The 576,716-nt window shown below is 40.4% G+C and overlaps 2 protein-coding genes and 1 long non-coding RNA gene across 7 annotated transcripts; 2 read left to right on the top strand and 1 right to left on the bottom strand.

The window, feature by feature from the left end:
- The first annotated feature begins 186,818 nt into the window (after window positions 1-186,818).
- SGCG (sarcoglycan gamma) lies at window positions 186,819-337,344 on the top strand. 3 transcript variants are annotated; one of them, XM_030813246.1, is made up of 9 exons: window positions 186,861-186,971; window positions 203,603-203,631; window positions 207,287-207,481; window positions 245,164-245,265; window positions 260,242-260,329; window positions 290,584-290,703; window positions 307,712-307,784; window positions 332,846-332,969; window positions 336,559-337,344. In XM_030813246.1, exons 3-9 carry the CDS (start codon window positions 207,287-207,289, stop codon window positions 336,730-336,732), a joined length of 876 nt encoding a protein of 291 aa, XP_030669106.1. In that variant the 5' UTR covers window positions 186,861-186,971; window positions 203,603-203,631; the 3' UTR covers window positions 336,733-337,344. The 3 variants fall into 3 exon arrangements, with proteins under 3 accessions (XP_030669105.1, XP_030669106.1, XP_030669107.1); XM_030813247.1 differs by lacking the exon at window positions 203,603-203,631 and adding an exon at window positions 197,676-197,826 and having other exon boundaries at window positions 186,902-186,971; XM_030813245.1 differs by lacking the exon at window positions 203,603-203,631 and having other exon boundaries at window positions 186,819-186,971.
- Window positions 337,345-341,039: 3,695 nt separating this feature from the next.
- SACS (sacsin molecular chaperone) lies at window positions 341,040-454,711 on the bottom strand. 3 transcript variants are annotated; one of them, XM_030813241.1, is made up of 11 exons: window positions 454,598-454,711; window positions 431,899-432,423; window positions 394,151-394,301; window positions 390,119-390,206; window positions 386,832-386,917; window positions 383,601-383,712; window positions 376,737-376,883; window positions 366,698-368,186; window positions 365,970-366,061; window positions 359,053-359,079; window positions 341,040-353,915 (listed from the first exon to the last, which is right to left on the bottom strand). In XM_030813241.1, exons 2-11 carry the CDS (start codon window positions 431,916-431,918, stop codon window positions 342,361-342,363), a joined length of 13,767 nt encoding a protein of 4,588 aa, XP_030669101.1. In that variant the 5' UTR covers window positions 431,919-432,423; window positions 454,598-454,711; the 3' UTR covers window positions 341,040-342,360. The 3 variants fall into 3 exon arrangements, with proteins under 3 accessions (XP_030669101.1, XP_030669102.1, XP_030669104.1); XM_030813242.1 differs by lacking the exons at window positions 431,899-432,423; window positions 454,598-454,711 and adding an exon at window positions 394,384-394,512; XM_030813244.1 differs by lacking the exon at window positions 359,053-359,079 and having other exon boundaries at window positions 341,044-353,915; window positions 454,598-454,685.
- A 35,600-nt stretch (window positions 454,712-490,311) lies between these two features.
- Window positions 490,312-507,296, top strand: LOC101176955. The gene is made up of 3 exons (XR_178302.3): window positions 490,312-490,990; window positions 491,312-491,488; window positions 506,050-507,296. It is a non-coding gene; the product is annotated as an uncharacterized LOC101176955 (long non-coding RNA).
- Window positions 507,297-576,716: the final 69,420 nt, after the last annotated feature.

Here is a 576,716-nt window from a genome sequence, read left to right as displayed (position 1 = left end):
TAGAATTGCCATTGTTAAAAGATTTTTTCACAGTCACTGTTTCAGATGCATTGGACACTCTTAAAAGTGACTGATACTGAGCAGATCTTGACTGGATAAATCCCTCAATCTTTTCTGTGGACCCCATCACCTTGCCTATGTTTTTCTCTTGCCTGAATCTTAACAGATAACACTTGCTGCCTTCTGGAATGGCTCTGCTGATCAGATTCTTGAGGATGCCATTTAGAAATACTTGTGTTTAAAGAGTAGGTGAGATGATGAATATATTAATTTACTTGATTATAATAACCATTTCACTATGTATAAATATGTCAGTATATCATGTTGTACTCCTTAAACATATATATAATTAATAAACTAAAACTTTTTTAAAAGCCAGAAATAATTGTGTGTAGATAACCAATTTAGAGATTTTAAAAATTAGCCCTCAAAGACATTTTTTAGTATTTTCTTTCAGCACCCTTGTACAAATCACTCATTACCTGGGAAAAATTAAGCATTTGACATTGAGGAATAATTCAGAGCAACAATTCCAGGGAAAAATGAGAGAGCTGAGCTGGTAATAAAAAAGAACTAAAGCCAACTTCAAAGACAGTTAGCTCCTAGCATTGTAACTACAGCACCAGAGGCAGGGCCTGCCCTCTGTCTTGCACACATCCCCCTCAGGCTGAGCAAGGTGTTATTTTTAACTACTTTGTGAATTACAATTCCCCTCATGCCTATGTTAATCATTCCCAATTTCACAAGGATGCCTTTTTGTAATGACAAAACTGTACAGGATAATTTGTCTCAAGGCACCCTCTATTGATAATACCAGAGATCACAATCAAAGAAAGTTAATTTACCCAGTGCCAGAATGTGCCAAGAGTAATAATAGTACTTGACTTTTTAAAAAATAAAACTGTCTTTATTCACAAATTACATTATTGAATAACTAGAAAATCCAGTCAACAACAAGAACAATACAAACTCCTGAAACTACTAAGTGAGTTTAGCAAGGTCTCAAAATACAAGGTTAATATACAAAAGTCGATTTCTTTCATGTATGTCAGTAAAGAGCAATTAGACTTTGAAATGTTAAAAAATACAATAAATATAATTATACATGTAACAAAATACGTACAGGATATATATGTGAAAAACTACAAAACACTGATGAAAGGAATCAAAGAATATTTAAATACATGGAGAGAGAGTAGATGTTCGTATATTGGAAGATAATTTTTTTTTTTTTTTTGAGACGGAGTCTCGCTCTGTCGCTCAGGCTGGAGTGCAGTGGCGCGATCTCAGCTCACTGCAAGCTCCGCCTCCCAGGTTCTCGCCATTCTCCTGCCTCACCCTCCCATGTAGCTGGGACTACAGGCGCCCGCCACCTCACCTGGCTAATTTTTTGTATTTTTAGTAGAGACGGGGTTTCACTGTGTTAGCCAGGATGGTCTCGATCTCCTGACCCTTGTGATCCGCCCGCCTCGGCCTCCCAAAGTGCTGGGATTACAGGCGTGAGCCACCGCACCCAGCCGAAAGATAATATTTTTTAATAATTTCAGCTTATGTTTTAGATTCAGGGAGTCCAAGTGCAGGGTTTTTTTGTTTTTTTTTTGTTTTGTTTTTTTTTTTTTGAGACAGAGTCTCGCTCCGTCCCCAGCTGGAGTGCAAAGGCGCCATCTCGGCTCGCTGCAGGCTCCGCCCCCCAGGGTTCACGCCATTCTCCTGCCTCAGCCTCCCTACTCGGGGAGTAGGTAGTAGGGAGCTGGGACTACAGGCGCCCGCCACCTCGCCGGCTGATTTTTTTTTTTTTTGTAGTTTTAGTAGAGACGGGGTTTCACTGTGTTGGCCAGGATGGTCTCGATCTCCTGATCTTGTGATCCGCACGTCTCGGCCTCCCAAAGTGCTGGGATTACAGGCGTGAGCCACCGCGCCCGGCCGTCCACATGCAGGTTTGTTACATGGCTGTATTGCATGATGCTGAGGTTTGCATTGTGATTGATTCCATCACGCAGGTACTAAGCATAGCATCCAAGAGTTAGTTTTCCACACATTGCCCCCTTCTTTCCCCCTGCCATTTAGTAGTCCCCAGTGTTCATTGGTGACTACTATACTGTGAGCTACTTAGGGAGCAGTGGAACAAGACCCGGGAACTGTGTGCCTGGCATCTGCCCACTGCCACTCGGAGCCATTTCCTGTCCTGCCCCGCTCCATACTCCAGGCTCCCTTCCCCTCTGTCTTCCAGCAGATTTGGTCAATGGGTGGTGCTGACCAAGGTTGAAGAGTGGGATGACAGGACACACGAGGCCCTCCTCTTCGTCACTCTGTTCCAGTGGCACCTCCAGCTGCAGCTGGGTCTCCTCGGTGGCCGTGGGCTCCCACCTGAAAGCCCCTTTCTCTGTGGTCCCAGATGGGGCTGAGAGTCTCAATATGATTAGAGCACGCTCCACACTGACTCTCCAGGCCCAGCCCTGGGGTAGAAGTATCCTCACCACCATACAAAGTAACCCCTACAACCAGTTCCTTGCATTAAATTCCCTCTGCTTGAAAGATCTAGAGAGATTTCCAGTTTCCAGGTCAGAGCCTGACTGATACAATCCCTATGGAAAAAAATGATAAAGTCTTATTTAAAGACACAAAACACATTTTTCTGGATAAGAACTTTCAATTTAAAAATGTCAGTTTTCCTGAAATTTATCTTTAAAGTTGAATGCCAATTCATTAGATTCTCAACAGAGTTTTAGGGGTTTTGGTGTGGTCTTGGTGGGTAGAATTAATGTTGACATTTTTATGGGAGGATAAATAGTCATGCAAGGTGAGACAACCTGACACTGTACACACATCGACAACACACCACACACACCACGGGATGGGACAGAAAACCAGAAAATGGCCTCAGGATAAGCAAGAAGGTACGACTAAGCTTCATTTGTTTCAGGGTAAAAGGAAGCACCATTTAATTAATGGGACTAGCACACACAGCGGCAAGCTAGAAGAAAACAAAAGTGGATCCACTCCTTCATCTTGATCAAAAATAAATTCTAAGTGGATTAAAGACTTAAATGTAAAAGAAAGTAAAATAAAATAAAAACACTGCAAGACAATCTAGAAGACCATGCCATCTAGGGTAGGATTCCTCATTAAGCAAGACTGAAAGCTCAGAAATTCTTAGAAGAAAGTATAAATACGCTGGACTATAAAACAATTTAAAACTCATCTATGAATTGATACCTAAAACCAAGTCAACAGACAAAAAGTGTAAGTTTGGAAAAACAGAAAGTGGGCCAGGTGTGGTGGCTCACACCTGTAATCCCAGCACTTCGGGAGGCCAAGGCGGGAGGATCATCTCAGGTCAGGAGTTTGAAACCAGCCTGGCCAGCATGGTGAAACCCCGTCTCTACTAAAAATACAAAATTAGCTGAGCATGGTGGTGCATGCCTGTAATTTCAGCTACTTGAGAGGGTGAGACAGGAGAATTGCTTGAACCCAGGAGGCAGAGGTTTCAGTGAGCCGAGATCTCGCCATTGCACTCCAGCCTGGGCAACAAAAGCAAAACTCCATCCCCCCCAGCGCCAAAAAAGAGGTGATATATTATTAAAACAACAGTCAAAAAGCTATTATCTGTAAGATATGAAAAGTGCTTATGAATTGATTTTCAGTGTTAGAGGTGGGGCCTAATGGAAGGTGTTCGGGTGATGGAGGTGGATCCCTCATGCCGCAATCATGCCCTTCCTCATGGAGGAGCAAGTTCTTGCTCTGTTAGTTCTCATGAGAGAGGCTTGTTGAAAAGGGCCTGGCACCTCTCCCGCCTTGCTTCCTCTCCTGCTCTCCTGCCATGTGATCTCTGCAAACGCCAGTTTCCCTTCACCTTTCCCTGTGAGTGGATGCAGCCTGAGGTCTTCACCAGAAGCTGAGCAGGTGCTGGTTCCATGCTTCTGTACAACCTGCAGAACCACGAGCCAATAAACCTCTTTTTCTTATAAATTATCCAGCCTCAGGTATTCCTTTATAGCAACAAAAATGGACTAAGACAGCACTGCCTACTCTCTAATGTCTGAGAACAGTTGTTTCATATTTTTTTGCCCAGTTTGCTAGTTGCTTAACTCAGAAGAGTGAGTCTGGAAGCTGTAGCAGAGGACTCTGTCCATGGATTTTTAATAATATAAAAGTACTCATTTGTATCTCACCATCTTTGCCACTTTAATAGAATTCTGGTGAGTTCAGCAGCATCACAGAGTTTAGGTTGGATGGAGCTTAGAAACCATCTGGTGCCAGTCTTTCACATTTCAGACAGAGAACAGGAAGCCCAGGGAGTGGTGGGGAATGGCTGCTTAGCAGCTGGTGGCCAGCAGGCTAACACAAGCCGTGTCTATCCCTGCACCACCCTCAGCTACTGCCCACCCATGTCCGCCCCCAGCCTGGGCACCCAGGTACCAGCTCTGAACTCTGTGTTTACAACCCCCACGCCAACACACAAGCACACTCCTGCATAAACATCAATTTCCTACCAAGTCCATCCATGGGCCAGCGGCTGCATCTAGAGGAGCTCTGTCCACACCAGCCCTCCTGAAAACAACCGGGCCACAGTGCTGGACCCAGACCCCAGTACAGCCCCCTTTCCTCTCAGGCCATTCCAGCCTACCAGAGGAGTCAGGTAATGCCAGCCCTCCAAAGCAAGGCTCCTCAGCAAACCACACCCCGCCCACACCACAGAGCCCTCAGGTCACAACATAACACACATAACGCAGCTTCTCATTCATTTAGGGGCTGAATGTCAGCAACTGCAGGCACAGGACTCTGCTGGGGCTGAGGTATTAGACCTGCTGGCGATGGGGAGGAGCAGTTCTCAGCCTGCCCTGAGCTGGCAGTGGGTGTGCCTCAGACCTTGTGCCAGCCTGGGTCCTGAGCATGGCTGGGGACTCACGCAGCCTAAGCTGGGGCAGAGGAATGACCTCCTATCACGAGGCCAGCCTGGGTCCCGCCACCCTCTGGGTGTCACCGGTCCCCTGAACTCCCACACACAGTGAGACTCATTTAGCAGGAAAAGCTGAGAAAGCTGGGAGAGGTGGCTGGCAGCTGGCACTGCACTGGCTCCTCCATGCATGCATCACCTCCCAGGGTTTTCTGACTGTCTGCCAAGAGTCAGGCTTGGTCCTGGTGCTGCAGGTGCCCTGGAGACATGAGCTGCTAAGGTGAGGCTGCCACAGGGGAGGGTGGCTCCCCATCCCTTTGCCCAGGACTGAGGGGTTTCCCAGGGCATGGGACTTTGAGTGCCAATGCTGGGAAGGCCCCAGGCAGACGGATGAATTGGTCACCCCACCCCAGTGTGGTAGCCGATTGGCTGACATCTCAAAGATTCACATCTTGGTGGCTGGGGCCTGTGAATATGTTGCCCAGGCTGGTCTGGAACTCCTGAGCTCAGGCAAAATACAAGAAAATTATTTCACTAATAATAAAATGGCAAAAATTAAGAACAATCTAAATTTCCAATATGAAGTAGTCTAAATAAATAATTATAGTACACAGTATATAGTATATATGGACTATTAAATTATTAAAATTATGCTTTAAATAATATCAAACAAGACTGGATAGGTAGATAGTATGAGGTCAAACTAGACAAACAGATAATTAGTAACTACATAATGATTCCAATTTTTAACTTAGACACATAGTTTCTGTAAATGTTATATGCAGGGGCATACACATGTATTCACAGAGATGAATGCCTGGAAAGTCACACGCTCAAGAAGTAACAGTGGTAACAGCAGTTATGTCTGTATGACTCATAATTGGATAGCTTTAAGGAGATTTTTTTCTCTTTATGTCTTTTAATATTTTTAAATTTTCTAAAATCAAAATAAATTCCTTTCATAACCACAGTAAATAACGTTTCTTAAAAGAGTAGACATTTGTTAGGCAAAACATAGCATCAACATTCAAAATAGTAGCCAAAACACAGTGGGGAGTACAGAGAAAACAAAGGGCGTTATCTGCTCTTCAAGGGTTCCCACAAGGGCGAATTTTAAGCTTTCTATTCCCTTCCAAAATTTAAAGGCTTTTGCTCAGTCTATGATCTATAATCACCCAAGTCCTCTGGTTAACAGAGAGGGTACAAAGCAGTAATGATTGTTTTATAGGATTTAAAGAGAATTTCTCTCGTGACTGAGGAAAATGGCCCCTAAGCAATCAATACCTTTCAGAGTCTTCTCCTATCTCAGTTTCTAGTTTCCAATGAGAAGTATTCAAAAGCATTTCCTTCTCATCACTGTAGCACAAGGGAAAATGTAGAAGCTTCTCAAGGTTTGCAAAGGGCACTGTCACTCATCAAGGCCAAAGCAAGAGTGCCTTCCATTTACTTTAGATAGGAAAAGAATAAAAAGTATTGTAATTGCTGCTTGTAGGCAGGCATTCCTGGCACCAGTACATGATGAACTCAATGAAACCAACTGGGGACCGTTGGAAATCTATGCATTGTGTGATGGTCATGAATGCTTTGATTCTGAGGATTTTGTTTCTTTCAGTGTCTTTTTGTATTAATGCAGAAGTTAAAGTACTGAAAATAGCAGTGATTTTCACCGGTTGATTTGACATCACAGCAATTATGAAAATGTAACCCTTTGATTGACCCAAGATGCCGCTAGTCACTGCTCATTAGAAAAGGAAGCTCTAGGTGGCAGGGTGCGGTGGCTCATGCCTATAATCCCAGCACTTTGGGAGGCCGAGGTGGGCGGATCACGAGGTCAGGAGATCGAGACCATCCTGGCTAACACATAAAACCCCGTCTCTACTAAAAATACAAAAAAAATTAGCCGGGCGTGGTGGCAGGCACCTGTAGTCCCAGCTACTCGGAAGGCTGAGGCAGGAGAATGGCGTGAACCCGGGAGGCGGAGCTTGTGGTGAGCCGAGATCGCGCCACTGCACTCCAGCCTGGGCCACAGAGCGAGACTCCGTCTCAAAAAAAAAAAAAGAAAAAGAAAAGGAAGCTCTAGGTAAGAAAAAGAAAGAAAGGAAAGGGAAGGGAAGAAAAGGAGGGAGGGAGGGAGAAAGAAATGAAAGGGAAGGGGAAGGGAGGGGAAGGGAGGGAAGGAGAAAGAGCTTTAGGTTACAGGAAGTGGGTTTTTTGGTGTGACTATTAGGAAGAAAAAGTATTAAAAATAATCACACCACCATCTGTAATTTTGTAATTTAGAATAGTCCAAATAAGAAAAAAAAAAGCTACACAATAAAGGTAACACAGTTAAAACAGAAAGCTGCCCTATAGCTACATATAAAGTGCTTAGAACAGTAGCTGGCACAAAGTAGCTGAAGTAGCTGTTTGCTGTTCAGAGAACAAATCTATTTGTGTGCCCTGCAGCAACTCACATTTCTAGTTTTCCATCTTTCTGCAGGACCAAGGTGAGATTTTGATTAAATCATCAAATTTGCTAATCATGTCACAAAAGTAGCTACCCAAAAGTGCTGCAATAGGGAACTATTTATTTATGCACTCTTTAATATGCTAAGTATCATTTAGCTAATTTTAGGTAAAAGCAAATAAATGTATAATGCTAATTTTTAATATACTTATAGTAAGTTGTTTTCTACATTGTTTTAATAAAATATAAGTTAATTATTGCACTCGTGTAGTTTGTTTGTTTGTTTTGGAGAGAGAGTCTCACACTGTGTCCTGGGCTGGAGTGCAGTGGTGTGATCTCGGCTCACTGCAACCTCCGCCTCCTGGTGTCAAGTGATTCTCCTGCCTCAGCCTGCCAAGTAGCTGGGATTACAAGTGCCCGCCACCACGCCCAGCTAATTTTTTGTATTTTTAGTAGAGACGGTGTTTCACTATGTTGACCAGGCTGGTCTCAAACTCTTGGCTTCGTGATTCGCCCGCCTTGGCCTCCCAAAGTGCTGGGATTACAGGTGAGAGCCACCGTGCCCAGCATCACTCATGTAGTTTTTAGAAGTCATCTTATCTTGGGATTGGGTGAAGAGTGAGAAAAAAAATCAGTGGGAATATTCCCACAGGAAGTCTTGAATTCATTCAGGAATGAATTATTAGACCTTTGGATTAAAGTTGACTCTAGGTAAGAGTGATCAAGTCAACTTAAATATCTTCTACCCTTAGTCTTGAGCTAGGCTCCACTATTCTCTGTTCCACATTTCCAGGTAACTTCAGTTGACATAAGGGTTGACTGCCTTCAGGTGCATTGTGCCAGCTGAGATTTGTCAACCCAATAATGAGAATTTTTTTTCAGATAACACTAAACGTTTCAGACTGTATCACACAATTCTACAGATATTTAAAAATTCAATACATCTTTTTATTAAAATAATTTCAAAAGAATTTAAACTATGAACAAATGCAAAGAAATAAAATACTAAGATAAAACATTACTTCCCGTTAATTTTCAAGTCTTCTAAACTCTTATTGAATTTATTCTTATTAATAATTTTTTCTGTCTGACATGAGGAGAAAAAAATTGCTGTAATCCTCTTTTATGAGTCAAAATCTTTCTGAAAAGTACTTATTTTTCTGGTTTAGTTCTTCAGAACAGATAAATGTTAAAATTTCTTACATGTGGTTTTGACCCTTTGTTTGTGCTGCTATAACAAAATTCTACAGGTTGGGTAAGCTACAAGCAATAGAAATATATTAATATTCTCATAGTTCTGGAGGCTGGGAAGCCCAAGGTCAAGGTGCCAGCAGGTTCTATGTCGGGTAAGGGTTGCTTTGTCTCCAAGATGGTGCCTTGTTGCTGAATCCCTTAAAGGGGGAGAATGCTGTGTCCCCACAAAGTGGGAGGAATGAAAGAGCAAGAGAGTGCTCTTTTGAAACTTGTCCCCTTTTATTAGGGTGCTAATCCCATTCATGAAGGCAGAGTCCTCATGACTTAATCACCTCCCAAAGGCCCCAGTTCTTAATACATTAGGGATTAAGTTTCAACATGTATTTTGGAGAGGACACCGTCATTTGAACCACAGCAACCTTTTAACTGAAATACCATGAAAGGTCACATTTAATCACCTGTTCCTTACAGCCTTCCTACAAAGTCAGAAAAAGAGAGAGAAAAACCAAAAGGAAAAGAAAATAAACATGTACTGACCTACTTCTATATTACAGGCACTCTCTTAGGTAATTTACATGTGAAAGTGTATTGAAAGCAGTAGATTTGTTGAAGCACAAATCAAAAATTATTTTATTGTTTTTTTCCTATCTCTTCCTTTAAACTTTATTACCTCTCTCTCGCTCACCATCAGCCCTTTGGACAAGATCCTATCACTTTTCAGTAGTTTTCCATCTACCAGAACAGTGTCATTTTTGGCAATTATAATAGTCCAGCCGAGTGCAGTGGCTCACACTTGTAATCCCAGCACTTTGTGAGGCCGAGACAGGTGGATCACCTAAAGTCGGGAGTTCGTGACCAGCCTGACCAATGTGGTGAAACCCTGTTTCTATTAAAGACACAAAAATTAGCCAGGCATAGTGGTGGGCACCTGTAATCCCAACTACTTGGGAGGCTGAGGCAGGAGAATCACTTGAACCTGGGAGGCAGAGGTTGCAGTGAGCTGAGATCACGCCATTGCACCACAGCCCGGGGGACAAGATCAAGACTCTGTCTAAAAAAAATTAAAAAAAAAAAAACTGTAATAGTCCAATTTAGTCTAAAACCTGACTCTGTTGTCATATCATACTCAAATATCTATGCCCTTCCCCCAGTTCAGGGACCAGCCGTAATTAAAGAAAGATACCTACACTTTCACCTTGCTCAGCCTTTTCTCACTCTCTCCTCCACCTTCTGACTCTTCCAGGATCAGAGCAAAGAAAACGGGGGTTGAGGGGAAAGGATGTTGGAAGGATAGAGTCTTACCCCTGAGCTGGTGCTCCCTGTGGTCCTCACTTAGCTGAGAATGACTGGCTGCTATGTCCTCTCTGGCAGCCTCCATATGCTGACTCTCCTGTGTGGCATGTTTGTGCATTCTTCAAGGCCCAACTGCTCACTCCTCTTCCTGGAATCAATTTTGGGCTACAGATTTGCAGACTTTAACATTCTCCACATGGAAAGGAACACATCAGAGTCTATATTAACCTATCTTCCCTCATCCTGGGGACAGATGACAGATCCTCACAAGAATTATTTTGCCTTGCTCTACCTAAATGGCTGTGTCCAAACGGACCTACAATAAAACTAGCAGGTGATTACATATCTTACCTTCCTTTATGGACTTTTTGTTTCTAGAAGAGTTTTCTTGGAGTATGCCCTCTTGGCCTATTGGGAGGGAAAAACATACTTTTATCTCTAAAAAGAAAGTAGGAAAAAAACTTAACACTCTCTGCAACTTAATCCACTCCTGAAAATTCCATTAAACATTGTCCTTGCAATTTCTAATCTCCTCTTGTAGGCTATAGAAGCTTGATGGATGCTGGATCATTTCTGTTGCATTTTGGGAATTTCTGCTTGGACATATCTAATGATTCTCATTAGAATGTGGAGGTACTTGTTGGTCATTTAGCAAGGTAACAGGAAAGGTTACATTTAATATTTTATTACCTATTCGATATCTCATTTAACTCAGACAACCATCCTACAATGTATTTATTACTGTTTCCATTTATAGAGGAGAATGCCAATATCTTTTGAAGTTAAGTACCTCTTCAAGGTCACATAGTCAGTAAGTGCACCCAGGTTTTGGAGGATGTATCTGACTTAGAAGATACATCTAACTATGTATTTCTTCATGTACCCTCTGCATCAGTAGTTCTGGAATTTTAGAATAACCTGAATAGCTTCTCATCAGAATAACCTGAATAGCTTCTCATAATACACATTGCTAGGCCTCTGAACAGGTGTGAGTGAAGACCTAGAAATTTGCATTTCTGTCAGGTTGTCACAGAATGCCAATGCTGCTGGTCTGGGGATTACACTTAAAGAAGCTCTCGTTGCCTCGTTTATGAAAAGGTGAAAGGAAAATAACATAAGAATATACCTCCTCCACAAAGCTGTCCTTCCACACTGTCACACTACTGACATCATTCTTTGGAAATCCACATACAATGTATTTCCTTAATACCATTTCTAAATTCTGCAGTTTTTGTTTTTGTTTTTGTTTTGAGACAGAGTCTCTCTCTGTTGCCCAGGCTGGAGTTCAGTGGCGTGATCTCAGCTCACTGCAACCTCCACTTCCCGGGTTTAACCAATTCTCCTCCCTCAGTCTCCTGTAACTGGGGTTAGCCACCAGGCCCAGCTAATTTTTGTATTTTTAGTAGAGATAGGGTTTCCCCATGTTGGCCAGACTGGTCTCGAACTCTTGACCTCAGATGATCCATCTGCCTCAGTCTCCCAAAGTACTGGGATTACAAGTGTGAGCCACCGTGCCAGGCCAATTCTGCAATTTTTATATCCTCCATTATTGACTAATGCAAACTGCTTTTCTCTTAACTGTCCAGGCTTCTTTATTTCCTTTCCCCAGGAAACACTTGAAAACAAAGCAAAACAAATATTACTACACAAAAACAGGCAGTAACTTTACCTTGCCCTTCTGATCTTGGTTTGGTGGGTCTTGGTTTCAAGACCTTTTTTGAATCAAGTTTAAGCCCTCAAGGACACTAGGAAAGAAAAAGTAGAACGGCATCAAACAAGAGGGACAGTAGAGAACCCTGATAACGGGACTGGAGCACCTCTGGATTTGTTTTAGGCTCTGACTCACTGCCTCCATGGCTAGACTTCTCTTTCGTGAAAATGAAAGGAAGGGCTGTACTAACCACTCTTCCAGTGTTACAGTGAAGATCTGGATTTTATCAGCAGTGGTGATGTTAGTATCAGACTCTAGGAGGTAGGATAAATCTCTAATTCATCGTTGCTTTTAATTTTCATTTTTTCTATCACATTGCTACAACACCAAATGATGTTTGATTACTTTTCTTCTCTTGGAAGGAAAAAACAAAAACAAATAAAAACCAATTAGTGTATCTAAAGACGTTCAAAATGAGGACTGAAACTTGTTATCTTTTCACTAAGGGAAAAAGACAGAAAATTGCCTCCCATTTCATGGTATTCTTCTCAAATGCTGAATATGGCACAATCTACTTACCTAATTATATATGATTTATGACCATTTCCACTGACGCTACAGAGAGAAAGCTTGTTTGCGAAGACAATATTCAGTTTTATGAAACTCAGCAGGTACCTCATAAGGCTGCCTTTTACTGCAAAAGACATAATTACTTGTTTAGAAATGAGAGTGTGAGAGAACTGATGGGAAAAAAATACTAAAGTGAAATACTTTCGAAACGTAGTGATTTACAGATGCTGTTAAGCACATTTATAAATGTGGCCAAGGTGAACAGACTGTGTGTAAACTTCAAACACAGACACTTAAAGAAGAAAGATGAGAACTCCAAATGCCTTCGCCAGTGACTCGTCTTTGAGATATTGCCACCTGGGGAAGGTCAGCATCTCTGGGCTTCCCTTCTTGCCTGGGTGGCAAATCAAAGCCTCCGTTATTGAGCCGGCATTAATTGTGTAGAAATAGCTCTGTAGACGCTCTTTGGCTTCGCACTCTCTCAGCTGTTTTCTTCATGAAGTAAACACTTTCGTTTTAGGACTCACATCTATGTCCCATTACAATGTTCCAGAGAAACCCTTACATTGAAGAAAGGTTGGTTTGTGCAATGTAATGATCATGGCCTCTATATTTCACATTTATTTCACTCAGGCACAAACAATTCACTTGGTCTCACGTTTTTGTACTCCCTTCTGTTACAAATCCTGTGCTCAGAAGGCTTGCTCAACACAATATAAAATTGGCGCTTTAGCTACTGCTGAATGTAAGTTTCATTGGACTCTTAGCACTTCCTGAAGCATAAAATCAGGGGTAAAGTCACAGCATGGTATAAACAACCAAGTAAGAGCAATAAAGAGAAAAACATCATTATGTGATTTTGGTAGAAATGGTAGAAAAAGAAACTGTGTTACATGTATCTGATTATAAATATGAGAAATCCTTCATTGACTCCCAGCTTTAACTATAAAATGTCCTTGAAAATGAACTTGTACTCTTTTTATACTGTTCACTATCTTCCAAAGTATTTTTATTGTATATATTTAAAGTGTACAACATGATGTTTTGATATACATATACATAGTGAAATGTCAAGCAAATTAATATATCTATCCTCCCCAATACTTACCTTTTTGTGTGTGTCATAAAAGTACCCAAAAATCTACTGTCTTAGCAGATTTCCAGTATACAATACAATATTATTAATGATAGCCCTCATGTTATACCTTACATTCCTAGACCTATTCATCCTTTACAGCTGCAACTTTGTACTTTTTTCCAATAAATAACAAAACTTTGGCTGAAAACTAATAATACTACATTTTGAGAAATTAGCAGCAAAATTCGAGTGAAGACAAAGGCTTTTTTAAAAAATAGAATAAGTAGTAGTTAAATGTATTTTGGTAAATTTTAGAGCTCTCAAATTTCCAAGATATTCAGTAAGCCAGCTTGGAAAATTATTTTATATATTAGATAACTTGAATCTAGAGAGGTCGGGGCTTTCACAGGAGAAGGCAGTGGAGTGAAAATTAAAACTTAAAAATGTAAACCTCTAGAAACATTTCTTCTCCACAGAAAGACATTTATCATCAATTGGTTATATGTTGTTTAATTTCTTCAGAAAAACTCCTATACTGTCCTTGCATCAGTCTGTTCCAATGTTGCTATACAGAAATATCTGAGGCTAGGTAATTTATAAAGAAAAGAGTTTTAATTGGCTCATGGCTCTGCAGGCCGTATAGGAAGCATGGCGCCAGCATCTACTTGGCTTCTGAGGAGGCCTCAGGGAGCTTCGACTCATAGCCGAAGGCTGAGCTTACACATCACATGGCAACAGCTGAAGCAATAAAGGGGATGGGAGGTGCACACACATTGTTTTTTTTTTTTTTGAGATGAAGTCTTGCTCTGTTGCCCAGGCTGGAGTGCAGTGGCTTGATCTTGGCTCACTGCAACCTCCACCTCCCGGGTTCAAGCGATTCTTCTGCCTCAGCCTCCCGAGTAGCTTGGACTACAGGTGTGCATCACCACGCCCAGCTCATTTTTTGTATTTTTAGTAGAGACAGGGTTTCACCATATTGGTCAGACTGGTCTTGAACTCCTGACCTTGTGATCCTCCCACCTCAGCCTCCCAAAGTGCTGGGATTACAGGCATGAGCCAATGCGCCCAGCCCACAAACTTTTAAATAATCAGATCTTGCATGAACTCACTCATCACCAAGGGGATGGCACTAAACCATTCATTAGGGGTACACCCCCATGATCTCAACACCTCCTACCAGACCCCATCTCTATAACACTGGGGCCTGGTAGGAGGTGTTTCTCCCACCATTTCAACATGCGATTTGAAGGAGACACTCAAACTATATCAGTCCGTAAAATATATCCCCAGCTTCTGAATTCTTTTTATAGCTTTCTGTAGAATAATTTTTTCTGTCTGTTCCATAACATTTATCCATTTCTCCTTAATTGTAACCCTCAAAATTATTCATAATAAGGAATTATTATATTTTATATACTCTTTTAAGGTAGAATTATTACTTAAAGGAAAGGTACAATTATTACTTAAAGGAAAGGTACAAATAAAGCATAGCAAAAAACAAATATGTTTAAATGGTAGCATCTCTTTTTTTGCATCTAAATTTTAAATTTGCATTTACTAATTAATTGGAGCATTTTGTAGCTAACGATGAGCCTAACTGGAAAAAACATCACACTACAGTTGTTCAGTTTGACCATTTCCTACGTGATCCAAGGTCGTCTTGTCCAACCAGCCAGCTCTTCCATTCATTTAGCCAATATTTATTGAGCATTTTCAATTTGTGTCAAGGATACCAACCTATTTATCTGCACCTATCTATCTATCTATCACTCCCACACACTTTTCCTTCTAGAAGAGTTATGAAATGGAGGATGATAAAACTGTGGAATCAGAAATAGCAGCGGTGCTAGCTGGCAGTGACTATGATAGCAGTGGCCTTCAAGAATCACCACAGGAAGCATTGATGTGGTGTGGTCTAATAGACAAGTACCAAGCCTATTGGGGCTGCAGTAGAGAAAGAAAAGAAAGATTTCAGCCATGACAAGACACCTGACAAAATTTGTTTACAAATATATATGGACTACCCTCTGGAGAGACCTGAATAAAGAAAAGTGTTAGGCAATTGTCTGCTCTAATGGTAGATGAGGAAAAAACATACAGGAGGGAGAAGTGGGAGGATGTTTATTCAGGAAATAAGATGTGAAATAGGGAGGGTTCTACGTGGAAAATCAGAACTAGACCAGTGATAGTAGCAGAATACAGGTAGATTCCTAGGGTTGCTGAGATTCTCTTGAAGAAAGGAGTTTCTGGGTTTTATCTTTGAGATACTTAAAAAAAAATTGGGAGGAGTATGGCCCAAGCATCTGAAAACAATACCAATTTCCTTAGGTGACCTTGAGAGTTTGCATAAGCCTGAATTCTGGAATTTTATTATTACATGCTTACATTTTTTACCCTAACATTATCAGCTCTTTCAGGGAAAAAGTAGGTCTCAAAATATGAATGCCAAGATTCTCAAGAGCATCAGCTACCATGTGTTGTGTACTTACTGTGTTCAAGGCACATGGTGGATACTCCTCGTTTATTTTATCTACTCTTCATTAAAACCCTCGAAGTTGAGGTACTGATAGCCCTCATTTGGAGATGAAGAAAGGGGATGGAAAGGAGTTAAGCACTTGGCCAGAATCACACAGCTAGTATCAGTTCTTCCTAAAACCACAGTCATGCTTTTTTATCTTCATTTTGCTTTCTGAGCGAATTAACCAGATTACATAGTTGATAAAATAATTTAAATGTCATATCTTTGTAAAAGGAAGACAGAATTTTGTAAAATTAGCAGTGCAATTTCAATAATTAACCTTAAATGCTAAACAGTTAAGTGAAGGTTTCACACAATTTATCTAATTCAACATCATTGTCTTCCCTGGATATTTAGTTTTTCTATTTATAATGTTTGCTGTGTGCTTTTGGTTTATTACTCTATTTTACAACCCCTTATTTCAACATTTACTTATTTTCTTTCATATAGTATTGTATTGGAATTTCTCGGTTCTTAAGAAATGATTATTTGTATTCCTATGATAGGATAAAAGAGGTTTGCTAAACAGAGTTGGTGAATCTAAAAGAGACCAGTAACGAGTCAATTGTGACTGCCATTTTTTTTACAGAGTTTTGAATTAAACTACTCTAAAATTTTGTATTATACCTTGAAAAGATATTTTAGAAATGGAAGGCTTCAACTTTTATTTTTCCTCAGAAATGTTTGGGAATCCTGACTTCATTCCAAATCCCCCTCTTTCCACCACAGAATCTGGAATAATGAATTCCTCTAGAGATGACAAACATCTGTTGCTTTCGGAGGGCAATTTGCAGACCTTATTTCTTATTTTGCCTCACTAAAGAAGTAGAGATATTCTTCTTATCTACTTTTAGCAAATGAGGTAATTGAAGCTTAGGGAGTTGAAGAACTTGCCCAAGATCAATAGCTATCAGGTGATGGAGATCTCATTCTAATAAAGCTGACCACAAAACCTATATTCATAGCTCCTACAATTGCAAGGCAAGGGACGTTGAATATCACAAATGTGTGTGGTGGTTTTAATACAAATTATAGAGCACAGATCAGTGATTGAGGAGTAGAAGATATACATCAACCAAAGATAAAAGCTGGTATTTGCAAGATTGAAAAGATATACAAATACACAGAAAACATTTCCAAAACCAATTGGAAATTAATTAAATGCAGTATTGAGCAACTGTTTGGACATAATTTAAATTTTCATTAATTGAGGAAATGCTGAAAAAATATACAGTGATATACTTTACAGAGATCAAAGGAATGATAGGATTTACATAGGCTGATTTTGAAAGGTCTTTGATTCATGAGTTAAAAAATAGGCACATTACAAAGCAATGTGTAGTGTATGGGTGAACACCATCAATGACAAGACTTGTGTGGGCGAATATGTATGTGCACTTGCTTATGTATATACTGTAAGATAAATTCTTACAGGAGGCATTCCTGAGGTATAGGTTTTCACATTTAAAATATTGATGGATACTGATCAACATAATTCTCTCTACCCAGAGGTGGATATAAGTATGTATTTTTACATCCTCTTGCCAATCATAATTTTTTCTAATATTCTATTCACAGAATAGTTTTAATTTGCATTTTTTCATTAATGTAGTATAGTGCATTCCATTTGTCAATTAACTATACAAATCTTTTCTCATTTTGGGTTACTTGGTTAATTTTTTATTTTTAGGGTCTTCTGCTATATAATATATGTAACCTGTTTTAATGTCTTGTGTTGGAAACAGGCCCCCCAAAATCTGGCCATAAACTGGTCACAAAACTGGCCATAAACAAAATCTCTGCAGCACTGTGACATGTTCATGATGACCATAATGCCCACACTGGAAGGTTGTGGGTTTACCGGAATGAGGACAAGGAACAACTGGCCCACCCAGGGCAGAAAACTGCTTAAAGGCATTCTTAAACCACAAACAATAGCATGAGCGATCTGTGCCTTAAGGACATGCTCCTGCTGCAGATAACTAGCCCAACACATCCCTTTATTTCAGCCCATCCCTTCATTTCCCTTAAGGGATACTTTTAGTTAATCTAATATCTATAGAAACAATGCTAATGACTGGCTTGCTGTTAATAAATACGTGGGTAAATCTCTGTTTGGGGCTCTCAGCTCTGAAGGCTGTGAGACCCCTGATTTCCCACTTCACACCTCTATATTTCTGTGTGTGTGTCTTTAATTCCTCTAATGCCACTGGGTTAGGGTCTCCCCAGCCGAGCTGGTCTCGGCAAGCAGCACCCATATGTGGGGCCTTGAATCCAGGTCGAAGGTTCGCCGGAGCGACAGTTGGAGAACGTGAAACTAGCTGGAGGACACCCGAGTACTCTTAAAGCAATCCCTGTGGTGAGTAAGAAGAGGAGCTCAGAAGCATCAGGGTAACAATGGGATAAGTGTGGGCTGTGGTTCGTTCCACCTTGGAACTTTTTCACACTGGTGACGAGGAGGAAGGAGAGTATAACAAAGTAACAGAAGAGGTTACAGAGCATGTTTATTTGCAAGCTAAAGTGGCAAAGGAGGGAGAGGTTCATCCCTACACTTCTGCACCCCCCTCATTATTATTTTGAAGAAAAAGAGTGGCCTGACCCTGCAGATCTCTCTTTTCCAGAGGACACTGGGTGAAAAGTAGTTGCCCCAGTGACTGTTTGAGCAGCGCCTTGAGCGACCACTCTCAGTTCTATTCAGGCAGGAATTCAGCAAGCTAGACAACAGGGTGATATAGAGGCTTGGCAGTTCCCTGTTAGAATACACCTGCCAGATCAACAGGGAAATATTATAGCTACATTTGAGCCTTTTCCTTTTAAATTTGGGAAAGCACATTTAGTTGATTATATCAAGGCCTGTGATGGTATTGGAGGTAATCTGCATAAGGCTACTCTGCTAGCAGAGGCAATGGCAGGACGGAGAGTAGATAAAGGAAATACTTCATTTCCTGGAGCTTGTTTTAACTGTAGGAAGCATGGTCATACAAAAAAAGAATGTAGAAAATATCAGCAAGTCAGGCCGCCAGATAGGGGAAAAAAGAAAACTGCCGAGCCTGAAATATGTCCAAAATGTAAAAAAGGAGAACATTGGGGTAATCACTGTCACTCTAAGTTTGATAAAGATGGGAACCCAATTTCCGGAAATGCCATGAGGGGCCCATCCTGGGCCCCATTCCAAACCGAGGGATTTATGGCTTAGGCCATTCCCTCACCCCTGTACAATGTCTGTCCCCCGCCACAGCTGGTAGCACTGCAGTAGATTTATACTGCACAAAAGCTGTGAGCCTTCTGCCTGGGGAACCCCTTCAAAAGGTCCCAAGAGGAATCTGTGGACCCTTGCCAGCAGGGATGATAGGATTACTTTTAGGAAGGTCTAGTTTAAGTTTAAAAGGGGTACAAATACATACGGGAGTCATTGATTCAGATTACAATGGGGAAATTCAAATCGTTATATCTACTTCTGTTCCCTGGAGAGCAGAGCCAGGAGAGCATATAGCACAGCTCCTGATTGTGCTGTATGTGGAAATGGGGAAAAGTGAAATTAAATGAACAGGAGGATTTGGAAGCACAAATAAACAAGGCAAAGCAGCTTATTGGGTAAATCAAATTACTGATAAACGTCCTACCTATGAAATAACTATTCAGGGAAAGAAATTTAAAGGTTTGGTAGATATCAGAGCGGACATTTCAATCATTTCTCTACAACACTGGCTGTCTGCGTGGCCAATTCAACCCACTCAATTTAACATAGTTGGAGTTGGTAAAGGCCCTGAAGTATATCAAAGTAGTTATATTTTGCATTGTGAAGGGCCCAGGGGACAACCTGGGACTATTCAACCAATTATAACTTCTGTATCTATAAATTTATGGGGGAGAGATTTATTACAACAATGGGGAGCACAAGTTCTAATTCCAGAACAATTATATAGCCCTCAGAATCAACATATGATGCATGAAATGGGGTATGTCCTTAGTATGGGACTAGGAAAAAATTTGCAAGGTTTGAAAGAACCGCTTCAAGTGGAAAGACAAAGTTTCCGCCAAAGATTAGGATATCATTTTTGATGGTGGCCATTGTTAAGCCTCCAGAACCTATACCTATACCTATAACCAAGAAGCTGTTACAGATGGTGGAAGGAAACCTGAGGAAAGTGGAACAACCGGTCACAATGAGTAATTTAATGGTAGCTATGATAGCAGTGATCACCATTGCCATGAGTATTCCTTCAACAAGGGCTGACACAGAGAACAATTATATTTATTGGGCATATTTATCAATCTTGGCTGGCAATAACGCCTGGATGTAATCGCTCTATGACACAGTTACACATTCTTTCTAATCTCAGTATTTACCCTAATAAATCTGTTCCTATAATTGAGGCATACCACCCTCAAAAACCTATTTGTAAACAAAATAGAACCTGGCCAGAAATGAATGTACTTGTTTAGGAAGATTGCATTGCAAAACAGGCAGAGGTGCTGCGCAATGATCCTATGGAATCATTATTGATTGGTCCCCTGAGGGGATGTTTAGCTTAAATTGCACCTCTCAGTCTGCGTGCCATGGCCACACTATGCTCAGCTGATCTGAACAAAATGGTCAGATGGTAGAAATGATAAGAAGTATGGCAAAAGCTCCTATTATCTGGAACCATGGAGGTGTAGTGACACCTCAACCTCAAATGATAATGGCCCATTATAGGAGCTAAACATAAGGATTTGTGGAAACTATTAATAGTTCTTAATAAGATCAAAATTTGGGAAAGAATAAAAAAGCATCTAGAAGGACACTCTACAAACTTGTTCTTGGATATTGCAAGATTAAAAGAACAAATATTTAAAGCATCCCAGGCACACCTGACCTTAATGCCAGGAACTGGAGTGCTTGAAGGAGCTGCAGACAGATTAGCAGCTAGTAACCCATTAAAATGGATAAAAACACTTGGAAGCTCTGTGATTTCAATGATGATTGTGCTTTTAATCTTTGTTGTTTGTCTTTGTATAGTCTGCAGATGTGGATCCTGCCTCCTGTGAGAAGTAGCTCACCGTGACAAAGCTGCCTTTGCTTTTATCGCTTTGCAAATCAAATAAGGGGGACATGTTGGGAAAAGTCCTCTCCAGATGTGGCCATAAACTGGCCACAAAACTGGCCATAAACAAAATCTCTGCAGCACTGTGACATGTTCATAATGGCCATAATGCCCACGCTGGAAGGTTTTGGGTTTACCGGAATGAGGGCAAGGAACACCAGCCCACCCAGGGTGGAAAACCACTTAAAGGTGTTCTTAAACCACAAACAATATCATGAGCAATCTATGCCTTAAGGACATGCTCCTGCTGTAGATAACTAGCCCAACTTATTCCTTTATTTCAGCCCATCCCTTCATTTCCCATAAGGGATACTTTTAGTTAATCTAATATCTATAGAAGCAATGCTAATGACTGGCTTGCTATTAATAAATATGTGGGTAAATCTCTGTTCGGCGCTGCCAGCTCTGAAGGCTGTGAGACCCCTGATTTCCCACTTCACACCTCTATATTTCTGTGTGTCTGTGTCTCTAATTCCTCTAACACTGCTGGGTTATGTTCTCCCTGACCGAGCTGGTCTTGGCAGTCTTGTATATATTTTTTCAATCTGTCTTTCATCTTTTTTAACATAAAGCATCTTTTGCTTGTTAGAAAACTTTATATTAGTTTGTGATTCTATTTCCTAATTTTTCTCTTGGGCATTGATTTGATGCCTAGAAAAGACTACTATCCTAAGATTATATGAAATTATTTATTTATATTTTGTTTTTAAAATATGGTATTCAGTTAGTTTTTAATCTCTTTGAAATACTTCTGTATGGTGAAAAATGGGGATATAATTTTATTTTCTTCTAAATAGATATTCGGCATTACCAACATGTGTTATCAAAAAATTTTTACAGTTTTAGTTCAGATTTCTCAGAAGCAGATTCTGAAATAAAAATGTCTATGCAAGTAATTTATTAACAAGTTACACCTAGTAGTAGGAAGTAGAAGAAGCAGGAAAAGGAGGGGAAATAAGCCAAACAAGGTAAAGTTCAAGGCTCAGCCTGATCCCACGAGAAGCCTCAGAACATACATTTCACTGTGGAGTTTGTTGCATGTGGAGGCAAAGAAGCTGGGCTTTCATCCTCTTTCAGCAGTCAGTCATTGGAAGTGGGCTACCTGGAGGGAAATAGAACTGGCAGACACTTCTGACTCTTGGTGCAACAGAGGAAGCAGCTCCAATAACCTAAAAGTAGCCCTTTAAAGAAGTTTGCAAGTGGGTAGCCCTTTAAATAACTTTCAAGTTTGGGGCAGGGCGTGGTGGCTCATGCCTATAATCCCAGCGCTTTGGGAGGCTGAGGTGGGTGGATCATGAGGTCAGGAGATCGAGACCATCCTGGTTAACACCGTGAAACCCTGTCTCTAATAAAAATACAAAAAAAAAATTAGCCGGCCATGGTGGCGGACGTCTGTAGTCCCAGCTGCTCAGGAGGCTGAGGCAGGAGAATGGCATGAACCTGGGAGGCGGAGCTTGCAGTGAGCTGAAATCGCTCCACTGCACTCCAGACTGGGCAACAGTGGGAGACTCTGTCAAAAAAAAAAAAAAAAAGAACTTTGCAAGTGGGGACTGGCAGGAGTCAAACACACAGAAACTGGAGATTAGGAACACAGAATCCATAGGAGAGACACATAGGATCCACCCACAGATACTGACAGTGTCTAACAACATCCATCCATTTCACTGCCCAGTCCCAGTTATTGCTGACACTAAGTTTATGCCATCATGTCACAGTTTCTTCAAAATTATAATGGTTGATAATTTCTAGGGTAAAAACTTACATAAGATGATAGTTAATGGAACAACCTATAACCCGTGATTGAAGTTATTTCCAGGGTCATAATGATCAGTACTTGTTTTATCTCTCCTCCACCACCCATACCCAATACTCTCATCTAGCATTTCTTCTGGCCCAGATGTCTTGTGTGGTGGTTGACTGACTTTCATCCATAAAGGATCTGAGCCCATGTTAATGCTCTTGTTAGATGGTAATTACCCATTCCCAGTTAAAACTGAACATGACAACACCAAGAGACATCCCAATGGGTCACCTGATGATCTACTCTAGGTAGGAGTGATTCGTCCTTACTGATTTTAAGTGGCTTTGACCCTGTCTCATCATGACGACAAAGGTCAATTACCCCTGTGTGACAGTAATTCAATTCTTTACCTGTTTGTACAATGGTATGAGGAGGCCAGTATGAACTGGTGGCAGACAGTTTTAAGTTTTTTGTTTTTTTTTTTGAGACCGAATCTCACTCTGTCGCCCAGGCTGGAGTGCAGTGGCGCAATCTCGGCTCACTGCAAGCTCCGCCTCTGGGGTTCACGCCATTCTCCTGCCTCAGCCTCTCCGAGTAGCTGGGACTACAGGCGCCCGCCACTACACCCGGCTAATTTTTTGTATTTTTAGTAGAGATGGGGTTTCATCGTGGTCTCGATCTCCTGACCTCGTGATCTGCCCGCCTCGGCCTCCCAAAGTCCTGGGATTACAAGCGTGAGCCACCACGCCTGGCCGACAGTTTTAAGTTTAACTTAAGCCTGCCTGGGTTTCCTGGTGGAGTTATCCTTCTGAGAATGAGGACCTCTTGATAACAGAGAGTTGAAATGATACAAAACACAAACAGCCCCAAATGATCAATGAGAGTGATGAGTTCACAGAGTCATTCCTACTTCCATTTCTTGAATTTTGGACCCACGTTTTCTACCTCCTGAAGACACAGACCGTATAATGTAAGTTATACGGTCTGTTACATATCACACTTGAAGGATACATATCACACTAAGTTACATATCACACTTGAAGGCTAACATCTCAAGCCTACAGAGGCTCTTCTCCAAGCCATCACCTTAGTTGCATCTTGAAGCATCTATTTCCATGCCCTGCCAGACTGGAAGCTTCTGAATGGTGTGATCTGTGGTAGTACCAGGGGATCCAATGCTATGTGCTCAGTGTCACATACCCTATTCAGCGGGTGAATTCTTTGGTCCCAAACAGTGTTATGAAGGAGTTCATGTCTGTAAATCAGACTCTCTCTGAACCACTGAGTAATGGTACTGGCAAAGGCATTTGGGATGGAAAGGAAAGGTAAACCTGTATTCAGAATATATTATGTCCGATCAGCATGAATCACCTCTCTTCCCAGGGTCAAATCCATTCAAGTAAAATTGCCATGAAATGGAAGGTTCATTTCTTTAAGTCACAATACCTTATTGGGGACTCAGTTTGGGTCCCTATCTCTGACACATTAGAACTTTGGCAGCAATAGTAGCTAGGTCAGCCTAGATGACAGAAAGCCCATGCTGTTAGCCCAAAACTTCCATCTCTGCAATTTGGCCACTCTGTCTGTGAGCCCATTGCATAAGCGCTGGGGCAAGTGAGCACAGAGGCTAGCTGACAACTCTAGACAATTTCTGTCTTACTGGTTCTTCCATGTCTGCCCTGAAATATGTAATTTGTAGTGCGCATCCATGTCAAATACAATGATTGACATGCTTTCTACCTACTCCCATAGCTCTACCTGCATGTCTTTTCCACAAAGGCCCCTGGTCCTGATTTTCCAAGCATCTTCCTTTCAGGACTCTTGCCTGAATTGCCTGAATTTTAATTTTTCATACTGTCTTCTCTTACTTACCAATTTACATGTAAGGTATCTCTATGTTTTTTTTTCATGTCTCAATAGTTCATTTCTTTTTATCACTGAATAATATTCCATTGTATGTATATACCAGTTTGTTTTTCCACTCACCAATAGGACATCTTGGTTACTTCTATATTTGATGATTATTAATAATGCCTCTGTAAACATTCTCATGTAAGTTTTAGTGCGGACATAGTTTTCAGATCAGTCGAGTAAACGCCTAGGAGTGTGACTGCTGGATTATGAGACTATGTGTAGCTTTGTAAGAACTGCCAGAACGTCTTCCAAAGTGGCTGTACCATTTTTCATTCCCACCAGCCTGAACAAGAATTCCTTTTGTTCCATATCCTCAACAGGATTTGATGTCATCAGTATTCTAGATTTTGGCCATTTTTTTCCAACTTTTATTTTATATTCAGGGGGTACATGTGCAGGCTTGTTACACAGGTAAATTGTGTATTGGTATGCAGATTATTTCATCACCCAGGTAATAAGCATAGTACTTGGTAGGTAGTTTTTTGATCCTCATTCTCCCCCCACTCTCTACCCTCAAGTAAGCCCCAGTGTCTATTGTTCCCCTCTTCATGCCCAAGTGTACTCAACATTTAGCTCCCACTTATAAGTGATAAAATGTGGCATTTGTTTTCTGTTCCTGCATTGATTCACTTAATTAGCTCCATCCAGGTTGCTGCAAAGGACATGATCGCTTTCTTTTAGCTGTGAAATATTCTATGGTGAATATGTACCACATTTTTTCCAGTCCACCACTGATGGGCTTTTAGGTTAATTCCATATGTTTGCTATTGTGAATAGTGCTGCAGTGAACATACATGTGCATGTGTCTTTATGGTAGAACAATTTATATTCCTTTGGGCATATACTGAGTAATGGCATTTCTGGGTTGAATGACAGTTTGTCTTAAATTTCTTTAGGAATCTCCATACTGTTTTCCACAGTGGTTGAACTAATTTACATACCCACCAGTGGTATATAAGCATTCCCTTTTCTCTGTAACCTCACCAACATCTGTTGTTTTTTGGCTTTTTAATAATAGCCATTCTGACAGGTGTGAGAAAGTATCTTATTGTGGTTTTGATTTTTATTGCTTTACTGATTAATAATGTTGAGCATTTCTTCATATGCTTGTTGGCTGTGTGTATGTCTTCTTTTGAGAAATGTCTGTTCATGTCCTTTGCCTATTTTTTAAAGGGGTTGGTTTTTGTTTGTTAATTTGCTTAAGTTCCTTCTAGATTCTGGATACTAGGCCTTCATTGGATGCCTATTTTGCATATACTCCCATTCTGTAGGTTGTCTGTTTGCTCTGTTGATAGTTTCTTTTGCTGTTGAAAAGGTTTTTCATTTAATTAAGTCCCGTTTGTCAATTTTTGTTTTTTTTGTAATTGCCTCTGGTGTCTTCATCATTGTATTAGTCCATTTTCACATTGCTATAAAGAACTACCTGAGACTGGGTAATTTATAAAGAAAAGAGGTTAATTGGCTCACAGTTCCAAAGGCTATACAGGAAGCATGGCTGGGGAGGCATCAGGAAACTTACAATCATGGCAGAAGCAAAGAGGAAGCAAGCACATTTTCACATGGGGGCAGGAGAGACAGAAAAGGAGGAGGTGCTACCCACTTTTAAACAGCCATGTCTTATGAGAACTTGCTCATTATCACAAGAACAGCAAGGGGGAAATCTGCCCCCAAGATCCAATCACCTCTCACTAGGACCCTCCCCCAACACTGAGGATTACAATTCAACATGAGATTTGGGTGGGGACACAGAGCCAAACCATATCAATCATGAAATTATTGCCAGGGCCTATGTCCAGAATGGTATTTCCTAGGTTTTCTTCTAGGGTTTTTATAGTTTTAGGTTTTATATTTAAGTCTTTAATCCATTTTAAGTTGATTTTTTGCATCTGGTGAAAGGAAGGGGTCCAGGTTTAATCTGCATATGGTTAGCCAGTTATCCCAACACCATTTACTGAAGAGGAAGTCCTTTCCCCATTGCTTCTTTTTATCAACTTTGTTGATGCTCAGATGGCTATAAGTGTTCTTTAGCATGTTCCATTGGTCTATGTGTCAGTTTTTGTGCCAGTAGCATGCTGTTTGGATTACTGTAGACTTGTAGTATAGTTTAAATTTTGGTAGTGTGATGTCTCTGGCTTTGTTCTTTTTGCTTAACACTGCTTTGGCTATTCAGGGTCCTTTTTGGTTCCATATAAATTTTAAAATACCTTTTTTCTAATTCTGTAAAAAATGTCATTGGTAATTTGATAGTAGTAACATTGAATCTGTAAACTGCTTTGTGCATTATAGAAATTTTCAGAACATTAATTCTTCCTATCCACAAACATAGAATGTTTTTCCATTTGTTTGTGTCATTTCTGATTGCTTTCAGCAGTGTTTTGTAATTCTCATTGTACAGATCTTTTACCTCCCTGATTAGCTGTATTCCTAGATATTTTGATGCTATTGTGCCTATTGTGAATGGGATTGTGCTGTTGATTTGGTTCTCAAGTTGGACATTGTTGTTTATAAATGCTACTGATTTTCATACATTGATTTTGTATCCTGAAACTTTGCTGAAGTTGTGTATAAGATCTGGGAGCTTTTGGGCAGAGACTATGAGGTTTTCTAGGTATAAAATCATATTGTCTGTGAAAAGAGGTGGTTTGACTTCCTCTCTTCCTATTTGTGTGCCTTTCATTTTTTCTCTTTCTTGATTGCTCTGGCTGGTGCCTCCATTTCTATGATGAATAGGAATGGTGAGAGTGGTCCTCTTGTCTTGTTCCAGTTCTTAAGGAGAATGCTTCTAGCTTTTGCCCACTCAGTATTATGTTGGCTGTGGGTTTGTCAGAGATGGCTCTTATTATTTTGAGGTATGTTTTTTCAATGCCTAGTTTGTTGAGGTTTTTTACATGAAGTGATATTGAATTTTTTCAAAAGTCTTTTCTGCATCTATTGAGAAAATCATGTGATTTTTGTTTTTTGTTCTGTTTATGTGATTAATAACATTTATTGATTTGCATATGTGGAACCAACTTTGCATCCCAGGAATAAAGCCTACTTGATCATGGTGTGTTGGCTTTTTGATGAGCTGCTGGATCCAGTTTGCTAGTTTTTTGTTGAGGATTTTTGCATCTATGTTGATCAGGGATATTGGTCTGTAGTTTTCTTTTTTTGTTGTGTCTCTGCCGGGTTTTGGGATACTGGCCTCATAGAATGAGTTAGGGAGGAGTCCTTCCTCGTCTGTGTTTTTGAATAGATTCAGTAGCATTGGTACCAGCTCTTTATGAGTCTGGTAGAATTCACCTGTGAATACGTTTGACTCAAGGTTTTTTTTCTGAGTGATAGGGTTTTTTGTTTGTTTGTTTGTCTGTTTGTTTGTACTGATTCAATTTTAGAACTCATTATTCGTCTGTTAAGGATTTAATCTCTACCTGATTCCATTTTGGAGCATGTTGTGATTCCAGGAATTTATCAATTTATTCCAGGTTTTCTAGCTTTTGTGCATAGAGGGGTTCATAATAGTCTCTAAGGATTTTTTGTATTTTTGTCGGGCCAGTGGTAATGTCCCTTTTGTCACTTCTTATTTGTTTATTTAGGCCTTCACTCTTTTTTCTTTAGTAGTCTAGCTAGTGGTTTATCAATCTTATTTATTCTTTCAAAAAACAAACTTTCGATTTCGTTGATCTTTTGTATTGTTTTTAGCATTTCAATTACATTCAGTTCAGCTGCTATTTTGGTTATTTCCTTTCTTCTACTAGTTGTGGGGTTGGTTTATCTCTTGTTTTTCTAGTTCCTCTAGGTGTGATGTTAGGTTGGTTGTTGCGGGAAGTCAGGGACCCCGAACGGAGGGACCAGCTGAAGCCATGGCAGAAGAACATAAATTGTGAAGATTTTATGGACATTTATTAGTTCCCCAAATTAATACTTTTATAATTTCTTATGCCTGTCTTTACTGCAATCTCTGAACATAAATTGTGAAGATTTCATGGACACTTATCACTTCCCCAGTCAATACCCTTGTGATTTCCTATGCCTGCCTTTACTTTAATCTCTTAATCCTGTCATCTTCGTAAGCTGAGGAGGATGTATGTCGCCACAGGACCCTGTGATGATTGCGTTAACTGCACAAATTATTTGTAGAGCATGTGTGTTTGAACAATATGAAATCGGGGCACCTTGAAAAAAGAACAGGATAACAGCAATGTTCAGGGAACAAGAGAGATAACCTTAAACTCTGACTGTTACACTATTACACACAGTATAACTACACACATTGTATCACACACTGTGTAATTCCACACACACTGTGAATTGCACACACTATCACACACGGTGTAATTGCACACTCTGCATTCCAAACTGTGATTACATACAATCACACAGTATAATTGCACACACCATATCACACTGTGTAATTGCACATGCTGTATCACACACGGTGTGATTACACACTGTATCACACACTCTAATTGCACACACACTGTATCACACACTGCGTAATTACACACTGTATCACACACGCTGTAATTGCACACACTGTGTTACACAGTGTGATTGCACACACACTGTATCACAATTGCACACACTGTATAACACACATGGTGTAATTGCACACGCTGTATCACACACGGTGGAGCTGTGGGGATTGTTTGGCTGCTCCTTTCTGATGGCTCTTTCCAGACTCTCAGTACTCTCCACCCACCCATGCTCATTCAGTGCTAAACCAAAGACCAGAGGAGATCCCTCTACAAATCTCCAGACCCCTTTCCCTCTGCAGCATTTTGTCCTGCAAATTCTGGCCACTGTGGCTCCCCTAGTTCTGAACTCAGTTTCCCCAAGTCAGTGAGCTCACTGGGCTCTCTTTGGATCCCTCCTGTGCTGCAGACCAGAAACTCTCCAGGAAGCACACGGCACTTCTAAGCCTTGCCCCGTTTATTTGCCATCTCTTAGCAATGTTGGCCAACATCTGAAATCTACTGTTTTATGCATTTTGCCCAGTTTTCCACTTGTTCAAGGTAGAAGTTGAAATCTTGTCTCTGTTATTTCATTGTAGCTGGTGAGTTTTTTTTCCCAAATTGGCGAGATGTAAGTGTACACAAGTACAGCCCATATGTATTTAGATAATGGGCACAATTAAGCTATTAGAGTGACAAGTGCTTTTATACACTATTTAGGGTATGCGTATTGGTATGGTTCCTGAAACAGCATATATCCTGGAGAGACATATAAAGAGTTACATTTCTATCCAGCCAGTAAGGATGATTCCCGTTGTTTATAATACAGTGGGGAAGGACGACTTCATGTCCAAAAAGAACTTGTGTTTAATATTTTTTGATATTTGTTTATAAATTTTGATATTAAAATTAAATAATCCATTGAAAATAATGTGTTAAAACTATATAATGAGAAGGACTTATGTTTATAATAAATTATTAAATGAAAGCATAAACTTCCAAGACACCCTCTCTTTTCCTCTATCTTTCTGCATTTGGGAAATACAGTCTTAGTGACTTAGGTGAACTGCAGCATTAATTTACAAATTTGAAAAAAAGATTTAATAATTAATGAAGGTTATCTGAAAGGGTAAGATATAATAAACAACAGATACGCTTCTGAAACAACATGTGATGCCACTGGACACACCCCTAAAGAATACATTTTATTGCATTAATCACATTTATGGTGCCTTTGTTATTTCATTGTATAAATATATAATCTTATCAAGGTTTGTTATATTTAAGAACAATCCAATTTTTATTAATAAATTGAATACCAATGGGAAAGTAATAGCATGGGAAAGTCTAATGAATGGGTAATTGAGGCCTAAAGCAAAATTAGATTATTTTGCAAGACTTAATCCCAAAGGAAATTAGATTCTGTATCTTGTTTTTATAATTCTCATTTTAAGAAATTAAAAATTTCGTATTTAAAATATTAGAAGATAAATCCTATGATCATTTTTGGTATCCTATTATACCTATTAAAAATTCTACTTAAAAATGTATAATAACTCCTCATATGCTAATTTGTAATGTTTACGCTTGTAAGTATTGGAGTCTATTAACAAATTTTATATGGCTCTATTAATCATTACAAAAGATGTACTCACCAAGCCCTAAAAGTAAGTCCCAAAGATAAAAAAAATCTAGAGAACTGTAAAAGATATTAATTTTTGGTTCCAAAGAAAGTCAAGCAATAGAATTACAATTCATTAAAAAAATTATTTTGACTTTTACTCTGTAGTTCCAAGGCTTTGTGACAATTCCAAGAGGTATCAGACACTATCTTATTTCAAGTATTCAGTAGATAATGGAGTTGGTTTAGAATCAAACAGACTTTGTTTTGAACTTAAATTCATTTTTTGCCTTACTGACTTTTGACTTTTCAGTTTATTTTCCTGGATTTCCATTTTCTCATCTATAAAATGGTGATGCTGGCATATCTCATTGCCTAGTACATAATAAGGGCTCAGTAAAGCTACTAACACTGAAGGAAAATATATTCTAATGTCAGTGCCACGGTGACAACAGCATCATGGTAAATAAAAAGGACTAAAATCTCAGGTGGTTGTAGAGCTTGTGTAAATCTGCGGTCCATGTTCATCATCACTGCCATCTAGTGGCAATGTGACAAACCGCACTGTATACTCTTTTCCTCTTCGTATAAAGCCACCAGTCCCACTCCTGTGACAACCCACTAATCCATTAACCCATTAACCCATAAATCCATGAATGGATTAATTCCCTTCTGAGGGCTCTGCCCTCAGGACCCAATCACCTTTCAAACGCCCCACCTTTCACTTCTGCCACGTGGGGGAATAAATTTCAAGATGAGTTTTGGAGACAACAGATAAACCACAGCAGTTTGGTGATAGAGAATTTTAATATCATATAATTTTATGATAAAATAAGACAATTAATGATAGGCTGCTTAACAAAGGTAAAAATTACTCTCCAAATGTGATCATCATAGCAAGCCGAGGTTTTGCTGAAAAAGTAAGTTTCATCTCCTGAGTAATTTCATAAATCAATGGAAATTATCTTTTTTTTTTTTTTGTATCTAGTAGACATACTATTCCTTTGAAGCCAAATAGTGCCAGGACTTTTTCCTGTGAAGTGGTATGAGAAGTAAATCCTTTCTGTGTAACACTGGCTATGAAAATTATACTATAGTTTTTAGTTTATCCAATGAAAGAAATTCTCTTTAAGAGATCATTTTTACAAATTGTAATAGCATATTGGTAGTACATTCCTTTAAACAGGTCAAAATTTAGTTCTTTATTAAGCTGATAATAATAGTTGTACAGCAATCTTTTCCATATTTTATTAATTTATGATCTCGCTGAACATATTTGTTTTAAACACATTATGTTTTCGGGATGTGTTCAGACATACAAAAGAGATTCTTTTTATTTTGTTGATTTTCCCTATTCTAATTTTTTCACAGTCTTCCATTAAGGGCTCCTCTTTGAATGATTATTTTAAAATTTACCTTCCTCCTACATTGTTTTCCAAATCAATCCTTTTCCCTTTCTAAAATAGTACTTTTGGGGCCGGGCGTGGTGGCTCACGCCTGTAATCCCAGCACTTTAGAAGGCCGAGGCGGGAGGATCACGAGGTCAGGAGATCGAGACCATCCTGGCTAACACAGTGAAACCCTGTCTCTACTAAAAATGCAAAAAAATTAGTCCGGTGTGGTGGCGGGCACCTGTGGTCCCACCTACTCGGGAGGCTGAGGCAGGAGAATGGCGTGAACCCGGGAGGCGGAGCTTGCAGTGGGCAGAGATAGCGCCACTGTACTCCAACCTGGGCAACAGAGCGAGACTCCGTCTCAAATAAAATTAAAATAAAATATAAAATAAAATAAAATAAAATAGTACTTTTATTTAGTTAAAACAAATGTCATAATAGGAAGATTATCAACACAGAATAGTAGTATACAACAGGTTTTGATTTTGTTTGCATGAATGCTGGTCAATATTGCCTCTAAAATTTCAAAAACTAACCAGTTAATAAACATTAGCCACCTTTACCTTAGCAATTTCACATGAATCCGTGGAAAACATACGCTCCTGACATATTCATATATCCTAAAACACTTTTGTGCTGTATGTCTATTGACAATTCGTATGGTATTGCATTTCGATTATGCAAAATGACATACAGAGTAATTTATTCCTAGGTTAGAAATAGAAAAGTTACCTAATCCACAAGCCCCAGGGTACTGTTAGCAGTGTCTGTTCGCAATAATCACAATGAATTTCATGCCTGTGGCCTATTTTCACATTGCAGTATTCTGGGCCTGGCGCTCAGACAAGCTGTTCTGCTCTGAGCCGTGCATAACAACTAGCAACAAACATTTGGGGCTTCCTATTGAACATCTGTTGCAAGAGCAGAGAGATATAATCACAACGCAGTGCCCCATTTCTTTCCTCCTAATCCACCAACAATCATTTTTAATAGTTTTTTTCTACTATTTATATGGTTTAAGTAAATTATTCAAGGAGATGTTGATTGTAAAATGGTTCTTTTGTTCCCAACCTGTTTTCCTTGGGTTCGTTGTCAGGCGACCTGAGGTCCAACGCCTTCATTCCATCTCATCAGTGTCCGCCTTTCCTCTCTCTCTTTTATATTATTTCGTTACTCTTCCACAGATCTTATTTTCCTACCTATAAGAATGACCTCATATATTATTACTATTCTCAGTATCTTCTAAAACATGAGATTTTTTTTCATACTTAGCACATTTACGCAGGGCTTCCTTTGTATAGAGTGTGCAAAGCCATTGATTGGTTTTCTCTTTCCACTTCCTTCTTTTTTAAAAAAATTAATCTGGGGGAAGGAATATAAGCTTCCTCCCAAGGACAGTGTATGAAGGAGATGCTGCTACTCGCTATCTTCACTTTAACAGCCTTACCAATATTCACACCAATATGCATGCACACACACATACATGCATAAACAGGCATACACACATCTACACACACACCACACACATGCACACACCACACACGCACACACTCACCACACATGCACACACACACACCACACATACGCACATACCACAAACATGCACACACACACGCACACACGCCCAATCTGTCTTTAGTCCTCACTCATCATCTAAAATTGTTTTTAAAAATGTCACTCAGGGTGTCTTTATGTAAAGTGAAAAAAATATATTTTGTACTTACTTATGTAATCTATCTTTTTTCTGAAATGCTCTCCTCTCTGCTTCTAAAACATCACCTCCTTTTAAGTTTTCTCATAGCCCTTCTGGACACCTTTTCTCTCTTAATGGTGATATTCCTCAGGATCTCCTTTTCTCATTCTATGCGTTGAAATTCAACCAGAGATGAACTTGAGAATCACAGGTGCCAGATGTCACTACATTCGAACTGAATGTGAACACAAAGGGACATGTTCTTGACACAGACATTTAAAGAAAGCCACTCATGCACATTTGTTTCTTTTTTGTTTGAGATGGAGTCTCACTCTGTCACCCAGGCTGGAGTGCAGTGGTGTGATCTGGGCTCCCTGCAACCTCCGCCTCCTGGGTTCAGGTGATTCTCATGCCTCAGCCTCTGGAATAGCTGGGACTACAGGTGTGCACCACCACATCTGGCTAATTTTTGTATTTTTAGTAGAGATGAGGTTAAACTATGTTGGCCAGGCTGGTCTCGAACTCCTGACCTCAGGTCATCTGCTCACCTCAGCCTCCCAAAGTGCTGGGATTACAGGAGTGAGCCACTGCACCCAGCCCCCATGCACATCTAACTTCTCATCTGGGAATATTTTCCTTCTTTGAAAAGAATATGCTTAATATTTCTCTTAGTGCAGATTATCAATTTTAAAAATCTTTTTCTCTTTTGAATGAATTTTTAAGCACATTGTTGTTGAAGTAAACATGGAATTCTACATTGACATTATTTTATTTAATATATTATTCTATTGACTTCCGACTTCCATTTATCATGTTAAGAAGAGACATTTCACAACTTATTTCACACCCACTAGAATGACTATATTAAAAAAAAATAGGTAAGAGCAAGTGTTGCCAGAACCCTCATACACTGATGATGAGAACGTAAAATTGAACCACGACTTTGGAAAACGTTTGAGCAGTTTCTCCAAAAGCTAAACATACAGTTACCATGGACCCAGTGATTTTACTTCTTCATTATTTACCCAAGATATGTGAAAACATATGTTCACCCCAAAATTATAAACAAATATTCACAGCAGCATTATTCATAATAGTCAAAACGTAGAAACAATCCAAATGCCCATCAAATGATGAATGGATAAACAAGATAGAATGTTATTCAGCCATACAAAGGAATGAAGTTCTGATACAATATAGATGAAACTTAAAACATTTTGCTAAGTGAAAGAAGCCAGTCAGAGAACACCACAGATTACATAATTTCACTTATATGAAATTTCCAAAACAGGAAATTATATAGACAGAAAGTAGATGAGTGGTTGCATAGGACTTGGGGACAGAAGGATTAGGGGTGACAGCTGAAGGGTATGGGGTATAAAATGTTCAGAAGTTGTGTTGATGATTGCAAAACTGTGTAAATATACTAAAAAATCATTAAATTACACACTTTAAATAGGTAAACTGTATGGTATATAAACATATTTCAGTCAAGATGTTACTAAAAAAAGAAGCCAGGTGTATGACTAAAACCTTGTTACAGTGAAAATGTGTATTTTCTTGAGTTTAACGTTTTATTTTTGTCTTTGTTTTTCTGCTTTTATTATGGTATGCCTAGATGTGATTTATATCATATTTATCGTATTTACTGTCTGTAGACCTTTTTAAGTCCATGATTGGTTGACTTTCTCCAGTTTTATAAAATTTTCAGCCATAATAACTTCAAATATTGATACTATCCAATTTTATCTTTCACCTCTTTTGGATACCTTTTAGACTTTCTCACTGTATTCTAGATGTAATTACTGTCTTTGGTACGTCTCTCTCTGTGTCTCTCTCTCCATTTCCCCCCCCTCTATATTTATATATAGAAAGATACATACATATATATATACACAGTGTGTATATATTATATAATATACACATATACATATATATGTATATTTATACACAAATACAGTCCATTCTTATCTGTGTATTAATAAATGGCTATTAAAACTGTAGACCGAGTTCTTAATTTCAGTTATTTTATGTTTCAGACTTAAAACTTGACCTTGATTGTACTTTTTGGAGTTGACGTTTCTCTGCGGAGACTCTCAGTCTTGTATTTCACGTCTTTGACTGCAATAATCACAGTTACATTGAAGTCTGTATTGGTTTATACGAAAACTTGAAGTTTTATGGCTCCTTTATCATTTGAGTGGGCTCTAATGTACACTGTCTTGTCACCTATACTGTTTGATGCAGTCCTATGTCTGGTTAGTGCTATTTTCCTCCAGAGAGGATTCCTGACTGGGGTCCTAGAGGTGCAGGGCCCCACCAGACACTGGGTCATGTAAAGTGTGGATGCAGTCGTTGTGAGGACTATGTTACCCCCGTTACTCTTATTTGTAAGCTTCAGTTCTCAGCATCTCAACTCAAAAGCCTGGAGGTTTTACCAGGATCCTCTATCATTATATAAATGACCTCCGGCTTCCAATTTCAGTCCCTCACCCAGCCTTGGGAGTTTGTCAGAGACGCTACCCAGCCTTCCATCTGTACATTTCTATAATCCGCAATCAGCAAACAACCCCATAGAAACAGGGATTCCTTTTCTGTATTTCTGTGTCTCAAACTTTGGTAGGTAATTTTTCAATATATTTTTAGCCATTCTGTGCTTTCAAAGAGGTTTTTCCCACCTAGCCTTTCTACTTTTCTCGGTACGGTGAGAGATGGGATTCTAAATTACCTAGTGAACCATCATTGAAAGCTACAGTAGTCTGTACTCCCAACTTTATCTCAGCTAAAGGGTAAGTTGTACCCTTTAAACAAATCTTTGACATTTTCAGGTGTTTATATAGTATAGTTCTACGAGATAAGATTTTCTCCTTCCTTCTATTGCCTAAGTGAATGGTAAAAAGGAATTTTTTTTCAAGTAATTTGAAAGCACTTGAAGTAGATTTTTAGCTATAAGTAATAAATGAAAGTACATACCTTAACATGCCCTGAAGCCCCATCCTTCCTGTGGCTGTCCACGCCTGTTTTTCACTGCACAGCTCAGAGTGCACTATGCCACTCTTGCTTCATTTCACACGTGGGCATGCTGCATTACTGGACGCTGTTATGTTCTGATTCAAAGGAAAAAAGAACTCACAAGGCAGAAGAGGGAAAATTATCTTCCTCCAACGTACTATCCACATAAAAAGTGAACTGCAGGACTTTTTGTTGATTGAAATCCCAAGTCTCTAATTGGGGGGGTGATACGATTTGGATTTTGTTCCCGCCCAAATCTCATGTCGAATTGTAATCCCCAGTGTTGGAGGAGGGGCCTGGTGGTAGGTGATTAGCTCACTGGGGTGGTTGCCCTCTTGCTGTTCTCGTGATAGTGACTGAATTCTCACGAGATCTGATTGCTCAAGAGTGTGTAGTACCTCCCCCTTGTCCCTGGCCCCTCTCCCTCCTGCTCCTGCCATCCAGGACATACCTGCTTCCCCTTCACCCTCAGCCATGATTTTAAGTTTCCTGAGGCCTCCCAAGCTGTGCTTCCTGTACAGCCTGTGGAACCATGAGCCAATTAAACCTTTTTTCTTTGTAAGTTACCCAGTCTCAGGCAGTTCTGGGAGAATGGACTGATAAGGGGGGCATACAGAGTGAGTAGATAGAAGCCTCTCCTTACTTCCTGCCTTGCTATTTGTGTTGCTGTCTTTCTGGTCTAAGACAAGCCAGCCAACTATCAGTCATTTCTGTTTGGTGTAAATGGGTCTAAATGAGGCACGATTCTTTAAAGAGATTAGAAAGATAATCAATTTATATTCCAAATGTTGCTGCAAATCTACATCTCTTGCCTGGTTTCTTGGTGTTTCTGTGGAAAAAGTAAATCTATCCAAGCCAACAAGCTGAAAGCATGACCTGAAAATCTGATCTTTATTAATTATAATTTTTTTTCTTTACTCTAACAAAAACCAATGTAGAATACCAAAGGTTGTTGCAACACAATTAGAATATGTAATTGCACACTGGGTCAGCTAAAAGCAATTGGGTATTTAATTGTGATTGTGCAAGCATATCTCACATCTACTATCATTAAATAGTCAAATACAGGCATCTGTGGCTATCTAAACCCTCTCAATCCAAACTCAGTAACTAAACAAATTTGGATAATGGGAAATACACGTGTACCTAATCCATGTAGCCATTGTCTTTCTTTTCAGTTGTCCTGCATGTATCAAATAACAATAGTTCAAAGAATGCCTGCTAAATGAATAAGAGAACAGTTACATTATTTAATTAAACAGCTAACCAATCAAATCAATCTATTAATAGCATTTCCTGAATATTGATGGCTTTGCAGAAGTTCATTCTAATTAGGTCATTTGGTTACCACTTACAGAGACTACCTAAAAGAAATGAGAAATGGTGAACAGATACGAGGCACAGCTGAAGGCAGATACAGGTAAATATGTCCATATTTTTGGGAATTCTGGACACACATGGAAGAATTTACCTCATTTCAAAGATCAAAACACTTGTGTTAAAATTATGCTGTAGATCTCAAAGAAATCAATAAACTACACAACTTATTAATTTTTGTAAGGTTTTCTAATACTAGACAAAACAGTGATATGCTACATCCAAATTCTTCATTTTCTTCATCTCTCTCTCTTTTTTTTTTTTTCTTTTTGAGACGGAGTCTCACTCTGACACCTGGGCTGGAGTGTAGTGGTGCGATCTTGGCTCACTGCAACTTCTGCCTCCCAGGTTCAAGCAATTCTCCTGCTTCAGCTTCCCAAGTAACTGGGATTGCAGGCGCCCACCACCATGCCTGGCTTATTTTTTTGTATTTTTTGTGGAGACAGGGTTTCACCATGTTGGCCAGGCTGGTCTCGAACTTCTGACCTCAAGTGATCCACTCACCTCGGTCTCCCAAAGTGCTGGGATTACAGGCCTGAGCCACCGTGCTCAGGCTTCTTCATCTCTTGATATGAGCAAGAGCTGAAAATACTGGACAGGAATACTGGACAGTAAAATAGACGTTGATAAAAGTCCATGAACTGTATATTTGCAAAACTGCAACCAGCTTTCATTCAAATATTAGATATTATAAGTTGATCAAAACACTAAACTCAATGTCTTTTTAGCTTTTTCTCTAACAAAATATTCTATTATCTAAACATATTATTTCTGACCAAAAATTCAGTGTGGATAGGATTGAATGTGTGAAGGTTTAGTGCTCCAAATACAAGCTCCAGGATAATTATAATAGCAAAGAATCATTTGTTTTTAACTTATTATCCTTTCGGGGATAATTGGTCTATTTCAAGAATAAAGTCATTTAATATCGCCAGGAGAAAAAGAAGTGGGTTGGGTGCTGGAATGTGCCTTCAGGCAAAGATTGCTATCATGGGGTTAACTATAGGACTCTGTTTAATTAAACTTTATTACTTTATTTGCTATCACATGAAGGGAAATAATTTGCATTAAATTGTTAGTCATTTAAAGATTATCTGTCTTGACCAAACACATGTTGTGTATGTAACTGACACCTTCCTTGGTTCAGCCCTGCCTGGAGTTGTGCAAAGACCTAAAATTAGGTTCAAATTCGAGAAGTTCTGAAAGTCTTTGGCTACTAAGGTAAGCTCTGGAAAAATTAAGGATCAGTGAGGAGCGAGACCGAAGTCAGAATTTGAAAACCAGATTAGAACCAGAGAAATATATCTCAGTCAAAACATGGGCACAGAGAATGCAATACTCAGTCCAATTTAACCAGGTTCCAGATCACCAGGCTTTCATTCTCATTTAGTCAACCATGCCAAAGCTCCGGCCCTAGGCCTCAAAGGCACTGCAATAGTTTGAATGTTTGTCCCCTCCAAATCTCATGTTGAAATTTAATCCCCGTTGGAGGTGGGACCTAATGTGGGGGAGGGGTGCGTTTGGGTCATGGAGTGAGTCCCAATGAATAGATTATTACAGGGGAGGGTGAGTGAGTTCTTGCTCTATTAGTACCAACAACAGCTGGTTATTAAAAAGAGCCTGGCACCTCCATGCTCTGTCTTGCTTCCTCCGACCAAGTGATCTCTACAGGCTGGCTCCCCTTCACCCCATGCCATGAGTGGAAGCAGGCTGCAGCCCTCCCTGGCAGCAGATGCTGGTGCCATGCTTCTTGTGCAGCCTGCAGCCCTCCCTGGAAGCAGATGCTGGTGCCATGCTTCTTGTGCAGCCTGCAGAACTGTGAGCCAAATAACCCTCTTTTCTTTATAAATTACCCAACCTCAGTTATTCCTTTATGGCAACACGAATGGACTAAGACAGGCACTTAGTGGCTTCTGACAAAGATAGAATTCTAGTGCACAAGGAGAAACCAAGAGAAAATCAGTACTGAAAGGAGAAATCCAAATACATAAGAAAACACTTGCCCTACGAGATGGCTTATTAATTATGGTGAAGACCAGAAAAGACGAGCCACAGATTGGAGAAAGATATCTGCAAGGCAAAACCAATACAGGAATATTATACAGAATACATATATGTTTTATTAACCTCATACAAATGGGGGCAAGGAAAAGACAAACTAGCCAATTTTGTATCAGCCAATATACTTTCAAAGGATACAGTGGGCATCCACAGAACTTGAAAACTATACTGCCAACAAACAGATTTTAAAAATGTTCAAACTCTCTGATAATCAAATCCAAAAGATACTATTTTATACTCATCTGATTGAAAAAAACAAGTTTGATGTACCAAATGCAGATAAGAATGTGTGGGAACAGCAATTGTATTATTCTGGTGAGAATGTAAATTCGTGCCTCTACTTTGGAAAACAATTTAGTAACAGCCATGAAATTAAAGATGAAAATATCCAACAATCCAACAATTGCAGGTCTAGAGATGACCACACATTCACATGGAGAACATACTGGGGTGTTCATTACAGAACTTGCTGTGAGGCAGGAAGAAAAGGGAGACTCTAATAATTGTCCCTCAGTTGGGAACTGGGCAAGGGCACTATGGCATTCACACAATGGAGATCAATGAAGTTGCTGAAACAGAGTCCAGAGAACATGCTTTTTTTTTTTTTTTTTTTGAGATGGAGTCTGTCTGTGTCGCCCAGGCTGGAGTGCAGGGGCGCAATCTCGGCTCACTGCAACCTATGCCTCCTGGGTTCAAGAGATTCTCTACCTCAGCCCTCCCAAGTAACTGAGGTTACAGGCATGCGCCACCACACCCAGCTAATTTTTGTATTTTTAGTAAAGATGGGGTTTCACCATGTTGGCCAGGATGGTATTGATCTCTTGACCTTGTAATCTACCTGCCTTGGCCTCCCAAAGTGCTGGGATTACACGCGTGAGCCGCTGCACCCAGCCAGAACATGCATTTTTAAAAATGTGAAGAAAGTATACTAAGACTAGTCACATATATTTAAAAAGCAATTTCTCTTTTGAGTACATACATAGACGACATTTTTTTTTATACATAGTAGTTTACTTCATGTCTAGAGTTGTGTGAGCTGGTGACAAGCAACTCTGTGAGTAACTGCCTACTAAGGAATGGAAAGAGAGGGATCTAATGGGGCTGGTTGGGGTGGTTCATGCCTGTAATCCCAGCACTTTGGGAGGCTGAGGCAGGTGGATCACTTGAGGTCAAGAGTTTGAGACCAGCCTGGCCAATGTGGCAAAACCCCGTCTCTACTAAAAATACAAAAGTTAGCTGGGTGTGGTGGTGTGTGCCTGTAAGATCAGCTACTTGGGAGACTGAGGTAGAGAATCCCTTGAACTTGGGAGCTCGTGCCACTGCACTCCAGCCTGGGCAACACAGTAAGACTCCATCTCAAAAAAAAAAAAAAAGAAAAAAGAAAAGAAAGGGATCTGATGGGAATGTGGAGTTAAACTGCATATGTAAATCTTTTATTAAATTGAAGCAAAATAATTAAAACATTTGTAAAAATATGATAAATGTTAAACCAGATTTGTCAAATCTGGTTGATGTGACATTTGTCTGATACATAATGTTATTTTCATTTGAAATATTACATATTATACAGTTACAAATTTAAATTATTTAATAAAGAAAAATTACTATAGTGCTTTATTTCCTCAATAAAAGCCTGTGAGGTGGAACAGTTAATAATGGTTCAAATAACTTAAGGAGGCATTTTATTTAAGGAAGAACTTCTTAAAAGTGAGATTCCCAAAACAGTCATTATTTAGATAGGACCAATGCTGTTTTACTAGGTTTATCAAAGATGAGGCTGTCTACAAACTTATGTATCATTCTAATAAATATTTTAATATAGAATGTTCTAAATTTTAATAGGAAAATAATATTTAACTTCCTTCCATGTGCCACACATAATCTTATATCAAGCATAATTTCATTTTTATAACATTTCTGTGCCTTACCTCTTGCTTCTCCCCAATTCACAAATGAAGAAAGCAGTTACACCGCCCTTCATTCATGTACAAGGAGAGGGTTTGAATCCAGGTCTCTAGGAACCCAAAAGTCATGCACTTTCCAAGGCAAATGAGATTATCATGTTACAGCATAGATAAAAACATAAAATAATTAGGAATTGGATAAGTATACAGGGTTCAGTAGTGTTCCCCCAAAATTCCTCTCAACACTGAAGCTCAGAATGTGACCTTATTTGGAGATAGGATCTCCAAAGGTAATGCAGATGTAATCAGTTAAGATGAGGTCATACCGGATTAATTTGGGTCCTAAATCTAATGACTGGTATCCTTTTAAGAAGAAGAGAAAACACAGGACACAGACACAAGGAAGCAGCAAACGTGAAGGCAGAGGCCGGGGGTGTAGTGATGCAGCTACAAGCCATGGGGCCACCAGAGGCTGGGAAGGGATGAGGAGGGACCCTTCCCCAGAGCCTTCAGAGGGAGCAGCTGACACCTTGAATTTAGACTTCTAGCCTCGAGAACAGTGGGAATATATTTCTGTGGTTTGAAGCCATGCATTCTGTAGTACTCTGTTGTAGCAGCCCTAGGAAACTAATACAGGGATACAGCTGAGACCCCAAATGTATTGAGACCATATTTAATTTTCACAACATTTTGCTCAGTTCCATCTTGCTTTCCTTCAGCTTAGAGATGAAAGAAAACATAGTCCCTGCCTTCATGCATGTACAAGGGGGAGGATTTGAATCCAGGTCTCTAGGAATTCCAAATTCCTGCAGGTTCCAAGGCAAGATAGTTCACCGTGTTATGATATGCGTGGAAATGCAAGATAACAAAGAACTAGATAAGCAATTTAAAATAGTCATCCTAATAATTCCTAATGAATAATAATGATGATAGCTGTTAGTGAAATCCATAAAAGAAATGTTTTATTTAGATGGCTTAGATCCATTCTACAACAATCTTTATTTTCAAAAAATAAATTAAGCAACAAAAATTTACTAATTTCATATTTTCTGCCATCACCATAAAACAGAATCAATCTCATGTGGTAAAATTTTGGGCATGTAACATATAAATCATGTCCTCTATTAATAAGATGCTCCTATTTGACTTGTAGAAGTTTGTGGATCACTTAAAATTGAATAAATGGTTTGCTTGCTTTCAGAACTATAAAGAGTATAAACTGGTATTTGGCAAATTGTTTTTTTCAAAACACAGAAATCTGCTGTTTTATCAGATTTCAAAATTAACTTCTTATTGGAGAGAACCAGTTTAATTATGTTCTGATTTTCTCTCTTCTCCTTTCAAGAGCCATAGTTTATTATGAATTCGGAAAGCTCAAGTTTCTATTACCCCTTTAAATGAATTGGAACTAATTGGTCAATAGTTCTTGGCAATAATGAGTTGCAACTAGCATTACTTTCCTAGTGAATTATACAGATGCACTATCTTGACTGTGAAACTCCATTAGAGTTGGGATCAGACTGCAGTGGCTTTCACCAATAATGTCTCAATGGCACTTAATTGAGGGGTAGAGAAAAGCCAAGGGCTGCCCTTGTTAGAAAACCCTGATTGGCATCAAAAAGGCACAATAGTATATTTGTTAAATACTTTGTAATTAGCTATACCTGGTACAAATACCATACTTTCCCTTATTTTCCGCACTGGTCAGGTCTGTGCAAACCTACTCCCAGAAGTCCAAGGAAGCTGAGAGTTCAAAGGAGGAGGCTGACAAATCTAGTCTCTTAGAAATAAACATTTAATAAGCACTTACAAACAGAGGTCATGTCTGTGTCTTGGACAGTCACAGGACAAGATGGTGGATCCCCGCACCATTACCCTTCAGACCCAGGGCTTATATACCACAGGGAAAGGGTGTACATGCTTCACAAGGGAGGCTTAGGACAATTGAAGTATGGTAACATCAAGGGGTTACACCTTGGGAATTATGGTAAATAAATTTAGGATTTATAGTAAGTCCCTGCTCTTACACAAGGAACAACAGATAAACTGGAAATCCTAGAGACCCTCTCTGAATGGGTTAATCAGAAGCCAACATGGCAGATTAGCATCCAAGATGGAGTTGCTATGGCGTCTACACCTTACAAGCTGTAAGACCTAGGAAAGGGAGGCAACACCCTCTCTAAGCCTAATACCCCCTCTGTGTACGTACGTACATAAAAGTACGTACCAACGACTTACCAATGACAAGGAAGGTGGAGTGGTCAGCCCAGAAAGGAAGGCTGGTTTATTTTTATCACTGACATTGTTTAGAAATGCTGGTGTATGCAATAATAACCAGCAGAATGACTGTTGTTGTTTTTCATTTCTCCATGGCCATGCACTCACTTCTTTACTGTTCCCACTACTCCACTCTAGGCTGGCAACTAGGACTCACTTCCCAGTGTTACTACAGGGATGAAATGGGCAGTCCTGGTGACACTGTCCTGGAGTCACTGCCAAGGGCAGAGGTAGAACATTGTATTTAACAAGATTCCTGGGAAAGGTGAGATCAGACAGGCAGGACTGTTTCTCAGGAGCAGGAAACTGGTACCTAGGCAGCACTTCCCAGGGCCTGCTCGTGGCCACGGGACATGATGACACGATGTGACAGAAACACTGACTTTGGAGCAAGTGAGGTGCAGTCAGCACATGGGTGGAAGCCCGTTTGTATGACATCTCAGAGCATCCAGAAGTTTACATCACATGCGCCACAAAATATTCAGGTCTTGTGGAATATTTTCATAGAAATCAATAAATGGATATAGTCTTGTGACGATGGACAAAGGGCAGGACCAAGAGGGCCGGCAGGGAAAGAGAATAAAGGAAGTATAAGGAATTAGGCTAGACAATTGGTTTAAATGTTGCTAATACCAAGATACTCTCTGACAAGGAAGATTAAATAATGTGAACAATAATAACACGAAGGCAGACTTAAAATCTAGATAATACCAACAAAGATAACAAGAGTGGGGAGAACAGTGGATGCTGTCACATTCATATTCCTTTTTTCCCACAGGGAATTTCTAGCCCAGCGCTAAGAGAGACAGACAGAGGGAGAAATACATGCGTGTGCACATAAATATCTGAAAATAACAAAGAAACTCCGGGAATAAAAAACGAGAATGGTCAGCTTTGAAATCACCAAGGAAAAGAAATGAGAAAAGTAATGTAGTATGTGAATAAATAGACATAAAAAACAAAGTACAGAACAAGGTGAGAGAAGATTCACGAGGAACAGCCAGTTGCCACGCTAAAGTAATTTCTAAGATAAGAAACAATTTAAGAATCACATCCCTGAGGGGAAAAGGAGTATCAACCTTGTCTATCACTCCATTTCTAGCTTGGGGAACAGAGTGCCCGAAGCCAGTGCCCGGTGATTCCTGAATTGGATGTAAATAAAAAGTCAAACCCTAACGAATTTCCTATAATTTTTATACGTGGACGTTGAGGCTGGATTTGCTAGTATTTTGTGAAGTTTAGCGCATCTATGAGAGGCAAGATTGAACTAGAATTTTTCTTTCTTGTTTTACCATTTTCAGCTTTTGGCACCAAGGTTAGAATAGCCTTATAAAATGTGAGAAAGCACTGCCTCCTTTTCCATTCTCTCAAAAAGTCTGTATAAGAATGTAACTATTGCCGGGCGCGGTGGCTCACGCTTGTAATCCCAGCACTTTGGGAGGCCGAGGCGGGCGGATCACGAGGTCAGGAGATCAAGGCCATCCTGGCTAACACGGTGAAACCCTGTCTCTACTAAAAAATACAAAAAAAATTAGCCGGGCGTGGTGGCGGGCGCCTGTAGTCTCAGCTACTCGGGCGGCTGAGGCAGGAGAATGGTGTGAACCCGGGAAGCGGAGCTTGCAGTGAGCTGAGATTGCGCCACTGCACTCCAGCCTGGGTGACACAGCGAGACTCTGTCTCAAAAAAAAAAAAAATTTAACTATTAGGCCGGGCGCAGTGGCTCACGCCTGTAATCCTAGCACTTTGGGAGGCCAAGGCAGGTGGATCACCTGAGGTCAGGAGATCGAGACAAGCCTGACCAATATGGTGAAACCCCGTCTCTACTACAAAAATTAACCAGGTGTGGTGGTGGGAGCCTGTAATCCCATCTACTTGGGAGACTGAGGCAGGAGAATCACTTGAACCTGCGAGATGGAGATTGCAGTAAGCCAAGATAGTGCCACTGCACTCCAGCCTGGGGGACAGAGGGAGACTCCGTCTCAAAAGAAAAAAAAAAAAAAAGTACTTGTTCTTTGAATGATTCGTAGAATTCTCTAGCAAAATAATGGGGGATTGTGTTGTTGGTGTGAATAGATTTTTAAGTAAACACTCGGTTTATTTAATTACAGGTCTTTCTATGCAGGTTTTCGATTGCCTTTTAAATCAATTTTTTCTGTTATATTTTTCTAGGAAATTGTCTATTTTATCTAACTTGTAAACATATTAGTCATTAACTTATTCATAAGTAGTCTCTCAGAGTTTTATCTCTGCTGTACCTGAAGTTATGTTTCCTTTTTCATATTCAATATTATTTATTTGTGCTTTTTCTATTTTCTTCCTATGCAATCTTGCCAAGAGGTCATACTTCTTATCTGGCAAAGAACCAAGTTCTGGTTTTGCTAATTCTCTGTAATTAATTCTTTGAGTTCATTTCATTAATTTCTGCTTGTACTTGTATTACTTCATTTCTTCAACTTTATTCTTCCCTAATTTCTTAACCTGCACACTTAGCCTCTTCATTGGCAGTTATTTCCTCTTTTATAAGCATTTAAAACTATAAATTTCCCTTGAAATACTCTTCTCCAACATTTGTTTAATAAGATGGGTAAGATGTGTGAAAAGATATTTTAGTGCAGATTTTCTAATTTCTATTTTTTTAAAGATTACAAATAGGATTTCACTGTCTTATTTTCTCATTTCTAACTTAATAGCACTATTGTAAGAGAACATGATTAGATTGACACTACTTTTTAGAAATGCTTAGAAGCTTTCTTTTCTTGTGGCTAGTCATGGTGGCTGACATCTGTAACTGCAGCACTTTGGGAGGCCAAAGGCGTGCAGATCACTTGAGGCCAGGAGTTCTAGACCAGCCTGGCCAACATGGAGAAACTGTGTGTCTCTATCAAAAACAGAAAAATTAGCTGAGTGTGCTGGTGAGCACCTGTGGTCCCAGCTACTCCGGAGGCTGAGGCATGAGGATCGCTTGAACTCCAGGAGGCAGAGGTTGCAGTGAGCCGACATCACACCACTGCACTCCAGCCTGAGTGATAGAGTGAGACCTTGTCTCAAAACAAAAAAAACAAGGAAGTGGCTAATTTTCCTAAGCGTTAATGCACATTTGAAAAAGTGCATATTTTCTAATTATTAGTTGAAAGGTTTTATATACTTTCATTAGGTCAATCAAAGCACATTCGTTTTGCTGTTCAAATTTTTTTGGTCTCTTCATAAATTAATTACTTAAAGAGATACATTAATTAATTCAATAGATGTGTTAATATCGCCCACTATGTGTATTTACAGCTCTTTTTAAATCTCTCAATTTTCACTTTCTGTATTTAAAGCTATGTTATTGCGTTACAAGTTGATAATTATTATAACTTTTTCTGAATTATACTTTTACAAATTATTAATGACCTTCATATCTAATATTACTTTTTAGTGTCTATTTCATATATTTCTTTTTTAAAATATCTGTCATATTTTATTTTATAACATAAAATTAATTGACTTTTACTATTTAAAAAGTATTTTAGTAAAAAATTATTTTTAACCTAGAAATGCCTTTGAGAAAAATAAAAATTATATTCCAACACTCAGAAATTAGACTTTAATGTATATTATTCCATATCTTTTTCTATTCATACATATAATGAATGTATATACATTTATAAAAGGTACATATACTGTGTATAATTTATACATATGTTATATATGTACTGTGTATAATTTTTTAAACAAAATGAGATTATACCATATGTAGCATTTTACACCTGCCTTTTTTCATTTGACGACCTTACCAGGAAGAAACTTGAATATAATCAAAAAAAGATAAGACATTTCAGGAGATTAGTAGCCCAGTGAGACAGCATATGATAATGCCACATTAGTGGTAATAGAAAGTAAGCTTCATTTCTTTGCCCTATAGACCTGATTGAAAGTTTCAGTTTGAGCAAACTACCTGTGGCATAGGTTAAAATGGGAAGGCTTCAGGGTAAAGGAAGGAAGTGTAAACTGAGGAAGGGTCTGCACCTGTAAGGAAGGAAGACATGTAGGAAGACATGCTATATGAAGGGAGCAGAGTGTAGAAAATGACGACCAAAAAAATCTGGGCTGAGGTTGTAAAACCAGAAACACACAAGTTTTGTTAGATTGGAAGGCTTGTGTAAAGGAAAAATGATAAAATGACACATTATATTGGGACTACATTTGACAGCTCCAAATTAATAGCAAAGGAGCTCCCACCTGATCCTTCAGGCACATGGTTTGGAAAAAGAAACAAAATAATAAAAGTGTAAGTTTTATTGTTTACATCTTAAAATGTTGGAGATGTTTAGCTAAAAGCAGAATAGTTTTAGTTTCCCTATGTATCCTTCCTCCCCCGTCCCACACCCCTCTAGATTTAACAATTTTGCACTTGTAACAAGAGTAATCCTCCTTCTGTTGAATTCCATTAGCATTTCAGGGGATACTTTCTTTATTTCAAATTCATCATCAGTTGGTGATCTTCACACTTAGGCTCCATTCTTTGCCCTGTAGACTTGATGCCTGGAAATTAACTGTCTGGAAAGCACAGAGGTGCTAATGGCAGTTTATTATGGGAAAACTCTAAATTCTGTGAAGTGAAAACTGCTTTAAAGGAGTGAATATTCTTTCTCTTATATTCCTTTTTGTGAGTCCAATTGTTGCACATCAGACTCTTTAAAGTAAGTAATGCCAGAAGGAAGGTTAAAAGCAGTCAACGCTTCATTCAAACACAGATTGTGATTTGCACAAGATTTACAGATGAATTAACTTGTCTTAAATGACTCACTATTCCACTCCCACCAGTGCTCAATTATTTTTTGGTATAATAAATACAGCCCGCAATAGAGGATTCAGAAGCAGAAATCCACCCTGAGCAGTTGCTGACTCAAAAAAAAAAAAAAAAAGTAAAACGGTGACATCTGCAGAATGAAGAAAAATTATTTTTAGATGATTCCATTGTTGCAGAAGAAAGCATTACAGGATGACAGACAACTATTTAGAAACCTATTTAATGCCTTTCTAAGATATCCTGAGATGGCGGCGTAAGCTTAAATTATTTTGTAAAGATTCACAAAGATTTATGGAAGTGGCTGATAACACCAGCAGTAGGCAAGGTGATAACCACAGACTTGGGGGCCTCTGTTCCCACTGACGCCATGGCAGTTCACACCCCAGAAGTGGAAGCATACCCTGGAAAAGGGCTCATCAGAGCTCATGTGTACTGGATGCTTATCCTATGCCAGGCTCCATAGTACAGAGTTCGTGAACCTATCTTTTTTTAATCCTTACCAGAACCCTATAAGCCAGACCTTGTGATCACTTTAAGAGGAAGCTGAAGTAGAGAAGAAGAGGCCTCAAGATAACCCAGAAAGTGACAGTGCTAGAAGTTGGACCAGTTATTTTAGTTACCAAAGTACATGACCTTAACCTCTCTCCCACTGTAAAGCAAAACTCTGTTATTATTGCAGTCTTGCCAATGCACCACAATGTTTCAGTCTTGTTGTCTGAGGTGGTACCTGGAGTTCTTTGTCTCACCACCAAGAAAATTAAGGAGCATGGACACAAGGTTGAGGTTGGAGCAAAAGTTTAATAAGCAAAAGAAAGCTCTTCACAGCAGAGAGGGTTGCCAACTACGAGGCTGAGTCTGGGGTTTTATGGGCCTAGAAGGGGAGGAATGTGCTGACTGGTTTGTAGGCCATCTTGGAGAAAGCATCACTTAGAGAGAGGTATGATAGTGTAAAGAACCAATTGGAGGTAGAGATGAAGGCTTGGTTTGGGACCTTGGCCCAAGCAATCAGGGGCTGAAGTGATGATTCATCCTATGTAAATGAAGACTTAGCGCATGGCTAATTACAGAAAGGTAGGCATATGTAAAATAGGTGAAAAGTAAGAGACCAATAGGTGAAAAGTAAGAGACTAAGGCAAGCCAAGGAGAGAAAAATGTGTCCAAAAAAGGAGTGGAATTTGTTCATATGGGTTCACAGAGAAGTATTTCCATCCAAGGACATGGGCTCTTTCTTATCTGAGGCCTGCAGTTTGATTTTCAGGGTGTTCTTTGTATAAAGGAGTTTTACCAAAGACCCACCCTAACTGCCTGCATGGCCAGTTTCTTACTTTGTCCTCTCTCACTATTTCCTGATATATTATACGCATTCACTTACTTAGATTATCTCTGTTTTACCTCAAAAACTAAATGTATCATACCAAGATAGCAGTTTTGTTTCAAACAACTTGCTCATAGTATTAACTGAAAAAAATCATTCTACAATAAATCTTTCCAGGCAGTGAGGCTGTCAAAGAATTCTATTTTCACTCAAGCCAAACGTGAGTCTAAGTTTTGGTAAGCATCCAAACTGCTGACACTTCAATCTAGAAACATCTGATCCAGCTGCTAACGAAGCTATTTAATAGTGATACATGAATTAAAAGTGAAATAGATTTTTTAAAAGTGCTGTGACATACTTTCAGTAAGGTATTCAATTAATTTCTTATTTAATTGAAAAACTATGATACATTTACCAATCAAAATACAGCAAATTAATTCAACTTTATTTTCTTGTCAAATGATCTCTGCATTTATTTCACATTTTTCTGTTTTTATACATCTGTTAGTCCTGCGTTACACATATGTCTAAAATCTAGGAGCATATCTTAAACTTTTTTCAAAACTCATCCATGACTTCCTAGTTAATCTTTTATTTCCCCTAAACTCAAAAACCACTATGCTTATTTCTTTGTCTTGTAAGTGTTGAGAAGCTGTCACTTGCCTAGGGGTAAATATCTTCTTATAGTTACTATTTAATGACCCTAAAATAAGATTTGTTAAAAGTTATCACGATTAACATTTTTCAATTGGACATAAATAAAATTATTCTTTAAAGTGACGAAGCTTCTCTAAAAACAGAGGACCCACCACAATATTTCCCATAGCAGCTGTGTCACTTTTCATTTCCACCAAGCGTGCACAAAGTTTCTATTCCCTCCACATCCCCACCAACCCTGTTTTTTTATAACAGCTATCCTAAAATGGGTGTGAGGTAATATCTCATTGTGGTTGTAGTTTTTATTTGCATATCCATAATGATTAGTGACATTGAGCATCTTCCCATATTGGGAATTTGTATTGGCTATTTGTATATTTTCTTTGGAGTAATGTCTATTCAAGTCTTTTGCACATTTTTAAATAGGGTTATTTGGTTTTGCTATTCATTGTAGGGGGGTTTTACATATATACATACATTCTGGATATTAATCCCTTGTTAGATATATGCCTCCAAATATTTTCTCCCATTCCGTAGGTTGCCTTTTCACTCTGTTGACTGTGATCTTTGATGATCACAAGTTTTTTAAGTTTGAAGTCATATAATTTGTCTACTTTTACTTTTGTTGGTAATGCTTTTAGTGTCATATCCACGACATCCTTGCAAAATTCAACATCTTATAAGACTTTTGCTATGTTTTCTTCTAAGAGTTTTGTAGTTTCAGGTCTTATGCTTAGGCTTTTGATTGATTTTGAATTAATTTTTACATACAATCTAAGTAAGGGTCTAACTTCATTCTTTTACATGTTGTCAACCAGTTTTCCCAATATCATTTGTTGAAAAAAAAATTGCCATTATATGGTCTTGACACCTTTGTCAAAAAACATTTGACCAGATATGCAAGGGTATATTATGGAGATTTTATAGTATGCCATTGGTCTATATGTCTGTCTTTATGCCAGTTCCACATTGTTTTGACTATTGTAGCATTGTAATAAGCTCTGAAATCAAGGAGTGTGAGATTTACAACACGGTACTTTTTTTTAAGAATCCTTTGGCTGGCCAGGTGCACTGGCTCACACTTGTAATCCTAGCACTTTGGGAGGCCGAGGCAGGTGGAACACAAGGTCAGGAGATGGAGACCAGAATGGCCAACATGGTGAAACCCCGTCTCTACTAAAAATACAAAAATTAGCCAGTTGTAGTGGCATGTGCCTGTGATCCCAGTTACTCGGGAGGCTGAGGCAGGAGAATTGCTTGAATCCAAGAGGCAGAGGTTGCAGTGAGCCGAGATTGTGCCACTGCACTCCAGCCTGAGCAACAGAGTGACACTCCATCTCAAAAAAAAAAAAGAATGCTTTGGCTACTTGGGGTTGCTTGAGATTCCATACAAATTTTAAGATGCAGTATTCTATACCAGTGGGATTTTGATAGGTATTGCATTAACTCTATAGGTCACTGAGATAGTATTGATATTTTAACAATATTAACTCTTCCAATCCATGAATACAGAATGTCTTTCCATTTATTTGTGTGTTCCTTAATTTTTTTAGCAATGTTTCTTAGTTTTCAGCGTAAGTTTTTCTGCCTCCTTGGTTAAGTTTATTCCTAATAAACTTAATTTTACATTTTATATTTTGTATTTTTATGCTATTTGTAGATTCAATGGTTTCCTTAATTTGTTTTTTCAATGGTTCTTGTTAAGGTATATAAATGCATCTATTTTTTGAGTGTTGATTTTGTATCCTACAAATGTGCTGAATTCATTTATTAGTTCTAACAATTTGGGATTCTTTTAGTGAAATCCCTATGGTTTTCTACATATAAGATCTTGTCATCTATGAATTATCTTAGAGATAATTTTAATTCCTCCTTTCAGATGTAGATGCTTTTTTTTTCTTTGCCTAATTACTCTGGCTAGGACTTCAAGTACCAAGTTTAATAGAAATGGTAAAAGCATTCTTCTTGTGTTCGTGATCTTACAAGAAAAACTTTTAGACTTTCATCACTGAATATAATGTTAGCTGTGTGCTTTCATATATGATTTTCATTATATTGAGGAGGTTTCATCCTACTCCTAGTTTATTAAGTGTTTTATTATGAAATGTTGTGGAATTGTGTCAAATGCCTTTTCTGCATCAATTAAGATGATCAACTGTTTTTCTTATGTTGAATCATTCTTGAATTCCCAGAATAAATCCCACCTAATCACAGCATATGATCTTTTTAATGTGCTGTTGAATTCAACTAGTTTGCCAATACTTTGTTGAAGTATTTTGCATCAAAAATACTTTCCTTATAGTTTATTTGTCTGGTTTTGATATCAGTGTAATGCTGGCCTCACTGAATGAGTTCGGAAGTTTTCCCTCCTCTTAAATTATTTAGGAAGAATTTAAAATTGGTGTTCTTTTCTAAATGTTTGGTAAAATTCACCACTAAAGCCATCTGGTCCTGAACTTTTCTTTGTTGGAAGTTTTGATTACGGATTCAATCCACTTACCAAGTATAGGTCTGTTCAGATTTTTTATTTCTTTATGATTCAGTCTTGATGGGGTGTGTTTTTAGGTACTTGTCTGTTTTGTTGGCATACAATTGTTCATAGCATTCTCTTATAATCCTTTTTATTTCTGTAAAATTTATTGTGTTCTCTCTTCTATTTTTGATTTTATTTATTTGAATCTTCTCTTCTTTCTTTTTTTTTTTTTTTTTTTTTGAGACAGAGTCTCATCCTGTCGCCCAAGCTGGAGTGCAATGGCACAATCTTGGCTCACTGCAAGCTCCACCTCCCGGGTTCACGCCATTCTCCTGCCTCAGCTTCCTGAGTAGCTGGGACTACAGGCGCCCACCACCATGCCCGGCTAATTTTTTGTATTTTTAGTAGAGACAGAGTTTCACCGTGTTAGCCAGGATGGTCTCGATCTCCTGACCTCGTGATCTGCCAGCCTTGGCCTCCCAAAGTGCTGGGATTACAGGCATGAGCCACCGCGCCTGGCCAAATCTTCTCTTATTTCTTAATCTAACAAAAAGTTTGTCAATTTTGTTGATTCTTTTTAAGAACTGACTTGGTTGTATTAATTTTCTCTACTGTTTTTCTATTCTCAATTTCATTTATGTCTAATTTTTATTATTTCCTTCCTATTCTAGCTTTGGGTTTCATTTTTTTCTTCTTTTTAAATTCTTTAATATATAAAGTTAGGGTGTTGTTTTGAGATCGTCCTTCTCTTTTTATGTAAGCATTTAAAGCTATAAATCTCCTCTTAGCATTGCTTTGGCTGCATTCCATGAGTTTTGGTATGTTGTTTTCTTGTTTTTGCCTCAAGATATTCTCTAATTTCCTTTGTGATTTCTTGTTTGACCCATTGTTGTTTAGGACTGTGTTGTTTAATATCCACATATTTATGAACTTTCCAGCACTTGGATGAAATATTCATTGCCAAAAAACGTGGCTAACTGAAAGTACTATACACAAGACTGTCCATTAAAAATAAAGAAAAATTAAGACTTTCCCTGACAAGTCAAAGCTAAGGGAGTTTCTTAACATTAGACCTGCCCAAGAAAAAATGCTGAAGGGATCCCAGCTACTGGTGAGGCTGAGGCGGGGTTATTACTTGAGCCAAAGGGCTTGAGGCTATAGTATGCTACAGCCACACCTGCGAATAGCTACTACTGGAGTCTAGCCTGGGCAAGATAGTGAGACCCTGTCTCTAAAAAACATTTTTAAAAATCAAAAATAAATGTTTATAGATATATGATACAAAAAAAATTAACAAAATGGCAGTAATAAGTCCTTCCCTAGCAGTAATTACTTTATAGATGGATTAAACTCCTTAATCAAAAGACATAATTTGGCTAAATGGATTTTTAAAAATTCAATGATATGCTGTCTACAGGAGATGCACTTTAGAAACAATAACATGCATAAGCTGAAAGTAAGACTTTAAAAAATCCTAAACTTCTAGTTTTCTAAAAAAAAAAAAAAAAATTTAAAGATGGGGTCTCAATTTGTTGCCTAGGCTGGAGTGCAATAGCATGATCGTAGCTCACTGGTGCCTTAAACTCCTGGGCTCATGGGATCCTCCTGCCTCAACCTCCTGAGTAGCAGGGACTATAGACATGCACTGCCATGCCCAGTTAGTTTTTAAATTTTTTTATAGAAATGGTATCTCATCATCTTGCCCAGGCTGGTCTGAAACTCTGGGGCTCAAGTGATCCTCCCTCTTTGGCCTCCCGTAGTGTTAGGATTACAGGCATGAGCCACCTCTCCTGGCCTCCTCTAGTTTTAAGAGATGCTAATGCCTCTAAAGATTATTTGACAACATCATTGTGAAGAAACTAGTAACGTAATTCAAATTAAAATACAAGATGTAATATTCCAAATGAACACTCTAAAGACAGACAATGAGATAAATGAGATAAGATGCTGAACCAAAAAAAATATAGACTGCAATAAGTAAATGAAGATTCTTCAGATTTATTTCAAATGGCATTTCCTATAGCAGATACTTATCACGTATTTATGGCATAAATACTTATATTTATGTATGACTCTGTATTTTCCCCATATATATATTATTTTTATTTTTCAAGCATTTTAATTGTGTTTTTACATCTTTTCTCTCATTTTATCTTCCTCTCAGCCCTATGAAGAATCAGGATATTTATTATCATCACCATTTAGCCCAGGAAAAATTTATGTACGAGTTGATTATGTTCAGCTACTCACATGTCTAGAAATTCATCTGACAAATATTTAATCTGGCATCCATTATTTCTCTCTTATTATTGGATGGAACTCAATCTTATTTATAGTAGCTTTATGGTGATATTCAAATTTATTTGTCATATGTAGTCCTTATACTCACCTGTATAGTTATCACTAATTAGCAATAATAAGTCTATATGATTAAACCATCCAAGAGATAGAGTTGACCCTTGAATATTGAACAACACAGGGGTTAGTGGCATTAACTCCCCACACAATAAAAAATATCCGTGTAAAACTTTTGATTCCCCCAAAACTTAACATTACTGATAACGTAAACAGTCAATGAACACATATTTTTATGTTATATGTATTATATACTATATTGCTACAATAAAGTAAGCTGGAGAAAAGAAAATGTAATTAAGAAAATCCTAAGGAGGAGAAAATATATTCACTATTCATTAAGTCAAAGTGAATCATCATAAAGGCCATCATGCTTGTTGTCTGCACTGAGTACGCTGAGGAGGACTTGATGTTGCTGTCTCAGTTGTGGAAGAACTGGAAGAAAATTTGCATATACGTGGACCCGGGCACTTCAAATCCATGCTATGCATCAGTCAACTGTACTTCTATAGCCTGGTACCGCAATAGGCATGCAGAAAGCAGTGGTAACAAGATAAACATTGGCCTCACCTAATATGAACTTTCAGTATAGCGAAGAACACAATTATCAAACAAGCCTAATAACTGTGATGCATACATATACAAATGTATGTACACACACATATATATAGTGAAAAGGCATTACAAGTGTGTGAACCTGTAACACATCAATTCTAGATTTTATAAAGGAACTGACAGCAAATAATTTTTAGCTGAAACAGGTTAGGTGAATAGAAGCTAGCCAAGGGAAGAGTAAAAAGAAGGATGGCAGGTTGGGGAGCATTCTAGGAAAAGGGAGGTGTATATTAGGCAGTTCTTTCATTGCTATGAAGAAATACCTGTGAGTGGGTAATTTTTAAAGAAAAAGGGTTTAATTGGCTCATAGTTGTTCAGGCTGTACCAGAAGGATAGCACTAGCATCTGCTGGCGAGGCCTCAGGAAGCTTACAATCATGCAGGAAGATAAAGGGTGAACAGGTGGGAGCCGGAGCAAGAGAGAGTGGGAGGTGCCACACACTTTTAAACAACTAGACCTAGCTCTCACATGAGCTCACTCATCACCAAGAGGATGGTGTAAGGCCATTCATGAGAGATGCGCTCCAATGATCCAAACAGCTCCCACCAAGCCCCACCTGCAACAGTGAGTATTACATTTCAATATGAGGCTTGGCAGGGACACAGATCCAAATCATACCAGGAGGGAAAAGTTTGGAATAACTAAACATACAGCGCAGCCAGAAGAATAGGATGAGGAGAAGAGTGCATTCAGAAAGGCTGGAGAGGAGGCAGAGGCAGCTCCCAAGAAGGGTTTGTGAGGCATGTTAAGAAACATGGATTTCAAGGGAAATGGAAAGGCTTTGAAAGGCAACAGTGAAATCACAGAATCGGGTTTTCATTTTCATGAACATTTCAGCTCACTGTGGCTATCAATGGAAAAGAAAGTCAAGAAGACCAGTGCTTAAGCATGTGTGTTTTTAAAGTGGTATGACCTTAGGTTCCAGTTGCTCGACTGCTTCATTTGTTATTCTCATGAAGTTTACCAGGTCACTTGAACCTTGTTAAGTCCCAGTTTTCTCAGCTACAAATTATGGATGACTGTAATGTCTACCTCATAAGACATTTCCAAGATCACATGAATTAATACATATGAAGAACTTACCGGCCGGCCACAGTGGCTCACGCCTGTAATCCCAGGACTTTGGGAGGCCGAGGCGGGCAGATCATGGGGTCAGGAGATCGAGACCATACTGGCTAACACGGTGAAACCCCGTCTCTACTAAAAATACAAAAAAATTAGCCAGGCGTGGTGGTGGGCGCCTGTAGTCCCAGCTACTCGGGAGGCTGAGGCAGAAGAATGGCGTGAACCCAGGAGGCGGAGCTTGCAGTGAGCTGAGATTGTGCCACTGCACTCCAGCCCGGGTGACAGAGCGAGACTCCATCTCAAAAAGCAAAACAAACAAAAAAAAGAACTTACCACCCCAGAACCTGGCAATAAGTAAGAATTCAATAAGTGTTACCTCTTACCATCACATTTTTTTTCTAAATAATTGGCGTGTTAGTCTATTTTGCATTGATATAAAGGAATACCTGAGGTTGCATAATTTATAAAGAAAAGAAGTTTATTTGTTTCACAGTTCTGCAGCCTGTAAAGCATGGCACCAGCAACTACTTGGCTTCTGGTGAGGCTTCAGAAAGCTTCCAGTCATGGTGGAAGGCAAAGGGGGGAGCCAGCACGTCATATGCTCAAAAGGAGCAAGAGAAAGTGAGCAAAGGAGAGAGGAGGAGGTCCCAGGGTCTTTTAAATAATCAGCTGTCATGTGAACTCATTACTGCGCAGAGGAACACCAAGCCATTCATGGGAGATCCACTCCCGGGACTCAAGTGCCCCTCACTAGGCCCCACCTCCAACAGTGGGAATCACATTTCAGCATGAGATTTGGAGAGGACAAATATACAAATGATATCAACTGGGCATCAAAAATAAATGCTTATTACCCAAAATCCTTACATCATCCAATGCATTTATAGGTTACCTTAGAAATATATTCATAGAATAAACACAAACCAAGAGGAATCTTCAAGCCAAACAAACACATAACAACTAAATAATTTGCTCCTGTATGACTTTTGGGTAAACATGAAATTAAGGTAGGAATCAGCAGGGCGCGATGGCTCACGCCTGTAATCCCAGCACTTTGGGAGGCTGAGGCCAGCAGATCACGAGGTCAGGAGATCAAGACCATCCTGGCTAACACGGAGAAACCCCCGTCTCTACTAAAAATACAAAAAAAAAAAATAGTTGGGCGTGGTGGCAGGTGCCTATAGTCCCAGCTACTCGGGAGGCTGAGGCAGGAGAATGGAGTGAACCCAGGAGGCAGAGCTTGCAGTGAGCCAAGATCGCAACACTGCACTCCAGCCTGGGCGACAGTGGGAGACTCTGTCTCAGAAAAAAAAAAAAGAAAGAAATGAAGGCAGTAATCAAAAAATTCTTTGAAACAAATGAAAATAGAGAGAAAATGATATGGTTTTGAATGTGTGTCCCCTTCAGATCTCACGTTGAAATGTAATCCCCAGTGTTGGAGATGGGGCTTAGTGGGAGGTGTTGATCATAGGGGTGGGTTCCTCACGATTGGCTTAGCACCATCCTTTTGGTGATGAGTGAGTTCTCATTCAGTTAGTTCATGCACGAGCTGGTTGTGTAAAGGAGCCGGTAACTATGTGAGACCCTGGGTCCCTTCCACCTTCCATCAGGACTGAAAGCTTCCTGAGGCCCTCACCAGAAGCAGATGCCAGCACTATTCCTTGTGTACAGCCTGTGCAACCATAAGCCTAATAAACTTTTTTCGTTATAAATTACTCAATCTCAGGTATTCCTTTATAGAAATACCAAATGGACTAAAAAATACAGCATACCAAAACCTCTGAGATGTAGCAAAAGCAGTGTTAAGAGGAAAATTTACAAACTAAATGCCCACATGAATAAGATAGATAGATCTCAAATTAACAACCTAAACTTGCACCTAAAGGAACTGAAAAGAAAAGAAATAACTAAAATCAGCAGAATTAAGTGAAATTGTGACCTACAAAAACATACAAACGATCAACAACATGAAAAGTTGGTTATTTGAAAGGATAAACAAGGTTGATAGATCACTAGCTAGATTAACAAAGAAAAAAGAGAGAAGGAACAAATAAGGACAATCGGAAATTTAAAAGATGACATCACAACTGATCCCACAGAAATACAAAAATCCCCAGAGATTGCTATAAGTATATACCTACATACAAACTGGAAATTCTAGAGAAAAGGGTTAAATTCCTGGAAACACATAACCTACTAAGACTGAAACAGGAAAAAACAGAAATCCTGAACAGACTGATAGTGAGTAATGAAACTGAATCAGTACTAAAAAGTCTACCATCCACAAAAAGCCCTAGACTAGATACAGCGGAATTCTACCAGATGTACAAAGAAGGGCTACTACCAATCCTGCTGAAACTATTCAAAAAATTGAGGCATGACTCCTCCCTAACTCTGTTTTTTTGTTTTGTTTTGAGACAGAGTTTTGCTCTTGTCACCCAGGCTGGAGTGCAATGGTGTTATCTCAGCTCACTGCAACCTCCGCCTCCTGGGTTCAAGCGATTCTCCTGCCTCAGCCTCCCAAGTAGCTGGGATTACAGGTGCCTGCCAACGCACCTGGCTAATTTTTGTATTTTTTAGTAGAGACGAGGTTTCATCACGTTGGCCAGGCTAGTCTTGAACCCCTGACCTCAGGTGATCCACCCTCCTCGGCCTCCCAAAGTACTGTGATCACAGGCATGAGCCACTGCGCCTGGCCTACTCCTCCCTAACTCTGAATGAAACCAGTATCATCCTGATACCAAAATATGACAAGGACATAACAAAAAAGAAAACTACAAGTCTACATTCCTGATGACCATAGATGCAAAAATCCTCAAAAAATTACCAGAGAACAAAATCCAGAAGCACATCAACTTTTTTTTTTTTTTTTGAGATGGAGTCTCACTCTGTCACCCAGGCTGGAGTGCAGTGGCGCAATCTCGGCTCACTGCAAGCTCTGCCTCCCGGGTTCACGCCATTCTCTTCCCTCAGCCTCCTGAGTAGCTGGGACTAAAGGTGCCCACCGCCACGCCCAGCCCCCGCCTTTTTTTTTTTTATTTTTAGTAGTGACGGGGTTTCACCATGTTAGCCAGGATGGTCTCGATCTCCTGACCTCGTGATCCGCCCGCCTCGGCCTCCCAAAGTGCTGGGATTACAGGAATGAGCCACCGCATCTGGCCATGAGCCACCACACCTGGCCAAAAATTTAATTCATCATGATCAAGTGTTCTTTATTCACAGAATAAAAGGATGGTTCAACATACAGAAATCAATAAATGTGATTCACCACAGAAACACAATTAAAAACAAAAACCGTATGATGATCTCAATAGATGTAGGAAAAGTATTTGATAAAATCTAATATCCCTTTATGGTAAAAGACCCTCAAGAAACTAGGCATTGAAGAAACACCTCAGAATAGTAAGAGCCATCTATGACAAACCCACAGCCAACATCATATTGAACAGGCAAAAGTAAGAAGCATTTCCCCCAAGAACTGCAATATGAAAAAGATGTCTACTCTTAACATTACCATTCAAGTTAGTAATGGAAGTCCTAGCGAGAGTAATCAACAAGAGAAAAAAAGGCATCCAATTAGAAAAATGGGAAGCCAAATTATCTCTCTTTGCTGATGATATGATTCTATACATAGGAAACCCTAAAGATTTTGCCAAAAGACTCCTATTACCTGATAAACGACTTCAGCAAAATCTCAGGATACAAAAATCAGTAACATTTCTATACACCAATAATGTCCAAGCTGAGCACCAAATGAAGAATGCAATCCCCTTTAAAATGCCCACCAAAAAAATAATAAAATACCTAAGCATACATCTAACCAAGGAAGTAAAAGATCTCTATAAGAAGATCCATAAAACGCTGTTGAAAGAAATCCTAGATGACACCATCAAATGGAAAAGCATTCCATGCTCATGGATTGGAAGAATCAATATTGTTAAGATGACTTTACTTTCCATAACAATCTACACATTCAACATTGTTTCTATCAAATTACCAACATCATTTTTCACAGAATTAGAAACATGTTTTCTAAAATTAATATGGAACCAAAAAAGAGCCCAAATAGCCAAGGCACTCCTAAGCAAAAAGAATAAAGCAGGAGGCATCATATTATCTAAGTTCAAACTATTCTACAAGGCTACGGTAGCCAAAATAGCATAGCACTAGTACAAAAATAGACACATAGATCAATGGAACAGAATAGAGATCCATGAAATAAAGCCACACACCTACAACCGATTATACTCGACAAAGTCAACAAAAATAAGCAATGGAAGAAAAAATACTCTGTCCAAAAAATGGTGCTTGTAAAACTGGCTAAGTATAAGCAGAAGAATGAAACTGGACCCTTACCTCTCACACTATACAAAAAATAAGATGGATTAAAGACTTAAATTTGAGACTTCAAACTATAAAAATCCTAAAAGAACACCTAGGAAATACTTTTAGACGTTGGCCTAGACAAATAATTTGCAACTAAGTCCTCAAAAGCAAATGCAACACCAACAAAAATTGACAAGTGGGATCTAACTAAAGAGATTCTACACAACAAAAGAAACTATCAACAGAGTAAACAATATACAGAAAGGGGTTGAAATATTTGCAAACTATGCATCCAACAAATGACTAATATCCAGAATCTATACAGAACTTAGGTTAAAAAAAAAACCCAAATAACAAAGAAATTGTTCTACCAAAAAGACACCCATACCTTTATGTTCATTGCAGCACCATTTATAAGAGCAAAGACATGGAATCAATGCAGGTGCCCATCAGTGGTGGACTGGATCAAGAAAATTTAGTACATATCCAACATTGACTACTACACATTAAAAAGAAAGAATGAAAAAGTGGGCAAGAGACATGGACAGACTTTTAAAAGAAGACATACAAGCAGCCAACAAATGTATGAGAAAATGCTCAACATCACTAATTTATCACAGAGATGTGAATCAAAACCACAATAAGATACCATCTCACACCAGTCAGAATGATCATTATTAAACAGTAAAAAACCAACAGATGTTGGTGAGGCTGCAGAAAAAAGGAAATGTTTATACACTGTTAGTGGGAAGGCAAATTAGTTCAACCACTGTGCAAAGCCGTGTGGAGATTTCTCAAAGAATTAAAAATGAAACTACCACTCAACTCAGCAATCCTATTACTGGGTATCTGCCCAAAGGAAAATAAATTGTTTCACCAAAAAGACACCTGTACTTATATGTTCATAGCAGCACTATTTACAATGGCAAAGACATGGAATCAACCTCGGTGCCCCTCAATGGTGGAATGGGTAAAGAAAATGTAGTAGTACATTGACAACATGGCCTACAACACAGCCATAAAAAAGAATGAAATCATGTCCTTTGCAGCAAGATGGATGCATCTAGAGGCCATTATTCTAAGCAAATCAACACAAACAGAAAACCAAATACTACATGTTCTCACTTATAAGTGGGAGCTAATCATTGGATATACACAGACACAAAGATGAAAACAATAGACAGTGGGAATTTCAAAAGGGGAAAAGGAGGGAGGAAGGGAAGGGTTGAAAAACTACCTATTGGGTACTACATTCTCTGCTTGGGTGACAGTATCATTAGAAGCCCAAATCTCAGCATCACACAATATACCATATAACAAATCTGCACATGTACTCCCTGAATCTAAAGTTTAATACAAGGCTGAGTGCAGTGGCTCACACCTGTAATCCCAGAACTTCGGGAGGCCAAGGTGGGCGGAACACTTGAGGCCAGGAGTTCAAGACCAGCCTGGCCAACATGGTGAAAACCTGATTCTACTAAAAATGCAAAAATTAGCTGGGCACGGTGGCACGTGCCTGTAATCCCAGCTACTTGGGAGGCTGAGGCACAAGAATCACTTGAACCAGGGAGGCAGAGGTGGCAGCGAGCCCAGATCGCACCACTCCAGCCTAGGTGACAGAGCGAGACTCCATCTCAAAAATAAAATAAAATTTAAAACAATAATACAAATTTAAAAATAAATTCATACCTCAGAATTCTTACAAATAATTTAATCAACTCTAAAATTTATTGGCTAATTAACACACTGATTTTAAGTTACATTTTTTAATATAAAAAAATACAGCTTTTGCCTGAACTCACAAATTTTGATGTTTAAAAAAATATGTCTAAGTAGTCTTGATCTAGTTTCAAAGTTATGGCTGAAAACGGAACAGGCAGACATGATCAACTAACCTCTCAGTCATTCCATAGTAAATAAAAGCAGCAGATTTTCCTAAACTCCTTCCAAAAGATATATTTCATTAGACAAATCCATGAACTATAGACGACTTCAAGTATTTAAAAATAGGCTGGATGCACTGGCTCACGCCTGTAATCCCAGCACATTGGGAGGTGGGCAGATCACGAGGTCAAGATCAAGACCATCCTGGCTAACATGGTGAAACCCATCTCTACTAAAACTACAAAAAAAAATTAGCCAGGCGTGGTGGCAGGCCCCTGTAGTCCCAGCTACTCAGGAGGCTGAAGCAGGAGAATGGCGTGAACCCAGGAGGCAGAGCTTACAGTGAGCCAAGATCACACCACTGCACTCCAGCCTGGATGGCAGAGCGAGACTCCGTCTCAAAAAAAAAAAAAAAAAAAAAAACTCACTCTTGATATTGAGATGGAAAATAACATATTTTGTTTGTTTCTTGAAGAAACTTCAAGATTCTCAACAATGTAACTTAGGCGCTACTCAAAAACTGGTTATATATCTATATTTTGATCATGTTTTCTTTTTTATTCTGATAGAATCAACTTGATTTCTAATAACTATGTTAAAATAAGTGGTTAAATATTAATAAGACTAAATATATAAATGAATAAAACTATAGTCATTTACAAATAGATTCAATAAATGTCAGTATTAGTCAAACATTACACATGAATGAGACATCTCTAAAAATGACACCAACTCATGAGCTTATACAACCCATCCTGGAGCCTCCTTCCTTCCCCTTGGCTATATAATTTCTAATCATGCTCACAGAACTTACACACCTGAAGGAGTTATTAAACCTTTTAAGTCAATATGTGGCAGGCCACGACTCACTAACAACTGTTTCAGTACCGACTGAGTGATTAAGTTAAATATTAAAAGCCAGTGCCCTTATACAAAGGCTGGGATGTAACAAAAGCCCATCAAGAGTTTTGCCTAGGCCTTTCCTGGGCCTCAAAGCATGACAAAATAACAAGGAATTCTTAACAGGACCCATTTAGGATCAAATAAATTTTATTGTGGGTCTGAAGAAACTCCCCAGGCCTCCACAAACAAGTTTATTGGGTGTCCAAAGGAACTCCTCAAACCTCTGTGATTTAGCAGGAGACAAGATAAGGGTAATCACTCAAGTACATGGAGCTATTTAGATTAAGTAAATTTACTGAAGCTCTAGAGGAAGGTCTTCAGAACTCAGACCTTAGTTATAGATTAAAAGAAGTTAATCACATGTCTTTAGATGAATGCACACTTACACATAGACATTTAGCTTAGAAGGTAGATAAACTCTGGAAAACTTTGTAATTTTGAGTTGGTCTGGCGATAATTTCCAGGCCTTCTCCCTGTAACTGGTTACAGAAATAAAAACTCTCTTCCTCCCCAGTTCATCTGCATCTCATTATTGGGCAGAGAAATAGCAGCCCAACCCTCAGTTTGGCCCGGGAACAATTATAGTGGCAATTCCAAAAAGCAGGAAAATATAGTGCTTAATACTCCAAGTTTCTTTTAGATTAAAATACCTTGAAGAAGTTTCAATCTTGGCTATAACTGGATATAATTGGAGGAGTTTTCTTAGTGACATATAATACAATAGTACCAGGTCATTAAACTCACACAAACACAAAAATAAATGGTGTTTCTAACTGGTAGTATATGCTCTTAAGCATTTAGGAGAACTTCTTTAAGATATACAAATATAGTAATATTAACCACAACTCCGTCGTTCTGATTCTCATGCAAAAAATGTAATTTTGATATTTATTATATGTATAATTAACTGATTCATTGATATAGATTTTGAAACTTGCCTACATTAAAAGAAATATAGATAATTTGAGGAATAAAATGGAGCTTTTCAAGTTAACAAAGAGTAAACTAGAGATGATAGGTGATTTTCTGATTCTCCTGCTAAACTCTTAGCATCTCTACATGCAGTGTCATTAAGGGCTGGAAAAATGTGTGCTGAGTTTGTTAAAGGCCATCAGCGTTGCTTATGAAACACATTGTCACTCCAGTATCATGCATACACCAGACATCAGAATTCAACCAAATACTATGGCATAGAGGCCAAATTTAAGATTCAAGAAGGACACATTTACTTCCAATAACAAATTTTAGTTTTGATTTTGGTGTTCAATGTGATTAACATGATCAATCTCAACTCTTCATCCTTAGAGCAGAGCCTTTGCCCCAACATCATCTCTTCATCTTAGAAATAAATGTAATGATTGTCATATTCCTGCTTCTTCCGTACAAATTAGTGGCAAGTACAAAGATATTTACTGGTCATCAATTATTCACAACATTGCATTGCTGACTCACATTAAGTTGTCCCAGAAGAGGCCTTTAACAATTTTTCCCAGGAACACTTCCTTTACCTGAAAACTGTGAAAAAAACAGTGGGAATTTCAAACACTGTGGCAAGGTAAAAAGGGATGCACTTGTATGCACATAATTTGACTTGTTCCTGCAAAACCAACAGACCGCACAACTCACTGTAATTACCCCAGTATGAAGGTAATTTTAAGTTTTTTAACATGTATTTTCAAGTAATAGCAAATCTCATTGTCCTTCGAAGGAAAGTATTTCAGAACTTATACAGAGAGCAGATCCTGGGCCCTACATCAATGAGGTTCATTTTTCAGCTTTAACTGTCAAATTAGATTTTTGCTTGAGTTGGCAGCAGGGCAATTGAGTTGCAAACCAGGTTTTATGAAAGAAGGAGTTTTAAAATTATTTTACACATAAAGAATTCATGCTTAGAGGAATTAGGTCATAGAGTTTCTTCAAAAAATTTAAAGAAGTTATTTCTTTCTCCTATGACTATATACTATAAAGTTGTTTCCCAAGGCTAAGTAAAAGACAGCATTTGGGGAAAGAAAAGCTCATAACCTGATGATTTTCTGTCCTAAGGGAGGTGGGAGGAGGAGGAGGAAAAGAGACAGAGAAGTCAGGCATAGGCATATCAGCCCCACCACCCTCGACATCAAATTCTGTGGTGAGAGGGACGCTATGCAGGAAAAGCCTAAACTATCAGAGTTGGTGGCCTGTTTCCCTTGGCAAACTCAGGGGAGACGCTTAATGCCACTGGAAGTAGCCCTACATGGTTATTTCCTACCTTACAGGAAGAGATGGCTCAGAGGTAGAACCCAGAGGAAAGAGGTAAGCAGCAATGATGAGGTAGTGTTGCTGTCCTCAGGGCCTGTGTGCCAAGTTCAGAAGACTCAGAATTCTGCAGTAACTTCAACGGTGATGCTATCAGGATTGCAGGGACACCACCAGAGTTATGGGTTCAAAGCCAAGAAAGCCAGTTTTCAATTTGCCTTATAGAACAAAACCCAACTCTATGCTATATATAAGAGACAACCTAAAACAAAGTGAATCAGAAGTGTTAAAAATAAAGGAATAGGTAGAGGCAAGCCAGGAACATGGAAATAATAAAAAAATAAAGGAAGTAATCCAGAGATCAAATAAAGTAGAATTCAAGACAAAAACACTACATGTGATGACAAAGTCACATTTTTTTTTTGAAATGACGTCTCACTTTGTTGCCCAGGCTGGAGTGCAGTGGTATGATCTCGGCTCACTGCAACCTCCGCCTCCTGGGTTCAAGCGATTCTCATGCCTCAGCCTCCTGAGTAGCCAGGATTACAGGTGCCCGCCACCAGGCCTGGCTAATTTTTGTATTTTTAGTAGAGACAGGGTTTCACCATATTGGCCAATCTGGTCTCAAACTCCTGACCTCAAGTGATCCACCCACCTCGGCCTCCCAAATTGCTGGGATTACAGACCTGAGCCACTGCACCCAGCAAAAGGCGTATTTTAATGCTAAAAGCCATAATTCACACTTGGAAGGTAACTTTTGGGAAAATTAATGAACCAAATGACATCAGCAATCACCTTTATAATGCAAAAAATATGGGAGATTCAAGGAGACAAAGAAACAGAACACACTCGTAACAGGAGACATTCCGTACACCACTCTCAGCACAAGACAGGTCAAATGAACAAACAATAAATAAGGAAAAAGGATTCTTATACAACATAGAACAATGACAATGAGGTAGCTCCATGGCTATACATTCACAGCTTATTCACAAAAATTGATTACATATTAAGCAATAAGGAGGACATCAGTGAGTTTCATGATGTAGAAATACTACAAGAAATAATTCTGTCCACAATGCAATGAAGTTAGAAATTATTAAGAAGAACAAAAATCAAAAAGCTCTTTTATCCTGGATACTAAAAAGCCTATTAAATAACTCATAGGTGACAGGAAAAATACAAACTGAAATTACAAAATTTCTTTTAAAAATCATAATATAGTGTGAACCCCGAAAATTTGAGACAGGTCTCAGTTAATTTAGAAAGTTTACTTTGCCAAGGCTGAGGACGTGTCTGTGACACAGCCTCGGGAAGTCCTGATCACATGTGCCCAAGGTGGTCTGGGCGCAGCTTGGTTTTATACATTTAGGGAGACATGAGACATCAATCAATATATGTAAGAAGTACATTGGTTCCGTCTGGAAAGGCAGGACAATGTGAAGCAAAGGCAGGAAGACTGGAAGCCAGGGAGGGAGCTTCCAGGTCACAGATAGGAGATACATTCTTTTGAGTTTCTGATTAGCCTTTCCAAAGGAGGCAAATCAGATACGCATCTATCTCAGTGAGGAGAGGAGTGACTTTGAATAGAATGGGAGGCAGGTTGGCCCTAAGTAGTTCCTGGCTTGAGTTTTCCTCAGTGATTTTGGGGGCCCAAGATATTTTCCTTTCACAATGGCATTAAATAAAACAATCTATGAGATCCATTTAAAAATGTAATTAGAAAAAAATTCATAACACCAAACACTTACCAGCAAAAATAAAAGAATCAAAGTAAATAAATACTCATCTTAAAATGCTGAAAAACAAACCCCAACAAATTAAACCTAAAGAAATACAAAAGAAATAATGAAGATAAAAGCAGAAATTAATGTGGTAGAGTGTATAAAAATAGAAGACAATAAGTAAATGTAAATCTTACATTCTTGAAAAAACTAACAAAAAGACAAAATATGTGTTAAATCAATCATAAAGAGGGAAAAATGGGCACAAATTATACTTATGTTTTTTAAATGACATAGAAGAATACCATTAAACCAAGAAATTTTTTAAATAACAAAAAATGTTGTGCAGACTTCTACATAAATAAAATGGAAAACATGAAATGAGTAATTTTCTTGGAGAAAGCAGATTACCAAGATTAATCCCATGATAAATAGAAAATATAAACGAACCAACTTCCCTAGAAGAAATCACGATATTATGAAACTACTTCACAAAAAAAACCATGAGGCCCAGATGCTTTCACAGGAAAATTCTACCAAATCTTTAAGGCCCAAAGAGTTTCAATACTCTATAGGCTGTTCAAGAACATTTTAAATGAAGAAAAGTTTTCTAATACTTTTTGTGAAACAAGTGTAACATTAATACCTAAACTAAGTAAGAAGAATGACAAAATTACAAAGCAGTGCAACTGATACTGATGTAAATAAGAAAAATTTAGAGAATAGTACACCATGGCACAGTGGGAATTACAAGAATGCAAGATTGGCTCACTATGAACAAAACTGTTCATGGCTTATTAACAGTTCTAGGAAGAAACACGAGTTATCTTCAACATGTTGGCAAAGCCTTTGAAAAAGCTCAACATACCTTCTTGATGAAAACTCTCAAGAAAATAGGAATTAATAGATGCTTTCTTACTATAAACAAACATATAGGTCTTTTTTTTTTTTTTTTTTTTGAGACAGTCTCGGTCTGTCGCCCAGTGGCGCGATCTCAGTTCACTGCAAGCTCCGCCTCCTGGGTTCATGCCATTCTCCTGCCTCAGCCTCACGAGTAGCTGGGACTACAGGCGCCCGCCAACACGCCGGCTAGTTTTTTGTATTTTTAGTAGTGACGGGATCTCACCGTGTTAGCCAGGATGGTCTCGATCTCCTGACCTTGTGATCCGCCCACCTCGGCCACCCTAAGTGCTGGGATTACAGGCGTGAGCCACGGCGCCCGGCCAACATACAGGTCTTAGTCGTCGTAAAGGCAGCATTTTACTTGATAGAGAAACACTGGAGGCGTTAACACTAAGATCAAAACAAGGCAAGCAGTTCAGGCTGGACCCCTGCGTGTGGTGAAGAGGCTGCAGCCGGCCTTACTCCAGGTCTGTGCTCTTCAGATCTCAGCCGTCTGCCCCTACCCAGCAGGCCTCCGCCTCAACTCCTGATCAGGCTGCAAAGTCCTCGCCTTGGACGATATCCTCATTGTCCCAGTGGTGCAGGTCACTTTGCCCTCACTGTGGGGACCCCCTGTCTTCCTCCCTATCAAGTCCAACAGCCTCAGGCTCTCTCAGCTATCTGGACCATATTTGGCTAGGAGCTCTGGAAGTAAACAAGAGAATTTCAGCCTTTACTAGACACCACAGGAGGGCGGTGGTTAGTGGAGCAGAGGTCATTTCTGGTCTATCTATCTATCTATCTATCTATCTAATTTTTAGACAGGGTCTCACTCTGTCACCCAGGCTGCAGTGCAGTGGTGCGACCTCGGCTCACTGCAACCTCCCCCTTCTCCTGGATTCAAGTGATCCTCCTACCTCAGCCGCCTCCCCTGAGTACCTGGGACCACAGGCACTCACCACCACTCCCGGCTCATTTTTGTGTTTTTGTATAGACGGGGTTTCTCCATGTTGGTCAGGCTGGTCTCAAACTCCTAACCTCGAGTGATCCGCCTGCCTCAGCCTCCCAAAGTTCTGGGATTACAGGCCTGAGCTACGGTGCCCAGGTTGCCTATCCTTTTTAACCACTATCTGGCACTATACAGACTGGCAGCATGCTGACTGAGGAGGATTCACTAGGGGATGGCACTTTCCCCAGGCCACGCCCCCAATAGGCAGCAAGCAAAACTCCTCTCCACCAAAGTGTTTTCATAAAACCCTTCTTTGTTGTTTCACCTTTACTCCATTCTCCCTCACGGCAGAGATTTTAGCCTTGAGAAGGTAGATACCAACGTATTTTTCTCCTTTCTTCTGTTCTCTGGATCCTCGCCCCAGCAGTTGAAGGGAGCTTTGCTGTGTCTACGCCTTTCTTGCCTATCCTACTTTTTTTTTTATACTCTCCACCCGTTGCTGAATAAGAAGCCACATGTCCTAGACTAAAGGGCAACAGACCTGTAGGGAAAGGCTGGGAGGGGGAGCTGGGTTACCAAAATTAAGAAACACCATCGAGGCTGGGCGCGGTGGCACACGCCTGTAATCCCAACACTTTGGGAGGCCGAGGTGAGCGGATCACCTGAGGTCAGGAGTTCCAGACCAGCCTGGCCAACATGGTGAAACCCCGTCTCTACTAAAAATACAAAAATTAGTCGGGCGTGGTGGCGCGCACCTGTAATCCCAGCTAGTCTACTCAGGAGGTTGAGGCGGGAGAATCGCTGGAACTTGGGAGGCAGAGGCTGCAGTGAGCCGAGATCGCGCCACTGCGCTCTAGCCTGGGTGACAGAGCAAGACTCCGTCAAAAAAAAAAAAAAGAAATACCATTGAAAACACTTAAGAAATATCTCCATTGTTAAAAAAAAAAAAAAAGTCTCGGCTTCACACTGTGACATAACTGTGAGGACCTAAAATCTGGAAAAGACTGAGATATAAGACAGGGCCCTGCTGCCTCCAACTCCAGAGGGGTACAGGTGCTCTTCAAGTAATGACCATGCATAAAAACAGGGATTGCCACTGATTTTTGTCTAGAGTGACTAAATTTGGTGCATGAGAGGGTCATAGGAGAGGCAGTTTCACAGTACAGAATATACATGGCAGAGCTGCCAGAAGGAAACCCAGCCAACACAACTGTGGGAATTGTGGTTGCAGCCCAGAATGTCCATGGTCTGAAGATAAAGTGTGTTATTAACTTTACACACTTTACTTTGGTTAAAGTAATAAAAATTAAAATTTTGGAAAAAGATAAGTAGGGGAATATATAAAAGGGTTGATTATCTTCATGGGATGGAGCTAATCAATAAAGTTGAAACCTATAATTAAAAAATAATAAGTTTAATCCTTAAATGTTTTTCAAAACCTTTTTCATTCTTTGAAAGGTATCTCATAAGAACCAAAATTTCGGGGCCAGGTACGGTGGCTCATGTCTGTAATCTCAGCACTTTGGGAGGCCGTGGTGGGCGGATCAGGAGGTCAGGAGATCTCGACCATCCTGGCTAACATGGTGAAACCCCGTCTCTACTAAAAATACAAAAAAAAAAAAAAAAAATTAGCCAGGCCTGGTGGCGGGCACCTGTAGTCCCAGCTACTCGGGAGGCTGAGGCAGGAGAATGGCGTGAACCCGGGAGGCAGGGCTTGCAGTGAGTCAAGACTGCACCCAGGCACTCCAGCCCCTGGGTGGGAGAGCAAGACTCCGTCTCAAAAAAATAAAAAAAAGAACCAAAATTTCCTGATGCAAACAAATATTACCTGAAACTCAATATATGTCATATTTTGACTTAGGTTTTCTTTCTTTTGTATTTGAATAAAAATGAATTTAATACTTTTTAAAATTTAAGGAGTAATATCTTTGTAAATTACTTATTTCTTTTCTATAAGAGAGAGATTGAGCATTTCAAAAATACTGACGATGGCCGGGCCTGGTGGCTCACACCTGTAATCCCAGCACTTCGGGAGGCCGAGGAGGATGGATCACCTGAGGTCGGGAGTTCAAGACCAGCCTGACCAACATGGAGAAACCCCGTCTCTACTGAAAATACAAAATTAACCAGGCGTGGTGGCACATGCCTGTAATCCCAGCTACTCGGGAGGCTGAGGCAGGAGAATCGCTTGAACCCGGGAGGCAGAGATTGCAGTGAGCTGAGATCATGCCATTGCACTCCAGTCTGGGCGACAAAAGTGAGACTTCGTCTCAAAAAAAAAAGAGAAGAAAAGAAAAGAAAAGAATTAGTTTGACAAAATTTAAAGGATATATTGTAATCAAGTGAAATTTTCTAAAGTTAATAATATTAGTTGCAGTTAAGATATAATTTAACTGCCCATCATCAAAGTTAAAAACCTTTGCTCTGCAAAAGACTCTGCAAAGAGGGTAAAAGGACACGCTACAAGGCTGGGAGAAACAAAAAATTCCATATTACCATGTATATACTGACAAAATACTTATATCTGGAATATATAAAGAACTCTCAAAACTCAACACTAAAAAAAATCCAATTAAAAAATAAGCAAAATAAAGAAACATTTCACCAAAGAAAATGGCAAATAAGCACATGAAAAGGTGTTTAACATCATTTCCAATTAAGGAAATGCACAAACCAAAATAAGATCACACTACATACCTATCAGAGTGGTTAAGATAAAAAATACCAAACACTGATGAGAATGCAGAGAAACTAGATTCATCTAGGGCCGGTGGGAATGTAAAACGGCGTAGCCACTCAGGAAAACAGTGGGCAGTTTCTTATAAAACTAAACATGCAACCATCATACGACCCAGCAATTACACTCTGGGCATTTATCCCAGATAAAGGAAGACTTATGTTCATGCAAAAGTCTGTACATGAGTGTCTATAGCCACTTTACGCATAATAGCCAAAACTAGAAACAATCCAAATGCCCTTTAATGAACGGTTAAACAAGCCCTGGTACGTCACTACTATGGGATACTACTCGGCAATAAAAATGAGAGGAGATTGGTATCTACAACTTGGATGGATCTCAAGGAAATTATACTGAGTGAAAAAAGACACTCTCAAAAGTTTACATAACTTACACTTCCATTTATATAACATCCTTGAAATAAGAAAATCACAAAATCTAGACTAGTGGTTGCCAGAAGGTAAGGAAGGAGTGGGGAGAGGTGGTTCTATGGGGAAGAACGGGGAACCCTGTGATACGGGAACTGTTCTGTGCCTTGATTGTGATTTTCTTACACAAATCTACATATGTGATAAAATTGCACAAAATTGTACATGCACACAAATAAGTGCACTTAAGTAAAATCGGAATAAGCTCTGTGGGTTGTGCCAATGTCAATTTCTTCATTTTGATATTGTACAATAGTCATGGAAGAGGTTACCCTGGAAGAAATTAGGTGAAAGGTACGGGAGACATCCCTGTACATTTTTTGTTTTCAACTTCCTATGAATTTGTAATTATTTAAAAATAAATTGTTTAGAACCATACAAATCAGACAAAAATAATCAAGTGAAGCTATATATATATTATATATTATATATATTATATTATATTATATATATTATATATAAAGATATATATCTTTATGTATATATGTATCTATATAACGTATATAATATATAATATATAATATATATAATATATATAATATATTATATATAATATATAATATATAAAATATATATAATATATTATATATAAATATACTATATATAATATAGTATATATCATATTATATATTATATATATATATAATATAGTATATATCATATTACATATTATATATATATATTATATATATATATTATATTATATATTGTTATATATAATATATATTATATTATATATTGTTATATATAATATATATTATATTATATATTGTTATATATAATATATATTATATTATATATTGTATTATATATAATATATATTATATTATATATTGTATTATATATTATATTATATTTTTTATATATATATTTATTATATTTTTATTATATATTTTTTATTTTTATTTATATTTATATTTATTATATATTATATTATATATTATATTATATATATTGTATTATATATATTATATTATATATTATATATATATATTTTTTTATGAGATGGAGTCTCACTCTGACGCCCAGGCTGGAGTGCAATGGCACAATCTCGGCTCACTGCAACCTCTGCCTCCCAGGTTCAAGCGATTCTCCTGCCTCAGCCTCCCGAGTAGCTGGGACTACAGGTGCATGCCACCAGCCCAGCTAACTTTTTGTATTTTTAGTAGGGACATGTTAGCCAGGATGGTCTCGATCTCCTGACCTTGTGATCTGCCTGCCTCAGCCTCCCAAAGTGCTAGCATTACAGGCAGGCGTGAGCCACCACTCCCAGTCAGCAATATATTTTAAATATAGAGAAGATAAAATCAATGACGAAGCTAAAACAATCATTTCTGAAGCATCTATAATCATCTCAAAATATGTAACGCAAACTTGTTAGAAACCCCGAAGGCACAGATAAAGCCACAATCGTTAAGGAAGACTTGAATGTGTCTAGTGGACAACGACAAATCAAGTATTTTTAAAAAGTCAGAATTTAAAGCAGTTGCATAATGTAATTCATAAACTTTAATAGATGGGCATTTTCCATATTGGTATTCTTTTGAATACAGTTCTGAGAAATGTAAATAGTTTCATGGTCAGAGTGACTTATGGAAAATTCTATATGTTATCTTCCTCCTGTAGATTCAGAATACACTGTTTAAAAATAACAAGCATCTTCTAAACAGACACATATATGTCTAGTCTTAACCTAACCTAAAGGTTACCAGAATGCTCACTTTTGTGTGGGATTTGCTAAGACCATTTCTTTAATGTAAAACTGAAGAAGTTGGCTAGGATTTGGAATATTACCAATAGGTGTTTTAAAAAATGAAACGCAGAAAGGAAGAACACAAGACAGAGATACAAAGACCATAAACGAAAAGATAAGATAGAAAGATGGACAGAGAAATGGAAGTGAAGGAGGAAGAAAGAGATGGAGGGAGGGAGGGGCAAACTGTCTGCTACATAGCTCTTCATTATTAGACAGCAGCCCATTTGTTTTGTTATAACACGAAGTTCAAAGAAGGATGTGCTGACCAGCTGATCACCCTAATTGGTGAATGTACTTATATACTGATCTTACATTTGGAAAGCCAAACAATGTTACTCTATGCAAATATTCTAAAACATTCCACTGATTATTTTCTTTAATCAACCTATTGTAAACATTGCTAATCTCCATAGAAATAAAATATTATTTGTTTATTTTATTTTTATTTATTATTTTTTGAAACATATTCTCACCCTGTTGCCCAGTCTGGAGTGCAGTGGTGTGATCTTGGCTCACTTTTGCTAATTGAAAGGGACCAGAATTATGAAATCCTAGTCAATTTCTCTCACCAGCTCTTGCTCTGGTTCAAGCGATTCTCTCTGCCTCGCGGGTTCAAGCGATTCTCCTGCTTCAGCCTCCAGAGTTGCTAGGACCACAGGCACGCATACCATGCCTGGTATTTTTGTATTTTTAGTAGAAACAGGGTTTCACCATGTTGGCCAGGATGGTCTCAAACTCCCGACCTCAAGTGATCCGCCCACCTCAACCTCCCAAAGTGCTGCCATTACAGATGTGAGCCACCATGCCCAGCCAGAAATGAATTTTTTTAAAATAATTTTTTGTTTTAAAAATGTATAAAAAGTTCAAATAATTCAAAAGACTTGCATCATTTTCACAAAAAAAGTCTACACATTTATATGTTTGTGAGAGACACCAGTTACTTCACTTATAGAGTAAATTTAAAAATACTGAAAAGAACATCAAACTTTGACTCCTGATAATTGTTGAGATATCTCAGGCAACAAGGGCCTAGAAGAAGCTACAGCATACCCATTTTAGACCACAGAAAAATTACTTTCAGCTCTGCTTTCTGTTTGAAAGCACAAGGTTAAGAGGTTTAGGTTCATGTCCAACTTATCATAAATTCATTGCCCAACCTTGAGCAAGTCGCTTAACCTGTGCAAACAATTCACCTGCCTTGGTCTTGTTGTAAAGAATAAATGAGAATAGATGTGAATACCCTTTGAGAACTATAAGAGTACTCAGCATTATTGCTGAGGCCAACATTTATCAAGAACGACACAAGGAAACAAAGATACACACTTCCATATCTGCAATATAGAGTATGCATTGCGGTATTTCTTTCTGCACTTAGACTGAACTCAGCTACACAAATCAACAATACACTAAATTATCTTCTCTTCTACTAGCACTGAACACTGTGCAAATAATGGCTAAGTGATTTAATAAATACTACTAACAAACAAATAGTAACAAGTAGATAATAGATTATAAAGCTATTTTCTATAATTCTGTTATTTACTTAACAAATACCTCTTGATCACTATTCTTTTTAGCTTTGGTGCTAGTTTCAGGAAATAATTTTCAGCCTAGAAGGGCAGCCTAATACATTAGTAGACACAGTTATAATCACAAACACATTTCAATTGGTAAATCTGCAACTTTAAAAGATCAGAATAATTATCTCGGAGAAGCTTCAAAAGGTAAAATGGTAGCTAAACTGTAAATAGTAAGTAACAAATTAGGAAAGTCTACCCTTTTTTTCAACTGTAAGATTTTTTTAAGCTATGATTTTTGCTTTTTAACAATTAGAAAATTAAAAATAAAAAACTTTCTTTAAGTTTTCTCAGGCATTGTGTACAATACTTAAAAGTTCTTCTTCAATATATTGATAGTCTAGCTAAGTGAACAACTCAGCTCCAATATATCTTTTGATATGTTTGTTATTTTTTGCCAGATTCTCATAAAACTCTTTTCTGAAGGAGAAATTATAGATGCTATGTGCTAACATTTTTTCTATAACTCAATTTTAAGATTCTCTCATTCTGTATGATGATTTTAAAATAATTTGGAAAAGTTTATGTCAAATATCAATTACAGAATTTTTATAGAATACACTAAAGAAAACTAATTCATTTTATACAAATTCTATTATTTTTAGAAAAGAAGTAAAAATTTGACATTATCATGCTTTTGTTTATATGGTCTATTCTCTCAAATCATTACATTAATACTTAGAGACAAAAATAGCTTGTGGTCATTCTTTCAAAGAGAATCTGTGGATGGCCTGCTTTGCCCTTCATTTCTTTTATTTTTTTTCTTTTAGACAAAATCCTGCTCTGCCACCCAGGCTGGAGTGCAGTGGCATGATCTCAGCTCACTGCAACCTCCACCTCTCGGGTTCAAGCAATTCCCCTGCCTCAGCCTCCTGAGTAGCTGGGACTACAGGCGCACGCCACCATGCCCAGCTAATTTTTGTGTGAGTGTGTGAGTGTGTGTGTGTGTGTGTGTGTGTGTGTGTGTGTGTTTTCAGTAGAGGCAGGGGTTTCACCATGTTGGCCAGGCTGGTTTCAAACTCCTGACCTCAGGTGATCCACCCACCTCGGCCTCCCAAAGTACTCTGCGTACCTGCCTTTTGCTTCAGAACTTTAGAAAGCTCTCAGGGCTTAAATAAGTTGGTTCCTTTAAGTTTTTTCTGAAACTTGCTAAGCATGACAGAATTCCAGGTCTTCTCAAGGCATCTAACCTACTGATTGCAAAAGAGAAGCACCAAGTTAGGGCACAAATTCCACATTTAACTTACCTACATAATCCCGGCTTGTCCATTGACCAGCCTTATAACCTTAGAGAAACTATTCTCTGAGCGTCAGTTTCTTCAGGGTGAAATAGAGTTAATAATCCCACCTAATTCTCAGTTGCATTAGTTAATAAGAACACTAAATTCCCTTAACTAATACTTAATTACATCATAATTAACTAATACAGTTCATTAAAAAATACCCTTAATTAAGTGCATTCAAAGCCCTTGTTGTACTTGGCATGTTGTAAGTTCTCAGTAAATGCCAGGCAGAGTTGCCAGGGTAAAGCTGGCAGCTTTTCCTTAGGACGGAAGGCCATCATTATCACCTCACTTACTATTTTAATTCCAGTTTTCCTTACAGATTACCAATACATCAGAAAATTAACCCTCCGTGTCAAAATATCACTTTACAAATATTTTCTAAAATTCTGTAATTTCGTCTTCTACATCAGAAGACAAATGTTCAAGTTTTTAAGTGTAGAAGACAAAATTATAGAATTTTAGAACTGAAACAGACCATTTTTATTATCTTCCCACAATTCTGTGCTGCCTCTAAGCTGTCACTCAGCTCAATTAAACATCTATGAAGGATACATAATGTAGAGACCCTAAATCAATCCAAGAATTGATATTGTGAATAATCAACTTATGCTGGCACTGCCAACTGAGGGGGAAAAGAGAGTATGGGGGCTCAAGCATTAGGTCATAAAAGTCCCTGACCTATAAAAACAGTAAAACAGGCTGGGCACGGTGGCTCACACCTGTAATCCTAGCACTTTGAGAGGCTGAGGCGAGTGGATCACGAGGTCAGGAGATCGAGACCATCCTGGCTAACACAGTGAAACCCTGTCTCTACTAAAAATACAAAATATTAACTGGGCGTGGTGGCAGGTGCCTGTAGTCCCAGCTACTCGGGAGGTTGAGGCAGGAGATGGCGTGAACCCGGGAGGCAGAGCTTGCAGTGGGCCGAGATGGCGCCACTGCACTCCAGACTGGGCGACAGAGTGAAGCCTCCGTCTCAAAAAATAAAATAAATAAAAATAAAAATAAATAAATACATAAAAATAAAAGCAGTAAAACAGACTTAAATTTGAGCTAAACTCAAGTATAATTTTTCACATACTTCACTGTCCATGGCTGCATGAACACAGGAAGAAGACATTCTGCAGACACCAAATTAAAAATTGTCTTTGATTCTCCCAGCCTTGGTCTCACTCAATACACACATGCGTTGTTAGCTTGTTCCCACCACCCATCCCATATTCATTACCATTTTGCCATGTATATGAAATCTGAGGAGTGCCTGCTCTCTAGAGTCACTTCCCGGCTCCATGCCTCAAGCCTGTAGTTCTTGCTTGTCCATAGATGACCAAGAACATGACTGTTTCTGTGTGCTCCGATGGAGTCTGCTGGGGCACATAGCTGCCAGTCTGCCCTGCCATGGCCGCAAGCCCTAATACTTACCACGGGTGTCTAGGGGGAGTCACCAGTGTGCCTGCTCCTTCCTGACACGTGCATGGCTATGTTTTCAGTATACACAACTGAAGGAAATGTGGCAATAGCTGCCAAGACCAAGAAAATAATTTTATTCATTTATTTAACAAATGACACCCATAACTCACCAGGCACTTGGGATAGAAGAAGCCGTGGAAGACCAGACCTGTCTGTTGCCATGGAGCTTACGTTCCAGCAGTGAGTAAATAAATATTTAATATGTCACGTGGTGTCGGGGTGTGAGGAAATCAACACAGTGCAAGAGCCAGAGATGTAGGGAGACTGTGTTTGAATAAGATTGTCAGGGAAGAAGGCATTGGAGCAAAGACAAGGATAAAGAGAGACCAAGCCCTGATGATACAGAGCAGGGAATATGTGCCGGGAAAAGGGAGACCAAGAGTGATGTCTCTGGAGGCTGCAGCCGGCTTTAGTTGTTTAAAGATCAGAGAGGGCAAGATGACCCAGAGCAAGGGATGCAAGCAGCAGGCGGGAGATGATAGCTGCATCATGGTGGGTGCTATAGGCCTAGGTAAGAACTTTAGATTTTACTGGGAGTGAGATAGGAAGTCCCTAGGAAGCAAGGCTAGAGCAGAGAAGCAACATGATTGGTCTTGAGTTTTAGGTGAATCTTTCTGGCTGTTGGTCTGGAAAAGAGACTATTAGGGACTAAGGGTAGAAGCAAGGAGACCTGACTCATTATATTCACATCACCTGTGGCCTTTGATATTAGGTCTCTGTGAAATTATTACTCTGTTTACACGTGGCTCATTTATGTTTACTGAATGCTTTGTGGCAGGCATCTTGTCACACACCAGGGCCATGAAGCAGATCCAGGCACACTTCCTGCTGTCTAAGGACTTACAATGTAATGGAAGACATTGATAAAATAACAATGACAACACTCCGTATAGGTGCTATAATAGAGCATTGTACCAAATACTATCAGAGGAATAATAACTTTGTACTATTTTTTTCTATTCTAATAATTTCTATTACTACTACTTTGAGTAAAGGAGAAAAAGGAAACTAGAACTGTGAACTCTGACTTGCCAACCAGGTACAGAAAGAAAGTGAAGATTTCAGCAGGTTCCCAAGTGCACAAAGAATGCAGCCATGCAGACTTTTTCTGAATAAATCTGTCCATATTTGAAAGTTATTACCGATTAAAACACAACATAGGCATGATGGAAAAGTACTTGAAAATAAGAGAAAGAAAGCACCAGGCTGAAGGCCTGGAAGTAGAACAGATCTATGCCCCTCCTTCCCTGCAGGAGCCAGAGAAGGATTTCAGAAAGTGATTTGTGTACTAAAGGGTTCTGGAAGACCACTATGAAAGAGGAACCCCACTGAAAATACAAGCTGAGATGAACAGAACACAGGGACGTGTCTTAAATTACATTCTACCAGCTTGAAAGAGCACATGCTTCTTCTCAAAACTTCATTGACCTCCAATCACTGTGCATCAGTGAGGGGCCCCACAGAGATTGGAAAGGATGAAGTATAACTCAAGATGGGGAACACAGCGGTGCTCGTTAGCAGACGTGGTTATGGCACGAAGATTGGAAAATGAAGAGGTGGAAAGAGGCATGTCAGGCAACTGCTATAAAAATGAAAATTGGCTTGGAAAAATGTACATAGAACAAAATTGAATGCAAGGTTAAAGTATTTACTGTGATGAGGACCAATGCCATATATTGATGACGATGCACTTTGTCAGGAAGTTGACAAAATTAAAGACTAAACAACGTAGCACTGAAATATATAAAGCAAACATTTTCAAAAATACAAAGAGAAACTGGCAAAACCAGAGCCAAGGAGGAGGAAAACTAGCTCTCAGGAAATGGAAAATCAGATAGAAAAAAACAACATAAGGAATTTGAATATCGCAAATATCCAGCTTGATTTGATACACACAGACACACCCAGACACACACACACACACATATATATAGTTGTGTACACCATGGATCATTTACAACAGTTAGCCAAGTGTTAGGTTACCAAAAAATTCTAAACAAAGTTCCCAAAGCAGTAGCCCATGTTCTGATTACAATATCATCAAACCAGACAGTAAACAACCAAAGGCTAGCCCAAAAGAAACTTTCCACTTAGAAATGTCAAATTACTCTTCTAAATAACTGGTGGATAAAGAAAACCTCAAAACCAACATTACAAACTATTCAGAAATGAGTGAGAAGAGAAGTACTACATGTTGAAACAGAATTTGGACAAAGCAGTAATCAAGGAAAATTTGACTATAAAGGCATGGATTAGAAACTAAGAAAGATGGCACTTTGGGAGGCTGAGGAGGGTGGATCACGAGGTCAGGAGATCGAGACCACGGTGAAACCCCGTCTCTACTAAAAATACAAAAAATTAGCCGGGCGTGGTGGTGGGCGCCTGTAGTCCCAGCTACTCGGAGAGGCTGAGGCAGGAGAATGGCGTGAACCCGGGAGGCGGAGCTTGCAGTGAGCAGAGATGGCGCCACCGCACTCCAGCCTGGGCGACAGAGCGAGACGCTGTCTCAAAAAAAAAAAAAAAAAAAGCCACAGTAATTAAGCAGTATGCTATTGGGCACAGAGATTGGCAGACCAAAAGGCGGAAGTGAGAGCCCTCATATGAACCCACATACCCGGACACTTAATTTGCAACAAAGATGGCATTGTAAAGCACAGCATATGGTCTCTGAAATAAATAGGGCTGGTAAATTCTCTATATGAATATCAAAAAAACATGAAACAATCTCTAATTCATACCAGATTATTAGATCTAATGATGTATAAGTTGTTCATGACTTTATCACAATCAGTATCCTCAGACTCATAAGGGCTAAAATCTGATCAACATGGATTCGAGTGAGGATGAGGAGGAGGAAATTGTGACAGAAAATACAGACAACTCCTTCCAGAAGTTTTGCTGTAAATGAGTTTTAAAAACTAGGTTGACAAAAACGGGATCAAGAGATCCCATTTTTGCTTTTTTAATTTTGGTTTTTTGCTTTTTTGCATTTGCTTTTTTAATTTTGGTTTTTTGCGTTTTTCGTGGGAGAGATGACAGCATATTTGTAAGTGAATGGGCCTGATCCAAAAAAGAAAGAAAAGCAGCTGAAAGCTAAAGAGGGGAATTAGGAAATAGGCAGGATTAGAGAGAGTGAGTCAGGAGTTAAATCCTAGAGGAATGACCCATGAGTTAGTAACAATGAGTAACAATGGATGATACAATCTGATAATATGAGATTCAAACCAGTGTTTTAGGGAGAAATGAAAGAAACTGCTCTGTAATTAACAAAATTAATTCCTAATTAACAACAGGAACTACAAGGATTTTTATCCATCTTTGGGCCCAATGATTCAAGGGCTATGGAAGAAAAACAGTCACCCTTGACAGGTTGTTCTTATGGAAGAAGTGGCTTCTTGTTAGATCAAAAAATAACAGAAAGGCTTACAAAAAGGGTCGAGGTTACTAAGGGTATTGCTGATAATGAACCATGAATTCCAATGAGCAGAGTTGACAAGAAATCCCAGGATATTTATGACAACCAGAATGAAAGACAAAATAAAGTTGGTCCCAGTGAGTTAAAGGCAGATGATCTACCAAGGAAGAAAAAGTTCTATCTAGGTATTGCATCTAGCACAAAGTACAGAATTCCTGAATGATAAAGAGTCCTCTCCACCAAGTATGAATATGGCTCCTTGCAGTATAGGAACCTATGAACTAAAAAGGCCAATTATCTGCTCACTCCAACAGAGACATCCAATACACAACAAAAGAGCAAGGGCGTGAGTACTTCTATTTGGGGAAAGAGAAGAGTGGGAAACACTCAGCAGCCACTGGTCCATAATAATTACTAAATCCTGCAATAGGCACATGATCTGCCTTCAACTTCATGGCAAACAACAATTTTACAAATGTTTACCTCTGTAAAACTTGGGCTTCTATCTTCCTAGCCTTCCATAACATGGGCTTACTAACTTTGGCCCAACCGCTAAGACAGTGCCACGTAGTTTAGGTTTTGTTACAGCAGTAAGTACCTACTTCAGGATACCCACTTCTACACCTATTCAATAAATACTACCTTCCATAATAAACTCCAAAATCTCAGTGGGCTAACCTTATGATTTTTTTTTTTTTGCTCAGGTAACAGATGCATATTTCCCTGGTTGGGAGGATCTTCAAGCAAAATCATAGACACAGACCCACTTCCGGGAGTAGCTCTGTCACTCTTAACAGGGGCCCAGAAGATCATGCTTAGAGTTGTCTTCATTTTTCTTCACAAGGCAAGAAAAGGGGATGAATGAGCAAATATGGGTGATTTTATGGATGATGCCTGGAAGTGATGTACGTTACTTGTAATCAACCAATAGAATTCAGTCTTATGGCCACACCAAACCACAAGAGAGGCTACACAAAGGCAGTCTAGTTTATCAAGGGAGAAGAGGAGAAGGGTTTGGTCACCAAATACCAGTTGCTGTCACACTATCATATATATTTCTGGAAAATAAGAACTATGAGTGGAACTTGCTTGTCCACTTACAGATAATTAAACCCGGGAGACTTGGGTGATGAGATAAATCTATAGACAGGAAGGTCACTTAATTTTTGTGCAAATTGTAACATGTTCAAGAGTGAAAAGCTGTCTTAAAAATTCAAATTATTGGCCAGGTGCAGTGGCTCACGCCTGTAATCCCAGCACTTTGGGAGGCCAAGGTCAGGAGATCGAGACCATCTTGGCTAACACGGTGAAACCCTGTCTCTGCTAAAAATACAAAAAATTAGCTGGACATGGTGGCACGTGCCTGTAGTCCCAGCTACTCTGGAGGCTGAGGCAGGAGAATTGTTTGAACTCGGGAGGCGGAGGTTGCAGTGAGCTGAGATTGCGTCACTACACTCCAGCCTGGGTGACAGAGTGAGACTCGGTCTCAAAAAAAAAAAAATAAATAAAATAAATAAATAAATAAAATTCAAGTTATTTAATTTTTGAAATACTTATATTTTGAAAGTATTTCAAAAATCAAATAATTTGAAATACCAATAGATTGGCTTATTATATTGCTGACCCTATAGTTCTATTTTAAAATTTTTGTATAATGCTTTTCAAATACTTTAAAATTATATTGAAAAATAAATTATTTTCTCTTTTTAGCTTTTAAGTTCAGGAGTACATGTGAAGATTTTTTATACAGGTAAATTGTGTGTCATAGGGTTTTGTGGTAAGATCACCCAGATAATAAGCATAGTACCTGATAGGTAGTTTTTTGATCCTCACCCTCCTCCCACCCTGCATCCTCAAGCAGGCGCTGGTGACTTGTTCTCTTCTTTGTGTCTATATGTGCTTGATGTTTAGCTCCCACTTGTAGGTGAGAACATGCGGTATTTTGTGTTATTTTACTGTGTTAGCTTGCTTAGGATGATGGCCTCCAGCTCCATCCATGTTCCTGCAAAGTACATTATCTTCTTCTGTTTATGGCTGCATAGTATTCCATCCATGGTGTATATGTAACACATTTTCTTTATCCAGTCTACCATTGATGGGCATTTTGGTTGATTCCGTATCTTTGCCATTGTGAATCATGCTGCTCTGAACGTACATGTATGTGTGTCTTTATGGTAGAATGTTTTATATTCCTTTGGGCATATACTCAATAATGGGATGGCAAGGTCAAATAATTCCATTTTAAGTTCACTCAGAAATTGCCAAACAATAAATTTTTAAAAATAAAAATTTTTTATTTCTTTCTAAAAATAAAGAAAACATTTTCATTCCAAAGCAAGTGTTTTAAAAAAGTGCTTACATTATCTGAGCCTTAGAAAATAAGCAGAAAAATCACCTTGCTATTCACATACTTGTTTCTTCATATCACTAGTTTTTTTTATAATATCACTAGTTTTTCCTGAAGAATATGTTTTATAATATGAATTTCTTTTAAATGTTTTTAAAAATTTTTCTCTATTCTTCTTTAAAATTATGGTAAAAACATTTGAAATTATTACCCCAATCCACTGGCTCTTCTATGTGGGCCATAATATTTTTAACTTAAAAAATAAAATCTGCAAGTACTGAAGTACTTATCAGCTGAAAACAAATTCTACTAAATAGAGAACATTCTCACTTCTAGGTTTTGTACTGAAATATGTGAATATTTCAGCACACACTTCTATAGGTACTGTCTACTTGCTTCCATTCAGAATGCCCTTTTTCAATAACTTTTTTTATAAGAAAAAACTCAGGAAAGTTACCACTACTTATAATTTAGAAAAAGTTTCACAAATTTAGATGCTACAAAACCTGAATTTAACTGCATTCTAGTAAAGAATGCAATTTACCCAATTAGAACAAGAGTTCCAACAAAATATTTTTAACTCAAGTAGAAAAATCCTAAAGTGCCATTGTATAACTTTAAAATTATATCTTCTATAACTTCTGAGGATTCTTCATTTAGCTTCATTTTTTCTTTTTAGGTTGAAAATTCAATGTGCTCCTGTTTGTAAGCTTCATTTAGTATCCTAAATGACCTGACCATTCCAAAAGTTAGGTACTACTATTGAAATTTTTAAAAGAAAGAAAAGTTAAATAAGTTGCCCAAGGGTTACACATTTATTCATGGTAACCCTGCTCTTGGTGCCTCGTAAACATCTCTGTTTCTGATGTCCAGAAAAACTTTCTTAGCTTAGTGAAGCCTCAGCAGTGAGTGTTAACAGCTCTTAAAGGTGGTACGGACCCAAAGGGTGGGCAGCAGCAACATTTATTGTGAAGAGCAAAAGAACAAAACTTCCACAGCATACAAAGGAACCCCACCTTGGTGCTGCTGCTGCTGGCTGGGGTGTGCCCAGCTTTTATTCCCTTATTTGTCTTTGCCCATGTCCTGCTGATTGGTCCACTTTACAGAGTGTTGATTGGTCCATTTTACAGAGTGCTGATTGGTCCATTTTACAGAGCATTGATTGGTCCATTTTACAGAGCACTGACTTGTGCATTTTACAAACCTCTAGCTAGCTACAGAGTACTGATTGGTGCATTTTTACAGCATGCTGATTGGTGCATTTTACAAACCTCTAGCTAGCTGCAGAGTGCTGATTGGTGCATTTTACAATCCTCTTGTAAGACAGAAAAGTTCCCCAACTCCCTACTCGACCCAGAAGTCCAGCTGGCTTCACCTCTCATTATGACCTCAGTCACCAGAAAGACAATTCCCTAACACTCCTCTGGTACCTAGTGGGTGAACTACCAGGAAGTAGGCTCACCGACACAGTTTGGGTCAAATGACCCATGAATTGTGATCATGTGAAAAAGTGGAAGCACCTGTAAGAAAAAGATAAATGGAGTGTGGGGAGTGGTATTCAAATAACCTCGGTCTGAGCAGTTCAAATAATGGATAGCTCCTATTCCAGTGCATGTGAAAACTATCACAATGTTTATGAAATGTGAAGAGAAGAATCTCCTGGCAACAAAATAACTTAAAAATATTAGCTAAACTTCACAGCTAAAAATAAAATAATTAGACTATGTATGTCAAAGTTCCCTATCAACTTCCTGTGCTGGAAAAGTGAAAATACAATTACTATAACTCTTTGCATTTTTATATATTAGTGTTCTACTCTTTACCACGGTTTTTTTTAACCTTAATTAAAGAATATCAAACAAATTCAATTAGAAAATTAGCTCTATTTGTTTAACTAAGTTATATTCTAAAGAAAAGGAAATTGAGGGAGAGACGAATGACATAAATTTCCCGACAACGAGCAGCCAGTTACAGTCAGGGCAAAGTCTCAAACACAGTCCTCTTCGTTCTAAATCCTGAAAACTGGTAAACAAAGCACAGTGTAACAGCATGATCCAAATCTTCAGAGATAAACTTCTAATAAGAGTTGTTTGTTTTTGTTTTATTTTGTTATTACCGAACACATATTAATAATTCACTACAACAATGAAAGTTAATATCAAATTTTCTCTTCACTATTAACAAAATAATATCTTCCTTGTTTTAGTTTGCAGTTTCTCAGCCCAAATTCCTTTCCCTTCTCTATTATGTTGTAATATATTACTCCAAGCAGTCTTTGCATAAACACATCAAAAGCCAATTTGGCTGGTGTGGGGAATTGTTAGGCAGATAGGAGCAGAAACACCTGCTGCAGTCCTCTCTAATGGGCTGTAAATTAAGACTGTCAGAAACTTGCCTCAAGTAAAATCAGACAGGAGAAATGTTCCAAATCCAGCTGGGATGATTGTCAGCTGATCACAGGTGTGTCTTAGTGCATTTGGGCTGTTATAATACCCTTAACTGTGTGGCTTATAAACAACAGAAATTTATTTCTCACAGTTCTGGAGGCTGAGAAGTACGACAGCGGGGTGCCAGCAGATTCAGTGTCTGGTGAAGGCTCACTTTCTTTTTCATAGATGGTGCCTTCTCACTGTTTCATCACATGGTGAAAGGGGAGAGAGATCTCTCTTCATCTTTTATGAGGGCACTAATCCCGTTCATCAGGGCTCCACTCCCGTGACCTAATCACCTCCCAAAGGTCCTACCTCCTAATGCTATCACCTTGGGGGCTAAGATTTCAACATACTTATTTTGCAGGAAACACAAACATTCAGACCAGAGCAAATGAAAAACTGTACCTTGCAGCTGGAGGAGTTGGAAGTCTTGATGAAGTACCACTGGTACTTTTAGAAATGTGCTGTGACAGTATCATAGTGCCCCTTAAAAATGTCGTTGACATTCTATAGCTTCATGAACCTATGGAGAATGTAGTGAATAACGTAGAAGTTTTATCAAGGAATAATTCAACTTCATTTCAGATTTAAAGTATTTGAAAGTTTTCAAGCAAAATAAATCAGTACTTTGTACAAGCTTTATTCTAGTCTCAAGATTTTAAAAATAATACGAGAATTTCCAATTTAAAGGAAATAAGCAGAAGACAAATTATTTAGCACTGCCTAAGAATTTTGTTTCAAGAAGCTTTTTTTTTTTTTTTTTTTCTGAGATGGAGTTTCACTCAGTCACCCAGGCTGGAGTGCAGTGGCGCGATCTCAGCTCACTGCAACCTCCACCTCCCGAGTTCAAACAATTCTGTCTCAGCCTCCCGAGTAGCTGGATTACAGGTGCCCACCACCAAGCCCAGCTAATTTTTTTTGTATTTTTAATAGAGATGGGGTTACACCATGTTGGCCAGGCTGGTCCCAAGAAGCTTTAACACACAAATGAACTCCTTCAGTATGTTATGTCTATAGATTTTAATCCAAGAAACCACAAAAATTCTTCTTAAATCTATTCAACTAAGTAATTGCCCATCAACTTAATATTTAAGATGATTGTGAAAACATAAAGGAACATCTCTGGGCAAGGGCTGATTGAGACATTACATTCTTATTCTTCTTTAAAAAATGTATTGATATAATTTTAAAGGATTTCTGAAATTCGAGAAATATGGCTTTACAGTTGCTTAAAAGATCATAATTCTAGAACCTTTTCAGGAAAAGCACTTTGTACCTCAGCACAAAGATAGAAAGCAGACCAATAGCCAGGCCAGTAGCAGCAACCAAGTGGCTTAGCTCATCTGGAAAGGGACAGGAAGGCAAACGTACAGTGAGAAATCCATACTGAAAGAAGAACATGGAGTCAAAATTTAAATCCAAGCAGTATCTTTTTCCCACTGGCATAACAGTTCTGCATAATAACTTTATTTTTGTCTTCAGTGCATGCTGTTGACTCCACACATAATATGTAATGTGTTTGTAATGCAATGAATCAATTATTATCTTGCTAAGTATTAGGGACAATTAACCAAAACCTTTTATTTAAGTTTTAAGAAGATTTTTTTTTCACTTTTGTTGGAGCTATACGGGAAAAAGGGAAAGTAGTACTCATTTGTATTCCTCCCCTTCCTGAACAAACTGCCAAAATGCACAAAAAGCAGTCAAAAGTAGGGAAGAAAAGTTTATCTATACTGAAAATAGGGTCTGTCACAGCTTCACAGTGCAAAATCGGAGAACATTTGCCAAATTCTGCACACTTTGGGTGAGATGGAAAGAGGGAGCTTAAAACCAACATATGCTCCCTTTACGTGTAAGCACAAAAGTACAGAGAGAAGAAAGTTCTAGATAAAAGAAAGAATGAAGTTTCTTTTCTCTCTTCTAGCCATTTAGACTTTCTTTCATTTTGTTGAACAAACTTTACGACTATGACTTATATAACATGAATGGACCCATTGTAAGTGAATAGCTTGGTGTGATATGACAAATTCATGCACCTATGTGAATACCAAGACATCAAGTTATGGCCATTTTTATCACCCACAAAACTCCCGTGGATTCATGTGCATTATCCCTGGCCTGCTTTCTGTGACATGAACAAGTTTTATCTTTCTTTTTTTTTTTTTTTTTCAGATGGAGTTTCACTCTTGATCCCCAGGCTGGAGTGCAGTGGCGTGCTCTTGAATCACTGCAACCTCTGCCTCCTAGGTTCAAGCGATTCTCCTGCCTCAGCCTCCCAAGTAGCTGGGATTACAAGCACCCGCCACCACATCTAATTTTTGTATTTTTAGTAGTGATGGGGTTTCACCATGTTGTCCAGGCTGGTCTCAAACTCTTGACCTCAAGTGGTCTACCCACCTCGGCCTCCAAAAGTGCTAGGATTACAGGTGTGAGCCACCACACCATGCCAAGTTTTATCTTTTACAGAATCTCACATGAATGGCGTATACTCTATTATGCTTGGCTTCTTTCACTCACTTTAATGTTTTTGAGATTCATCTATGTTGTTGCATGTAATACCAGTTTGTTCCTTTTCATTGCTGAGTTGTATTTCATTGTATAGTTGTACAATGGTCTCTTTATCCATTTACTATTTAAATGATGCTTCATGTTATTTCCAGATTTTGACTATTATGAATAAAGCTTATATGAGTTTTTATAGAATATTCACACAAGGCTTTATGGGTCATATAGTTTTATTTTTCTTCAGTAAATATCTAGGAGTGAAATTGCTAGGTCATATGATAAGTATGCACGTTTAACCTTATAAGAAACTTCCAGAATATTTTCCAGAGAGGCTGTACCATTGCACATTCCCCAGTAATTTACATGTTCCAGTTGTCCCACTTCCAATTCAAAACTTGTTATTGTCTGAATTTTAAATTTTAGGCATTTTGATAGATGGATAGTAGCATTTTACACATTTCAGTGACAACTAATGACACTGAGCATCTTTCATATGTCGTCTTTATGTAGTATTTGTTCACATATTTTGTCAATTTTTAGATTAGCTCACTTGCCTTCTCATAAATGGGTTATGATGTTCTATATTTTTGATATGAGAATATCATATCAGAATATGATATTCTGATATAGAATGACGTTCTGTATTTTTGATATGAGTCCTTTGTGTAATTATATTTATTTCCCTATTACTGCTATAATAAATTACTACAAACTTAGTGACAATACAAATGTATTCTGTTACAGTTCGAGAAGTTAGAGGTCCCAAAGTGGGTCTCACTGGGCTAAAACAAAGGTTGGCAAAAAAGAGAAGTTTTTGTTTGTTTTTCGAGACCAAGCCTCGCTTTATCACCCAGGCTGGAGTGCAGTGGCACAATCTCGGTTCACTGCAACCTCCGCCTCCTGGGTTCAAGCAATTCTCATGTCTCAGCCTCCCGAGTAGCTGGAATTATAAGCGTGCGCCACTGCACCCAGATAATTTGTGTATTTTTAGTAGAGATGGGGTTTCATCACGTTGGCCAGGCTGGTCTCAAACTCCTGACATCAAGTGATCCACCCACCTCGGCCTTCCAAAGTGCTGGGATTATAGGCATGAGCCACTGCGCCCGGCTGAAAAAGATAAGTTTTTAATTTTGACAAAGACCAATGTATCATTTTTTTCTTTTATGGCTTGTGCTTTAGGGTTATATATTTAAATCTTTGCCTCTAAGATTAAAGCTACATACATTTCCCTCTCAATTGTGTTTCTTCATTATCATTCAGTTCAAAATATTTTATCATTTCCCATTTGATATCTTCTTTGAACCATGGATTATTTAGAATTGTGCTGCTTAATTTTCAAACATTTGGAGATGTTAAAAGATATTTTATTTTTAAATTTCTAATATAATTCTATTATGGGCAGAGAAAATACTCTAATTTTAATATTTTTAAATTATCAAGTCTTGTTTGATAGTACAGCATATATGGTCTATATTTGGTGAAAATTTAAGGTGCACTTGTAAAGAGGGTGTATTGTGCTTCTCTTGAATAGCATGATCCACAAAAGTCAATTTGATTAGGTTGATTGATAGTGTCATTCCATTAATTTATATCTTATTAATTACCTGTGTCCTTATTCTATTAATTTCTGAGAGAGAAGTGTTTATTTCTCTCTTTAGGCACGTATGTTTTTTCTTCATATATATTTAAGCGTTATTATGGATGTATGCACATTTAATATAGTTATGCATTCTTGCTGAATTGACCTCTGTGTCTTTTCCAAGTGTCCCTCTTTATGCATGACAATATTCCTTTCCAAATTCAACTTTTTTCATGTTAATATAGTCACCCTAGTTTTCATGTGATTTGCATTAGCATGATATAACTTAATATTGTTAGTTTAATCTATCCACTTATTTATAAAATAGATTTCTTTAAGAACCCTGTAGTTTTTAAACTCTTTACACAGAGATACATATGTATATATATTCAACTCAGTTTCCCCATGTATTAACTTTGCACAATATATAGACTGTGAAAGACCTTTTGCTTTTGTTTCTTGTACTTTATAAAACCTACAAAGAACTTGTTTCTCCTATTTCTTATTCTACTCTTTGAATCATTCTGAAAGGAGTTGTGATAACTGAGGTTTATTTATTTATTTTTATTTACTTATTTATTTGTTTGTTTGTTTGTTTGTTTTTTGAGATGGAGTCTCGCTCTGTCACCCAGGCTGGAGTGCAGTGGCGCGATCTCTGCCCACTGCAATCTCTGCCTCCGGGGTTCACACCATTCTCCTGCCTCAGCCTCCTGAGTAGCCGGGACTATAGGCGCCCGCCACCACGCCTGGCTAATTTTTTTGTATTTGCAGTAGAGACGGGGTTTCACCATGTTGGCCAGGATGGTCTGGATCGCCTGACCTCGTGATCCACCTGCCTCGGGCTCCCAAAGTGCTGGGATTACAGGCGTGAGCCATCGCGCCCGGCCCAACTGAGGTTTAGTTTTTAAGTAGATTTATGTTCTACATTTTCTTTACATAAGTTGAAAGAGCATCCCAATAATTAATTGATGAATGATTAGAGGGTATTATAAATAATCATAATGAATATTGTTAAACACCAGAACTACTGGGAAGACAAAACAAACTAGGAAGGATGTCATGTACAAATAGCAAAAAATAAACTGAACCTTTACCAAAAGTGACAATTCTGCTTTTATTATATATCTGATAATAATGGTCTATAAAACTCTGATGGATGAGCCCTCTATAGAAATGAATTGAAATGCATAGACAAGATCACATGAATGGATTTGAAGGGTTTGTGTCCTTCCTGGATTATGAGAAAACTCAATTAAGTCCCTAAAAGGGGGGTGGAAATGATATACAGCAAACCAGACTGCATGAATTTTTTGCAACTACAGATGTATTGCTTTCACATAAACTCATAATAGGCCAAAAAGTGAATAAAAATAAATTTACACAAAGAAAACTATCTTTTGGGCTGGGCACGGTGGCTCACACCTGTAATCCCAGCACTTTGGGAGGCCGAGGGGGGCGGATCAGGAGGTCAGGAGATAGAGACCATCCTGGCTAACACTGTGAAACCCCGCCTTTACTAAAAATACAAAAAAATTAGCTGGGCAGGGTCGCAGGCGCCTGGGGTCCCAGCTGCTCGGGAGGCTGAGGCAGGAGAATGGAGTGAACCCGGGAGGCGGAGCTTGCAGTGAGCTGAGATCCGGCCACTGCACTCCAGCCTGGACAAAAGTGCCAGACTCCATCTCGAAACAAAACAAAACAAAACTGTCTTTCACTTGGTATATAGGAAACATTTGTGCACAACACAGAAAGTGCCTCCACCCAACATGGAGATTTTGAATACACATCATGGATGTGTACACATTAGGGATGCTGTTGAAAACACATTAGGGATGCTTTTGAATACACATTATGGAGTGGTTCATGTATTTCTTCAAAACTTGAAAATGAATACAATTACACTGGACTGGAGAATGCTTACCTAGCAAGGCACACCCCATCTCCTTGGACAAGAAGATAATCATAAAATAGGCCCGGCATGGTGCCTCAGGCCTGTAATCCCAGCACTATGGGAGGCCGAGGCAGGTAGATCACCTGAGGTCAGGAGTTTGAGACCAGCCTAGCCAACACGGTGAAACCCCGTCTCTACCAAAAATACAAAAATTAGCTGGGCGTGGTGGTGGGCGCCTGTAATCCCAGCTACTTGGGAGGCTGAGACAGGAGAATCCCTTGAACCTGGGAGGCAGAGATTGCAGTGAGCCGAGATTGTGCCACTGCACTCCAGCCTGGATGACAAGAGCAAAACTCCATCTCAAAAAAAAAAAAAAAAAAAAAAAGATAATCATAAAATATTGTTGATAATTCGGTATGGCCAGCCATTTCCCTGACCCTCCTCATTCCAGGGCTAGAGACCTTGCATGAGCAATAGCTCCAGTGACAGGACCTTTGCATCTGTCTTTTTTATTTTACAGTGAGTCCACTCCACCTTTTATTCTGCATCATTCCTAACAGCATTGCCTCCTCCTGTGCAGGGAGTGAAGTGCAGGCGTTGTCTTCCGACAAAGCAGTGTAAGGACCAGCGGGGCATCTTCCTCACCCTGTAGCCAGGGCACCTGGAAGACAGCAGACACTTGTCACGTGCTGAATTATGGCCAACTCATGGTCTGAGGAATTGGGACTCGCTAATGTCAGCCTCAGACACATCATCTAAGGTCATGTAGCTCGGATGAATCATGTCGAGCGTGGTGCTCTTTCATAGTTTGGCATTGATTTTTCTAAGAAATATGGTTAAACACATATTCAGTACTCTTCTTGAGCAAATCAGAGATAGAGAAAAAAAATCTAACGTAAGGAGATGCTGAGGCTAATTAGCAGCCTGGGATTTTGTTATTCTCTCTCCTCTGAAGGTTCCCTGACTGTTTTGACTTCTGGCCCTAGAAGGCCCATATCTCTTGGCTCTAGTTTTTAAATCTCACCATTATTTTAACGCATATAATTTCCAGTCCCTTAGCCCTAAAGTCCTAAAACCCCAGCCATCTCAGATCTCCATCCCCTAAGCCCCCACGTGCTCTGCTCTGTGGGTGTGTTCTGGTCCCTGCTAATGATCCGTTTCCCCTCTCTGAAACAGGCGCATTGGGGTCTGTGGGCCCTCATCCCACACCAGCTGGAGCTGAGGTGAGAAACTACAGCCCTCTCCCAAAGTCTTGAAAAGCAGCTGTTTGTTGCAGGGTTTTCTGGAGGGACGACAGATCAAGAGTGTAACCGTGCCTCCAACAGCAATGCTGGCTTAAAATAATCCTCCCTAGGAGAGCCAGTTTCACACTCTCAGCAGCATCACCCACTCTTCCCCCAGGCAGGCTTCTCACCTCTCTGGTGCTCCCTTCCTCCTCCTCCTCAGGCAAATGTGCCCATGTTGTCGCCTCTAAAGCCGGCTCCTGAGCCCCCGCCATTCTCCTGGGGAAGCAGGAAAGCACTCCTCCGCTAACCGCCTTCCTCTTAGGGACAAACTCCCTGGAGGTCTGAGGGGCATCCTGCCTTACTGCACTCTCAGTGCTATTGTGTAAAGCTGCCTCTACGAAAGCCATACGTCTCCTCCAATCATGTGGGAATCCTCACAAAGCCAGGACCACTGTTTTTACTTTATTCTTTAAATTGTCACATGATATAAAAACCGGTATACAGATATGAAAAGGTTTTAATTTTTAAATGTATTTATACTTTAACTCACAAAGTTTTATGTCAACACATAATAGTCTTTTAAATTCCTTTTCTTGTTTCTTTAGACTTTCTTCCTTCACCTACATCGGGTTTTCCCAACACACAATAAACAAGGTAAGGCTCTCCTGAGTGTCTTCCCAGCTTTTCTCTGTGCTTGCAGAATCCCTACAGACGTGGACAAAAACAAATGCACTGAGACAGCTGCTCTTTGTTTTAGAAAATTGGCATCCTACTATGCATACTTTTCTGCATGTTGGTTTTCTAATTCAACAGTACCTTGTGAAAAACATTTTCAAGACAACGGATATAGTTTTAAGTTACACTTTTTTTTTTTTTGAGATGGAGTCTTGCTCTGTTGCCCAGGTTAGAGTGCAGTGATGCAAACTCAGCTCACTGCAAACCTCCACCTCCCAGGTTCAAGCAATTCTCTTGCCTCAGCCTCCCAAGTAGCATTACAGGTGACCACCACCACGCCTGGCTAATTTTTGTATTTTTAGTATAGATGGGTTTTCGCCATGTTGGCCGGGCTGGCCTTGAACTCCTGACCTCAGGGGATGCACCAACCTTGGCCTCCCAAAGTGCTGGGATTACAGGCATGAGCCACCATGCCAGACCTATATTTTTCAATGACTATTTTATTCATGCTGCAGATCAGGACTTTGTAACGTGAGCACTATGATTTTAGGCATGGAAACCATTGTGGTGGGGGCTGCCCTGTGCATTGGGAGGTGTTTAGCAGCATCCCTGACCTCTGTCCTCTAGATGCCAGGAGCACCGCTGCCGCCTTCCAACTGTGACAACCAAAAATGCCTCCAGACATTGCTAAATGTCCCCTGGAGGATAAAATCACCCAGGCTGAGAAACACCGGTGTAGACATACTATAATCTATAATGGATTCATCCATTTCTTTATGGAAAGGCAACCCACATTTTGGCCACCACAATGAAATGCAGCAATAAATATATTTACACATATCTTTGATAAAAATTATTTTATCAAATAGTTTTAAACATACCTTTTGTCAAAATCTTGGATCTGGAAATAAGCTTTCTAAACTAATAGAAAGCATTCACCGTGTTCGCCATGTAAGCTAGTTAGCAAAGCCAATCTTCATTGTCAAACCAATTAGACAAATGTCTTTTAAATAAAAAAAGTTTCAAAATTTAAGTAAGCATGTTTAACGTGAGAGGAATATCTCAAACAGAGAAAGTCGAATTCTTACTGCAAGATGGACTACTAAAAGCAGTCAGGAATAACACTATTTTACTTCAATCTAATTCATCTATGCATTTTATAAGTTATAAAATTAAAAGCATAAATCTATGTACTGTCTTAGGTACATAATTCTAAGCAATACAATGTAATGTGTACAAAAATAACAAACTACTTACAAAGCTAGAAATGTAATTCAAAGCATGATATGCAGCAAATATAAGTGTACATGGGCATGAACTCTAGTAACTGGCTTTGGGAATAAAAATAAGAAAAGAATCTATCAAACACTAGATTTGTGATGAATTTTAATAAAGAATTTTGTATATTTAATGAAGGAGAAAGGAATGCTATAAAAATCTGAGTCGAGCTGCTAGCACATTTCACACAGCACACTGCAGAAACCAAAAGAAGACACAAAAAGAGAGGAGGGAAAGAAGGTCTCAAACAAGGCTGGGGAGGGGGGCAGGGGCCAGATCATGAAGGAGCTTCTGGGCTGCATAAATGATTTGGGCCTCTATCATGGAAGCAATGTGAACGTATTGAAGAGCCTTAATTAAGTAGAGGAGTGGCATCTTATATGTGCATACTTTAAAAGTTGACTGTTACTGGCCGGGCGCAGTGGCTCACGTCTATTATCCCAGCACTTTGGGAGGCCGAGGTGGGTGGATCATGAGGTCAGGGGATCGAGACCATACTGGTTAACATGGTGAAACCCCATCTCTACTAAAAATACAAAAAAAAATTAGCTGGGTGTGGTGGCGGCTGCCTGTAGTCCCAGCTACTTGGGAGGCTGAGGCAGGAGAATGGCGTGAACCCGGGAGGTGCAGCTTGCAGTGAGCTGAGATTGCGCCACTGCACTCCAGCCTGGGGGACAGAGCGAGACTCCGTCTCAAAAAAAGAAAAAGTTGACTGTTATTAATCATAGAGAATCAATTAGAGGGTGACATGAGAAGATGCCAGAGAACAGTCCTGAGATTACTTTAAACAAGAAATGGCGAAAACTTGGGTCAAGGTGGCGAATGTGGAGCTGACAGAAATGAGCATTTGATTATTTAGTGCAGGGACTGTCCTCAGAACATAATGGTGAGTACAGTCACATAGCAAGGATGGTTAAAGCCCTAAGAAGAGATGGAACCACTTGGACTGCATGGCAGTTGGGGCCCAAGACCAAGCTGTGGGGAGCTCCAGCATTCAGCGGCCACAGAGGGGACCCAGCAAGTGGAACCACAGAGGAGGCATGGCAGAGACCCAGGCGGGAAGCCAGGCGAGCGCAGCGTCCTGCTGGCTAAGGGAAGGACACTTCAAGAGGGTCAGGAGTAAGTGTTAGGGCTCAGAGAACAATACCTTAAATGAAGGCTTCAGAAGCAGCTCTCTATGACCTTCTCCCACCCTCCTGTCCCTGGCTCCTCATTCTCCCCCGGGCCTAGCCCCAGAAACTGGAATCCCTCTTCACCAAGGCAGGGTCATAGAAACCAGAACCCATCTTCCCCAAACCCAACTGTAACACCTACAAATAGTGCTCTAACTTTCCTGTTGCCTTTCTGTGTAAAATCTGGTCATAAATAAATCCTCCAACCTACGTTGTTGGACAGTAGGTTATAAGACCCCCATTCCAGGCCGGTGCGGTGGCTCACGCCTGTAATCCCAGCACTTTGGGAGGCCGAGGCAGGTGGATCACGAGGTCAGGAGATCGAGATCGTCCTGGCTAACACAGTGAAACCCCGTCTCTACTAAAAATACAAAAACAACAACACCAAAAAAAATTAGCCGAGCATGGTGGCGGGCGCCTGTAGTCCCAGCTACTTGGGAGGCTAAGGCAGGAGAATGGTGTGAACCTTGGAGGCAGAGCTTGCAGTGAGCTGAGATCGCACCACTGCACTCCAACCTGGGCGACAGAGCGAGACTCCCTCTCAAAAAAAAAAAAAAAAAAGGCCCCCATTCCAGAGAGGGTTCTGCCCCATGCCCAGAAAGAAGGCACAGTGCTCAGAGAGGCCAGGAAGAATCTAGATGGACAAGCCTCGCTGGGTTTCCCCACTCAACCTGTTAGCATTAGGTCATGCCTTTTTTGTCCAATCAAATTTCTACATGGCTGTCCATATTTTGTTGAACCTCAATACAAGAATGGACAATTTCCCCTTTATCTTTGAGTCTTCATTCTGAAGGCTCTCATGTGAAATAAAATTAAGATACAATAAGCTTGTATGCCTTTTCACCTATTTATCTGCCTTTTGTCCAGGTGATTTTCAGGCACCCTTCAGAGGAAGAAGGGAACGTTTTCCCTTGGCCCTTACATAAGAATGCTACTAATACAGCGGTAAGAAAAAATGAAACCAAATTCTCCTTTGTTTCATTTTTCCTGTTAAAGAGTGAAAACAGTCAAAGACATACCTTTTCATTAGAGTCCTGTTTTTGCTATGTCTTTTAAGGTTTTTTTTGTTGTTGTTGCTGTTGTTGTTTTTGAGGCAGAGTCTCGCTTTGTTGCCCAGGCTGGAGTGCAGTGGTGCAATCTCTGCTCACTGAAAGCTCCGCCTCCCGAGTTCACGCCATTCTCCTGCCTCAGCCTCCAGAGTAGCTGGGACTACAGGCGCCCGCCACCACGCCCGGCTAATTTTTTTTGTATTTTTAGTAGAGACGGGGTTTGACTGTGTTAGCCAGGATGGTCTTGATCTCCTGACCTCGTGATCTGCCCGCCTCGGCCTCCCAAAGTGCTGGGATTACAGGTGTGAGACATCACGCCCAGCCATCTTTTAAGTTTTTATATGCAGTGTTCTCATTAATTTTTCTAAATTATCAGTAATTGCAGCTATTTCCTCTCTACCAAATAGTTATTTTAGAGAATGTTATTTTAATTTTCAAGTGATTGTATTTTTAATTTAATTAGTCATCAGTGTACAGAGAAAGTTTTTTTTAGGATTCTTTTGAAGTTCCTTGATTAAGAGAGGGTGTTTTTCCCTCCTATAAGGTTGGAATTAAGTTGACTTTTCTTCCACAGTAATTTCATTTAGACGCTCATTTAAAGAAATTCAACAGAATTCTAATGCCAACTCCCTTTCCCCAGTTTCTAACACTAGCTAATTAGAGCTTTTTCCTACTTTCGTATTTTGTTCATTATTTGGATGAAAATCTGGAAATAATTAGGTGTGCATTCAGATCACTGTCTTGTTCAGCAGCCAGTCGCAGGAATAGTTTAGCTGCCTGATGCTACAGCTCTGTTCTCTAATGTAAACCATTGTTTTTGTTTGTTTGTTTGTTTGTTGCCTCTTTGCTCTTTCCAGCACAGTGGTCTGTGATCATGGCAATACCAGAAGCATTTTAAATTCCTTTTGAAGAAAAAGACACTATCTGCTTAGAATTTAAGCTGGAAACCAACAGCAACCTCCTTGTTGCTGTGCCATGTTTTTTTCCTACATCGTGTGATTGTAGAGGCCTACCAGCAGCGATAACTCAGGAGTAACTTGAGGACACATCTGTTTAATTGCTTCACGCCCAGTGTCAGATAGATAATAATAGCAGCACAAAGGACCTGAGAGATCATCCAATTAGTACAAGCCCCCTGTTTTGTAGATGAGGAAAATGAGTCATTGCTAAGACTTTCACACAGTTATTTAGTGGAAAATTTGCATTCATATTTACACAAAGAGCAATGCCTTACATAATGGAAAACTAACGACTTAGTATGATTTATGGAAATGTAATTTTTGAAAGAGCTACCCATAACCTCAGATCCTTCAGAAACCAGGAAGAATAGAAATGGCCTTGTCAGCCTTTAAAAATAGCTATTAATTTGCTATTCCAAATGTCAGCAGGTAAGTTACTCCACAGAGAACGGCATGAAAAGCACCCAGAAGACATGGAGAAGATTTATTCTTGAGTTCTTGTATTTCAAACTCATTGTATTTTCTTGATGATGAAGATAAATGATTTTTGTAAAACATATGTTTGTAATTTAAAGACCGATAGCTGCTGACTCATTACATAAAGTACTCGCCACATAAATAGTTGTCATCTGCCGTAGCCTCACCTGTCTCTACTCCATTTTCAACTTCTTTTTTCTTTGTTTTCCTTTCAACATTTAGACGTGAGATTTCACTCTTGGGCTTAAAGTCAGCCCCCAGTAATAATGCTGATACTATTCTTATGCCCTTTACATTCTAACTCTGATTTTAATTCTAATACTAATACTAGCTAAAGTTTATTGAGTACTTACTTGATACTCAAAATGCTTTACATGAACTATCTAATTTAACAGAAATAGCAACCTACTACTATCTCTCTCCATTTTACAGATTAAGAAACTGAGGCACAGAGAGGTTGTATCTGTAGGAAGTGGCAGAATGAGCCATCCACCCAGGCAATCAGGGTCTAGATAGAACCTGCAGTCTGTTTGAACCACTGAGCTCTACAACCCCACCCAGTGGCTCATTTGGGTATCAGGTCATGTCCAAGTAAAAAGGTAAAAAGGGCAATTATAGGAGCCTCCCCAACCACACATGGGAAGGGGCCACGGAACCAGTTTTTCTTGTAAAAAGGACAGTTTACTTGACCAAACTTGACCACACATGCCACAGCAAGCTGATGACAGTGCCATATATGATTTTTCATGAGCAGAGAGAAATGTACTGCATACATCTTCACCTCCAGTTGTTCATTTTGAGAAGGAATAAAAGATCCAGAAGGAAAAGTAGATCCCGTTCAGAGTTTAAACACTTAACCAGTGCTCACAGCCCAGTGCAGAAGGACAGGAAACTCACCAAACCTACACAGGGTTTTGTCAGATGGTGGTTTTTCAGGGTGAAATTGTGGACCTTATTTGGAAATACTTTCTCCTTTATCTCATAACCTTTGGTCAACTTTAAGAGGGTATTCTTGAATGTTTATTTCCATTGGTGTCAGATGAAGACTGAAAACATCCATTGAATTTCACAGCTAGGAGGTTGTTAATGGAGATAATTTTAGTGGATTGGTGAAGGCCACAGCAGGTATCAGATTTAGAACTGAATGGGAATTATAAAGAGAAGAATAGTCTTTTAGGCTCTCTTGTATTTTGGACATGGAGAAAGAAGTTTGGGCTACCTTTGATAGCTAAAGAGAAAATAGAGGCAAAATGGCAGATGTTTTAAGATTCTTGAGCATTATTAAATACTAAAGTGACAAAGGCGATAAAGAGGAAGAGGACAAAATAATCAATGCCACAGGCTCTAAAGGAACTGAGGGCACAGGGACAGGACAGGGAGAGACAAACCTCCTGCGGATGCTGACGGAAAGTACCCTTAACAGATCAGGGCAGGGGTTGAGAAGGGCAAGAGGCTGAGATCATCTCCACCATAGCTGTTTATTTCCTGGTGAAGTCCACAGGGCTTGGGCAATATTCATTGATTTCAATGGCATTGATTGGTAGTAGGAATTCTTTTAAATTTCTAATGAGTATTCTGAAATAAATATTAGGGTGAATAGGACAAAATTGGTCAGGTTTTGTCTGGTACAGGGAAGGATAGAAAGGCAGAACCACGAGAGCAGTAAAATGATGCCATTTAAGGTCTTGGATATTTTATTTTATAATTTTTTTTTTGAGACAGAGTCTCACTCTGTTGCCCAGGCTTCAGTGCAGTGGCACGATCTTGGCTCACTGCAACCTCTACCTCCCAGATTCAAGCGATTCTCCCTGCCTCAGCCTCCTGAGTAGCTGGGATTACAGGTGCGTGCCACCACGCTGGGCTAATTTTTGTATTTTTAGTAGAGATGAGGTTTCACCATATTGGCCAGGCTGGTCTTGAACTCCTGACCTCAAGCAATCCACCCGTCTCAGACTCCTAAAGTGCTAGGGTTACAGGCATGAGCCACCACGCCTGGCCAGATATTTTATATTGAATGTTTGATTAACAAAAGCATAGTTTGGACATCCTAGTGCATAAATGGTAAACATCTTTGTATGCCCTGCAGATCTCATGTTGCCTGTCACATCACTGCCACCATCTGTAATTTATGTGAGATCTTTTATTCTTTGATTAACTTGAATGAAAAAAAACACTTCAGTTTCCTATGTCCTGCAGTCTGGTGATCTGTGTTCAAAGTCATGTCTCAAAACATGTCCCAAAATAGTGAAATAGAAAAGTAGTTCCTTGTCAGAGTAAACACAGAAGTGTATCCGTATTTTTTGAAATACCTCCTTGTAGTATTTAGGACTTTTGACATCTATTTGAAAAATGAAACGTAACTTTTTAAATGGCCAGGTATATTTTTCTTCAAACATCAAAAGCAGCTTAGTTTAATGGTGAAGTGTGTCCTGGCCGAGGCTATAAGATAGTGCCTATTCTCCGCTATTCACAATAGCAAAGACTTGGAACCAACCCAAATGTCCAACAACGATAGACTGGATTAAGAAAATGTGGCACATATACACCATGGAATACTATGCAGCCATAAAAAATGATGAGTTCATGTCCTTTGTAAGGACATGGATGAAACTGGAAAACATCATTCTCAGTAAACTATCACAAGGACAAAAAACCAAACACCGCATGTTCTCACTCATAGGTGGGAATTGAACTATGAGAACTCATGGACACAGGAAGGGGAACATCACACTCCGGGGACTGTTGTGGGATGGGGGGAGGGGGGAGGGACAGCATTAGGAGATATACCTAATGCTAAATGACGAGTTAATAGGTGCAGCAAAACAACATGGCACATGGATACCTATGTAACAAACCTGCACATTGTGCACATGTACCCTAAAACCTAAAGTATAATAATAAAAAAAAAAAAGATAGTGCCTATTCTCGACTTTCATGCTAAGCCTGTATAAAAAGCAGGAGTGGCTGCTTTCACTAGAACATTTTCAAGAAGCTTAGCTTTTCAGGATCTGGGGGGCAGATAAATCTTAATCATGTAGAAAAATTGTAACCACAATTCTGACATTTTCATTTCTTACTACTGGCAGTGAAGCCCTTTTTAGTGAAAAACACTGTATAAATCTTGACTCAAATGAATTCTGGTCTGTCACACACTCTCGTTTCACTGAGTAACTTTTCAAATTACAAGTTTGTTTTCTGATAAGCAAATTCAACAAAATCCAACACACACCCACAACAGTCTGAATTCTGAATCTTTTTTTTTTTTTTTTTGGGACAGAGTCTTGCTCTGTCGCCCAGGCTGGAGTGCAATGGTGCGATCTCCACTCACTGCATGCAATGTCTGCCACCTGGGTTCAAGCGATTCTCCTGCCTCAGCCTCCCGAGTAGCTGGAATTACAGGTACCCACCACCACGCCTGGCTAATTTTTTTTGTATTTTTAGTAGAGACATGGTTTCACCATGTTGGCCAGGCTGATCTCGAACTCCTGACCTCAGGTGATCTGCCCACCGCACCTTCCCTAAGTGCTGGGATTACAGGCATGAGCCACCCCACCTGGCCGAATATTTTACAACTCTAATTAATAGGTGTCAACTAACAATAAAGAAATGCTAAGTCTCTCTACATGGTTTATTGCGAGTTGTTTGCATTTTTATTCGCACACTATTCCAAGAGTTCCTGACATTTGTCTGCCCTGTCAACCCTAATTTGTTTGAACAAATACCAGATTTGTCTGAACAAATACAATTTCCACCAAACCTTCCCATTTGTTTTCCCTCTACCATAAACACCAACACTCATCCTGCTTCTTGGCCTCTCCTATACTGAAGTATGGAAATACAAAGTTGCTTTCTCATTAATGATGAGAGTGAGAGTGTCTATTCGTAAGATTAAAAAATCACCAGAATTTACAGTATGATTCTATGTGAGGAACTGAGCTAAATTTTTTTTTGCTTTTGTTTTTGTTTTTTGTTTTTTTGAAAAGGAGTCTTGCTGTGTCGCCCAGGCTGGAGTGCAGTGGCGTGATCTCGACTCACTCCAACCTCCATCTCCTGGGTTCAAGTGATTCTCCCTGCCTCAGCCTCCTGAATAGCTGGGATTACAGGCATGCACCACCACACCAGGCTAATTTTTGTATTTTTAGTAGAGACGGGTTTCACCATGTTGACCAGGCTGGTCTTGAACTCCTGACCTCAGGTGATCCATCTGCCTCAGCCTCCCACCATGCTGGGATTACAAGTGTGCGCCACCGCACCCGGCCTAAATTTTTTACACAGATGAAGTATCCTCGTTACAAACAGGATTAGTATTCCCACTTTACAGATTAGGTCATTGAGGCTCAGAGAAGTCATGTGCTTCCCAAGAGACACTCAGGCAGGTATGCCCCCTCCCATAGCTAGGGACCTCACTTTTCCCTCACTGAGAAAAGTGATATCAGCCAACTGGAAAACTATACCTCGTCCCACCCTTTATCTATACTTATATGTTCTGTCCCCTCTCCTGATACAGATAAAAACGTTTCCCTGATCCTATCAAAACTGAACCCTTTCATTTCAGCCCTGGGTCCCAGCCCCTCTCCTTTTCTCGAGAACTGTATCCAGCCTATAGTTAATGTTTCAGATTCCCCACCATTCATTCTCTCTTTACCACACTCCAGCCTGGCTTCTGCCCTTGCCACTCCTCAGAGTCGGCTCTCTTTGAGGTCTATAATTGCCATGCAGCCAAACGCAGCAGGTGTCTCCTGCGTCACTTTCCCTGAGCTCCGTACCTGAGAGAGGACTACACCAACAGCAGGGTTATGGAAGACCCTATGTCCCCAACAGAGGTTTTCTGATATGGTTTAGCTGTGTCCCCTAACAAATCTCACCTTGAATTGTAATCTCCGTAATCCCCACGTCAAGGTCAGGACCAGGTGGAGGTAATTGGATCATGGGGCTGGTTTCCTCCATGCTGTTCTCGCAATAGTGAGTGAGTCTTGCGAGAGCTGGGGGTTTTATAAGTGTCTGACATTTCCTCTGCTTGCACTCATTCCATCCTGCCACCCTGTGAAGAAGGTGCCTGCTTCTCCTTTGCTTTCTGCTATGATTGTAAGTTTCCTGAGGCCTCTCCAGCCATGCTGAACTGAGTCAATTAAGCCTCTTTCCTTTATAAATTACCCAGTCTTGGGTATTTCTTCACAGCAGCATGACAACGGACTAATACACCTTTTTATCATGTCTAGTGCCATGAACATAACAATGAAATCTTCCACATCAGTGTTACTGTACTGTGAAAGATAGTCCTGCAGGAAGTCTCATACAATATGAGAAATGAGATTCAGGTGTCTAAAGAAGTCCCACACTTTCAAAGTGGTATCAGCTTTGGGTGTATACGTGCAGTATGGCTGTAAGGGTTGTAATTTCAGAAGAAATTGATTTTTGTAATAGAGAACTTATGATAAAAAATAGAAAGTTGTAGGAAATAGAAAAATAAGTTACCCCTGAAGGTGAGGCTACACTCACGTGTCAGAACCTCAAATGCTAAATGCGCATGCCCATCAAGAGATCTTGGCGTATAGAACGTGAATATCACCACCAGAGAAACTGACTACTCCTTGAGTGGCCAACAACCTTAGGAAGTGAAAATTAGAGACTGTCACAGTGTTCATAACCTCAAAAGGACAAATAGGATCCAAACCAAATCATGCATACAGAGCAAATTCCAAGGTCAGATTCTACCCAAGAGGGAGTTTGAACGATGAGCTAATGATCTAGTGCTGGGGCCACTCTCAGACAAGCCCGAGCCCCATTTGTGGAAACAATAGGATGGTCTGGACTCAAATGAACTGCTAACAAAATAAGGGAGGAAATTCAGCTGCTGGTATGGAAAGATGGAAATGTCTTCCTTGGGCCTCCCAGCATTCCTGATGTTACTGAGGCAGCCTCTGAAGCAGTGGCTCTTTGGAATAAGTTAGCAACCCCAATCATCAATTAAAGTTGTATCCCAGTTAATTACTGCATGAATTTTGACAACAAAAATAGACCATAAATGCAAAACTCTTGGAACAAAACAAAGGAAGTTCAGGACCTTCAGGAAGAACATAGGGAAATTTCAGTCAGGACCAAGGGTTGTTAGTGAGGATTTTATTTTGATGAAGTGGTAGCGCCTTCAGTTCTCTGGAGAGCAAAGGCTCAAGAGAAAGGAGTGCCCTTATGAGTTTTTCATCATACACTTTTCCTTCCCAGACCCAAATCTTAACCTCATGCCTAAACTCTACAGCAATCCCCCTGTTAGGATAATCTGGGCGTCAGTAACTCCTCCCACTCTTACCTTTAAACTAGTCTGTACTTAAATTTTTTGCATATCTTTTTATTTGTAAGATCTTTTTATTTACTCTTAACAAAAAACGGATTCATTGAGCCCTCAAAGCTTAATTCTCTCCCTATCCTTTTTTTTTTTTTTTTTTTTTTTGAGACAGAGCCTCGTTCTGTCACCCAGGCTGGAATGCAGTGGCGCCATCTCAGCTCACTGCAAACTCCGCCTCCCGGGTTCACGCCATTCTCCTGCCTCAGCCTCTCGAATAGCTGGGAATACAGGTGCCCGCCACCATGCCTGGCTAATTTTTTGTATTTTTTGGTAGAGGCGGGGTTTCACCGTGCTAGCCAGGATGGTCTTGATCTCCTGACCTCGTGACCTGCCCGCCTCAGCCTCCCAAAGTGCTGGGATTACAGGCGTGAGCCACCGTGCCCGGCCAATTCTCTCCCTATCCTGATACAGTAAGTATCAATCATATCCAGTCTTTCACCCATGAAGATTGTCTTTGAGTATTATTCCATAATTTGTAATTTCTATTACATGTCTCTTTCCCAATTGAGTTATGACATTTTTTGAAAATCGTGTATTATCTACTTCAGGATAGGATATATTTAAAATCTCTTTCTAAGCATGAATTCCCTATTTTATCTGCCTTTTTAAAATCCTCAATCCAGAACCCACTGTTCCAAGAACCTATGCACTGAAAGAGGTTCTTGCTTCTGTCTGTCTCTAAGACAATTAACATGTTGGATGCAGTCAATCTGATCAGAAAACTACAATCATGTTAAACTCTGACAATCTCCTTCTCCTAAAGGCCGTGTTTTTATACCTGGAGACAGAGGAGGGTATACGTTATAAGGCCTCTTATCTCCTTTGGGAAAAGGAACTATACTCTTCTCCAGGAGATATGAACACCCATATTTCACCTATTTAAAAGCGCAAGGAAATAGCCGGGCGCTGTGGCTCACGCCTTTAATCCCAGCACTTTGGGAGGCCAAGCTAGGTGGATCACAAGGTCAGGAGATCGAGACCATCCTGGTTAACACGGTGAAACCCCATCTCTACTGAAAAATACAAGAAATTTGCCGGGCGTGGTGGCCGATGCCTGTAGTCCCAGCTACTCAGGAGGCTGAGGCAGGAGAATGGCGTGAGCCTGGGAGGCGGAGCTTGCAGTGAGCCGAGATCGTGCCACTGCACTCCAGCCTGGGTTACAGAGCAAGATTCTGTCTCTAAATAAATAAATAAATAAATAACAGCAAGGAGACTTTACGATTTGGGTCAAATCTCCAAGCCATGAATGCACTAGGATTGCCTTCTGTTCTGATTGCCCCAATATCAGCTTTTGCTTTTCTGTACATCCGACCCTGCCAGCCACTCCTATTTGCTTCTGTATTATGGTCTCCAGATTATTTGGCCCTGACACTCAGAGTCTTTTGTGATTATCTCCATAGAAGTTCTTAGAAGGGATATACTGTATGTCCAGTTACTCCATGTTTGCTCACTATGTCAATGTGATAACATAAGCTGTCTACAAACAAGGTTACTTTCACTCCAGTCAATGAGAAGTACGAACAAAACATAAAGCAAATATAGGTTTACCTTGAGATGGTCACATAGAACATGTTTCCGCTGTAACTTGACCACCTGTACTTCTTCTCAGAATTAGCATCTAATTCTGTACTTCTTCCCAGATTAGCATCTAATCCTGAAGATGCTAACTTAGGATGATGTTTGGAGGGAACAAACTTAGTTTTTAATGTTTGTCTCCTCAAAAACTCATGTTGAAATTTAATTGCCACTGTAACAGTATTAAGAAGTGGGACCTTTAAGAGGTGATTGGGCTATGAGGGCCTCACCCTCATGGATGGATTTAATGCCCTTAAGAAAGGGCTTTCAGGAGTAGGTCGTATCTCTCTGCTCTTCTTCTCTCCTGCCATAAGAGAAATGGTGTTCCCTTCATCAGAGGATGCAGCACTCAAGGTACCGTCTTGGGAGCAGAAACCAGGCTCTTACCAGACACCAAGCCTGCCAGCACATTAATCTTGGACTTCCCAGCCCCCAGAACTATAAGAAATAAATTTCTTCAAAATTATCCAGTCTGTGTTATTCTGTTATAGCAGCACAAAAGAGACTATGACAAAGTTGAATCCTGCCGCAAGATACGTTTCCTAACATATCATGAAAACACAGATAAAATCCCTGCCCTCTTGGAGCTTCTAGGGTAGTTTCTAGTGAACCACAAACTAAAAACAGGTAAATATAGAAGTCTTAGACAGTAATAAGTGATAAATAAGAAACAACAAGCAGGAAGCAGGGTAAGAAAAGTTGGCAGGGAGAGGTATTGAAATTTGGCAGTGTTGCTGGGCAAGCTGCACTGAGAAGGTGAACTGAAGGAAAGTCTTTGGTTAAGTGGGGGATGCGTTATACGGATATTGAGGATAGAGTTTTGCAGGCAGAAGGAAAGCAGCAAGTGCAAAGGCCCTGGAGAGGAAGCGAGCCTGGCATGGTCAAGAAACTGCATGTGGGCCAGTGTGGCTGCAGCTGAGCAAATACAGGGAAGCAAGGTGGGGCATGAAGTCATATGGCACAGGTTCATGTGGGGCCTCTCTGTCCTATTAAAAATGCAGGCAGGGCCTGGCACAGTGGCTGGTGCCTGTGAGCCCAGCACTTTGGGAGGCCAAGGCAGGGGGACCACTTGAGTCCAGGAGTTCAAGACCAGCCTGGGCAACAGGGCAAGACCCTGTCTCTACAAAATAATAATAATAATAATAATAATAATAATAATAAATTAAATTAGTTGGGCATTGTGGTGCACACCTGTAGTCCTAGCTATTCAGGAGGCTAGGTGGGAAGACCACTTGAGCCCAGGAGTTGGAGGCTGCTGTGAGCTGTGATCCCACCACTGCACTCCAGCCTGGATGACAGGGTAAGACTCTGTCTCTAAAAAATAAAAAAAAAAGTGTGAAATAAAAATTAAAATGTTAGCTTTAACTCTGAATGTGATGGAAAGCCATTGGCATGATCTGAGTTACAGGAATGACATGATTTGAATGAAGATTTTAGAGGATCACACAGCCTGCTACGTTGTGAGTAGACCAAAGAGAGACGAGGACAGAACAGACCCATTAGGAAGCAGTTTTAATAATCCCGGTGAAGGAGAGCAGGGAACCCAGTGATAGCAGGAAAGATGAAGACAGTTAGAGTGCTGGGGCACATGGTGAAGGGCGAAACAACAGGATTTGCTGATGGACTGGTTGTGGGGTATGAGAAAAAGTGAAGCCTCATAAATAACTCCAGGCTTCTGATGTGGGCAATGGCAGTGTCTTTGTTTGTCTGTTTGCTTATTTGTTTTGTTTGAGTGGCAAGAAGAAAAAGAGTTATCATGGATTGAGATGGGAAAGCATTCAGAAGGATAAATAAATCACTGAATGCGTTGGCACAGTCTTATTCCATCTTATTAATTCAATTGATAAACATTTTTTGGAGTGGAGATTTCATGTGATGATCTGTCTTAGATGTCAAAGATATAGGAAGGAATTTAATACTGTTCTTACTCTCAGGGAATTAGCAATCTAGTGGAAGAGATAGATGTGTAAGATGGTGTTTCAAACAATTTACTCCTCTATCAAAAGGAGGAAATTTGTTACCATGGAGGAGAAGTTAATTTATTATCCCACAGTGTATGACTAAACAAAATCACTCCGCATCCCCAATTTACTGTAATGTTAAGTGAAAAGTTGAACATGTCCTTATCCTGAGAAGGTCCTAACTGCTAAACCCTAAACTTAAGTCACTGTGACCACGCACCCACACCCTGCTCTAAGCAGGTAAACAGATGACTTGATGTGAAGAGAGACAGGTTGACAGAATAGCTCTATTTTCCTATTTTCAAAAATTCCCCTATCTTTAAACATCAACTGTGAGAACCCAGGAGAACAGAAGATGTAGGAATAAATCAATTTCAAATAAACTCATGATGTCCTTCTGAATACAGCAGTTTGGCAAATTGCAGGAAAAGTGCTGGTCGTAAAACTCAAATAGCTTATTATTCTGGATGCATTGCTGGTTCACGAATCTTTCCTCAAGGTGTTAAGATTTTGGACTCAGGGAGAAATGATTGCATGTTTTATTTTGAATCACTTATTTATGGTATAATTATTTAAAGTTATATATTTTAGACAGTCTAAGTTTTACCCCCCAGTTTTTAGAAGCATATAAACTTTTCTTTGCAGTATAGAGACTGAGCTTCAGCTACATAGGCAACTTACAATTCATCTGAGTTGAGTGATTAGTATGTCAGTTATGCAAACACTTTGCGTCTTCTATTTCCTCCTGTAGCTAAATTGGGTTGTTACAAAATGTGGTGATATCTCGACAGAAACATTAAAGAGGATAAAATCAAACTAAGCTTGTAAACTTTCTTCACAAAATGGTTTAGTAGGTGGAAAGCGACAGAATTGACCAACTGAAGGATTTTTAACTCATGCAATCTTTCCTCATTGGAACTAACTAGCATTTACCAAGTCCTTCTTTCCTACACTGGCAGAACAAAGTTTGAGACAAGAAAATGATTGAGGAGACTGGAATGGCTCCATTGAATGGAAGGTATAAATGGTAGGCAGGAGAAACAGGCACATCAGTTTGATATGAATTGTAATCTATTTGCATTATCCGTTAGCAAAGTAAATGGGAAAATTCCTTTACCTTTTTGAGTCTTGGATTATAGATTATTAAGTGGAATGCTGTAAGTATTAGAGTTAATGTTTATAAAGGACCTATAATTAGAGATATTACAAATGGTAGTTACTGTTAATACTTCTGTATAAATGTTGGAGCAATCACAGTAGTCTATGGCCAAGAAAGTTTTCAAGTACAGGATATGTTTCTTTGGGGCTAAACTATTCCCATTGTAGGTTGGTAATTCCAAAGGAATGAGAGACATTTCATTGTTAGTCAAGGCCTCTGCCTTCTCTTCTTTGCATTCCCCCAAATTCAAGTGTCCTTTAAATCCAGACACAGAAGAGGATGGTGATTCACTAATTACTCTCATCTACCAGATAATATTTATTGCACATACAAATATGGGTAGAATACTAAGCTTATGTCCTAAATAGTACAGGATAAACAAGGCAGATTAGTGGCTGTCTACATTATTCTATACTCAAGTCATCAGTAGGGTGTCCCCGTGTGAAGGCCACCGTATTCATACTCACTCCACTGCCTCACCAGAGAGTCTGCAATTCCATTTGCTATCCAAAAGGCTATGAGCTAAAATCCAAATTCACTTGATCTCTTCTCCCCATTTACTTTTCTTCCTGGCATCTCTTACTATCAAAAATTATTGCATCGCTTGTTTAGTTGTCTGTATCCACCCACCAGCATGTAACTCCAGGAGAGCAAAGACTTTACCATCTTGATCACCAAAGTGCTTCTAGAGTGGGAGTTAATGCAAGGTAGGTATCACACCATTTACACACTAGTGCCATCCTCCACAGTGTGAGATCGCCAGACAGCTCTTTCCTTGTAGAGACCAGAATACCGTAGTCAAGACAGAGACTATCTGACCTGCAGAAACTTGGGATATGTTATTGATTCATGAGGCACATCCACATCATGAGAGTTGGGTAAGGTGATATGAAGCTCTGCTCCCAAGATTAGCACAGGTCAAGCCTCTATCCTACTGAAATAACATTCACAATGCCCTCTCATGTTTCTCTATTGCATCACTAGAGGACCCCACACCCCATAACAATCCCAGGAGCTCTTTACTGGGAGGGAAGGAAAAATGGGCTTTCTTATTTGTCTCACTGAGGGGGTCTCCTCTCTTGATCTGGAAGATTCCTTCTGAGCGAGGTGTATAAGATCAGAAAGTTGGCTTCTGGCCAGGCACGGTGGCTCATGCCTGTAATCCCAGCACTTTGGGAGGCCGAGGCCAGTGGATCATGGGGTCAGGAGATTGAGACCATCCTGGCTAATACAGTGAAACCCTGTCTCTACTAAAAATACAAAAAAATTAGCCAGAGGTGGTGGCGGGCACCTGTAGTCCCAGCTACTCGGGAGGCTGAGGCAGGAGAATAGCGTGAACCTGGGAGGTGGAGCTTGCAGCAAGCCAAGATTGTGCCACTGCACTCCAGCCTGGGCGACAAAAAAAAAAAAAAAGAAAGAAAGTTGGCTTCTCAAATCCTCCACGTGGACCATGGTGCTTTAGATAAACGGACACCAGGGTTATTTCTCAGATTCTCAACACTAGCAATTCATAGGTCTTACATGAATCAGTGGAGACGGTAAAGAATCCTGGTCGTGCATGGTGGCTCATGCCTGTAATCCCAGCACTTTGGGAGGCCAAGGCAGGTGGATCACAAGGTCAGGAGTTCAAGACCAGCCTGGCCAATGTGGCGAAACCCCATCTCTACTAAAAATACAAAAATTAGCCGGGTGTGGTGGCAGAGGCATGTAGTCTCAGCTACTCAGAGGCTGAGGCAGGAGAATAGCTTGAACCCAGGAGGCAGAGGTTGCAGTGAGCCGAGATTACCCCACTGCACTCCAGCCTGGGTGAACGAGACTCCATCTCGAGACTCCATCTCAAAAAAAAAAAAAAAAAAAGAGAATCCCACTCTGTGTCTTTCCTGATTGCTCCCAACCTAAGCAGAGGCTGAATTCTACTGGCTCTAGCACATCTGCTCTCGCAGGGATTTCAGATGCTGCCAGATCCTGCCCCTTCCCTCACCCCCAACTGTGAGTATTTCTTGGAATCACTGGAAACTGTTCTCCCTTCTCTCAGAACTAAGCTCATTTCAAAACTATCTTCTGCCATTCTCAGGGCTGCATTGGCTGTTTCAGCTCCACAGGGCTGTGGAGAACAGTCCCCAGCATGGTGGGTGCTGTCACCACTGTGGCCGCAGCTGGAACCTGCCCTCCATAGCCATAGCCATTATCTGGTCCTGCGGACTCTGATGTTCCTTGCTACAGGGCTCCATAGCTGTGTGCCTGCCACGTGCCTATGCCACTAAAAGATGCACAGCAAAGGGCATGTGCGTCTCCCAGTGGCCTGACCCATAATTTGCCACAGGATCTTGTGGCTTTTTCTGAGCTGAGATGCTGCTGCTGCTGATGGGACTGAAATAAGTCAGGAGTAAGTCTCTAGTTGAGATTTACTCAAAGATTCTCTTTCCTCTGGGATTGCATTTCTGCCTTAATGCAAACATTGTAATTGTTACAGACCAAGGCGTTGAGTGGACTGTGTGTGCTTGTGAGAGGTCTGCCATAATTCTGCCAGTAACTCTTTTCCCCTCTGGAAAGCCAGGAGGCAGGACCCCTGTTTCTTTCCAGCAAGCAAAGAAGAAAGGCCCTGGGAAAATCTGTGTGCTCCTGCCAACATGGGGAGTCACCCCACTGTTCCCCAGCATGGCCAGCAAATACAGGAACGGGAGCGTGGCTGCTGCTTATACTGTCCCAACAAGCCCAGGCCGTCCCCAGAGCTGCCATGGCACCCAGGCTGTGGGATGGTGAGTGCAGGGTGGCAGGACCTTGGCTAGCTGCCCCACCCAGCCACAGCTCCCAAGTCTCAGGCTGGGCCTGCTGTGCCTCGGGGGCTGCAGAGGTCAGTGCCCTAGCTCTTCCCATTTTCCTAACATACTTCTGTGTCCCCGAATCCCAGATGTGCATTTAGGAGCTGGCCTGGTGACAAATCTGAGTAACTGCCACCATTCTTGGATTTCTTGTCCCTTTACCTGCAGTGCACTAAGTCACATCCCAAGCCTGCGTCATTCTCGGATGCATTCTGTCCTGGAAGACCCCACAACCTAACCCACTGGGAGCTCAACTCACCCATAGCAATAGTCATGGCTTCAGGTCTTTCCAACAGGCTTTTCTGAGCTTCCACAAACACTCTTCTCCCAGGAAAGACTCTCCTACCATTTTGAAAAAAATGCTCAGGAACTCCTGAAATCTAGTATAGAGTGGTAAGAAGCTGTTTTGCAATCTGAGAACCCAGGGAGGGAGGTGAGAGGAACTCACAGCTGGAAAGGAGCACGCGGGAGCAGCTTTCCACACGACGGTACCGCCGGCCTCCACACTTGGGGCAGTTCCCACACTACCCTGCCGCCAGCCTCCACACCTAGAGCAGCTTTCCACGCTTCTATACTGCCCACCTTCACAGCTGGGACAATTTCCACACTACCCTACCGCCAGCCTCCACACCTGGGGCAGTTTCCACACGACCCTACCACCGGCCTCCACACCTCTGACATATTTGACTATTTGTTTATGAAAGGCCACCAGCTAACTGCATCCTGATGGAAAACAATTTGTAAGTTACCAGGCACTGAGAGGATAATAACCTTCAGGAGAGGAATTCTGGGGTAGTATCCACCCAAAGGACAGCAGACGGAAGGGTAAGGGGACAGGGCAGGGTCCAGAGTAGGAAGGGTTTCCAGGGCAAAGACAAGAAGTTATATAGATGCCAAATGTTCCCGTAGGGTGAGAATGAAAGTGGCATGGCCTTAAATTTCAAATAACTTTGGTAAATCAGAGATTAGATACTGGAGGCCATAGTTATAATTTACCAACTATTGTAGATTATAAACTATGACATATAGTATTGATTTATTATTCTACTGTACTTTGAAAAATAGCCTCAGTTGTTTAAAGTATACAGTAGCTATCTTGAGCCAGCTTTCCCAAGGCCTCCCTGGGTTTAGCTGATCATGTTCCATTTCCAGGGTTACAAATTCTAGAACTGAACTTATGGTAAGAGCAAATTTACAAGTTAATAACCCATTTCCACAGCACTTCCTTTTATGCTAACATTTCTTTTGTGCTCTTGAAAAATGAGTGCAGCTGTATGTCTATGAAATGATTTTAAATGAGCACATAAAGACATACAGTGAACATTGAAGAATCTGTGAAACACTATAAATTCTCTAGTCTCTGGCAAACTTTGTATTTGAACCTGACTGTGCTGAAAGTAAAAACCATAGTTCTCATCCTGGGGCAAAACCTTCAAGCAAAGATGTTTTTCCTTCTCTTAAATCTATTCTAAACCTAAAAGTTATTCTCTCTTCTAAACTGAAAAGTTCAGGGGGATAAGAACCATAATTACTTATTTTTGTATTCTAGTATCTAATACACAGGCTGATAAATGTTTGCAAATGAATAAAGAAATTAACTGCATCATTATTTTCTTTTTCTTTTTCTTTTTTTTTTTTTATTTGATACGGAGTCTCGCTCTGTCACCAGGCTGGAGTGCAGTGGCGTTCTTGGCTCACTGCAACCTCCGCCTCCCGAGTTCAAGCGATTCTCCTGCCTTGGCCTCCTGAGTAGCTGTGATGACTACAGACGCGTGCTACCACGCCAAGCTAATTTTTGTATTTTTGGTGGAGACAGGGTTTCACCACGTTGGCCAGCATGGTCTCAATCTCCTGACCTCGTGATCTGCCAGCCTTGGCTTCCCAAAGTGCTGGGATTACAGGCATGAGCCATCCTGTCCAGCCGTTTTTTTTGTTTTTGTTTTTTTGTTTTTTGTTTTAGATGAAGTCTCACTCTTGTCTCCCAGGCTGGAGTGCAATGGTGCGATCTTGGCTCGCTGCAAACTCTGCTTCCCGGGTTCAAGTAATTCTCCTGCCTCAGCCTCCAGAGTAGCTGGGATTACAGGAGCCTGCCACCACACCCAGCTAATTTTTGTATTTTGGTAGAAATGGGGCTTTACCATGTTGGCCAGGCTGGTCTTGAACTCCTGACCTCAGGTGAGCTGCCCACCTTGGCCTCCCAAAGTGCTGGGATTACAGGTATGAGCCACCGCGCGTGGTTGCTCGGACTTTCTTTTTTTTTTTTTTTTTTTTGAGACAGAGTCTCTCTCTGTTGCCCAGGCTGGACTGCAGTAGTGTGATCTTAGTTCACTGCAACCTCCGCCTCCTGGGTTCAAGTGGTTCTCCTGTCTCAGCCTCCCAAGTAGCTGGGATTACAGGCGTGTGCCACCACACTCAGCAAATTTTTGTATTTTTAGTAGAGATGGGGTTTCAGCATGTTGTCCAGGCTGGTCTCAAATTCCTGGCCTCAAGTGATCCACCTGCCTCGACCTTCCAAAGTGCTGGGATTACAGATGTGAGCCACCATGCCCGGCCACCCAGCCTTTTTTTTTTTTTTTTTGAGACAGAGTCTCGCTCTGTTGCCCAGGCTGGACTGCAGTAGTATAATCTTAGCTCACTGCAACCTCCGCCTCCTGGGTTCAAGCGATTCTCGTGTCTCAGCCTCCCAAGTAGCTGGGATTACAGGCGTGTGCCACCACACTCAGCAAATTTTTGTATTTTTAGTAGAGACGGGGTTTCAGCATGTTGGCCAGGCTGGTCTCAAACTCCTGGCCTCAAGTGATCCACCTGCCTCAGCCTCCCATAGTGCTGGGATTACAGGCATGAGCCACCATGCCCGGCCTGCATCATTATTTTCAATTTGATAATTGAATGATCTATAGCTGAAAAGTATTTTCACTCAAGTTGAAAACTGACAACCAAATGTATAAATTAGGCAAAAGTGATCTAAGGTGTAATAATATTGGCTAGAAAAGACTTACTCTGGTTGATAATTGCTATGAATATTACACACATAGACACACATACACACACCCTTCAGAAACAATTTGGTGAAACTTAAAATTATTTGGTTATGAAGTGAAATATTTTTGAGATGCCATTTAAAAGATATTTGCAAAAGTACCTAGAATTATAAAACTGAAAGAATGGTATTGGAAAAAGCATTAGTACCTTATCAATGTAGTGTTTTGAGAATTAAGTGATATGACACGTGTAAAGCTTTAGTGCTCTGCGTATGTTGGATGGTGACGGTAACGGAAGTGTTGTTACCACTTAAATTTATAAAACCTTAAAAATATCAATTTGAAATTGTAATTAGTTAACAAAACATTTACCGATCACCTAGGATATGCCAATTCTGTATAAGGTATTGGAGATCAAGAGATTAATAAGACATTAATTAATTAATAAGACTGGGGGCTTCCTGCCCCCAGTGTGCCGTGGAGAGACCACCATAAATAACTAAAATGTAGTGCATGTGGTGCGATAATGAAATGTACTCAAAGCTCTATGGGGACACAGTAAGGTAAGCAACTCGCTCTGTTTAGAAGAGAACATGAAGGCTTCATAGCAAAGTGACCTTGGAATTGGATCACAGAGGATTCATACAACAGAAGAAGAAAAGTTTTCCAAGCAAAGAAAACAGAAATTCAAAAACCTGGAAGCAGGACACATGCAGGGCACCCATTTTCATTAAAGTATAGACAACAGAGAGCAGAGGTAGGTGAGATTGGGAAGACAGATGACTTCAGGCTCTCAATGGCCATATGGATATAGAATTTCTCTTGTAGACAATGTAAAATCACCTAAATTTTGCAAATGTAACTTATTTTAAAATGGCGTCTTATAAAACACTTTGGAGACCTTATGAAAGCTGAGCCACTGAAAAAGCAGAGATTGATGTAGATGTCTGATAATGTTTCAGAAGACATACTCTAGCTTTTCTGTCTTTCCCGGGGAGGCACTGAGAGCAGCTGCAATGTTATCAGCTGCAGTTGCACTCCAGTGAACTTAAAGAACTTAATTTAGTATCAGGGATTAATTAAGGCATCATAAAGAATCTGGCTCATTGCCCCGACCAAGGTTGTTAAACAATGCTGTTTCTGCATATATTATACACAAAACTAAGATGAATCCTGATTTCCTTGGATTTCAATGTTTCCTCTTATAATTGCACATGCAGAGGCATGAGAAAAATCAAGCTAACTCCAAGGCAATTAACTACAAATATGAAGGATTCTCCTGATGTATTTATTTAACCACTGTTTGGAAACTATATTGACAAGTGTGTGATGGTCTTTATATATGAATCCTTCTCTTTAGAAATGAAAGTACCTATTAAAAATTTAAAAGTACTGACTATTATGAATATAAATGGGATTTCAAATACTATGGGCTTCAAAATGTTCTATCCTATGTGATAAGAAATGAAAGCCTCTCAGTCTAAAAGTTAGGTTTTGAAGGTGAGCATTTTACATTTTCTATATCCATTGTGACATTTTATTATGGGAAGAAATCTTCTTGGAATAATGTGACTATTTCTTGGATTTACTAGAGAGCTGTTTGTAGGTAGGGATATGGAGTTGTTTTGATACACTTTTATTATTATACATTTTCATGACAGCTACTTAGAGTTCATTCCTGATTCTCTCTATTACATTTAAATTTGGTGACTTGGATGGTCACAGCACTAAATATGTCTTTCTTTTCCTTCAGGGAGATTTGTACATGTTTTGATGGACCCTTAGTGTCATGATGAAAAATAAATTGTCTCTATTTTTCCTTTCCAATGTCGATAATTCTGTATGATTGTATGCCTTCTGAAATTGCTGTTGTTCTATTGTGTTTTCAAGGTCCATTTAAGTACTCCAATCTACTCATAGTTTTATCCCTGGGTGGCAGTTTAAAAAATGTAAAATATTACATAGCAAAACGAAGTCTGTCTTTAAAGAAAGATGGCATTTTTATCTCCATTTAAAGGAAAGTTACAGAGCTTTTACCCATCTCAAAAGCCCAGAAAGGTTAAATAATTACCCAAGGTCACGTAACTTGTAAATGGCAGATCTGCCCGACTCCAAACTTCTCAGCCTCCCACTGACATCCCAGGGCCTAAGTTCATATCAGCGTGAAGCAACCGATGCTTCAATATGGGTACCCCTGGATGCCTGGCCTCAGGCAGTTGAGGAGCTGAAATGCCATCTTTTTCTACACTTACTCATTCAAAAAACATTTTTCAAGTACCAGATGCAGGGCCCTATGTTTGCAACAATAAATCCTGTTCTTGGCCCGAGAAATGCTTTGCCAAATGAGGGATGGAATCTCATGAATCAAAAAAAGAAGAAAGAAAAAGCACGATTACACATTAAGTGCTGTAAAAAGGAACGTGGAAGAATAGAGAAGGAACGGAGTCTTCTACTGCGATAGGGTGTGGGGTAGGATGGTGTGACTGGCATGGGGCCCACCTGTCCCTGGAAGCTGTGCAAAAGAGATGAGTGGACAGAGATAAGTGTTCACCACAATCAGGAATTAGATAAAATCCAAACTCCTTTTTTAAAAAACTTAAATCCTCAAGATTGCTGAAACCCGATTTTTATTTGCACTTTTATATCTGATACACTACCTACTCCTGCTTATATTTCTCAAATCAAGCTCTCCTTTCAATACCCATTTTCACCATCTTATCCAAAGATACCACTACCCTAATAACATGTTACAAGGATGGAATATTACCTTAAAAAGGTTTAACTTCCAGTCTTCAACCCTCCTAATCCGCCCTACTTACTGCCACCAGATCTATCTTCTTGGAATGCATACTTGACCGTGTTAGTTGTATTCTCAAAACTTTTTAATGGCTTCTTAGGACCAAAGTAATTGGTTGCAAGTTATGTTTGCAATCCACTCCACTTTTGTAAGTAAAATCTTAGACACAGAACTCCAATGACTAAAGTACATTAAAATGTAATTATTCGCAGAAGAATTCTTTCCAGCCCTGTGGGCCTTGGGGATTGGGAAAACATAGTTTTTAAACACAAAGGATCAAGGCCGAGGTGGGTGGATCACAAGGTCAAGAGATCAAGACCATCCTGGCCAACATTGTGAAACCCCGTCTCTACTAAAAATACAAAAATTAGCTGGGTGTGGTGGTACACGCTTGTAGTCCCAGCTACTTGAGAAGCTGAGGCAGGAGAATCACTTGAACCAGGGAGGCAGAGGTTGCAGTTAGCTGAGATCACGCCACTGCACTCCAGCCTGGGCGACAGTGCGAGACTCTGTCTCAAAAAAAAAAAAAAAAAAGAAATTACCACTCTCGTAAAAATCACAGGAAAGGCTGACTCAGACACCATTCCACCAGATACCACTCTATCTTGATGCCTCATGTTTGAATCTGTGTTCTATTTCTCAGAATAGAATAGTACACTAATTACTAGCAACGTTTTGTTGACATTTGTTCAGAAAAAAATTTCCCATTCTTATGTGTGATTTATTTTATAAAGCAACAAGAAAAATATTTCAGTAAAACAAATCTATAATGTCAACGTGATAATCATTTCTCTTTAAAAGAAGTGTTGAAATAAATTATTTCTTAAAGCAAAAATGTAGCTGCACAATTTATTTTAGAGATCATGTACAATGTATTTTCTGTTTCACATAAGCCAATTACCTAACCAAAGTTTTAACCATTTATTGTCTCAAGACAGTTAAGAATACAAAATAAAGTTAAGACATGATCACCGTTTCAGGGAATTCAAACCTAGCTAGATGAACACACCGAAAGAAGAAAGTAAGATACTAAAAGTGATTAAATAATTTATGAAATATATAATGGCATATGACAATGAAATCACATGGTGTAAATAATCAATAGCTTAGAGAAAATACCCTCAGTAAGAACTAGAGGAATCCAGAATGACCTCATAGAGGATGAGGAGCTGGGAAGAGCTTGAAGAAGAGAAAAGAGTTTTACTAGGAGCACGGACATGGAAAGGCCTTCTAGCCAGGAGAATCTTAAAAGTCAATGTAGTACAGTAGACGGAAACCCCCTAGGAAGCTGCCTATTTGTCAGCTCTAGCTCGATCTAATCAGCATTGAAGTTGAAAGACATATTCTACCAAAAATTGCAATTCTGGAGAGACCTATAATAAATACATATATGAATATATATTAATATATATGAATACATATCACAGGAATATATACAATACATAGCAGAAGATTATATATGTCTCATATCTGAGGCGTTTATATATGTAAGTACCATATCAATGGGACTCAAATTCTATCTGTGAGCACAGATGCTCCAAGACATAAATTCCTCACCCTTGAAGCTTGCTCTTCCCAAAAATCCCCTCAGAGAAAAGGGCATCTTTCTTCAGATCCATAAATTTCACTCTCAGTGGCTAAAATCATTCCACAGTCAGCCAATCAAGAAAGCTCGAGGAATCCGTTTCTCCCACTGTGGGTGAGTCTGGGCCCTTGGTCTGGGGTTCCTCTTCCTGTCTGTTGCTGGGCGGCCCTTTAGTTCTCCAGGTGGTGCCTTTCCATCAGGAGCGCCAAGGTGCTGCCTCCACCATCCTTCTTAGAAGCTCTCCCTAGCCAAAACCCACTTTTTCCTATCATTTCCTAGTATGGCTTTCCAGATGACTTCTGCTGGGTTCCTTCCGTGGCTCAGTTCTCTGCTGGCAAAGTGCTGTGGAGCCAGAAACCGCTTCATTCAAGCCCTCTCTCTTACTAGTGATTTTCAACTAATACTGATCTTACTTTCTGCTAGTGAATTACCAAAGCTTCCCCCTAAAACATGCTGTTTCTATTTTTATCTCATTTAGAAAGAGGCACTCATAAAAGCAAACAGCATTCATGGAGCACTTAATGTACGCCAGAGACTGGGTATCTACATGCATTCTCTAATTCAGTGCTCACAACAGCCATTTTACAAAGGTGGAAAATTTAGGTGTAAAGAGATTAACAAATTACTTGAAGCTAAAAGAGGCAGAGTCTCAACTTCAGCCTAGGCCTGCCTAATTCTGATGATCAATAACCAATTTCCAGCCTCTCACCATCAAGTGTTTGCAAATTCTCTGAATTTTGTGTCAGTCTTCCATCTTCTAAAGACACCTCTCACCAACTGATACGTGTAGCTTAGTCTTTTGTTGTTACTATCTTTGGCTGGATTTATAGCTAAAATAATCCATTATTTTTCTTATCTTAAAATTATTCTCGAGTCTTTTCCTTTTCTTCCTATCACCTCATTTATCCAGTGCCATTTACAGCAAATTTCTTTGAAAAAATTATTAATATGCATTATCTGTCATTCTTCTCATTTTATTTTCTCTTGAAATTATTCTAATTGGACATTTGCCTTCACCACTCCACTAATCTGCAATGACTTCCATGAAGCTAAATCCAGTGGCCAATTCCGGGCTATAATCCCACTGATTTTTTAGCCTAACCCACCCCGGTTGACGACTCCCTGATCCGAAAGACACCACGTTCACGTAGCTCTAGGATATGGCCCTGAGTACTCTCTCCTAATTTTCCTTCCATTTCACTAGCTATTTCTTTCACAGCACTTGCCTCTCTCTCCTCATGTCCCCAAATTCTAAATATTGGCGTTCGCCAGTGACATCTGGCTTAGGCTTTCAGCCTCTTCTCTCTCTAACTTCAGTCCATCACTTATTGATCCAATCCAGTGTCATGGCTTAAAACATCCATATTTATATCTCTGCCTCTCCTTTCAATTCCTGACTCCTCTATCTAACTACTTACTTGACACTTCTGCGTTGACTCAAATTTAGCATATCCAAAAACCAAACTCCTCATCTGTCCCCTTAAACTTGCTTTTGCAGACATCCATTTGTTTGGGGGCCAAAATTTGCAATTCTCCTTAACTCTGCTCTTTTTCTCTTACCCTATGTCCAACCCATCACCAGACTGCACCAACTGTAAAAAGTAGCCTTAACTGCTGTTTCCTCCACAATGACTACCACTTCTGCCCAAGCCATTGTCCCCTCCCACCTGGACCATTGCAATAAACTTCTGTCACCCTACTCCTACCATTGCACTCTTTTCCCTACAAGGCAGTCTGAGTGCCATTTTAAAAAATTAAGCTAGATTATACCAGCTTCTCAGTATCTGTATACCTACTGTATACGGTACTAGAGCTGCCGTAACAAAATACCACAGCCTAGGTGGCTTAAACAAGTAAAACGTTGCCTCACAGTTCTGAAGGCTGAAAGTCCAATGTCAAGGTGCCAGCAGGTTCAGTTTCTCTCGAGGCCTGTCTCCTTGGCTTGCAGGTGGCCACCTTCTCCCTGTGTCCTCACATGGTCTCCTCTGAGCACGTGAATCCCTGTGGTCTCTCACATGTCTCAATCTCTTCTAATAAGGGCTCCAGTCCCATTGGAATGGGCTCCAATCGTAGAACCTCATTTAACTTTAATTATCTCTCCAAAGGCTTGACCTCCAAATGCATTCACTCTGGGGGCTAGAGCTTCCACATACAAATTTGGAAGGAATGTAATACAGTCCATGAGGTATCATTCCATGGTTTTTCATCTCACTCAGAAACAAGCCAACGTCTTTTCAGTGGCTAGCAAAGCGTTGCGTGATTGAGACGTCCACCTCTCCACTCACTTCCTGGATACTGCAGTCAAGCAAACTGACCTCTTGCTGTTCCTGGAACTAACAGGAATTCTTCTGTATTTGCTATTCTCTCTCCTCAGAAATTGTCTTTCCCTCACTCTCAGCCACCCCTCAGGTCTTTACTCAAAAGCCACTTCTCCATGGAACCTTCCTACCTAATTTTCAGTTTTAACTCCTGGCACCATCCTCACACCATAACACTTTTTCCTGTTTTATTTTCCAGCAAGACACCTGTCACCCTCTCTCTCAATATTGACATGACATATATTTTACCTATGTATGTGTTTATTGTCTGTCCCTGAGCTTCATGGTGGCTGAAGTTTTTGTTTTGTTCAATGCCGTTCTCCATCATCTGAAACAGGAACAAATATTCTATCAAGGTGCTGATAGGAATTATTAACTATCTCTGAAATTTATTTGGTCTTGGCCATTAAGTGACCTCCACTTTCCCCTACTTATTAATAAACTTTTACTTGTTCTTAGACATCTCTCTGGCTGCTGACTTTGCACAGCTACTCAAAACCATTATTATTTCTTGTTTCTTTGCTTGTATACTTAGAACACGCTGAAATCGGCACATACAAATTCATAAATTCAGACCTCAAGGGCTTTTCTATGAAAGTCCACGGGTTATTGAGGTGTTAACATAAACAAAAGTACTGTAAACAGGAAATTTAAAGATGAGAATGTTTATCAAATGCCTACCGTGCACCAGGCAATTGATAAATAAACAATTTCATTGAAACTTTAAAACAAGCCAGTATATTATTAGGGTTGTTTATATTAAGTCTATTGTAGCTTCTTACACTCAAGAGTCTATGTTATTCCTTTAATAAAATTACATTTTTTCAGAGTGTGCAATGTTAATTTACAATGCTTAAGAATTTTATTTAACAAGCAGTTTATCGTCCCAAGTAAGCTACCACTCATTCTCTTGTCTGTACACATATCTTCCTTTTCTCACATATGTACCCTAGGAATCAATCTTAGTCTGGGAGACTGCGTATTAACAGGAGGCCAGGAAGGCAAGAACAGGGGTGTGCCCTCATCTAGTCACCTCTGGAGCAGAGCTTTGCAAAGTGCATTCCTCAGGAAGATTCCTCAGAGGTCTTCTACAATTCTCCAAAATCAGCATAATGTAGTTAGTAAGAATGTGGATTCCTGAAGTCATATCCCAGCTCTCTCACTCACTTCTCTGTAAAATGAGGACAATGATGATGATAATGATGATGATTAGTACTCCTAGAGGTATGATGAGGATAAAATAATACATGAAAACAACTTTGAATTGCGCCCAGCACCTGTAAAAGCATTCAATAAAAGGAAGTGATTATTCTACATGTTACTTTTTTATTTGTATAAAAGCACCATAAATGTGTTTTATCCAGATGATAAACATTTAGTTGATTTCCAATTTTTCACTTTAATAAACAATGTCAAGCTAAACATTCTCATGCATGTTTCCATTACTCCAGGGCATATGCAAAGAACAGGAATTGCTGAGTGTGAACAAATGTTCATCTTCATTTTGTCTGGATATTCCAAACTTGTTCTCTAATGTGTCTGGACCAAGTTATGTTTCCCCCAGCAGTGTATACATCCTCACCATCATTTCATATTGTCAGACTTTATAAATGTACCTGTCTGACATGTGTGAAATGACATCATTAGGTATTCCATCTACATTTTTTTGATTATTGTGAGGTTGAGCATATTTTCATTTTATTGGCCCTTTTTATTTCCTTTTCTGCCAATTTCTTATTTGCTATCATTTCTGATGGTGTATTTTATTGGTTAAGGCAATGGAAAAAGCCAGCCTAGGTTCAAGGGAAAAAAATAGGGCCCATATCTCAGTGAGTGGAGCAGCAGGCACATGAAGAAGGAAGGCAGGAATTGATGGTGGCCACCCTTGGAGACAACCTACCACAATCTATTGTGTCCATTTGTCAGTTGTACTGTTTGCCTTTTTGTAGTTATTTTGGCTAATTTTAGAGGCATCATCCACATCTTCCAGATAATAATTATTTGTAATTTATGTATTAATTACAATAATGCATAGCATTATTTACATTTTATGGTATCTCTTGACTCAAAGAAATGTTCATGGTAAATGTAGTCAAATTCATTGCCATTGTCTTCTATGAATTGTAATTTTATGTCTCATTTAAGAAAATCTTTGCTATCACAAAGTCATCAAGCTTATTCAGCTGTTTTCCTCAAAATACTTTAAATTTTTGTATCTACATTTGGATCACAGACCGTTTGGTATTATTTTAGTACAGAATTTGAGGTAAGAATAGAATCTATTTTAACTTGTTTTCATGTAGCAAGTCAACTGCCTCAGCACAATCTGTTGAAGAGTCTAGAGTTCTTCACTGCTGTGTTATGTTCTTCCATCATATATTTTCATATACTTTTAGATCTATTTATGGCCTCCCTACCTATAACACAATACTATTGTTAAAACAAGTGTTAATATTTGATTTGATGAACCTCATTTCTTCTTCAGTTTGTCTTGGTTTTCCATCGTTCTTTACATTTGAAGTACAATCAGTTTGTCAAGTTCCACTTATTGGTGCCTTTATTGCTATTGTAATGAATTTTAAATATTAATTATATTGTATGCAATCCAAATAAGAATCTTGCCTGACATTTTTCATTTTTGTAGAGAAATTCACAAACTGATTCTAAAATCAATATAAAACCATCTAGAATGCAGAAATCTAGTATATTCAAAGCAATCTTTAAAAAGAAAAATGAAGTGGGCAGACCTGTACTATTTGGTTCCAAGACTTATAATAAAGCTGTAGTAATCAAGATATTATATGATACTGGCAGAGGATTGACAAGTAGATCAATGGAACAGAAAAGAGAGCCCAGAAATAAACCATGTCTCTACTGACTTTTGATTTCTAAGAAAGTCACCCAAGCAATGCAATAGGGAGAAGAAAATCTTTACAATAAGCAGAGCTGGAAAAACTGAATGTCCATATGGAGAAAAAAATGAGCCATGACACCTACCTCAAACCAAACAGAAACAAACTCAAAATGGACAATAGACTAAAAAATAAAGCTAAAACAGTATAGCTTCTAAAACAAAACATAATAGGGTGTTTTCATGACATAGGGGCAGGCAAAGCATTCTTTAGTAGAAGACCAAAATTAAAAACCATAAAATACTTTCTCAAAATGAAAAAAAAAATCTGCTCAAAATAGAAACCTTAAAAACTTGAATAAGAAAGCTACAGATTGGGAGAAAATATTCGTTTATCTGACAAAGATGAGCTATATAAAGAGTTTCTTCAATTCAGTAATAAAAAGACAAATAGCCTAAAAAATGTGGAAAAGACTTGAATAGATACTTCATAAAGCATCATATATAAATGACCAATAAGCATATGAAAAATTGCTGAGCATCATTAGTCGTCAGAGAAATGCAAATGAAACTATAATGAGATATAGCTAACTGCCCATTAGACTGCCTAAAATTTAAAAAGACTGACAACACTAAATATTGGTGAAGATGAGAAGAATCAGAACTCTCATGCATTGTAAGCAGGAACGTAAAATAGTAAAACTCTCTGGAAAAAAATATACGGTAGTTTCTTATAAAATTAAACACACATCCCATGGCTTAGCAATTCTCCCAGAATCGTGTTATATTAATTCAATGAAATATTATTCAATAAAAAGGACAAGCTTCTAATATACAAACAGCATGAAGGAATCTCAAATGCCTTATGCTGAGTGACAGAAGGCTTAGTCAAAACAATGGACACTGTATGGATCCCATTTATATAAACTGCTAAAATAAGAAAACTAATCCTTAATAGAAAAACTCAGAACAGTGGTTGCCTATGAGGGGTAGGCACACAAGGGAGTTTTCTGGGGGTGGTGGTAATAGTCCACATCTGAACAGGGATTTGAATATTATCCAAATGTCAAAACTCATAGAACTGTACATTGAAGGCCAAGCTATCCCCCACTCACTCCCTATTTCAAAGCAATTGATGTATAACAAGCCTTCACTTTTACTGGAAAAATGATCTTCCTGAGATTAGTCTTTCTTTTGTTGGGGAAATTTCCCCTAGGGGGAAATGTGGACACAGAGAACTATATAATGCACAGGGAATCAATGCAGAAAAGGAAGATCACAAGCTTTGATATGAAACAAAGCTGGACCTAGCCACGCATTAACTGTGTGACTTAAGGCAAGGTCACTGACCTTGCTGAAACTAATCTTATTCAAAATGAAGGATAATAATGCTGAAATGAGCATTTCCTGGGAGAATTAGTATAAATTTATATTATGTTTTTGAGTCCCTTTTTTACAGCTGGTGTAACCCTCTGAGGCATCTAGTTTTTTGCAGGGGTCCAAGTCCAGCTCCCAATTTGGTGCAAGATGAACATGATGAGTTCCAAGCAATAAAATAAATACAGTCTCCACCGTTAAATATAATGTCACAAAACGCACAACACTAAAGACAAAAACAAAGTTCAAAATGCAGTAAGGAAACACAGGTTATTTATTTGTAGATTATCTACAAATAAATTATAACTTGTAATTATACTCCTCATTAATAGTAGATGTCAAAAAGGAGGAAAATAATTTTCAAAATGCGTAGGGAAGACAAGAGCCAACTCAGCATCATTAAACTCAGGTAATAATTATCCAGTTGTGAAACCAAGTGAAGACATTTTCAGATAAATCAAATACAAAGAGAATTTACCATTCATAGAACTTCCCAGAAAGAAATACCAAAGGCTGTTCTTCAACAAGAAGTGAATGGAACCCAAAAGAAAGGCTTGGAATGCAAAGCAACTGATTGATCTGTTTATGAGTTTAAATAATCACTGACTATCAATAACAACATCTACAGGGTATTTTTTAAAGTGAATATAGAATAATTGAGAAAACGGTACTGGCAGGAGTGATTGTGACCTAAAATACTTTAGAGTTCTTCTTTTTTGCGAAAGAAGGGTAGATATTTTGATTAGATTTAGACTGTATTCAATAAACATTTTGAAAATTGGAAAGTAAGTCCTAAAATAATGGAAACAGACATGTTATACACGAAGGAAACACAATTATTCCAACATAAATCAGTGTAAGTGGAAAACACAAAATAGTGAAAATAAATTTAAGTGTATTAATAATCAGTGTATAGAGATAGATTCAATTTTTCAGTAAAAGTCAGGTTTTTGGTTTTCTTTCTGAAGATCACCCAGGCTGGAGTGCAGTGTCAAGATCTCAGCTCACTGCAAGCTCTGCCTCCCGGGTTCACGCCATTCTCCTGCCTCATCCTCCCACGTAGCTGGGACTACAGGCGCCCGGCTAATTTTTTGTATTTTTAGTAGAGACGGGGTTTCACCGTTTTAGCCAGGATGGTCTTGATCTCCTGACCTCGTGATCCACCCGCCTCGGCCTCCCAAAGTGCTGGGATTACTGGTGTGAGCCACCGTGCCCGGCAGGGGTTTATTTATTTATTTATTTTTAATCTGTTGATGTTTACAAAGATGACCTGAAATATTGTGAAAGAGAAAGATAAGGCGGCAACAAAAGTTGAAAATATTCAACAAGCGAATACCATCACCAACAAAACCATTGTATCAATGTTAATTTCAAATAACATAAAATTTGAGACGAAAATATTGTTAGCTATAAGGAGATTTATAACAGAGGAAAATTTTACCAAAAAGAAACCTATCAATAAAAGATAAAGAAAAAAAAACTGAACATATGTAATTCTTCAGTGAAAATGGACTTAACAAGCAAAAATGAATATTACTAAGGATATAGATTTGAATGATGCAATTATATTTTTAACATGATAGTCTTATGTAGACAGCCCTGAAACCACAATTTCTAAGGAAACGTAAAAGTCACAAAGATTGACTAAGAACTAGCCACAAAATAATTCCCCACAAATATTGAGCACTTATGCAGACCTCAGTACCTAACCCAAAAGTAATAAAAGTTCCAATAACCAAAAAAATCATAAAAATATAGATTTAGGAAATTTTAATTCTTGTTCAAACAATTAATAATATACTTCCAAAAACCAATAAGTTCATGAAAATATTATGATTCGAATGAAAAAATATTAGGACCTGAATGCCCAAGATTAAAAAAAGTTAATAAACTCAATATATCAAATCCTAGGCAATGGTAGTAAAATATAATCAACTTAAATAAAAAAATTTAAGATGCAAAAATTGAAAACTCGTGAGCTAACTTTTCAAATCAAGTAGATAAAGAAAAAAAAAGGCAAAGAAAATAGAATCAGTAACAACATGGCTCCTAAATCCAAATGTTACTTTATTGTTTAGCCTGTGCAGAAGGCACCACCACATGAAAACAAACAAACAAAAACAAACTTTCTTACACTTCTGTTTCTTTTTCTTTTTCTTTTTCTTTTTGAGATGGAGTCTCGCTCTGTCGCCCAGGCTGGAGTGCAGTGGTGCGATCTCGGCTCACTGCAAGCTGCGCCTCCTGGATTCAGGCCATTCTCCTGCCTCAGCCTCCCAAGTAGCTGGGACTACAGGCGCCCGCTACCACGCCCGGCTTATTTTTTGTATTTTTAGTAGAGACGGAGTTTCACCGTGTTAGCCAGAATCCTGACCTCGTGATCCACCCACCTCGGCCTCCCAAAGTGTTGGGATTATAGGCGTGAGCCACCAGCGCCCGGCCTACACTTCTGTTTCTAATCTTGCATGCAAAATTATGACCACCACTGGGTCCATGGGATAGGGATTTGAATAGAAAGTGCTAAGGAATTTAACAGTTTACTAATTTCGGGTCGGCCTTCTAATCCAATTTTGACCTGATAATCATTTTTTTCTCCCCTTCCTGGTCATTTTCAATTCATTCTCCAAGATCTATTTCAAAAGGCAAATCTCTATTATAACATTATTTTTTTTTTTTATTTTTTTTTTTTTTTTATTTTTGAGATGGAGTCTCGCTCTGTCGCCCAGGCTGGAGTTCAGTGGTGCAATCTTGCCTCCTGGGTTCACGCCATTCTCCTGCCTCAGCCTCCCGAGTAGCTGGGACTACAGGCGCCCGCCACCACGCCTGGCTAATTTTTTGTATTTTTAGTAGAGACGGGGTTTCACTGTTTTAGCCAGGATGGTGTCAATCTCCTGATCTCGTGATCCGCACACCTTGGCCTCCCAAAGTGCTAGGATTACAGGCATGAGCCACTGTGCCCGGCCAATAACATTATTTCTTAGTCATTTCTTTCTGCAGTCTACCAAGATTCTTAAACTCACTAGTGTATTATATTTACTTGTTTATAACTGGGCCCACCTCCAGCCTGCTGAGCAAATGCAAATTGAGAGTAGTAGCCATGTTTCTGCTAACTTCTAAAGTAAGAAAACAAACTAAAATTTTTCTATTTTCAGCCTTCCTAACCTAACCTCATGAACCAATTACATTGAGAATTCCACAGGAGGCACTTTACAATGTAAAGCAAACCCAGTTTATTAAGTGTAATGGGCAAAGTGAAAAAGAAGGCAGTAGAGCCAGCCCTGATTCCCCCCAAAAGCAGAATAGCCCAGAGTTGGAGTGAGCTGCCTCCAGAAGGATGTTGTCAGCCCTGGATGTAATTGTGAGGACACCTGCCAGGATGGTGAGTTCACTGCTGCTAGCACCACGACTTTAATTATTTGTATTAAAGGAAAAGTTAAGTCTGAAGCATCACCTGTACAAATCGTTTTAGCTTACTTAACAAGACCAAGTTGAATAATACTATAAATGTTTCATACCCATGTCCCAGGGAACAGCACAAAATTACCTCTAATTCACCATACATTCCAAACCTAACATATTTGAAACCGACCCAATAGTACCATATATAGTCCTTTTGATAAGCATATAAATTGATCCTTCTGGTTTTAAAGCTTGAAACTTATATTTGTTTTCTCTGAGTTCCTTTCTCAGCAAATTAAATTTAGGCCTCTCACAAAAAGTATCAAAGAACTGAAACTCACCAGATCATCACATCCAGACAATAAGAGTCTAGGCCCCTCATTCACCATGATTGCTTTCTTGCCCCTCCCTAGTTCTGGTTTTCCTACACACTGCTACATTTTTTCGCTGCTATACAAACCCCTAATTTTAGTCAGAGAGATGGATTAGAGACTGAGCTCCCATCTCCTTGGCTGCAGCAACCGATGAAAGACTTCTTCCTTGGCAGTACTCGTCATCTCTGTCACTGGCTTTCTGTGCTTTGAGCAATAGGACCTAGACCCAACCCCTGGTGTTTCACTAACATATTCAGTAACTCAGTCTAATTAGATTCAACATGCTTCTCACTTTACTTTTTTTCTCTGTGTATGAAATCCTAACTATATTCTTTTAAAAACTCATTGGAAATTTGACACTACCTTTCATTTGCTTATTCTCTAAAGTGAGTGATTAAACTCAGCTTTGAGAAATTTCCCACATAGAATGTTTTTGTTTTTTCTCTTCTGGCCAGCACATTTTTACAACATGTAGCAGTAGGTACCACTTGACTATCTGCTTAATTGTATTTAATGGACAATAAATATAAAATCAAGGTTAAAATGCTTTCAAAGTATGTGAAGTAGACTTTTTGTTTTGTTTTGTTTTTGTTTCAATAGAGATAGGGGTCTCACTTTGTTGCCCAGGCTGGTCTGAAACTCCTGGCCTCAAGTGATCCTCCTGCCTCAGCCTCCTAAAGTGCCGGGATTACAGGTGTGAGCCACATGCCTGAGCAATTTGCTTTAAATCACTCAAATTGAAGCCAATAAAGTGAACAGTAAAACTGTATTACACCTATTTCTTCCCACCTAAAAAATATAATTATTGTTACGGATTATTTTAAAGCATTTTAAATTTTTTTTCCAAAAACAACAAAAGAGCACTGAGTAAAACTTTATAACATAAGAATTTGAAAAAGTTCAGAGTGTATTTCATCATTAAAGGTAACAAAACTTTATAGTTTCAATATGAAATTATGTTACTTTTGAAAACTATTCATGACAATTCATGGTGAAGAAATTTTAGGTTTGCTGAATTGGGCCAGGTGTGGTGGCTCACGCCTGTAATCCCAGCACTTTGGGAGGCCGAGGCAGGCAGATAACAAGGTCAGGAGTTCAAGACCAGCCTGACCAACATGGTGAAACTCCATCTCTACTAAAAATACAAAAATTAGCTGGGCATGGTAGCGGGCGCCTGTAGTCTCAGCCACTCGGGAGGCTGAGGCAGGAGAATGGCGTGAACCCAGGAGGCGGAGCTTGCAGTGAGCCAAGATCGTGCCACTGCACTCCAGCCTGGGTGACAGAGCAAGACTCTGTCTCCAAAAAAAAAAAAAAAGAAGTTTTAGGTTAACTGAGTATACATGTTATATACTGCAGAAAGTCGTAGCTTAAAACCCCATAACCAAGAAACTTTGTGACTTCTAATTCAAGTTATTTCATGTTATGAATTTATATGTATATAAAAGTGATTCTTATAAACAAAGACTGAAATAATAACTGACAGCTATTTGTCTCCTACCATATTTACTGCCAGATTCTCAGTATATTTAATAACATTTTGTATACATTCATAAAATATTTTTTAGTGTCTATATGTTCTAGTGTGCTGAGCCATATGACCTCCTAAATTTCCAGCAGAGTTTAGAGGCTTCAAAGCCTTTAATACACTTTTCAGAAGTGACTGTTATAATGCAAAGATATCTGAAAGAGAATCTGACACAGTGGATATGAAGTTACTTTAAAATAAAGGAATTTTTTAAAGAATCTTATGAAGGTTACAGACCCTGTCCAGATAATGCAGACTTTCACAAAATTTTCTTTATAAGTTTAAGAATCTCAAAGACTACTGAAGTCGAGTCTTTAGAACCTTATTCTAGGTTCAGTTCTCTTATTGGGAACCATAGTTCAGAGAGATTCAGGACTCAACATTTTAGTGGCAGAGCTAGGCTGAAAAAAAGTTAGGCTTTTTCGTCAGAGTTCAATACATTCTTTGCCCTGTACTTTGCTCAAACTCAAAAGAAGTGACCAGAAACATTAAATACTTACCACAATTCAAAGCTCTTATTAGATATGAAATAAACTCTAAATAGGATAGAAATTATAGGTATGATAACTATCTTATATTTAGTAAGAATAAATACCTCCTCCTGCTGAGGAAGAGGTGGCTTAGGGTCTTCCTTTTCTAGGTGAAGAGGGGAAGCAGTGTGGATCTTTAGTGTGTTCTGATAGCCATGTGTCACTACACACTTGTTCTTTGTGTCTTCACATCTCCTCCTGTTGCATTTCAAAGCCTTTTCATAGTATGTGGTTTTGCCTAATAAAGCATTGCCATAGAAAAAAAAAAAAAAAAAAGGAAGTATAGCCTATGCACAAGTGGCAAAAATAAAGCCCATACACTTACCTTGAGTTGTCAATACAAGATGATTGTTTAAAGGAAGGAGAAGGAGTAGGGTTATTTTCCAGCGTATAATAAGTATTAATCTACAAAGCCATACTTCTGTTAAGGTTTTCACTGCTTAATCTGTATAGTTAAGAGAAAACGTAAAGATGAGATAAAAGTCTATTATAATTATAAAAGGAACAAGTATTACCATAACTTTCTAAAATCATCAGTAAGACGGATCATGCTAAGATGAAGGCTTTTGCTCAGAGGAGTAGCTTAATGTGTTTGTAGAGGAAAGTTCTCGGGTAGAAGTTATGTTCCTTCCTGGCTCAGAGCCTGGATGCTGGCTGGAGCTAAAGTTTCTGGAGAAAGAGGAAGCCATTCTACGCAAGAGAGGAAGAAGTATTTGAAACTCTAAGTAGAGAGGAATTTGGGAGAGGGGAAGACCGAGAGGGAAAAAGGAGATAGAGCATATGGTGCCAGAGAGGTGGCAGAAGGGCAGTGCTTCCTGAAGTTCTCCCTTCCTCAGAGCCCCCAAATCTTGAAATGGTTCTAAAACTCACAGAATGTTTGATGTGAGTGGCTGCTTTTGGAAACCATTGAATGAGCTAAATATTTTCTTTAGGGTCCAGACTGCAGTTATCAAAATCTGGTAAATATCATCTTTAGTATCTTTTAAACTGTGTTTTTTTATGATTCTATGATTTGCTTCTAAAAGAAACTTCATGTTTTGAAATATTAAACACCATTAGAAATAGGGATTTCTGGTGTCAAATTTAAATATATCTGTGAAATTCACTCATGCGCATGGATTTCATTAAGTTCAGTGAAGCGAACAAAATCTGCTGTTATGGAAGGGACTTTTGATGGCTCATAATTACATAAAAATAAATGCATCAGTTGAGGAGTAGAACAAAATTAAGATGTCAGCATTGATGGATTTCATAACTAAAATTTTTAAGAAGCACTTTAAAACTCAATAACTTTTGCTGTTTTGTGTAGTTACATTAAAATGGTAATAATTCATTTTGCAGTGACTTGACAGTAATTATTTGATTCTTAACACATCATGAAAGTTAATTTTTAGAAACGATAGACTAAAATATATTATATTAAAATCTGCTTAGTTAATTAAGCTGTGAAAGACTAAGATGGCAATTGCAATAAGAATTCAATTTGATTCAAAACCTGGACTAATTTTATAGATTATAAGTAAATGATTAGCTCTAACACTTATAATTAAGGATTGCAATCTTAAAACAAAAAGTGCTTTTACATAAGTTAAAAGTTTGTCCAAAAGTTGGAAATTGAGATCTTCTAACTAGATTTTCAAATGGGGAAATTCAGTTTAAGGTGGAAAAATTTATAGAAAAATAACTTGAAGACTTGAATTCAAGTCCTACCACCAAAGAATAATATAGGCAAGTAGAAGGAGAGGGGATGCTTGAGGTTGATTTAAATGCTCTTCTAGTTTTAGACTCTGTTTGTTGACACTGAGTTCTGGTTATTAAACTAAAAGCCCTCAATTTGAAACTAAAATCCAAATTTAGAATCAGAAGTTCCTCAATCGGCTCCCTCAATCACTCGACCCAGGCCATCCTTTCTCCCCACACCTTTTCCACCTCTTCTACATGGGTAGCATCCCTGTTCAGAATATCCTCTTCCCTGCTTCTGTGGGTAATTTGTCTGCTCCTGTCAATCAGCTGTCAGGAGGACTGATTGGGCAGCACATTAATTTCTTATCTAGCAATAATTCTACCAAAACCCAGCACATAGCCCCACTCTTCCCTCCAGTTGTATCTCAGAATGTCACAGACACAGCCTGATGATGTTTGATCTTAACCTCTGGGGAAAGAGTGATCTGAAAAACAATACAATTTCATGAAATGAATTTTGCTGAGGACCAATAAAAATGTGACTGATGTAATATTTCTATATTTTTATCTTTAAAAAGCCAACTATTATAAGATGTTTCCTGGTAAGTAGAATTTTCAGGAATAAGATTTTATAAACATCAATTAATTATATGTTTTGCTAACATTTCCTTAAAGCTGACTAGGATTAGATTAGATTACCTTAGATTAGATGATCTGTGCCTAGGGATTTCAGATGCATATTTTACTATTAAAACATTCAATGATGGCCAGGTGGGGTGGCTCATGCCTGTAATCCCAAAACTTTGGGAGGCCAAGACTGGCAGATCACGAGGTCAGGAGATCCAGACCATCTTGGCTAAAACGGTGAAACTCTGTCTCCACTGAAAATACAAAAAACATATCTGGGTGTGGTGGCAGGTGCCTGTAGTCCCAGCTACTGGGGAGGCTGAGGCCGGAGAATGGTGTGAACCTGGGAGGTGGGGCTTGCAGTGAGCTGAGATCGCACCACTGTGCTCCAGCCTGGGCAACAGAGTGAGACTCCATATCAAAACAAAACAAAACAAAAAAATTCAATGACATTAACACCATACTTTTCATTAAAATAATTGATTAGCGTTCTTTTTGTCATTTTTATAAGTCTCCATTTACACTATATTTATTGAGTGGTTTGAATGATGTGTAGGAATTTCCCAGATAAAGGGGTTCATGAAGGCATTCCAGGCAGTGGTAGCAGCAAGATTTCTTTTTGGTAACTATTGGTAGCCGACAACAAGGCAAGTGAGTGTTACAGGCTTCACTTAAAAGCTAGTCTCGGCCTGGCGCAGTGGCTCACGCCTGTAATCCCAGCACTTTGGGAGGCCAAGGCAGGCGGATCACCTGAGGTCAGGAGTTCAAGACCACCTTGACCAACATAGTGAAACTCCATCACTACTAAATGCAAAAAATTAGCCAGGTGTGGTGGGCGCCTGTAATCCCAGCTACTCAGAAGGCTGAGGCAGGGGAATCGCTTCAACCCAGGAGATGGAGGCTGCAGTGAGCCAAGATCATGCCATTGCACTCCGGCCTGGGCGACAAGAGCAAGACTCCGTCTCAGAAAAAAAAAAAAAAAAGGCTAGTCTCAGATGAAAATCTGCCCATACACACATACAGACTCATTACAAAATGGGCACAAAATAGTCTTATATTCAGTTCTGCAAATTGTATGAGGTCCACAGTGCCTTCCCCAAAACATTCACCTAAGGCTAAATGTGACAATATCCTAATTGTGGAGCTCTGTTAACCAAACTTTCACATTCGGATGCCAGTAATGCTCCAAATCAGTGGCTGAACATTGGACCACTTACAGATCCAATTCACAGCTCCACTCCTAGGCTACTTGGCTCTCAGTATTTTTCTAGTGTATTCACACAATTATGCAAATATCTTTAAAATGTATCTAGCCAATCCATATACTTTGAACACCATGAATTTCAGCAGTAAACACCATTCCTAAAACCCATTTTAGAAATAGAAACCAATTTCTGACCTCCATCATGCTAATTTGTTGACTGAATACATAGAGTGGAAGCACTTGTGGGAGCTACCTTTAGAGTGTGATGCTTCAGAGGAAGGAAGGAACACAGTGAAAGTGACATGGGCAGAAGCTAGACTTTTCTGTTCATGCCTTGAGTTATAAATTTGACATGGGAATCATAAAATTGATTTACATAATTAGTAAACAAAATTTAATGAATAAACTGCCAAGGAATTTTAACATGTGCTATAGGCTGAATGTTTGTGTCCTTCCAAAATGGAGCCGTCATGAATGGGATTGGTGCCAGGACACGAGACAGCTGGCTTCCCTCTCGCTGCTCTCTGCCCTGAAAATCTTTTCAGGAAGAAGACAGCCATCGGCAAACCAGGAAGGGGACCCTCACCAGAGCCTTGTCATGCTGACACACCGATCTCTGACTTCCAGCCTCCAGAACTGTGAAAAATAAATTTCAGTTGCTTATCAGCCACCAGGTCTATGGTATTTTGTTATAGCAGCCCAAATGGACTAAGACAACCTGTTTTCAGTAACCGTATTGTTAGTAAAACAACTGGTACTGGAATCCTGAAACCAACATTATCCAGTCTGAGCCAACAATTACACTCCTGGGTATACACGCAACAGAAAGGCTGTGCAGGTATACCAAAACACATATAAAAGATTGTTTACTTAGCCAGAAACTGAAAACAAATCAAAGGCCCATCAACAGTAAAACAAAATGTGTTCCAACTATTCAATGTAATGCATAGCAGCAGTATAAATGAAGTTTATAAGCGGTATTGTGCAAAAGAAGTCAGACACGAATCTTCTATCTTGCATCTATTTATCTATCATGGGATTTTTATTTATTTAAAGTTCCAACACAGGTAAAACTGGAAGACACATAGCATTAGAAATCAAAATAGTGGTTCCTTTCGAGTAAGAAAGGGGGAGTCATGTCTGGGAGGGAGCACAGGTGGATTTCCCCAAATACTTGGAACATTTCTATTTTTTGGGATGGATGTTACATATGTGGACATTCACAATGTGATAACCCCTTGAATTGTATATTTATACTTGGTGCTCTTTTCTGTATTTTATTTTGTTTTAAAATAAAATGCGATTTAATTTCCAAATCTACCTTCCTACAGATTTTTCAATCAAGAGAAAATAATCTTACAACAAAATATTGCTATAATAGAGATGAAATAAGTTTATTTTGCCTATGTAAATGTATTATTTACATTTTTATATTTTAGCTATTTTATAAAGTTCTTAAAATAAGTAGTTAAAAGTGGAAGGTAAAATCTAAGTAAATTTAATCTTTATTTTCAGAAGTAAAAACTAGGAAAGAAACTCTGCATATGTGTTTATATGGATTTATATCAATTTATAAAAATGCCAATATGATGATGATCTATAATGTTATTTAATATAAGCATTTCTAACAAAGAGGTAAATAAATGTAATCATGAGTGAACTTCTAAATGCAAGAGAAAACCACTGGAAAAGCTTTCATATTCATTACTAACACTTCTAGTTGAAAACCAGAAAGGCATAAAATATACTCTTAAGAACCAGCTGAGTCCTCTAATTGGGACTCCCAGCCAGGGCTATTTCTGGTGCTGGCCCGGCGCCAAGAAGGTCATCCCAGCCATCACTCTTCCACCTGCTCCTTAGAGAAGGGAAGATGAGCGAGTTGAGCTCGAAGTCCAGCCAGCCCTTGGCCTCCAAGTGGGAAAAGACGGCACTGAGAAGCGGGGCTGGGGCAGGCCGCGCAAGCAGCCTCTGAAGGAGCCCAGAGAAGTGCCAACACCTAAGAGACCTCTGGGCGACCAAAGAGAAGCAAAAACAAGGGCGCTACCAAGACCCAGAAAACCACCACAGCTCCAGGAAGGAAACCAAGGGGCAGACCCACAAAACTGGAGAAGGAGGAAGAGGAGGGCATCTCGCAGGAGTCCTCAGGGGAGGAGTAGTGACCCATGTGTGGGACTGGACAGCTTTGCTCTGCTCCCACCGCTCCCGCCCCCACCCCTTCCCCAGGCCCACCGTCACCACCACCTGTGGCTGCCACCCCCATCTTCCACCTGTGCCCTCACCACCGCACTACACAGCACATCAGCCGCTGCATGGCACCCATGGGCTGAGTGGGGAGCAGTTTTCCCCTGGCCTCAGTTCCCAGCTCCCCCTGTCCACCCCCACATACACACACGCCCTCCTGGACAAGGCTAACATCCCACTTAGCCGCACCGTGGACCTGCTGCATCCCCACTCTCTTGGTGGTGGGGACATTGCTCTCTGGGCTTTTGGTTTGGGGGTGCCCTCTCTGCTCCTTCACTGTTCCCTCTGGCTTCCCATAGTGGGGGCTGGGAGGGTTCCCCTGGCCTGAAAAGGGGCCAGAGCCCCATATCAATCTGGCATACCCTACCCCACTGCCCTGGCAGCAGCAGGTGTGGCCAATGGAGGGGATGCTGGCCCCCAGGATTCCCCCAGCCAAACTGCCTTTGTCACCACGTGGGGCTCACGCCTTTCATCCTTCCCCATCTTCCCTAGTCCCTGCACTAGGTTGGACAGCCCACTTCGGCTACAGGAAGGCAGGAGGGGTGAGTCCCCTATTCCCTCTTCATTGTGGCCGCAGCCCCCTTGCCCTCTGCCTGGGATCTGAGGAATATTGTAGTGATGGAATGCAGTCACTTATTGTCCAGGTGAGGCCTATGAGCCCTGTGGCTGCCACCTGAGGTGGGCTGGGGCTGCTCCCCTAACGCTATTTTGCTTCCGCCACTAGCCTTTTCCCCCTCCTTAGATGGGGCGCCAATAACAAGGAGCTCACCCTGCCCGCTCCCAACCTCCCTCCTGCTCCTCCCTGACCCCCAAAGTTCTGGTTCCATTTTTCCTCTGTTCACAAACTACCTCTGGACAGTTGTGTTGTTTTTTGTTCAATGTTGCGTTCTTCGACATCCGTCATTGCTGCTGCTACTAGTGCCAGATGTTCATCCTCATTGCTTCCTGTTCTGCCCACGATCCCCTCCCCCAAGATACTCTTCCTGGGGAAGAGGGACTGGGGAATGGCAGGCTGGGTGACTGGCTACTCCAGTCCCAGGGAAGGTGGGGACCTGCCTGTAGGATGCTTCAGCAGAGTGAGCAAGGGGGCCCGAACTGACCATAAAGGGTGTAGGGGCCACCTCCTCCCTCTGTTCTGTTGGGGAGGGGTAGCTATGATTTGTCCCAGCCTGGAGCTCCCCCTCTGGTTTGCTATTTGCAGTTACTTGAATAAAAAAAAAATCCTTTTCTGGAAAAAAAAAAAAAAAAGAAAGAAAGAAAAGAAAAAGAACCAGCAGAATTGATTAACATACTGAAAATGTTCAAGTTTGGTTCAAATTTTCACTTCAGAGAGCTTTTTAGATTTACAAAATGTCACAAATTATTTCAGAATTTAAAATAGAACCAGAATCTGGGCAGTATTATCAGTACATAATCTCATCAGATGTAGCTCTGAGAGTTCTATGAAGAAACTTAAAAATATTTCATTACCTAAGAAAGGATGTAATATATAATCATTGTCCCAGCTTCACGGTGCAGTCTGTTACCCTTCTTGTCCTGGATGGTAATTTAATTTAATAATTTAATGATAAGTATAATATGCAAATTTTGCTATAGCTTATAGCTGATGTGGAATAGAAAAATGAAAGAGACACTTTAAAATAAAATAAGAATGAACTCTGGCCAAGTTTACTGACTCAAAAGTAACATGAAACTCTGGTTCATTTCAAAGCATATTTTACTCTGGGTCTGAAAGTCATAGACATATCTTGGCAATTTTACTTTTCATTCCTACAAAAATATGTGAATAAATTACTGAGAATCCTGAGCAAAAGCTGTGGTGAAAGGTACTTTCAAACTGCCATTAAATGGAGCAAAGATATTGCTCAGAAACACTGAAGCACTGGGTCTCTTCTTTTTTCTTGCTGAAATGTCATCTTGCTTACTCTAAATTTGGTTCAAGAAACAAGGTAGCTTGACGTTTGTTCCTATACCCAGAAAGGTAAACATCAAGTAGAGAGAGGTGCAAGATCGTCCTGTAGAGTGTGGAAAGCTCAAGTGAAGGCTCATGACACAGCTCAAAATGGAGCTTCTCCATTCCAGCAAACCCCACCATGCTCACAGATTCATTTCCAGGAATCTGTGTCCCCATCCCCATCCTAAACATCCTAAACACTCCAGCTGACACTGAGCATTGGAGGTCAAGAGTAAACATGCTGACATGCTGAATCTGCTTGCCTTCTGTGGCCACTTTGCTTTTGTTAAGTGTCAGTGTCATGAATCTTGCAGTGCATGTGCAGGTAGGTGTGACTTCTTCCCATCCAGCTCAGCAAACACCCATGACAAACTAGAACTTCAGCAGAACCCAGAGAGCGAGTGTGTGCCTTTACAAGCATTCACCTTGCTATTCCTTTAAATTGCTGATGGGACAACAAAACATAATTTTTACCCAGATGTCTGTGACCTGGTTGAATGTCAACTATTTTTTATATGGACTCTTGTAGCTCTTCTTCCATAATAAATATGCCATGGCTTCCACTCACAATGCAAATTACCCAGGGAGCCCAGGCTTAGGGAGTGTGGTCAAGAATTTGTCAGCTCCACTTCTAGACCATAAAACACACACCAGCCCATATTCAGAAAGCAGCGTATACATCAGCAGTTTTCTCTCTTCTTTGGCCGGTTAACAAATGCTATGGACGAGATCTTCTAAAATTGGGATCTTGGTAGTTATGGCACTTGCAATAAAAGGTGAAAAATGAGATAATTGCCTAAACCTTACGGATCCATTTTTCCCCTGGTTGTTTTCAAGGCTAGAGGGATTGCATTCTGGTGTGAATGGTGGCATAGTATAGTTAGCAAAGGAGCAGGTGAAGGCCCACTTTGCCATTACTATAATGTTATTCAGTGTGGAAAGAAGGGAAGGACAGTTTCCTCCTTTAAGTTATTCCCAACAGTTGGAAAAATGATATTCTTTTTTTTTTTTTTTGAGAAGGAGTCTTGCTCTGTTGCCCAGGCTGGAGTGCAGTGGTGCAATCTTGGCTCACTGCAACCTCCACCTCTCGGGTTCAAGTGATTCTCCTGCCTCAGCTTCCTGAGTAGCTGGGATTACAGGCGCCCACCACCGTGCCCAGCTAATTTTTGTGTTTTTAGTAGAGACCCAGTTTCACCATCTTGACCAGGCTGGTCTCAAACTCCTGACCTCGTGTTCCACCTGCCTTGGCCTCCCAAAGTGCTGGGATTACAGACATGAGCCACCATGCCCGGCCAGAAAAATTATATTCTTAATAGTTTTCATATCTCTATTTTCAATGTACTGTATAATAAGATCAAGTTATTTATATGATTTATAAGTGTGCTTATATATTACATATGAAAATTATGTTCTCAAAGTAATGAAATCAAAATTCCCTATTTATCCATATGTATATACCCATATATATACATATATATTTAGTTAGCTAGTTAGTATGTTAAGATTTTCTTACCAGAATAGTAGAAATGCATGCAACATTTTCTATATTAACAAACAGAATAAATAACCTAATTTTAATGCTATCATTGATATTGTCATTTTAACTTTTGTTTCAGTTATTTACGTGTAGGTAATTGCTTCAAAAATCCTTTTTTTTTTTTGAGATGGAGTCTCACTCTGTTGCCCAGGCTGGAATGCAGTGGTGAGATCTTTGCTCACTGAAACCTCTGCCTCCTGGGTTCAAGTGATTCTCCTGCCTCAGCCTCCCGAGTAGCTGGGATTACAGGTGTGCACCACCACGCCTGGCTAATTTTTGTATTTTTAGTAGAGACAAGGTTTCACCATGTTGGTCGGGCTGGTCTGGAACTCCTGACCTCAGGTGATCTGCCCACACTGGCCTCCCAAAGTGCTGGGATTACAGGCATGAGCCACCCCACCCAGCCCACAAATCCATTTTTAATGGTTATTTTCTAACTAACTATGTTGATGCTTTATGACATACCTAGGGAATTTAATTGAATTTAGTTGAACTTTTCTATTTTATACATATTTTAAATATGGGGCATATTTATATTTATTTCTCAGTAATGTATAGGTAGAATTCTGAAAATTCAAATTATATCTCATACAATGATCTCACAATTAGGAAGTTATTGGTCAGAAATTTTCATTTTTTTTTTTTTTTTTTTTAAGACGGAGCCTCACTCTGTCACCCAGACTGGAGTGCAGTCTCCGCTCACTGCCAGCGCCACCTCCCAGGTTCAGGCCATTTTCCTGCCTCAGCCTCCCGAGTAGCTGGGACTACAGGTGTCCACCACCACGCCTGGCTGATTTTTTTGTATATTTAGTAGAAATGGAGTTTCACCATGTTAGCCAGGATGGTCTCGATCTCCTGAGCTCGTGATCCGCCCGCCTCAGCCTCCCAAAGTGCTGGGATTACAGGTGTGAGTCACTCCACCTGGCCAGAAATTTTCATTTTTAAAAATATTGAAAATGGATTTTCCCCCTTATTTAACATTCAGAAAAAGTGAAAAAAAGAAATAAAAGAAAATGCCTGGCTTCACATACCTAAGATAACATTTAGTTATATATTCTTCAAACCTTCTGTACTCATGATGAAAAATGTATTTATTTTTAAAATAAGTTGTTCTATAAGGCTGTTCCGTATTTGTCCTTTTTTTTTTATTTTGAGACGGAGTCTCACTCTGTCACCCAGGCTGGAGTGCAGTGGCCTTTTTCCGCTCACTACAAGCTCTGCCTCCTGGGTTTATGCCATTCTGCAGCCTCAGCCTCCCTAGTAGCTGGGACTACAGGTGCCTGCCACCATGCCCAGCTAATTTTTGTATTTTTAGTAGAGACGGAGTTTCACCATGTTAGCCAGGATGGTCTCGATCTTATGACCTCGTGATCTGCCCACCTCAGCCTCCCAAAATGCTGGGATTACAGGCGTCCATATTTGTCTTTTTTATCAATACATCATAACGCATAAACTTACCTCATCATTTTACTGACATTCCACTGTACAGCTATACAATAATTCATTTAATCAATGCCTTATTGATTGGACATTTCAGTTGTTTACAAATTTACACTACAATTAATAATGCTATGACAATCTCAAAGTTTATCTTTGCAACACTGTCAAAATATTATATTAAGAAAAATCCCTGTTAGTATTAATGGAATCACTGTTCCAAAACGTATTTTAAAAAGCTTTTGATGGATTTGTCTTTCAATTAATTTGTCTTCCAGAAGCATTGTTTCAATTTTAAAAACTCATATTGGCCGGGTGCAGTGGCTCATTCCTGTAATCCCAGCACTTTGGGAGGCTGAGGCGGGCAGATCACGAGGTCAGGAGATCGAGACCGTCCTGGCTGACACGGTGAAACTCCGTCTCTACTAAAAATACAAAAAAAATAGCCGGGCGTGGTAGTGGGCGCCTGTCCCAGCTACTCGGGAGGCTGAGGCAGGAGAATGGTGTGAACCGGGAGGCGGAGCTTGCAGTGAGCCAAGTAGCGCCACTGCACTCCAGCCTGGGTGACAGAACCAGACTCTGTCTCAAAAAAAAAAAACAAAAAACAAAAAAAATCTCATATTAATAGCTTATGAAACTGTCATTTGTCCAATTTTTTTTTTTTTTTTTTAAGACGGAGTCTTGCTCTCTCGCCCAGGCTGGAGTGCAGTGGTGTGATCTCGGCTCACTCACTGCAACCTCCAACATCTGGGTTCACGCCATTCTCCTGCCTCAGCCTCCCGAGTAGCTGGGACTACAGGCGCCCACCACCACGCCCGGCTAATTTTTTTGTATTTTTAGTAGAGACGGGGTTTCACCATGTTAGCCAGGATGGTCTCGATCTCCTGACCTCCTGATCCGCCTTGGCCTCCCAAAGTGCTGGGATTACAGGCGTGAGCCACTGCACCCGGCCATGTCCAAAATCTTTATAACACTAAATATCATCATATTTTTCAATATTTGCTAAAAGAAAAAGTAAGTAATACCTCTTGTTTTTGTTAGCAATTCTTCAGTTAGTAAAATGATGGGATAGTTTTCCTTACATCCATTGGCCATTTATGCTTCTTTGTGTATGCACTGCCTGTTCATGTCATTTGCCATCGTATTAATAGTTGGTAATTGCACATCATTTAATCTCTCTCTCTCTCTTTTTTTTTTTTGAGACAGAGTCTCACTCTGTCGCCCAGGCTGGAGTGCAGTGGCACGATCTCGGCTCACTGCAATCTCCACCTCCCAGGTTCAAGCAATTTTCCTGCCTCAGCCTCCAGAGTAGCTGGGATCAAAGGCGCCCACCACCACACCTGGCTAATTTTTGTATTTTTAGTAGAGACGGGGTTTCACCATGTTGGCCAGGCTGATCTCAAACTCCTGACCTCAGGTGATCCACCCACCTTGGCCTCCAAAAGTGCTAGGATTACAGGTGTGAGCCACTGCGCCTGGCCTTCATCTACTTTTTTAATGCTTTATTCTTTAAAATTCCAGTGCTTAAGACAGTGTTTCCTTATCAGTCACTCTTTGCACTTGTAAAGAGCAACTTCCCTGTGAGAGAAGGATTCTCCCATCAATTTCAGGATATATATCCCCCTTGGGCCCTGCCTACCAATGCCAACTGTGGTGGGGGCTTCCCGACAGCCAAAATGCCCCCACTCACTTCCAAATACTCCCCAAGAAGGTCAGAACACTGCCCCTTTGGCCAAGAACCAATTAATTGGATATTTTTGCTATCTAATTTCTAGTTTTATTCCATGTTAATTGACAATTTTAAGTAAGATTCTTACTATATTTTAACTGTGAAAATTCTACTTTTGGTAAATTATTGAGTTTCACCTTATAGCTCAGTACATAATGCCCTTGTTTTTTCAGTGATCTATCGTCATTCAAAAGCATTCATATTTCCTAATGATGAGTTATCACCACTGTCAAATACATGATTCAGTTTCCATGTCATGATTCGTGTCAACAAACTGAGTGGCCTGCTTCCAACTTCTCTCTCAAACAGCTGAGCTGACTCAGTCCCAAACTGAAGGCTTTGCTCGGTATCTGAGAGCATATGTTGCCTGGAATCTCATCACATTGAGAAATCAGCTTCAGCAGAGACTGGAGAATCTAGTTTTGAGCTTTCCTGCCTCTTCCTGATAGAAGGGGATAGGAAAAATTTTAAATTAGAGAATCCAGAGTTCATCATATTGCCATTGTACTTATAATTTTTTGATGAGCTTTTGTTAAAATGAGACTTATTTTTTTAAACAATTATTTCCCCTTTTCCCCCCTTTCCCCTTCATTTTCTCCCTCAGATGGGCAGCCAATTATACTCGTCCTATTTTTCACAATTTAAGATTTTGGAAGTCATACAGCCAATTTTAATCTAATTATTTTATTATTATGAAAAATACATTTCCCTATCAACATAAACAACCAAATAGGGTCAGGCACGGTGGCTCAAGCCTGTAATCCCAGCACTTTGGGAGGCCGAGGCAGGTGGATCACGAGGTCAGGAGATCGAGACTATCCTAGCTAACATGGTGAAACCCCATCTCTACAAAAATTCAAAACATTAGCCAGGCATGGTGGCCAGCACCTGTATTCCCAGCTACTCGGGAGGCTGAGCCAAGAGAATGCCTAAGAGGCAGAGCTTGTGGTGAGCAGAGATCGTGCCACTGCATTCCAGCCTGGGTGACAGAGGGAGACTCCATCTCGAAAAACAAACAAACAAACAAACAAACAAAAAAACCCAAACAGGCCACGCATGGTGGCTCATGCCTGTAATCCCAGCACTTTGGAAGGCTGAGGCAGGCGGATCACCTGAGGTCAGAAGTTTGAGACCAGCCTGACCAACATGGTGAAACCCCTTCTCTACTAAAAATACAAAATTAGCTGGGTGTGATGGTAAATACCTGTAATCCCAGCTTGGGAGACTGAGGCAGGAGAATCGTTTGAGCCCAGGAGTCGGAGGTTGCAGTGAGCCGAGATAGCACCATTGCACTGCAGCCTGGGCAACAAGAGTGAAACGCTGTCTCAAGAAAAAAACAAAACAAAACAAAAAATAGTTTCTGTGGTTTCCTCCATAAGAAACATAGAACTTTATGTTATTTAATATTTTTATTATAATCTCTTCACTGCTCTCTCCCAATGTCTGTTTTCTTTTTTTTTTTTTTGAGACGGAGTCTCTCTTTGTCGCCCATGCTGGAGTGCAGTGGCCTGATCTCGGCTCTCTGCCAGCTCCGCCTCCTGGGTTCATGCCCTTCTCCTGCCTCAGCCTCCCAAGCAGCTGGGACTGAGAGGTGACAATGTGCTAGCAGCCCTCGCTTGCTCTCGGCAACTTCTCGGCCTCGGCGTCCACTCTGGCCGCACTTGATGAGCCCTTCAGCCTGCTGCTGCACTGTGGGAGCCCCTCTCTGGGCTGGCCGAGGCCAGAGCCAGCTCCCTCTGCTTGCAGGGAGGTGTGGAGGAAGAGGCATGGGCGGGAACCAGGGCTGTGCAGGGCACTCATGGGCCAGCGTGAGTTCTGGGTGGGTGAGAGCTCTGCAGGTCCTGCACTAGTAGCGGCCAACGGGAGGGCAGTAAGGGGCTTAGCACCCGGGCCAGCAGCTGCAGAGGGTGCGCTGTGTCCCCCAGCACTGCCGCCCACCCACACCGTGCTTGAATTCTCTCCGGCCTCAGCTGCCTCCCAGGGCAGGGCTCGGGACCTGCAGCCCACCATGCCTGAGCCACCCGCCATGGGCTACTGTGCGGCTGGAGCCTCCCCGATGGGCACCATCCCCTGCTCCGCGGCGCCCGGTCCCATCAACGGCCCAAGGGCTGAGGAGTGCAGGTGCACAGTGGGGGACTGGTGGGCAGCTCTGCCAGCAGACAGCTCCACCTGTGGCCCTGGCACGGGATCTACTAGGTGAAGCCAGCTGGACTCCTGAGTTATGGGGATTTGTAGAACTTTTATGTCTAGCTGGAGGATTGTAAATGCACCAATCAGCACTCTGTATCTAGCTCAGGGTTCGTGGATGCACCAATCAGCACTCTGTATCTAGCTAATCTGGTGGGGACTTGGAGAACTTTTAAGTCTAGCTGGAGGATTATAAATGCACCAATCAGCACTCTGTGTCTAGCTCAGAGATTGTAAACACACCAATCAGCACCCTGTCAAAACGGACTAATCAGCTCTCTGTAAAATGGACCAATCAGCAGGATGTGGGTGGAGCCAGATAAGGGATTAAAAGCAGGCTGCCGAGCCAGCAGTGGCAACCCAGGTCCCCTTCCACATTGTGGAAGCTTTGTTCTTTTGCTGTGGCTCACTCTTTGAGTCCGCACTGCCTTTATGAGCTCTAACACTCACTGTGAAGGTCTGCAGGTTCACTCTTGAGGCCAGCAAGACCACGAACCCACTGGGAGGAACGAACAACTCTAGATGTGACATCTTAAGAGCTATAACACTCACTGCGAAGGTCTGCAGCTTCACTCCTGAAGCCAGAAAGACCATGAACCCACCAGAAGGAAGAAACTCTGAACACGTCCGAACATCAGAAGGAACAAACTCCGGATACACCATCTTTAAGAACTGTAACACTCAGGGCGAGGGTCCGCGGCTTCATTCTTGAAGTCAATGAGACCAAGAATCCACCAATTCTGGACACAGGACTACAGGCGCCTGCCACCATGCCTAGCTAATTTTTTGTATTTTTGGTAGAGACAGGGTTTCACCATGTTAGCCAGGATGGTCTTGATCTCCTGACCTCATGATCCGCCCACCTCGGCCTCCCAAAGTGCTGGGGTTACAGGTGTGAGCCACTGTGTCTGGCCCCAAAGTCTGCTTTTTAAAAATATTGAAGCATATTTCTAGAGATAATATATGATGGTGTAGTTTTATAGTCCTCACACATTTGATATTTCTCTTATCAAGCATAAGTGGTATATTAGCAGAAGTCAAAATCATATTGTCATAAACCTGCGAATCTGTTTACCTTCTAATTATTTATTTTATTTTATTTTAGACAGAGTCTCACTGTGTCACCCAGGCTGGAATGCAATCTCCGCTTACTGCAAGCTCCGCCTCATGGCTTCCGGGTTCACGCCATTCTCAGCCTCCCGAGTAGCTGGGACTACAGGTGCCTGCCGCCACACCCAGCTAATTGTTGTTTTTTGTTTTTTGTTTTTTTTAGTAGAGATGGAGTTTCACTGTGTTAGCCAGGATGGTCTCGATCTCCTAACCTCATGATCCACCCACCTCCGCCTCCCCAATTTCTTTACTTACTAACCAGTTATTTTTCTTTCTGGATGCTGTCAAGAATTTACCTTTGTGATATCTAAACAATTTAAAATTATTTTCTTTAATTTTGCTAACAAATGATAAAACTTTACGTAAATATCTGCGTATTTATTTTAAGAGAAATTTGCTCTTTTTTTTCTGCTGCTCCATTTTCTCTGGCAGCTCTACTTTCTTTTTCTCTCTCTCTGAACTCCTGTTATTTACTTCTTCTGTCTTTGAAATCTATCCTCTAAGCAGTTTGTCTTTTCTCTACAATTGCCATGTGTTTCTTTTACCTTTGTTATAAAGAAAATTATCTCCTTCAGTCTTCCATGATTTTTTTTTCCTTTTTACCTAAAATGCTAATACCTGAACTTCCCACTTACTCAGTGACTTTAGGTTTCTCTTCTGGTCGGCCAGATTTGGTTTCCATCAGACAGGCATAATGAAGACTTGCTCCCTCTCAAAGCATCCCTCACATTAGAAGACAGCAGAGATTTTAGTGTGCTGTGATAGCAATCATAAATTGTTAAAGGACAAAGAAAAAGATCAAGTAATTTTCGAGTGAAAACATCAACTAGATAAAAATTCCAAGAATGATATTAGATAAATAAATGGGGATGAAAAATGAATGATGGACCAAAGTAAAGGAAAAAAAGCTGGAAGAAAGAGAAAGTGACAAAAAAAAACTGGGGTAAATGACACAAAACACAAGAGACTAGAAAAGAAATAAAGGAAGTTGAAATGAAATTGTCTGTTTACATAAAATGGAGAAGCAGGAAAGAGAAGAGAGTTGAGAATGAATGGCAGTGACAGAGTGTATGGCAGTAACATGTCTTTAGAAATTAACTTTGTTAAAACGATTTTTTAATTATATGAAAATTGATAGAGCTAAGATTTAGTAAAATTAAGTAGTTGGCATGAGATCATGGCAATCATTTTAACTATTCTAAATTAAGATTATGAAATTTGAGAAAAAGGGATTTCTCTTATGAAAAAACCCACAAAATTACTTGGTAAGAAGAAAGAAATGTAAAAAACTTACAGGAAAATAACTAAAGACATATTAATACTATTTTATTGGATAAATATTTGTCTAGAAATAATACAGTTTGTTAAGTTGCAATAATTACTTTTAGACACTGAGGTACACTTAATATACTGAAAAAGTAAAACACAAATGGTATTAGACCATAAAAAGTCCACTTTGTTTCAGAACATGTCTGACTTCTCCCAATATGTTTATGTACTTAAAGAACCTGGGTTATTAGCTTTTATTATCACGTAATCAGATTGAATTAAATAAAATGAAGAAAAATGGAATACGTCTATAGAAAGGTAAGAACATTATAATATTTCAATGAAACTTCAAAATCTGTTGCTCTACAGCAAATCATTTAGCAGATCACCTTGCATTGGTATTAAGAAACTAGAGTGAAAAATTGATGTGAAAACTTTGAAAATTAAAATGTTAAATAAAACCAAAAGTTACTATGGCCATGGAATAAATTTCAAAGACAAATGGGCAAAGTTCATTACACAAAATAACTGAGTTGAACAAAATAGAAAAGGAAGTGGCCACATAGTCATTGCATGAAAACATTATTATTATTATTATTATTATTATTATTATTATTTTTGAGACAGAGTTTGGCTCTTGTTGCCCAGGCTGGAGTGCAATGGCGTGATCTTGGCTCACTGTAACCTCCACCTCCTGGGTTCAAGCGATTCTCCCGAGTAGCTGGGATTATTACAGGTGCCTGCCACCACGTCCAGCTAATTTTTTGTACTTTCAGTAGAGACGGGGTTTCACTATGTTGGCCAGCCTGGTCGCGAACTCCTGATCTCAGGTGATCCAACTGCCTCAGCCTCCCAAAGTGCTGGGATTACAGGGGTGAGCCACTGTGCCCGGCGAAAAACATTGATTATTAATGGTGGACTATTGGAACTCTAAAATAAATTTTCACTGAAACTAATGAAACTCATTAGTTTCATTATTTATAGCAAAGAGAAATGCTTTGAAATAATTCAACTTGGTAGCTATAAAAATTAAGACGTGAAGACTATCTGAAACATCTATCATTTGATAGCTACAGGAATATTTTGAAGCATTCTTATTTATTATCTAATGTTTTTGTTGCACTATTAAAATACCACAGAAATAGTATTTAACTTGAAACATGGTCCTATGCCCATGAATTATGATTTATAATATCATAGGTAGAGTTAACAAGAAAATCATGCAGAATCTGTACATAAATGGCCATGAATCAATTAGAGAACTGTTATTTCTGAGTCAGTACCAAGTGACCCATAAACTTAAGGAGGCCTGTCCCAGCTTAAAAACCAGTGTCCCAGCAAAAACAAGAATGTGTAACTGTTGGAAACAGAAGCGTCATACTACATGAGTTGAGCTAATTCAATGACAAAACGAATAACGCTTTTTGTTTTGAAATAATGTAAAACTGGCTGATTTTTGAAGACAGAAAGTAAAAGCAAGGAAAATCAAAGAATACAAGCTGGCATACTGACCTGTGTGGTAGACTGCATTATTGTTCTGAACTGGCCATTCTCGCTTACTTTTAGTTTCTAAATAAGTTAGAGGATTATACAAGCCCACCTGCAGACAAGTGATTTACAGTGTCTTGTGAAGGATAAGCACATACATCCAGGCTCTGTTGATACCAGGTATGGGTAGGTGACTTGCCTTAGTGTAGGAGTATACTTGTGTTAACATAGGCCAGGTGGAACAGAAGCTTTAAGATCCATTGTGTATTTCCACCGGCTCCCTTGATTTTTCCCGAATAAATCCAAATTTGTGATGCTTGGCACATCTCAAATAAGAGGTTCTCCTTTAACCTGGGTCCTGGAATGAGAAAAACTATGAAACAGAGCAGAAGAGAAGCCAAACTGCAATGGTTGACATACAACATGAGAGAAAACTAAATATTTTTGAACTCACTGCCCTACAAAACATAATCATGCTATTAAAACTCACTGCTAATATTTTCAGGATGTGTCCTGTCACCCTCACCAGCCACTTTTTCAAACCATGTGTCTGACAATTATCCTGAGATGAAAGTCTGCTTTTTATGTAACTCAAACTTCTGCTTTTGAGATTTTAATGTACACGCATAGGTTTCAGTCAGAGATATGAGTCATGAACACTCAGATCCAAATATATATAGCTCAAAAATAAACTGGCTACAACTTGTAAGGAGAGTTAAATCCCCCTTTCCCATGCATTAACTATCAGCAGCTATTTCTTGGACAGCCTTCAGGGCTGCACACTCGTGCTTCCAAAGAAAACCGTCTGTTGCAGTCACTGTGATGCATCTACCCATCCGTCTCGGCCTGCTGTTAACCATGTCACAGACCTGCCTCTGACTCTCCCACAACTTCTGACCCCAGGTAGTGGGGAGCTACTCCCCGACTTTGTGTCACTTAGTTACCCAGGCCCAGAAACAGTTCTCCTTGAGTCTAAAGGCTCATAAAGTCTCTGTTGAATAGTTTCATCAGGTTTTGCCTTGAAGAACTTTTTGACACTGAAACAGAAAAGTTCCTTTGTCCTCCTCGAAGGGCGGGTGATAGGGGTGTGGCTCGCTTCTTTGCTTCTTCAGTGCCCCTCTGCTCAAACCGCTAGGGGAGCATACAGATGGGCAGGCTGTTGGGCTCCCACCCTAAGGCAGCGTCTAGGGGTGAATGTTTACAACTCCCGAAGCCCCAGTGGGCATGCTACAGGGTGCTCTCTTAGTTTAGCCATCTGTAGGCAGCTTGTGTTGCTCAGCTCAAGTAGACCCCTGCCTTATCACAAGGACAGAGGTATTTCTGTATCCCAGGTTCTTGCCTTGGTGTACCAGAATCAGATCACACGTGGGCTTGGGGAATGAGTGTAAGGTTGTATTGAGTAGAAGTAGCTCTCAGCATATAAGGGAGCCAGAAGGAAGATAGTTTTCCGCTGGAGTTGGGTCACTCTGCGTCCTGGGCTCTCCTCGGCTGCCCTAGCCAAACTCCGCATGGTTCTGCTTCTGTCCATCAGAGACCTGCAGGCGTCATTCTGTTTCTGCCGTCGGTGGTTGGTGGCCTGCTAGCATGCCAATACCTATCTCTCCACATCCCGTGTATTCCTCTGCTGATGTGCTCCTCCTGTTGTCCAGCTGCCTATGTGTCTGCCTGCCAGGGTCTCAGGAGATTTTTAGGCACAGGTTGGGGGCGTGGCAGGCCAGGATGGTCTCATCTGTCCTCACCTAGGTCCGTGGGGGTGGAGCCCTAGCCAGGGGTCACTCCCTCCTCTACCCAGCACTTCCTTTCTCCTTTCAGTATCATTTAAAGGGACTATGCTCTTCCCTTCCCGGCACTTCCATATGGGCACTACATGTTTAAATGAGAAAAAAAAAATCAAGGGCAAACATTAATTTTTCTAATAAAACATTAAAGGAATGTTTTTGAAATTAACTACCTACATAACTTGCTTTAATATTAACTTTCCTTTGGAGGAACCATTGAAAAGTGGCCCATACTAGCAAGTGTAATTTGAAAAAAAGAAAAGATGTTGGCATTTCTAAAAAAATAATAACTTACTAAATTCTGGGTATTGTGTTCTATATTTTGCATACCTTAATTCATTTACTTCTTAAAACATTCCTATCATTTACATCTTAATTTTTACCCTCATGTTTTAGACGGGGAAAAAGAAGCATAAAGAATTTACAGTCTGGGCGTGGTGGCTCACACCTGTAATCCCAGCACTTTGGAAGGCTGAGGCGGGTGGATCCCCTGAGGTCGGCAATTGGAGACCAGCCTGACCAACATGGAGAAACCCCGTCTATACTAAAATACAAAATTAGCCGGGTGTGGTGGCACATGCCTGTAATCCCAGCTACTCGGGAGGCTGAGGCAGAAGAATCGCTTGAACCAGGGAGGCAGAGGTTGTGGTGAGCTGAGCCATTGCACTCTAGCGTGGGCAACAAGAACAAAAACTGTCTCAAAAAAGAAAAAAAAAGAATTTACACAGCTTGCCATAGGTCGTAAGATCATTCAATGACCAAATAGAAAGAGATCAGAACCCACAGTTTCTACACCCAGAGGGCCCCCTAACCTCACACTACGTGGTCTTTACATAATCAGAAAGTTATTAATATTCAGAATCGTTGACATTTAGAACTATAGTAATTTCAGGTGCAGTGAGCCCACATGTTGTACAGTTAAGAAACTCAGGACCATTCAAACCTTTAGCCTTTCTTGTAACACATTTCTGAATACTAAAAAAGCTGAGAAGAAAAAACTAGAGAAAGGAAATTTTTAAACATCAATTAAAAAAAATTAGTGTTAGGGATTTTTTAACAAGTCACTGATGAAAAGTCTTAGGCCCACAGAGGTAGCTGTTACCATAGAAAAGATTGTTAGTTCTAAGAATAGAATTTGGATTAACCAGGACCTCTAGCATAAAGTTCAATGTTCTTTCATCACAGCATGGTGTTCAACTGAAATTTAAAGTCACAAATTTAAAGTTATAGTTTAACACATCACCTGTACCAACTTACATACAAATGTAGGCACAAGAAGAGCCCTTGGCTTGCAGACAGTCTTATAAAATATAGTGTTGAAGGGGGAAAAAAAAGGAACCTTGAACATCATCAAAGGAATAAACAAATAAGAAAGGGGATGGATTTTATGGAAATGACCTGAGAGCTGACTCTTACTTCGTTTTAACTAAATAAGAAAGAATAAAAAAAAAGCGTACAGGTAAAAAGCAGAATTGATGGCTTCCTGATCCTCTCTTTTCTGACTTCTGCATCTCACTGGAGCATGAGAGAAAAACAAAAGCTAATATGTTTATGTATATGCATTTTTCACAGCTTTATTAAAATATAATTCACATGCCACACAAAATTCACCCATTTAAGGTACAGAATGAAAAAGGCTTTACTATATTCACAGTTACGCAGCAGTCACCAAAATCTCAACTTAGAACATTTTTATTAGCCCCTAAATGTCTATTTTTCATATTATGTCTATTAATTTTACTATCTGATCTTTCGTCATTGACTCCTTTCACCTAGTATAATGTTTTCAAAGTTCATCCATATTGCATTATGTGTCAATAATTCATTCCTTTTATGGCCGAATAATATTCCATTGTATGGATATATCATGTTTTATTTATTCCTTCATCAGTTGATGTACATTTGGATTGTTTCCCCATTTTTGCTGTTATGAATACTGCTACTGTGCACATTTGTATGCAAGTTTTTGTGTGGATTTGTTTTTATTTTTCTTGAATAGATAAATAGAAGAAAATTTCTGGGTCATCTGACAAGGCTATGTTTAATGTTTTGAACCACTCCCAAATTGTTTTCCAAAATGGTTGCAACATTTTACATTCCCTCCAGCAATACATGAGTGTTCCAATTTCTTCACATCCTCACAAATTTGTGATTATTTGTCTTTTTTATTATAGCATTTCTAGAGGTTGGAAGTGGTATCTTATTGTGGTTTTGATTTGTGTTTTCTAAATGGCTAATGCTTTCGAGTATCCTTTCCTATGTATATCTTTTTTGGAGAAATGTTCATTTTCAGTTAGCTCATCCTTTTATTGAGCTCCTTATCAGATACAGAATTTGCAAATCTTTTGTACCACTGTCGTGTTTTCTTTGGCTTTCTTGATGGTATAATTTGCTGCAGAAACATTTTTAATTTTGATGAGGCCTAATTTGTTTTTTCATTTGTTACTAGTGATTTCGATGTGCATAACAAGTTTTTGCTGGGCCCAAGTTCATAAAAATTTATGTTCTCTTCTGAGAGTTTTTAGTTTTAGCTCTTACACTGAGGCATATGATACATTTTTAGTTAAATTTTGTGTGTGGTAGGAAGAAGGAGCCCAACCTTATTCTTTTGTGTGTAAATATTCGGTTGTTTTATAAACATTTGTTGATAAAACAATTCTTTTTCCATTGAATGCTCAATTAACTACAAATGTGAGAGTTTATTTATTAACTCAGTTCTGTTCCATTGATGTATATGTCTTATGCTAGTACCATATAGGTTTGTAGTAAGTTTCTAAATCAGAAATCATGAGGCCTCAACATTGTTCTTCTTTTTCCATATTACTTTCTCTGTTTTGGTACTCTTGCATTCCTATATGACTTTCGATGGTAGCTTGTCCATTTTTTTGAAGCTAATGAACTTTATTTTTTATTGACATATAATAATTGTACATATGCATGGGGTACAGTGTGATGTTTCCATACATGTATACACTGTATAATCAAATCATGTTCATTAGCATATTTATCACCTTAAATATTTATCATTGCTTTGTCATGAGAACATTCACGACAAAATCTTCTCTTTTAGATGTGTGAAATATACGATGCATTATTGTTAGCTATAGTCACTCTACTGTGCAAAAGAGCAGCAGTATTTATTCTCCTGTCTAACTGTAACATTTCACCTGTTGACCACCTTCTCTCCTTCTCCAAATTCTTATCATTCTCCTCAGTCTCTGGTAACCACTGTTCTACTCTCAACTTGTTATCAGTCAATTTTTTTAGATTCCACATATGGGTGATATCTTGTAGTATATATGTGTCTCTGTGCTTGGCTTATTTCACTTAACAAAATGTCCTCCAGGCTCATCCATACTGTCACAAATGACAGGATTTCATCCTTTTCTGTGGGTGAATACTATTTCATTGCATATAATATTCTCTTTATCCATTCATCTGTTGAGGAGCATTTGGCTTGATTCCATGATCTGGCTATTGTGAATACTAATGCAACAAACATGACAGTGCAGATATCTCTCTTCGACATATTGATTTCATTTCTTTTAGACATAAGCCCAGTAGTGGGATTGCTAGGTCATATGTGTATTCGTCCATTCTCATGCTGCTGATAGACATACCAGAGACTGGGTAATTTATGAAGGAAAGAGGTTTAATTGACTCACAGTTCGGCATGGCTGGGGAGGCCTCAGTAAACTTACAATCATGGTGGAAGAAGAAGCAAACACGTCCTTCTTCATGTGGCAGCAGCAAGGTGAAGTGCCAAGCAAAAGGGGGAAAAGCCCTTTATAAAACCATCAGATCCAGTGAGGACTCACTATCACAAGAACAGCAGCATGGGTGTAACCGCCTCCAAGATTCAATTACCTCTCATTGGGTCCCTCCCAAGACATGTGGAGATTATGGAAACTACAATTCAAAATGAGATTTGGGTGGGGACACAGCCAAACTATGTCAATATAATTTGCCTTTCTTGGATGTTTAGCGAGGTTGAGCATTTTTTCATATGCTTCTTGGCCGTACATTGATTTTTCTGTCTGTATGATCTGTCCTTTGCTGAAATTAGGGTGTTGAAGTGCCCTACTATAATTTTATTGCTCTCTATCACTCCCTTTAGACCTACTAATATTTGCTTCTTTGGGGAAAAAAAAGCAGTTTTTCACCATTAAGTATGATGTGATGTTAGCTGTAGGTTTTTTATAAATGTCCTTTATTGAGTTGAGGAAACTCCTTTCTATTTCTAGTTTGTTGGATATTTTTATTAGAAAAGGATGTTTCATTTTGACAAATGTTTTTTCTATGTCTATTAAGATGATAATTTGTTTTTTGTCTTTTATTCTAAATATGGTTAATTACAATGGATGGTTTTTAGATGCTTTACATTTGTGGGATAAATTCCATTGGGTCGTGGTGTAAAAAGCTTTTTAAACTTTTTTTAAAATTTTTTAAGGTTAGTCAAGTAAAGCAGTGGGAGTGGAGAAGGAACAAAGAAATCTGTAACTGGTTGTGATCAATTATTTGTGTCACCACTGCACTTGGACCAGCCGGTCATGGTGTATAATGCCTTTTATATGCTCCTAGTTTATGTTGGCTAGTAATTTTTATTTGTAATATTCATAGTATTTTTGTTTCTATATTTGCAAGAGACATTGGCCTGTAGTTTTATTTTATAGTGAGGATTTTGTGTAGTTTGATTTCAGGGTAATACTCACCTCACAGAATAAATTGCTAAGTGTTCCTCCTCGTTTATCTTTTGTAAGAGTTTGTAAAAAATTTATATTGATTCTCCGTTAAATGTTTGGTGTAATTCACCAGTGAATCTATACAGGCATGGGCCATTCCAGGAATTTTCTCCATTTAGTAATTCGATCTCTTTACTTCTATTTGTATTCAGACTTTCTATTTCTTCTTGAGTCAGTTTCAGCAGTTCCTATCTTTGTAGGAGTTTGTCCATTTTATCTAAGTTATGTTGTTTTTAGACATAGAGATGTTCATAGTATTACCTTATAATCCTTTTGCTTTTTAAGAGGTTGATAATGATGTTTCCTTTTTTATTACTGATTTTTATAATTTGAGTATTCCTTCTCTTTCTCTCTCTCTCTGTGTCTGTCTGTCTCTCTCATATCAGTCTATCTAAAAGTTTCTCAATTTAATCTTTTATAAATATTAATTCCTTTTTCTATCATTTTTCTATTTTTCCACTATTTTTATTTCATGTATTTCTAATATAATCTTAGTACTTCCTTCCCTCTACTTGCATTATATTTTTTGTTTTTATTTTTCAAGTTTCTTCAGGTAAAAGGTAAAGTTAGAGATTTGAGATTTTTCTTGTCTCTAGTATAGGCATTTATAACCAAACATTTTCCTCTAAGCACTGCTTTAGCTGCATCACATAGGTTTTCATATATTCTGTTTTATTTTCATTTATCTCAAAGTATTCTTTTCCTTTTTATCAAGTATATTACACATGCATATATTATAGGCCCAACAATAGAATTTTATATGTATATATATAGATTTGTGCAATTGATTTGCATTATCAATTAAGAGAAGAAGAAGCATATTATACTGTCTTTTACAATTACCTATGTAATACATTTACTAGTGCTGTGTGTGTGTGTGTGTGTGTGTGTGTGTGTGTGTGTGTGTGTATTTGAATTGTCTTTCTTTCAGCCTGAAAAGCTTCCAGTGTTTCTTGCAAGTCAGGCCTACCCGTCTTTGATTCTGTCTTTAATTCTTATCAATGGTTTTCAAAGTTCTTTGAACATATTTAAAATAGACACTTTGAAGTCTCTGCTGAGCTTAACATCTCAGAAACCATTCCTATTGCCTGCTTTGTCTGCTGGATATGGGTTACACTTTACTGGTTTGTGTGTATGTATGTGTGTTTGCAAATTTCATCATTTTTGGGAAACTGGATATTTTTCACAGTGTATCATAGAAACTCTGGATTCTAATTCCTTCCCCTCTATCCCCAGGGTTTGTTGTTTGCTTCCTTGTTTACTTGTTTAATGATTTGTTTAGACTATTTCAGAGAAGTCGATTTACCCCTCTGCATGTAGCTTGTTACAGGCACTCATATGGTGCGACCTTGGGCATGTATACAATATTCCTGACCAACCCTCCCCATATTCCTGTGATGTTAGCTAGGTTTTCATCAATTGTTTCTCTCCCTGATCTCCCTGTTAAGCATCTGGCTGATCTGCCTTTATTAGTATTATACCAGTTCTTAGCCTTTACTAATTGTTGGCTGATTCCTCTAATATTTTTTACAACATCTGGAGCATAAACTGTTCCATAATTTAATTTAATTACAGCCCAGTCCCCTTTTTATGGGTAGTCTTTGAGACCTCCTGCAACTCTAGGAGGACTCTTTTTTGTGACTTTTTCCTGATTGTCTCTTAATTTTCTAGCTGGTCTACCATTTAGCTTTTTGCTATCATAAAGCTAGCAGTCTTCTCTTAATTTCTTACTGCCAACATCTCCATTGTTTTTCATAGTGAACTTCTCCCCTATTCTGTTTCAAATAAAATCAGCTATGAAGTCCTCTATTCTTAAAGCCTCCCTCTCCCCCTAGGAAGAAACTTTGTTCCACTGCTCCAGAGCTGGGGGTGGGGACAACAGCCTGCTTCTCTCAGAGTGACATCCCTGCTTCATGAGCAGGACACTGAGTGGGGTTAGTAGCCCTTGGTCTTTTCAGATTGCCTCTCCCAATATGGAACCTCCACCCCATGTGGGGGCTAAGGCGGGGGTACTAGTTGTCCAGTATTCTTGATCTGACACAATTTGAATAGAACTTCTACCTTACAGTGGTGGGTGGGTAGCAGGTGGCTGGGTAAAGCCCCAGTCCTTTCATCCACACTTGACTAGAATGGAGTTTACATACATGCGTTGGTGGACTAGGCGTGAGAATGATGGAGGCCAACCACCTCTGGAAAAAAACAAAATCCTGGACTGGTAACTGGGGTAGAGGGAGTCCATCTTCTTGGCGGCAGCTACCAAGAGTACAGCTTCCATCACACTGAGTTGGGGGTGGGGACTGAGTGGGTAGTGGTTCAAATGCCACAAACTCACACTGTTTTTACCAATATTTGTTAGATTTTAGAAATAAATATTTCTCCATTTGCTGTATGCCCTTAGGATGATTCCAGAGTCTTTAGTTAGGTTTCAAAAACAACAACAACAATTTTCAGTAACCAAAACAGCATGGTACTGATATAAATGTAGATACATATACCAATGGAACAGAACAGATATCACAGAAATAGGCCGGGCTCAGTGGCTCATGCCTGTAATCCCAGCGCTTTGGGAGGCCAAGGCGGGCAGATCACGAGGTCAGATCGAGACCATCCTGGCTAACATGGTGAAACCCTGTCTCTATTAAAAAATACAAAAAATTAGCCGGGTGTCGTGGCGGGTGCCTGTAGTCCCAGCTACTTGGGAAGCTGAGGCAGGAGAGTGGTGTGAACCCGGGAGGCGGAGCTTGCAGTGAGCCGAGAATACACCACTGCACTCCAGCCTGGACGACAGAGTGAGGCTCTGTCAAAAAAAAAAAAAAAACCAGAAATCACAGAAATAATAAAACCAAATATTTATAACAAACTATTATTCAACAAAGCATACAAAAACATAAATTGGGGAAGGCATACCATGTTCAATAAATGGTGCTGGGAAAACCGGATAGCCACATGTAGAAGAATGAAACTGGATCTCTCTCTCTCTCTCTCACCAACTACAAAAATCAACTCAAGGTGGATCAAAGACTTAAATCTAAGACCTGAAACCATTACAATTCTAGAAGAAAACTTAGGAAAAACTCTTCTGGACATTGGTCTAGGGAAAGAATTTATAACTAAGACCCTAAAAGCAAATGCAGCAAAACCAAAAATAAATACATGGGACCTAATTAAAGTAAAAAGGTTCTGCACCACAAGAGAAATAATCATCAGAGTAAACACACAACCCACAAAGTGGGAGAAAATATTTGCAAATTATGCATCTGACAAAGGATATTAGTCCAGAATCTATGAGGAACCGAAACTAATCAGAAAGAAAAAAAAAACCCATGTAAAATTGGGAAAATGACATGAATAGACATTTCTCAAAAGAAAAATGTACAGATGGCCAAAAACATGAAAAAATGCTCAACATCACTAATCATCAGGGAATTGCAAATTATAACTACAATGAAATACCACCTTACCACAGCCAGTGTAGGTATTACTAAAGCGTCAAAAAGCAACAGATGTTGGTGTGGATGTGGTGAAAAGGGAACGCTTATACACTGCTGGTGGGAATGTAAATTATTATAACCTCTTTGGAAAACAGTATGGTGATTTCTCAAAGAACTAAAAGTAGATCTACCATTCAATCCAGCAATGCCATTACTAGGTATCTCCCCAAAGGAAAAGAAGTCACCATATCAAAGAGACACTTGCACGCATATGCTTACTGCAGCATAATTCACAATTGCAAAGATATGGAACTAACATAAGTACCCATCAACTGATGAGTGGATGAAGAAAATGTGGTATATATACGCCATAGAATACTACTTATCCATAAAAAAGAATTAAATAATGTCTTTTGCAGCAACTTGGATGGAGCTGGAGGCCATTATTTTAAGTGAAATCACTCAGGAATGAAAAAGCAAATACCGTATGTTCTCACTCATAAGTGGGAGCTAAGCTATGGGTGCACAAAGGCATACAGAGTGGTAGAATGGACCTTGGAGACTCAGAAGCCAGAAAATGGGAGAGGGATAAAAAACTACATATTGTGTACAATGTATATGGCTCGGTGATGGGTGCACTAAAACCTCAGACTTCACCACTCTACAATTCATCCACGTAACTATTGAAATTAAAAAATTACATCATCAGAGGCTGAGGCAGGAGAATGGCGTAAACCCGGGAGGCAGAGCTTGCAGTGAGCCGAGATCGTGCCACTGCACTCCAGCCTGGGTGACAGAGCAAGACTTCATCTCAAAAAAAAAAAGTTACATCATCAGAATTTTTAAAAATAAAGTTCATTACATCTAAAAATAAATTTCAAAATAAAATAAAAGTAGTTTGATCAGGAAGAGTTGTTTCATTGGGGAGAAGATCTGCAGAGATCTGCATATCACCATTCCAGTGCTTTTCTTTGATTTTTTTTTTTCCCCCTGAGATGGAGTCTCCCTTCATTGCCCAGGCTGGAGTGCAGTTGCACAATCTCGGCTCACTGCAACCTCCAACTGCCAGGTTCAAGCGATTCTCCTGCTTCAGCCTCCTTGCTTTTCTTATTTATAGGTACTTTTATATATCCTTTTAAAATTTATCTTTCTGTTTTACAATGTAAATAATATATTGGTATTCACAGAAAATATACAATAAATTCATAAATGCACATAACTTATAAATAAACATACATGTATTGAGTTGCTCAAAATTCTTATTACTGATAAGATGTTCAGTCCAGTCTGGAGATGGTGTCCCTTGTCCACACCCCTGGTTGTTTTCATACACCACTTCGGATATATTTAGCTTTCTATCACGGGACTCGTAAGTCCTCTAGATCCCCACTGCGATCGTCATCACCAGCACAAACTGTTGCCAATAATTTATTTCTAAGCCAACAAAGGAGAAGTTCTGGCTCTGAGATCATATTAGTTTTGGCAATTAAAACACATTAATAACTTTTGAATTCTTTGGCAGAAATATTAAACTGCAACCTTTACTGATTAGTACGGCCATTTTTAGAGTAACAATTCACAATATCTGTCATTTGCTGCCTGTGAAACATGTAGGAAATTATTAATATACCCTTAATAACATATCTCTATATCCATCTTGTTTATACTTTGCTCCTTGAGGGGGATATTTTTAGAAAATGATTATCACTGTCTATCAACTATAAGAGAGAGAAGTAATTAGAGAAATATTGCACTGGATGCTTCTGGAAAATTGGCTTTTCTCGTTTCAATTTCTACCTTTGCAAAAGTTTGCTTTTAAAAAGTGTAATCTAGAAGTTGTAAACATTTCTGCCTTGCAGTTATCCATTCTGTTGCATTAAAAACATTTTAAAACGGTCCAACATCTTTATGTTTCTACTTGGTCCCAAATATGGTACCAGATTTTTATTGTAAAAAATCATAAAATACACCAGCTTGATCCTTTCGGGAATATATTTGAAAGTTTACCTCCTTAGCACACTCACCAAACATCTTCAGATACCCATACCATTCACACAAAGCTGGTAAAACCAAGATGCTCCCCCATGATGCACGTGTACGAGAGAATGTCAATGAATAAATAAGTGATTGAAATACACAAGCACTAATTAGAAAACTATCGAGGCCAGCTGGACTTCCTGGGTGGAGTGGGGACTTGCGGAACTTTCTTCTCTTACAAGAGGATAGTAAAACACACCAATCAACACTCTGTAAAACACACCAATCAGCAGGATTCTAAAAGTAGCCAATCACGGGGAAGATTGAAAAAAAGGGCACGCTGATAGGACACAAAGGCAACATGGGGGCGGTGGGGGCGGGGGGACAATAAGGGAATAAAAGCTGCCCTCCACGCTCACTGGAGTCCTCTTTCACGGTGTGAAACGTTTGTTATTTTGGTTTTTGCAATAAACCCTTTGGTCCTTGCCATCTAAAAGCGCTGTGACACTCACCGTGAAGGTCCGCGGCTTTATTCCTGAGACCGGGAACCCACCGGCAGGTACCAACTCCGGACTACTATGTGCTACAGAGAACGTCTTCAGGCCTTGAAAATAGAATATAGTAAAAAGCGGCTTCTTTGTCATGGATCAGCAGCCACTATTTCCCAACTCGCCAACAAGAGCTAACTAAAGTTCAGCATAAACTGCATGCAGCATAGTTTTCACCACAGCAAACCCTTCGGGGTGCCTCCTAGCGGCGGATCGAGAACTAGAGTTGCGCAAGAGTGAGTAAACTGTGATAAACCCAAGGGGTTTGCTGGGGACAGACCGGGTGGCAAGACTTTTAAAGGCTCGCAAATGGAACCACTCCCTCCAGAGGGACTATCTAAATCTTCACAGGTGCTGACCCTTTCTGACAGTAAAGGACCAGGGCCAGAAGTGTAAAGATTGTGGTCCCGCGCTCCAAGCCCAAGACGCGTTCAGCAGGAGTAGTTGGGTTGGAAAGAAGGCGCGCAGCGTCTGCAGCGAAGGAGTCGGGTGGCAGCGAGAAATGTCCCTGCCCAGTGCCCCGCGCGCTGGATCGCGGGGGCGAGCCTGAGGGTGGAGAGGTCGCCGGGTGGAGGTGAAACGTGGAGGCGCGCAGGGGTGCGTGGGTGGGTGCGGGAGGAGTGCAGGGTATGGAGGGAGGGGAATCTTGGCGCGGCGCGAAGGAGGAGCGCTTGGAAAGGCGCGGCGTTTGGACACAGAGGGGCTCGGAGTGGGAGTGAGTGCAGGGGTGCCGAGAGGGAGTGCAGGGACGCGGGGAGGGAGTGGAGGGGTGGGGACGTGCTGGAGGTGCGCGCCTCGATAGAACTGGAGAAACAGGAAAAGTGGAGGGGCGGGGCAGTCGCAGGAGGAACCTCTGAAGCGACGCGGGGAACATGTGAAGGGGTACTATGTTGGAACTTGGAGGGGAGGGGGGATGCTGGAGAGGCACACGGTGATGGACATGGAGGGACCTGGGAGGTGTGGAGTGGTGGGCCCGGCCGGTCGCGGGAAGGACACAGAGGGACATACGCTGCCCTGGAGAGGCGCCTTCGGACATCTGGAGGGGCGCACAGTGCTGGGACTTGGCGGCGCCTGGGGCAGAGGGGCGCCACGGATCCAGCAGGGCGCGCTCCGGGGCCGGGCGCAGTGGGAGGTGACGGGCGTCCAGCCGGCGGCGCCCTGGGCTCGGCTGGCCGCAGGACGGCCCTGGCAGCGGTGCAGCAGCCCAGGCTAGTTCCTGGGTGATCCCTGGTCCCCGCCTCCTCGCGCGCCCGGGCCAGCACCGCCGGGAGTCCGGGCGGGGAAGTGGGCGCCCGCGGCTCAGGAAGCTGCTCCCCCGCCCTGGAGTAGAGTCGTCGCTGTGGTCGCTGAGGAAGGACGGAGCGGAGGCCCGCGCTGTCCAGAGAGAAGACTGTGGTGTCATCCCGTCTGGAATGAAGGGAAATGCAGTGGCTGTTTGCGCCCCGGGACTCCAAGAAGTACAGCAGGTAAAGAGAATAGCCACGGCCACTGACGCACTTTGCCTTCAGTTCCCCAGATTCCTGGGTCCCTTCCTTTTTCTCCAACCTCCTAAACTAACCGCTCTGTTGTTAGACGTCCCTATGCCGGTTCCAACCTTGCCCCTAGGACTCCATCACCACCCGTGCCCTCTTTCTCCTCTCCTTCTCTGCCCCAGACAGCAGTTTCCTTCCCCTGCCCTGTTGTGGGGGCTCAGGGACAAGAGTAAAATGTAATTTAGACAGTTGGCCTTTCTTTGCCGAAAGACCACTAACTGATCCTCATTCTGCAATGAGACTTAATAACCTCTTGTGTGCATGTGTGTGGTGTGAGAGAATGAGAGTGAATTGGTTCTCTGCAAATGATTTTGCCAAGAACATTGCCTTGGGTTGCTTGCTGGGGAGTCTGTAACACTCAGTAAGCGGAGTGTCTGCACCAAGTGCAAAGTTGCATGGGGTTTACTTGGGGGTTTTAGAGGGGAACTGAAGCGCAGCGAGGCTCTGTCGTCTTCAATGGGATTACATAATAACTTGATGATTCTCCCCACCCTTATACTCATTACCTCCATTAAGTACCACTAATTAATATTTACATATTTGCATGCTGTCACTTGGTTACATCTGAGTTAGCAAGTTGCATTTTCTTACATCATTACTGAGTATTCTGATGTTTCTGAATGTTAGCACAGTACCAGCCAGTTGATCTGTGAAATATCCACTCATCCAGTGATAATATTGTATAGGTGGATTTTATAATGCTGGCGCTCCATGTGTATCCATACTATTCATGTACTGATACTCCTGGCTGTTCCTTAACACAGGTAAATTGGTGCTATTAAAGCAATGGAATCATATTTACATTTTTCAATGCAATATGGGTCTTCCTGTGCTTTTTTCCTTTGATATGAACAGGCTATAAAGAAGCTGTAAAGAAAAGATTGCACAATTCTATTCCAAAAGTACACATAAGCTGAAATCTTCGTTTTTGTTGATGTAATCTTTTGCTAACAGGTTCAGTGTCTCTGGTATTAAAACTTCCCTTCATGACAATATGCTTCCAAATTGACTAGCAAGCAGGCATCCATCCACATGTGTTAAAATATCTTACAGTAAACTTTTAAAGTTATACAACAGTTACATCTTCAAATATTGTACTTAAGTCCTCTTTTCACCTTTAATGTTTTTGCTGAATCAGACAGACACAATATTTAGTGGATGTTACACGTAAATAATTAACGTGTATGGTCCACTTAACACCGTGGCCTCGCATGTGCCACGACTGTAATCTGTCAGACAACCTTTCTTAAATCTCAGAAAAAAGGTGGTGATAAATAGCTCATTTAATAAATATAAATGATCAGAGCTGCATAGCCTAGCTAGTCTACATAACAGACTATAAAATCAATAAACTTTCACATTGTACAAATAATTTATTTACATTTTAAAACTACTAAAACACCTCTCAGAGATAACCAGGATAATAATACTCCATTTTAAAAGTAGCATTTTATAAATTGTGCTTTGGTAATATTTAAAATCATTTTTATTTAAATATGTATACACATGTATACACACGCTATTACATTTTAATCAGCATCATTATGTTATCTTAGGAATGATTTTTTCTTATTTGTCAGACTGTCACTTGATGTTTACTACTTAAGACTGTGTCATGAGCGGGCGCGGTGGCTCACGCCTGTAATCCCAGACCTTTGGGAGGCCGAGGTGGGCGGATCACGAGGTCGGGAGATGGAGACCATCCTGGCTCCTGGCTAACACGGTGAAACCCCGTCTCTACTAAAAATATTTTTTAAAAAATTAGCCGGGCGTCGTGGCAGGCACCTGTCGTTCCAGCTACTCCGGAGGCTGAGGCAGGAGAATGGCGTGAACCCCGGAGGCGGAGCTTGCAGTGAGCCGAGATCAGGCCACTGCACTCCAGCCTGGGCAACAGAGCACGACTCTATCTCTTAAAAACGAGCCTGGGTATCATGGTGAAACCCGATCTCTACTAAAAATACAAAAATTATCTGGGTGTGGTGGCACACGGCTGTAGTCCCAGCTTCTCGGGAGGCTGAGGCAGGAGAATCACTTGAACCTGGGTGGCGAGGGTGCAGTGAGCTGAGGTCGTGCCAATGCACTCCAGCCTGGGCGATAGAGCAAGACTCCATCTCAAAAATAAATAAATAAATAAATAAATAATTAAAAAACATAAGACTGTGTCCTACAAGAGACCTTATTATACTGTGGGTAAAATACGTAAGTATCTAGGGATATGGTTATAGTTAACTAAAAAATATAAAGATAATTTTATTTCTTATTCTAAAATTGTAAGAAAATGATTTATATGGACATGATAATAGTGGTACAATAATTGATACTTAAGTGATGGTGCCTTGTATTTTTTGAAAGACAATTTTCTTAGGTTTTCTGTAGTTAAACTTGAAGTAAAAAAATTGGTTGTGTGTTGACAGTGGTAACAATACAATGTTTTCTATACAGGGATTCCCCCGTTAAAGTAAATTAGCATATACATTTCTGACCATGACATCTTCAAAATCAGGAAATAAAATTAACTACCTTAGCAACGTGCATTTTCACATTTCATTTTGTTACATATGAGGGAAATATTTGTGCTGGAATAGGAAACAGCAGGAAAAGTAAGAAGAGGGTAAAATGATGTTTTCCAAGGTAATTTAAGGTCCTGGGGCCCTTTGAGAATCTGGCAATAGTTACAGATCTGCTGTCTAGAAAAATGTCTGGACCTAATACCTAATTTGGACTCAATTTCAATTAGGTTAATACCTAATTCAGACTTGGTTTGAAGAGGGGACCCAGTTCTGGACCCCTAAGTGAGATCACCTAAATTAAATCCCAGCATGGATGTGGGCTTGGTTGCTTCAGGTAGAAAACCTTGAGTCATTCCATTATATCAAAGTATAGCTACATTAGTAATTAAATAACGAAAGCTGAACTGGAAAAGTAACACGAATCAGACATCAATTTGTAAAAATACATTTTTTTTGTCTAATAGACTTTATTCAATATTTGCTGCTAAACTCTTTTTCAAAACTAAGATATAGTAAGTTACCGGAATAAGAAAAGGGAAAATTTTTAAATATGAAAAATTTAACTAAAATCATATTGAATTGAAGACAAAGGCCTAACTAGCAACCAGATATAAAAAGGCCAAAACTAAATAATAAAGTTATACTTTTATAAGGAATGTTTATGAAAATCACTGAATTATTTGCATGAAATTCCATGGATTGTGTTACACTTGGGGTTGCCTTGCATTTTAAAGGCATGGTGATGTACAGAAATTGTAGTTGCAAATGCCCCCTGTATACTAAGTTCTGGTTGCATTCTTTTTCTCTTCTCTGCTAGTAGGCCCTGCTGTCCTGACCAGTCGCCTCAATTGGTAACCAGGTTTTTGTTTTCCTGTCTTTTTTCTTTAAGATCGTTGACTCAGTTTGTTTATAACTCCCTTTAATCCAAAATTACTTGCCAAAAATATGCAATAAATTATTCTCCAGATAATTTAATTATCACAGGTACATGTAATACCATTGTACCATTACCTCTGTCTTCGAGCACTTGCTCTGAAAAGAAAGATGCTCTGTTTATTGGGTTGATGGAACTCCTACTTTGTCACTTTAGGTGTTTCATTTCATGTCACTTTCATACAGACTCTGTGATTAGGACCCCATTTAACATGGAAGGAAACTGGGCCCAGAGAGGCTGTAATTCGCTAAGGTAGTTAAACTGCAGAGGAATAAAGGAATATCTGAGGCCAGGTCATTTATAAAGAAAAGAGGTTTCCTTTGGCTCATGGTTCTGCAGGCTGTACAGGAAGCACGGCACCAGCATCTGCTTCTGTTGAGGGCCCAGAAAGCTTCCGTTATAGCAGAAGGGAAATAGGAACTGGTCTGTGCAGAGATCATTTGGCAAGAAAGGATGCAAGAGACAGGAGAAGTGCCACTCTGCCATCCCATTACTTAAGCTTGACACAGTCCGTCTCCTACTCCCTTTAGAAGCCATTCCAGAACTCCACTGCTCTCCTCTGGCCTCCTGCCAGCCCTGCTCCCTACCACTCACAGCAGATAACCTCCCTGCTACTCTGGTGGCACTCAGGTGGGAGCTGATTTGCTCCTGCCCTCTTCAGTGACACCCTCTATCTGGGCCAGCATGTACCCTTCCCTCTTCCAGGCAGCCTGCTCCGCACCCTTCCCCTTCCAGTTTTCTCCTTCACCTACTCAGCCCTCTCCCTCTCCCTCTCCCATGGCCCTCCCCTCCCACTGCACCTTCTCCTGCACTTTCCCTTGAGCGTAAGCTCAAGATTAGATACTTATTTGAGGGTTATGTCAAAGAAGGACTTTCTGAGAGAGATGGCAGCTACACTTATGACTAGTTTATTAAAAACAGAAAATAGAAAAATTATTATCAGCCTAGCAATGAACTATTTAGATTAATCTTGTTTGGGGGCCTATTTTGATTTCATATGTGTAGAAAATGTTTATAAAATTATTTCATCATAATGCTCAAACGTGGGTAAAGAGTATTTTCAGGCTGTTTTTGAACAATGAAAGAGAATAAACAAAATGAATATTGCAGCATTATTCTCAAGTCCATAATTATGTTATATATGATATAAAGCAAATAATATATGCCTGAGATTTCCTGGACTAAGTTTTGAACTACAAATGTTGGGATGGATAAAAAAGAACAAAACCATGGGGAGGGGATGAACAGTGAATACTTTAATGCAAAAATTAAGAGACTCCCCATTCTAAAATATTCATTTCAGTAGGAGGCAAACTTTTTTTTTTTTTTGAGACAGAGTCTCACTCTGTTGCCCTGGCTGGAGTGCAGTGGCACTATGTCCATCCACTGCAACCCCCACCTCCCAGGTTCAAGCGATTCTGCTGCCTCAGCCTCCCGAGTAGGTAGGATTACAGGTGCTTGCCACCATACCCATCTAATTTTTGTATTTTTTTAGTAGAGACGGGGTTTCACCATACTGGTCAGGGTGGTCTCGAACTCCTGACCTCAGGTGATCCACCCGCCTTGGCTTCCCAAAGTGCTAGGATTACAGGAATGAGCCACCGTGCCCAGCCTGTTTCAAATTCTACTTGTTCGTCACTGGCATTTATTAAAGCAGTCAATTTTTATATATAAACTTTGTATCTTGCAACCCTGCTATAATTGCTCATTAGTTCTAGCAGTTTTGTTTTCTGTTGCTTCTGATTTTCCAAATAGGCAATCATGTCATTTGTGAACACGGTTGTAGTTCTTCCTTTCTAATCTATATGCCTTTTATTTCCTTTTCCTGTCCCATTGCATTACCTAGGACCTCCAGCACAATGTTGAGAAGGAACGGTGAGAAGGAACTTCCTTGCCTTGTTCCTGATCTTGGTGTAAAAGCTTTTCATTTCTCAACATTAAATATGATGTTAGTTGAAGGTTTTTGTAGAAATTCTTTATCAATTCTCCTCTATTTCTAGTTTGCTGAGAGTTTGTTGTTTTTTTTTTTTGAGGCAGAGTCTCGGCTCACTGCAACATCCGCCTCCCGAGTTCAAGCGATTCTCCTGCCTGTCTCCCAAGTAGCTGGGACTACAGGCGCACGCCACCAAGCCCAGCTAATTTTTGTATTTTTAGTAGAGATGAGGTTTCACCATGTTGGCCAGGATGGTCTCAATCTCTTGACCTCGTGATCTGCCCACCCCAGCCTCCCAAAATGCTGGGATTACAGGCCTGAGCCACCGCTCCCAGCCTCTGTTCCAGTAAATTGTGATTCCCTGTATTTGTCTGTCTGTCTCTCAAATTTGGCATAGCAGTCTGCCCTATGACCTTATTCCTCTTCTGGGTCTAAGAAAAGTTGTGGGCTTTTCTGTTTGTTCAGCTTTTTACTTGTGGTTAGGATGGAGTGGCAACTCCTGAGTTTCTTGTGTGCCAGAGGGGAAATGGGAGGTCTGCTCTGCACTTTTCATGATTGGTTCAATCTCATTATTCAGTGTTAGCGCATGTGTCATCACAGAAAAACCTTTTTTATTTTTAATGTTTGTAGGTACATAGTAGGTGTATATATTTATGAGGTACATGAGATATTTTGATACAGGCATGCCAATGTGAGATAATCACATCATAGAGAATGGAGTATCCATCCCTCAGGCATTTATCCCTTGTGTTACAAACAATCCAATTATACTCTTTTTATTTTAAAGTGTAAAATTAAATTATTATTGACTATAGTCATCCTGTTGTGCTATCAAACACTAGGTCTTATTCTTTCTATTTTTTAACCCATTATCCAAACCCCCGCCCCTACTTTCACTACCCTTCCCAGCCTTTGATAACCATCCTTCTACTCTCTGTCTCCATGAGTTCAATTGTTTTGATTTTTAGATGCCGCAAATAAGTGAGAACATACAATGTTTGTCTTTTTGTGCCTGGCTTATTTCACTTAACATAATGTTCTCCTGTTCCATCCATGTTGTTGCAGATGACAAGATCTCATTCTTTTTTATGGCTGAATAGTACTCCACTGTGTACATGTGCCACATTTTCTTTGTGGCACATTTCCATTAATCTGTTGATGAATATAGGTTGCTTCCAAATCGTGGCTATTGTTAACAGTGCTACAACAAACATGGGAGTGCAGATATCTCTTCAGTAGACTGATTTCCTTTCTTAGAGGTATATACCCAGCGGTGGGATTGCTGAATCATATAGTAGCTCTATTTTTAGTCTTTTTCTCCCAACTGTTCTCCAAAGTGGTTGTACTAATTTACATTCCCACCAACAGTGCACAAGCATTCTTTTTTCTCTACGTCCTGGCCAGCATTTGTTATTGCCTGTCTTTTGGATGTAAGCCATTTTAGCTGGGGTGAGACAGTATCTTGTAGTTTTTATTTGCATTCCTCTGATGATCAATGATGTTAAGCACCTTTTCATATGCTGTTTGCTATTTATATGTCTTCTTCTGAGAAATATATATTCCAATCTTTTGCCTTTTTTTTTCTCCTTTTTCGAGATGAAGTCTTGCTCTGGCACCCAGGCTGGAGTGCAATGGTGCCATCTCAGCTCACTGCAACCTCCGCCTCCCAGGTTCAAGTGATTCTCCTGCTTCAGCCTTCTGAGTAGCTGGGATTACAGGCGTGTGCCATCACACCAAACTAACTTTTTGTATTTTTAGTAGAGACAAGGTTTCACCATGTTGGCCAGGCTGATCTTGAACTCTTGACCTCAGATGATCCGCGTGCCTCGGCCTCCTAAAGTGCTGAGATTACAGGCATTCGTCACCACGCCTGGCTCCCTTGCCCATTTTTTAAATTGGATTATTATATTTTTTCCTATAGAGTTGTTTGAGCTCCCTAGATATTCTGGTTATTAATCCCTTGTCAGATGGGTAGTTGGCAAATATTTTCTCCCATTCCGTGACTGGTTTTTTCACTTCATTAATTGTTTCCTTTGCTGTGCAGAAGCTTTTTAACTTGATGTGCCAAAAAACCTTCTTTACCATTGTATTTAAAACATACTCCTAGCGATCCTATTTATTCTCTTAATTTGTCACTATAGAAAATTGTCTTATTTTTCATATTTAAATATGAGAAATTTTCATACATACGGGCCGTTTCCCCTAAACTATAATATAAGCTCTAAGAAGTCTCTAGAACAAGAGAACTCTTTTGTCCTGTTCATGGTGGTATCATCAGCCCTGGAACAGTGCTTGGCACCTAGTTGGTGCCTGTTGGACCAGAAACAGCAGTAGTAGCCCCAGCGGGGTGCTGGTGCCTTTGCCGTATAGCTAACTCATGTAACACAAAATAACGCAGCTTCTCAGTACAGTCTTGAGGACAGTTGGTAATTAATTGCATTACTGTAACCTCTGTATACAATAACGGACATTTCCATGCAGTTACTTAAGAATCTATTACTTTTCTGTCTTAAATAAAAACTACATTTGTCATCTATTCTAGCAGACAAACGTTTTTTAAAATCAGCAAAAGCCTGCTCACATACGTGACAGAGATAATCATTGATAACAATTATCTAAATAAGGCATGATTGACAGGCATCTGCTATTAATATGCACTCCATCGTGTGTTTATCGTATTTCACCAAATCTAAGATGCGCATTTTTCTCACATTTAATAGCTCTGAAATTGTGAGGCATATGACATTCAGAAATATGGTTTAATTTGCACTGGAATTTCCTTTCTTAATAGCACAAAAGTAATGGTGTTCTTATAATCATCATTCTTAGATTTGATGAGATACAGTATATCAGAAAGTCAAGAACTCATCCATAAGGTTTACTAATTTATATATATATATAAATATATTTTTTAAACTTAGAACTGTCATCTTAAGTTTTCCCACTAGTCCTCTCTTGCAAAACCTAGTAATCTTTGTCTACCCTCATCTTTGACCCCCTTCCCACCCAGAGCACAGGAGAACACTCAACAGTCCTCCTCATTCATGTGAGCCAACACTGATGATACGGATTTCTGTAACCTGTAAGTTCTGTTTGCATGACTAATGGCAGGGTGTCATTCAAATTGGTGTCCACCTTCTCTCCTCATTTTTAAATACTTCTTTCTACTTGTGGTTGCATTCTCCTTCATCCTTCCATTTTTCAGGAACTTAACACCACCATCACCCTGTGGAAAAAAAAAAAAAGGCAGCCGGCGCGGTGGCTCACACTTGTAATCCCAGCGCTTTGGGAGGCCGAGGCGGGTGGATCATGAGGTCAAGAAATCAAGACCATTCTGGCCAACATGGTGAAACCCCGTCTCTACTAAAATATAAAAATTAATTGGGCATGGTGGTGCATGCCTGTAGTCCCAGCTACTCAGTAGGCTGAGCCAGGAGAATTGCTTGAACTAGGGAGGCAGAGGTTGCAGTGAGCTGAGATATTGCCACTGCACTCCAGCCCAGCAACAGAGACAGACTCCATTTCTCTCTCTCTCTCTCTCTCTCTCACGCACACACACACACACACACACACACACGCAGCTTCTTAAGATTATTGCATTGGTTTGCCTCAAACTTGTACTGGATTCTTCGCGTTGCAAATGATCAAACACCAACTATACAGTTTTGAACAACAAAGGCAATTTATTGACTGGCATAACTGAGAAGCACAAGATTGGGCCTGGCTTGGACATGCCTTGATCTATGGCCTAAGCATGGCCATCAGTTTTTCTCTGTCCCTCAGTTCTGTTCTCTGCTGCGTTGGCTGGCTTGTGTGGCTGCTGACAAATCCAGGCTTCAAGCACTATCCGATTCAGGGCAAGCAAAGAAGAAAGTGTGTCTTTCTAGTGGCAGAAATAAACGTAGTGGAATTTGCTCTGATTAAGCCTAATTGGCTTGGATTGAATCCTTCTAAAATAATTTCTGTGAACAAGAGAATGTCTGATTGGCCTGGCCTGTCCTAAGTCACATGAAATCCCACAGAATCTAATGCTTTATATCAAACAGCTTTATTTCTTTCATGTTAAGGAACTGGGCTGGGTGATCTGTTTAATGTACTTAGGGCCAAACCCTTCATTTCTTCCTTTAATTGGAATCCTCCTTTCCTATGAAAACAAATGGACTTTGTGATCATTAGCTTATTGAGGGTAGTATACACACATTAATTGAAATGATTTAAATTAAATGATGTAAGATGTTTGCTGGAGCCAACTGGCACATATGGCAGAGAATCAATGCAAAGAAAGTTTGAGTAGCGGGAGGTATGATAAAGACATGTGAGCTTGTCTATGTGCCCAAGAAATGTCCCTGCCTATGAGTCTTCAAATACGAGGAGCTAAAGCCACCTGAACTGCCGCTTCTCCTCTTCCTGTTGTCGCCTTCTTCTTCTGGTGTCTTTTCCCCCAGCCTCAACGTTAATTGTCTTGCCACCACCTTTGTGATCTCATGACACAGCATGTCTGTTGTCATGGTGCCTCTGGTATCCAGGCACACATTTTCAGAGGACAAAGATTTCTTGAGGGAACAGGATGGCAAAGACTTCTCAGTAGCCGGCATGAGGATGAGAGGTGAGGAGCGCAGGGACCCTCAGAAGTAACCTGAGAGAGGTAGTGTCAGGAGCAAGACAAGTGCAGCTGCGTGTGGGAGTCCAGCTTCTCTGCCTTTCAGCCTATGACCGTGCACCTGTGTGTGGTCAAGCCTAATGACCTGCATGCATCATAGCCGAGGAAGTTGTTGACCCATGATGTCGTTTTGAAAGCTAAACTATAAAGAAAACAATATAATTTGGCTTGATTGTATAAAAGTGCTATGCTATGGTCTGCCTATGAGAGTTAATTACTAATTGAGCACATAAATGGTTAAGATATACCATTAAGTCAAAATATCTTTATCATGTCAGGCATATCATTAGGTAAACCAAGATACTTTTATCATAAAGGCTACATGTATCATAATCTGTTAGTCACGTATCTTATTTCTTTTTGATAAATTCATTCTCAGCATTAAGGAATAATTATAATAGCTAACCAGTTAACATGTATTTTAGTACATGTCAGACACCTTTTGTACATTGTCTTATTTAATTATTTAATTAACCTTAAATGGGAGATAGTATTATTCCCAACATTAATAGAACATTGACCATTGAAGAAGATAACTTACTTATCATTACACTGCTGTTAAGTGAAGAAAGTAAATTTAAAGCTCAGCTGACTTCAAAGCCTGAGATTTTTGTTATCTCTAAGGAAAGATAGAGAACAGAAGATTTTGAAACTAACGCCATGTAATGTTAATCAGAATCAGAGTACAGGATATCAGCCAAGCTGTCAAACCAAGGAGGCTATAAGAAATCTGCGTCTGACTTTTTGGGATCTAAGGCAGCAGTCCCCAATCTTTTTGGCACTGGAGACCAGTTTTGTGAAAGACAGTTTTTCCATAGATGGAGGGCATAGGGGATGGTTTCAGCATGTAACTGTTCCAGATAAGATCATCAGGCATTAGAGTCTCATAAGATGCGTGCCACCTAGATCCCTCTCATGAGTAGTTCACAATAGGGTTCACACTCCTATGAGAATCTCATGCCTCCACTGATCTGACAGGAAGCAGAGCTCAGGCATTAATGCTCACTCACCAGCCACTCATCTCCTGCTGTGCAGCTCAGTTCCTAACAGGCCATGGACCAGTATCGGTTCATGGCATGGGGGCTGAGAACCTCTGATCTAAGAGGCTGAGCCAAAGTCATCAACACTGAGGATGCGATTCAAAATCAGGGAGGCCAGGGTTGAGACCCATACCGTATAATTGAAAGGAATCAGGTTTCCTGTAGTGGGAAGATTGCCTTTGGACTTGAATGCCTGATCACAAGTCATCTCCACTACCTCTTACTCATGGATTAACCTCTCCTTACCCATACTTTTATTCCCTCAGGCATTTGCAATGTTGCAATTGCAATATTGCGTGATTTCATGTCTGTATTCCGGGGAACGTTTGAGGGAGATGCCCAGTAAGCTCTAAGAATAGGTGGTTTTCTCTTTTCTCTTTTTCTTCTTTTCAAAGAAGAAAGTTGGTTTGTTTTAAGGTTTAGGTTGGTGATCTCCAAGTTTGTTTATGAATTGATAAAAAACATAACCCTTGGGAAAGTGACTGACATATCTCAATATGTGTTGACTTTTATATATTTATAAATTATATTCAAATATTACTATATTATGCATATTTAAAATATATACAAATATTAGAAAATTTAAAATAATTACTAATAATGATTTGTGCTGTTGCAGAATCAACTACCACCAGGTCTCTTCCAAATACATTAAAGTTTTCCTTTATTTGCTTCCACAGCCCTTAGTTCATGTCTAAATTGTAATGCTAACCATATTATTGAGTAGTAGCTATCTGCCTCCTCAGTGGGAAAGAAAGCTACTTAAGCATAGAAAGTTTATGGCTTAAAGTTAATGGTTTACTGATCATTTCATTAATTTAGCAAATAATTAATGAGTATCTAGAGACTAAGGAAATGTAGGTATCAAGACTCAGTCTCTGCCATCAAACTTAATATCAAGTGATGGATGAACAGGTTATAGGCAAAGAACAGTCACAGATTAGCCTATGCTGAAGGCCAGGAGTAGGATGAAGGTCTTAGGGGGACACTAGTCCTGCAAGAAAGGAGGAAGTGGGAGAAAAGGGTTAAAGAAGGACACATGTTGATACAGAATAACCCCTACTATGTAGTAGATTCTCAACAAAGATATATGGTTGTTAAATGCTGATATTAATATTTTTTGAGTTTGAGAAGATTGAGAAAAATCATGTCTCTATTTACCACCCACTTTCTGAACCAACTGAAAAACAGACAAAAGAATGAGGCCGGTGAAGCTCTGTCAGTGTTTTTTTACAAATGGAGCTGTTAGAGAATATATCCTAGATGTGCAGCAGTGGTGGACTCCTAATGTTACATTCTGGGCGAGGATCTACCCACTCACCCACCAGGTAGCGCTGGGAAATCATGCGTCTCCAAAGGGAAGATTGCGTCTTAAACTCTCAACATGAAGGATCCATGCAAAAGGTGTCCTCTCTGCAGACATGAAGCCAGGTCCCTAAAGAAGGAGGAGGAGTCACACATGCAGGCCTGCTTTCTTACTCTAGCTCACAGATAAGGTGCATAAATCCACTTTTCTTGGGAAGAAATAAGTAAAAATTGAAGAGAAAGTCCAGAAATGTTACTATAATGGAAGAAATCATCTCAGAGGAGTGTTTCTTATATAAATGAAGATTTCCACAAATTTTCAATGGCCAACATACTTTGAAATTTCCTGGGCACAGATCACTCTATTCCTCCATATCCAGACTTCTGATGTCTTCTGTTCAATTCTGCTATTTTCCTCCAAATTTATTTTATGTCATGTATTATTATTTTCATAATTCCTAGCATCATCCACTTTCTAACACTTCATCAGAAATTTCTGATCAAGGTAAAGAAATTTAGGAACATTCATGGAATATAACTTTAGTATTCTTACTTGATAATAACTAGTTTGCAATAAGAACAAATACACTTAAGTTTTATAACTGCATGCTGTCTTCTCTTTGATCACATCGATATATAAAATGTCAGATGAATGTAAAAGGAAATAAATTGGGAAGAATATTAATTTTACCAAAAGGTAGGCACAGATACCTTTAAACAGTAATATATCTTAGTCAGTGTAAACTAGAAATGAAAATTAGGACAGAATTACGTCTCTGCAGGAATCTTAAAGATAGATGTCAGTGCAGCAAGGACTTCAAAGTTCAGTAGAAACTACTTCAATCCAGAATTCTATGCTAAATGAAATGAATTATTAACCAATTTGAGAGCAGAATAGATAAATTTTCAGACACCAAAAGTCTCAGACAATCTGCTTCCCAACCCTCCTTTCTGAATAATTATTGAGGGTGCACTCCATCAAAGCAAGAGAGTAAATGAAAGAACATGAGTGAAGGTCCAGAGAACAATTAGCCCAGCTCAAGAGAGCACTGACACCTACTCAAGGCCACAGCTATGGGAGCCTCAACTGGCAGATGGGGACAGGAAGAGGGAGAGCCTGCATCACACCAATACCGCAGAAAAAGGAGATGGTTTACAATGGTCATGATTACTACAAGTTTGGCGGAAGCTTGAGGATGTGATAGAGGTAAGCAATACAAGAAACGAAAAGGAAGATAGTTAAAAAACAAGGGAGGTGGAGGTTAGTCACACAAGAAAGGCATGATCCAACCATGACAGAAACTATTTTTAATGGAAAATGAAGGCAAGTACATTTCAAGAAAAAAAAATGGAATCGATTCCATATAGTAGATTAAAAATTAATAAAAGTCAGGAGACAACTAAGAATGTGAGAGATATATTTCACATAATTTCTTCTTGTAACAAAGAGAAAAAGGAATTCAGAAATTCCAATAATAAAAGCTGTGTGGGAAAAGCTGTAATTTCAATATGAAGCAATTAAAATATTAGGAGGGATAGTTTTAAAAGTAAATTCCATTTGGAACTGGTAATAGAAACGTGGAGTGGCACAGGGGTTATAAGATCAGTATTTGTCTATGAAAGGAAACATAGTTATAAAAATGTGAACACCGTTTGTTGCATTTTTATTTTTTTAATCAAGCTGGTGAAATCACAGGAGATGCCATTATGGTTTTCGAATGGAATGGAATGGAATCAGCTTTGATCATGTAAAAGTGCAGGTAAACTGAAAGAGGGCTGGAGACAGGAGCGGCGTGTACCGTGGTCACAGATGGGGGATGGAGCGGCCACAGCACCAGTGCATTCAGTTAAAGAACATGAGGGTCAAGATATACTCTCTATAATTTTGAAACAAGAAATAAATCTTTAAGTAGACTGTGCGAAATTGCCAAGTTGACCACAGAAGGAGCTGAAAGGGGTGATAGAGCTACATAGGAGAAAGGAGGAGAGTGCTGCAGGATGAAAACCTGCGTGAACAAGCTGGATAGATCATATCTAGAGTTAATACACTGAGACATAGCAATAGGAGGCTAATTAAAGGTAAGAGGTAAGTATGAAAAGGAAGATCTAGGTAGTGACCTCAGACACGTGGAGGTAGAGGTGTAGTGGGGAAAAGAAGAGATTTTATTCTAAGGAGGAGATTTTATTCTAAGCCTTTCTGATTGATTTCCTTTTTACCATGCATAGATTCTACTTTGATAACTATTCTTAATGTATTTCCTGTGATTCTGATATGCACACATCACACTTACATTCTCTGCCCAAATAATCATTGCCCAAGAAGTCTATACTTGATGGAGTTGCAATATCTGTTTCTTACAAATTATTCAAGGTCATGTGTTCATGGAAGCCAGTGTATAACATAATACTGAAATTTTAGGTAGTACTCTATTTTCTCCCCTGAAGTCTGAGTTTTCTTTTTCTTTTAGCCTTTCTTACACCTAATTTCTCCAGCATCTCAATGATTTCTTATTTATTACATGTAAATTTTTCCCTTCTATCTTCTCTTAGAACACTGAGTTCAATTTTTATAAATACTGATTTCCAATTCCCCAAAGGTACCATGAAAAAGATACATTTAGTGGCCTAATAATCAAATATTTAATTGATATAACAATTTTACAGGGAATATTAATTATATTTGTTAAAATGTGTACACTGGGTGATTCCTATTGATAAATAATCAAAGAATATGAGTGAGAATCATCCAAGTAATTACAATCCAGATGAAAACTCTCAGTTTTCAGTTGAATATAAAATCATTTGATTACTCATTTTGTTTATGTGAAAGATCTATGGCCATCTATTTTGAAGATTGTAACTTTAATTAAAGAGGCAAATAATTGACATAGTATTTCTGAAAGCTTTTAAAGTTTGTTACTTACAAAATAATTTAATTTGCATTCACATTTAATTTGCCCCCAAAACCATACTTTTATTACTGTTATACTGACCTCTTCTGGATACTGCCTATAGTGTCATCCAGATACTATGATAACTCAAGTTTTTTAAGGTTACTGTATGGAATTAATATCTTTTTAAAAAAAAAAACTAATAAGGCTGGTGTAACTTGGGTTTAGTTCATCGAAGGCTCACTATATGTAGGCATTGAACAAAGAGCTTATGGTCTAGTAGAAAGGACAGCATAAACAAGTAATGACAACAAAAATACAAGTAACTACAGTTAAGTTTAAAAGTACATATAGATCTAATGTTTGCTTTATATATTTGGGTGCTTTACTGTTGGGTGCATATATATTTATAAGTGCTGTATTTTCTTGCTGAAAATGTTCCTTTATCATAATATAATGACTGTCTTTGTCTTTCTTTATAGTTTTTGACTTAATGTTTATTTTTTCTGATACAAGTATAACTACCCCTGCTTACTTATGGTTTCCATTTGCAGGGAATATCTTTTTCCATCTCTTTGCTTGTAGTCTATGTGTGTCCTTACAGGTGCAATAAGTCTCTTGTGGGCAGCATACAGTTGGGTCTTTTTATCCATTCGGCCACACTATAACTTTTAGTCAGGGAATTTAACCTATTCACATGGAAGATTATTGTTGATAGGTAAGGACTTATTCCTGCTATTTTATTAGTTGTTTCCTAGCTGTTTTGTAGATTCTTTGTTTCTTCCTTCTTCTCTTGTTGTTTACCTTTGTGGTTTAGAGGTTTTCTGTGGTGCCACTACTGGGTATATATCCAAAGGAAATGAAATCTGTATGTCAAAGAAACATCTGCATCCACATGTTTATTTTAGAACTATTCACAATAGCCAAGATGTAGAATCAACCTATGTGTCTAACAGCAGATGAATGAATACAGAAAATGTGGTAGATATGCATGATGTAATACTGTTCAGCCTTTTAAAAGAAGGAAACCCTGTCATTTTGAGAACATAGATGAACCTGAAGGACATCATGTTAAGTAAAATAAGCCAAGCATGAAAAGACAAATACTGCATGTTCTCACTCATACACAAAACCTTAAAAGTTGACCTCCTAGAAGTTGAGAGTAGAACGATGATTACCAGAGAATGGGGAGGGGAAGGGGAAGAGAGGGATGAGCTTGGTCAGTGGGTAAAAAGTTAGAATTAGAAAGGTTTGGTGTTCTGTTGCATACTAGGGTGACCATAGTCAACAGAAAGGTACTGTGTATCTCAAAATAACTAGAAGAGGGGATTTTGTGTGTTCCCACCATAAAGAAATTATAAATGTTTGAGGTGATGGATATGCTAATCAGGATAAATCAGGATAATAAATTATCCTGATTTGATCATTACCTAATGTATACATGTATTGAAATATCACATTGTACCCAGTAAATATATACAATTAATATGTGTCCATTTTTATTTAAGTATAGAAAACCAATAGTGGCATGTGAGCAGACTTTTTTTTTTTTTTTTTGAGACAGAGTCTTGCTCTGTCACCCAGGCTGAAGTGCAGTGGTGCAATCTCGGCTCACTGCAACTACCACCTTCCAGGTTCAAGCGATTGTCCTGCCTCAGCCTCCCAAGTAGCTGGGCTTACAGGTGTCTGCCACCATGTCTGGCTATTTTTTTTTTCTGTATTTTTAGTAGAGATGGGGTTTCATCACGTTGGCCAGGCTGGTTTTGAACTCCTGACCTCAAGTGATCTGCTCACCTTGGCCTCCCAAAGTGCTAGGATTATAGGCGTGAGCCACCACACCTGGCCTGTGAGCAGACTTTTAAAAGTTAAATTATAGTTCACCAGTAGAAAAATATGGGAGGTAACCCTGGTCAAAGATAGCCAGGCACCCAAGGGCATCGTCACTTTTGTGATTCCGAACTCCCCAGGACAAGGCACAGAAGAGATGAACAGGGCCCATCCCTGAAGGCATGTGTGTCAGGTCAAGAACTTGGTCCTGCATCCTGGAGGCTTGCTGAAGGGCTTTAGGCTGAGGAGTGATATGGACAGAATTACCTGTTCTCATCGTTCCTCTGGCAGTCCCTAGGTGTGTAGGATGGGGGCTGGCAGTTCCTGGAAGCAGAGGAAGTAGGTACTTGGCTATAGCAATAGGCGATGCCAGAGAAGGTGAGTCCCCAAGTCAGGCAGGAGCAAGGAGGGAAGGCAAGCAGAGCAGGAGGTCCTGCAGAGGGAATAACTGAGGTTAGGACTGGTAGACTGGTGAGTGAGGGAGAGCCCTAAGTCTGTCTTCTGTGACCTTTTGGGGGATGGCATCATCAACTGAGGAAGGAAAGATGGACAAAAGAGCAATGGGTGTTGTATTGGAGGAATTGTGGGGAGACAGTGCGTGTTGTATTGGAGGAAAGGCTGAGCAGTTTTGAGGGATTTAGTCACAGTAATCCATGACTGCAGTTAGCTTATAAAGTCATGAGAACTATTAAAATGAGACTACTATCCATATATTTATCAACTTCATTTGGGCCTTGGACATGGCCTAATATGTTTCACTAGTCAATTGACAACCCAAATCGTTAAAATACTCTGTTATTTTCAAATGTTGAACTTTCTCATTCCCCTATTTCCACGTTCTCCCGGCTACAGATAACCTCACCTCCTACTTCATCTCAAAACAGAAATGATTTCTCCAAAACTGACCACATCACTACTGAAATTCCCTATTTTCACTGGTTCTGAAAGTGATCCCCCCCAACTCAACCACTTAAGCTAGCAACAGGGTCATCCATGCCCAAACTGAAGGAAGAGCTTGATGAGAGGATGTCAGGAAGAAAGGTCAGCGCTAACTGATGACTGCAGTAGTCAAGAATGGAAGCAGAGGGAGAATGAGGGGGAAGCCAGAAAGGTCCCCATAGGTTCGTAGGACCACGGTTGGAGGCACGTTTGTAGTGGAGCACCCAAGTACCAAATTGGGCCTAAGGACTTTCAAAGTCACTTATACCCATAGGCTTACTAGCTTTGTAATCTGGAACAAATTATTTTACACCTAAATGAGTGTTAGACTAGATTTCTTTAAGGTCTCTTGGAGCTTTAAAGTGTTATGATTCCTTTGAGAACATTTCAAAATGTGTATGTGTATGTGAGTTACAAACTTAGGCTGCCTACATTACAAACGGAAGGTCTTGCTTTAATGATTTCAACTAACTGATAAAATCAAGGCTTCTTTATGTCATTCTTCTGCCCTACTAAACATAGGTGTGGATAATATTAAATGAATCTGTAAATATGAGTGGGGATCAAACACATCACCTGACTAATATTTTTACAAAACAGTTCCCAAAACACTGAAAAGTTCATTGCAACAAAACCAATTTACGATTGATGAAAAGGTCTCTCAATTGTAACCTTTAAATGCATGACATTTCCGTCAGAATATTGAGTTAGCAGTTTCAGACTTTGACTTTTCAGACATACACTCATACAAAAATACATTTCATATCATTATCGTTTAATATATTATTTTTGTTTGAAATTGATAGTTGTCCTATAATTTTATGTCTAGATGAATTCCCAAAGTAGAAGTACTAATGTGCAGAGAATTCATGAAAGGTTTTAAGATGTCTTACAAATGTAAGATTATTTGAAGCTGTATCAGCTTGTAATTTAAGGCCTGCAGCTGTTGGTATGATAGAAGCATCAAATTTCAAAAGAAGTTATGATAGAGTATAAATAAGCAGAATGAAGAGAAAAGTCTCCTGAGAAGAAAATAAAATGAGAATGAAGCATATGCATTGTTATTGCATTGCTCCTTTTCTTCTTCGTTTTTTTATTTCAGGTTCGAGGGGTACATGTGCAGGTTTGTTACATAGATAAATTGCATATCACCAGGATGTGATGTACAGATAATTTCATCACCCAGGTAGTAAGCCTAGTACTCGATAGACAGTTTTCCAAACCCCACCTTTCTCCCTCCCTCCTTCCTCAAGTAGGCCCCAGTATCTGTTTTTCCTATCTTTGTGTGCATGTATACTAAGGCACTGCTTCTTATATCCAAGGTTTAGTACTAAAATGCAAATATGAAGTATATAATTTAGTATGTTTTAATTCATGCTGCAAACCAGGTCACATAAAAATAATGCAAAATAAAATATTAAAATTATTCAGAAGTTTGATATTTATTCTATTGTCTTTACACCTTATAAAATGGAATGACCTAATTACTCTTAAATAAAGACAATTTAAGATCACATTGTTACATTCACGTAATTTGTTAAACATAATAGAAATGTTAGTTTACTAGAAAAGAACTGTCAATTTTAACATGCAGAGTTTGTTTACCTTCTATTATGGTGATCTTTGTTTAAGATTTTCTCCTCAGATATTAAAGTTTTTCACTTAAAGAGGCTTAGGGAAAGTGATTTTTAAGGAGTCACTGTTACATGGTAATACGCCATTCATTTGGATGAGACTAGTATATATGTAATAGTCACAAGTTCTAACTTGCATGTTAATTTGAAGAGATTTTTCATAAAATTTTATCAACATTAGTTTCTAATGGAAACTAGTCTTAGAAGTTTTTTGCTATTTGTTTGAGGTAAAGTTTTTTTTAGAAAGTTATAATTATATTAAACTATCATGCTTTAGGGTTTAAATGTTGGAAAGTTGGTTTTGTAAGAAGAAGAGTTTGGTTTCTTGTTTGTTTGTTTGTTTTGGTTTGTTTTTGGCACGCGAAGAGCTGTGTCCTGGAATTGGTGCCCAGAAAATTTTAAGTGTGGTATGAACTGTTTGTCACTGAGTAAAATTAGACATGTCTCTTGCTAATGTGAGGGGATGAAACATGAGACAGGGCTACACTCGTGAGAGCCCTTTCTCCAGGGACAGTTGCTGAAGCTTCATCCTTCGCTCTCATTCTGTAAAGTCATAGAAAAGTTTGAAACATTCTGTCTCCGGTAGAGCTCGGGCCAGCTGTAGTTCATTCACCTGTGTGCTTTCCTTAATATCTAAGGTAAGTGCTCCGTTTTAACTTGGATTTTATATCAATGAAAAGTACTACCTAAAAACCAAACACTTAAGAGGTTTCTTAATATTCTTTCTTCTTTGGTGGCATAATAATAAATTCAAAATAATGTTGAATAAATTGGTGTATCACAACATAATGATATATCAAATATCAATAAAATTCTCATTTCAACTAAGTTATTCTGACTACAAATATGCTACTTATTTTTAGCATAATCCTATATTTCTAATATTTTTAATTTGTAGAATGCCAAAGATAGCATTTCTGTATTATTGGGCATTGAGTTGTATCCTGTAGTTAATTTAAACAATGTATCATCTTTAAGATCACCTACTTCTAATTCTGCTCTTAAACTTTAGTGGTAGAATTACATTTGCTTTAGATTTTCTTGATAGTTTTGTTATAGACACTAAGAAATAAACTAAAATGAATGACAACAAAAGTCCAGTGGTTTTATAAGTTGGAAATAAACAAAACAAGAGCAAAATAGCAGCCTGACTCCTTCACTATTTTTGGAGTGAAAAAGGGAAGAATGTTCTTTCCCCAAATCTGGAAAATATAAAATGCTGCTCAAAATATGTATGAAAAAATAAACATAAGTGGGGTAAAAGTACACATGGGCTAATGCTTCAGCTTACTGAAGTTATGAGTTCTTTCTTTGCGTTTTCTAAATTAATACATGACAACTAGCAAACAATTTTTTTAAAGGAAGGCTTAGAAAAAAAAATAGGGGAAAATATAACTCAGCTGGCTGAAAGGTTTGCCAGCAGAATGGAGTAACTACCAGTACAAAACGAACTACGGAATACACCGTTTATTTTTTGCTTATTTTCTGGCAAACATTTTGTAGGTACAAAAAGGCACCTTTGTGGAATTTAAAAGGTAATGGTACAAGTTGGGGTTAGTTTTATAGGTTCTAGGATTCATTTCAGATTGTCTTTCAAAGACAAATGAAAAGTAGCATTTCAAGGTAGTTAGATATAGCATTCCAGACTAACAAATTCAAGTGTCCAAAAGATATCAGCTAAGCTTGCAGTTAAAATGCAGAAAATGAAATTGTTCCATATCGTCCTTTAGAAAACGTACTTGCTAGTCATTAAACTAAGTTGTTATTAAATTGCATTAAAAATTAAATGATAATTGGCCGGGCGCTGTGGCTCACGCTTGTAATCCCAGCACTTTGGGAGGCGGGCGGATCACGAGGTCAGGAGATCGAGACCACGGTGAAACCCCGTCTCTACTAAAAATACAAAAAATTAGCCGGGCGTGGTGGCGGGCACCTGTAGTCCCAGCTACTCGGAGAGGCTGAGGCAGGAGAATGGCATGAACCCGGGAAGCGGAGCTTGCAGTGAGCCGAGATTGCGCCACTGCACTCCAGCCTGGGCGACGGAGTGAGACTCCGTCTCAAAAAAAAAAAAAAAAAAAAATTAAATGATAATTGTAAATTATAGTGGGTGCCCAATGTGTTCAGTTTTGCATAATTTATAGGGCCTGAGGATCTCCCTCCACTCCCTAATCTGTGGCTCATCACAGCCCTTGTGTCTTCTCAGCTGAGGCACCAGGGCTGTGGTTTCCTAGTGGGAAGGGAGAAACTACAGCATCCTGAGGATGACTCTGCTACTCTCCTGCTCTTTCAGAACCCGCCTTGACCCTCGTGACACCTTCCTTTCTCTCCCTCCCTCCCTCCGCTTCTCTCAGCCTCTATAGCATCTGTCTGGCTTTATTCTTCTCCAGACCTACTGCAGGGCCAGATAGCTCTGCAATGTTCTCATGAGGATTGCAGGATCCGTCACTTGCTACTGTGGCCATTTTGGATTCCAGTTTCATTTTTAATTTTATATGTTATGCTGTAGATAGTTTTATGGGAACATTGGTACAGGAGTATTTAGTAATTTGTGGATGGTAAAGGTCTCAAGACTTTTCTCAGAATCTGTGAAAATCTCAGTGCCTACTCGACTTCAGTATGACTGGTGGATAGGACCACTGAGGAATGGGGACAAAGGAGGGCTCGCTGTGCCCAAAGGCGTTTGTGCTTCATCCTACGCACCGGTGAGACCTTTGAACCTCTAGAAAAGGAGAGCAGTGCAGTCACATGGGTGCTTTGGAAGGATCACTGCAGTTGACATGGAGAATGGATTAGGGGCAGTAGAGGCAGCAGTGAAGGGTACCTTAAAACCTAGCTTCACCTTCGTGACTTGTTTAACTCTGTTTTTAAAGTACTCAATTAATTTTACTTGAGAAACATCTCTGGAAAGTCTAACATCAATGAAGAGGCTATGATTAAAAGTTTAGGCTATGGAGCCAGACTGCCATTTGACCTTGTATGAATTACTTAATTTCTATGTCTCAGTTTCTTCATTTGTAAGGTGAGAGGAGTTGCATTGTAGCAGCTACCATTTTAACAAGTATCAAATTTAGTCTATATAAGGCAATTAGAAAGTTTCTGACTTCTTAGTAAATAGTAGCTTCCATTGGCATCACTCTTCAATGTACCCTCTTATCCTGACCCCACAATGCGGGGAAGTCAGGAAAACCTCAGGAAAATGACGGTAACTGGTCAGGAACTTGAACCTGCTTCTCACAGTCCCCTAAGAAGGCGCACCAGAAAGGAGCCCTAAGCAGGCAGGAGACTCCAGGCTGAGGCTATTTCTGCTGTTTCTGTGGAGAACGTTCTCTGCACGCAGCCATGGCTGCTCAGAAGGGGCGTGTGCATTCCAGGATGCAAATAGCCCTCCTGGCATTCCCTGCGGCTGCCTGCCTATCCCCAATGGTAAGGTCTATGAAGGAAAGAAAGGCAAGTGGCTGTTTACCTTTCCCATGAAAATCTTCCTTTTGTTCAACATTTTAGATTGTAACAAAAACTTTATATAAAATATTCTCTCTTTATTTTTATTTTTTTTGAGACAGCGTCTCACTCTGTCGCCCAGGCTGGAGTGCAGTGGCACGATCTTGGCTCACTGCAACCTCACTTCCCGGGTTCAAGCAATTCTTCTGCCTCGGCCTCCCAAAGTGCTGGGATTACAGGCATGAGCCACCATGCCCAGCCTATATAAAATACTCTAAAATGTTAATCTTGGTGAAACGATACAAGTGTGTTGTCTCCATACTGGAATGCATTTGAATGTGTGTATTTTGGCAACATTTGAAAGTCACTTTAAATCATCCCATTCATATCCCAAAGCAAAGGTGATATAAGGAAGTGAATAATGGCCCTCAGGCCATCTGAAACTTTTTAAATGAACTGTCAGCCATAGGAAAAATACATACATACCATGTTTGATTAGAAACTTAAGTGTACCTCAAGAATTTCTTTATGCATTTAGAGTCTTGCAACTAAAAAGAAGCACAGCATAGTTGATACATTGAAATAACTTCCTTTTCTTAAAATTTTAACTTAATATTGTGTGAATGTTTTTCAGAGTTAGAATTTAGTTATATGCAATTTTTAGGGACTAGGCAAATTGAAGGTTTTTTTTTTTTCTAGGGGGGGCAGTGATAGTTGACTTGCTGAAAAATTTTAGGCTTAGTATAAAAATCAAAATACTTATAAAATAGATTACAGGCTACTTTATTTGCTGTTTGGTTAAACACAGCCTTCATGTGTAATTTTAATTTAAGAATATTCTAAACTCCGTTCTCCTTTGTAAATAACAGCAAATTTAAGACTCATGTCTACACAGGATAAATGGTACTGCAATGTAGGCTGGTCCCCCTCACAGGGCTAGTGCATAATGAACTGGTTTCTGGATGGCCAGTAAGGGGGTCTTTTTAATTCTCTCTCTCTCTGTCTCACTTCTCTAAGAAGTGTCCTTGGCTTCAGCCCACACCTTGCCCAACTTCCTCTCCTAACCTAGCCGGCTTCTGTCATTGCCTGATGCCTTCCTTTTTTTTTTTTTTTTTTTTTTTTTTGAGACAGAGTCTCGCTGTCGCCCAGGCTGGAGTGCAGTGGCACGATCTCGGCTCGCTGCAGGCTCTGCCCCCCGGGGTTCACGCCATTCTCCTGCCTCAGCCTCCCGAGTAGCTGGGACTACAGGCGCCCACCATCTTGCCCGGCTAATTTTTTGTATTTTTAGTAGAGACGGGGTTTCACTGTGTTAGCCAGGATGGTCTCGATCTCCTGACCTCGTGATCCACCCGCCTCGGCCTCCCAAAGTGCTGGGATTACAGGCGTGAGCCACCGCGCCTGGCCTGGTGCCTTCCTCTTGAGAGCATTCCCTTAATACAACACTTGAACAAGAATCCGCATCTCAGGCTGCTTCCAGGGAACCTGATGTGAGATAGTATCAACCTAAATAACAAGCAAGCTCCCAAAGAAAAGATGTTCATTTGTGAATAGAGCATTGCAGTGGGAATATGAGCATTACATAATTGTTCTGAAATTATTATTCTTGGCTACAAAGATCAATAATAAGAGTAACACCAGTATGAGATTGCAGGCAGATGTCCTCGCAGAAGTGTTTCAGGTTGTGGTTTTTGCAATCTTTTGTGATAATTTTTGTTGTCAGCATACACGCATAAAAAAATTCTCTTTATGGCCTTCCCTGGTTCTGTTTGTCAGAGTTTTCTTAACATTAGTGATCCCGACAACTTTCACATAGATAAAGTTGAATAGTATTCTGAGAATTCCATCAGTGTACCTGATCACAGGCTGGAGTGCAATGGCACAATCTTGGCTCACTACACCCTCCGCCTTCTGGGTTCAAGCAGTTCTCCTGCCTCAGTCTCCAGAGTAGCTGAGACTACAGGCACCCACCACCATGCCTGGCTTATTTTTGTATTTTTAGTAGAGACAGGGTTTCACCATGTTGGCCAGAATGGTCTCGATCTCCTGACCTCGTGATCTGCTTGCTTTGGCCTCCTAAAGTGCTGAGATTACAGGCATGAGCCACTGCGCCTGGCCCCTGATCACTTTTAAATTCCAATTTTTCCAATAGCAGTTGCTTAGTTTCCCTGGGAAACAGACTCCAAGCTGGAGATATGAGTGCTATGTATTGGAACCCATCTTGAAAAAAAAAATCCCTGTAGGACAGCAAAGGCAGCAAAGTGGGCAGAAGGAGATGTCTAATAGCACTGTAGCTGCCACAGAGCTGGAGGCCTGCAGGACTGTTCCCCAAATCCAGGGAGGGGGCCGGGCTTTCACCCAGTGCACTGATAAAACACTGGAGTATGCCTCTCATGGGGAAACACAGCCATGGGCCAGGCAGCTTAGTGCAGTCTGAAGTCATTCTCGTCATCAGCCGTCACTCCCACAACTGAAGGAAGGAGTGTCTTGGTTCTGAAGGGTGACAGGGGTGACATAGCACCAGAGTCCACCCCTCGCATCACTCAGATCCTCTTGCTTTATTTACCTAATTTGGGAACAGCTCCTCCGAGGGTTTGATTGATCTCTTTTCCTGGGGGAACACTGAGGGAATATTAATGACAGGAACTAGAGCCTCCCCTTATGCAGATGGTCTCATGACTACAGCTGATACTTACCCATCCTTTTTCCCTCCCACCGCCTTCACCTACCCATTCAGCATTCTCTTCATTCTCATCTAACACCCTGGCCGGTCTGAATAGCTTTGGGATGACCCTGACATTCAACTCTGAAGGGTCTTAGCCTTGGTCACCAACCCCTAACCAGTCCCAACGCACTTGTGGTTCACACATGGCTGAGCATTTGCTCTCAAAATGGCCAGAGGAATACCAGCAAATGCCTTGCTGGTCCGCCTGGGTGACAAACGTATTCTTCCCAGACAATTCTTGTCTGAATGGTGCATCGTGTCCTCACCAGTGGTATCCGGCATGAGGAGGTGAAGTGATTGCAGCAGCTTGAAGACGAATGGGACTCATGTTGTGTCCTCTGGTAGAAGCACTCCCTGCTGGGAGCAGACTTCCAGAGCCACATAGCCCATGGTAATGGGGATGGGAAGCACATACTTCTCAGCTGGCAAACATGACCACTTCTACGCTCACCATTGGTTTCCAGAGAGGTACATCCTATCCACTGGGGATGGAGCGCCATAATGGTCGTTGATTTTGGATGTACAGAACTGCATTCTGAAGTATCCCCCATCCTCACAGGGAATCAGGGGCCTCAACGGCAGCTTTAAAAGATTGTTCTATCACCCTGTCAGGCCAGCAGCTGCTGGGAAATACAGAAGGTGGCAAGAACAGGGGATCCCGGGCTCATGTACCTAGCGCCCCTCCTCCTTTGCCATAAGGTGGGTCATTTGGCTTGTTGGCATCTACTGTGGGATTCCACATCAGTGGATCCCACATCCTGTAAGTTCTTGGATAGTGATGCTGGCCAAGGCCCTGAAGGTAGGAAAGAAAAACCCACCCTGGCCTACCTGCCAGTTCCCGTCAAGATGATGTAACCCTCTGGCCACTGAGTGGCTGCTTGGTCTTATTGAGGGATGCTGCTGTATCCAGGTTCAGCATCAGTGTCTGCTGTGGACAGTTTAGACATTCAGCAGGGGCAGTGGCTGGATCAGCCTTGCCAAGAGGAGGCCTAGCTACTGGGCCTATGCATGGCCTCCCTCCCTGCCACCATTCTGGGCTGCTCTGCATATGACCCCATTGTGGGAGGGAGCCATGGAGTGGATGGCGATGGGCCAGCTGTGTCAACTGGGTGAGCCACTCTCACTATGGTGCCCCTTCTACAGTGGACGGCTTGGAAGCCGTTAATGTGGTAAAAGATCTTCCTCCTTGGTGCCCAATAGGTCCATCCACAAGCTCTTTCTCAGACTTCTCTGTCCTCCCTATTCCAAACTCTCCCCTTCCACCCAAGCCATTCACCACCATCCATGAGACCATATATAGTCTAACCTCAGCCTCAGGTGATTTCTGTTTCCACAAGAAGTGGATACACAGGTGCGCTGCCTGCAGCTTTGTCAGTGAGGAGGTTTTCTCTCACCACAATCTTTCAGGGCCACCCATTGCAGTGTGGCAGCCGGCCTTCTGTGGATTGCATCCACAGAGGCCTACCAAATGTGGCCCGTTTCCTCCCTGGAAGGCTGGCCATAAGGGTCACCCCGTGTGGCCAGGAGAGGTGCATTAGTGGTGGGTGACCGGGACTCTGGGTCCCTCGCACATGTCCCCTCTGCCTGCCTCGTCCCTGGTGCCCTACTTCTGATTTAACAGTGATTGCTGCTGGCTCCTGACCTGAGGCCTTGGTGCATCTCACAGAGCTCAGGTCATGATGTGAAATTCTGTGTATGGGATTATGCTATCCCATGACCAGGTGCTCTGTCTTCCACCAACACCCAGTAGCACTTGGAGAAGTGTTTTACAAATGGCATATGGTTCTCTGTTGCAGATGGCATGGCCTGATTCCAAACTCCTGGAGGCCTATGCTGTGATTCTTCCACTGCAGCTTGCCATAAATGCCACATCACCTCCTTTCCATCAAGGATGCATCTAACCCCACAGGGGCACCAGCAGGTCCAGTCTGCAGTATATGCAGCCCTGATGCAGAGCCCTGTTCTGGCCACACTAAAGCTGTCATTCTGTAAATGGGTTAATTTTTCCAAGGCCGGAACCTGAAGTGGTCTAAGAGGCATTATTTTTCCTTTACAGTGGTGGCAGGTGCAAGATACAATAATTAATTCTTTACTTTGCAGGGGATTTCCCTGCATGCCCTGGAACACTAGATCCTAAAAACCACTAAGTTGGCAGGTTCAGATCTTGATAGGATTTCTCTCTCACCCTCTGGACACGTCTCTTACTAAGGCTTTTTTTTTTTTTTTTTTTTTTTTTTTGAGACAGAGTCTTGCTCTGTCACCCAGGCTGGAGTGCAATGCAATGGAGCGATCTCGGCTCACTGCAACCTCCACCTCCCAGGTTCAAGCTATTCTCCTGCCTCAGTCTCTGGAGTAGTTGGGATTATAGGCGCCTGCCTGCTAATTTTTTTTTTTTTTTTTTTTTTTTTTTTAGAGACAGGTATTCACCATGTTGGTCAGGCTGGTCGTGAATTCCTGACCTCAAGCAATCTGCCTGCCTCTGCCCCCCAAAGTGCTGGGATTATAGGCGTGAGCCACCACGCCCGGCCTAAGAAGGCTTTTAACATATTTGTCGCATTCACTCATCTAGTCCAGTCCACACGGTATCATGAAGCTAGTGGACAAATTCTGTTCTGAGAATGTCCAAAATGGCCTAGATCCCTTCTGGGGATAGGAATGGGGCAAGTAAATACTGCAGCCTAGCTCGTGGGCCTGTGAAGCTCTTCAGTTCCTCTATGTGAGATAAATGGGAGGAAGATGCCTGTGCCAGTTCAATGGCACACGTGCCTGGTGCCATGCTAATCTACAGGAGCAAGGATGCCTCCCCTGGCACAGCAGCTGTGCAGCTGGCTTTGAGGCAGACCACTTTCATTCTTTATGATACCTCTGGTTTTCTAGAGGCCAGATTGGTGAATTAAATGGGAATATGGTGGAGACTACTAACCTTATGTTCTTTAAGAGAGGCACTAATTTCTGCCATTCTTCCTGGGATGTGGAGGGATGACGGGCCGTTTCAGGACTTTTGGCTTTCCCCACTATAATAGCTCTCACTGCACAGGGACAGAAACTCCCTATGTGGCAGTTCTGCCAACTATCAAATATTCCCTTTCCACTTACATATTTGTTGACCAGGGAAATGACCATTTGGTGGTTCCAAACCCTCTGTCGTCCAGGCTGGAGTGCAGTGGCGCGATCTCAGCTCACTGCAACCTCCGCCTCCTGGGTTCAAACAATTTTCCTGCCTCAGCCTCCTGAGTAGCTGGGACTATAGGTGCACGCCGCCACGCCCGGCTATTTTTTGTATTTTTAGTGGAGATGGGGCTTCACTGTGTTGCCCAGGCTGGTGTCGAACTCCTGAGCTCAGGCAGTCCACCTGCCTCGGCCTCCAAAGTGCCGGAATTACAGGCGTGAGCCACTGCGCCTGGCCTTTTTCCTGAAATTTTTTTGGAAAATAATTTTCTTTCCCTACTTGTGTCATTTCTGTAGATATGACCAACATGTAGTCCTGTAGAACAACAATTAAAAATAGTTGAAGTAGAGATTTCATTGTTACATTATATTCATGCTTTCAGTCAACAGATATTGGTAGGATTTCTGGACACTTGGACTGGCCTCAAAAAGGGCTTAACAGAAAACTATCACCTTGATTTCATGGAGGTGGGGCAAATAGTATGGGAAGATAGATGCAATTTGGGAGGATGTTGAATAAGATAAGAGACAGGAGAGAAAGACTTGAACTTAAGAGTAATTTTCTTGGTTTCAGAATTAGAGAAATAGGTTAAAGGTATCAGCAGAACTGAGCTCCCCTACCCTACCCCTTTACGCCCCTGCCCCCTCCTTCAGGCTCAGACCTGCACAAAGTCTACCTTAAATAGTGGTTATGCTCAAAGGGACGTGTCAAAGGACAACTAAATAATTACCCCTTTAGTCTCAACATAGACAACTTAGAGGTCATTGTTAGCATGATTAAATATTCTGCTATCGAACTATTTTAAAATAATAAAAATATAAAATAAACGTTTAAGTGTTTAATACAATGAGGGGAATCAATACTGAAAATAATTTTAGTATAATGGCTCTATTTAAAATATCTTTGTATGAATATATGTGGAAAGTACATGAACATTATATACATCAATTATATAATAATTTTAGTAAATTGGTATTTGAGAGTCTTGATTGATTGATAATATCAATAATATATGGCATTATAGAGTTCTTCTGACTTGATATGAGTAATGTCTGTAGTAATAATTTCCAGAACTTTGTCAAGATGGGTGTAGTATCATCATATTCTGTAAATATGTCATCTTTGAAATATTAAGATTGTCTGGATTCCAAAACCATAAGTTTTATACATGCTATGCAGTAATAGCAAGTATAATGACTTCTCTATGCTAAACATTATTCTGGGAGCATTGTATTTTCCATTTGGAGCTTTGGGGATAAATTTTAAGAAAACATAGGCCTGCAGACACATACGCCACCTGCATATATTGGGGGTGCATCGCAATTACAAAGTTAACTGGATTGGTTATGAAAGTTATATGTCCGGCCATAATAAAATGGCTTTGTTTGAAATAATTGTAGTAAGTGAGGCATGATAACCTCTATGAAACTTATAATTCTCATGACGTTAAATTCTTGTAATTGACCCACTATGTTTACAATCCAGCTGTTGTGAGGAAGACAGCCAGCAGGTACAGGAGTCAGATAAACCTTAAGAAGTCAGATTCACAATTGCAAGCCTCATTCACAGCATCACAGGACTTCGAAGAAAACTATTATATCACTCATGATCTTAGGAAAATGCTAATAAACGGCCCTGTAAAATCCTCTGTGTTAAAGAGTTTTTTGAATAATTGAAAACTATATTTGGTGAAACTTTTCTGTTGATAATAACCTTCAGAAAATACTGTGCAATCAAACATGCCACATGTTTGCAGGTACTTTCTGAGTAATTTGCAAATACTTTCTGGATAGCAGAACACAAAATCAACAACAGAAACTTTAAAAAATACATATATATATATATATAGTCTACTAAAAAGTTACATATTAAATCAAGACATAAATCATCTTCTTCATTTGACATCGAAACCAGTTTGTATATTTTAAAAGCAGAGATCAACCATAGCAATTCCAATTATATTTTATGAGCCAAAATAATAGCATGCCTTTAATCTGCGACTTTGTTTGGAAGTCTTATTTTCAGAAACTATGAATAAATCTTCTACACCATCTTCCCAAGAGCTTTAGTAAGACCTCAGACTGGAGTAGAGTTGAAGGAGGGAATGCCAGTCTGAAGAAGGAAAGGAAGAGGAGAGACAGGAAGGAGAACTTCAGTTGTCAAGGTATCAGGTGCAGGGGTCAGAAAGAAACATGACTCCGTGGACCACTGCTTGGCCCAAGACGAGATGTCAGAACCACAGAGCCCTGTTGTAGAGCATTACAAACGTATTCCACCAAATGTTAAGATGCATCCTAGACCTGTGCTGACCAGCAGTCCCAAGCTGTGAGGAGAAGCCCGCCATTTGAGTTGATCACTTGGCAGAGTTGATCATCATAAAATTATCCTTGTAGAGCTAAATAAGATTTGTCTTTGACATTCAGTCTGGTTTATATGATAGCAAAAGGGAAATGGCCTCAGCTAGTAGATTTGAAAAGCAAAAATAGGAATAATGCTTTTCAGATACTAATCTTCCCTCCCGATCCAACACATTCATCACATGAAGGTAGAATTTTATGTGACCTCAAGCCCTAAAATACACTATTCAAAGACAGTGCTTATGGATTAACATATATGCTAGAAAACAGTGTAGTGTACTCGGCCACTGAGATGTAAAATGAGGGAAGTTTCGGCTAGGCACGGTGGCTCATGCCTGTAATCCCAGCACTTTGGGAGGCTGAGGTGGGTGGATCACGAGGTCAGGAGATCGAGACCATCCTGGCTAACACAGTGAAACCCTGTCTCTACTAAAAATACAAAAAATAAGCCGGGTGGGGTGGCAGGCGCCTGTAGTCCCAGCTACTCAGGAGGCTGAGGCTGGAGAATGGCGTGAACCTGGGAGGTGGAGTTTGCAGTAAGCCAAGATCACGCCACTGCACTCCAGCCTGGGCAACAGAGCGAGACTGCGTCTCAAAAAAAAAAAAATGAAGGAAGTTTCAGCCTATGAATCATGGCATATGCATCAATCATACTATTACAGAAGTTAAAGGGCCTGGAAGTAATAATATGTAAATCTATCATTTTCCCCTTCATTTGATTCTTTTCCCAGCTGTTCATGGAGTTTCTACTGAAGTTGGTAGGGTCTTTATTTATTTTATTTTATTTATTTTGTTTTGTTTTATTTTATTTTATTTTTGAGAAGGAGTCTCGGAGTCTCACTCTTGTTGCTTAGGCTGGAGTGCAATGGTGCGATCTCGGCTTACTGCAACCTCCACCTCCAGAGTTTAAATGATTCCCCTGCCTCAGCCTCCTGAGTAGCTGGGATTACAGGTGCCTGCCACCACGCCCAGCTAATTTTTTCGTATTTTTAGTAGAGACGGGGTTTCACCATGTTGACCAGGCTGGTCTCGAACTCCTGACCTCAGGTGATCCACCTGCCTCGGCCTCCCAAAGTCCTGGGATTACAGGTGTGAGCCATGGTGCCCGGCTGGTAGGGTCTTTATTAAAGAACAGTTATGAGAGATGTATGAAGTATGAGTAAAGATGGAACAATTTAGGTTTTTAATAATGCTATATCCTAAACACAGAAATCTATTTGACTAATACATTGTAGATGAGAATATACTTTATTCTACCTGCCTTTAACAAATACGTATAATGGAGCTGTTACTGTGTGCCAGACCCTACTTTAGCTGCCAGTTATGTAATAAGCAAACAGACACCCTTCCTGTCTTCCTGGAGGTGAGTCTAATGAGGACCAGGCAATAAAAAGTAAACAAATAAATGCATCATTATGTCCTAAAAGGAACTTTGGAGGAAACGAACAGGACACAGTTGCAGATTGTACAGGATAAAATGGACAAGAGAGGTGTTTATGGAAGGCTCAGGTCAGGAGGACAGAGTGGTGGCCACGTGGTACGGACCAGTTTTCCCGGCAGTGGGAACAACATGTGCAAAGACTATAAGATAGGAGAAAGCTTATTCCATTTGAGGGATGGAAAGGCTGGTGCTGCTGAGAAGGGCACAGTGAGGTGAGATGGAGCTGGAGAGGCTGGCTGGACCAGATGGAGTGAAGCTTCATCTGATATGCAGTGGGAAGCCACGAGTGACTTTAAACAGAGCAGCAATGGTCCTCTTGTTGGGTGCCATGTGGAGATTGGATTAAGAGAGGCAGAGTGGGGTGGAGGAGACCCTGAAGAGGCTGCGCCACCAGTGTTGGAGTGGAGCAGGGGCAGTGCAGATGGGGAGGCCAGGATGAGCACAGCTGTCCTCCGGATGTGGCAGGCAGGGCTTGCTGATGAAGTAGACGTGAGGTGGCAGAGAGAGAGATTGTGATGGCACTCATGCTTCTGAGATGATCAACTGGGAATGGCCGATGCCATGGACTGAGATGGGAATAGAGAAGGGAAAGGGGGAAATTCAGCAGGTGAGGGGAAAGTTATTGAAAATTAAATTACTTTTTAACAAGTTCTGTTCGAAATACCAAGTGGAGATGTCAACGGACAATTATCAGATTAGAGTATAGAGTTCAGAGATATTTTAGGTAGAGATATAAATTTGGGAACCAGCAGCCTATAAATAGTATTTAAAGATATGATAATGAATAGGATCACCTTGAAAGATTGAAGGAAGAGAAGAGATGGTCCCAGAACAGTTCAGACAAAGTCCACCATTTAGAGGCCAGAGAAAAAGAGAAGATTATGAAAGGGACTGAGAATTAAAGTCTAGGAAGGTAGAGGGTAAAATTAGGAGAATACTGATTTTAAGAAAACAGGAAAAAAGTGTTTTCAAGGAGGAAATAGCCAACCATTTCAAATAAAATGAAGAGTGAAATACATTTTTAAAAGTGAGGGAAATAAAATAGGAAAGTGAATATTGGATTTGGAAGTAGGGAGGTTATGTGATCCCTCTGATTGATATTAGCCAAAGCTAAATAGGGCAAAATAACTTCTTCTGGAAATACATCCTTCTATCTAAAGATTTGCCTGTTCTTTAGAAGGACCTGTTTGGTGCAGAAGGAAAATAGGTCAAAAATAGTTGCAAGCATTACTTACCATGTTGGTAGAAGGTGTTCTTACTCCATGGTTTACCATCATAAGCCATCCTGCCTTTATGCCTCTTGCTATGTGTATTATCCAGGACTGTCTCGGGTGCAAGTGACAGAAACCCAAGTCAAAGAAGTTCAAGTGAAGATGAAACTTACTAATTTATAAAATAAATTAGACAGTGCTGAATTTAGGATCTCAAATGAGGTTGTTAGGTTTCACCCCTGCTCTCACACTCTCTCCCTCTTTTTTCATTCTTCCTGATTTCTTCTCTGGCAAGCTCTCTCCAAGTGGCAGAGGGATGAATGTTGGCAGTGCAGTGTTAGGTCCATTAACTTCTGATAGCAGAGGCCAGCTTTTCTCTTGGAGCATTCGCATTAACTCTGGGACAACTGACACTGCTTGCTTGTGTCCCATGACTTCCTAATGGTATTCACCATGTCTGGACTGATGATATACCCTGATTGGTCAGCATGTGCCACATACACACCTGTGTTGCTGGACATGTGCCCACATGACCGATAGCTGGACCACAACCACGTGGAGCTGAGGAGTGTTCTAGGGACAGACAAGAAAACAGTAGGTGCCCACTATAATGGTACAGAAGAAAAAAGTAGACATCGACTGTAATAGGACACAGAAGAAAACAGTAGGTGCTCACTGTAATAGGATACGGAAGAAAACAGTAGGTGCTCACTGTAATAGGATACTGAAGTAGACACAGAGTTGCAGCTGAGCTTCCAACAGTTCCTCCATATAGTTCTTTGTTAACATTAACTCAGCTCTCATTGCAGCCAACTACTAACTTAACCATTAGATATGTGGGCACTAAGTCAGATTGATGGTAGGTTATAAATCGTGCCAAGAGCTGGAGGAAATTTGGTACCAAATAACAACTGGTCTTGGTTAAGAGGCTAGGTATCCGTAAGTGCTGGTCTTGCTCAATTGCCATTCTGCATCTTGTTTCTGCTAACTTGTTAATGTTTCTGGATGTTGGTATTATTCCTTAGTCAAGTACTACCTAATGACACCATAAAAGCTTTAGATTTCTGAGAGCACCTAATAAAAACAAGGACAGAGCAGGGAGAAAAGTTTGTCTGAATTGCCTACCCGTGTAAATATAAAACTGTGTTTTAAAATGAGCCTATAACTGAAGTAAAAATCAAAACAAGACCAGTTCTATAAGCTAACATTTGTATGCCTGTGGGTTTGAGCTTGTTTTTTTTTTCCCTCTTTTAGTCACTTGCTCGTTTGAATAAAGGTGTTTGTTGCTGTTGTTGTTGTTTCTTTTTTCAGGTCTGTTAGATACTTAAAGGGCATTTATTCTGTTGGTTTGGTGTATTTTGCAGGGAACTTCTTTAAATGGCAGAGTTTGCCACTTGATTTTAAAAGTCAACCCTATTGTAAAGAAGAGAGAATGATTTGATGACCTTTTAATCTAGATGCGTGTGTGTGTGTGTGTATAATACGGGTATGTGTGAATTCGAGGATTATGCTGATTATAACTTTTGATGAAATTGATAATTATGATCCATCTGTTTTGCTATATTTAGTGTGCTGTGCTGAGCAATTTGACTACAAGATAAAGGAGAACTATTCTTGAAATTATTTGGTCATCCTAAATACAGTGGGGAAGTTGGGATGAGTATGGTAAATTTATTAAATTTACTATTATAAAAGAAATATATATATCAATTCTATAAATCAAAAAAATACAAAAGAAATTTGGGAAATACTATTTTAAATGAAAAAAGGTGGACTATAGGAGGAAATTATTAATAATTTTTTAGTTTCCTTACAATATTTTTCCTATGGGTATATATTTTAATATGTATATATTCTAACTTTTCATTTAACATTATATCACTAGAATTTCCCTAGGTTATTATATGTTTTTCAAACATATTTCACATACCCAAAATACTAATTTTGTAATACTGTAGTAATTTGATGAATTAATTACTCTAATTTTAATCCTTCTTCATTTAATGTCCAGTTTTGCCCCAGTACAGATAATGGTAAATTAAAGATCTTTAGGCACGAATTCTAGTTTTCGTTTCTAGTTGTTTCCTTTGGGTAAGTTACTAGAATTGGAATTACTATTGTTTGTTTGATGTTCTTGATACTTAGTGCCCAATATCTTTTGGAGGGTTTATGTTAACTTTCACTTTCTTCATCAGAGGAGCAGCATGTCTCTTTTTCAAACACCTGGCCAATATTATCTATTATCAGTTTTTAAATTTCCCTTAATCTTTGAAAACTGCTGCAACGATGGTGTTTATTGGCATTTCTTTAATTCAGGGTGAAACTGAACATTTTTGGTATGTTTATTCGTCATGTGTATTTCTTTGATGTATACGTGTATTCATTGCTTGAGTTTTATTGGATTTTTTTCTGTTTTTGCTTAGTTGAGATTATATTTTAAGGATATTAACCTTGTCTATCTTTAAGGCAAATATTTCTCCCAATTTATCTGCCATGGTGTTCTTTGTGCCACACATCTCCTAGGGCAGGCACCTCTCCACTCCTCCTGCTTTCTGAAATGTTGGAGCTCTTTCAGAATGATGTCAGTTATGATGCAAACAGTGAGGCAGAAAACACACTGAGAATTACTGCCATTAATTAACGTGAGATGAGATGTTTCTTGGAAGTTTAAAGGAAAATAGAAGTAAAACCCATGCAATCATTCTCAATACTAGCATAACATAGGCAGCCTGAATTTAACCAGCCCACTAGCTTGCTCCTTCCCTGCCAGCTTGCCTCCTGGAAGAGCAACTTGTATAGACTGGATGCCTCTTAGTTCTCACTTTTCGTTGCCTTATTACGATCTGTGTGTATGGGCTTGTTTCTAGACTCTCCATTTTCTTTTACTTGTGAATTATTTGTCACCGGCTCATTTTTTTTTTGTTACTGTAGCACAAAGCTGTATCATCACAACCTGTAGAGTAAGTCCCACTCCTTATGCGTTCATGTGTTCAACAAGCACTTACTGATTGCCTATTACATGCACATAACTGATACTGGTCACGGTTACCTAGTCACATTGTTGTAATGGACTTCTCACATGGGTTACCTTGTCATTTGGAGGGACGATGCACCATGATGGTGCTTGTTACCTAGCAAGAAATTACCTACCTGGATATTAGAGCTAGGTGGCATGGCTTATGAAAGACAGTTTTTGAAACTGTGGAAAGTAATTTTTCAGGAGTTTTCAGACTGACATCATAAGTGCTATAAGAGGTTTGCTAAGCCCGCAGTCAGCAAGCCCTGTGACCGGAAAGGACCTTACCCAAGGCAGGTAGAATGCCATCAGTAACACTCAGGTGAATCTCCCATGAAGATTATGTACCCTAAAACCTAAAGTATAATAATAAAAAAATAAAAGTAAAAAAAAGAGGAAGAAATAAAAGGCATCCAAATTAAAATTATAAAAAAAAAAAGAAAGATGGCTTACTCTCTATCTGACAGATTGCATACAGCTGCAAAGAGAATTAGTGTATTGGAAGGTAGATCTTAGAAAACACCACAGAGTGATAAAGCTGTGGAAATATAAAGCTAAGTTTAAAAAACATGACTGGTGAATGAGGAGGTCTAAATATATCTTATTGAAGCCCCAGTGGAAGTAACTAGAGAAAATATAGGAAAAGACAATGGTTAAAGAAGCAATTGCCAAGAGTTTTCTATAACTGAAGACAAGTTCAATTGAAAACAGACACTGACTCATGAACAGAATAAATTAATTCAAATTTATGAAATGAAATCATTCTGAATCTGGAAAACACTAAAAGTAAAGAAACTTTTAAAAATCCCAATGGAAAAAAAAAGACGTAACACTAAAAAAAGCTTTGTAGATGCTTGTTGAATGAACTGTTGAAAGCAAAGTGGTGGAAATTTGTACCAGAAAAACATTGAAACCAAAAGTGGCATACCAAAGTCAGTATCAGACAGATAACTTTAAACTATTATAACTCATTATTTGAGTTTTTAGAATTAAATTTCATTTCTAAAAGGTCTGTTTTGTTCTTTCTCAAAGTCAGCTTTTCAAAAATCATATAATATTAACTCATTTTGGGCATTGTCCTTGCATTTATCATCTTTGTGTCTCAGACTATTGATAATGGCCTACCCAAACTAGGCATGACAATAAATGTTGGTTGAAATGAAGAATGTCATTTAGTGACATTTACCTAGTAGACGCTATGTTCGATTCACTATATTATATGCTATGACAAGAATCACATAATGTAGAAGACAGATTATCTGTCTTTAAGGTCATTTTGTTTTAAATAACACACTGGGGGTCATGAATTCAGAAGCATATAAAAGCGGATATTTACACCAAAACAAGTATAGTGCTTCACGTCTGGAGCTCTATCCATTAAAGGATTGAAAACTATACCTGAGAGATGCATTGAAAAGCAATCAAAATTAAATATAGCATGGCCAGGCGCGGTGGCTCATACCTATAATCCCAGCACTTTGGGAGGCCAAGGCAGGCAGATCACGATGTCAGGATATCAAGACCATCCTGGCAAACATGGTGAAACCCCGTCTCTATTAAAAATACAAAAAATTAGGGACATGGATGAAGCTGGAAACCATCATTCTCAGCAAACTATTGTAAGGACAAAAAACCAAACACCGCACGTTCTCACTCATAGGTGGGAATTGAACAATGAGAACACATGGACACAGGAAGGGTAACATCACACACTGGGGACTGTTGTGGGGTGGGGGCCCCTCCCTGGCCACCTTTCTCCATCCAGTTGCACTCTCGTGGTCTGTCCTTTATAGAAATTCTGGAGCCATTATTCCAGATGATAAGCACTTCGAAATAAATATAGTAGAAGGAAGAGGTTGAGAGTGACTGCGTGTCCAGAGAGGGAGGCTTCTTTGAGGAGATGGCGTGTGTGCTGCTACTGAAATATGAGCAGGACCAGCAGGGGCAGACCAAGTCCAGGACCAAGGTCCTGGGGTGAGAATTAGCCTGGTCTGTTGAAGAGTGTCTACTCTTTGCTTCAGTCTTGTGAGCAAAGGACACAGTGGTAGTAGATGAAGCCAAAGACATCAGCGAAGTCCGGCTCATATAGGGTCTTGTAGGTGATAGAGGCGTTTGGACATTGTCACTGTGGCGAAAAGCCATCAGAAGCTTTGGAAAAATAGTGTGACAGGAGCTTACTGACATTTTACACATTGACTGCTGGGTGGGGAATGGTTTTCAAGAAGGGAAAGAATGAAAGTGGATTTTTCAGCAGTGTAGTTGTGAGCATTCAGAGTAACCTAAACTAGTGTGGTAGCAATGGAAATGTAGAGCTGTAGACAGATTTCAGATATATATGGAAGGTAGAATTGATAGGACTTGCTGATGTGGGGCTTGAGGGAAGAGAGAACCATCAGGAATACATCTGGTACTTTGGCTCGAGCCACTGGCTCTAATATAAGGAAGACTGGAGGAGTTCAAAGAAATGAGTCAATGAATAATGCCCTTATGAAATCATTAAACATTTAGGGGTTGAATAATGTTGGCTGTCAGTCCTGGATATTTGAAAATATGATGTGATGAATAGCCTCATTGTAGATAATCAGAATATGTGAAAATGCCTATTGTTAAATTGGAAGGAGATTTAAAGATTTGTTTCAGACCATAACTTATTTTTAATAAGGACAACTCCAAATCACCCCTAAAAATAAATGTGTGACTTCTGCACAAAAAATCCCAGAGAAGAGTATTTATATTCTGATTCATCTTTTTACTACATTTACAATCAGGAAAGTCATAATCTCCAATTTTAACTTAATAGCTAAAAAGTACTTCTGTTATTTGTATAAAGGGAAAAATGAATAATTTTTTAAATTTTCTTTTTTTCTTTTTCTTTTTTTGAGATGGAGTCTCACTCTGTCTTCTAGACTGGAGTGCAGTGGCATGATCTTGGCTCACTGCAACCTCCACCTCCTGGGTTCAAGTGATTCTCCTGCCTCAGTCTCCTGAATAGCTGGGACTACAGGCGCCCGCCACCATGCCTGGCTAATTTTTTGTATTTTTAGTAGACACGGGGTTTCACCGTGTTAGCCAGGATGGTCTTGATATCCTGACCTCGTGATCTGCCTGCCTCAGCTTCCCAAAGTGCTGGAATTACAGGCGTGAGCCACTGCGCCTGGCTGCGGATTCCTTTTCAAAGATACACATACCAGTTTGATTTTCCTCCCAATTAACCTTTGTAGAACTCAGTAACTTGATTATTTTAGGTTAATGTTTCAATTCCAAGTTTAACCCTGAAGAATTCTGATAGATAGATACAGAGAATTTATTAACATCTGAATTTATTAACATTTGAAAATATGGTCACTAGATTTCAAATGTTTATCATATATAAAATATTTTAAATGGCAGATTAAATACCTCCCTGTGATTGAAACACAGTGACATGTTTCAAAATAATATTTAACTATCTTTTTAAAAATCATTAATTTTGGAAATCTATGACTGGGATGAAAAATATGTTTTCAGGCTCATAGTAAGTCAGTATTAACAAACTAGTTGCCTCCCTCATTCCCTCTCTATCTCTTTCTCTCTCCTCTCATGAACACACCCCGTGGCAGATGGTTCGTGAGCAGTACACTACAGCCACAGAAGGCACCCGCATAGAGAGGCCAGAGAATCAGTATGTCTACAAAATTGGCATTTATGGCTGGAGAAAGCGCTGCCTCTACTTGTTTGTTCTTCTTTTACTCATCATCCTCGTTGTGAATTTAGCTCTTACAATTTGGATTCTTAAAGTGATGTGGTTTTCTCCAGTAAGTATCATTATTTTCTGGTAAGCATGTTCTTGTTTTGTTCACTGTATCACTTCGTCTATATTGTATTCATAGGAGTTTCCTTTAATGTAATTAACATTCATTTCTTTGCTGTCTGGCTCTGAATTTCAGGAGCAAAATATATATGTAGCATTTACGTTTTTCCCTTTTCCTTAAACCTCATTGTGAACTATAGTGTGTTGGTTTTGTGTGTTTTTGCTGTAATTTTTTTCATTAGTCATCTCGACATAGTGGGAATATTGTAATAGTCTTTAGTTTGTGGTTGATTGAGTCAGGATTATTTGCTGATTATTTAATTCAGTTTGTAAAATGGTATAAATCATTTTCTTAATTTCATTAATTCATAAATATTTAAATGACACTCATTTAAAAACTTTTTTATTTACAGTGGTAATCAAGTTACACTTTCATTTTTTTTTTTTTTTTTTTTTATTATACTTTAGGGTTTTAGGGTACATGTGCACAATGTGCAGGTTTGTTACATATGTATCCATGTGCCATGTTGATTTCCTGCACCCATTAACTCGTCATTTAGCATTAGGTGTATCTCCTAATGCTGTCCCTCCCCCCTCCCCCCACCCCACAACAGTCCCCGGAGTGTGATGTTCCCCTTCCTGTGTCCATGAGTTCTCATTGTTCAATTCCCACCTATGAGTGAGAACATGCGGTGTTTGGTTTTTTGTCCTTGCGATAGTTTACTGAGAATGATGTTTTCCAGTTTCATCCATGTCCCTACAAAGGACACGAACTCATCATTTTTTATGGCTGCATAGTATTCCATGGTGTATATGTGCCACATTTTCTTAATCCAGTCTATTGTTGTTGGACATTTGGGTTGGTTCCAACTCTTTGCTATTGTGAATAGTGCCGCAATAAACATATGTGTGCATGTGTCTTTATAGCAGCATGATTTATAGTCCTTTGGGTATATACCCAGTAATGGGATGGCTGGGTCAAATGGTATTTCTAGTTCTAGATCCCTGAGGAATCGCCACACTGACTTCCACAATGGTTGAACTAGTTTACAGTCGCACCAACAGTGTAAAAGTGTTCCTATTTCTCCACATCCTCTCCAGCACCTGTTGTTTCCTGATTTTTTAATGATGGCCATTCTAACTGGTGTGAGATGGTATCTCACTGTGGTTTTGATTTGCATTTCTCTGATGGCCAGTGATGATGAGCATTTCTTCATGTGTTTTTTGGCTGCATAAATGTCTTCTTTTGAGAAGTGTCTGTTCATGTCCTTTGCCCACTTTTTGATGGGGTTGTTTGTTTTTTTCTTGTAAATTTGTTTGAGTTCATTGTAGATTCTGGATATTAGCCCTTTGTCAGATGAGTAGTTTGCAAAAATTTTCTCCCATTCTGTAGGTTGCCTGTTCACTCTGATGGTAGTTTCTTTTGCTGTGCAGAAGCTCTTTAGTTTAATGAGATCCCATTGGTCAATTTTGCCTTTTGTTGCCATTGCTTTTGGTGTTTTAGACATGAAGTCTTTGCCCACGCCTATGTCCTGAATGGTATTGCCTAGGTTTTCTTGTAGGATTTTAATGGTTTTAGGTCTAACATTAAGTCTTTAATCATCTTGAATTAATTTTTGTATAAGGTGTAAGGAAGGGATCCAGTTGCAGCTTTCTACATATGGCTAGCCAGTTTTCCCAGCACCATTTATTAAATAGGGAATCCTTTCCCCATTTCTTGTTTTTGTCAGGTTTGTCAAAGATCAGATAGTTGTAGATATGTGGCATCATTTCTGAGGGCTCTGTTCTGTTCCATTGATCTATGTCTCTGTTGTGGTACCAGTACCATGCTGTTTTGGTTACTGTAGCCTTGTAGTATAGTTTAAAGTCAGGTAGCGTGATGCCTCCAGCTTTGTTCTTTTGGCTTAGGATTGACTTGGCATGTGGGCTCTTTTTTGGTTCCATATGAACTTTAAAGTAGTTTTTTCCAATTCTGTGAAGAAAGTCATTGGTAGCTTGATGGGGATGGCATTGAATCTATAAATTACCTTGGGCAGTATGGCCATTTTCACGATATTGATTCTTCCAACCCATGAGCATGGAATGTTCTTCCATTTGTTTGTATCCTCTTTTATTTCATTGAGCAGTGGTTTGTAGTTCTCCTTGAAGAGGTCCTTCACATCCCTTGTAAGTTGGATTCCTAGGTATTTTATTCTCTTTGAAGCAATTGTGAATGGGAGTTCACTCATGATTTGGCTCTCTGTTTGTCTGTTATTGGTGTACAAGAATGCTTGTGATTTTTGTACATTAATTTTGTATCCTGAGACTTGCTGAAGTTGCTAATCAGCTTAAGGAGGTTTTGGGCTGAGACAATGGGGTTTTCTAGATATACAATCATGTCATCTGCAAACAGGGACAATTTGACTTCCTCTTTTCCTAATTGAATACCCTTTATTTCCTTCTCCTGCCTGATTGCTCTGGCCAGAACTTCCAGCACTATGTTGAATAGGAGCGGTGAGAGAGGGCATCCCTGTCTTGTGCCAGTTTTCAGAGGGAATGCTTCCAGTTTTTGCCCATTCAGTATGATATTGGCTGTGGGTTTGTCGTAGATAGCTCTTATTATTTTGAGATACGTCCCATCAATACCTAATTTATTGAGAGTTTTTAGCATGAAGCGTTGTTGAATTTTGTCAAAGGCCTTTTCTGCATCTATTGAGATAATCATGTGGTTTTTGTCTTTGGTTCTGTTTATATGCTGGATTACATTTATTGATTTGCGTATGTTGAACCAGCCTTGCATCCCAGGGATGAAGCCCACTTGATTATGGTGGATAAGCTTTTTGATGTGCTGCTGGATTCAGTTTGCCAGTATTTTATTGAGGATTTTTGCATCAATGTTCATCAAGGATATTGGTCTGAAATTCTCTTTTTTGGTTATGTCTCTGCCAGGCTTTGGTATCAGGACGATGCTGGCTTCGTAAAATGTGTTAGGGAGGATTCCCTCTTTTTCTATCGATTGGAATAGTTTCAGAAGGAATGGTACCAGTTCCTCCTTGTACCTCTGGTAGAATTCAGCTGTGAATCCATCAGGTCCTGGACTCTTTTTGGTTGGTAAGCTATTGATTGTTGCCACAATTTCAGAACCTGTTATTGGTCTATCCAGAGATTCAACTTCTTCCTGGTTTAGTCTTGGGAGGGTGTATTTGTCGAGGAATTTATCCATTTCTTCTAGATTTTCTAGTTTATTTGCATAGAGGTGTTTGTAGTATTCTCTGATGGTAGATTGTATTTCTGTGGGATCGGTGGTGATATCCTCTTTTTCGTTTTTTATTGCATGTATTTGATTCTTCTCTCTTTTCTTCTTTATTAGTCTTGCTAGCGGTCCATCAATTTTGTTGATCTTTTCAAAAAACCAGCTCCTGGATTCATTAATTTTTTGAAGGGTTTTTTGTGTCTCTATTTCCTTCAGTTCTGCTCTGATTTTAGTTATTTCTAGCCTTCTGCTAGCTTTTGAATGTGTTTGCTCTTGCTTTTCTAGTTCTTTTAATTGTGATGTTAGGGTGTCAATTTTGGATCTTTCCTGCTTTCTCTTGTGGGCATTTAGTGCTATAAATTTCCCTCTACACACTGCTTTGAACGTGTCCCAGAGATTCTGGTATGTTGTGTCTTTGTTCTCGTTGGTTTCAAAGAACATCTTTATTTCTGCCTTCATTTCATTATGTACCCAATAGTCATTCAGGAGCAGGTTGTTCAGTTTCCATGTAGTTGAGTGGTTTTGAGTGAGTTTCTTAATCCTGAGTTCTAGTTTGATTGCACTGTGGTCTGAAAGACAGTTTGTTATAATTTCTGTTCTTTTACATTTGCTGAGGAGAGCTTTTACTTCCAACTATGTGGTCAATTTTGGAATAGGTGTGGTGTGGTGCTGAAAAAAATGTATATTCTGTTGACCTGGGGTGGAGAGTTCTGTAGATGTCTATTAGGTCCACTTTATGTAGAGCTGAGTTCAATTCCTGGATATCCTTGTTAACTTTCTGTCTCGTTGATCTGTCTAATGTTGACAGTGGGGTGTTAAAATCTCCCATTATTATTGTGTGGGAGTTTAAGTCCCTTTGTAGGTCACTGAGGACTTGCTTTATGAATCTGGGTGCTCCTGTGTTGGGTGCATATATATTTAGGATAGTTAGCTCTTCTTGTTGAATTGATCCCTTTACCATTATGTAATGGCCTTGTTTGTCTCTTTTGATCTTTGTTGGTTTAAAGCATATTTTATCAGAGACTAGGATTGCAACCCCTGCCTTTTTTTGTTTTCCAGTTGCTTGATAGATCTTCCTCCATCCCTTTATTTTGAGTCTATGTGTGTCTCTGCACGTGAGATGGGTTTCCTGAATACAGCACACTGATGGGTCCTGACTCCTTATCCAGTTTGCCAGTCTGTGTCTTTTGATTGGAGCATTTAGCCCATTTACATTAAACGTTAATATTGTTATGTGTGAATCTGATCCTGTCATTATGATGTTAGTTGGTTATTTTGCTCGTTAGTTGCTATAGTTTCTTCCTAGCCTTGATGGTCTTTACAATTTGGCATGTTTTTGCAGTGGCTGGTACCGGTTGTTCCTTTCCATGTTTAGTGCTTCCTTCAGGAGCTCTTTTAGGGCAGGCCTGGTGGTGACAAAATCACTCAGCATTTGCTTGTCTGTAAAGTATTTTATTTCTCCTTCACTTATGAAGCTTAGTTTGGCGGGATAGGAAATTCTAGGTTGAAAATTCTTTTCTTTAAGAATGTTGAATATCGGCCCCCACTCTCTTCTGGCTTGTAGAGTTTCTGCGAGAGATCAGCTGTTAGTTTGATGGGCTTCCCTTTGTGGGTAACCCGACCTTTCTCTCTGGCTGCCCTTAACATTTTTTCCTTCATTTCAACTTTGGTGAATCTGACAATTATGTGTCTTGGAGTTGCTCTTCTCGAGGAGTATCTTTGTGGCGTTCTCTGTATTTCCTGAATCTGAATGCTGGCCTGCTTTGCTAGATTGGGGAAGTTCTCCTGGATAATATCTTGCAGAGTGTTTTCCAACTTGGTTCCATTCTCCCCATCATTTTCAGGTACACCAATCAGACGTAGGTTTGGTCTTTTCACATAGTCCCAAATTTCTTGGAGGCTTTGTTCATTTATTTTTATTCTTTTTTCTCTAGACGTCCCTTCTCTCTTCATTTCATTCATTTCATCTTCCATCAGCGATACCCTTTCTTCCAGTTGATCGCATCTGCTACTGAGGCTTCTGCAATCTTCGCGTAGTTCTCGAAACTTGGCTTTCAGCTCCATCAGCTCCTTTAAGCCCTTCTCTCCATTGGTTATTCTAGTTATCCATTCTTCTAATTTTTTTTCAAAGTTTTTAACTTCTTTGCTATTGTTTTGAATTTCCTCCCGTAGCTCAGAGTAGTTTGATTGTCTGAAGCCTTCTTCTCTCAACTCGTCAAAGTCATCCTCCATCCAGCTTTGTTCCGTTGCTGGTGAGGAACTGCGTTCCTTTGGAGGAGGAGAGGTGCTCTGTTTTTTAGAGTTTCCAGTTTTTGTGTTCTGTTTTTTCCCCGTCTTTGTGGTTTTATCTACTTTTTGTCTTGATGATGGTGATGTACAGATGGGTTTTTGGTGTGGATGTCCTTTCTGTTTGTTAGTTTTCCTTCTACCAGACAGGACCCTCAGCTGCAGGTCTGTTGGAGTTTACTAGAGGTCCACTCCAGACCCTGTTTGGCTGGGTGTCAGCAGCGGTGGCTGCAGAACAGCGGATTTTCGTGAGACCACAAATTCAGCTGTCTGATAGTTCCTCTGGAAGTTTTGTCTCAGAGGAATACCCGGCTGAATGAGGTGTCAGTCTGTCCCTACTGGGGCAGTGCCTCCCAGTTAGGGTGCTCAGGGGTGAGGGACCCACTTTAGGAGGCAGTCTGTCCGTTCTCAGATCTCCAGCTGCATGCTGGGAGAACCACTACTCTCTTCAAAGCTGTCAGTCAGACAGGGACATTTAAGTCTGTGGAGTTCTTGCTGAGTTTTTGTTTGTCTGTGCCCTGCCCCCAGAGGTGGAGCCTACAGAGGCAGGCAGGCCTCCTTGAGCTGTGGTGGGCTCCACCCAGTTCGAGCTTCCTGGCTGCTTTGTTTACCTAAGCAAGCCTGGGCAATGGCGGGCGCCCCTCCCCCAGCCTCGCTGCCGCCTTGCAGCTTGATCTCAGACTGCTGTGCTAGCAATCAGCGAGACTCCGTGGGCATAGGACCCTCCGAGCCAGGTGCGGGACAGAATCTCCTAGTGTGCCGTTTTCCAGGCCCGTTGGAAAAGCGCAGTATTAGGATGGGACTGACCCGATATTCCAGGTGCCGTCTGTTTCCCCTTTCTTTGACTAGGAAAGGGAACTCCCTGACCCCTTGTGCTTCCCGAGTGAGGCAATGCCTCGCCCTGCTTCGGCTCGCGCACAGTGCGCTTCACCGACTGTCCTGTACCCACTGTTAGGCACTCCCTAGTGAGATGAAACCGGTACCTCAAGCAGAAATGCAGAAATCATCCGTCTTCTGTGTCGCTGGGGCTGGGAGCTGGAGACCGGAGCTGTTCCTATTCGGCCATCTTGGCTCCACCCCTACACTTTCATTTTTTAAAAACCCTATGCTGGCCGGGCGCAGTGGCTCACGCCTGTAATCCCAGCACTTTGGGAGGCCGAGGTGGGCGGATCACGAGGTCAGGAGATCGAGACCATCCTGGCTAACATGGTGAAACCCCATCTCTACTAAAAATACAAAAAATTAGCTGGGCATGGTGGCAGGCGCCTGTAGTCCCAGCTACTCGGGAGGCTGAGGCAGGAGAATGGTGTGAACCTGGGAGGCGGAACTTGGAGTGAGCCAAGATCGCGCCACTGCACTCCAGCCTGGGCAACAGCACAAGACTCCGTCTCAAAACAAAATAAAAAATAAAAATAAATAAATAAATTAAAACCCTATGCTGATATACAGTAAATTCATGTACACACTTCAGCATTCAGCAACAGATTTAGTAACTAAAACATCAATCCTAAGGAATTCATATTCTATTTTAAACATTCTTATGTTTTAAAGACAGCTACATAATTTTGTATTCTTTGATAATATTTTGTGTACTTTTGAAAAAATGCTAAATGTAGAATGTCTTAATTTTGCAAGATAGCTACAGTGAGATAAAAATATTGCAGAGAACATCACAGGCAGGTCAGTCTGTTGCTTACATGCATCTGAAGGTGTGATATATGCATAGGCTCTTTCTTTCTTTTCTTTCTTTCCTTTCTTTCTCTTCTTTCCCTTCTTTCTCCTCTTTCTCTCTTTCTTTCTTTTTTTTTTGAGACGGAGTCTCACTCTGTTGCCCAGGCTGGAGTGCAGTGGTGCGATCTTGGCTCACTGTAACCTCCACCTCTGCACAGGCTCTTTCTGAGAACAATGCTTGAAGTCGTTCATTCTGAAGCACCTTCTATTCTTCTTCTTCTTCACTTTCTATGCAACTGTTTCTATCCCACTATAGTTCTAGCCAGTAGATACATTATTTATTTTATTGTCATCATAAATAAATATTTATGTTTTTACATATGCAAAGAGGTTAAATACCAATCAAATCAAAATATAGTTTGAAATGGTATTAGCATATTTGATATATTAATATGAATGTAATCAATATAAATATATATTATAAGCTGTTATAAATTACATATATTATAAATAAATATATGAACAATTATATAAATATATTCAAATTAATCCAATTTAAGTTGTGATTTCTTAGTTAAAATTTAGAAAATCACTATTTCTACAGCATCACAATAGTGCTTAGTTCCATTGGACAATGTTACTTCATGAAAGTAGCACAACTAACAGGATGCATGTTTTTGCACATCATATACATTTTAATATCTAAATGTAAAATATTTTAACATTTTTTGGTGACTGAAGCAGTTTTAAAGTCTTCAAATTATAAACTATGGGATTTGCCAGAGACAACTGAATAGAGAGCCCTGCATCAGCCTGCTGTAGGACCATCAGTTATGCAGAAGGTTAAGAGAGGCAGTGTCCTGGGTAGGAGGCCCATGGAAGGGCCCGGGAGTGACGAGAAGCCACCCACAGCCCAGCACGTGCTGAGCAAGGACAGACTTTATCTGGAATGAATGATGTGCATTATTTATGAACTATGGGTGAATTAATTTTGTAAATGGTTTGACTGTAGAGTGACAATATGTCTACTTTATACTCTTGTCATGTAGCATGTAAAACAACTTTGAGGCATTATAAATTTGGATTAAATTAAGTTGTGCCAGCAGCTGAGTCCATTTCACTGATGGAGAAGGGCTCCCCACGGAGATCAGCATAGCCTTTCCTGCCATCACTGCAGCTGCCCATTCCCTGCCCTTTCTAGTGAGATATGGTCATTGAGCATGGCATTTGCTTCAGTTAGGAACCTGTTTCTAATTGGTAGTGTGTATTCAGGATTCTTTAGTGCTGTCTTTAACAAAATAAGAAAAACTACCACTAACACTTATGGAATCAAAAGGCAAGATATCCAAAGGCACTAACCTGCAGAAAATGCCAGGCCTTAATTGGAAGATGCTGGTTAGACTTTGGGTCATTATTCTCAACGCGGAATGACATAAATGATGTAATTACCATAGGTGCGTGAGTTTGATTTCTTACTTTTGTAATTATCCCATATGTTTTGAAACAGTAAACTGTAAATTAATGTATGCTTTAATTCTTACTGATTTGAAAGATTTTAAAATACAAGATTTCTTGTTCTATTTTAAATTTTATTTCAAGAACAATTAACACAAGATCTACCCTCTTAACAGATTTTAATTGTACAATATGATATCATTAACAATAGGTACAATGTTCTACAGCAGCTCTCTAGAACTTACTCATCCTGCTTGACTGAAATGTGAAGTCCATTGTTGAATAGCACCCATTCTCACTTCCTCAGCTTCTGGTAACCACCATTCTACTCTTTGTTCAACGAGTTTGCCTACTGTAGATACCTCATATAAGTGAAAGCATGCAATATTTGTCCTTTTGTGCTTATTTCGCTTTGCATAATGTCCTCAAGGTTCATCCACGTTGTCTCACATTGCAGAAATTTTTCTCGTTTGAGGTTGAATAATATTCTACTGTATGGATATACATTTTCTTTATTCATTTGTTGTCTGTAGACATTTAGGTTTTTTCCACATCTTGATTGACTATTATAAATAGTACTACAATGAACATGAAAGTGCAGATATCTCTTCCAGTTCCTGATTTCCATTCTTTTGGATAAACAACAAACTATCTGAAAAGGAAATTAGGAAAACAATCCCATTTTCAATAACATCAAAAAGAATGTAATATCTAGAAATAAACTTAACTAAGAAGATGTAAGACTTATGCAGTGACAAGTATAAAATAACTGATGAAAAAAAGACACAAACAAATGAGAAGACCTCCCATGTTCATCAGTTGGAAGACTTAGTATTAATAAAATGTACATTCTACCAAAAGTGATCTATAGATGCGGTGCAATTCCCATCAAAATTCCAATGTTATATTTTTTACAGAAATAGAAAACACAATCCAAAAATTCATGTGGAACCACAAAAGACCTGAAACAGCCAAATCAGTCTTGAGAAAGAAGAACAAAGTTAGAGGCGTCATGCTTTCTGATTTTGAAATACATTTCAAAGCTATCATAATTTAAACAGTATGGCACAGGCATAAAGAAAGGCATGTAGACCACTGGAATAGAATAGAGATCCCAGAAAAAAACCCATGCATGTGTGATCAACTGGTCTTTGACAAGGGTGCTAAGAATATCAAATTAGGAAAAGATAGTCTGTTCAACAGATGGTGCTGGGAAAACTGGATTTTCACATGCAAAAGAATGAATTTGGACCCTTATCTTAAACCATACATAAAAATGAATGCAAAATGGATTAAAGATTTAAACATAAGGCCTAAAACTGTAAAACTTCTGGAAGAAAACATTTGGGGAAAAGCTTCATGACACTGATCTTGGCAATGATTTCTTGAATATCAAAAGCACAGGCAACCAAAGCAAAAATAGACAAATGGGACTACATTATACTAAAAAGCCTCTCTGCAGCAAAGAAAATAATCAGCAGAGTGAAAAGGCAACCCATGAAATGGGAGAAGATATTTGCAAACTATATATCTGATAAGGGGTTAATTTCCAAAATATATAAGGAACTCCTATAACTCAAGAGCAAAAAGACAAATAATCTGATTAAAAATGGAGAAAACATCAGAACAGACATTTCCCCAAAGAAGACATACAATGGCCAAAGTGTTCAGCATCACTAATCATCAGGGAAACGCAAATAAAAACCATGATAAGCTACTACCTCACACCTGTCAAGATGGCTATTATCAAAAAACAAAAGACAACAAATATTAGCGAGGATGTGGTGAAATTGGAATCCTCATGTACTGTTGATAAGAATGCAAAATGGTGCAGCCACTATGGAAAACAGTACGGAAATTCCTTTACAAATTAAAAATCAAACTTCCTTATGATCCAACAATTCCACTTTTAGGTATTTATCCAAAAGAATGGAAACCAATTTCTTTTTATTATTTTCATATATAAATCAATGTATTTTCTTGAACATTAACATCCCAAAGAAGTAATATGTCTATAAAAGAACTTTTTTGAGCCCTTTGATGCTGAAATGGTAAAGTTAAATAGGGCTTTGAGCATTTGTAGAGATCTGCCTAGTTTTGAACTTGTAACAACTACCATATAATTATTTACCCAAACTCAGTGTAATTGCTTTTCTATCACCCATTCAGTTGTTAGTCAGAATATAGGGAAAACCATAATTTTTCAAATTAACAAAGTTTGGCATGGCTTTCTCTGCTCAGATCCTCAACAGTGTAGCAATGGCATCTTTAATATTTTACATGTACTGTCATTGCAACACCTCATCATGCTTTAATGTTTCACTGTAGAAAACAGTATGACTACAAATGATATATTCAACAATGCCCGGGTAGGAGAGAAAGCCTACATTAGGAGAGAAAGCCAGTACAACATCACAAGATGAACGCATAAGAACACCAAAGAATATTAAAAATTTAAAAGAGAGAGAGAAGGCAAGAGCAAAATGTTGACAAGAGAATTAATCTGAATTCAGATAAGGCTGAGCCTGGTTTTATCTGCCCAGCTGGGGTTAGAAAGAACCCAAATTACTAGTATCTCACAAATCCAGTTCTACTCTTAGAATTAAAACTTGATGTAAGAGAAATTTTCACAATTTCCAGGAAAGACATCTGTTGAATATAAAGTAATATTTAGGACATTGTAACAACTGATGCTGAGTATAAAGATTCTAAAATATTCCCTGTTAGCCATCATAATAGTTAAATCAGTCAGGAACACGGTTATTAAATCAGTGTAGTAGAGTACCTTATTATGCTTTTTCCATACTATATTTTCATTCTATAAAAATAATATGCAATATTAGTTTAGTTATAATGTTTGTGAGTATAGAATAATATAGATGGGTCATATCTGTATGTTAAAACAAGACATCTTTAATTTTTAATGATATTGATTTTTTAGAAGACCTTTAGAGTTATCAACCTTTGTTTGCATATAAAATATTTTAGTGCATTAGTGAATGTAACTTTAGGTTATCATGAAGGTAAGATGAATGATTCTAAGCTAACTATATTAACTGTAGTACTTAAATCTTGGGGGCACTTTTATTTGGGAAAAAAGATGTAAGTGATCAAGGAAGAATCATAATACTAAATGTTATCATTAAGCTTATAATTCTATAAGATACTTCGTTGATAAGTATTGTTTGTTTTCATTTATTACGGCAATAAGTAACATTGCCCTTTTTAGGAGGTCAGGAAACCCTGGTAGATTTATCCTTAACAGGGATTTAAAATTAATTCATTTTGGAAACTAGCAATCAGGAATTCTCCATTAAGGACTTTCCCATTAAGAATCTTTCATTTAGCAAGCAAGTAAACCCTTACTAGACAGCCTTTGTAGATATTTCCTTAGATAAATGTTTTGTCATTAAACCATTAGTGATTATTCATAGGAAGCTGGGAAAATCTTATTAGATGGCATCTTAATGACATTTATTTCAGCCTTATATTAATATAATCATTTGAAAAGGATTTTTAAAACTTAGGAAAGAATGCAGATATGCAAGTGACCACAGGCTGTCTGTGAATGCACATTGGTCATGGAGGGTTATTAAAATATCACCCTTGTAGTGGTGTTTTCTGAAATCCCATTTGCATTTTATAGACTCTCAACACTATAAAATAGGCTTTGTGTTAGATGATTTTGCCCAGCTGTAGGTTGATGTAAGGGTTCTGAGCATATTTAAGGTGGGCTAAACCAAGCTATGCATTAGATGAGTGAGGTGTATTAAATGCATTTTCAACTCTCTTCATAAATCAAAAAGCATCTATATTGTTTAAACTGCTGTGTTTTGTCATTAAGCAGTTAGTGATCATTCATTGGAAATTTGTTACACAGCAATAGAAAAGTAGTACAATGTTACTACACCGTGTGAAGTGTTTAACTTCTCTTTTGCTGGATATTGACAAAACAAAGAGAAAAACTCTAAAATTACCTAAATAAACTTACCTGATGACCCATACTCTTGACCATTTATTAACAGAGAAATGGTTAGCTTTTAATCTTTTATTACTGGATATTGATATATATTTTAAATAACTAGGGAAGCAGCAATAAGATAACATTTAGCCTAATCTAATCATGTATGTTTTAACCACTTCTTACTGGGAAATTATTTGTTTATGAAGTAAATTATTCTTTTTTGAAATATTTTGAAATGAAATTTTTTTCATTTTAATAGCAAAAATGTTCCTTGATGCATTAATATAAGTGATCATTTTAGCTCATCATAATTGAGGAAATCAGTGTATATATTGATGTAGTATTTATTATGAAAAAACTTTATGTTTAAAAGACTGTCTTTTTTATTTTCGTGACTTATCATTTAGTATATAATAGATTTCACGGCTGGGCGCGGTGGCTCATTCCTGTAATCCCAGCACTTTGGGAGGCTGAGGTGGGCAGATCACGAGGTCAGGAGATCAAGACCATCCTGGTTAACAAGGTGAAACCCTGTCTCTACTAAAAATACAAAACATTAGCCGGGGGTGGTGGCGGGCGCCTGTAGTCCCAGCTACTCGGGAGGCTGAAGCAGGAGAATGCTGTGAACCCGGGAGGTGGAGCTTGCAGTGAGCCGAGATCATGGCACTGCACTCCAGCCTGGGCGACAGAGAGAGACCCTGTCCCAGAAAGTAAAAAATAAAAAGATTTCACAATCCATTCATGCCTACTAACTCAGTTTATTCTCATAATGATCCCATGAGTTTGAGATTGACAGGCATCAGCTTTATGTATCATTATTTCAGTGATTTCAAAGCTAAGTGTATCTTAGCAGATATCAGGATCCATGAAGATCAGGAAAACCAACTCAGAAGGTGGTACGATGAAGGCAGTACACAGACCTGTTGTCCTTGAACCATGTCCGAAAAAAGTCCTTCTGGGGTTTTATGGGACCCAATAAATAGAAATTTTTCCCCATCCAAATTCAAACCCAACTGAAAGGAACAAAAAGAAATCTGGTAGGGATAGCTTAAAATACCATCTGTATTACTGACAAAAAGCTGATTGGAGGGTACTGGCTTGGATTTGGCCAAACGTCTTGCACCCCAGAATTAGAAAGATGACCCATCAAGTCACAGGCAACATGGAAAATTCCTGATGCCTGCTGCGAGGCAAGGACTTGATATTGTGACATTCTTCCTGGTGGGATTTCCTATACCCACAGCAGACCAGAAATCCATGGGTAAGTAGATCCCTGGGGAAGGAGGAGAGGAGCCAGAAGCCTGTGCTTCTCCTAAATCTCCAGCCACACACATGACTCTCCTGCAGTGCAGAGAAGGGCAGAGTGTTTCTCTCATGAAAGGTCCCTCCCACATCCACCACTTAAGTGATCTTATGTTGATTTTTCAGTCTGCCAGAGTGAGGATATAAGTCAGAAACCGGGGAGAGGGGGCAGAAAAGTGGAGAGGAAAGCTTGACCCCCCCTTTCACCATAGAGACCAAGTGATTAATCATTATTCCCACTTACCTGCACATCACTTCTGGCTGTTTCAAAGTTCTGCCTGTGGGAATTGGGAAGACTAAATGTCTTCACTGTATTTATCTGATTCTACTTATTATTGAAAATCCATGAGTGGATCCATTCCTATTTCACTGAAAAACAAAAGAAACACCAGCTTCTTGACCGCAGGCTGGGCACAGTTAACCTCTGCAGTCTTGCTCTAAACTGCCCTCCTGTTGCTCATTTGCTTTCAATCCTGCAGACAGTTCTCTCTTGCTTCAGTGTTTTGGTATATGCTCTTCTCTCTATCTAGAGCATCCACTCCAACCCAGGCACACACACATAGTCACATTATGGTTTGGATCTGTGTCCCCACCCAATCTCATGTTGAATTGTAATACCTAGTGCTGAGGTGCAGCCTGGTGGGAGGTGATTGGATCATGGGGGCAGGTCCTTCATGAATGGTTTAGCACCATCTCCTTGGTGCTGTTGTCCTGATAGTTATCATGAGATCTGGTTTGAGTGTGGAGCATCTCCCCTCTCTCTCTTGCTCCTGCTTCTGCCATGTAAGACGTGCTTGCTAAGGCTTTGCCTTCCACCATGATTATAAGTTTCCTGAGGCCTCCCCAGTAGCCAAGCAGAAACCACTATGCTTCCTGTACAGCCTGTTGAACCATGAGCCAGTTAAACCTCTTCTTTGTGATTTACCCAGTCTTTGGCATTTCATTGTAGCAATGTGAGAATGGACTAATACAGGGTCTCAGCTCAAAATGATACTTTCTTGCTGAGGTTATCTTGATCACCCCTGGTTTAAGACAGGATCCTCCTACATTCTCTTTTGTAGGACTCGGACTTATTTTTCCACAGCATAGCACACCACAATTTTTGTTCATATATCTTTTTTTTTCTGGTTGTTAAATATCTGCTAACCCCGTAGGATCATGTCAGTTGAGCCTGGTAACATAAAACTGATGCTCTGTAAGTATTTCTTGAGTTGATAAATAAGAGATTAAATGACCAAGGGATGTATTCTTTTTATTTCAATATAGTTGTTGTTATATGATTTTAGCAAATGAGTATAGAAAAGAGGCAAAGTAACCTAGAAAAAGCACAGATGCTTAAAAATTAGTAGAAGAATAACTGAATCCCTCAAAGGCAAATTAGATAGGATGTGAACGCATGGGCATTATATGAGGGAGTGAGAAGAGAGGCTCCAGTTACTTGGGAAGGCTCTTAGAAATGGATACTGCTAAGCTGCTTCCCAAGAGAGGCTGGTGGATTGGGTCTGAGGAGGGGCCCCAGCTAAGTCCGTGTTGCAGAGCAGGTTTGGTTTGCAGACACTGCAAACTTTAGGGTCATCTGAAGTTTAAATTACACTCAGGGAATACAGCATGAGTAGCAGGAGTCCTTGACTCGGATTTCACATTCTTTCCCATATTATCTCCTTCGTAATGTTTTTTGCTGACAGTGTTGATGTGGTATAGATAGAGGCATTCCATTTCTTAACTGGTGAAACGGAAGCAAAAGAAGGAGTATGCCTGAATGAAATCATACAAACAACACATGGAAACTTTCTGTAAGGAGCTGTCAGTTTTTTTTTTTTTTTTTTTTTTTTTTTTTTGAGACAGATTCTTGCTCTGTCGCCCAGGCTGGAGTGCAGTGGCGCAGTCTCAGCTCACTGCAAGCTCCGCCTCCCAGGTTCACGCCATTCTCCTGCCTCAGCCTCTCCGAGTAGCTGGGACTACAGGCGCCCGCCACCACGCCCGGCTAATTTTTTGTATTTTTAGTAGAGATGGGGTTTCACTGTGGTCTCGATCTCCTGACCTCGTGATCCGCCCGCCTCGGCCTCCCAAAGTGCTGGGATTACAAGCGTGAGCCACCGTGCCCGGCCGGAGCTGTCAGTTTTATTACCCATATCTCTGCAGTGGTCTCACTGGCAAAGTACCCATATCTCTGCAGTGGTTTCACTGGCAAATAGGATTGCAATTTATAGGATTAATTAATTTAAGAAGAGACAACAGGTGGGGCATGGTGACTCATGCCTGTAATACTAGCTCTTTGGGAGGACAAGGCAGGCAGATCACTTGAGGCCAGGAATTCAGACCAGCCTGGCCTACATGGCAAAACCCCATCTCTACTAAAAATATAAAAATTAGCTGGGCATGGTGGCACGTGCCTGTAATCTCAGCTACTTGGGTGGCTGAGGCAGGAGAATCACTTCAACCCAGAAAGTGGGGGTTGCAGTGAGCCCAGATGGCGCCACAGCACTCCAGCCTGGGTGACAGAGTGAGACTCCGTTTCAAAAATAAATAAGATGACAATGTAAACTACTAAAATTATATTGTATCTGTCATTGATCATTTACTGAACTTAAAGAGATCAAATTTATCCAAAACCAAAATAACTTCTACTAAAATGCTTTCTGGGAGTGTGTTATGAACACACTTTACAAATATATTTTATAAATAACATTTTATCAGATTGGACAGATTCTATTTTTTTAAATCTTACGGTGATAGTTATTTGAACAAAAGACTATCTGTCATATTTTTAGTGACTAGTGCTATAGTGTATCTTAAGATATCTTTGTTTACCATCCCACTTTGCTGGCCTTCATCATTGAGAGGCTGGCAGGTGCCCCTAAGGCAGCTGCATGCAGCCACCTGCAGGCTACCGAGGCTCAGCGTAGGGGTGGTTTTGCTCTGCTTCCTGGGGCTGGCTACTGTGTGCTTCCTAAGGAAGGGCAGTGTGGCCTCAGCTGCAGGAAGGCCTCTAACAAACTTGGCCATGAAAGGAACTCTCTGAAACTGACCCAGTTGTTCCATAGATAGTTTTCTGGATAAACAGAAATTGACCCTTCTGGTCTTAAAGCTTGAAACTTACATTTGTTTTATTTGAGTTCCTTTCTCAGGAAAGGGCATTCGGACCTCTCAAAGTATCAAAGAACTGAAACTTACCAAGTCACCACATCCAGACAATAAAATGCCTGACCCCACGTTCATCATGGTTGCTTCCTTGTCCCACCCTAGTTCCTGTTTTCCTACACATTGTTAAATTTCTTCCCTGCTATAAAAACCCCTAGTTTTAGTTGATCAGAGAGATTAACTTGAGACTGAGCTCCCATCTCCCGGGCTGCAGCACCCAATTAAAGCCTTCTTCCTTGTCACTTCAGTCATTGGCTTTCTGTGCAGCAAACAGCAGGACCTAGACCAAACCCCTGCTGTTTCAGTAACATCTCCCCAGGGAAAGCAACCTGTAGGAAGGAAGAACAGTGCAGTATTATCTGGCACATAAAGCAAGGAAGAGACATCAACTTCTTTGCTCTGCCTATTTGACATTCTTGGTGGCTCCGTTTAGAAACATTTTACCACGGGTCTTCCAACTGCCTTTCTCTGCACTGTGCTGGTGGCAGAGATGTGTCTGGTGCCCAGACCAACCCTATCCCCTGCTGTTCTCCTCCATCCCTGCCTTAATGATGCCCAGCTCACACTGCCATTTGATTTTCAGCAGTGTGATATTGATGCCTTAAACCACCTCCATCTCCATCCCATTTATTTTTCAAACGAATGGAACTATGATTAAAAGAAAAATATGACACTGTAGCATTTTTAACCAGTACCCTGGCATTTTCTCAAATTATTTATGTCTTTCTAAAAGGTATTATATCAGTGCTTTCTAGTCCAAAAATCAAATTGAAATTTTTGACTTATATGCTACTTGTAATAGAGTAGGATTGAAGCAGGTCACAGACAGTAAGAACATGTACTAACTTAATGGCATTTTCTTTCTTAGAAGACAAGATATTATTAAGACTGAGTTTGGAGGAGGAAGATAAACCTAGAGCTATTCCAAGTACAGAGGAATTTGATTATCGTGGATATCAGTGATACAAATCCCATTATTATCGGTGTCTAAAGATACAAATAGCACTATAGTTTTAATTTTTATCCCAGGGATATGCCTTCAATTTTCTCTTTTATTATAATTTTTATGAGTGATTTAACCATATCGCAGCAACTGGGAAATAAAGAAAGCAACAGCACACCTGGTCTCCTAAGCTACAGGCTCTTGCTGCAAGGAGGGACATTCATCAGCCTGAACTGGAACTATGGCTCACTTTCCTGTCACAGGGAATATTATTATAACAAAATTAATGGGCTCCAGATGCAGATCTATTCACTTTCTTCCCATTTCTATCAATAATATGAAACTGTTAATGTCTTCTGGTACCATAGTTTTTTTCTCACAAATGCTAATAAAGATAATATCTTGAAATTACAAACCAACTAATCTTATTTACTTGATTAGGTTTTATTTAGAAAAGCCTACTTTGAGACACTGTAAAAATAGTGAAAAGAATATTAGCTTAGGATTCAGACTGGCTAAGGGTCTCGGTTTTAATTAGGATTATGTTCAATCTGTGATTCTCCGATAGCACACACACACTCATAGAACAAGAACCATTAGTGATTACTTATGTTAATTAAATGCTCAGTTTAAGCCTGGCACAAAATTATGAAATCCTTTGGGGAAAGTTATTCTTTATTTCTATTTTTAGTATAACATGAAAAAGTACCTATCCTGTTAAACTTCTCATTATAAAAATTATGTGAAAAGTTAACACTCAGACAAAAACCACCACCCCATTGGTACAATATGGAAATAGGGATCCCAGCATGGATGATTTAGTAGGTGTTAATAGAGTAAGCTGAGAGTTAAAAAAAAAAAAAAAAAACTAAAACAAAGACATATTTTGTGGGTAGTCGCCATCATCATATAGCAATAAGATGTAGGCTATACATAACGGCCAAATGTGGAAGACAGACCAATTTCAGATGTTCAGTAGCTTGCAAGACTATGTGCACAAAATGTGAAATAACAGAATTTCAAAGATGACAGTACTCAGAAAACGAGATGTGTAAAAGAGGATAATTATCTACCTTTTCTTAGCAATGAAGCATATTAGAATCTTGAACATGTTTCTCCAGAGTAATCTCTCCATGACAGAATTATCATCGACATTCTACTAAATACCTAAAACTCTCTCAAGATGCACCCTTCCAGCCTGACCTAGTGCAAATCTCATGTCTTCTGAGGGGCATTCTCCAAATTCTCCAATTCTCTTTATTCAAGTCCCATTCAGAACCCCTGAATTTGTCTATATTACGGGTGTATCTATTTATGTCAGAGAAATTCAGGGCCCAATAGAATACTATACTTTTTTGAATCCTCAGCTATATCACAGTGCCATACATATAATTTGGTACCCAATAAATATTTTATGATTCAAAAAAATGTGTAAATATGAAAGATAACTTTCACAGGTGTATGCGTTTATGAAGTTAGCAATGACCAAGAATGAATGACACAAATTTATTACTAGATTGATAACAAAAAATTACTGAAGGGTTTGCAGACAGGTTGATGGATCCAGTATAACTGTAAAAAATTATTAGTCTATTATTTTGTTAACAGAATATGATATTTAATGGACCATGATATTCCCTCACAAGTTTTTCCATCTCTTTGCAAATGCACTTGAGTAAACTGTTGTATGAAATATGTATGGTCTTAAAGTTGTTGCTTTCCAAAATTTGCTGAGAGGTATATATACATTGTTGTCTAACATTGACTTTTCTTTGTATGTAAAATGTCCAGGTTAGTAGCAAAAGCATCAGTACAGTTGATGATACAACTGTAATATAGTTCTCAGTTGTTAATTGCATAAAATGATGTGGACTAATTGATTCATTGTACACTTATGCCGGTCATCCTGACACTCTTAATTTAATCTCAAAGTATATTCTGTTTGATCATATAGTCTGGGTTCCACCACACTGTTCATAATATATTGAGAAGCACATTCAGCTATGTGGAAATCTGTTTTTAATTCCTGGGTAGTCATAAATGACAATTATAATGATGAGCATGATGATAATGATGATGATAACCTTTGTGTGGTGTGTTAGAATGTGGGAAGTACCACCACTCTGGGTATATAAATGCTCTTTACAACGCCTCCTTTTCCAAATTAAGAGACTACTGTTCCAAATATTTCATATGAGGAGAGGTTCTAATTTGATTTTTATCCTCAAATAGTTTCCTGAACACAGTTTATTGAATAACTGTATGTTTCCTATTAGTTATTATGCATTTGTTATCATACTATAAGTTCTTACGAATAGAGACTATTTCAGAGCTACATGTTGTATCTACCTTTCTGTTGTCTCTTTTGCTAGTGTTTTAGAACCCAACATTTCCAATTATAATAAATTTATCATTGTTTTCATATATATATGCCAGTCCCCCTGATTATTTTTTGCCTTTACAGTCTACTATGAAAATTTTCAAATGCATATTTTAAAAATACAAATTCTTCATGAAGTTGTATGTCATCCTTATAAGGTGCCAGGTCAATCTTTTCTGATTTTCCAGTTGTATCATCTGTACTGCTAAATGAACATACCATCTGAGAATTCCTGAGTCTTTTCTGTCCCGTGATTCTCTTCTTGTGTCTGGAGTTGTTCTCCTATCGTAGCTCCTCTCCTGCATCTTTTAATCAGCTCTACTTTACAAGACATGAAAGTAGGCTTGTCTATTTTTATTATTTTTAGTAGCATCTAGTATACTGCTACCATGTAATAGTACTCAACAAATACAGGTACACTTCAACTGAAATGTCAGAAATTAAATACTTTTACTGAGATCACACAACCAGAAAATGAGAGTTAGGATTTATATCCATTCCATTTGATTCAAAAATCAACCCTACTCAATGGCACTATATCAGATGTCATAAATGGTGGTAGTGAGAATAAGTAGCTGATGAGTATACTTCCCTAACATGATAAGAAATATTTACAACAAACCAGCAGCCAAGAACATACTACCAAAGCCCACAGGCATTCCCACTGAAGCCAAGAACAAGAAAAGTTTGTCTGATATCACTACTGTAATTTGGCATTTTTCTGAAAGTTTGACAAATGCAACAACAGAGTTAGTTAAATAAGGAATAGAAGTAGATTAGTAGAAGATGATTTGAGAAAAAACTTGCAAGTAATTTTAGTGTTACCTTATGAGACTCGAAGAATTAAAGGAAAACTATTGAAACAAATAAAAAGTTTATAATACATGTATTTAGTAAGAAAACGTGTTAGTGTTCATTATACATCTATATTTTGGTCTCAACTAGCTAGAAAATGGGCTAGAAGAAAAATCACATCATGTTGGAAGATATATGTAAGTTCTTTATAAAACTACAATAATTCAAACCTTATGGCATATAAACAGCAAATATACCACTGGAACATAAAGAGATTTCAGAAAGAGTTGGTGGGGATATAAACTGGTACATTCAGTAGAGTTACAGTTTGTTCACTTTTCTGAAGATGTTATGCTTCACTAAAATAAATGTAAAATAAACAGTAACACTAAAATTATTTAACTTGTTTATTAAGGTAGTAATGATAAATATTAAATTCATAAACTTAAAAAATAAAATTTGTTGGGAAAGGGTAGTAAACTCAACATATTGTTAATTTGGGAGTGACCAATATTTCTGCACACACTCAAATTTAACTGCTGATTGAATAGAGATTGGACATGCTATACTTACTTGTGTTCATTTCCTCCCATGACAGGTATTGTGCTGCTTTTATTATATTAATACAAATAGACCAAGGCATTTGAATGATGGTTGATAGGGACAACCTTACTTTGTTGAAATAAGTATATCCATTTGAGTCTAGGAAAAACTCAGGAAAATTACTGTTTTTTGATATTGAGAATTCTATGGTGGGAAAATTATGAGCCAAAATAACAATATAAATATATATATTATTTAGTATAAATATGTATTATTTTGGCTCATAATTTTCCCACCATTAGAATTCTCAATACCAAAAAGCATAGGTTTTTTTTAACAAATACTACATATATAATATTTATATGCTATATATTTTTTATGGGTTTTTTTTTTTTTTCTTGAGATGGAGTCTCAATCTGTAGCCCAGGCTGGAGTGCAGTGGTGCGATCTCAGCTCACTGCAAGCTCAGCCACCTGGGTTCATGCCATTCTCCTGCCTCAGCCTCCCAAGTAGCTGGGACCACAGGCGCCTGCCACCATGCCTGGCTAACTTTTTGTATTTTTAGTAAAGATGGGGGTTTCATCGTGTTAGCCAGGATGGTCTTGATCTCCTGACCTTGTGATCTGCCCGCCTCGGCCTCCCAAAGTGCTGGGATTACAGGCGTGAGCCACCGCATCCGGCCATTGGTTTTTTATTAGCATTTTATCCTAAATGATTTGGGATCATTTCTAGAACTACTTTTAATATCTAAACAGAGGTATTCATATTTATCAGGAAACAAGTTTTCCAGCAAGTGGGATTTCAGGGGATTTTGTTTACTCATAGCTGCAGTAGTATTAAAGGAATTTTTCTTCCTCTAGAAGAGGAGAATATTTTGTAGGTTTATTTTATTTTGCATAGCAGGGTGACTATAGTAATAACATATTGTATATTTTTAAATAGCTGAGAGGATTTTAAATGTTCTCAGAACAAAGAAATGATAAATATTTTAGATAATGGATATGTTCATTCATCTGATTTGATCATTTTATAATGTATACATGATGTATCACCATATCCCTTTAAACCCCATAAACATACACAATTATTATTATTTTTTTTTGAGACGGAGTCTGGCTCTGTCTGATAACTAACTTTTACTGAAACTAGGTTTACATTTCTTTTCTTTTTTTTCTTTTTTTTGAGACGGAGTCTCACTCTGTCGCCCAGGCTGGAGTGCAGTAGCGCCATCTCAGCTCACTGCAAGCTCCACCTCCTCGGTTCACGCCATTCTCCTGCCTCAGCCTCCCAAGTAGTGGGACTACAAGGCTCCTGCCACCACGCCCGGTCAATTTTTTTTTTTTTTTTTGTATTTTTAGTAGAGACATGGTTTCACCATGTTAGCCAGGATGGTCTGGATCTCCTGACCTCGTGATCTGCCCACCTCGGCCTCCCAAAGTGCTGCGATTACAGGGGTGAGCTACCGCGCCAGGCCAATATTTATCAATTAAAAATAAAACAATATGGCTGGGCGCAGTGGCTCACGTCTGTAATCCCAGCACTTTGGGAGGCCGAGGCGGGCAGATCACCTGAGGCCGGGAGTTTGAGACCAGCCTGACCAACATGGAGAAACTCGTCTCTACTAAAAATACAGAATTAGCCGGGCGGGTGATGCATACCTGTAATCCCAGCTACTTGAGAGGTTAAGGCAGGAGAATTGCTTGAGCCAGGGAGGAGGAGGTTGCAATGAGCCGAAATCGCACCATTGTGCTCCAGCCTGGGCAACAAGCGAAACTCCATCCCAAAATAAATAAGTAAATAAACAAAAAAAAAAAATAAAAGAATATATTTTTGACTTTTTCTGAGAGTCAATTAAGAAGATATCATTCAGTTGAAATTAAATTATTCTCTACAGTGCCATTCTGAGAAATAGCAATTTCATTAAATGAAATATAAGCTCAATAAATAAATTGACAAATTTATTTCTGTGCATATTTCTAGAGTCACAAATTCCCACTCCTCACAATTTAGATGATCAACTCCACCAATCTTTATCCTTTCTTATGCTTAAACAACAAGAAAATTCATGTCCAGTCTTCTGCATGATTCAGAATAAACACAGGTCAAAATCTCACAAAATATTGAAATTGCTACGGGAAGGGGAGTGAGTGAGTCTCTTTGTGGGTATTAGAAGATAGATAAGACAAATCAATCACTGACTATTTTCAGAATCTATCTTTATAGAAAATATGCTTTAACCTTCCCACTAAATCCTAGGAATTCCCTGTCTGCAATATGAACAACCAGGATCACTGTAACATTGAGAGGAAATTTTATAAAAATCGTATCATTGAAGGAGAAAATTATGTTATTCATCTACAGCAATGTTTTAGGATGTAGTCAGATTTAAAATGTGTAAGCATTCATGCATGCAATCATTATTCCTTTTACAAGGAAAAGAATTTTATAAACTGCAACTTACATCTGATGCCTAAAATTGTTACTAACATCCTAGCAAGAAATGAAAGTTTAGAAAACTACCAGAAGTGACTAAAAACATGAAACCCTGAAGTAAGAAAAGAATAGTTATTAGGATAATTAAAGATAAAGAAAATGGGTTTGATATAATTATATGTTACCTAGGAATTGTTGATGTGAAGTTATGAAAGCGCAAGTTAAAAGTTTTTTTGAATTAGAACTATATAACACAAACTAAAATGCAAAGTCACTTACTATACACTATTTATCATCTTAGGCCTGTGAATTCTGAAGCAATGCCAATTATTAACCTATTAATTTAAAAAAATATATACTGAGCACCTAATATAAGCACTGTGCTGTCTATGGTGGATCTTAGAGCTGCCAGGGCCATTCAGTCACTGAACACAGTTTTCTTAGGTTCTACGATGTATAAGGCACAGTGCTAAGTGCTACAAATACAGATACTATTTACAAAACCCATTGTGGAATAGAAGTTTACGTACATGTAGCACAATGTGGTGAGGCTTATGTGAGAGATGAGATCAAACCTTTGTAGGGATCCTATGAGGGACTCAAAATGGTTTAAGGAGGTTAGGAAAGGCTGCACACAAGACTTAGATGATTTGAGGATGCTGTATACAGAGAACAAGAGGTTGCTGAGCGAGAAGTTTCCTGTGGCTAAGAGTTCAACAAAGGACAGGGGAACCTGTGGAAATAGGGACCAGATGTAAGAATTATGTATGCCCTAGTGTACCCACTCATATATCATCCTGTGCACTGACTGAAAGCCCTTGGAGACTTTTAAAGAGGGAAATAACTTCTTCGATTAGTTTTCAGGGAAATGATTTAGGGAGCACTAAGGAGGGATCGCTGGAGTGGAAGATGATAAGTTTGAGTATCTATCATGTATTAAGTGTTGTTAAATTAAGTTTAGCCTAAATCTGCCTCTTTGTAGTTTTGGCCTAGATGTTTCCCCATATATCAGATTTTTGGATACTCTTTCTTATGAAGGGCCGTCGATTGTCTATCTGTTGTCTTACGTTTTTGAAGGGGTATTCTATATATTCAGAATGCTAGTCTTAGGTACACGTATTGCAACATCTTCTTCCACTCTTTGGATTGTCTCATTACTCTATTAAATGTGTCCTTTGACAAAGTGATGGTCTTAAAGTGGTTTTCTGTGCCCTCTTTAAGAAATGTTTGCCTTCTTCACAGACATGCAGATGTTATTTGTCCTTTTCTAAAAGTTTGTTTTATTTTTACATTTCTATGTGCAATCCATATTGAATTAATTTTTATGTATGATGTGAGAGAGATTAAGATTCATTGATTTCCATATAGGTATCTAATTCAATCAGCACTTTTTTTTTTTACAAGAATGTTCTTTCCCCCTTCTGATTAAGAAAAGCATTTCTTGGCCAGGCGCAGTGGCTCATGCCTGTAATTCTAGCACTTAGGGAGGCTGAGGTGGGCAGATCACTTGAGGCCAGGAGTTTGAGACCACCCTGGCCAACATGGTGAAACCCTGTCTCTACTAAAAATACAAAAAATTAGCCAGGCGTAGATGGCATGTGCCTGTAGTCTCAGCTACTCAGGAAACTGAGGCACAAGACTCGCTCGAACGCAGAAGGCAGAGGCTGCAGTGGGCTGAGATCGTGCCACTGCACTCCAACAGAGTGCAGTGACACAGCAACAGTCTGTCTCTAAACAAATAAATAAATAGAAAGGAAAGCATTTCTTATACTTTGAACCTTCCATGGGCATTTTTTATATTATTATCTCTTTTTTAAAATATGTATGTTCTTCCTATTTTTTATGACTTAACTCCTTATTCAGAATGGGCTTCTCTTCTTAACATTTTGGGGGCCCAGAGTAAGAGTACAAATAGGCTGGGCGCAGTAGCTCACACCTGTAATCCCAGCACTTTGGGAGGCCACGGCGGGTGGATCACGAGGTCAGGAGATAGAGACCATGCTGGCTAACATGGTGAAACCCTGTCTCTATTAAAAATACAAAAAATTAGCTGGGCGTGGTGGTGGGTGCCTGTAGTCCCAGCTACTTGGGAGGCTGAGGCAGGAGAATGGCGTGAGCCCGGGAGGTGGAGCTTGCAGTGAGCCGAGATCACGCCATTGCACTCCAGCCTGGGCGACAGAGCCAGACTCCTTCTCAAAAAGAAAAAAAAAAGTACAAATAGATGCCCATATTTTATGCTGCTACAGTCTCCACCTATAAATGAAAAAGTTTAAATCTAAAGCATTCAGACTAATAATGGCTGATAAATGAGGCTAATATTTGAAAAATTAATTTTACATTATTACTTTTGTTCCCTGCCACTGACTTTAAATTATCACAAATGCATTAAGTTAAAAACAATAAAATTTTAAAGACTAGTTGAACAGTGAAAATGTATATATTAAGTTCTATTATTCCTAAGAAATTACTTGTTAATAGAAAAATAGTCAAGTTTCAGATAATAGGAAAAACATAGAAATTTCCATTTTTGGTCTTTAGAGCATTGACATAGCTTATGGTTTTGCCTCACATATTTTGGTGCCACTTAAAGATAGGAGGGGCTGGGCGTGGTGGCTCACACCTTTAATCCCAGCACTTTGGGAGGCCGAGGCGGGTGGGTCATGAGGTCAGGAGTTCAAGACCAGCCTGACCAACATGGTGAAACCCCATCTCTACTAAAAATACAAAAATTAGCCAGGCGTGGTGGTGGGTGCCTGTAATCCCAGCTACTCGGGAGGCTGAGGCAGGAGAATCACTTGAACCCAGGAGGTGGAGGTTGCAGTGAGCTGAGATCACGCCATTGCACTCCAGCCTGGGTGACAGAGCAAGACTACATCTCAAAAAAAAAAGATAAGAGGGAGATGCAATCAAAGGTGTTGTGGATCTAACTTTTGTTTAGGTCAGGCATGTATGCATCATGCTGGTATCTAATAGGACGTTTTAGTGGTTTCCATTTTCTATGTATGTGACTGGAACAGTAGGAAGCCTGCACGATAATAACAGATCTTGCTGTTTCTGAGTCAGTCTATACAGATTGAAGTAGCTTCAATCAGGTAATTTTCAATTGTATTTGATTTTGTTGTAATTACAAAACCCAAGAATTCTAATATTTTCTGAGGTTTTACTCCTACATATGTGTTAGTTGAAGAGCCACTCTAATAAGGTGCAACTACAGGCTCCTCCCATTCCACACTGTTTTCTACATTATAGTATACACATCTACTACAGTTCTTATTATTCTTTCTTTCTCCTGCCAAAGTATGAATGCCTCCAGATGGGGATTTAGTCTAATACAGTAGAATTCAACAAGCATTTATGATGTTCCAGGCACAGCACTAGACGCGCATAATACAGAGAGGAGGGGGCAAGTGCTGGTGGAATGGGCCCCCAGCACAGAGCACAATATGTGAAATGTTTGGAAAAATTAGATCTTATTTGTCTTTACTTCTAGCCCAGAATGAGCCTACACTACATGGGCAAATGCACCAGAATGGAAATCTCCTACCATCCCCAAATTCCAACCCCAAACAGGACACACACACACACACACACCACACACCAATGCAAGCACTGCTAACTACCGAGTGCATTTTTTCCTACTAAGCCAGACACAGGCCATAGAAAATTCTTACACAATACTCAAGGTTGTCAACCCTAGCTACACCATGGAATTACCTGGAAGCTTCATAAATTCCCAACGCCCAGATCATACAATAGAGTAATTTCATTTCAATCTCTGAGAGTAGGGCCCAGGTGTCTGATTCTTACAGCTCTCCAGGCGCTTCCAATGTGCAGTCAAGGTTCTGAACCATTGCTATGCTCTGGCCAGTGAGCACGGTCCCTGGAGCAGCAGCATCACCCACTGTGAGCTCATGAGAAATGTACAATCTCAGTTCCCACCCCAGATCCACTGAATCAGTGTCTGCACTTCAACTAGATCCCAGCTGGTGTAAACACTCATGGAAGTTTGACAAGAACCTCAGCAGCTTCCACCACCTCATCCTCAGTGAGTGAGTGTTGGTAGGTTGAATGGTGATTCCCCAAAGACGTCCACATCCTAACACCCAAATGTTACCTTCCATGGCCAAAAGGTGCAATGTGGTTACATTACATTACATTTGCATATGTGATTACATTAAGGGTCCTGAAATTGAAACATTATTTTGTATTATTCATCACTTTTACCAGTTGATTAAAGGGCCAGGCTTCACTGTAAAATTATGAGTTTCCCACTTACAATTATAATTATTTCATGAGGAGGTAGTTTGAAACTACTTAAGTATCTTGTTCTTCATGCACCTTTCAATTTATTCATTAATTTATGCACATCCCCATGGACTCATAATTTCTAATTTTATCCAGTGGGTTCTCATAGTCTTTTACTGACATTTATTTTGATGCTCTGACTTTCTCTGATTTGGCTTGTGGGAGCCCTTCTGAACAGGCTTTTCTGTCATTTCACTGTCCATAACACTCTTTGAGCCCTTCCTTTCTGACACAAGATCTTCCATGCTCACCTTGTCCTTTCCTTACTCCAGCCCTGGAATTAGCTGTTTCTCCAAGGAGCCCTTGCTCCTTTTAGTGGAGAATGAGTCCAGAGCCAGATATGCTCACTGCTCTTGTGATTCTGCTCCCAGGCCCTCTGAGAGGACATGTCATACACACACATACACATCCCTACATACATCAACATTTATTTCTGTGCCTATCTATATATATGTATAGAAAATGGTGAGTTCAGACAAATTTCAATTTCTGTTCAATGTCACAGGGTTTAACCTGGTTTTCTTCCTTTCTATGTTTGTACCTCCCTTCCCCTACAATGAGGAGCTTGGCTCCCACTGTTCATTCATTTACTTATTCAGTCAATCCCATTCATGTTTCCATTCTCCTACCTCTGCCACACCCTCTCCTTCAGGCAGATGCCCTTCCTGTTCCACTTGTGCTCCAACACCTCGCACTGGGGGATTTCAGTGCTGGGCAGTGGGGGTTCTACTCACCCAGTGATTACAGTGACTATAAACATCAAACTATTACTACAAGACATTATCAATTTGCATTTTTAAAAAGGTCATCTATTATGCTGCTTATAAGAGACAGTTAAAAGAACTGAAACAGTTTGCAAATAAAAGAAAAAGCATATACCAAATCAATACTGACTAAATGAAAGCTGATATGAAAAAAATTAAAATCACTTATAATGTCACCAAGAGACATAAAATAATTATGCAAAAACCAAGAAAAATATATCTGTATGTATTATAACTGTATAATATCTGTAGGCGGAGACCAAAAAAAAAAAAAAACACTGATGAAAGACATTTTAAATTAAATAAATGGAAAAATAGACAGTGTTCATGCACTGGAATACTTGATATTAAGATGTCAATTCTTCCCAAGCTGACACGTGTATTCAACACAATGCCAATTGAAATCCCAGCACAAATGTTTGTAGAATCAACAAGCTTATTTAAAAACTTATATTTAAAGGCAAAGGAACTAGAATAAGGTGAAATAAGTGGAAAAGGACAAATATTTCAGATTCCACTTATACGAGGTGCCTAGAGTAGTCAAATTCATAGAGACAGAAAGTAGAATGGTGGTTACCGGGGGCTGGGGGTAGGAGGAAATGCAAAGTGTTTAGTGGGTACAGAGTTGCAGTTTAGGAAGATGAAAAGAGTTCTGGAAGGGGTGATGGTTGTACAACAAAAAAGAAAACTGAGCTGTCAACAAAAAGGAAAACAAGGATGATTCAGCGAGTCAATTTGAGGATTTTTTTCCTTTTATATGTGGGAAGCTGTCCGGAATGAGGCAGCTGGCAAATTTTAGGACAATGAATCATTTCAGTTTTTCTTTTTATCTTCACAGTGCATTGTTTTTCTACCTGCTTGTCTTATTTTTAGAATAATTTAGAAAAAGGAAATGAATGCTCTTTTTCCTAATTTTGGCATGAATCCTCCTTGTTCCAAATGAAGATGGCATCATGAGGCAGCTCAAAGAGGAGAGCTTTGGTAATGCACAATGTGTTGGCTGCCTGTCCACATCTGTCCTGCATTGATGTGGTAGGTGAGCAATCTTTTTGTTAAAATATGTTTGTGACCATAATCATTTGGATGAATTCTTTTAAATAAATTAAAATCCCAGAAAGAAAAAAAAATTCATTATACACCTATTAAGAATGGAAAAAAAAAAAACCTGGCAGTACCAAGTGCTGACAAGAATGCGCAAATATAACTCTTCTATGCTGCTTATGGGAATGCAAAATGGTGTGGCCTCTTTGGAAAACAACATTTTGAGTTTCTTGTTCTTGTTCTTAAAAAGTTAACCTTAGTTAGACCTGCCATACAAACTGTATGTAAAAGTCTGTAGCAGCTTTTCTCATAATTGTCAACAAACAACTCAAATGTCCTTGAATGGACAAACTGTTTGGCACACAACCAATGGAATACAACTCACCCATAGAAAGAAACAAGCTACTGACATCCACGTGGATGGACATCAGATGTAGTATTTTAGTGAAAGAAGCCTATCTGGAAAGGCTACATAACTGCATGACCATCTATGTTATGTTCTGGAATAGGCAAAGCTTCAGGGACAGAAATGAGATCAGTGGCTACCAAGGAATGGGCGTGGTGAACAAGAAAGGAGCCTGCAGAGGGGCACGCACGGGACATTAGTATTGTTATGTATTATTTGAGACAAGCTCTCACTCCAATGCCAAGGCTAAAGTACAGTGGCTCAATCACAGCTCACTTCAGCCTCTACCTCCTGGGCTCAAGGGATCCTCCGGGCTCAAGGGATCCTCCCGGCTCAGCCTCCAGACTACCTGAGTCTACAGGCACCCACCAACACACCCAACTAATTTTTGTATTTTTTGTAGAGATGGGGTTTTGCCATGTTGCCCAGGCTGGTCTTCAACTCCTGGGCTCAAGCTGTCCGCCCACCTACACCTCCCAAAATGAGCCACAGCACCCAGCCACAGGGCATTATTTTATGGTGGTAGAGCTGTCCTGTATCTTGATGAGTTGTACAACTATATGAGCTTGTGAACACTCACAGAAACATTTACTTCTTAGGGACATTTTATTTAGTGAACTTTATTTCATGGAATTGTATTTAGGGTAAATCTTATTGTTTGTAAATTACACCTGAATTTGCCTGACTTGTAAAAAACTAAACAAAAAGCTAGGCATCTTCTTTCCATTTCAAGCATTTGTTAGGTGATTTGTTGTTTGCAGAAGTTTATAGATTTATTTTTTATTAAAATAACAGAATCTTGCAAGTGAAAGGAAACAGGTCATCTTATGTCAATTCCTACTTTTTTTCTTTTTAAAAAATATTTTAACTTTTATTTTAGGTTCAAGAATACATGTGTAGGTTTGTTATATAGGTAAACTCGTGACTTGGGCATTTGGTTTACAGATTATTTCATCACCCAGGTACTAAGCACAGTACCTGATAGTTTTTTGTTTGCTTGTTTGTTTTCTGAACCTCTCCCTCCTCCCACCCTCCACCCTCAGTTAGGTCCCAGGGTCTGTTGTTCCCCTCTATGCGTCCATGTGTTCTCATTATTTAGCTCCCACTTATAAGTGAGAACATGCAGTATTTGTTCTTCTGTTCCTATGTTAGTTGCTAAAGATAATGGCCTCCAGTTCCATCCATGTCCCTGCAAAGGACATGATCTCATTCCTTCTTATGGCTGCATAGTATTCCGTAGTGTATATGTACCACATTTTCTTTATCCAATCTGCTGTTTCTTTATTTGTTTGTTTGAGACAGGGTCCTGCCCTGTCACCCAGGCTGGAGTGCAGTGGCATGATCTTGGCTCACTGCAACCTCCACCTCCCGAGTTCAAGCAATTCTCCAGCCTCAGCCCCTGAGTAGCTGGGACTACAGGCATGTGCCACCACAGCCAACTAATTTTTGTATTTTTCGTAGAGATGGGTTTTCACCATGTTGGCCAGGCTGAACTCCTTGAACTCCTAACCTCAGATGATCCACCTGCGTTGGCTTCCCAAAGTGCTGGGATTACAGTTCCTGTAATCCCAGTGTGAGCCACCATGCCCAGCCTATCTAGTCTACGGTTGATGGACATTTAAGTTGATTCCATGTCTTTGCTATTGTGAATAGTGCTGCAATGAACACAACCCATGCATGTGTCTTTATAGTAGAATGATTTTTATTCTTTGGGTATATATCCAGTAATGGGAGGATTGCTGGGCTGAATGTTAGTTCTGTTTTTAGTTCCTTGTGGAGTTGCCACACTGCTTTCCACAATGCTTGAACTAATTTATACTCTCACTAGCAGCATATAAGTGTCTGCTATTTCTCTGCAACCTCACCAGCATCTATTATTTTTCACTTTTTAATAATACCCATTCTGAGTGGTGTGAGATTGTATCTCATTGTGGTTTTGATTTTCATTTAGTGACACTGAACATTTTTTCATGTGCTTTTTGGCCACATACGTGTTTTCTTTCTAAAAGTGTTCATGTCCTTTGCCCACTTTTTAATGAGGTTGTTCTTCCTTTGTATGTTTAAGTTCCTTGTAGATTCTGGATATTAGACTTTTGTCAGATGTAAAGTTTGCCAATATTTTCTCCCATTCTGTCGGCTGCATGTTTATTCTGTTGATAGTTCCTTCTGCTGCTCAAAAGCTCTTTAGTTTAATTAGGTCTCATTTGTCAATTTTGGCTTCTGTTGCAGTTGATTTTGCTGTTTTCATCATGAAATTTTTGCCAGTTCCTATATCCTAAATGGTATTTCCTAGCTTATCCTCCAAGGTTTCTATAGTTTTAGGTTTTACTTTTAGTTCTTTAATCCATCTTGAGTTGATTTTTTTATATGGTGTAAGGAAGGGGTCCAGTTTCAATCTTCTGCATATGGCTAGCCAGCTCTCAGCACCATTTATTGAATAGGCAGTTATTTCCCCTTTGCTTGTTCTTGTCAGCTTTGTCAAAGATCAGATGGCTGTAGGTGTGTGGCCTTATTTCTGGGCTCTCTATTCTGTTCTTTTGGTCTGTGTCTGTTTTTGTACCAGTACCATGCTCTTTTGGTTACTGTAACCTTATAGTACAGTTTGAAGTTGGGCAATGTGATAACTCCAGCCTTGCTCCTTTTGCTTAGGATTGTCTTGGTTAATTCGGGCTCTTTTCTTTTTGTTCCATATAAACCTCAGAATCGTTTTCCTAATTCTGTGAAGAATGTCATTGGTAGTTTGATAGGAATAACATCGAATCTGTAAATTGCTTTGGGCAGTATGGTCATTTTAATGATATTGATTCTTCCTATCCAGGAGCATGGAATATTTTCCATTTGTTTGTGTCATCTCTGATGTCTTTGAGCCATATTTCATAATTCTCATTGTAGGGATCTTTCACCCCTTGGTTAGCTGTATTCCTAGGTGTTTTATTCTTTTCGTGGCAATTGTGAATGGGACTGCACTTCTGATTTGGCTCTCAGCTTAGGAGTGCTGTTAATGTATAGGGATGCTACTGATTTTTGTACATTGATTTTGTATCCCAAAACTTAGTTGAAATTGCTTATCATCTCAAGGAGCTTTTGGGCAGAGACTATGGGTTTTTCTCAATATAGAATCATGTCATCTGCATACAGGAGTAGTTTGACTTCCTCTCCTCCTTATTTGGATACCTTTTATTTCTTTCTCTTGCCTGATTGCTCTGACCAGGACCTCTAACACTATGTTGAATAGGAGTGTTAAGAGAGGGCCTCCTTCCTTGTCTTGTGCCAGTTTTCAAGGGGACTGCTTCCAGCTTTTAACCATTCAGTATGGTATTGGCTGTGGGTTTGTCATAGATGTCTCGTTATTTTAAAGTATGTTCCTTCAGTACTTAGTTTATTGAGAGTTTTAACACGAAAGGGTGTTGAATTTTATTGAAAGCCTTTTCTACATCTATTGAGATAATCATGTCCTTTTTGTCTTTAGTTCTGTTTATGTAATGAATCCTATTTATTGATATGCATATGTTAAAGCAACCTTGAATTGCAGGGATAAAGCCTACTTCATCATGGTGGATTAGCTTTTTGATATTCTGCTGGAGTTGATTTGCTAGTATTTTGTTGAAGATTTTTGCATCTGTGTTCATCAAGGATATAGAACTGAAGTTTTCTTTTTTGTTGTGTCTCTGCCAGGTTGGGGTATCAGGATAATGCTGCCTGTTCAAATGAGCTGGGATGAGTCCCTCTTTCTCATTTCTTTTTCTTTTTTTTTTTGAGTAGCTTCAGGATTTTCCTGCATGTTTTTCAAATAAGGAAAGTAACAGCCAGAGAAAGAAATGACAATGAACAGTCAGCTTTGGCAATCTATGTAAATTAGCTACCACAGCGGCTAGGACTAACATTAGGGTTTTTTTGGTGATATAACAAATACAGTCCAGAAAACCGCCACCATATGTTTACTTGAACCCAGAAATTCGGCAGCAAATTTTTGGAACAGAATTTGTAGTCTTGAAATTCTGCTTTGTTTAACTCTAGGCCATAAAATCTTTAATGGAAATGTTTGCTTTAAAAAGTGGCTTATTATGCATACATGATTGATTTTTATAATTTGCTAATGTTGGTTTAAGTTTATAAACTATATTATAAATGCTTGGCTGGATCCCATGAGAAAATCCCAAACAGTAGTTGTCAACCTCTTTAGACTCTGAGCCCTTTCTTCAAACAAAATCTCCCAGTGCATCAAACGTATAAAAGAGCTCAGAAGGCCAGGCGTGGTGGCTCACACCTGTAATCCTAGCACTTTGAAGCTGAGGTGGGCAGATCACCTGAGGTCAGGAGTTCAGGACCAGCCTGGCCAACATGACGAAACCCCATCTCCACTCAAAATACAAAAATTAGCCGGGCATGGTGGCACACTCCTGTAATCCCAGCTACTTTGGAGGCTGAGGTGGGAGAATCACTTGAGCCCAGGAGGTGGAGGTTGCAGTGAGCCAAGATTTCACTACTGCACTCCAGCCTGGGAGACAGAGTGAGACTCCATAAAGAAAAAAAAAAAAAAAGAGCTCAGAAGAGCTCATCTACCCAGTATAGGAGGTAGCTGCACCCAGCAGTGTGTGGGGCTTCCACACGCACACTGCTAATGCCACCACTCCCAAACGTCAGTTCCAATCATAGTTTATGGATTGAACCACGAGGCGTAATCACATATTTAATTTGGTTCTTGTTAATGGAGCTTTCAACTGATGATGTCTTTGAAAGTAGAAGTCTATTGCCTAGCAGGTAATATTCAGTTCAGGGTAACATATCTCTATCCTAGAAATTCACCTGTCACAACATAAAATGTCCCTTATTGCTTTGTTTCATCCTTTGGATTGTCCTGCTTTCCTTTTTTAAATAATGCTTTCTATTTGGGGAAGAGCGGGAAGATCAAAGCTCAATTGGTTGAATTCAGATGCTTTTAAGACAGTCAGTGGGAGGCCAAAGCAGGCGGATCACCAGGTCAGGAGATCAAAACCATCCTTGCTAACACGGTGAAACCCTGTCTCTACTAAAAATACAAAAAATTAGCCGGGCATGGTGGCGGGCACCTGTAGTCCCAGCTACTCGGGAGGCTGAGGCAGGAGAATGGTGTGAACCCGGGAGGCAGAGCTTGCAGTGAGCCGAGATCACACCAGTGCACTACAGCCTGGGCGACAGTACAAGACTCCATCTCAAAAAAAAAAAAAAAGACAGTCAGAAGGGGAGGACAGGCAGGCAATCAGATATATGGGTATGAAGCTTGGAACAGACTATTTAAACTACAGATAAAAATGGATTCTTCCATGTGGATGGCTACTATCAAACAGAAAATACCAAGTGTTAGGGAGGATGTGGAGAAATTGGAATTCTTGTGCACTGTTAGAATATAAAATTGAATAGCTACCATGGGAAACAGGATGGCAGTTCTCAAAAAATTAACAATAGAATCCCCATATGATCGATCAATTCTGCTTTTGGCTATATAACGAAAGAACTGAAGATAGGGCATCAAAGAGATATTTGCACACCCATGTTCATAGCAGCATTATTTACAATGGCCAAAATATGGAAACAACCCAAGTATCCATCAATGGATGAGTGGATGAGCAAAATATGGTTTGTACACACAGTAGAATATTATTCAGCCTTAAAAAAACAGAAATGTCATGATATGCTATAATATGAATGATCCTAGAGGACATTATGCTAAGTGAAATAAGTCAGCCACAAAAAGATAAATATGATATGATTCTACTTATATAAGGTACTTAGAATAATCAAATTCATAGAGACAGAAATGCTATAAGATTTGACCTTATAGCCATATATATATATATTTCAAATTGTACCTCAAAATGTGTACAGTTACAATGTCTCAATTACATATTAAAACTTTGAAACAAGAAAGTAGAACGGTGGTTGCCGGGGGTTGGGTGGAGGGGAGAACGGGGAGTTAATTGTTTAATGGGTACAGTGTTTAATTGTGCAAGATGAAAGCAGTTCTAGAGATGGTTGGTGGTGATGGTCACATAACATCACAAATGTACTCAATAGCACTGATCTGTACTCTTAAAAGTGGTTAAGATGGTAAAATGTATGTAACATATTTTACTACAATTTTTAAAATTTGGAAAAAAATGGATAAACCTCCACACTGAAATAGTAATGGAAGCCAATTCATAGCTTGAACGCAGGAAAGGACCTAAGACTGAACTTGAGGGAGCTGGTAGTCAAGGGCTGGGTAGGGAGGACGAGCCTGTTAGGAAATGGAGAATGTGGTTCTGGAGGTGGGAGGAAACTAAACAAGCACAGCATCATGGAAACCAAAGGAGGACAGTGTGTCAAGGAGGAAGGGGTCCAGTGCCAAATGCCCCTGAGAATGCAAAGGGCGTGAAGTTGGAAATGCCCACAAGTTTTAACGGCATAGCAGTCATTGGTGACCTCCAGAATCATGTCTTCCATCCAATCTGGTAACCCTTCATGACTGTAAACTCCTTGAGAGCAGGCACCTTGAACAGACCTCTACATCCTCCTGTTTTGCTTTTCACTTAAGAAGTGTTCAATAAATATTTACTACATAGTGAACTCAGATGATGGTATTTATGGTATTTGGGGGCAGGTGATGGAACTATACTGTATTCTCATTGTGTTGATGATTACACAAATCTATATATGTGTTAAAACTCATAGACCTGTACACCTCAAAACAATTAATTTTATTGCACCTTAATTTAATTGTTTTAAAATAGATTCTTTTTCTTACATGGTGATGGGCTCTTGAGTATTATAAAATGACTCTTGAAATTTTATGTATGTTTTCTAAACAGCTCTTTGTATTTATGCAAGATTTAATGACATTGAATATTGAATTAAAGATGTAAAGTTTTAAATACACTATTTAGGAGAAATACAGAAAAGGTGGTAGGCAATATATGGAAATACATGTGTGATTTAAGTCAATATTAAGAGGAGTGAAAAAGCAAGCAATAAAAAAATACGCATTGTCTCATTTTTTTTTTTAACAGGCAGGAATGGGCCACTTGCGTGTAACAAAAGATGGACTGCGCTTGGAAGGGGAATCAGAATTTTTATTCCCATTGTATGCCAAAGAAATTCACTCCAGAGTGGTAAGAAAATATCGAGACAAATAATTTGTGCTTTATGAAAAACAAATCATGTTTAAGCACAAAAATTCAATATAGTTTAGAGAAGATTTTTAAAGCGCATACGTGTGTACATATTCATGATATGCTCTTTATAAAAAGTTGACTATTAAGTTGTAGAATTTATCTCTGATATTACCTTCTAAAAATATTTCATTTTAATGTGCTTCAGATCTGAATTCGGTGGCCTCAGTAGTTTAGACCATAATAAACTAAAAGTTTTAGAAATGAAAATTTTTACCAAGAACAATTTAAACTTCTTTATGTTAGATCAACTAACTTAAATATATTTATCTTAGGGTATTCAAAATTATCTAAGAAGCTTAGAAAGAAATTCGTTTCGGCTGGGTGTGGTGGCTCACGCCTGTAATCCCAGCACTTTGGGAGGCCGAGGTGGGCGGATCACCTGAGGTCAGGCCAGCTTGACCAACATGGAGAAACCCCGTGTCTACTAAAAATACAAAATTAGCCAGGCGTGGTGGCGCATGCCTGTAATCCCAGCTACTCAGGAGGCTGAGGTAGAATTGCTTGAACCCAGGAAGCGGAGGTTGTGGTGAGCCCAGATAGCGCCATTGCATTCCAGCCTGGGCAACAAGAGCAAAACTCCGTCTCAAAAAAAAAAAAAAAAGAAATTCGTTTCATTGTATTATGATCTGCACTTATTATACTAATTACAGATTATGATCCTGTAAGATTCTAAACAAGTAGATTCAGCATTGTCATTAAATAATTATGTGACTTTAAAAGTAAATCAAGGTTTTCTTCATTTACCTCCATGGAGCTTATAAGAAGGACAGCCAAGAATAAAGTGCAAATGCGTTCAAACAATGTTTGCAATATGTTCTATTTTTACTTAAGTGATGCTATGAGCATTATAGTAGGCATGAACATTTCGCTAGATTATTGATAAATGACATTACCTCCCTGACACACAAAAAGTTAAAACTTCACCCAGCTATAACTTTCTAGTTATTTGAAGAGCAGAGTCTTCATTTTCCTTTCATGTTTCTGAATATGAAAGGGTATTTCAGTATCTCCTAACTGCAGAGGCTGTACCGGCCACTATAGGAGAATTAGAAAGGAAACAAAAGACTTACTAAGAAACATGAGGTCTTGTTAAAGAGAGAAAACACACTCCTGAACCAGACATTTGCCAAGCTCTATTACCAATTGCAAAATGACATGGCATATGACTAACACATAAATATCACAAAGAGACATCCCAGGAAGTGAAAAGTACATAAGTAGTTTTAGGTGCTGTTATGTTACTTCTGGGGCTGTGTTATTGGCAGTGGGAGCCAGAAGATGACCTGCAGTATAATAGGCAGGTAAGAGCCTGATTCTGTGATGCTCACCCTTACCTTATATCATACACTTACATTAATTGTGATGGCATTTCAGTGTGAAACAATCCTGTCCTACAGGATTTCCCTTTTGCAAAAGGGGAAGTCAGACATGAATGAAGCATTTGAGTGTTAGAACTTGGCCTTCTTTTTTCCCCAGAGTTGTGTTGGCTGATCTTCTGCCATATTTTGGGAAGAATCAGACTGGTAGAATGGTCCAGTGACTGAAATCAGGTGACTAGATCATAGCAAATTTAATATTCTGGAATTAATAATAACTCTCAGTTGGCCGCGCGTGGTGGCTCACGCCTGTAATCCCAGCACTTTGGGAGGCCGAGGTGGGCGGATCACGAGGTCAGGAGATAGAGACCACGGTGAAACCCCGTCTCTACTAAAAATACAAAAAAATTAGCCAGCTGTGGGGGCGGGTGCCTGTAGTCCCAGCTACTCAGGAGGCTGAGGAGGCAGAATGGCATGAACCTGGAAGGTGGAGCTTGCAGTGAGCTGAGATCACGCCACTGCACTCCAGCCTGGGCCACAGAGTGAGACTCCATCTCCAAAAATAATAATAATAATAATAATAACAATAATAATAACTCCCAGTTACATTTTATCAGGCTTTTTCATCTCCAGTATGCTTTTAAAAAAAGCAAAATTATAGAGAATATCTCAGATAATCACATATTAAAGTCTTAGAATGTGGCATTAATGAATATGTCAATCAATACATAAAATTCAGTAATAATTTGAATAATATTATGTGATAACAGAGCTGTACAGTGGTTTATAACTAATATGGCTTTCCAATAAGAGCCATCCCAGAACAAAACTATGCTTCCTAACTTCTGTATGGATTGATATATTACTTATAAATTTCCTTTTCAAAGATGAGTCTAGGAAGAAATTTTCCATAAAATTACAGAAAAGAAATTACTTTATGAATTTGCAAAATTTGACACATAACTCATTTATGGGTACTGATGAGCTGAGAGAATTTCTTCATTATAAATATAATTCAACATGCTACTCTGGCCTCTAACATCTGATCACCCAGTAACCCCTCAAAAGTAATACATGAGGGCCTGTATTGAATTCATACTTTGAATTCATGGCTTAAACCCACCCACCATGCCCATTAGTTCAAACACATAACAATTATGTCCTTTAAACAAAAAGGGTTTTAAAAAACTACAGAGCCATGATCAAAAACTAAATGAAACAAATATGTGGTAATAAAGCCTTACTTGAAATGATCATCTGTGAAGTTCCCAGCCCTGAAAAGAAGCTTTAGCTTACAGCCAAAGCCCACAGTGTGACAGGGACCAAAAGGGCACCTCACTGGGACTTCAGGCAAGCCCATTGCATAAGACAGTGCTGAAGACAGAAAACAACTACAACTATTTGAATAAAGTTGCTACAACTATTTGAATAAAGCAGCATATAAAAAAAAATAGCTACAACTATCTGAATAAAGCTGCATATCTGAGGGGAGGAGGCTACAAAGATACCAGTCCAGAAGCTGAATGTCACTGAGGACAGAAGCCCTAAGCCACCATTGAAAGACTGGGAGGCCCTGAGGACCAAGTGAAAACAACAGGACAGACTTTAGACAGGCTGGTAAGGGCCGAAAGGTAGACACATCCACACAGTGGAACATAAAGACTGAAATTTCATATGATGAAATCTTCATCTAAAAAAAAAAGCCCAATAAACTTTACATAAAGGAAGATCAATATCCAACTAAATAAAAAGTCAGTCTGAAAATGACTAGAAAAACATACTTAACATTCTCAAAGCAATAAAGCTATTTTTAAAGGGGTTTTCCTTAAAATAACAAGAAACTATAAAATCAAAAGAGAAATTACAGGGCAGAAATAACAGAGAATAGGTTTACACTCCTGCATTAAATAACTAAAAAATGAAAAAAAAAATACTTAACTCACTGCATGAAGAGAGTTTCCAGGCTGCAATGAAGGAGGGGAGCCAATGCAGACACAGGTGGTCTCCCTGAGTTGAAGAGACAGGGCTGGGAAGCCAAGGAACCCAAGGCAGCTGCAGTTTGCAAGGCAGAGTACTGCAGAGGAGGGGCTTGCTGCACATGGACGGCGCTCCGGAGACCTCAGAGACTTCACTCCATCCCACCCCCACCAAGTCTATGGGTAAATATTTACCAGTGCATGTGTGTGAGGAAGCTACCTTGAGACTAGTGAAATACCCACTCTAAGCCAGGCGCGGTGGCTCACGCTTGTAATCCCAGCACTTTGGGAGGCCGAGGCGGGCGGATCACGAGGTCAGAAGATGGAGACCACAGTGGAACCCCGTCTCTACTAAAAATACAAAAAAAATTAGCCGGGCGTGGTGGCGGGCGCCTGTAGTCCCAGCTACTCGGAGAGGCTGAGGCAGGAGAATGGCGTGAACCCGGGAGGCGGAGCTTGCAGTGAGCCGAGATTGCGCCACTGCACTCCAGCCTGGGCGACAGAGCGAGACTCCGTCTCAAAAAAAAAGAAATACCCACTCTAAGGGAGCAGAAGGAACAATGCCTGGAGTTCACACAGAGTGGGGAACAACAGTTCATATTCCCACCAGTCAGAGTGGAAAACTTCATAAATTATGGGCATCAGGTAGAATACAGAAGGGTGTGGCTCAGAAGTGGTATAAGATCAATACTAGGAAAAAATCCTGCTCTGGTCCATTCTAACAAAGCTTAACAGGAATCCTTGAAAGTAGCACGCTTTTTCCAAGTGATTTGCTCCATCCCAGAACAGAGTTCTAAAAAACTACATTTCATCTGTGTACAAAAGTCGAGGAAAGCATAATCATGTTAAGGAGAGACATAAAATATGGAAAGACAGAAAAAACACAAACGAATCTTCTAGAGATGAAAAGTATAACATCTGAAATTTTTAAAAAGCCAATGGCGGGACTAACAGATTAATAACAGTTGAAAGTGTAGCTATAGATACTCTCCAAAATGGAGCACAGAGAAAAATGACTAGAAAAAGAAAGCAACAGAGTATCAGTAACTAGAGGGACAATGTCAAGGGGCCTTATGTATGTGTGACTGGCATCTCCAAAGAATAAGAAAGAAGAGAGGACAAATATTATTTAAAAAGAATAATGTGTAATTTTTTTTCCAAGCATGATAAAAACTTTAAGCCTACAGATTAAACATGTTCAATGAACCCCAAACAAAGAAAAACTACAAGGTACATTATAATTAAATTGCTTAAAAACAAGAGAGAAAATCTTAAAGAGAAAGCCTTAGAAGTAGCTAGAGAAAAAGGATATATAACATACAAAGGAGTGAAAAAAATATGACATCAGCCTTCTAGTCAGTAACATTTAAACCCAGAAGACACTGAGGCGCCAACTTTAAAGTACTAAAAGAAAAAAAGGCCATCCTAGAACTCTTTACCTAGCAAAAGTATCTTTAAAAGACAAAGTCAAAATAAAGACTTTTTTGGACTTACTAAAGCTGAAAGCAAGTTACTTCAGCAGACTAGCACCACAAGAAATATTAAAGGAAGCCTTTCTGGCAAAGAGAATATGATGCTAGAAGAAAAATCTAGATGTTCACCAGAAAAAATTTTAAATACCAGAACTCATAAGTATGTGGTTATACAAAAAAAATTTTTTTTAAATGTTAGAAGACACTTTGCTCAAAGCTAAAAGAACAATGTATTTGGTTTGTTATAACAGGATAGACATAAAATGTATGACACTAATGAAACAAAGACCATAACAGAAAAAGATAGAAGTACTGCCATAATGTTCTCACATCACTCACAAGCAGCAAAAAATTACTGAGGATGGACCTTAATAAGTTAAAGATGCTTAGTATATCTAAAGTAAACTCATAAAACAAAAAATATAGCTAATACATCAACTAAGGAGATAAAAATGAAATGATATATACTCAATTAATCCAAAAGGAGGCAAAGGAAACAAAGAGAAAATTAGTTGAATATGAAAACAAATAGCAATTTGGTATATTTGAGCCAATTCATAAACAGTCACATTAAAATAATCACATTAAATATAAATGGTCAAAACACCCCAACCGAAAGACAGATTTTGAAACAGAACACAGAAGCAAGATCCAACTATATGCCATCTCGAAGAAACCTACCTTAATTATAAAAACACAAATAGATTAAAAGTAAAAGGTTATATTATACTGTACTAACCTATACTATACTAAAACTAATTAAAAGAAAATTGGAGTGACTATATTAAAACAGACAAAGTAGATTTCACAGCAAAGAGATAAATATTTTAGAGATACAGAGGGTCATTTAAGATGACATAAGAGTAAATTCTTCAATATTTTTGTTGCTAAACACTCATGAATCCACTATCAGAGCATCAATATACATGAAGCAAAACTGATAGATTGTAAGAAAGAAATAGAAATATTCACATTTAGACTCAGGGATTTCAGCACCCCTCTCTCAATAACTGATAGGAGAAATGGATATAGAAACAGTAAGCATATAGACTTGAACAGTGCTATCAACTAACTTGATATAATTAAAATTTTCAGACCGTGCTGCTCAACAATAGCAGACAAAGAGTTCTTTTCAAGTGCACAGAGAACATTTATCAAGATAGATCATATTTTGAACCATAAAACAGTCTCAATAAATTTAAAAACATTCAAGTCTTCCAACATGTTATCTGACCACAGTGGGTTTAATAAGACAACTATAACACAAATATATCTGAAAATTTTTTGAATAAGTGGGAATTATATTAAAATTTATAAATAAACCATGGGTCAAAGAAGAAATCCAAAGGGAAATTAAACAGTATTTTGAACTGAATGACAATTAAGAAATCAATAACATTAAATTTGGGGGGATGTAGCTGAGGCAGTGCTTAGAGGGAAATTTATGGCATTAAATGCCTATATTAAAAAAGAAGAAAATTGGCTGGGTGCGGTGGCTCACGCCTGTAATCCCAGCATTTTGGGAGGCTGAGGCGGGCAGATCACGAGGTCAGGAGATTGAGGCCATCCTGACTAACACAGTGAAGCATCAATCTCATAGGGTATTGATAACTCCTATAGCAGTTTTGATCTATCTTTGGGCCATACCAATTACCCCTTATATTGTTAATGGTCTTTTTATACACCTCTTTCATTTCTCCTTCTATATGTCATGCACTGTTGAGAAAAGTAACAAAAAGTTCTATGTTCTATGATTCTTTCACCTACTCCCTAAGGTTTAGTGTTGACACAACATCTGTGTTCAAACAGGTATATTCAGAGTTCAATTAAGATGAATAGAAAAATAAAACGTTCTCCTTATGCCTTGCTGTCATTCTCTGAATGGTGTAAAATTTTTCTAAAGGCATCATTAGCTAATGATAAAAACTGAAAATCCCTTATGTAAAATTTTAGAAATGATAGTAGTGGTGGCTGTACAATACTGTGAATGTACCTAATGTCAATCTACTATACACTTAAAAATGGTTGAAATGGTAAATTTTATGCTATCTATAACTTATATACATAGCATATATATATTTTAACACAATAAAAATAGTTTTAAAAAGTCAAAAAACAAAAACCTGAAAATCACATTCACAATCTATAGACTTCAGTTTTCTTACCTAGAAAATGGAAATTAAAGTCTCTGGACTTCACAAAAAACATCAGTTTTTATTAAAAATGTACGCGTTGTTTTAAGGTACTTCTTAAAAATGTAGATTAAAGAGCAAGTACAATTCAATATAAGAGGTTTCATTATTATAGCAGTTATGAATACAATTTTGTTGGTAATATACAGAGCCACTTCTGCTCTGTCACTGCATCAGTTAAAAGAGCTTTACCCTGTGAACACAGAATCCCCAGCTAGCCGTGGCATAAACTAATAGGAGCTTTTAGTCTCATATAACGGGAAGCTGGAGGGGGCAGCTGCAGCTTCGGTTTCGCACTAAACCATGTTAAGGCCAGAGTATCTGCCAGCCACCCGCCTGCCCCTCATAATCACTACACAGTTATGAGGCCACATCCAAGACACACAGCTGGGAAATGTGCAGTGCTGGTGCATGTGCCTCTTTCACAAGGAATGCAAAAGCTTGCCTAGAAACCCTGAGCTCCACCCTCTGCAGATCTCAGCTTACCTCCCATTGACCAGAATTGTGTCCCTTGGGTACCCTTAGCCTCAAGACAGTCTGAGAAAGCAGACAACCCCTGTCGTGGAAAGCAGAAAAAGAAAAGGGTTTGAAAGTGACTGTTGGGTTAGATGACAGGAAGTGAATCCCAGAACAGCTTACTTTCTCTGGGCTTGGGAGTGGATCTCACTGCTCTCACCAGAATCCTGTCCTACCATTCCAGGAGAATGGTGGAAAAGAGCCTGGAAGTGGGCATCTAAAGATTGGCTCCACCATGGAACTGTCATCTGCAGCTGTGTGTGGCTTTGAGGCAGCTATAATTTATTCCCTGGGATCTCAATTTCCTCATCCTTATATTAGGAATACTGGTGCCTACTTTATAAAATACAGGATAAAATGAAAGGATCAATGCTAAAGTTAATTGATAAAGTGTTAACTCTTATTATCATGCTAATTATTTTCTAACATTGCAGAAACAAGTGTTAAGGTCACATCATTGGATACCATAAGAAGCTGATAGGCCCATCTGCTTCCACAAAGCTAGTTGGAGAATTTCTGACATCCTAGATAGAGCTCCCAAGGGCTCTTAAGACTATTTTCCTTTTGAAACATCACATAATTCCCTACCACTCTGGAAGATATTTGGTTTCCTCTGAGTGAACTGTAAACCTACCTTCATCCAACAGCAAAATTAGTGAATTCCTTTTGAAGAAAATTGTGTATATAAAAACAAGCAATCTTCTCTAAAACAAAACCACCATATCGGATTACATATCATATCAGGATTACGATAACAGAGAAAGTATAAACAAAACCACCGTATCAGGATTACTGTATCGTATCAGGATTATGATAACAGAGAAAGTATAACACTTTCGTACTCATAAAGCCACTTTATCTTCAACAAAAAGTGCAAAAAACAGAGCCATCCAAAAATTTTGCTTAATTCATTTGAAATTATGAGAAGCCTTTGTGTTTTTAAAGTAACATGGTATTTCTTATAGAAAAGTTAACCGTTTCTCGGATTCATCTTCTTAAAGTATATCATGTCCTGGACATAAATAACCCCTAAAAATAGAATTTTAATTCCTTGAAAAAGCAAAAGCACTGATTAAAACTTGGTTGTTTTCGATCTTTACCTTGTGAACTGACTGGACACATTATAACCAGTGCGCACAAGCACTGTAAACCCGTGGGATTCTCATATTTTATGAGAAAAGTTAATACATCTACTCCCTTAATACTATTCAGGAGATCATTTAGGGCAGCCTTAGGAGTATGTTGTGGGCCCGGACGCCATACAGGGCCTGGATCGTTATGACTTCTCCAACGCGGTTTGAAATCAGCATTGAAGGGATCTGGCATCTGTAGAACACCAAGAACTGTGATAAAGAGTTGAAAAAAGGAGGAAACATCCTAGAGGCGCCGGAGTGGCGTGAAGGCCCTCCAGCTCTGGCGCCCATCGGCACGCGGAAAAGTACCACTGCAGCGGCACTTAGGTAGGGTCCCCCAGCAAACACAGGTGCCCCGAGAGCTCAGTAACGTGGTTTGGAAGGGGACAGAGGCCCCAAAGGCCTGAAAGCCCAAAAGGAGTACTTTGTGGCCTGCACACGGAGGTTTTTCCTAAGGTTCATTCTGCCACAGAAATTCTTTCTCCTCCTTCTCCTCCCATTCCTCAGCCACTGGTGTGATTAGGACTGGCTACAAAGACTGCTTAATTCGGAGCATTTGGGGTTCCTTTCATCCTTGTGATCCCCTATGCACTCTGCCAGCCCCTTTCTAAAAGAAATGGCTTCTCTGGAGGAGGGCATCTACAGCCATAAAATTAATTCCAAACGTAGCTCCTATAATTTCATGAACCCTCAATTTGCAGCTGGAAGTGAGGGTCAAAATGAAACTGAGGAACCAAACAAGTTCCAGAACAGGTAGGGTAGACCTCAAGATAGTGACGCTTCATTGACTTATCTGAGGGTTCTCCAGGAGATCCTGGGAGATGACATGCCAAAAGGAAAGGAAGAGGCTGTCACTAGTTCACAGTCAAGCCTAGGAGAGCGTCTCTACTATGGAGAAGGACGAGCCAGGAATGCCACTATCTTTGCTCCTCAAAAAGAGAAAAGAGTCAGCCCGAGAGATGAGCAGCTCCTGTGACAAGAGGGTGATTATTAATCCTCCTAAGAAATTCAGTAAGGGGCCACCTAATAACCACAGTAGAGTCATTTGTGAAAAAAGCTCTCCACCTTTAAATTTTCTGGATGATTATAACCCCCATTCAATAATCCAAAAGCGACTTAGCAACCAAAGTAGTCATTTGTGAAAAAAGCTCTCCACCTTTAAATTTTCCCAAAAGACTAGAGTTCCCATTCAGTGATCCAAAAGCATAAAGACAAGATGGTGATTGAGCGTCCCTCTTTAGGGAGTGACTGATCTGATGTAGGTGGAACCACAGTCGTATTCTCTGAAGAGAAGTCATTCTCACTGTGTCTTCCTGGAGTGTCAGAGCCTCCATACTACGCCACTGACTATACCACTTTTCCACCTCATTATAGTCCTTGGCATGACTACACCAGCTCTTGGTTCAGCAATACCAAGTCTTCTTGCTGTCCCTCCTTGGGCAGCAGCAGTAACACATTCCAGGCTGGGAAGAGCAGCTTCAGCAGCAGCAGCAGCAGCAACAACAACATATTCCAGAATGAGAGGGGCAGCCACCAGAGCTTCCTGAGTGATTATTCCACCAATTTTCCAGTGAGTGCCCAAAACATGTCCAGAGACCTGAAGATGACAGAGGAAGGCAGATCCAAGAATTCCTCCTTATTTCACTACTCCAGAAATGTGGAAGCAGAGGCGAAGGAGGAGGGAGTGTATCAAGAGGAGACGTTACAACGCCCTTATGGAGGACATGCATCTAGCTTTCTGCCAAGTACCCTCTGGCAGCCAAAGCAACAGGGTTTCATTGTTGATACCCACTGTCACTTGGACTTGCTGTATTCCAGGCTGCCTTTCAAAGGCACCTTTACCAAATTCAGAAAAATGTATAGCAACACCTTCCCCAAGGAATTTCAGGGTTGCATTTCTTGCTTCTGGAATCCTCAAAACCTAAGGGACAGGCTGTGGGAGGATCCGCTGAAAGATGATCAGCCTTTGGCTGTCACCCTCATTTTGCCCATTATAACTATCAAGAAAGAAGTATTTTAAAAGCCTTATGCCCCAAGGCTGTGGCATTTAGAGAAATGGGCTTGGATTACTCCAACATGTGCATCACGCATGTCCCAGAGCAGCAGAAGGTATTTAAGAGACAGCTGCAGCTGGCCGTCTCTCTACAGAAGCCCATGATGATCCACTGCCGAGAAGCCGATGAAGACCTACCGGGCATCTTGAAAAAATATGTGCCCTCTGACCACAAGATGCACCGGCATTGCTTCACTGGCAGTTACCCAGTCATGGAGCCCCTGTTGAGCCACTTTCCCAACGTGTATGTGGGCTTCACGGCAATTCTGACTTACTCTTCTACTGAGCAAGCCCGAGAAACTGTGAAAAAGATCCCATTAGACAGAATTATTGTAGAAACCGATGCTCCCTTCTTCCTCCATCGCTGGGTTTCCAAAAGCCGTTGCCAGTATGCCTACCCAGGCCTGGCCTTGCATACGGTGCAAGAGATTGCCAGAATCAAAGATCTGTTGCTCTCCCACACCTTGGCCATCTTGCAGGAGAACACCTGTCACCTCTACCATCTTTAAACAGAAAAGGCACAGTCAGGAGTCTTCCTAAGAAAGGAGACCAATAGCCTGACAAAACACATGAACTAGATTTGAACTCTATGTCCCGGGTCAAGGATGTGTTTGAAGAATTCGTTGGAATGGAGTAAACCAGGACACGATATTTTCCTCAAAACCTTTTCGTAAGACTTCTGCTTCTGGCTGGTAGGGTGGGGTACAGTGGGATGGGAGGAAGGCTAAAGTAAACTGCCCTTTATGTTATTAAGGTTTTTCTTCCCAGCAAAAATGCCTTAAGGTAGCCAGTAAAGAAGAGAGTTTGATAGAATACAAAGAGTTTCCCAATCTAAATCCCTGTCCTCTGCAGCCTGCTTTTGATCACTTGGTGAATAAAGTCAACCTCCTACTTGTCTTTAAAAAAATGTAGAATTTTAAAAGTGAGGTAGATGATTTGTGTATTATATTTGTATATTATAGGAATTCTATTTAAAAATTTAAAAATCAATCGGGCATGGTGGCTCACACCTGTAATTCCAGCACTTTGGGAGGCTGAGGCAGGCGGATCACTTGAGCCCAGGAATTCAAGACCAGCCTGGGCAACATAGTTAAACCTCATCTCTACAAAAAAAAAAAAAAAAATCTGCTGGGTGTGGTGGCACACACCTGTAATTCCAGCTACTTGGGAGGCTGAGGTGGGAGGATCACTTGAATCCACGAGTCACGAGTCTCAGGCTACAGTGAGCTGTACAATCACACCACTGGACTCCAGCCTGGCAACAGAGTGAATCTCCCATCTCTTAAAAAAAAAAAAAAAAAGTTTTTTAACAAAAAATAGGCCAGGTGCAGTGGCTCACGCCTGTAATCCCAGCACTTTGGGAGGCCAAAGCGGGTGGATCACTTGAGCCCAGGAGTTTGAGACCAGCCTAGGCAACATAGTGAAACCCTGTCTCTAAATTAGACCAGCCTAGGCAACACAGTGAGACCTTGTCTCTAAAAATCATTTTTTTAAATAAAAAATGTAAGTATACACTCAAAAAGATAAGCAAGATCTACACACAGTTTTCCTTTCCAAAAAAAAAATTTCTATCAAAAAAAGAATTTTTAATTTTAGATGGAAAACCAACCTGCTCCTCTCTCCCTGCATTTTTGTGTGGCAAATTCAAGTGTTCTACTCTGCAGTGTTTCTAACATGCAGGAGAGAACCTTGCTGTAATTCATCTTTATTTCTTTAGGAAAGGGAGTGAGCAATGTAGTTCCGAGTGTAGTATTATCAAGAGTGGCTTAAATCAAAAAGCACAATCTGGCCAGGCGCGGTGGCTCACCCCTGTAATCCCAGACCTTTGGGAGGCGGAGGCAGGCGGATCACGAGGTCAGGAGATCGAGACCATCCTGGCTAAAGCAGTGAAACTCTTCTCTACAACAAAAAATTAGCCGGCGTGGCGGTGGGTGCCTGTAGTTCCAGCTATTCCAGAGGCTGAGGCAGGAGAATGGCGTGAACCCGGGAGGCGGAGCTTCCGGTGAGCCCAGATGGCGCCACTGCACTCCAGCCTGGGCGGCAGAACTAGACTCCGTCTCAGGAAGGCCAGGCGCGGTGGCTCACGCCTGTAATGCCAGCACTTTGGGAGGCCGAGGAGGGAGGATCACGAGGTCAGGAGATCGAGACCATCCTGGCTAACACGGTGAAACCCCGTCTCTACTAAAACTACCAAAAATTAGCTGGTATGATGGTGGGTGCCTGTAGTCCCAGCTACTCGGGAGGCTGAGGCAGGAGAATGGTGTGAACCCGGGAGGCGGAGCTTGCAGTGAGCCAAGATCGCGCCACTGCACTCCAGCCTGGGCCACAGAGCCAGACTCTGTCACACAAAAAAAAAAAGAAAAAAAAAACAACCTCAATCTTCGTTTATTTATTCCATGAGTGAGGTAAAGAACAGTTCACCAACTCATGTTACTAGTAAAATCTTGCAATGCAAATGTGCAAAATTTGGGACACTTTGTAAATAGTTTGCTATTTAAGTGATAGATATTCCATTGAACCTCAAAGAATTATTATTTAGCATTTATGTTTCTGGCATTTGGTGTGACTACTCTCCCATCCTGGAGACATTAGAGAGCTGTGAAGGTAGCCAGTAATCTAGAAATTCAGTTTACTCTTAGTGGTCCCTGGGCCGTTAGTCCGGAGTCACAGAGCCTCTCAAGGCCCATTAACAGGCTCCCCGAACCTTAGCAGTCCTTTCAGGGCATGTCAACATTTCACTTCGCTTAAATTTTAGAAAGGCAGCTATTTCTACCTTTAAAGCTCAAGAGAAGCAAACTGCCCATTTTGCCTTGGGAGACAGAGGAATTTGCTTTTCCAGTTGGTTTTTATTCATATCTAACTTCAAAATTCATACCTGCTTATTATAAAATTTTTCAGACAAGTAAAGCGAAAAAATGTGATTTTTTAAAAACCCAAACGAAATAAAAGCAACAGAAGGAAAAATGCACATGGTAAAATTGATTGTTTAAAATCAGTAGTAGAGTCAAATATTGGCAAAATCTGGATATACAAAATTTGACTCAGGAAAATTGATCTTGGTAGAAATGTGATCATCAAAGAAAACTCAGACTGTCAAAAGCCACGATGGACGGCATTCATATAGACAAAAATTAATGAACCAAAAGTTTTTAGTAAATTTGATTGTAGAAAAAAATCTATTGAAAATATTTCTTAATAGGAAAATACGGTAATAGTTTACCTGCATGGAAAAATTGTTCAAAGAATTAAAGTAGATTGCAGTGGGTAAAAAAGTAAAAAGTAAAAATTAAGCACACACACACACACACACACACACACACACACACACACACAAAGAGGGAGCGAAATAGCCCATAATGCTACCCACTTGGAGACAATCGCTAACATTTGGAGTACCTCTTTGGCAGTTTTCTCTAATATTTCCATAGTTATTGGCCAATTCCAGCATTGTACTTAAGTCAGTTTTGCTAATTAATACTATTCACTTCATAGTTAGCATAGCTATACATTTTACTTCCTCTGAATTTATGATTTAAATACATTGTTTTCTCTATTTTTTTGTTTAGGTTTAATTCTGTTTGTTTTAAATAATCAACTCAGACTGCATGTGCTTTTTCAAAACTATTGTTTACTGATACATAAAATTGTGCTTTGAAATTTATTTTTCTTTCTGTTCTCTGATGTCGATTTTATTGTGTATTTTCTAATGTCTTAAGCTAAATGCTTAGTTTATTTTTAATTTGGAGAGCAAGAACAAGGCAGTCAATACCACAAATGTATCTGTAATTATAACTCTGCTGTATACATAGATTTTTTTATTTTGATAAAGTTTACTTCACACATTATAAAAACACAAATGTATTATAAAAATATGGAAATAGAGAGTAGCAGGAAAAAGTATATGGCATTTCTATTACCTAGAACCCCACCATTGTAGGTGTCTTTCCTTGACATAGCTGTGACCATATAGCTCTGTTAAATTGCATATTTGTCTAAATAATTCATTTTTTTATCCCTATCTTGCGTTTGGGGCTCATTTTATGATTGTTATTCTTTTATCTTTCAATAAATACTCAAAATGTTAAAAAAAATACGATTCAGGAATTTTTAATTGTCAGCCACAAATTTATAGGATTTCCAGGATCTGTGACAATGGATAAATAATTTTATATAAATCCTAAATTTACATAGAATTATAAAGATATAATCATTTTAAACAGCACATATTTTGCAAATTTTATAAATCCCTTTCTAGGACTCATCTCTGCTTCTACAATCAACCCAGAATGTGACTGTAAATGCGCGCAACTCAGAAGGGGAGGTCACAGGCAGGTTAAAAGTCGGTGAGTCCAGCTTCATCATGGTGCTTTGCATGCATGTGGTCCATGAATAGTGCTAAATGAATGCATTGTTTTTTCTTCTAAAGAAATCAAAGCTACTTATGAACAAAGTATGAATTTTCTAAATATCATGCTGTGTTGACCACAGAATAGCACCACAGAGTAGGGTGGGGGCGAGGGGACAGCCTGAAGTGCTTTGATTGGAGTTATTTTTGTTCCAAGAAATAGAGGACAATTAAAGCTAGCACCAGAAACAAAATGTTTTTTGTGGGTTACCAAAGACTTGCAGCAACCAAAGGAAAGGAACCCAAGTAGCTGGCCTCAAAGAGCACAGAGACCAGTGGCTGAGAGCCAAGAATAGATTCAATTCCCTCCCAGTTCTTTCTTCTCTTTTCTCTCCTTCTCCCCATGTGCTCCATTCTCCTCCTTTCCAGTTTATCTTTGCCACCATTTTCACTTGGGCTGTATCACTTCTCACTGTACAGAACCTATAGGGCCTCCCTGATTCTTATCTGCTCGGCTGTAGTTATCAACATCAAACAGTTAATCTTCAATTACGCAAATTCTAAATCCATGAAGTACTCTAATTAGCCCAATTCATCTGTCCCACCACATTCCTGCGGGTCAGTCAGCTATGTACACCCATCCAATCAACTAAGGCCGGAGAATAAGGTCACATGGGAGCGAGGTCACATGGAATCCTGCAAAGGGAGAAAAATATCAGCAAGAAGAAATATAGATGAAAACAATACCAGAAGAGCAAACCAGCTGGTAAGAAGGAATGCAGGCCAGGCTTGGTGGCTCACGCCTGTAATCCCAGCACTTTGGGAGGCCAGGTTGGAAGGATTGCTTGAGCCTAGGTGATCAAGATCAGCCTGGGCAACATCTCTAAAAAAATAATTTTAAAAATTAGCCAGGTGTGGTGGTGAATGTCTGTAGTCGCAGCTACTGGGGAGTCTGAGGCAGGGAGGATCACTCGAGCCTAGGAATTCGATTGTGTGGTGGAAGAGACCCTTTGTTTGAAAAAAAGAGAATAAGAATAAGGAAGGTATATATATTCACTATACTATGAACATTGGATAGATTTGCTGAGTCTAGGAAGCTGGATGGCCCTTGTCATTATCAGAAAATAAATGAGAGGTGTACTGCCAACACAAACTTCCAATGTCTCTCTTTTTAATGGCTATTTTTACAAAACAGAATAATGTTACATGGGAAACTACAGCCTTATGTTAATCTGATGATTCCTTTTTATTATACTAATACAAGATGTTCTGTATTTTATTCTCTGCTTTATAACTTATTCTTGATCATAAATTGTATCTCTCTTTGGCCTGGAAGTTTTGTTTAATAACTAAGTCCAGTGAAATTCTCCGTGGATCAGGAGATGAACCCCAGTTTTTCCTGCATATATGTTCTTAAGATGTGCTTAAAGCAAATCATATTTTCTTGATAAATTATACAGTATTATTATTTATCTTTACCATCATTTCTTGAAAATCTTTAACTGCCTATAGCTTTCAAGTGTTTGAGGAATTTTTGCCCATTTTTTCTCATTCATTCCAACAAATATTTGTTGAATGACTATGGGCTACCTTATATGCTATCAAGTAACAATAATAAAGACTATGTAATTATTTCTTAGAAGCTACAAAATAGAAGAATCTTCTTATATTCCTGTAAAAATTAATTAGTGGCCGGGCGCGGTGGCTCACGCCTGTAATCCCAGCACTTTGGGAGGCCGAGGGGGGTGGATCACAAGGTCAGGAGATCAAGACCATCCTGGCTAACACAGTGAAACCCCGTTTCTACTAAAAATATGAAAAATTAGCCAGTCGTGGTGGTGGGCACCTGTGGTCCCAGCTACTCGGGAGGCTGAGGCAGGAGAATGGCATGAACCTGGGAGGTGGAGCTTGCAGTGAGCCAAGATCGCACCACTGCACTCCAGCCTGGGAAACAGAGGGAGACTCCGTCTCAAAAAAAAAAAAATTAATAGTACAAATACACATTCCTCTGTTTATCTTTTTGTTAGGTGTGGATTTCCATATATTATACAAGGGAATTTAGACATAATATAAACCTGCCTCTCATTTCATAGATGAAAAAACTGAAGGACTAAAAAGCAAATTTGCTCAAGAGCACATAGCTAGTTAGTAGAGAAGTCAAAACAGGAAAGACTGAGGGCTTACTTCTCTCAGCCAGCTGTTTCCACTGGCCCTCCTCTCTAATCAGATTTCTTGAAATTATGGCATGCCAGTAACTGTTCTAGTTGCTTCAAATATAGTTTCCATTTCATTTTTGTCACCAAGAAATTACCAAGGGTTTTGAAGGTTTTGTTTTGTTTTGTTTCTCCTTTTTTAAAAAGGCTGGGTGCAGTGGCTCACACCTGTAATCCCAGCACTTTGGGAGGCTGCAGCAGGAAGACTGCTTAAGCCTAGGAGTTCAAGGCTTCAGTGAGCTATGATCACGCCATTACACTCCAGCTTGGGTGAAAAAGTGAGACCATCTCTAAAAATAAAAATAAAATAAGTTACACATCAAAATCTCTTTGGTTTGAACTGTTCACCTCAATCTCTAGTTTGAACCTTGGTGTCTCATGCCTGAGAAAGTGATTAAATTAGTGATTTCTAGTAAATCTTTAGTTGGAAAATCTCTGTTATATTGAGAACCTCGAGCTAGGAAATAGCACCAAGCTCACCAAATCCAAGGTTTTCTCCAGTAGATGACTTCCCACAGTTGCAACCCTTCCAGTCTCATATTTCCTGGAAGAAGTTAAATTTTGCCAATTTGGGTATTAAAATGTAATTTATGTGAACTAGCCATATTAATCTCATTTAATTAAATGAATAAGTGTTTTCTACAAAACCACTGAAAACAATCTGCATTCAATACAGTCAAAACCAAAAATCCCAATTAAATTCTGACATGATTTGGATGTGTGTCCCCTCCAAATGTCATGGTGAAATGTGATTCCCAGTGTGGAAGGTGGGGCCTAATGGATGGTATTGTATCATGGGGGTGGATCCCTCTCAAATGGCTTAGCACCATACCCTTGGTGATGAGTGGGTTATCACTCCGTTAGTTCACATGACATCTGGTTGTTTAAAAGAGTCTGGGACCTCCCTCTTCTCTTTTGCTCCTACTCTTACCATGTGATGCACCTGCTCCTTCTTTGCCTTCTGGAATGATAGGAAGCTTCCTGAGGCCCTCAGCAGAAGCATATGCTGAAGCCATGTTTGACAAACCTGCAGAATTGTGAGCCAACTAAACCTCTTTTCTTTATAAATTACCCATCCTCAGTTATTTCTTTATAGCAGTGTAAGAATCGAGTAACACAGAAAATTGGTAATGAGGAGTGAGCCATTGCTATAAAGATACCTGAAGATGTGGAAGCAGCTTTGGAACTGGGTAACAGGCAGAAGTTAGAAGAGTTTGGAGGGCTCAGAAGAAGACAGGAAGATGACAGAAAGTTTGGGACTTCTTAGAGACTTATTAAGTGGCTGTGACCAAAATGCTGTTAGAAATGTGGGCAGTGAAGATCAGGCTGAGGAGGTCTCAGATGGAAATGAGGACGTTATTGGGACCTGGAATAAACATCACCTGTGTAATGCCCTAGCAAAGAGCTTGGCTGCATTGTGTCCACAACCTAGGAACCTATGGAAGTTTGAATTTAAGAGGGATGACAGTGTATACTGCAGAAGAGATTTCTAAGCAGCAAAGTATTCAAGAAGCAGTCTGGCTGCTTCTAATAACCTACAATCAGATATAAGAGCCAAAAAAAAAAAACCTTAAAATTTGAATTTATATTTAAAAGGGAAGCAGAGTGTAAAAGTTTGGAAAATTTGCTGATTGGCACTGTGGTAGAGAAAGAATTCAAGCAGGCTACAGAGCAATCAATCACTTACTAGAGAGCTCAGCGTGGCTAAAAGGGAGCCAAGTGCTAATATCCAAGACAATGGGTGAAACGCCCTGAAGACATTTCAGAGATCTTCTAGACAGCCCATTCCATGACAAGCACAGAGGCCTAAGAGGAAACCATGGTTTCAGGGACACTGCCTCCCACCTCACAGCTGCTCTAGCTCCAGCTGTGCCTTAAAGGGCCCCAGGTACTACTCAAGGCATGGCTGAGGAAGGTGCAAGCCATAAGCCTTGGTATCTTCCACGTGGTGTTAAGTCTCCAGGCCCGCTGAATGCAAGAGGAAGCTTGGCAGCTTGCACCTAGGTTTCTGAAGACGTGTAGAAGAGCCTGGATGCCCAGTCTGAAGCATGCTGCAGGGACACAGGCCCCACAAAGATACTCTACTAGAACAAGGCTGAGAGGAAATGTGGGGGTGAAAGCCCCAAAGTCCCTACTGGGACATTGCCTAGTGGAGCTATGGGAAGGGAGCCACTGCCCTCCAGACCCCAGAATGGTCGAGCTACCAGAAACTTGCATCTTGAGCCTGGAAAAGCCACAGGCACTCAACTCTAACCCATAAGAGAAGCCACTGGGACTGCACCCTGTAAAGCCACAAGAGTGGTGCTGGTCACCTTGAGGTGCCATCTTATTGCCCCTTTCCTTTGGCTGATTTCTCCCTTTTGGAATGGCAACATTTACCCAATGCTTCTACTACCATCATATCTTGGAAGTAGATAACTTGTTTGTATTTTATAAACTCAAAGTGGAAAGAGATGAATCTCAGATGAGACTTAGGACGTTAGACTTCATGCTGGAATGAGTTAAGACTTTGGGGGACTATTGGAAAGGGATGATTGTATTTTACAATGTGAGAAGAATGTGAGATTTGGGGGAGCAAGGGAAGAATGATATGGTTTGGATATTTGTTGCCTACAAATTGCATGTTGAAAGGTAACCTCCAATGTGGGAGTTGGGGCCTGATGGGAGGTGTTTGGGTCATACAGGTAGATCCCTTATGATTGGTTTAGTGCCATCCCCTTGGTCATGAGTAAGTTTTCACTCAGTTAGTTCACAAAAGACCTGGTTATTTAAGAGTCGGGGTTTTGAGGGTTTTTTTCCAAGATGGAAGATTAGAGGCATTATTAGCATGCCTTTCCCACTTGGAAAGACATAACAGTTTATAGAGAATTATGCTGTGAACTTGTTTCCAAGAAGCAACACAGGAACTTAATAAAAAAGCTGAAAGAAAGCACACTTTGAAAGAAGCAGTGGGCAGCAGCTTACACCACGAACCAGATGGGAAGCTCCCCACAGAAGACAGTGAACCTGCTCACACACCCAGCATGTCACTACTACAACCAACATCTTAGAAAGCCGTCACACAGATTCTCTATAACCAAGGAACTCACACAGACTCTTCACCACTGAAAGTACCCATAGCCAAAGCTAGTTGACAATAACCTATAAATATTAAAGTCATATCCTCAAGGTACAAAAAAGAATTTAAAAACACCCCAGCGGAATCAAAAAATAAATGCAAAATTAATTAGAAGAAATAGTTACCCAAATGAGAAGGAACCAGAGAAATAATTCTGGCCATATGAAAAAACAGGGTTTTATAAAACTTGCAAAAGCTCACATTGAGTCTCCAGCAGTGGATCCAAACCAATGAAATCTTTGAAATACCAGATAAATAATTCAAAGTGTTTATTATTAAGTTACTCAAGGAAATACAAGAAAAAAAGTGAAAACTAACATGAAAAACTTTTTTTTTAATATACTTTAAGTTCTAGGGTACATGTGCAAAACATGCAGGTTTGTTACATATGTATACATGTGCCATGTTGGTTTGCTGCACCCATTAACTAGACATTTACATTAGGTATCTCTCATAATGCTATCCCTCCCCCATTCCCCTACCCTAAGACAGGCCCCAGTGTGTGATGCTCCCCTTCCTGTGTCCAAGTGTTCTCATTGTTCAATTCCCACCTATGAGTGAGAACATACAGAGTTTGGTTTTCTGTCCTTGCGATAGTTTGCTCAGAATGATGGTTTCCAGCTTCATCCATGTCCCTACAAAGGACATGAACTCATCTTTTTTATGGCTGCATAGTATTCCATGGTGTATATGTGCCACATTTTCTTAATCCAGTCTATCATTGATGGACATTTGGGTTAGTTCCAAGTCTTTGCTATTGTAAATAGTGCTGCAGTAAACATAGGTGTGCATGTGTCTTTATAGTAGCATGACTTATAATCCTTTGGGTATATACCCAGTAATGGGATCACTGGGTCAAATGGAATTTCTAGTTCTAGATCCTTGAGGAATCGCCACACTGTCTTCCACAATGGTTGAACTAGTTTACACTTTTACAAACAGTGTAAAAGTGTTCCTATTTCTCCACATTCTCTCCAGCACCTGTTGTTTCCTGACTTTTTAATGATCACCATTCTAACTGGTGTGAAGTGGTATCTCTTTGTGGTTTTGATTTGCATTTCTCTGATGACTAGTGATTATGAGCATTTTTTCAGGTGTCTGTTGGCTGCATAAATGTCTTCTTTTGAGAAGTGTTTGTTCATATCCTTTGCCCACGTTTTGATGGGGTTGTTTGATTTTTTTCTTATAAATTTGTTTACGTTCTTTGTAGATTCTGGATATTAGCCCTTTGTCAGATGGGTAGATTGCAAAAATTTTCTCCCATTCTGTAGGTTGCCTGTTCACTCTGACAGTAGTTTCTTTTGCTGTGGAGAAGCTCTTTAGTTTAATTAGATCCCTTTTGTCATTTTTGGCTTTGGTTGCCACTGCTTTTGGTGTTTTAGTCATAAAGTCCTTGCCCATGTCTATGTCCTGAGTGGTATTGCCTAGGTTTTCTTCTAGGGTTTTTACAGTTTTAGGTCTAACATGTAAGTCTTTAACCCATCTTGAATTAATTTTTGTATAAGGTGTAAGGAAGGGATCCAGTTTCAGCTTTCTACATATGGCTAGCCAGTTTTCCCAGCACCATTTATTAAATAGGGAATCCTTTCCCCATTGCTTGTTTTTGTCAGGTTTGTCAAAGATCAGATGGTTGTAGATGTGTGGTGTTATTTCTGAGGCCTCTGTTCTGTTCCATTGGTCTATATCTCTGTTTTGGTACCAGTACCATGCTGTTTTGGTTACTGTAGCTTTGTGGTATAGTTTGAAGTCAGGTTAGGGTGATGCCTCCAGCTTTGTTCTTTTTGCTTGGGATTGTCTTGGCAATGCAGGCTCTTTTTTGGTTCAATATGAACTTTAAAGTAGTTTTTTCCAATTCTATGAAGAAAGTCATTGGTGGCTTGATGGGGATGGCATTGAGTCTATAAATTACCTTGAGCAGTATGGCCATTTTCATGATATTGATTCTTCCTATCCATGAGCATGTAATGTTCTTCCATTTGTTTGTGTCCTCTTTTATTTCGTTGGGCAGTGGTTTGTAGTTCTCCTTGAAGAGGTCCTTCACATCCCTTGTAAGTTGGATTCCTAGGTATTTTATTCTCTTTGTAGCAATTGTGAATGGGAGTTCACTCATGATTTGACTCTCTGTTTGTGTGTTATTGGTGTATAGGGATGCTTGTGATTTTTGCACATTGATTTTGTATCCTGAGACTTTGCCAAAGTTGCTTATCAGCTTAAGGAGATTTTGGACTGAGACTATACATCTAGATATACAATCATGTCATCTGCAAACAGGAACAATTTGACTTCTTCTTTTCTTAATTGAATACCCTTTATTTCTTTCTCTTGCCTGATTACCCTGGCCAGAACTTCCAACACTATGTTGAATAGGATTGGTGAAAGAGGGCATCCCTGTCTTGTGCCAGTTTTCAAAGGGAATGCTTCCAGTTTTTGCCCATTCAGTATGATATTGGCTGTGGGTTTGTCATAAATAGCTCTTATTATTTTGAGATACGTCCCATCAACACCTAGTTTATTGAGAGTTTTCATCATGAAGGCTGTTGAATTTTGTCAAAGGCCTTTTCTGCATCTCTGGAGATAATCATGTGGTTTTTGTCTTTGGTTCTGTTTATGTGATGGATTACATTTATTGATTTGAGTATGTTGAACCAACCTTGCATCCCAGGGATGAAGCCAACTAGATCTTGGTGGATAAGCTTTTTGATGTGTTGCTGGATTCGGTTTGCCAGTATTTTATTGAGGATTTTTGCATCGATGTTCATCAGGGATATTGGTCTAACATTCTCTTTTTTTGTTGTGTCTCCACCAGGATTTGGTATCAGGATGATGCTGGCCTCATAAAATGAGTTAGGGAGGATTCTCTCTTTGTCTATTGATTGGAATAGTTTCAGAAGGAATGGTACCAGCTCCTCTTTGTACCTCTGGTAGAATTTGGCTGTGAATCCGTCTGGTCTTGGACTTTTTTTGGTTGGTAAGCTATTAATTATTGCCTCAATTTCAGAGCCTGTTATTGGTCTATTCAGGGATTCAACTTCTTCCTGGTTTAGTCTTGGGAGGGTGTATGTGTCCAGGAAATATTCATTTCTTCTAGATTTTCTAGTTTATTTGTGTAGAGGTGTTTATAGTATTCTCTGATGGTAGTTTGTATTTCTGTGGGATTGGTGGTGATATCCCCTTTATCATTTTTTATTGCATCTCTTTGATTCTTCTCTCTTTTCTTCTGTATTAGTGTTGCTAGCAGTCTATCAATTTTGTGGATCTTTTCAAAAAACCAGCTCCTAGATTCATTAATTTTTTGAAGGGTTTTTTATGTCTCTGTCTCTTTCAGTTCTGCTCTGATCTTAGTTATTTCTTGTCTTCTGCTAGCTTTTGAATTTGTTTGCTCTTGCTTCTCTAGTTCTTTTAATTGTGATGTTAGGGTGTCAATTTTAGATCTTTTCTGCTTTCTCTTATGGGCATTTAGTGCTATAAATTTTCCTCTGCACACTGCTTTAACTGTATCCCGGAGATTCTGGTACGTTGTGTCTTTGTTCTCATTGGTTTCAAAGAACAACTTTATTTCTGCCTTCATTTCGTTATTTACTCAGTAGTCATTCAGGAGCAGGTTGTTCAGTTTCCATGTAGTTGAGCGGTTTTGAGTGAGTTTCTTAGTCCTGAGTTCTAATTTGATTGCACTGTGGTCTGAGAGACAGTTTGTTGTGATTTCTGTTCTTTTACATTTGCTGAGGAGAGCTTTACTTCCAACTATGTCGTCAATTTTGGAATAAGTGTGATGTGGTGCTGAAGCAAATGTATATTCTGTTGATTTGAGGTGGAGAGTTCTGTAGATGTCTATTAGGTCAGCTTGCTGCAGAGCTGAGTTCAAGTCCTGGATATCCTTGTTAACCTTCTGTCTCATTGATCTGTCTAATATTGACAGTGGGGTGTTAAAGTCTCCCATTATTATTGTGTGGGAGTCTAAGTCTCTTTGTGTGTCTCTAAGGACTTGCTTTATGAATCTGGGTGCTCCTGTATTGGGTGCATATATATTTAGGATAGTGAGCTCTTCTTGTTGAATTGATCCCTTTACCATTATGTAATGGCCTTCCTTGTCTCTTTTGATCTTTGCTGGTTTAAAGTCTGTTTTATCAGAGACTAGGATTGCAACCCCTGCTTTTTTTTTTTTTTTTTTTTTTTTTGCTTTCCATTTGCTTGGTAGATCTTCCTCCATCCCTTTATTTTGAGCCTATGTATGTCTCTGCACATGAGATATGTCTCCTGAATACAGCACACTGATGGGTCTTGACTCTTTATCCAATTGCCAGTCTGTGTTTTTTAATTGGGGCATTTAGCCCATTTACATTTAAGGTTAATATTTTTATGTGTGAATTTGATCCTGTCATTATGATGTTAGCTGGTTATTTTGCCCATTAGTTGATACAGTTTCTTCCTAGCATCAATGGTCTTTACAATTTGGCATGGTTTTGCAGTGGCTGGTACTGGTTGTTCCTTTCCATGTTTAGTGCTTCCTTCAGGAGCTCTTTTAGGGCAGGCCTGGTGGTGACAAAATCTCTCAGCATTTGCTTGTCTGTAAAGGATTGTATTTCTCCTTCAGTTATGAAGCTTAGTTTGGCTGGATATGAAATTCTGGGTTGAAAATTCTTTTCTTTAAGATTGTTGAATATTGGCCACCACACTCTTCTGGCTTGTAGAGTTTCTGCTAAGAGATCCGCTGTTAGTCTTATGGGATTCTCTTTGTGGGTAACCCGACCTTTCTCTCTGGCTGCCCTTAACATTTTTTCCTTCATTTCAACCTTGGTGAATCTGACAATTATGTGTCTTGGGGTTGCTCTTCTCGAGGAGTATCTTTGTATTTCCTGAATTTGAATGTTGGCCTGCCTTGCTAGGCTTGGGAAGTTCTCCTGGATAATATCCTGAAGAAAGTTTTCCAGCTTGGTTCCATTCTCCTCATCACTTTCAGGTACACCAATCAAATGTAGATTTGGTCTTTTCACATAGTCCCATATTTCTTGGAGGCTTTGTTCATTCTTTTTACTCTGAAAAGTTTTTTTTAAATTTCAGATATGAGTAAAAAAAAAAATCTCTAAACAGAAACCAGTCAGAACTTTTGCAAATGAAAGACACATTTAGGGAACTATAAAATGCAGTGGAAAGTTTTAACAATAGACTAGACCAAATAGAAAAAGAATTTCAGAGCTCGAAGACAAGTCTTTTGAATTAACTGAATCAGACACAAATAAAGAAAAACAAGTTTAAAGAAATGAACAAAATCTCTACAAAATATGGAATTATGTAAAACAGCCAAACCTAAGAATTTTAGGTGTCCTAAGAGAAAAGAAAAAACAAAATGTTTGGAAAACGTATTTAAGGGAATAATTGAGGAAAACTTTCCTGGCTTTGCTAGACATTTAGACATCCAAGTACAAGAAGTTCAAATAACTTTTGGGAGACTCATTGCAAAAAGGACATCACCAAGGCATATAGTTATCAAATTATCTAAAGTCAATGTGAAGGAAAACATTCTAAGAGCAGTGAGACAAAAGCATCAGGTAACCTATAAAGGAAAGGAAAACCTATTAGACTAACAACAAATTTCTTTTCTTTTTTTTTTTTTTCTTGAGATGGAGTCTCGCTCTGTTGCCCAGGCTGGAGTGCAATGGCGCAATCTCGGCTCACTGCAAGCTCCGCCTCCTGGGTTCATGCCATTCTCCTGCCTCAGCCTCTCCGAGTAGCTGGGACTACAGGTGCCCGCCACCACACCCGGCTAATTTTTTGTATTTTTAGTAGAGACGGGATTTCACCGTGGTCTCGATCTCCTGACCTCGTGATCCGCCCGCCTCGGCCTCCCAAAGTGCTGGGATTACAAGCGTGAGCCACCATGCCCGGCCACAACAAATTTCTTAAGAGAAACCTTACAAGTTGGAAAGGATTAGGGTACTATCTTTAGTATCATTAAAGAGAACAACCGTCAGCCAAGAATTTTGTATCCAGACAAAGTAAGTTTCATAAATGAAGGAGAAATAAAGTCTTTCTCAGACAAGCAAATGCTGGTGGAATTTGTCAGTACTAGACTAGCCCTAAAAGAAATGCTGAAAGGAATTCTAAATTTTGAACAAAAGGTCAATACACACCAGAATAGAAACTCCTGGAAGCATAAAATTCACAGGGGTTATAAAACAATAACACAATGAAGGAAAAACAGTCACTAGGTAACAATCAACATGATAACTTGAACAGTACCTCACATCTCAATATTCATATTGACTGTAAGTGGTCTAAATGCTCCACTTAAAAGATACAGATTAGCAGAATGGATTAAAAAATCACAAACCAAATATCTGCTGTTTTCAGCAGATAACATGTAAGGATTCTCATAGACTCAAGGTTAAGGGGTAGAAAACAATATTTCATGCAAATGGAAACCAAAAGTGAGCATGAGTAGCTATTCTTACATCAAATAAAACAGACTTGAAAGCAACAATGTAAAAACAAAACCAAAAAATGTAGTTATATAATGATGAGAGGATCAATACACCAAGAAGCTATAACAATCCTCAATATATATGTACTTAACTCCAGAGCTCCTAGATAGATAATAAAAAATTACTACTATACCTAAGAAAAGAGATAGACAGCAAAACAATAACAGTGGAGGACTGCAATACTCCACTGACAGCATTAGACGAATCATTGAGGCAGAAAGTCAACAAAGAAACACTGGACTTAAACTGTACTCTAGAGCAAATACACAAAATATATTTATAGAATATTATACCCAACAACTGTAGAATATCCATTCTTCCCATCAGCACATGAAACATTCTCCATGGTAGATCATATGATAGGCCACAAACCAAGTCTCAATAAATTTTTTAAGAACAAAATTATATCAAATATCTTCTCAGACCACAGCAAAATAAAACTGGAGATAAATTCCAAAAGAAACCCTCAAAATTATACAAATGCATGGAAATTAAACAATCTGCTCCTGAATGATTTTGGGGTTAACAATGACATTAAAGGTCGGGCACGGTGCTCACACTTGTAATCCCAGCACTTTGGGAGGCCGAGCGGCCAGATCATGAGGTCAGGAGATCGAGACCACAGTGAAACCCCGTCTCTACTAAAAATACAAAAAAATTAGCCGGGCGTGGTGGCGGGCGCCCGTAGTCCCAGCTACTCGGAGAGGCTGAGGCAGGAGAATGGCGTGAACCCGGGAGGCGGAGCTTGCAGTGAGCCGATATTGCGCCACTGCACTCCAGCCTGGGCGACAGAGCAAGACTCCAACTCAAAAAAAAAAAAAAAATGCCATTAAAATGGAAATTTAAAAATGTTTCAAAGTGAATGAAAACAGTGAGTCAACTTATCAGATCCTCTGGGATATAGCAAAAGCAGTACCAAGAGGAAAGTTTATAGCCCAAATGCCTACATCGAAGTTTGAAATATCACAAATTGCAAACCTGACATCACACCTCAAGGAACTAGAGAAACAAGAACAAACCAAACCCAAAGCTAGCAGAGGAAAAGAAATAACAAAGATCAGAGCAGAAACAAACAAAAAAAATACAAAAGATCAATGAAACAAAATCTGACTTTTTAAAAATATTTTTTAAAATCGTTAGCTATATTAATCAAGAAAAGAAAAGATTCAAATAAGCTTAGTTAGAAATGAAAATGGGGACAGTGCAACTGACATCACAGAAATACTAAAGATCATTTGAGTTTCCTATGAACACTTCTATACACACAAACTAGAAAATCTAGAGGAAGTGGATAAATTCCTGGAAACAACTCCTTTAGTTTGTATCAGAAAGAAATAGAATTCATGAACAGACCAATAACAAGCAATGAGATTGAATTAGTAATAGAAAAAACTGCTGAAAACAACAAAAAGGTCAGGGCTAGACAGATTCACATCTGAATTCAAAAGACTGAGGAGAAAGAAATCCTCCCTAACTCATTATAAGAACCCAGTATTACCCTGATATCAAAGTCAGGAAAGAAAATAAAGGAAAACTACAGACTAATATCCCCAATGAATATAGATGCAAAAATCCTCAACAAAATACTAGCTGACTGAATCCAACAGCACACCAAGGAAATAATTCACTGTGAGCAAGTTGGTTTCATTCTAGGGATGGTTCAACATATGCGAGTCAAGAACTTTGATTCATCACCTAAACAGAATTAAAAGCAAAAACCATATGATCATCTCAGTAGATGCAGAAAAAGCATTAAATAAAATCTAGCATTCTTTTCTGATAAAAACCCTCAACCAACTAGGCATAGAAGAAATATACCTCAAAATAATATAGGCCATTATATGACAAACTCATGGCCAACATTATACTGAAAGGAAAAAAGTTGAAAGCATTCCCCCTAAGAACTATTTTATAGAACAAGACGAGGATGCCCATTTTCACCACTTGTATTCAACATGGTCCTGAAAGTGCTAGCCAGAGTAATCAGGCAAGTTAAAGAAACAAAGGGCATCCAAATTGGAAAAGAAATCAAAGTATCTCTGTTTGCCAATGATGTGATCTTATAGCTAGAAAACCCTACAGACTCCTCCAAAAGACTCCTAGATTTGATAAAAGAATTCAGTAAAGTCTCAGGTTACAAAAATAAATGTACACAAATTAGTAGCACTGCTATACACCAACAGCAACCAAGCCAAGAATCCAATCAAGAAGTCAATTCATTTTACAATGGTTACCAAAAAAAAAATACCTAGAAATATACTTAACCAAGGAAATGAAAGATCTCTGCAAGGATAACTACAAAACACTGCTGAAAGAAATCATAGATGATGCAAGCAAATTTAAATACATCTCATATTCATGTATTAGAAGAATCAATATTGTGAAAATGAGCATACTGCCCAAAGCAGTCTACAAATTCAATGCAATTTCTATTAAAATACCAGCATCATTCTTACAGAATTAGAAAATATAATCCTAAAATTCATATGGAACCAAAAAACTGCCTGAATAGCCAAATAAATCCTAAGCAAAAAGAATAAATCTAAAAATATCACATTACCCAACTTCAAATTATACTACAAGGCTATAGTAACCCAAACAGCATGGTAGTGGTATAAAAGTTAGGTACATTGATCAATGGATCAGAATAGAGAACCCAGAAATAAAGGGAAATACTTACAACTAACTGATCTTTGACAAACCATACAGAAACATAAACTGGGGAAAAGACATCCTATTCAATAAATGGTGCTGGGAAAATTGGATTGCCTAGGTCGTGTAGAAGAATGAAACTGGATTTCTACTCTCACCATATGCAAAAATTAGCTCAAGATGGGTTTAAAACTTAAATCTAAGACTTGAAACCATAAAAATTCTAGAAGAAAATCTAGGGAAAACTCCTCTGGACAGTGACTTAGGCAACTAAAACCTCAATAGTAAATGCCACAAAAGCAAAAATAAATGGAACCTAATTAAACTGAAAAATTTCTGCACAGAGAAAGAAATACTCATCAGAGTAAACAGACAGCCTATAGAATGGGAGAAAATATTTACTAATTATGCATCTGACAAAGGACTAATATCTAACTTGGGAAAAGAGAGATTTTTTAAAAAATTAATATCTGGAATCTACAAGGAATTCAAACAGATCAGCAAGAAAAAAAAAACAAATAGTATCATTAAAAAGTAGGCAAAGTGGCTGGGCACAGTGGCTCATGCCTGTAATCCCAGCACTTTGGGAGGCCAAAGTAGGTGGATCACGAGGTCAAAACATCAAGACCATCCTGGCCAACATGGTGAAACCCTGTTTCTACTAAAAATACAAAAATTAGCTGGGTGCGGTTGCACGCACCTGTAGTCCTAGCTACTCAGGAGGCTGAAGCAGGAGAATTTGCTTGAACCTGGGAGGTGGAGGTTGCAGTGAGCCAAGATCGCACCACTGCACTCCAGCCTGGCGACAGAGTGAGACTCTGTCTCAAAAAAAAAAAAAGTAGGTAAAAGACATGAATAGACATTTCTCAAAAGAAGATACAAAAATAGCCAACAAATATGAAAATATGCTCCATATCACTAGTCATCAGGGAAATGCAAATTAAGACCACAATGAGATACCACTTTATGCCAGCCAGAATGGCCATTATGAAAAAGTCAAAAAACAATAGATGTTGGTGTGAATGTGGTGAAAAAGGAATGCTTAGACACTGCTGATGGGAATGTAAAATTAGTACAACCTCTATGGAAAACAGTATGGAGATTTCTCAAAGAACTAAAAGTAGATTTAACCTAGCAATCCCACTGCTGGGTATCTACCCAAAGGAAAAGAAGTCATCATATCAAAAAGACACCTGCACGCACAAAAAGACACAGCACAATTCAAAATCACAAAGATATGAAATCAACCTAAATGCCCATCAACCAATGTGTGGATAAAGAAAATGTGATATACCTGAGGTCAGGAGTTCGAGACCAGCCTGGCCAACATGCTGAAACCCCATCTCTACTAAAAATACAAAAATTAGCCAGATGTGGTGGCAGGCGCCTGTAATCCCAGCTACTCAAGAGGCTGAGGCAGGAGAATTGCTTGAACCTGGGAGGAGGAGGTTGCAGTGAGCCGAGATCACACCACTGCACTCCAGCCTGGGCAACAGAGCAAGACTCCGTCTCAAAAAAAAAGTGATGTATCATATGTATATATACATATATGTATATATACATATAGATGTATACATCTATATGTATATATACATATAGATGTATACATATATATATATGTAATTGTGGTGTGTGGATATATACACCATGGAAATATATTCAGCCATGAAAAAGAGTGAAATAATGTCTTTTGCAGTGACTTGGATGGAACTGGAGGCCATTATTTTATGTGAAGTAACACTCAGGAATCAAAAATCGAATGCCACATGTTCTCACCTATAAGTGGAAATTAAGCTATGGATATGCAAAGGCATACAGAGTGGAAAAATTAGCATTGGAGGCTCAGAAGAGGGGAAAGTGGAGGGTGAGAAGTGGGTGAGAGATGAAAAACTACCTACTGGATACTATGTACACTACTTGGGTGATGAGTGCACTAAAATCCTAGACATCACAACTATACACACATAACCAAAAATCATTTGTACACCTAAAGCTATTGAAATAAAAGAATAGTAAATAAATAAATCTAAATTCTCTCTTCTCTCTCTCTCTCTTCTGTTCTTGCCGTAAGATATACCTGCTCCCTCTTTGCCTTCCACCATGATTGGAAGCTTCCTGAGGCCCTCACCAGAAGTAGATGCTGGCGTCTTGCTTGTACACCCTGCAGAACCATGAGCCAATTAAATACCTTTTCTTTGTAAATTACCCAGCGTCAGGTATTTCTTTGTAGCAATGCAATAATGAACTAACACAAATTCCAAAGAAAATCAAACATCAAAAGCAAGCACTAGTAACTAGCATTTCAAATCTGTGAAATAAAAGATACCAAATTATAAACAACAATGGAATCTTACCACTGATAAATACAGCTCTTGTTACTATTGTTCACTTTCTTTCTATTTCCAATAAGAAAAATCAATTTTGTTAAACTTAAATATGAGACACACCCAGAAGGATGCAAGTTGTGCCCAGACAAGTTGATGAAGTTTGGCAGTTGGATTTTCTGAGACCCACTGAGCCAGGCTGCAGCTAATTTGTCCCGACTGCCTAGCAGCCTGATGCATGAACAGAATCTGAACCAGCAGAACCACTGGCCTCTACTCTGAGGAGTGTCTATAGGAGCATGGTCACTACAGACCTGATGTGGAGATTGGCAAATTACAACCAAATCAACCCCTGGGGGAGCTGGTGATGTCTGTAGCACACATTGGTCACTGCCACCCAGATATCCAAGTCACTTTTTTCCATTGCTGAAAGATCTGCTGTGCCGTCTTGGATCCAGAACTTCAATGACATTTTGCAAATCTTTGATCTTCCTTTGAAATAAGAATCACGGCATTCAAAGAGTTGCAGTTGTAAGCTTCTCAGAAGGCTTGTACACTCAGAGTGTGGCTGATATCAAGAATATAAATGTAAAATACAAGAACAATAAAGTGAATATAGTATTTCAGAATTCCACACACACCTAAGAGACGGCAATGCCATCACAGCTAAAATATCTTTGGGTGTAATGATTGAACTCAATGGAAGAAACATTTGGAATGCTGCCCAAACTGTCAGTGTTATCTTAAATGTGTGTTTCTCTAAAGTCACCAAGATACAGGCTGCTGCTTTGAAATTCTTCTAAGGAAACGGGGTGGCAACTCAAGATCTGAATATGAAGGACCTTCCAGCGTAGATGCAACAGGGAGGAGAAGCTTCAAACACAAGGCTGGAACAGGCTTTGAAAGTGCTGATATTAAAAAAAGAAGAAGAAGAAATAAAAGAACAGTAGCAGAGATATTTAAATTTCCAGCCATTACTTGATTAATGATCCTCAAAGTTCTGCAGAAAAATGACTAAAGCAGCTGGAGAGCTGTAAGGAGAGGTATGAAGTGAGGCTGATGCCCAGGAACCTAATCTCCAGATTGGTGGAAATTTATGGGCTTTTTCTCTTTTGTGTTGATCCTCTCATGCGGAGATTTCTGCAGCCTCATCGAAGAGAAGTAATCAGATCTTTCTGTCTGCTGCACAAGCAGGTGGCCAGCAATTCTGTAAAGGAGAGGAACCCTGGGGTGTCATGACAGTAGGAATCAATGTTATAAAAAAGGTAACAACTTGATACCCTCGCATTGTGATTAAAGAACCCGCCAGTATTGGCCCAAGAAGAATATACAAACATAAAAATGTGATCATTTCTGCTAGGATTTTGATTCTGTTCTTCTGAGTGCCAAATTCTCAGATATTACAGAAGAGATTCTGGGGCAAGCCTACAGAGGCCTCAACAGAAGCAAGAGTGCAAGAATATGGATAACTAAATGCTACAGATTACATTTCAGGAGGGGGAATTCTGAAGTCAAGAAAGAGAATGTTGTGAACCGTGATGAAGGGTGGGGAAGTACCAGTCCTGAGGAGGAGGGAGATGCCCATGGTGGGTTGGTTGACATGTGCCACTCTTCTGTGAAGAACAGCAGGGACTTTACAAGGAGGTGCCCAGCATGCCTGTGGAAGGAGGTGCCCAGCATGCCTGTGGAGGAGAGAGCCAAATCTGCTGCCCTCAGCACCAGTTGCCTTCTAAGCCAAGAAGACTTCCAGAAAATCTCCGTGGCCCAACTTTCCCAGGGCTGCCCTGGGAAAACCACAAACTGAAAGATACTGAAATCAACAGCACTGATGGGCCAAGAGACAAGTTACTGTCAGTTGAAGATATTGAATGCTTTAAAAAAAAAAAAAACAACACTCATCGGCAGGAAGACTAGCCGCTGCAGTGGCTGGAAAGACTGGCTGAAAAGAATATGTTAGAAAGAAAACCAATATGAGTGCATTTTCCAGTGCCCCAAATAAAGAGAAGAAAAATAACTTTATATGATGATGTATTATAGCCAGAATGTCCACTCAAAAAATAGATGTTCCTTCAGAAAAAAGCAACTGGCACCATGAGATGTACTTTTGGAAAAAAGGGAACTAGGATAAATTATCTTCCAAACCAGTTTTTCATTCCAAGGATAATACTGAATTTGTGTAATTGCTCCGAATATTAGTCAATAGTCAATCCAAAAATATTTGTTTATGTTTAAAAGTACAGAGATAATATATTTTGAAAACCACAGTTTATAAAAAGATAAAGGAAATTTTATTTGAAGGACAGGATAACACAGTGTCTATTTTAGGGGTGTGTGCCACAGTGGGGTGCATGCATCATTACTATTGGTTGCAGACTCAGATCTGAACAAAAAGATATAGTCAAGAAAGTGTGACTTCTTCTTCATCCCATCTGCCTCAGTCCCCAGCCCCTTCCTACCTCTTGCTCACCCACACCTTCTCAGTAGCCAGTCTTTTCCATTTTAGGTTTACCTTCCTCTATTTCATCTGCAAAAAATGAACAGATGTATGTTTTCTTAGGCTCCCTTCATACTTACATGAGGACAGCATACAGTAGATAGTCTTTTGAACTTTACTTTTTCACTGAATAGTATGGTCCTCAAAATTACTCCATATTAATTCATGGACATTGGCCGGGCGCGGTGGCTCACGCTTGTAATCCCAGCACTTTGGGAGGCTGAGGCGGGTGGATCACGAGGTCAGGAGATCGAGACCACGGTGAAACCCCATCTCTACTAAAAATACAAAAAAATTAGCCGAGCGTGGTGGCGGGCGCCTGTAGTCCCAGCTACTCGGAGAGGCTGAGGCAGGAGAATGGCGTGAACCCAGGAGGTGGAGCTTGCAGTGAGCCGAGATCGTGCCACTGCACTCCAGCCTGGGTGACAGAGCGAGACTCCGTCTCAAAAAAAAAAAAAAAATTCATAGACGTCTTTGTTATTATTTTTCACAGCTGCATAGTACCCTATTATGTGGAGTTGCCATGATTATTCAGCTATTCACCCATATATATGAACATTTAGGTTGTTCTCACTATTGTGCAGTTATGTCACAAAGAATAACAATTGCATATGTATTTTGGTTTTTTGTTGTTGCTGTTGTTGTTTTTGTTTTTGTTTTTGAGATGGAGTCTCGCTGTGTCACCCAGACTGGAGTGCAGTGGTGAGGTCTTGGCTCACTGCAAGCTCTGCCTCCCGGGTTCATGCCATTCTCCTGCCTCAGCCTCCCGAGTAGCTGGGACTACAGGCACCTGCCACCACGCCCGGCTAATTTTTTTATTTTTGGTAGAGACGGGGTTTCACCATGTTAGCCAGGATGGTCTCGATCTCCTGACCTCATGATCCACCCGCCTCGACCTCCCAAAGTGCTGGGATTACAGGCGTGAGCCACCGCGCCCGGACGTATTTTGTTTTTATGGAGGTATATCCTCAGGGTAGATTCCTAGAAGTGGGATTGTAGGTATGTACATACTTAGCTTTGTTCAATTATATCAAATTTTGCTCTTGAAGATGGTAACAATTTAGATTCCCAGCAGCAGTGTAGGAGAGTGTATGTTCTGACAGCCTGGCCAACACAATGTGTCTAAATTATTTCCAGTCTCACAGGCGAGAAATGGCATGTCAGTGTTGTTTTAATTTGCGTTTCTGTAATGATGAGTATGTTTGAACATTTTTTTCATAAGTTTGAGGGCCATTTTTGTACCTTTGTTGTGAATTATCTCCTCCTGACTTTTTTTCCATTTTTCTATCAGAATTGTCATTTTTTATTCCTCAGTTGTTAAGAATTCTTTACCAATTAGGCATTTTAACTTTCTGCCTAGGGTATATGTTGCTAAGATTTTTTTATCCAATTTTTAAGTTGTCGTCTAACTTAATCAGGTGTTTCTAGTCATGTAACACTTTTGTTTTTACTTGTTATTGTTATGTATTCAAACATAGAATCTTTTTTTTCATTGCCTCTAGATTTTGAGTCATTGCTTGAAAGACTTTCCTGTACCAGGGTTATAAAGGAATTCACCTATGTTTTCTTGTAGTGTTTGTATGATTTCACTTTTTAACACTTAGATCCCTAATTTATGTGAGGTTTATTCTTGTGTGGTATGAGATATGAATCTAAATTTGTCTTTTCTAAGTTGTTATGTGAACATCATTTACTTAAAAGTCCATCCTTAGGCCAGGTGCAGCGGCTCACACCTGTAATCCCAGCACTTTGGGAGGCTGAGGCAGGTGGATCACCTGAGGTCAGGAGTTCAAGACCACATGGAGAAACCCCATCTCTATTAAAAATACAAAAGTTAGCCGGGCGTGGTGGTATGCGCCTGTAATCCCAGCTACTTGGGAGGCTGAGGCAGGAGAATTGCTTGAACCTGGGAGGCAGAGGTTGCAGCGAGCTGAGATCACACCACTATACTCCAACCTGTGTGATAGAGTGAGACTCTGTCTCCAAAAAAGAAAAAAAAAAGTCCATCTTTAAACTTGAAATGCCATCATTATCATATACTAGATTTCCATGTCTATCAGAGTCTAATTATTACTTTATCCCACTAGTCCAGTGGTGTCCAGTCTTTTGCCTTCCCTGGGCCACATTGGAAGAAGAATAATTGTCTTAGGCCACATATAAAACACACTAATGATAGCTGATGAGCTAAAAAAAAAATTGAGAATTAATCTCATAATGCTTAAAGAAAGTTTACAAATTTGTGTTGAGCCGAATTCGAAGCTGTCCTGGGCTGCATGCAGCCGGCAGGCTACAAGTTGGACAAACTTGCACTACTCTATTCTTGTTTCTATGCCTGGATACCACATTCTTTTAATTATAGAGACTTCATGGTGTGTTTTAATGTCTAGTGGGGCTGGTCTTTCTTGTGTTTTCTTTTTCCAAGCTATTCTTGTATGTTTGTTGTTACATAGGAACTTTTGCATCAGTTTGCTCGTTCTATAACATAGTTTATTGGCATTATTACTCTGATTGCATTGAATTTATAAATTAACTCTGGAAGAAATGACATCCTATAATGTTGGGTCACCCTATCCAAGAATGCGGAATGTCTTTTCATTTATTCAAGTGTCTTCTAGAAGTATTTCAAATTTTTCCTCATATATTTTTCACACGTCTTATTAAATAAATTTCTAAATTTTTAATCATCTTTGTTGTTATTGTAAATGGCACTTTCTCCACTATTATTTATTTTAACTTTTGTTTGTATGTATTCAAGTTATTGGTTATTGTATGTTAATTTTATATCCTGCCAGTTTGCTGAATTTTTTTATTAGTTGAGTTACTTTTATCAGAGACTTTGGGGTTTGTAGATACACTATTACATCATCTGCAAATATACGATGTTACTTTACTCAATCACACACCTCTAACTGATTTTACTCTATAAATAAGTTTCATTGACTAAAACCTCTGCTCCACAATGTTAAGTAGCAGTGGACAAAGTGGATATCCTTGCCTTGTTTCCAATCTTAGTGGAAATACTTCTAGTCTTTCTGTATTAAGTAAAATACTTGCCTTAGGGTTAAAATACCTCTATTTTACCATGTTAAGACAGCATCCCTCAATGCCTATTTTCTAGAATATTCATTGATCATAAATGTGTGCTGAATTTTGCCAAATACTTTTGCAGCATCTATGAAGATAATATGATTTATTTTTATTAGATTAATTAATATGATGTTAATCATTCCTCACTTAAAGTCAATCTTGCATTCCTGGAATAAATCTCACTTTATCAAGGTATATTATTTTCTTAATGTGGTGTTGCGCTGTGCTTCTTTCTGGTGCTTCTATTTAGAATTTTTTGCATTCATGAGTAATACTAGCTTATAGTATTTTTTTCCTTATGCTTGCTTTTCTCATTTAGATATCAGTGCTAAAGTTACTTACTTTCAATACTCTGGAATAATTTGCAGAGCATTGAGACTATCCAGACTTTGAAAGTTTGTTAGAATTCGCTTGTGACACCATCTGTGCTTGGTTCTTTTTTGTGGGGTAGTTTTTTGGGTTTTTTTTTTTTTTGAGACGGAGTCTCGCTTTGTCACCCAGGCTGGAGTGCAGTGGCGCGATCTTGGCTCACTGTAAGCTCTGCCTCCCAGGTTCACACCATTCTCCTGCCTCAGCCTCCCAAGTAGCTGGACTACAGGCACCCGCCACCACGCCCAGCTAATTTTTTTTGTATTTTTAGTAGAGACAGGGTTTCACCGTGTTAGCCAGGATGGTCTCGATCTCCTGACCTCATGATCTGCCTGCCTCGGCCTCCCAAAGTGCTGGGATTACAGGCGTGAGCCACCGCACCCAGCCTTTGTGGAGTAGTTTTTTAACTTCCCCATTTCCTGTATAAGCACGGGTCTGATTAAACCTTCTCATTTAATGAGGTCAATTTTAGCAATCACTATTTCCCTATGGAACTGCCTGTTTCATCGTGGTTTTCAAACTTATTTGCAGAGTTCTGCATAGTTGTCTCTCCTTTTTTATTTCTTCTAATTCAATGGTTACTTTTCACTTGTCATTCCATGTGTTATTTGTGTTTTCTCATTTTTATCAACTTAGCTAGTGTTTTATTTATTTTGCTAATTTTCTCAAAAAACAGAATTTTGATTTATTAGATCTCTTTTATACTGTTTTCTTCCATGTTAATTTCTGCTTCTATCTTTATTATTTCCTTCCTTGTGCTTTCTTTTGACTCACTTTGTTGTTCTATTTCTAGGCTTTTGAATTAGGAACTTAGTTCTTCTTCTTCTTCTTTTTTTTTTTTTTCTAGAAGGAATTTTCGCTGTGTTGCCCAGGCTTCAGTACAATGGCACGGTCTTGGCTCACTGCAACCTCCACTTCCTGGGGTTCAAGCAATTCTCCTGCCTCAGCCTCCCAGATAGCTGGGATTACAGGCATGCACCATCATGCCCAGCTAATTTTTGTATTTTTAGTAGAGATGGGGTTTCACCATGTTGGCCAGGCTGGTCTCAAACTCCTGACCTCAGGTGATCTGCCCACCTCAGCCTCCCAAAGTGCTGGGATTACAGACGTGAGCTACCACACCCAGCCAGTTTATATTTTTATTGACAGAGATGTTTAGTACAATGAAATTTCCTCTTGTCACTGCTTTACATGCATGCCACCAAAAAAAAAAAAAAAGATTCTAAAATATAGTGTTTTCAATGTCATAATTTTCCTTAATTCTGTAGTTTCTGTTTGTATTTCACCCAAAAGTTATTTAAAGAGAGACTTTTAAATTTCTGGGTGAATGGGCCTTTTTGCTTTTTATTTGTGTCAGCAAATTCCAGATTTATTGCATTGTGTTTAGGGAGTATTATGTGTGGTCTTTCTACGTTATGAAAGTCATTGATGTTTATTTACCTTGGGCCCTGATGTGTGATCAGTTTCAGTGAATGTGCCATGGGCACTTGAGGAGAGTGTGTATCCTCCATTATCAGGGCTTCGCAGTCAGTATATGTCGTAAGACTTGCCTTGTTGAGTTCTTTTTAGGTCATCTCCTCACTTGTTAATCCACTTGACCTGTCTTGTACTGAAAGTCGTGTATTAAATCTAGCATTATTAGTGTGTTCTATGGGTCCTCACATCTTTTATTTTTGTTTCATAAAGGTGGTTTCTGTGATATTTGTGGGATAGATATTTGTAAATATTATGTCTGTGGTGTGGGTTGTAATTTTAGCATTAAAAATCTTTTTTGTCGTATTTAACACTTTTGACTTGAATTCCACTTTGTCTGATATCAGGATTTTTATCCCAGCTCATTTAGTATTCATTTCCTGCATTACTTTTGTCCATTCCTTAAGTGGCTTCTCACTAAGTCTCCTCATCTGTCCTCTCCATGGCCTTCGCTCACCATAACGCCTGTGATGGAGCAGGTGTGTGAGAAGTTGTAGTCCTGGCACTTGTTAATTTTTCTCCCTCAACTCACAGTTCTGCCTTTAAGTAATGCAAGGGTGTGTTTTTCTTTTTTTTTTTTTTTTTTTTTTTTTTTTGAGACGGAGTCTTGCTGTGTCTCCCAGGCTGGAGTGCAGTGGTGCAATCTCAGCTCACTGCAAGCTCCACCCTCCAGGTTCACGCCATTCTCCTGCCTCAGCCTCCCGAGTAGCTGAGACTACAGGCGCCCGCCACCACGCCTGGCTAATTTTTTGTATTTTTGGTAGAGACAGGGTTTCACCGTGTTAGCCAGGATGGTCTCGATCTCCTGACCTCATGATCCGCCCACCTCGGCCTTCCAAAGTGCTGGGATTATAGGCGTGAGCCACTGTGCCCGGTCTGTGTGGAATTTTTATAGCTGTGAAACTATTCCTTAGAGTTTGGGGATGACCTTTTGGGAAACTGATTACTATATAGCCAGCGTGGTCATCAGCTACCCAGAAGTCCATCCTTTTCCAATTTAATAATGCTATGAAATTTTAAAAAATCATAGCATTATTTTAATGGCTATGTAATATTTCAAGAAATACATGTATAATAACTTGATTCACTAATTGAAATTAGGTTTTTTCAGTTCATTTAATGCCACAATTCATAATTCAGGCTACCCTTTTATATTTAATAGGTTATACAATAAATTTTTGTTAAATAAATGAAGAGAGGAATGAATAAAAGATTGTGTAGGATGGGATGGGCTGAGAAACCAGTTGGCAGGTAGGATAGTGTTCTAATGGATGGAATATATATAGATATATCTATATATCTACATATATCTATATAGATCTATCTATCTAGATCTATACAGATCTATCTATCTATCTATCTATATAGTGAAATGAGGAAGTTGTTTAACCTTTACAATGATTGATTATTACAGTCAGGGTTTCCAGATGGCAGAAGATTGGTTAAAAGTGATCATCTGGCTGGGCACAGTGGCTCATCCCTGTAATCCCAGCACTTTGAGAGGCAGAGGTGGGTGGATCACTTGAGGCCAGGAGTTCAAGACTAGCCTGGGCAACATGGCAAAACCCCATCTCTACTAAAAATACAAAAGTCAGCCAGGTGCCTATAATCCCAGCTATTCGGGAGGCTGAGGCAGGAGAATCGCTTGAACCCAGGAGGCGGAAGTTGCAGTGAGCTGAGATCATGCCACTGCACTCCAGCCTGGGCGACAGAGTGAGACCCTGTCTTTAAAAAAAAAAAAAGTGATCATCTTACAGCATTTTTGGAAGGCCGTGTAAGTTTTGCATATGATAATCGGGGACATTTACTAGAAACAACCAAAGTTTCACTGGCATAGCATAACTAGCTTTGTCTGCTCAGGGAATTCTCAAGCCTGGTCTCTTATTTTATTTCATTTTATTTTATTTAACACAAGTAAAGGTCATTAGTGCCAGGCTTATGAAGTAGAACTGTATAATACAAGATTATGCCACAAAAGTAGTAGAGCTAACACGCACAGCTTTGTGCTTCCAGCCCAATCCTTTCTCTGTGATACCATATTTGCAGCAGCAGAATATACGTTTCCTTTTTTTAAAGGACTTTGTAATATTTGTTTCTAAATGATTTTATTTTAAATTAAAGATATCCTGAGGAACAAAAGAAGATTGCTAATAAGACACATTGTATGTAAGGAAGAATTTGATGGTATTTTCACCAGAAAAACCCTTAAGCTAATTTCCCAAACTTAATTAATCAGATCACAAAACCATTAACTTTTTCTCTTTGTACCAAAGCCTTTCATTAAAAATGGTGCTGTACAGATAGCTCTTTTCTTATCAACAAGGGAGAATTTAAATTTTATTTCTTAAAGACCTCTGCTGCAAAAGACGATTACATCCTCAGCTCTAATCAATGTCCAACTAGGTTAAAAAAAAACTGCTAGAATATTAAAAAAGTTAGAAGATTAATTACAAACTCCATAACTATTGAAGAAAGTACAGTTTCCTCTGAAGTGGAAAGCGTATTTAAATTTAAACATGCAGGGTTTATTTTTAATAAAATGGAGATGGGATTTTATTCACCGCTATGCCTTTGCTCAAGTAGTTTCCTTTACCTGGAGATCCCTCTTCTTCCTTCATCAGGGAAGCATGAACTCTTTCTTTTTTTTTTTTTTTTTTTTTTGAGACAGAATCTCGCTCTGTCGCCCAGGCTGGAGTGCAGTGGCCTGATCTCAGCTCATTGCAACCTCCACCTCCTGAGTTCAAGCAATTCTCCTGCCTCAGCCTCCTCAGTAGCTGGGACTACAGGTGCATGCCACCACACCCAGCTAATTTTCATATTTTCAGCAGAAACGGAGTTTCACTGTGTTGTCCAGGTTGGTCACGAACTCTTGAGCTCAGGCAATCTGCCCACCTCGGCTTCCCAAAGTGCTGGAATTACAGGCGTAAACCAGCGCGCCCAGCCAGAAGCATGAACTCTTTCTTCCAAATCAGTTCAGGCATCGAGTCTCTGGACGCTGCTCTTAGCCTCGATGGATGGAACATGGATTCCTAGTCAAGACTCTCTCATGCTTGCATCCCAATGCTTAGCAAATTGTCCTGAAACCAGGCTTACATGCTTTTCTTTTTAGTGAACCACAGAATCCTTTAAGCTGTGAGCTATATCTCACTCATTTGCACATTGTCAATGCTTAGCGCAGAACCTTGTACATAAAAAGCATGCAATAGATTTGTATTGAATGGAACCATTCAGTTTCCTGCATTTTCTTTGATTTGAGCAACAGTTTATGTGGATTTGCTGCTCAGACTTACTATGAAACTAAACTTATTTGTTGAATATTTTATTGATATAATAACTATAGGAAAAAAATTGTCACTTAGTTCAACCCCTTATACTTAATAAGGCCTCCTAGAATTGTAAGATGAACCTCTAGTGAGCAAAACAGTGAACTCTTACTGGATTAATTATTCCAATTATTTCTCAATTTTAAAGTCGGATAACTTGATAGTCACCATTAAACGCAAATCAGTGTTTATATAATAAATACATAGGCATATCAGTGACCCAGAAGAGATAAACAGGAACTCTTGAGTCTCAGATGGGGAAAATAACATACAAATACCAAAAAATAAAGTGAAGCTTTAAAAAAAAAAGGAGATACAACATAGAGAAAAAAGTCAACTTTATAACTGGCACTCTTGCCAAAAATATTTATTTATTTAAATGAAGACTCACTGGAGGGTTTTAAATACAAATTAATAAAATTAAGAACACTTGGATGACCATGTCCAAAACGGATCAATGCATTAATGGAAAGGCTTTACTTAATTTCTACCAGGTATCCAAAAGTTTTTATGAGAACTGTTAGGGTCAGAGGGGACACACACAAAAAAATTGTAAGATATGACTTATTTTCTCAATTTTTTTTTTTTTTTTTGAGAGGTAGTCTCACTCTGTCGCCCAGGCTGGAGTTCAGTGGCACGTGGCACGATCTCAGCTCACTTCAGCCTCCACCTCCTGGGTTCCAGCAATTCTTCTGCTTCAGCCTCCTGGGTAGCTGGGATTACAGGCACGCACCACCACGCCCGTCTAATTTCTTTTTTTTTTTTTTTTGAGACGGAGTCTCACTCTGTTGCCCAGGCTGGAGTGCAGTGGCACGATCTTGGCTCACTGGAAGCTCCACCTCCCAGGTTCACGCCGTTCTCCCGCCTCAGCCTCCCGAGTAGCTGGGACTACAGATCCCCGCCACCACGCCCAGCTAATTTTTTGTGTTTTTAGTAGAGACAGGATTTCACCATGTTAGCCAGGATGGTATCAATCTCCTGACCTCGCCTGCCTCGGCCTCCCAAAGTGCTAGGATAACAGCATGAGCCACCGCTCCCAGCCTAATTTTTGTATTTTTAGTAGAGATGGGGTTTCTCCATGTTGGCCAGGCTGGTGTCAAACTCCTGACCTCAGGTGATCCGCTAGCCTTGGCCTGGCAAACTGCTAGGACTCCTGGTGTGAGCCACTGTTCCCAGCCTCAACTTACTTTTACAGATAAGAATATAGGCCAGGCCGGGCACGGTGGCTCACTCCTGTAATCCCAGCACTTTGGGAGGCCGAGGTGGGTGGATCATGAGGTCAGGAGATCAAGACCATCCTGGCTAACATGGTGAAACCCCATCTCTACTCAAAATACAAAAAACAAAAATTAGCCAGGCGAGGTGGCGGGTGCCTGTAGTCCCAGCTACGCGGGAGGCTGAGGCAGGAGAATGGCGTGAACCCTGGTGGGTGGAGCCTGCAGTGAACCGAGATCGCGCCACTGCACTCCAGCCTGGGTGAAAGAGCGAGACTCCATCTCAAAAAAAAAAAAGAATATAGGCCGGGCGTGGGGGCTCACACCTGTAATCCTAACACTTTGGGAGGCCAAGGCGGGCCGATCACCTGAGGTGAGGAGTTTGAGACCAACGTGGCCAATATGGTAAAACCCCGTCTCTACTAAAAATACAAAATTAGCCAGGTGTGGTGACGCATGCCTGTAATCCCAGCTACTCTGGAGGCTGAGGCAGGGCAATCACTGGAACTTGGGAGGCGGACATTGCAGCGAGCGGAGATCGCACCATTGCACTCCAGCCTGGGCAACATGAGCGAAACTCTGTCTCAAAAAAAAAAAAAAAAAAAAGAATATAAAGCTAACATAAACAAATTGGGGAACTCATAATTTCTTAAGTAGATGATGAAGGCTGTGCGCTAGGGAGATTAATCCATGAGGCCTGGGTTAGAAAGTTTGGAAGCATCAAAGAGGAATTGGGGAACACATAATTATGAGTGCCTGGGGTTCGTGTGTAGCTGAGTGAGTGGGAGGTGTGACCTCACCCTCACATGTCTGGATGGCACAGGGTGAGTGAGCACCCACAAAACACCTGCTGAATAGATGAAAGAGCTGGAAGGCAATGGGTCTAGAGCTCGGGTGAAGGGTGTAAGCTTGAATACAAAAGTGAAACAGAAGGCATGGCAAAGACAAAAATGTCTTAGGGGAAGGGCAAAAGCAGGAAGGTGTTCTTCCACAGTGATGCCTGTTTTCCCCGTGGGGTAAGGGGTGAGCAGCTCTTCTGAGAATAATGGCAGAGAAAAGTTTCAGGATATGATTCATCTTCTAGGTTAACTTTGACCATTAAAGTGAGCCATTCGTAAGACGGTCTTTCACAAATCTCGCATTTCGGAATGCAAGATTCTTAGGTGGTTAATAACCAAGAGTACAAGTTTAACCATGAATAGGAGAACTATATTATTTTGGGTAAGTATTTAAAATGTTAAAGAAGAAACTCTTAAATAATGTATTTGTACATATATTGATATAGGTTAACATATGTTTGACATAATTAATTTTAATAATACAATAGATTTAGACTTAAAAGTTGCAAAGTTTAATCACAGAATCAATCGATACCACTAATGGTAACAAATACCAAATCTTTAGGTACTTAGTATTGTAGGGTTGACATGGCATGTGTAAAAATAGAGATTTTGACACTGCTTGTAGTGAACAGTTTATAATAAACTGTTTTAATTAATTCTTCAGGTCCTCAAATGGTAGAAGTCCAGAGTCAACAGTTTCAGATCAACTCCAACGACGGCAAGCCACTATTTACTGTGGATGAGAAGGAAGCTGTGGTCGGTACAGATAAACTTCGAGTAACTGGTATGTACTAACTCGAGAAAAACACAACATTCCATGGAGTACACATCTGCAAAAACACATTGTACTATTGACAAGCTTATGTGGAATCTTTGAAGCGGATAAGAGAGTTTGAATGTGTTGCTTTTTCTCCATTGCATTTCTGTTGAACTCCCTCGATGCTCTCCTAGAAGAACAAAATCCTCCCCACAGATCTTGGCCCACCTTTCTTCCACCACAGTTTTACCCTTTGTCCCTTCCTTCCTTCCTTCCTTCCTTCCCTCCTTCCTCCTTCTTTTTTTCTTTTTAGACACAGTCTTGCTCTGTTGCCCAGGCTGGAGTGCAGTAGCACCATCTTGGCTCACTACAACCTTCGCTTCCTGGGTTCAAGTGATTCTCCTGCCTCAGCCTCCCGAGTAGCTGAGACTACAGGCACCCGCCACCACACCTGGCTAATTTTTGTATTTTTAGTAGAGGCAGGGTTTCTCCATGTTGGCCAGGCTGGTCTCAAACTCCTGACCTCAAATGATTCACCCACCTCGGCCTCCCAAAGTGCTGGGATTACAGGTGTGAGCCACAACACCCTGCCACCTTTTGTCTTTTTCTAATTGGAGTAACCCACAGACTCATCAAATGTCACTATCATCTGTGCAGTTCAAATATCTGTTTCCCAAGTTTCTTTTATTCTCATCACATCATGTACTTGAATTCCTCGTATTTCTACAAAAAAAAGTTCTCTTTTTGACCTAAAAGTTGAATAGGGATCTCATAGCACTCATTTTTAAGACTGAGAAGAGAAAATTTTATGAAAAAAATGTTTCAGAACATATTCTAAATTCACTTGCTAAAGACTAGAAGACATAAGCAGACACTTGTTAAATCTATCCCAGTGCCTTTTTGTACTACTGTGAAAACCAACAGCAATGTTATTGTCTCACGCAATACTACCAATACTCCCAAATGAAAAAGAAATAATATTTCCTGGCCAAGGAAGTAGACTCCACCCTATTACAGGCCCTAACAAACTATAACAATCATAACCTAATGTTGCATACTCTAAGACGGTAATGTATCAGGTTTTGTTACTAAAATGAAGGACACTAGGGCATTTAATTAAAGGAAATTGGTCATTGTCCAACAAAGCACCTTGAGCGTCAGAAATGCACTGTTGTGTAGGATAAAGAATATGGGCTGGGTAGACTTGGATTCAGTTCCTACCTCTGCAATTACTAGCTGCGTAATTTCAAGCAAGTTAATTTTTGTTTTCTGTTTCCTAACTTCTAAAAGTGAGTTGATAATATCAACTGTACTATCATTGCTGGGTTAAGTGGATTAAATGTGCAAAGGACAGCAGAGTTCTTGGTAGAGTATCATTGCACTGCAGGGCAGTCAAATCTGCAGGGAAAACAGTCTAACAGCTTAGATCACTTCAAACCCAAGCCCTCCTACTCAGAGAATCAATAAAATGAACTTTTCCTTAGCCCAGGGCTCCTTCCGGGCCATGACATCAATTAGAGGAACAGGTGAGAAAAATTGATAAGCGACTGTATTATTTATTACCTGTATGCATGCATCAGAGCCATCCGGAGGGTCTGTTTAAAATATACTGCTGGGGGCCAAGCACAGTGGTTCACACTTGTAATCCCAGCACTTTGGGAGGCTGAGGCGGGTGGATCGCCTGAGCCCATGAGTTTAAGACCAGCCTGGACAACATGGCGAAACCCCATCTCTACAAAAGAAAAAATACAAAAATTATCCAGGTGTAGTGGTGCGTGCCTGTGGTCCCAGCTACTCGGGTGGCTGAGGTGGGAGGATCACCTGAGCCTGGGAGGCAGAGGTTGCAGTGAGCTGAGATTGAACCACTGCACCCCAGCCTGGGCAACAGAGTGAGACGGTGTCTCAGTAATAATAATAATAATAATAATAATAGTGCTGGGCCTCATCCCCAGAGCTTCTGATTCAGTAGGTCTGAAATGTGACTTGAGAATCTGTGTTTCTAGAAAGTCCCCAGGTGCTGCTGATGCCACAGCTCTGGGGACCACACTTTGAGAACCACTGCCATGGACTAACATGAATCAGCAGGAGAAACAACAGGTCAGCAACATGTTGACGCTCTCTGTAGAACAGCAGTCCCCAACCATTTTGGCACCAGGGACTGGTTTCATGGAAGAAAATGTTTTCACAGTGTGAGAGATGGTTTTGGGATGAAACTACTCCACCTCAGATCATCAGGTATTAGATTCTCATCAGGAGCATGCAACCTAGATCCCTCACACATACAGTTCACAGGAGGGTTTGTGCTCCTGTGAGAATCTAATGCCTCCACTGATCTGATAGGAGGCGGAGCTCAGGCAGTAATGCTCACTGGCCCGCTGCTCACCTCCTGCTGTGAGGCCCAGTTCCTAACAGGCCACTGACCAGTATCCGTCTATGGCCCAGGGATCTAGATTCCCTGCTCTAGAACATGCATTCAAGTTATCCTTTTAAAGGACAAGTTATAATCTTCTCTTTCATAATTTTTTTGCCTGAGGCACAATTTTCTCCCAAACTCCTCTGCAGTGCAGCTAACTAGAGCAAAATATACCCCATGTCTAATGACTATACGCTTTCCTTGTTATTTTGGTGTTGCAAACATTTCTAGTTTTTATTCACACCATGAACTGTGAGTGTACAGACAGTACAATTTTGAGCAGACCATAACTCTTCTCAATTTTCCAGTATGTTAATGGCTTCCTTACATTTTGTGATTAAAGAAACCAAGAGATTCCACGGTTTTGATGTTTCCCTTCTTGTTTTGTCTCTATCCAAGGTCTGACTCTCTAAACATTGTCTAGTGCAGGCTTTGTCGATCTTAACACTTTTTTTGTTTTAAATTTTTACTTTAAGTTCAGGGGTACAAGTGCAGGTTTGCTATATAGGTAATTTGTGTCATGGGGGTTTGTTGTACAGATTATTTCATCACCCAGGTATTAACCCAGGTTATTAGTTATTTTTGCTGATCCTCTCCCTCCTCCCATCCTCCACCCTTCAATAGGCCTCAGTGTGTGATGTTCTCCTCTATGTGTCCACATGTTCTCATCGTTCAGCTCCCACTTACAGGTGGGAGCATGCAGAATTTGGTTTTCTGTTCCTGTGTTAGTTTGCTAAGGATAATAGTCTCCACCTCCATCCGTGTCCCTAGAAGGGCATGCATGATCACATTCTTTTTAATGACTGCACAGTATTCCACATTTTCTTTATCCAATCTGTTACTGATGAGCATTTAGGGTGATTCTATGTCTTTGCTATTGAACCTTAGCATTGTTAACATTTTGGTGGAGGTTGGGGGAGACTGTCCTGTGCATTGCAGGACATTTAGTGGCATCCTTAGCCATTTAGTGGCATCCTTAGCCAGTAGTCATTCAGGAGCAGGTTGTTCAGTTTCCATGTAGTTGTGTACTTTTGAGTGAGTTTCTTAATCCTGAGTCCTAATTTGATTGCACTGTGGTCTGAGAGACAGTTTGTTATGATTTCCATTCTTTTGCATTTGCTGAGAAGTGTTTTACTTCCAATTATGTGGTCCATTTTAGAATAAGTGCAATGTGGTGCTGAGAAGAATGTATATTCTGTTGACTTGGGGTGGAGAGTTCTGTAGATGTCTATTAGGTCTGCTTGGTCCAGAGCTGAGTTCAAGTCCTCAATATCCTTGTTAATTTTCTGTCTCATTGATCTGTCTAATATTGACAGTGGAGTATTAAAGTCTCCCACTATCATTGTGCGGGAGTCTGAGTCTCTTTGTAGGTCTCTAAGAACTTGCTTTATGAGTCTGGGTGCTCCTGTATTGGGTGCATATATATTTAGGATAGTTAGCTCTTCTTGTTGAATTGATCCCTTTACCATTATGTAATGCCTTTCTTCATCTTTTTTGATCTTTGTTGGTTTAAAGTCTGTTTTATCAGAGACTAGGATTGTAATCCCTGCTTTTTCTTTTTTCCGTTTGCTTGGTAGATCTTCCTCCATCCCTTTATTTTTAGCCTGTGTGTGTTTCTACACATGAGATGGGTCTCCTGAATATAGCCTACCAATAGGTTTTGACTCTTTATCCAGTTTGCCAGTCTGTGTCTTTTAATTGGGGCATTTAGCCCATTTACATTTAAGGTTAATATTGTTATGTGTGAATTTGATCCTGTCATTATGATGCTAGCTGATTATTTTACCCGTTAGTTGATGCAGTTTCTTCATAGTGTCGATGGTCTTTACAATTTGGTATGTTTTTGCAGTGGCTGGTACCGGTTGTTCCTTTCCATGTTTAGTGCTTCCTTCAGGAGCTCTTGTAAGGCAGGCCTGGTGGTGATAAAATCTCTCAGCATTTGCTTATCTGTACAGGATTTTATTTCTCCTTCGCTTATGAAGCTTAGTTTGAAATTCTGGGTTGAAAATTCTTTTCTTTAAGAATGTTGAATATTGGCCCCCACTCTCTTCTGGCTTGTAGAGTTTCTGCAGAGAGATCAGCTGTTAGTCTGATGGGCTTCCCTTTATAGGTAAGCCGACCTTTCTCTCTGGCTGCCCTTAACATGTTTTCCTCTATTTCAACCTTGGTGAATCTGACAATTATGTGTCTTGGGGTTGCTCTTCTTGAGGAGTACCTTTGTGGTATTCTCTGTATTTCCTGAATGTGAACGTTGGCCTGCCTTGCTAGGTTGCAGAAGTTCTCCTGGATAATATCCAGAAGAGTGTTTTCCAACTTGGTTCCATTCTCCCCGTCACTTTCAGGAACACCAATCAAATGCAAGTTTGGTCTTTTCACATAGTCCCATATTTCTTGATGGCTTTGTTCATTCCTTTTCATTCTTTTTTCTCTAATCTTGTCTTCATGCTTTATTTGATTAAGTTGATCTTCAATCTCTGATATCCTTTCTTCCAATTGATCGATTCAGCTGTTGATACTTGTGTATGCTTCACAAAGTTCTCGTGCTGTGTTTTCAGCTCATCAGGTCATTTATGTTCTTCTCTAAACTGATTATTCTAGTAGCAACTCCTCTAACCTTTTTTCAAGGTTCTTAGCTTCCTTGCATTGGGTTAGAACAGGCTCCTTTAGCTCAGACAAGTTTGTTATTACTCACCTTCCGAAGCCTACTTCTGTCAATTCATCAGACTCATTCTCCATCCAGTTTTGTTCCCTTGCTGGCAAGGAGTTGTGATCCTTTGGAGGAGAAGAGGCATTCTGGTTTTTGGAATTTTCAGCCTTTTTGTGCTGGTTTTTCCTTATCTTCCTGGATTTATCTACCTTGGTCTTTGATGTTGATGACCTTCGGATGGGGTTTTCATGTAGACATCCTTTTTGTTGATGTTGATGCTATTCCTTTCTGTTTGTTAGTTTTCCTTCTAACAGTCAGGCCCCTCTGCTGCAGGTCTGCTGAAGTTGGCTGGAGGTCCACTCCAGCCCCTGTTTGCCTGGATATCACCAGCAGAGGCTGCAGAACAGCAAAGATTTCTACCTGTTCCTTCCTCTGGAAGTTTCGTCTCAGAGGGGAACCTGCCAGATGCCAGCCAGAGCTCTCCTGTATGAGGTGTCTGTTGACCCCTGCTGGGAGGTGTCTCCCAGTCAGGAGGCATAGGGGTCAGGGACCCACTTGAGGAGGCAGTCTGTACCTTAGAAGAGCTTGAGCACTGTGCTGGGAGATCCACTGCTCTCTTCAGAGCTGGCAGGCAGGAACGTTTAAGTCTGCGAAGCTGCACCCACAGCTGCCCCTTCCCCCAGGTGCTGTCCCAGGGAGATGGGAGTTTTATCTATAAGTCCCTGACTGGGGCTGCTGCCTTTCTTTCAGAGATGCCCTGCCCAAAGGGGAGGAATCTAGAGAGGCCGTCTGGCTACAGCAGCTTTGTCGAGCCACCATGGGGATCCACCCAGGTCGACCTTCTCAGCGGCTTTGTTTGCACTGTGAGGGGAGAACTGCTAACTCAAGCCTCAGTAATGGTGGATGCCCCTCCCCTCACGAAGCCTGAGTGTCCCAGGTCAACTTTAGACTGCTGTGTTGGCAGCAAGAATTTCAAGCCAATGGATCTTAGCTTGCTAGGCTCCATGGGGATGGGATCAGCTAAGCTAGACCAATTGGCTCCCTGGCTTCAGCCCCCTTTCCAGGAGAATGAATGATTCTGTCTTGCTGGCATTCCAGGTGCCACTGGGGTATGAAAAAAAACTCCTGCAGCTAGCTCAGTGTCTGCCCAAATGACCGCCCGGTTTTGTGCTTGAAACCCAGGGCCCTGGTGGTGTAGGCACCTGAGGGAATCTCCTGGTCTGTGAATTGTGAAGACCATGGGAAAACCATAGCGTCTGGGCTGAATAGCACCATCCCTCATGGCACAGTCCTTCATGGCTTCCCTTAGCTAGGGGAGGGAGTTCCCCAACCCTTTGGGCTTCCCAGGTGAGGCAACACCCCAACCTGCTTCGGCTTGCCCTCTGCGGGCTGCACCCACTGTCTAACGAGTCCCAATGAGATGAGCTGGGTACCTCAGTTAGAAATGCAGAAATTACCCACTTTCGGCATTGATCTCACTGGGAGCTGCAGACCACAGCTGTTCCTATTTGGCCATCTTGCCAGACACCACCGACCAACAATGGGTAACTTTTTGAGAATTAGACTGAGTTCCAATTCCAGGTGTTCCATTAAGTAAGCACACGACCTCAAATGAGTATTTCACCTCTCGGTGCTTTATACTACAAAGATCTGTAGCCACTGGTCTCTCACCATTACAGGACACTATACAGAATTCAACCAAGCAGACACAAATTGATCATGAAATTAAACTGCACGTCTTGCAAAAGATGTAGGGTTTCAGGAAGTCAGAAATGATGAGAAATACTGGAATTGCTGGCAAAGCCACTAACAAAAGACCAGGAAAGTTAGACTTGCCAGCAACTAAAGAAGTGAAAACCAGCCATGATGATGACGTGATAGTCATTTCAAAGGTCAGTAATCTTAACTTCACAAGATTAATATTCACCCTTGTGATGACTGGCAATGCCCTCAATTTAACTATTACAGTTGCCCTCATTATCTTCAGGGGATACGTTCAAAGAGCCCCAGGGGATACCTCAAGCTGCAGATAGTGCTAAACCCTATATATGCTGTACTGTGTTTTTTCCTATACATACATACTGTGATAAAGTTCAGTTTATAAACGAGACCCAGTAAGAGATTAACAACAATAGCTCATAATAAAATAAAGCAATTTTAAAAATATACTGTAATAAAAGTTGTGTGAATGTCATCTCTCTCTCTCTGTCTCAAAATATCTTGACTGTCCTCACCCTTGTATGATGATGTGAGATGAGAGAATGCCTACATGATAAGATGACCCGAGGTGAATGATACAGGATTGTATATAGTGCTTAACACTTATGAATTATTTATTTCTGGAATTTTCCATTTAGTATTTTAGGATGGTGGGTAACTGAAACCTCAGAAAGCAAAACTGTGATAAGGGGGGGACTATTGAATTATGGTTTTATCGCCAATGGTAAACATTTAGTGAACAATGTCGTATTGTGACACTAAGGTAGGCAGAATTCTAAGGATGCCCCCACTGAGCCCTGTGTACTTCCTTCTCCTTTCAGTGTGGATGGAATCTGTAAATATGAGATGTCTGTCCTGTGATTATGTCATTTATATGGCAAGAGGAAGGTAATCTGGGTAGCCCAATCTATCCCATGAGCCCTTTATAACCAGAGAGGTTAATCTGGCTGGTAGTAGAGGGGGAAGTCAGATAAATTGGAAAAGCAAGAAAAATTCACTGCTGTGTTGCTGAAGGAAGAGAGAGGGACCATGTGACAAGAAGTGGTGGCCTCTAGAGAGGGAAAGAGGCCCTTGGCTGGCAGCAGGAAACAGGAAATGAGCCTCAGTCTTGCAAGCATAAGGAACTGAATTCTGCCAACACCTGCCTGAGACAAAGATAAAGTCTGGCCCTCGGCTTCCAGACGAGAGCCCTGCCTGGCTGACACCTGTGAGACCCTGAGCACAGACCCTGGTCAGACACACTGGGTAGGACCTGAAACCGACAGAGCTGTGAGCTAACACGTGGGGATCATTTTAAGTAGCTAAGTTTGCCGTAATTCCTAACAGAAATAGAAAACTAAATAGAGCCGTCCTACAACTCCAACTATGTTTGAAAAAATTACACCAAAAAACTTGGCTTATTCTTTTTTATTTCATATAATTTCACAGTTGTTACCATTACGACCAGGGTTTTTTTGTTTGTTTGTTTGTTTTGTTTTGTTTTGTTTTGAGACGGCTTTTTGCTCTGTGGCTAGGCTGGGTGTCGTGGCGCGATCTCAGCTCACTGCAACCTTTGCCTCCTGGGTTCAAGCAATTCCCCTGCCTCATTCTCCCGAGTAGCTGAGACTACAGGCGCATGTCACCACGCCCAGCTAATTTTTGAATTTTCAGTAGAGACGGGGTTTCACCGTGTTAGCCAGGATGGCCTTGATCTCTTGACCTCGTGATCTGCCCGCCTCAGCCTCCTAAAGTGCTGGGATTACAGGTGTGAGCCACCACACCCAGCCAATAAGAATGTTTTTATAAGCTTTAATGCTTCAACACAAATTCCCATTAAAACTTTTCTCCACTACCTGTGATAAAAGTTGGGTCCCTATTTTAAGTGGGTTGACTCCAAGTAGCCTTTGGAGTTTCTCAGGTCAGCAAAAGCAACAGTAGTTGACAGCCAAGGAAAGTGAAGTGATAGGAAAAGAGACAGGCAGCCTCACTCTGAGGACTGGAAAGAAAATTCAATTCTTTGCTTCTTTTCTCCACCCTTGTCACTTGCACAGCAGCCCATAGCTCTGGTGAAAGGGGAAGATAAGGTGGCTCTCTCCTTAAGATGGTGCACTCGAAACTCCTAACTGCACCAAGTCCTAATCCTGACTCAAATTGCCATTCTTTGAGTAATTAAGACAATTGCTATTGCTATTGTCTTAATTACTCAAATAAGCTAAAACCTCTCTTTAATTCTTAAACAGCTTCCATTTAGATTTTAGTCAACTAGGATACTGAATAATAGTTTTTAAGCGAAATTTATGGAAGCGATTAAACAATTTCACCAGTTCAGTCTGAAACCAATTTAGGCCTTTAAGCAGGCTCATCTTCCTCCCCCACAAAATTAGACACCAAGTAGCCAAAGTTAACATTTCTTTTATTAACCCAAGTTACAGAATATACTATTGGAATAACATCAAAATGTTGTTTTCAAAAAACTGTTCTACACCATTGCCAGGACTGACGCCTGGCAGATGACAAATTGTTAGTTTGGCTGCCTTAAGTGTATTTTAACTCCCTGGCAACAATTTACTTGGCCTAGTCCATTTCCCAATATTATCTTTAAAAATAGAGTTCTATAATAGTATCCATTTCCCACCACTAGTAAGAAAAAATAAGATCTAGCAATAGTCCCAATTCCATTTCTTTATGCCTTCTATGCAGCTAAGCAAGATCACATAAAGTCAAAAGTGATAGTGTAGAAATGGTAGTCACCCGTAAAGCCAGTGACAAAAGTGGACGTGGAGAACAAAGTGTTCAGCAACTGAAGAAGTGAAAATAAACCAGGATGTTAAGTTAAAAAAGACGTGAAGACAGATATCTGGAAGGTGCTTTTAGGAGCACCACGTCCTTCAAACACATACCCAAGGGCAGAACACTGATGCAGCACTGCACACAGCGATCAATGCTGTGCTGCCGTCAATGGTATTTCAGCTGAAAGGAACAAGAGTCCCAAGTAAAACAGGCTTAAACTGGAAGGACATATATTATCTCACACAGGAAGGCTGGGGAAAGGGTAACCCCAGGTTGTTGATTAATTTAGTAGCCAAGTAATATTTTACGCTACCTTTTCTTCTCTGCAAGTATGTTGATATTTCCCTTTTGGGTTGCAAAATGATTCCATCAATTGCAAACATCACTTGCCTCTGCAAAGACTTCTCTAAACATCTGTCTATAAGAGGGCCTCAGTGGTTTGGCATCTCAAGTTACTCTCCCAGCTGAAAATTTTCTCATATTAAATTATTTGAATTTCTTTTGTATGTGGCATTTGGCTGGATTTATTGTTAATAACATAATTTATTTTGATTTTTAATGTGGAATTTAAAGCATTCACATTCATTGTGATAAGTGCTCTATTTGTCTTATCTGTGCCATATTATTTCATGATTTTTATTTTTTAATCTTACCAGGTTTGAGTCTGAGAAAAGCCTGGTATAAAGGGAGATAGAGTGGGACAAGATTATGCAGGGATTTGCTAGCCATTATACGAATTTAGGATTTGTTTTAATTCAATGGAGAGGCATTGAATTGTTTTGAACAGGGTACTCCTTGATTTATTATACATCTTAAGATCAATCTAACCATTACAAAGGAGGTTGGAGGAAAGAACGGAGGCAGTAAGACCAGTTAGGAGGATGTCAGTTGTAGTACAGGTAATCAGCGAAGGTGACCTGGATTGGGTGGTGGCAATGGTCAGAGAGGGAAGTGAATTACTCCAATTTAAGATCTGACAGCCACAGACTTGCCCATGAATCGGATGTATGGCAGGCATCCAGGAGGAGACTCAAAGTTGATATTTGTTTTGGTTGATGGCATTACTCTCTGGGTAATGGAGAGGCCTGAGGAGGAGGAGAATTCATTTGCAGGGCAGACAGCATCAACAGTTAATATTTTAGACACGTAAATTGAAGATAATCTGGGAAAACTGCCAAGTGCATATGTCATGTCAGCTACTGGGCATGTGAGTTAGCTACTGCTCAGAGCAGAAGTCTAGACTAGAGATAAATGTGGGTGTCATCAACCAACTGAGCTCCGAAAAATGCCAATGGTAGAGGCCAAGGCAGAGCAGCCACCAAAGGAGAATAAGGGACAGACAATGCGGTGGGAGGGATATTACAATAATCATTTTGCTGGTGTCAAGAGAGACTATTTTCTCAGAATTTGGACCCAGGAGAGATGACAGAAATTGTCATTGGATTTATTATTACGGAAGTTATTGCTATCTTAAGGAGAGCATTTTTCATTGGAGTAATAAAGGCAAAAGGCAGGTTGAAGTGGTTACAAAGTGAATAGGACAGGAGGCAGTAGAGGCATTATGTGGCGACATTAAGCGGAAGTTTGGCTGAACAAGAGAAATGGAATTTTTTTGGCATCACTTAAAAAGCCTGTATCAGTCCACAAATGCTGCTCGATGAATGTGTAGAATGAATCGTAACAAATGGTTATCAGTGTTGATACAAAAATGAATGCATGTCTGAGATATATAATATATTACTGTCTGAACAGAAGTATTAATTTTGAATTCAGTATATTTCTATAACCGAAGGAACCCGGAAACAGCAAGTATGTTGCAAAGAATGGAGCAACTTAGAGTTATTTGCCATTCAGTTGCTGAGCTCTGTCCAAGAGCACCATGATTGCTGGGCTCTGTACCATGATCTTTTCAACTGCCTTCGTGACCATCTCAATCCATCTTGCACCACAGTCTTACTGCAGATCTTCATGTGAGCATCATTCATCATATAATGCTCTAGGATCCAGAAGGGAAGAATGGTGTTATTTGAGTACTACTCCTTCACAGTAGAATTGGACAAACCATTTACCATGTCTAATCTCAATGACATATTCTAAAAATAGAAAAGTTAACATTACTAGACTAGGCTTTCTTTTATTTTCCTTTTTATTTATACTTTCCTGTATAAATAATGCACATTATATGGGGTCATTTTAATGCATGATTTATATAATGATATTTTATAGTAGAACTTTTTTCTGTCTAAAATTTTAAATTATATGACTTCAAATAATGTTATATTTTCCACAAAGAAGAGGTATTATACCAATTATATTTCTTATATCATCTTGATTGTGAATATTTAAATGAATGCAAACATAAAGAAAATGCAATTAAATTGAAGATCAACAACCATTTCCTGAGAATCATTTTATGAAACCATTTAGGAAAATTCATTTTATTATATGCAAATAGGTTCTGAGGAGTATTTAACTTTGAGGCTGAATAGTAATGATATAATCAAGAGCATATAATTTGGGCATTTATCATTTCAATGTAGAGAAACTGCTGCTCTTATTTAAAGATAGTACATATCAGCTTATAGATTTTATATCTCCCTATAAGTACATTACCGTAATCATATGTCAATATAATATCACTGATTATACTTACATTAGAAGGTAAGTAATTGGCATGCATTTAAAAACTAATTACTGAGTTTTAGTGCCACTGAAACTCTTTGAATAAATTCAGCTATTGGGGAAAAAGAATTGAAGCTGCTGTGAAAGTTGATTATATGAATCGGGTCATTTTGTCATACCCAAGTAAATCGAGGGGCTGAGGGAAAAAGCACTCAGGGCATGTAGCACCTTTTTCAAGAATTGAATTTTCCTCAAGCCCAGCTGCTGAAATGGTCTGCTGTCACCCTAAGACCAGTGTTACCTAGTAAATGCTGAAACAACCTGCCGTGACACCAAGAAGAGTTCTACCTGCTGCCCTCACTCACCAATCAGAGCTTGCCAGCTCCCAAAAGCTTCTCTAGTGCCAATGAGCTTTCTTTCAAAACAATACATAACATTTCTTTCTTTTTTTTTTTTTTTTTTTGAGATGGAGTCTTACTTTGTTGCCCAGGCTAGAGTGCAATGGTACGATCTTGGCTCACTGCAACCTCTGCCTCCCAGGTTCAAATGATTCTCATGCCTCAGCCTCCAGAATAGCTGGGATTACAGGTGTGCGCCACCACACCTGGCTAATTTTTGTATTTTTAGTAGAGACGGGGTTTGATCATGTTGGCCAGGCTGGTCTCGAACTCCAGGCCTCAAGTGATCTGCCTGCCTTGGCCTCCCAATGTGCTGGGATTACCGGCATGAGCCACTGCGCCCACCAACGTTTCTCTTTCTAATAAAACTCCCAACTTTCTCTTTGTTCTTTGGAGATATGCCCCAAATTGCAATTCTGTGATTGCCCTAAAAATCATTTAATTTACAGATTCATCTCTGTATTTATTTTGACCCAACACTGTGCTCAACAGTGGGCGAAGGACATGAACAGACACTTCTCAAAAGAAGACATTTATGCAGCCAAAAAACGCATGAAAAAATGCTCATCATCACTGGCCATCAGAGAAATGCAAATCAAAACCACAATGAGATACCATCTCACACCAGTTAGAATGGCCATCATTAAAAAGTCAGGAAACAACAGGTGCTGGAGAGGATGTGGAGAAATAGGGACACTTTTACACTGTTGGTGGGACTGTAAACTAGTTCAACCATTGTGGAAGTCAGTGTGGCGATTCCTCAGGGATCTAGAACTAGAAATAGCATTTGACCCAGCCATCCCATTACTGGGTATATACTCAAAGGACTATAAATCATGCTTCTATAAAGACACATGCCCACGTATGTTTATTGCGGCACTATTCACAATAGCAAAGACTTGGAACCAACCCAAATGTCCAACAACGATAGACTGAATTAAGAAAATGTGGCACATATACACCATGGAATACTATGCAGCCATAAAAAATGATGAGTTCGTGTCCTTTGTAGGGACATGGATGAAACTGGAAAACATCATTCTCAGTAAACTATCACAAGGACAAAAAACCAAACACCGCATGTTCTCACTCATAGGTGGGAATTGAATAATGAGAACTCATGGACACGGGAAGGGGAATATCACACTCCGGGGACTGTTATGGGGTGGCAGGAGGGGGGAGGGACAGCATTAGGAGATATGCCTAATGCTAAATGATGAGTTAATGGGTGCAGCAAAACAACATGGCACATGGATAGATATGTAACAAACCTGCACATTGTGCACATGTACCCTAAAACCTAAATAAAAAAAAATGAAATTGCCTATGGAAGTGGAATAGATTGCAGTCTCTAGTTTTGTTTTAAAGGGTATGTGTTATAGAAAGTAAAATGTGTTGACTTTTTTCTCAGTCATAATATCTTGTTTATATAAAATTAGAGAAAATAATTACAGAAAACTTTATGCCCACATTCCTTTTGTTTCTATATCTTAGTTATGGAAAGAAAGCATTATTTTTTGATGATTCATAAAGCTCACTCTAGGTTCGTGATAATAAAGCATTACTTGGGTTTCAAACAATGCTACATAAACCACAGTAAATATACTTACATAAAACTAAGCATGCTCTGCTTGTCTTCTTGGGAATTGACTTGAGGTGTATTAAAATTTACATTTTCTTTTACATTTTGCAAATCAAAAGAAGCAAGGAGGAAAGAAAAGGATAAAATGAATACATATTATTATACAAATTACTATGTTAAATTATTTTCCTCTGTATGCCAAGCAGGAAATGTCATCAACACATCAGCAAACCAGACATTGTACTCTAAAATTTGACTGGCAACATTTATTGTGGAGACTCCAGGGCTTGGTAGAGCCTAACTTTACATAATGATCTCCATTATCGTTTAGGTTTGCTTAAGTGGTATTTTAAGAAAATGTGACTTGTTACAGCATACATGAGGATCTGTTTCTCATCTGAGTATAATTTACATAAATTATAATTTTCATGAAACATTAACCTTCACTTGTGTGTGTTCCTTTATTTCAGTTGATTATAGTTTTTATGTAAATCATCTTACTAAATCTGTTTGTAATTTTAAAATTTCACTTTGTTCTGATTTAAGTCTGTTTTGCTTTTGTGCCACAAGCTATTATTTCTTGGATAAGGGCTTTTTTCCAGTGTGGGTTTTTATCATATCTTCATATTTAAATAAAATTGCTAAGGAAGTAGTAATTATAATAACAAAGCTAATATAGCCAGTAATACTGTGGAGAAAATGTGAAGGTACTGTGAACTGTAGGGCTGGCTGGGCGCAGTGCGTCACGCCTATAATCCCAGCACTTTAGGAAGGCTGAGGAGGACAGATCACCAGAGGTCAGGTGTTTGAGACCAGACTGGCCAACATGGTGAAACCCCGTCTCTACTAAAAACACAAAATATTAGCCGGGCGTGGTGGTGGGCACCTGTAGTCCCAGCTACTCAGGAGGCTGAGGCAGGAGAATTGCTTGAACCTGGGAAGCGGAGATTGCAGTGAGCGGAGATCATGCCACTGCACTTCAGCCTGGGTGACAGAGTGAGACTCCATCTTAAAGAAAAAAGAGTAATCTCAGCACTTTGGGAGGCCGAGGTGGGCGGATCACGAGGTCAGGAGATCGAGACCACAGTGAAACCCCGTCTCTACTAAAAATACAAAAAATTAGCTGGGCGTGGTGGCGGGCGCCTGTAGTCCCAGCTACTCGGAGAGGCTGAGGCAGGAGAATGGCATGAACCTGGGAGGTGGAGCTTGCAGTGAGCCGAGACTGCGCCACTGCACTCCAGCCTGGGCGACAGAGCGAGACTCCGTCTCAAAAAAAAAAAAAAAAAAAAAAAGAAAAAGAAAAAAGAAAAAAGAAAAATTAGTAAGGGCTGCTCAAAAGATATTTTGCCCAGGATGAGGATTTCTCAACATACAGGCTGGGAAACCTTTATCCAGGCAATTTTTCTTCAGTGTCCAATATTGAAACTAGTACAAGGGTTGATTTAAAAATAAACCTTTTAATTGTTTCATTATAGAAGCTCCTCAACTTGCAATGGCTTGCCTTCTACAAAGCCATAGCAAGTCAGGGACCCTCTGTATTTCCTAAAGAGGAAAGTGCACAGCGTGAGGATGAATCTTGAGATTCCTGTGGAACCACAAGGGAGAGAAAAACTCTTTGCAAGCGGCAGCCACAGCCTCTTAAGCCAAGGGTAGGGCCTGAGCTAGAGGTGGGACCCTAGGCAGGGCAGGGCCTAAGATAGGCATGAGCAAACTGGGGAAATCATGATGAGCATATATAAGCATGTGGTGCTGCTTATATCTGTGAATATGCCCATAAAATTCAAGAGGATATAGATTGAAATATAATGTGAAAGATACATTTGTATTCCATGTAGAATTCGTTGCTTCCAGTGAATTGGATTATTTGTTTATTCCTGGACACTCAGCACATTTTCCTGCCCCTGGACTGCTGCTCTTTTTGAAATTCTTGCTCGCAATCTCCATATGTTCATAAAAGTTTATTTATTTTAAGGTTCAGACCCACTTAATTTTCCTATGTGAAAATAGGAAATAGTCCCTGATGCCTTAAAGTAATTCTTCCCCATTGATGACCCTCCAAATAATTTTGTTGCACTTTGCTACTGGCACATTACTTTCTCTCATATATTGTTATTTATGTATGAAAACCCTATGGCATATAGATTAAATGTGTGGGCTCTGAATTCGAATTGCAGCCTTGCCACTTCTCAGCTGTGGAACTCTAGGCAAGTTAATTAACCTTTCTCTTCCTCAGCTTCCTCATGGGTAAATAGGAAAATACTACCTACGTTGCAGGGGTCTGAGTATTAAACAAGTTAAGATACATCAAAAAGCATGTCACTTTCACCTGTGTTTTTCTGCACCCCAGCTGACACAGGGCCTTGCATATAATTAGGTTCTCAGACTCATGAAACAACTGGGAACATGCTGATTTCTAGGAATTAGAAGTTTCGTTTTAAATATTTAAAGCTTTTAATTTTTCTGTAAATATCCTGACTACCTTAGAAACAAATAATACAAGATACAATTTTTACACATAAAATCTAGAGAAGTAGTTAAGATACTATTACTTAAAATATATGGATGTATGCAATTTTCAGAAGAACTTTTCTTTCTTTTTTGATTTGAAGACTAATATTGCTTTCTAGTTTTAAAATAAGCCTGCTAATTTGTAATTGCTTTGAAAAACATATTTTATTTATAGGAACATAATGAAATTGTGATAGCCTCAGAAAAGTAGGGAAGCAGTTGGGCCTATTTTTCCACCTGTAACTCAAACTTATCTGCAAAAATTCTGCAAGAAAGAACAAAATCCGTATGTTCTTTAGTATCTAGGCTAAATGTTTATTTTGTTTGGTGCCACTTATTTTACTTCTGCTCCTGATACATCTTTGTTTTTTGTTTAGGGCCTGAAGGGGCTCTTTTTGAACATTCAGTGGAGACACCCCTTGTCAGAGCCGACCCGTTTCAAGACCTTAGGTAAGAATTTTTGTTCAAATATTAACAACCTGTCCTGTAGAAGACAAGAGGGTATGTGCTGGAATAATATGTTAGCAGTGACTACTACCTGAGTGTTTCTTATTTCATCAGTTGCCTTTATTTTCAAGACTTTCTGCTTATAACTAGATAGTATTTATTAAAATCCAAAGGAGGTCAAAAAGTCCTACTGACTCCACACTTGGTGCCTGTTCACAGCCTCCTCCTTCCTCCTCCTTCTTCCTCTCCAATCTGCCTCTCACGCTGGTATCAAAATGACTTTGCTAAATGCAAGCTGGTTAAAATGCTTCATCGCTCCCGCATCACATCAGCCATAGGAAAATCCTAAGTGCTCCACTGGGCACCCACAGCCCTTCATAGTCTGGGCTGTGACCGGCGGGACCTCCTCCCCTACCCTGCCACCCAGACATGAGTCACTGCCATATCATCGCCCACCCATCCCATGCCAACCCCTCTGTGCTTTTGCACTGACTGTTGCATCTTCCTGGGGTGCCCCCCTCCCCGAGGAGACCTCATGAATGTCTGCTCATCCCTCAAGTATTAATTGAGATGCTACAGGTTTATGATTCATGTATTTTACAAACCTATTATTTTCTCCTGAAAAGTGTCAGCATAAGTTTCCTGAAGTTTTTTACAATTCTTAACACAAAGCATGTGCATATATATATTATATTATCCATCTCTACACTATCTGCAAACAAGGCAAAACCTTTGAACCTTTTAGTAGAAGACAAAGGTGCCCTATGTGGCTGTGAAATGTGCAAAAGGCACTCTTGAAAATGTCAGTTTACTTTAAATTTTTAAAAGATATATGCACTATTAGTAGCGAAAATAACATTATAAAAACCAAGTGCACAATAAATCCATATTTGCAAAATAGTTGGAAACATTTGGTGTATCTCTTTTATAATTTGTAGTAACATGCACATAACATAAAACTCACCATCTTAACCATTTTTAGTGTACAGTTTAGTAGTCTTAAGTACATTCATGTTACTTCATGGTCATCACCACCATCCATTTCCAGAACTCTTTTTATCTCGTAAAACTGAAACCCTGTATCCATTTAACAAGTCCCCATTCCCTGCTCCAGGTCACCCCTGGCACTCACCATTCTACTTTCTGTCTCTGTGGATTTGACTAATCTGGGTGCCTCATATGAGCGCAATTATACAGTTTTTTCCTTTTGTGCCTAGCTTATCAGACTTAACATACTTTCCTCACTCTTTGGTATATCTGTACATAATATCCTGAATATATAAAAATCACCCAGTTCCATACATAAATTTATTATTTTTTACAGAATCTTTGTGTCTATGTATATTTTACCTTACCACTAGGCTACTGAATGTCATTTACACCTATAACTATTCATTCCAATAATATATTTGTATTTTATAACAAAACCAAATAATATTTTAAACGATCTTAAAGTTCATGCTATCACTTAAAATCACATTTAGAATTTAAACTTGAAGTGAATGCAGAATAATTAATATATTTTAATAAATTATGTATAATAGGGAATACAAGGTACAGTAGGAATCCCAGCTTTACACAGACAAGCTTGCTGACCATGGCCAAACTAACCTTTCCAGACTATTTTTTCTCATATTAAACATTACGGATAGTAATCCTTACCTCAGAGTATTCTAGGAAAGATTTAATAAGATATTATGTTAAAAGCATTTTGTAAACTGAAAAGTCAAACACAGACAATCTTTTTTTTTTTTTTTTTTGAGACAGAGTTTTGCTCTTGTTTGCCAAGGCCAGCTCAGTCGGGGAGACCCTAACCCAGCGGTGCTAGAGGAATTAAAGACACACACACAGAAATGCAGAGGTGTGAAGTGGGAAATCAGGGGTCTCACAGCCTTCAGAGCTGACAGCCATGAACAGAGATTTACCCACGTATTTACTAACAGCAAGCCAGTCATTAGCATTGTTTCTATAGATATTAAATTAACAAAAAGTATCCCTTATAGGAAACAAAGGGATGGGCTGAAATAAAGGGATGGTTGGGCTAGTTATCTGCAGCAGGAGCATGTCCTTAAGGCATAGATCGCTCATGCTATTGTTTGTGGTTTAAGAATGCCTTTAAGCGGTTTTCTGCCCTGGGTGGGCCAGGTGTTCCTTGCCCTCATTCCGGTAAACCCACAACCTTCCAGTGTGGGCGTTATCGCCATCATGAACATGTCACAGTGTTGCAAAGATTTTGCTTATGGCCAGTTTAAGGCTAGATTTTGGGGGGCCTGTTCCCAACATTGTTGCCTTGGCTGGAGTGCAATGGCACAATCTCGGCTCACTGCAACCTCTGCCTCCCACGTTCAAGCGATTCTCCTGCCTCAGCCTCCCGAGTAGCTGGGATTACAGGTGCCCACCACCACACTGGGCTAATTTTTGTATTTTTAGTAGAGATGGGGTTTCATCATGTTGGCCAGGCTGGTCTTGAACTCCTGAGCTCAGATGATCTGCCCACCTTGGCCTCCCGAAGTGCTGGGATTACAGGCATGAGCCACCGTGCCCAGCTGACAATCACTTTTTAAATTGTTATTATACAGCCAGCCATGGTGGCTCACACCTGTAATCCCAGCACTTTGGGAGGCCGAGGCAGGTGGATCACCTGAGGTCAGGAGTTCGAGACCACCCTGACCAATGTGATGAAACCCCATCCCTACTAAAAATACAAAAATTAGCCAGGCATGGTAGCACATGCCTGTAATCCCAGCTACTCGGAAGGCTGAGGCACGAGAATCGCTTGAACCTGGGAGGCAGAGGTTGCAGTGAGCCAAGACCATGCCACTGCACTTCAGACTGGGCGACAGAGCCAGACTCCATCTTTTTTCAAGGGAAAAAAAATTGTTATTACACTACATAGATATTCACACTAAATAATATAGGATTAGGAAAGGCAGCATTTTTTATATATTTAATGTCCAATTAAATATTCATCAAAAGCAAATAGGAGTTCAATTTATCTTGCCCACAAAGCGAACATTTGTAACATAAAAATAGATTGTGACTATAATTAAATTATAACAAGGTTTAATTTCGAAAATGGATAAAAAGATTAACATTAAAGAATTTTTATAGAGAAGAAAAACATTTTATTTTCCTAGGTTAGAAAAACGATTCAGAGCTGTGGAAATAATCCTATTAAAGCCATTTTAAAATTATAAAATAATATAGATTGTAGAGATGCCAAAACACTTTTAAGGTAAATGTCAATTTAAAAAAATATATAGATCTCAATTAAATAATTCATCTCATGTTATCCCATTAAGACATAAATCTTCTCACTGTATATACAGCAGGCTTTTACTGAAAAAGAAACAGCACAAGAGTATTCTTTTGCTTTCTAAAAGGCGGTACTGAGGAAGGATTGAGCAACTCGAGTGTTAAAACCAAGGCAATTGAAAAAAATACCAGAACTGCAAGGAAATGCTCAAGGAGTGTGGTGAGGATGGGAGGTGGGAACTAACATTCACTGAATGCTTTTGACTGCCAGGAACTGTGCTCAGTGCTGTCACAGAATTTGTTTCATTTAATTATGAAGTGATTGGCAGTTTTATCCCCGTTTTATAAAGGCAGAAACTCAGATCTAGATAGTTCCACGTTGTAAGTCACAAAACTAAAAAGGTAGCCACTCATAATCAAATCCAGCTTTGACTCCAGAGCCCACGTACATCCAGTTTGCTGTCTCCACCACCCAGCGGATCCTTGAGAGATTGATTCTTTGATTTACGCTGAGATGCCTCTGACTGATTATATGATGGTCATATCTTCTTCTTCTGCAACTTCTTGCCATAAACTATGTTCCACTTTTTATTTCTGGTTCCAGCAGCATTACTATTCCTGGCCTGATTACAGTAAAAAGATTCTGGAATATCCTAGTTGGCTTATATACATACATATATATATATATTTTTTTTTTGAGACAGAGTCTCGCACTGTCGCCCAGGCTGGAGTGCGGTGGCGCCATCTCGGCTCACTGCAAGCTCCACCTCCAGGGTTCACGCCATTCTCCTGCCTCAGCCTCCCGAGTAGCTGGGACTACAGGTGCCCGCCACCACACCTGGCTAATTTTTTGTATTTTTAGTACAGACAGGGTTTCACCATGTTAGCCAGGATGGTCTCCATCTCCTGACCTTGTGATCTGCCCGCCTCGGCCTCCCAAAGTGCTGGGATTACAGGCGTGAGCCACCGCACCCCGCCTTAGGTTTACATTTCTTATGGCAAAATAATTTGCAAGGAAAGTATAAACTCTGACAAACTACCTTAAAGCAACCTTGCATTCACACATGATGTAATTCATTCTTTTTTTAAAATTCAGCAAAAGTGTATTAAAGTGTTTATGTGCCAGATACCAAAGGCATGGTCCTTGACCTTAATGGGTTTACTGTCTATTGAGAAAAGAAACATGCAAATGAGTTAGAACAGTATATTTAATTGCTATGATAAAAGTACAACTTCTATTGGAGGCATAAGCAAATAAATATAAAATCTTCCCAGAGTAATCTGGGATGATACCCCACAGAAGGGAGGATTTGAATTCTGTGTAACACCATAACGATGTGATGTCAGTTAAGTAAGTTATTATTTCCATGTCTGTTCATTTTACTTATCTAAGGAAGATACACATATACTACTGTGTGGATGGAAACATTTGCCTCTGTTGCAAGCACTTGTAAATACGAAAGTTTACTTAGTAAGTGTTTATAAATACTAAGCTCAATTAGAAACCAAGAAAGGGTAATTCCCGGGTCCCAACGATAAAGAGGCAGCTCATGGTCGAGTAGAGGAAGAGTTAAGCTAAGCTACTCACAGAGAAACCAGGATACATAGAGACTAGGTGCTGGGACATTAATGCTGATGTGGGACTGAGATTCCAAGTGATTTTTCGGTGTGCATGAAACACCCTGGCTGAGAAACCTCCGAAATCCTGAGCTCCCATGAATCAGATATGTCACACAATATGCCCATCAGCCCAAGGATGTCACAAGAAAGATTGTTATCTTATGCCACGGGTTGAAAAACTACCCACAAGAAATCATGACCTGCGAGGCTTTGCCTGGCTGAAGTAGGAGAAGCAATCGCATTCTACTTCATGGTATAGGAACTCCGAGGTGGAAAATTAACAGTAACAACTGCACCAAAGTCTGTGAAACCCAGAGAACCGTTTAAAAACAGAGAGAAACTACATTGAAAAAGTTATCCCATCACGCATGACATAAAGACACTTAAGGAAAACAATCCCTGCTAAAGACTAGTTTACTTAAAAAAAAAAAAAAAAAGGCGGTGGCTCACACCTGTAATCTCAGCACTTTGGGAGGCCCAGGAGGGCGGATCATGAGGTCAGGAGATCAAGACCATCCTGGCTAACACGGTGAAACCCCGTCTCTATGAAAAATACAAAAAAATTAGCCGGGCGCGGTGGCGGGCGCCTGTAGTCCCAGCTACTCGGGAGGCTGAGGCAGGAGAATGGCGTGAACCTGAGAGGCGGAGCTTGCAGTGAGCCGAGATGGCGCTCCTGCACTCCAGCCTGGGTGACAGAGCGAGACTCCGTCTCAAAAAAAAGGAATTGAACTACTATGGAGAAGAATTAGAATTAGCAGCTGCTACAAATAATCTCCTGGAACTGTTATGTCATAGAGCAAAAGCAAAGAGATTTTTAGAACAAGTATAAATAAAATGCTCAAATGAGGAAAAAAATGAATAGAAATGAGAAAAAAAATGAATAGAAATGTAAGACAAAGACAAGATAGTTTGAAAAATGGCAGATTTGGGAAATAACAAAATAGAAATTATAGAAATGAGACATGAAGTAATTAAAATAAAATCACTGGCTCCCAGAAATTTGTTTCTCATAGCATTCTCAATACCATTCTTCAAGGAACCAGGACTTCTTGGAGAAGTGGCTGATCCCAGGGCTGGGCCAGGGAATGGGGAAGATGGGGCTTGGAGCAACCTAAAGCTCAGGGAAGTGCTAACCAAAAGAAAGCAGGCATCGCAGTATTAATAGCAGACAGAATCAAAATTAGGAAACAAATAGCATTAAAAAGATCAATGGGGTCCTGCATGGTGGCTCAGGCCTGTAATCCCAGCACTTTGGGAGGCCGAGGCAGGTGGATTACCTGAGGTCAGGAGTTTGAGACCAGCCTGGCCAACATGGAGAAACCCTGCCTCTACTAAAAATACAAAAATTAGCCAGGCCTAGTGGTGCACACCTGTAATCCCAGCTACTTGGGAGGCTGAGGCAGAAGAATTCGCTTGAACCCGGGAGGCGGAGGTTGCAGTGAGCTGAAATCGCACCACTGCACTCCAGCCTGGGCAACAGAGCAAGACTCCATCTCAAAGAAAAAAAAAAAAAGGAAAAAAAAGAATCAGTGGAAACACAACTTGATGATAAAAGGAAATATTTACCAAGTCAGTTTAGCAATGATGATCTTTTATGGTTTCAATAACATAAATCATTTTGAAATAAAATTATTTTCATTACTTCTTAAAACATATCGATGGAATCTAAGAAGCGTGGAGATTTGATACCCACCATCAAAGAACTGAAAAACATACAAACAAGCTCTTCTTATGGAGTCAGAAAAGTTTTCTTTTTGTCCTTGACCTAATACTTCCAGTTCACTTACCCACAATTTTTTCCTAATATACACTACTTAAAGATTCACAGTATTTCATTGATCACTCTATCCTATTTCTCCACAAGAAATATATTTATATAATTATATATATATATATATAATTACTTCTAGTGACCATGGAATTTTTAAAATTTTCTTTTGGATAGAGTCATAATTTAAGGAGAGAACAATTGATCAAAACAGTATAGCTGTAGTCACCCTACAGTGCTATAGCACACTGGAACTTATTCTTCCTACGTAAGTTGTAATTTTGCATCTATTAGCCAGCCCCTCCCTATCCTCTCCTCCTCTCATTATTGTATATTTTCAAATAACTAAAAGAGAGAATTTCAGATGTTCCCAACATAAAGAAATGATAAATGCTTGAAGTGATGAATATGCCAATTACTCTGATTTGATTATTACATATCGTATATATGTATCAAAATATCACTCTGTACTCCATGAATATGTTTATTTATTACATATCAATTAAAAATAATTTTTAAAAGTGAAAAAATCAATATATTAAGATTTTTGATAGTAATAAAAAGTAAAATTGTATAAAAGTACATCTTTTAATGAATGGTTGGAACTTTTTAAAAACTATTTGATAGATCTGCTAATAAATATAGCTTATTAATAGAAGGCGGCAAGATTAGGCATCAGTTTTTTAAAAAGTCACTCAATGTTCTGAACTCTTCCCTAAATATACACCATTAAAAGTTATTTGTAATGACTATCAGTGACAATTCATTAGGTCTTTCTTCAATTTTTGTTGAAAGTAAAGAATTAGAAACTGTGTAACTTGCCAAATGATTACCTCTGTAATCACTGTAGTCATTCAATTTGTCAATTCTGTCACCAATTTTTTAATTTTCCCTTGCACATTACCCTGGAAGTATTTCTACCCCAGGGTAGTACATCATAATCGATTCAGAATGAATGAACATGTCTTTCTTTATAAAGTGGGAGAAGGAGATTGTTAAAAAGGACCTGGGAAGGGGAACCCCTGCAAGCTCGCAGCAACAGTCCTCTTCTGCCCCTGATGAAGTAACTGGGACTGGATGCACCATCTCTGGTAACCAGGAGAACACTTGACAAATACATGAAACAACCACTTTCAGACACTGGATAACATGAAGTGCAAAACAAGATAGAAACTCATGAGGTGAGCCCTACACTTGCCCGAGCTCTCTGCCCACAGGCATGTTCAGAATCAGGGCACAGGGAAGGGGAATCCAGTCAGTGCACGGGAACCTCTGGGAGTGGAGGAGAAAGAGATCGAGAGTGGGGAGTTGAGGCTAATGGAGTCTGTGGGGCACAGGATCAGAGAAGAGGGCATATGCCGGGAAAGAGCTCCAGAAATCACATGCAAGTTCCATGCACGTATCAGAGGTTTTTCAACTGCTCCCCTATATATGGGCACCTGATTTATTTACAATGTGCTTGTGCAGGTAAATTTTCATATTGTTGGAGATACAGCTTCATGACAAATTCCTGGAAGAGGAATCCATGGGTAAAAAAGATAAATGCATATATTGTTTACTCAGATAATGCCAAATTCCCCTTTCAGTGACTTTCCCCTCCATTGAGGTATACAAATTTGCACACTAGCATTGTTACAACAAAATCTATTTTCCTTTCCCCATAGCTCCCAACACAATGTGTTTTAAAATATCTTAAATTTTGCCAATCTGACAGATTAGAAATTATATCTCAATATAGTTTACATTTCTCTTAATATGAGTGAGGTGGAACAACTTTTCATATGTTTAAAGGCCGTTTTTATACTCCTTTCTGTGAATTATTTGCTGGTCTTTTTCTACTTTTTAAAAATATTTTTCCTCTCAATTTTTAAGACTTCTTTAAATATTGGGGATATTAGCCCTTCATCCCTGATATATGTTTTAAATAGTTTTTCCCAGCTTCAGTTGGTTTTTGACTTACTGTTCTTTATGCTGTGCAAACTTTTTAATGCTTACATACCCATGTTTATTAATCTTTTTTATTGTATCTGGATTTTAAGTTTGAATTTAACATGTTTCTTGCATGGCTTTATCTTTTACAATTAGACCTCTGATCCACTTAGAGTTTATTATTGTGTGAGGCATGAGGTATGAGGTATAAGGTGTGAGGTCTGATTCTAATTTTATCTTTTCCAATTGGCCAACCAGATGTGCCAGCAACTAGATTGTTTATTACAAACTCTACTTTTTCCCCTATGATTTGAAATACAACCTTTACCACTAAATGTCTCTATAAACTTGGGGCTGTTCCTGCAATTGTAATTCTATTGCACCAGTCTCTCCATTCATGAGCCAGTAAGGACTTTGTTAACTAAATAGGCTTTTTTTTTGGGGGGGGGGGGGGGGATGGAGTCTTGCTCTGTTGCCCAGGCTGGAGTGCAGTGACACGATCTCAGCTCACTGCAGCCTCTGCCTCCTGGGTTCAAGCGATTCTCCTGCCTCAGCCTCCTGAGTAGCTGGTATTACAGGAGCCTGCCACCATGCATGGCTAATTTTTGTATTTTGTTTGTTTGTTTGTTTGTTTTTGGTAGAGACCGGGTTTCGCTATGTTGGCCAGGCTGGTCTCGGTCTCTTGGCCTCAGATGATCCACCTGCCTTGGCCTCCCAAAGTGCTGGGATTACAGAGAAGATATTTTGATGTCTGGTAGGACTAGTTGTGCACACATGCGTGTATGTGCTCGCACACACAAAGACGTTGTACATCATTGAACATTAGTCTGCCTATTCTTGGTTATGTATTTTTGCACATGAACTTGAGTATTCACTTGGCTACTTCCAGAAAACTTATTTTGTATTAGGATTATATTAAGTTTATAAATTACCTTAGGGAAAACTGACAACTTACTGTGTTGAGTCATCTACCCGAGGACAGGGGGTGTCTTTCTGTTTGTTCAAAGCTACTTCTGTACCTCTCAGGAGCATTGAAAAGTTTTCTTCATATGTGTTTTCCACATTTATTTGTTGCTATTAAAAGGAGGTTTATTATATCATCATTATTCCATTATTGTTTTAGATATGAAGGCTATTGATTCCTGTGTGTTAATTTTATATCTCACTACCTTACTAAACCTTTTATGGTTTGGATCCATTTGATGATTGATTCACTGGGATTTTTCAGGTATACTATCAGATCATTTGCAAATAGATATAGTTTTACACCTTATTTTCCAAGTATAATATCTCTAATCAATTTCTCTTGGCTAATTGGATTTCCCAATGTCCTCAATGCAATGTGAGAAAGAAGTGGAGATAGTAAGCATCACTGCCTTTTTCCAGTCAAAGTGGAAATGCCTCTGGTATTTCTCCATTAACCAAAATGATGTGAATGTGGGTTTTATAAAGAAAGCACATATCAATTTCTATCTTGTGTTGAATGGGTATTGAATTTAGTAAGACAGTCTTTAGTAATTACAGAGATAGTCATGTATGTCTCTTAGATATATTAATATGGGGTATTACATTAATGGATTTTCTAATACTGAACCAATCTTGCATTCTGAGAATAAATCCTACTTTGGCCATGAAATATTATACATATAACTCATATTAGTCTGCATTTCTTTGTGGTCTTGCTCTGCTGCCTGCCCAGGCTAAAGTGCAAGAACACGATCTCAGCTTACTGCAGCCTCCAGCTGCAGGGTTCAAGCGATTCTCTCACCTCAGCCTCCAAGTAGCTAGGACTACAGGAATGCACTACAATTATTATTATTATTATTATTATTTTGAGACAGGGTCTTGCTGTGTTGCCCAATCTGGTCTTGAACTCCTGGCCTCCAGTGATCCTCCCACCTCAACTCCCAAAGTGCTGGGATTGGTGTCAGCCACTGTGCCTGGCTATGCTATGATTATAAAGTTTAAGTAACCCTGTTACTCTTGGTTCAATAATTAGGAAGTTTCTCCTCATTTTCAATGTTCTGGAATAATTTCTAGAGTATTGGGGTGTTCTGGTCTTTAAAGGTTTGATAGAATTTTCCCTGGAACCATATGGGCCTGATGAAATTTTTAAAGACAGTGTTTTAATATTAATAGTGTATTTCTTCTTTTATGGAAAATTGTGTTTAAGCTTGCAACCTTTAATAGGAGTTGATTTTGGCCAACCATATTTCCCTAGGAAATTATTCACTTAATCTAAGTTTTCAACTGTATTTGTATAGTGGTCTGAAAGTAGTCTCATAGGAATTTTTAAATTCCTGTTGTTTTCATGGTTTTATACAGCTCATTGATAAAGATCAATGAAGCACTGAAGTGATCTAACACTGTTCACATGATCACATCCTTAGTTCCAAGTATGTATATTTTATTTGTCACAAGTTAATATCTTAAGTCTTCTTAACTTGAACAATGAAAACAATTTATTCCTTCTGGTAACTGACAACTTACGGTGTGGCTTATTTTCCTTAATTCTAGCAATTCCAAGAAAAAGGAAAAAACTACAAAACGTCAAAAAAAAAAAAGTACATATTATCAATTGAACAACTGGAAACAGTTTCAGGATTGAAAGTTTCATCCAGGAACAGAAGAGCTCAGTCAGTGCTCACACAAGAATTCACTGATGACATCTTGGGCTCCTGAGCTATAAAGCACTGTTAAATCCAGAATGTGAAATACGTTATGTGAAAAGTAACACTCCAAATGTAAACGTATAAGTTGCCCTTTTCAAGAAGGACTTACAAATATATTAGATTTAATTTTCTTTTAGCTAAACAGAACTTTTTAAGATTTAATATTTGTTCTTAACAAACAAACTTCTAATTCCTTTTAAGATTAACAAGTAAGATGCAAAATACTAAACAAAGTTACTGAAACAGAGGTCTTAAGGACGAACTGAACTTTTATAGTTCACTGACTTCTGCAGTAATTAAAAGTCTGAGACTCCCCTGAAAGACTGAATTGGATATGTCATAGATGTTTAATCGTAGCCATCTTATCTGAGTGACATTAGTTACTCTATAATGCAACATAATCTTTCACAAATTTCTGTTCATTGCAGTGACATTCCATTCCCTTCTAGACCTCAGATATTGTTATTATTTTTTCTGTGAAGTACAGTCTTGATGAGCTTAGAAGTTTATTTTATATTTTTCGTGAGTTAAAAAAAGTTATCTTTTTTCAAGACAGAAGTACGCTTTACAGAAATAATGAAATCCCAGGAGTAATTTGGATTACTGTGGGATGGTGCCAGCATTGGCTGTGGGCAGTAATTAGAACTATGCCCTGTTATGCATCTTTTAGGAGATAGTTTCTAAAGAACTGCATGGTTTTTTTTCAAGGTTCTAATGAAAGGTGATTCAATTCAAAGGACAATATTAGAAGTCAGTACAGATGCATGGGAGAAGAAATATAGGGCAATAATGTTAATATCAGTGTATCAAACTATATCTGTATTTAAAAGCATGGATTCCATAAATTCAAGTGAAATACTTGAATTTCAAGGCTCATCATTGTCATAAATCATAAAGAATATCATAAATACATTAACTATTAAAATGTAGGCATTTATTGTGTAAATACAACTACATATAGACAGTATCTTTGCATAGTTCATTATTAAAACAAAACACAAGTTTTTATGTACAAAAACATTCCATATAGAAGTGAGAAAATAAAAATAAAAACCCACATACGGATCTCTATAAATGTCAACACTACACCTATATGGTGGTCAAGTCTAACAAGACGTGGATTGCTGAAGATCGTGAATGCTTCACTTGTTAATCATGAATTTATAGACACTGATCTTTCTCTGGAGGGTATTTGGCCAGTATGAAAGTTAACTTATCCTTGTACTATTCTATGAAAATTAACTTTCAGGAACTTGGGTGTTTTAGAAACCACTGCTTGGGCACTAAGGAGGGAATGAGTTCCTTCAAAAACATTTTTGTTTTTATATTCAGGTCTTTAATCAGACAAGAAGTTATTTTTCATGTGGATGTGAAGTAGGCAAATAATTTTCTTTTGTTTTCTGACTGGGAATACCCAGTCGTCTCAAAAGTCAATCTATTCCTTGTTTATCTGTAATGCTATTTTTGTCATATATAAAGCTATTTTTAATGGGTGCCCTATTCTTGTCTGTTGTTCTGGCTTTTTTCTTCTTAAACCAGTATCTCCCTAATAGCTGTACAATGCATCTGGTACCTGCTAGGGCAAGTGTCCCCACCATGTCTTCTTCAGAGTTGCCTTGGCTGTTTTTAGACATTTATTTTTCATGTAATTTTTTTTTTTTTTTTTGAGACAGAGTCTCACTCTGTCACCCAGGCTGGAGTGCAATGGCATGATCTCAGCTCACTGCAGCCTCCACCTCCTGGGTGTAAGTGATTCTCCCACCTTAGCGTCCTGAGTAGCTGGAATTGCAGGTGCATGCCACCATGTCTGGCTAATTTTTGTATCTTTGTAGAGACGCAGTTTCATCATGTTGGCCAGGCTGGTTTCAAACTCCTGACCTCAAGTGATTCACTCACCTTGGCCTCCCAGAGTGCTGGGATTGCAGGTGTGAACTACCATGCCTGGACTGTTTTTCATATAAATTTTAAAATCAGTTTTTCAGGTTTTTTGAAAAACTCTCTTGGTTTTTTCTTATTGGAATTACACTGAATTCATGTCTTTATAATAATGAAGTCTCTTGTCCATAAATATGGTATATCTCTCTATTCACACAGCCTTTTTTATGCCCTTTAATATTTTATGATATTCTCCATTTAGGTTTCTCCCATAATTATTAGAATTCATTACCAGGGTGTTTATAGTTTTTGTTTCTATTGAGAATGGGTTCTTTTTTCTGTTATATTTTCAAAGTGATTATTACTGATTTTTTCATGATAGTTTTTAAGCCAGCAACTTTACTGATCATTGTTATTAGTTTACATACATATATATGTATATAAATACATACATATGCCGAGAGAGAGAGAGAAAGAGAAAGAGGAAGATGGGGTCTTGTTATTGTCCAGGCTGGCCTCGAACTCCTGGGCTCAAATGATCCTTCTGCCTCAAATGATCCTTCTGCCTCAGCCTCCCAAGTAGCTGGAACTACAGGTGCACACCACCATACCCAGCTTAGTTTTAATATTTTGATTGTAGAACTTAACTGATTTTTCCGTTAAGATGGTGATAGTGCCAAAAAAAGAGTCATCCTTTTTATTATTGTACTTCTCAGAACCCTGTATCGTTACTTTGGCTGGGACAAATGTTGGCTAGAAAGAGTAATGATGGACATCTGTGTTTACTTCCTAACTTTGAGAAATGCTTCTAAATTTTTTAAATGAAATGATGTCTGCAATAGGTTTTTGGTAAATATTAATACCTATTATCAAATTAAGAAAGTTCCATTTTCTCTCCTTTCTCTTTGAAACAGTGTGTGTAAGAGCGATCAAAGGTTTGGTGTAAACTCATATATGAAATGAAAGAGCCAGTACATTTTGGGGAAGTTGGATTATTTACACTTCCACTTCAATGTATTTAATGAAGTTCCTCTTTTCAAGTTTTCTATGTCTTCAGGTCCATTTTGGTTCTTTCCTTGCTAGAAATTTTTCCTTGTTACTCATTATGGGCATATAATTATTCATAAATGTTTATGCTAAAAGTATGTTATCTTTTGCTTTAATGCAAGGTTTATATGTAAGCGGCTACCAGGTCAATCTTGCAAATTACATTGTTAACATCATCTATATACTTAGTATAGTATTTTTGCCTTGTTTTTCTCTTTTTTTTTTTTTTTTTTTAGATGAGGTCTCACTCTGTCGCCCAGGCTGGAGTGCAGTGACACGATCTCAGCTCACTGCAAGCTCTGCCTCCTGGGCTCATGCCATTCTCTTGCCTCAGCCTCCCAAGTAGCTGGGACTACAGGCGCCAGCCACCACACCCGGGTAATTTTTTTTGTTTTTTTTTTTTTTTGAGACGGAGTCTCACTCTGTCTCCCAGGCCGGAGTGCAGTGGCGCGATCTCGGCTCACTGCGAGCTCTGCCTCCCAGGTTAACGCCATTCTCCTGCCTCAGCCTCCTGAGTAGCTGGGACTACAAGGCACCCACCACCATGCCTGGCCAATTTTTTCTATTTTTTGGTAGAGACGGGGTTTCACCGTGTTAGCCAGGATGGTCTCGATCTCCTGATCTCATGATCTGCCCGCCTTGGCCTCCCAAAGTACTGGGATTACAGGCATGAGCCAGTGCGCCCAGCCTGAATTCTTCCTTTTAATCATAAGTAATGTTACCCTTTTGCCCTTATTTTGTCTGGTATTACAGTTGCTATACCTGGTCCTACTTTCTTTTGCACTGATTTACATTTTCCAAGTATTTTATTTTCAATATGTTTGCAGCATTATGTTTCAGTTGTTTCTCTATGTTTCAAATTTTTTGGTTTGGGATTTTCTTTTAATGGGTTAATTTAGCCCATTTATATTTATTATGGTAACTGGTTTATTTGCCACATTTCTATCATTTTGTTTTATTTACCATGCTTTTTCTTTTCATTTTTTCTCCTTTTTCTTTTTTTGTTGGATTAATAAACTTTTCCTCCTCTCCACCCATATTTCCCCCAATAGTTCTATTTTTATTCTTTCAATGATTGTCTTTTATTTGTTTATATGCACAGACACAAATTAATACTTGTCAACCAACTCTACATCAATACCAGCTTCTTCCCAAGTAATATTTTTAAAAACTTAGAAAGTCACTTCTATCCAAACTTCCCTTTCATTGTGGTTTTATTTCAGCATTGCTTTTATTCATCTCCCTGCTTTATTTTTTCAGGCCATATCTATTTAGTTTTACCAACACATTTTGAAATGTCCACCGCTTCTTCTTGTAAACATTCTTTTCTTCTTATTTTAATTTCTGTAAGTACATTTTTTGGTGAACATCTATAGATTGTACATTTGTTCCCTGTGTCTGAAATGTCCAGTTTCCTTTATAGTCAAGTGCTGGTTAGGCTGAGCCAGATTTCTATCTAGGCTGACAATAATTTTACACGAGTATTTTAAAATATATTACTCATTCGTGTACTTTTGATTCTTTAGGGATCATCTGATTTTCATTCTGAATTATTTTAAGATTTTCTTGTTAATGTTGATCATCTGCAGTTTCACCACAGTGTCTGGTATGTGTTAGTTTATACTTGAGTATCAGTGAACTTCTTCAGTTCTTCAGTTTCAGAAGCTCATGTTCTTTTTCAATTTTGGAAAATTACTAGCCATAGTTCTTCATATGTATGTCTTCCTCATTCTCTAGAGGATAGAGGTTTCTCACTTGCAGTCTATGGACCCCATCAAGAGACCTTTTCACTGGGGTGGTAGCGAGCTGCCTCCTTCCCCTTGATAAAGTCACTTTTCTTCAGCCATCACCTATAAGGTGTCTGACTACTCCTACAGGACAACCTGCTTGGTGCTCGGCACGTTGCCCTAGGGGTAGAGATGAGGGCAAAGTGAGGCTGACATATGCTACTTATAGTGAGGTGTTCAATGAGGAATCAGCGTCTGATCCCAAACACCTCATGTGTATATTCAGGATAAAATTACTAAAGATGAGTACAAAAACCCAGCAGTTCCTAAATGATGCAAGGTCACTTTCAACATATTTTTAGTTATCTTTCTATCTAATTTCTCAAATTAGAAAATAGATTTTTTTCATTGAAATTATTTTTCTTTCTCCTCTGACCTCCAAACCCACCACTGTGACCCTTTCTGGACAGATCACTTAGGTCAGCTGACAACTCCTTTCCACTTTTCTCCTGCCCAATTCTCAAATTTGCTCTAAATGTGCATGTTTTCGTTCCTTTTTTGCAACCTTATAGAAGAAGGTGAGCCTCATCGTTTCCAAGGTTGCATCTGCCACCTATGCCTTTGGTGCCATCCCCTCCCATAATCACCTTCTGTGTCTCTGCAGACTCTAGCTTCTTCTTTGGCTCCAAGTAATCCAGGTGCCTCCAAATGAAAGAATAACAATTTATTGCATCTGGATTCATTCAAATGTCATATTCATAGAATCCTTTCTAAGAACCTACCAAAGGCAAATTTCTATAAGCTAAAATTCCTCTTTTAAATACAAAGCTGTGGAAATTCAACATAGTCTCTCTGCCAATTTATAAAAACCCACAAGATGCTCAACGCCAGCTTCAAAAAGCCTTTCACATTCTTTTCCAGAGGAGTAAATCCGGTTGATTTTGGTGTTTTGAAAACTAGAAAGGGACTAAATTTTAAGAATAATTGTACTTGAAGCCATGAAGTAAGATTTTAAAAACATATTGTTAAATATGGAAGTGTTCACCAGTTTTCATTTTTAATGTCATTTCAATAACTGTACTTCTATAAGATAACTCAGAAAGGCAAGTACCACATGTTCTCACTTATAGATGGAAACTAAATGATGTGTACACATGGACGTAGTATGTGGAATGATAGCCACAGCAGGCTGGGAGGATCAGGGGGTGAGCGATGCGAAATCGCTTAATGGGTATAGTGCATGCCATTCGGGCAATGGTTACACTGAAAGACCAGAATTTGCCTCTATGTAATATATTCATGTAACAAAATGACACTTGTACCCCCTAAATCTATACATATTTTAAAACCGTACTGATAAATATGGAGATTTTCTTTTATATTAAATTGTTTTTCCAAATGTGACATTTGAAAAAAAAAATGGCTCCAAAAACATGTATTAGGTAATACTAGGAAATTTTTAAAGAAATATAAAAATCATGTTCAGTTTAGTCTTAGTGCTGAGTACATTTCTTAGATTTCAACTTTTTGAAAATTGGGAATTTTTGTATGGTGTGTAAGGTGAGTTGCCCATTCTTCAGCCACTTTCAGCCATTGATAATCCTCTGAACTGTTTCCTGAAAATAAAATAATAGGTTTTCTTATCATACTTATATTCATGCTTCCTGGTCTCTCATCTTATTTGTAAAATTTGGGCTTAATAAGAGCCTGAAAAAGCTTTAAATTGATGCATTGTTCATATTTTTCAGTAACTCTTTTTTTTTTTTGGATTTCACTGTTCATCCACGTTGGGTGCAGTGGCACGATCTTAGCTCACTGCAGCCTCTGCTCCTGGTTCAAGAAATTCTCCTGCTCAGCCTCCAGGTAGCTGGATTACAGCATCCACCATCATGCCCGGCTCATTTTGTATTTTTAGTAGAGGCAGGGTTTCACCATATTGGCCAGGCTGGTCTCAAACTCCTGACATTAGTTGATCCACCTGCCTCAGCTTCCCAAAGTGTTGGGATTACAGGCGTGAGCCACTGAGCCCGGCCTTCTCTTTTTTAAAAAATGACATTAATATTACATGAGCAATAACTATTAAGGTCATACATGTTTGACTGTTCATAGTCTATAAATTCAATTAAAAATGAATATGGGGTAAACTTTGGAAAATTACTGACTTCTATTTATTTTTATTTAAAAAGGAGCACAACTTAAAACTCACCTGCTTTGTAGCAGCTCAATACCATAGGAAAAATGATACTCCTGCCTTAGCAATCAAGTCACCTTAATTGTATGTTTTGTAACACCAATTGTGATGGTTAGTACCGAGTCTCAACTTGATTGGATTAAAGGATTCAAAGTATTGATCCTGGGTGTGTCTGTGAGGGTGTTGCCAAAGGAGATTAAGATTTGAATCAGTGGGCTGGGGAAGGCAGACCCACTCTTAACCCCAGTGGGCACAATCTAATCAGCTGCCAGCGAATATAAAGCAGGCAGAAGAACATGAAAAGGCGAGACTGGCTTAGCCTCCCAGCCTACGTCTTTCTCTGTGCTGGATGCTTCCTGCCCTGGAATATCAGACTCCAAGTTCTTCAGTTTTGAGACTTGGACTGGCTCTCCTTGCTCCTCAGCTTGCAGACGGCCTATTGTGGGACCTTGTGATTGTGTAAGTTAATACTTAAAAAACTCCCCTTTATATATATCTATATATATCTATATATCTATAGATATAGAGAGAGTTTTGAACAGTATATATATATATATATAGAGAGAGAGAGAGAGAGTTTTGAACTTTGAGAGATCTCACAGTTGACTGGTGTATTAGTCTGTGTTTACTTCCTGACTTTGAGAAATGCTTCTAAATTTTTTAAATGAAATGATGTCTGCTATAGGTTATATATATATCATATATATATCTTTTATATATAAAAGATATATATATAAGATATATATATAAAAGATATATATATAAGATATATATATAAAAGATATATATATAAGATATATATATAAAAGATATATATATATATATCTTATTAGTTCTATCCTTAATAAGATATATATACAAGATCTATATCTTATTAGTTCTGTCCCTCTAGGGAACCCTGACTAATACAGATTTTAGTACCAGGAGTGGTTCTAAAGGAACAGAATATTAAGAGTGGAGTTCTTGATCGCTTTTCGCCCCCACAAGATATCACACTGGTCCATTACGCTGATGACATTATGCTGATTGGATCCAGTGAGCAAGAAGTGGCAAACACACTGGACTTATTGGTGAGACATTTGTGTGCCAGAGGATGGGAAATAAATCCAACTAAAATTCAGGGACCTTCTACCTCAGTAAAATTTTTAGGGGTCCTGTGGTGTGGGGCCTGTCAAGATACTCTTTCTAAGGTGAAGGATAAGTTGCTGCATTTGGCCCGACCTGCAACCAAGAAAGGCACAATGCCTAGTGGGCCTATTTGGATTTCGGAGGCAACACATTCCTCATTCGGGTGTGTTACTTCAGCCCATTTATCGAGTGACCCAAAAGGCTGCCAGTTTTTAGCAGGGTCCAGAACATGAGAAGGCTATGCCACAGGTCCAGGCTGCTGTGAAAGCTGCTCTGCCACTTGGGCCATATGACTCAGCAGATCCAATGGTGCTTGAGGTGTCAGTGGCAGATAGGGATGCTGTTTGCAGCCTTTGGCAGGACCTTATAGGTGAATCATAGTGGAGGCCTCCAGGATTTTGGAGCAAGGCCCTGCCATCTTCTGGAGATAACTACTCTCCTTTTGAGAGACAACTCTTGGCCTGTTACTGGGCTTTGGTGGAAACTGAAAGTTTGACTGTGGGTCATCAAGTCACCATGTGACCTGAACTGCCTATCATGAACTGGGTGCTTTCTGACCCATCTAGCCATAAAGTGGGTCGTGCGCAGCAGCATTCCATCATGAAATGGATGTGGTATATACGTGATCAGGATCGAGCAGGTCCTGAAGGCACATGTAAGTTACATGAGGAAGTGGTTCAAATGCCCGTGGTCTCCCCTCCTGCCACCCTACCTTCTCTTCCCCAGCCTGCACCAGTGGTCTCATGGGGAGTTCCCTATGATCGGTTGACATAGGAAGGGAAGACTAGGGCCTGGTTCACAGATGGTTCTGTATGATGTGCCGGCACCACCCAAAAGTGGACAGCTGCAGCACTACAGCCCCTTTCCAGGACATCCCTGAAGGACAGCAGTGAAGGGAAATCTTCCCAGTGGGCAGAACTTTGAGTAGTGCATCTGGTTGTGCACTTCGCATGGAAGGAGAAATGGCCAGATGTGCAATTATACACTGATTCAATGGTTTGGCTGAATGGTCAGGGACTTGGAAGAAGCATGATTGGAAAATTGGTGACACATTTGGGGAACAGATATGTGGATGGACCTCTCTGAGTGGTCAAAAAATGTGAAGATATTTGTATCCCATGTGAGTGCTCACCAACCGGTGACCTCAGCAGAGAAGGAGTTTAATAATCAAGTGGATAGGATGACCCGTTCTGAGGACACTACTCAGTCTCTTTCCCCAGCCACCCCTGTCATTGTCCAATAGTCCCATGAAAAAAGTGGCCATGGTGGCAGGGATGGAGGTTACACATTGGCTCAGCAACATGGACTTCCACTCACCAAGGCTATTCTGGCCACAGCCACTGCTGAGAGCCCACTTTGCCAGCAGCAGAGACCAACACTGAGCCCTCGATATGGCACCATCCTTGCGGTGATCAGCCAGCTACCTGGTGGCAGTTGGATTATATTGGATCTCTTCCATCATGGAAAGGGCAGAGGTTTGTCCTCACTGGAATAGACACTTAGTCTGGATATGGGTTTGCCTATCCTGCATGCAATGTTTCTGCCAAGACCACCACCTGTAGACTCATGGAATGCCTTATCCACCATCATGGTATTCCACACAGCATTGCCTCTGACCAAGACACTCCCTTTATGGCTAAAGAAGTGTGGCAGTGAGTGGGCTCATGCTCATGGAATTCACTGGTCTTACCATGTTCCCCATCATCCTGAAGCAGCTGGATTGATAGAACGGTGGAATGTTCTTTTAAAGTCACAATTACAATGCCAACTAGGTGACAATACTTTGCAGGGCCGGGCAGAGTTCTCTAGAAGGCCATGTATGCTCTGAATCAGCGTCCAATTGGTACTGTTTCTCCATAGCCAGGATTCATGGGTCCAGGAATCAGGGGTGGAAGGGAAGTGGCACCACTCGCATCACCCAGTGATCCACTAGCAAATTTTTGCTTCCTGTTCTGCGAAATTACGTTCTGCTGGCCTAGAGTCTTAGTTCCAGAGGGAGAAACACTGCCACCAGGAGACACAACAACAATTCCATTAAATTGAAAGTTAAGGTTGCCACCTGGACACTTTGGGCTCCTCCTACATTTAAGTCAACAGAAGAGAGTTACAGTGTTGGCTGGGGTGATTGACCCAGACTATCAAGATGAAATCACTTGGCCAGGCACAGTGGCTCACACCTGTAATCCCAGCACTTTGGGAGGCCAAGGGGGGTGGATCATGAGGTCAGGAGAGTGAGACCATCCTGGCTAACACGATGAAACCTGTCTCTACTAAGATTAGCTGGGCATGGTGGTGGGCACCTGTAATCCCAGCTACTCGGGAGGCTGAGGCAGGAGAATGGCGTGAACCCAGGAGGCAGAGCTTGTAGTGAGCCGAGATCACGCCACTGCACTCCAGCCTGGGCAACAGAGTGAAACTCCGTCTCAAAAAAAAAAAAAAGATGAAATCAGTCTACTACACCACAGAGGTAAGGAAGAATATGCATGGAATACAGGAGATCCATTAGGGCATCTCTCAGTATTACCATGCCCTGTGATTAAGGTCAGTGGGAAACTACAACAGCCCAATCCAGGCAGGACTACAGACAGCCCAGACCTCTCAGGAATGAAGGTTTGGCTCACTCCACCAGGAAAAAAGCCATGACCCGCTGAGGTGCTTGCTGAAGGCAAAGGGAATACAAAATGGGTAGTTCAAGAAGGTAGTCATCAATACCAGCTATGACCACGTGACCAGCTTCAGAAACGGGGACTGTAATTGTCATGAGTATTTTCTCCTTTTTTTTTTTTCTAAAAACATACTTGTGCATGTATACACTTTATTTTATTTTATTTTCCTCTATCATTTTACATAAGATTTATTGACTTCATATCAGCATTTAAGTATTGTTAACTTTATGTAATAGTATTTGGGTTGGGGATTGGTGTGTTTCCAGTTGTACGAAGGATAGTTGTATTAGGCGTAATTATGACCTTATTATCTTTATTTGAAGATTATGTGTGATCTCAGGAGATGTGCATGGGTTCAAGGGGTGGACTTGTGATGGTTAATACTGAGTGTCAACTTGATTGGATTAAAGGATACAAAGTATTGGTCCTGGGTGTGTCTGTGAGGGTGTTGCCAAAGGAGATTATCCCTGGAGTTAGTGGGCTGGGGAAGGCAGACCCACCCTTAACTGGGTGGGCACCATCTAATCAGTGGCCAGCGAATATAATGCAGGCAGAAAAATGTGAAAAGGCTCCCAGCCTACATCCTTTTGTCATGCTGAGCGCTTCCTGCCCTCGAACACTGGACTCCAAGTTCTTCAGTTTTGGGACTTGGACTGGCTCTCTTTGCTCCTTAAGCTTGCAGACGGCCTACTGTGGGACCTTGTGATCATGTAAGTTAATACTTAATAAACTCCCCTTCATATATATATCCTACTAGTTATGTCCCTCTAGGAAACCCTGACTAATACACCAATCAACTGTGAGATCTCTCAAAGTCAACTTCCAAGTCTTTTGTATACATCTTTAATTGAACTAATGAGAGTGAATGAAATTCTGAAAGCAAAGTCAGTGTCTTATGTCCAGTGTCTTATGTCCTAAGAAGAAAACTGCTGTGATGGGACCTAAATATTTAATATAGAAAGATACATATTTATATATAATATATATTTAATATTACACACACACACATAAGCATTTGGATATATTTCTGTGACACTGTTCAAAACTCTTTTACTTTTCATTGAAGTCATAAGTAAATATTTATATATTTACATATTCAGAAAAGAGGGTAGTTAGATATCTAACTGGCAAACTAAAATATAACAAAGACAGAAAACAAGTTATTTGGTATCTGAGTACTGTTCAATGTGTTAATGGAAATGTATACTTCAGAGCAATCTTATCTCAGCCTTTTGGTAAAATGTGTCTCAATCTGGGTTGAACTGAAATTTCTCATCTCCAAGTCTAGAAATAATGCAAAGGGTAAGAAGTTTGCTCTTCTTAGCAGTGTCACATTATAACATGGTTAAAAACTAGTAAATGATCAAGTTGAGGTCATTTTATTGTCATTTAATGACTGATCTTGGAAACACTCACTTTCACAAGGATCTCCAAGGTCACAGATGGTTTGCCTGAAATGGATCAGGCTTAAAAGGTGCTTCTGTGTTCTTCCTTCCTTTCCTTCCTTCATGCAGGAAAAATGTAGACAATTATCCGAGGTCAAAATAGCAAACTGGGGCCAGGCATGGTGGCTCACGCCTGTAATCCCAGCACTTTGGGAGGCCGAGGCGGGTGGATCACGAGGTCAGGAGTTCGAGACCAGCCTGGCCAAGATAGTGAAATCCCGACTCTACCAAAAATACAAAAATTAGCCAGACACAATGGTGGGCACCTGTAATCCTACGTACTTGGGAGGCTGAGGCAGGAGAACTGCCTGAAGCCAGGGGGTGGTGGTTGCAGTGAGCCTAGACCGCACCATTGTGCTCTAGCCTGGGTGACAGAGCAAGAGTCCGTCTCAAAAAAAAAAGAAAAGAAAGAAAAGCAAACTGGGCAGGCAGCCAGACCACGCATATGGAGCTGTACCAAAGTGTTCCCCAGCCTAACTTGACTGACCAATAAATTCCATAAATATCTCTAAGCGTTTTCTCATACTCAAGGTCAGATTTCAAAATGTGTGGCAGGTCAAACCTCACATGCTCAGAAAATGAAACTTTGTCTTATATAACAAATAGTGGTAGATTAAAAAAAAAAAACTTGCCAATTCAAGGGAGCAATTCATCAGATGTAAAAAGTCTGTCAAATAAATGTTCAGTCAATTTAAGTGCAGATTCATTATCGGGGTACTTCTCTCTTAAGCCACTTCCCTTTCTCTCTGCTCCCTGCCCCTCTCCTCCCATGAAACCCTTGCCTACAGTGAGTAGGACTTCCGAATTCCGAATTACCTATCTTTTTCTGTTTGTTCTGCTTCCTACTGCCCTTTAAGCATTTCCTTGAAATCAGCATTTCAAACTTTGGGGCTGAGCAGCTGAAAAGTGTTTCAAATGATCACATTGTGCCATCTGGTGGAAATACAGCCTTTTCCAGGCAGAGGCAAGTAAGAGAATTCCTCTGGCTCTTACATTTTTCGTTCTCTTTCTATTTTTGGCTTAACCACAAGGAGAGTCGGATAAATTTTACAAAACCAAAAGCCAGCTGAGGCCAACCTCCCTCCTTTCAGTTCTATCAGTTCAGTATTTTTTCCAAAAGAAATCTTTCCATTTGCCCTGTGATCTTTCTAAATAATAATTTAAAAAGACCAAACTTATATTCTGTCTCATGAACATGTGGAAAATGCATGTGTTGTCCTTAAATCTTTCTTTTTTTCCTAAATAAATTGGTGTTTTAACTAAAAAACAAGCCTGCCACACAGCTGCTTGAGAGGCCAAGGCAGAAGGATCTCTTGAGCCCAGGAGTTTGATTTTGCAATGTGCCACAATCACAACTGTGAAGAGCCACTCCACTCTAGCCTGGGCGACACAACGAAAATAATTTTGTATAGTTACTCATAAACGGCATTTTCTTCTGAAATAGTATGCCAGAGTACTTAACTATGCCATCGGAAACTGCTGCATGGGATTAGGACTGCCTAATGTTTTTATCGGCTTTTAGAGGATACTAATCTCATAGGCTTTCATTGATACAAAGTTTATTTCTTACTTCACATTATTTCTGGATTTACCAATGAATAATGCACAATATGTTACCATTTGAGAATGACTTGAAGACTTATATATCTTACTAGTTATATTTCCCATGCTAAGTTGAGGGATTGCTGGAGTGGCTTTTTTTAATACTTTTTTTTTCTTCTTCTTCTTTTCCTCATCTCAGATTAGAATCCCCCACTCGGAGTCTAAGCATGGATGCCCCAAGGGGTGTGCATATTCAAGCTCACGCTGGGAAAATTGAGGCGCTTTCTCAAATGGATATTCTTTTTCATAGTAGTGATGGAATGGTGAGTTCACAGATCGGCCTCCTACTGTATGTCCTGATGATATTCCTGAGTATCATGTCTGTAAAGCTATCAGTATTAAATTTCTAGTAGTTTGTAGGAAAACATTATGAAGGTCATAGAGTAACAAATGTACAAGGAAAGCGAAAGACAATTTAGCATTGAAAGAAGGGCCAAGAAAGTCTAAAATTATTCTGTATTAGATCCAGACAGCTTTCTTTAACTGGCATTTATGCTATCAAGTGACTTACTGACTTGTTATTTTCAAGTTGGAAAAAACACTACAGACGTTCACAGTGTACAGAGAATGTCCATTTTGCCATTTCCTAGGGATCCAGCTTCTCTGGGATGGCTGTCACTAGGAGTCACCCACCAACAACTGCTGTCACCTTTCACTGCCCAGAGTGCTGCGCTTAAGCTGCATTTCCAGTTTAAATGAAAATGAAAGATGAAAAATAAGAGTGTTTTTTCAAAGTCAACTACAATAAAGATAAAACCTGGGACTTCAAGTCTAGAAATACAGTTGTCCCCCTTTGTTGACAGGGGATATGTTCCAAGACCCCTAGTGGAAGCCTAAAACCACAGAGAGTACAGAACCCTGTACACACTATTTGTTTTCCTGTGTATACATACCCACACTAAAGTTTAACTTATAAATAAGGCTCAGTGAGAGATTAAGAACAATAACTCACAATAAAATGAAGTGATTATAACAATACGCTAGCATCAATGCTCTTGTGCTTTGGAGCCATTATTAAGTAAAATTAACGGTGACTTGAACACAAGCACCACAATAACTTAACAGTGGATCTCACCGTGGAGACGGCTCCTCAGTGACTCACAGGCTGGGAGCGTAGACAGCTGGAGATGCTGGACACAGGGATGATTCATGTCCTGGCCTGGACAGCTCGAGATTCCATCACGCTAGTCAGAAAGGTGTGCCGTTTAAAATGTATAACTTATCTCTGGAATTTTCCATTTAATATTATCCAGACGAAGGTTGACAGCAGATAACTAAAATCAAAACTAAAACCAAGGAAAGTGAAACAGCAGACAGCAGGGGAGGAGCTACTAAAACCTCACTGACACAAGCCAAAGTCACAATGAGGCTTAGAGCACACACTGCTCAATACTGATATCAGAACGCTGTTCATTAGAAAAAAAAAAAGGAAAAATCTCGATTTCAGTCAACCAGAAAATCAGACATTTTAGGGATGTTCCTAAATGGTCTAGAAGAAAACCAAGGATTTGGTTTATAAGCTCAATTCCAATTGTATGATGCCATATTTATAGATTTGTACAAACAACTGATCTCATCTTCTTGGCCTAACCCCAGATATTTTCATATGTATGAATGTGCTCAAAATAAGCCCGTGCTGCAAGAATTGTCTTGTACATAGCTCTGTCTTACCAAGAGTGAGTGCCGTGAGTGACGTGGGTTGTGTTCACTCGTGCCACCATTGCCTGGCTGTCATGCCAGACCCTGTGGAATCCAATAGGGATGGCACCATGTCCAAAAGGCTGAAGAAGAGACCCAGAGCCATGGAACAGGACATAGGGTTTATTGAGGATTTAACAGACAGGGTGGTCCAGTAGCAGCAAGCTGGACTGGAAAACTGCTCCCATTTGTAAAAAGCATGCAGGTTATACAGCATTTTCCCTTAGCAACAACTTCCATTTAGCCCAAAACAAAGGGCCTCGATCCCCCATATGGCCTGTGTTCCAAGGGATGGGCCAGGCGCTCCGATGTCCTTCACAGATGTGGACTGAATCTCAGGGTTGGCCACTCCCAGACTCCTCAGCTCAGAAGTCTGAACACACATTCTTCTTGGATCATACAGTCATTCTCAGGGAGTGCCTGTGTTATTGTAGTCAGGTGCATCTTCATACACCAGGTGAGTGTGCTGGGATAAATGTCCACGGACGCTGTTAGTACAACGAAAGGGCACATGGGTTTCCAAGCTCCTCCCCAGCCCGGTGGCTGTGGCAATGCACAGACCCCCCCCCACCCCACCCGCCTCCACAGGTGAAACGTGGTGCCGCGGGCAGAAGATTCGGCTGGAAGTCAGGAAGCCTGAGTCCCAGTGCTAGAACAAATTCCCTCATTACCTGTTTGAATTCGGAAATCTTATCCGGCCCTCTCTGGGCCTGTCTCCGCAAATAGGGAATATAATATTTGCTTAATTATGTCACAGGGTTTTGAGACACTACTGTAGGAATATGGGTGCCAACATTTTGAAACTACATTACTGTGATATGAATAGGAACGTGTAGTAAAGGTGTAGGTGGATATGGTGCCATCATCAAGCCGGCGGTGAGAACAGCACCAGAGTGTGTGGGCAGGACCCATCAGATGACAGCCTGCTAGTGGAACACAGGTCTTCAGGGGAAGCCACTGCAAGTCATAACCTATGAAGTTGTGATGTCAGGAGCACATAAATGCAGAAATAAAAATCAAGAATGAGGCGTTAGATAATAACCTAAAGAAATTCTACCGGAAAAACATATTAACACCTATTTGACTTCTTTGACCCTGACTGCACCAGACCACGCAGGGCGCAGAGCTGCTTGCAACGCTGTGGGGTCGTGTGATCAAGCCTCATCTGGCAGGTGCACACCGGGGAATGCGCGCAGCAGACAGCAGGTTGTTAACAGATTGGAAGGCAAGGATAAGAGCCACATAACATAAAGGAAGGAGCTCTCCTTGTTGGCAAGGACAGAATTATGCCTACCCACATTCAGTTTAATTCCTTGTAACAAGTGAGTGCCCTGGAGTGGGCAACGTTTGGCTGCTGGATGTGACAATTTTTATTTATCAAAAAGATTTCCAAGCCTCAATCTACGGCTCTTTGTTTGCACTTCAGTTTAACTAAATTATCATACGACCAGAAAATCCAGTAGTTTTCATTTCATTTTAATTGGCTTAGTCTGTGTGTCTACTGCTTTTCAGCATCTAATAGGAGGCTGTGCAGTTTCAAATAATATTTAAAAATTACGGAAACGGTTGCCAGCTAGTAGGATGAATTTAATTGCCTCTCGTAGGAAAACAAAATCAGGAATAAAATCAGGATAAACTTCGTCATTCATGGGTAAAAATTATTAAGATAAATCTATTTCGATGGATTCTACTTTATCCTAATGCAGAGGAGAGGATTTATGTAAAGTCAGTGAGTCACAAGATAAATGTGAATCAGCAGAATTCTAATATGTTTGACAAATAATTTTGAAAGGCGTTTTTAGAAGTGTAGCATCACAAAACTGAAAAGCAACCCAGTTTATTAAAACAAAAACCAACTGTAAAGGTGAAACATGTTTTCACAATGGGGTCACATTTCTCAGCTGGACTCAAACAATGACAAAATGGGAAAGTGCCTGCCTCCAGTGTAGAAGGAATTGTGAAGTCCCAGCCTGCATGTAAAATAGAACTAGGCTTTAAAAGAATCGGATAATTACGAAATGACTTACATAAAGTCAGGTGCCTATTTTGTTTTCTATGAGAAGAAACTAATTGGAAATCTTGTGAGAATGGGGATTTGCTGTTGACCAGGGTGGCCCTTCCTTAACGCCTCGTCTCTCTTCTCCTCCCAACCAGCTTGTGCTTGATGCTGAAACTGTGTGCTTACCCAAGCTGGTGCAGGGGACATGGGGTCCCTCTGGAAGCTCACAGAGCCTCTACGAAATCTGTGTGTGTCCAGATGGGAAGCTGTACCTGTCTGTGGCCGGAGTGAGCACCACGTGCCAGGAGCACAGCCACATCTGCCTCTGAGCCGCCTGCATCCTCTCGGTGAGCTGTGCAGTGCCGGCCCCAGATCCTCACACCCAGGGAGCAGCTGCACATCGTGAAAGACTGAGGCAGCGTGGATGGGAAGTAAACGCTTCCAGAGGAACTCAGAAAAAAAAATGTGCCAAAGTGTGTGGACAAAACTACATGATCTCAAAATGCATGTGGACGTGAGACACAACAGTTGAAGAAATGGAAAAGCAATGTGTTTTTCCACTGGATTTTCACCAGAACAATTGCGAATTCTGCCTCGCCTCCCCCTATCTTGTCCGTGTGGGCACACACTCAGTGTTGAGTTGCTGTGTGGAGTTAACGTATGATGCTCCACTGTGGATATCTAATGCCCTGTTGAGAGTAGCCTTGCTCAATACTAAAATGCTCCAAAGTTCTATACAGCATTTCCTTTATAGCATTCAAACCTCACACCCTCCCTTCAGTTTAATGCAAGTCAGTCAGGTTTCACAAGAAAATTTTCAAGTTTTGAAGGGAATTTGAGGTTGATCTGGTTTTCAAGATGTAGTCAAAGGAATAAATCACACAAAATTAAACTTTCTGTATACAGTCAATAAGCAATAAAAATCACCCTCATTTTTCAGATTTCACAGTTTAAGAGTGTCTTACTTTTTTAATCCTCACAAATCTTTGAGGTAGGTATTATTTTTCCCCAAGTTACTGGTGACAAAGGCTCAGGTAGAACAAGTCACAAGGTCACATGGTAACTACTGAAATTAAACCAAAACCTAAATTTGCATAGCTCTTTTCACTTTGAAAAAGTTTCATGTGCTGTGTCCAAAACACCCATCTATGTGATAATTGTACAGATCTTATTTAACAAATAAGGAAACTGACGCCCAAAGAAGTTTTGTCTCTACCAAGATCAAAGGGCTAGTCTGTGGTACTTGCTTCCACATGATAGACAAAAGTCTGGATGTAACTTCATAGAAATAAGACACTCAGAGCTTGTGAAAATGTTTAGTGCCAATTGGCTGTGTAAGTTGCTATAGAAATCAAATAGGACACACTGAACCTCTGAAGACAGGTTCGTTTTGTGTAGGCCATCCACTTACTTTGTCAAATGCCCTCTATCACAAAAAGTGGTGGATTTGTTTTTGTTTTACTTATTATAAGAATCTCCAAACAGGTGTAGGGAGACCAACAGCACTGCAACTTTCTAATGATATGACATATTAATAACTATAAATACAAGCTCAAATTCATTTTCCATAGTCTCAGAATCAAGAGAAAGTACAAAAGTGAATCTCTATTCCTAATGCTTAGTTAAGATGTTCGTTTAACAGCATAGCCTGCTTATAACAACTCCCTGATGTTTAAATGGCCAGAATGCATGAACACTTGAAATTGCAAAATAAAAATACAGTGCTTTGCAAGCAGTTAAGAGGAAACTCAACTCAGTGTAATTCACATTTCGCAGGCGGTTGGGTGCTTTTACTTATAAATTGGTATTTGCCTTTTTCCATTTGGTTGAGTCCTGAGTAAACTGCTTTCTTACTGTGACATTCCTATTGTCATAGTAAATGGTTCCCGGTATTTTGTTCCCTGTTTGTGCGAAATATTTCTTCAAGCCCAGCTGATAAAACACGGGATCACTAAACATTTATAAACTAGCTTGGTTCTCATATTATCTGTCCAAAAATTTGTGCTTAGATGATAAAGTGAGGTAAATAAAAATAGTCAAGTAGAAAGTGTGGAGAACAGAACCTTTTGAATAAAACGTTTAAATTCTATTTTTTTTAATCCTTAGCTATATGGAATAATGTTGAAAGAAGTTGTTACAGATAAATGCATTCTCCACAATAAGGAATTTATCCTTCATTAGAATCAAAGCTTTTAGATGAGCGTATTCTAAAATGCATTACATAAATCTGTCTTATTAAACATATAATTTAAATTTTCATTGAAGGCATACAGTCATGATTATAAACATACATCACAGGGTATATAGACTGATACTCCTATTATACTACATGATTATAGACGATTGAGTGTTGCTACATTAGGGATCTAAAAATAGCACTCATTTCTTTCCCAATTTATGAACTGAGAAGTAGATACAGTCAAAAAGATGAAGATCAAAATCTACTACTATTATGCTTTAATAATAAAGATAGTGGTCCGGGTGCGGTGGCTCACGCCTGTAATCCCAGCACTTTGGGAAGCTGGAGCAGGCGGATCACGAGCTCAGCAGATCAAGACCATCCTGGCTGACACGGTGAAACCCCGCCTCTATTAAAAATACAAAAAATTAGCTGGGCGTGTTGGCGGGCGCCTGTAGTCCCAGCTACTCAGGAGGCTGAGGCAGGAGTTGGCTTGAACCCAGGAGGTGGAGGTTGCAATGAGCTGAGATTGTGCCACTGAACTCCAGCCTGGGCGACAGACTGAGACTCCATCTCAAAAAAGTAAATAAATAAAATAAAAAATAATAATAAAGATAGCTGGTTTGCAGCAAAATGGACTTCCTAATAACTTCACAGCTGAATAAAACACAAACCACTCTGGTCACAGGCAGAACTAAAGGCTCCCAACTTCTATAACCACTACGTGAGGAGGATGGACAGATGCCTTCTCTGAAAGCAGCCAAATTCACATTAAAAGAGTCAAGCCATGTGTGTTGGGTTCCCCCCGCCAACCCCCACTAGGTCATCCAAAAACTTAAGTCTGTGCTCCTATGGGAAACAGGGAATGAGGGTAGAAGCTCTTCTGCAAGGGCAGAATTTTGTGCACGATCATTTTCAGATTGTGTCTGCTTATGCAACTTTGTGTCCCCTTCTTTAATTTGAAACCTCGCCTCTTACTTGGCTTTAACAGTCTTCTTCACATAGTAAATTCCACTTCAAATATGCTTCTATATGCTATTTTCTACCAGCACCATAAATGTCATCCTTGAGATCTACAAAACATTTAAACTACCAAAAATGTCAACTGGCACTAATGAAACAAGTAAATCCTACTCATCCCAAAATCAGACCTGTGAACAACTCAGACCCGTGAACAACTCCTCTTCATTCTGTTAAATACTATTTTAAGATTTTTCCCAAATCATTTTTGGGCTCCCGGCACTCCCTGCTCCGTTAACGAATTGTATGGTGCAAGTTTTTCACTGGTTTCCTCAAGGAGACTATGAACAATTGAGCCATCCTGCTGGGAATGCCCCGTCCCTGTCCCTGGCGCCTCTGCAGCAAAGACCCTGTTGAGGAGTGCAGATGCTGCTCCATCCCTTTCCCAGACTGCACGCTACTCAGGAGCAGCTGATCCAACCACAGTCAACAGCTTCCTTTGTCTTTTTAAAAGAAGCAAACTATGGAAAAGGGTGGGGGAAGCGCAAAATAACAAGATAGTTCAGGTCCAAAATTCCTTATCCTCAATTTCAGTATCTAAAAAGCTTCAAAAAGTGAAAATTTTCAAATAAGTCTGCTGTAAACTATTGGTGGCAAAAGCTGACTCAAATTACGTAAGGCTATTTATCAGGCCTGTGTATTCAATTTAGTGTGAACCCTCATAGACTTCACTGCAGAAATACTAATGCGTTTGATTACAGGTACAGCATGACCCTGATGGGGGCACTTCATTAAAAAGTTATATATAATTGTATTAACTTTCTAAAATCAAATTATGAAGTTTTTTGGTTTTTGGTTTTTTTTTTTTTTTTTTTTTTTTTTTTTTGCCTGGAAAAACACAAAACTCCAACTAGATCAAGGCCAAATGAGGTTTTCTGTGTAAATTTTAATATTCAAAAGCAGTAAAATCTAAATGCTGAATTGAAGCTTCGAAGTAGCAAGTACTTTAAATAAAGCTGAAGACGCAGAATTCAGGTAGCTCCAGAACAGACAGCACTCTTAGCCCTCATCTGCCTAACTCTGAAGACTTGTGCCTCAACTATAAAGATGAAGAACTTGTATCTGTCAGTAATAAAGTGTGAATTAGTCCCAGACATGCAGCTGTCCCTGAGGCAATGGAAATATCAATTCAGCTCTACCTAGAGGAAAAAAATATTTAATGTATCTGTTTCCAAACACATATATACCATATATATCAGCTGATCTGATTCCCTAAAAAGGTGACATAAACTCAATCAATGAGCACCTAAACCTAGTATATAATAAGCACTTTATATTCTATTAATCCTAAAAATCTATAATTCCAGCATGAAAATATACAGAAAAATATTTTCCTAATATTTCCAATAAACACACACATTCACACACATCAAAACTTAATATTAAGATGTTAAGTTTGATTTCCAATGAACTCTTTCTCAGGAAACACCCATTATGATGATTTCATATGTACATTTTGCTTTATTAAAAGTATGGCACTTTATATAACAGCAGAAATAATTACATGATTTCACATCCAGAAGCAATAAAATGTAGAGGTGCAAACATTCCTTATTACCAATAAAACTAAAAAAAGTTTCAACATGTTCTGTAAGCCCTTAATTGCATAAAATATATTTAGCATCATTTACAGCCAGTACACTTACATAAACTAATTATCATTACCTTTCTTTTACATTCTGCAAAAGAAATATGTTAAAGTAAAGAAGTATGGCGAGACAAACATGAATTAAAGGTCAGTTCTGATCATTCATGGGGAAATATAAGCTGATAATTATAAACTACTAGATAACACAATGATTTTAACAATTTTTAATGTTTTTAAAGTTAAAAAAAACTCCACTACGTGCCATATTGAAAGAAAAAGAAAAGGTTGTTTTTTTTTTTTTTTTGAACTGCAGCACCTTTCGACAACAAAAGATTGCATCCTGTTCAACCACACTATATAAATTATAACATTTGTGGAAAATATGTACACACAAACATAAAGCAAGTGTTCTAACAGTTAATAAATGTTGTCTTGGCAAGCAGTTTCCAGAAACAATACTAACATCTGGTAATAAGAACTGCCACCATTTTGAGTTTTCCATTGCTATCTTCGTGAAACAGGAAGCCTGTAAACATAAGATGTTAAAAAAAATTTAAATAAAGATGTAAAGTGCACTCAGTGCACTCTAAAAAGTACTACCTTCACACTCTTAGTCAAGTAATAGGATTAAAATACTGTACCATTTCTTAAATGCACTGAGTACAACATAAAATTACAACCAATTCATAATCAGAGCCAGCTGATAAGAAAATAATGCATCCAAGAGGATCCACTTAAAAAAATGACTACAAAGACTGAATTCCCCTTATGTTTAAACCAATGATATGTCCAGTGTTTCATTAGCTCCTTCAAAAATACCATGTTAAAAACATAAAATTAACTTCATCCTAACCAGAGACATACACAGACTCTTATCTAACAAACTGCTAAGCTTTGGTTATATAAAGTGCAGTTCAATAATGTACCATCCCAATCATTCAAATCCATCCAGCTATTTTGCAGCTCACCATCTTCAAAACAGTTTTCTTTTAGATTCAGTTCAGGTTTTCCATTGGTATTCACGTTCACAACAACTCCAGAATTCTCCAAGAACAATCTGCAATGTGCTTAACAATTCCTAGCTAACTGGCAATGAAGCTTAATGAAGTACAGCAATTTATTCATGCTACAACACATTCAAGATCTACCTTTTTTTTTCGTTAAACACCTTCACACTTTTTGTTGTATAAAATTTTCAAGTTTTATTATGATACAGGCAGTACATTCCATCACCCTCATAGCAACCTCAGAAGTGAACCTGTCATTTGGGATCTGAGGAAAGGGAAGCAAATCAGGGTATCTTGTTTTTAAACTGTCTACACCGTAAGCTTCCAATGTGTGAACATCATTTGTCAGTCCTTCAAGTTGCTGACTATATTCCTCTATTTTCTGAGCAAGTGCAGTTGGTTTTACATCTTTGTCAGACTTTCCCCTCACAGCATAGTCAGCTGCAATCAAAGCTAACTTGGTAGAAAGGTAACATTTAAAACACACCCACTCATTGGCATTTTTATGAAGGTCATTCCTGGCAGCTGAGAAGTTTGCTCTGGCTTGTCTTAGCCATCTGCGTGCTTCCACTGGATTGCCAACCGACTTGAAAGTGGGAGGAACAAAGAACCTTTGAGAGTAAGTCTGTCCAGCTGAAGGGGGGCATTTTTCTTTGTTCTGTTGCTGTCTTTCAGATTTATGGCTCGTTGCTTCTTGATTCCATGAAGTATAGAATCTCTGAAATGAGTACTTGTCTGACTGAAATCGGGATGCTGAGGTTGAAAATGTTCGTCTGGAGGCCCTGTCTGCATTTTGATCTAGAAAAGCCTGTTTTTCTAATCTGTTGATTTCATTCTGCAAATGTTTAAAAACTTCATTGGCAATGTCATGGTTCTCTGGATTTTTGTCAGGATGCCATTTCAAATACAACCGCCTAATAATCTTTTTTCGTTCTGATTCTGGAAGCTTCCATGCTTGCTCCACCACAGATGTCACCTCTTTTAAGATTTCTGGTAAAGAATTAACCTTAAGCTTTTTGGGAGACTGATGTTTGGAAGAAGTCTTGTGGCTCTCTCTACCAGAGAAAAGAGGAGGAATGCTTCTCAGGCCAGGGGCGAGGAACTCGGTGGGGCTGGTTGGCGTAGAAGGAGCACTGTCCCTGCTTTGAGAGCTTTCCTCAGGTCTTGAAAACTTATACAGATCAAGAGAGCTAACTATTTTATATTCACTATAACCAATATCTATCTGATATATCTTTCCTAGAAAACTAGAATTGTCAGCATCTTCTCTTTCAACTTCTTGTACAATAATTGCGTATGTGTATGTTGGCTGGTATGATCCATAGATATCACCACCTTCAGCATCAACAAGGTACCCAACATATTCTCCCGGGTAAAAAACATTCATTGGGTCCATAAGCAGAGTGTAATGAATTTCAGCAGGAATTGGTGTGCCAGGCATTGGAAGTTCCAGTTTTGATGGCTCCGAAGAGTCATATTTCACTCCTAAACTGTCAAGTTTCTCACCAATCCTGTAAATATCATTGCATCCTAGCATAGCAATTAAATATGAAGTGTCAGAAATCAAATTGTCAGTTGCTGATTTAAGAGTCATTGCCAATGCTAACAGGAAATTAATGTCTTTACTGTCTGAATGTTGAATGTAGAGCAAGATGACTGCATTACCAAATCGCTTCAAAAAAGCAAAAGTTTCACTTCTGCTGTGGGGTATAGGATTAAAACCTTTAACTCTTAATGTTGTTTGAAGCTTTTCAAAACAGGATACTTTCAATCCTTCTCTTAGGGCTTTGCAAAGTCTTATGGCTTTTTCTTCATTGGCCAGAAAAGCATTATCATTTTCATGCTTCATAATTCTAATCAGTCCTGTAATGAACTGTTCAGAAGACAAGAGTAACTGCAATCTTCCTTGAAGAGAACACAATGCTCCAAATTGACAGACTTTGGGAGTCTCTTCATCTAATTGTTCTTCAAGTATACTGCTCAATAATCGAGGTCTAAGTTTTTGAGGAAAGAGCATTATCAACTTAGTGTGAAATCCATGGTCTTTCCCTAAGTAGCACTGGCTGAGATCAACCAACATTTGCACACCAATATTCCCCTGGATTCTACTTTTATAATGTGGCGCATCATCAAACACTAAGATGCTTGACTTTACCAATCTACCATCCTGGCTTGGGAGGTAAAGCGCAAGGTCTCGTACATTCTCGAGATCACTCCTCACCTTGACTGAATCATTCTGTAGACTCCTGAACAGACCAGAAACTACTCTCTTAACTGTACGCATTTCATTAGGATCTAACTGTTTGCCCTCAGAATTTTTAAATATGCGGCTCAACACTTCAACGTATTGCTTAGTTGAAATAATATCTTCAGTACCTAAGTGTTTGAACAACTGGTGAAATGTGCCAAGTTCTAAAGGTAGCTTGTACAAATAAGGTTTAAAATCAGATTCATATTCTAGGTTTATGACTACCTCCTCAGGCTTCAGAAGTTTCCAACCATCTTCTACCATCACAAAAGCAACCCCTCGCAACTGAAAACGAAATTCCCTTTTTTCTGCACTGAGGAATTCATATATGCTCCTTAAGACTTTTGCTCTAGTTTTTACCATTTCTTCATCCAAAGTCGTTATGTTGTATATGTTTCTGCAGTTATTGATTACCTTATCAAGAGGAGGATCCAGGTTAACATTAAGCATATTTAAAACTTGTTCAAGCTGTTCTTGTGGACCAAGGTCACTACCTTCTTGTTCTTTAATGCTTAAGGGTGTAGCTTTCTCTGGAAGAATAGGGCAGGATGTCCATAACAGCTGGAGTACATCACATTGCTTGAATTTTGGATTTACCTGTGCTCCATTGAACTTTATAAGAGGGAGTGTTCCATTTACCTCTTGATATTGAGGATGAAATCTAATGAATTCTGCAGGGGCCCGCTCAGGACATAAGAATGGTATTAAAGATAGTTCTTTCAGAAAATTTCCAGATAACAAATCCATTCGTTCTTGGAATATATGATGCAGAAGGATATCAACTGTATTTTGCAATGTTTCTTTGGACCAGTTTTCTGTATTAGCCCTCACACTGATTTCCTTAGCAAATTGTAACAACTGCTGCTGAGAAAGTATGTATTTTAGTCCAATATTTCTTAAGAAGTCCACCCAGGATGTCATAAATGTAACATGATTTTTGGGTTTTATAAGTTGTTCCAATTTCTTAAAGAAATCATTAGGAATAAACAATTTTTCAGGAAGCATAACTTCAAAAACTCTCACAGTTCTATCATAGAAATGCTTTGCTTGCTTTAGTCTACTGTTAGCATCATGGATTATCAATAAACCTTCCAGTTTTTCAAAAAGTTGTTCCTTAATCTCTGATAATTCCTCAGCACTTGATAATCTATTCTTAAGGTAGATCAAGTGCTCTAATTTTGCATCATAAGAGAGATTTTCAATTTTTGGTAAGAGGTGTTTCAAATATACCTCAAGATCATCTACAGGTACACAACCAATCACCTCATATAGTTCTTTTAAGTGTATTTTTTCTTCAAGAAATGCAGATGATGATGATTGTGTCCATTTTTCCACTTCAGCTGAAGGGATACTTTTTGTAAGTACATAGCATGTTCCAAATTTTGCAATGCTCACATAGCGGCCACTGATGGATTTATAGCACGGAAGTGACTTTAAAATTTTTATATCATCTTGGGACATCAAATGATTCAAATTGCAGTTGAAATACATCAAAAGTGCCTCAAAATCATTTTCTACTAATTTTTCTGTTCTAAATGTTGAAGTTTGGACCATATAATGTAGAGCCTTCAAGATGCTTGTGGGGCTCTCTATATTTGCTGTGTGACATGACAACAAAGGAACAAATGCACTGTCTTTGGAACAGATTTTGTTCAAAGCAAGCTGAATACAGCCAGCTTTCATTAGAGCATGAAAAACTTTATCACTCTGGGCATTTGGAAAAACTGCAATGTGCATAAGGCTGAGAGGAAGCAGAACATCTCCTTCAGGAACCACAAGCTGGTTGGCTGAAACAGTAAACTTTGTTCCTGGAAGCAATGCCCAGTCTTTTAGAGTATCAACAACAATGTCAAATGTTGGTTTTGTTTCTTCCTGATCTTCTTTCACACTTACAGATTCGCTGATAAAATGCCATGCATTCTTAAGCCAAGACTCACTTGCAAAATTGTCTTTCCACTTTGTGCAACTTTTGGTCTTATATTCTCGAGGCAACACAGAGGATAACAAATCAGCAAAGCTGGAAATGTCAAACACTTTTGCAACTTTACAGTTCAGTAAAATATTACTATATTTCAAATATAATGTATTCATAAACAAGTCTTTGCGGGATGGAATCAATTCATGATATGTTGTTAGAAACTTGGGTCGTTTTGCATCAAAAGTTTGCAAAACACTGTCCAGTGTAATGAGAAGGGGCAATCCCTCAACTTCAATCTCATTTTCTTCTGCATCTTTAAAACAATAATCAACTAAAAGTTTTAAACTATGAAAAAGTTTTAGATTAGTCTGCTGCAGACGACAAGGCAGCTTCCCAATATGGCAATTAGTGTCAGGAGAGGAAAATGTCATTAAAAAAGATCTGATATCAGCAGGGGTCACATAACTAACAGGAATATCTGCATCTATAAGACAGTGGTAAAGATTAGCAGTTTCATCACAGTTATAAACCAAGTTGAAACCAATTTCTAAAAGGAGATGTTTCAGCCTATAGACATTCTCTGCTACTGTTTTGCGTGTGGTGATATTATAATCTGCATTTTTAAGGTGTTGCAATTCATCCTGTAGTAAATTGTCAAAAAATGGTCTAGTTTTATTTGAAGTAGACATATTGATCCAAGTAATTATAACTGCAGAGTGCAAGTCAGAGCCATCAATATTTGGAGCCCGCACAACAGGTAAAAGACGTTTCATGTCTTCGTGAATGCAATTGTAAAGTGCTTTCACTAGACAATATAAATCTGGCTGTAGATCAAGACGGTTAACTGGGAAAAATGATAAAAACTTCTTTAAAGTGTCCTTTACAACATGAATAGGGGTGTTCTGTAACACTGATAATGTTGGATCAGAACCAGGGAAATACCGTTTTTTTAACTGTATTAGCAGTTCAACATATGCAGGCGCTATTAATGCTGTCATTAAACTGTTATTCCAGTCACTTCGAACACCAACTCCATTATCATCACGCCACAGGTTCCTTCTGGCTGAATCCAGTGCAAAGTGGCCATTCACATGAAATGGCAGCCCAGTCTCCAAAGAGAGAGGCAAAAAACAGAAGGCCCTGTGGGGTTTTTTATAGTTGTGAGTAATGCAGGCAGCTACTCCACCACGTGGGAAAAGAGTAATATCTTGGTTCTTGTGAGCTGATATGACACTCTTAGATACTTTCTCCATACTTGAAAAGCCTGATCTATTACAAATTAGCCACGTAGTAAGATTTCCTTCAGAGTCCTCAGTATCCATAGTATAGGTTATTTGTTGAACTGGTATGTCTTTGAGCTGCCTCTTTTTAGTAACACTATCAATTACAGATGCATGAAATTGTTTCCTTTTCAATCTGTCTCCATCTGTGATTTTGCCCTTTACTGAATACAGCACATTTAGAGCTCCAGTACTTTTATCTATTTCACAAATAGAAATTTTTTCCATGTGATTAAGAAACATTAGAAGTTCTGCCCCATCTGAGCGCAGTTTGTCCAAAAGATTCTGGACCATCCTGTCTGATGCTGGAACGGACGAAATTTCCGAAACTTTTGCCATTTCTGCATTACGAAGAGGAAATCTGAACATTGTGCAATTATCCAGTTTAAAATGGGTTCCCAGATAAAGATCCAGAACATCTGAGAACTGTGTCCTAAAATCTGCATCCAAATCTCTAAACATGCGTCCAGGACTAATGGATGTGGCCCCTGGTGCATATCTGGCATGAGGATCAAAAATACACAGGATGTCATTGCCAGAAATAAAAGATGGGCAGTCTGTGATATGATACACAGAATTGAATCCTATTCCATATTGTCCAGTTTTATAAGGATTTCCTTCTTTCGTGCCTTTTCCAAGATTCTGAATTCCTCTAACATCATCTTCTGTAAATGGCTGGTTGTTGTACACACAAAGTGCTGGCCCTTGCAATGGGGCCCACTTATCATCAAATATTCTATCAACTGGATGCTGTCTAGGATCAAACACAAAACAGATTTCTGTCGCCTTTGCATCATCAGCATTTTGAAGAAGCTCTTTCAACATTTCCTTTTCAGAAGGATATGCATTAAGGATGCTCTTAATTCTGCTGGTCAATTTTTCTTTCTGCCCAAATTCTGTGCCAAGTGTTGTAAAACAGACATTGGATGCATATCTTTCTAAGGCTTTGTGTCGCTTTGGGACTGCTCCTAGTTTTACTGCTACTTCCCTGGGTATGTCAGCATGACAGTATTTTACAGTGGTATCCTTTACTTTTATCCAAGGGCAATCATTGTAGCATAACGATTTAGCAGGGAGAAGCATAAGATTAGTATCTGGCAATAATATCTTGCCATAATTTTTCTCACAAAATTCTTGTTTCTTTTCTCTAATGAGACTCCATATTCCTTCACTGATTATTCGTCGGCAAAGCTGAAAATTCTCTTCTGTTATTTGCTTTGTTCCTCTTTCTTGATCAATAGATTCCAAAACAAGAGCAAAATCTTCAACAGTGAATGACTGCCTCACACCCACACTTTCAAAAAGTTCGCGGAAATTATTTTTATATTTATTAGGCAACTGATAAAGGTATGGTGCCGCCTCAAAATTTAAATGAAAAGAAACCTTTTCTGAGTCAACATATGTATTCTCAACTAGAATGAAACTAAAAGGTTTTAACTTATCAATAATTGATATCTTAGTGATTTCATTTTGCATCAAGGCTTCATGAAGGTATTTGTAGCAAGCATTGGTGATATTCTCCTGGTACAGTGTAATTCCATCATCAACTGATTTTGCTACTTCTTTCAACTGGTTTATAACCAGATCAACTGTTGGCTTCTTGAGTAATCCCAAAAACTCTTTAACAGCCAATGACACTGAACCACAACCTCTAAAGGAATGGGAGTTTTCATTTAGAATTGGTTGCAAAAGACAAACTATATCTTGATGTTCAGCTGTATAAAGGTCAGTTGCTGCAAACATGGTTTCAGGCTTAAAACTGTTACCTTTCCAGTCCAAAGAAAAACCTGCTGGTTTTGTCAGAAATGGAAGGAAGGGGATTGTCTGATATTTTGCAGCAAAATCCTTTGCTCTAGGATCCCTTATTTTTAGTTTCTCATCAATAAGACTCAATAAGATACTACTTCTTAGGCATGCAGCAACATGATCACTTTTATTAATTTCAGCTACTGACACTGCACGTTCTAGCATGTCATCCCATAAAATATCATCTTTTGCCATACCTAACTGAACTAGTTTAATCAAAATAATAGGATTGAGATAATCCTGAGTAGAACCATAAGGGAATCTTCCATCTTTAATATCAAATAACTTTGCAACTCGTCCTTCAGGGTGGATCAATCTTGATGGCAAAACCAAAGGATGCCCCTCCAAGGAACAAGGAATACATGGAGTAACACGAAGAATTCCTGAAAACTCATCAACTTTTTCATTTAGAACAAAAATCATTAACGGATCTCTAAGTTCTGCTTCAATTTCTTGAATATTTGGAAAAAACACTTCAGAAAAAAACTGTTTCTCTGAAAATGTGTTTTCAAGTAGTATCTGTTTGCAGCCAGCTTCTTCAAATCCTAATTTTACTGAAGAAGGAAGTTCAACAGCACAGAGGTTTTTGGACCCAGTCTTCTTGAGGTATTTCAAAAATATCTTGAAGGCTGCTGAACCAACATCTCTTCTTTTAAGTATAGAGTCATCTAGAAATCTTACATTCTTCATGGAAACCCAAGTAGATCCATCAGAGAAGACTTTGGTCAATTCTTTCCCTTTTCCATGAGCTATATCTTCATAAAATCCTTGGCAAATAACAGAAAAATCATCATGAACTAAATCAGGATCGGGCCACACTGCATAGTAAGTATAATCCATTAGCTCCCCACTAGTGGCCAGGTCCCGTAAGACACTCAGTGCCTGTAAGTAAGCTTTCACAATAACATGTCTCATGAACGTGGTATTCCATCGTCCTTTTGTATCTGTTTTCCAGATTTCTTTCCTATTTGATGTAACAGCAAAGCACCCATTGATATGAACTGGCAAGCCTGTTTTTATTCGTAAAGGTAAATAGCAAAACACCTCTCCAATGTGTGGTTTCACAGTCCACTTCTGCTCCTGGATTTCTGACAGCTGAACTCCTACTGCCCCACATGGAACCAGTCCTAGTCTTCTTCCACTCTCACTCAGGGAAAACTTCAGAGCCTCTCCTGTGTCCATGCAAGTACACAGAAGCCACGTGGTACACTCTACTGTTTTTTGTGACAACTCATCTGATGGCTTTTTTGATTGGCCAGACTTAGCCATTTCAAAGAGAGCAGCTGGGTCATCATCTGGACCTCTAAAAAGTGGCGACTGTAAATCAGCAATCCTTCTGAACACATGGTGAAATTCTTCCACTGTGATCTGAAGAATGCAAGATGATTTTGGTTCATCACTGGGAAGCTTTTTATTACTGCTGCTACAAGTCTTCATGAGCTTAGCAGCCTCTTTTAAAACACTTAAGACAGGTGTGTTCAATGCTTTGGAAGAGCAGGACTTTTTTTTAATTATTACTGTATCTTGTGCTAAGCTGGGGTTGGTTTCCTCAATTTTCAAGTACTTCAAATACATTGACTTTACACTCTGAGTGAAAATGATAAGCCTGTGTCCACAGAGACTAAATTCATCCACAAGAGAATAAATATCTGCTGTATTGTAGCAGGTACTACTAACTTCACTCACTTTTGCTTCCTGTTGAGTTCTAAAGGACAGTCGGAAAAGAGTTCCATTATAGCTGTAAGGTGCTTCTACTGTCAAAGGTAACTGACAGCCAAATACATCTATAAATGGTTTGAACTGATTAGGAAATTTTCTAAGTCTTTTCTGTTGTTTACTCCAATTAATTTTGATCCCAGGATTGGATTTGTCTTTAATGTGTTTACTGATATGATTTATGTTTGGATCGAACATTATCATGAATTCCCGACTCATAATGATAGGAATATCAGTGATATGGTACACAGAATTAAATCCAAGACCAAATTTTCCAACTTTGTCAACTTCTCCCCTTTTTAAAGATTCTCCTAACCTAGTTATGTTCACAAAATCTGAATCTGAGAATTGAGAATTGTTGAATGACCATAAAGCAGGTCCATGACAAGCTGCCATCCCTGGGTCTAGGAGATTCTCTCTTATGTCCATATTTCTTCTCATATCAATCAAGAAACTGCATTCTGTTGCATTTGCATCATCAGCATTTTGAAGCAGTTCTTTAAAAATATCTGACACTGAAGGGTATTCTTCCAGAATATTTTTAATTCTTACAGTAAGTGGCTCTCTTTGTCCTGACTGCTCAAATCCCATGTTTTCAGGATTTATCAGTCTTGTACTAAGGCATGGAACTTTTAGCCATTCTGCAGTTTTCATGGGTATGTCCTCATGCACCAAAATGATTGGTTCCACAGAATCCTCAAGTAAGTCATTAAGGTCATCAACTTTAATGTCACAATAACAGCATTCGTGAATTGGCTTCATGATAAGTTTAGAAGGATTTTTGCTATGATGTATAGGAACTGGTGTGTTGGGGCTTGCTGGAATCTGATTGCTATACAGCCATCTGATAATATTCAACATAAGATGAAGATTTTGTTTGCTGTCCTGTTCACTGAGATCTTGGTCACTTTTGAGATATATCTTCTGAATAACCATGGAAATATGATCTGATGTCAACTCCTCTATTGAACCACAGACCTTAAATAGTTGGTGGAATTTTGCCATGGTTTTAGGTACATTATGCAAATAAGGCTGAAGGTCAAGATCATGGGTTGGTTTAATCACAGCCTGGGCAAGTGGACAAAACTTTTTGCCAGTCCAAACCCATGGAAATTTTAAGGCTTTAAAAGAATCTTTCCCTTCATTTAGATGATCATGCATGAATCCGTAAATTTCAAGCAAAATATGCTGGAATTGATAGTAGTCTTCATCACTAAAGGTTTTTGAAGTATACCAATCAACAACAATCTTAAAGTGTTTTAAGACAGCACTAATGCTAGGTTTTGTGAAGATCCCTAATGCTTTTTCCAGGTTTACATGGATACTTTCAACAAGAGGAAGTGAGGAGCCAGTGAGAATTGCATGGCCTACGTCACACATATCTGGTGGTGCACAGAGATTACAGAGATCTCCTTTCCAGACCAAAGAGCCTGGATAATTTGGAGGCCTTTCCTTGCAGGCTGGAACCCATTTTATTTTCTTCAATGTCATCTTTCCTTCAGATGATTGCAACAGTGTGTGATTCTTATTTAAAACCAGTAACAGGGTTTTGGCTTTCTTCAGAAGAACATCTTGATCTGGACAAGCACTGACCTGTAAGGCTTCAATTTTTTTTGCCACTTGCACAACATCCTTTTCTTTGAGACTGGCTTCGTTTTTTAAACCAATCTGTCTCAAGGAGTGAAGAATATCTGGTGAGGTAAAAACTGAGGGTGGGAAATAGGTTCCTTCTTCATTACAAAAGAGATCCTTTAGTACTTCTATATCAGGGTCAAAGAGTTCGCCAGCTGATACCATCTGTTCCTGTGATATCTGGATGAATTTTAATGGTGTTAACCACTCAAGCACATTTGGATTCTCATTTTTAAGAGAAGATAGATTCTCAAGGACCCATAACATAAACTGTGTTACCTCTTCATGTGAATAAAATGCATTTTCAATATCTTTTAAAACAAGCTTTAAGCAGCTAGTGGTCTTTAACTGTTCTATTTTCAACATGTTTGCCAGACGAATAGTAGCTTCATCACTACTGTCTATTACTGAAATAGAAAGTCGCAGATCTGCTGGGAGTTTGGCAGTATGGTGTAAGACTTTACAACCTTTCAATTTTGTATAAGAGGAAATTCCCTGACCAGAAGAATGGTTAATGCGCTTGAATATTGCCAATTCTTGAATAATTCTTTTCTCTTTCTCACTGCTATCAGTTAAACTAGCCAAGAACTTCCTCAGGGCATCTTTGTGTGTTGGAAGTAGTGAAGTTATTTGATTGCACAATTTCTGCAATGGCATCTTCTCCATTATCTGCAAAACAGCACTTGGTAATGGTGAATGAATATATTTTTTAATAAGCGGATGTTGTATAGATGCATCTAATTTTTTAAGGACAAACCCTCCAAGTTTTTGTACAATGTCTGCTAAAAATTCTGGAAGCTGTGCTTCAGATTCATCGTCTAAAATGACTAATGATGGAATCCTGAGTCTAATGAGTTCCACACATGTCTGACCTTCCTCTAGTATAGTTCTGGGGATAAGTGGCATCTCATCAAATAAAGTCAAATCCTCTGAAAAATGTATATAAAGATTTTTCCAAACCATCTTAAGCCATGAAACAGATGGGTGATTTCTGTTTTCATCAAATGGATACCATTGAACAATCAATTCTCTGCCAGGCCAGAATGTATTCATTACTTCCTTGATAAGACGTGCAAATCGTTCTGGATTTAGAAGCTGCAGCTGAGTACATGGTCTTCCTGTAAATCATATACAGAAATGTCATAAATACATATAATTCTACTACAACAGCTTTCTATTCTCACAAATAAGACAGTATTGGAAAGTTCTTTTTTTTTTTTTTGATGGAGTCTTGCTCTGTCACCCAGGCTGGAGCGCAGTAGCACAATCTCCGCTCACTGCAAGCTCCACCTCCCGGGTTCACGCCACTCTCCTGCCTCAGCCTCCCAAGTAGCTGGGACTACAAGGGCCCGCCACCACACCCGGTTAATTTTTTTGTATTTTTAGTAGAGACGGGGTTTCACCATATTAGCCAGGATGGTCTCAATCTCCTGACCTCGTGACCCACCCACCTCGGGCTCCCAAAGTGCTGGGATTACAGGCATGAGCCACCACGCCCGGCCAGTACCGGAAAGTTTTCTAAGAGTTGGAAGTATATGTAAAAATTCAGCAAAACTGGGCTAAAATAATTTTTAAATAATAATAGTGATAGAAAATCTATATATAAATCCATATTTACAATAACCTGTGACAAAAATAATTCTGCCTGGAAAATGCTTACTTTAAATAAATACACAAAATGCATTTAAATATGTTTTTTAAAGTATCCTATAATGTTCTGCAAATGAAATCAACATGGAAAACAATGTTTAACACTTATTTGCCCACAAATAAAAACACCAAGGAAAAATGCAGATAAAATTTATATAAGAATCTTTTTATTTAAAGGTAAAAATTGATACACAACCCCAATAAAGGCTGAGTATCCCTTATCTGAATGCTTGTGACCAGAAGTGTTTTGGATTTTGGACTCTTTTGGACTTTGGAAAATTCACATTGTACTTACCAGCTGAGCATTCCAAATCCAAAAATCTGAAATCCAAAGTGCTCCAATGAGCATTTCTTTTGAGTGTCATGTAGATACTTGTTTCAGATTTTGGAAGATTTGGGGTTTCAGATTTTTGGGTTAGGGACACCCAACCTGTATGAAGGATGTTTTCTGTTAACTTCAAGTTTCCAGGAGCCACACAGCTGCATGACCTACAGAGAAGGTCATGAAGTCAGCACACAGAGGCTGGAGTCTCAGTTGCAGCTGACCAGCACTTTCTGAAGCTGAGGCAGCAATGAGACTTACATGGTTTCCTTTCAACAACTAAACAGATGTCTAATTTAAGTGCCATTTCATCTTTCTGGGACTGGAATTCTCTCATTTGGAAAAATAATGGGGATGAGATTCTAGATCTAAAGACTGCTCTATATTTATGCCCAAATACAGAGCATATTTACAACTTTTTCAAAGTACCCTTTATCTAGCTACTTATTATTAAAGTGTGCTCTTCAGGGCCCCGGGATTTTTGCAGAAATACTTTGGAGGCAACAAAGGGAGCACGTGGGGCAGTGCTGTGAAGGCAGCAGAACAGCTCCGCTTTTGGATGTCTGATGAACTAGAACACTAAGAACATATTTGCTTGGGTTGAAGGGGGCAGTTTTTACTGATTTTAACCACTGGCCTAGAAATTAACATTTTCTTTCTAAGTGAATTTAGTATTTCAGAGTATAACATTTATAATATCAGTAGGAACAAAATGAAAAAAAAAAAAAACACCATACATCTATAGGTATATTTTTCCCAGAGAAATAAAGAACATCTCAAATTCGATCTCATATAGATACTAACATTCAATATTCTCCCTATGTACATATGACTTCTAGACTCTTGAAAGAGTGGCAAGGCACAGTGGCTCACGTCTGTAATCCCACCACTTTGGGGTGCCAAAGCGGGTGGATCACGAGATCAGGAGTTCAAGACCAGCCTGGCCAAGATGGTGAAACCCATCTCTACTAAAAATACAAAAATTAGCCAGGCATGGTGGCAGGCACCTGTAGTCCCAACTACTCAGGAGGCTGAGGCAGAGAACTGCTTGAACCTGGGAGGCAGAGGTTGCAGTGAGCTGAGATTGCGCCACTGCACTCCAGCCTGGGCGACAGAGCAAGGCTCCGTCTCAAAAAAATAAAAAATAAAATAAAAAGAGCAAGTTTGGAAAATATTATAAGAGGAATCCCGCCTCAGGCTCTGGAAACTTTTGCATATTGTTACTTTTTTATCCAAGAAAGCATACCCTTATTTCAGAGGCTTACGTATAAAAAAGATGACTTTATCTTCTACCAAGAAATTGCCTTTCATGTAACAATAAGACATTTAAAAATTACTGCCATAGAAATTTAAGCAAGGGCACACTTTTGCAACTTTAGGAAGGTGTCAATACCCAAATTCAGAATATTTTTCAGTTTCTACATTGTGTGATTTAAGATAATTCAAGCAGCAATATTTAAGAAATTACAAAATCTTGTCAGCAGCTTGACTAGTATAGCCTGTTTGATCTGTAAGTCTTATTAAAATATAATTTTACAACATTGTTCTTTAAAAATGCTCACCGAATCAGATTTAACTATAATGGAATATTCAAATCATAAGGCAAGGATATAATACTAGAGATACAAAAAAAGAGTTAGAAATTAAAATTCAAAACACTCAGAAAACAAAAAATTAAATATATACCACTTTGTGCTCTATGTTAATAACTGCCATGACATGCATCCATAGATAATCTTACCCAATATCCTTGCATGAAATTTGGCAATTTATAAAACATATACCTACCTTCAGGAAAATTATCTCATCTAAGGTATAAATTAAATGCCAACAAAACACACACACACACACACACTACATGTAACATGCAACTAACGCATCTGTCATGCTCAACTGAAAAAAACATGAAAGAAAATAAAGGAGAGAGAAAATGAAATAAGACACCAGTATACGTACATTAAGTCAGTTCAATCTGAAGTCCTGAATTCTATCCATTGTATTTAAGACATTCAGCTTTTTAGTTATAAATGTTAACACAGAAACAAGTCTCCATGTCCTGGGTTAGAAAGCCATAGAAATTGTAAAGCACCTCTAATAGGATCAGCAAAATAATTTTTGTAGCAGTTTAATAAATGAAATGGTTTTTGTAGCCTTAAAAATTATCAGCACTGTCTACAGAGGTTAGCTACAGTACTGAAATTATTCCATGAGGCAGAAAGGTTTAAACAATTACCAAATTTAACTTAGAAGGAACTCTTCCAAGAGTAGCTTTTGCTTCACTATTATCAGTTCAATCCCTCAATTGTTCAAAATAATAACATCAACATAATGAATCAGTACTCAAAGACTGCACTGTTTTTTATTGTTTACATTTATGTTCAGTGCTAACCTTGAGAATGAATTCCAGCACAGATGGAAATATTATAGATAGTCTACTTAAAAATTTACTTAACCAAGAAATCTCAGTCCTGAACGCTTTAATTAACTGAGAGTTTACTACATTCAGCCAGACTCCTCCAGTCTCCAGCTGGCTACAATAACAATCCACCCAAAGCTCTAAGCACAGTGACAGTTTTTTATACTTTTCTCTTGCACAGAAAGTGGCACTGGCAGCTTGCGTAGCTGATGAGTTCTAACAATGCCCTAATGAGCACAGAGATGCAAATCTCTTTGTAAATCAGTCAAGGTTCAATTAAATGGTGTACTGTAGATCAGTCGATCTTCAAAGAAATGAAGAGAGAATAGAAAAAAAGAAATGAAACAACCAAACTAAAAAAGGAAGAAAAGAAAGGACAGCCTTCCTGCCAGGTCAGACTCTCTCCACCACCAGCCTAGCAGTGGCACTGCAGGCCCCAGGGCCCAGCATAAAAGTCCAGCAAGCCAGGGTGGTTCAACATTAGCCCCAGTGACCACATTTCTTCCTAAAAAATCACCACTGACACTCTGACTTCTTAGCTTTCTTCTTAGAGAATCGCTGATGTAACCAGACAGTACCAGAGCAGGTGTTAATTATGCAGTCTACTTATATCAAGATTTTGTTTTCCTCTTTGATTTGATGCCACCTTAAAACATGTAAGATATACTGACAAAGCTTTAAGAAAAATATAGTAGTAAGAACTGTGAATGATAAACCACTTTTAATATAAGCTAGAAACCCAAAAATTTTTATATGAATTATCACTATAATAATGACTTGGCTTCTAAACTAATTTTAGTGTATCACCTGCTTCAAATAATAACATTTATCATAAAAATGATTTCTGTAAGGCAAATGTTATATCCTATAAGTTACCAAATGAAACATGAACTTGGGGAAAATAAGACCACTAGTTGAGTCAAAAATTTTTTATTAAAAAAAAAAAAGGCAGTCAGTAAAATGACACGAGGCAGTCAGTAAAATGACACACGAGGCACTGTAAGAACAATCGGCTGACTGTCCCCAATGAGAGCTAGGCTGGCCACCTTCCCTTCCTCTGCACACCCAGGACAGGGGGCTCCCTGCCGTCACCAACCGCAGCACACTGAGCCAGACTCCAAAACAGAAAGGCTGTGGTCGCCTAACTTTATAGTCACAGATCCCAGAATCTATTTCCCTCTCTATTCTTTTTTTTTGTTTGTTTTTGTTTTTTGTTTTTTGAGACAGAGTCCCGCTCTGTCACCTAGGCCGGAGCGCAGTGGCACAGTCTCAGTTCACCGCAACCTCTGCCGCCCGGGTTCAAGCAATTTTCTGCCTCAGCCTCCCAAGTAGCTGGGATTAAAGGCGCCTGCCACCACGCCTGGCTAATTTTTTGTATTTTTAGTAGAGACGAGATTTTACCATCTTGGCCAAGCTGGTCTTGAACTCCTGACCTCGTGACCCACCTAACTCTGCCTCACAAAATGCTGGGATTACAGGCGTGAGCCACCGAGCCTGGCCCCCTCTATGCTTTTTAATCAGAATATTTGTGTGCATCGTATAATAGAGGTGCATTCACTATCACACTTCCCATTAAATACCACAGCTTAAAATACAGATTCCCACACCATTCTTTGATTAGAGACTAAATGTTCTATGAAGTGAATGTTTCCAAGTCATTTGAATATGGTTTTACTGTGGTATTTGTAATAATAAAAATCTGTATTAGTATGGTTTCCTCTCTCCTTTAATATTATAGTTATTACCACCAGAAAAAAAATTGTTGACATAATTTCTAGCTACTTAGGTAAATGCAAAAACAGAATTCAAAGAGCCAAATGAACAAAAACATCAGGCTTCAAATGAACACAACATTCAGTTATCCTACCTGAATATCCCCAGAGAAGTTGTTGTGCTAGAATACAATTAAATCCATTCTTAGAAGAGGTCAGAATTGTCACAGTTTTCACATGATGGCTACAGAAATTATTCTGTATCTTAAGATACTGCTGTCTGTAGAATCTTTACAGATCCTTATGTAAAAGAAAAGCCAGAAACAAAACTCCAAACATAGCAGAATACACATCTAAGATTTAAAGCTACATTTCAGTGCAAACTAAATCAAAGTACGTAAGAGTCAGAAGTGTTGGTTCAGAAAGAAAGCAAAGAAAGAATTATGGACTTCATATGCACAAATTACATTATATCTGCATAACGTCATTTGATAAGCTACCAGTGAGCTTTTTGCATAGGCTATCATGTTCAGAGATTCTAGATTAAAAAACCTGATTTTTTAAATTTTTAATTTTTAAAAAGTTTTGGAGTACCTATACAAAGTGTACAATTAATTCCAACTTTATAATAAAGAAAAAGAGATTTTATCATCTATTTCCACTGCTTGTCCATGGTAACCAACAATTACAAACTTCTAAGAATTGTTCCATGAACATCTATCCCTCCTCTGCTTGAATGAAGCAAGAAACTTTTAATCAACTGGACTGCTATAGCTCTGTGAGATTTCTGTGTATTTGGGTCCCTTAGGCTAACTAAACTAGTAGCTAAGATACAGAGCAAAGGTGTAACCAAAGAAACTCAACTCTTCTCATCTTAACATCATTCTAATCACTTTAGCAACAGGCACCTTGCTAGTTAGGCAATACTGATTGAGTGCTAGAGATATAGAAATGGACAACTAGACATGGTCCCAGACCTGGCCCTACAGTCTAATGGAGAAGGCAAATATCAGATAAATTATTACAAATACTTCAACAGGTACCAGTGTGTGAGTGCCATGGAGAACAGAGCATGGAAGCACACATGGGTTGCATGAAAGATGAGCAGAGGTAGTGAGATGGAGGAGTTGGCAAGGAAGCCACATGTATCACACCTGAGGGAGGGACAGCACATGCTGTCCTCCAAACAGGAGAAAGCATGGAACTAAGGGAAGGAGATGAAAAATAGCAAACATCAATAGAACCTTCCATGTACCAGGCATCTTCATAACACCCAGAAAATGGAGCCAGCTAATGAAATGCCTCATAGGAAAGGTTATGGATTCTGGTCTCATCTAATAAATAAGTATGAAAATTTTAAAAATTATAAATAAGACCCTGGCACCAAGCATCTGTACCACTAAACTGTTCTTGTTTCTTTTTTCTTCATCCAAAATCCATTTACCTGCTCTTCTAACTATTCTCCAATTTCTGATATCCATCCATTTACTTAAGCAACTTAACACAGAAATAATTCAGACCTGGAAATTAAAAAAACAAAAATCGTAGCTTCAACTTTGCAACTCAAGCAAGTCATTTAAATCCCTCAATTTCTTTGAGCTTCAATGTCTCCATCTCTCAAATGGAGATACAGGCTCTATTATCTCATGGTTGTAAAGAATAAACAAGATTACAGAAGACACTGATTTGAAGAGGAACTATTAACTCACAGACACTAAGAAAGAGATTTGCCTTTTGGCCTCTGCACCCCATCTCCTCCATGCGGTCCCCACCCAGCCCAGCAACTGAAGCATCAACTTGTTCAGTCGAACTTGGCAAGCAGGCTCTCGGCCAGACCTTGGAAATATAAAAATAAAGATTGCCCCTGCTCTCAAGGATGTTGCAGTGTAGCACAGTAAAAACATGATTCTAATAAAGCAAACAGGATCACATGGACCATGTACTGGGTCCCAAGAGCAAAAGAGAGGCATTCACCTCAGACTGCAGGGCAAGATGTCAAAGAAAGCTTCCTGGAGGTGACACATGAGCTCAGTACTGAACGATGAATAAACATTAGCTGGGCAAAGTAGAGGATGGAAAGAAAGTATTCTAAGCAAAAGGAACACCATGTACAAAAGGGCAGCTATGAGAAAACTTTCATGCAGGGAAAAAAGTACTGGGCACCTACATTGAAGTAGGCACTGTGCTAGATGGTGGCAACAAATCTGACAGGTCTCTCTGCTCTCATGAAATTTAGGGAGGATTCAAGTTCATCAACCTTCAAGTGCTTGTATAATTACAACAGAAGAGGGCGCTTGCATGCACCAAGGCCAGTGAGACAGCACTCCACAATCATGGAGGTTTACAATCATGGAAAGTCCCCTAGTTCATGCTAGCAGGGCTAGATTTCTCCTGATAGATTCAATGTCCACTGGAAAACCTGCAGCAGGAGGGTGACATGATCAGATGAAGCCCAAGCGCTGTAGGCAGGGACATCAACTGCAAGAGTCCAGTAACAACGTTACGAGAAATTAGGGGACCTGTAATAGGCAGTGGAGTAAGACCAAGGGACTGGCACAGAAAACTTAGTCAACAGATCCTGGAGACTGTGGGGAACAAAGAAGAAAATTTAAGGATTCATTCTTGAGCAATCTTGTGGACAGCAGTGTTATTTTCAGTGGGATCACTCAAAATGAGAAACAGATTTGGGGAGAGGATGAAGACTAAAGTTTTGCAATATTGATTTTGAAATACTTATGGGACTCCAAGTGCAAAATGCTAACAATAGCTACCATTTGTCAGTATTATATTAAGTGCTGGATATTGTGTTAAACTATGTGTATCATGTATTCATCATTCGATCTTCAGCATAATGCCTGCTGTGAGTAAAAGATTACAACAAAGCTTTCAATAACCTGATCTGCTGCAATAACACAAACTTGGATACAACTCAACTGGCAAGTTGTGGTTGCTCCCATCCTCCACTCAATCCTTATTTCATTATCCTTGCAGTGAAGCAATCCTGAATTTTATGTAATCAAATCCTGGGGAACTTGAGATAGACCCTTAGGAAAATAGTATTACCATGTTACTGATGAGGAAAACAGGGGCTCAGAGAGGGTGGAAAATTTGTTCAAAGTCATACAATAGAGGAGTGAAGTTTAAGCCCAGATCTGTGTAACTACAAAATCCAGGTTTTTAATCTCTGCTACACTACCTCTCTGAAGACTAGGGTGGTGACTGAAGATATATGGTGGTCACTAACACTTTCATGGGAGTGGATGAATGTATTCAAAGGAACAAAGTAAAAGAGCTGAGGAAGGAGCCCCCACACTAACCCATATTTAGGGAGTAAAGTGAGGAACAGAGGTTCACAAATGATTCTGAGAAGCAGGCAAATCAGTGAATGCCAAGAAGGAATGGTATCATCATGGCTGAGGGCTTCAAAGAGGAATACCAAGCTTCTGGGAGATCAGGTAAAAGAAACAGAAAAGTCCACTGAGCTGAGTAACAGAAAAATCATTAACTAGTGACGTCAGCCAGACTATTTTAGTGGAATGACAGTGGAAGCAAAAGTCTGTTTGGAGCGATAATAAATAATGAGGAAGTACAGACAATAAGACAACTCTTTCCAAAAGCTGGACTATGACAGAATACAAGAAAGAAAATCAAGGTCGAGGTCTGTTTTGTTTTTCCTGAAATGGAATATAGTGAAACATGTTTAACTGCTAATGAAAGGGGCAGTAGAAGTAAACACTAAAAATACAAGTAGTAGCTCAATATTTAGCTAAGGATTTTAAATGTAATACAAGGAAAAGGTACAATTATTAAATAATGTGACAAATTTTGTTTGAGCTACAGAATTGGAGGAAAAGTTTCCATTGCAGAAAAAACATATGACGTTTCCATTTTGTGCAGTAGTACTTCCAAGACTGGCCAATCAGTGTTTACTGATCACTGATAAACAGAAGTCCATAGTGCTCTGTGTCAGCAAAGCAATGGAGTAATCATTATGCAGAGCAAAAAATATCAAATGTTGTTACATGTCTGTGATGTTGCCTACCATACATGAAGGGGGCTCCATAAACATAATACTCTGCCTTTCTTCTCCTGTACTCACTAATTCCCCCAACAGGCCCCATACCACCAGAAAGCAAGATGACTTATATGATTGGTAAGTTGAGAAAAAGCATCTGCACATGCTCAGCAGGACTCACAGGGACAGATGTTTAGTAGGAGCAGGACCTCTGGAAGGAAGTCCGTGGCTTTCCAGGGCTACCTGTGACTAGACTGGTGAGCTAATCCATTTCATTCTGGGAGTCAATAGAAATCCAATGCCTGCCACGGCTATAATCTCCAATATCACAATAATCAGTGACAGAGGTGGCTTCTGACATCCATCTGCTCAATTCCTCTGCTATGTCTTCACTATGTCTTCACTGACTCAGAACTCAGGAAAGGAAAGCAAAGTGTCACTTACTGGTTCCCCCTAAGTCCCTAGATCATCATGCTCTCAAAACATTAAAACCATTAATGGCAATAAAGTTATATCAAAAACTAATTTTTGTCTGGAACACACAGATAAAAATAAGTGGGAAGATACCCATATGACTGGTTTAAAAAAGTTTAAAGGCTAGTGATATGGTTTGGCTGTGTCCCCACCCAAATCTCATCTTGACTTGTAACTCCCATAATTCCCATGTGTTGTGGGAAGGACCCGGTGGGAGATAATTGAATCATGGAGGTGGTGTTCTCGTGGTAGTGAATACTGTTCTCATGGTAGTCACTAAGTCTCAAGATCTGATGGTTTTATAAGGGAAAACCCCCTTCTCTTGGCTTTCCTTCTCTTTTTGCCTGCCGCCAAGTAAGATGTGCCTTTAGCCTTCTGCCATGATTCTAAGGTCTCTCCAGCCATGTGGAACTGTGAGTCCATTAAACTTATTTTTATTTATAAATTACCCAGTCTCGAGTATGTTTTTATCAGCAGCATGAAAACAGACTAACACAGGTAGTTATCAGGATTATTAAATAATCATGAAAATAGTAGCCTAACTCTTAAGTCTAGATAAAGAAAAGTGACCATCAAGACAATTTCTGGGAGTGCTAACCCACACATGATGTGTGATGAACAAAAATACTAGATGAACATCTAGTGTAACAATGCCAAGAAAACTAACCAAGACCAGAGACAAAACACAGTGTTTCATTATGACACCAAAATAACAAACTTGAATCCATAGTAGAGAAAATGAAGACATATAAAAGTGGGAAAATGCAACTTTTAAAGATGTCAAGTTTTCTACATTAGTTTAGACATTTAACTCATCCCTAAAAATATAACAGGTTTGCCCCATCCACCCAGGGCTACAGAGGCAGGTTGTAACCACACTCTGTGCCACAAGATATTTGGAAAATGCTGAGCAAAAGCAGAATGCTCTGCTGACCTTCTACCCTTCTCACCTGATTTGGCCCTGAATAACTTTTGGCCGATTTCCAAATCCACATCCACCTCAGAAAGGATCTGCCACCAACAAAAATACTTTCTTTAAAAGAAAGTAATAAACCACACAGTAAAAGACTATAACAATCAGAATTGTTAACAGCTCCATGCAACAATCTGGATGTATCTCACCAGCATCCCAGCAAATAAAAGCCAGACGCAGAATATATGCCACATGGCTCCTTCTGTACAAAACAGGATTAACTAGCAAAGTGAATCTATGCTGTTAAACCCAGTGTCCTGGCTACCCTGGAGTGGTCAGACTGAAAAAGGCAAGAGAGGGGCTTTTGGGGCTGGTAATCTTCTGTGTAATCTTCTGTGTTCTGATCTAGGTTTACATGGGTATGTTCAGATGGTAAAATTTCACTAAGCCTACATTTATGATATGTGCACTGTTCTATATGTATATTTCAACACAAAATTTCAACAAAAATATAACACAACATTTAAAAAAAAAAAGGAGTTCCAAAACGTTAGAGCAAAGATTGGCAGGGTTATAGGAATCCAGGCTTAGACTTTCAAAAAGGGTGTTTTGAAGATGACAATTACAATTAAATGAGTAACTGAGATGTTTGAAAAGTCAATCTCACAGCTACCAACTCATAGATACAAATCCCTGATGGGAAACAACATTTGCCTACTCATTTTCTTTTAGTCTCACTTTAACTGCAACCTAACTTGCCTCTCCCATTCCAACTCATTTCATTTATATTTTAATGTATAAAGGTGTACAATGATTAGCAACTTTCCCTAAGCCATTATCTTGGACAAGAAAAAAGTACATTCCATAAAAGACACATCACAGAGTATGCTTGACAATGTGAACAGCAGGACAAATCCAGAACTTTTCAGGACAACATCTCACTTAGAAAAAGCTCAGGTAACAGTTTCACAAGGAAAAGGATGCTTGCAGAAGTTGAAAGATAGTATTAAAATTAGAACCATGTTGACTATTTTCCCAAAATTACTGTCTTTTCCTAAAAGGGCACCTATCAGACACCCATCACTTTAAGACCCCCACAAGACCCTTTTCCTGCCCCTGTTACAGAGTTAATTGGATTTGTCCACACTTCCCAGAAGCTGATCAAGCCTAATGCAAACCCAGCATCATAACTACATAAAACCATGGAGGGGCAGTGGTGTCAGAAACAGAGCAAGGACAGGGCAAGTGGAAGACCTGACCTCCCGGCATTTGGCTGGTGGCCTTGATCTTAACCTTTCTCTCTCCTCTTCTGTGAAATTTAATAATCACTGTCATTACCAAACGAGCTACAAGTTATGATGGGAGGCTCAAATGAAAAAAGAAATGGGAAAGCACTGGAAAGCCTGTAAAGCACCATGCAGGTATAAGATGTTGACTACACCATCACACCACGACAGGAGAGATTTTTACACTTATCACCTTTGGATTCTTTTAGATGGCATCTCTTAGATGCCATTCTGGCAACTGAAGCATCTTAAAACACAAAAAGTTTATTAGCTTGAGCCATAAGAAATTGTTGATTTATAGGTCTAAAATGAATAACAGAAAACTTTTTAAAAACTTATATTTTTATAAAGAAGTTTATTTAAAAGAATACTAAACTATAATACCTCGGGTTTGGGCAGCTTCCTTTAAAGCAGCCACAAGGTGAGGTTTCAAGTTATCCAAAATAAATCTTCCTTCAAGACTTGGGAAAAGGGACCTGAAAAGGGAAAGGAACAGCAATCATCATAATCTTCCAACAATTCTAAGATTTTAAAAAATCAATCACATATTTTCAAGTCAGTTAAGCTATCTTATTTTACATAAATTATAATGCACACATCAAATCAAATTACAATATTTTTGATCAAATATTATCTAGACTTTGCTTTAAAACCTGAGGGCATCATGTGCCTTACTCAAATTCAGAAATATTCTCAACATCTTACAGTAAAATTAATTTTATTTCCTGAAATGTCAGTACACACTCTCGTTTATAATTACCTAATATACTATTTTTCATTAATGTAAATGTCATCAAAATAATTCACTAGTGACTAATCTGGCCTTGTTATTATTTGCACTTTATAAACATTGTTTTCAGTGTCCTGCTATTGAAATTTCCAAGAAAAACAACTGCTTAGATAACTTTTTAACTGATAAACATTTGAATACTTTTTCACTTTAGAATATAAAATGTATCCTTTGGTATTTTAACAATGTATTTCTGCAAAAGTCTTCCTAACTATAAAATCGACATAGAAAACCACTGAATTTCACAACAAAGGACTCTCACAGTGAGCAGGAGCAGGGGAACCCTAAGAGTGAACAGGAATGTTAGAAGGGGGACCCCTACCTTGGATATTCTGCTGAGGTAATATAAATGACATCTTGGTCTGATACAGATGAGGAGAAGGGGACAAAATTGCCATTTTGTAAAGGGAGCAGCTCCAGCCCAAGCAGCTCACTGTAGGCTTGGTCAGAAAGCACAAATTCTAGAAGGTGAAGCTTTTCTTCAGCACAGCCCAGGTGTGCACACTTCCGCAGCACCTGCCGCACCCATGCGGGCGTCACCTTCCTCACAGGTGTTGTGCCAGAGGCAGCCGTGAGCTGAACAGCAGCATCCACATTCCCTGGTACCTTGGCAATCTGCTTCCCTGAGCTCTGGAGGTAGTTGAGCACAGTTTTTGTGTATTCTAAATTTTCATCAAGTTCTGAGAAGTATACCTGCTCCAACCTGACCCAGTCACCGCTAATTGAATAAATCACTGCATTCTGCAACAGCTCGCTGAATAGAGGCTCTAATACCGGTTGCCAGTGCACCTTGACTTTGCTCGCCTCTGGCCAAAGTTTATAGATAACATCAACTGACAAGGGGAAATCAGAGCTCTTTTCCGTCTCCAGACGTTTTATTGAATCTAAGATCAGAGTAGCATAAGCTTTGGGGACAACATTCATGACAAGAAACTCATTCCACAAGGCTGCCGGGTCTCTCCACTGGTCCAGCTCTCTCCATTTTATGCTCCTGCGGTTATCAGTGAGGCCAAAGAACCCACTGATGTGAACTGGGAGGCCTGTGCTGCTTTCCTCACCAGGTGGTAAAGGAAGGAAACAAAATGCTTTTCCTGAGAAATCAGACATTGCTCCTTTTGATTCATCATCTCTGCTTGATAAAGGCATGGCTATTCCAATGATTGGGACAAATTTCAGTTCATCAGCTAAAGAGTCAAGCTTACTACTGATCCCTCGCCCACCCACACTGTTACACACCAACCAAGATGTTTTCTGTGCATCCTTAGTACTCTCCTCTTCTAAAACAATATTTACGTGATATGTTACACAGGTGATGTTACTGCTTGGAGTCTTTTTACAATAGTTACTTATAGCAGTTCCCAGAATCTTTATAGAATTCAGCCGCTCATGTTTCGGTGCCTTACTCTCACTCGAAGTCACTCTAAACACCAGTTTCTCTGTTCTGTCAGCCTCTCGGACATATAAGGAAACATCCTGCACACTTTTCAGAAAGAGCAGCACAGTGTCTGCATCTGCCCTAAAAGACTCAAACAACTCAAGAACCTTCTGCTTATTGTAGAGGTTACTACTAAGTTGTGAAGGTTGTAGGCGAAGAGGGAAACGGAAAAATGTTCCTGGAAAATTGCCGTTTATAAACGTTTCCTTGGTGCTTCCAAAAATGCCAATAAATGGTGCAAATTGGTCTGAAAGGTCACTAATTTCTTTGCTGTCATCTTTGAGATTCCAACATTGGCCTGATTCATGTGGGCCAAAAAGTGTTTGATGAGGATCTAGCATCCCGATCTGGTCACCACTAAAGATACAAGGAACATCTGTAAAGAAAAATTTAAGTCATGATCAACTCTGAAATTTTAGGGACAATTATGATTACAATTATAATAAATACTTATATGAAAAAGCATGAGCCATTAAATGACTAAAACAGATTTATCTAAACAAACTTAACTCGCCTTCAGAAATGTAATTCTCTGAACATGAAAAATGATTTCTCTTTTGATTCAATCCAATAACAAATGCCAGGCATAGAGACTTTGCATGATTATTGTGAAAACCTAGGAGACATCTTCAAAAACTCACTACACAAAAGATGGGCAGAGTATTTGGATATATACACTTAACTCCCACTACCATGTGAGCCCAATTCAACAGAACAGAACTGCATCCTATGCGCAACTTTACAAATTCAGCATAGACTCTAAGAAGAGAGAGAGAGCAGTACAATGCAGGTGACTCTGCCCACTGTGTTGCTCAGTGAGCCCCTGCCCTGAAGCTCATGAGGTACATTCCCTCAAGTGGTCTTAACCTTTCTGCCTCTGGAGCAGAAGCACTTCTCATGCTGGGAGCATCTCACCACGTGGAGCCTAATTACAGTATTGAAAGATACCCATCTTTTGTATAACATGGCCTCTAAATTGATACCAACTGCTTCACCTGTTCCTCAACCAAAGACAGAGTAGTATTCAAAAACTGGCAGAGAAACCAGATGTGTGAGACCCACTGCGATGACAGAAATTCCTCCCCAGTGTGCTTTGGTGAGGATCTCCCAAGGGTGATGTGATGTATGTTTGCCTCACATGCTTACTTAGCACCTCGGCTTCCTGCAAGATGCAACTCCAGTGAAGTCAATCTTTAATATCTATGGTCGTCAAGCACAGCTTCAGCTGTCACAATCACCAACTCCTAAGCTTGTGGGTATTTTAAGTTAGCAAATGTTATATCCACCAACCACGTGGCTAAATCCATCAACAGTGGGGTCTAGGGAATGCACACCCCTGCTCCCAAGGCACAGGGTCGCACCGCCATGAATGAAATCAGGCCAGGTGGCTCCTGACAAGATAAAAGCATGACCTATGATCTATGACCTTCGCAAATCCTCGGTTTAGAGAAGAGTCCTCCAGTTAATGTTCCACACAAATGTGCTTATTCTCAATGAGCAATCAAAACCACACTGAGATGCAGGTGCTGGGCAATTAGCTGGGCTCTCACGCCACAGTTCATTCCTGCTTAAGCCTCCACGCTTTTGCTACTCACATCTGTGTCCCAAAACATTTACAAACCACTACATGGCACAGACTTGAGGGATAACTTGCAAAGAGGTGGACACATGAGTACTAATATTCATAGATAATAGTCATATTTTAATATATAATTTAATTTTTATTATATGATTTGTAATTTAGTCAATATTATTTAATAGACTATATACGTTTAAATGTAAATGCAATAGGCCCACTAAAATTTGGCTACAGTTGGGATGATCCTACTTCCCACTTGCCCAGGGCAGTCCCAATTCAGGCCAGTTGTCTGAGAATAGTACCACCCTCTTTCACTCTCACACACGTCCCAGTATGAATAATAAAGTATACGGTCATCTTGGCTACAGTGATAGCCCTGCCTGTGCAATCTTTCCTTCTCCTGCAAGACACAGTTTGAAACTAAAAGGACCAATTCCATTACAAAATTTTTTATCACAAAACTATAATAAGTACTAAGAGCTTTGATTCTACAAGAGCCATATACTCTTAGAGATGTCTACACTAAGAGTTATGTATTTCCTACTGTAACTAGGAACCAGAAACCTCATATTCTTTATAGATTAAAAATATGATTTCAAAGTAATCTTTAGAATGCTTATAAGTCTAAAAAGAGTAGAATGAGAGAGGAAAATAAGATATACCAGAACCACCTCAAAGATTTTCACTTTCTCAGTTATTCAATACCATTAGATATTATACCTTCTGGGGGTGGAGCCAAGATGGCCGAATAGGAACAGCTCTGGTCTACACCTCCCAGCCTGAGCAACACAGAAGACGGGTGATTTCTGCATTTGTTTGAGGTACCGGTTTCATCTCACTAGGGAGTGCCAAACAGTGGGTACAGGATAGTCGGTGAGGCGCACTGTGCGTGAGCCGAAGCAGGGCGAGGCATTGCCTCACTCGGGAAGCGCAAGGGGTCAGGGAGTTCCCTTTCCTAGTCAAAGAAAGGGGTAACAGACGGCACCTGGAATATCGGGTCAGTCCCACCCTAATACTGCGCTTTTCCAACGGGCCTGGAAAACGGCACACCAGGAGATTGTGTCCCGCACCTGGCTTGGAGGGTCCTATGCCCACGGAGTTTCGCTGATTGCTAGCACAGCAGTCTGAGATCAAGCTGCAAGGCGGCAGCGAGGCTGGGGGAGGGGCGCCCGCCATTGCCCAGGCTTGCTTAGGTAAACAAAGCAGCCAGGAAGCTCGAACTGGGTGGAGCCCACCACAGCTCAAGGAGGCCTGCCTGCCTCTGTAGGCTCCACCTCTGGGGGCAGGGCACAGACAAACAAAAAGTCAGCAGGAACCTCCACAGACTTAAAGGTCCCTGTCTGACTGACAGCTTTGAAGACAGTAGTGGTTCTCCCAGCATGCAGCTGGAGATCTGAGAACGGACAGACTGCCTCCTAAAGTGGGTCCCTCACCCCTGAGCACCCTAACTGGGAGGCACCCCCCCAAGTAGGGACAGACTGACACCTCACTCGGCCGGGTACTCCTCTGAGACAAAACTTCCAGAGGAACTATCAGACAGCTCAATTTGTGGTCTCATGAAAATCCGCTGTTCTGCAGCCACCGCTGCTGACACCCAGCCAAACAGGGTCTGGAGTGGACCTCTAGTAAATTCCAACAGACCTGCAGCTGAGGGTCCTGTCTGGTAGAAGGAAAACTAACAAACAGAAAGGACATCCACACCAAAAACCCATCTGTACATCACCATCATCAAAGACCAAAAGTAGATAAAACCACAAAGACGGGGAAAAAGCAGAGCAGAAAAACTGGAAACTCTAAAAAGCAGAGCACCTCTCCTCCTCCAAAGGAACGCAGTTCCTCACCAGCAACGGAACAAAGGTGGATGGAGGATGACTTTGACAAGTTGAGAGAAGAAGGCTTCAGACAATCAAACTACTCTGAGCTACGGGAGGAAATTCAAAACAATAGCAAAGAAGTTAAAAACTTTGAAAAAAAATTAGAAGAATGGATAACTAGAATAACCAATGGAGAGAAGGGCTTAAAGGAGCTGATGGAGCTGAAAGCCAAGTTTCGAGAACTACGCGAAGATTGCAGAAGCCTCAGTAGCAGATGCGATCAACTGGAAGAAAGGGTATCGCTGATGGAAGATGAAATGAATGAAATGAAGTGAGAAGGGAAGTTTAGAGAAAAAAAGAATAAAAAGAAATGAACAAAGCCTCCAAGAAATTTGGGACTATGTGAAAAGACCAAACCTGCGTCTGATTGGTGTACCTGAAAATGACAGGGAGAATGGAACCAAGTTGGAAAACACTCTGCAAAATATTATCCAGGAGAACTTCCCCAATCTAGCAAGGCAGGCCAACATTCAGATTCAGGAAATACAGAGAACACCACAAAGATACTCCTCGAGAAGAGCAACTCCAAGACACATAATTGTCAGATTCACCAAAGTTGAAATGAAGGAAAAAATGTTAAGGGCAGCCAGAGAGAAAGGTCGGGTTACCCACAAAGGGAAGCCCATCAGACTAACAGCTGATCTCTCGGCAGAAACTCTACAAGCCAGAAGAGAGTGGGGACCGATATTCAACATTCTTAAAGAAAAGAATTTTCAACCCAGAATTTCATATCCAGCCAAACTAAGCTTCATAAGTGAAGGAGAAATAAAATACTTTACAGACAAGCAAACGCTGAGTGATTTTGTCACCACCAGGCCTGCCCTAAAAGAGCTCCTGAAGGAAGGACTAAACATGGAAAGGAACAACCGGTACCAGCCACTGCAAAAACATGCCAAATTGTAAAGACCATCGAGGCTAGGAAGAAACTGCATCAACTAATGAGCAAAATAACCAACTAACATCATAATGACAGGATCAGATTCACACATAACAATATTAACGTTAAATGTAAATGGGCTAAATGCTCCAATCAAAAGACACAGACTGGCAAACTGGATAAGGAGTCAGGACCTGTCAGTGTGCTGTATTCAGGAAACCCATCTCACGTGCAGAGACACACATAGACTCAAAATAAAGGGATGGAGGAAGATCTATCAAGCAAATGGAAAACAAAAAAAGGCAGGGGTTGCAATCCTAGTCTCTGATAAAATAGACTTTAAACCAACAAAGATCAAAAGAGACAAAGAAGGCCATCACATAATGGTAAAGGGATCAATTCAACAAGAAGAGCTAACTATCCTAAATATATATGCACCCAACACAGGAGCACCCAGATTCATAAAGCAAGTCCTGAGCGACCTACAAAGGGACTTAAACTCCCACACAATAATAATGGAAGATTTTAACACCCCACTGTCAACATTAGACAGATACACGAGACAGAAAGTTAACAAGGATATCCAGGAATTGAACTCAGCTCTACACAAAGTGGACCTAATAGACATCTACAGAACTCTCCACCCCAAATCAACAGAATATACATTTTTTTCAGAACCACACCACACCTATCCCAAAATTGACCACATAGTTGGAAGTAAAGCTCTCCTCAGCAAATGTAAAAGAACAGAAATTACAACAAACTGTCTCTCAGACCACAGTGCAATCAAACTACAACTCAGGATTAAGAAACTCACTCAAAACCGCTCAACTACAAGGAAACTGAACAACCTGCTCCTGAATGACTATTGGGTACATAATGAAATGAAGGCAGAAATAAAGATGTTCTTTGAAACCAATGAGAACAAAGACACAACATACCAGAATCTCTGGGACACGTTCAAAGCAGTGTGTAGAGGGAAATTTATAGCACTAAATGCCCACAAGAGAAAGCAGGAAAGATCCAAAATTGACACCCTAACATCACAATTAAAAGAACTAGAAAAGCAAGAGCAAACACATTCAAAAGCTAGCAGAAGGCAGAAATAACTAAAATCAGGGCAGAACTGAAGGAAATAGAGACACAAAAAACCCTTCAAAAAATTAATGAATCCAGGAGCTGGTTTTTTGAAAAGATCAACAAAATTGATAGACCGCTGGCAAGACTAATAAAGAAAAGAGAGAAGAATCAAATAGATGCAATAAAAAATGAAAAAGGGGATATCACCACCGATCCCACAGAAATACAATCTACCATCAGAGAATACTACGAACACCTCTATGCAAATAAACTAGAAAATCTAGAAGAAATGGATAAATTCCTCGACAAATACACCCTCCCAAGACTAAACCAGGAAGAAGCTGAATCTCTGAATAGACCAATAACAGGTTCTGAATTTGTGGCAATAATCAATAGCTTACCAACCAAAAAGAGTCCAGGACCTGATGGATTCACAGCCGAATTCTACCAGAGGTACAAAGAGGAACTGGTACCATTCCTTCTGAAACTATTCCAATCGATAGAAAAAGAGGGAATCCTCCCTAACACATTTTATGAAGCCAGCATCGTCCTGATACCGAAGCCTGGCAGAGACATAACCAAAAAAGAGAATTTCAGACCAATATCCCTGATGAACATTGATGCAAAAATCCTCAATAAAATACTGGCAAACCGAATCCAGCAGCACACCTAAAAGCTTATCCACCATGATCAAGTGGGCTTCATCCCTGGGATGCAAGGCTGGTTCAATATACACAAATCAATAAATGTAATCCAGCATATAAACAGAACCAAAGACAAAAACCACATGATTATCTCAATAGATGCAGAAAAGGCCTTTGACAAAATTCAACAACCCTTCATGTTAAAAACTCTCAATAAATTAGGTATTGATGGGACGTATCTCAAAATAATAAGAGCTATCTATGACAAACCCAGAGCCAATATCATACTGAATGGGCAAAAACTGGAAGCACTCCCTCTGAAAACTGGCACAAGACAGGGATGCCCTCTCTCACCGCTCCTATTCAACATAGTGCTGGAAGTTCTGGCCAGAGCAATCAGGCAGGAGAAGGAAATAAAGGGTATTCAATTAGGAAAAGAGGAAGTCAAATTGTCCCTGTTTGCAGATGACATGATTGTATATCTAGAAAACCCCATTGTCTCAGCCCAAAATCTCCTTAAGCTGATTAGCAACTTCAGCAAAGTCTCAGGATACAAAATTAATGTACAAAAATCACAAGCATTCTTGTACACCAATCACAGACAGAGAGCCAAATCATGAGTGAACTCCCATTCACAATTGCTTCAAAGAGAATAAAATACCTAGGAATCCAACTTAAAAGGGATGTGAAGGACCTCTTCAAGGAGAACTACAAACCACTGCTCAATGAAATAAAAGAGGATACAAACAAATGGAAGAACATTCCATGCTCATGGGTTGGAAGAATCAATATCGTGAAAATGGCCATACTGCCCAAGGTAATTTATAGATTCAATGCCATCCCCATCAAGCTACCAATGACTTTCTTCACAGAATTGGAAAAAACTACTTTAAAGTTCATATGGAACCAAAAAAGAGCCCGCATCACCAAGTCAATCCAAAGCCAAAAGAACAAAGCTGGAGGCATCACGCTACCTGACTTCAAACTATACTACAAGGCTACAGTAACCAAAACAGCATGGTACTGGTACCACAACAGAGACATAGATCAATGGAACAGAACAGAGCCCTCAGAAATGATGCCGCATATCTACAACTATCTGATCTTTGACAAACCTGACAAAAACAAGAAATGGGGAAAAGATTCCCTATTTAATGAATGGTGCTGGGAAAACTGGCTAGCCATATGTAGAAAGCTGCAACTGGATCCCTTCCTTACACCTTATACAAAAATTAATTCAAGATGGATTAAAGACTTAAATGTTAGACCTAAAACCATTAAAATCCTACAAGAAAACCTAGGCAATACCATTCAGGACATAGGCGTGGGCAAGGACTTCATGTCTAAAACACCAAAAGCAATGGCAACAAAAGCCAAAATTGACATATGGGATCTAATTAAACTAAAGAGCTTCTGCACAGCAAAAGAAACTACCATCAGAGTGAACAGGCAACCTACAGAATGGGAGAAAATTTTTGCAACCTAGTCATCTGACAAAGGGCTAATATCCAGAATCTACAAGGAACTCAAACAAATTTACAAGAAAAAAACAAACAACCCCATCAAAAAGCGGGCAAAGGACATGAACAGACACTTCTCAAAAGAAAACATTTATGCAGCCAAAAAACACATGAAGAAATGCTCATCATCACTGGCCATCAGAGAAATGCAAATCAAAACCACAGTGAGATACCATCTCACACCAGTTAGAATGGCCATCATTAAAAAAGCAGGAAACAACAGGTGCTGGAGAGGATGTGGAGAAATAGGAACACTTTTACACTGTTGGTGGGACTGTAAACTAGTTCAACCATTGTGGAAGTCCGTGTGGCGATTCCTCAGGGATCTAAAACTAGAAATACCATTTGACCCAGCCATCCCATTACTGGGTATATACCCAAAGGACTATAAATCATGCTGCTATAAAGACACATGCACACGTATGTTTATTGCGGCACTATTCACAATAGCAAAGACTTGGAACCAACCCAAATGTCCAACAATGATAGACTGGATTAAGAAAATGTGGCACATATACACCATGGAATACTATGCAGCCATAAAAAATGATGAGTTCATGTCCTTTGTAAGGACATGGATGAAATTGGAAAACATCATTCTCAGTAAACTATCGCAAGGACAAAAAAACCAAACACCGCATGTTCTCACTCATAGGTGGGAATTGAACAATGAGAACTCATGGACACAGGAAGGGGAACATCACACTCCGGGGACTGTTGTGGGGTTGGGGGAGGGGAGAGGGACAGCATTAGGAGATATACCTAATGCTAAATGACGAGTTAATGGGTGCAGGAAATCAACATGGCACATGGATACATATGTAACAAACCTGCACATTGTGCACATGTACCCTAAAGCCCAAAGCATAATAAAAATAAAAATAAAAAAAAATAAAAAATAGGTTAAGAGGATTTAAAAAAAAAAAAGATATTATACTTTCCTGTTTTACCTTCTGATATTTAGAACATGTACAAGAAGATCTGTGATACTCAGTTTGTTTGACTCTTGAAGAGTTGCAGTTCTGAAATTTTTCAGAGTAAAAATTTTGTGTTCAAAAGCTGTATTTCAAATTCCACATCAAATGGCTTAATATATTACATTGATTCCACTGGATCATGATGATGTTAACTTTTGGCATCACATGATGAAGTAAAACTTTGGTATTGTTACTGTGGTAATTTCAGAAAATTCAATATGCACTGATATTTCATTGACATACCTCCTGCTACTGACAGAAGAATTTGGGTAAGATGGCTTTTAAACAGTATCACCTCTGAAGTTAACCAAATACATTACAGAATGTAAGATATAATACTTTCTAATACCAAGACTGAAAAGCCTAATACTCTACCTGTTATATGATAGACAGAATTAAACCCAATTCCAAATCTTCCGACCTTCAGAGGATCATCCTTTTTCCTGCTTCTTGCTATTTCTTGAATGCCGTGCCAGTCCTCTGGGGTGAAAACCGCATTGTTGTACACATAGAGAGCTGGCCCTAGGTGTGAAAATGCGCAGGCAGGTGTTCAGAAAAAGATACCAGAACGTTCTGTTCTCTCAAGAAATCTTCTATACAAAATCTCTTATTTGAAGGGAAAATAGAGGAGTGAATAGAGTGACTGAATTCCACGCTGTAATTCTGTTTTTACAGTAAAAATAAAGACACACACTGAAGTAAAAATTAGCAGCAGAAGAAATATAGTATTGTTGGCCAAAAATCCAAAAAGGAAAAATTAAAGGTTACTCAGATACCCAAAAACATAAGGCAAACAAGAAAATCAATCTGTTACTACTCTATGTGAAATTTGTCCTAAATAGTATATTTAAATCTTTTTTTGGCAAATGGAAAATATTTACCAAATAAGTATAAAATATTTACCAAATAAATATAAAATATTTCATATATTTCATAAAACATATGAAAATATGGGCTGGGCACAGTGGCTCATGCTTGTAATCCCAGCATCCTAGCACTTTGGGAGGCCAAGGCATGTAGATCACCTGAGGTCAGGAGTTCAAGACCAGCCTGGCCAACGTGGCGAAACCCCATCTCTACTAAAAAATACAAAAAAATTAGCTGGACATGGTGGTGTGCACCTGTAATCCCAGCTACTTGGGATTCTGAGACAGCAGAATTGCTTGAACCCGAGAGGCGAAGGCTTCAGTGAGCTGAGATCACGCCACTGCACTCCAGCCTGGGCAACAGAGCAAGACTCCGTCTCCAAAAAAAAAAGAAATATATCATGGAGACTTGCTATCTGAAGAAACTATGTGAGATGATATGTTAATTTGTTTCAATATATAACCATTTTACTATACAGACATACTTATAACATGTTGTATGCCTTAAATATACACTATTTTTAAAAATAAAGAAATCTTATTTCATAAGGTGAAAAATAATCCTTTGGTAAGATTAATAATCGCCTTATAAGTGTTTGAAGTTTTGTTTTTTCATCAGCCTCTAGACTGTTCTATACAATGCATTACTTGTATGATTTTAAAAACCATTAATGTGACAAATGTTTAAATAATACTGCAATTATACCACCTATGTAAAATAGTATCACCTATCTCCAAAGTAGTTCCTTCAAAAAGTAATATTTATAAAATATTTCTGCACAAAATATTTTTGGAACTCCATTTTGTGAGACCTACCTTCAGAATCTCTAACATTCTTTGAATATATTCAACTATATTCACTCATCATACTTTAAAGATGATTAGTATTTTTCGTTCAAAAAGGTACTGAAGTATAATATATATACAATTAAGTATGATGATCTTGAGGCTGCAGCTTGATGAATTCCTACAAAGCAGATGAACCTGTGTCATCTCCATCCACATGAGGTATATAGGGCACTCCCAGCACCCCCAGAAGCCTCTCCTCATGCTCCCATCAATTCAAGGACAGACATGGGGATGTGACCCAGTTTGTTTTACAAAAATGGCATGACTACTATTTTTAAAATAGTTAAAGTTGGAATATGCAAACAGTCGAGGCTGCAAAGGCCTTCTGGAAAGGACAATCACACAGTGGAGTGGGGACTCTGCAGTCAGGATGTCAGGCCCAGTTCTCCAGTTACAGCCACAGCACTTCCAGAAACTAAAGCCATCAAGGCTGCATTTCCTCATCTGCACAATAAGGATAAGAATGGCTGTCCACCGCAAAAGTGCTGGGGACCCAATGAGAGCACAAATACAGGGCTCAGCATAGAACCCAGCAGAGCAGACCCCTAAAAACATCAGCTATCATTACTGTTATTATAGTCAGTATGAGTATATGATACTGTCAGTCTTTATGTAATATAATATATAATTTTACATATTAAATATTACAGGAATAGTAATAAAATAAGTATCTGTTCCTACCCAACAGCTAACTTAAAATGGCTTCTAACAAGCAGTGTCTGGTTCCAAATGTCCATTAAAAGAATCTACAAAGACAAAAAAAAAAAAAAAAAAAGGACCACAAAAAGTCACAACACTGAACACCAGGCTTGAGAATGAACCTCTTGCCAGAATCTAGAAAGAACTCAAATAACTACAAGGTCTGTGGAAGGAAATTAAAAATTTCAGCAGAGGAAACACACACATGACATTACCAGGAACACAGTCTGCCTTGCCTGAAGGAACACTCACCTTCCTTCCCACTGTCAACTGGAAAACTGGACAGCTGACTGCTGACCCCTTACTGCCTGCTTATCGGAAGCATTTGTTAAATTCCAAAATCATAGCCCTTGTCTTAAAAAATGCAAATAAGTAAGTGTTTTGCATGAAAAAAAAATTCCCCTCAGATCTCCACTCTCCAAGGTACTTTTTTTTTTTTTTTTGAGACAATGTTTCACTCTTGTTGCCCAGGCTGGAGTGCAGTGATGCTATCTCAGCTCATTGCAACCTCTGCCTCCCGGGTTCAAGCAATTCTCCTGTCTCAGCCTCCCAAGTAGCTGGGACCACAGTCACACGCCACCACACCCAGCTAATTTTTGTATTTTTAGTACAGGTGGGGTTTCATCATACTGGTCAGGCTGGTCTTGAACTCCTGACCTCAGGTGATCCACCTGCCTCAGCCTTCCAAAGTGCTGGGATTATAGGCGTGAGCCCCCACTCTCCAAGGTTTTTTGACTGTCAGAACTGCTGCCTCTCACCCTACAACATCAGTGCAACTTTTGGGAAGAGGAAACTTGGTGAAAATTACCCCTAGGAGTGCAACTGTCCCAGGCTCTGGGACCTGGAGCTTTCCTTACACCCTGGCTGCTCAGTGGCAGAACCAGGCAGTGCACACAGACAGCCCTCCTCAGTAAAGAAAATGAGAAGTCGGGGGCAGGAAGAATCTAGTTATCATGTAATGTTTTTAATCAAGGTATAATTCTGATCATATTCATCCTGGAATTAGGAGAGAAGCAGTATTCTGCCTTTGCTGTAATCAACTCAGTCTCATTGGTTCACTCTCTGCCTCTATTACCAAGATCAATTTTAAAATAGCCGGTATGTACTCTGATCAAAACGATGTGTTCTTGGTTCTAAAAGTAAGATAAGAAAGGAACAAACATCCTGGCTGGGCATGGTGGCTCACACCTGTAATCCAAGCACTTTGGGAGGCTGAGGTGGGCAGATCACGAAGTCAGGAGTTCGAGACCAGTCTGGCCAACATGGTGAAACCCCGTCTCTACTAAAAATACAAAAATTAGCCGGGCATGGTGGCGGAAGCCTATAATCTGAGCTATTCAGGAGGCTAAGGCAGGAGAATCCCTTGAACCCAGGAGGCAGAGGCTGCAGAGAGCCAAGATCACACCACTTTACTCCAGCCTGGGCAACAAGAACAAAACTCCGTTTCGAAAAAGAAGGAAAAAAAAGGAATAAACATCCTGAGAGAAAAATAAAAAGGTTGTCCGGGAAGGAAAAGGCTGGGAGCAGGCCTGCAGTCTATTTCCCCCTTTCCCTGGGGAATACCCAAGAAAGAAGGAGATGACCCAGCCAAATCTCCTTGTTAACATGCTGATGACAGACCTCTAGGCAAGCACATACAGTGTTTACTAGGAAGAGTCCTTAGCTACTGGATACTTTACAGAGGTTGCTTATTGGAAATAAGCTTGGAATTTATATATTTAAGAGGCATAATCTCCTTGAAAATGTCACAAATTATGTTGATTATCAGAGAAAATCATGTACATGTTTTATGACTGAAATAGCTCCCTTTGTTAAGTGCTGGTCTGTGTGCATCACTCAGAAACCAGCTCCGTGAGATCCAGGCCAAGGTGTGTCCTACTGCAGCACAGAGGGACTCTCCATGCTTCCTTCCCCTGTGTCTTGTAATCAGCTGTATCCTTGAAATCTTTAGTAAAGTGTGTTATACTGGGTGAGAGCTCTCATTCTTGTGCATGTGATTTGACAATCTGAGCCTTTTATTATCTCATTATATAAAAATGAACAAAAATAAGTTAACCTTAAGAGCTTTTGGCTGTGAAACAAAGTGCCAGTAAAGGGGGGAAGCCATGATACAAGATGACTGCTCACATCTGAATGCAAGAGAAAGATATTCTCAAATACACAAGAGCCTGGAGGGCTCTCAATAAATGTTTGTTAAATAAAGAGATCAGAGATCACTGCCACCTGCTTTTATATAATACATCCCCCCCTTTTTTTTTTTGAGATGGAGTCTTGCTCTGTCGCCCAGGCTAGAGTGCAGTGGCGAGATCCCAGCTCACTGCAACCTCCGCCTCCCAGGTTCAAGTGATTCTCCTGCCTCAGCCTCCTGAGTAGCTGGGACTACAGATACGCATCACCACGCATGGCTGATTTTTGTATTTTTAGTAGAAACAGGGTTTCACCATGTTGACCAGGCTGGTTTCAAACTCCTGACCTCAGGTGATCCACCAGCCTCGGCCTCTCAAAGTGCTGCGATTACAGGCATGAGCCACTGTGCCCAGTCCGCATTTATTTTATTTTTTATTTATTTATGTATTTATTTTTGAGATAGAGTTTCACCCTTGTTGCCCAAGCTGGACTGCAATGGCACAGTCTCAGCTCACTGCAACCTCCGCCTCCCGGGTTCAAGGGTTCTCCTGCCTCAGCCTCCCAAGTAGCTGGGATTACAGGTGCTCACCACCACGCCCAGCTAATTTTTGTACTTTTATTAGAGATGGGGTTTCACCGTGTTGGCCAGGCTGGTCTCAAATTCCTGACCTCAGGTGATCTGTCCATCTCAGCCTCCCAAAGTGCTGGGATTACAGGCATGAGCCACCGCACCTGGCCTACATTTATTTTTTACTTACTTATGTATTTATTTTTGAGACAGAGTTTCACTCTTGTTGCCCAGGCTGGACTGCAATAGTGGGGTCTCAGCTCACTGCAACCTCTGCCTCCTGGGTTCAAGCGATTCTCCTGCCTCAGCCTCCCAAGTAGGTGTGATTACAGGTGCCCGCCACCACGCCTGGCTAATTTTTGTATTTTTAGTAGAGACAGGTTTGACCATGTTGGCCAGGCTGGTCTCGAATTCCTGACCTCAGGTGATCTGCCCACCTTGGCCTCCCAAAGTGCTGGGATGACAGGTGTGAGCCACCGCACCCAGCCTACATTTATTTTAAATTGGCCACTTTTAAAGAGCCTATCTCCTAATATACTTATGCATAAACTCGCAAAATAATCTAGTTTCAAATGTTTTTTAAAACAAGGTGAAGTCAAGGCTAGAAGCAAAAAAACATAGGCTCTCCTTACACTCTTACCTTAGCAGTTCCACAGCACATACCGTCGTCAGTCTGACACCAGGTATAAAACATTATCACATATATTATCTCATATAATCCTCAAAATATGTGGGAGAAAGATTTTCTCATACCACTTGTAGGCAAGCAGTAAGTCAGTATGAGGGTCACAGCTGCCACCGAGTGTGACAGTGCCTGGGGGGCTGTACAGTGGGGTAGTACTGTGTAGGATCAGGACTTAACCTGAAGTCTCTTGAATCCAATGTTACATTAAGTCATAGGCTCTTAGAGGCAAGATACCTTGCAGGCTAATCCACTTATTATAAACATGATCTGACCTCTGTGATGACTGGCCCAAGTCACTAAGGTAGCAGCAGTCAGGACTAGAACGCACAAATCCTGATGTTATGTCCCACGCACCTCTTTTTATAGAGTATAGAAAGTACAACTTTCAAGTGATAAATGTGAGCTAAGAATGACTATATGAGACATAACAAATGCTAGATATTTAACTAACAATGTTAACTGGCCTCCTAAATCATAAAACATCTTTTTAAAAATACATGACTTAAATCTCTTTAAAAATCTGTCTCAGAAAGTCTGAATTGATCCCACTTTTTCTCAGTAACTTTCTGTCACATACAGTCATTCACAATGACTTCAGAGGTATACTAAATTGAAGTGATGTGATCTCGGCTCACTACAACCTCCACCTCCCGAGTTTAAGTGATTCTCCGGCCTCAGCCTCCTGAGTAGCTGGGATTACAGGCGTCTGCCACCATGCCCAGCTAATTTTTATATTTTTAGTAGAGACAGGGTTTTGCCACATTGGCCAGGCTGGTCTCGAACTCCTGACCTCAGCTGATCCGCCCACCTCAGCCGCCCAAAGTGCTAGGATTACAGGCGTGAGCCACCACGCCCAGCCAGAGGTATACTACAATTTATGAACATTCTTTTTGACACAAAGCTCCCCAGAGTAGAAGTGAGATACTAGGAGTCTATTGATTAGGGTTCTCTTATTGGATCAATAATTTATTAGTTTATGGCTTTCTTATCATGTTTCCTTTCATTTTCCTTGTTCTCTCCTCTCCTTCAATCTTTCTTCTCACCCAACTTCCAAACAATGTCGAGGGTACTCCTAAAGCAGAAAATACACAAAAGCATGGTCTTTCACAACATCTTTCCAAATGCAGGAAAGTGTTACTATACATAAATGGTGTCCCTTTATCCTACTGAGAATATAAAATACAAGTTGTTTGAATAGAATAAGAGGCTTTGGTCATTACATTGCTTGTCATTTTGAGTTTTCAGATTTTATTCTTTGTTCACTAAAATTACCAACTGGCGAAGACACCTTCCCACCAAAAGCAGAGAAAAACATCTGAAGAAGCGGACATAAACATGCCAAAAAGTACAAATGATAGACTGTTCATTAAACAAAGCATTATTAATCATTAAAAACTGCCTGTTAGTGCACACAATAAAATTTGTTCCTAATTATTGATTCTTACCCTGATATGGCGCCATATCTTTTGACCAAAGAGTCTCTGTTCCGTATTGAGTTTCATCATATAAAAATTTAACTTCTGTCGCCCCAGCATCTTCTGCATTCTGAATTAATTCCTAACCAAAAAATATACCAAAAAATAGTAATTAATAACACAGTAATCTACTGTCCATCTTTGTATTTATCTACAATATTTTAACAGTTAATATACTTAAAGGAAACCCACTATTTGCAACATTACCTTTAAGATCTGGTGAGGCTACTACTGAAAGTAATTGTTACATACATGTGACAGTATGGTTCAAAAGTCCTTCTCCAATTATTTGCACTTAAATTTTGTCTTTTAATTTGCTATCACTTAGCAAATTAATCCTGGGCCCTATTTATAACTGTCTCATATTTACAATCTACCCAAAGCTTTTGTTCAAAGGAAATTATTCTATTTCCAAAAGCTGCACATATTGTCCTGTGTGGCAGGTAACTTAATCTTCAGTGATTGCCAAAAATAGACCTTTTTTATCCTTTGCTTACTAAACTTACCTTTCCATAGAAAAACAATAAAACCAAATAGTAGCAATCTATATGTACCCTTCAACTGGCTGCTTTCTTGAGAGCCTGAGATATAAAAATGTCTTTGTCCTGCACTAAACTGAAAGCTTCAGGATGGACAGGACTGACTCATTCCTTTCATCAAGAAGAAAGCACTACCACTTGTTTGGTGAATGGTGGGTGAGTGGAAGGGTGACCAGCTCCCATAATGTAGAAAGGAAAGGGCAAACTGCAAGATTTGCCTCAACAAAATTTCCAATCCTAACAACCCCAATCACTTCTGCACACCTACCAAAATCACGCTGGGCTCTGGTCAGTTTGAAGGGAGCTCCAGAATCTGAATCAAGAATCAGCTCCTAGATCCAACCCCATGATCATCGAAAGAGCTTTTTTACTTCCCCAGAGCCTTGGGATCACTAAATTGGAGGTACAGATGGGCAAAAATTGAAGAGCGCTTTAACTGGTACTACAGCAATGTCAACAGTGATGCCTACATCAGAGTAGAGAGGTGATACAATGTCCACATAAAACAAAATAACTACAAGAAGACTGAGGGAGCAGAAGTGAAAAGTCAGTTTTGAGAATGTGTTCAGTTCGCCCAGTGCATCCCAAAGGGCTGGAGTGTGGTACCCACCAGCTGTTCCACCCCAAACATGAACAGCTAAGTCATGCCTCCCGCAGCCTCATTATCAGCTACTGATTCTTCCTTGTTACATAACTTACTATTTCTCATGGGATTTAATTTTTTAAGCCTCATTCAATCCCAGAGAACCCCTAAAAATTAACAATCTTATGTACATTAGGATATTATAATAATATGAAGGATGGAAATAAGAATTAAATAGGTAGTGAAACACAATGTTAACTTACAAAATGGTAGCACTTTAGATGTTCGACCTTGTTTTCATTCAGGTATCTATTTATTATTTATGTGTACTTTAGGGAGCAGAGAGGCAGAAAACTAAAGATAAAATCTAAGTCCCAGGTTCCACTCATTCTCAAGTTGAATAAAAAATAGGATAGGAAGCTTTTCCCCTAAATTGTAATCCTGAGAGACTGTTTGTAAACTAACTCTGAAAAACAGCAACAATACATTTTGTATTTGGACTTGGGCAAGTCACTAAGATCTCTGGACCTGTCTCAGCAAACACAAATACCATGGAAGGTGGTGGTGTAGGGCTTGGTGATTTCTAAGACTCCTATTAAATCTAAAACAGTCTAATTCTACTACAACTTCCAAGGAACAAAGATTACATTGAACTAGCTACAATATAAATATATCTATAAGAAGCGAAGTGGAAGGTGTAGCCCTCAGCTGTTTGCCATAGACCTTTCTCATTTCTCAGCAAGGATCCCACTTCGCTCACCTCTGAACAGATGACAACCTACTCCTGTTACCACTACACCTTTATTTTAAATGTATTTTATTCACTTCTTTCTACCCCAAAACCACCTCATCGCAATACTTTCCATCCTCACTTTCCTAATAAGTCAATACAAAAACTGTTTTTGAATTCGCTTTCTGTGAACCACTGGTGCCTATGCTGAAAGATGGACTGCTCCAACAGCCCAGTCTCACCACAATCAGTAAAGACACAACAGTCCTCAGTGAGTGCCTACCTGAGCATGACTCTCAAGTTAAAGAGACCCAGTCCTGATTCCCTCATAGTTTACAATCTAAACTAGAAAATATAACCAGGGCCAAGATACTGAAGGTAATAAACACTAAACAAGCTAATGAGAAGGCAAATGTGTAACAACTGGTCTACTTTGACAATTAAGGAAGTTTCTTATTAAACACAAAATTTAATTTTTGCAGTATCTCCCATTATTGCTTTCTTTGATGATTACTGGTTTTTCTTTTTTTGTTGTTTTATTGTTTGTTTGTTTTTTGAGATGGAGTGTGGCTCTTGCTGCCCAGGCTGGAGTGCAGTGGTGCAATCTCGGCTCACTGCAATCTCTGCCTCCGGGTTCAAGCGATTCTCCTGCCTCAGCCTCCTGAGTAGCTAGGATTACAGGCAGCCACCACCATGCCTGGATAATTTTTGTACTTTTAATAGAGATGGGGTTTCGCCAAGTTGGCCAGGTTGGTCTCGAACTCCTGACTTCTGGTGATCCACCCGCCTCAGCCTCCCAAAGTGCTGGGATTACGGGCATGAGCCACTGCGCCCAGCCTGTTTTTTAAAGAGTATAATCAAACTAAAAAACACATTATGAAAAGAAATAAGTAAATAAAATAATTACCCTATTAAATAAACCCTCCCAAAAAAGCAAACCTCTAAAATCAGGAGTCCGATGGTTATGCATTCAAGCCTCTAATCATAGAATGTATTTGGCTGGCTGGTTGGCTGGATGGCTGGCTGGTTGGTTGGTTGGTTGGTTAGTTGGTTGACGTGTGAAGCCCTGCACAATGATCTACAGAGAATGTTCCTGGAGCGACACTGCTGATTACAGCACCCAGTAGCTTAGTGCATTTCTTTGCCCCAGAAAACCTCACATATTTTTATCAACTCCATTCTCAAATGGAGCTATACACTGTTATACACTGCAGCCATGGATGTATAATACAGCCATTTGAATCTAGACAACATTTTAAAAATTTAAACACTAGCAGGACTTTCAAGTAAATTTACTTCATCTCATTTTTATCAAAGTAAATAACACATGAACACGACATGTGCCCCACCTTAAGAATCTGTCCTCCTTCTGGATATCTTCTCAAAATGTCCTTGAGAAAATCAACAAGTGGTGGAGTTGTCTGACCAAATCGACCTAAAATACAGAACACATTTTAAGTGAGTTAGAAAAAAAAATCCCATGAACTGTCACCAGTGTGTGACTTGAATCTGAGACATCGTATAGCTATACAAGTTACGGTTGCATATATCTCACTGCAGCACCCTGGTACAGAAATCTACCTGATGAAGCAATTCAGCAGAAAGTAAAGCAGATTCAATTTTATCAAATCTCAAGGTTTTTTTTGTTTTTTTTGTTTTTGAGACAGTCTCGCTCTGTCGCCCAGGCTGGAGGGCAGTGGTGCGATCTCCCCTCACTGCAAGCTCCGCCTCCTAGGTTCATGCCATTCTCCTGCCTCAGACTCCCAAGTAGCTGGGACTACAGGCGCCCACCACCACGCCAGGCTAATTTTTTTGTATTTTTAGTAGAGATAGGGTTTCACCGTGTTAGCCAGGATGGTCTTGATCTCCTGACCTTGTGATCCGCCCACCTTGGCCTCCCAAAGTGCTGGGATTACAGGCATGAGCCACCGTGCCTGGCCTCAAGATTTTTTAACTGAACTACAAATAAGGTCTCAAAAAATGTTCAAAAATATAATAACTATTAATTCAAAAACAAGAAGCATGGTGCAGTGGGGAGGAGTGTTGCTATTTTCCAAGGCAAATAAAATAAATGATGTTATTTTGTGGCTGCTTTGCCATTAAATAACAAGCCAGAGATAGAGGTGCCGATTATCACATTCTTAATATTCTCAAATTCAACCAGTGTTCTGATTGTTCTGAAATTCAGCAGTCACTGTCTCAATGGCTGTCCACTTCAAGTACCTTCAAGCCTTGCCTAAACTAGATATTCTTAGACCAACTGACGAGGTCACCTTCAGACAAGTGACAGGGCTGTAGGAAGAGTAAGAAAATGGGATGTAGGCCGGGCGCAGTGGCTCACACTTGTAATCCCAGCACTTTGGGAGGCCGAGGCGGGCGGATCATGAGGTCAGGAGATCAAGACCACAGTGAAACCCCATCTCTACTAAAAAATACAAAAAAAAAAATTAGCCGGGCATGGTGGCGGGTGCCTGTAGTCCCAGCTACTCAGAGAGGCTGAGGCAGGAGAATGACGTGAACCCGGGAGGCGGAGCTTGCAGTGAGCCGAGATTGCGCCACTGCACTCCAGCCTGGGCGACAGAGCAAGACTCCATCTCAAAAAAAAAAAAAAAAAAAGAAAAAGAAAATGGGATGTAATGACGCAGATACACAGCATTTCAAAAATCTATCAGTATACAGAAATCTCTGCTTAAAAAAGCAAAATTGTCACTGTAAGTTTATTTGCATCATTTTGGTACAACCACATACTGAGACCAAGCTCAAACAAGACTCTCTTTCCACAGATTTCTATCCCACCCATTCTTTTTTTTTTTTTCAGACGGAGACTCGCTCTGTTGCCCAGGCTGGAGTGCAGTGGCGCGATCTCAGCTCACTGCAAGCTCCTCCTCCTGGGTTCACCCCATTCCCCTGCCTCAGCCTCCTGAGTAGCTGGGACTACAGGTGCCTGCCACCACACCCAGCTAATTTTTTGTATTTTTTAGTAGAGATGGGGTTTTACTGTGTTAGCCAGGATGGTCTGGATCTCCTGACCTTGCGATCCGCCCTCCACAGCCTCCCAAAGTGCTGGGATTACAGGCGTGAGCCACCATGCCCAGCCTATCCCACTCACACTTTCTTTTTTTTTGAGATGGAGTCTCGCACTGTCTCCTGGGCTGGAGTGCAATGGAGCGATCTCAGCTCACTGCAACCTCTGCCTTCCGGGTTCAAGCGATTCTTCTGCCTCAGCTTCCCAAGTAGCTTGGATTACAGGCGTGTGCCACTACACCTGGCTAATTTTTTTCTATTTTTAGTAGAGACGGGGTTTCACCGTGTTAGCCAGGATGGTCTTGATCTCCTGACCTCATGATCCGCCCACCTTGGCCTCCCAAAGTGCTGGGATTACAAGTGTGAGCCACCACGCCCGGCCCCCATTCATTCTTGTAACTCAACTAGCTCCATCCATGCTTGTCTTCCTCTGGCCCTGATGTCCCCTCACTGTATCCCAACGGGATATGATTTCATTTCAGTTTTAAAACATAATCTTTTTGTTTGTTTGTTTGTTTGTTTTTTGAGATGGAGTCTTGCTCTGTCATCCAGGCTGGAGTGCAGTGGCGCAGTCTCGGCTCACTGCAAGCTCCGCCTCCCGGGTTCACGCCATTCTCCTGCCTCAGCCTTTCCGAGTAGCTGGGACTACAGGCGCCCGCCACTACGCCCGGCTAATTTTTTGTATTTTTAGTAGAGATGGGGTTTCACCATGGTCTCGATCTCCTGACCTCGTGATCCGCCCGCCTCGGCCTCCCAAAGTGCTGGGATTACAAGCCTGAGCCACCGCGCCCGGCCCATAATCTTTAAAACAGTTTTATTGAGTAAGACTCACATACAAAGCATTGTAGATATTTATTTTGCAACTTGATGCATTTGGAGATAAGTATGTACCATGAAACCATCAAATTATCATTGTCAGTGCCATAAACTTATCCATCATCTCCAAAAGTTTCCTCCCATCTCCTCTGTTGTGCTTTATTAAACTTTTATGGTAAGAGTAATTAATATCAGATCTACCCTACCCACTTAGTAAGTTTTTAAGAATACAACACAGTATCGTTACTCATGGGCCCTGTACTGGATAGTAGATCTCCAGATCTTCTTTATTCGTATAGCAAACTTTGTACCTTTGGCCAACGCCACCCCATTTCTCCCTGCCCCTACCCTCTGGCAACCACCATTCTACTCCCTGCTTCTTTGTTAAAACTCAATCTTGGCCTGGAGCGGTGGCTCACGCCTGTAATCCCAACACTTTGAGAGGCCAAAGAGGTTGGATCACTTAAGGTCAGGAGTTCAAGACCAGCCTGGCCAACATGGTAAAACCCCGTCTGTACTAAAAATACAAAAATTAGCTGGGTGTGGTGGCAGGCACCTGTTTTCCCAGCTACTTGGGAGGCTGAGGCATGAGAATCACTTGAACGGAGGCTGAGGCATGAGAATCGCTTGAACCCAGGAGGCAGAGGTTGTGGTGAGCTGAGATTGTGCCACTGCACTCCAGCCTAGGTGATAGGGCGAGACTCAGTTTCAAAAACCAGCCAACCAAACAAACAAAAAAACTCAATCTTTGTGCAACCCAACATGGTATATATTTCTGGTCAAGTCAATATTATACCTCCGCCTTTTAAGCCTTTTGATTGAAGGTTTACAAAAAGATGACAATTTTTGGAAGTCAGATCTCCAATCTTGATCCAGTCAGATAACTGAAAAAAAAAACAAAAGAAAATGTATGAAAAGCAATATAGTCTCTAATACTGTAAATTCAAGACATTATCTCAAATTTTTTCACTTAAGTAATGCTTGTTAAATCTTCTTATCATGAAGGAAGTTGTCTGGAGAAGTGGATATTCCAGGGAACAGAGATTTAGTCAAAAACTTTATTTAAAAATTTAAGGGACTAAAATATTTTTCATTAATTACAAGTAGATAAAAATACATATATTTCTCCATTAACATAATTTAAATTTTTAAATGATGAATCAGGATCATTAACATAAACAAAATCATTCTTCTGATCTACATTTCCAAAGTGTATTGCTCATAACAGAGCTCCATGAGACCTCAACACACATTAGAGGACCAAAATAAATTCTGTTTTTAAATTAGTTTAGATGAATAATAATATGATTGCATAAAATAAGCTGGCTCTAAGTTGCTACCTACAGAATGTTTCTTATAAAGTTTAAAAACAACTGAATGTAAACAGCATATTGTTTAGGTTACGTATTCAGGCTACACACACAAACATATATCCACATATATACAAACATAACACATATCCATACATACATAAGTATACACACAAATGCACATACTTACAGAACTATTAAAACTGCCAAAAAGGCAAGAGAATAATCAGCACAAAGGGGTAAGGGAAGAGGGACAGGAATACAGGCTGGGGAGAAGATGCACAGAGGTAAGTACTGACACTGTTCTTGTTCTCTGGTTGAATGACATCATCATAGATGATCATTCTATTGTTAAACAATTATTAAAAGAAAGCCCCAGCCTGGGCAACACAGTGAGATCTGTCCGTATTTGAAAAAAATTTTTTTTAATTTGTGTACAGTTTAGTTAATTCATTTTTAACTGGTGTATAATAGTCATTAATATGTCACAGAATTTGGGTTGTTTCTAAATTTTTGTTGCGAAGAATGGTCCTCCTGCTGAAGTACCTGTGCAAAGAGTGAACTAGTTTTTATAGGCTTCCTTTAAGGTTTAGTGGGAATATGTGCATGAAAGTGCTTTATAATCTGGGACCTGTAATAGCATACTCAGCTTTGTGTTTTAGAGATGGAGACTAGCATGAAGATGATGTACAGAAAGTAAGGAGACCAGGACAAATCCCTCATGCATACAACAGTATCTGTAACACAGCAGCTCAATAAATGATAAGCATATTCTCAACTCATTTTACCAGAACACAGAAGGAGCAATGTGCCCAGCATCAGTTACTATCTCCAGCCTGACCTCTCTCCCTTGAGTTTCAGTTCCAGATTTGCAGCTGCCTACTGAATACCACTATCTAGCAGAGACTTTAGAATTGGTTAGAATTAGCTTTATCCCATTCATACTAGAAATAGGAAATCAGTCCCCAACACATGAACTAATTTGGCATCTGTTACATATACACAGGCAGGACAGGAAGTAGGACCTAAGGCACCCACCTCTCCGTTTTCTAGTTTCCTAGATGCTTCTTTATGTCTCACCAACAGCTGAACTATATATAAAAGCAAACTGGTCACCATACTTCCCCCTCTGTATGTGCTTATCTCTGATGATTAAATCTTTATTTTCTTGGTCTGACTCAAAGCTTGCCAACGTCCTTGGCAAGACCTTCCAACTTATTCTCCACCCATCCCCCACGTCCACATCCATTTGGTACCAAACTGTGGCAATTTTGCCTTTTGCAAAGTCTCTTGTATATCCTTTCCTTTGGTTTCACCTTTACAGCCACAGTCCAGAACCTCATTACCTCATACCAGGACAAAAGGGTCCTACTTAGACCCCTGTCTACCCACACCCCCAATCCCAAACAGTCAACACACTCTGCCACTTTCACCATCCCACATCCATGCTTTGCAGGGACACCTGCAAAAACACTTCTAAATGGCAAGGCTAGCCACAACGGAGCCTTTCAGTGTGACCACATCTGGGGGACAAGATGACCAAGTAGAACGAGAGGAGGAACCAAAGAAGTGGGTATAGACCCAGGAGAGGAAGGTTAAGAGATGTGGGCAGGCATAGAGAAAGGAGTAAGAATGACAAACTGCTCCTTCACAAGTCCGCCTAAAGTCCTCAATCAGCCTCTCCAACTGCCACCAGGAGGTCCATTCCTTCCAAAGAAGCTAAGGCTATGCTGGGGTGAGGCCCTCATTTCATCCAGCAACTAGCACCCGGTCCAGCAGCACAAGCCCAGCACTCAAATGCCTCTGTCTCAGCAGCTGTAGACTTCATTGGGCCCTCATTCTACACTACGATGAGGTGTCCATCATGGAGGTTAAGATCAATGCCCTCATTAAAGCAGTCGGGGGGCCGAGTGCAGTGGCTCACGCCTGTAATCCCAACACTTTTGAGAGGCCGAGGCAGGCGGATCATGAGGTCAAGAGAAGGAGACCATCCTGGCCAACATGGTGAACACCCTCCCTCGCCCCGCACCGCCTCCCATCTCTACTAAAAATACAAAAATTAGCTGGGCGTGGTGGCACGCGCCTGTATTCTCAGCTACTCGGGAGGCTGAGGCAGGAGAATCGCTTGAACCAGGGAAGCGGAGGTTGCAGTGAGCCAAGATCACGCCACTGCATTCCAGCCTGGCGACAAAGCGAGACTCCGACTCAAAAAAAAAAAAGGAAAAAAAGCAGTCGGGGGATATGCTGAACCTTTTTGGCCTGGCTTGTTCGCAGAGGCCCTGGCCAATGTCAACATCAGGAGCCTGCAATGTAGGGGCTGGAGGACCTGCTCCAGCGGCTAGGGGTTCATCCACAGGCCAGTCATGCCCCTCCACTGCTGCTGCTCCAGCTGAGCACAAGGAAGTGGACGCAAAGAATCTGACGACTCTGGTGATGACATGGCTTTGGACTTTTTGACCCAACCTGTTTTACAGCATGTTCAGTAAAAAGCTGAACTCTTTAAAAAAGTAAAAATAAATAATAAAGCCTTCAATCAAATCAATGTCTGCATGCCAACGAACACCTTGGGGAACTGATCAAAAGGACTGATGAATCCCCCGAGGAGCATGAAAACAGGTAATAAATGTGTGTTAAGGAGGGCAAAGGACTAGAAAACTGACTCAAGTACACAGAAGGTCAGGATCACACTGAAGCAGGAAAAATCACAGATACCAACTACTTCACCAATAATATTTGTATCGAGTAGTAAGGAAATCCAACACTTGAAATGTCATCCTATACGCTCAAGTATTCCTTATATTATCTGTTCAACTCTTTCTGACTCTTAAATGCTGGAAATGATGTCATCACACAAAGATGTTTATTAGAAAAAAAGAAATGTTTTAAAAGAGTAAGTTAACTGTCAGTAAAATGTCTTCAACTGAACTCCCCCTTTAAGAAACCTATAGAATTTTAACTAATCTTAAAGAATACATGACAATATGAAATATTCTTGTTTTCCAAAATTTTCTGACCTATGAAGTCAACCTATCACTTGCACTTTAAAAGTTTTAGTATGTGTACTCAAGATAACAGGTTCTATATTAAATTATGTCTAAAGATTCTTTCAGTGCTAAATTTCTGCATCAAAAATGGAGAAAAAACTTTCAATATATCAAAGGTGAAGATATTTGCCAACATTCTACTTAAACTTATTACATAAATAGAAATAAATGAGTAATGATTAAGTCACTTCATTGATGATGCCTAAAAAAACACTTCTGACTCCAATGTCCACCAAAAAAAATATCTGAATTTCAGAAAGTGAAGATTCAGACGAAATGATGGGGTTCGGGGTGGGGGATGCAAATGGAAACGGCAAGTGATGAAAAGCCACAACTCAGGACAGGCACAGGCGGCCACGCTGCTGGAGTCATTCGCGCCGCGCGCCGAAACTTGCGTCGCCCACCCCGGGCCCTCGACGCCCGCCATTCCCCCGCGTGGCGGAGCCCAGCACAGCGCCCCCGACCACCGCCTACCTCGCGGCCGCCGCGCCACAGCCGCTGCTCCGACACCGGGAAGCCAGTCTCGGCGAAGATACGTTCCTTCACGTCGCGCACGGTCCAGGACGCCAGCGCCGCGACGGTCCTGCAGCCCACGCAGCCGGGGAGCACGGTCACCGGGACCCACCTGTGGAAAGCAGAGGGACGATCAGCCGGGCCGCGGCGGCCACCCGACCGCCCAGCGCCCGCGCGGCCTCCGCCCGCGTTACCTCTTCCCCATCGCGGCGCCACGGGCGCCACTAGCACCCGCCCCTGACGCCGGCGCCCGATCACGGCCGGCCCTGCCGCGCCCACAGTCCCCACGCGGGCCGGGAGGGCGGGATCCGCATGGCGCAGTCCCGTACGCAGCTGCCCGCGCCGAGGGGGAAACGCTAGAGGAAGCCGCGGCGGCCGAGGAGCCGGCGGGGGCGGGGGCGGCGCGCTCCCAGCCCACCCCGGGCCCTGCAGGCGCCGCCCGCGGGCACGCGCTCACCCGCCGGGACCGTTAGCTGGGGAGCCGCCCCGCCCCTCTCGCCAGGCCCCGCCCAATCAAGTTCCGTCTTGCCCAATCCGAACAGTTACCGAAGGAGCCGCCCCGCCCCACTCGCCCACCAGGCTCCGCCTGCCAGGCCCCGCCCCGCCTGCAGAGGCGCCTCTGCCAGAAGGCAAACCCAATAAGGGTATCTCCAGAGCGTACATCTAGAAGACAGGTGCGTTGTCCCTTTTAGAGCTCAACAGTGCATTGAAATGCAGAACTAGACATTTCTAGGGCCTGCGTCTCCTTGAACACTAATGACTTTCATTCTATGGAAGCATCTCCAGTAAGATCTACAGTGGCCTCCGAGAAGGGAACGTGCTGGTTACAGAACACACAAGTGTCTTCCACGGTTTCGTTCTGTGCTCGGTTTTTGAGGCACAGAAGTAGGATCAGTGGCTCAGTTTGCTGGAGGAAGGAGAGCCAGCAGCAAAGTAAAATCAGAATGCACATAAATATATCCTATGACATTTAAAAATATTACTTATTTTGGCAATATTATCTTATATTGTTGGTAGCCTGAATGTCTTCCCATCACAGCCGCAAGCTCCTTGAAAGCAGGAACATGAGTCTTAGAGTTGATGAAATCGCCCCACGATAAGTAAAGTTGCCTTGTAATTTGAAAGTGTGTGGGGCTTAGAGGCTTGGGGGAACCTCAGGCTGTCCCTTTGGCTTATTTCTCTTAGGTATATATGATACACATTGCAAAAAAAAAGTGACATCTATTAAGGCAATTGAAAGGCTACATCATGAACAAGTAAACTTGTGTGCTTCTTATTTTAAATACCTTGAATAGAACAGAATTAAATTTTAGAGTTGCCCCAAAAAATAGGTAATAAATTGCCACTTCTCCCTTCCCCCCAAAAAAATATTATTACTCAGAACTCATCATCAGTAGTAAATACAGAGAATGTTCTACAGCTGTTCCATCTCTCTTACCATAGTTAAAAAGGGAATGATAGAAGTCATGCATGCCTCTTCCTACTTGGGAGAGGTAAGTATGCTCCCTCAGTTGGAGGAGAATATGGTGATTCAGTATAAAGACAAGGCCAGAAAACCCTAAGAACCAAATATGTACTTCTTGGCTGGGTGCAGTGGCTCACATCTGTAATCCCAGCGCTTTGGGAGGCCAAGACGGGTGGATTACTTGAGGTCAGGAGTTCGAGACCAGCCTGGCCAACATGGTGAAACCCTGTCTCTACTAAAAATACAAAAATTAGCTGGGTGTGGTGGCACATGCCTGGTTTTCTTATTGGAAAAACTATAAACTCATCATAGAATTTGATGGAGTAGTGAATCAGCATACAATATGGGTGACCCTTGCAGACATTCTGCTAAGTGAAAGAAGCCAGTCACTGAAGACCACATGTTGTATGATTCCATTTATATGACACGTCCAGAATTGGCAAACCCATAGACAGAACGTAGATTAGTGGGGCTGTGGGGGGAGGGAACAAGGAGGCAGTGCTAATGGGTGTGGGGTTTCTTTGGGGGATGGTGGAAAGGTTCTGGAATTAGTGGTGCAATGTGCACAATTTTTCAAACATCCTTAAAACCGGGTGAATTGTACCCTTTAAAATGGCAAATTTTATGGTATGTGAGTTACACCTGAAAAAAATTCACGATGTAGCTGATGTGAATGCAAAGGCTTTTCCTGGACCACCTCTGGGAACAAAACCATTTGAATGAAAACGTGGAATGAAAAACCTCGGTTTTTCCGTGGAGCCTGGTGGTTGGTTTGCTCATTTTACTCTCTTCCTACAATGTACTCAGTCCACTACCAGAGTGGTCAGAACAGACATCTTTGCTCCCAAATAGGTACATTAGCAGGATAAAATAAAATCTTATCCTGTCCACGCTCTCCATCCAGTGCCCTCCACTTGACTTTCCTACCCACCATATTTCCTACCAGGCTCCAGCACATCACATTCGCTCTCGGAGCTCTCCTGTGTGGCCTGTGCAAATGTGTTCCTTCCTTCCCCGGTGCCCACTCCTCCTTCAGATTCAACCTCAGCCCCAGCATCTGTGGGGGGAGTGCCAGATGCTTCGAGAGGCATTAGCGCTGCGAGACTCCCGTCCAATGCCTGGCCCACTCTTCCTGGCCTTGTCTCCTTCTGAGCCAGGAGTGAACCCAGCACAGGGCGCCTGGATTCCAGCTCCAACATCCCTGCCTGGCACAGAGTAGTCCCAAGAGTAGATCCTCCGTGGGATATCCCACTGGTCCAGATGGAATTTATTGGACAGGCCAGATTCAATTACCATGTGCCAGAAAAATGACAAAACTTTTCTTCTCTTTGTGCTCAGGTAGACACAATTGCTTCGCTTTTATTTTTAGCGACATTAAACGTGCTTTGGGAAATGAGGTCATGTTTCTGAGTTAGCATTTCTGCCTTTTCTCCTTCCAAAGAGGGCATTATGAATTCCCTAGAGTGCTGTACAAATTGGGAGAAAACAGGATTGTACAGATTTTACATGATGCTTTTGAGTCTACTGGTCATTTTAATGAGAGTTTGTTGTTTGGTTGCCAGAAATCCTGGGTTATTCAAAGACAGCTTTGCCAAAGAAAATTAACCAGTGAGGGCTGGAAATACAGTCATGCTTACATAAGTCAGTGAGTAATGCAAGAGGACTTAGCATTAGAAAGGAAAAACGTGACTCAGGCCCCCGGATAGTGGAGGGACACATCTTGATTTGCACCCGCCATTTCAAGGAATATTAAAACCACATTATGTTTTTCAGTTCTTCTTACGTTGATCACCACCTTTGATTAAACATCCTCTCTTGCAAACTTTTTTTTTTTTTTTGAGACAGAGTCTCACTCTGTCGCCCAGGTCTCTGCATCCTGGGTTCAAGCAATTCTTGTGTCCCAGCCTCCCGAGTAGCTGGGATTACAGGTGCGCACTACCATGCTTGGCTAATTTTTGTATTTTTAGTAGAGACAGGGTTTCGCCATGTTGGCCAGGCTGGTCTTGAACTCCTGACCACAGGTGTTTCCACCCACCTCGGCCTCCCAAAGTGCTAGAATTACAGGGGTGAGCCACCACACCTGGCTCTCGCAACATTTTATAGAAAATATGGAAAGAGAGTGAGCTGGCTATAGCAGCATGTAGATTAAACTGAATGCATGCTAATAGTGTATTTTAATAGAAGCTCAGCTCTAGATACAATAGTAGGAAACTTATCATATAAACTTGTGAAACACTCCATCATAAAACTGAATACACTGAAAAAAGGAAATAATATAAAAAGGGAATAGAGTAAAAAATGCCAAAATACACTACACTCTGATGCACTTGTTCCTTTTTTCTGTCTTACAACTCTTGCTACTCTTCCAGTCAGTTAATATCCCTTCTGCTTTTCCTTTATTTTTCTGAGTTGTTCTTGATGTTCTGCCTCTCTCCCTCCTCTAGCAGGCTCCCTGGTAGTGAATCGAGGGTGTGACCCCAGCTCTCGCACCTGCTGCTGGGAAAGCGTGGACAGGTCACAGCTGTCAACTCTGTTTCTCACCTGTACAGCTGGACATGGTGCCACCTTCCTCCCAGACTTATTGTGAGGTGGCAGGAGGCACTGACCTGGGAGGTGCTCAGTTCCTCTCCTGTTCATTCACGTCATAAAGTGTGAAGCACCTACTCAGTGCCAGGCCCTGGTGTCCCGACAAAGAAGCCTGGTTCCTGTGCTCAGGGGACTGCTCACATTATGGCACAGCAGCCAGGCAGGAATTACACGAGGGCGGGCTCCTCACGCTCCCCTCACTCTGGGCCTCTTACTCTTCCTCTCCCTCTCCTTCTGCACTGGCGTCTGAACACTCAAGGCCAGTGCTGGAAAAGACAGGAAGCAGGCAAAGGGAGTCTTGAGCGCCTCAAATCTCTTCACCTCAACCTCACCTCCCTCTCCTATGTGCCCTACTCTTTTCTCCACACTGTCCCCAATTCTGTGGTGTTCAGTAAACGTTAGCTGTGCACACTGTTTGTGGGGCAGACCCTCTGCGGGGTGCTGGGAAATTGAAGATAATGGGAATAACAGCAACACCTCTGCTTGTAAGGAGATTGAAGAATAGGATGATACACAAACATAATAAATATAATTTCAACATAAAAGTGAGAGTCCTAAAGTCAAGGAAACCTATCTAAGTCATTAGTTGCTGCCAACTGCCCAGATATTGTCTTCTATCAACAGGGCTTCCCTGGGCTATCACCATGGCTTTATGCCCCAGGCAGGACAGACACTGCCCTCCTGCTCGGTCTTATGCCTGGAATGACATCTCTCTTTTTCTTTTCTTCCCTCATTGTTTTTATCCCCAAGCACATTCCAGAGCTCAGCTCCCAGCCTGATCTACCTGTCACGTGACATCATTGGTTCTTCCCATTTGGGCCACACTATTTCCTCAACATCCTTCCTGCTCTTGAGGAAGGTCTCACCCCACAGTGGCCCTGGGATCTGGGATTCCCTCGTGTGTGTGTGTGTGTGTGTGTGTGTGTGTGTGTGTGTGTGTCAGAGAGAAAGAGAGAGACAGTGTGTTTACAAAGAGAACTGACTTCCCCCACCTCTTTAGAAAGGATGATGCCAACTGGGCAGCTGTCAGCAGCACTTACCATTCTCACCGGCCTTGGTAGTGCCCTCTGAGCACTGCTTGCTTCTTCGCACAGGAAGGAAACCAAAGGGCTTTCTTCACAACCAATACCTAATACCTCTTCCAAGTTTATCTGTATTTTAACAAAGGATTTTAATTTCTGTATGGGGCGTTGGGTTCATATTTTGGAAAAGTCAGTCCTGCAACTGTCTCTGAAATCATAGCCACAAAGTCATTCATTTTAAGCTCCAATTGGGATGGTGAGAAACTCAAAACCAAGCCTAATAATAATAACAACAATAATAATAATAAAGCTGTCACTAGTTGAGCACTTAGTAGGCATCAAACACTTCTTCATCTTAAATGCTTTACAAACACTATCTTATTTAATCTTCACTAAAATCCTATGAGGCATTGCTGTTTCTACTTTACACATGATGAAAGACAGAGTCAGGAACGTTATAATTGCCCAAGACCACACACAGGGCCATGACGTAACTATGCTCTGAACATGCTGAAAGCCTTTAATCACTGTACATATCCCCATATGCAGCAGTTATTGATGTAACAGAGATATTTACCCTGAAGAAAAGATGACCCCAGGAGACATGCTATACTCTTCAAATAGGAGAGTGGCACTCATCTGTAAAAGTTTCTGTGGCTCCAGAGATGGACAAATTTGGGGTTCATTATTTTTAAAATTCAATAGTTGGAACAGTACTCATTTTAACTCATTTATCACCAAATAGGTGTAGAACCTGTCACATCCACACTACTACAGTCAATTCCCAGATAAACCTGAAAATGAGACATTATCATCCACCATCATAAATCAGGACGCAGGACCCAAAGAGGGTTTGTAATTTGTCTAAAGTTCTTTGCAAATGCAAGTGTCAGGATTGGAACCCAGGGCTCCACTTGATTTTCCCAAAGCTGTGCTGCCTGCAGCTTTGGAGTAAAGGGACTGAAATCAACCCTTTGCTTGAGATTCTAAAGACCATGCTCAGCGCTCATCAGGGCCCAGTGTCTTGAGGTCTGTCTTCAGGCTTGTCACTGTCTTGTGCTCTCCAGCACATGGCAATATCACAGTCTGGCTGGACGTGGGCAGCATGAAGCCCTCACACACACACACACACACACACACGGGCAAACACTCATACTAGCCTACACAGGATCAATACACAAGCATGAATTATAGAATAGAGATATATACATTCAGCAAAAAGGGTGTGATCTTACGCTTTCTACTTCTTTTCAGTTGATGAAAGTCACTTGAGTTCTGCCCTTTATTTTGTTTTGAGGTGCTGTCTCAGATAGAATCCCTAGATGTTGATTTGATTAAACTAACATCCTCTGGTCAGAAGTAATTGAGAAACATGAGTTTATTTATAAAAAACAAATGGAAACCATTTGTTTTTATCATATTGTATTTTTACTATTTCTTACTTACATTCATTAAAGGTTTTTTAAAATAAAAACAAGTTTTTAAATCCCATTTCTAAATATTTGGACTTAGGGTGATATTGTCAATGAACAGTTCAATGGGTTATCATTACTTTATTGCTGTGCAGAGCCTTTGCCACAGTAACTTGGAAAAATGAATCATAGAAACCCCATCCACAAAATTACAGATTTTTGCATTTGTGAAGAATAACACCCAATTTATTTTCTTTGCCTATTATTAAAAGAGGAGCATGCTACAGTCTTCCTCATACAGAAAAGATTATAAACGGCTGCACATATTTGCTGTTCTGTAGAACAATTATAGTAGTTGGCAGGCATCCACCACTGGAGGGGACACAAAGAAAACGCCAGTTAGAAATAGGTCAGCGGAGGTTTTTTTGCTTTTTGTTTTTTGTTTTTTTTTTAAGACGGAGTCTCGCTTTGTTGCCCAGGCTGGAGCGCAGTGGTGCAATCTCGGCTCAGTGCAACCTCTGCCTCCCAGGCTCAAACAATTCTCCTACCTCAGCCTCCCGGGTAGCTGGGATTACGGGCACCCAACACCATGCCCGGCTAATTTTTTGTAGGTCAGGGGAGATTTTGAAGGAAAATTAGGAACGGATCCATAAAAAGTAAAATGGATTTTATGTGATTACAATTGAATTGAAGCTTCATCTGTTAAAATCTTTCATTTTGCTCATTTCCCAAACCATTTCAAATGTTCTCTTGATAGAGATGCACTGGATATATAAGATAGCTATAAAAGGAAAAAAAAAGTTTATTTACTCATCAATTATAAAAATGGATGTTTTTGAATCACCAAAAATGAATTTTTTAATTGGGGAAGCAAATAATAATATTCAACTGTATATTTCATTCAGAACTCAATGAATCCTAAATCTAAACAAATCATGATTGTTCACTATTTCTATAATCTTTATAACTATAATGGCTAAGTAATTTACATAAAGAACTCAAAAATTTGAAAACCATTTAGGGCAGAGAGACATATTCTTTGTGTTTTGTTTTGTTTTGTTTTTTTGAGATAGAGTCTAGCTCTGCTGCCAGGCTGGAGTGCAGTGGTGTGATCATGGCTCGCTGCAGCCTCAAACTCCTGGGCTGAAGAGATCTTCCCACCTCAGTCTCCTGGGTAACTGGGACTACAGGACTACAGGCATGTACCACCATACCCAGCTAATTTTTTTTTTTTTTGGTAGAGACGAGGTCTCACCATGTCGCCCAGGCTGGATAGAAAACATATTTTTTAATTCATTGGTAATTAAAACTATGATATGTATGTTTGGCTTTTAAGCCTTTGTCACTTTTCCAGTTTTCTGAATATTTTCCAATTTTGGTTTAAATAATCTGAAAATATTATGGCTAAAAAATTAATATTGCAAGTAATAAACCGTGGTCATTCTCAGAAAACCCTCTACTGACACATCCAATCAGCCACCATGTCGAAGTGTTTGACCACGATAAATATCGTTTGGCTCCATTGCCACCTCCTGTTGGTATTGGCACAGCTCTCTCCTGTCCCTTACTCAGGCCACCACTGGGGGCCCCAGCTGTTCTCACTGCCCCACATCCTTTCTCCTCCAATCAACCCTTCATATTACCATCAAGTTATTGTACAATCAAATGTGACTAAATCCCTTCCCAGCATCAAGTTATTTTTAGTAGTTGAAGTTACCTGCATCGTAATGTCCAAATGTTTCCCAGCCTTGTCTCCATCGCTCCTTCCTGAACAGCCCCAGAGCTCTCCAGCCGTGTTCATGCCTTTGTACTTCTTTTTTTGCACCTTTCTCAGCCCATTCTGTTTCCTCCTGCAGCATCTGGCTCCTCCCTCCATGTTCAATTTTGATGGCCCACCCTTGATAGCCCCATTCAAATGTCACTTCAAAATTGTTTCTCTCCCTCCAACACTGTTTAAGGAAAAATGGCAATAAGTCCAGGACAAACAATGCTTATGTCTCCTTTCTTACTCTCTGAATACTTTGTATATCCACCCATCCCAGCTCCTTCCATATTACACAAACCACATATTTACTTGCTATGTCCCCATCTGGAGACATTCAAGAGCAGAAAACATGCCTCCATATCCCTTGTTCACACCATCACCCTCTCCCCAACCCCAGTGCCTGGCACAGAACCCAGCAAATGTGTGCACAAATCAGGATGGAGATCAGTAAGAAGGGTCATCACAAGGTCTTTCTGGGGAGGGTTGGTTAAAAAGCTAGAACTTCAGCCTTAAATCATGTAATGGAAGAATACTGATCTCATACTTGAGTGGTTAAGTGCATGAATGGGGTATTGGAAACACTCCTTCACATTTCAGGAGGTAGCAATAAAAGACATCAGAGATGGGAACACTCAGATAACATTACTGATTTTCCACCCATCAATCAGTGCTCAGCCAGAAGAGCAGAAGGCTTTCTCTAGCCAAGCCCATGCAAGGTGACTTCCGCCTTCATAGACATCTTCAGCATTTAACTTCCACTCATCAGTGACTACATAGGAATGAAATGCATTTACTCATCAACTATGGAAAGTCCCTCTTGATCACGGCCTCTTGTATGTCACTCTGTGTTCCACATCATTCACTGCCAAATAAGCGAATGCAGTGATGTTCACATGTGTGGCTTCTCATGATCACTCACTATAACCACTTACCATCTCTGTACAAATTTAAATTAGGGGAAGAAAAGTTAGTCGTCCTTAACTTTTCTGTTTTGGGTTCATTTCTTTAATAATTCTCTTATTGGACAGATATTAATGAACTAGTTATTATTAGAGAAAGTTGTGAGTTGATTTATCCTTTCACAGCAAACTCCAAAACAATTTTTCAAAGCCTAAGGAAGAGATGCACCCGTTCACTTTGTGTTAGTTTGGGAGGTGTAATGGTGAAAAAAACAGGGCCTAACGGGAGTTGGGATTCAGACTGTGGAAGACCAGAGAATGAAGGAATTATTGGCATTCGTGCAGGACCTAAAACTTTTTCATTTTTTTGGCCAAAATTTCATTTTTTTGGCACAGGAATACCTCAGAGGTATTGAAGATTTGGTTCCAAACCAGTGCAATATAATGAATATCACAATAAAATGTCACATAATATTTTGTTTTCCCAGTGCAGATAAAAGTTATGCTTATACACTGTACTATAGTCTATTAAGTGTGAAATAGCATTATGTCTTTAAAAATGTACATTCCTGGCCAGGCATGGTGACTCACACCTGTAATCCCAGCACTTGGGGAGGCTGAGGTGGGCGGATCACGAGGTCAGCAGATCGAGACCACCCTGGCTAACATGGTGAAACCCCATCTCTACTAAAAATACAAAAAATTAGCTGGGCATTGTGGCGGGCGCCTGTAGTCCCAGCTACTTGGGAGGCTGAGGCAGGAGAATGGCGTGAACCTAGGAGGCGGAGCTTGCAGTGAACCGAGATTGCACCACTGCACTCCAGCCTGGGCGACAGAGCGAGACTCCGTCTCAAAAAACAAAAAAAAAAGTACATTCTTTAATTTAAAAATACTTTCGTGTTGCAAAATTGTGATGATCATCTGACTCTTCAGCGAGTTGTAATCTTTCTGCTGGTGGAGGTTCTCGCCTCAATGCTGGTGGCTGCTGACTGATCAGGGTGGTGGTTGCTGAAGGCTGGAGTGGCTGTGGCAATTTCTTAAAATAAGACAACAATGAAGTCTGCTGCACTGATTGACTCTTCCTTTTGCAAAACATTTCTCTGTAGCATGGGATGCTGTTTGAAAGACAACATTTTACCCAGTAGAACTTCTATCAAATTGGAGTCAATTCTCTCTAACCCTGCTGCTGCTTTATCAACGAACTTTCTGGAATATTCTAAATCTTTGTTGTCATTTCAACAATATTCCCAGCAATTTCACTGGGAGTAGATTCCATCTCAAGAAACCACTTTACTTCCTCATCCATAAAAAGCAGCTCCTCGGCGGGACCCAGTGGCTCATGCCTGTAATTCCAGCACTTCGGGAGGCTGAGGCGGGTGGATCGCGAGGTCAGGAGATTGAGAACATCCTGGCTAACACAGTGAAACCCCGTCTCTACTAAAAATACAAATACAGCCTGGGCGACAGAGCAAGACTCTGTCTCAAAAAAAAAAAAAAGTTTTATCGTGAGATTTGCCCCTACTCAGTCACATCATCAGGCTCCACTGCTAATTCTAGTTCTTGCTGTTTCCATCACTTCTGTAGTTACTTCCTCCAGTGAAATCTTGAACTCCTCAAAGTCATCCACAAGGGTTGGAATCAACTTCTTCCAAACTCCTGTTAATGTTGATATTTTGACCTTCTCCCATGAATCATAGATGTTCTTTTTTTTTTTTTTTTTTTGAGATAGAGTTTTGCTCTTGTTGCCCAGGCTGGAGTGCAAGGGTGTGATCTCGGCTCACTGCAACCTCTGCTTCCTGGGTTCAAGCGATTCTCCTGCCTCACCCTCCCAAGTAGCTGGGATTACAGTCATGTGCCACCATGCCCGGTAATTTTGTATTTTTAGTAGCGATGAGGTTTCATCATGTTGATCAGGCTGGTCTCGAATTCCTGACTTCAGCTGACCCACCCGCCTCGGCCACCCAAAGTGCTGGGACTACAGGCATGAGCCACAGCACCCGGCCAATCAAGGATGTTCTTAACGGAATCTAGAATGGTGAATCCTTTCCAGGAACTTTTCAATTCATTTTACCCAGATCCATCAGAAGAATCACTATCTATGGCAGCTATAGCCTCATAAAATGTATTTCTTAAATAATAAGACTTGAAGGTCAAAATTATTCCTTGATCTGTGGGCTGCAAAATGGATGCTGTGTTAGCAGGCAGTAAACAATATTCATCTCCCTGTACTTCTCCATCAGAGCTCTTGGGCGACCAGGTGCAAAGTCAATAATATTTTGAAAGGAATCTTTCTTTCTGAACAGTTGGTCTCAACAGTGGGCTTAAAATATTCTGTAAACCATGTTGTAAATAGATGTGCTGTCAGCCCCAGACTTTGTTTTTCCATTTATAGAGCACAGGCAGAGTAGATATAGCATAATTCTTAAGCACCCTAGGATCCTTGGAATGGTAAAGGAACTTGGCTTCAACTTAGTCACCAGCTGCATTAGCCCCTAACAAGAGTCATCTTGTCCTTTGAAGCTAGGCATTTATTTTTCCTCTATAGCTATGAAAGTCCTAGATGGTGTCTTCTTCCACCAGAAGATTGTTTCATCTACATTGACAATCTGTTGCTTAGTGTAGTCCCCTTCATCAGTTATGTTAGCTAGATCTTCTGGAGAACTTGCTAAAGTTTCTCCATCAGCACGTGCCGCTTCACCTTGCACTTTTATGTTATAAAGATGGCTTTTTTCCTTAAACCTCATGAACCAACCTCTGGTAGCTTCAAATTCTTCTGCAGCTTCCTCACCTTTCTCAGCTTTCATAGATTTGGAAAGAGTTAGGCCTTTGTTTGGGTTAGGCTTTGGCTTAAGGGGATGTTGTGGCTGGTCTGATCTTCTATCCAGACGACTCAAATTGATTCCTAATCAATAATAAGTCTGTTTTGCTTTCTTATAATTTCTGTGTTCACTAGAATAGCACTATTTAATTTCCTTCAAAAACACTTCCTTTGCATTCACAACTTGGCTGTTTGTCACAAGAGGCCTCACTTTCATCCTGTCTTGGCTTTCAACATGCCTTCCTCACTAAGCTTAGTCATTTATAGCTTTTGATTTCAGGTGAGAGACGTGCAACTCTTCCTTTCGCTTGAACAGTTAGAGGCCATTATAGGGTTACTAATTGGCCTAGTTTCAATACTGTTGTGTCTTAGGGAAGAGGGAGGCTGGAGAAGAGGGAGAGAGGCAAGAACAGCCTGTTGGTAGAGCAGTCAGAGAACATACCATTTATCGATTAAGTTTACTGTCTTATTTGGGCACAGTTCGTGGCACCCCAAAACAATTACAATAGTGACCCCATAGATTAGTAATCACAGATCACCAAAGCAGATATAATAACAACGAAAATGTTTAAAATATTATGAGAATTTCCAAAACGCGACACAGAGACATGCTAACGGGGCACTTGCTGTTGGGAACATGGTGCCAACAGACTTGCTGGATGCAGGACTGCCGCAAAACTTCGATTTGTTAAAAACAAATGTCGGCCAGTGCGGTGGCTCACGCCTATAATCCCAGCACTCTGGGAGACCATGGAGGGCAGATCACGAGGTCAGGAGATCAAGACCATCCTGCCTAACATGGTAAAACCCCGTCTCTACTAAAAAACACACAAAAAAATTAGCTGGGTGTGGTGGCGGGCACCTGTAGTCCCAGCTACTCAGGAGGCTGAGGCAGGAGAATGGCGTGAACCCGGGAGGTGGAGCTTGCAGTGAGCCAAGATCGTGCCACTGCACTCCAGCCTAGGTGACAGAGCGAGACTCCGTCTCAAAAAAAAAAAAAAAAAAAAGTCTGTGAATGAAATAAGGTATTCCTGGACTTGCCATTCTAAGGGCCTCACTACAAAGCTGGAAAACCCTGTAGAGATTAGCTGGTCCCCTGGTCACCCTGACCATTTCTTTTTGGTCCTCATAGATGGCTGGTTTTTAAACCATTTATCTGGGAAGATGCCATTCGCCTGTGTAGGGTGGTGGTTTGAGTTCAGGTGATGCAGCTTATATGATCTCAGGAGTTTACCCAATGGACAGCATGGTGTAGAGAATTCAGTTCCTTAGCAGGAACTTGCAACTTAATCTGTCCCTTAAACTTTTTAATTGTGATAAATAACATCTATAAAAACTAATATGAAACAACCAACATGAAAGATTATAAGTTGGAAAATATTGGTTACTCCATTTTAAAGACCTTTGAATTAAAATAAACCACCATCAACTAAGCATAGTTTAAACAGCCAACTGATTGGATACAGAGGATTAAGGTAACTTAATCCATGGAGAACCCACTTTTCAAATTAAAGCAATGGGCTAACGAGCCCTAATCTAACCCCTGTCCAGTGTTCACTAAATGAATAAGTCAGGTATCACTAGTGGGATTTACTTTAAAAATGCATAGTAACGATTCCCTGTTCCAAAACAGGAAGTAAGAGTTATTAATAATCTCTTATTACAACGTGATCTATGGATCCAGAGAATATGATGGTGAGGTACTATTAAGTAATAATGTGTGTAATCATCAGAGAAATGCATATTAAAACCACAATGAGACACCACTGTACCCCAGCCAGAAAGGTCATTATTAAAATGTAAAAAAACAATAGATGTTGGCATGGGTGCAGTGAAAAGGAACACTTACACACTGCTGATGGGAGTGTAAGTTAGTACAACCTCTATGGAAAACAGTATGGAGATTCTTTAAAGAAGTAAAAGTAGATCTGCCATTCAATCCAGCAATCCTGCTATGGGGTATCCACCCAAAAGAAGAGAAGTCATTATATCAAAAAGACACCTGCACACATATGTTTACCACTGCACAATCCACAATTGCAAAGATATGGGCCAGGCGCGGTGGCTCACACCTGTAATCCCAGCACTTTGGGAGGCTGAGGCAGGAGAATGGCGTGAACCTGGGAGGCGGAGTTTGCAGTGAGCCGAGATCACGCCACTGCACTCCAGCATCGGTGACAGAGCGAGACTTTGTCTCAAAAAAAAAAAAAAAGAGATGGAACCAATCGAAGTCCCCATCAACCAATGAGTGGATTAAAAAAATGGTGGGTGTATATATATATACGGTATATATAATATAAAATATATATAAAATATAAAAATATGGTGTATATATATATAGATACACACACACATACACATACCGCAGGCTACTACTCAGCCTTTAAAAAAAAACCAAAATAATGTCTTTTGCAACAATTTGGATGGAAATGGAGGTCATTATTCAAAGTGAAGTAACTCAGGAGTGGAAAACCAAATATAGCATGTTCTCACTTATAAGTAGGAGCTAAGCTATGGGTACACAAAAGCATACAGAGTGGTACAATGGACACTGCAGACTCAGAAGTAGGGAGGGTGGGAGGGGGGTGAGGGATAAAAAACTGCATATTGGGTATAACGTGCACTACTCAGGTGATGAGTGCACTAAAATTTCAGACTTCAGCACTACACAGTTTATCCAAGTAACCAAAAACCACTTGTATCCCTAAAACTATTAAAAATAAATAAATAAATTTAATATAGTATTTCAGGGTGATAAAATACCAAATAATCAGAAACCAAAAGAAAGTATCGTTTGCAAACACCAAATTTTAATCCATGTATTCAAAAAATACATAACATGAGTTTTCTATGGACAAGGCATGGAGCTGAATGTCTTATATTCTTTATATATTTATTAATAAGATTTTAAATGGAAACCTGTGTGTGTCAATCACCAAAGACCCACCCATCTGTTAATTACTCCTTAGTACCCTCTACCATTTATCTAAAATACATATATGTGTGTATATATATGTATGTGTATATGTGTGTGTGTGTGTGTGTGTATAGCCTGTGTCTTTAAGTTACAGGAAGGCTTTAAATAGTTACTGTGCTCCTGAAATGATGTGAAAGGTTACAGCTTTATTAAGTTGCCCAATACTTATTAATGTAATTTTAGAGTTGGTTTTATAAATAGGAACTGAATGTCTACTAATCAGCATGACTACAAAATAAAACTCAGAATTGTAAAATATATATATATATTAGTAACATGTGGATATAAAGATGATTTATTTCTGCCCACTGACCAGGGTCACTGGAAAAGGCAAACACTTAGAAAGTCGTCTTTATATCCACGTTACTAATTTTACTTAATATGATATCTGCAAAGTACATGTGCTCTACTTGCCAAACTTCATCCTCCGAATTTAGAAAGATCTTATTCTGTATCTCAGCTGAAGGTTTGAGCTACGCCTTCTCTAATTAAAAAAAAAAAGGACAGAATATGTGTACAAGGGATATGCAGTACATGATTCTCTTTGAAGGACACATTTGCTTCCATCCTCTATGCAGATAAAAGAACAAATTACAATGTCTAAAATCTGTTCTTTTTGTATTCTGCATTTAGCCATCATTTTCTTCTACTATGAGAAGGATCAATTCTACACTTTCTGTTTTTTGCTTCTTTTTGCAGGGAGTTGGGGGATGGACAAGGGAGCATTTTAATTTTACATCAAAATATCAAGTTATTTGGCTGCATCTACATATGCCAGAAGTCACAATAATATGCGACCACTTTTATACAGCTTTTCTGATATTTATATTTTCTACAATTATAGAGTTTTATATTTTCTACAACTTTTCAAGGGATTTGGCTTTTTTTCTATTCACCCTACAAGGGTTTAAAAGTTATACTTCCTACAGGGTATAGAATTTATTCTTTCTATAGAACCTATTTTACTTGGTCTAGGAGCTTCTGTAGGCTTCAAACTGTGTTTGGCTCTGAAAAGAATTAGTGCTTTATTTCCACACCGTTTTTCTTCTTGCTACTGTTCTAAATCACGACATACTAAAAATAAGAATAACTTATAGTAAAGGTTCACACATAAATCATTTTTCCTGATAAATTTAAAAAAAAAATCTTCAGTCTGTTTGACTCCAAGTTACCATTTCTACATGGGATTCCCCCCCCTGGAGATTTAACAAATGAGATCATTTAAAATCCTGGCTGGGCACAATGGCTCACACTTGTAATCCCAGCACTTGGGGAAGCTGAGGTGGGCACATTGCTTGAGCTCAGGAGTCCTAGACCAACCTGGGCAAGATGGCAAAACCTCGTCTCTACAAAAAATATAAAAATTACCTGGGGGTTGGCCGGGTGCAGTGGCTCAAGCCTGTAATCCTAGCACTTTGGGAGGCCGATGTGGGCGGATCACGAGATCAGGAGTTCGAGACCATCCTGGCCAACATAGTGAAATCCTGTCTCTACTAAAAATAGAAAAAAATTAGCAGGGTGTGGTGGCGGGTGCCTGTAGTCCCAGCTACTCGGGAGGCTGAGGCAGGAGAATGGTGTGAACCCAGGAGGCGGAGCTTGCAGTGAGCTGAGATGGTGCCACTGCACTCCAGCCTGGGGGACAGAGCCAGACTCTGTCTCAAAAAAAAAAAAAAAAAAAAAATTAGCTGGGGGACTAATTTTATATTTAGTGTGTGGGGGCACACACCTATAGTCTCAGCTACTCAGAAAGCTGAGCTGGGAGGTCAAGGCTGCAGTGAGCCGTGATCATACCACACTCCAGCCTGGGTGACAGAGTGAGACCTCGTCTCAGAAAAATAAATGAGAAGTAAATAAGTAAATAAAATCCTAATGCGTTATACTGGGTAATACATTTGTTTTATGTTATTCTCACGAAGAAGCTATCAGTTTGTTTTTCAGTGAAGGCAGCCATCCCTCGTCGTGGCTAAAGAGCACTGATTCCAGCACCCACAGATGTTAGGTAGCGAGCGTGTTCATGTTGTTGTCAAGCCCCTCATTGAGGTGTTTACACTGAGGTCGCTGTGGTGCTGCACACAGGAGTCCCTCCTTCTCCAGCCCAAACCTGCCCTGGGCCACTCTGGGCTCCTCCAGGTGATCACCATGCTGTCTGAGAAGTGCCACCCCACCACGGGCCGTGCCTGGGGACCAGTGCAACACAGGGTCTCTGGGAATTGCTTTAAAATACCAACACAAGGAAAAAGGTCAATATAAACACATGTGGCAGAATTTCAATCATTGTGGAATCTGCATACTGAGTTTGTGAATGCTCCTGGTGACATTTTTCTATACCTCTGTACATGCCTGAAATTTTTCATGATAAAATTCTTAAAAAGAGGTCAAGAGGCACGGAAGTCAGGCAAAGGATTACTGTCAATTCTGGATGAAGGAGGTGAACATCCAGGCATCTTTCCACAGACTCCAAATGTCTTCCCTTTGCCCCTGAGGCTCTGCCCACCCAGCTCTCCGGCTCAGGTTGGCCTCTTTGGGCAACAGGACTGTGGTCACTTTGGCTGCAGGTGGAGTTGGCCCATAAGAAGCCCCCACAGGAGCTGGGAGGAAGGAAGAGAGTACGGTCAGGGAATTCATGCCTCCTGCAGCGTCACCAGGGCCTGGTTATGTCCTTCAGCCCAAGGTCACTGTCCTTCTCAGGGAGCTTGCTCTACATTGGGACTCTGTCCTTCAAGGTTTAAGTAATTGCTTCTCCCCTAGTCCCTCGGGTCTAGAGGGTCATGATGCCACGGCTACTACTTTCCCCAAGTTCCAGGATGGCTTCTCACGGTTCCGTTTCACCCTTTGCATATAAACCCATGATTGATCCTAATTGGACTGTGGGGTGCCTGACCGGTAGAATACTCCACACAGTATGATCGCCTATCCCACCCAGGAGGGAGAAAGGGAATCAAACTGACTGTGACAGGTACAGCATGCCAGATTGGCAGAAAAGTACTGCAAAGTACCCATCAGTGTGGGTTCCCTCCTTTCCTCCCTGAGTTCCTTCATGTGCACATGGAACATGGATCCCTTACCCTTCAGAAGCTGACAGAGCCAACAATGAGTCGCCTTTTGCAGACCAGATGTAGACTGCAAATACTCCAAGGAAGGGCTCAGAATCACACACGCAGACTGACTTTCCTGTCTCCCAGGATGCAGTAAAATGGAGCCCAGAGCTGGGAGCTGCAGGGAAACCAAGTCCACTGGGTCCCCCCTACTTGATGAGGACCTCGGATGGTCAGGAGGCATCCTGTTGCCTTTTGATGACTCCTTTCCTAAAGATACTATGTGGTGCTCATCAGGACTGTAGTCGGGCCCTCTCTTTCCATCTAGCATTTCCTATGTAATGGCCAAAGACTCTAGATAAGCCTCTCCCCAAAACAGACTATGGCATACTTGGATATATGGAGGGATGACAGTGGCAAAAAGAAAATCCCTGAAATCAGCAAAGTGGGATTAGACAGCCAGGTTTGCAACTAACTGCTTATTAGGCTGAGATCGTGGTAGGCAGCACCTTTCCTAGAACACCTGTGAAATGACAGGCACTTTGGGGTGTGAGAGTGATTCACACACTTAGAAAATACAGTGCCTCCAATGACTAGGCTTTGTGTTGTTTCTGGAGAAGGGAGTCATAATAACAATGGTTGCCTTTTCTTGAGCACTCACTCTGTGTCAGATACTATGTTAAGTGTTTTACATGCATAATCCCTAACATTATTTCCTCATGATATGAAAGAAGTAACTGATTCAAGGCCACACGACTAGCAAATGGCAAAACTGAGTCAAACCAAGGATGTCTGGCTCAAAAGTTTATGCTCTTTCCGTTACACAATTTGTTTTCTCCTAAAGAAGGCGGAAGGATAATTGTTGAGAGTTTTCTTTCATTTGGATGCAGAGGTATCTAAGAAAAAGAGGAGAAAGGGAGAAGCCATAGAAGGGACAAGACAGGCCCTTCTCTCCCCTCTCCTGGCCACATATGAAGGACTGGTTTTGAGCCTCTGAAAACATAAGATGAAGCCACAGTGTTCATGAAATACTGGGCAGGACTGAGTTCATGCATAGCCACCTCCCTCCCAGAAAACACAATAAGCACAGGCATCGGGAGGGGCCATTCACCAACCCTCACCACCCCATCCACAAGTTGCAGTCACCTTGGGCTCACAGGGTAGTTGGGTGCAGGGGAGTAATGTCTTTCAGAGGGCACCAGCTGCAAAGGCCACGGCAGGGCCCCTGGACCAACAGGCTGAAATGGAAAGAACATGAACAAACTTGTTCCTAAGCCCATGTGAGACGTCACCTCTCCAAGGACACCCAGAAATAGCTGGGGAAGAATTTAAGCAGATGAGAAAAGCATGGAGGTTAAGGTCTTGTCAAGCAAGTTTGGAGTTTGGAGCCATGGAGATATGTGTGTAAATATTCATTGACTTTATTTATCCTCGTGAACTCCTGAAACCTAGGACAGGTGGAATATGGATAATCCACTTGTTCCTTCTTTGGGCCCTGGCTCTATTTCTGGGTTACTGGCACTAGGTCATGGCCCCAAGCCCACATCCTCCCCTATCCCTCATCACGCGTGTTCACTGCTCATTTCCTTAGCCCTCTACTGCCCACCTGCTCGTCCCTGGCTGCGCTCGTCTTCAGCTACGTGGACCCCACTGTTCTGCCTGCTCTCCTGAACACTGGACTCTCCTTTACCACCTGAATTTTTAGTACTCCCATTGTGATTTCATCAAAAACATATATTTCTTCTTTGTCCCTGACTCCTGGTACACAGCACTTAAAACTCTTTGAATTTTCTGAGTGATAGGAGTGTCTTTTGTTATTAATAAAGTGCCCATTTTGGCCCCACCTCAGTATTCTTGGTATTCTTTTATTTATTTATTTATTTATTTATTTACTTACTTTTTTGAGGTGGAGTCTTGCACTGTCACCCAGGCTGGAGTGCAGTGGCACGATCTCGGCTCACTGCAAGCTCCGCCTCCTGAGTTCACACCATTCTCCTGCCTCAGCCTCCGGAGTAGCTGTGACTACAGGCGCCCGCCACCACGCCGGGCTAATCTTTTGTATTTTTAGTAGAGACGGGGCTTCACCATGTTACCCAGGATAGTCTGGATCTCCTGACCTCGTGATCCACCCACCTCGGCCTCCCAAAGGGCTGGGATTACTGGCGTGAGCCAAGGTGCCCGGCCTTCTTGGTATTCTTTAGATAGCTTCCAGGTGGGGGCTGGTGGCCAAGGGAACAAACCATGTGATTAAGGGGCTGGAACTTTCAGCCTCACCCCCGATCTCCAGGGTGGGGAGAGGTGCTGGAGAGTGAGTTCCATCACCAATGGCCCTCTTTTCCACTATACCTCGTCCTGGGGCCCTGTCTTTGGCCTACCTATTCAGTTGTAGCAAGAATGCTGCTAAGTCAGTTTAGCAAGACTCCCCTACCTTTAATATCTGATCAGCCTGGCCTGCCATCAGCAAGAATCCCCTACCCTTGATGTCTCCCCTTGGGAATTTCCATGCATTGACCCTCTGCTCCTTGACTAGAAATCCCCCGCTATCTGCCATATTGGAAGTTGAGCCCAATCTCACCCCTATTGTGTAGTTGTGACATCTATTGCACTAGCCCTAAACAGTCTTCCTCACCATTTAAACAAATGTCAGAATAATTTATTCTTTAACACTTACAGTGTCATGACTTGCATAGGATCAGATTCATCATTAGGGCTGGGGGCGGTGGCTCATGCCTGTAATCCCAGCACTTTGGGAGGCTGAGGCAAGTGGATCACCTGAGGTCAGGAGTTTGAGACTGGCTTGGCCAACATGGTGAAACCCCATCTCTGCTAAAAATACAAAAAATTAGCCAGGTGTGGTGACACACACCTGTAGTCCCAGCTACTCAGGAGGCTGAGGCAGGAGAATCACCTGAACCCAGGAGACAGAGGTTGCAGTGAGCCGAGATTGCGCGACTGCACTCCAGACTGGGTGACAGAGCAAGTCTCCCTCTTGAAAACAAACAAAAAGATTCGTCATTGGACTCCTGGACCTCTCATCTTATCATTGGATCCTTGGACATCTCATACCCAGACACACACCTTTGAAGCCTTTTTCTTCAGTTCTGACTGATTTATTAGGGATCTGTTCATGATCCAACTCCTAAGCCAGTGCTCCAGGTAAAGACAGACTTCGATTCTTAAGATTCTGAGTATACTGTAGAAGCTGGTTTAGAGGAGTCCCAGGCTTCTCTGTTCATTCGACAGAGAGGCTGGGTCAGAGTCCTGGGCTTCCCTGTTTATTAGATATAGAGGCTGGGTTAGAGTCCTAGGCTTCATTGCTTGCAAAGTACCATTAGTTAAGAGTATGGGAGCTTCTCAGTCACTGAAACCCCCCTTCTGAAGCCCTTGATGGGCTGTATGCTCCACCACTAGGGCCACTAGGGCATGCACTCACTCTGTCCACTTCCTTCCTTATGGCATAATTTTACTAAGAATAATTTGGAACTTTGATGGCTTCCCCAAACAGGCACCTTTAAGACCTCTCCCTTCCTATCAGCTCTGCTCCTGTTTCCTCCTTTCACCACCTTTGATCTTCCCTTCAGTTCCTTTGAATCCTTTAATATGTTGCCTTTGAAACCCCTACTTCTCCACCATCCACCTGTCCACTTCTGCCATAACTTTCCCTTCCCACTCAAGCCCCCCACCTCCCTATAATCACTGGAGTCTTAGGCCTCCTATCCACATCAGGAGCTCTCAAAGGACCCCCAGAAGCAATCAGATATATGAGCAAATGAAAATCTTACAAGTCTCCTCCATAAATATTGGTGGAAATCGTTAGCCCTGGTACTGAGCAGGTAATCTTACCTTATTCCATCTGTCAGAAACACTTAGGAAGCAGGGCAAAGATGAGAGCCAAGTATTTTATACAAACCTGTGAATTTTGTTTTACTCTTTTTACCTGACATGTGGCTAAAATATCAGAATGAAAGCTACAGGGTCTCTATTTGCATCTGTGTGTAACTTTATATACGTATGCATGTATGTTATGTATGGATGGTATTTTTCTACCTCTACGTGGGATTGCCAAGTTAATTTATAAAATCCCTTAAAGGATTTCTATTCACATTGGCTTAGAGATAAATCAGAACTTACATAAATTCAGGCCGGGTGCCGTGGCTCACGCCTGTAATCCCAGCACTTTGGGAGGCCGAGGTGGACAGATTATTTGACGTCAGGAGTTCAAGACCAGCCTGGCCAACATGGTGAAACCCTGTCTCTACTAAAAACACAAAATTAGCCGAACGTGGTGGTGGGCGCCTGTAACCCCAGCTACATGGGAGGCTGAGGCAGGAGAATTGCTTGAACCCAGGAGGCAGAGGTTGCAGTGAGCCAAGAGTGTGCCACTGCACTCCAGCCTGGGCGACAGAGCCAGACTCCGTCTCAAAAAACAAAAAAAGAACTTATATAAATTCAATATCCTAAAACTCCCAGAAATCCAGATACCAATCCAAATGTTTTTTAAGTTCATATGATTTGAGTAAATTATTAATAACTAAGACTAGTTTGGATTTATTGGTTTAATAAAAATGAATTATCAGCATTAAATATAAGCATTATTCTTGGATTTATGGTCAATTAAGGTAAAATTATAACCACTAGATGTTTAAGATTAATTTTTAAATTATAAATTTAACCGAAGAACAAATGTGTAAGTAAAGATGCAGTAAAAATGAACTGCTTGATATACATTACTTCATATATATCAAACAAGCAGTAAAACAAATAGAAACCCACATATTTAAATCTTTTCACTTTTTTTTAAAATTTTGTGATACATGCCTAACGTGTATGTCAACTGAAAATAGTTAACAGTTAACTTAAACAGTTAAGATGATGGCTAGTTTTATATAATGTTATAATATGTCTGCTAAAAACAGTCTCTAAAATCTTTTTGGCAACTGGCAGCCTTAGAGTTATACTAAGTAATAGACATTCATTAGCAATTTCTAAGCAATCTCAAGTACTGAAACATTAATTACTAAGCCTAAGTTTAAGATTACATAATTTTGGCTGCTTCTTATATGGTCTAGGGGGCCTATGTATTTAGGGTTATTAATAAATATGAAAAATTATACTACAAGACAGGATAATCCTATAATAATTGTGAGATGGTAGATTCATAAAACTTGCTAGCCTTCTACAGAACGCTGGTACACAACAGACAATTCACAGTTGTCTACTTCCTAGTTCTCTCTGTTAAAAAAAGGTTACTAATGGTTAAAAATTATAATCCATATTTGTAAAGGAAACTATTACAATTAATAAGGGTGAAGTGAAACAACTTTGTTTTCAAACTATGTTTTCATTAAGGGAAAAGAGAGTAATTTTATTCTAAAGTAAAATGACTGGTTGTTCCAGAATGAGAAAGAAACAAACATAGGACAAAAGTTGAATAACTATAAAAAGCTGTAGAAGGTTTGTGAGAAATATTGCAAAAGGAATCTTTTTTTTTTTTTTTTTTTTTGAGACGGAGTCTTGCTCTGTCCCCCAGGCTGGAGTGCAGTGGCGCGATCTTGGCTCACTGCAAGCTCTGCCTCCCAGGTTCACGACATTCTCCTGCCTCAGCCTCCCGAGTAGCTGGGACTACAGGCGCCCGCCACCACGCCCGGCTAATTTTTTGTATTTTTAGTAGAGACAGGGTTTCACCGTGTTGGCCAGGATGGTCTCGATCTCCTGACCTCGTGATCCGCCCACCTTGGCCTCCCAAAATGCTGGGATTACAAGCGTGAGCCACTGCGCCAGGCCTGCAAAAGGAATCTTATCTCATGTGGCCAAAGCTGACTGAGATTGGATTAATTTATTTGTAAGTTTTCTTTTTTAATGCATTTTAGTCTCTGTGAAAATGACAAAGTTTTCTTGGATTATTGATCTGCTCTTAATAACAAACTGTAAAAAGGTTTTCTTTGTCTTTTGAGTAATCCACCTAGGAGACAAAGATTCTATGTCTTCTCAGAATAATTTCCTGTCCTAATCTTTACCATGTCCTTGGCAATTTAAAAGGACCAAGTCTTCTCACATTTAAGAGCTAAGGTTTTTTACAATTATGTTACCACCTCTATTTACTTTTGAATACTATTATTGTCATATCAAAGAAAAGAGTCAAACTCTGGAAAATATTTGAAGAGATTTATTATGGGCTAAATACAAGTGACCATGGCCCATACACATCACTCAGGAGATTCTGAGAACATATGCCCAGGGTGGTTGAGGTACAGCTTGGTTTTATATATTTTAGAGAGGCATGAGACATCAATTAAATACATTTAAGAGGGCCAGGCATGGTGGCTGATGCCTGTAATCCCTACACTTTGGGAAGCCGAGGTGGGCAGATCACCTGAGGTAGGGAGTTCAAGACCAGCCTGACCAACACGGAGAAACCCTGTCTCTGCCAAAAATATGAAATTAGCCAGGCATGGTGATGCATGCCTGTAATCCCAGCTACTCAGGAGGCTGAGGCAGGAGAATTGCTTGAACCTGGGAGGCGGAGGTTGCAGTGAGCCAAGATCACACCATTGTACTCCAGCCTGGGCAACAAGAGCGAAACTCCATGTCAAAAAATAAAATAAAATTAAATTAAATTTTAAAAATACATTTAAGAAATACATGGTTTTGGCTGGGTGTGGTGGCTCATGCCTGTAATCCTAGCACTTTGGGAGGCCGAGGTGGGCAGATCACCTGAGGTCAGGAGTTCGAGACCAGCCTGGCCAACGTGGTGAAACCCCATTTCTACTAAAAATGTAAAAAATTAGCGAGGCATGATGGTGCGTGCCTGTAGTTCCAGCTATTCAGGGGGCTGAGGCAGGAGAATTGCTTGAACCCAAGAGGCAAAGGTTGCAGTGAGCCGAGATGGTGCCATTGCACTCCAGCCTGGGTGACAAGAGCGAAACTCCGTCTCAAAAAAAAAAAAAAAGAAAGAAAGAAATACACCGGTTTGGTTCAGAAAAGTGGAACAACTCAAAGCAGGGGCTTCCAGGCTATAGGTAAATTTAAACATTGTCTGGTTGACAATTGGTTGAGTTTATCAAATATTATTATTTGAGGACAATTGAGATCTGGGATCAATGGAAAGGAATGTTTAGGTTAAGGTAAAGGATTGTGGAGACCAAGTTTTATTGTGCAGAAGAAGCTCTTAGATAACAGACTTCAGAGAGAGCAGGTTGTAAATTGTTTTTTATTGGACTTAAAAGGATGCCTGGTTGAGACCACCCTGGCCAACATGGTGAAACCCCATCTCTACTAAAATACAAAAAAAAAATTAGCTGGGAGAGGTGGTGCACATCTGTAGTCCCAGCTACTCGGGCTGGGAGGCTGAGGCAGGGGAATTGCTTGAACCTGGGAGGCAGAGGTTGCAGTGAGCTGAGATTGCACCACTGCATTTCAGTCTGGTAACAGAGCGAGACTCCATCTCAAAAAAAAAAAAAAAAAAAAATGGATGCCTGGCTCTTAGTCGATTATTGATAGAGCAGGAGCATCACCATCTCGGACAAGCCTCTCATTCTAAAGTTCACCTTAATAAAAAAACCACCTAAATCCAAATGGCACCAGCCTGATGGCTAAGGTCAGCATGACCATAAACCACAAATAACATCTCCAACCAGAAACATCCCAAACTCCTCCCTGTCAGATATAGTAAGTTCCTCTTCAATGGTTTAATTTCTGACCTTCTTGTTCTTTGTTCTCGAGATCAACTTCCTTGTCCCTTCTCCTAAGCTACCTGCTCTGTAAACAACTTCTCCTGCTGGTCCCAATCTGTAACTCACATCTTTTCCTTATTTGGAAAGAGTCCTCTTTTACTCCTGGCTACCCATTCTGTAAACTGCCCCTCCCACCGAAACTATCCTTCCTGCCTTTGCTGTGCCCTGACATGCCCAAACATGTCTTGTACTGTAATGGACAGCCTCTCCCTTCCCACCTAATTAGCCATATTCAATTTTAAACAGTAACCAATCAGGTCAGTTTATATAGTACACTCCTACTCCAGCCAATGGGGACAGGACACAGAAGCAGGGACTAACCATGTTAGGGATAAAACCCCCTTCTGTCCTTTGTTTGGTGTGTTTTCGCAGCGGCCAGAAGTGTGAGTGGCACCCTTCTGCAGAAGTAAATTTGCCTTGCTTAGAAATCCTTTGAGTGCTCGTTTTCCTTGTGACTCTGAGCTCTTGTTTCTAACATCCCCCATCACAGACATGCTAGCCCCTAGATAAGCCCCCTCCAGCCAGGAAGATGCCAGCCTCGAGATAACCTCCCCTCCTACCAGAGAGCTTCCAACCCTGCCATAAACTTCTCCACACACACAAACATTCCAAGCTTGTGATAAGCCCCCTCACCCTAAAACCAATATATACTCTCAGCCTGTAAGAGAAAGTGCTCCTGACTGCTATCGGCCAGGGGTGCCTCTCAGGTTTTAACTAAAGAAAACTTGTCGTTGACTGCCAAGCCACATTTTATGTTTCTTTCCTCTTTCTTTAACTCTTACAATTATCTCCTGGATCTGGGAAGGAAGGAAGGAAGGAAGGAAGGAAGGAAGGAAGGAAGGAAGGAAGGAAGGAAGGAAGGAAAACAAACAGGGGAAGGGGATTCTGTATAGAATGTGGATTTTTCCCACAAGATATTTAGCAGGGCAATTTCAAGGTATGGCAAGGAAATATATTTTGAGGTTAAATCTTTTTCCCTTGTCTCATAATGTAATGCCAGAGTGAGATTGAGTTGTAAGTCACAATATACAGGGTCAAATATAACCCATCTGATGAGAATTTATGGTTTATAGGGTGTGACTCCCTAGACCCCTTAGATAGGAATTTGGGTAAGATAAAAATCAGAGCTTGGTCCTCAGTCACTTTGGTTAAATAGGTAGCTAAGCATTGTTTCACACCAACCTAACATCCTATTTAGTCAAATGTTCAAACCTCTTGATATTTTTGACAATTTTGCCTTCCCCAAATCAAATCCTAAACAAAACCTTGATCCACAATTGACCTTGAGTTTTCCCATAGGGCCCTTGGAAAATCCTCCCAAATTTGTTCTTTCACCTTGTAAATAGAGTGATGTTAAAATTTAAGTTTATTCAATAAGTTGAACTGAATGAAAAGCATGTCAAATAAAAAAAGATACCTAACCTTTGCTAGGTTACATTCAAATGGGTAAATATTATTAATATAAATATTTTAGCAATTATAAGAAGTTCCTAGAAAATGTGTCAATACCTGCATTGTCCATGACATGTCCTGGTACAATATTTTTAGTCATAATTCTAGTTACTGTTTTAAAGTGTTACACATGTAAAAGGAAAAGATCTTGGGCCCCCAAAATCGCTAAGGAAAACTCAAGCTGGGAACTGCTTAGGGCCAACCTGCCTCCCATCTATTCAGTCACTCCTCTGCTCACTGAGATAGATGCATATCTGATTTGCCTCCTTTGGAAAGGCTAACCAGAAACTCAAAAGAATGCAACCACTTGTGTATCACCTATCTGTGACCTAGAAGCTCCCTCCCCACTTCCAGTCTTCCTGCCTTTGCTTCAAGTTGTCCCACCTTTCCAGACCAAACCACTGTGTTTCTTACATATATTGATGGATGTCTCATGTCTCCCTTAATGTATAAAACCAACCTGTGCCCTGACCACCTTGGGCACGTCATCAGGACTTTCTGAGAGGCTGTGTCATGGACGTATCCTCAACCTTGGCAAAATAAACTTTCTAAATTAACTGAGACCAGTCTCAAATTTTGGAAGTTCACACCTGCCACAGAAATAACAAAATTTCCCGCCAGGTGCGGTGGCTCACGCTTATAATCCCAGCACTTTGGGAGGCTGAGGCGGGCGGATCACGAGGTCAGGAGATCGAGACCCTCCTGGCTAACGTGGTGAAACCCCGTCTCTACTAAAAATACAAAAAAAAAAAATTAGCTGGGCGTGGTGGCGGGCGCCTGTAGTCCCAGCTACTCGGAGAGGCTGAGGCAGGAGAATGGCGTGAACCCGGGAGGCGGAGCTTGCAGTGAGCCGAGATCACGCCACTGCACTCCAGCCTGGGTGACAGAGCAAGACTCCGTCTCAAAAAAAAAAAAAAAAAAAGAAATAACAAAATTTCTTTGTCAAATAAACTTCCATTAGCTCTTTAACTGTCTTAAGGCTTTTGCATCACTTTTGTTTTACTTTCTACTGTGATGCTTTTCCAGAAGCATCTGCAATCACAGGCCGAAGTGCTTGTTCTCACCAAAAAGGGACTGTCTCAGAGATCCATGGGAAGAACTAAGCCAGGTACTCTGGGAACAGACTCCTAATGGCATTCCTTATTAACTTTGAGGCCACACTACTAGACTAAGAGTTTCCAGAGGCCAGGCACAGTGGCTCACGCCTCTAATCCAGCACTTTGGGAGGCCAAGGCGGGCAGATCATGAGGTCAGGAGACTGAGACCATCCTGGCTAACATGGTGAAACCTGTCTCCAGAAAAGACACAAAAAATTAGCCGGTTGTTGTGGCGAGTGCCTGTAGTCCCAGCTACCCGGGAGGCTGAGGCAGGAGAATGGTGTGAACCTGGAAGGCAGAGCTTGCAGTGAGCCGAGATTGCACCACTGCACTCCAGCCTGGGTGAAAGAGCAAGACTCCATCTCAAAAAAAAAAAAAAAAAAAAAAAAAAAAAAAAAAAGACTTTCCAGAGATATAGTAGAGAAGCTATGGATTCATAAAATTGCTAACCTTAGATCAAGCAGAACAATAATTAATTACATGGGACTGAATGAACTAATAAATGATGACAATGGTTTTTGTCTGGAATATTGCCGTAGGATTTAAGAAATTCCTTTTCTGTTAAGCTATCTATAACAGTTAAGCTACCTATAATTCACAATCTATACCATGCAATTTAGTGATTATGCCTTTGTAAACAGAAATAAAGCATTGACATTTGCCTTCCCAACTAATCCCTCCAGAATTCAGAAACACATCTTCATAGTTATATAGTTACTTGCATAAGTTCAATAGGAATCTGTTCCCCCTGTAACAAGGCATAATTGGAAACTTTGGTCATATGACAACGGCTTTGACTGGAATGTTATATTTGAGAATGATATGCACAGAATCAGATATGAGCAGACAGTTTTAAGGAATGAAGGTTGACTTTATGGAGAGAATGCTTACAAAGTCCTCTCAGGAAATCTGCCTGGTACCTTGCTTATGGAGTTCCCAGCCTTTCAGAAGAGTAAAGAAGGTCATTTCCTGGCAGGCCCAGGAACCTTAGGACCTAGAAAAGAGGAATTCACCCAAATATATAGGTATTGCAGATAAAGTCTGAGAGCAAGTTCTTAGCATGGCTTCCTAACCTGCAGATGCTTTCAAAAGTTTAATCTGGGCCGGGTGTGATGGCTCATGCCTATAATCCCAGCACTTTGGGAGGCCAAGGCAGGCAGATCACGAGGTCAGGAGTTCGAGACCAGCCTGGCCAACATGGTGAAACCCCGTCTCTACTAAAAAATACAAAAAAAATTAGCTGGGCGTGGTGGCAGATGCCTGTAATCCCAGCTACTCAGGAGGCTGAGGCAGGAGAATCACTTGAACCCAGAAGGTGGAGGTCGCAGTGAGCCGAGACTGCACCACTGCACTCTAGCCTGGGCAACAGAGCAAGACTCCATCTAAAAAAAAAAAAAAAAAAAAAAAGTCCTTGTCACAAGTTCCAGCAAAGCAAACTTCAAAAAACTCACGTCTCTGCCAGGTTTTGGTATCAGGATGATGCTGGCTCCATAAAATGAGTTAGGGAGGAGTCCCTCTTTTTCTGTTGTTTGGAATAGTTTCAGAAGCAATGGTACCAGCTCCTCTTTGTACCTCTGGTAGAATTCGGCTGGTCCTGGGCTTTGTTTGGTTGGTAGGCTATTAATTTCTGCCTCAATGTTAGAACGTGTTATTGGTCTATTCAGGGATTCAAATCATTCCTGGTTTAGTCTGGGGAGGGTGTATATGTCCAGGAATTTATCCATCTTCTCTACATTTTCTAGTTTATTTGGGTAGAGGTGTTTATAGTATTCTCTTGATGGTAGTCTGTATTTCTGTGGGATCAGTGGTGATATTCCCTTTATCATTTTTTATTATGTCTATTTGATTCTTCTCTCTTTTCTTCTTTATTAGTCTAGCTAGCGTCTATTTTGTATATCTTTTCAAAAAAACAGATCCTGGATTCATTGATTTTTTGAAGGGTTTTTTTGTGTCTCTATCTCCTTCAGTTCTGCTCTGATCTTAGTTGTTTCTTGTCTTCTGCTAGCTTTTGAATGTGTTTGCTCTTGCTTCTCTAGTTCTTTTAATTGTGATGTTAGGGTGTCAATTTCAGACCTCTCCTGCTTTCTCCTGTGGGCATTTAGTGCTATAATTTCCCTCTAAAAGCTGCTTTAGCAGTGTCCCAGAGATTCTGGTACGTTGTGTCTTTGTTCTCATTGGTTTCAAAGAACTTATTTATTTCTGCCTTAATTTTGTTATTTACCCAGTAATCATTCAGGAGCAGGTTGTTCAGTTTCCATTTAGTTGTGTGGTTTTGAGTGAGTTTCTCAATCCTAAATTCTAATTTGATTGCACTGTGGTCTGAAAGACTGCTTGTTATGATTTGTGTTCTTTTGCATTTGCCGAGGAGTGTTTCACTTCCAATTATGTGGTCAATTTTAAGTGCGATGTGGTGCTGAGAAGAATGTATATTCTGTTGCTTTGGGGTGGAGAGTTCCGTAGACGTTGGATGCAAGGCTGGTTCAACATATACAAATCAATAAACATAATCCATCACATAAAAAGAACCAATGACAAAAACCACATGACTGTCTCAATAGATGCAGAAAAGGCCTTTGATAAAATTCAACAGCCCTTCATGCTAAAAAACTCTCAATAAACTAGGTATCCATGGAACGTATCTCAAAATAATAACAACTATTTATGACACACCCACAGCCAATATCATACTGAATGGGCAAAAGCTGGAAGCATTCCCTTTGAAAACCGGCACAAGACAAGGATGCCCTCTCTTACCACTCCTATTCAAAATAGTATTGGAAGTTCTGGCCAGGGCAATCAGGCAAGAGAAAGAAATAAAGGGTATTCAAATAGGAAGATAGGAAGTCAAATTGTCACTATTTGCAGATGACATGATTTCATATGTAGAAAACCCCGTTGTCTCAGCCCAAAATCTCCTTAAGCTGAGAAGCAACTTCAGCAAAGCCTCAGGACACAAAATCAATATGAAAAAATCACAAGCACTTCTATACACCAATAATAGAGAGCCAAATCATGAGTGAACTCTCATTCACAATTACTACAAAGAGAATAAAATACCTAAGAATACACCTTACAAAGGATGTGAAGGACCTTTTCAAGGAGAACTACAAACTACTGCTCAAGGAAATATGAGAGGACACAAACAAATGGGAAAACATTCCACGCTCATGGATAGGAAGAATCAATATCGTGAAAATGGCCATACTGCCCAAAGTAATTTATAGATTCAATGCTATCTCCATCAAGCTACCATTGATTTTCTTCAAAGAATTAGAAAAACTACTTTAAATTTCATATGGAACCAAAAAAGAGCCCATATAGCCAAGATAATCCTAAGCAAAAATAACAAAGCTGGAGGCATCACATTACCAGACTTCAAACTATACTGCAAGTCTACAGTAGCCAAAACAGCATGGTACTGGTACCAAAACAGATATATAAACCAGTGGAACAGAAAAGAGGCCTCAGAAATAATGCAACACATCTACAACCATCTGATCTTTGACAAAGCTGACAAAAACAAGCAATGGGGAAAGGATTCCCTATTTAATAAATGGTATTGGGAAAACTGGCTAGCCATTTGCAGAAAACTGAAACTGGACTCCTTACATCTTATACAAACATTAACTCAAGATGGATTAAAGACTTAAATGTAAGATCTAAAACCATAAAAATCCTAGAATACCTAGGCAATACCATTCAGGACATAGGCATGGGCAAAGAATTCATGACTAAAACACCAAAAGCAATGGCAATCAAAGCCAAAATTGACAAATGGGGTCTAATTAAACTAAAGAACTTCTGCACAGCAAAAGAAACTATCATCAGAGTGAACAGAATGGGAGAAAATTTTTGCAATCTATCCATCTGACAAAGGGCTAATGTCCAGAATCTACAAGGAACTTAAACAAATTTATAAGGAAAAAAAAAACAACCCCATTAAAAAGTGGACAAAGGATATGGACACTTCTCAAGAGAAGATATTTATGTGGCCAACAAACATATGAAAAAATGCTCGTCACTGGCCATTAGAGAAATGCAGATCAAAACCACAACGAGATACTATCTCATGTCAGTTAGAATGGTGATCATTAAGAAGTCAGGAAACAACAGATGCTGGAGAGGATGTGGAGAAATAGGAACGCTTTTACACTGTTGGTGGGAGTGTAAATTAGTTCAACCATTGTGGAAGGCAGTGTGGCGATTCCTCACTGTCCAGAAATACCATTTGACCCAGCAATCCCGTTACTGGGTATATACCCAAAGGATTATAAATCATTCTACTCTAAAGACACATGCACACGTATGTTTATTGCAGCTCTGTTCACAATAGCAAAGATTGGAACCAATCCAAATGCCCGTCAATGATAGACTGGATAAAGGAAATATGGCACATATACACAATGGAATACTATGCAGCCATAAAGAGGATGAGTTCCTGTCCTTTGCAGGGACATGGATGAAGCTGGAAACCATCATTCTTAGCAAACTAACACAGGAACAGAAAACCAAACACCACATGTTCTCACTCGTAAGTGGGAGTTGAACAATGAAAACACAGGGACACAGGGAGGGGAACATCACACACCAGGGCCTGTCGGGGGGTGGGGGTTAGGGGAGGGATAGCATTGGGAGAAATACCTAATGTAGATGATGGATTGATGGGTGCAGCAAACCACCATGGCACATGTATACTTATGTAACAAACCTACACGTTTTGCACACGTATCCCAAAACTTAAAGTATAATAAAAAAAAGTTCTAATATTAAGTATTATTTCTCCTAATATCAACTAAACAACTGCCAATTCCACATAAAACACTTCTCTTACCACAAATTCATATCATGAATTTTAGTATTTTCAAATCACAATAAATTTACAAAAAGGGAGAATTTTATTTTATGTAAATTGTATCCTATTAAACCCGACTTTAAAAAATTAATGGGCCAAAACAAAACCTCACGTCATCAATTACTATTTTTTGCATTTATGTAAATAATCAGGCCAAATCTAATGAAACCAGACATTTTACAAATGAAAACAATCTACTTTGGTTATCTTGAATCAAAAAGGAGGCATCACTGTAGAGAGATATTTTATGCTTCAATAGAAAACTACAGCACACACTTGTGGGTTATCAGTTACTAGATGTGTTCATTGTCTTTGAGCTATTTTTCACCTCTTTGCAAATTAAAGTCAGCCATTTGGCACATTGTATCTTTCACACTCTGCTCCAGGAAATAACCATGACAGTGACACTGATGTCTATGCCATCACCAAGGACATTCAAACTGAAAGCCAGGAGAGCCACTAGAGGGCCACTGCCATCCTCATTCTGCCACCCAAAGATACTGCAAGGCCGACATCTAGACTCAGAAACTGAGTTTAAAGTCTGCTCTACCCATGCATCTTTGTTTTTCTTTTTATTTATTTATTTTTTTTCAAGACGGAGTCTTGCTCTGCCTTCCAGGCTGGAGTGTAGTGGCGCGGTCTCGGCTCACTGCAAGCTCCACTTCCCAGGTTCACGCCATTCTCCTGCCTCAGCCTCCCAAGTAGCTGGGACTACAGGTGCCCGCCACCACGCCTGGCTAATTTTTTTGTATTTTCAGTAGAGACGGGGTTTCACTGTGTTAGCCAGGATGGTCTCCATCTCCTGACCTCGTGATCCACCCGCCTCGGCCTCCCAAAGTGCTGGGATCACAGGGGTGAGCCACTGCGCCCGGCCTGTTTTTCTTTTTGTTTTTCAAAAATGTCTGACTTATTGAACCATCCAGCAAATATCCCCTATCACCAAGTCTCAACAGATGGTTCAGCTGGTCCTTAATGAACAAAAGACAACCAACAAGTAATGGACTTAGATTGTTCAGACAGAAGAATGTCTCTTCTTTCATGAACAACAAGGGGAACTAAAATAGACTTTCTCTTTAACCAAACATTAGACAGGCTCTCCCACACCCTCTTTTTGACAAAGCGTTGTCTTCGGGTCCTGCCTAGCCCAGTTGGTGCATGCATCCCGCCAAGTCAGTTCAGACAGAATCCCCTGACTCTGGCTATCTGATCACCTCCACATCCCATCGGATACCTCAACCCCTCCTTGATAGCCGATCATTGTTTCAAGTCAGTTCAGCAAGAGTCCCTGACTTTTGACATTCCCCCTTAGTAATTTTCCATGCAGTGACCCCCCACATTGTTCATTGGCTGTGAATCCTCAGCTGTCTTTGCTGTATTAGGAGCTGAGTCCCTATCCCTCTCCCCTGTTGCAATCGTCTTGATGCCTATCAAAGTAGTCCTGAATAAAGTCTTCTTTACTATTTTAATAGGTGTCAGAATATGATTCTGAGCAAGTCATGTGACTTCAGTTGTCACATTCATCAAATGAAGCCCCCACCCCCCAACATAAGAGAGGATTCCTAGACATTTCCACTAGCCTGAATTAAGCCCAAGTATGCCCTGCTCCTAAGCACACTGTAACTAGAGCTGTTTCCTTGGAACCCTTGGGACAGTTTCCCCAAATCTGGCCCACCCCTGGAATCTGCCTTTTGCACTAAGATAGTCTGATGCTCCAACATCTTCCTGAAAGCAGTGGAGAAGGAGCCAGTCCCAAAGCAGCTTTCAACAAATGAGATTTGTTATGTTGCAACTTTTAGCTTGAAATTTCAGATGAATATATTTAATAATATATCTGCTTTCATTTCATTGCGTACATCACGTTTTACATGCCTTATTAGATAGATAATTTAACTTCTTTTACCACAAAACCTTTTTCCATAAAACCAGGGCCTAGGAAGGCCCCGTGTGTTAATGCTGTGACTCTGAGCATGCCCCCACCACCCTCACACACAACTATGGACCCCAGAGCTCCAGAAGCCTAGAGCGGATCCTCTCTAACTTTAAGAATTTTCTTTTTGGCCCGGCGCAGTGGCTCACGCCTGTAATCCCAGCACTTCGGGAGGCCGAGGCGGGCAGATCATGAGGTCAGGAGACGGAGACCATCCTGGCTAACACGGTGAAACCCCATCTCTACTAAAAATACAAAAAATTAGCCGGGCGTGGTGGGGGCACCTGTAGTCCCAGCTACTCGGGAGGCTGAGACAGGAGAATGGCATGAACTCGGGAGGCGGAGCTTGCAGTGAGCCGAGATTGCGCCACTGCACTCCAGCCTGTGCCACAGAGCAAGACCCCATCTCAAAAAAAAAAAAAAAAGAAAGAATTTTTTTTCCCCAGAATAACTAGACTAGGCATATTTATGGTCTTAATAAAATAGGTTTTACTCTTTTTTTTTTTTTTTGAGACGGAGTCTTGCTCTGTCACCCAGGCTGGAGTGCAGTGGTGTGATCTCAGCTCACTGCAAGCTCCACCTCCCAGGTTCACACCATTCTCCTGCCTCAGGCTCCCTAGTAGCTGGGACTACAGGTGCCCACCACTACGCCTGGCTAGTTTTAAGCATTTTAGTAGAGATGGGGTTTCACCGTGTTAGCCAGGATGGTTTCGATCTCCTGACCTCGTGATCCGCCCACCTCGGCCTCCCAAAGTGCTGGGATTACAGGGGTGAGCCACCACCGCACCAGCCCTCTTTTTTTTTTTTTTTTTTTTCAACAGGGAGTTTCACTCTTGTTGTCCAGGCTGGTGCAATGGCACAATCTTGGCTCACTGCAACCTCCGCCTCCTGGGTTCAAGTGATTCTACTGCCTCAGCCTCCCAAGCAGCTGTGACTGCGCCACCATGCCCAGCTAATTTTGCGTTTTTAGTAAAGACAGGGTTTTGCTATGTTGATCAGGCTAGTCTTGAACTCCTGACCTCAGCCTCCCAAAGTGCTGGGATTACAGGTGTGAGCCACTGCACCCGGCTGGTTTTATATAAACCAGCCTGGTTTGATAAAAGTGTATTTATTTTTTTTAAAAAGACTGATATTTTGACTTTCAAAATATCTACTCTATGTGTTCATAAATGTGGCTATATCTAGTCGCTAACATTTTAGCTTTAAGTAATTTGGTACATAAAGCCTATATAATGTAAATCTCTGCAAAAATACACGCAAAGTTAATTCATATTTTTTCTAGCGATGAATGGAATTTGTTGCATTTTGAATACAAAGACAGCATAACCTGCTGGTTTTAGATGCATCAAATCAATCCTAATTATTAAACATTTATAGTTAGTGTCAGCCTCAATGATTCTACATAGTCACTGCTCTTTAAAATGGATGTATAAACGAAATTACCAGTACAAAGAAGTCAACTGGTAAGTTAAAGGAAAATGGGTTCACCTTTGATTTGAAAAAAAGTCTGGTTCCAAAACTAGGAGGGAATGCACTAATACGGAAGCATTTGAGAAGGTTTAAAAAAATCCACAGAAATACTGCAAGATAACATGTATGATGATAGATAAGTAGACTTCTCTCATGTTTAAATAATTTAGCATCAGTAATGGTGTGGAAATTAATCTCACATGACTTCTCATAATATGAGAAATATGGAAAACAATCAAATATTTCAATCATTTAATAAAAATCAAGCCCATAAAGTCATCTCAATTCTCTTGTCCATTCACACACAAAATGAATCCTGAAGCTAAGAGGCAAGCACTACTGAAAAAGTATCACTTTGTTCCACTGTATAATTGGTAACAGTTTTCAAAAGCTAAAGAGCAATACAGTGAGTTCTTTTCAATGTTTTGCTTTGGAAAACCAAATATGAAGACGTTTTATTTGTTGATATCTTTAGGTTAACAAGATGTGAAGCCTTCCCTGATCTCTATGGCACTAAAATTTCAATTATTGAATGTAATATCGAAATACAGCATTCAAAATTAATGAAAGAGTATTTTGTTATGCTTAAGAAAAAAAGAAGCACATACAGAAATTTAAGGAATAATTATATAAATATACATACATTTTATTTTTTGCACAAATCCTCAAGCTTGTAAAATAAGCATATATTCTTATAAGATAGCAACTAAATTTGAGAAAAAGAGCAAGCATTATATTTTATTGTCATAATTTATAAAGGGAAAAGTAGAGTTATCTTTCTCTCTCACTCTCTCCCCTCTCTCTCTCTCTCTCCTCAGGTTATTCAATAGAATTCTAAGTATTTCACAGTTGTCTATTTTATATTTTCCAAACAATCATATGGCAGTGAGAGGCACTCATAGATATATTTCATGAAGGAGAAAATGGGCTACATCTAGTCAGCTCTCCATTACAATAGCCTCACCAGTATACACAAAATGCAAAACTATCTGGGCAAAGTCAAAGAAATTATTTTTAACCCTTGGCTTGAAAAATTACATACACAATTTCAGTTAGAACTGAGGTATGGATAGTTGGTTCACTTTTAACTCTCGAGTGCTTTCATTTGTTTTTGCCTATCTATGTTTCATTTGGGAAAATCTAACAAGTCTTAAAATCCCGATGCAAATTATTGTCATTTAAAACATTGACTCATTTACCTGTTCTCTTTGGTCTCCATGATCAATTCTCCTAGGATATTTGTTTGTGAAAACCATGAAAGTATGCTTCTTTCTTCTGTTTAAGTCTTCCCTCTGTGCTTCCTTTAAATGTGTACTCCAAGTTCAGCTCTTCCTGCCAGGTGGAAAAAAAAGCCTGTTTTTCCCTTCAGTGTCCATTCATCATCTGATGTCAGGAAACATTGTCGTGTTTTGCATTTGTGTTCCTTAAAGTATGACTCTCCAGTCTGATAACGGTTGCCTTGTGATCCAGCGACCCACGGACGTTCTCAGGATAAAACAGTGTGGATTCGCTAAAGATTTTTGGCTTTCCCCCAAAGCAAACTCAATTTATTTTCATCTGAGAATTTTCTGTATTTCTTTTTGAAGGTTCTTGGGGAAAACGGTGCAGAAATTCTCGGATTTTGAAGTTTCTCACCCTCATCTCAGCAGATGTAAAATATTCTTTGGTAGGAGCCTTTCTTCTGGCTCTGGTGACGTGGGCATCTTGGCCTCACTTCTGTGATCCTGTAAGAAAAATCAAGGAAGGGTAAAGAAAGGGTTAAGGAAAAGCACTTGAAGTCACTGAAAATGCACTGAAAATGCAATTCCGCATTGAAGAGGGCCATGGTACTCAGCTCCAGTGACTTTCTAATTATACTCTGCTAGTGGCACTACAGCTCTGCCAAACATGGCATTCGTTTCTGGCCTCACAAGACAGGCAACCAACAAACGCACATGTGCAGCTATAGAAATTAAAAGTACATCGGCCGGGTGCGGTGGCTCATGCCTGTAATCCCAGCACTTTGGGAGGCAGAGGCAGGCAGATCACAAGGTCAGGAGATTGAGACCATCCTGGCTAATACGGTGAAACCCCGTCTCTACTAAAAATACAAAAAATTAGCCGGGCGTGGTGGTGGGCGCTTGTAGTCCCAGCTACTGGGGTGGCTGAGGCAGGAGAATGGCGTGAACCCTGGAGGTGGAGCTTGCAGTGAGCCAAGATCGTGCCACTGCACTCCCCCGACCTGGGCAACAGAGCCAGATTCTGTCTCAAAAAAAAAAAAAAAATTAGAAGTACATCTACTTAACCACTTAGTTTCATGTTCCCTCTATTTCCCTGGCTTCTTCCAAGTGGCAGTATGTGCTTCACTCACATGTGATGTGCCTTTTTTCAGGAACAACACCCTTTAAACCCAAACCCGTTTTTTTTGTTGTTTTTTTTTTGTTTGGTTTGTTTTTTTCTGAGGCAGATCCTCCCTCTATTGTCCAGGCTGGAGTGCAGTGGCATGATCTTGGCTCACTGCAACATCTACCTCCCGGGTTGAAGTGATTCTTCTGCCTCAGCCTCCTGAATATCTGGGATTACAGGCGCCTGCCCCCACACTCAGCTAATTTTTGTATTTTTAGTGGAGATGGGGTTTCGCCCTGTTGGCCAGGCTGGTCTTGAACTCTTGATCTCAAGTGATCTGCCTGCCTCTCGACCTCCCAAACTGCTGGGATCACAGGTGTGAGCCACTGCCCCCGACCCAAACCTACAACTTTGTGTGTACAATAATAACTCATGTTTGAAAGCAAAATATTTACCTTAGAAAAGAAAAGGGTAAATGTGTTATCAGAAAGGTTTTATTTTACTAGTAATATTCCTTATAACTATTGGTACCTATAATAGTCTAACATTTTAAGAAATAAATAGAAGAAAAAAATGACAAACTTTCTTTTTAATTTTTATTTTTTAGGGTGCTGGGCACAATCTGGGCTAACCCAAGGAAGCCTCAGTGTAAAACGAGAAACTTTTTTTTTGTTTTTTGAGAAGTTGTTTCACTCTTTTTGCCTAGGGTGGAGTGCAATGGCATGATCTCAGCTAACTGCAACCTCTTCCTCCTGGGTTCAAGCGATCCTCCAGCCTCAGCCTCCTGAGTAGCTGGGATTACAGGCAAGTGCCACCACGCCCAGCTAATTTTGTATTTCTAGTAGAGACGGGATTTCTCCACATTGGTCAGGCTGGTCTCGAACTCCCACCCTCAGGTGATGTGCCTGCCTTAGCCTCCCAAAGTGCTGGGATTACAGGCATGAGTCACTGCGCCCGGCCGGCAAACTTGATAAACAATGGTAAGTGGAGGGACACGTGGGACTGCACTTTCTGCCCATTCATTGTTCTAAAATACTTCATAATTTTCAAGAAGCTCTCTTAGACATTATTATACTAAATTTCAAGTAGACAGAACAAGAAAGGTAGAGACGCTGATATGTTAAACTTGATGCACAGGAAGGTCAGTTACTTGTTTCAGCCCATCCAACCAGGAAGGGATGGACTGGAAACAGAAGACCAGCTCCGGACTTCTTATTCTGCATTTGCTATGCAACAATGTTTCATTGTGGGGAAAAAAAGGAATGTAGGAATAACAACCTAAGCTATACTGATTACATTATCAGTTCTTGTATGTTCATGAAAACCCAGGAAAAGAACTCCATATTCACTGTAAATGCTTTTCTGAAAACACTTTCCCAGTAACTTGCTATAATTAAAAATATTACTAGGCATCATGAGTGAGATTAATTCAGACATACCAATGCAAAATCTTATTATTCTTTCATGAATAAATCATGAAATTTTGATTGCCATGCCAAGAAGTAGAAAAACTATATATGTAAATTTAGAATTTAAGAATTAAAATTAAATTAAGGAACTATATTAGCAAGAAGATGGAAACCTTTCGTGTGATAATAGACTTAAAATTAGACTCCAGTTTGAAATGTTTAAAATTAAAAGAGGTCATGTATAATAAAGTGAAGGATTAGGATCAATTTCTTTATCTGTAAAATACAGGACTTGGGGCCTGGCACGGTGGCTCACGCCTGTAATCCCAGCACTTTGGGAGGCCAAGGCGGGTGGATCACGAGGTCAGGAGATCGAGACCATTCTGGCTAACACAGTGAAACCCCGTCTCTACTGAAAATACAAAAAATTAGCCGGGCGTGGTGGCGGGCACCTGTAGTCCCAGCTACTCAGGAGGCTGAGGCAGAAGAATGGTGTGAACCCGAGAGGCGGAGCCTGCAGTGAGCCAAGATCGCACCACTGCACTCTAGCCTGGGTGACAGAGCCAGACTCCATCTCAAAAAGAAAAAATATGAATATAAACATGTTTATATGAATACAAAACATGCAGGTTTTATATGATAGATCAGAACTCAAGGGAAATCTGGAATTAGTTACACTGGAAGCAGGACCTCCAGGGCTATCTGCCACTAGTGCTCGGCCTCTGTAGGAACATCAGAAGGGAATCAGAGCAGTATTGATCTCAGTGGAACACTGCACGTTCATGCTTGTCGACCTCACTGAATCTCTAATTCCAGTTTGTCGATATCTTTAAGAATACAGGTTCTGTAATCTAGAATATTAATTAACTTCGTATCACCAGGCATGTTTGATAACACTGCTAAACAGCATAGAGCTCCGTGGCAAATTATTAAATTTTACTCCCCATGGACAATGATACATTTATTATAAAAATCAATCTTTGGATAATATTTCCTCAGTAACTCTCTTAGCCATTATAAATGTACTGTTATCAATCGCATTTATTCCTGTCATTTCTAACAGAATAGGATGATTCTGCCCAATGTATTACTAATCCAAGCTGCAGTCTTCCTTCTGACTTACACTGCTTGGCCAGTCCGATAGCCTCATCTACTAATAAGGGGGAAGTGGGTTAAACATGACATGACTTGTCCTTTGATATACACATGCTGGGTCTCAGAGATCACTGCGTCCTTGTCTCACACCTCCTGAATGCAATCTCTTTCAAATAATCCAGTCTTTAACTTCATTTTTATTTTTATTTTCTTATTTTTTTATTTTTATTTTTTGAGATGGAGTCTCGCTCTGTTGCCTAGGCTGGAGTGCAGTGGCATGATCTTGGCTCACTGCAACCTCCGCCTCCCGGGTTCAAGCAATTCTCCTGCCTCAGCCTCCCCAGTAGCTGGGACTACACGCATGCACCACTATGCCTGGCTGATTTTTGTATTTTTAGTAGAGACAGGGTTTCATTATGTTGGCCAGGCTGCTCTCAAACTCCTCATCTCAGGTGATCCACCTACCTCGGCCTTCCCAAAGTGCTGGGATTATAGGTGTGAGCCACTGCACCCAGCCCAGTCTTTTAATTTTAATACTACTTCTGCCATTAACATCTAACTCACAATTTAGAATTCCCAACACTATTGTTCCTTTCCTGGAAACTTAGAACGTTTGCACATGTTCATCTCCCTAGAAACTGCCATACTCTTCTTAATTATCAGAAATTACCCACCATGATTGAATCATTATGTATGCTGTGAGCCAATACATGTGAAGGTGATAAGGTAGCGGTTACCCAGATCATTCTTTTCTCAAAATATAGCCCGTGATGAATCACTCTCATAATTTGTTTTTCATTTTTGAGCTACAACATACTACTTTGATGATCTTTGGCCTACTTGTGTACCACCTATTTATTCTTTGCTTAATATTTATTTTTCCCAAAATAATATTTTAATTAAATAAATGTATTATGAAAAGAAACTTTCCATCTACTATAAATGGAAACCCAGTACCACAAATAGAGAATAACTTTAAAGATAAATAAAATGAATACAAAATGACTCATTAAATGCTGATCGAAGTGCCTGCTGAAAACACTGTCTTTAACCTACTCTTTGTTATTAAAAATGGAGATCAGTAAACTTATGAGAAAATGTATATCCTTTAATGATTTCATCCAGAAGGAAGAAAAGCTAAAAATTAATGAGTTAAGTATCCATTTTCAGAATTTAGGAAAAATGCCGGGTGTGGTGGCTCACGCCTGTAATCCTAGCACTCTGGGGGGCTGAGGCTGGTAGGTCACCTGAGGTCAGGAGTCCGTGACCAGCCTGGCCAACATGGTGAAACCCTGTCTCTACTAAAAAATACAAAAAATTAGCTTGGCATGGTGGTGTGTGCCTGTAATCCCAGCTACTCGGGAGGCTGAGGCAGGAGAATCGCTTGAACCCACTAGGTGGAGGTTGCAGTGAGGCGAGATCGCACCACTGCACTCCAGCCTGGGGGACAGAGTGAGACTCCATCTCAAACAAAGAATTTATGAAAAAATGTCTTGGAGATAAACCCAAAGAAAATAGGAAACAAAGATGAGAGCAGAATTAATGAAAGAGAAAACAAAGATACAATGGGGACTATCAGCAAAAATAAAAGTTAATTCCTTAAAAACACTACTAAAATTGGCAAACTTCTGGAAGACTGATTAAGGTAAAAGAAAAAAAAGTCAACCGGGCACCGTGGCTCACGCCTGTAATCCTAGCACTTTGGGAGGCCGCAGAGGCCAGATCACTTAGGCCCAGGAGTTCGAGACTAGCCTGACCAACATGGTGAAACCCCGTCTCTACTAAAAATACAAAATTAGCTGGGCGTGGTGGCGCATATCTATAGTCCCAGCTACTGGGGAGGCTGAGGCAAGAGAATTGCTTGAGCATGGGAGGCAGACGTTGCAGTGAGCCAAGATCGCGCCATTGCACTCCAGCCTGGGCAACAAGAAGCTCCGTCTTAAAAAAAAAAAAAAAAAAGTAGAAGGAACTTTTCTAAAGGGCAAATTAAATGGCAAATCTCATGCTTAGCAGTGATAAGGGTATTTCTTGATCTCTATTTCTACTCAGCATGTACTGGAGGGGGCAGCCAGAACAAGACAGAAAAAATAAGAGAAACAGGGAGGAGGGGAAGGAAGAGGGGAACAAAATCATCACTATTCATGGATAGAGTGTTCAAAAAAATTCAGACAAACTGACAGTGTTAATAATAGATTTTTTCAAGATGACTGATATAAGTTAAATTGCATTTCTACATACCAGCAAGAGTTTAAGAGAAAAGCATTTGTTAATGATAGACATTTATCAAGCAAGAAAAAAATGTTACCTTGGAATAATTATAATGAAAGAACGTGTATAGGAATTTTAGGAAGAAAATCTATAAACTTTAATGAAAGACATTAAAAAGACTCTTTAAAAATGGAGATAAGTACATGATGAACCAGAAGGTTAAATATCATTGAAATGTCAACTCTCCTCAAATTGATCTTGTAATTCAAAGCAATTTGAATCAAAACCCCAACAACCTTGTAAAATAAAAACACGATAACCAAAGACACTACTTAAGAAGAAGAGGGAAGACTTGCTCTAGAAGATATTAAGCTTTAACATGAAACCATAATAATTATGTGGCATTCGCATGGGAACAAAGAGAGTAAAAGGCTCAGAAACAGACCCCTGCGTTAATGAGAACCTGATACATGAGAGAGGTATCGGCGGGGTTTAGTGGGGGAAAGCTGGGCCATTCCAAAAATGTTACTGGGGCAAGTGGTTAACTATATGGAAACAAGCACAAAAATTTATCTGAACCCCATAGTGTGCACAAGTATCAATTCTAGATGATTAAGCACATAAGTGAGAAAATCAAACCTTAAAAATTTTAGAAGGAAGTGGAACACAATATCTTTATGACTTCAGGGTAAAGAAGAATTCCTTTAAACAACAAATAGAAAGCAGTAACCCTAAAGGAAAGGATTGTTAAAATCAAACTACAAGTCCGGGAGCTGTGGCTCACACCTGTAATCCCAGCACTTTGGAACACCGAGGCAGGCGGAACCCCTGAGCTCGGGAGTTTGAGACCAACCTGGGCAACACGGCAAAACCCCATCTCTACAAAAAATACAAAAATTAGCCCGGCATGGTGGCACGCACTTGTAGCCACAGTTACTAGGGAGGCTGAGGTGGGAGGATCACTTGAGCCCAGGAGGGAGAGGCTGCAGTGAGCTTAGACCGTATCACTGCACTCCAGCCTGGGAGTAAGATTCTGTCTCAAAAAAAAAAAAAAAAAAAAAATTCAAGTTACATTAAAACTAAGAATTTCTGCTCACCTAAGGCAAGCTACATAAAATAGAAGATATTTGCCACACAGCAATCAGCAAAGGTTTTGTGTTCAGAATACAGAAAGAACTCTTGAAAATAAAAAAAGAAGCAACCTAAGAGAAAAGCAGAAATTGGGGAACAGGCTCTAATTTATATTTATTCTTTCACATGGATAATACCTTCATTTAAATATAATACAAAGACTATCTCTGCTTGTAATGAAATAGTAATATACATTTAGTTCAACTTAATTTTTACTGTTTTCAACTACAGAAGTACTTTTTGTTCCTTAATAATTATATGCTTAACATTATACAAGATTTTTAGACATATGTTTGTTTCCCTTGCATATAAATTCTCATCTGATGTTTCCACATTTGAGTGCTTCAGTATAGCACCCATTTCTTTTTTCTTTTTTTTTTTTTTTTTTTGCCTTACATGGAGTCGTGCTCTGTCTCCCCTGCTAGAGTGCAGTGGCTGATCTCTGCTCACTGCAACTTCTGCCTCCCCGGTTCCAGTGATTTGCCTGCCTCAGCTGCCTGAGTAGTTGGGATTATAGGCGCCCGCCACCAAGCCCAGCTAATTTTTGTATTTTTAGTACAGAGGGGGATTCACCATGTCGGCCAGGGTGGTCTCAAACTCCTGACCTCAAGTGATCCACCTGCCTCAGCCTCCCAAAGTGCTGAGGTTAGAGACCTGAGCCAGGGTGCCTAACCAGAATATCATTTTTTAATCTAGCACTGCATTTGTCACTATCAAGGTGCCCATGGGTTTGTCTCCATGGGCGCCGCCCTCTTCCCAGGGAGAGTAGGTGGGGAGTTTCTGTGCCCCCTCCCCCACCGTGGGGAACTTGCCCTCCTGCACACGTGGTGCGGAAGGTGCCATTTTGGCCCAGTTGGCGCCTGAGTAAGATGTTCTCGCTCCTCTGCTCAGGGCATGAAGATCTGAGGTAGGTGCAGGACTTGGGGCCCCAGAGAGTGCCACACTCGACTGCCCTTGGGAGTGGGCTGGTGCCTGGGAGCGAGAGCGCGGCCGTCCGGCGCCTGTGTGAGCCCACAGAGCCGCTCCGCCAGGGAACCAGGGGCCCGTCCCGCTGGGGTCATGGGCGGACAGGCACGGGAGCTGAGAGAGGGGGCCGGGCCTAGGCCACAGGCCCTCCAAGGAAGCCACAGAGCCAGCTAGTGACACCTAGGGACTGCGGGAAGCTTCGGGAAGCTTCGGCAAGGTAAGCTCTGGCAGGGTAAGCTCCGGACCAACGTGGGTTTTAGTGTCTTTTCCTAGTAGTGGGGAATTTCTACAAGGTGGGTAGGACGTGTTCAGGGTGGCGTTGGCAATCCGTAGGCCTAGAGGCCGTCTAGGAGAGGCCTGCAGTTCAAAATCTCAACAGGGCTTGATGGGGCCTGCCATTTCATTTCGCAATGTGGTTCCTAGTATTTCTTAGGAAACTGGGCCTGTTATGTCTCCATGTCACCCTTTACTTCTTGGATTTCTTGGTGTGAGTAGTTGCCTTTTTCTCTTTTCTTATATTGCAATTTCGGGTCCCACATTTTCTTCCGTTCTAATCTGTGTGTCCTCCATGCAAAGCCTGTGGTAGGTCTTGCTCTCTGGGACTAGTTGAGCAGCATTGCACTCGTGTTGGATGTGGGAGTTTCATCGTTTCTGTGTGTGTTCAGCATTCTATTGCGAGTTCCTTATCTTCAGAATGATTGAGAAGCGTAGTTTTCACAATTTTAAAGAATATATATTCTTTGGGGAGGTGATTTTATTGCATTTGGCCAGAGAATATGTGACCGTTTGGTCATTGAGGACTGGTGTGTACCCCTGGGGACTCAGTATCCACCTGGAGACTGGGTGTCCACATGGAACCTGATATCACTCTGGGCCTAGCTGCCCACATGGGTCCTGGGTGTCCACCTGGAGCCTGATGTTCCCCAGGGAACTAGGTATCCATTTGGGTCCTGATGTTCATCTGGGACCTGGTGTTCACCTAGGGCCTGATAGTCACCTGGGGACTGGGAATGTACCTGGGGCCTCATGTCCACCTGTGGTGTAGGTATCCACGTTGGGCCTGTGTGTCAATCTGGTGCCTGATGTCCATCTATGGATTAGATACCCAACTGGGGCCTGCTCTTCACCTTGGACTTGGTGTTTACCTGGAACCTGATGTCCAGATGGGGCATAGATTATCTATATGGGGACTGGTATCTAGGTGGGGTCTGACAGTCAACTGGGGCCTGGCCTGGTATTTTCCTGAGGTGTGACTATGAACCTGGGGACTAAAGTCTACCTAGAATCCAGTGTCTACCTTGGGCCTGATGTCCACCCGTGGCCCAATGTAAACATGGGGCCTGGTATTTAGCTAGGGCCTGGGTATTCACCCAGGGCTTGATTTCAGCTGGGCCCTGAAGTTCTCCTAGTGCCTAGTGTCCACCTGAGGCCTTCCAGACATCCAGTGTCAGTCTGGAACTGGATGTCCACCTGGGGCTTGAGTGTTTCCTGGTGCCTGAGGACTTCCTGGGCCTGGATGTTCACATGGGACCTAGATTGAACCTGGGGCCTGATGTTCACCAGGAGCCCAGGTATCCACCTGGGGAGTGGTGTCCACCTAAGACATTTGGAGTCAAGTGTCCACCTGAGGCCTCATGTCCACCTGGGGCCAGATTGTCCATCAGGGACCTGTTTTTGACCAGGGACCTGGGCATTTACCTGGGGCATCAGTGCCCACTTGGGGCCTGACATCCACTTGGGTGTTGGTGTCCACCAGGGGCCTAATGTCCACCAGAGTCCTGGGATCCTCCTGGGGCCTGGTGTCCACCTAAAGTGTGGGTATCCACCTAGGACCTGGTGTGCACCTAGGGCCTTTGTCCACCTTGGGCCTGTTGTTCCTCTGGGGCCTTATGTCCACCTGGGCCCTGGGTGTGTGCGTGGTACCTGATATCCACCTGTGGCTTCCATGGCCACCTGAGGCCTGGTGGTCATTTGAAGCCTGGTGTTCTCCAGGGGCCTGATGTCAACCTGAGGTGTAGATATCCACCTGGGTCCTGGGTGTCCAGCTGGGACCAGATGTCCAGCTCTGGTCTAGGTATACCCCTGGGACTTGATATTCACCAGGGGTTTAGGCATTTACTTGGCACCTGGTTTCCATGTGAAGTGTGCCATCCCATGAGGATCGACATTCAGATGGGGACTGGGTATCTACCAGGGACCTGGGTATCAACCTCAAGCCTATTGTACTCCTGGAAGCTGAGTGTTTACCTGGGGTCTGATATGCACCCAGGCCTGTTGCCTACATAGTGTCTTATGTTCCCCTTCAGCCTGGATGTCCAGCTGAGTCCTCGGTATCCTCTGTGGGATGGCTGTCCACCTGTGACATTGTGTCCTGCTGTGGCACGGATGTGAGTCTGGTGCCTGATATACATCTTGAGTCCAGTATCCACCTGGGGCCTGATGTTTATCTGGGGACTGATGTCCACATGGGAACTGGGCATTCACCTGCAGCCTGATGTCCACTGAGAATTGGATGTTGCCCTGGGTTCAGGGTATCCACCTAGGGCGTGGTGTTCACCAGGGGTCTAGGCATCCACCTGGGGCCTGTTGTCTACCTGGGACCTCCTGTTCAGTATGGCCCTGGTATTTACCTGGGGCCTGGACATCTGCTTGAGGCCTGAAGTTTAAGTGGGGCCTGGTGTTCAACGAGGGCCCATGTGCCAACTTGGGAACAGACATACACCGAGATGCCTGATATCCATCTGGGGCCTGTCACATACCTGGGGTCTTGCGTCCACCTTGGGACTGATGTAAACCTGGGGCCTAGTATTTACCTACGGCCTGGGCGTCCACCTATGGTGTATCTAAGTATCTAAGTAACAATATTTGAGAGGTTATTAGGCCTATATATGAGCATGCTACTAACTAGAAAAAAGCTATGTGCAAAGGAGCTTTGTGATGTACCTTATTATATTGTTGGATGGAACGTAACTTTTCATTAAACAAGTTCCTAACACATGTTTTATAGAATCTAACAAATGAGATTTCAGAGGCCTATATATAAACATACGAAAATTCAGCCCAATAACTAAAAACAAGCCATGTGAGAAGAAGCTTTGTGATGTGCTTTATTATATCACTGAATGTAACCTGTGTTTTTATTAAAGAAGTTCCAAACACACGTTTTATACAACCTAAGGAATGACATTTCAGAGGCTATTAGGCTCACATGTGAATATACAAATATTCATCCTTAATAACTAAAATCAATCTGTGCATGAAGAAGCTTTGTTATGTGGTATTTCATATCACTGAATGAATGGAACCTGTGTTTTTATTAAACAAGTTCCAAACACACCTTTTATAAAACCTAAGGAATGACATTCCAGAGGCTATTAGGTCTTATGTGAATATTTGAATATCCATCTCTAATAACTAAAACAGTCTGTGTGTGAAGATGCTTTGTGATGTGGTGTTTCTTTTTTTTTTTTGAGACGGAGTCTCGCTCTGTCGCCCAGGCTGGAGTGCAGTGGCACGATCTCGGCTCCTGCAAGCTCTGCCTCCTGGGTTCACGCCATTCTCCTGCCTCAGCCTATGGTGGTTCATATAACTGAAAGAAACCTGTGTTTCTGTTAAACACATACTAGAAACACGTTTTATAGAATCTAACCAATGACATTTCAGACATTGTTAGGCCTATATATGAACATATGAATATCCAGACCTATTAACTGGAAAAAAGCTATGTGCGAAGAACATTTGTGATGTGCTTTATTATATCACTGAATGAAATGTGAGTTTCCATTAAACAAGTTGTAAAAACACGTTTTGTAGAATCTATTTAATGAGATTTCAGAGGCGATTAGGCCTATATATAAACATAGGAAAATCCAGCCTTAATAACTAAAAACAAGCTATATGAGCAGAAGCTTTGTGATTTGCTGTTTTATATCAATGAATGGAACCTGTGTTTTTATTAAACAACTTCCAAGCAGATGTTCTTTAGAACCCAAGGAATGACATTTCAGAGGCTATTAGGTCTATATATGAATATACGAATATCCATCCCTAATAACCAGAAACAATCTGTGAAGAAGCTTTGTGATGTGCTGTCTCACATCACTGAGTGGAACCTGTGTTTTTATTAAACAAGTTCCAAACACACATTTTTTAGAACCTAAGGAATGACATTCCATAGGCTATTAGGCCTATATATGAATATACGACTATCTATCACTAATAACAAAAAACAATCTATGTGCGAAGAAGCTTTAGGATGTGCTGTTTTATATCACTGAATGGAACAAGCATTTCTATTAAACAAGTTCCAAAAGCACGTATTGTAGAATCTAAGTAATGACATTGCAGAGATTATTAGGCCTCTATATGAACCTACTAATATCCAGCCCTAATAACTAGAAACAGCTATGTGCAAAGAATCTTTGTGATGTGCTTTATTATATCACTGAATGGGACGTGAGTTTTCATTAAACAAGTTCCAAACACACATTTTGTGGAATCTAATTAATGAGATTTCAGAAGCTATTAGGCCTATATGTAAACTATTAGGCCTATATATGAAAATATGCAGCCTTAATAACTAAAAGCAAGCTGTGTGTGAAGAAGCTTTGAGCTTTGGGATGTACTATTTCATATGAATGAATAAAACAAGTGTTTTTGTTAAACAAGTTACAAGCACTCATTTTTTAGAACCTAAGCAATGACATGACATTTCAGAGGATATTATCCTATATATGAATATACAAGTATCCATCCCTAATAACTAAAAACAGCTTTGTGATGTGCTGTTTTATATCACTGAATGGAACCTGTGTTTTTATGAAACAAGTTTCAAACATGTTTTGTAGAATCTACAAAAATGACATTTCAGAGGTTATTGGGTTTATATCTGAATATACAAATATCCACTACTAACAACTAGAAACAAGCTACGTGTGAAGAAGCTTTTTGAAGTGCTTTATCATATCACTGAATGCAACCAGAATCTCCATTATACAATTTCGAAACACATGTTTTGGAGAATCTAAGAAAGATTTCAGGCCGGGTGTGGTGGCTCACACCTATAGTCCCAGAACTTTGGGAGGCCAAAGCAGGCAGATCACCTGAGGTCGGGAGCTCGAGACCAGCCTGGCTAACATGGAAAACCCCTGGCTCTAATAAAAATACAAAATTAGCTGGGCGTGGTGGCACATGCCTGTAATCCCAACTACTTGGGAGGCTGAGGCAGGAGAATCACTTGAACCCGGGAGGTGGAGGTTGCAGTGAGCCGAGATCATGCCACTGCCCTCCAGCTTGGGCAACAAGTGTGAAACTCCATCTCAAAAAAAAAAAAAAGTAATGAGATTTCAGAGACCATTATATAGATTTTCAGCCTTAATAATGAAAAACAAGCTATGTGTGGGGAAACTTTCTGATGTGCCGTTTTATATAAATGAATGGAACCTGTGTTTCCATGAAACAAGTTCCAAACACATGTTTTGTAGAATCTCAGATAAGACATTTCAGGGCCTATCAGGCCTATATATCAACATACGAACATTCAGTTCTAATAACGAAAACCAAGCTATGTACAAAGAAGCTTTGTGATGTGCTGTTTTAAATCACTGAATGGAACCTGAGTTTCCGTTAAACAAGTCCAAACACACGTTTTGTAGAATCTAAATAATTACATTTCTGAGGTTATTAGGCCTATATATGAACATGTGACTATCCAGCTCAATTATTATGAAGATATGGGTGAAGGAGCTTTGCGATGTGCTTTATTATATCACTGAATGGAACCTGTTGTTTCACTGTGTCCAGCGGGCTCTGGGCATGAGCCTGGTGCTTGGTGCACACCTCAAGTCCAGTGTCTACCTGGGAGCTGGTGTCTATCTGGGTACTGGTGTCCACTTGGGGCCTGATGTCCACCTCGAGCTGGGTGGTCCCCTGGGGTCAGGGTGTCCACCTGGGGCTTGATATTCACCAGGGGCCTAGCTATCCACCTGGGGCCTCCTGTTCACCTTGGCCCTGGTATTTACCTGGGGACTAGACATCCACCTGGGGCCTGATGTTCATCTGGGGCCTGGTGTTAGGCAACTGCCTATGTGTCCACCTGGGACCTGACATACAGATGCCTGATGTCCATCTGGGGCCTGGTTTCCACCCGGGGCCTGAATGTACCTGGGGACTTGTGTCCACCCAGGGCCTGGTATTAACCTGGGCATCCACCAGGGGCCTGATGTTCAGCTGGGGCCTGGTGTCCACCTGGGGCCTATGTGCCAAACTGGGACCTGATGTTTATGCAGGGACTGGAGTCCACTTGACTAGGGCCTGGCATCAACCTGGTGTCTGATGTCCAGTGTCCACCTAGAGTCCAGTGTCATTTGGGGCCTGATGTTTGTGCTGGGGCCTTGGTGTCCACTGAGGCCTTATGTCCATGGTGGTGGGGAAGGGGGGGGGGATCCTTGTCCCCCTGGGCCCTGCCTTTTTCCCGGGGAGAGTGGGTAGGGAGTTTCTTTGCCCTTGCCCCTCAACATCCAGGAATTCACTCTTCTGCACACGCGGTGGGGAAGGCGCCATTTTTGCCCACTTGGTGCCCAGTTAAGTTGCCCCTACTGCTCTGATCAGGGTGTGAAGATCTCAGGCGGGTGCTGGACTTGGGGCCCCGAAGCTCCACCCTGCCTGACTCCCTGTGCGAGTGGGCTCGTGCCTGTGAGCTAGAGCGTGGCCGCCGGGGGTCTGTGTGACATGGCAAAGAATATTAGTATATACAAAATTTTTATACAATTGAAATGTTATTGATAGTAAAATTAAAACGCAGTACAGTAAGATTACCTTGTAGGGGCATGGTATTTTAGATTTGTTAAAGTGATTTCATAGGGATGATCTTATTTCAGTCTCATAACAGCCTAGTGATTTGGTAGGGAATTGTGAATTTCATTATACAGAGAAGGAAACTGGTGTCCAGAAGAGTCCAGCAACAGCCCATACTTTGTTTAAATCCTGGTGGCTCCCAGCTCTTACTTCTTCCCCACGACTGAGTGCCTGACACAAGTATAGGGCTTCTGTGAGCCCAGAAAATCTGAGACAGGTCTCAGTTAATTTATAAAGTTTATTTTGCCAAGGTTGAGGATGCGCCCCTTACACAGCCTGGTGACATTTGCCTAAGGTGGTTAGGGCACAGCTTGGTTTTATACATTTAGGGAGACATGAGACATTAATTAGTATATGTAAGAAGCACAGGCCAGGTGTGGTGGCCCACGCCTGTAATCCCAGCACTTTGGGAAGCCAAGGTGGGCAGATCACCTGAGGTCAGGAGTTCACGACCAGCCTGGCCAACATGGTGAAACCCCGTCTCTGCAAAAATACAAAAATTAGCCCGGCATGATGGTGGGTGCCTGTAATCCCAGCTACTCGGGAAGCTGAGGTGGAAGAATTGCTTGAACCCGGGAGGTGGAGGTTGCAGTGAGCTGAGATCATGCCATTGCACTCCAGCTTGGGTGACAGAGTGAGACTCCGTCTCAAAAAAAAAAAAAAAAAATACATTGGTTTGGTCTGGAAAGGGGGGACAACTTGAAGCAAAGGCAGGAAGACTGGAAGCGGGGTCACAGATAGGTGAAATACAAGTGGTTGCATTCTTTTGAGTCTCTGATTAGCTTTTCCAAAGGAGGCAAATCAGATATGCATCTATTTCAGAGAGCAGAGGAGTGACTTTGAATAGAATGAGAGGCAGGTTTGCCCTAAGCAGTTCCCGGGTTGAGTTTTCTTTAGTGATTTTGGGGGCCTAAGATATATTCCTTTCACACCCTCAAACCTCATTTCCTTCTTCCTCCTTCTCTTTCTGAAATGGAGAAACGCTGCTTCTAACTTACCATTTGGGGAGTAGCACCACCTGATGGAAGAGAACATTCTTTGGTCTTCTCCTCCCAGTGGCTTGAGAATCGCATAATCTCACTGTGCCCAACTTTCCTCATCCCTAAACAGGGCCAGCTTGCCTTATCCATGAACTGTATCACTGCAACACCAAACTGAGCTGTGTTCTAACAGCATTTGGTCAACTGCAGACAGTTTTTGCAAATATTAGATGCTACTACTTTTGCTGATGTAATATTTTTTAACACATGAAGTGACATGAAATGTGTTCATGATATTCTCTGCCCACTGATTCATGACCTCTTCTCATGCTTCAGGGGTCAAAACAATCGGTGCTGTCCAACAGCTGTTAGGGACCGGGGCTCGCCTCCTCCCCAGCTTGGAACCTCAAGCTGCTGCCCACAGCTAGCAAGCACATGTGCCACGCAGTGACCTCTTGGCCTTCCCAGCAAAAATATCCTATTTTGGCATATGGGCTTGACCCACAGTAGGAAAACTTGGCACTACTGTACATATGATCTCATTTAAGGAGTAGGAAGATAAAAATGCCAGCTGCACTTACTCACTGATGGGAAAAGTTCTTTGAGTTACACAGTTTCAAACAGGAACAGCCAGGAGACTGGGGACTTAAATCATAACTATTGTATAAATAATGGGAGCTGTTCCCTGAGCTAAACACCGCCCTTTGGCAGAGGTAGAGCCTTTTGGCAGAGGGAGGCAGGAGAAGAGTGTGGGAAGTGAAGAAGTTCCTGAGGTGACAAAGTTAATTTCACCGGAGAGAAGCGGGGATAAAGCAAGCTTCCCAGGAACTAGCACAGGAACACCTGGCTGTTCCCAGAGGACAGGACAAGAAAGGCCTCTCCCGCAGGAATGAGATTAAAATACAATCAGTAGCACACTCTATCTCCTTTGATATGCTGTCTTGTATGTTTAAGGGTGTCTTTGGGACTAGTAAAGCCCCTCTTCCCTGAAGGATTCCTTTGCTTTTCATGGTTTTCAGTGCTGCCGTGTTCACAGACACGCCTCTGCAGCTGCACCTGGCAGAATAGCTTGAGTTTCCCTAGAAACGCTCTTTGAGAAAGGAATAGAGGCAGAATTGCCCTTGGTGATCTCCTAAGAATGGGGTCCATGTTCATCTGAAGATGGGAATGAAAAATTCATCCTTTTGGTTCAACCAAATTCATACATGGCTAAATCCTCTGGGATATGGTGAAAGCTGACCCTTGAAAGCCCCTAACGTTACAAAGACAAGGAGCCAAATGCAGACAGACTTCAGGCCCACAGAACGCCTCCATGGGAATTATCAGCGAAGTAATCATCTCACTCTCCTAACTTCAGGAGAAAATATGAGTCAGCAAAGACTACATTGGTTTAAAAATAGAATATTTGCAAAATGGAAAAGTCAGATGAATTCACGCTATAAATCAATAGACCTTTAAATGTAAGGCACAGCAAGCATTTTGGATGACATTAATGAAAGACCTGTGTTGGCATAGTGTGCTGCAGGAAAGGTTGGACGTCACCACAGCCACTACCGGACCTTAAATATAATCCTGAAATTGAATATGTACATAAAATAGTTTCTAGAGCACAAAAGGTGAAGCTAAAAGTGAGTGCTACTGATCTTTTGTGTAATTAAAGATTTTGATGTAAAATGTACAACAGAAAAGATATTGTATTTCAATAGTAAGAAAAATATATAAATTATTCCCCCAGTGCTCCAAATCCCTCCTGTGTCATACAAATCTTCCTCATCTACTTTGCTGAAAGTTCCTCAAGACTATCTTATTCACCATTGACTCTCCTACTTAGGTTTATGGATACAGAAAGTATTCAATAAAGAGTGAATAATTTAGTCACTTTGGCCAATTTACAGATAATAAAACTACACATATTTTGTATGTAGTTTATCTAGCCTCAGTTTCTAGCTTGTCAACTGACAGAGCTAATTGTGGAGGCAGGAGGCTAGAAGGCTGGCACTGAAATAGAAGCTCCCAGAGTCTTAGGTTTGCCTTCAAAAGCTCAATTATTCTCAAAGATAAAATTTTACATAAAAATAACATCACATATGAGTGAATTATATACCATACTATGTGAATATCTCAATAAAGCTGTTATATGAAAATTTAAAAATAGATTATATGACTAAAATATATTTCATGTTTAAGTGTCATTTCAGAATACATAATATCTTAATTGATATTATCTAATAATATTGACTTTTTGAAGGAAAAATAATATTCAATTATTTCTTTAAAAACTAACTCTTTGGGGAGGATTGACCATGTACAACCATGGCAGAGGCTCGCTAAACTGTGATTCAGTCGTTGAGGTAGGGATTTTTTTTTTTTTTTTTTTTTTGGGACGGAGTCTCGCTCTGTCGCCCAGGCTGGAGTGCAGTGGTGCAATATCGGCTCACTGCAAGCTCTGCCTCCTGGGTTCACGCCATTCTCCTGCCTCAGCCTCCTGAGTAACTAGGACTACAGGCAGCCGCCACCATGCCCGGCTAATTTTTTTGTATTTTTAGTAGAGACGGGGTTTCACCGTGTTAGCCAGGATGGTCTAGATCTCCTGACCTCGTGATCTGCCTGCCTCAGCCTCCCAAAGTGCTCGGATTACAGGCGTGAGCCACCACGCCAGGCCCGAGGTAGGGATTTTTAACCTATCATGAATCCCATTTAAGAAGGAGGAAGCTGAGGCTGCAAGAGGTTAAGTGTCAGAACTAGTATGATGTGGAGCCAGGTTCCAAAACCCAGTATATCTTACTCCAAATACATTAAAATCTTGGGTACTTTTTATTACTATTCTTAGCAGGAACTCTCAGGAATATGACAGTAAAATGAACATAGGTCTGTTCTTCGTAATCAGGATTGTCTCTGGATGGTCACTTAGCATAAACATTTAATATAATATTGGCTGGGCTCACGCCTGTAATCCCAACACTTTGGGAGGCTGAAGTGGGCAGATCACTGGAGATCAGGAGTTCAGGTCCAGCCTGGGCAACATGGTGAAACTCCATCTCTACTAAAAATACAAAAATTAGCTGGGCGTGGTAGCAGTCACTTGTAATCCCAGCCAGTCGGGAGGTTGAGGCAGGAGAATCACTGGAACCCTGGAAGTGGAGGTTGCAGTGAGCCGAGACTGCACCCCCACTGCACTCCAGCCTGGGTGACAGAGTTAGATAATATCTCAAAAAAAATTAATAAATAAAACTAAAGGAATATTTGGTGTAATTGACAGAAAACTCATAAAGATTGGTTGTAATTTATGTTTGAAGCTTAAAGACCTAACAAACTAGTATCCTTAAGCTCTAAGTAACTATCATTGATCAATTAAAGCTCTGTTTATATCATATTGCCAAATTTAGCAAATAAAAATTATAAATATAAACATATACACCTTAAGTTTGAGTTTCAGATAAACCATGAATTATTTTTTAGTATGTTTATGTCTTATGCAATATTTTATGTATTTTATCTTGTAACCCTATCAGGGTTTTTTAAATGGTTAAATTTGTCATTGCATTAAAAACAAGGAAAAAGGCTAAAGTATTACTTTGTGAAAATGTGCACAAATTCTAGACACGTATAGAATTCAAATACTCCTTTCTAGCACTTAGTACTTTAATGAGGTAAGGATTTAAATGATCACCAATAATTATATTAGGGTGGCTTTGATTTATTTTTAAATACCATTTCAGAACACATTAAAAGGCTATGTGGACTGTAGAGCCCTTATTTTCTGCCCTAGATAACAGACTCATGGTGTAATCTTGAGCAGAATATTTAAAACAAATGTTTGTCTGGAGGTAAGGTTATTATAATTGGACCATAGATCTCTCCTGACAAAACCCAGAACCAACGTGTCACCTTGGGTTTCACATCATAGTCAATTTGAAGTGCCCTGAGGGGGATACCATGGTAGGAACAGAGCTCAGAGTTCAGTCTGAGAACTCACTGATGCTCACCAAGGGAATCGAGTCTTACCATCTAGTCAGTCTCTCCTTTTACTAATAAGAAATACTTGGGGTTCTACTCTCTCTTAAGGTTACATTTTGTAACCTGCAAAATGGGGCTGCCTGTTTCATAAGGCTATTGTAAGAATCAATGAGATAAAAGCATTTAGTTTGATCAAATAATTGTTATAAACTGAGGCTACCCCAAAGTGAGCTATCTGAATCATCTAGTCAGAACCTGAAGGAAATTGAAAGATTATTCTATGTTTCTTGCCTTAGAGATGACATTAAAAGACTTTCTAATTAGCACAAAGAGAAGTCAAAGCAGGGCTAGAGCCACACCCTTTGGTCCCCAATGCAGTGCTTTTCCCAACTTCGCTATGTTCCCCCTTAAATAGGGGTGAAACGGCCTCATCCTACATGTTAAAATCTGACACAATATCCTGAGTGTGAGTTAAGGAAAGGAAAGACGGCAGGAGAAAGACACATAAAGTAGAAATTAAAATAGTAACAGGATTGACATTGCAAAGAGCAAATTGCCACCCAGGCTGTCCAAGATCAGAATAGCAATGGGAATTGTCCTGACTTCCAATTTGGCATCCTTTGCATCAGTCACATTTAGTAGTCCTCATGTAGGCTCATGGTGGGAGTGGTCAATATCATCATCACTGCTGCTGTCATAAAGGATTTAGGAAGAGTTGTACAAAGAGAATTGGTCTTCCTTCTTCCAAAGAATACTCCTATGGCAACATGGAAACATGAGCATTCCTTTTATAGACAAGAGCACTTAGAACAGTATTTCGTGCATAGCAAGAACTGAATATGTATTTTGTACTGATCAGAACTCATTCAGATGCACTCAGCCAAAAGTTCATTTCAAAATTTATTCCTTTAAGGAAATGGTGCATGAACCACTTTAGCATGCTTCACCATGGTGGTTAGGTAGATGGTGGACTGAGTGAGAAAACGACAAGACTCTTACTAAATAGTGACACTGTGTGAAGAACCCTGCTAGGCGCCTTCACACAAATCACCTGGTTTCAACCCTGTGACCATTAAGTGAATAACTGTATCATCTCTGACACAGGAGGGAACTGAGGCTCACAGAAGTTATGTGGATTGTCAGGGGCTGCAGAGTGAGGACGTGGTAGACCTGAGATTGGAACCCGGGGCTTCTGGGGGCAAGTCCAGCGTAAAGCAATGGTTTTTGAGATGCTTCGGATGTAAGCAAACCTTGGTCTTCAAGTTCTATAATTGGACTTTTCTTCCTATTATGTGAAGAATAGAAAACACTTAATCATGGAAAAGTTCTTATAAACCAAGTAAGATATAAGGAAAATAGAGCATGTGGAAAATCTGGCTTGCTTTGTTTGAAAGAGAGACTGAAGGAGTCTTTAAGATCCAAGGAGAAAAGAAAGAAAAAATTGCCCAAACAGCCCAGGAAGGTGAAGAAAGGATGAAAGGGACGGCTAAGGAGGATAGAGGAAAGGAAACTGGGGATCGTTGTCACAGCCCAAAGTGAGGCTTCAGGGCAATATTAGGGAAGGCAGTCTGGATGGTCATAAGTAAAACTACTGGGACATCATGACCCTGCATTAACCTAGAATGAGTCTGGTTATCAATGGGCAGCTTAAGAAAAACAGTATGGCGGCCGGGCGCGGTGGCTCACGCCCGTAATCCCAGCACTTTGGGAGGCCGAGGCGGGCGGATCACGAGGTCAGGAGATCGAGACCATCCTGGCTAACACGGTGAAACCCCGACTCTACTAAAAATTCAAAAAATTAGCCGGGCGAGGTGGCGGGCGCCTGTAGTCCCAGCTACTCTGTAGGCTGAGGCAGGAGAATGGCGTGAACCCCGGGGGGCGGAGCCTGCAGTGAGCCGAGATCGCGCCACTGCACTCCAGCCTGGGCGACAGCGAGACTCTATCTCAAAAAAAAAAAAAAAGAAAAACAGTATGGCAAATTTACTTGTCATGTGACAAATAAAATGGGATTAAGTGTCAATTATTTATTATTACTATTATTATTTTAATCCATGACCTGTGAATCAATTACTTTTATCTGCACTGATGGAGAAATGAAGAGTTCCCCTTCAAAATAACTTCAGAGCAGCTTGCGCTTGGGAAGCACATGGATTCAACCTGGCTTCTGCCTTTTACTTAAGCAGAATGGGCTTTATCCATCTTCAGAGGCAGAGAGAATAAGATTAAAGCCAAAACAATTGATATGTTAGAACAAACAAATCCAGTCCTCTTCTCTGAGGTATTGACCTTGTTTTAAGGAAGAAAAAAAGACAGCGAGAGAGAGGTTTTGTTGCTAAAGCTGGAATACTCTTTCAAAGATTCTAATGATTACTTATTAGAATAAAATTAAATATGTGAAATATTTTTTAACTAAAAGCAGGATTTTCAAATGTTATATAAGATAACCATAACATATGGCATTGTTTGAAGGCATGCTGTTTAAAGTGAGAGCAATTCTACAAATTAACTGTAAGCTACTTTGAGAATCCCATCTTATTGTTCAACAAGACTCTGGACCCCACGCTGTGTTACTGTAACAGCTCCATTGTGGCGGTGCATGGCAACCCGGGTGGAAATTAAAATGACAAAGCGGCTAGTCCAGCATCCTGACCGCGGCAGATCTCTCTAGTCACCCTGCAGCCGCTCCTCACCCACAAATTCACAAGCAGCCAACCCAAACTGTACATTTTCAGAAGAGCTCATTACTCACAGTTGTACAGCATGCTGAAGGCCCTCTCGTCTCTGTCCTCTCCAAAGGCGGGTATGTTAAGGAAAGTGGCCCCTTACCTCCCCCAAGCAGCTGCAGTGGCCGAGCCCTGGTTTCCCAAGGCTCAGGGGACGGATGGCCAGCCACACCATGGAGCCCGCCCGTCCCCAGGCTGCTCCTGCAGCTGCCCTTCTCTCTGGCCACCCAACTGGAACCTTGGACTTACTGGGGCCTGTGGGCATCAGGGTCTCTCGGCCTTTGTTTTCCTCCAGTGCCATCAGCAGTTCCCAGCGTGACTGTCCCACAGCCGCACTGGGTCCAGGCGGCTCCTGCCGCAGTCAGTGGCTCCCCCTACCCAGCGGCCTTTTTTTTTCTTCTTAAAGAGACAGGACTGTCATCAGCCTTAGGTGTCAATAATGCTGCAAGTGTAGCATTGTCATTCAGTGTGGGGGTGACAACCAACCACACGTTTTTGTTCTCTTCACTTGCAAAGGCTAATTTTTAGCAGTAGGTATGGCTAACAAAGACTGGCTGTATTAAACACCAGCTGTGTGACCTTAGACAATTCACACATGGGTCTCAAGTACCTTATGGGAAATGAAGACCTGCGACCTGGTAATGTTGTAGCTCACAATCTGCTTTTTGTATGTTATTTGGAATTGTTTATGAGGTTCCAATGGTTAAAAAAAAAAAGCATTCACTCAAAATGTGTTGTAAACTGTGAAATGCTATACAATTGATCCTGTTCTAAGTTGAAATTGCTAGTCTCAATTTAATAATAAAAAATATTTTAACTCTATTTTCTTGCTTCCTCTGATGGGGGATGTGAAATACCACCAGCATTTATTTCATTTCGGCACACAGCTATCCTGCCACTGGCCTGGGTATATCATATTCCTCATGATAGTCTCCTAGTAGAACTGCCTACTTTGTCCATATAAATCTAGAATTTTGGCTTATCTAGAAATACTGGCTCTCGGAAGCTTCTTATTGCTTCGCTCCTGCGGAAAATTCCTCTTAAGTCAGTTCAAACAACTCCAGACCTGAAAAGGCTCAAATGATCTCTCCTGGGAGAAGACCAAAGCAAGCCCCAAATGTCAGCACCAACTGGGGAAGGAGAGCCCCTGCTTCTTGTACCTGGCCGTGCACTGGTCTGACCCAGAAGATGCCACGTCTAATGGTGTCTCCTTCACATCCTAGGCTCACAGATTTGTATACATATTATTTCCTGGGAGATAGGAGGGAAACCTCCTGTTCTAACAAAAGGACTGAATAATCACAAACAAAGCACGTTTCTATTGGGGAGAAATGGTGTCTTGCAGGGCCTTTTCATTGAGCTCTCACTGTAGCGCCGTGTGGACCAACAGGCCCTCAGTGGCATACGCCTGTGGAGTGAGCCTGCCTCTCTGAGGCTACCACCATTCTAATGTGGTTCAGTTGTCATCAGTTTACTTCAGCACACAAATATTGAGCACTTGCTTGTTCCTGGCATCAGCTAGACACTGTGGACTAAACGGTGAATACCCAGTGTGTTGCTCCCCCAGCAGGCTCTTCTACTCACAGCTGTAAACCATTACACCCCCAAAGGGAAAAGTTATAAATAACTACATATATATAAACTATATATATTATATATATGTATAGTTTTCAGAAAGGTTAGACCATTTTTGGCTACCTACTCACACTAAATAAAGGTATCCAGTGAAATATTGATTATTCAGAAATAGTGTCGCTTGGCCAGGTGTGGTGGTACATGCCTGTAGTCCTAGCAACTCGGGAGGCTGAGGAAGGAGGATTGCTTGAGGCCGGGAGTTTGACACCAGCCTGAGCAACATATCAAGACCTCAGGTTGGGCGCAATGGCTCACGCCTGTAATCCCAACACTTTGGGAGGCCGAGGTGGGTGGATCACTTCAGGCCAGGAGTTCAAGACCAGCCTGGCCAACATGGCAAAACCCCATCTCTACTAAAAATACAAAAATTAGCTGGGTGTGGTGGTGTGCACCTGTAATCTCAGATACTTGGGAGGCTAAGGCAGGAGAATTGCTTGCACCTGGGAGGCAGAGGTTGCAGTGAGCTGAGATTCTGCCACTGCACTCCAACCTGAACAACAGAGTGAGACCCTGTCCCAAAAACAAACAAACATAGCAAGACTTCATCTCTACAAAAATTAAAAAATTAAGCAGGCATTGGTCGTGCATGCCTGCAGTCCTAGCTATTTGGGAGACTGAGGTGGGAGGATCACTTGAGCCCAGGAGTTTAAGGTTACAGTGAGCTATGACTGCACCACTGCACTCCAGCCTGGGGGACAGAATGAGACTTCATCTCTAAAATTAAAAAAAAAAAAAGACAAAAAATAGTGTTGCAATGTAGAAGTCAAAGCTTAAATACCCTTGGGAGCACTGCCTATGATACACATTGTTACTGTCACAAGAAGTTGCAGGTGTTTATATGTGGCTTTCTACACATTTGGAAGGTGATTTCATGTGCATTGCAAGCCCTTCACTCTGCCACTGTCCAGATACGATGGCACATGCAATAAACCACATGAGTTCAGTTACACTCATGGTACCATTTATGCTATTGGAATGTTGTTGTCAAAAGATTTAGACTTTGTCCTAAAAACTTAAGAAAGCAAAGATTTCTGGATAATTCATGAACCACAGATCTTCCACATTCTGGGCAAAGATTGACCGTTAACGTACCCAGGTCAGAGGTCAATCTGTCTGTGATGGTTAATTTTAGGTGTCAACTTGACTGGGCTAAGGAATACCCAGGTAGCTGGTAAAGCATCCTCTCTGGGTGTGTCTGTGAGGGTGTCTGCCAAAGAGACTAGCGTTTGAATTACTAGACTGGGTAAAGAAGATCCGCTGTCACCCATGTAGATGGACATCATCCCACATGAGGGCCCAGATAGAGAACCAAAAGTCAGAGGAAGAACAAATTCTCTCCCTCTCTCTCCTTGAGCTGGTACATCCCATCTTCTCCTACCTTGGACATCAGAGGTACTGGTTCTCAGATCTTCAGACTCCAGGACGTACACCAGCACCCCACCTGGTTCTCAGGCCTTTAGCCTTGTACTAGGATTTACACCATCAGCTTGCCTGGTTCTGAGGCCATCAGACTCAGACTGAATCACACCAACAGCTTTCCTGGTTCTCCAGCTTGCAGATGGCAGATCAGGGGACTTACTGACTTCCACAAGCACATGAGCCAATTTCCATAATAAATCCCTTCTTACATATCTATAAATATCTTTGGTTGTGTTTCTCTGGAGAACCCTAAGACAATGTCTCCACCTTACCCTAAGCTGAGCCTAGAACATGAGAAAACATGACCTGGTGCCACGGCTGTCCAGAACCACAAAAGTGCAGCTAAAGGATGAGTCTCTGCCACTTGTCCAGAGGTTTCAGAGAGCTGCTCCAACATGGTGACTCCTTCTCCTGGATCCTCCCAGCTGCTGCTCCCACCGTGCCAGTCTTTCGTTCCAGCCACATCACATGGCCAAAGCTGTGTTCACGTGTGGCCTGGAGACCACATGGCTTTCTTGGCCTCTTCCTCAAAGCTGTATGAGGGTCAGATTTTATCAACTCACAAAGGTTAGTAGCTCAACCTGAATGATACAAGCTAAGTCTCAGCATCTAGTCATAGTTTTGGAGTCTTAGCTTCTGTATCTGTGATGCTTAATATTGAGTGTCAACTTGATTAGATTGAAGGCTGCAAAGTATTGTTCCTGGGTGTCTCTGTGAGGGTGTTGCCAAAGGAGATTAACATTTGAGTCAGTGGCAGAGGCAGACCCACCCTCAATCTGGGTGGGCACAGTCTAATTAGCTGCCAGAGTAGCTAGGATAAAAGCAGGCAGAGGAATGTGGAAAGATTAGACTGGCTTAGTCTTCTAACCTACGTCTTTCTCCCATGCTGAATGCTTCCTACCCATGAATATTGGACCCCAAGTTCTTCAGCTTTGGGACTCTTGGACCTTTGGCCACAGACCAAAGGCCAGGAGTCTGTGCACTGTTGGCTTCCCTGCTTTTGAGGTTCTGGGACTCGGACTGGCTTCCTTGCTCCTCAGCTTGCAGACGGCCTATTGTGAGACCTTACTTTGTGATTGTGTGAGTCAATACTCCTTAATAAGTTCCCTTTTATATATACATCTATCCTATTAATTCTGTCCCTCTAGAGAACCCTCATATCACCGGTTTTACTAACTCACTGGCACATCATGCCAGCATGCTCAATCATCATGATTGCTCTTGTCAGGGGTTATAGAGATTAAATCTCTACAAACCAGGAACTGTCTGGGAAAGTCACATGACTTTTGACCTTCAGTTTCTTCATCTGTGAAATGGGAATAGAAGCATACCTCGTTTTATTGCGTATCACTTTATTGCACAATGCAGATTCTATGTTTTTTACAAATTGAAGGTTCATGACAATCCTGCCTTGAGTAAGACTATTGGAGCCATTTTTCCAACAGCACGTGCTTAGTTTGTGTTTCTGTGTCACATTTTGGTAATTCTCACAATATTTCAAGCTCTGATTATTATCATATCTGTTATGGTAATCTGTGATCAGTGATCTTTGATGCTGCTATCGTAATTGTTTTGGGGCTCCACAAGTGGCACCCATATAAGACAGTGAATTTAATTGACAAATGTTGTGTGTTCTGAGTGCTCCACTGACCAGCTGTTCCCTGTTTCTCTCTCTCTCTCTCTCTCTCTCTCTCTCTCTCTCCCCTCCTCTCTCCGCCTCTCTCTCTCTCACTCCCACTCAGGCTTCCCTATTCCCTGAGGCACAACAATATTGAAATTATGCCTATGAATAACACTACAGTGGCCTCTAAGTGTTCAAGTGAAAGAAATAATCACATATCTCTCACTTTAAATCAAAAGCTAAAAATGAATGAAAAATGTTCATCATCAGTAATCATCAGAGAAATGCAAATCAAAACCACAATGAGATAGCGTCTCGCACAATCAGAATGGCTATTATTAAAAAGCCAAAAAATAATAGATGTTGGGGAGGCTGCAGTGAAAAGGGAACACTTATATACTGTTGGTGGGAATGTAAATTAGTTCAGCAATTGTGGAAAGCAGTTGGAGATTTCTCAAAGAACCGAAAACAGAATTACCATTCAATTCAGCAGTCCTATTACTGGGTATATATGCAAAGGAAAATAAATTGTCCTAGCAAAAAGACTCATGCACTTGTATGGTCATCACAGCAGTATTCACAATATCAAAGACACAGCATCAACTTAGATGCCCATCAATAGGTGATTGGATAAAAAAAGTGGTACATATACCATGGAACAATACACAGCCATAAAGAAGAATGAAATGGAAGCAACTAGAGGCCATTATCCCAAGCGAATTAATGCAGGAACAAAAAACCAAATACTACATGTTCTCACTTATAAGTGGGGGCTAAGCATTGGTACACATGGACATAAAGATAGGGAGAAAAAGACACTGGAAACTGCTAGATGAAAGAGTAGGGGAGGGGGCCAAGGGCTGAAAAACTACCTATTGGGTACTATGCTCACTACCTGGATGATGGGATCATTAATACCCCAAGCCTCAGCGTCATGCAATATACCTATATAACAAACCTGCACATGCACATGTACCTCCTGAATCTATAATAAAATTATTTTTTAAAAAGCTAGAAATGATTAAGCTTAATGTGCATGGCATGTCAAATACTAGATGGGTCAAAAGCTAGGCCTTTTAACTCCAAACAGATAGCCAAATAATGAATGCAAAGGGAAAGTTCTTGAAGGAAATTAAGTGTTATTCCAGTGAACACATGAATCATAAGAAAGTGAAACAGTCTTTCTACTGATATGAAGAAAGTTTTAGTGGTCTGAATAGATCAAACCAGCTACAACATTCCCTTAAGCTAAAGCCCGATATAGAAAAAGGCCCTAATTCTCCTGAATTCTGTGAAGGCTGAGAAAGGTGAAGAAGTTGCAGAACAGTTTGAAGCTACCAGAGGTTGGTTCATGAGGTTTGAAGAAAGAAGCCATCTCCATAACATAAAAGTGCAAGGTGAAGCAGCACGTGCTAGTGGAGAAACTTCAACAAGTTCTCCAAAAGATCTAGCTAACATAACGAATGAAGGTGACTACACTAAGCAACAGATTCTCAATGCATGTGAATAATATGGTTTGTCTGTGTCTCCACCCAAATCTTATCTTGAATTGTCGTTCCCATAATCCCTGGGTGTCATGGGGGGACCCAGTGGGAGGTAATTGAATCATGAGGGCAGTTACCCTCATGCTGCTGTTATCGTGTTAGGGAGTTCTCACTAGATCTGATGGTTTATAAAAATAAAATAAAAACAGAAACTAGGATCAGCTACATAATTTTCAGGTCCCACTGCCAAATAAAAATACTGGGTACTTTGTTGAAAATTATTAAGAATTTTGAGATGTTGACAGTGGAGCATTAAACTAGGCATTGTTTAATCCCTTCTGGGCATGGGGTCCTCTGTGACTTCATAAAGCCGGACCTGATAGAAACATAAAGAGTATTTATATGTTAACTGGGAAATAGAATGCATTCTATCTGTGGTTATGATTACGTAGTATATATGCGCATGTGCAAAGAACCTGGGAATTCACTCCAAGTCACCAAAATAGCTACTTTAAGGTGGCAAGATCATGGAGTACCTAAATCTTTCATGGCTTTTGTATTATTTTTGTGAAAAAAAGTTATTTAAAACAAAAACTTTTAGGCTGAGCGCAGTGGCTCACGCCTGTAATCCCAGCGCTTTGGGAGGCCAAGGCAGATGGATCACCTGAGGTCGGGAGTTCGAGACCAGCCTGACCAACATGGAGAAACCCCATCTCTACTAAAAATATAAAATTAGCCAGGTGTTGTGGCACATGCCTGTAATCCCAGCTACTCAGGAGGCTGAGGCAGGAGAATCACTTGAACCCAGGAAGTGGAAGTTGCAGTGAGCCGAGATCACACCATTGCACTCCAGCTTGGGCAACAAGAGTGAAACTCCTTCTCAAAAAAAAAAAAAAAAAAAATTAGCCAGATATGGTGGTGGGCAGACCTGTAATCCCAGCTACTTGGGAGGCTGAGGCAGAAGACTTGCTTGAACCTGGAGGCGAGGTTGCAGTGAGCCAAGATCACTCCATTGCACTCCAGCCTGGGCGACAGAGCGAGACTCTGTCTCAGAAACAAAACAAAAACAAACAAACAAAAAAACTTAAAAAAATCAGCTGCCTTCACTCTGGACAAAGCCTGGGTGTGGAGCTGCTGCCATGTACCAGATGAGAACTGAGTCTGACAGCCAGTCAGGCCTCTTACCCTAGGATAGTGAAAGCCAAGGAGAAAAAAACACACATATAGTCTGTTGGTAAGGAGGAAAGACAAGACCAAATGGTGTACGAAGTGGTGGAGTTGCCTATTTTTGCCAGGTACCAAGGCTGGTAGCCTGTGTTCACTGAAAGAGCCTTAGGTTCAGAGTGGGTGGGGAGTTTCAGGCCAGGGCGGCCTGCCCGGAGTGCACCGCGGGGCTGCCTTCTCAGGTTCTGGCCTCGGTCCTTTCAGGAAGTGTCTCAGAGCACAGAAACTGCCAATTGCTATCTAGTTGGAGCCTTATTTGGGCTTTGGAGGTGCTTCCATTCTTAGCACATGACACTTCACGAGGTGAAACCAATGTGAGCCACCGTGCAGACCCAGCTCCACTGCTACCTCACAGCTGACAGGGGTGCCCCCTGCTCTGCTCAGTCAGGAATGTTCACAAAGTTTCCAGGGTGCACAGAGTGACTGGCAGAGCCAGAGCTCTGGTCCCAGTCTGTGCACACCACATCCAGCAAAATGAGTCACTATCACTGCCTCCCGGAGATTCGAACGCTGTGGCATTTCTCAGCACACGGCCTTATGCTCTTCTCTAATGGGTGCTTTGGGATATCCCTGTTTCTTTCCCCATCCTAGGGACCTTTATGCCCCCTGCTTTAAGTTGGATGTTCAAGCTCTGGTTGAGGACTCTGCCACTCAGCATGACACAGCCAGCATGATGGGAGCTGAGTCACAGCCAGCTGATGGGTGGCACAGCCAGAGGGCTCACTCCAGGCCTCTTGCTCAGCTGGTAGATGTTCCTCATCACACCGGTTGGCTGCTCATGGAGCCGCTTCCAGATTTAACCACCATATAATAATAAACACTTTTTACTCAATTCTTAGTTAGGTCTGAAGTCACACAAGTTGGATTTTTCAATATTGTATTTTTAGTAGAGACGGGGTTTCACCATATTGGCCAGGCTGGTCTCCAACTCCTGACCTCAGGTGATCCGCCTGTGTCGGCCTCCCAAAGTGCTGGGATGACAGGCATGAGCCACCGTGCCCGGCCACCCTTGGTTTATTTCTAATTATATAAGAAAACTTATGTTTTCTCTCCTGTTTTCTTGATTGCCAATTACAAGTTTATCTGTATTGTTTTTCAGAGAACTAGTTACTGGATCTGTCAATTCCTTTTTCTGTTTTGTAATTTATTTCTGCAATTTATTCCGTCTGTTTCCTTTGACTTCTTTTGTTTTTCTTTCCCTAACTTTTTGAGCTGAATGCTTTATCCATTTATTTTTATTTCTTTATTTTTAAATAAATATGTGACAAAGGTCGTGCAAGTTCCTCTGAGTACCCCTTTAACCAATTATTCTGCTTTAATATGCACTGTTCTTATTATCATTTTTATTTAGATATACATTAATTAATTTGGGTTTTGATTTTTTTCTCTGAGCCACATGTGGTTTAAAAAGAATTTTGTAATTTTCAAGTAGTTAATACTCATTTTGATTCTATTTATGTTGAAAATACGTGGCCCGGCCAGGCACGGTGGCTCACGCCTGTAATCCCAGCACTTTGGGAGGCCGAGGTGGGCGGATCATGAGGTCAGGAGATCAAGACCACGGTGAAACCCCGTCTCTACTAAAAGTACAAAAACAAAATTAGCCGGGCTAGGTGGCGGTCGCCTGTAGTCCCAGCTACTCAGGAGGTTGAGGCAGGAGAATGGTGTGAACCCAAGGGGCGGAGCTGGCAGTGAGCCAAGATCGCCCCACTGCATTCCAGCCTGGGCGACAGAAAGAGACTCCATCTCCAAAAAAAAAAAAAAAAAAAAAAAAAAAAAAAGAAAATGTGTGGTCCGACATTATAGGTTATATTTTTCCAATTTTTGTTAATTTATCATGGTTTTCTTTGGGTCCTTGATGATATATTATTGTACCATGGGTCTAATTAAGAGACTGTGCATTCTCTTTTATAATGAAGTTCAATGTATAACTCTTACCTCAACTTTATTCAGATCCTCCATGCTCTTAATTTTATCCTGTTTGCTCTGTCATGGTTGACAGCGGTCAATTAAATTTTCCTACTACTATTATTTCTGTGTCCCTCTTTGTCTCAATTAACAGCTCCTGCCTTAAATTCAACCTTGTCTGATATTAATATTATCTCAAATTTTTTTCCTATCATTTGCTTGACCATTCTAAGATAATTTATTTAGCTTTGTATCTTATATAATAATCTGCAGTTTGGATTTGGCATTTTACTTATTTTAATATTTATTTTCTTGTAGTAAGTGAGTTTATCCCACTGCCACTTACAACATATTTTTGGTATACATTATCTGAACCTGTTTTAGTTTTGGGGGAGATTGATAATAGATATAAATAAATAATAAATAAATTATTCCAGTGATTGTAACTTCCATGCAGAGGCTGAAATAGGTTATGATATAAAGTGTCTGGGATGGGGGAGTTCTTTAGCTAGGATGCTCAGAGAGGTTTCTCCAAGGAGATGATACTTTAGCTTATTCAATAAATTCAATAAAGTACTTTTTGATTGCCTATATATGGCAAACATTTACTGGGTACTGGGAATACAACAGTGAGCATTATGATGAGATGTTAGTGCTGAGATAGAGGCAACTGGGTAAATCTCTGCCAAAGAAGAACTTTCCAAAGGAGAAGAAATATCAGGTGCAAAGGCCCTGAGATGGGAAAGAACAGAGTGCTCAAGGAACGTAAGGTTATGAGTAGAGCCTAGTGAAGAGAGAAGAGAGTGGAGGGAGGTGTGTGATGGAGGCAGGCAGAAGCCAGATTACAGAGGCATTTGGCACGGGAAATTACATCTCTTTATTACAATTATCCTGGAAAGCATTGGGTCTGATTTACATTTAAGAAAGATCATTTTGGCTTCTCTTTGAGTAGGGCAAGTGTAAAGAGAGGAAGTCCAGCCAGATGGCATTTGAATCATTTCAGGTGAGAAATAATAGTGATTTAAACTAGAGTGGTAGACATGAGGATGGTGAGAAGCAGACAGATTTGGTGTATATTTTGATAAATTGTACTGATAGTTTGAATAAGGCAAGGAGAGGAATCAAGGATGACAAAGGGTCCCTGAAGCCCACAGCTGAGCAAATGAGCATTGATGGTACTGAATTGTAATATGAGGCAGCTCCAGGGCCTTCAGACTGCAAGCAGTGGAAGGGGAACCAGCAGCTCTGCTAGAGGCGAGCTGGGCATTTTGTCTTTTTGTTGTTGCTTTCCACTTCAAGTTCTGTCTTTTCCAATACACTCCTTGTTTTTCTTCCCCTAAGCATTTTTTATTTGGGAAGTTTATATTCTGCTTTCAATTATTTAAGCTGTTCTCTTTACAACATTAAGTAACGTCTCTAAATGTTTGTTTCTCAATATATCAGGTTTAAAATAGAAGTAGAAGCTATAGACCATCCACTGCAAGACATGGAGAGATTAGATCTCTTTCTTGCCCTCCAGTTTTCAAAGGAAGATAGCATTCCTGCTGTGTAGAGAATGGGAAATCAGGGAGATTGATGGTTGGTTTGGAGTGTCAACTTTAGTAGATGAAGGGTACCCAGACAGCTGGGAAAACATTATTTATTCTCAAGGAGTCAGTAGGCACTGCACCCATCCCTCTTTTGCTGAAAGGGAAATCCAGGTGGTTTGGCACTTGATGAGGATGATTGGGCTGTCCCAGCTGCGTCTGTGAGAGTGTTTCTGGAGGAAGATGGTGTGGGCCTCAATGGGGGTGGGCACCTTCCAATTGGCTGAAGACCCAGATGGAACACAAAGGCAGAGGAAGGGCGAATGCTTGCTCTCTCTTCTACAGTAAGGATTCCGTTCTTCTCCTGCCCTTGCATATCAGAACTCCAGGTTTTCCAGCCATTAGACTCCAGGACTCACACCAGCAGCCCCCTAGCACTCTCAGGCCTGTGGCCTCCCTGATTCTGATGCCTTCAGACTCAGACTGAGCCACCCTACCAGCTTCCCTGGGTCTCCAGCCTGCAGCCAGCCTGGCATGGGACTTCTCAGCCTCCATAATCAAGCGAGCCCATTCCTTCTAATAAATTCCTTCTCCTATATCTCTCTCTGTATTTCTTACCAGTTCTGTCCCTCTGGAAAACCCTGACTAAAACAGGACCTAATGATACCTAAAGTCACCATCTCCTCTTGTGTTGCAAGGCGGTAAAGACTAATGAAAGACCCCTGTACCCTATACCTGCAGGCTCAGATCTCTCAAAAATGAAGGTTTGAGTAACCCAATGGAGTAAAGGACCCCAATTGCTGAGGTGCTGGCTAAAAACAAGGAGAACTGGTATGGTTTGGCTATATCCCCACCCAAATCTCATCTTGAATTATATCTCCCACAATTCCCATGTGTTGTGAGAGGGACCCAGTGGGAGGTAATTGAATCATAGGGGCCAGTTTTTCCTGTGCAATTCTTGTGGTAGTGAATAAGTCTCATGAGATCTGATGGTTTTAAAAAGGGTAGTTTCCCTGCACAAACTCTCTCTTTGCCTGTTGCCGTCGTGTAAGATGCAGCTTGCTGCTCCTCGCCTACCACCATGATTGTGAGGCCTCCCCAGCCATGTGGAACTGTAAGTCCATTAAACCTCTTTTTCTTTCCAGTCTCAGGTATGTCTTTATCAGCAGTTTGAAAACAGACTAATACAGGAACCCAGAATGAGTGGTGAAGAAGGAAACTCTTAAATAGTTTTGTAACCTGTTGCAGAAACAGGGCCTATTGCATCCACCCATATTTCAAATTAATATGTGGGATATTGGTTGGTGGTCATGAAATTTACAGCTTAATCCACAAGTTGCAGATCATAAAATAAGTTTAAAAGAAGTTAAGGAAGAAAGTATAGCACCCTGAGATACAGGGCCTGGGTCTGGGTGAATGCGTGAGAGACTAGTTTGTCTACCTTTACAAAAGGTATGAGTGTCATTTTGGTTGTATGACCGATTGTTGCAGTATATAAAAAGAAAGCATTTTTTCTTTTTCTTTTTTTTTAACTGTAAATGTTAAAAGAAGAGGGTATGTATTAGTTATCTATTGCTCTTAACAAATTATCCCCAAACTTAGAGGTTTGAAACAACAAACAGTATCTTACAATTTCCGAAACTTAGGAATCCAGGAGCAGCTTGTATAGATGGTTGTGATTCAGTGTTTTTTCTTAGGTTAAAGTCAGGATGTTGGCTGAAGCTGCCATCATCTGAAGGCTTGCCTAGAGCTGGAGGCTCCTCTTCTGAGATGGTGCCTTCCCATGCTGCTGGCTGGATGCCTCAGTTCCCACCCTGCAGATCTCTGCATAAGGCCTCTTGGGTATCCTCACAACATGGCAGCTGGCTTCCCGCAGAGCAAGCAAGTCAGAGAGAGAACAAGGAGGAAACTTTGTTGCATTTTACGTTTTAATCTCAGAAGCAATGCACCTTCACTTCCATGATATCCTGATCATTAGAAGCAAGTCACCAAATGCAGCCCAAACTTAAGGGGAGTGGCTCCACCTTTGAAAGGAGGTGTGTTGATGAGTTGAGGATTCTAAATCCCCACAGGGCATATGGCCTGGGCAGTCTGGGCACATTTGCATTCTTTTTAACCACTCAGCATCAGAGCAACATGCCTATCTGAGGGGACGCACCCACTGTGGGGAATACTCCATCCTTGTTTCTGGCAGCTAGGGCACAGCCCATTACCTAAGCACAGGCTATGCAAATAAATCCATGCTTTAGGCATTGAACCTTCAGGGAATGCTTCGTAAGTGTGGGGCTGAGGAAATGATGCTGCCGCACACGCACATTGACCATTCCCATGCAGGCATTGGCGCTACCCTCGGCCCAGCCTTTCTGGGCTTCTGCCTATTTTCCCAGCCTTCCTGACGACACAATGAGCTAACCAATATCCTTCCAATTATTTTCTTTTCTGCCTGTTCGCCAGGGTCCATGAGTGACGGGGAAAGAGAACTTTGTGGAAGGCTTCCTGTCAGATGCACCGACAAGAAACTACACTAGAAAACCTACACTAATATTTTACATTATTCTTCCAGGTGTTTGAAATTAGATTTGAATTTAATTTAAATGCATCAACAAGTGTTAATGACCCTCAAGGCAGTCCAGATGTATCTGGAGTGTGTTAGTTTACTAACAACTCTTTTTGGCTTTTTTTTTTTTTTTTTTTTTTTGATATGGAGTGAGCCGAGATCGCATCACTGCACTCCAGCCTGGGCGACAGAGGAAGACTCCATCTCAAAAAAAAAAAGAAAAAAAGCACTAATGCTTAGAGTGGAATAAAGGACTGCCATGGGCTGCCATGGCATTATGTTACATATTCTATTTTAATTAATACCAAATAAAACTCAATTTGTAGGGAAGAAAAATATATTGTGATTTATATGTATGTTCATGTTTACTTGTATGTATTCATAATTCTGTACTTTTAAGTGTTTTCAAAAGTATTTGTAATCCTAAAACTAATGACTCATGCAAAAAACAAAAAAAGCATGTTGATTAGGTCATAGAGGATCAGATTCAATTCTTTGTATAATTACAGACCCACTAGGAAATTTTCCCAAACTGTAAACTGCCTGCAGCAGATGGAAGCTCTCAATGTCTCTCAAATTATTGAGTAAAATGATCTGCGTGAGTCAGGGTTCAACCAGACCAGTGGGAGATATGTATGAGGAGCTTTGTTGGAAGGAATTGGCTTAGTCTATTGTGGGCCAGGCTGGGCAAATCTGAAATTTGCAGGCTAGGCCGGCATTCTTGTCACAGGCTGATCTGCCGACCGCAAGTAGACTTTCTTTTTCTTCAAGGAAGCCTCAGCGCTGCTTTTTAGGGCCTTTCACCTGTTTGAATCGGGCCCACCTAGATTATCTAGGATCATCTCCCGTACTTAACGTCAACTGCTCTTGGACTTTAATCATATCTACACAGTATCTTCACAGCAGCCCCTAGATTACTGTGGGATTGAATAACTGGATGGTAGACTCGCCAAGTTGAATGTCAGAAAACCACTGCACTCTTCTCAGCTCTTAACTCCACAGGGGCTCTTTAATGCAGCCATACCAGAAGTCTATACCTTCTTTCTTTCTTTTTTTTTTTTTTTGAGACAGAGTCTCGCTCTGTCGCACAGACTGGAGTGCAGTGGCGCGATCTCCACTCACTGCAACCTCCGCCTCCTGGGTTCACGCCATTCTCCTGCCTCAGCCTCCTGAGTAGCTGGGACTACAGGCGCCTGCCACCACGCCCGGTTAATTTTTTTTTGTATTTTTAGTAGAGACGGGGTTTCACCGTGTTAGCCAGGATGGTCTCGATCTCCTGACCTCGTGATCTGCCCACCTTGGCCCCCCAAAGTGCTGGGATTACAGGTGTGATCCACCGCGTCCAGCCAAGTTCTGTCCTATTCAGAAGTTACTGTTCCTGCCAAAAGCTCTACCATAACCTTGTAACTCAGTGTCCCCATAGGAGCACAAGACTTAGAATCCAATAAAGACTTGGTTATGAGGAGAGAGAATACATTCAGAAAAACCCTGCAAAGCTGTGCATTAACAAGGGGATGTAGAAATAATCCTCTAAGGCCAGGTGCAGTGGCTCATGCCTGTAATCCCAGCACTTTGGGAGGCCAAGGCGAGTGGATCACTTGAGGTCAGGAGATCTAGACCATCCTGGCCAACATGGCAAAACCCCATCTCTACTAAAAATACAAAAATTAGCCAGGCACGGTGGTGGGTGCCTGTAATCCCAGCTACTCAGGAGGCTGAGACAGGAGAATTGCTTGAATACAGTGGAGGTTACAGTGAGCTGAGATCGCGCCATTGCACTCCAGCCTGGGTGACAGCGAGACTCCATCTCAAAAAAAAGAAAAAAAGAAATAATCCTCAGATTCTCTTCATCTGCCCACTCACTGCAGTCAATTTTTCAACTAAAGAATGAAAAGATTATTTTCCATCCCTTTCGTCTTCTCCCGGGAAGGATGGCTTTGTGTAACTGACAACTGAGGTCCAGGGACAACAATGTACTTGTTTTGCAAGTCTAAAAACAAAGAGTTGTTCCCCGGGGCGAGGAAGGGGGCAAACTGAATCAACTCCTACCAGAGTTTTCTGTGTAAAATTTAAACAAAAGGTTGCAAGTTGGCAGCAATTAGCATGGAGGCAAGAGCAAACACACAAAAGAAAGTTGGGAAGAAAGATGGGGAGAGCTGGAGAGGAAATGGCATCACCAAATGGCCAAATGGTATCGTTTGAACAGTCAAACTAAAGCCAACCACTGCTGGCCCCTGGATCTACACTTCTGTAAGAGGAACACTGAGATTTCACTGGGGGAACGCCAATTTTCATAGTTTTTCTATTATTTTAAGAATAACAAATGTGGCTGGTCAGACAAAACCAATACCTACCGCGATGTCTGTCCTGCCTGCCTCAGCAGACTGCCATGTGAATTAAATGCAGTAATGGACACCTATAAGCAAGGTTCTAAAAGAAGGAGTTTTAAAGTAGTGCCCAGCACAGTGCCTTGCACAGGAAAGCTGTATGGGAGACGTGTGCTTAATTGTACTTAATTATTAATGCACCACAACGTGCATTAAGCAAATGGTTTATTTAGGAATTTTTGTCTTTTCCTCACATAAGAGCAAGTAAATATTTGAAATATTTGTTTTTTTATTCATGAAAACTGATAAATTTGATTTTTTTCATAAAAAGAACACTATTGTTTGAAAACTGGAAAAAATTATGTTATGCCCCAAGTGAACCTTGCAAGGTCATCAAAGACCATCTCTCTGCTTCAGGGCAGTGTAAATTGAAACCACCCATGAGAGATGAGTGTCGGCCTCGCCTGTCATGCCACCTGCTCCTCATTAATCAGAAATGACATCTGGAGGCAAACGTGCCCTCTCGAATTCTGGAAGGCATTCTGGTGCATGATGACAGCATTTTTCCTTTGATCACGAAAGTGAATTGTACTTATTCAAGTTCTGCAAGAGCAGATTATGACTTCATGTGAACTATGGAAAACTGCATCCTATTCTCTTTTATGCCATTAAATAAGCCTTACTTGTTTGTAAAGAATTGTTTGCCATAATAACTGAACTATTACACTTTACCACTTTTAGACAGATTAACATTAATCTGGAGGCAGCTGTCACAGTGATTAAGCAGAGAGACAATTCTTTGATTGAATGCCCAGCTTCATCCCTTAGCTGGGTGACCTTGTGCAAATTAACTACCCTCTGTGTGTCAGGATTCTCTCATCTGTCAAGAGGAGTGTATTAATTGTGTTTTTTTTAATTTCTGTATTTTATCATGCTTTGACACGTTGGGGGCCTTGCTGGCCAGGGCGAGACCACCCCTCCCATGGCTAATTCCTAGAGAAAGCTAACAACTTGCCCCTGTGCATGCCTTTCATATGCAAACCAATCAATCCAAAGTCCTTGTCTCCAACCACCTCCTTTATCACATTTGCACACACCAAGCCAGTATTTCTCCTATCCTAAATCACCCCAGGACCAGGCCCCAGACACCTAGAGACCTCCCCCATAGCCCCGAGCACACTGAAATCATTCAAAGCATGCAATCCCAAATGTGCTCCAACTTGCCTCCCCTGCCTCTCCTATTCCTTCCCACAAAAACTACAAGGGCTCTGGGCATGTTTTCTTCTTCCCTCCTGCTGCCTGCTGCTGAACCCTAGCACTTCCCGGGTGGCCCTGCACAGCTTGGCAACTGTCAGTCATGAAACTCCTTTCAGTGGCATTGGCCTCTTGTATGGATCACTCAGTCCCCTTCATAAATTAAATTCTGGGTGCAGGTGAAATGGGGATGTATTGATGATTCCCACCTCCCGGTCTGGGATGAGGATGAAGCAGTTTCATGCCTGTGAAGCTTGCAGAACAGCCCCACGTGGCTCCACTCAAGGGTCTAGAATAAGCCCTCTCTGCGCTGCACTGGCCTAGGCCCTTCTCATTTGTCACCTGACAGCCTCCCTGACTCCCTATTTTGCCAGTTCTGTCCTCCTTACAATACTCATTTTCCTTCTTTCTGATTTGCACACTCCTCCCTCCCAAGAGTCTGTCACTGGTTGACCATGACCAAGAGCATCGATTTCTCCCAGAGGGCCTGAGGCTTGCCCATGCACCCATCTCCTCCTTGCTCTGTACTCAACACCTGCCCAATGTTGATTTGTTGGAAAGTGCATAGCTGGCTGACAGTAGCATTATCTTTAAACGCAAGCAAGACATTCTTTTTTTTTTAATTTTCAGACAGAGTTTGACTCTTACTGCCCAGGGTGGAATGCAACAGCGTGATCTCTGCTCACTGCAACCTCCGCCTCCTGGGTTCAAGCAATTCTCCTGCCTCAGCCTTCTGAGTCGCTGGGATTATAGGCACCTGCCAACACACCCAGATAATTTTTGTTATTTTTAGTAGAGATGGGTTTCGCCATGTTGGCCAGGCTGGTCTCGAACTCCTGACCTCAGGTAATCCACCCACCTCGGCCTCCCAAAGTGCTAGGATTACAGGCATAAGCCACCACGCCAGGCCTTTTTTTTTTTTTTTTTTTTTTTTTTTTGTGGAGACAGGGTCTTGCTCTGTGGCCCAGGCTGGAGGTCAGTGGTGCCATTTCGGCTCACTGCAACCTCCGCCTTCTGGGTTCAAGTGATTTTCCTGCCTCAGCCTCCCAAGTAGCTGGGACTACAGTCGTGTGCCACCACACCCAGCTAATTTTTGTATTTTTTTAGTAGAGACAGGGTTTCACTGTGTTGGCCAGGCTGGTCTTGAACTCCTGACCTCAAATGGCCCACCCACCTTGGCCTCCAAAAATGCTGGGATTACAGGTGTGAGCCACTGCACCCAGTACAAACAACATACTCCTTTTTTTTTTTTTTTTTTTTTTTGAGATGGAGTCTCTTTCTGTCGCCCAGGCTGCAATGCAGTGGGGCGATCTCGACTCACTGCTAGCTCCGCCCCTTGGGTTCATGCCATTCTCCTGCCTCAGCCTCCCGAGTAACTGGGACTACAGGTGCCCGCCACCATGCCTGGCTAATTTTTTTGTGTTTTTAGTAGAGACAGGGTTTCACCATGTTAGCCAGGATGGTCTCAGTCTCCTGACCTCGTGATCCACCTGCCTCGGCCTCCCAAAGTCAAATGACACACTCTTAATAACACTTACTACAAAAAATCCTGCAACAGCAGCATTCACCAGATGCTCAAGCCATCCTTTCATATGTCAGGAGCTGTACCAGGCCTTGGGTTTACTGAGAAAAGAGGAGCATTGTTGCACCCAAGGAAATACAGTCCAGTGAGGCAGACAGGCATGTAAATTACCCTCTACGGTGACAAGGAAATGGTAGAGGGGCCCTTGGGTGGATTGGGAGTGTAGGTGGGCACCTAGTCCTGGGTGAGAACCTTCCCCAGGAAAGTTTGCCTGCTAATAGATCTATGGACTCTTTAGGGATGGACAGAGCATTTTTCTTTTCACTCATATTAAGTCCCAACCCTGTGCATGTCCAACGTGCTCTGACCCTATGCACTTCCCCAACCTCTCCTCTAAGCACACCCTTTGCTCTCCCACCCAGGAATGCCTGTGTGGGCTCTCTCGAGTTCCTTCTCTCACACTTACCTCTTCATGACTCTCCTTTTCACTCTCACCTGCAGGCTTTTGCCAATGTCGCTGCCTCTGGCCCACATGAGCCCCTGGACCTCCCGCTGAAACAAATGGGTCTCTGGAGACTCTTGGTCTCCATCTGCACCAAGATCATGCTGGCGCCCTCTCTCAGGCTTCCTTAGCATCCCCACTGACCCATGTTCTCTGCCTCCACCACAGCAGTGACAGTGCCATGGTTTCAGGGAACATGACACCAATGCCCAGGAGTGGTTCATTTCAGGTGCCCGACAAATAGGGATAAATGTAGCTTTTTGATTAGTAATATCACAATTCTGTGCTGCCACTTAAACAATAGTAAAAACAGAATGACAAGTCCCTTGTACTCTGTAATTCTTCATCTAAAGTGCAGTTTGCCAGGGATTTAGGTTTAGTCACCATCTGAAAATCAGAAAACTATTATAGGCTAAACCTTCCCAAGTCCCCAAGCACAGCAGGATTTCTGGAGGAGTCAACTTTGGTGTATTCAAGAGGACATCAGGTGTTTTTATGTCTCTAAAAATCACTGTACCGTGCTTGGTATAGCATATGTACAATATATTTTGATATTAACCAAACTTTTTGTATGGTAGCTGTATTAGTCAGACTTTTCCAGAGAAACAGAATCAATGGGAGATAGGTAGATAGAAATATAGACAGATTTATTATGGGAATTGGCTCATGTGACTATGGAGGCTGAGAAGTTCCACCATCTGCCATCTGCAAGCTGGAGACCAGGAAAGCCAGTGGTGTGATCAGTCCATGTCCAAAGGTCTGGCAAACAGGGGAACTGACAGTGGAATTCTCAGGTCAAAGCCAAAGGTAGGAGAACCTGGGGGCTACTGGCATCAGTCCTAGAATCCAAAGGCCTGAGAACCAGAAGACCTGCTCTCCGAGGGCAGGAGACAGATGTCTGCACTCAAACAGAAAGAGAATTCACCCCTCCTCAGCCGTATTATTCTATTATTCTATTCTATCTGGGCCCTCCAGGAATGGGACGATGCCCACCCATGTTGGTGGGGGTGGATCTTCTTTACTCAGTCTGCTGGTTCCCACTCCAGAAGTGCCCTCACAGACACACGCAGAGATGATGCTCTTCCAGCTACCTGGGCATCCCTTAGCCCAGTCAAATTGACACTTAAAATTAACTACCACAGCAGCAATAACAATAATGAAGCAAAATTGAGTGCGCTGGTCAGCTGTGAGTCAGTCTACACATGAGCACATGTATACATAGGGACCATGAGCACCCTAAATTTGGCCAGGCTCAGGACTCCTCATTTGTCCCCCTGTCTCTGGCTTATTCGAGACAAGTGTCCTTCCTTCTCCCCAGGCCTATCCTAACCTAGCTGAACACCCTGCAGCAATCAGGAAAAAAGAATGCCTCCAAACTGAACAGCAAGTGGCAATTAATACAAACATCCCCACGTTTCCCCAACTTAGTGATTCCCCCTCACTGATGGGCTAGAACCTGCTCCTGACATCATGGTGGGGAGTCACCAAGGTCACCACCATCATCAAGTGCCAGAGCCCAGAGAAGTGGGGAGCACTGCCCCCGACCAGGCGTGGCTCCAGAGCTGACAGCCTGGGTTTGATTCTAGTCTGTGACACTCCCAGCTGTATGAACTGGGACATGTTAACTAGCTTAGTGGGTTCTGATTCTTTATCTGAAGATGTTTGATAATGAGGAAACTTTCTTTGTAAGATTTATTTAGGTGGGCCAATGATGATCAAGTACTGAGAAGAGTGCCTAGCACCCAGTGAAACTCATCACACAGCTATGATTATGAGCACCACCATTACTCAATTAGCAAGTTCTCTTTGTTTCAAGGAAGCTAATCCAAACTGGTGTAGGCAAAATGGGAAAAAAATTAGTGTCAGGAATTACTAAAAGCAGAGCTCAAAATGCCACAAAATTCCCTTTGTCTTTTATCTCTATCTTTCTTTTTGTCCAGTTTCATTCTCTTTGCTGGAGGCATTGAGTGACAGAGGCTCCCAGGCTGAGAAGGACAACCAAGAAACTCTTGTATTGGCCCCGGTTAGCTCGGGTGCCAGTTCTGTCCAATTACCAAAGAAAGGTCATGGGCTTTGAGGAAGGTGGGAGCTCCTGCTCAAACCTCAAATAAAGGCGCTCCTGGAGAAGGGGGCACTCTTACAAGTGAATAGAAGAGTTGTCAGTTACCGCTTCACTGCCATCTTCTACTGAAGCATTTTTATAGAATGCAACCTCTCACTTTAAGGCACACTCTTCATTCGTTCATCCTTTCATTTGTTCCTGTAACAAATACTTAATTTCATGACCACTAGGTGCCAGCCATGGTGCTTCAGGGTGGAATGAGAGAGAAGAAAAAGACATAGCCACTCAAGAGTCTGAATTTTCTTTTTTCCATATAGCCAACTATCAGCTAAAACAAATTCACTTATTAACAAAAAAGAATATTTTTTTTGAGACAGAGTCTTGCTCTGTCACCCAGGCTATAGTGCAGTGGTGCTCAGCTTACTGCAACCTCTATCTCCCGGGTTCAAGTGATTCTCCTGCCTCAGCCTCCCAAGCAGCCGGTATTACAGGTGTGCCACCACACCTGGCTAATTTTGTATTTTTAGTAGAGACGGGATTTTGCCATTTTGGCCAGACTGGTCTCAGAACTCCTGACCTCAAGCGATCTGCCCGCCTCTGCCTCCTAAAGTGCTGAGATTACAGGCATGAGCCAACATGCCCAGCCCTGCCAAAAAAATGTTTACATCTGTAATTGCCCAACCAGGTTCTCATTGCCCACTGTCCAGAAAATCCAGTGCACTGAGAGCAACAGGTGTTGCAAGAAAAAAAGAGTTTAATAATGGCAGGGCCAGCCAAGTGAGGAGGATGGAAGATAATTCTCAAATCCATCTTAGGGCTTTTAAGGGTACTTTGGCAGGTAGGGGGTCTAAGGAATGGGGAATGGGGAACGATGATTGGTCGGTTTGGAGATGAAATCACAGGGTGTCAGAACTGTCTTCATGCAGCTGAGTCAGTTCCTGGAAGGGGGTCTCAGGACCAGGTGGTACCTCTTGGTCTGCCAAAATGCTAAATCTGAAAAATACCTCAAAGACCAGTTCTTTGAGTTCCACAATAGTGATATCATCTCTAGGAGTAGTTGTGGAAGTTATAAATATCTTGCAGCCTCAAGTTACGTGACTCTGGGGCAATAGGCACCATAGAAAAGCAAGCGAGGCCGTGGCAGGTCATTATTGAACTGTGCCTATTCTTTAGCAGAGTTCAGGCTCCCACCATAATTCTAACCTTGTCTAATGAATGCAGCAGCTTTATTCTCTGTGGAAGAAAGAGAATCAGTTTTCCTTGCCTCACAGTGTAACTATAAGCTAAATTCCTCTCACAGTATCTTGGCCTCTGCACTATAATAAGAAAAAAAGAAAAAAGAAAAAAAAATTAGCCTGTGAAGTTGGGAGCAAGATGGAGTCAGCCATTTTAGATTTCACTCATTATTAATTCTGCAAAGGCATATTCATGCCCAAAAATTGACGCTGGGGCTTCCTCTCTTTGAAACCATAAAGAAATCTGTTGCTGCTTTGTGGGGGCCACTTTGTCAAGGAGATGGTGACTTCTGAAGGTCCAGCAGCAGCTGCATCAGATCAGAGGGTGACATAACTCAGTGAATCCTTCTGCAAATGACATCCAGCAAGTGTTGGCATAACCTCACATTGAATGAACATTTGCAATGTGGAGGTCAGCAACCCATCAAAACGTGGAGCCCAACTCCATGACACACAAACAGCTGAAGAGTCACACGGAGCTCCGGAGAGAAGCTGTGTGAGAGGCTAGGCCAGGAAAGCAGGGGCAAGGCCAGCCCCAGCCTCCCTGCCACACGCCTGCCCTGCCTTCAGCCCAGGGCCACTTCCTGCCCCTGCCTCAGCCTTTTCCACACTCGTTATTCCTTTAGGAAAAGGTTCCCGAGGTTCCCCCGCCACCAGTGCCACACCTTGCACTGAGTTCTAGAAATAGAAAGCAGAGGAGTGCAAGGTGTCATAAGAAAGGGAAGCTCACAAACTGACTTGGTGATTGTGGCCTGACGCACCTGCCAAGTGCTGGGGGAACAGAGAGGGGAAAGCGGCTCTGCCTGTGGGGCTCGGGGGTGTCAACGAAAGATTACAGGATATTCCCAAGAGTGGCTTTTGTGCACCAAAATATTACTCAAAGGTTATTTTTTTAATTAATATTCATTTTATTTAAAATACAAATTTTTAAATCTGATCTTTCCTTTATCATTTAATTGAACTTACCAGCTTACTATTTCATAAAGTAAATAGTACGACTCTAGCAAATTTTAGCCATCTCTACTAAGAAAACATTTACAACTTAATTAGATTGCCATAAATAGCTCAAACCTACCTGTAGAATACTCAATTTTCAAGGGCTATAATTTGATAACAAAAATTTTAAGTACTTAAAAAACTCCTACAAATCTAATAAGCTTATGAATGTAAGGATTTTTAAGTATCTTAAATGCATATCACTTTAGTAAGATTTCAATATGAAACAAGTCAATGTGAGTTATTTAATAACATATTTGTTATAGAATCATAATGATAATCTGTTACTCCAGTGTGCCAATTTCTTTAAACATTTTGAATTCTTAAAACACCAGATATGCACAGCTTGTTTCTCAGCACTATCATTACCAGAAGGATGATGGGTTTCATCCCCTTAAATATTTCTATATTTAATCCACAATCTTCTTATAGTTAAGAGATGCATAACCACTAAGAAGACAGTTACGTAACCCCAATAATTTTGGAGTAACTTTTCAGCTTGTTGAGGTGCCCAACAACCAGAGCTATGGGCTGGGACCTGAGCCCAGAGGCTCCACACTCCCAGACCCATTGTTCCATGTCCCCATCTGGCAGGCTGAGCCACATAGAGATGGACTCGACACCTCATAGGAAGAGACATTCATGGAGCTCACATTCTTAGACCTGGGGTTCCCTCATCTGATCCTTTTAATCACTCATGAGCATCTGCAACTGCCTATCAGGATGCTATATCACCTAATGACATTTTGTGTGTGATACCCAAATCAGTTAAGGACACCCCTTCCGTGATCTGATAGAACAAAAGAACAGACACGGAGAAGGCCTCGAGGAGAAGGAGGCATTGGGGCTGTGTTTCTCCTCACACCAATACTTTAATGCCTGTGTCTTCCTGCTTTCTGCTAGCTGTCCAGGGTCCCACTGTGGTGGGCCCAGTGGTATGCTGGAACTGGCTTTGCACATTTCTATCCAATCCTGCTTTCAGTGACATCACATTCACAGCCCGAAATCAGCCATGGTTGGGAAGCATTTATAGGAATAGGCAGCTGCTACAAACAAGGGCTTTAGGAGGCTTAGTTGTCCAGCACTTACCATTGATGGTGCCCCAGTCAGACTTGCAATCTCTTTGGTCAGGCTTGGGATTCTCGACTAAACTCTGTATTCTAGGCCAATCAGCTGATTATTCTCTCCTTCCAGTTGAATTTGGTCTATGCCAAATCAGAGTGTTGTAGTGCTCTGCACTACTGTTTCTGGTGGAAAAACTAAGCTAAGAATGGATAAACTGGAATCACCTTAAGATATTAGTGACAAATGTTTACAGGCAAGCTGAGAGAAGTCTCTTCCATAGAATGGGGGGAAAATAATTACAAGTTTTTAAAAAGTGTCACTCTTTGGCTGGGCATAGTGGCTCACGCCTGTAATCCTAGCACTTTGGGAGGCCAAGGTGGGTGGATCACCTGAGGTCAGGAGTTCAAAACCAGCCTGGCCAACATGGCGAAACTCCGTCTCTACTAAAAATACAAAAATTAGCTGGGCGTGGTGGTGCACGCCTGTAATCCCAGCTACTCAGAAGGCTGAGGAAGGAGAATCGCTTGAACCCAGGAGATGGAGGTTTCAGTGAGCCAAGATTGCGCTACTGCACTCTAGCCTATATATGACAGGAGCGAGACTCCATCTCAAGAAAAAAAAAAGTCACTCTTTGAGGAACTTCTCTAGTTGTCTTGATATCTAGCTTCCATGGTGCATTCTCCCATGTCTTTTTGGTTGTTGTTGTTACTCATAATCCTCAAAACCAATGAGTAAAACTATTGCCTTAAAAAAGGCCACTTTCCAAGCATGTACCTAGGGGTTTGGCCATTCTCCCTCTACACTCCTAGTTGAGCTACTGCCTCTGATTTGTTTTATTTGGCGTTTACATTTCTGGCAAACCTGGTATTTAATAAACAAACATTTAGTGGATTTTGTCAAGGTTTAAAAGTTAGAGGATTTCCCTTATGATCTAGGTTTCTGGCTTCCCTTGACAACTGGAAGCTCTGAGAATACATGACCCATATTTTCAAATGGTCAATGGTCAACAATTAGCCAAGGCTGGGATGCGATTGCTCCTCTTTGCAAGTGGGTGGCAGTGGTTTCATTCACACAGTATCCACCCGGCCTACTTCTCTACTCCCTGGAATGGATCGTGGAAATAAAGGTAACATTTCAGGAACAATGGCAGCTCAATGGGTGTGATTCTGACCTCCCTAAGGGAGGCGTTCATAAGATAGAAGGAGGATTGACACTGTCTGACAGCACTAAAGGTTGTCAGGATGATCAAATTACAGTCCCTTCTAAAACTATTTACTCCAGTGTCCTGAATCTCCCCATCCCAGACAGCAGATTAGAACAGTGTCTGCCTGATGCTTTCTCTTTACATAACTGGCACCATCTTTCCTCTTCAGCAGAACTGCAGACGGCCTGGGCTGAAACTGACCTTTGTGATAATTGAGGACACACACCTTGTTTGAAACCTCTCCACAACATCCTTTCCAGAGATTCTCAGTGTTCTCCAGTCAACTTAAATGGTCTCATTACTTCCTAAGGCAGCCATCCTGACTCTCAAGACCATTTCCTTAAATTGGACAGGAATCTGATGCCCAGATTACCATACTAAAATTATACACCACTTTATAATTTGCAAAGTACAGTCACACACATGGTGATGGTTAATTTTATGTGTCAACTTGACAGGCTAAGAGTGCCCAGTCAAATATTCTTTCTGTGTGTGTGTGTGTGTGTGTGTGTGTGTCTGTGAGTCTGTGAGGGTGTTTCTGGAAGAGATTAGCATGTGAATCAGTAAACTGGGTAAAGAATATCTGCTCTCACCAAGGTATCATCCAATCTGTTGAGAGCTCAGATACAACAGAAAGGCCAAAGAAGTAAGAAGTAAGAATCTTTCTCTCTCTCTCTCTCTCTCTCTCTCCTCCCTCTCTCTCCCTCCCTCCCTCTCCCTCCCTTTCTTTCTTTCTTTCTCCCACCCTCCCTTTCTCTCTCTCTTTCTCTCTCTCAATTTCCCCTCTCCATCCTTGAATTGGGACATCCATCTTCTCCTGCCCTTGGACGTCAGAGCTCCTGGCTCTTTAGCCTTTGGACCCTGGGACATACACTAGCAGAGCCCCCACCCGCGCCCCATTCCCAGGCCTTCACCTTCAGACAGAGCGTTACATCACTGGCTCCCCCAGCTCTCAGGCTATCAGGCACAGACTGATTCACACCATAGTTTTCCTGGTTCACCAGCTTGCACATGACAGATAATGGGCCTTTTTGGCCTCCTTAATTACATGAGCCAAATCCCTTCTTTTACATGTATGTATACACACACACACACACATATATATATATATATATATATATCCTATCAGTTCTGTTTCTCTGGAGAACCCTGGATAATATGAACACAATCTCATTTAATCCTCACAGCAAGACTGAGTTATTTATTTACATTATTGCTTCTTTCCAAATGAGGAAATTGAGGCTCAGAGAAGTTGCATGGCTTAGCCAGTCACACAGCTGGTAAGTAGAAATAAGATATAATTTTTCTGATTCAGATTTCAATATTCTTTTTCTAGAACCATTGGTCTAAGGTCTATCCTGTGCAATAATGCCAAGCATGTCTAATTCCTCTTTTCTGCAACAGACTTTCATATATTTGACCACAGATGTCAAGTGTACCATAAGCATTTCCTATTTCTCACAAATATGCTCTGTTCCTTGCATCAAGAGTCATTTGACAAAGTTTCTACACCCCACACCACCCTCACCTCTCTTCTAAACAGAGCAGGTAGTTTGAAAACTCGAATATAAAGACAATACTTTAGGTATGGCCAGCCCAGCATTAAGGAGAGCACAACTGTCTTCTTCATCCTCTAGTGTTATACTCCCAGTAATTCAGCCTGAGCATATGATGTCAATAGCAATATGTTAAGCTACACATTAGGTGATCACGGGTCTCACTTTGCCCAGCACAGTCTCCAATATGCTCATTGTACTGGCTGAATTGTTAATGATGGTCTTGTTTTACTCTTGAACGTCCTAGTTTGGATGACAATTGCATGGTCTCCTTACCTATTAGGAAACATAGCATCAACTACTTCTTTCCTACAGTTGCTGTTGCTTAGGCTTGTCTTCTTCGGATAAAATTTGGACTCAAGCAAAAAAAAAATCTTAAATGTATCCATCTGCTTGAATCTAGCCTATATTATACTGCACGAATGGTCCCAGTTCTTCCATGCACTGTGTCCTGTGTAGCTTTGCAGAGCCCTCACTCTGCAGGGTGGTATCATTCTCCAGCCTTCACCATGGCCATGTGACTTGCTTTGGCCAATGGAAAGTTAAGAGTTATGAGACCATACAGCCCTGAAAAGTGTTTCCATGACTGGACTTGGATGCATCTGCTTCCGCCATCACCATGAGAAGGCTGTGTCTGGGATGGCCGCTGAGCCCTGAGAGGAGGCTGAGAGACACATGGAGCACAGGTGCCCCAGCTCAAGTGCCCCAGCCTAGAGCTGAGATCAGCTGACAATAATGAGTGCTAGTTTAAGCCACTGAGTTGGTGGTGGATTTTTTAAGGCATCTATACATAGTCTAGCTGCATACTACTCCAGATTCCCAGGCTTTGGGTATCTGACCCTACCATCCAAGCTACCATCATCCTAAATGTAATGAGTATGTATGCCATACACATACTCAAGTCCCTTTTAAGCTATTGAATAGGATAGGGCTATTCTGTAACCCTCATGGAACAGCTTTCCAAATTCATAATTTAATCAGCAGTCTAACCAGACAAGTTAGTTATAATAAATTAATAATTGCTGACTTTTATTGAGCACTTACTATTTGCAAGGCCCTGTCTTAAGCATGTGGTATGAACTATCTCATTTAATCCTCTTCACTCTGTGAGTCAGATGATATAATCCCTATTTTATGATAAGCACAATGGTGAACACATGGCTTGAGGAACATACCCAAGTCACACAGCTGTGAGTGCAGCTGGGGTCCTCCCTGAAGCAGCACCTTCAATCCTGGGCACCTCATTCCCACCCATCGAATGCTGACCACATTCCAGGAGAGCCTGGCACGTGGCTTTGGGGGGGTTGAGAATCACAGTCTCAATTCTTAGTGGGATATCACTCACCAAAAAGTAGTCAGCGTGATATAAATAAAAAGAACATGAGATTTGGAGATAGCCAGACAAATGTGGGTTCACATCTGGGCTCCAGCACTGACCTACGGTTGTCTCCTTAATCTCTCTGAACCACACTTTTCTTGTCATGAAATGAAGGTAAAAATGCTAACTTCACTTGGTCGTTTAGAGTGTATAAAGCTCCTAGCTCGGAAAATTAGCCAGTTTCAAGAGATACTTGCTCTCCTCCCGGTCTTAGGTAAAAATAGGGTTGGTCCGACATCTTGCCCTCTGGTGTGTGGACGTGCTAAATACTGCACTCAGGCCCTCCCTTGCTGGCCAGGCCATGTTTTGTGTTTATGAAACTAATTCTTTCACTGACTTGCACTTGTTGCTACTGACTCTTACACTGCATATTCAGGTCACTGCGTATTCCAAAAAAAGAATTCAGTCCTCTCCTTGAGCTAGCTAAGTGAAATGAAAGACAAGGCATTACTTCCTCTGAAAAACAAAATTTGGAAATTGAAAAACAAAACAAAGAAAACATTTTAAAAATTCTAATTAGAAGAGGGAATGGAAACTCATTTTCCAATTTTGGAAACCACTTCGTCATTTTGACACTAAATGTAGAAATGAACTCAACTTTGGAGCATGTAGGACCTCAGATCTCTACCACTGCAGATACTGAGTAGCTGCCTTGTGCCCAGATAGCAATATAGGTAATGATTACAATCACAGGCTTCAGACCCAGAGACTCCAGGGAGTCTTATTAGCTGTAGGACCCTGGACAGGTTGCTTAACATGTTTATACTTCGATTTACTCACTTGTAAGACAGAAATTACAATAATGCCACCTCATCTAATTGCAGTTGGAATGAAAAGAACTGATACTTAGAGAAACCTTAGCCCATAGTAAACTCTCAAAAAAAAATCTGCTGAATTATCATTACTAATGAGATTTTGTTCAGTTAAATTTCTCTTTTAGAGCACATTTTTTTGATTTACGTAAGCATTACTGTAGCCATCCTAGGCAAAGCTACAAGAAAAACAAGGAACTGAAAATAGAAGTTATTGGTCTCCCCTTTTAAACATTCCAGTTAAGTACCTTAAAATGCTGTCTTAACATTTTTTTTAAACTTTATTCTTTCCACCTTTTCTTCTCTTTCCACTTTTCCTTCCCCTCTCTTAACTTAAAAAGCCTAACTGGATGCTAAGGATACTTGTGAAGGTTTGACAAAAGAACAGGATACTGACATGATATTAAATCTCTCCACCCAAACACTAATCAAATACAAAGTCCAAGATGGTGACTTTATCATGAAGGAACTGGCAGACACCAACTTGGTCAATAGAAAAATGTTGGCGCCTGCTCCTGAAAAGAACACAGCATAATTTCTGAGGTAGTCCTGCCAAGATGTATGGACTGAGTCTAGACATGAGATAACATCAGAGTGTTATCTCTGTATGTGTCATTTTACACTCCGAAGGGCCTGTACCTTTTAAGACTCTCAAGAACACTGTTATGGGCTGAATCATGTCCCCCTCAAAAATTTATGTGTTGAAGTTTAACTCTCAGTACCTCAAAATATGACTATAATTCAGAGATAGTCTCTTTAAAGGGGCAATTAAGTTAAAATTAAAATCAAGCCATTGATGTGGGTCCTTATCTGATATAACTGGTGATTTTCTAAGACGAGGAGATGAGGAAACAGACACACGCAGAGGGAAGATCACAGGAAGACACATGGGGAAGATGGCCATCTGCAAGTCAAGGAGAGAGGCCTCAGAAGAAACCAACCCTGCCGACACCTAGAACTTGGATTTCCAGTCTTCAGAACTGTGAGACGATACATTTCTGTTCTTTAAGTCACCCAGGCTGTTGTGCTTTGCTATGGCAGCCAGAACAAACCCATACAGACATGAAAGAGAGGGAAAGACTGAGAAACTGTTCCAAATGGAAGGAAACTGATGAGATGTGATGGCTCAGTGCAACACATGATTCTGATCTTGGACCAAAAAGGAAAAAAAGGAAATACATTTTTGGGACAGTTAGTGAAATGTGAATGGGGTCAGAGGCCCAGATGATGCTGAATTGATGTCAATGCCCTGGTTGGGAGGGTTGTGTGGTGGTTACATAGGAGAGTACCCTCGCTTTAGGGAGGTCTGCACAAAAGTATTTAGGGATGATGGGCATCGTAGCCAAAAATGAATATGTCTGTAAATAAAGACAAAAGCTGATGGAGCAAATGTGGTAAAATGCTAACAACTGGAGAATATGGGTGTTCTTTGTACTCTTTGTGAAGCTTTTCTGTGAACTTGAAACCGCTTTTTTTTTTTAAGGTTGAAAATGATGTCTTGGGATCCGTTGTATACTGTTGGTAGGAATGCAAAAGTGTACAGCCACTAGGGAAAACAGTGTGGTGGTTCCTCAAAAAAATAAACAGAGAATTACCATAGGGTCTTCTGGATATATACCCAGAAGAACTGAAAGCAGACACTCCAACAAATATTGAAAATGTTTGCTTTCACACTCATGTTCACTGCAGCATTATTCACAACAGCCAAAAGGTGGAGGCAACCCAAGTGTCCATTGATGGATGAATGGATACACAAATGTGCTATAAACAGACAATGAAATATTATTCTGCCTTAAAAAGAAAGGAACTTCTGACACGTGCTACAACATGAGTGAACCTTGAAGATGGTAAGTTAAATGAGCCAGACAGAAAAGGACGAATACTGTAGGATCCCACTTATATGAGGTACCTAAAATAGTCTAATTCGTAGAGACAAAGTACAAACCATTTCTAACGTAAGATGGCTTGACTTACAGTCTTTTTACTTTATAGTGGTAAAAATCAGTATGCATTCAGTAGTAACTACTTTGATATGGTTTGGCTGTGTCCCCACCGAAATCTCACCTTGAATTGTAATAATCCCCACGTCAAGGGTGGAGATAACTGAATCATGGGGGCAGTTTCCACCATACTGTTCTTATGATAGTGAATAAGTCCCATGATATCTGATAGGTGTATAAATGGGAGTTTGCCTACACAAGCTCTGTCTTGCCTGCCTGCCTTGCCTGCCTGCCGCCATGTAAGATGTGACTTTGCTCCCCCTTTGCCTTCTGCCATGATTGTGAGGCCTCCTCAGCCATGTGGAACTGTGAGTCAATTAAACCTGTTTCCTTTATAAATTACCCGATCTCTCATATGTCTGTATCAGCAGTGTGAAAACAGACTAATAATACACCATAGAACCATTCTGAGCATTTACTGAGCACTTACTATTAGAGCTTTTCACTTTTAGTACAGTATTTAATACATTACGTGGGATATTTTGTCCTTTATTGGAAAATAAGCCTTATGTTAGGTGATTTTGCCCAACTGTAGGCTACTGTGAGTGTTCTGAGCACGTATAAGGTAGGCTGGGCTAAGCTATGATGTTCAGTAGGTTAGGGGCATGGAATGCATTGTCAACTTTCGATGGGTTTATCTGGACCTAACCCCATCATAAGTCAAGGAGCATCTGTAGAATGGTGGTTTTTCAGGAGCTAGGGGAAGGGGAATGGGAAAATGTTGTTTAATGACTGTGGAGTTTCAGTTTTACAAGACGAAAAGTGTTCTGGAGTGTGGCTGCACAATGGTGTGGATGTTCTTAACACTGCTGAACAAGACACATACAAATGATTAAGATGGTAAATGTTTTTATGTGTATTTTTACCCCAACTACTTTTCAAAAAATATCTTGGCTATTATTTATCTCCTTATATATATATATGTCTTTTTTTCTTTGCTAGCATATAAATCTCTTGGAGGCAGAAAACATGTCTGAAATCTACAACATGTAGATTTCATACAGGGTGCAGTGGCTGACCAGTAAGGAGTTCCTGCAGGAGAGGACCCTTCCAGTGAATGTAGACCTGGAAAATGAGATTGTCCTGTTTATTCCTCTGAATATTCCCCAGTATCGATCACAGTGCTCTTTATAAAATGAGTGCTCGGTAAACGTTCATTCGTGGTGATGCTAAGGACCGGAAGGGTCTTTAACGTTCTCTCCCTCTCTCCCTCCTAGCTCAGCCCTCACGGAACCCTAAAAGCTGGCTAAGGGGCCATTCTCGCCACCTGGGCCTGCGTCTGCCAAATCGCTTCCTAAGGACTTCGACTAGAAACCAAAGGTCCCATTTTTCATCTGCCATTTATTTATCATTGTATAACTTAGGTAAGTCCCTCCGCCTTCTCTGTCAGTTCTTCACTCATTGTTTTGCATCCAAGGAGCCTGGAAATAAGCGGGAACACCCTGCACGTGAGAGGGGTCCTGAAATTCACGAGGGGCTGGGGCTTTGCGTTTATTCCTCCAGTTCAGCCTGCAGCAACCCTGACGATCGAGCAGGGCCCGCGGGGGAGCGAGCGGAAGCGGGCGGCGTGCGCTGCTGTCCCGCTACCCACCCCGCTAGGCTGCGCAGCTGCGTCTGCGGGCGGGGAGCCGAGGCGGCCGTGGGCTTCCTCCGGGCGCAGGCTGACGGCTGCCGCCTGTGGGCGCCCCAGCCCTGCAGCCGAGCCGGAGGGGCTGACCAGCGGGTGTCGGGAGCAGGCTGTAGTGGCCAGGCCTCTGCGACTTCTCTGAGTACTGGGTCCACGGGAGAGGGAAGAGCCGCGGCCGCGAGGATTCTCAGCAGCGGCCGCGTGTTGAGAGCCTGGAAGTGGCCCCGAAGCCGTGCCTTTCCCGATAGCCAAGCAGAAGTAGGACTCGAAGCACCGGGGCTGGGATGCCCATGCTGGTGACGCCTTGGGGCTCGCAGTTATACTTGGCGACCGGTCTACACGGCGATTCGGTGCTTTCCGGAGTAGCAGATTCACCTATCTGCGGTTTAGCCCGGCCTGCGCTTTCCTGCAAGCCCTGCTGTCACCCAAACAGCCTGATGACTTCACGCTCAGCCACTGGAGGGCACAACCACATCATTTTTAAAAAATAGATTCCCCCACTTAAAGGACATGGTTTTGGGGGAAAGAACATTTTAAAAATGTAAAAAGATATATATCTATATCTATATATCTATCTCAGATTGTTCTGATATAAACTCAGGTGGGATTCTTCAAAACAGGAGGCTGTTCCAGTCCCTTCATTTTGCAGCTGAGAAAACAAAGGCCTTGGAGCTTGAGAACTCCAGTTGCCCAAGGCGCACAGGTGGTGGGTAAGGAAGCTGATAATTTCTCCAAAGAATCCTTCCATGACCCAGGAGGATCCGGTGGGAGAGCGGGGCCGTCCACAGCTCAGCTAGGACACAAGAAGGCCCAGGGTGGCAGGAGCCCCACTGTGTGCTGCGGAGGACGGCAGAGGAAAAGTCAGCATTGTCCCGAAACTGCAGGATCATGTGATGTGATGGGAAAAAATTATGAGTACAAGACACAGGAAGAGCAGGTCATGGAAACACGTGGTGCCCAGAAGTGTTTAACTAGTTGCAGCTGTGCAGGGCAATGCATAGAGTGCCCCAAGGGTGTCCTGAGTGAGGGTGGATGTTCCCTGCCCTCTGGCTTCGTGAAGGCTTCGTGAGGCCTGCGGGGTCACCCTTGTTTTCATGGATAGCTTCTTTATGACACTCTCTCCACCAGTAATTGACAAAGTCTGCTTCTGTTGAGTGTCTGATAAAGGATTGAGTTTACATGATTGTTAAGATAGGATCATGAAAGAAGATGGAAGATGGATGTGAGTGGTCCTCAGAAAAAAAGCATCAAAGGAAACCGAGGAGTCTGTGTTCAGAGTTATAACATCAGTCCTTTGTGTAAGTGCTGAGTTTCAGCATCTGCCCAAGGCTAGGGGTTGCCTAGTCGGCTTCAACTGTAAGCTCCTAAGGGACAGTGCTGCCCCTTGAGATGACTGGGCAGCCATCAGCTTCGTGCTAGAGGCTTTAAAGCAAACCCAAGATGGAGTCTCAGTACTGATTATTTGGGCTAGTGCCTTTCTTAACATTTCACGGATATATTCCTTTATTTTATTTGTTTTATTTTATTACAGTTTTGCTCTATTCAGTCATGGTCATTCTTAGTTGCTGTTGTCTTTGTAAATTTATTTAATATCTTTTAAATATTAAAAGATTAAATTCTTTTCTAATAAATTCTTTTAATATTTAAATATTAATTTTAGGTTAGAACCTTATTTACTTTCAAGATTAATGTAGTAAATAAAGAAGACTAAAAACTTCAGAGACTGCAAGCTGCTGAGAATGTGTAAGAGAAACCTGGTTATCAAATGCAATCCTGATCTTTTATCAGGCATCTGTATCAGTGTGGATGATCTAACCGTGGTTAACTTCATGAAGAAGATATTTGATTCTCATCTGTTTAAAGAAACAATCTGTTTCTTCTAAAGGTATATACTCTAAAACACAAACCACTTAGCTGGGAAATAAAAGATGGTTATGCTTTATCATTTCTATAAGCCTGGCCTTTCTCCAAAATGATTTTGATATAGCTTACAACAAAAAACATGTTAGGCTTAATAAAAGAAGAATGGAAATGGAAACTAGGGATCAACAGAAAAGAGTATCACAAATATGGTAATTCTAGCATATGGTAATATTATTTCTGTAATTGAGTGTAAAATGTGGCTGTGAGCTTCCCGAAGGCCAAGGCAAAAATAGAGACGAGCAATGTGCATAATATCATTAGCAGACAGAAAGATCATGTGACTTTTTAATTTTTTTTCCCAGAAACTGAATCTAAAAAGAATCGCTCTATATAATGACTCATATACATGGTTTTAAGTGAAAAAATGATGAACACTGTCCTCCATGAGAGTTTGCACAAATTGAAGGAGATAAGAACTGATACTGAAGCCCAACTCAGTGAAGTTAATCCTGTCAGGCTAGGCTCACACAAGAAAACTTCTGACAAAATCCTAGAATTCCAGCAAATGCAGGCATGGAATGAGAGATTCCTATTCCATCTGCCTCGTTGTGCCGGGGGCCAGGCCTGAGTGTTGAAGACAGCTTGTTCCAGTATAAGATCAAATGAGACTGTTCATAACAAGAGTCTGCAGGAATATGGCACCTCCGATTTGAAATGATGGATGATTTTCATCAGCCGTGTATCTACTTCCTTGGCAGCACCCCGAGCGCAGACCCCAGGCTGTTTCAGTGTGTCATCTGGCAGGCCCAAACAGAGGATGCCTCAATTGTACATGTGTAACACAGCTTTAATTCATAATTTCATTTCTGGATGGAATTTTGAGCAGATGGGCATTGCTGTCCTTTTTAATGGTAAAAAATCAATGAAAGACACCGTGGTTTTGAAATTAAATGAGCACTTGAAAAATACCAGCTTTGTTTGGCTTTGCGTTTTCTTTTTTCCTCTCCTCCTAAGTTGTTTGCAGCAAAACATTCAATTGAAAACTCAACATGTCCACTGCCTCCCAAAAAAAAAAAAATTCTGTGGAAAGTCTCCACTAACAGGAAGAGAGAAGTTCTTCACAATTTGGTTTTATTTTTAAATGATAGTCATTACCTCATTTTTAAAGCATTTGTAATCAATTAAGCAAGTAACACTTGTGTACCAGTTTCTAACCAGTTTCTAATGTGCCTGGAACTTGCTGGGCTACAAAGAAAAGGATCATCTAATTTTTTTTCTACACCCAAAGATATTCCAATCTTATCAGAGAAGGGAAACTGAGGCATGTGTTACAGTTAGAGGACTAGGAAGCACTAATCTGTGTCCAACTCCAAGGTGCAAATTCAAAGGAAAGACCATTGTGGGAGGGAGTGATCCGGAAGAATTCCTAGCCCTTACCTGTCTCAGTCATGCCTCTTGCCAAAGAAAAAGAGAAATCTCCAAGTATCTTAATGCTTTCAGTGCTTCTCCAATCTGACAAATATTTATTCAGATTTGATCTGACTGCCCAAGCTTCGCTGCAGCTCCTTGTTTCCTGTTAGATCTTTTAAAAAATCTTTGCTTAAAACATTGAAGGCTTAATGATGAGCAAGAAAATCTTGCCTGTGAATAAGACACTGGGAACTGCACAGAATCAACATCAGCTCACAAGCTCATCATCTCACGCATGGATTCCTGAGCACATTCTCGCATTCTTGCTCTTAATCCTCCCTTGGCGACCTTCTACTCAGACATATCTTTTATGCAGAGAAGCAGGCACGTTTCTCATCATTAATTCTGTTCTCAGCCAGGTGTGTAGCCACAGAGCATACAGACCACAGGATGATGTGAGCACCCCAGGATGTAAATTTGTGCGGAGCGATTACAGCTCAGGCTTCTTACACAGCTTTGGCCACATCAGGACAGGAAGCTGTCTTGCAAATTGCCGGTGTGTCTAAGCTCTTAAGCACATGTGAACTTTAACGCACGTGCATTCCCTACTCACATACACAATACAAGTATGCCACACACTCACAATCCAATTGGCTAACTATGGTTATTAACAGGAAAGAACAATTATAGTCCTTATGGTCATAGTTTTGTTTGAATTTCCGCCTCATCAAAAATGTAACAACCAACTAAAGCAGGCTTTCCTCCTTTTTTCCCAGTGAAAGCATACTGACTTTCCTGACTTCTTATGACCACTTTTGAGGAAAGGAGTAGGCACTGGAATCACCAACACAGCACGCTTACGGAGGGTGGTCGCCAGCTTCATCAGCCTCCCAGTTCCACGGAGCCCCTTGAAAATCCAGGAGCGCAGACTGGCAACAGTAGAGATTTAATAGGTAAGACCTTGGGTTCAATGGACAGATCTCCTACAGTTCCTGATATCAGCCCCTATCAGAAATTATATTTTACTTTGTGTATTTCACATATTTCAAATAGAAGGGGTCAAGACTAATAGTGACCAGTCTTCATCCATTTGATAAACCTTTATTAAACACAACTGCGGCTTTGTTCTAAGCAGCATGAATAGAATGATTTACAAACTGTTGCTGCTCTTCGGGCAGTCACTCTTTTATAGGGGAACTCGAGAAGCAGTCAGGAAGGAAGGTCTCGGAGGAGATGGCTCTGAAACTGAATCAGACTTTAAAAGATAAGTTGGTCAACAGGGTTGGAGGGAGGGAGGGAAAAGAAGGTTTTGAAAGATAGATCTTTCAGAAAAAGCAAATAACTGGGGCACAGACATGACATGGGCACAAAAAGGAAAAGAAAAGCCAGGGCATTCAGAGAATTGCAGAACATTTTGCATGACTGAGTATAGGAAGCAAGAGAGGTCTTTTGAGAAATAGGACTGGAGAGGTGATGAGGGGCCAGATCTTGTGTTACACAAAGAACCTCTTATGCCACACAAAGGAATTTGGATTTTTTTTTCCTTTTAGGCATAAGGAAGCCATTGAAGGGTTTTAAACAGGAACAATGTAATCAGATTTACTCTTTGGAAATAAGATCTCCTGGTTAGTTAATGAACTCGTATTTCTTTTTTTCTATGTTAACCATTGTTTTATTGTTTGGTCTTTAGACTCTATTATTGATTGAAATGCCAAAGTGATGGGAGTCAAGAGGCTCTGCCACTTAACCTTCCAAAGTTTATTTCATTTGCTTTTAAAATAGTTATTATAATATTACGCGCTTTGCCTTATTAGTATGGTGTACAATTAAAGTAAGATAAAGGCAGAGAAACTAGCTTGTAGTGCTATTGCTATGGACACCATTAGTTGATGTCAGAACGATTACAGATGAATCAATATTTACTATTGGACCAATTACAGACAAAACCAGAAAAGGTTAGATCTAGCACAAATTTTATAAACTATTGAGCCTTTCATTTTATTTTGCATTTAAAAATCCTTACATCAGAGATTCTGAATTCTTTTATCAGGGGTGTGGCCTGTGCATTGAGAGTTTTTAAAGCTCTCCAGGTGATTTTAATATGCAATTAGATTTGAGAACCATGATTTTAGTCTTAAGTGGCTTTAGAAGTAAATGTCTTTAAATTCTGTGATAATACATCATTCATAGGCTATTCAGGCTGTACTAAAACATAGAGAAAAAACAAAGACAGTTATTGAGTTCATTTTGTGAAGCAAGAACAATCTTAATAACAAAAGATAAAAACCTTTAAAAAGCCGGGCGCGGTGGCTCACGCTTGTAATCCCAGCACTTTGGGAGGCCGAGGCGGGCGGATCACGAGGTCAGGAGATCGAGACCACGGTGAAACCCCGTCTCTACTAAAAATACAAAAAATTAGCCGGGCGTGGTGGCGGGCGCCTGTAGTCCCAGCTACTCGGAGAGGCTGAGGCAGGAGAATGGCGTGAACCCGGGAGGCGGAGCTTGCAGTGAGCCGAGATTGCGCCACTGCACTCCAGCCTGGGCGACAGAGGGAGACTCTGTCTCAAAAAAAAAAAAAAAAAACCTTTAAAAAGACGTGAAGCTATAATCTTTTTATGAATATAGGTATAAAATCACAAAATATTATAAAAATATTTTAACCACATATTAAAAGGGTAGGCTAAATAGAATTTACTTTAGGAATTGAAGAATGGTTTAATATTGGGAAATTTATTATTGTAATGCCTGGGCGACAGAGAGAGACTCCATCTCCAAAAAAAAAAGAAAAAAGAAAATGCAAAGTTTAGTCTCAAGCTGAGACTAAATATTTGCAAATCATGTGTCTGAAAAAGGACTTGCATCAGAATAGAGAACTCTTATCACTTCATTAAAAAGACAATTCAAAATGTTGAGCAAAAGATATGAACAGATAATTCACCAAAGAATATATTATGATAGCAGATAAGCATATGAAAAGTTGCTCAACATTATCAGTGCTTAAAGAAATGCGAACTGAAACCATACTGAGATACTATGACACACACACTGGAATGTCTCTAATCGGAAAAACTGAAAATATCGAATTCCGGTAAAGATTTAGAGGAACTGGAATCCTCATACATTGCTGATGAGAATGTAAAAAAGATACAGTCACTTTGGAAAACAGTTTGTCAGTTAGTAAGTTAAACACATCCACTTCTAAATATCTACACAGAGAAGTGAAAATGTATGCTTAGACAAAAAACAATCAGCATTATTATTTTCTATAACCAAAACCTGGCTATTCTAGTTCAGGATGACATACTGAACATATGTGTTCACCTCGTGTCCCTCCTGAGACCCCAATGAAATGACAACGTAGAAATACAAAGAGGAATAAACTCATGCAACAAAAAAAGCATGGAAGGGTACCAGTAGACAAGAAATTTCAACAAATTTCCAGAGGACAAAAAGCTGATATACAAGCTTAGCACAGTGGCTCACGCCTATAATCCCAGCACTTTGGGGGGCCAAGGTGGGTTGATTGCCTGAGGTCAGGAGTTCGAGACCAGCCTGACCAATGTGGTAAAACCCCATCTCTACTAAAAATACAAAAATTAGCCGGGCGTGATGGGGTGTGCCTGTAGTCCCAGCTACTCGGGGGGCTGAGGCAGGAGAATTGCTTGAACCCGGGAGGTGGAGGTTGCAGTGAGCCGAGATCGTGCCACTGTACTCCGGCCTGGGTGACAGAGCAACACTCTGTCTCTAAAATAAAATAAAATAAAATAAATAAAAAATAATAAAATAAAATAATGCTAATGTACAGGCAAGCGAAGGATGCTGAAGCCCAGAATATAATCGTTGTTGGAGGCTCTGTAAGAAGGAGCCAGCCTCCTCTATTGGAGACCTGAAAGAGAAGGAGAGAAACAAAGGGAATGATGGAATATGTACACCACTATGTCACAGCCCTGCCAGTCACCCCTCCCCTTCCCACCCTTCCAGAGCATCATACTTAATGGTGAAAGACTGAAACAAAACACTGTACTGGAAGTTTTACCCAGGGCAAGTAGACAAGAAAATAAAAGGCATCCACAGTGGAAAGGAAAATGTAAACTATCTGTATTTGCAGGTGACATAACTTACCTATAGAAAACCTAAAGAATCCATATTACAGCTAATGAGTGAGTTCAGCAAATATGTAGGATATAATACCAAAATTTACAAATCAATTGTATTATGCATTAGCAATGAACTGCCCAAAAAGGAAACTGAGAAAATAATTCTATTTATAATAAAATCAAAAGGAATAAAATATTTAGGTATAATTTTAACAAAAGAAGTATAAGACTTGTTAATTGAAAACTACAAATTATTGTTAAATTACAGAAGACCTAAATAAATGTAAAGACATCCATGTTCATGGATCAAAATACTTAATATTGTTAAGATGGGAATACTCACCAAATTGATTTACAGTTTCAATGCAAATCACTATCAAAATCTCTATTGATTTCTTTTTTTTTTGCAGAAATTGACAGGCAGATCCTAAAATTCATACAGAAATGCCAGAGATATAGAATAGGCAAAATAAACTGAATAAAGAATAAAGTTGGTGGATTTACACTTCCCTATTTTTAAACTTGCTACAAAACTACAGTAATGAAGACAGAGTAGTACTGAAATAAGGATAAACATGTAGAACAATGAAATAGAATTGTGAGTTCACAAATAAACCCATGCATGTATAGCCAATTGACTCTTTTGTTTGTTTGTTTTTTGTTTTCAGACGGAGTTTCACTCTTGTCACTCAGGCTGGAGTGTAATGGTGCGATCTCAGCTCACTGCAATCTCCGCCTCCTAGGTTCAAGCAATTCTTCCGCTTCAGCCTGCCAAGTAGCTGGGATTACAGGTGCCCACCATCACGCCCAGCTAATTTTTTTTGTATTTTTAGTAGATACACAGTTTCACCATGTTGGCCAGGCTAGTCTCAAACTCCGGACCTCAGGTGATCTGCCCACCTCGGCCTCCCAAAGTGCTAGGATTACAGGCATGAGCCACCATACCTGGCCAGCCAATTGACTTTTGATAGGGGTGTGAAGATCATTCAATGACAGAAAATAATCTTTTCTACAAATGGGTGGAGCAACTGAATATCCAAAGGTAAAAGAATAACATTGGACCCCTAGCTCACACCATGTTAAAATGTTTTAAAAATGGATAGTGTAGTGCCTGCTACTCTGGAGGCTGAGGTGGGAAAATCATTTGAGCCCAGGAGTTCGAGGTTGCAGTGAGCTATAATTGCACTGCTATACTCCAGCCTGGGCAACAGAGCGAGACCCTGTATCTTGAAAGAAACAACAAAATACACATTTAAAAAAACTACTAAATTTAAAAAGAGCCCAAAGTATGAGACTGTGATATGAAAATGTGTGTAAATCTTTATCATTTAGGCATTAGTTTCCTAGATATGATCCCAAATGCCTAAGTAAACAAAGACAAAAAATAGACAAATTGGATTTCATCAGCATCACAGCATCACAGTGCATTAAAGGACACTATCAAGAGACTGTCCTAAAGAAAAGAAAACCCACAGAATGAAATAAAATATCTGCAAACCATGTATCTCATAAGCATCTAGTATCTAGAAGATATGAATGAAGCTCTCTGACAACTCAACAGTAAAAAACTCCATTAAAAAAGTGAGCAAATGATTTGAACAGACATTTCTCCAAAGAAGACATACAAATGGCAACCAGGTATTTGAAAAGGTGCTCAACATCATTAATCATCAGAGAAATGTCAACTGTGGATTTTTCATAGATGCCCTTTATCAGGATGAGAACATTCCTTTCAATCCCCAGTTTGTTGAGTATTTTTCATCATTAAAGGGTGTGATTTTGTCAAATGCTTTTCCTGAGTTAATTGAGGTGATCATATGGGGTTCTTTTTCTTCATTATATTAATGTGGTATATAACATTGATTGATTTTGTTTGTTGAAGCACCATTGCATTCCTGAGATAAATCCTATCTGGTCATAATGTATAATGCTTTTGTATACTGCTTGGTTTGGTTTACTGTTTTTTTGTTAAAGATTTTCACATCTATACTCATAAAAGATATTAGTCCACAGTTTTCTTTTGTTATATTTACCTAGTTTGGATATCAAGGTAATATTGGCCTCATAGAATAAGTTAAAAAGTATTTCCTCCTGTCCTATTTATTTATTTATTTATTTTATTTTTTTGAGACAGAGTCTCGCTCTGTCGCCCAGGCTGGAGTGCAGTGGTGCAATCTCGGCTCACTGCAAGCTCCGCCTCCCGGGTTTACGCCATTCTCCTGCCTCAGCCTCTCCGAGTAGCTGGGAATACAGGCGCTCGCCACCGCGCCCGGCTAATTTTTTGTATTTTTAGTAGAGACAGGGTTTCACGGTGGTCTCGATCTCCTGACCTCGGGATCCGCCCACCTCGGCCTCCCAAAGTGCTGGGATTGCAAGCGTGAGCCACCACACTTGGCCCTCCTGTCCTATTTTTATTTCTTCTTTAAACATTTGGTCGACTTCACTAGTGGACCCATCTGGGCCTCAGATTTTCTTTGGGAAGTTTTCCAATTACTTATTTAATCCTTATAGTTATTCTAGGTCTACTCTGATTTTCTGTTTCTTATTGAGTAAGCCTTTGTAGTTTGTGTATTTCTAGGAATTTGTCCGTTTCTTCTAGGGTATCTAACTTTTTTAGCATACAATTACTCATAGTATTGCCTTATAATCCCTTTTGTTTCTGTAGGGTTCGTAGGAATGTCCCCTCATTCATTTCCGAATTTAGTAATTTGAGTCTTCTCTCTTTTTTCTTGGTGAATCTAGATAAACTTTGTCAATTTTGTTCCTCTTTTCAAACAACCAACTTTTTATTCTGTTAAACTTCTCTGTTGTATTTCTCTTTTGTCTTTTGCTAATTTCTGCTCTTTATTATTTCCTTTCTTCTGCTTGCTTTGGCTTAGTTTACTTTTCTTTTCCCCATGTCTTAAGGTTGAACGTTAGGTTATTGATTTAAGATCTTTCTTTCTTTTTCTTTTTCTTTTTTTTTTTGAGGTGGATTTTCACTCTTATTGCCTAGGCTGGAATGCAGTGGCAGGATCTTGGTTCACCGCAACCTTTGCCTCCCTGGTTCAAGCAATTCTCCTGCCTCAGCCTCCCGAGTAGCTGGGATTACAGGCATGTGTCACCACGCCTGGCTAATTTTGTATTTTTAGTAGAGACAGGGTTTCTCCATGTTGGTCAGGCTGGTCTCAAACTCCTGACCTCAGGTGATCCACCCACCGTGGCCTCCCAAAGTGCTGGGATTACAGGCGTGAGCCACTGTGCCCAGCCTTTTTTTTTTTTTTAAGTTTTTTAAAATTATTATTATTTTGAGACAGAGTCTCACACTTTCGCCCAGGCTGGAGTGCAGTGGCGCCCTCTCAGCTCATTGCAAGCTCCACCTCCTGGGTTCACGCCATTCTCCTGCCTCAGCCTCCCAAGTAGCTGGGACTACAGGTGCCTGCCACCATGCCCAGCTAATTTTTTGTATTTTTAGTAGAGACGGGGTTTCACTGTGTTAGCCAGGATGGTCTCAATCTCCTGACCTCGTGATCCACCCACCTCGGCCTCCCAAAGTGCTTGGATTACAGGCATGAGCCACCACGCCTGGCCAACCCGCTTTTTTTTAAATGTACACATTTACAACTGTGCATTTCCCTTCTATGCACTGCTTTAACTGCATGCACATTTTGGTACATTGTGTTTTTATTTTCATTCATCCCAAATTATGCTTTAATTTCTTTTGATGTATTGTTTTACTTACTGTTTATTTAAAGTGTGCTGACATATTTGTGACTTTCCCAAATTTCTTTCAGTTACTGATGTTTAGTTTCATTTCATTTTGGTCAGAGAACATATACTTTATGTTTTCAACCCTTTTAGTTTTATTGAGACTTGTTTTATGCTGTAAAATATCATCTATACTGGAGACTGTTCCAAAGTACTTAAAAAGAGTTTATATTCTTCTGTTGTAGGGTAGTGATACAGATATCTATGGGGTTTAGTTTACTTACAGTGTTATTCAAGTTTTCTGTTTCCTTGCTGATATACCGTCTAGTTGTTTTATCAACTATGGAAAGTAAGGTAATGATATATCCAACTATTATCGTTACCTAAGAGAAAAGCTCCAAAATACATGAAATAGTTCTCTCTTCAAGTTTGTCAGTTTCTGTTCATGTATTTTGGAGCTGTTCTTTTAGGTACATGTATGCATATAATTATTATATATTCTTATTGAATAACATTTTTTCATTATAAAATGCCCTTGTCTTTAGTAATAATTTTTGTTTTAAAATCTATCTCACCACATATCAGTTATAGTAACTCCATCTCTGTTTTTATTATTGTTTACATAGTGTATCTTTTTCTGTTCTTGATCATTCAATCTATTTATGTCCTTGAATCTGAAGTGTGTCTTTTGTAGACAGTGTATAGTTGGGTCATTAAAAAACATCTTTCTAGCTTGTAGACAGCTGCTTTATTAAAAAAAAAAAAAGAAAGAAGGAAAAAAAATTTAAATAAAATCTTTTTTCCAATCTCTGCTTTTTTATTAGAATATGTAGCTTATTTACACTTAATGTAATTAATGATAAATTAGGATTAACATCTGCCATTTTACTGTTTGTTTTCTACCTTTTTATGTCTTTTGTTTCTACATTTCTCCATTACTGGCTTCCTTTGTATTAAATAGATATTTTCTTATACAGTATTTTAATTCTCTCATTTCTTTTACTATATTTTTGAGTTTTCTTTCTTAGTGGTTACCCTGGCAATTATCACTAATACCTTACTTAGTAACAATGTTATCTAAATCAAATGATACCATTTAACTCCAATAGTCTACAGAACTTTGTTCCTATATGGCTTTTTTTTTACCCTTCTTGTATGCTGTTATCATCACAAATTACGTCTTTATCCATTATATGCTTGTCAACAAGGATTTATAATTATTGCTTTATGCAGCTGTCTCTTAAAACAGATAGGAGAAGGAAATGAATTACAAGCAAAAAATACACTTATACTATTTATTTTTAATATTCATCTGTATGCAGTTTATCTTTATTATTTCTTTTATTTCTTCATGTAGACCTGAGTTACTGCTTACTCTCCTTTAAGTCCAGCCTAACGGGGTCCTTTTAGTATTTTGTGTAGGATAGGTATCCTAGTGACAAGTCCTCTCAGCTTTTGTTTATTTAGAAATGCCTTAATTTCTCTTTCATTTTTGAAAGATGGCTTTGTGGATATAGAATTCTTGGTTGGCAGCTGTTTTCTTTCAGTGCTTTGAATATGCCATACCACTGCCTTCTGGCCTCCATGCTTTCTAATGAGAAACTTCATCTTATTGAGGATCCATTATACAGGTCAAGTCCCTTCTCTCTCACTGCTTTTAAGATTCTCTCTTTGTCTTTGGCTTTCAACAGTTTGATTATAATGTGACTCAGTGTGGATCTCTCTCAGTTTATCATACTTGGAGTTTAGTGATTTTTTAAATGTATATATTAGTGTTTTTCATCAAGTTTAGGGAGCTTTGGCCATTATTTCATCAAGTAATCTTTCTGAAACTTTCTCTCACCTCTCCTTTGCGGATTCCATTATGTGTATGTTGATATATTTAATAGTGTCCCACAAGTCTCTAATAATTTTTCTGCCTGTTTTTTCTTTCTGTTCCTCAGACTGGATAATGTCAATTGACCTATCTTCAAGTTTGTTGATTATTTTTATCCTGCCTGATCAAATGTGCTATTGGGTGCCTCTGGTTTATTTTTCAGTTCACTTATTCTAGCTTTCAACTCCAGAATTACTATTTTTTAAATAATTTTGACCCATTTTTATTCTCTATTTGGTAAAACATAGTTATCTTTTGACATGGTTTGGCTCTGTGTCCCGACCCAAATCACATCTCTAATTGTAATCCCCATGTTTCAAGGAAGGGACCTTGTGGGAGGTGATTGGATCGTGGGGGCGGTTCCCCCCATGCTGTTCTCATGACAGTGAGAAAGTCCTCATGAGATCTGATGGTTTTGTAAGTGTGTGACGGTTCCTCCATTGCTCTGTCTCTCTCTCACTCTCCTGCTACCCTGTGAAGAAGGTGCCCGAAGCTTCCCCTTCTGCTGTGATTCTAAGTTTCCTGAGGCCTCCCCAGCCATGTGGAATTGTGAGTCAACAAAGCCTCCTTTGTTTGTAAATTACTCAGTCTCAGGTAGTATCTTTATAGCACTGTGAAAATGGACAAATACATAATTCTTTGCTTCAGTTCTTCAGACACAGTTTCCTTTAACTCTTCGAACATATGTTTAAATAGCTAATTTTACTCTCTGTCTAGTAAGCACAACATTTGGGCCTCTTAGGGCCAGCTTCTGTCAATTGCTTTCCGTGTGTGTGTGTATGGGGCATAATTTTATGTTTCTTTGCATGTCTCACAATTTTATGTTGAAATTTTGACATTTAAAATAATATAATATTACAAGCCTGAAAATCATATTCTTCCCTGCTAAATTATGTTGTTGCTGCTTGCTGTTAAATGTTGTTTTTATTTATTTCATGGCTTTTCTGAACTAATTCTATAAAGTATGTATTGTTTATTATATGTGGTCATGGGAGTTATCAATTAGCTTAGTGACTGGACATCTAATGATTGAACAGAGATTTCTTTAAATGCTGGAACCAATAAACCTCTAAATCTTTGCCATGGGTTACTATATACATGTTGGGTCATACCTTTAACACTCCACCAGGCAGTTCACAATGCTGTTTTAGCCTTTACTTTCTGCTTGTGCAGAACCTCAAGGTCACCAAGAAGTGAGAGCTCGGGCCTTCTCAGCTCTTTCTTCAGAATGCCCACAGGCCTACATATGCCCCTGACCTTCCAAATTCTCAGGAATATGTCAGAGCATTTCAAAGCTCCTGTGGACACCTTATTCCTCAGCTTTTCCCTTTAATCTTCTTGGTTAGTCTATTGTTTGCACTATCATCCATCTCATGCAACCTCATAGTTAAAAGACTTGCCTAAAATTATTTTCAATAAATACCTCCTAACCCCTGGGGGAGACTTTTTACTCTTGGCAAGTTCAAGCCACATCAAGTAAAAATGTACCTTTTCAGTGGAGCCTTCTAAGGATGGATCAAACAACGTCAGTTCTTTGGGACTGAGGCTTTGAAAGAGCTCCAGCTCTGTTCTGATCCTTCAATACTGGAATGCAGTTGTTATTTTTCTAGGCTATTGCTGAGCTGAAGAGTGGGAGATGGGCCTAAGGTAAGTTTCAAATGTCATAAACATTACAGTTCTTACCAAGATTCAGATATTTTTCTTGAATAAATGCTCCCTGGATGGCTGAAAGTCTTTGGTTAATGCCAAGAGAGTTGAAAAAATGGATTCTGCTTTTCTTTGCCAGTTTTTTCATTACTCTTAAGAAGGAAAAAATTTTGGATGTTCTTAATCTGCCATTTTTACTAATGTCACCTGTTTTAATGTTTTGTTTTTATAACCTACACTGTACAAAACTAGCCTCACAGAATTACGTTGATAAGGTAGAAGAAGAGATTTTTAAAACATTTTATTAAGCTCAGAATATTCATTTTTAAACTTTCATTCAAAGTAATGTAAATGATATTATATTTCTAAATTCATCTTCTACTGTTCATTAGTAGTCAGATTCAGTAATTTATCCATAAATTGTAGTTAAGTTTAAATTATCTTTTGGTGAAAGAAATGGATTCTGGATCCATGAATTTCCTATACGTTGTCTTCTCCTGATAGAAAACAAAAATTCACAATCTTTTATCAAATTTAAAGATGTTTGGTGATACATTTTGACAGTGTAATATCAATATCATCACCAACTCTGTTGTCAATAAACTATGGAGCATGTCACAATAACTTATAGAAAGTCTGTTCTTTCAAGCATCCGAGTTTCATTTTGTGCTTTAATTTCATGTGGCATTAGAAAACATGTTGCCTTCCTTCCTTGCATAGGAGTGTGAACCTCAAAAATTTGAGACAGGTCTCAGTTAATTTAGAAAGTTTATTTTGCCAAGGTTGAGGATGTGCCCATGACATAGCCTCAGGAAGTCCTGATGACATTTGCCCAAGGTGGTAGGGGCACAGCTTGGTTATATACATTTTAGGGAGACATCAGCCATCAATCAATATGTAAGAAGTACAATTCGTTCTCTCCAGAAAGGCGGAGATAGCTCAAAGCAAGGCTCCCTGCCCCAACCTTCCCCGGGCAGGTCAGATATGTAAGGGACAGATTCGGTGCATTCTTTAGAGTTTCTGATAAGTCTTTTCAAAGAAGGCAATCAGAATATGCATCTATCTCTGTGAGCAGAGGGACGACTGGAATACAATGGGAAGCCGATTTGCCCTGAGCGGTTTCTAGCTTGAAAGAGCCCAAGGTATTTTCCTTTCACATTTCCCCCTTTTCTTTAAAAAGTCTTTTGGAGAAAGCATTTTACAAGAAAATGCATCTCTGGTCTCAGGTTTCATCTGATCTCTCACGGCTAAGATGGTTTATTCCTAGATGGGTAGGTCTGGAAAGCTCATTTTTAGCAGGTTTCCAAGTCTTGAGTCCTGTGAAGAGAAAACAGAGGGGAAGAAAGGGGTGGGGGGGAAGAACCACAAAAGAACAATCCAGGCCAGGCGTGGTGGCTCATGCCTGTAATCCCAGCACTTTGGGAGGCCAAGGCGAGTGGATCACTTGCGGTCAGGAGTTTGAGACCAGCCTGGCCAACATGATGTAACTCTGGCTCTACTAGAACTACAAAATTAGCCGTGTGTGCTGGCATGTGCCTGTAATCCCAGTTACTCGGGAGGCTGAGGAAGGAGAATCGCTTGAACCCAGGAGGCGGAGGTTTCAGTGAGCCAAGATCACGCCACTGCATTCCAGCCTGGGTGACAGAGTGATACCCTTTCTCAAACAAACAAACAAAAAAATTGATATGGGCCACGTTACTCTGAAGTCCATACATTAACAGGCAGGCATGAAAGTGCTTTATGTATGTAAACAGGCTACTGTTATTTTCTGCCAAAGTTTAAGTTATCTGTCTTCAGCTCGCAGGGTTTTAAAGAAGAACAACTTAGTTTTCAGTGACTTCAAATTAGGAAAAATGAAAAAGAGATGGAAAAAAGTTGAAAACATTATTTGGAAGACTTGTAGCCAAGAAAAATTAGAATTTGGTCCAAACTGTAGAAAATAATAAAAATTGGAAAAAAACATTAGGCAAGACTAGAATCTAACAACAGATATACAATCATTTTGAAATAATTTTTTTCTCTCTCCAGTTCCCCATTTTACTAAAGACAAATCATGGTAGGGCTGGTTTGCTTATTATACTTGGCCTAAATATTTGTATGCAGTGCAGCAAGAATAATTATTATTTTTACATAGGCGTTTAAATTGGCTTTGATGGAACTTTGTTCCATAAGAGGAATCTCAGATAAGACTTCTTAAAGCCCAGCCCAGCGATGGATTGTGCCATCAATTACCCATGAGTTGGGTGAAATTTCCTCTTCTTGAGGTTTCAAGATAAACTTGGGACTTCTGTGCCTGTCAGTAAGTGACATTCTTTACTTACCATGGGTCAGAAACCTTATATAGTGACTGTGTACACAAAATATGAGGCTAGTTTTTCCAAGGTCTTATTGGCTCTATAAGTCAAGTTTGATTCCTTAAAGGAAAGCACACAATTCCAGTCAAAGCCTTGGTAAAATAACCAGATTCTCCAATTGCATCCTGTTAAAATGAAAACAGATTCTTATTTCACTTATGCAAATAACTGTGCTGCTGTAAGTTAAGAATACTCGCAAGTACTTTACAATTCTGGGGAAATCAGGTAGAGAGAAACAAATGTGCTCCAAATTTTGTTCACAGGAGTGTACTAAATTGTTAAAGCTGTCAGTAGCTCAAAAGAAAAGTTTTTAAGACCTTGAAAAACAAAACAAAGGATCAGCAAACAAATTCAGAAAAAGGTCAGGCGGGGTGCAGTGGCTCACTTCTGTAATCCCAGCACATTGGGAGGCCAAGGCAGGTGGATCACTTGAGGTCAGGAGTTCGAGACTAGCCTGACCAACATGGCAAAACCCAATCTCTACTGAAAATACAAAAATTAGCCGGGTGTGGTGGCACATGCCTATAATCCCAGCTAGTCAGGAGGCTGAGGCAGGAGAATCACTTGAACCCGGGAGGTGGAGGTTGCAGTGAGCCGAGATTGTGCCACTGCACTCCACCTACATGACGGCAGTGAGACTCCATCTCAAAAAAAAAAAAAAAAAAGAAAAGAAAAAAAAGAAAGTCAACAGAGCAAGTGGCCTTGAAGAGAAGAAAAAAAAAAAACAGACAAAAAATATTCAGGTAACAGAATTTTTTTTTTTTTTTTTTTTTTTTTTTTTTTTTGAGACGTGGTCTGGGTCTGTTGTCAAGGCTGGAGTGCAATGGTGTGATTTCTGCTCACTGCAATCTCCACCTCCCAGGTTCAAGCAATTCTCGGGCCTTAGCCTCCCGAGTAGCTGAGATTACAGGTGCCCGCCACCATGCCCAGCTAATTTTTGTATTTTTAGTAGAGATGGGGTTTTGCCCTGTTGGCCAAGCTGGTCTCAAACGCCTGACCTCAGGTGATCCGCCCACCTTGGCCTCCCAAAGTGCTGGGATTACAAGCGTGAGCCACATCCGCAGCCCCCCATAAAATCATTCTTTAAAAGAAAATTGAATTGAGTCATTAGAGATGACAAAGGAGAATTTAAATAATTTATCTGATTCAAGTAATTTTTCATTTAAAACAAAAACCAGGACAGAATGTCTTGAAAAGAGATCAGTGAACAGAAAAATTGTTTGGAAATGAAAAATATGATTGCTTCCCCCCAAAAAAATCTTTCAAAGAAATTATTTTAAAGTTGATAAAAAATAACTTACACAAGGTGAAAAAGTGAAGATTGAGTGAGATAGGAAAATATTTTTTAAAAACTACAGGAAAGAAGTAATCCAGGATATCTAATATTAGACCAGCAAGAGTTTTTAAAAGAGAGAGCAGAGAAATGAAGAAAGGGAAATCATTTGTGTGTCTGTGTGTGATTTTTGTAAAATCATTTTTTAAAAACTTTTCTCAGAACTAAAAATGTTATGTCTTGAGATTGAATTCCAAGCAGGATAAAATAAAGAAGTCTGAAATGCATCTTTGTGAAATTTCAGAACAGTAACTAACAATAAATGGAAGATCCTAAAAATCTTCCAAAGGCAAAAAACAGCCCAGCAGCTATGGAGCAGGAGCTAGACTGCAGCAGAGTTTTCTTATCGGCAGCACAAAATGTTAGAAAACACTGAAGCAATCCCCTCCAATTCAGAGGGAAAACAATTTTGAAAGTTCAATAATAGGTGTAGACAAAGAATAAATGATGAAAGAGAAAATAAGACATTTGATGCAATACTGGAAATTCACCTCTCTCATACTTTTCTTCCCCTCCCCAGGAGTTTACTGGAGGTTATACTCCAGTCAAAGAAGATGGAAACCAAGAAAGGACACATTTTGGAGATTAGCACTGGCTCCAGGAACCCAATGAACAGAAGACCCAGTGAACAGAACAATGCGCAGAAGGCTTGTGCATTCAGCCCAGAGAAAATCCACTTAAATTCAGAACAATTAAGGACTCTGGGGAAGAAGGACTTCACACGGTAGTGTGATTGGAAGGCAGATAAATTTTAGGACACAATGAAAGTTCCTAAGATTTTTTATCCTTTTCCAATAGGAAGGATAAAAAAATAATCTAAAACTAGAGGAAAAATCATCTAAAACAAGGTATAAAGAAATGGCTCACGTGTGATCCTTATCTTACTGTGACATGGAGCATTTGATGAAAGATGCGGGAAGGGAGCCTGCTTAACTATGAAGTGAGTAGCATCGCCCCGGGAGCACCATGGCAGATGCACAGGACATGGAGGGAAGGAAATGGCATCCTGGCACGGTCCTGGGTCTACATTGAGCAATGTAGACAAAATCATAAAAGCTGCTCTAGTTTTCTACTTTTAGAATCAACCTACAGCCATGTAAGAATTAATTGTAGTTGTAGAATAAAGGATAAAATATTATTAGCTTTCATAACAATAAAGTCCTAACAATGATTCACAGTCATTCCATGAATAAGGGTAGGGGAAAAGAGGGAGGAATGTAAGGCATTTTATATGGAGCAAGGGAGGCAAAAGACGTTGACAGAGGCTTATGGAACAACACACACACACAAATAGAAGGGGAGTATATTGCTTAAAATGAGAAAAATAGCCAACATAGGCCAGGTGCGGTGGCTCACGCCTGTAATCCCAGCACTTTGGGAGGCTGAGGAGGGTGGATCACTTGAGGCCAGGAGTTCAAGACCAGCCTGGCCAACATGGTGAAACCCCATCTCTACTAAAAATACAAAAATTGACTGGGTGCAATGGCGTGCATCTGTAGTTCCAGCTACTTGGGAGGCTGAGGCAGGAGAAACGCTTGAACCCGGGAGGTGAAGGTTGCAGTGAGCCGAGATCATGCCACTGCATCCTAGCCTGGGTGACAGAGCGAGACTCTGTCTGAAAAAGAAAAAAGCCAACACAGGAATTTTTAAAATAATATATCATTACCAAAATTGGGGAAAATGGAGATGGGGAAGGCAGTTCTGTGAGATAAATCTTTATCTTTTGTACCAGAAGGTCAATACATATTGTCTGAATTTGATTGGTTATTTCCATTTTTATGAAATGTCTACAATAGGCAAATCTATAGAACCAGTAAAGAAATTAGGAATTCCTGTGGCTGGGACTGAAGAGTGAAATCACTGCAAATGGCCAGAGGGATCTTCTGAAGTGATAGGTATGTTCTAAAATTGGGCTGTGGGGATGCTTGTACAACTCTGTAACTTTGCTAAAATTCATTTCATTACACACTTAGTGAGTTTTATGATATGTACATTACCCATCAATAAAGCTGTGTTAAAAAAAAAAAATGGCTGATTTTTTAGGCTGGGTACACTGGCTCACGCCTGTAATCCCAGCACTTTGGGAGGCCAAGGCAGGTGGATCACAGGTCAGGAGATCGAGACCATCCTGGCTAACACAGTGAAATCCTATCTCTACTAAAAATAAAAAAATTAGCCGGGTGTGGTGGCGGGGGCCTGTAGTCCCAGCTACTTGGGAGGCCGAGGCAGGAGAATGGCATGAACCCGGGAGGTGGAGCTTGCAGTGAGCCGAGATGGCGCCACTGCACTCCAGCCTGGGCAACAGAGCGAGACTCCATCTCAAAAAAAAAAAAAAAAAAAGGTTGATTTTTGAAAAGGTCAAAGAAGAGATGTGAAAATATATTATTTAGAGTTCTGTAGGCAACCAATGGGAATAAAAATAGAAATGTTTTCTGGGGTAATCTAGGGGCTGTTAGGGTGAAGAAGTGTGAAATGGAAGCAGCTGCTTATCAATTATGTTTTTATCAGTTTATCAGTTCTGTTTTTCTATACTATTTCAATTTTGTTTATCAATGCATGTATTACCTCAGTTCATTATTAGAGATTTTTTAAAACTTTAGATTTCTTAATGCAGAAAAAATGTTTCTTGTTTTTAATCTTTTAGAATTTAAATATGAGTCATGATGGCATGTGGGTAAATGAATAGAATTTATTTTTTCTCCTCAAGACCAAGGCCAAGGGGCAAACTCTCTTACAAGCCACCGCTCATAACTTGATGTGGGCAAGAGCTCAACTGGGCATCGCCAAAAGTCCATGCCACTCCCAAAATAGAATGGAGGCAAGGAGACTAAGCAACTGGTCTTTCTGGGAATGACATTTGGTGCAGCTGTGTTAAGCGGTTGCCATGGACTAATACAGCAAACATAAATAATCTCAGGGAAGCAAGTGCCCGAGAAAAATGAGATGACACAGGAAGTTGCTAATGTTATCAGCTGTCTTCAATTGTTTATATAAGAACACTGCCAAAGTAACCATCTATGTGCCCGGGTTTTAAGCCGCATGACACAACCTTTTTACCCTGAGGTGAGAGTGATATGGTGGCCATTGAGAGGCCATCACTGTGGAAAACACATATTAAGACTTTTTGAGTTGTGAAGTAATGGGGTAGATCATGAAGACTTGAGGCTACCAGCTGACGACCTTGCAGTTGGTTCAAAGAGCTTGGGGACTTTTCAGTGTAATTTTGCTGGGTGACCAACCCGAAGCTTTCACACCTGCATTCCCTTTCTTTTTTTCTTATTTATTTATTTATTTGAGACGGAGTGTTGCTCTGTTGCCCAGGCTGGAGTGCAGTGGCTCAATCTCGGCTCACAGCAACCTCCGCCTCCCGAGTTCAAGCAATTCTCCTGCCTCAGCCTCCCAGTAGCTGGGATTACAGGTGCCCGCCACCACGCCTGGCTAATTTATTATTATTATTTATTATATTATATTATTTATTATTATTATTATTTTTATTTTTATTTTTAGTAGAGACGGGGTTTCCGCATGTTGGCCAGACTAGTCTTGAACTCCTGACCTCAACTGATCCACCCACCTCGGCCTACCAAAGTGCTGGGATTACAGGCGTGAGCCACTGCGCCCAGCATTCCCTTTCAAATAAAATGCTACGTGAATGGTGGTAATAAACCAGTCAGAGCAATTCCATGCAACCCAACAGATAGTGGTTTGTGCATTTTTTCTATCCATGAGAGAATGAGAAGGGCTATTCCTGCCTTTCCGTCAATTCCATTCAACCAAATATTTCCCATTTTAACATGAAATCAGACCTCTCACAGGTTGGCCTGTTGTTGGAGTGACCACACTTACTCCCCTTGCTCCGGGGCTCCTCTCATTACCTGAATGTGCACACGTGGCCCAGCAGGCACTGAGGAAAAGGTTGAGTGGCGCTTGTCATCTGCATGCCTCCCAGGTGGGTCCTGCTCAGGGAGGAGTGTCCAATAACCTTGGTGACAGCCACAGCCTGGGAAGATTCATGCTGCAGACAACATGGTGCCCGAATCCCTTCCTTATAATTCCCCAGGCATGGGGTTAGTAGACAAAGCCAGTGAAGCTGATAAGAAAAGCAACATGTAAAAGGGGAGGGCACCACATTTTCCTCTAAGACAAGAAAGGAAGTGGTTTAGTGAGTTTGTTACTTACTATCTACATGATGTTAAAACCAATCCAAGCCGGGCAAAATAGGTCAGAGCCTTTTCACAAAGCCGGTACTTTGTGTAGTGAGATTTTAAAGACATTACCCTGTCAGTGAGAGAGAGAGATCTACAGTTAGACAAACATTATAAGACAAAGAGCTAAATATAAAATAAAAAATGCAGATGTGAAATCATATTTGCAAGTCTTTCTTTTGCTGTCAGTAGTTGGTAATTGGTTGTAGCCACCCAGATGGGAGTCAGATATATACAACCGTAAGTACCACTTAAACTTTCAGTGGCTAAAGAATCTTGCCAGAAAGAATTTTTTGGTCAAAATTCCTAAACATTTCTCATTGTATCAAAATGTACATATTTGCTTATGTCAAAATAAAAATGAGAATTTCCTTCACTTCCGGTGTTGTGAAAAGTTCCTGATAGATATCTCATGGAGACCAGGTTCCATGAGCATTTCCTGTGGCCTTACTGCAGACAGCAGATCATTTCCGCCTCCACTCAGGCGAATGTTTAGTGGCTGAGAGTGTGCACGCTCTGGTTCAAGTGTAGTGAGGGTGGGGTACTAGACTCACCACTTCCTAGCTGTGGGATGTTACTCGAGGCCTTTAAACTTTTATCAGAAACTCAAGCCTTCAGGCTGTCATCTCTTCCATCTCTGCACCTCAGAGGACTACCATGAGCTTAAACGAGAGCACACATAAAATATGGTAAGAAACGGGTATGATTATTTTTCCTATTTTATAATTGAAGGCACTGAGGCCAAGAGAAGTGAAGTGGCTCCAAGTCACAAAGCCTTGGGTCACAAAGCTGGGATCTGAAGGCAGACTGTCAATAGTAAGTTTGTTATACACAGTAAATGAGTTAATTCATGGAAAGCTCTTAGGAAAGTCTTGGTTATGAGAAAGCTCTCAATAGAGATTAGCTCTTTTATTATGACTTCATTTGCTTTCACGCTATTTAAGCCTTTTCCTTTATTTCACTTCAAAAATGAGGGCTTGGTGGGGCCTGGTGCAGTGGCTCACGCCTGTAATCCCAGCACTCTGGGAGGCCGAGGCGGGTGGATCATGAGGTCAGGAGATCGAGACCCTCCTGGCTAACATGGTGAAACCCCGTCTCTACTAAAAATACAAAAAATTAGCCGGGCGTGGTGGTGGGCGCCTGTAGTCCCAGCTACTTGGGAGGCTGAGGCAGGAGAATGGCGTGAACCTGGGAGGCGGAGCTTGCAGTGAGTTGAGCTTGCGCCACTGCACTCCAGCCTGGGCGACAGAGCGAGACTCCCTCTCAAAAAAAAAAAAAGAGGGTTTGGTATATGTGTTCACATAGTCTATAAGGCTGTACATTTTGAACTTGCTCCATTTCTATGGCCTTGTAACCCAGGCTTTTGGGAAAGCCGTATTCTCCAGCGGATGTGAAATAGAGATGGCAGTAACAGTAACGTAGATATAAAAATAACTCTTCCAAGTGGATCAAGTCACTGGTGAAGGAATGCATCTAAATCCTTGCAAGCCTCTTGGGCAGTCTGGTTGCTCACTGAATGTTTTTATTTAATGAAACTTGATGGTGATTTTTAAATTTCAGAGCCATCTCATCCTTTTAGGGTTATGTACCCCTTAATAAAGGATAAATGATGTATGGACTTTTTTTTAACAAAAGAATGAAAGCCTGATTTATAAAGCAAACATTGATGGCAAGGTTTACATAAATGGAGCAATCTCTCCTACATAAAAGGAGAGATTGCGGTGGAATTAGGCATGAGGGACGGAGAATTTCTTTCCTCTGTTCACCATGGCAGATACAAATTGTGCTGTTCCCTGCTGTTTTTTGAGGTGCCATAAGGATCAAAACAGCAATCTGTCAGTAAGTTGGTAAGTTCCATGGGGCCAGCCTAAGTGATCCCAGCTTCCACGGTCACTAAGCTCAGGACTGTGGGCAAGTTTCCTCATCTGTGATATGGGGATAATGACAGCACCAAGCTTTTAAGTCTGTGTGGGGATTAAGTGAGATAAATGCAAGAGAGTGTGAGAAAAGGGCCTAGGACGAGGCATGCATTCTACCTATTGACTATTAGTAGTATCCATCCTCCTTATTAAAGCACACTAACAACAAAGCTATTACATGAAGACACATAAAAGCAAACTTGAAAGAGATGGCAGGAACCTCAATACTCCAGTGGCAGGAGGCAGCCTCTGTGCTCACACTAACTGCCAGGTGCCTGTGAAATAGCTACTTCCAAGAGCTGGTAATAGAGTTGAAGTGAAACTCCAGCTCCAGTAGCTCCATTTCCTTAGAACTAAAATGTGGAACATGGCTGGGCACAGCAACTCCAGCCTGTAATACCAGCACTTTGTGTGGCCAAGGTGGGAAGATTGTTTGAGGCCAGGAATTTGGGACCAGCCTGGGCAACATAGCGAGACCCCCATCTCTATTTAAAAAAAAGTCTTTAAAAAAATTAGCCATGCATGGTGGTATACGTCTGTAGTCATAGCTACTCAGGAGGTAGGAGGATTGCTTGAGCTCAAGAGGTGGAGGCTGTAGTGAGCTAAGACTGAGCCACTGCACTCCATCCTGGGTGACAGAGACCCTCTTTCAAAATAGATAAATAAATAAAATGTGGAGCATACAGCTATAAACTTTCTAAAATTGAGCATGTTGCATTGCAATGGGAATTAAACTTTTGAAACTACTTTTAAAAATGCTTGTATTCTTAGAAAAAGACCATTTTAATGCAGTTCTGATGAAATATCAGAAACTGTTTTCATGAAGAAACCATCAGAATTAAAGAATGGTATTTGATTTTTAGATGATTGCCTAATAATTATTGTTTGCTTGGGTTTTTTATTTTCATAATCCTATTTCTTTTCTTTTCTTTTTCTTTTTCTTTTTTTTTTTTTGAGACAGAGTTTTGCTCTTGTTGCCCAGGCTGGAGTACAATGCCATGATCTTGGCTCACCACAACCTCTGCCTCCTGGGTTCGAGCAATTCTTCTGCCTCAGCCTCCCAAGTAGCTGGGATTACAGGCATGTGCCACCATGCCCCGCTAAATGTCGTATTTTTAGTAGAGATGCGGTTTCTCCATGTTGGTCAGGCTGGTCTCGAACTCCTGACGTCAGGTGATCCGCCCCCCTTGGCCTCCCAAAGTGCTGGGATTACAGGCGTGAGCCACCGCGCCCGGCCTCAGAATCCTGTTTCTATTTAACATCATCCTTCAACCGGCTCTGAAATTGAATTATAGGAGAAAGCCAGTTATGAAGGCACAGAACCAGACTGTGGTGTTGTGCTGGGTCTGTTCATGAGCACAGACATTCTTCCCCTCTTTTTAAGCTGAGCACATGATGCCTCTCGGCTTCAAAGCAAGCCCTGGAATACGACTTTCAGCATCTGCTGCTCCCACAGACAATTCCCCTATGCCCTCCCAACCCTCATCCCACCTTCCCTCAGCTGCCTGGCTCACTTTTTATCCTCATTTGACTTTCCAGAGGGAATTCTTTGCCTAATCAGTCTCTTGTCATATTTTACTAAAGTCACAAACTGACTTGTTTGTGAAAGTCTCGTAGAAAATGGGGTGGTGGGGGAGTCCAAGAAAACATTGTGGTGAATTGCATGGGAAAATCTGTCAACTCACTCATATTAAGGTAAATAGAAGAAAATTTTCTTAATAATATTTGTCCAGCTAGGAAACACTTTTTCACTTGTCTTTGGTCACCAGCTTATGTTCCTCATGAGTGACATGGCAAATCTGGTTGACACACCAATTGGGCATGACTGGCCCCTTCTTTCTGGCTTTCTCTCAGACCTAAGGGGAAAACGTGGGGACCCTCATCTACAAGTGTTCTTGGGGACAGCCAGGGAATGCCCAGGCAACATGCATAGCACATCACGAGGCTTAACACAATGTCTGTTCTCAGTCGCTTGGCTATACAGGGTGCATTAACAAAGTGGTAAGCAACGGCTGGGTGCAGTGGCTCCCGCCTGTAATCCCAGCATTTAGGAGGCCAAGGCGGGCGGATCACGAGGTCAGGAGATTGAGACTGTCCTGGCTAACATGGTGAAACCCCGTCTCTACTAAAAATACAAAAAATTAGCTGGGCGTGGTGGCGGGCACCTGTTGTCCCAGCTGCTTGGGAGGCTAAGGCAGGAGAATGGCGTGAACCCAGGAGGCAGAGCTTGCAGTGAGCCGAGATTATGCCACTGCACTCTAGCCTGGGTGACAGAGCGAGACAACATCTCAAAAAAAAAAAAAGTGGTAAGCAACAACAAAGACTAGCATATCAGTGTCACACGGTGAGTGTGTGTGTGTGCGTGTGCTGCACACTACAGATGTGTGGATGTTGGGTTCTGTTCAGTTTCACTTTAATGTCGGTGGTGTGAACCCATCAGTGTGTGCGTGTGTGTGTATGTGTGTGTCTGAGAGGATGCCGATGATGGTGAACATCAGTGAACATCCCATTCAAAAATTGGGAAAAATGAAGGATAAGTGATGGGCATTGCTCTCTTCTCACTCATTGATTATCCTTTCTCCAGCCCTGTCTGCTGGCACCTCTCTTCCTGTTAAGCCTCAGCTCAAGGTGACTATTGAATTCAAAGATTTAACAAGCTCACCACAGATAATACCAAAAAGGTTTCACTCCCTGACCATTCACCCAACCTCCCACTATCCATGGGCTGGAACACATCGCTCACTTGTAAAGCCCCAAAGGTAGATGAAGAAGATGGTCTTATTTCTTTGTACTTCCACTCCTCACTATCCCCAATAGCAAGTTGTAGGAAGACACCCAAAATCCCTCTTCTCTTTTATTTCAGTCCGATTTACTTTATTCACAAGGAATGGAGAAGAACTGGATGAATTATTATGATTCTCCCTGCACCCTGTGTTCTTTTGTTGACTTTCATTGGAGTTTTGTTTTCTGTCCTACTAATTCTTTTTCCTGGGATCTTTAAACAGCCAGAGTAAAGAAGGCATCCAAGAAGTTTCTTCATTTCCCCTTTCCTTTAAAAGTCAAACATTTGGGCTGGGTACGGTGGCTCACACCTGTAATCCCAGCACTTTTGGAGGCTGAGGTGGGTGGATTACCTGAGGTCAGCTGTTCAAGACCAGTCGGGCCAACATGGTGAAAGCCCATCTCTACTAAAAATACAAAAATTAGCTGGAAGTGGTGGTACGCACCTGTAAACCCAGCTACTTGGGAGGCTGAGGCAGGAGAACCTGGGAGATGGAGGTTGTGGTGAGCCGAGATTATGCCATTGCACTCCAGCCTGGGCAACTGAGCAAGGCTCTGTCTCAAAAAGAATAAATAAAATAAAAGTTAAACATTGGAGTTCCATAAAAAGTCAACAGAGAAAATGAGGGAAGGGGCTCCTCAAAGAAATAATGTAACAAAATCCCACAGAACGAAGAGTCATGAGATTCCTGATGGAAAGAGCCAGCCAAGTAGGCATGCAATTTAAGAGCATGGTCACATCAGGGCACTTTATCCGAAATTTTCAGAATTCCAGGACAAAGAGAAGATGTTTAAAACTTCTAAAGGTAAGAAAAAAAAATTCCATATAACTTCAGAGATCTCAACAGTAGTAGTGGAAGCCAAAAGGCAATGGAACAATGGCTTTTAAAATTTTAAAGGAAAATGTTTTCCATCTTAAAATTACATAGGCCCAACTGTAAATCAAGCATGAGGACATATAATGGCATTTTTAAATGTATAAGTTCTCAAAAAACTTTTTTTTTTGGCTCTTACAGCCTCTTGCAGAAAGCTAACAAAAGATGAGTTCCACCAAAAGAAGCAGTTTATTCCAATGAAGAGGAAGACATGGGGTAAAAGAAAAGAGAAATCAGCACAGGAAGGGGCAAAGCATGGGTGATGAGAAATCCCAAGACCAGCTGTGTGCCCAGTACAGACAAGCAGTCCAGTGTAGAGGAAATTAGGAGAGAGGGCTCTAGAAAAATGAAATTAATAGATCACCTGATGTATCTGAAAGTCTTGAGGGAAAACAGACAATTTGGGAAATTTTTGAGTGGAATTAATAAAAAGACCAAAAAAAAAATCAAGAGAAAAAGATTATTAGCTCCAAGAAAAACAAAACTTTATTCAGAGACAAAAAATGATCATAATTTACTACATGTATGGCACCGCTGTGACTAGCATTTACATGTAAATGGTGAATATTGAGCTAATTATTCTACAACAGAACTATTTTGGGAGTTGGGAGAATAGGAAGAGTCTGCATGGTGGTAGAGGTGGCGGGGGCAACAGTCAAATGATCAGCTTTTGCAGGGGAAAGATCACCTACAACTGAAGAGGTGAAAAGTAGAAAGAAAAGCAGCCATTCAGAGAAATGGAGGTAAAACTTCCTTACTTGCTAAAAGTAGGAAAAGCGGTGTCTCTGGGAGGAGAAAATAAGGGGAAAGGGGGGTGGAGCCTATTGTTTTTCACAACCAGCTTGTTCGCTTAAACTCTGGTTATGTATAACTTTGATAAAAACTAAGGCAAGCATATGCAAAAATATTCAAACTAACAGAGGAATTAGCATTGAGAGCATTTGCTCTTGATACCATAAAACCTGGAGTTTCCAACAAAATTTCTGTCCAAACTGGCTTCAATTAGGAAAAAAACAAAAATTTAGACATATATTTAAAGTCATGGGAGTTAGAAATTACTGGAGTTTTCTGGAACTACAAATCTTCTGGAAGTAATAAAAATTAAGAAAGATACTGGAAGCTCATATGAGTTTTAAAGAGCTGAAATTATTTTATGAAAATATGAATTGTAATTTTGGGTTGGCTGATGTCTTCAGTGTCTAAGCACAAGTGTTTTCACACAAGGCAAACCATGTGATAGGTTATTTCTTTCCACAGTAAAGGATGACCTTGGACCCACATAAGGGGTGATGTTAGACTTGGGCTATATTTGACCATTCTTCAATTTACTTCTAATTTGTGATTAGAAATGATCTAAACTCCAGACGTGCCCAGGAGTTCTAAATCTCAGTTTTCAAGAAAGAAAATTCAGTCTGGCGAGTTACAAGTGACATGCAGTTCAAGAAGGAATCATCAGGGACTTGCAACCCTCTGGGTGGCTGAGAAGAAAAACAATCACTAAGAACCAGGAATCGAAGACCAGTCAGTCACTGTCTTATTATGAAGTAGTAAGAACAAGAAACTCATCACACAAACGACTGTCTGGCCCTACAGTGACTGACGGTGCACTCTGCTCCCATCTCTTGGGGTTTTAGTGAATTGTACTTTGCCAGCAAAGTTGGGAAAATGCATAAAAACAATCTCATCCCATCTTGGGTGGGCAGGACAATCAGAAAGAAAATATAATAAACCAATTCATGGGAATGTGGGGGAGCATCCTGTAACATTCAAAGCCAGCACACATGAGCCAGGATGTCAGTCATATAAAATCAATAAACTAGTGCTGGATTCCAAGACGGCAACTCTATTTTTTCTTCTCCGAAACATTCCAACCCAAAAGGCTCTGGAAGTAGTGTCCTGGGCCAATTTCCTAATCCCAAGAACTCTTCAGCAGGCTATCCAGAGATAATGTCATTAGAAATGCTAGACTACCTTCTTGGTTGATTTAAAGTCTGATACGAAGTCAACTGCAGCTATAAAACTGGACAATAAATCCTAATATTGCCCCCTGAAGACCAAGAGAAAGAAAAAAGGGTTCTTCAGGTCAGCATGGATTTCTTTGTGTTTCATGAATTATAATAGTAAAATAGTAAGTCTCACTCATCCTCCAACCCCAGAAGCCGTGCAGCTCTTTGTTGTTAGACGAGGCAAGCCTAACTCCTTGTGCATCAGTCAGGGCCACAGCAGGAAACAAAAGTTCATTCAAAGGCCTGCTTTACAAGATGAAAATGACTCCTTTTTTTTTTTTTTTTTTTTTGAGACGGAGTCTCGCTCTGTCGCCCAGGGTGGAGTGCAGTGACGTGATCTCGGCTCATTGACTGCAAGCTCCACCTGCCAGGTTCACACCATTCTCCTGCCTCAGCCTCCCAAGTAGCTGGGACTACAGGAGCCTGCGACCATGCCCAACTAATTTTTTTTATTTTTAGTAGAGACGGGGTTTCACTGTGTTAGCCAGGATGGTCTTGATCTCCTGACCTTGTGATCCACCCACCTCAGCCTCCCAAAGTGCTGGGATTACAGGCATGAGCCACCGTGACTGGCCCAATGCAAGGATTCTTTACAGAGCTGTAGACCACATTAAATGTAGGCAACATGAAAGATGCTGAGGCACTCAGAGATTAGCAAGATTAGGAAACCATTGTGGCCCCTCCTCTTGAAGGAGCAAGGAGAGAAAAGAGTATGATCAGAGCTTAGTAGCTATAATTTTGGAGGGACACAGTTATTGTCTGAACAGGGTACTGACATGGGGAAGGAAAGGGGAAGAAAGATCCTAACCCCTCTCTCCTCCTGCTATCCATCCTCTCGTGCCTTGAAGCTAGCCCACAAGAAGCTGAAAAGCCAAGTTCAGAGGGGTTGGTTTCCCAGCATTCAGACAGAAGAGTGGGAAATGGGGTGGGGTGGGCAGAAGGAAGAAACAACACACTTTGGACTTGATTTGGAGCGTGCCTGAAATTGATTTTTCAGAAGCTGAAAAAGTATGTATATGTGCGCATATGTGGGGATGTGGGTGTATAATGGAGATTAATGGATAGACCATGCACACATACACACACACACTAGTAATCTTAGTATCTTTAAAGTGATCTCTGTGTATAGTCACAAAACATAAGCACTGTAGGTTATAAAATTATGGATGTCATAGCATGCCCCCCATATGCTCCAAGATTTCCATTCCGTCTGGAATGAGGGGCCCAAGTATTTATATTTTCATTTTTTTTGAGACAGAGTCTCACTCTATCACCAGGCTGGAGTGCAGTGGCATGATCTTGGCTCACTGCAACCTCAGCCTCCTGGGTTCAAGTGATTCTCCTGCTTCAGCCTCCTGAGTAGCAGGGATTACAGGTGCCCGCCACCATGCCCGGCTCATTTTTGTATTTTTAGTAGAGACAGGGTTTCACCATGTTGGCCAAGATGGTCTCGATCTCTTGACCTCGTGATCTGCCCGCCTCCATCTCCCAGAGTGCTGGGATTACAGGCGTGAGCCACCTCACCTTGCCAAAGTATTTATATTTTCAACAGCTCATGATTGATTCACTGCACATAGGATTTTTAGAGCCATTCATTTCATTAGACTAATATCAGTCATTTGCCTCTAAGAAAAATGTAGTTAAGCAGATTATTTTCCCTCTAATGATCAGGTCAGACCCTTGTGACCTAGAAGGAGAAAGAAAGGGAAAGAGGGGAAAAGTATCTAAGAAGAAATATAAGGCAGAGAGAGGAATTCAAGACAGAAAAGATAGTTTCTGAAAGAAACAGAAGAAAGGATGGGGAGAAGTGACTAAAGCGGAATCAGAAATGTGAATGTGTGTACTTAACATTGTATTAGAAGTCTTATGTAAGTTCAGTTTAAAACCTTTTAAAATTCTAAACACTCATGAGATTATGACGATCTGCTGAGAAGGCTTAGAAGGTCTAGGGACAATGACATCCCAGTAGCCAGAGTCCAGATCTTGGTTTCTACATACCATTCTGCACTAAGAGGAACCAGGGTTTTATGGAGAAATATCTGATTCTAGGGCCAATCTGTAGAATGTATCTGGTGCATCTTGTATGCCAGAATATGAGAAAGTGCTCAAACAACAACGACAACAAAATGGGAGCGTGTCAAAGACACAGGATCCATCCTGGAAATGCTGCCAATGGCCAGAGCTGGGACAATCTGAGCAACAGAATAAATAATGAAGTACTGGATATAGCCCACAGTATAAAATAAAAATATGCAAGCCCAGAGTTATATAAAGAATGATTGAATACATAAATTAATGAGGGAGAAAATAAATTTTTCTTACAGAAAAATTCCATACAATATAGGTAGGTATTCCCCTCTGTAGTAGGTGTAGCTCAGTTGCCCTCCCTTGAGAGTGGTCTGGGTTTAGTGACTCCCTTCCAAAGAATAGAAAATGAAAGGAGACAAATAATAACTTTACAGTGGAGAACGCTGCCAAGTCCTACCTGAACCAAGAGATGAAGGTCAGCGTCACCAGGGATGTCTTGTAGATACCATGTACTCCCAATATGATATATGAGAAGGGCTCTTCTCCTCTGATATTCTTTCTAGAAACTCACAATCCCAATCAATTATAAGAACATCATACAAACCCAAATTAAGAGATATTCTTCAAGACACCTGACCCATGACTTCTAAAAACCGTCAAGGTTATGAAAAACAGGGAAAAGACTGAGAAACTGTCACAGACCAGGAGCAGCAAGGAGACAGGACCATGAAATGTAATGTGATGTCCAGGATGGGGCCCTGGAACAGAAAAAGGACATTAATGGAAAAAATATTGAAATTTGAATTAAGGTCTGGAGTCTAGTTAATAGTAATGTAACAATGTTAATTTATGGAATTTCAAAATTATAACACCTTATTAAAATATCAAATATCCCTTAGAAATATTGATACTTCCCATATTATCTAAAGCAACGCTTTTAAGACATTGGCTTGAGCCCTAACTTCACTGAATTACAAACAGCTTTTTAAAAACTTAACTGCAAAAACAACTATGTAAGCCTTTGTGCTTCCTCACGTACAGCGAACATCTGGATATTTCCATTTACTTTACTGAATTAAAACCAGCTCATCCTCCAGGAAGCAAAAAGTAACTACCATATGAGTTCACTGGCAAAAAGTTGCATAAATAAAAGCTCACATAAAATGTCTGCAATTTTCTTTGAACTAAAAATAAGCAAAATGAGTGATTAATGACTAGATCACTGATGAATTCACCCCGGGAGACATTCCAGAAGCTCTGAAGATAATCATCAGCTTCCATGATAAATTTCAGACCATTGCCCCACGGGAAGTTTTACTCTCTGAAGTGATAAAAGGTTTTGACTAATGCAAAGAATTCTCTTTAAAAGTTCAAATAGCAATTATTTGGATAATTTGAGTTACTATATAAAAATTAGGTATTGAAATGGACAATGAGTATGTGTGTTGGTGCATGATAACTATGTGCTCAAACACATTTATGGTGCCTTTTTTCTTGATGAATCTCAAAGTACTTAACACATAGTAGTGACAATAAATGGTACACTTTCTACAGGCACCTCCTTCTGGAAAAAATTAACTGATTCAGGATGGTTATAGCTAGAGATCATTCGTCCAAAAAATTTCCAGTTATAAGTCTTTTCCTTCCTAGAATAGTGAATCTGAATGATTCTCTGCTATGCCAATTTAAAGGAAATTTGCTAAACACAATATTTTCTGAGTGTTTCTCATGGATTGATAAATGGTCTGTGAGGAGGGAGTACACTCCTCCTTCCCTGGGCATCGCTTGAGCACACGAATTTGAGACCATGCTGGGCAACATGGCAAGACCCCTTCTCTACAAAAAAAAAAAAAAAAAAAAAAAATTACCCTGGCATGATAGCACACACCTGTGGTCCCAGCTACTCAGGAGGCTGAGGTGGGAGGATTGCTTGAGCCCAGGAGGTTGAGGCTGCACTGAGCCAGGTTCACACCACTGCACCCTAGCCTGGGCAACAGAGCAAGACCCTGTCTCAAAAAAAGAAAAGAAAAGAAAAGAAAAGAAAAAGGTTATCTCTTAAAAGGAATTCATAAGCATCCTACATTACAATTATTTAGGCTACTAAGCTTAGATTTTTTTCCCTAGCTAACAAGTAAAGAACCAAATTCCATGTTCAAGCACTATAGTCTATCCGTAACTCTACTAGCCTTCATAGCAAGAATATTCCCTTTTATGATTTTGGTCTATTAAACTTACTAATTAGTTTTATTTTAAGCTGCCTCAAATTTGCAAAGGTATCAGTCATTAAATAAGTGACAACTTAAAGACCCATGTTACTTTGATCCATGCTGGTTTTCTTCAGTACGAGGCCATAACCCACTTCATCATAGACCAGAGTTCAAAAATCTTTGTATCTTTGCCTCATTTTACTAAATAGTCATTGAAAAGATAAAAGTATAAAAGAAAGTGTATTTAACACAGAAAATACAAAGTCCTTATTTTTAATTCACTTTCTTTAATTTTTTTTTTCTTCCTCTCGTTGCCTAGGATGGAGTGCAATGGCCCGATCTTGGCTCACTGCGACCTCCACCTCCCGTGTTCAAGTGATTCTCCTGCCTCAGCCTTCCAAGTAGCTGGGATTACAGGTATGCGCCACCATGCCCCACTAATTTTATATTTTTAGTAGAGATGGGGTTTCTCCATGTTGGTCAGGCTGGTGGTCTTGAACCCCTGACCTCAGGTGATCCGCCCCCCCTTGACCTCCCAAAGTGCTGGGATTACAGGCATGAGCCACCATGCTCAGATAATTTTGTATTTTTGGTAGAGATGGGGTTTCACTACGTTGGTCAGGCCGGTCTTGAACTCCTGACCTCAAGTGATCCACCCACCTCAGCCTCCCAAAGTGCTGGGATTACAGGTGTGAGCCACCACGCCCAGCCCACTTTCTTTAACTTTAATAGAATTAAAATACAAATCAAACCAATCCAATTTCTTGAGAATAAATTTTGAACTTGTAACACCATTTCAATATAAAAATGACACTTTGTTGCCTTTAGGTGTGTCTCCTAATATTTTGCATACTGGACTTCGTGGGTCAGGATAACAGTAGAGACAGAGGTAAATAGTAGTTAGGCCAGGAAGCCAGGAAATTCACAGACCTCCCCTTCTGTCTGGCTGTCGTGTGGGGTTAAGTCAATCTCTTAGGAGCTGAGTTGGGCTTGGGTTTGTTGTTGCTTCGATACTTTCAGTGCATGGACTTCAATGCCCCATCTGTGGGCTGCTGTTTCCTGTGTGCAGAGTGGGTCTGGCATGTTGGAGGGGCTTTCTCAGTGTTCTTGCTCCACTCCCAACTTCCAGCAAACCCTGGAAGCCTGTGCCACCGAGGGAGTCACTCTCCATGTTCCTGCCCGTACCCCAGGGGTTGACACTGGGTCTTGGTACTTGGTGGAGGATCGGGTTGGGGGGCAGGAGAGTTCTCTGTTCTCTCCCCGCAGGCTTAGTCTCAGACCCTCCACTGGGCTAATGGGTGGGCTTTCTCACAGTCCCTCCCTCCCGCCCCATGGCATAGAATTCAGCCTTGGAGTGAGGTCAGGTGAGAGAGTGTCTGCCCCTCCCCCTGCGATAGCTGACTTCTGCATTGCACAGATTAATCCTGGCTTCAAGAAGGTGTCTCATCCCTCCTCCAGGCGCAGGGAAACTTAGTTTCTTCCTCTCCCAGAGAAGCCAAGGTGCACGGCTTATGTCCGGGGGGCAGGAGAGTCTTCCATTCCTTCTCCAAGCCAGTGGGTTTTGCTTTCACCCCTCCAGTGGCAAAGGGTTCACTTTAGTCAGCTTGGGCAGCTATAACAAATGACCACAGACTGGACAGTTATAACATTTATTTATTTATTTAGAGACAAGCTCTTGCTCCATCACCCAGGCTGGAGTGCAGTGGCACAATCGCAGCTTCCTGCCGCCTCAACCTCCTGGGTTCAAGCAATCCTCCCATCTCAACCTCCCAAGCAGCTGGGACCACAGGTGCACACCTCCACGCCTGGCTACTTTTTAAATTTTTTGTAGAGAAAGGGGCCTCTCTATGTCCAGGATGATTTTGAACTTCTGGCCTCAAATGATTGTCCTGCTTTGGCCTCCAAAAGTGCTGGGACTACAGGTGTGAGCCACTGTGCCTGGCAGATCCCTCTTTAGAATCCTGTTGACTTGGTGGCCTTGTGACTTCAGCTTTCTAATGGGCACCTACAAAGTTATGATCTTGCAGCTTATTCGGCTTCTTGTTCCCATTAGGGTAGGAATGATGTTCCTTTGTCATTTTCTACCTTCTAAGGGGAAGGACTCCCCAAAGGTGGCATTTTGACTATGAGTAGGGTGCATACGCTGATCATTTTGCTGATGCCATTTTAGCTATAGATTCACAGTTCCCATTCCCTCACTTGCTCTGCTGGCATCCCACAACACACATTGGAAGCCACTGCCTGGGGCCAAGCTCTGATCTGTGGCCAGGGTTCATGCACCAATCAAACTCTTCATAACCTAGGCTTAATCACTACGATGCCGCACCACTTGGGTAACCAGCCACCCTGGTGAGTAATCAGATTATATGATAGGGGTAGAGAATCTGAGCCTCCTACATGGTTATCACTTTTCACATCAGGGCTATATTTTGGCAAGATCTCATAAATTCTCACGACAGAGAAAAGCAAAGTGTGAGGCCTATGCAGTATCAAAAGAAATAGAGATGAATTGGTCTAGTAATTAACATTTAGTAACTTGACCATCATAGCCAATCTGAATGATTTAAGTCTATTAGCTATCTAAACCTACCCTGTGTCTGGTTTTGTGCCTTAGCTCCTAACAAACTTGTACTTTTTCTTGAGATTTATCAATTCAGGAAAATATATAATGCAGTCCACATGGAAAATGGAGGCATGGTATTTTCCTGAACGTTCTCTGATTTTTTTTAAACTATAGAGGCAGGCCATTGTAAAAATACCTTTAGTATAGTAATAATCAGCTTTCGTAATGTTCTTAAGGTTAACTTGTCCTCGTGTCATGTATGTTTCTAGTTGGTGTTATATCAGACCTGGGATAACAAGCAGTGTCCATTTGAGCTGTCATGCTTTGCCAGTAAAATTAATGCCAGTTTTCATTAAGTTGCTTGAAGATTGCACCAAAAAAAATTTATTGTTTACATTTTTGAAGCAAGTTGTCTTAAGTTTAAATAACTGCAGAAAACTGTTTTCCCCTAACTAAGGAGTAATAAATATAGTTACTGTGTTATAAGGGCCACATGCTGCAATTGTTTCTGAGGCAATTTTTGTAGTTTAAATTATAAACACCAAAAGTCAAATGTTTATCATCAAAGTCTTAAATTCTAGTATCACAAATCCTAGAATGCCAGCCAGGGAGCACATACCTTTCTAACTGAGTAATAGGCTAAGAGGACCTGTGCAGAGCTGAAGACAGATGCCTCAAATCGTGGGGGCACAGAGAGAGCAGTCAGATGTCCTGCAGGCAGAACCCCAGGGGAACCACTCCCAGGGGTGAAACCGTGCTGACTCGGAGGTAGTGTGCCACTTGGAAGCAGCGGGACCGTCTGATGGTATATGCTTCACTTCTTCATTTATGACTCCACATTCCTGGAAGAGAGCAAAGGTCTGTCTGGCTTTCTCATGTCCCCAGCTTTATGAATTTTCTTTTTGCAGAACAACAGAGCAGGAATGTGTTTCGAAGAGCCAACAAATCCAAACCCCTCTACAGACAAGAAATGAACGACAATTTTATGTCTAAAATGAAAAGAGCTACCAATCATCTTTTAGATTAAAAAAAAAAACTTATAGAAGGAACAACAAATGCCGGATGATAGTTACTTTATCTGAACCAAACTGTACCCCAAAATATAACTTTCATACAAGTATATTAGCTTTCCTTAAGCATTGATAACAGATCATGCAATCTCATAATCTCATTTTTTATGCTAACGGACCCTTATCAATTGGCTGACTGCATATTTATTCTTTAGTGATAACAGTTATTCAGAAGGCAAATATTTTGGAAAGAAGTAAAATTTTCTCCTATACCTTCTCTCAATTTTTCCCTTCACTTGAAAACATTTAAGAAACACTTGATCAAAGAATTTCCAATTGACTAGAAATATAAAATACTAAATTTTTAGAGAAAATATGTTCACCGTAATTACCTAAGTTCTATGTTAGAAAACTATTGAGATTTTCCAATCACATTGCATTGCTCAGATTTGTGTAAGCTACTTCAAAATACTGTCACATTTATATCAGGACTTTTGTTTTAAGAGGTACTAAGCGTCAGTTCATTTACTCATGGCAGAATTGCAATTGATCTAACCACCAGCCAGAGTGACAGCTCCGAAGGAGGTCGTTTGTGCTTTTAACGTGGCTGGTTGGCTTTACGCTGGCAGCTCTTCAATATGCTTTAGGCACATCTGTTTCATGGCTTTATTTGGAAAATGAAAGGGTTATGGGAGCCTGGAAGACATTGATGTTGTCACCAAATATGAATTCAATTTCTTGGTCTTTGAAACAGCCTCCCAAAACACAGTCTATGCATTTGATTCCATGTGGAACAGCTTAGGCAATTGACGAGGACTTCCATATTAGATCAGAACTGTTTTTCCAGATGCCACTTAAAAATAACAAACAGAGGCTTGGAGTTTGCATCCCAGGGGAGGCAACATTTAGAGCAATGCTTATCATTAAGAGCTCCAGCTTCTGCTGATGAAAAATGTTAATTTGTTCTTTGCAAAAGGCTACTGGGATATTTTGTACCTGTCAAAAGAGAGGTTAACAGAATGTGTTGATGTGTTGATGCACAGCCTCCTTTATCCCTCTGCTGAGGCACCGTGCCTGGCTTCAGGAGAGGGAAGCCAGGGACGTGAACAGAGAGAAAGAATTAAAATTTGAGTCTGGAGGAAATGATTTCATTGGGAAAAAAATAGATGAAAGGAAGTCTGTTTAAAAGGATGAGAATCCAAGGTATGGATTTCCTTTTCAGCATGTTTGCTTGGTTCTGTTTCTAGGCCCTTCTCTAATTCACTCGGCCAAAGTCATCTGCGTCTCCTCCACATTCCCATGACATTAAGTGCTCTTCTGAGGAGAATGATGTCACTGTGCAGTCATGCATTCTGTGATGAGGTTTCGGTCAATGCCGGACTGTACATATGGCAGTGGTCCCATAAGCTTATAATGGAACTGAAAAATCCCTACCACCTAGTGACATCGTAGCTGTCGTAGCATTGTAGCGCAATATGTGTTTCTCGTGATGCTGGTGTAAAACAACCTACTGTGCTGCCAGTCATAAAAACGCAGCCGTCCCCTACCCCAGGGCCATGGACCAGTACCAGTCCGTGGCCTGTTAGGAAGCAGGCCACACAGCAGGAGGCGAGTGGTGGGCAAGGGAGCCTTCCCACCTGGGCTCCATCTCCTGTCAGATGAGCAGCAGCTTTTGATTCTCAAAGGAGCGTGAAGCCTGTTGTGAACAGTGAGTGCAAGGGATCTAGATTTTGCACTCCTTATGAGATTCTAACTAATGCCTGATGATCTGAGGTGGAACAGTTTCATCCTGAAACCATTCCCTTCCCTAGCCCCCCAGTCCATGGAAAAATTGTCTTCCATGAAATTGGTCCCTGGTGCCAAAAAGGTTGAGGACCACTGGTATAAAAACATAGCATATACAGGTGGGGCACAGTGGCTTACGCCTGTAATCCCGGCACTTTTGGAGGCCAAGGCAGGGGGATCACGAAGTCAAGAGTTCCAGACGAGTCTGGCCAACATAGTGAAATACCGTCTCTACTAAAAATACAAAAAATTAGCTAGGTTTGGTGGTGGGTGCCTGTAATCTCAGCTACTCAGGAGGCTGAGGCAGGAGAATCACGTGAACCCAGGAGGTGGAGGTTGCAGTGAACCAAGATCGCACTATTGCACTCCAGCCAGGCAACAGTGGGAGACTCCGTCTCAAAATATATATATATATATCTATCTCACATCCGATTATGTATAGTACATAATTGATAGAAAATAAACAACTGTATTACTGGCTTATGTATTACTATACTTTTTATCGTTAGGGTGTACACATTCTACCTACAAAAAAAAAGTTAACTGTGAAACAGCCTCAGACAAGTACTTCAGGAGGGATTCCAGGGGAAGGCATTGTTATCACAGGGGATGGAAGCTCCGTGCCTGTTGTTTCCCTGGCTGTTGTTTCCCTGAAGACTTTCCAGTGGGACAAATTGTAGAGAAGGAAAACAGTGACATGGATGATCCTGACCTGTGTAGCCCTAGGCTAATGTGTGTGTTTGTGTCTTGCTCTTTTTTTTTTTTTTTGAGATGGAGTCTCGCTCTGCCTCCCAGGTTCACACCATTCTCCTGCCTCAGCCTCCTGAATAGCTGGGACTACAGGCACCCGCCACCACGCCCGGCTAAGTTTTTTGTATTTTTGGTAGAGACGGGGTTTGGTTTCACCGTGTTGGCCAGGATGGTCTCGATCTCCCGACCTCGTGATCCACCTGCCTCGGCCTCCCAAAGTGCTGGGATTACAGGTGAGAGCCACTGCACCAGGTCAGGTGTACCATTTTTTATCTTTTATACCGTATTTTTACTATACCTTTTCTATGTTTAGACGTGTTTAGATGCACACATGCTTACCATTGTGTTACAGTTGCCTACAGTATTTGGTAGGGTCACATGCTGTGCAGGTTTGTAGCCTAAGAGCAAGAGGCCATACCACACAGCCTAGGTATGTAGTAAGCTCTACCAACTAGGTTTGTGTAAGTGCACACTATGATATTTACACAACAATGAAATCACCTAAGGACACATTTCTCAGCCTGTATCCCTGTCGTTAAGCAACACATGATTGTGCAAAGGAGATTTGGGTGCATGTCTCTCACCCAAAGTACAGGCCAGTTTCTTTGAAGGTATAAACCTTATCTTCATTTTTGTGTCTCCTCTAATGTCTTTCAAGTACAGACCCTTTACAATGTAACTATTCAGCAAGTGTTGAGTGAAGTGAAATGGAATGGGATAGAGCGGCAGCAACATATGAAAGAGACTGGAGACTAAGGATGGAAGGGGGATTGCCAGCAAAAATCAAAAGAAACTCATAAAAATAGAGTCAGAGAATCAACAAATTTGTTCTAATCATGCATTGCATCGAATTAGAAAACAGGATGACTCTTCCTTAAGAAAAGTATTTGAATTCCATCATGTTTACTCATAAACCACTACTCCCTTATGCAAGATAAGGTTTGTGTGTGGGAAAGGAAGAAAAGGAATATTCCAGTTCTGAACTCCAGGTGCACCACCTGCAGCTTTGATAGATTCTCACTCCTCAGTCCACGTTTCCTGCCATAGAGTATCAAAGAACTTTGGTAGAGATGGGTTGAATCTGAAATAGTTGTGGGTCAAGTCTTCAGTCTGTTTGACTCCCTATTAAATGAGTTCAGATTATTCATCCCTACAGAAAAAAGGAAAAGCCAATTTCCTTCTGAGCAGCAAAATGAGCACAATAAAAATGTCTCAGCGTGTTCTCTGGAAATCTCACCCAGAAAGCCACCTCACACTCTCAAGGTAGAACATGAAACTCCTAGATTGTTCCAGAAGTCTTGCTCAATCAGGAACATCTAAATGGTTCCTTGGCAATAAGCAAACAAACAAATGCATAAATGATGCTGCTTCAGCATTTTAAAATAAGAGTAGCCTAGACATGCTTTCCAAAAAAAAAATTAGTCTGTATGTTAGAAATGAGTACTAGATAGCCTGTCTCTCTTAATCACTGAAAATAATATTCTCTTTCTCACTAACATAATCCAGAATAATCTTCTCATATTGTTATGACACTTTCAGAAAGAAACCACCTGTGTGTATCACCTGGCACAATTTAAAACTTGTTAACAAGGTAGTGACAAGGAATTGGATGCCAGGCAGGAGTGGTAGCTACGTGTTCCCACCAAAGTCAATTTTGATCTCCCTGTGCCTTGCTCGCCAGTAGTTTAAGCGTGTGACTTTTCTTCAGTGAGCAGCAAGATCACTGTTCTTTGCCAGCAGGTGGTGCAAAAATCATTTTGCAGAAGTACTATTCACAGAAAAGCATAGGTCACCTCAAACTGGGGACTCATGGAACACATGGCCATTGCTTCTGGAAGAAGCAATGACTAGGTTCTTTATTAAATGTCAATTTATGTTACTTCCAGAATGAACCACCCCTTCCCCATCCCAACCACCCTGCCACAGTGGTTCCAACACACTGGGCTGTAAAAAGTTGACTCGTGTTAGCCATTGTGACAATCCCAAAAGTCCTATTTCTGAGCTCTCACCTCATTCCCTCTGCTTCCCCTAGATGCATGAAGTTGACTGCAGCCCTGCAGTAGACCATTAGCCATTCCCCAGAGAAGCTGGCTATCTGTAACTTGACTCCATGAGCCACCCCCCTTCCTCTCACTCTGTCTGGTAGGATTAAAGTGGGGGCTCCAGGTCTGAGAGACCCTATTTGCTGGCCTTCTAAATCCCATTCTCCGCCTTAGTCTCTGCATCCTAGAGATAGGATCCAGTGCAATCAAAATTGGTCAAAAGTAATTCACTGTTGTTATTATTTAACAACAGAAATGTTGGGCTGTGAGACGAATTGTAGAGAATAAACTAAAAATGTTAGCCACTTTCTAAATAAAAATGATCATAGAAATTCTGAACAGTTTAAGATCCACTTGATTACCTCCTATATAATCTCAGTCAAACTTCTTAACTCTTCTGTGCCTCAATTTATGTCTTTATTTACTGGGCATAATCTATTTTTGCCACTTGACAAGAGAGAATGTGGGGAAGTCTAATACACTGTAAGCATCAGAGAAGAAAGAATCAACGATACCCACATTCAATCCTTATTCTCTGTGCCAGGCACTGTGCCAAGGACTTTCACAAACTTTGGTAAAACAGCTACGAAGGGGTAGTGCCAGGATTCAAATCCAAGTTTTCTGCCTCCCAATGCTTCCCCCACTTCCTATGCCGATTCATAAAGCCTAAATCAATCCAAGGTCACAGGCTCCGGTATTCAGATTCTAGAGAACCCATAGGTTAAAGATGACCTTCAATGCCATGGTCCTCCTTTGCTGCAGAGAACACCACTGTCACAGCCTGCTGACCAGGAAAGACTGTCCTCCCTCACCTGCCACCAATACATGCACACAACGTGCTTTAAAATCACTCTGACTTTACAAACGAAAAAATGATCCTGGAAGGACTGGGCATTCTGCTCCTCATCACAGAGACAGCTGGCTATGATCTTCTTCCCTTCAACTTAGAGCACCAGAGGTCTAAGTTCTCAGACTCCAGTAGGAGAACAGACAAACTGCCCCTCACTCATCAACCTTCTGTGATGGTCAAAGATGATAGCCCTTAAGTGATCTCTTTGCCCTGGGACCACTTCCAGGATCTTCCCCTTCAGCTTCAAAGCCTACACTTGAGTCTCCATGCCCACCCCCTCAGCTCCCTTCTCTTGTCTGCATCTTCAGTCCAGCCTAGCCCAATCCGCCCTCCGCCTTTCCTCTGTGCTCACCATTGAGGCTGTGCAGGAGCCACACTGGGAACCTGAACAGTCTTCCTGCCCCAGCCCCTCAGGCTCCTAGGTGCTGAGACTAACCCCCACCTTATTTAGTTATGGTTTGAACACTCCTTTGCATTTCTATCATTTACCTTTCACAGAGCAGGGAAGGCAGCTCAGATTCATCCTCAAAAGTTACTTTCTCCAACCTAATTCTGACCAAACACAGAATCTATATGCTCTGTTAGCGCAGTTCCTAAATTTACCTACAGCGTGAATATAGATTTTATACGTAATCCTGTAAACTTGTATTAGAGAGCATATTTTATATTGACACACGTCATGCAATTGATTCTCATCACATTTCTGGATGACATACCTTAGGAAGTATTTCCTTTGTAATATATTTTAATATCATATTTAAGAATATAAATGTTTTACAAAAAGTTTTTAAAAATTAGCTTGGCATGGTGGTATAGATATGTTGTCTTAGCTACTCAAGTGCCTGAGGTGGGAGGATGTCTTGAGCCCAGGAGGAGGCTGCAGTGAGCTATGATTGTGCCAAAGCACCCCAGCCTGGGTGACACAAGGAGACCCTGTCTCAAAAAAAAAAAAAAACCAAGAATATAAATGTTTGATATAATATCTATTTTATCCTTTTCCTTACTAATTCTATTGGTGCCTAATTTCTCTACTCAACTTTTGCATTAAGTTTATCAAATGAATGATCCAGGTGATATCAAGACCACCTATCATTTTTTCATATTATCCACATTATTCAGTAAATGTTTAAGTATAAACCAAATACTATTCAATGAACTTAGCTGCAGGAAGAAAAGAATGAACAAGCAATGCTCTTGGCCCTGGGGGAGTTTATTATCGAGAAAGGGAAACAATTAAGAGCACAGCCAACTGTTCCACTAAAATGCAGAATGAGGTAAGACTGTCTCAGAGGCATAAAGAAGGGTGTAGAGAAAGCTGTCTAGAAACACAGAGGAGGGAGAGATTGTTCTGGCTAACTGTAGGGCTAGAGACTAGAAATACAATCGGAAAAGAGGATGAGATCTGTGGCATGTGAGGGCGAGGGCGTTTACATCAGTCCAAATGGATGAAGAGGAGATTCCAGTCCAGCACAGCATGGCCAGTCAGAGTAGAGGGGAGGCCCCAGCATGTGGAGAAGCTACAATTAACTTTTTGCCAAAACCTACCCCTGGTGAGGGAGAACAGAGAAAAATAATACCAAAAGCCACCCAACTGAAAAGGAAGGTGTGGATTCAAGAGGCATCGAAAGAAGATGCTTCAGAATTTGACAAGGGTTGGGTATGGGAAGGAAAGCCGACAGTGCCCTTTCTAAGCACTAAGCACCGTATTTTATGTGTCTGATGCGTTAACGCTAAATCCTCAGGATAAACTCTACAAGAAAAACAAGAAACCAAGACATGAGAGAAAGAGCTGGCTGAGGGCCAAGTTATTAGAACCTTCAAGGCTCTAACAAACTGAGATGGTGTTTGGAGGCAAAGGGGAGCTGTACTGAGTTTTGAGCAAGAACATGGCCTGGAAACATAGGCTAGTCAGTAAGTGGGTGGCCTCCACGGTCAGACTCTCCAGGCCTGAATCCTGGCCCTGTACCCACTGGATGTGTAGACTTGGACCAGTCCTGGGAGGATAATAACAGTCCTGCCTACTTGGAGTAGTGTGAGGATTAAATAAGTGAATACATGTAAAGCATTTAGAGCAAAGGGTCGGCATTTTCAGAGCCAGCTCCAGGCAGGCTGCATGGCAGGTGTGCAGAAGGGGAGACACCCTGAACAGGTCAGGCACTCACAGGACCACCTGCTGAAGCTGTCCGCTGGACATGACGTGCTAAGGACCTAAACTTGCAAAGATGTGCATTTAAAGACATTTAGGTCTGTAATCCCAGCACCTTGGGAGGCCGAGGCAGGTGGATCACCTGAGGTCAGGAGTTCGAGACCAGCCTGGCCGTCATGGTGAAACCCTGTCTCTACTGAAAATACAAAAATTAGCTGGGCATATTTGGTGATGGGCGTCTGAGGTCCCAGCTACTTGGGAGGCTGAGCCAGGAGAATTGCTTGAACCCAGAAGGTGGAGGCTGCAGTGAGCTGAGATAGCGCCACTGTACTCCAACCTGGACAACAGAGTGAGACTCCGTCTCAAAAAAAAAAAAAAAGAGAGACATTTAAAAGAAGAATCTCAGAATTTGACCACTGGTTGAGTATCAGAGAGAAAGATCAAGGATATCTCTCAGGGAGATTACTGGGAGAATAGGGGTGCCAGTAGCCGGCAAGAAAGCCCAAGAAAACAACTGGTGTTTGGAGTGGGAATATTGTGGGGGTGGGGGTGGTTAAGAAGACAGAAGATCAGATTTAGGTGTGTTTAATTTTATCACCAGTGGAATGTCCAAGTAAAGATGTAAAGATGTACAGCAGGCAGTGTGAAATGCTTCCTAAAACAGGAGAAACTAAATTCTGTAAGGTTTATCATTATTCCCATGGTGAATTTCTACTTAGTCTTCAAAACACAACTCAGAGGCTGCCCCTTGTGTGGAGTCAATTGTGTTGTGCCACTATCCCTAGCATTTATCAAATTTCACTGGATTTGTTTACACATCTGTATCACTGAGCTCCTTAAGGAAAGAAGGGATGTTTTGTCACTTGCATTTATGCTCAGTGATATTTGGTTGAATTGACAAATGGATATAAACATCATTTCCAGAGCATTGTGAATTTAAATCGTGAAGATATATGAGATTTCAAGGGAGAGTGGAGAGAGAGAAGGAAGAGAAGATCAAGGATAGATTTCTCCTTTGGAGGACTCCTGCATTTAAAGGATGGCAGAAAGAGGAAAATGTCTTGCTGGAGGGCACAGACAGACAGAGAATAGTGAGGCCACTAGAGAGTGGAGCCCCTATGTCAGACAAGCCAAAGGAGGAGGTTTCCAAAAGGAGAGGGCGTTGGTGTCTTGTGCTGCGAGGGCAGAGATGGGAAACACATGCACACCTGTGGGCAGGGGCATGCCTGGGGCCGGCGAGGCAACATTTCACAGGGGAAGGAAGGATCCTGGCTACATCTGAGGGGTCAGTCAGGACTCGGTGCCAAGACAATGTTTGCTCGGTGTCCCCAAAGCTTCTGAGTTTTCAGAGAAAGCCAGAATGCAGATATGTATGTAAATATTAAATCTTAGCAACTAACTCAAGTTTTAAAAAATAAAAATAGTATGCCCAAGGCTACGTGGGTCTAACAGATCCTGCTTGACCTGGAGGCAGCCAGTTTATAACCTCCAGTGAGGAAGGAGGAGGTTGAGAGAGCAGATATCTGAAATGGTGTTAAATGCCTAGGGATCTAGCAATGAGTTGGGTGTTGAGGAAACAGAGGTACAACACATAGAAATTAAATTCTCTTGCCAGGTCTTCTTGACTTCCTGGACTATGATGAATGGTCATCTTGGGAAGACCCCCTACCCCAAATGCGCTCATCCAAACCTACTCACTCAGAACAGCATGGGTTAGTTCCACTTACTGGTTTAAGAAAGCTCAACCGGCAGAAGAAAAATAAAAGCTGCGGTGTCCCTAAAAGCCTCACTATAATACCTGTGGGGTATTATATAGCTGTGACTGGATTTAATCAGTTAAGGTCATACTCATTAGCATTCATTAGTGTCTTTTGAAGTCTTATGGAGGTCCAGGGAGATTCAGATCCTGAAGTGATTTTATTTTGGCTGTTGCCTGCTGGGAAACCAAGATAAGAGCCTCTGGAGACTGCAAATACAATAGAGGTTCACAGTGGAAGGATTCTTGGCTGAATCTATTCAGCAAGGTTAGTCTTGCCTTCCAGAGAGCCTTTGACTGGTAAGGACATCTGAGTGTTATTCCTCCACTGAGCTCTTACTGTGTACCTAGGGCAAGTTGTTCACCCTTTTAGACTTGGTTTTCTCATCGATAAAATTGATATAATGATAGCAAGGCTAACACTTTGTGGAGGAGTTTTTATGTATTTATCATAGTGCAACATGAAAGTGAGTGCTTGATTGTGTGTATGTGTCTGGAGAGCATGCATCACAACTGAAAAAGCATCTAAAAACTGAGATACGTTTGTCTTTTCTTTTAGTCCATTATCTCCAAATGACAGACTAGACTGACATCACAGACACACATTTAATGAGCTGTTTGCAATCACAGTCTTCATCTCTTGGAAACATTCATACTGGTTTCATTTCAAAGGCAGTGCTGTTCGAAGGCTATGAAGTATCTTATTAGAAAGCTCCAGTAAACAGTATCTTATTTCACTATAAGAGAATTTCTGGAAAGTTACTTCAGAATTTTTCAAGATGGTACAGGACAATCCTGCTCTACTCAAAAGAAGCAAAGGGTAATTTAGTAGCTGTGGGTTGAAATTAAATCATGTTGCCAAAACAGTGTGAAGAATCTCACTGAGGACTTTAATGGTATCATTCTCAATTTCATGAAAGCTAAGTACAACTTAGGGTTTCTGATGCACTCCTTACCGCACAGTTCTTTCATTTAATGTTTAATCTTTGCCGCCGCTTTGATGTATGGATTTGTTTATTTTGTAATTATTTTGTTTAAGACACTCTATGATTATTTCATTGTTGTGCCCATTCCTGCAATCCGTGGGATTTTAAAAAATCTACCTATCGCAGGCAATCTCTAGGGCCATTCTGCCAAAAGAAAATAGTGGGATTAAAATCCCACACACATGCAAGAAGCAGCTAGGAATATAGTGGAGTCAATTTAAATATATACTAAACCAGGACAAATGCATCAAGTAGAATGCAGGTGTGATTCCATTCCAATTCCAGGCTTGTGTGTTTTAAGCACCTCTTCCCTCCAGCCCGTGCTGCTGGTGGCAAAGAGCTGGTCTTGAGTGGCCCGGGAGACACCTGTCTCCTTTTGGATAATTCTGCCCCAGAGCAAGGACCTGGATGAGAGTGGTAGACAGAAACACTGCTTTGGCCCACCACATAGAAAGACATATTTTTGCAGGCTTAAAAAAAAAAACTGACCTGACGTGTTTTCTCAGAGCAAAACTCTTCTGCCCTTATGACACTATTTCTCACCCACGTGCACCAGTTCCTTGGTTCCAAAGCAAGAGAGTGCCCAGGGTTCCTGTGAGGTGCGGGTATTGGGTGTGAAGGCATACAGGGAGGCTGGCAAAGGCAGTTCCTGAAACTGATGGTCCTTGGAAACTATATACGTTTCTCACGTTGCCATTTTCACATTAAAATACTAAAAGTAGAGAGAAATTCACTCAGGTTTCTTATAATCATGAGTTCATGATATAAGTTAACTTAGTGTGTAGGTACTTTTAAAATAAAAGGAAAAGTGACCTGTATGTTATCATTATGTTGTTATTATGAAATAGAGTTTGCATAATTCTTAGAAGAATGCAAAACACGGCCGGGCGCGGTGGCTCACGCCTGTAATCCCAGCACTTTGGGAGGCCGAGGTGGGCGGATCACGAGGTCAGAAGATCGAGACCACGGTGAAACCCCGTCTCTACTAAAAAAAAAAAAAAAATACAAAAAATTAGCCGGGCGTGGTGGTGGGCGCCTGTAGTCCCAGCTACTCGGAGAGGCTGAGGCAGGAGAATGTCGTGAACCCGGGAGGCGGAGCTTGCAGTGAGCCGAGATTGCGCCACTGCACTCCAGCCTGAGCGAGCGACAGAGCAAGACTCCGTCTCAAAAAAAAAAAAAAGAAAAAAGAAAAAAGAAAAAACAAAATCAAAGGGATCACTTAATAATTATTTCCAAAGCCTATAAAGCTTGACCTTATCCTTAGTGGCAATACTTTAAGAGAGAGAGGATACATTGATTTAAATCAATGGTTCTCACAGCTGAGGATGCTTTTCCCCCAGGGAATGTCTGCAATGTCTGGAGACATTTTTTATTGTTATGACTGGAGTTTGGGAACAGCTGCTACTTTTGCCTAGTGGGTCCAGGCCACAGGTGTTGCCAGACATCCTGCAGTGCACAGGACAGTCCCCTCACAATGAAGAATTATTGTCCCAAAATGTCAGGAGTGAGAGATTGGCAAGCCCTGGTCTAGACTGGACCTGAAGGTTAGTTTCCTGACACCACATGTCAGACTCTGAATTACACGGCTAGGGGAATTTATCCAATTTTTTGAAATAGGAAAAAGAAACAAAAACAACAAAGGGACAGATGATGATTATTTCCATTTTTTCATCACCAGCAGCTGATGCTGTGAAACGATTACAAGCTATCAGGGACATTTTAAATTCATGATTGCACCTACATGAACCTCTTCATAGGTTGCTCTTCCCTTTGACAAGATTTTAGGACAAGGAGCCTTGTAGAGGGTGTACTGAAGACCCACCCAACATTAGACATTCTGATCTGGATTTGTTTTTCCTCTTCATTTCCTGAACTGACTTGGCTATGGGTTAATGTTATCTTTACTCTAGCTTTAAGGCCTTAAAGTGTTGATAGCCACATATAGTATATTGCATGTCATTTCCATTAGGAACCACAGCCATCATTAGATCTGAGATGAATTCTACGTGCCCACTGTGCCTTAGATTTTAGACTCCATAATAATGAAATTTAACTTGGAAATGTTTCCTGTTGTATTTATATGACACTTTGTTGACCTGCCCAACCCAGCAGGAAGCAAGAACAGAAAACCGTAAATAGATTTTAAAAGCATTCAAATGCAGTGCAAACAATAATCCACATTCAAGGTTCAACCTTGAAATTCCAGAAAAATTGGAAGGCTTTATAAGGTTTACCGACCATTATGTTCCCATCTACCTTTTTTTAGTATCTAACTTAACTGTTTTGAAAAATAATTATCACAGTGACTTTTTTTTTTTACCAAGATTTGCCAATATATATAGTTTATTTCACAAACTGTCAAATGTTTTCTGCCTTTGGGGGTAGTATCTTTAAAAAGATATTAGATGGCTAGGCATGGTCACTCACGCCTGTAATCCCAGCACTTTGGGAGGCTGAGGTGTGTGGATCACCTGAGGTCAAGAGTTCGAGACCAGCCTGACCAACATGGTGAAACCCCACCTCTACTAAAAAATATAAAAATTAACCAGGCATGGTGGCAGGCACCTGTAATCCCAACTACTGGGAAGGCTGAGGTAAGAGAATTGCTTGAACCCGGGAGGCAGAAGTTGCAGTGAGTCGAGATCGCACCATTGCAGTCCAGCCTGGGCAACTGAGCAAGACTCTGTCTCAAAAAAAAAAAAAAGGAAAGAAAAAAAGATAATAGATGGCAATAAGTCTGTCAGGGTCCTATCTTAGGTGGACAAGATTTCTCTGATGGAACTAATTATGTATGACACTGTATGATGTGGTGTTTAAAATCTGGAAACCAGAGTTGCAATGCCTGGGTTTAAATCCAGCCTTCCCACTTCATTTGTGTGAGAGTGTATGGGGAGTATGTTTCCAACTTAATCCTCCATGTCTGTTTCCTTGTGTGTAAAATGCTGATAAGAACAGTATCTCCCTCATAGGTATTTTTCAGAATTACATTAGTTAAACCAGTGATTCTCAACATGGTCCCCAAACCAGAAGTAACAGCATCATCCGGGGCTCTATTAGAAATGCTTATTCTCTGGCCCCATCCCGACCCACTAAATCAGAAGTCCTTCAGGTAGTTCTAATGCAAATAACCTATGAGTTAAACCATGTAAACATGGAACACTGCCTGGTACATAATGAGCATTCAATAAACATTCACTTCCATCTTGGCTAAAACAGTGAAACCCCATCTCTACTAAAAATACAAAAAATTAGCCAGGCATGGTGGCGGGCGCCTGTTGTCCCAGCTACTGGGAGGCTGAGGCGGGAGAATGGCGTGAACCCGGGAGGTGGAGCTTGCAGTGAGCCGAGATAGCGCCACTGCACTCTGACCTGTGTGACAGAGCGAGACTCCGTCTCAAAAAAAAACAAAAAAAGAGAAAAAAAAAAACCATTCACTGTTATTATCAAATCTCTGTGGGCTTCTCTTTTACAATATATTTATATTCCTGTCTCTCATTTTTTTTAAAAAAACAAACCTATTTCAGAAATGTTTCTGGCTTCCATATGCCTCTGGCTTTTAGGAAAGCACAGGTGGCCTGCTTGGGGTCCCTCCTGGCTTGCTGGACTTCGGTCACTTTGTGCCTGTCTTCTTCCATGGTTCCTGTACGGATCTTATTGCCTCAGGACCAAGCTGCCTTTGCTTTTCCACAATGTCCATGACTATGTGGGGAAGGAAATGGACCCTCATGCTGACAGCGCATGTCCACGTTACTAGTTTCTTTAGAAAACCATCTCCAATCGGCCGGGCACGGTGGCTGGTGACTGTAATCCCAGCACTTTGGGAGGCCAAGGCCGGCGGATCACAAGGTCACGAAATCGGGACCAGCCTGACCAACATGGTGAAACCCCATCTCTACTAACAATACAAGAATTAGCTGGGCATGGTGGCGTGCACCTGTAATCCCAGCTACTCGGGAGGCTGAGGCGGGAGAATTGCTTGAACCCGGGAGGCGGAGGTTGCAGTGAGCCGAGATCGCGCCACTGCACTCCAGCCTGGTGAGGGAGCGAGACACGTCTCAGGGAAAAAAAAAAAAAAAAAAAAAAAGAAAACCATCTCCAACCTCAACTCCAGGGGGTGCCATTCATACCCTGTTCTATAGAACCTGCCCAAGGTGTGCTCTTAAAGAAAGGAAGGTGCTGACCTAATGGCTCCGAGAACAGTATTTTTTATAAAGTGCAGTCTCTCAGCAAGTGTCCTCAAAGTGCTGGCCTTGCTCATGCAGTAGAGCTGGGAAAGCTTATTTGGGACTTGGGTACCACATAAGAAATAAAGAGGGAATGTCATACTAGCAGGACTTTTGACAAAAAAAGCCTGGTATGAGAGGCCCTGACACTAATATGATTCCTATCCTCACTCAAGTTAATAGATCATTTAGCCAACAGTAAAAAGAACAGGAAGTGTCCTCCCAAAGAGTACACTATGGAAAGGGCCGGGGGATGGAGTACCTTTACAGTGGAGAAAAGTACCCTTACACCACCTCTGCAGGGGATCTAGGTCAACACCAGCAGTTACAAGTTACATTGACAGCATGTGGCCTTGATACGATGTCATGAGAATGGCTCTTCACCCCTGTGGTCTTCCTCCGCAAAACCCTTAGCCCCAGTTAAATCATGAAAAAAGCATCAGACAGACTCCAATTGTGACCAGCACTCCTCAAAGTTATCAGGGTCCTCAAAAAAAGGAAAGTCTGAGAAATGCTTTCTGTCAAGAGGAGCCTCAGGAGACAATGACAACTAAGTGTCATGTGGAAGCTTGAACAGAATCCTGGAACAGAAAACGGACATCAGGTAAAAACTAAGAAAATCTAGGTAGTGTGAACTTCAGTTAATAACAATGTGTCAATATTGATTCATTAACTGGAACAAATCCACTATGCTAATTGCCTTAGTCTGTTCAGTCTGCTATAACAAAATACCATAGACTGGGTGGCTTACACACAACAGAAATTTATTTCTCACAGTTCTGGAGGCTGGGAAGTCTAAGACCAAGGCACTGCCAGATTTGGTGTCTGGTGAAGGTCCATCTCCTGGTCCAAACATGGCTCCTTCTCACTGTGTCTTCCCATGGTGGAAGGCACAAGAATCTCTAATTCCACTCATGAGTGCTCTGATCCCAAGACCTAGTCACCTACCAAAGCCCTCATCTTCTGATAGCATTACCTTGGGGCTTAGGATCTGAACATATGAACTGGGGAAGACTCTGGGGAAACACATTTAAACCACAGCACTGATGTAGGATGTTAATAATAAAGGAAACTGGGTGCGGGGTTTATGGAAACTCTCTTAACTGGGTATGAGATATATGAAAACTCTCTTTAATACCTTCAGAATTTTCCTGTAAATTTTAACCTTAATCTGAACTTCTAAAAATTATAGTTATACACACACACACACACACACACACAGAGAGAGAGAGAGAAAGAGAGAGAGAGAGAGAGAGAAGTTATACATAGCCTTCCTGTTTCAGGTCTAGCCTACACTTCTAGCCTTAATCTCCCTGTTTCAACCTTATAAGTCAGCCAATATAATGAAATTTCCTTAAGGTCAAGATGCTACTATGTTTATTCCCCACAAAATCTTGTACACAGGAAGTGCTTAATTATCTAAGAGTTTGACACAAGGATGAAGAGAAGAGGAAAGGCAGAGGCATGACCTTTTTGAAAAATAAATGAGTTTTCTTAATTTCTTAGAAGACTCAATAAAGTTGAGATCATGAAGTGTAAGTTAAGGAAGAATTCTACCTGAAGAAACTCATGAAACAGAAATCATGGTGAGGAAAGGGAGTGCTGTTTCATTGACTAGAAAAGAATTAGCAAATTAATCAGCACATTGCCTTTTAAATGTTCTACTTCACGAGATGCACATATTTTAATGCCTAATAGTATCATCACTTCCAATAAAGCTTTATTGGTGGTATCTGGAGAATGCTCTCCTATTATATCCTTGGCTAAACTCACATATGAGAGACTCTTTAAAGGAACAATGCAATAGTCTTGATATTCATTGCAGACACGGCTTCTTTCCTACTCAGTAATTATTCCCTCACCTTCCTGACAAAGAACCCAACTTGTTCAGGTATCTCACAATGTGCTCAGGAAAGGTGGGCTCTTCCCCAGGTCCATGTGGTTAACCAGGACTGCTCTAAAACATCATAAGAATCCCATTCACCTTTGCCAGTGATTGGTTTAAGGGTAGGGAGATTACCCAATTCTGAACAATGATATAAGAGAAGAAAGAAATTTACTAGGGGATTGATGAGAACAGGTTATTTTGTTCACTATACAGGGACACATAGTGAGAGGTGACAACATGCTAGCAGCCCTCACTCGCTCTCAGCACCTCCTCAAGTGCAGGCATGCAGCATGGGACTGGCAGGCATCTCCGCCCATGGCCCCAGTGCAGGATCCACTAGGCGAAGCCAGCTGGGCTCCTGAGTCAGGTGGGGACTTTGAGAACTTTTATGTCTAGCTAAAGGTTTGTAAATGCATCAATCAGCACTTTGTGTCTAGCTCAAGGTTTGTAAATGCACCAATCAGCACTCTCCGTCCAGCTCAAGGTTTGTAAATGCACCAATCAGCGCTCTGTGTCTAGCTAATCTAGTAGGGACTTGGAGAACTTTTACGTCTAGCTAGAGGATTGTAAATATGCCAATCAGCACTCTGTATCTAGCTCAAGGTTTGTAAATGCACCAATCAGCACTCTGTCTAGCTCAAGGTTTGTAAATGCACCAATCAGTGCTCTATGTCTAGCTAATCTAGTGGGGACTTGGAGAACTTTTACGTCTAGCTAGGGGCTTGTAAATACACCAATCAGCACTCTGTGTCTAGCTCAGGGATTGTAAATGCACGAATCAGCACCCTGTCAAAACAGACCAATCAGCTCTCTGTAAAACAGACCAATCAGTTCTCTGTGAAATGGGCCAATCAGCAGGATGTGGGTTGGGTCAGATAAGGGAATAAAAGCAGGCTGCCCAAGCCAGCATTGGCAACCTGGTGGGTTCCCCTTCCTCATTGTGGAAGCTTTCTTCTTTTGCTCTTTGCAATAACTCTTGCTGCTGCTTACTCTTTGGGTCCACGCTGCATTTATGAGCTGTAACACTCACCACAAAGGTCTGCAGCTTCACTCCTGAGGCCAGTGAGACTATGAATCCACCGCGAGGAATGAACAACTCCGAACGGGGGGAATGAACAACTCCAGACGCGCCGCCTTAAGAGCTGTAACACTCACCGCGAAGGTCTGCAGTATCACTCCTTAAACCAGCAAGAGCGTGAACCCACCAGAAGGAAGAAACTGTGAACACGTCTGAACATCAGAAGGAACAAACTCCAGACCCACCACCTTTAAGAACTGTAACACTCACCACAAAGGTCCGCAGCTTCATTCTTGAAGTCAGTGAGACCAAGAACCCACCAATTCCGGACACGATGGGAAGCAAGATTCCTCTGGGTGGTTGTATATTGTCTGGTCTACACGTGCTGTGTGGAACTGGGCTGTCCACCTGCGACTGTGCTGAGCCAAGCCAACATATTAAGCTGCACAAGAAAGACAGCATTTGAGTGTTTGAATTCACTATGAAACTGCCCTATTTCTATATTTTGTGCAAGGTTCACGTTTTCTCCATTGTTTAAGCTATTTTTGGTTGGATATTGTATTATTTGTACCCAAAATTGTCTTAGCTAACAGACACTCAACTGTCCATATGCTCTTTAGCTCCAATAGTCCTCCAATTGTTTCATCTCTAACAAGTTGAAAATTTATTTGAGCAGGGAAAATAGTCACCATATTTTTCTGGTTATAATTCGTTTTTCGTAATTCCATGCTTGTAAAATCATGATCTATCTTTCAATGTATGTATTTAATAAGAAAATATTTCTTTTTCCTGAAAATATATTACTGAATTTATAGCACAGATTACAACAATTGTGTCTTAAACTCTGAGAAATGGGATAGTAGATTCAGCTTTACCCCCAAGAAAAAGGAGAGTATAGAAAATGCCTAAAGAATTTGGTAGAGGGCCGGGGCAGTGGCTCCCGCCTGTAATCTCAGCAATTTGGGAGGCCAAGGAGGGCGGATCATGAGGTCAAGAGATTGAGATCAGCCTCACAACATGGCGAAACCCTGTCTCTACTAAAAATACAAAAATTAGCTGGGCGTGGTGGTGAGTGCCTGTAATCCCAGCCCTACTCAGCAGGCTGAGGCAGGAGAATCGCTTGAACCTGGGAGGCAGAGGTTGGCAGTGAGCCGAGATCGTGAGACTCAGTGGAAAGAGAAGGGAGGGAGGGAAGGAATCACAGACCAAATTAATTAACATTGATGTAAAAACTCTAAATATTAGCAAACCCAACATTGCAACGTTTTATTTCTCCATAATGTTAAAGAGCCTTTTTTTTACACCAGCTTTACCATTTTATTACATGTGTCTTATATCGCCACAAAGTTTGTTTACATACAATAAAGTGCATGCATTCTAAGTATACAATTCGGTGGGTTTTAGCAAATGTAACCAACCACGGTTACATTCAGTCTCAATACAGAACATTTCCATCACCCTCCAAAAATTCCCTGTGCTATTTCTATGTTTATGTTATGCAAGGCTCACATTTGCCACATTATTGAAATCATCGTTGGTTGGGTTTTGTATTATTTGTACCCCAAATTGTCTTAACTAACATATACTCACCTGTTAACCCCACATGGTCAGCCCCAGGCAACCACAGTTCTGCTTTCTGTTACTACAGATCAGTTTTGCCTGTTCTAGAAGTGTATGTAAATGGACTCATACAACGTGAACTCTGAATGCTCCCTGCATTCAGCACAGTGCATTCCAGTCCTTTATGTTGTCATGTGTATTGATATTTTATTCCTTTTCGTTGCTGCGTAGGATTTCATTGTATCAATATGCCACTATTGATGTATCCATCCTCCGGGTGAGAGGCATTGCTTTTGTTTCCGGTTGGGTTCTAAGCAGATGCTTAGAGGGAGTTAGGGATGCAGTGTGCTTGCTGGGGACCAACACCTGTGAAAAGAAGGGAGCGGAAGCAGGCTTGGGAAGACGGAGAAGGCAAACAGTGATGTGGTCTGACCAAACCTTGGCCAGTGCTGCAGAAAGCTCAAGAGCGGGTGTGACCATCAAAACTGTCCAGAGGCGGCACAAATGGCTTTTTCTTCATAGTCCCACCTCGCTCGGTGACAAGACATGGGTCATTCCACAAAGGGCATGGGGCATCCCCTAACACAGCTGACACCTGGAATTGATCAAACTCCCACAGCTGGGCAGCAAGTCTCTGTTTGAAAGTGGACCTCAGTGGCTCATCTCTCACCAACCATAGGTTTGTTTCCAGTTTTTGTTTTTTGCTATTGTCAATGAAACTGCCAAATAAGCATTCACGTATAAGTCTCCTTGTAGGCATGCTTACGTTTGTATTTCTCTTGAGCAAAAACCTAGGGATGGCATTGCTGGGATATATGGTAAGTGTAGATTTAACTTTATAAGAAACTGTAAACCATGTTCCAAAGCTGTAGCACAATTTTCCATCAGCACCAGGGTATCTGAGTGTCCCAATGCTCCACATCGTTGCTAACTCTTGGTGTCATCAGACTTCAATTTCACCCACTCTGCTGCGGACACAGTGATAGTTCATTGTGGTTGTAATTTGTATTTCTCTGGTGACTTGGTGGGGGTGAGCTGCTTTTCATGTGCTCATTGACCACTGATATATCTTCCTTTGTGAAATAGCTGTCCAAATGTTTTGCCCATTTAAAAAATTGAGTTATTTGTCTTTTTATAATTGAGTTGCAAGAATTATTTACATATATTTTGGAAAAAAGTTTATTGTCAGATATATAGCATATATAATAAAGTATGAATATTTTCTTCCACTCTGGCTTGCCTTTTTGGTCTTTTAAGTCCTTTGAAATAATTAAAGTTTTAAATATCAATATTTTATCTTATGCTTAATGTTTTGATGTCCTAACAAAGTTTTGCTATCCTGAAGTTGCAAAACCATTCTCCTGTGTTTTCTTCTAGAAGCTGGTTTTGTTGTTGTTTTAGAGACAGTGTCTCACTCTGTTGCCCAGGCTGCAGTGTGGTGGAGCGATCACAGCTCACTGCACCCTTAACTCCTGGGCTCAAGCTATCCTCCTACCTCAGCCTCCCAAGTAGCTAGGACAATGGGCACATGCTACCACACCCAGCTAATATTTTTTTAGAGATGGAGTATTCCTATGTTGCCCAGACTGGTCTTGAATTTCTGGCCTCAAGCAATCTTCCTGCCTTGGCCTGTCAACATGTTGGGATTACAGGCGTGAGCCACAATGCCCAGCATTGTAGAATTTTTATAATCATAAGTCTATGTTAAAGTCTGAGATCTCTTTTGAGTTTATTTTGTGAGGGAAAGGCTAAGGTTCATTTTTTTAAATTCAGAAATCTTGTTGTTTCATCACCATTTGTTGGAAAGGGAGTCTTTTCCTCATGGAATTGTCATGGCACCTGTGTGAATCTATTTCTGGACTCCATATTGTATACCATTGATTTATGTCTGCTTTTATATCAATTTCACATGGCCTTAATTACTTTTTAGTAAATCTTGAAATCAGGTAGGGTAAGTTCTCCAATTTTGTCTTTCATTTTCAAAAGTGTTTTGACTATTTCAGGTCATTTGCATTTCAGTATAATTTTAGAGCCAGTTGTCAATTTCTGTCCCCAAAAGAGCTTGCTATGATTTCAATTAACTTTACATTAAGTCTGTAGATCAAGTTCAGAAAAATGGTCTTTTTAAAAAATATTGAGTAATTCAGTTCACAAACACAATATATCTGTCCATCACTTGCTTAGATATTCGTTAATATCGCTTGACAGTTTTGTTGTTTTCAGAGTAGAGATCTTTTAATATTTTGGTAAATTTATCCCTAGATCCTTCATGGTTTTGATGGCATTGTAAATAATGTTGTTTAAAGATGGTTTTATGATTTCTTTTTCAATTTATATCATTTTCTTCCTTCTCCCCGTCCTCTTCCATCTCCTCTTCCTTCTCGTTCTCTTTTCTTCCTTTCTTTTTGGCAATGTGGATCTTGAGTGGTAAGGGCATATATTTTTACCTTGTTCCTAGTCTTAGGGAAAAAGTGTTCAGTCTTTCTCCATCAAGTGTCATGTTAGCTTTAAGTTTTTCACAGAAGTTCTTTATCAGGTTGAGGAAATTCCTTTGTATTCCTACTTTGCTTAGATTATTTATTATCTGTGGGTGGCAAATTTTGTCAAATACTTTTCCTTGTATGTATTCAGATTATCCAGTTGGCAATGTTGATATTCTATTAATACAGTGACATATCTTGATTGACTTTTAAATATAATGTTTTATCCTTGCATTCCCAGAATAAAACCACTTTTACATGATGTACTACCCTTTTTATAGATTGCTGGATGTGTTTGGCTAAATTTTTGATAAGGGTTTCTTTGCCACTACGTTCATAACATATGTTGGTGAATAGTTTTCTTTGCTCATCTTCTGGATTTGGTAGCTGAGTAATACTTTAATTATAAAATGAGTTGAGAAGTGTTCACTCTTCCTCTATTTTCTGTAAGATCAATGGGAAAATTTGTGTGGAATGTACCGGTCCAAAACTATGTGAGTCTAGAATTTTCTTTATCAAGGGAGATTAAATCACAGTGTAAAATATTTAATAGGCCAGGCACGGTGGCTCACGCCTGTAATCCCAGCACTTTGGGAGGCCGAGGCGGGTGGATCACAAGGTCAGGAGATCAAGACCATCCTGGCTAACATGGTGAAACCCCATTAAATTAGCTGGGTGTGATGGTGGGTGCCTGTAGTCCCAGCTACTCAGGAGGCTGAGACAGGAGAATGGCGTGAACCTGGGAGGCGGAGCTTGCAGTGAGCCGAGATCGCACCACTGCACTCCAGCCTGGGCGACAGAGCAAGACACTGTCTCAAAACAAAAAATTTAATAAATATAAGGCTAGACCACGCACGGTGGCTCACGCCTGTAATCCCAGCAGTTTGGGAGGCCGAGGCGGGTGGATCACAAGGTCAGGAGATCGAGACCATCCTGGCTAACATGGTGAAACCCCGTCTCTACTAAAATTTAAAATTAAAAAAAAAAAAAGACAGCCAGGAGTCATGGTGGGCACCTGTAGTCCCAGCTACTCAGGAGGCTGAGGCAGGAGAATGGCGTGAACCTGGGACACAGAGCTTGCAGTGAGCTGAGATTGCACCATGCGCACTCCAGCCTGGGTGACAGAGTGAGACTCTGTCTCAAAATAAGTAAATAAAATAAAATAAATAAATATAAGGCTATTCTGATTTTCTATTTTGTTTGAGTTTTGGTAATTTGTATCATTCAAGTAAGCTTTCTATTTAACCTACATTTTTAAATTTATTGACATTAAATTGTTCATAATGTTCCCCTTTTCTTTTAATATCTCTATGAATTACAGTGGTGGCCCACTTTCATTTCTAATAATGGTAATTTGGGTCTTTTTTTCCCACCATTCTAGCTGAAGGTTTGTAGATTGTGTTGATATTTAAAGAAAACAGCTTTTGCTGGCAGTAATTTTTTCTGTTGTTTCCTTAATTTTCTAGGGTATTAATATCTGCTCTAATTTGTCTTCTTTCCTTCCTTCTACTTTGGGTTTCATTTTTTCTACTTTTTCTAGATTTTAAAAGTATAAGCTTATATAATTAATTCTAGATTTTTCTTCTTTTCTAGTGCAAGCATTTCTAGCTGTATATTTGCCTCTAAATACAACTTAAGCTGCACCTTATACATTTTTATATATTTTGTTTTCATTATCAATCAGTTCAAAGTAATTTCTAATTTCCATTGTGATTTCCTCTTTATATAATACCATGGGTTATTTAGGAGTATATGTTTAATCTTCAAATATTTAGGGATTTTTCAGTAATCTTGTTATTAATTTCCAATTTAATTACATTTTGGCCAGAGAAAATATTTCATAGTATTTTCATTTTTTTACATTTGAGTTTTATTTTATGGCCTAGCACATAGTCTTTTTTTGGTGAATATTTCATGCTCACCTGAAAAGAATCAGCACTCTGCAGATGCTCGGTATAGCATTTTATACATTTTAACTAGGTTGAGTTGGTTGATCATGCTGTTCAATATCACTGACATTCTGTGTATTTGTTTTATAAATTACTGAGGGAGGAGTGTTGAAGTCTCTAACTGAAAATGCAGATCTCTTCATTTCTCTTATTCCATCAGTGTTTGCTTCATATGTTTTCAAACATGTGATTACACGCATGCATATTTACAATTCCTAGGTCTTCTGACGAATTGACTATTTAATCATTATGAAATGTCCCACTTCATTTAGGCTGATAGTTCTTGTCATAAAGGTTGCTTTGATACTAATATAGCCACCTTGGCTTTCTTTCTTTTGATCACTGTCTTTTCCTGATATTTTTATTTTTTTACCTTTTAAATTGTGATGTATCTGTGTTTCTGTACTTACGGTGAATTTCTTGTAGACAATATGTAGTTGGATCTTGCATTTTTATCCAGTTTTAAGTTCTTCTGCTTTTTTTTTTTTTTTTGAGACAAAGTCTCACTCTGTTGCCCAGGCTGGAGTGCAGCGGCATGATCTTGGCTCACTGCAAGCTCCGCCTCCCAGATTCAAGTGATTCTTCTGACTCAGTCTCCCGAGTAGCTGGGACTACAGGCGTGTGCCACCACGCCTGGCTAATTTTTGTATTTTTAGTAGAAACGGGGTTTCACCATATTGGCCAGGCTGGTCTCAAACTCCTGACCTTGTGATCCATCGGCCTTGGCCTCCCAAAGTGCTGGGATTACAGGCGTGAGCTACTGCACCCGGCTTAAGTTCTCTTTTAATTCAATTGTTTGGATCATTTATGTTTACAATATAAGTCCATATATTGGGGTTTAAGTCTAGCATCTTGTTATTTGTTTTATAGTTATCTTATGTGTTTTTGGCTCCTTTATTTCTGCTCCTTTATTCCTTTCTTTGGATTAATTTTTTATATATTCTATCTTTATTATTGACTTATTAGCTATTCATTTTTATTAGAATTAACTGCTCTACATTTTATAATAAATACCTTTATAATGGCCAGGTGCAGTGCCTCATGCCTATAATCCCAACACTTTGGGAGGCTGAGGTGGGCAGATCACTTGAGGTCACAAGTTCAAGACCAGCCTGGCCAACATGGTGAAACCCCATCTCTACAAAAAATACAAAAATTGCTGGGCGTGGTGGTGCATGCCTGCAGTTCCACCTACTAGGAAGGCTGAGGCAGGAGAATTGCTCGTTGAACCCAGGAGGTGGAGGTTGCAGTGACCGAGATCACACCACTGCACTCTAGCCTGGGCGACAGAGGGAGACTCTGTCTCAAAAAAAAAAAATCTTGATCATGACTTATCTTCAAATTTTTTTGTGCATATAATGTAAGAACTTTTATTTTTTATTTCAGTAGGTTTTTGGGGAACAGGTGGTGTTTGGTTACATGGATAAGTTCTTTAGTGGTGGTTTCTTTTTTTTTTTTTTTTTTTTCTTGAGATGGAGTCTTGCTCTGTCACCCAGGCTGGAGTGCAGTGGCACTATCTCGAATCACTGCAACCTCTGCCTCCCAGGTTCAAGTGATTCCCCTGCCTCAGCCTCCCAAGTAGCTGGGATTACAGGCGCCTGCCACTACATCCAGCCAATTTTTTTGTATTTAAGTAGAGATGGGGTTTCGCCATGTTGGACAGGCTGGTCTTGAGCTCATAATCTCAAGTTATCTGCCCACTTCAGCCTCCCAAACTGCTGGGATTACAGGTATGAGGCACTGTGAGCCCCACACCCATCCCAGAAAGAGATATTTAATAGGGACTTATGAACAGAAGCAATGTTTTGGGTAGCTGTGAGACTGTGGATTCCCCACACCCGCCCTCCAGAAATATTCTTTTTTTTTTTTTTTGAGACGGAGTCTCGCTCTGTCGCCCCAGGCTGGAGTGCAGTGGCGCAGTCTCGGCTCACTGCAAGCTCCACCTCCTGGGTTCATGCCATTCTCCTGCCTCAGCCTCCTGAGTAGCTGGGACTACAGACGCCCACCACCACGCCCGGCTAATTTTTTGTATTTTAACAGCAAGCTGTTAGGGTAAACCATGTGCAACTGGTCACGTCTTCAGACTTTCTTAACAAGACCTGTTACTATTGTACAGGTTAGACAAACATCTTTATGAGGGGTTATTTATGCTACATACATTGTTTGAAGATCTTAGTGCAGAACACCTTGGTACATAGAGGTCAAAGAGCAGTCATCATGGTGGTTTTACTTCAAGATGGCATCACTCTTGCCACACAACAGGCTGTTTTCCTATAGATTTGTTAAATCATTTTATATTTTCCCACGTCACTAAAGCACTATTCATTTCACTCAATCTTTCTTCCATCTGTCCTTCAATTTGGATATCTATTGCTACATCATCAATTTCACTGCTTTTTTTTCTTCTGCAGTGTTTAATCTGCTGTTAATCTCACCTACTGAATTTTTTTTCAAATGTTACATTTTTCAACTCCACAAGTCCTTTGTAAGATCTATGTTATGTTTCCCTTCTTATTACATACATGTTTTCCTTTAAATCCTTGAACGTATTTAGAACAGCAGGTTTCAATTCCTTCAGGTATAAACCCAGGATGACAGCAGGTCTCACAATGTTTCCTTCCCTTCTCTCAGGGACTAAAGTCTTGTGTAAAGAGTTGGTTAATACATTTTGTTTTATTTTTCTAGTTGTTCATAGCAGGAGAGCAAGCCTGGCAATAATGACTACAACATGCCTGGAAGAGGAAATTGCTTGTAAGCTTTTAACACACTATCTAACTAGGTAACTTTCTTCCTCCTCCCTCTTTAATTTTTAGCTGTGTCTAGTAGAATGTAAGTTCTAAAAGGTCAGGGACTTCAGTCTGTTTTATTTCTGCTATATCTTCGTTACCCATAATGTACCATAAATATTTGTTGAATTATCGAATGAATGATCTATTTGACTATAATTTACTCTAAAGTACTTTAATCAAGAAAGAGTGATACTATATTTGTTCCAGTAAATGGCAGCTTTGATATACATAGTTTCCATAATCATGAACCTAGCTAGTATTGCGTAAGTCAGCATGTGAGATGTTATTAATCACCATAACGCATGTCAAAAACGAGCTAGCAGTGAAATTTAAAATACTCAGGATATGAAGATTGGCTAAGATATCTCAGACATATTCCTCATCCTTATAGTGCACAGGGCATAAAAATTCAATGATCCTATAGTCTGAACCCTTAGTGATGGTTAGACTATTTAAAGATTAAGTCTTTAAATCTTTAAATCTTTAAATCTCTACACCCATTGGTCTAGGTAAATATTTGTTTGCCTGACACCAACTATGGAATGTTGTCAAGCTTTTTATGTGAAGTGGTAGGCACAGCACCCAAATGTACAGAGATCTAGAATTTCACCTTGATTAAAGAACAGGGTGTATGAATAAATTTATGCCTTTTTTTTTTTTTTGAGATGGAGTTTTGCTCTTGTTGCCCAGGCTGGAGTGCAATGGTGCAATCTCAGCTCACTGCAACCTCTGCCTCCTGGGTTCAAGCAATTCCCCTGCTTCAGCCTCCGGAATAGCTGGGATTACAGGCGTGTGCCACCATGCCCAGCTAATTTTGTATTTTTAGCAGAGATGGGGTTTCATCGTGTTGGTCAGGCTGGTCTTGAACTCCTGACCTCAGTTGATCCACTCGCCTTGGTCTTCCAAAATGCTGGGATTACAGGCTGCGCCTGGCCAATTTATGCCTATTTTTAAATCAACACTTGTTTAGTAAATGTTGGTATGTTGGCAGAATTCGGTCCGAGACCTGCTTTCATTTTACCTAGTAGGGAGATTATGGGATAGTAACTAACTTTTTCCCATCTCAAACTTTCTAGAGTTTACTGCTTTCAACCAAACACTAGATAAATGATACTCATGGCCAAGTTACTTAGAGCAGTTTATAATTTACCAACTTGGGTTTATCGCAAGAAAGTTAACTTAGAAAAATGCAGTACTGTGATTTGTCACATTAACAGATAAAAGGAAAATAATTTTCTGATCATCTTAGAAGACATATAGTTTTGAAATATAATTTCAAACAAATTTATTGTTTGTAAAAAATTTAGTCAACAGAAACTAGAAGGAAGCTTGCTTAACTTGAAAAGTATTGTACCAAAATGTAACAGTAAATAAAGCTATGGAATAAAATAAAAACCCAGGAACTGTTTGTTTTGTTTCATAATATATGTGATACTATAGAAGTAGCATTATAGTCAATGAGAAAAGCATGAACTGTTTAACAAACTATGCTCCTTTTACTACCTAGAAGGAATTTTACTTTTGTTTTTTCTGCAGTAGTCTCCAAGTTCTAGCAACCTTTAATAAAAAGTCTGAACTACTTTAATGAAAGTCAAAAAGCCTATCTCATCTCTTACTAGTAATATTTCACATATAATCCTACCGCATATAAATAGTTATACTGCATATACTGGAACAGTTGCCTGTCCTCAGGGAGAAAAAATAGATCTATTTCATTCCATCCACAAAGATAAATTCCAAATGCATTGAAAAATGTGAGTGTGAAAACTAAAAGGTTGAAAACAAGGAGAAAATATTGGAGAATATCTTTTCACCTTGGAATAGGAAAATATTCCTTAAACAAGGCAGAGAACGCAAACATTTTATTGATTCACCAAAAGATCATAAATTTTATTGCACTTAAACCTCGTGTATTATTTAACTTCAGTACAAAAAAAAAGAGGTCTGAGACAAAAGGTGATTGCTACATATATAACCAGCTACGAATTAACATTCAAAATTTACATATAATATTTGGCAAATCAATAAGTAAAAGACATAACAAGGGGAAAATTGGCAAAGTGTATGAATGGGTAGTTCACAGAAGAAGAAATGTTAAGTGGCTAATAAGCATTGGAAAACACACTCAGCCTCACTAGTAGTAAAAGAAATGCAGCTAAAGGCCAGGCGCGGTGGCTCACGCCTGTAATCCCAGCACTTTGGGAGGCCGAGGGGGGCAGATCACGAGGTCAGGAGATCGAGACCATCCTGGCTAACATGATGAATCCCCATCTCTACTAAAAATACAAAAAATTAGCCGGGCGTGGTGGCAGGCGCCTGTAGTCCCAGCTATTCAGGAGGCTGAGGCAGGAGAATGGCATGAATCTGGGAGGCAGAGCTTGCAGTGAGCTGAGATCATGCCACTGCACCCCAGCCTGGGTGACAAAGCGAGACTCTGTCTCAAAAAAAAAAAAAAGAACTGCAGCTAAAAATAATGAAATATTATTTCATTATTTATGATGAAATATTATTTCATTATTTATGATGAGATAATGTTGCCTAAGTTTATTAATGGCCAATAAACTTTGGCCGCTAGTGGCCGCAGTTTAAAATAGTGGCCAAAGTGTAAACCTGACCACTGGTTAGGAGCTGAGGAGAAATGAGAACTCCCAGAGCACTGAGAATTGGAGCCACTACTTTCTCTGAAAACAATTCTACGATGATCAGTAGATCTCTGAAAACAATTCTACAATGATCAGTAGATCTCTGAATTCTGTCTTTAGGTTCCCTAGTAAAACTTCCAATATGGGCACTTAGAGTCACATATAAAGATAGTTAATGGAGGCCCATTGCCCATTCTGTAATTGTGAAAAGCTGGAAACAACCTAAATGCCCGTCACCAGTAAAACGAAGCAACATTAAGATCCCTGTACACGGATGTCTGTCTCTTTTGTCCTCTCCTGAACCTTGAACAATGTTTGACTCATAGTGGGTGCTCAATAAGTACTTGTTACATGAATGAATAAATGAATTCTATACCATGTTACACAGCAGGTAAGACAATCTACATGCATCAACATCAATGAATTTCAAAGAAAAATGGCCTGCAATAAAACTTTGTGGAGTGTGAATGCAAACATGTAAATTCTATAAGTGCACAAAACAATGTGATATATTGTTGGTGCATGTGTAGGTACTGTACACATCTTTAAAATACACGCAGAACTTACCCTCTCTCCACACAGCCATACCACCCACCTGGGTCAAATCGCAGGGCAGAGGCCCTGGATTATTGCTGCGCTCCAAACTGGTCTTCCTGCTTCTGCCATACCCTTTCTGGAGTCTATTCTCAGCACAGTAGCTGGAATGATCCTATTAAAACATCTGCCCACCCCAGCCTTACTTCTTGAACCTCGGCTTCCCCTTGTGCCTTCTTCTGAAGCTACACCAACTACTTCATTATTCCTACAAGGCACTCATCTTCCACCATCCCTGCCTCCTCAGACAAGGACCAGTCCCCAGTTATCTGTGAGCTCTTCTCTTCCACCTCTTGGGTTCTTTCCTGAATATCATCTTTCCGCTGAGTTGTGCCCTGGCAAGCTTATCCAAAACTCAGCAGCTTCCCCCAGCTGCACTCTTTTCATTATTTTTAAATGTATAATTAAGTACATTTGACTATAGTCAATAATAACCTGTTGTGCTATCAAATAGGAGTTCTTATTCATTCTTTCTATTTTTTTGTACCCTATCCAACATGTCTGTTTTGAATGGAAAACAGAGCTAGATAAGCTAGTGAAATTTTCACATGAAATCGAGAAACATCATTAAAAACAAATAGATTTGTAGAATAATGTCAAAGAAATTATAAAGGAGAAAAATAAAAGTAACACACTACAAAATAAGACATATCTTAGAAAAAAGAACTGAAGAATGACAAAATCAAGGGGACCAAGTTTGATACATAAGTCGTTCTTAATAAAAATTAGTCATTTATTTATTCAGCCAGTTTTCACTGACCATCTGCTGTGCCACAACGGGCTGAAAAGCTGAGCATGGCTACCAATTTATATAAGGGATTGATCTGTCCCTAAGGGTGCCCTAAGGTCAGGGCTGGCCCTGAGACAAATTATGAAATATACACTATGGCCGGGTGCAGTGACTCACGCCTGTAATGCCAGCACTCTGGGAGGCCAAGGCGGGCGTCACGAAGTCAGGAGATCAAGACCATCCTGGCTAACACAGTGAAACCCCGACTCTACTAAAAAATACAAAAAATTAGCCGGGCGTGGTGGTGGGCATCTGTAGTCCCAGCTACTCAGGAGGCTGAGGCAGGAGAATCTCTTGAACCTGGGAGGCAGAGGTTGCAGTGAGATGAGATCGTGCCACTGCACTCCAGCCTGTGCGACAGAGCAAGACTCTCCATCTCAAAAAAAAAAAAAAAAAGAAAAGAGAAAGAAATATATACTATGTATCTTCAGCTTTCCTACTCCTCTTTTTGCAACTTTCTTCCAGCCCTTTTCCCCTTTCTGTGGTTTATTTTCTAATTCTAGTCATCAAAATTAAAAACTTATCTTAGGAATTATATGTATAGTTAGTGTAGTTATGTTTTGATCCAAATTTAGGTCAATGTGTCCTACCTATATTTGTCAGCTTGAGGTGCCATAACAAAATACCATAAAGAAGGTGGCTTAAACAACAGAAATTTGTTTCTCAGAGTTCTGGAGGCTAGGAAGTCTGAGATCAAGATGCCACAGGTTTGGTTCCTGGTGAGGGTCTCTACCTGGCTTGAGGAAGCTGCCATATTGGTTTGTGCTCACATGACCTCTTTGGGGTCTCACAGGGAGAGAGAGTGAGCCAGTTCTCTAGTGCCTCTTATTTGTAAGAACACAAATCCCATAACGAGGACCCCACCTTCATGACCACATCTAAACCTAATTACTTCTCAAAGGTCCCATCATCAAATACAATCAGCTAGGGGTTTTAATGTGCCCTTCAGTGTTCATGTGTTGGAAATGTAATCCTTATTGCAACAGTGTTGAAAGGTGGGGCCTTTAAGAGGTGATTAGGTCCTGAGGTCTCTGCCCTCATGAATGGATTAATGTCATTATCACTGGAGTGGGTTTGTTATTGAGAGAGTGGATTTCCTATAAAGGTGAGTTTGTTTCTCTCATGTGCACCCGTGTTCTCATGCCCATCTGCCTTCCACCATGGGATGATACAGCAAGAAGTTCCTCACAAGAAGCAGGCCCCTTGATCTTGATCTTGGACTTCCCAGCCTCCAGAACCATGAGCCAAATACATTTTTGTTAATTATAAATTACCCAGTCTCAGGTAATCTGTTATAGCAGCAAAAATAGACTAAGAAATCATCACATTGGGGTTTAGGGCTTTGGCATTTGGATTTAGGGGAATGAAAATGTTCAGAGTAACACTCTCCCAATGCTATTTATATTTTAAAACTTATCTATTTCAATTGAGATATGTGGCTGGCTCCAGTAAAGCAAATCAGAAGAGGGTGAAGACAAATTCATCATCCAAAGATGATAACAGAGGGCCCTTTCTGTTACCCCACAGGTATCCCATGTTTTATTATTGATAGGAACACATTTTATTATTGCTGTCCCACAATTTTATTATTGATAGCAACTTGAAGGGCTACTTATTTAACTGTAAGTTTGAAATAACTTTAGTTATAGTCAAAAAGAAAGTCTTGAATTGGGTCAGATATTCCAGGGTTTACATCACGGAACAGTAAAAAAAAGTGCTCTCTGCAATCTGCTTCTCCAAAGACTCCAGTTGGAATGCTCAGAGCAATATTCGTTAACAGAAATAAGTTGATATAGTTGAGAGGATCCAGAACAAGGCACCAAAATGATCAAAGGAATGACTTGTGCATTAAGATCAAAAGACCTGGCAGTGCAGGTCAAGCATTGGTGGAGAAGGGATACCTGGTACTTGATAAGAGTCTACAAATATTTAAAAGGTGTTAACAGGGAGGAAGGCAAGCCCGATTTTGCCTGCTTGGAGGTGACATAATGTGAAACAGTAAAGGTAACACCAAAGAATGAACAATGTAGCCAGAAGATCGGGATCTATTTCCAGCAAAGAACTACCGAGGTTTCTGCAAAATTACACAATGTGAAGTATTAGATCCACTGTACCCCTAGCAGAAAGTAACCTTGAACAATTTCTTTTTGCAGATCACTGTGTCTTATGTCTTTCTTGCCTCTATTAGCCCATCATTCAGTACTTAACAACTCACCTCCTTCTACCTGTTACCCAAATTCTTTAACATCTTTAGGAGTCCCATCAATGACAGTATGCCTACTTTTTGGAAGAATATGATTTATGTAGCAAAGCCAAGATAGAAATTTGCAAACAGAAGCCGGGTGCAGTGGCTCACGCCTGTAATTCCAGCACTTTGGGAGGCCGAGGCGGGCGGATCACGAGGTCAGGAGATCGAGACCTTCCTGGCTAACACAGTAAAACCCCGTCTCTACTAAAAAATATAAAAAATTAGCTGGACATGGTGGCGGGCACCTATAGTCCCGGCTACTCAGAAGGCTGAGGCAGGAGAATGGCATGAACCCAGAGGCGGAGCTTGCAGTGAGCCGAGATCGTGTGCCTGCACTCCAGCCCAGACAACAGAGCAAGACTCCATCTCAAAAAAAAAAAAAAAAAAAAAGAAAAGAAATTTGCAAACAGAAAAGCATTTGAACAGTTGTTGTCACTTTATGTGTTCCATATGCAGCACTTTTGTTAATCCAGGAGTACAGAGTTTAGAATCATGAATTTTAAGAAACAGAAGCAACCTTGAGGTGATCCACTCTCATCAGAGAGGCTAGGTGCCTTCTACAAAATGCATGAGCCAGAGACTTCTGCAAAATGCACAAAACAGAGCAGAGACTAAAACCCAGGTTCTCACTGAAGTGGGATTTGATTATTATCAGGTAGCATTACCTTTCTTTCCTTTTAGAGACAGTGTCTCGCTCAGTTGCCCAGGCTGAAGTGCAGTGGTGCAATCATAGTTCATTGCAGCCTCAAACTCCTGGGCTCAAGTGATCCTCTTACCTCAGCCTACAGAGGAATCCTTTTTCATTTTTTTAAAAATGCAGTAGTTTCCATTTCTCTTTTTTTCCTAAAAGCTATGACAAACAAATTTTAGGACTTTTTTTTTTCCCTTGGCTGGATTTCCAAAGTCTCACACTTTTATTATTGCTTAGGATGGATTTACTTAAAATTCTAAACTAGGTTTGTTAATGGTAAAGCTCTTATCCCAGGGGAACAAGGCCTTATAGCAAGGACTGAGCAAAAGTCAACCCATCCGTTGCCTTTCATACAGTGAGATGCTTGGGCTGAGAGGGGAGGCTGCTCCCCCACACAGGAATGAACAGCTCTACTCCTCCACACATGAATGAACAGCTCTGCTCAATACAACTTCTCCATTTAGATCAAGCCTCCGACGGGGGATGCCTGAATCTGAAACAGGAAGCACCTGAGCTGTCAAGAACCATGCAAAAAATAGTTTGGAGACACTCTTACTAAACAAAACATTTTACCAAAAATTAAGCTATGGTTATTTCTTCTTTACCTATGTAAACCAAAAAGCGACTGAGACAGATCTCAATTAATTTAGAGGTTTATTTTGCCAAGATTGAACACATGCCCAGGAAAAAGAGACACAAGTTACAATAGGATCTGTGGCCTGCGCTTTTTCCAAAGAGAGTTGTGAGGACTTCACCATTTAAAGGGGAAAGAATGGGTAGGAGGGGAAGGAGGAAAGGAAAAAAAGAGGAAAGAGTAGATAATGAGGCAAATAGTTACATTCTTGTGGAGCTTTGATGGGGCTCACTGAATCCACATTTTACATGTGAAAAGAGGGAGTAAAGGAACTGTCAATAATGCATTCATCCCAAGCTAGGTAAATCTGCATTTTACATAGGATAAAGTAAACACAGAGTAGAGGAAGAAGTCAAATATGCTTTTGGCGGGCAGAGGGTTGATTTCTAGTCTTGTCTTTGTCTTGTACCTGTAAAGATAAGCTGTTAATTTACACTGTCAGGATGAGATTCAACAGAACCCCATTTGGGGTTGGTTCATGGGAGGGATATGTATTCTGAAAGATTTGCGAGCCCACAGGGAATTCTTGTGAGCAATTTGTGAGAGAGCCCACCTGAGTAGATAGGTGGTCTTCTATGATTACTGCTCTCTGTTTAGGAACAAAAGGAAGGCAGTTTTATATGACTCAGTTGCCAAACTTCACTTTTCCCTTTGGCATAGTGAGTTTGGGGCCTGAGATTTTATTTTCCTTTCACACCTAAATATTTCCAAGTGACAAGATGATTGTGGTGTGTGAGCTGCTCTTACAGTAATGAATTGTGTATCTCACCTCCTGGACTCATGCTCTGTTCACTCCCTATTTGGGCCTCAGCACTGAGCTAGATAGAAGTGATACAAAGATGAATAGGACATGGCTCCTGCCTTCAAAGAGCTCAGGGTCTAATACGCAAAGTGGCAACATAAACCAATTTATAGGGCTGTGCTGTAGGTGCGATGGTGGAGTGAGGTTAAGTGTATGATAGAGCATTCAAAAAACAGAGGAAAGAGGCACCTTACCCTGGTGAGGTTAGGGAAAGCTTCCAGGTCAGTCTTTTTTTTCGGTTGTTAAGCATCCTTCTGTCCTACTTCTCTCCATATATACACAAATATATAATAAATATTCCTATAGAGTTTTTAATGGGTTTATATCATACATATTGTCATGCAACTTGCCTTTTTAAAAGACTCAAAAAAATACACATCCTTCCTACGTAACCAGTTCATTTTTTAAAATAGCTATACAGTGTGTATTTCTGCAATTCAACTGTTGCTCGGCTTTTAGACAATCAGGTTGTTTCTAATTTTTATTAATTGCTAACATAATCTGGAAGACAGCCTCTCCTCTCATTTTGGTCCCAGTGGGGCTTTCTGCCTGTCCCCCAGGGAACATGGGGATGGGTCATTGAGGTCGTTCCTTCAGCCGCTGGGGTCTGGGATCCTCCACTGGCCAGCACCCTCTTCACCTGGTGGTCTACAGTAGGCTGCCTGGTGCTTTTCAGAAAACCATGGATGAGGGCCCATGCTGTTTCCAAAAAAAAACAGTATGATCCTAAGGCCTTCTTCTGATCAAATACACATTGGCCTCCAGAGTACCTGAGTAATACTTCCCCTGAAAGACTAAGGAGGCATTTTAAGTACCCTAAAGTGTTTCAGTATTAAAGGGAAGAAAGGGGAGGAAATGGAGGTGTGCGGTGGTCAGGAGTTGTTCGTGGATGGGCTTGGCAGCTCATGCCTGTAATCCTAGCACTTTGGGAGGCTGAGGTGGGAGGATCACCTGAGGTCAGGGGTTCGAGACCAGTCTGACCAACATGAAGAAACCCTGTCTCTACTAAAAATACAAAATCAGCCAGGCGTGGTGGCACATGCCTGTAATCCCAGCTATTCAGGAGGCTGAGGCAGGAGGATCGCTTGAACCTGGGAGGCAGAGGTTGCAGTGAGCCGAGATTGCGCCATTGCACTCCAGCCTGGGCAAGAAGAGTGAAACTCCACCTCAAAAAAAAAAAAAGAGTTGTTCGTTTGTGTGTTCCCTCTGTTGTTCCACACAAGAGGGTCCATGTCTCTCTGTTTGGTCCTTCGGAGGACATTCTGGGTAGGTATCCCCGATGCCTCCTCTCCTCCCCTAGTCCTCCCTTCCCCTGTCCACACCTTTCTCAGGAGCATCAGCCCCACCCTGGAGGACTCAGATGATGACTCAGTGCAGCCTCCCTCTCTCTGTGTCATGCTGGCGTCTCTGGAAAATGCACAAGCCCTTGTGCCAAGGAAGGGGGAGGGACACAAACGGGCATGGCTTGTCTCTCCACCAGTGAAGCTAAGGCTGATTAATGCCCCAAGTACCTAAAGAAAACATAACTTACCATTAATCTACATGAGGAATTTGTTATCAAGCCCGTGTCTTCTGTCACTTTGACCCAGACCTTACTCCTTACAAAACAATTGCCTTGGCTGAACTGAGTCAAAGGGGCACCAGGCTCTCTCCTGGCCGAATTTCCATCATGAAGTCCCCATGTTAGTTAGCTGAGAATTCCTCTGCATGAGCCATCAGGGCAAATGGCCCCATGAGCAGTATTTTTTTCTCTAATCTCCAAGTTTCTCTACTGAGAGCAGAGGTGAATACACACATAATGTTGAAATGGATGGCTGGGGGTGGTGGTTCATTCCTATAATCCAGCTACTTGGAAGGCAGAGGTGGGTGGATTGCTTGAGCCCAGGAGTTTGAGACCAGCTTGGGCAACATAGCAAGACTCTGACACTAAAATAAAAAGTTAGCCAGGTGTGGTGGCTCACACCTGTAGTCCTAGCTACTCCAGAAGCTGAGGTGGGAGGATTGCTTGAGGTCAAGGCTGTAGTGAGCCATGATTGCCCTACTGCACTCCAGTTTGGGCAACAGAGCAAGACCTTGTCTCTGAAAAAAAAAAAAAAAAAAAAAAAGATACTCTTGTTAATTACCTTTGCACATGTAGGTTGCATTCCCAAGACTAGAATGGAAAAATACAGCCACATTGTCCTGTACCAATTTATAATCTCGCTGTCAATGTATGACAAATATGCATTCCCCTGTGCATCACCAGCTCCTCATATGTGGAGGACTTGAAGGATGGGACAGAACTGGGCAGGAAGGAGAGCAAGGAGACGTGGGGGCCAGGAGGTGTTGGATGAAGCAGTGCCAGGAAGGCACAGAGGAGAGGCCAGCACACAGGGAACTAAATGCATGCATCCACGCTCGCTTGTTTATTCATTCAACAAATGCTCTTTCGGTGCCTAGTACATGCCATCCTTAGGTATTCCCTGTGTTGGGCACTGTGCTAGGCATTGGGTGTACGCTGAGAAAAAAGACAGGGTTTGTGGAATACGAAGCTCAGAGTTGCAAAGGAACCAGGCTGGAGGCTCAGTGGAGGGGAGACGACATGCCACCGTGTAAGCAAGTGTGGGCTCCACCCTACGGGTAAAGGGAATGACAGGATCTTGTGGGAGATTTTAGATGATTCATAATGGTGACCATAAGGAAAATGGATTCAAAGGGGCTGAGACTTTGGGGCATGGTGAAGGAAATGCTTGGGTTTGCCCTCTTAGGAAAGGTGATGAGCTAGTGCACTTCTGAATTAAACTGGAGACTTTATCTCAAGGTGAGAGCTCAGGCTGCACTGTCACATGTAAATAAATCATTTATACCCTAAAAACAAGTATCTAAAAATGACATCAGAAGACATACAAACACTGAAAACCCTCCAGCACATAAACGAAGTACTCTTAAGGTGACTTGATGGCTTGATTTTGCTGTTAGCGACAAGGAGACTCCAGTTCAGAGAAGTCCTGGCTTTCCTAATCATAACACAAAATCCAGAAATTAGGGGAAAAAGAAATGTAAAATGCACATGAGTAATACTGGAGGAAGGGAATGGAAAAAAGTTCAAAATGAGAATGGAAGGAAAAACAAAATGAAGTAAAATACAATATAATACAATGCAACAAATAAATCAGGAAAAAAAAAGTCTGCGCATGAATAATAGTAGACCATGAGCCAAGAATAATCTATTTGATTGATTGTGTTATATACATACACACACACACAAGCTTAAAATGCAAGCAGCAGATTGGGAGACAATATTTGCAAATATATGAGATCTACATTATTACTTAAAACATAAATATCAGCCGGGTGCTATAATCCTAGCACTTTGGGAGGCTGAAGTGGGTGGATCACCTGAGGCCAGGAGTTCGAGACCAGCTTGCCCAACATGGCAAAACCCCATCTCTACTAAAAATACAAAAACTAGCGGGCATGGTGGTGGGCGCCTATAATCCCAGCTACTCGGGAGGCTGAGGCAGGAGAATCGCTTGAACCTGGGGGATAGAAGTTGCCATGAGCCGAGATGGCGCCACTTCACTCCAGCCTAGGCAAAAGAATGAAACTCTGTCTCAAATAAATAAATAAATAAATAAATAAATAAAATTGTTTCGAATCAGTCAGAACATGCTAAATAATAGAAAAAGAGATAGGAAATCGTAATAGTGGAAATACAAATGGCCAGTCAATATTTGAAAAACTGTCTAACTTCACTTATAATCTAATAAAGAATTCAAATTAAAATAACATTAATCAAATTAAAACAATGAGATAATATTTTCACCTATTTAATTGACAAGGATTTGAAAATACTGATAAAATTCAATGCTAGCAAAGGTGAGGTTTTGCGTCAACAACATGTTTTCATTTCACACACTGCTGGCAATATCATCCACTGATCTGACCTTTTTGAGAGTAGTGTGGAAGTGCCATATCATTTCAAATGTGCACACCATCAAACTGAGCAATCTTGGAGGAATTTTTCCTGTATAAATAAATATTAGCACACTCGACAAAGTTATGAACTATGATGTCGTTTACCATAACCTGTTGGAAATAATGTCTACCAATACAGAAATATGCTAGCATTCTGATCTCTTTAATCTACAAAAGTAGGTTATAAAACAATATAGTAGAGGGTAGTATAAGCACCTTTCTGTTTAAAAAAAATGTGTCTATGTGCTTGAGTGTGTGTATGGAATGTGTGGTATGTGTACCTGTGTGAGGCGTGTATAGTGTGTGAGTGAGGAGTGTGTGTGTTGTGTGTGTGACTGTATATGTCTGTGTGAAGTGTGTGAGGGATAGGTGTCTGTGAGGTGTGTGTTTCTGTGTAAGGCGTTTGTACGTGTGTGGTGTGTGAAGTGTGTGTTTATGTGAGATGTGTGGGTGTGAAATGTGTGTAGGGTGTGTGTGTGTGGTGTGTGTGGTATGTTTGTGTGGAGCGTGTCTTTATGAAGCATGTGTGTATAGTGTGAGGTGTGTGTGCATGTGTGGTGTGTATGGGGGTGTCTGTATGAGATGTGTGCATGTGTGTCTGTGAGAGGTGTGTGTGTGCATGTGTGAGATGTGTGTGAAGTGTTTGTGTGATGTGTGTGGTGTGTTTCTGTGTGGTATTTGTGTGGTGTGTACATGTGTGATGCTTGGGGTATGAGGTGTGTATATGGTATGTGTGTGCATGTATCCAGTGAATTAAATTGGAGACTTTATCCCAAGGTGAGAGCTCAGGCTGCACTGTCACGTGTAAAGAAATCATTTATACCTTAACAACAATCATCTAAAAATATTGACATCAGAAGACATGCAAACACTGAAAACCCTCCAGCACAGAGGCTAAGTACTCTGAAGGTGACTCGATGGCTTGATTTTGCTGTTAGAAACAAGGAGACACTAGTGTGAGTTTGTGTCGCATGTGTGTGGTGTGTTTGTGTGTGTGTGAGGTGGGTGTGTTACGTGTCTGCATGGTGTGTGTGGGTGTGTGTATATATATGTGAGGTGTGTGGGTTTGTGTGTGGCGTGTGTGGTCTGGATGTGTCTGTGTGTGGTTTGTGTGTATGTGTGTGAGGTGTGTGTGTGTGTATGTGTGAGATGTGTATGTGGTGTATTTGTGTGTGTGGTGTGTGAGGTGTGTATAGTGTGTGAGGTGTGTGTGTGGTGTGTGTATGTGAGGTCTGTGTGAGGTGCATTTGTGTGTGTGTGAGGTGTGTTTGCGTACATGTGTGGTATGGGAGGTATGTGTGTGGTGTGTGAGGTGTGTGTGTGTGAAGTGTGGGGTGTGTGAAGTGTGTGGTGTGTGAGGTATGTGTATGTGTGTGGGGTGTGTGTGTATGTGTGTGAGGTGTATATGTGTGTGAAATATGTATGTGGTGTGTTTGTATGTGTGTGTTTGAGGGGTGTGAGGGTACGTGTGTGAGGTGTGTGTGTGAGGTGTGAGATGTGCGAGGTGTGTGGTGTGTGTGAGTTGTGTATGTATGTGTGAGGTGTGTGTATGTGTTGGAGGTGTTTGTGTGTGTATGCATGTGAATGTGTGTATGTGTGTGAAATGTTTATGTGGTGTGTTTGCATTTGTGTGTGTGTGATGTGTGAGGAGTGCATGTGGTGTGCGTGTGAGGTGTGTATATGTGTGAAATGTGTATATGGTGTGTGTGTATGTGTGTGAGGTGTGTGTGATGTGTGCATCAGGTGAGTATATGTGTGAAATGTATATATGGTGTGGTGTGTGTGAGGTGTGTATGTGTGTGAAATATGTATATGGTGTATTTGTATGTGTATGTATGTGAGGTGTGTGTGGTGTGTGTGTTATGTGTGTGAAATGTGTATATGGTGTATTTGTATGTGTATGTATGTGAGGTGTGTGTGGTGTGTGTGTGTTTGTGTGTGAAATGTGTATATGGTGTATTTGTATGTGTATGTGTGTGAGTAGTGTGTGGTGTGTATGTGTGAGGTGTATGTGAGGTGTGTATGTGTGTGAAATGTGTATATGGTGTGTTTGTGTGTGTGTGTGTGAGTGGTGTGTGTGGTGTGTGGTGTGTGTGAGGTGTATGTGAGGTGTGTATGTGTGTGAAATGTATATATGGTGTGTTTGCATGTGTGTGCATGTGTGGTGTGTGTGAGGGGTGTGCACACACCAGCACAGATACACTGAGATGTCCCTCTTGGGTCGGCGGCGTGGGCGTGTGCTATGGGACTGGAACAGGCGGGAGGAGGAAGGCGCTCGCCATCTCTGTGCGCATGTCCTTTGACTTTTTATTACAGACTCCTGCTCCGATGTGCTGATCTCTGAGTCATGTTTCTCTTTTCATGCTAGACCTTTAGAGAGGAAATGGTGCAATTTCTATTCTAGTTCCAACACAAGAGACCTTTTTTCTTAGGAACCTCATTTGAGGACAGCGTCTTATTTTGCAATTTCTCCCCCAGTGTCAGAGACATTCCCAACAAAGGGGGTGATTGTCAGAGGTATTTGTTTCATAAAGCTTTGCACATAGATACAATTGTGAGATAAAGCAGCAGAAACGCTTTTCGTGTATTAAATATCACACAGAAGTAGCACTTAAGATACCAACGAGAAGGTTAAATAAATAAGAGAGGAAGAACACCCTTGGCAGAAAGCACAGCACGTCAGCTACCTCCCTCTCTCCAGTATTTGCCAGTAAGGAAGAACTGCTGCGGCAGGAGTTGCTGAGCTATGCTCGTGTTCTCACATCCAAAGAATATCTGTCTGGAAGTGTGTTCAACAGCTGTTGACAGGGTTTACCTCTGGGCGCAAAATAAGGCTTTTGCTTCTTGCTTTAACTATTTAAATTTACATAATTTTTTTTAAAGAAGAAAATTAGAATTCTGGGTGAGATTGGTAATTTTTTTACTTTGTTTTTCTGTAATCGTTCAATTTTCTATAATAAAATATACTGTTTTGTAACCACGAAAAAGAAAAAAATGCTTGAAATTAAACTTTAAACCGTGTTTTTTGTTTGTTTGTTTGTTTTGTTTTCTTGATATGTCTTGCTTTGTTGCCTGGGCTGGAGTGCAATGGCACAATCTCAGCTCACTGCAGCCTCAACCTTTTGGGCTCAAGAGATCCTCCTGCCTCAACCTCCCAAGTAGCTGGCACTACAAACACTCACCAAGCACTACAGACACTCACCACTTTTTTTGGGTAGAGTTCGGGGTCTCAAACTCCTGGCCTCAAACAATCTTCCTGCCTCAGCCTTCGAAATTAAACATTTTTAAAAGGGGGAGTCCATAAGCCTCCTGTAGCAGATTTCTGTGGCCCAAGAAGCACAGGGCAATTTACAGAGGCCATTTAACACTTCGGTGGCAGAGCTCTGTGCTTGTGAAAACTAAAACACCCTTTTAGAAATATATTTGATTTAATTAACAGAAGATAATAGTGAAATCGTATGATCTAGAGTCATACAGGCCTGAGGTCAATTTCAGCCACATGCCCTTGGAAAGTGACATAGCCTTTCTAACCCCTGGTTTCCCGGCCTGTGAACTCGGGGAGTTGATTAAGAGCCTGCGGAGCACCCGGCGAAGGGCAGCCAGTCAAGCAGAATACCATGTGGAAACTGAGAGTTCCCCAGTATCCTCAGCCTCTAGAGACCCCCAACTGAGCTGTCATATCATCAAGACATTCAAGGGAGGGCTGGACACCTTCCTGCTTCTGTCCACACAGCGTCTCCTGCCGGAGCCCCATGTATAGTCGGCCTTGGGGCTCTTCCCCTTTAATCACTCTTTTGACTTCACCGGCTAGACTTCTGCCATCTTTTGCTGGTTGATACTTTCCATTCACCTGTTTCACATCTGGCCCTTCAAGATGACCCCCCTCAGACATAACGCAAGAAGTCCTGTGTCTCCCCAGTTCCTCAGGTCTCTGTTCTGTCTTTAGGAAGGCCGCACCACTCCAGGAGAGCAGAATCACAAAATGTTGCCCTGCCCAACACCGTCCCCGCCCCACCACACACAGACCACCTCTCCTGTGTTCCCAGGTGCTCCTCCTGTCTCCATGAAGATGCCCGCCTCTGTTACACTCCTGGCTCATGTACTTGTGAAGGACCAAGCACCAAACATCCTCCTGTTGTTTGGGGCTCCCTGCCCCTCCGATAGTGGAAGACTCGCTTACTGTCTAGCTGTACCTGTGTAAGAAGGTCCCTGTCAACCACTGAACTTTGTACTCTCTCTTTATTTTGAGAGAATCTCATTGGTAATTTCATATCTTCATCTAAAGAATGGTGTATATATAACAATGAATTTTTTTTTTTTTTTTTGAGATGGAGTCTCACTCTGTCGCCCAGGCTAGAGTTCAGTGGCGCAATCTCGGCTCACTGCAAGCTCCGCCTCCTGGGTTCACGCCATTCTCCTGCCTCAGCCTCCGAAGTAGCTGGGACTACAGGCGCCCGCCACCACGCCCGGCTAATTTTTTTTGTATTTTTTAGTGGAGACGGGGTTTCACCGTATTAGCCAGGATGGTCTCGATGTCCTGACCTCGTGATCCGCCCACCTCGGCCTCCCAAAGTGCTGGGATTACAGGCGTGAACCACCACGCCCAGCCCTGTAACAATGAATTTTAATATGAACAAAATATTCCCTCTGAAAAACGCCCTAACACACTTTGGATTTCTCATATGTGTAGACAATAAGGCTTTTGCTTCTTGCTTTAACTATTTAATTTTACATAATGTTTTTAAAAGTCAAACTTTTGATTTGAAAGTGAAATTCCACTTTCAAATGCTATGAAACACGTTGTTTGCCAAAATGCAAAATGTCTTTTTTGTTTCAACATGAGAAATGCTTAGAAAAAACAGAATTACAGAGACTTTCTCTTCTAACGGGAAAAAATTTTTTCTCACCTGCTACAATCAAAGATGACAAGGCTATTTTTTTAGCAACACTTGAAATAGCTGAGAGTTAAAGTATGTTCCATGCTTACTGCATGTCAGTACTATTCTGATGTTCACAAGAACCCTCCGTGTAGGTACTCTTATCATCCCCATTTTAGAAACAAGAAAGCTGAAATTTCAAGTAACTTACTCATACTCAGAAGTTTACGCATAAGTACTGGAATTCAAGCCAAGGCCACCCCATGTGAGAGGCCATCTGCCTACCTAACTAGGACACTGGAAGGTAAAAAGTTGACTACAACAGTCTCCTCTCATAAAATTTCTTATATTTACATCCAATAATATATGTATCTCTTACTTGCTTTTCAATTATCTATAAAGCTGGAAAATAAATATAAACTAAACTCTGAGACTCATATAGCAGATAGGAAGTAACTTTGATAAACTTAAGAATGTTCCATAAGCAGTCAATTTCTGCTGATGAGAAATAGCAACTGTGCCATCGTATATGCTTTATAACAATTTGATACCTGAGGAAGAAAGAATACCATATATAACTGGAAGGAATGCAAAATGGTGCAGCCACTTTGGAAAACAGCTCAGAAGATTCTCATAAAAAAACCTATATCTTTCACATATATGACTTAGCAATCTGACACAGGGAGACCAAAACAACAGGGAGAGAAAACAGAGCGGTGGTTGCTAGAGGTTAGAAAGGCGGGGAGGAGGCCAGGCGCGGTGGCTCACACTTGTAATTCCAGCACTTTGGGAGGCCGAGGTGGGTGGATCACCTGAGGTCAGGAGCTCAAGACCAGCTTGGCCGATACCACTTTATTTTCCCTTTTTCCCCCAAAATAGATTTTGTATGTTCCTGATTTTCATCAGTTATTCTAACTATTCTGTGTATTTGATGCCCCAACTGTGTGCTGGGTGCTCCTTCCATTGGATGGGTGGTTGCATTATTAAATGTTTTGACTTTATTTAGGTTGGCATTTCTTGAATCAATTTTTAAGGGCATGCCTGTCTTTATCTAACATACTTCCTGATGAAGTGCAGATCTTTTTTTTGGTAGTGGTAGTATTATTCTGAAGATGTTTCTTAGTGCCTCCTTTTGCATTTTCCTGCTGTTTCACCAACAGTTCTTGTTAGCATCGTCGAACTTTACTGAGAACAAAGATTCGTAATTAGCCTGTATATTAATATTCGTATATTAATCAGGATAAATGCTGAGGAGGCAGAAAAGGAAATGGAAAACATTTGATTAATTATAAGACATGAGTTGGGTAGCTTCTCTGAAATCTAGCCTGGGCTCAGCAAAGTATTTACAGGGCAATATGGCAGGTAAGAGTGACTTGGAGTCACTTATGAAAAGTTGGAGAGCAGTAGGCAGCTGGGTGCAGTTGGATGGTCTGCGGCAGTTTCCAGCATAAAGCACCCTTTCCATCACTGATGCAGGGTGTGCATGTGTGTATCTGCTGAATTAACTTGTCCTTGTTGTGGTAGTTGCTGTTGTTGTCAGTATCAGAACCACCAGGTAACAGATAGTTTTGCCTGATTCACAGACAGTTTGCTTCTTTGGCACCTTCTGGATTTGACAGATCATTTAAATCACTAGCTACTCTATTGGCTGGTAATTTGGATAAGTATTTCTAATTTCCAATTTTGCCTGAGGGACCTTTAAGAATTGAAGCTAACAGTGCTGAGGGACTAGAAAGACAAGCCACAGACTGGGAGAAAGTATTATAGAACACATATCTGATATGGAACTTGTATCCAAAATGTACAAAGAACTCTTAAAACTCAATAATAAGAAAACGTACTACCCAGTTTTAAAATGTGCAAAAGATCTGAACAGGCACCTCACCAAAGAAGATGTACGATGATAAATAAGCATACGAAAACATGCCCAACACCATACATCATTAGGGAATTACAAATTAAAAGATACCACTACACACCTATTAGTGTGGCTAAAATTAAAAACAACATCAACAACAACTGATAACCCAAAATGCTGGCAAGGCTGCAGGGCAATAGGAACTGCCATTCATTGCTGGTGGAAATACAAAATGTTGTTGTCACTCTGGAAGACAGTTTGGCAGTTTCTTTAAAAGTTAACTGCAGTCTTACCACATGATCCAGCAATCATGCTCCTAGGGAAAACTTACAGTCTCACAAAAACCTACACATGAATGTTTATAGATGCTTTATTCATAATCACAAAAACTGGAAGCAATCAAGATGTCCTTCAATAGGTGAATGATAAACTATATCCAGACAATGGAATATTTAACAATAAAAAGAAATGAGCTATCAAGTCACAGCAAGTCATTGGAGAAAGTTAAAAGCATATTGCTAAGAAAGAAGCCAATCAGAAAAGACTACATACCATATAATTCTACCTATATAACATTAGGGAAAAGGCAAATCTATAGAGACTTTAGAAACATTGGTGGTTGCCAGGGCCTCTAGGGGAAGGAGGGATGAATAGGTGGAGCACAGGGGATTTTTAGAGCAGCGAAACTACTCTGTACAAAACTGTAATGGTAAGCACGTTATTATATATTAGGCAAAATCCATAGAAGTCTGGCTAGGTGTGGTGGCTCACATCAGCACTTTGGGAGACCAAGGCAGGCAGATCACTTGAGGTCAGGAGTTCAAGACCATCCTGGCCAACATGGCAAAATCCCATCTCTATTAAAAATACAAAAATTAGCTGAGAGTGGTGGCTCACACCTGTAATCCCAGCTACTCGGGAAGCTGAGGCAGGAGAATCGCTTGAACCTGGGAGGCAGAGGTTGCAGTGAGCCGAGATCATGCCACTGCACTCCAGCCTGGGTGACAGAGCAAGACTCTAGCTCAAAAAAAAAAAAAAAAACCATAGAAGTCTATCCACAAATAATGAATTTAAGTGTAAACCAGGAACTTTAGTTAATAATGCACCTATATTGATTCACTAATTATTACAAATATATCACAGCCATGCAAGATGCAAATAATAGATGAAGCTGAGTGGGGCACGGGGAATATATGGGAAATCTCTGTAGTAGCTGCTCAATCTTTCTGTCAATCTAAAACTGTTCTAAAAAGTAAAGTCTCTCTCTATATATAAATTGAGTGCCAGCATCAACAAAATGCAAATTTAAACTATCATAAGCTACTACTAGGCTGCATTTAAATAGCTGAAATGAGAAAAATTGACAATATCAAGTGTTGCTAAGAAAGTAGAGCAAATGGAAATCTCCTATATTGCCAATAGGAATGTAAATTGGAACAAACACTTGAAACACTTGAGACAACAATTTGGCAGTTTCTTTCTTTTTTTTTTTTTTGAGAGAGAGTCTCGCCCTGTCGCCCAGGCTGGAGTACAGTGGCGCAATCTCGGCTCACTGCAAGCTCCACCTCCCGGGTTCACGCCATTCTCCTGCCTCAGCTTCCCGAGTAGCTGGGACTACAGGCACCCGCCACCACCTCTGGCTAATTTTTTGTATTTTTAGTAGAGACGGGGTTTCACCGTGCCAGCCAGGATGGTCTCGATCTCCTGACCTCATGATCCACCTGCCTGGTCCTCCCAAGGTGCTGGGATTACAGGCGTGAGCCACCACGCCCAGCGGGCAGTTTCTTTTGAAGTTAAATATACATACACCATATAATCCAGAAATTCTACTCCTACGTATTTACTTAAGAAAACTGAAAATGTATATCCACACTAAGACTTGTACACAAGTATTATCAACAAATCTACTGAAAAGGATATTCCTTTAAAAAAAGAACGATTTTATTCCTGCAAGCAGTTTGCAAACCAGGGAGACCCAGCCTTCAATACAAAACAAAGATGCTCTCCCTGAGAACAGAGAGACAGGTCATCCTTTATAGAAAAAGCTCCCACCCAGATTCCCACTCTGGTCTGCTCTGCGAGTGAGGGATGCAAGTGTGTTTGGTTTTGATTGGTCAATGCAGGTCACAAGTCTATTTGTTAGATCCAGGAGTCAAGATGAGACTTCCCAGCACCCATCAAATCAGGGGGCATAAACAGCAGCAGACAGCCACGAAAGTCCCCAAATCATGCAAGCCTGTGGTTTCTCAGAGAATGCAGAAGACGTTTGTGACCCGGCTCCATTCTGAATTTAGACCCAGTTAGTCACTCAGGATCCATTTGGAAGGACTGGCTCTTTCAGGTTCATGAAGTGTTCATGGCAGCTGTATTTACAGTAGCCAGAAACTGGGTTCTATCCCAGTTACCTTTAGTGACTTTCAGTCATACTCGGCTTCACTGAACAGTACCCCTGAACTGGCCCTTTAAGAAAAGGAAGGAGCCTTCTGCCCACGAGGTAGGATGGAGTCCAGCAGAGCAGGGTGTGTCCACTGGAGCTGGGGGTGCTTTGTAGGAGGCAGATGCTGATGAGGAGAATGTAAGGCTTCAGAACATGTAGGAAAATGGGAGTTGTACCTCTTTGTAGTTTGTTGGATAGTGGCTTTGTATTAGTTTCTTGAGGCTGTGATAACAAAGTACCCCAGACTTCAACAGCAGCAGTGTGTCCTCTCACAGTTCCGGGGGCTGGAAGTCAGAGATCAAGGTATCAGCAGGGTTGGTTCCTTCTGAGGCTGTGAGGGACAGGTCTGTTCCCGGCCTCTCACCCCGGCTTGTAGATGGTCACCCTCATGTCCACACAGCGTTCTACCTATATGAGTGTCTGCCTCTTTATCTAAATCTCCCTTTTTATAGGGACATCAGTCATTCTGGGTTGGGGCCCACCCTAATGACCACATTTGAATTTGATTCCCCCTGTAAAGATCCTATCTCCAGATAAGCTCACGTTTTTAGGTGCTGGGAGTCAGGACATCAACATGGGAATTTAGGGGGATGCAATCCCACCCATAACAGGCTTCGGCCATTTTCTTTCTATGATTATGGGGACCACAGTCCCAGATAGCAGCTACTGGTCCCAGATCATGTACAAGTGGTCCCAGCATCGTGAAGGACCTGAGGATGTCTGGGCTACCTTGGCTTTGAATAACCAGCCCAGGAGCTGTGTGAGAGCCTGTCCTGCCCCTTTAGAATACTGAAATTTGAGTTGGATCCCCTAGCTAAAATGTTGGCATTTTAATAGTTACAGAGAAAAGAAAGGAACCTTAGCTCTTCTGTTGAGGGTTTATTCTACCTGATGCTTTTGAAATAAGTTTGTTATTTTGGCAACACTAATGAGGTAGGTGTTATCCCCTTCCTGCAGCTTAGGAAAAAAAAGCTCAGTGGAACTAGGTAGACTTGGTCCACACTGCCTAAGCTGTTATTCAAGTACAGGTAGTAAGAGGGATTTGAACAGAGGCCTTTCTGACTCCAGCATCTGTGTTCTTTTCATAACCATGAGCTATTTCATTTTCTAAAAAGTGTTCAGTTGAAACAAATGCAGAAATTATTCCTCTCAATGTATGTAATAGAGCTGTGCTTATCTGATATAATTCAGGATGTATCCTCTGAACAGAAAAGTTAGAAAAGATGGCATTAGAAAAGACACGCAGACAACTCTAAAAACTATGAAACTTGATGGGGAAAATGTGTTATCACCTGACCTATATCTTAAAATGGTGAGAATTTATGGCATCCACCTGTCAAGATAAAGGAGCAAAGGAACCACGCTCCAAGTGTTGGGAAGAAAATAGCACACAGTGGCAACTGGGGGTGACATGAGACCCCACCCCCCATCAAGAATCTCAGGCAGCCCCTCCATTCTTGGATATGAACAATTGAAGTGTTCTCAATCATTTATTTTATTTTTTAACTGATTAATAATAATTATACATATTCCTGGGCGCCTGGTGACATTTCTATACCTATAAGGTGTAGTGATCAGATCAGGGTAACTGGCATGCCCATCATCTCAAACACTGACCACTTATTTTGAAGTGCAGCCTGGAGCTCCCCACTGTGGATCCAATGGCTGCCACAACCACGCTGCAAAGCCAGGTGGCTGAAAGGCAGCTTGGCAAAAAGACTAAGATCAGCCAAGTGTACTGCAACATAGCACAGGAATCATTGATCAAATGCTGTAACATGGTGTCATTACAACGGACAATGATGTCGAGTGGAGTGCTGGATCTCTTATCACCACAGTATCACACTGATTTAATCACAGTAATCTAAGCTTCTTGGAGGGGAAAGAGAAAAGCTTTGCAGTAGCTCCCCTTCCTGGTGCTGTTCAGAAACAACAATGGTCCAGGCCACACCTCACAACGAAGGGGGCTCGGCTGGCTGGGCACAGTGCTAAATGAGCCGCAGGTCAAGAGGTCACTCCTGCAGCCAGGCCAACCTTTAGCCACACTCCGGTCCAGGCGACAGATGGGGACCTAGCCTCAGCCCCCTTTCATCTCACACATGGGGAGTTCTTGGCCACAAGAGGACCAATTCAAAATAATGTCCAGTGACTTGGTGAATAAACTCTTCCACTGGAGATGGTATTGCATTGCTAGATGTATCTTGAACTACAAATCTTGCTTGGGGAGATTTGTATAAATTGAAGATCATTTGATTGGTTTTCATTCAAGTCCCTGCTTTCAAGTGCCTCCTGTATGTTTCCAGTGGAACACAAGAATCCGAATTCAGTCCTTCAACTATTTCTACTGGTGTTGAACTCTATAAAGACATAGAATCTACTTGCTTAGCCAATGAGCCTTACAGAGTGTCTAGTTGCTCTGATTTAATATATCAGTGTATTGGGAAACTTTAATCCTGAGTGCAGGCTGTTGGCATATGGATACCATGCTGGTGGTAGGTTTGGACTACCTCAGAAAAGAAATGGGCACATGCCTTCTTGTAAATATTTTGCCTTTGTAAATATTTTCTTTGTATTCATGGGTTCAAGGCGCCCAGGAAACGTATGTGAAGCCCAGATGTCACAGGAATTTTCCTGGTCTGCTTTAAGGAAGTCCTTAAGCATCACACCTGCCAGTTCAAATACTATTTGAGCTCTGTGCATTTTTGAGAAATGATGTATAAGTAGAAAAATTATACAAGAAACATTGAAAAATCAACAGGACTATTTAAATGTTATACAGAACTTATGAACTATTCAAACTAAATATTTTGCTATTAAAAATTATTCAAGAATCATAGAAGTCTGGAAATAAGCACTTCATAAACAACATTTTCAAATATCACATCAGGAAAAATTAGACAAAACCAGTTAAGGAGGGAAGTTACATTTAAAAAGACTGAGTTCTACTGTCCCCTAAGTTTTGCAAAAATATTTTTCACTTACCTTCTAAAAGTTGGTGAGTTTCCATTATAAAATAGAAAAATTGTCTTCATTCCATGAAAGAACTGTCTGAAAATTAGAAAAGCACCATATCCTGGATTTCAAGGAAGATGAAATTTCTTCTTATCTTCTATTTTACTAAATACTAAAAATAAAATAATCACATTGTATTGAATCTGACATTAAGGAAAATAGCTTAAAAATTTTAAATAATGAGCAATATATTTAATTTTAAAACATGAAGAATTAGGCTAAGGTGGTAATTTTTTAGTGAGTTGAAAGTCCAAACTATGAGTTTGGAAGAAACAGCCCTAAAAGGCAAATAACATGGCTTTGGAATAATCACAGGGCAAATGCTTTGTTCTACATAATTCTTCTTTTGTGAATTTTTAAATGCTCAACAAGTATTAATGAATTATGTCTAAGAAGTAGATATTGCTTTAAAATCTAATTTCCAGAGTCCCAAAATAAGGCAAAGATTGAGATTAAGTCTCTGCCCAAAGTCTTAAGTGAGCCAGTGGAAGATAGCAGTTTATTCATGAATTGTTGGTTATCTGCTGCTTAACTACTTAACACACCCTGGTTTGATTGCCAATCAGATCCTCATAATGTATGTTTCAAAGAAAGGGCAATTTCCTTAAAATCCTTAAAGACTTGCCACTTTGAAAAGGGAAACAAAATGTGAAAATGTTATCGGTCCATCTGGCAGTGTCCTTGGGTGTTTTTCAGAGTGGTCTCACAGTGCTATTTAACTATGCTGAATATTTGACACCCAGTCTCTGTAGGAAATTGTGATTTTTATCAGCGAAGAGGGAATTAAATGCTGTCATTTGGCATGTCCATCCATCAGGGATCTTATCAC

This window comes from Nomascus leucogenys, chromosome 5 (genome assembly GCF_006542625.1).
Source record: "Nomascus leucogenys isolate Asia chromosome 5, Asia_NLE_v1, whole genome shotgun sequence".
Classification (NCBI taxonomy): Eukaryota; Metazoa; Chordata; class Mammalia; order Primates; family Hylobatidae; genus Nomascus; species Nomascus leucogenys.
The sequence above is the reverse complement of the archived record's forward strand: the minus strand, read 5'-3'. Positions and strand labels throughout refer to the sequence as shown.

What these genes read in the sequence shown, in the direction of transcription:
- SGCG (XM_030813245.1), top strand. Translation starts at nt 207,287, where the DNA reads ATGGTTCGTGAGCAGTACACTACAGCCACAGAAGGCACCCGCATAGAG. An exon ending in CACAGGCAGGTTAAAAGTCG is followed by an intron (nt 260,330 to 290,583) that starts GTGAGTCCAGCT and finishes TTAATTCTTCAG; the next exon opens with GTCCTCAAATGGTAGAAGTC. An exon ending in TTCATAGTAGTGATGGAATG is followed by an intron (nt 332,970 to 336,558) that starts GTGAGTTCACAG and finishes CCTCCCAACCAG; the next exon opens with CTTGTGCTTGATGCTGAAAC.
- SACS (XM_030813241.1), bottom strand. Translation starts at nt 431,918, where the DNA reads ATGGAGACCAAAGAGAACAG. An exon ending in AGATATGGCGCCATATCAGG is followed by an intron (nt 376,884 to 383,600) that starts GTAAGAATCAAT and finishes TTTCACACCTAG; the next exon opens with GGCCAGCTCTCTATGTGTAC. An exon ending in ACCTCAGCAGAATATCCAAG is followed by an intron (nt 366,062 to 366,697) that starts GTAGGGGTCCCC and finishes TTCCCTTTTCAG; the next exon opens with GTCCCTTTTCCCAAGTCTTG.